This window comes from Cibotium barometz, chromosome 40, assembly GCF_041138505.1.
Source record: "Cibotium barometz isolate CiBa-2024 chromosome 40, ASM4113850v1, whole genome shotgun sequence".
NCBI lineage: Eukaryota > Viridiplantae > Streptophyta > Polypodiopsida > Cyatheales > Cibotiaceae > Cibotium > Cibotium barometz.
In genome coordinates, this window is record NC_141085.1 from 48028715 (window position 1) to 48605430 (window position 576716).

The 576716-nt window shown below is 40.7% G+C and overlaps 1 protein-coding gene and 2 pseudogenes across 1 annotated transcript; 1 reads left to right on the forward strand and 2 right to left on the reverse strand.

Annotated features, from left to right (window-relative positions):
* Positions 1-233701: 233701 nt before the first annotated feature.
* LOC147615586 (uncharacterized) lies at positions 233702-234907 on the reverse strand. Its single transcript, XM_086779698.1, has one exon. It carries the CDS (start codon positions 234859-234861, stop codon positions 233839-233841), a length of 1023 nt encoding a protein of 340 aa, XP_086635824.1. The 5' UTR covers positions 234862-234907; the 3' UTR covers positions 233702-233838.
* A 90029-nt stretch (positions 234908-324936) lies between these two features.
* Positions 324937-327674, reverse strand: LOC147615587 (phytosulfokine receptor 1 pseudogene; annotated as a pseudogene).
* An 82436-nt stretch (positions 327675-410110) lies between these two features.
* On the forward strand, positions 410111-411751 carry LOC147615588 (18S ribosomal RNA; annotated as a pseudogene).
* Positions 411752-576716: the final 164965 nt, after the last annotated feature.

Below are 576716 nucleotides of genomic sequence, written 5' to 3' on the forward strand. Positions count from 1 at the left end.
TATGAGCAATATTAAAAGTATGACATATGTAAGGAAGAGGAGTTCTTTAAAGGAGGTGCATATTTCACATAAGATGAAGAGTTGAAAATTTACAAGGTTTATTAGTAAAAAAATTATGAGCAATATTAAAAGTATGACATATGTAAGGAAGAGGAGTTCTTTAAAGGAGGTGCATATTTCACATAAGATGAAGAGTTGAAAATGTACAAGGTTTATTAGTAAAAAATTATGAGCAATATTAAAAGTATGACATATGTAAGGAAGAGGAGTTCTTTAAAGGAGGTGCATATTTCACATAAGATGAAGAGTTGAAAATGTACAAGGTTTATTAGTAAAAAATTATGAGCAATATTAAAAGTATGACATATGTAAGGAAGGGGAGTTCTTTAAAGGAGGTGCATATTTCACATAAGATGAAGAGTTGAAAATGTACAAGGTTTATTAGTAAAAAACTATGAGCAATATTAAAAATATGACATATGTAAGGAAGGGGAGTTCTTTAAAGGAGGTGCATATTTCACATGCTTGAATGAGTTTTAAACTCATAAAAATTGAGATATTTCATCTCTCCTCTCTCCTCATTCAAGTCTAGTTCCAAAAAGTTAGCTTAACTGACCTAAAAATGGTCAAATATTGACCAAACTGATTTAGAAAATTCTAGAATCAGTTTGTTTGGTTAGGAGCTCAATTTTTCCTATAAATAGAAGCCTCCCCCTTGTTGAAAAATATATAGTGTTTATGCATCGTTACTCTACTCCACCTAAGCCAAGAACTGTGAATTCATTTAATAATTCACTAGTTTTTGGAGCTTCCCTCTTTCTTCAATCTCCATTAGTGGCTCCATCAACATACTTAACCAATTGATTGGTTGGGGGCCTCTATCGTGAACAAAGAATCAAGCAATTTGTAAGGTAATTAGTGAATATTGATCTTTTCTATAATTTCTCAATGTTTCTCTCTTCTCAACCCCTCTCAAGCTTGAGAAGCTTAATTGGTATGATTTTTTTAAATGCTATTAAAGTTAATTGGTGAATAGTAGTGAAGAGTTACATAATTTAATAAATGCTATTGAAGTTAATTTTTATTTATGTTTAAATTCTAATGGTTTTTATGTATTTCTCTCTCTCACTCAAGAAATGGTCATACTCATGACCCATTCTCAATCCAAATGAAGCTTTTCATAAAGCTTTTCCTTAATCCAAGATTAAGCTATGCTTGAGGCCAAATTAATGGCTTTTTTCTATGCTTTTAGTTTATGCATATTGATGATCCAATCCATTATAGATTAATGATCCAATTAGAGATCATTTTAATTATTTCCTTAATGATAAGCTTTATCCCTTAGAAAAAATTGAGATTTATCAGTCATAGCAGCGGAGCTATGGCAAAATTTTTATAAAAATTATGCATAAAATAATTTCATTCAAAGCATAAAAAGAGGACTTCCTACCATATTCTAGGAATTATCATCCTAGATTAATTGAAAGAATTTCATTATAATCATGGAGAAATTGAAATTTAATATCATGCATAAAGGATAATTTTTTATATCAAAAGTGTTACTTTTATCATTTTTAATTTTCATGCATAGAAGTATGCATAAAGGAAAATTTTTATATCAAAAGTGTTACTTTTATCATTTTTAATTTTCATGCATAGAAGTATGCATAAAGGATAATTTTTTATATTAAAAGTGTTACTTTTATCATTTTTAATTTTCATGCATAGAAGTATGCATAAAGGAAATTTTTATATCAAAAGTGTTACTTTTATCATTTTTAATTTTCATGCATAGAAGTATGCATAAAAGATAATTTTTTTTAATATTAAAAGTGTTACTTTTATCATTCTTAATTTTCATGCATAGAAGTATGCATAAAGGATAAATTTTTATATCAAAAGTGTTACTTTTATCATTTTTAATTTTCATGCATAGAAGTATGCATAAAGGATAATTTTTTTATATCAAAAGTGTTACTTTTATCATATTGGATTTCATGCATAGAGGTATGCATAAAAGTCGAATATTTTCTTATAAAAGTGTTACTTTTAGCATAATTGAATTTCATGCATAGAGGTATGCATAAAAGATATGGGAAGTGATAAGATATGATAAGATGCATGTGGATGTGGATATGGATGTGTATGTATGAATGCGGATATGGGATGTGGATGTATAAATGAGGATGTGAAAAATGAGATAAGCATGTAGATGTGGATGCATGAATGTGGATGTATGGATGTGAATGAGGATATAGATGTGGATGTATGGATGTGAATATGCATGTAGATATGGATGTATATATGTGAATGGGAATGTGGATGTGGATGTATGTATGCATGTGGATGTGGATATGGATGTGTATGTATGAATGTGGATATGGGATGTGGATGTATAAATGAGGATGTGAAAATGGAGATAAGCATGTAGATGTGGATGCATGAATGTGGATGTATGGATGTGAATGAGGATATAGATGTGGATGTATGGATGTGAATATGCATGTAGATATGGATGTATATATGTGAATGGGAATGTGGATGTGGATGTATGTATGCATGTGGATGTGGATATGGATGTGTATGTATGAATGTGGATATGGGATGTGGATGTATAAATGAGGATGTGAAAATGGAGATAAGCATGTAGATGTGGATGTATGGATGTGAATGTGGATGTGGATGTGGATGTATGAATGTGGATGTATGGATGTGAATGAGGATGTAGATGTGGATGCATGGATGTAAATGTGGATGTGTATGTATGGATGTATGCATGTAGATGTGGATGCATGAATGTGGATGTATGGATGTGAATGAGGATATAGATGTGGATGTATCGATGAGAATGTGCATGTAGATATGGATGTATAGATGTGAATGGGAATGTGGATGTGGATGTATGTATGTATGTGGATGTGGATGTATGAATGAGGACGTGATAATGAATGTATGCATGTGGATGTGGATATAGATGTGTATGTATGAATGCAGATATGGATGTGGATATGGATGTGTATGTATGAATGTGAATATGGGATGTGGATGTATAAATGAGGATGGGAAAATGGAGATAAACATGTAGATGTGGATGTATGGATGTGAATGTGGATGTGGATGTGGATGTATGGATGTGGATATGGATGTGAATATATGATATGTGATGTGAAGGAATCTGAAGTGAAGAGATGGAAAATGATGTGATTGGATGAGTACACATATAAATGAAATGTGGAATAAGTAATGTGGATTGTATGAGGGATAATGTGGAAAAATGAGAGTTAATATAGAAATTGTATTTGTAAACTGTTTGTAAATGCTGTTTGTAAATGGCTGTTTTATGTCAAGAATGCTGGGAAAGCATTTTGACCGTCTTGTGATTAAGGTCGTGGAGACCTAACTGATAAAGTTGCAACTGCTGACGGAGAGTCAATGGAGGACGTCTCGCGTAGCAAGGTCGGCCGAGGTCTTGACCAGCCTCGGTTTGATTAAAATGGTGAGCTTCCGGTACGGTGGATGAGGGACCAAGGAAGCGGCCTATGAGTGAAGCGCTAGGTCACCTGCGAAGGATCCTAGAGGGTGCTGACCATACGGTGCTCGGGCTCTGGGTCGCCCAGGATACCCACGCGTGCGTCGAGGAAGATATTGGAACAAGGAGTAAGAGTTGTTTTCTGGAACCGGGCATGGATCTGGTTGACTGACCTTGCTGGTCCTCAACGGATGAGTCCATGGCTCTTTTATATGGATCTGTTGGTTGATCTTGCTGATCTTCAACGAGAGTCCATCTTGATAAGTGATTATATTGTTGAGTATTATGGGCTAGGAACTATTGAAATGGCCCCTGTGTGGACAGGTGGTGAGCGTTCTAGTTGCCAATGATGCCATAGATACTCTGATGAAGGAATGATGGGAAATTATGAATCAACTGGATAAATTGGGAGATTGTGATCAGTGGTACTATGGTTTCATTAAAGGATTGTTTTAAAGTTAGCTGATGCTAAGAAAAAGGCAATTTTCATATTGGGTGTGTAAGTGGTGTGGCTAGTTTTATGTTTGCATGAAACTCCGGCTAGGGGGCCTTGGAACTCTTTTCCTTGGTACCCGGGACAAAACCTAACCAAATTCCAAATTGGATCCCATCACTACAGTGGTTGGGCGGTTGGCTAACCCATGGGATCGGATGGGGTTAGGCTGGACTGATGGATCCGTAAATCGAGACTCAATTTCTGTTATTACGATAGATAAAGTAAATCCCGGATAGTAATTGTTCTATGGATAGGAATCAACGGCTGTGCCTCCTTGGTGGGGAAAAAAGCGTTGATCCCCATGATCCAAGTGCAAGTTTCTTCCTTGATCTGACCAAGTATCTTTATAGATGCAGTCGGATCTGTTTGATCAGTAAGGGTTTTGACATCGTTAGAGTAAAGAGTTATCCTGGTGGATTCGCCCATGCTTTTCGGATAAGGGAAGTTTTTTCGGGTTCGGTTTTTGAAAAATCGACGGATTAGTCTCTTGTCCGGATATCCGTGGACGAGGCCCCGAGTGTGGGTCCCTGCCCCGCGTATGAAGTGCTACTTCCGCTGCTAGTACCCCGAATCTGTTGCACGGTGGGAACAGGGATCTCACACTTTCAATCTAAAAACTCATGGGATCAATACTCTTGTTGCCATGAATTTATCAAAAAAAAATTGGCTTGATTTGAGTATGGGAAGGTCCATTTTCAATCCTCCCAAGTGAAAATTCCCATATTGTGTCCACTCTCCCCTTTTCAAGTCTAAAACCAATCCTAGTTAGGTTTGGAAATCTAGGCTTGGTAAACTTCACAGCTTAGGTTTCATTCCATGTGTGAGGCTTGGGTAGGCCCAAGCCTCACACATGCATGCCACTTTATGTCCACGTGAGCATCGTGAGGATCCACATAAGCAGCTTGCCACCTCAGCTTGCCACCTCCACCCTCCATGTCAACATGGTCAACCTAGTTGACTCCCCACCTCATCATCCTAGTCATCATTAATGCCACATCATCTTGCCACCTTTGCATGCCACCTCGCACATGGTGACATGGCATGCCACATCATGGAATTGCCACATCAACCATAATAGTGCCACATGTCAAGAGAATGCCACGTGTCATGCACGCTTGTGACACGTGGCATCTCCTTCCCACCTCCCCTCTTTTTTCAAAAACATATTTTTGGAAAAGTTAATTTAGTAATTTAGAGAAATAGAATATAGAAATTTAAATAATAAAATATATGTAACTTATTAAATAAAAGAATTTAAAAACACTAATTTAAAAGGATTATATTTTGGGATTAGATCAATAAAAATATTATTAAAGATCATATTATTAATTTTAGAAAAAATAAATTTTTTATTTTTATATTTCTTGAAAATTTTTTATGTAGAATAAACCTTTGAATAAAATATGAAAAAAAATACTTTATAAAAAAAAGCAGTTATATAATTATAAAATAAAAGATTTCTTTAAAGATATATTTATATATCTGGTAATGATAAATATTTAGACTTGTTAATAAATATTATAAATAATATTAATTTTTAAGTGGATAATAGTTTATCTTTGAATATCTTTATGTTTATCTTAGTTATCCAATCAATCTTAGATAGGAAATCCAGTGAGATTTGAAGTGGATAACCTATTTTTCCTATATAATCACACATCTCTAGTACTATCCCACACTTATCTGTAGTACTATCCCATCATTGAGCCCTTATAATATTTTCTCTCTTAGCTTCCTTGAGAATGGGTTCTCAAAGTCGTAGGAGTCGGAAACGTGATAGGACTAGACTCCCCCCCATCCACCAAGTTCAAGAGGAGGAGAGGAGAAGGGTAGCTCGTGAGAGAAAGAGAGAGTGGAGAGCACGTCAACGTGCAACACCTTCTGTTGGCGATGATCCAAGCCTTGCTCCTCCTCTTCCACTTCCTCTCCCTTCGCCCTCTTCCCCCCCACTACCCCTTAGTTTAGATAATCCACATGAACCCGCCCTTCTTGAGTCCTCTCTTCTACAAGAACCCACCCCCCTCCTTTGGGCGCCCTTCGTGTGGATAGGAAAGAACTATCAAAGTCAGGGGCACATCGTCGTGCCCATGCAATCTTCCAATCCTATTTCAAAGACCTCACGTCTTCATCACAGGCATGTGTGCTTGATGCTTTGATTGATCTGCCCAACATGGCCAACTGCAGGGCGCTTTCCGACATTGGAGGTCGAAGAGAGAGGAGAGCTGGCATGGCGGTGCTACAAAGTGTTCGTCATTCCTATATAGTTAACAAGAAGAGGAACTCTGCGGACGCTTTGGCTGCTCGACGGGCTATTGTGGCAGCCATAAGTAGCTCCCAAATGAAGGGTAAGGTTAGTGCCACATCTCGCATCCTTTCCATAGCACCACATGCACTTAGAGTTGGATCTATTAGGCGACAAAGTTTAGATGCCAATGAGGTTGGTGCTATGTGGGCGAGTAGTGGTCGTGTAGCTAGGCATGATCGCCTACTAGATGAAACCACTAGAACCTTGATAGAAAGTTTTTGGGAGGAGAATTGTCGTGTAGCTAGGCATGATCGCCTACTAGATGAAACCACTAGAACCTTGATAGAAAGTTTTTGGGAGGAGAATTGTCGTGCATCGCCAGTTTTCAAGAAAGCTTTGCGTAAGAGAGTGACAAGAGGAGTGTTCATTGAGCACGGTGCTTGCTTTCTTGAAATGTCCCAAACTGAGTTGTATTCTCAGTTTGTGGCTTCGTATCCAGAGCTTAAAATTGGGCAAAGGTCATTTGAGGGGTGTAAGCCTTGGTTTGTGAGGTACTCACGTCAGCGTGACACATGTTGTTGTCGCTACCATGTTGAGTTCAATCTTTTTTATGATGTGTTCCGTTCTCTTAGTGGGCATAGAGAGTTGCCTCGTAGTCCACGTGATTTCATCCACTCTCTTTTGTGTGCACGCACGGAGGATGCCCAGTTCCACAGGATGCCTTGTGTGGAGAGCAATTGCACATCATGTGGTTCACTTGCACATCTACAGATGGTAGATCTTGATGCAAGTGACCAAGAGATAGTGGCATGGCAACGTTATGAGTATGTGACACACCAGCTCCAGAGTGGTGGACAGTCCAGGAAGTTGCAGCTCGTGGACAAACATACACCACGTTGTCACTTCACAGCCACATTTAGGGAGCAGATCTACCCCTACATACGGCACAGTCATTGTGCCAAGTGGCAGGATCGTCAGTTCCGAGCATGCCTAGCAGAGTTTCCTATTGGTGTGGTCGTCTCTGTGATTGATTTTGCAGAGAGCTACACTTTCACACCTTTTCAGGAGATACAATCTGAGTATTACTTCTCAGAGCAGGTAATGGTTATATTTTGTAATATTTGTTTTATGTTTGAGCTTCATTACTTAATTGATTTTTTGTGTCCTAAACGTATGTATTGCTTCCCTCACCAGGTTGCTATTTTGGTGCACATTAGCTATCGACATGCAGAGGCTCATGTAGATGGGATAGCGAGTACCCCCGAGACCTGTGTCATTATTCGAGAGTATCATTTCTATATCAGTGATGATCGTTCACATGATGCACATTTTGTGCAACACTGTTTTCGTCTCCATGACAATTTTTTAGGAGATTGTGGGATCAGACATGTCCAGCGATGGGTTTGGTCGGATGGTTGTGGCGCACAGTTCAAGTCATCACGTCAATTCTATTGGCTCTACAGGTTGTACTTATGGCTTTCTTACATTTACAATTAAACTACATTCACTAGAACATCTTAAAGAAAACAATAACTAAGACTATCTTTTATGGATTTATAGGTGGCATGTGCAGTCTAGTATCCCAGTGATTTGGTCATTCTTTGAGACTGGTCACGGGAAGGGTGAGCATGATGGTGCAGGCGCGTGTGTGAAACGTGCCTTGAGGCGTCATCAGCTGCGACAGGATGCTCAGCGGTTCAGAGATGCGGGCCACGTAGACGAGTGGTGTTCCCAACATTTGTGTGGGAGTGCAGCATCATCGTACCCCAGACGTGATGCTCGGATTGTCAGGAGATTTTTTTGGCATGTGGATGGTGGCACGATTGACCGCAGAGCCTCCCATGATTGTGACACAGTACCTGGCACCTTGGGCTTACATTCCATCAAGAGCACGTGCATGGCGGCCCCCACGATTTACACACGACGGTTTGCATGCTTCTGTGGAGCATGTATGGATGGCGATTGGTCACATTGTGCCTCGAGAGGATGGGCAGATGCATGGATACAGACATTCCTCTCCCCCGAGCATCCTTCACATCCAGTGGTGTCTGATGAGCACACAGGTCCTGCGTTCATGGTCAGTTATGATGACCTGACAGATTTGCTACAGGCTCGGGGGGTTCACCTTTAAAAAATGTTGCATATCACGTGCGTTCAAGAGGTAATAAAAAACCCCCTCTACTTACATGTCACAGGCTAATAAAATGACCCCTCTTTCTTAAGAAACTTACAACTTTTTTTCAAAATTGGATAAAAAAGCCCCTCCTGTATATGTAAACCTGTAACTTTTTGGAATTTAAATACCCCTCTTAGATGAACTGACGTGCTACACTTACATACTTTTAGGTGAACCCCCCGGGGCTACAGGAGGGTGATGTATTTGCTGTTATTGCCAGTGAGGGAAATAGCGAGGGAGTAGACTACTATCTGATGAGTTGCACTAGGCCAAAGTGCATGCTTGACCAGGATACAGTGGATGATCATGGGTTTTCTTATGACGCCCATAGCATGATTGTGGCAGGCCGGTTCTACCAGCAGATTCGACTTCATCGGGGGAGTCTTGAGTTCCAGCAGTGGAAGTGGGAGTTAGAGGCATTTCAGTTCTCTCATCTAGTGGTTGGTACCAGGCTCACTCTTGTTCGAGTACAGAGCCGAAAACACAGTTCTCACCCTCGTTTTCGGCTTCGAGTGGATGACCATGAGAGCATTCTAGAGTAGTTGAGAGCTAGAGAGGGTGCTGCTGACTAGATCTCTATCTTGATAGTGACTAAACTCAGACTAGCTGGGTTAGCTCACTTACATTGTACTTAGCTTTTTGGGCAGTGACTAACCTCAGACTAGCTAGGGTAGCTCATTTTCATTCTGATGTACTTATTTGATGTTTATATCATTATGAGTTTTCTCATTATTGAGTATCATTACATTTTAGTTGATGCTCTTGATTTTATTATATTTTTTAACACTTTGGCTATCATATTGTTTGTTGAAAATCTCCATGCCATCGTACCCAAACATGCTCGGATGGGGACCAAACTTTGCAAGCATGTGGGGGTGGGTCCCCCCCACATGCTTGCAAAGTTTGGTCCCCATCGGAGCATGTTTGGATTGGCAATTGGCGCCCAGTGCGGGTTTTTCAAGTCTCTTGGTGCTTAAGAGGCCATGGAAAATCCGGGCCTTCCCCATACCATCGTACCCAAACATGCTCCGATGGGGACCAAACTTTGCAAGCATGTGGGGGTGGGTCCCTCCCACATGCTTGCAAAGTTTGGTCCCCATCGGAGCATGTTTGGATTGGCAATTGGCGCCCAGTGCGGGTTTTTCAAGTCTCTTGGTGCTTAAGAGGCCATGGAAAATCCGGGCCTTCCCCATACCATCGTACCCAAACATGCTCCGATGGGGACCAAACTTTGCAAGCATGTGGGGGTGGGTCCCCCCCACATGCTTGCAAAGTTTGGTCCCCATCGGAGCATGTTTGGATTGGCAATTGGCGCCCAGTGCGGGTTTTTCAAGTCTCTTGGTGCTTAAGAGGCCATGGAAAATCCGGGCCTTCCCCATACCATCGTACCCATACATGCTCCGATGGGGACCAAACTTTGCAAGCATGTGGGGGTGGGTCCCCCCCACATGCTTGCAAAGTTTGGTCACAATCAGAGCATGTTTGGATTGGCAATTGGCGCCCAGTGCGGGTTTTTCAAGTCTCTTGGTGCTTAAGAGGCCATGGAAAATCCGGGCCTTCCCCATACCATCGTACCCAAACATGCTCCGATGGGGACCAAACTTTGCAAGCATGTGGGGGTGGGTCCCCCCCACATGCTTGCATAGTTTGGTCCCCATCGGAGCATGTTTGGATTGGCAATTAGCGCCCAGTGCGGGTTTTTCAAGTCTCTTGGTGCTTAAGGGGCCATGGAAAATCCGGGCCTTCCCCATACCATCGTACCCAAACGTGCTCCGATGGGGACCAAACTTTGCAAGCATGTGGGGGGGTGGGTCCCCCCCACATGCTTGCAAAGTTTGGTCCCCATCGGAGCACGTTTGGGTACGATGGTATGGGGAAGGCCCGGGACCCCCCCCACATGCTTGCAAAGTTTGGTCCCCATCGGAGCATGTTTGGGTACGATGGTATGGGGAAGGCCCGGATATTCCATGGCCTCTTAAGCACCAAGAGACTTGAAAAACCCGCACTGGGCGCCAATTGCCAATCCAAACATGCTCTGATTGTGACCAAACTTTGCAAGCATGTGGGGGGGGGCCACCCCCACATGCTTGCAAAGTTTGGTCCCCATTAGAGCATGTTTGGGTACGATGGTATGGGGAAGGCCCGGATTTTCCATGGCCTCTTAAGCACCAAGAGACTTGAAAAACCCGCACTGGGCGCCAATTGCCAATCCAAACATGCTCCGATGGGGACCAAACTATGCAAGCATGTGGGGGGGACCCACCCCCACATGCTTGCAAAGTTTGGTCCCCATCGGAGCATGTTTGGGTACGATGGTATGGGGAAGGCCCGGATTTTCCATGGCCTCTTAAGCACCAAGAGACTTGAAAAACCCGCACTGGGCGCCAATTGCCAATCCAAACATGCTCCGATGGGGAACAAACTTTGCAAGCATGTGGGGGGGGCCCACCCTTACATGCTTGCAAAGTTTGGTCCCCATCGGAGCATGTTTGGGTACGATGGTATGGGGAAGGCCCGGATTTTCCATGGTCTCTTAAGCACCAAGAGACTTGAAAAACCCGCACTGGGCGCCAATTGCCAATCCAAACATGCTCTGATTGTGACCAAACTTTGCAAGCATGTGGGGGGGGGCCCACCCCCACATGCTTGCAAAGTTTGGTCCCCATCGGTTTGGGTACGATGGTATGGGGAAGGCCCGGATTTTCCATGGCCTCTTAAGCACCAAGAGACTTGAAAAACCCGCACTGGGTGCCAATTGCCAATCCAAACATGCTCCGATGGGGACCAAACTTTGTAAGCATGTGGGGGGGGCCCACCCCCACATGCTTGCAAAGTTTGGTCCCCATCGGAGCATGTTTGGGTACGATGGTATGGGGAAGGCCCGGATTTTGCATGGCCTCTTAAGCACCAAGAGACTTGAAAAACCCGCACTGGGCGCCAATTGCCAATCCAAACATGCTCCGATGGGGACCAAACTTTGCAAGCATGTGGGGGGGACCCACCCTCACATGCTTGCAAAGTTTGGTCCCTATCCGAGCATGTTTGGGTACGATGGTATGGGGAAGGCCCGGATATTCCATGGCCTCTTAAGCACCAAGAGACTTGAAAAACCCGCACTGGGCGCCAATTGCCAATCCAAACATGCTCTGATTGTGACCAAACTTTGCAAGCATGTGGGGGGGGGCCACCCCCACATGCTTGCAAAGTTTGGTCCCCATTAGAGCATGTTTGGGTACGATGGTATGGGGAAGGCCCGGATTTTGCATGGCCTCTTAAGCACCAAGAGACTTGAAAAACCCGCACTGGGCGCCAATTGCCAATCCAAACATGCTCCGATGGGGACCAAACTATGCAAGCATGTGGGGGGGACCCACCCCCACATTCTTGCAAAGTTTGGTCCCCATCGGAGCATGTTTGGGTACGATGGTATGGGGAAGGCCCGGATTTTCCATGGCCTCTTAAGCACCAAGAGACTTGAAAAACCCGCACTGGGCGCCAATTGCCAATCCAAACATGCTCCGATGGGGAACAAACTTTGCAAGCATGTGGGGGGGGCCCACCCTTACATGCTTGCAAAGTTTGGTCCCCATCGGAGCATGTTTGGGTACGATGGTATGGGGAAGGCCCGGATTTTCCATGGTCTCTTAAGCACCAAGAGACTTGAAAAACCCGCACTGGGCGCCAATTGCCAATCCAAACATGCTCTGATTGTGACCAAACTTTGCAAGCATGTGGGGGGGGGGCCCACCCCCACATGCTTGCAAAGTTTGGTCCCCATCGGTTTGGGTACGATGGTATGGGGAAGGCCCGGATTTTCCATGGCCTCTTAAGCACCAAGAGACTTGAAAAACCCGCACTGGGTGCCAATTGCCAATCCAAACATGCTCCGATGGGGACCAAACTTTGTAAGCATGTGGGGGGGGCCCACCCCCACATGCTTGCAAAGTTTGGTCCCCATCGGAGCATGTTTGGGTACGATGGTATGGGGAAGGCCCGGATTTTGCATGGCCTCTTAAGCACCAAGAGACTTGAAAAACCCGCACTGGGCGCCAATTGCCAATCCAAACATGCTCTGATGGGGACCAAACTTTGCAAGCATGTGGGGGGGACCCACCCTCACATGCTTGCAAAGTTTGGTCCCTATCCGAGCATGTTTGGGTACGATGGTATGGGGAAGGCCCGGATTTTCCATGGCCTCTTAAGCACCAAGAGACTTGAAAAACCCGCACTGGGCGCCAATTGCCAATCCAAACATGCTCTGATTGTGACCAAACTTTGCAAGCATGTGGGGGGGACCCACCCCCACATGCTTGCAAAGTTTGGTCCCCATCGGAGCATGTTTGGGTACGATGGTATGGGGAAGGCCCGGATTTTCCATGGCCTCTTAAGCACCAAGAGACTTGAAAAACCCGCACTGGGCGCCAATTGCCAATCCAAACATGCTCTGATTGTGACCAAACTTTGCAAGCATGTGGGGGGGCCCACCCCCACATGCTTGCAAAGTTTGGTCCCCATCGGAGCATGTTTGGGTACGATGGCATGGAGATTTTCAACAAACAATATGATAGCCAAAGTGTTAAGAAATATAATAAAATCAAGAACATCAACTAAAATGTAATGATACTCAATAATGAGAAAACTCATAATGATATAAACATCAAATAAGTACATCAGAATGAAAATGAGCTACCCCAGCTAGCCTGAGGTTAGTCACTGTCCAAAAATCTAAGTACAATGTAAGTGAGCTAACCCAGCTAGTCTGAGTTTAGTCACTATCAACAGCAACCCAATCAAAATCGTCATCTCTAACTGCCGGTCGACGTGCGCGTCGAGGCTGCTGTGCACGTCGAGGAGGCTGTGCCTCCTGCGGGGGTCGTCGAATGTCTGCGGGGAGGTCTGCCTCAAAGGAAGGATCGTGAGCTGGTGCCGGTATACTCGGGAGCTCACGAGTCCCAAAAGCTGCTATGGCCCTCTCTCTCTCTCTACGTCGTGCTAATGCAAGACGCCTCTGTCTGTAAACCCAAAATCTATAATCTGCAATGGTGCGTGTCTGCCACTCTGCTCGTGTAAGCTCCTCTGCTCTGTAAGGACACGCTGCTCATGAGAAGCAGCACTGCTGCCAGCACCATCACCTGCTGTGCCACTAGGGTCAGCACCACCCACGCGCTCAAATGCTGTCACCTGGCTCTCATGTAGGACTCTCTGGTAAGCGTCGAACTCATGTGAGCTCCACTCTATCTCAGGAGGCACCTCAGGCTCCTGGGCTCTATCGTCGAAGGCGTCGAGTCCCAAGTCCATAGCTGATGTAAAGTCGACAGGCCTACCAGTCCTGGCATCTACTCGTACAAGGCCTGGGTGAAGATCATCGATGCCCAATACCCTGTACGTCGCTAAGTCGACGCGTGCACGGCAGGATGGGCATGCTGAGAACCGGACGAGCTCCTGGGTGATGCAAGACAAGTGGAAAATATGTCCACATCCTAGGGCATATCCTCCTGTACTATCAATGTCCTCGATACATAAACAGCAGCACACATCATGTAGGAAGGGAGGTGCATCCTGAGGGAGAGGTCGTCGAAAAACCTCTGTTTGACAGGCCGTGGATATAACGGTAGGTAAGGCACTGTCACGTCCGATGATCTACGATACTCTCGAACATGCAGCATCAGCTGCTCTGCCCTGTGTTGGGCAATCTGCTCCATAATCTGAAGGTAGCATCCAATGCATGCCGGCAACTTCCTACGCATACTGATAGCTTCCTATGTATGTCAGTAGCAACCTACACATGTCGGTAGTATAACCAATGCATGCTAGTAGCTTTCTATGCATGCCAATAGTTTCCAACACATGCTGGTAGCTTCCAAAGCATGCTGGTAACATTCTATGAAAGCCAGTAGCAACCTATGGAAGCCGGTAGCAACCAATGCATGTTGGTAGATTCTTATGGAGGCTGGTAGCTTCCTACGCATGCTTGTAGCAACCTATGGAAGCTGATAGCAGACCAATGCATTACCGATAGCTTCCTATTCATGCCAGTAGCTTCCTACGCATGCTGGTAGCAACGTATGAAAGCCAGTAGCAACCTATGCATACCGGTAGTAACCTATGGAAGCCAATAGCAACCAATGCATGCTGGTAGCTTCCAACGCATGCCGGTAGCTTCCAATGCATGGAAGACGGTAGCAAGAAATGCATGTTGGCAGCTTCCTATACATGCCGGTAGATTCCTACACATGCCGGTAGCTTCCTATGCATGCCGGTAGCTTCCTATGCATGTCGGTAGATTCCTACACATGCCGGTAGCAACCAATGCATGCCGGTAGCTTCCAAAGCATGCCAGTAGCTTCCTACACATGCTGGTAGCTCTATGGAAGCCGGTAGCAATCGATGCATGGTGGTAGCAACCTATGGAATCCGATAGCAACCAATGCATGCCAGTAGCTTCCTACGCATGCCGGTATCTTCCTATACATGTCGGTAGTAACCTATGTATGCCGGTAGCAACCTATGGAAGCTGGTAGCAACCTATGGATGCCGGTAGCAACCTATGTATGCCAGTAGCAACCTATGGAAGCGAGTAGCAACCAATGCATGCAGATAGCAACCTATGCATGCCGGTAGCAACCAATGCATGCTTGTAGCAAACAACGCATGCTAGTAGCAAACAACGCATGCTAGTAGCTTTTTATGCATGCTGGTAGCTTCCTATACATAAGAGTTTTAAGTATTTATGTTTTTTCTTGGATAGATGGCAAATAACTTGAGGCGTGATATTACACATGAAGGAGGAGTCGATATCCCAACAATATTTGTAAGTATATATTAGCCTCAAATTGTATCTTATCTTTTAATTAAATAAGGTTATCTTAAATAAAAACTTTCTAAAATGTTCATTTGTTTGTATGCTTATAGATTGAGGCAGTGGACCGCCCCCCTACGCAAGATGAACATGATTTTGCATTATAATGGGGTTCACAAGCTCTATTTTTGATAGGGTGCAAGATGAAGGATACATTGTTATTATTGGAGGAGATGCTTGGTAAGCATGGCAAGTAAGTACATTCCTAAACCCCAAACCTCTTGGTTTTTGCCAAAACTGATTCTCACTTGTGTTAGTTTTATTGTGTTTTAAGATCATTTTGTGTTAGTTTTAACTAGAAATGGTGGTGAAAATGTCCAATGCCGGTAGCAATGGAACTGTGAGAAGCGAAGAGGTTGGAACTACAAGAAACAATACCAATCGCACAAGGTGGTTGCAAGATGAGGTTATCTAGTTTCATGTAGTGGGCGCCCTTGGCTTTAGCTGGAAAACCAGCATTTTTTCAAGAAGAATAGCCAATCTCTCCTAGTTAGCCAAGGAGTTTCACTTCAAGGTCTTCTAATGAAACATCATATGCAAAATTGGGCACCTAAAACTATAATATAATTGCAAATCCCCTTTTCTTTGGGAACCAAGTTTGTATATAGGCCCTGTCGTAGGTTTAGACAGGTACAGTGAATGTGAGTAAATTGCCTATAACTTTTACATTATTACTCATATGATATTCCCACTTTGCATATCACAAATACAAATAACATAGAGCTTAACTTGATTTATCGAGTAATTTTTGATGTGTTCTACTATTTTCTATATTATTTAAAAGGTATTAGAATTATTAAAAAACATACTATTTTATCCTCCCACCACATCTACCATTTAAAATGCTCAAATTGTATGGATCTAGTGATAATTAGATTGGAAAAATTAGTATAATGTGGGTATAAGGTAAAATTACAAATCTAACGGTTGGATTTTTGTAGATTTACTTTGGAAAATTTGTTATGACTGGTAGAGGCCCATTAAATCAATTGTAATTTAATTCTAGAAAATTAAATATTGAATCTTTCAATCTAAAAACTCTAGGGATCAATACTCTTGTTGCCATGAATTTATTTAAAAAAATGGCTTAATTTGAGTATGGAAAGGTCCATTTTCAATTCTCCTAAGTGAAAATTCCCATATTGTGTCCACTTTCCCCTTTTCAAGTCTAAAACCAATCCTAGTTAGGTTTGGAAATCTAGGCTTGGTAAACTTCAAAGCTTAGGTTTCATTCCATGTGTGAGGCTTGGGTAGGCACAAATCTTACATATGCATGCCACTTTTTGTCCACATGAGCTTTGAGAGAATCCACATAAGCAGCTTGCCACCTCCACCCTCCATGTCAACACCTCCATGTCAACATGGTCAACCTAGTTGACTCCCCACCTCATCATCCTAGTCATCATTAATGCCACATCTTCTTGCCACCTCGCACTTGCCACCTCGCACTTGGTGACATGGCATGCCACATCATGGAATTGCCATATCAACCATAATAGTGCCACATGTCAAGAGAATGCCACGTGTCATGCACGCATGTGACACGTGGCACCTTCTTCCCACCTCCCCTTTTTTTCAAAAACATATTTTTGAAAAAGTTAATTTAGTAATTTAGAGAAATAGAATATAGAATTTTAAATAATAAAATATATATAACTTATTAAATAAAAGAATTTAAAATCACTAATTTTAAAGGATTATATTTTGGGATTAGATCAATAATATTATTATTAAAGTTCATATTATTTAATTTAAAAAAATAAAATTTTTAATTTAATATTTCTTAAAATTTTTTTATGTAGAATAAACCTTTGAATAAAATTTGAAAAAAATACTTTATTAAAAACCTTTGAATAAAATTTGAAAAAAATACTTTATTAAAAACCTTTGAATAAAATTTTTTATGTAGAATAAACCTTTGAATAAAATTTAAAAAAAAATACTTTATTAAAAAAAGCACTTATATAATTATAAAATAAAAGATAAATTTAAATATATATTTATATATCTAGTAATGATAAATATTTAGACTTGTTAATAAATATTATTAATAATATTGATTTTTAAGTGGATAATAGTTTATATTTAATTATCTTTATGTTTATCTTAATTATCCAATCAATCTTAGATAGGAAATCCAATGAGATTTGAAGTGGATAACCTATTTTTCCTATATAATCACACATCTCTAGTACTATCCCACACTTATCTCTAGTACTATCCCATCATTGAGCCTTTATAATATTTTCTCTCTTAGCTTCCTTGAGAATGGGTTCTCAAAGTCGTAGGAGTCGGAAACATGATAGGACTAGACTTCCCCCCGTCCACCAAGTTCAAGAGGAGGAGAGGAGAAGGGTAGCTCGTGAGAGAAAGAGAGAGTGGAGAGCACGTCAACGAGCAACACCTCCTCTTCCCCCCCACAACTACCCCTTAGTTTAGATAATCCACATGAACGCGCCCTTCCTGAGTCCCCTTCTCTTCTACAAGAACCCACCCCCCTCCTTTGGGCGCCCTTCGTGTGGATAGGAAAGAACTATCAAAGTCACGTCATGCCCATGCAATCTTCCATTCCTATTTCAAAGACCTCACGCCTTCATCACAGGCCTGTGTGCTTGATGCTTTGATTAATCTGCCCATCATGGCCAACTGCAGGGGCGCTTTCCGACATTGGAGGTTGAAGAGAGAGGAGAGCTGGCATGGCGGTGCTACAAAGTGTTCGTCATTCCTATACAGTTAACAAGAAGAGAAACTCTGCGAACGCTTTGGCTGCTCGACGGGCTATTGTGGCAGCCATAAGTAGCTCCCAAATGAAGGGTAAGGTTAGTGCCACATCTCATATCCTTTCCATAGCACCACATGCACTTAGAGTTGGGTCTATTAGACGACAAAGTTTAGATGCCAATGAGGTTGGTGCTTTGTGGGCGAGTAGTGGTCGTGTAGCTAGGCATGATCGCCTACTAGATGAAACCACTAGAACCTTGATAGAAAGTCTTTGGGAGGAGAATTGTCGTGCCTCGCCAGTTTTCAAGAAAGCTTTGCGTAAGAGAGTGACAAGAGGAGTGTTCATTGAGCACGGTGCTTGCTTTCTTGAAATGACCCAAACTGAGTTGTATTCTCAGTTTGTGGCTTTGTATCCAGAGCTTAAAAATTGGGCAAAGGTCATTTGAGGGTGTAAGCCTTGGTTTCTGAGGTACTCACGTCAGCGTGACACATGTTATTATCGCTACCATGTTGAGTTTAAACTTTTTTATGATGTGTTCCGTTCTCTTAGTGGGCATAGAGAGTTGCCTCGTAGTCCTCGTGATTTCATCCACTCTCTTTTGTGTGCACGCACGGAGGATGCCCAAATCCATAGGATGCCTTGTGTGGAGAGCAATTGCACATCGTGTGATTCACTTGCACATCTACAGATGATGCAAGTGACCAAGAGATAGTGGCATGGCAACGTTATGAGTATGTGACACACCAGCTCTAGAGTGGTGACAGTCCAGGAAGTTGCAGCTCGTGGACAAACATACACCACGTTGTCACTTCACAGCCACATTCAGGGAGCAGATCTACCCCTATATACGGCACAGTCATTGTGCCAAAGTGGCAGGATCGTCAGTTCCGAGCATGCCTGGCAGAGTTTCCTATTGGTGTGGTCATCTCTGTGATTGATTTTGCAGAGAACTACACCTTCACACCTTTTTTAGGAGATACAATCTGAGTATAACTTCTCAGAGCAGGTAATGGTTATATTTCATAATATTTGTTTTGTGTTTGAACTACATTACTTATTTGAATTTTTGTGTCCTAAACGTCTATATTTCTTAACTCACCAGGTTGGTATTATGGTCCACATTAGCTCTTTACATGCAGAGGCTCATGTAGATGGGATAGAGAGTACCCCCGAGACCCGTGTCATTATTTGAGAGTATCGTTCACATGATGCACATTTTGTGCAACACTGTTTTCGTCTCCATGACGATTTTTTAGGAGATTGTAGGATCATACGTGGCCAGCGATGGGTTTGGTCGGATGGTTGTGGTGCACAGTTCAAGTCATCATCATCACAACAATTCTATTGGCTCTACAGGTAGTACTTATGGTTCTCTTACATTTGCAAAATTAAACTAAATTCAATAGAACATCTTAAAGAAAACAATAACTAAGACTATCTTTTATGGATTTATAGGTGGCATGTGCAGTCTAGTATCCCAGTGATTTGGTCATTCTTTGAGACTGATCACGGGAAGGGAGAGCATGATGGTGCGGGCACATGTGTGAAACGTGCCCTGAGGTGTCATCAGCTGCGACAAGATGCTCAGCGGTTCAGAGATGCAGGCCACGTAGTCGAGTGGTGCTCCCAACATTTGTGTGGGAGTGCAGCATCATCGTATCCCAAACGTGATGCTCAGATTGTCACAGGAGATTTTTTTGGCATGTGGATGGTGGCATGATTGACCGTAGAGCCTCCCATGATTGTGACACAGTACCTGGCACCTTGGGCTTACATTCCATCAGGAGCATGTGCATGGCGGCCCCCGCGATTTACATACGACGGTTTGCATGCTTCTGTGGAGCATGTATGGATGGCGATTGGTCACATTGTGCCTCGAGAGGATGGGCAGATGCATGGATACAGACATTCCTCTCCCCCGAGTATCCTTCACATCCCAGTGTTGTCTGATGAGCACACAGCTCCTGCGTTCATGGTCAGTTATGATGGCCTAACAGAGGGTGATGTATTTGCTGTTATTGCCAGTGAGGGAAATAGCGAGGGAGTAGACTACTATCTGATGAGTTGCACTAGGCCAAAGTGCATCCTTGACTAGGATACAGTGGATAATCATGGGTTTTCTTATGACGCCCATAGCATGATTGTGGCAGGCCGGTTCTACCAGCAGATTTGACTTCATCGGGGGAGTCTTGAGTTCCAGCAGTGGAAGTGGGAGCTAGAGGCATTTCAGTTCTCTCATTTAGTGGTTGCTACCAGGCTCACTCTTGATCGAGTAGTACAGAATCGAAAACACAGTTCTCACCCTCATTTTCGGCTTTGAGTGGATGACCATGAGAGCATTCTAGAGCAGTTGAGAGCTAGAGAGGGTGCTGCTGACTAGATCTCTATCTTGATAGTGACTAAACTGGGTTAGCTCGCTTACATTGTACTTAGATTTTTTGGGAGTGACTAATCTCAGAATAGCTGGGTTAGCTCGCTTACATTGTACTTAGATTTTTTGGGAGTGACTAATCTCAGAATAGCTGGGGTGGCTCATTTTCAAAATACCTTGATCTTTTGAGTTAGTGGCTAAACCCAGAGTGGCTGTGTTAGCTCACATTCTGATGTACTTAGTTAATGTTTATATCATTATGAGTTTTCTCATTATTGAGGATCATTGCATTTTAGTTTGTTCATGGTTTTCTGATTTTTCTACACTTTGGCTATCATATCGTTTGTTGTTGAAAATCACCATCACCATGTCCCCCCCCACACACATGCTTGCAAAGTTTGGTTCCCATCGGAGCATGTTTGGGTACGATGGTATGGGGAAGGCCCGAATTTTCCATGGCCTCTTAAGCACCAAGAGACTTGAAAAATCCACACTGGGCGCTAATTACCAATCCAAACATGCCCCGATTATGACCAAACTTTGCATGCATGTGGGGATGGGTCCCCCCCATATGCTTGCAAAGTTTGGTCCCCATCGGGACATGTTTGGGTATGATGGTACGGGGAAGGCCCGGATTTTCCATGGCGTCTTAAGCACCAAGAGACTTGAAGAATCCGCACTGGGTGCTAATTACCAATCCAAACATGCTCTGATTGTGACCAAACTTTGCAAGCATGTGGGGGTGGGTCCCCCTCACACGCTTGCAAAGTTTGGTCCCCATTAGAGCATGTTTGGGTACGATGGTATGGGGAAGGCCCGGATTTTCCATGGCCTCTTAAGCACTAAGAGACTTGAAAAATCCGCATTGGGCGCTAATTACCAATCCAAACATGCTTAGATTGTGACCAAACTTTGCAAGCATGTGGGGGTGGCTCCCCCCCACATGCTTGCAAAGTTTGGTCCCCATCGGAGTATGTTTAGGTATGATGGTATGGGGAAGGCCCGGATTTTCCATGGCCTCTTAAGCACCAAGAGATTTGAAAAATCCGCACTGGGCGCTAATTACCAATCCAAACATGCTCAGATTGTGACCAAACTTTGCAAGCATGTGGGGGTGGGTCCTTGACACATGCTTGGTTTGCAAAGTTTGGTCCCCATCTCGGCGCATGTTTGGGTACGATGGTATGGGGAAGGGCCAGATTTTCCATGGCCTGTTAAGCACCAAGAGACTTGAAAAATCCACACTAGGCGCTTATCACCAATCCAAACATGCTCCAATTGTGACCAAACTTTGCAAGCATGTGGGAGTGGGTCCCTCCCACATGCTTGCAAAGTTTGGTCCCCATCGGGGCACGTTTGGGTACGATGGTATGGGGAAGGCCCGGATTTTCCATGGCCTCTTAAGCACCAAGAGACTTGAAAAATCCGCACTAAATGCTAATTACCAATCCAAACATGTTCGGATTGTGACCAAACTTTGCAAGCATGTGGGGGTGGGTCCCCCCCACATGCTTACAAAGTTTGGTCCCCATCCGGGCATGTTTGGGTACGACCGTATGGGGAAGGTCCGGATTTTCCATGGCCTCTTTAGCACCAAGAGACTTGAAAAATCTGCATTGGGCACAATCCAAACATGCTCTGATTGTGACCAAACTTTGCAAGCATGTGGGGGGTGGGTCCCCCCCACATGCTTGCAAAGTTTGGTCCCAATCGAAGCATGTTTGGGTACGATGGTATGGGTAAGGCCCGGATTTTCCATGGCCTCTTAAGCACCAAGAGACTTGAAAAATCTGCACTGGGTGCTTATTACCAATCCAAACATGCTCGGATTATGACCAAACTTTGCAAGCACGTGGGGGTGGGTCTCCCCCACATGCTTGCAAAGTTTGGTCCCCATCGGAGCATGTCCATGGCCTTAGCACTAAGAGACTTGAAAAATCCGCACTGTGTGCTAATTACCAATCCAAACATAGTATGATTGTGACCAAACTTTGCAAGCATGTGGGGGTGGGTCCATATGCAAGCCCATCGGAGCATATTTGGGTACGATGATATGGGGAAGGCCTGGATTTTCCATGGCCTCTTAAGCACCAAGAGACTTGAAAAATCCGCACTGGGCACTTGCATGCATGTGGGGGTGGAGTCTCCCCACATGCTTGTAAAGTTTGGTTCCCATCGATGGCATGGAGATTTTCAACAAACACTATGATAGCCAAAGTGTTAAAAAATTTAATAAAATCAAGAACATCAACTAAAATGTAATGATACTCAATAATGAAAAAACTCATAATGATATAAACATCAAATAAGTACATCAGAATGAAAATGAGCTACCCAACTAGTCTGAGGTTAGTCACTACCCATAAATCTAAGTACAATAATGTAAGTGAGCTAACCCAGCTAGTCTGAGTTTAGTCACTATTAATGGCAACTCAATCAAAATCGTCATCTCTAACCGGTCGACGTGCGCGTCAAGGCTGCTGTGCACGTCGAGGAGGTTGTGCCGACTGCGGGGGTTGTCGAATGTCTGCGGGGAGGTCTGCCTCAAAGGCACGATCGTGAGCTAGTGCCGATGTACTCGGGAGCTCACGAGTCCCAAAAGCTGCTATAGTCCTCTCTCTCTCTCTCTCTCTACGTCGTGCTAATGCAAGACATCTGTCTATAAACCCAAAATCTATAATCTGCAATGGTACGTGTCTGCCACTCTGCTCGTGTAAGCTCCTCTGCTATAAGGACACGCTGCTCATCATGAGAAGCAGCGCTGCTGCTAGCACCATCACCCGAGGTGCCACTAGGACCAGTACCACCCACACGCTCATATGCTGTGATATGGCTCTCCTGTAGGACTCTCTGGTATGCATCAAACTCATGTGAGCTCCACTCAATCTCTGGAGGCACCTTAGGCTCCTGATCTCTATCATCGAAGGTGTCGAGTCCAAGTCAATAGAGCTGACGTAAAATCAATAGGCCTGCCAGTCAGCATCTACTTGAACAACGCCTGGGTGAAGATCATCAATGCCCAAAACTCTGTATGTCGCTAGGTCAACGCGTGCACAGCAAGAGGGACATGCTGAGAACCGTACTAGCTCCTAGGTGATGCAAGACAAATGGAAAAAATGTCCACATCCTAGGGCATATCCACCAGTAGTGTCAATGTCCTCAATACATAAAGCGCAGCACGCATCACGTAGGAAGGGTGGTGCATCCTGAGGGAGAGGTCGTAGAAAAACCTCTGTAAATAACAGGCCGTGGATATAAAGGTAGGTAAGGCACTGTCACGTCCGAGGATCTGCAAAACTCTCGAACATGTAGTATCAACTGCTCTGCCCTATGCTGGGCAATCTGCTCCATAATCTGGTGATGCTATGCCTCAGCTCTAGAGCTCTCTACCTCGGTCCGAGCCTACGCAAAAAAGTAAAGCATAAAAATAATTGATTAGTCTCTCTCATTAGATATTACTTAAAGAAATTTATAACTTAGGACCTTAATTATAACTCTTTTATGTGCAAGAGAAACCTACCTGCTGGATGTCGGACTCTCTCAGATGCTGTGCCTCTGGAGTAGCTGCCTCTGCCATTGTAATGCAGCTCTAAGGCGGTCAATCTCCGCTCTCGCCTCTACCAACTCCTGAGTGAGTCTCTCAGTGGTAGGTGTGGGACCCTACGTGACACAATCAACCATGCTGCTCATGTAAAAATATAGAAAAGTACATATAAACATGTAAATAAATGACTAAAAAAACTTATGAAGTAATAAATATGTAAATACCTCGACATCTGTTGTCAGTATCGATCGTGAGAACAGGCTAGCCTCGGCCAGCACCACCACCCGGCCGCGATGGCTAGTGTAATCCACCTCCTCCCCTAAGACAAACTCCGCATATAATTGCTTTGCGAAGTATATGGGAATCTGGCAGTTGTTCGGCATCCTCCCATATGCGGCAACATATCGACTATAGATATGCGCCGCCATACGAGGATGCGAACACCGCGAAACAGTAAGGGGCTTGCCCGCCCCAGGCCTCATCCCATGACTATCGAGGAAAAGATCTAAGTAGGCTCCATCCCTAATCGGACCAAGATCACAGACTTGACGATATGTCAGGCCATGTGACACTAGAGCAGTGCGATGGTGGGCTATCCACTCATCTACATAAACAATATCGTGAAGGCTACGAAGGGACGAAAGCATCACCTCCAAGTCTGCCACCATGATATGTAATGTAGACGGTGTGTCTCTACCACTCCTACGGATAGCCGCTAACTCCCAGTCTATCTCTGCGAAGATGAGGTCCACAATAGACGAGCGGCCCTCCTCGTGGCCCTGCTCGTGTGACTCCATGCTAAAACCTAAGCCTAACACAAAGCTCCAATGTGAAGGGTCTAATGCTTAGTGTTGATAGTAGCCGTTTTTTCGACTATCCACATTGCCACACGGAGCTACCTCGGCCAAGGAAAATCACATAAACTCTTTGTCATAAATACCTTTTCACTGTAAATAGGCATGTGTGCGTTAGGGACTTTACCCATATCTTCTATATATTTTTTATATTATTTAAAAAAAGTTTTTGCTAGCTACTCATAAAAAATAAATAAAATTATTATGGCCCATTTTGTATAAATATTTCATTTCATATAAGGGCTTAAATATGGGGGTCTCTATTTTCTCAAATATGTAAATACTTCATTAGGTGTGTGTATTACAAAACCTAAGTATATTTTATTTATTATTATTATTATTTTTTCTTCATAATACTTTTGGACCATCATTGTACATATGCTTCAACGTCACCATGCATAAGTAAATCCTATGCCCTCACATTTCTACCCACACCCTGTAGAAAGCCTACTACCCAAATCACTTTTTCCCTTAGACTATTTCATCTTTTATTCTCTCATCTACCCTAAAATAATGAGGGTCTCCCTCCCTTTTGACTTCCATAGTTTAGTATTTTTGTATATATTTTTTACTATTTTATATATTTTTATTAAATACTTTTTCATATATAAATTATTTTTGTATATTTTTATTCATAATTAGATCTGTTTGTTTTTTTTATTTTCCTATCATAATAACCATATTGTCATGATATGTTGACTAGTTAAAGTACTAGCTTGATTTTTTTCTTATTATATCTTTATAAAATGGAAAAAATCTCCTCCATGCAAGTGTCCACATATACTTGAGTCTCTAAGGTCAGGGTATGATGTATTGGGGGGCTCACTCTTGGAGCTATCAAGAAATTCCACCAATGGGGACCCACACAAAGATTTTGAAAATTCAAAAAATACATGATTCTGCTGAATTTTTTGCGCCTGCCTCCACTCCGAATTTGGGCTGGTCATTAAAAGACAAAAGTTTTCTCGGGAGCTCAGAAATATTCTCAACTTTTTTGAGAATTTTTGGAGATAATGGCGGTGAGATATGATTTTTTTATTGGACCCTAGTCTGCCCACTTTTTGGCAAGGTACACCTAGTCTCTTCTCACCTCCCTTACACATTCATCACCTACACACTTACTCATTCCTTTCTCACTCCATCAAACCTATGAACTTCATGTCCTCTCTCACCCTCTCCAGCTTTTCCCTCTCCTTCCATCTCCATTTGCTCTCATATCTACTCTACACCCATACCTCATCTCCATTTCTCTCCCTACTACTCCCATATTACTAAATTATTTTCCCAATCTCAAAAAATACATAAAAGTTCAGCATGAATGTATCATATTAACCTCTGCAAATATGGGGTTCCCATCTACAAAAACCCCCATGTTCTTCACCTCAATCAACTTTTGTGGCGAGAAGGAGACCGGCGGTTAACTTAAAGATCTACACATGGGTGAATCCAAGCTTCTTCGAGCTTTCAACCACACAAAGGATCTTTCCAAATCTTTACTCCTCTCACTCAATCTCTCAGCCCTTCTCACCCATTTGTACATTGTACTACTAACCTTTTATAGTGATTACTAACTACTAATAACCACTAACATATGTAAATAAGCACCCACTCTACTACTTTTTGAGTAGGCATTACTATAAGTTGTTTGGTCAACCTCTACATCACACTCTCCTCTCATCTTCAATAATTCTCTCACCTTGAGCCCACATCCATGTGACTCAAGGGATAAGAAGAGGCCCACTCTCATTCCAAAATAAAAATCCATAATCTATGATTTCTCATAATAAAATTGGTTAGGCTTAATCCTAATTGGGGCTTCTCAAACCTATAAATAGAGCCCCTCCATTCCTTGTGAGAAAAAGGGGATTACGCACATTGTACACCACTCCCAACTCTAGTGTGTAAGGAGATAGTGAATTTGTGAGCTCTGTCTATACATCAATACCTTTGATTGCATAGAGAAGCTTGAAGCTAGTTATGTCATTGTGAGGACTTGAGTGATGCCATACTCCCTATCATAATTGTATCTTGCCTTTGTTGCATAAATAAGATTAGTAGTTTGGGTGCAATTATGTACAAAATCTTGGACTCCTACATCTCCAAAGTTGATTTAGCAAAGCGGTCCGATGTTTGATTTAAGGTAAATTCGCTCCTTGTATTTTGTGGTGTGATTTTATGCTTGGCGGCTTGAGGGCCTATTTTTGATTTGTTGCCTTTCAATCCATGGTAAGAGGGTTGTATGGTGAGAGGGCTCCCTTAACCTTAAGACCATGTGTATACCGACAACAAAATCAAGCTTATATTGTCTCTCTAAGTTCTTCTCCAAGTTTGGTGTGTATCTATTTGTGTTATGCTAGTCTCCTCCACACACAATACCATATGTTATAAGTGTTTGTTGAGGGTGTGTGTGAGAGGGCTCCCTTAACCTTAAGACCATGTGTATACCGACAACAAAATCAAGCTTATATTGTCTCTCTAAGTTCTTCTCCAAGTTTGGTGTGTATCTATTTGTGTTATGCTAGTCTCCTCCACACACAATACCATATGTTATAAGTGTTTGTTGAGGGTGTGTGTGCCTTTTTAGCTTGTATTAATTGGCTACAAGGAAAGATCTTTGGTGTCCTAGTTCACACACATAACTAGGTGGTGTCCCTTTCTTGTTGAGTGTGTCGTTTTGGGGTTCTTATGTTTGTGTTACGTTGTGTCCCAAGCCCATTGAGCAACACGGGAGCCTTGATGGCCGCTCTTCTTGTTGCTTGCCCCGGACTGCCTCAATTTTGGTGCCCCCTCTGAGGACGAGCAGTTTTTGAATGGGTATTTAATGTACATCAATCTCTTTAACACAAATTTCCTTGTGTGCTTGTTGGGTATCATATTTTAAGAAGGAAAGTTGGTACTTTTGTGTGATCTTTCATGAATAATCCACCTCCTCCTAATCCTCTTGGGATTCAATTCAACCAGTTTCATTGGGTGTGCTCCATTAGAGTGAATGTTTGCATTGATAGAAAAATTTTCTACCAACAACCCATGGTTCTTCTTTTTGGTCCAGAAAGACTAAGAGAGATTTTAGCATCACCTAATCTTGTCATACTTCCCATTGTAGATTACACCATTTCCTTTGATGTGCATATTTTCATCTTGTTTTAGCTTAGTTTTATGAATCAAGAAGACTTATACCATAGGCCAATCTCTTATGCTAGGCAAGAAATACACATAGTTGTTTGGTAGTAAGTTGCAATTTCAGCGTGTCATTCGTTGTATGTTTGGACCTAGAGAAGTAGCAGCCATTAATGCCTCAGTTAATCCATTTATTTTGCCTTTGATTCGTTTTATGACATAAGCTTTGACGTCTACATTTTCATTCTACTTTGAAAAAAAAAAGAAATAAAAAAAAGAGTGAGAGAGAAAGAGAGTGAAGGAAGACCTTTGTGCAATCATATTTGTGCTTCTTCTTCTTAAGCATGGATACCACTAGGCAAATGAGTTGCTACCCCTTATTCTTTGGAGAGCCCGGTGAGGATGCCGAGTTGTTCTTATCAAACTTTAGAATGGCACTCCACATAAAGAGGGTGGTAGGAGACCAAGAATGCTTAGACATGTTTGAGTTGGTCCTACGAAGAGATGCTTCCACTTGGTTTCAATCTCTACCTGCACCTGCACAAGTAGATTACAAGGGGTCATACAACTTTTTAGAGACAATTACTTCACTCATTTGGACACACAAAAGCTATGGCAAGAAATAGTTGCTCATAAGCAAAAGGATCTAGAGGACTACTTGAGTTATAAGCAAGAATTCTTACATCTTTGGACTCTTTGGTTGCGTAGTCTTCCTAACCCTGGAGATGGTGCAGAATTCTTGAAGAAGGAGAGATTTATTGCAGGGATGTACCCATCACTAAAATTGCAAGTAGAGTCAGGAGATCCCACAACATTTGATGTTGCTGAGGCTAGGGCTACCAAGAAACTCCGAAAGATGAGGTGTATGCTAGCAGGGGGGGCTTTATCTTTGATGATTCAAAGCCTAGGGAAGAGGTATAGTCTTGCACTCATAGAGAATTACCTGAGGTCACAGTCGAGGTGATAGAAAGCCTAGGGAAAAGGTATAGTCTTGCACTCATAGAGAATTACCTGAGGTCACAGTCGAGGTGATAGAAAAGTTAAATGAGTCTTTAAATAACTTGTCTATCCACTTTGCACAAGCTATGGAACACAAGGGCCAAGCCAAAAGGGTTGAAGAATGAGAGCCACGACCTAGGTGACTCTTGCAATGTTGGAATTGCGAAGAGTTAGGGCATGGGATGTATAACTGTCCTTGGCCTCATGGGGAGCCAGGGAAGCCTAACATGAAATATCCAGTGATGAATGCAGGTGAAGGCACTAGTCAACAACAACCGATGATTTTGCAAAGGCCCAATGCAACAAGACCACCTCCACGAGGAGTGGAAGGAATGCTGCCCTTGCCGGACCCAAATGTACATGTGGTAGAGGCAACAAAGGCCAAGGAGGTAGACATTGAAGCAAATGGTGTCAAATGAAGGCGTGGAAAAGAGAAGGAAAAGGAGGATGTGGCATCACAAAGTGACCATGGACGAGGAAAGAAATTGAAGGAAAACAAGGAAGTCAAGAGGAGACGATCGTATAAACCTCCAAGATTTTCCCCTTGGACATGGCATGGCTCCATACAACCTTTTGGAAGACATGAGAGGTAAGAGTCCTGATATCTCGTGGCCTCAATTTCTAGCCTTATGTCCACAAGTTAGGAGAGAATTAACAAAGTCCGTGAGCACTAGGAGAAAAACAAAAGAGAATGTGCTTGTTGTAAAAATTTCACAAGCCGAGATGGATGAGGACATTACACCTATATTAGATTGCTACATCAAGGGAAGGCTAGTTAAAAGGGTCTAGTAGATGGGGGTGCACAAATTTGCATCATGACAGAGGACCTTATGCAAAGACTAGGCATGCATATTCATGAAACACCTATATTAGATTGCTACATCAAGGGAAGGCTAGTTAAAAGGGTCTAGTAGATGGGGGTGCACAAATTTGCATCATGAGACAGAGGACCTTATGCAAAGACTAGGCATGCATATTCATGAAACACCTGAAATTAAGGTGAAAATGGCAAACAATAGCAAAGCAAAGTGGCTTGGGATTTGTAAGAATGTTTCTGTGGAAGTTTTTGGCATTAAGAAGGTTGTTGATTTTTATGTTATGTCTACCAAGGGAAGTGGTTATCCATTTATCCTAGGTAGACCATGGCTAATGAGAATGTGAGCTTTGCAGGATTCGGAAGTTTTTGGCATTAAGAAGGTTGTTGATTTTTATGTTATGTCTACCAAGGGAAGTGGTCATCCATTTATCCTAGGTAGACCATGGCTAATGAGAATGTGAGCTTTGCAGGATTGGAAAAATGGAAAGTTAATTTGCAGGAATGAAAATCGTAAGAAGATTATCTTTGACATGAAGGCGCAACGATGAGAGGAGATAAATGAAGAATCTTCTCAAGGTGAAACAGAGGAGGATTGGACAGATGACACCTCAGAGGAAGAAAGCAGTAGTAACACTATGGAAGAGGAGTCTTCCATTGAAGTCATGGGGGTAAGATTCAGAGCAAAAGACAAAGAGACACCCTCTCAAGGTTTGGAGGAGGTAGGCTCTCAAGAAGACCAAATTGTGCATGATGAAGAAATGTTTGATGCTATGCTCTCAAAAAAGCTTACATCGGAGGAAGGAGAGAAGTTTAAATTTGTACTAAGGAAATTTCCCAGGTTTTTTGCTAAAGATTACACAGATGTGCGTGGCATAGAGGCCATTCAACACAAGATCGAGCTAAAGATAGAAGCCAAACCTAAGGCACAAAAGCAACGAAGACTAGGAGTCATCAAGGAGCAATCACTACTCAAAGAGGTGAGGAAGCTTCTAGCAGCGGGGTTTATATATCCTGTAGAAAATTTAGAGTGGGTCTCTCCCGTCGTGGTAACTCCCAAGAAGAACGGCAAATGGAGGGTGTGTGTGGACTATCGTCCACTAACGAGGCGACAAAAAGGGACCACTTTCCTCTCCCATTTCAAGATGTGATCCTCAATGAGGTAGCAGGTCATGAGAAGTATACGATATGTGATGGCTACTCGGGTTACTTTCAAATTAGGGAGGATCAATTGAAAACAACGTTCATCACTCCTTGGGGTTGTTATGCTTTTAGAGTCATGCCATTTGGTTTGACCAATGCTCCAGCAACATTTCAACATTTCATGAACATGGTGTTTCAAGCATTCTTTGGGAAATCCATTAGAGCGTTCATAGATGATTTTTGCATCTATAGCTCTAAGTCATTGCATGTGCAGAGGGTGGAAGAAGGCTTGAAGAAACTCTACGACATGGGGGGCCACCAACTCAATCCCGACAAATGTCATATTGGTGAGGATGAAGTAATCTTGCTTGGTCATAAGGTTTCTTCCAAAGGCATTGAGGTGGATCCTACAAAGGCAAAGGCTCTTATCGACCTACCATCTCCAAAGAGTCTCAAGGAGGCCATCTCATTCATTCAAAAGGTGAAGTACATGTCACGCTTCATTCACTTAGGCTCAGAGTTACTTCACCCCTTGCAAAAATTGACTCAACAAGTAGAGTTTGCATGGTCTAATGAGCTTGAGGAGTACTTTTGTAACATTAAAGTCATTTTATCAGAGCTACCAACACTCATGCCTCCTTGTTGGGAGTACACTTTCTTTGTTAGCTCTAGTGTTGGAAAGGAAACAGTGGGTGCAGTTTTGTTACAGCAAGATCCCCACAGTTTTGTTACATTGGGTGCAGTTTTGTTACAGCAAGATCCCCACAGTACTAGGATGTGGCCCATCTACTTTGTTAGTAGGGTCATGAATGTCTTGGAGAAAGGCTACACGGAAGCGAAACTCATGATGCTTACTCTCATCTTTGCGGCAGTGAGAAAATTTAGATCCTACTTGTCACCAAAACCTTTTGTAATTCTCACTCTACAGAAAATTTGTTTCCTTGGGTGTCTTCTCAAATGACTATCAGCGCTAGAATCACAAAGTGGGTTATCGAATTGCAATAATTCCAATACTCTTTCAAGGTAGAAGATAGTGTGCATGCACAATTGGCAGGGATTCTCACTTATAGAGTGCATGAAAAGGAGATTAAGGTGTCTAAAGTAAAGACCCTACCATTGCCACCACCCAAAACTATACCTAATGCATTCACCTTGTTCTTTGATGGAGCTTTTAGAAAAGCCACAGGTAAAGCAGGGGGAGGGCTGGTGCTGCTCAAACCAAATGGAGAGGTGGTTTATGAAGGAGAAGGTCAACTTGCCAAGTTCTACTAGCAACAATGAAGCAGAATACGACATACTACTTCATGGCTTGAAGATGTGCATCAATCAAGGGATACAACGTCTCCTGGTAAAAGGGGATGCACTTCTTATTGTAAGGCAAATTTTAGGCATTTGGGCATGCAAGAATGAAAGATTAAGGCAAAAGGTTCATGCTATCCATAGGTTGTTTAATCAATTTGAGGAGGTGCAATTGTATCATATTCCTAGGAAACAAAATGAGGATGCTGATCTACTTGCACAACAAGCTGTTGCATTTGTTAAGAAGGAAATGCAAGTAGTCTTGGATGCAGTGATGGCTATTAAGCAACCACGGTACCAAGGAATGGAGACACTGGCTCCCATAGTGAGCTACATCTTGGAAGGTGAATTCCCACAAGACTTCACAAGGGCACAAAAGAGGAGGCTCATGAAGAGGGCAAGTTCTTCCTTGTTCTTGCCCTCTACCAAAAAGGAAAAGATCAAGTGTGCAGAGAAGAGTACCAACAAATAAGGAGATTCCAGCCATTTTAGAAGGTTTGCATGAAGAAGCATGTGGTGGCCATTTTTCTCAAGAACTAACTGTGAAAAAGATTTTGCTTGCTGGGTATGTTTGGCCAAGCTTACATGTGGATGTCCAACATTGGTGTAGGAGCTGTCACATAACTGCCAAGTCAATGGTAATAAGAGGTTGCTACATGGTCCATGCCAATTAGTCATTGCAAGGGGTCCATTTGAAAAATGGAGCATTGATGCTATGGGTCCACTACCTAGAACTAAAAATGGAAAATTGTACATCTTAGTGTCCATAGACTACATGACTAGGTGGATGGATGCTCAAAGTGTGGCAAGGGTGAATGAAAAGATTGTAAGCAGATTTGTTTACACTCATATATGTTGCAGATTTGGCACACCCTTGGAGATTGTTTCTGACAATGGTCTAGGTTTTAGAAAAGGTTTGCTCTGGGAACACTCACGGGAACATGGATTATGGAAGGAGGTTGGAAGCAATTAATGCGAGAGAGCGGGATTGTAGCCATGGAAACATAAAGACGGACATAATTTTTCCATATTTTTGTGCCGAAGTGCAATGTAAATTGTTTTAGGCCAATGTGGGTTCTAAATCAGAGTTCTAAGTGTATTAAGCAAGGCTCACTTATGGGGTTGTCCGCCCATGTGTGAAAGAGGCCTAGGGTTAGGGCTTTTTGCATCTCTATAAAAGAGATGTTAGCTAAAGAAAGAGTACGTTTTTGGGCCATTCTCATAAGCTATTGAGTGAAGCTCTTGAGCTCTCAAGCTATGGCAACTCTCTAACTCTCTCTCTATTGTACTCCTAGTGAGCATCAAACTCCAATGAGTATAGCTCCACTTCAGTCTCTTAATTTGTTTTAGCATCATTGAAGTAGATCAATCTATGATTAGTTGAATGCTTCTTTCTTTCTCTTGTGTATGCATGCTTGTAGTGTGTGTGTGTGTAGTCTCCATTGATGCAAGCTCTTGCCCACTTCATTGGCAATGAGTTATTCATGGATAGACTCTCTCTATGAGCTTGTGGGTTTGTGAATGTTACATTCTATGCTTGATTAAGCTTGTGGGTCAGTAGATGCACGCTTATGGGTTTACTGGCATTAGGGAAAGCTAAGATTTAATCAATGTTTGAATGGGATTAAGAGATTGCCATGCATTGCTTGTTCTCTTGATTAGTGTAGTGGATTTAAGGGATTGAGAGATTGATTGAGGTGTTGAATGGTTGAATTGTCAAGTGGTGGTTCGTGTATGTGAGCTCTCCCTCAAGGAATAAGCCTTCATGCACTAATCGGGTCGAGTCCTCGGATTGACATTGTGTTTCTTAACACATTTGTTGATCGGTAGTACTCTATGAGCACTATATTGCACGGTAGAGAGAACCACTCTACAATGGCGCCGCTGTCGGGGAAAGAGTGCCTACATTAGTTGAGCACCATACACACACTACCACTCCTTGTTAAGCTCCAATCGGTTGCAAAACTGTTGGATAGGAGAGCAAGCTTTAGGACTAATTTTGGTAACTATTTAAGACTAATCTGTTGTTAAATTCTCTTTATTTGTCTTGTAATTTGAGTGCGATTGGCTAGCTATGCTTCTCCCTTGAGGTCAGGACAAGGATTCAACACACGGGAAGGATTGAAGGTAGGCACTAAACCTGCCAATTTCAATTTGTATGCGAAAGAGAGAGGCCTGTTTTTGCATTTTTGTCATTCTGTTTGAGGATAATTTTTGCTGTCTGAGGTTAATTTTTACAGTTTCAATTTTTTGCATGTTTGTTTTATTTTTTGTTCTTAGCTTAGTTTAGTTTTTTGCATCTTTAATTTTGTGCATTTTAGTTCTCTGTTAAACCTGCATTTTAGTTCTCTGTTAAACCTGCACCTATAGAGAAACTGAAATCTGTACACACACATGAAGACTGAACATTTCGAATTCGCTCTGCAGAGCTGCACATGCATTGAATTTGCTACAAATCTCACAACTACACACGCAAAAAAAGAAAAAAATAATAATAATAAAAGAAGGTGGCTGTGCATGAACAATGCACCGTGCGGAGAGACCCACACACCGCATCATAAAGACCGCCACCGCATCGGATAAGGGGGTGCAAAAAAAAAACATTTTCTGCCCGGCCGCAAAAAAAAAATCATTTTTTGCCGCAAAAAATTGGGAGGTTATCCAACTTTTCGAGAGGAGTTAGAAAACACCCATCCTCCTTGAAATTTCGGTCCCGGACCCAATTTCCCATAGTGAGTCAGTATGGAAAACTGGTAAATTTTAGGCGATTTTTGATCCTGAAAAATACGCTATTTTTTGGCCTAATGTGTTCGAGGGGGTTCAAAATGGTTTCTGGCAAAGTTTGAGCCAACTTGAAAATTTTTGGATTTTTTTGAAAAAAAAAAACCTTAAAATTTGACCTTATGCACTTGCAGTCGGGACGTCATATAGACACTGCCATAGGGTCTAGGGCACCTTCTAGAGTACCTACGCAAGAAAGTGGAACCCAATCGATAGGAAATTTGGCAGATATTGCTGAAACCTTTTTCGAATCCCAATCTGATACCCTTTCTAGGACAACTAGCTCATTGTCTATGGACAATCTAGGGCCGTCAAATAGTCATCCCTTAGCCCTAAATAGGACACCCACAAGATCTTTTAATCCATTTGAGGCCGACATCATGGGGTTACCACTCAATGTGAGACTTCAATATGTCTACATCTTTAGGGATCCACAACAGTGGTATCTCATTAAGATTGCAAACTTTTTCTCAGAACTTGATAGAGCACCTCTAGTCAATGACCAGGTTAACATGTACATGGGTGGAGATGGTGTTTGCTTACGAAGTCACCTATCATCCAGAGAATGTAGACAAATTAGGGGGGCTCTCTAAGAGTGAGTTCTTAGACTTATCAAAGCCTTCGAGAGCAAGGGAGTCTAGAGATGATTGGCTCATTGAGTCGGACATGCCTGGACCATCCAATGCCCAATCCTCAAAGCCATCCATAGATGATTTACTCTTTGTAGATCTAAATTTGGAAAGGGACAGGAAAGGCAAGAGCAAAATGGATCAGGAGGCTGAGAACCAATGGGAGTTTGTACGACAAATTCCAATGACAAAGGTCTTTCAGGATGACCCACTTCTCAAGAGGTCTATAAGGACTCTTTAGAAGGATATTATGCCACAACTAGATTGCCAGAGCTAGAGTCGAGAAGCTTGCAGGATACAAGAACCGAATCGTTGGCCAATGGATACCGAACCTTAGATTGGAAGGAGATTCGTGAGCTCACGTGGAGAGGACAACCATTATTCATGGAAGTGTTCTCAACTAATACAGCTAAACTAGGAGAGACAGCCTTTCTTGGAGAAACTGTTGCTCCTCCCCTCCTGCAAGAGTTCACTAGAGAGGGACCCTCGACATCAAAGTGGACCACTACAAGTAGCCCAACTATAGCACCAAGATATTATCCTACACCAAAACTGTGACCACAGATCACACCACAATAACGTTTCTCTCACTATGACAATCGTAGGGTAGGGGAGCCAACTCGGCCTCCCATAAATACACCTCCTAAAATGCGGGTAACAAGATCTTTGGAGGGGGTTGATGAGGCAGGTAATAGGGGACCCACACCAATTTGGGATGCATATGAACCACCTTACCAAAGAGAGGAACCACTGAGAGTGAGAGGCCATAGGCCCGATGATGAGTATTCAAGACGAGTAAGGCCATCAACTCTTCAGAAACTGGTAAAGAAGTACGAAGGGTCGGGGGATCCATATGACCATGTAGCAGCATTTAGGCAAGCAGTTCGAGCTGAGCAAGTGACTGACAAGCATACACAAATTGAAGGATTTGGGCTCACTCTTGAGGGAAAGGCCCTTGCTTGGTTTCAGGCACTAGAGGCTTTAGACAAATCTTCTTTACAAGTTTTGGAAGAGAGATTCATTGCTGCTTTTTCCTTGATGGGGATTCAGCATGACATAGTAGCAAACACCTACTCTTTCAAGCAAGGCGAGACTGAGAGTGTTAGGGTCTGTGTAAATAGGATGAAGCAGTACATTAATCGTTGCCCAGAAGATGAGAAGCCCACCCAAAGTTGATTAATTTCTCTCTTCTTAAAAGGACTCAAAAATTCAACACTGCACACACATCTCTATGCAAAGAAGCATTGTGCGCTTTTGCCGCACATGTCGTAGCTGGGGACTTGCCGAACACCGTATGCGAGCCACGAAGGGCTGCAAGCATACAACCAGAAAAGCAAGCTCAAACAGAATGCAAAGGTGTGTCACTCACCGCTCTAACCGCCATCGCCATGAAGGATTCCCGCGTCGCAACAGTGAAGGAGGAGCCGCTGTCGCCGCTCTACCGCCTCGCCTGCCGCCGTGCTGCTACACAGTGCTCGATCGCTCTCTCACTCACTCTCTCTCTCTCTCTCTCTCTCACACACACATGCAAGAGAAGGAAACCAAGGAGATAAGGCAAGATCACTCTTGTATTCAACACATGAGAATGAGAGTTTTAGGGTTACATTTGACTCTTATAGGTGACTTAGCCGTTCACACATGGGCGCATACATAGCTGGCCGATCCTAACCCTTATCCTACTGATATTCAAGGTGCGCCTCTCATCCATCGGCGATCACCCAATCCCTTTATCCTTTACCTATGGTGCTGGCAAGCCCGGCCCATGACTCAAAATACTAAAATGAATTACCAAGCTTAATAAATAAACAGATGACCACAATGTGTCTACTCTAAGAACAAGTTAATACCACGAGCCTAGGGACACAAGAAACATCAGAGTTATAGGAGCCTTTTGCCTCTCTTTTTTTTCTTTATGCACGTGACAATTTTTACACACAATGGCGACCTCCCTAAGGCAAAACTAACATCGATCCTGGTACCATGTTTAACACAAAGCATTATCCAGGAATCTATTAGTTCAACTTAGGCAAGGCTACCCCCTACCAACCAAGGCATCGGTCTGGAGTAGAATACTCCTCGCCTACCAAGTGTCAATAAGGCGATAGGCCAACATTAGAGCACATAATAGACTTGCATTGCCATTTATTGTAGGGTTTTTTTTATAAAAAAAAGTATTTTTTTGATCTTCGCTCCTGAACTATAATGTGTTCTTACATCCCAATGACCAAGGGGTAAAAGCTATGTCCTAGAGGTCAACACACACATGGCCAGGTGTCAAACATTAAGATGGTTTGACCCTAGACCTAAGACAATGGTATTCCAAGGTTAACGAAAGACTTCATGCATTCTCAAGAATATATCCCAATAATGTTAAGCTCATTAATGATTTACACTAGCACGTCAAGCAACTTCAAAAACTAAGTAGTATTTTGACAATTTCCATGTGGTCATGCATTATAGTTCATGCAATTAATCGAACAGTAAAAAATTAAAGAGAGTGGGCATGGAAGAATTACACCTGAAATTGGAGATCTCCTTGATTTGACGAGACAGCTTGCAATTTGATGTAGATATATTTTGATGAACGTTGCGGTAGTCTCAGGACTTGGAAGCAAACCCACCTCAAACTTTTTAACCTGTACAATCAACTAACAAGCACTATACCTCAAGAGGTACATCAGTGTGAAAAATTAAAGACGCGTTTAAGGACTCCAGACTAGAAACAACTTGAAAACACTAACCTACCTACCAGTCACCACACTACTACCGGTAAGAGGATGTTGTAGAGTCCTGGTGCTAGCCCTAAGGCTAAGCCTCTATCCGCATCATCCAAATAAACAAAGTCAGCCTCAGTAGTGCCATGAGTTTCATCCATTCATCGTCTCGTCAGATATATCGTTTTTCATTTTCCCATCCACACATAAACTCATCAAGAATGTAACCATGCGAGGATAGTCATCTTGTGGGAAAGGAAAGCATTGGACTATCAGGGATATGTCCTCTACGGGGAGTAGGGGTTTCATGGTCAATAGGTGAATTAGCCATTCTAATTCCTCAACATTTTCCTCTCTAGCTAGTACATCTGTATGATCCCATTCAGTTTCAATTACAGGATAGCACATGTGAAATATCTGAGAAAGGTACAGATGATACCTCTCACCAAAGGTGGATGAAGTGTGTGATGCTCTTGCATTTGCCATATCTGCAAACATAGATATAGCAGCAGTAGGTTTATGACAGGTCAATCTAGTTCCTGATTGTATATGGATATTTCTCCTCTTTTTGTGCTCTTGCTCTTTTTACTATTTTTTGTTTTTCTTTGCTTTTCTTTTCTATGTATGAAGCTATATATATACATCCCCTTGAATTTGGCAATTATATGGTCAGGAGAGAAGGTTAGGGAGGAAGCAATAGAATGTCGAGCTTGAGTACATGCTCCCCCTTTCCTTGGGTAGATCATATTTTCTGCAATGATGTTGCAGCCTCTTGGAACCAATTTGTCCAGATAGCTTTTTATGACCCTTGTGGCCGCATCCAGTTGTTGCAGAGATGGTAGTGTACGCTCCCATTGAAGAATGGAGGAAATGGTTTTCGACGATACTTTTACAAAGGGAGACATAGACTCATTGGTCTCTTGTTGGGTGTTGACAAGAGTAGGTGTAGAGCATGAAGAAACTTCTATTTCAACGTGTGCTTGGCATGAGGAGCTAGAAGCTTCATGTGGCTCCCCCCTTCCTGAGCTAGGTGGTATTGATCGATATCGCTTGGGAATCCAAACTAACTCTGGAAGAAGTGGTGCAGAGCACTCTGTTACCTTTCCCTTACCACGGTCTTGAATTGTCGTTGGGGTGGCAACATTTGGTTTGCAAGGTTTTACAATTGATGTAGAGGGATTCAGCTTATGTTTAGGGACCCAAATCTGGTCATTCCCCTCGTAGTACCCTTGGGCTACTAATAATTTTTTTGGGATCCATCGTGATGTTACATTGCCCTTTCTCGGGTGGGTAGCTGCTTTCCTTCTATGAGGCTTCTTGTCTGAACGAGATTGAGCGGGGGAAGTAGCTGTAACGAAGCTTTTGGGACCCATTTGTATATACTCTTTGGCATAGTAAGCAGAGCCTTATAGACCACACTGCCTGTTTCCACTCTTGGCGTTGAAGGGTTAGAGGGGTGGCAAACAACCCAAGATGGTTTTGCCACCATTGGACTTTGTGATTTTTCATTATCTAGCATTTGAGTTGATGACTTAGGTGCGGGATTTTGAGCGGTCAGACTGAGTGTTGGTTCTTGCGTTGTGACTCGTCTGGTTGCCCAATCGATATTGCACTTGGTGGCCAACATCCATTTGTTTACAGTCCCTTCCATGGTACCAGCACAGGCATAACCAAAAAGCTTTAAATTATGGTCCCCTTGTCATAGGCAACCGGAGTGTGCAGAATTCCTGAGACAGGGGTTTTCTTCTTGTTGATACCTTTAATTTGGATAGCACTCTTAGATAAAGGTGGTTTTCCAAGTTGACACCACACGCCATATGATAGCAAATTATGTTGAGCTCCTGTATCCAATAATGCATTATACAGCATCTCCCCATCGTAAGGACTCTATAACTCAATTGGGTATCTTAGAGGTGGGTCAGATTCCAATGAATCCTCCTCTGCCTCCTCGAAAAATACTTACGTAATTCCCCAGTTGGCTTCTTGTTGTCGCCTAGCACGCTGTTGATGTTCTTTAGCTTCAACTCTCGCTTGTATCTTCTTAAGCTCCGCTTGTTCTATAGCTACCTTCTTTTGATGGATTGCATGTAACTCCTCTTGGCTCAGGGGGTCATAGTATCTTTTGAATTTACTCCCATTAAGGAACCCAATGGTTTCAACTCCATCGAGAGTCTCCACTTTGATGGTACCTTGCGGGGTAATTTCACATACTCTATACGGGCCCTTACCAGCATATTTGAGCTTCTTCTTTTCGTTACGCACTCCATACATCAGGACTTTATCCCCAACCTTGATGTCCTTGTCCTTTAGGTGGTGATCAAATCATTTTTTCCTTCTATCCTTCTCCACAAGGGCATTGTACACAACTAATTGTCTTTCTTCGTTTAGTCGCTCAAGGATATACAGTCGCTCTACTAAGGGATTACCATCCCAACCCTTCTCCACAAGGGCATTGTACACAGCTAATTGTCTTTCTTCGTTTAGTCGCTCAAGGATATACAGTCGCTCTACTAAGGGATTACCATCCCAACCCTCTTGAGTAGCAACACGAAGACTAGGAATGACAAATTCCCACGGCATGACTGCTTCTTGGCCATATACCATTTTAAATGGTGTGCAATTAATAGCCACTTTGTACGCAGTACAATAGGCCCATAAAGCTGTCGTCGTAAGCTTTAGATCCCAATCCGTCCGATAAGCTTCAACTGTCTTTCTCAAAATAGAGATTAAAGTCTTGTTGGTACTGTTGAAAGAACGGTAGAGGAGGAGGAGACACACACACAGGAGCAAACCCTAATGTCTATTGCAAACCCTAACCATAGAGGGAAGCCATGTCCACTCTCACACAAAGCATAATGCACTAATCCATAATCCACACAACACACAATGAGTTGTGTCCACACTCTACTAACCCTAGCTAATGTCCACACACTATGACCAGCTGGACACGCGGTCATTTATGTCTCACACATGTTCCTACCTAATCTGCCAGCACATAGCATAGCTGGCTCACACTGACATATCGAGCTTGAATCTCAACAGCCCCTCTCAAGCTCATGATGTACTGCCGATGAAGATATAGATGAGCTTGGGATATCAAGACTCTCAACACTCCCCCTCAAGCTCATCCCATGTACTCCCAACAAAGTCCGGAAGTACTCAAACTTCTCCCTGCTAAGTGGCTTCGTGAAGATATCAGCCACCTGCTCATCAGTCTTCACATAGTGAAGATCAACTGTACCATCCAGCACCTTTTCTCTGACAAAGTGATAATGGACCTCTATGTGTTTGGTCCTCGCATGAAACACTGGATTCTTTGCCAGCTGTATACTGCTCATGTTGTCACAATGTATGACAACTTTCCCATCAAGAGGCTCACATAAATCTGCCAAGAGACTCTTTAACCAAACAGCCTCGCAAGTAGCAATGGCTGCACCCCTGTACTCAGCCTCTGTACTGGATAAAGCAACTGTAGGTTGCTTTTTGCTACTCCAACTCACCACAGCACTTCCAAGTGTAAAAGCATATCCACTAGTAGACCTCCTGTCATATGCGCTACCTGCCCAATCAGCATCTGTGTAGCCATGAATGTCCAAGCTTTTACCACTCTCATAAAATAGACCATAATGTGCTGTGGTCTTCACATATCTCATGATGCGTCTCACGGCATCCAAATGTGGTTTCCTGGGGCTCTGCATAAACTGACTGACTAGCCCCACTGCATAACTCAAATCTGGGCGTGTGATAGTCATGTATATGAGACTACCAACCATCTTCCTGTACATGGAAGGATCATCCAATTCCTCGCCATAATCAGCCCACAACTTCATATTTTGCTCCAACGGCGTACTCATAGGTTTACATCCTGTCATGCCATACTTTGCCAACATATCCAAGGCATATTGGCGCTGTACTAACCAAGTACCTGCATGATCTTTCACCACTTCAATGCCAAGGAAGTATCTCAACTCACCAAGATCTTTCATGTCAAATTTCCCACTTAAAGCTTGCTTGACATGCATCACATCTGCACCATGATCACCTGTGATAATCAAGTCATCCACATAGATGACTAGTAAAACAATCCCATGCTGTGTCTTCTTCACATACAGTGAAGAGTCTGCTATAGAAATCTGGAAACCAAGTGAGATAAGATATCTACTCATCTTATCACTCCAGGCACGTGGTGCTTGCTTTAGACCATACAATGCCTTTTTCAACCTGCATACGTGAGTAGGATATCTAGGGTGTACATACCCTTCTGGCTGTGCCATGTATACTTCCTCTTGTAGATCTCCATTCAGAAATGCATCCTTAACATCCATCTGATGCATTTCCCAGCCATTAGCTGCAGCCATAGCAATGACTGCTCTCACTGTGCCCATCTTAGCCACTGGGCTAAATGTCTCATCATAATCCAATCCATGGGTCTGTGCATATCCCTTTGCTACCAATCTTGCTTTATGTCTTTCAATAGAACCATCAGATTTGCACTTCACTTTGTAGACCCATTTACATCCAATAACATTCTTGTCCTTTGGTAGGGCAACCAAATCCCATGTATCATTATGGACCAATGCATCCATCTCTATGTCCATTGCTTTCTCCCATACATGCTCTCCAATAGCCTCTGTGTAGCATGTAGGTTCCACATGCTTTACCATAGATGTCATGTATGCATAGTGCATAGCAAAATCTCTATATGTCAATCTGTCAAAACAGGATATCTGACCCTCTGGGATCTCCGCAATGCATGCGGGTCACTCTGTACACCTGTGACTCTAGCATGTGGTGGCACATATCTGTCATGTCTAGCACCAGGTGTGCGTAAAACAGGTATGCCAAGCTCCTCATCCAAACTTTCAGAACTGGATGACTCATATCCTGTGATTCCAATCCCTTCGACTTTCTTCTTTCCTTTGTCCATAGCACTACTCCCAGTGCTCACGCTCTCATGCCTCAAACGTCCTGACCATGGACGTACACTGCTACTCTCAGCTTCTGCTGTGGCTGCTGGCCCAGACATAGTAGTAGAACTAGAACTTGCTTGTGATGGCAAGTTCACATGTACATCAGCCTCAAGTGACTCAATAACACCCTCATCTTTTTCTTTATACCAACTAGCAAGCTCATCAAACACCACATCACGTGAGATGACCACTTGTCTAGTTTGTGGATTATAACACTTGTAGGCCTTTCGATCCTGTGCATATCCAACAAATATACATTTCTCTGTCTTAGGATCCAACTTTCTTCTCCTTTCATCAGGCACATGCACATAAGCTATACATCCAAAAACTTTAAGATGTCCAATGTCTGGCCTGTAACCTGTGAGCCGCATCTCTGGTGTGCTTCCATGAATGGCTGCTGTAGGTGTTTTGTTCAATATATAAACTGCAGTAGCACATGCTTCTGCCCAATAGTAATCTGGCATGCTCTTTTTATTAAGCATTGCCCTTGCCACTTCACATATAACTCTATTCTTTCTCTCAGCCACACCATTCTGCTGAGGTGTATACCTGCATGTCAACTGTCTTCTTATTCCATGCTTCCTCAAGAAATGCTCAAAAGCTTTTGAGGTGTATTCACCACCTCCATCTGTCCTCAGACATTTAATCCAACAGCCATACTGCTTTTCTGCAAAAGCTTTGAAATCCATGAATTTTTCCAATACTTCACTCTTCTCCCTGAGAAAGTATATCCATGTCATCCTGCTAAAGTCATCAATGAATGTAACATAGTATAAGCTGCTTTTGATAGATGAGTTTTGTGCAGGACCCCATACATCACTGTGCACAATCTCAAGTGGCCTGTTACTCATATTTCCTTCTCTAGGAAACCTCAATCTTGCCTGCTTCCCAAACTGACAGGCTTCACAAACATGCATATGTCCATCATATTTGAACCTAGGCAATCCATTCACAATGCCTCTTGTTTGCATGTTCTTTAATCTCTGTATATTGACATGGCCAATCCTCTTGTGCCACATATCAATATCCTGTACCACATTCCTGCTCTTTGAGAACATGGCTGATTTTAGCTCAGGAATTCCAGCATCCAGCTTAAACAGTCTTCCTTCTTTCTTGCCTTTAGCAATCACTCTACATCCATGTTTGAAGTCTTCAACAAAGCATCCATGCTCGTTGAATCTAACCTGTAATCCCTGTTCCACCATTTGACCAACTGAGGCCAAGCTTTTAGTGATTGAAGGCACATACAGCACATCTGACATAGACTTTGTCTGACCATTATGCATGACCAGTGGTACACTTCCAACATGTGTAATGACATGCTGGGTATCATCACCTGTTTCCACATAGCCTTTGACATCCATTGGCTTCATGTGCTCAAACCATTCACCATGGCATGTCATATGATTTGATGCTCCTGAGTCCATATACCATGTATCATCATTCTCAGCATTTGTTGTCATAGAACCCACAACATGCTTCATGGCAAACAAATGATTTGCAGCTCCATCATTGCTACTTGATGCATAGTTGCCACCATGTTGTGCATAGTTTCCACCATAATGACCACCACGCTGTGCTCTTCCCCCTCTCAAATCATTCTGTTTGCGAAAGCAATCTCTCGCCATATGACCGTATTTGCCACAATAATGGCATTCCACATCTTGCATAGAATTTTGTTGGCCTTGCCAACGTCCTCGACCACGGGGGGTACCTCTACCTCGCTGAGGTGCATAACCACGACCACCTCGAGCACCATAAGAAGGCTGAAAATTCTGTTGTGGAGGTCTATCCTGCCATCCACGACCATTACCACCATGTCCACATGATGCAAATCTCCCCCTGCCTCTATAACCTCTCTGCGAGTAAAATGCCTGATTTCTGCCATCATCATGGCTAGTAGATGCATCTTGAAATGAATCATTGAGCTTGATTTCCTCAACCAACAAGAGGGAAACCAACTCATCGAAGTCAGGTAGACCTGTACTCCTCACTGAGATAGATGTATCAAAGGATTTGTATTCCTTGCCAAGACCACGCAAGGTAATATCCACCAAATCATCATCAGGCATGGGGGCATTTATTGTGGCCAATGCATCTGCAAACGTCTTGATTTCTTGCACATAATCATGTATGCTCCTTTTATTCCTTTTCACATTGTGTATCTGCTGTCGCAATTGAGACTTGCGAGCACTCGTATCTGTATCAAACATTTTGACCAAAGTATCCCATGCATCTTTGGGATTCTCAGCATCCTGTATGTGTATGAGCATAGCATCAGATATACATATAGACAAATAATGCAGCACTTTGAATGCTCTCTCTGACCACCACTGCTTATGAGCAATAAGCTGCTGCTGTGTAGGTTGCCGAGGTAGCTCAGGCTCTGGCTCAGCACCTGTAATGAGATTCGAGAATCCTTTCCCTTTCAAGAAACTCTTTATCCTGTACTTCCATGCCTGGAAGTTCTTCCTATCCAGCTTCTCACCAACAATCTGAATTGGATTGTCCGACATGTTCGCTCAATGCATACACCTTCCGCACACTTCAAATCTGTAAGTGAGCCTTCCTCAGCTCAACCACACTCCAATGAATGTTGCAGATACTCCAAGATAGCCAACAAACTCCAAATTTGATGTAGAAAATCAACCTGTAAATCATCTGAGATGAATTGACTCACGCAGTGCGGAGTACCCTGTATTGACACGCCTTCCAAGGCTCCAAATCGCAATGTAATGGTGCAATCAAGTATAGGCAACTTGCATTGACACCTAATGAACCTCAATGTTGAGTATCAACTCCATCTGACATGTGTAATTATCAATTTTTGAAAACCCCTTTTTCTGTTTTTGAAAAAAACCAGAAAAACCAGAAAAACCAGTAATGATTTGGCTCTAATTCCTTCAATATTTCACCAAATTGAGCAACCAGGCATTCATTGGCTTAGCAATAGTGTCCATCAACTCCATGTAAGAGGAATTTGTCCAATTGTAAAACACCAAAGATTAATTGCTCGATTAAAATGCTCTGTTTCTCTGCAACCAGTGGACAGCCTGTTTTAATCAGCTCATTCCCAGCTCAATTAAGCATCATTGGCCAAACAAATCACATAGCCCTCTTCTCCAAGATGTAAAGCATCTAATTTCTAAGAGAATTGTGGAAGATATCAAGCACCAAGTGAGAATTTGATCTCCTCGTGGTGAAAAAACCAGAATTCTGCACTGTTTCCCCTGTATGGGCTGCGCCGCCTGCTGTAGAGGTGTTTGGGAGTGATTGAAGTGATAATTGAAGTTGTATTTGGGTGCCCAACACACTTGGGTATGTGTGCAACCCACCAATGCTTTGATTTTCACCAAAAATAGGCTCCAAATGCATCAATTTTGGGCTTCCTCTTCTCTGTTTTGTGAGAGCTCAAAAAACCAGTAATTTCTCTCAATTAAATGCATGTAAATTGCTCCAAAAATCACAGTAGGGCTTGCATAAGAGTTGCCAATACGTCTCTCATTGTCAGATACATGTTTGCTTTGCCAGAATCACACATATTTCCACCATACATCAATGTTGTCAAGCTTTAATGGAAAGCTTCAAAAACCAGAATTTTGCTTTGCTTTGATTTGCTCTAAAATGCTTTGCTTTTGCCTGTTTCACCTGCAATCCGCTCAAGGATGTTTAGAAGACCTTACCCGGTAGGCCAAGCTTTCAGATCTGATAGTATTTGGTGTGCTCCAAGCTTCACAGCTCCAATGGCAGCTTCACAGCTTCTTTTCACAGCTTCTTCTTCCCTCTTCACTCACTCACTCATAAACCCTAATAAACAGCACAAGGCTCTGATACCATGTTGAAAGAATGGTAGAGGAGGAGGAGACACACACAACACAGGAGCAAACCCTAATGTCTATTGCAAACCCTAACCATAGAGGGAAGCCATGTCCACTCTCACACAAAGCATAATGCACTAATCCATAATCCACACAACACACAATCAGTTGTGTCCACACTCTACTAACCCTAGCTAATGTCCACACACTATGACCAGCTGGACACGCGGTCATTTATGTCTCACACATGTTCCTACCTAATCTGCCAGCACATAGCATAGCTGGCTCACACTGACATATCGAGCTTGAATCTCAACAGGTACTCTCGGCTTGGCCATTCGCTTCTTGCGGATAGTAAGGAGTAGATTTATGATGGGATATCATGAAATTTGCTGTGAGCTCCTTAATCACGTCATTTATAAAATGCTTACCATTGTCGCTCACAAGTTCAAAAGGACAACCGAAGCATGTGATTATATTTTCAAAGAGGAACTTGGCTGTTGTCCTCGCATTTGCCTTACGTGTCGCTTTCGCTTCAGCCCATTTGGTCATATAGTCAATGGCCACAATAATATAGCGAGATTATGTGTTGCAGGCCGCTGGGCTAATTGGACCTACAAAGTCTAAACCCCACTTTTCAAATGGTTGGTTTACTTTGATCGGATGTAGGGGCATCTGATCTTTCCGCTCGGGTTTCTTGTATCATTGGCATTCATCTCGCAACCCTTCACAAAGAGTGATGTATCTTGGAACATAGTGGGCCACCAATACCCTGATTCTAAGATCTTTCACGCAGTTAAGTCTCCTGAGAAGTGACCACCAGCTATGCCTATATGTGCCTCCTGCAAAATGTATAGATACTCATCTTCTCGGGCACAACGCCTAAGAACGTCATCCTTTTCTCTTTTATAAAGAGTCCCGGCTATCAGGCAATAGGATTCGCATTCTTTGATCAGCTTTCGAGCTAGATCTTTACAAAGCTCCTTGGAGCCATTAACCAAAAAGTTAACAATCTTCTCACTCCATTCAGGCATTGTCTCCACCATGAACAGGGAAGTGTTAGGTAAGTCATCATCAACTCCCGTAGGAGCTTCACCATTAGGTATGCGAGACAAATGATCAGCCATAACATGTTTTTTGCCAAGTCTCACAACAACAATGAAATCAAACTCAAGAATAATTAATAGCCATCGTGTGATTCTTCCTGTGGAGCATGGTTTGTTTACCAGATACAACAATGCTTGATGATCCACATAGAAAACAAACTTAGTGGCAAGAAGGTAATCACAAAATTTCCTTACTGCATATATCATTGCCAACCCTTCTCGCTCCGTAGTGGTGTAGTTCATCTCTGCATCATTCAACTGGCTCTGGCAAAGCTAATGGGGTAGTCTAGTTTGTGTTCTCCAGGTTGAGTTAACACACACCCAATAGCAAAATTTGATGCATCAATATACACATGGAAGATTAAATCCCAGTTAGGCATTCTCATTATTCTATTCTTCGCCAAGGCCTTCTTTAATAGCTCATAGGCATGGTCACATTCTTCGGTCCAAATAAACTCGATGAGAAGCTTATACAATGGTCGAGCTATCTCGGCGAAGAATAGAATAAACCTTCGATAATAACCAACATGGCCCATAAAGCATTGGACTCCCTTATAGTTGGTTGGTGGGGGCAATTCCAGAATGACCTTGATTTTACTCTCTCCCATTTTTGGACACTATATGCCCTAGAATGACTCCATGTTTAACCCAAAATTAGCATTTGAAAGGGTTCAATGAGATGCGATATAAACTACACCTTTCAAATATTTTTTTTAAACACATCAAAATGCTCATCCCAAGAGGAATGAACACAAAGATCATCTAAGACGGTTTCACAAAAGTCCCTTAGATATTCCTTAAAGGCTATGTTTATCAATCGTTCGAATGTTGCAGGTGCATTGGTCAAGCCAAAGGCCATGACACGAAAGGCAAACACTCCAAACTCCGTGATAAATGCTGTTTTAGCTTGGTCCTCGACTGCAATTGTGATCTGATTGTAACCCGAGTACCCATCTAAAAAGCTATATGCCTCCTTGCCTGCCACTCTTTCAAGCACATGTTCAGAATATGGCAAGGGGTAATGATCCCTTCTAGTGGCTGCATTAACCTTTTTGAGATCAACGCACACTCTGAGTTTCCCATTCTTTTTTGGTACGATGACTATCAAAGAAACCCATTCTGAGTGCTCAATAGGGTATATGAATCCACATTTTACAAGCTTTTCAATTTCCTCTTGTACAATCTTTGCGTACTTAGGATTCATTGGGTAGGGACGTTGCTGGACTGGTTTAGCAGTGCTAATCATTGGAATCGTGTGTTGCACCACCGAGGGTGGAACACCCTTCATATCATGATATGTCCAAGCAAATATGTCTTTGAATTCCTTAAGAAGCTTCTTGAGTGTAGCTTCCTCTGTCTGGGTGAGGTCTTGAGCAATAAAAACTAGTTTAGACTCCTCACCTGGATCTGCTAAGTCTATCTCCTTAACTACCCGCCGCCGCAGGGCCATCGTAGACACCGCTACTCCCATTGGTAAGCATTCATTGGGCTTTTATGTAGACCACTTTACGTTCCCCTGTGGTAAACGATTTGAAATGCTCGGGTGTGGGGTGTAAGTCTACTGGTTCTTGTTGTGCCATGTTTTTTTCTTTTAATTCCGCCTCCTTTTGTTGCTGAGCTAACTCTTGGTTTTGTCGCCTTCTCACAGTACGACTTAGTTTCGGTTTCTCTTCGATTTCTAATTGGGCGACGTCATGAGGTTGTGGAATACACCACATGACACTTTGGAGGTATTGTCCCCAATTATTTGCTAACTTCTGATGAGCGTCAATGGCTCCTACATAACTAAGCCATTCTGGAGTGGATCTCTCTTTGTTTATTGCAGTTCTTACATTAGCTCGATAGCGTTGGCGCTTATGTCTCATTTTCTTCTTACCAAGTTTTTGATTTTTGTTTCTATCAGATTCAGACTCACTTGGTCGATCTTCACTTGTGTCCCCCTCACTTTCGGATGAACTGCAGGAGGTCACCGTCCTAGGCCTTGAGCACCTTGCTTCCACACTTGGGTGAATATTTGATTCATCCCCCCCATCAGGAATCAAGGGTTAGTGTCTTCTTGAGATTCAGATGACTCAGAGTTGCATTGCTCAGGGTTAGTGTCTTCTTGAGATTCAGATGACTCAGAGTTGCATTGGTCAGAGTCCTCGCTACTGTCAATGTCAAGGGAGTTTGCCACTTTCTCGCCCATCAGGAATCAAGTGCATAACACCTATCATGTTTATTGGCACTAACGGTGGCATATCTTGCCCCTCATGTGTTACCCAACTTGTGCCTCTATTTTCCCATGTGTCTATGGTTGCCGCTAGGTGTACCCAATCTACGTTATTCAACTCAGTCATACTCGGTGTAGGACATCCATATAAGGAGAATCTTTCCCATCATCAGTCTCTTTTTTGCATGTATAGCAATACCTTAATGGGGCGGAGTGAACAGTGGTATCCGATCGATTATCGATGATAACCTTGCTCCCTAAATGATGCACACGACCATTCTCAAGATCAACTCAAATGACAGAGTCCTGGAATTGTAGGTAGACATGGTTTTTCGACTAGTCATGTACCATTTGTGCTTCCCTCTCATGAAAGGACATCCTAAGATCATTTGATATGACATAGGATGCTTGGAGAAATCCATTACAATGAAGGTATGTTTTACCTTGTATCCCAGAACCTTGATCTTAAGGTCCCTTAACATTCCAATATTTTAAGCAATAGTTCCATTTACCATCTTAACCACTATGTTTGTGACTTCAAGGTGAGGTCTCCCCATAGATTCCCAACACTTTTTAGTCACAATGCTCACTCCAGCACTACCATCAAGGATTCCCTTTAGATTTAATCCCTTGGTAGTAATGAGAGGGTTGCATTAGATTCGTCCCCTTCAAAGTACTGTCCCAACTTGTTAACAGGTATTTCCACGACCAAGTTTTCATCTAGGTTGGGTTGTAGATCCCAATGTTCCTTCTCATCTTGAAGCGTGTTGGGTCTATCCATATTTGCAAATTGTGGTAGCCCCGCCTTTAGTTCTCCATTGAGAAATGCCCGAAGAGCTAAGAATAGCTTAGGATCTCCATATAATTTGGATATGATCGTGGTTCTAATCTCAGAGGACATGAAATCCATTAGCTTGGACACATTCAACGGTACTTTTCGAGATATCGCCCCTTGACTAGGGACTGGTGAAGATGGAATTACTTCCTCTTCGATGGGGTCAGGCATTCCTTCACTAAACATTCTTTCCAGAGCAAGAAGGGTGTCTGTCCACTTCCTGATGTCCTATCCTCACTTTCTTCCCGAATGATACTAGGTATAGCTAACGGTTTATGGCTCCTGTGAGGCTGAACTTGTGTAGGAAACACTGTGTCTAGAATTTTGATTGTTCTAGGGTCTGCTGGCTCCAATTCTCTTTGTGTTTCTTCCACCAAACCCCTTAAGTGTTGCACTTGTTCAATCTCCTCAACTGGGTTTGGGTAAGTTCCAATCTTTTTTGTGAGTGTCTTTGGCCCACATGGCTTGTCTTGGGGAGTCTCAGTCAGTTTGGGTGGTCGAGAGGAAATTAACTGACTTGGTTGTGGGGCCGAGGAAGTTTCCTTCTGTTTCCCCTTATTTATGTATTCGCTTGATTCTCCTTCATTGAGCTCCCGAGTGGGTTCCTCCCTTAAGGTAGTGTCTTTGGTCCCCATGGTTTCTATTGAATCAGAATCATCTTCACGATCATTCATATACATAGGGTCGTCTCTTGTTCCTATGTTCGTCTTTGAACTATGCTTGGAGCTTGTGGCATTAAGGGATCTCTTCCATCGCGTTTTCTTTTTCTTTGCTCGAGCAATTGATAAGGTTTTGCCCTCTTGTGGCAAGAGCAGCCGCTTGATATACAGGCTTGACTTGCCCGAAATGATCCTCCGTGTAGTACTAGGGAATCATTTCAAACGTATCAATCCCATATGGAGCAGTGGGGTCTATCTCGTCTTCATAATCCCCACACGCACTATGTGACTCACAACCCATCTGGTTTATAGGGGTAATCCTTGGATGCAGAGGTTGTGGTCCTAGCACTGGCGGTGGTAACAGCACAAACTGGACTACATTCGGGCTCCTTGGAATTATGTGATGTGACGGTTGCTCAACAAGTGGTGCAAGCATGCCGCGGGTACTTGAGGTGTGTTTGACCAGGCTAGGGGTGCCTGATTTGCTAACATACGCTTAAATACTAGGCAATCCTTAGATTGATGGCCATACTTACTACATGCATTGCAATTCCCATTGAATTTGACTCTGAATGTGGGACATTAACCTGTGCTATGTGGTCCTAAGCAAACCGAACACCATTGTTGCTCTCTCCTTGGGTACATATGGCTATTCTGAGGAGCTCGATTACCCCTAAAGTATTCTTGGAGAGCCTTAGCAAGGTCGATCACAGACATTTCAGATATCTTGGGCTCCTTGGCAATAGGTTTCACCGTCATTGGCTCGTGCCCAGATACTTGTGAACTAACGGATTTTGTCTCCGAAGACACCTTTTTACCTGTAAAATCATCAAGTTGTCTTCTAACTGGATTGCATTGGTAGTGACTGCTTCCCACATTGTAAGACCTCTAATGACTAGGCCATTGTATATGTCCTCGTGGTGCAACCCTCGGATGAATCTATCAAGCAGTTGGTTGTTATTGAAGCACTCATCGGGAGTGCAGTAAGAATTTAGATGCTTCAATCGACTAATAAAGTCTCTCACTGACTCCCCTTCCTCGCGTTCAGCTTTTTGGAGTTGAGATGCTACTCCCCAAAGCACACCCTCACGTATGTATTCCTTCAAGAACATGTTGAGATATTCAAGCTCGATGTTAGTGTGAGCCAGCTATGCTATGTGCTGGCAGATTAGGTAGGAACATGTGTGAGACATAAATGACCGCGTGTCCAGCTGGTCATAGTGTGTGGACATTAGCTAGGGTTAGTTTAGTGTGGACACAACTCATTTGTGTGTTGTGTGGATTATGGATTAGTGCATTATGCTTTGTGTGAGAGTGGACATGGCTTCCCTCTATGGTTAGGGTTTGCAATATACATTAGGGTTTGCTCCTGTGTGTGTGTCTCCTCCTCCTCTACCGTTCTTTCAACATGGTATCAGAGCCTTGTGCTGTTTATTAGGGTTTATGAGTGAGTGAGTGAAGAGGGAGAAGAAGAAGCTGTGAAAAGAAGCTGTGAAGCTGCCATTGGAGCTGTGAAGCTTGGAGCACACCAAATACTATCAGATCTGAAAGCTTGGCCTACCGGGTAAGGTCTTCTAAACATCCTTGAGCGGATTGCAGGTGAAACAGGCAAAAGCAAAGCATTTTAGAGCAAATCAAAGCAAAGCAAAATTCTGGTTTTTGAAGCTTTCCATTAAAGCTTGAGAAACATTGATGTATGGTGGAAATATGTGTGATTCTGGCAAAGCAAACATGTATCTGACAATGAGGGATGTATTGGCAACTTCTATGCAAGCCCTACTGTGATTATGGAGCAATTTACATGCATTTAATTGAGTGGAAAACTCTGGTTTTTGAGCTCTCACAAAACAGTGAAAAAGAAGCTCAAATTTGAAGCATTTGGAGTGAGGTTTTTGCAAAAATCCAACCATTGGTGGGTTGCACATATACCCAAGTGTGTTGGGCACTCAATTAGCTCATCATTGGACATTATAAACACTCCCAAAGACCCTGAATGCAGGCGGCGCAGCCCATACAGACAAAACAGGACAATTTTCTGGTTTTTTCACCACGAGGAGATCAAATTCTCACTAGTTGCTTGATATCTTCCACAATCTTCTTAGCAATTGGATGCTTTACATCTTGGAGAAGAGGGCTATGTGATTTGTTTGACAAATGATGCTTAATTGAGCTGGGAATGAGCTGATTAAAACAGGCTGTCCACTGGTTGTAGAGAAACAGAGCATTTTAATCGAGCAATTAATCTTTGGTGTTTTACAATTGGACAAATTCCTCTTACATGGAGTTGAAGGACACTATTGCTAAGCCAATGAATGCCTGGTTGCTCAATTTGGTGGAATATTGAAGGAATTAGAGCCAAATCATTACTGGTTTTTCTGGTTTTTCTGGTTTTTTTCAAAAACAGAGAAAGGGGTTTTCAAAAATTGATGATTACACATGTCAGATGGAGTTGATACTCAACATTGAGGTTCATTAGGTGTCAATGCAAGTTGCCTAGACTTGATTGCACCATTACATTGCGATTTGGAGCCTTGGAAGGCGTGTCAGTTGAGGGTATTCCGCACTGCGTGAGGCAGTTCATCTCAGATGATTACAGGTTGATTTTCTACATCAAATTTGGAGTTTGTTGGCTATCTTGGAGTATCTGGAACATTAATTGGAGTGTGGTTGAGCTGAGGAAGGCTCACTTACAGATTTGAAGTGTACGGAAGGTGTATGCATTGAGCGAACATGTCTGACAATCCAGTTCAGATTGTTGGTGAGAAGCTGGATAGGAAGAACTTCCAGGCATGGAAGTACAGGATAAAGAGTTTCTTGAAAGGGAAAGGATTTTGGAATCTCATTACAGGTGCTGAGCCAGAGCCTGAGCTACCTCGGCAACCTACACAGCAGCAGCTTATTGCTCATAAGCAGTGGTCAGAGAGAGCATTCAAAGTGCTGCATTATTTGTCTATATGTATATCTGATGCTATGCTCATACACATTCAGGATGCTGAGAATCCCAAAGATGCATGGGATACTTTGGTCAAAATGTTTGATACAGATACGAGTGCTCGCAAGTCTCAATTGCGACAGCAGATACACAATGTGAAAAGGAATAAAAGGAGCATACATGATTATGTGCAAGAAATCAAGAAGTTTGCAGATGCATTGGCCACAATAAATGCCCCCATGCCTGATGATGATTTGGTGGATATTACCTTGCGTGGTCTTGGCAAGGAATACAAATCCTTTGATACATCTATCTCAGTGAGGAGTACAGGTCTACCCGACTTCGATGAGTTGGTTTCCCTCTTGTTGGTTGAGGAAATCAAGCTCAGTGATTCATTTCTGGATGCATCTACTAGCCATGATGATGGCAGAAATCAGGCATTTTACTCGCAGAGAGGTTTTAGAGGCAGGGGGAGATTTGCATCACGTGGACGTGGTGGTAATGGTCGTGGATGGCAGGATAGACCTCCACAACAGAATTTTCAGCCTTCTTATGGTGCTCGAGGTGGTCGTGGTTATGCACCTCAGCGAGGCAGAGGTACCCCCCGTGGTCGAGGACGTTGGCAAGGCCAACAAAATTCTATGCAAGATGTGGAATGCCATTATTGTGGCAAATATGGTCATATGGCGAGAGATTGCTTTCGCAAACAGAATGATTTGAGAGGGGGAAGAGCACAGCGTGGTGGTCATTATGGTGGAAACTATGCACAACATGGTGGCAACTATGCATCAAGTAGCAATGATGGAGCTGCAAATCATTTGTTTGCCATGAAGCATGTTGTGGGTTCTATGACAACAAATGCTCAGAATGATGATACATGGTATATGGACTCAGGAGCATCAAATCATATGACATGCCATGGTGAATGGTTTGAGCACATGAAGCCAATGGATGTCAAAGGTTATGTGGAAACAGGTGATGATACCCAGCATGTCATTACACATGTTGGAAGTGTACCATTGTTCATGCATAATGGTCAGACAAAGTCTATGTCAGATGTGCTGTATGTGCCTTCAATCACTAAAAGCTTGGCCTCAGTTGGTCAAATGGTGGAACAGGGATTACAGGTTAGATTCAACGAGCATGGATGCTTTGTTGAAGACTTTAAACATGGATTAGAGTGATTGCTAAAGGCAAGAAAGAAGGAAGACTGTTTAAGCTGGATGCTGGAATTCCTGAGCTAAAATCAGCCATGTTCTCAAAGAGCAGGAATGTGGTACAGGATATTGATATGTGGCACAAGAGGATTGGCCATGTAAATATACAGAGATTAAAGAACATGCAAACAAGAGGCATTGTGAATGGATTGCCTAGGTTCAAATATGATGGCCATATGCATGTTTGTGAAGCCTGTCAGTTTGGGAAGCAGGCAAGATTGAGATTTCCTAGAGAAGGAAATATGAGTAACAGGCCACTTGAGATTATACACAGTGATGTATGGGGTCCTGCACAAAACCCATCGATCAAAGGGAGCTTATACTATGTTACATTCATTGATGACTTTAGCAGGATGACATGGATATATTTTCTCAGGGAGAAGAGTGAAGTATTGGAAAAATTCATGGATTTCAAAGCTTTTGCAGAAAAGCAGTATGGCTGTTGGATCAAATGTCTAAGGACAGATGGAGGTGGTGAATACACCTCAAAGGCTTTTGAGCATTTTCTGAGGAAGCATGGTATAAGAAGACAGTTGACATGCAGGTATACACCTCAGCAAAATGGTGTGGCTGAGAGAAAGAACAGAGTTATATGTGAAGTGGCAAGGGCAATGCTTAATGAAAAGAGCATGCCAGATTATTATTGGGCAGAAGCTTGTGCTACTGCAGTATACATATTGAACAAAACACCTACAGCAGCCATTCATGGAAGCACGCCTGAGATGCGGCTCACAGGTTACAGGCCAGATATTGGACATTTGAAAGTTTTTGGATGTGTAGCATATGTTCATGTGCCTGATGAAAGAAGAAGGAAGTTGGATCCTAAAGCTGAGAAATGTGTATTTGTGGGATATGCACAGGATCGAAAGGCCTACAAGTGTTATAATCCACAAACTAGACAAGTGGTCATCTCACGTGATGTGGTGTTTGATGAGCTTGCTAGTTGGTATAAGGCAAAAGATGAGGGTGTTATTGAGACACTTGAGGCTGATGTACATGTGAACTTGCCATCACAAGCAAGTTCAAGTTCTACTACTATGTCTGGGCCAGCAGCAGAAGCTGAGAGTAGCAGTGTTCGTCCATGGTCAGGACGTCTGAGGCATGAGAGTGTAAGCACTGGGAGTAGTGCTTTGGACAAAGGCAAAAAGAAAGTTGAAGGGATTGGAATCACAGGATATGAGTCATCCAGTTCTGAAAGTTTGGATGAGGAGCTTGGCATACCTGTTTTACGCACACCTGGTGCGAGGCAGGACAGATATGTGCCACCACATGCTAGAGTCACAGGTGTACAGAGTGACCCGCATGCATTGCGGAGATCCCAGAGGGTCAGATATCCTATTGACAGGTTGACATACAGAGATTTTGCTATGCACTATGCATACATGACATCTATGGTAAAGCATGTGGAACCTACATGCTACACAGAGGCTATTGGAGAGCATGTATGGGAGAAAGCAATGGACATAGAGATGGACGCATTAGTCCATAATGATACATGGGATTTGGTTGCCCTACCAAAGGACAAGAATGTTATTGGATGTAAATGGGTCTACAAAGTGAAGTGCAAATCTGATGGTTCTATTGAAAGACATAAGGCAAGATTGGTAGCAAAGGGATATGCACAGACTCATGGATTGGATTATGATGAGACGTTTAGCCCAGTGGCTAAGATGGGCACAGTGAGAGCAGTCATTGCTATGGCTGCAGCTAATGGCTGGGAAATGCATCAGATGGATGTAAAGAATGCATTTCTTAATGGAGATCTACAAGAGGAAGTATACATGGCACAGCCCCCAAGCTCATCTACATCTTCATCGGCAGTACATCATGAGCTTGAGAGGGGCTGTTGAGATATTCAAGCTCGATGTTAGTGTGAGCCAGCTATGCTATGTGCTGGCAGATTAGATAGGAACATGTGTGAGACATAAATGACCGCGTGTCCAGCTGGTCATAGTGTGTGGACATTAGCTAGGGTTAGTTTAGTGTGGACACAACTCATTTGTGTGTTGTGTGGATTATGGATTAGTGCATTATGCTTTGTGTGAGAGTGGACATGGCTTCCCTCTATGGTTAGGGTTTGCAATATACATTAGGGTTTGCTCCTGTGTGTGTGTCTCCTCCTCCTCTACCGTTCTTTCAACAGAACAATCTCTTGAGAGTGGGGTAGTGAGTACGCTCTTCAACCCTTAAGGTTCGATACCAATCTCTGGCTTTTTCACTCAAGGTTAAGCCTAAGGCTTTACACTTATGTAGCTCGTTGTGCTCTTCCAAGGAATTACACACGTGTTCAAAAACTTCAATGTGCTTCCTGACATCTTCATTACTATTGAAGTTTTGAGTGAGCTTGGCCACTTGTACAGCCTTGCTTCTAGGTTCTCTCAGGCATGCCCCGCATGTTTTCCGCAATAGATCGTCCGATCGTCTGAGCAAACGCTGCGAGATCACCCAGGTGAGAAGGCATAGCTGGTGGAGGCACTTGATAGCCTGGTTGATAGGAGTTGGCGTTGGTCTTGGTATGTAGGCAGCTGACGTAGGATATGATATGTGACTAGGCCTAGCCCCTCTTGGGTAAGGGTTGTGATAAGGCGGTCATGGAGCATACGCCATTGGCATACTAAGAGGCGTAGGAGCTACATGAGCATGAGTAGCAATAGGTACATAAGGCCAATAGGCACTGGCACGCACTGTTGTAGGTACTATTCCACTAGGTAGTGGCGTCGTACTAACTACAGTGGCGGTATAACAGGTGCACTTTCCGCTATGCTCATCATTGGGGTAGGCATTGTGGATTCCCTAATGGAAAGTTTGAGCCAAGGTTGGAAAGCTAAAGTTATTGCTCGTGGGCTCAACCTGCATTGGAACTCCAGGCAAAACAACATACGAAGGGTCTATGGGACTCACCGAGGGAGTCTCCAATTGTGATAGGGTTGGTTGTTTGGCCTTGCCTGTATCCAAAAACCTCATAGGGCCAGTGGAAACTAGGTTCACTCCCCTATTTTTCCTCTCAATTTGGATAATTCTATGAATAACCTCACATATCATTTGTTGTTGCTCCTCTAGATTAGTGGCGCTAGATATAGATCGTATGACTTCTAACCAACCTACATGGTATGTGTAACCCGTGTATAGGTCAATTAGAGTCTCTATGTGTAGATCATATTCCCAATTTTCATTGAGAAATATCCCATCCAGACTTGGTGTGCCAAACGGTTCTCTTGAAGTGGACGCAATGTCACTTCTTATGGATTGACTTCTAAGGACCTGTCCTTTAGGAAGTGCGTCGGAAGGTGGTAGCTCAATAGGGCCTTCATTAAACGAAGTTGGTAGAATATCCACATGGACACTCTTTGGGAGGGTAGGGTCTACATGAGATGTGAATGGCGAATCCACTACCCCTCCTTCTTCATTTACTTCGCTTGTTGCATGCTCAGAGCGTGTACCTCTACTAAAGGTCTCTATGACGACTAAACATGCTAGATCTGGGTTGTGGGGCCCAAACTGGCATGTTTTGGCTTGTCTCCTCAGGGTTCTTGGTAAGGTGCCCTTCCATGGCTTTTGAATCAGAAGAGAGTCACTATTCACTATTCGTGGATCTTGGGTTGCACTTCCTTGGGTTCTAGCGAAAGGCCAAGATGCTAACATGGAGGGATGGTGTGAGCCTGTGTAAACTAAAACACTTTCTAGTGGCTCAGACTCTAGCACCCGACAGAGCGTAGATGCATGTGACGTGGGTACCCTACGTGCGTTGGTAAGTACCAATAAAGCCCACACAAGTGGTTTCTTGGGTATTTCGCAACCCATTTTTACTTGTTTTTAGATTGTTTTTAACCCGTTTTTGACCCCCTTACTTACAGTTGAACTTGGACTAGGGCGTGTGATAGCTCAAAATATTTGCTTGTGGAGGAAAGGGTGAAGGCTTTATCCCACATGCTCACTTCACTCCTTGGAGAGTGGGCTACATATAGGGCTCAACTCCCCATAAACTCTCACTCCTTGGGGAGTGGGCTACATATAGGGCTCAACTCCCCATAAGCTCTCACTCCTTGGGGAGTGGGCTACATATAGGGCTCAACTCCCCAAAAGCTCTCACTTGAAAGAAAGCTATGGAGGCTCACTCTCCTATATATATATCTCAAAAGACCGAGACTGAGGCTGGGGTCTCAATTGGGGGTTTTTCTTTTCAAAATATTTTTCTCCAAATAAAAAATCTTTCCTCTCCACACGTTTGTTTTTTTTTAAAGATTTATTTGTTTATATTTTTTCAAGATTTTTTTTCCTTTTTTTTCGTTTGGGGGTAAGTTTTCGACTTTGCCTTCGACTTTGCCGCCCGCAGTGCAGTTCGCACACAGCGCAGGCGGAGTTCAGAAATCCCCTCGCCAAACAGCGCAGAAAACCAGAAAACCAGAGCGCGGTACAAGACGATAACCAGGGAAACCAGAATTGCAGAAACAAATTACAGAACCCGGAAAACATCAACAACACACACACACACAGTCGCCTTTCCTACAGTGTAAATTTCACTTCACGCAATAGATCGAATTGCAAACTGGAGCTTGGTGCAGGGCATTTCCCCGACAGCGGCGCCAAAAATGTGCATTTTTGCCGCACAGGTCGTAGCTGGGGACTTGCCGAACACCGTATGCGAGCCACGAAGGGCTGCAAGCATACAACCAGAAAAGCAAGCTCAAACAGAATGCAAAGGTGTCACTCACCGCTCTAACCGCCGCCGCTGTGAAGGATTCCCGCGTCGCAGCAGTGAAGGAGGAGCCGTCGTCGCCACTCTACCACCTCGCCCGCCGCTGTGCCGCTACATAGTGCTCGATCTCTCTCTCACTCACTCTCTCTCTCTCTCTCTCTCTCTCTCTCTCACGTAGGAGAAGGAAACCAAGGAGATAAGGCAAGAGCACTCTTGTATTCAACACATGAGAATGAGAGTTCTAGGTTTACATTTGACTCTTATAGGTGACTTAGCCGTTCACACATGGGCGCCCATACATAGCCGGACGATCCTAACCCTTATTCTGCTGATATTCAAGGTGTGCCTCTCATCGGCGATCACCCAATCCCTTTATCCTTTACCTATGGTGGTGCCAACAAGCCCGACCCATGACTCAAAATACTAAAATGAATTACATGACGTAAAACATAGTATGTCTCAATGTCCATCACATAGGGTAACAAGTATACAAATTTCAATGAGTGTTTCCATGATGCTATGGATTTCACAGATAACTTCAAGTTCCAAGATGGTATTGGCCCTGAGGTGCAACCTAGAGATCAGTGAGGTGATGACCAAAGTTCAAGGTCTAGCGCACTAGTAAATCCATACCAGATAGCTAACGTAGTACTAAGGAGATTGGGACAAACCTATCCCCCACCCATGCAGCCACAACAACAGCAGCAGCGAATAAGGAGTGGACTACCTATGGGTCCTCATCTTTATGGAGCATGTGGCGGTAAACATAAAACCAAAGAATGTAGTACCTTTTCTCCTCTAGTCACAAACCAACCCATAAAGAAGTGGTGCTAAGCCTGTGCCTGGAATTATACCCACACCACACAGGAATGTACTCGCATTGCAAGAATGAGACAGGAGCGTGAGAAGCAAAGGGATGCAGTGGCTCCACAAATGCATCAACAGTATACTAATTTTGAACGTAAGCCACCGATGGCACAAGAGCAAGCATGACCTATACTTGGAGCTCAACCTCCTTCTCCTCGGACTGCTCTTGTGAGGTTTGTTGACTATGACAATTCAAATATGTGTAGAGACTTGGTAAACCCAGGCTATGTGGAGGAGGAATATACATCATATTCATCCAAGGAAAATCTCTTTGAAAGTCCCGCATATCCAAGCCAAGCACTGGAGGCCAGGGGAACAAAATTCTTTGATGTTGCTAGGCGGCTACCAACCTAGGACTCCAGGCCCCTCAGGTCAATGGTAACAGCAAAGGAAAGTAGAAGCCAAACTAGTGGGTCCCTGTTATGAGTGCAGAGAAGCCCATTGGGCTCGTGACTGTCCACATCGCCAAAGGCAAGCAGCTCGATCCAATACAATAGTACCACAGTTTCCACCAATTGAAAGATATTGTCTAGGGTGTTGTGTAGAACACTTTTCAAAGGATTGCTGAAACCACATGAGGAAGGCACCTCTCAACCAAAGGTCTCACTCAACTTTGTAGAGGCAGTTCCATCGCCACCTTCATCAGAGAATGAGGATGTCGTGCCACTTAGAGTCATGACTAGATCACAGACACGAAATGCTGAAATGCAAACTGATGAGACACCTCGAACTAGGGATGCAAAGGAAAATCTAGTGGACAAGACCCTACATTCCAATACAAAAAAGACCACTAGGAGGAAAAAGAACCACAACAAGCAAACTAAGAGTGCATCCACTAGTTCTCAAGAAGTCTCTAAACAAAACATGAAGGATCAAGCTTTTACATCCCAAGAAGTGCATGAGGAGCATCAACCTCAACCTGGGCCTAATGCTAAACAAGATGAGGCTAGTACAACCGAGGATAGTTCTGGGGGTTCTGTTTTTGTGGATAAGGTGAACGAGACTCTAGATGCCATCCTTGATGCTCATAGAAGTCGCATTGCAGCTTTATCTGAGCTACCCAAGAAGCTTCAAGAATACCCAAACCCTCGTGAGGAGAAGATCAATCTGGCCCCCATTGGTGGAATTTCTTGATAGCTCCAAGAGTGAGCCCCCCAATACATCATACCCTAACCTTAGAGACTCAAGTGTATGTGGACACTTGCATGGAGGAGATTTTTTGCATTTTATAAAGATATAATAAAAAAAACAAGCTAGTACTTTAACTAGTCAACATATCATAACAATATGGTTATTATGATAGAAAAATAAAAAAACAAAGAGATCTAATTGTGAATAAAAATATATAAAAATAATTAATATATGAAAAAGTATTTAATGAAAATATATAAAATAGTAAAAAATATATACAAAAATACTAAACTATGGAAGTCAAAAGGGAGGGAGACCCTCATTATTTTAGGGTAGATGAGAGAATAAAAGATGAAATAGTCTAAGGGAAAAAGTAATTTGGGTAGTAGGCTTTCTACAGGGTGTGGGTAGAAATGTGAGGGCATAGGATTTACTTATGCATGGTGAAGTTGAAGCATATATACAATGATGGTCCAAATGTATTATGAAGAAAATAATAATAATAATAATAATAAATAAAATATACTTAGGTTTTGTAATACACACACCTAATGAAGTATTTACATATTTGAGAAAATAGAGACTCCCATATTTAGGCCCTTATATGAAATGAAATATTTACACAAAATGGGCCGTAATAATTTTATTTATTTTTTATGATAGCTAGCAAAAACTTTTTTTTTAAATAATTTAAAAAATATATAAAAGATATGGGTAAAGTCCCTAACGTACACACACCTATTTACAGTGAAAAGGTATTTATGACAAAGAGTTTATGTGATTTTCCTTGGCCGAGGTAGCTCCCTGTGGTGGCAATGTGGATAGTCAAAAAAACGGCTATCAGCACTAAGCATTAGCCCCTTCACGTTGGACCTTTGTGTTAGGCTTAGGTTTTAGCATGGAGTCACATGAGCAGGGCCATGAGGGGGCCGCTCGTCTATTGTGGAACTCATCGCAGAGATAGACCGCAAGTTAGCGGCTATCCGTAGGAGTGCTAGAGACACACCGTCTAGATTACATATCGTGGCAGACTTGGAGGTGATGCTTTCGTCCCTTCGTAGCCTTTACGATATTGTTTATGTAGATGAGTGGATAGCCCACCATCGGACTGCTCCTGTGTCACATGGCCTGACATATCATCAAGTCTGTGATCTTGGTCTGATTAGGGATGGAGCCTACTTAGATCTTTTCCTCGATAGTCGTGGGATGAGGCCTGGGGCGGGCAAGCCCCTTACTATTTGGTGGTGTTCGCATCCTCGTATGGCGGCCGCATATTTATAGTCGATATGTTGTCGCATATGGCAGGATGCCGAATAACTGCCAGATTTCCATATACTTTGCAAAGCAATTATATGCAGAGTTTGTCTTAGGGGAGGAGGTGGATTACACTAGCCCATCGGCCGGGTGGTGGTGCTGGCCGAGGCCCTCTCCAGGACCAGGGTAGGCGGCCTCCACCAGCCCTTCGTGTAGCTCCTACAGATCCTTCATTTGTGCCTATGTCGACAAGAGAGGCTCTTGGCACCCAGGTTGATATCGACATACGGAGTACCATGGAGAGCATCGAGCACATGGTGCACCTGTTCTCACGATTGATACTGATGAGGAGCGACAGATGTCGAGGTATTTACATATTTATTACTTCATAAGTTTTTTTAGTCATTTATTTACATGTTTATATGTACTTTTCTATATTTTTACATAAGCGGCATGGTTGATTGTGTCACGTAGGGTCCCACACCTACCATTGAGAGACTCACTCAGGAGTTGGTAGAGGCGAGAGTGGAGATTGACTGCCTTAGAGTTGCATTACAGACGGCATAGGCAGCTACTCCAAAGGCACAGCATCTGAGAGAGTTCGACATCCAGCAGAGGTAGGTTTCTCTTGCACATAAAAGAGTTATAATTAAGGTCCTAAGTTATAAATTTCTTTAAGTAATACCTAATGAGAGAGACTAATCAATTATTTTTATGCTTTACTTTTTTGCGTAGGCTCGGACCAAGGTAGAGAGCTCTAGAGCTGATTCACAGCATCACCAAATTATGGAGCGGATTGCCCAGCATAGGGCAGAGCAGTTGATACTGCATGTTCGAGAGTTTTGCAGATCCTCAGACGTGACAGTGCCTTACCTACCTTTATAACCATGGCCTGTTATTACAGAGGTTTTTCTACGACCTCTCCCTTAGGATGCACCACCCTTCCTACGTGATGCGTGTTGCACTTTATGTATCGAGGACATTAACACTACTGGTGGATATGCCCTGGAATGTGGACATTTTTTCCATTTGTCTTGCATCACCCAGGAGCTAGTACGGTTCTAAGCATGTTCCTCTTGATGTGCACCCGTTGACCTAGCGACATACAGATTTTTGGGCATTGATGATCTTCACCCAGACCTTGTTCGAGTAGATGCTAGGATTGACAGGCCTATTGATTTTACGTCAGCTACTATTGACTTGGACTCGACGCCTTCGATGATAGAGATCAAGAGCCTGAGGTGCCTCCAGAGATTTAGTGGAGCTCACATGAGTTTGATGCATACCAGAGAGAGTCCTACATGAGAGCCAAATCATAGCATATGAGCGTGTGGGTGGTGCTGGTCCTCGGGTGATGGTGCTAGCAGCAGTGCTGCTTCTCATGAGCAGCGTGTCCTTACAACAGAGGAGCTTACATGAGCATACACGAGCATAGTGGCAGACACGTACCATTACAGATTATAGATTTTGGGTTTATAGACAGAGATGTCTTGCATTAGCATGACGTAGAGAGAGAGAGAGAGAGAGAGAGAGAGGGCTATAGCAGCTTTTGGGACTCGTGAGCTCCCGAGTACACCGGCACTAGCTCACGATCTTGCCTTAGAGGCAGACCTCCCCGCAGACATTCGACGACTCCCGCAGCTGGAACAACCTCCTCGACGTGCACAGCAGCCTCGACGTGCACATCGACCGGCAGTTAGAGATGACGATTTTGATTGGGTTACCGTTGATAGTGACTAAACTCAGACTAGCTGGGTCAGCTCACTTACATTATTGTACTTAGATTTATGGGCAGTGACTAACCTCAGACTAGTTGGGTAGCTCATTTTCATTCTGATGTAATTATTTGATGTTTATATCATTATGAGTTTTTTCATTATTGAGTATCATTACATTTTAGTTGATGTTCTTGATTTTATTACATTTTTTAACACTTTGTAGATGATTTTATTACATTACGTTGGGTAGCTCATTTTTCATCCTTACAACAGAGGAGCTTACATGAGCATACACGAGCATAGTGGCAGACACGTACCATTACAGATTATAGATTTTGGGTTTATAGACAGAGACGTCTTGCATTAGCATGACGTAGAGAGAGAGAGAGAGAGGGCTATAGCAGCTTTTGGGACTCGTGAGCTCCCGAGTACACCGGCACGTACCCGCGATGAGCTGTTGAAAATCTCCATGCCATCGTACCCAAACATGCCCCGATGGGAACCAAACTTTGCAAGCATGTGGGGGGACTCCACCCCCACATGCATGCAAGTGCCTAGTGCGGATGTTTCAAGTCTCTTGGTGCTTAAGAGGCCATGGAAAATCCGGGCCTTCTCCATACCATCGTACCCAAACATGCTCCGATGGGAACCAAACTTTGCAAGCATGTGGGGGGGACCCACCCCCACATGCTTGCAAAGTTTGGTCACAATCGGAGTATGTTTGGATTGGTAATTAGTACCTAGTGCAGATTTTTCAAGTCTCTTGGTGCTTAAGAGGCCATGGAAAATCCATGCCTTCCCCATACCATTGTACCCAAACATGCTTCGATGGGGACCAAGCTTTACAAGCATGTGGGGGGGACCCACCTCCACATGCTTGCAAAGTTTGGTCACAATCCGAGCATGTTTGGATTGGTAATAAGTGCCCAGTGCGGATTTTTCAAGTCTCTTGGTGCTTAAGAGGCCATGGAAAATCCGGGCCTTACCCATACCATCGTACCCAAACATGCTCCGATTGGGACCACACTTTGTAAGCATGTGGGGGGGACCCACCCCACATGCTTGCAAAGTTTGGTCACAATTCGAGCATGTTTGGATTGGTAATTAGCGTCCAATGCGGATTTTTCAAGTCTCTTGGTGCTTAAGAGGCCATGGAAAGTCCGGGCCTTCCCCATACCATCATACCCAAACATGCCCCGATGGGCACTTTGCAAGCATGTGGGGGGGACCCACCCCCACATGCTTGCAAAGTTTGATCACAATCCGAGTATGTTTGGATTGGTAATTAGCACCCAGTGCGGATTTTTCAAGTCTCTTGGTGCTTAAGAGGCCATGGAAAATCCGGGCCTTCCCCATACCATCATACCCAAACATGTCCCAATGGGGACCAAACTTTGCAAGCATGTGGGAGGGACCCACCCCCACATTCTTGCAAAGTTTGGTCACAATCGGAGCATGTTTGGATCGGTAATAAGCGCCCACTGCAGATTTTTCAAGTCTCTTGGTACTTAAGAGGCCATGGAAAATCCAGGCCTTCCCCATACCATCGTACCCAAACATGCACCGATGGGGACCAAACTTTACAAACCAAGCATGTGGGGAGGACCCACTCCCACATGCTTGCAAAGTTCGGTCACAATCCGAGCGTGTTTGGATTGGTAATTAGCGCCCAGTGCGGATTTTTCAAGTCTCTTGGTGCTTAAGAGGCCATGGAAAATCCGGGCCTTCTCCATACCATCATATCTAAACATGCTCTGATGGGGACCAAACTTTGCAAGCATAAGGGGGGGAGCCACCCCCACATGCTTGCAAAGTTTGATCACAATCGAAGCATGTTTGGATTGGTAATTAGCACCCAGTGTGGATTTTTCAAGTCTCTTGGTGCTTAAGAGGCCATGGAAAATCCGGGCCTTCCCCATACCATCATACCCATACATGCTCTGATGGGGACCAAACCTTGCAAGCATGTGGGGGGGGACCCACCCCCCACATGCTTGCAAAGTTTGGTCCCCATCGGAGCCCAGTGCGGATTTTTCAAGTCTCTTGGTGCTTAGGACGCCATGGAAAATCCGGGCCTTCCCCATACCATCGTACCCAAACATGCCCCGATGGGGACCAAACTTTGCAAACATGTGGGGGGGACCCACCCCCACATGCTTGCAAAGTGTGGTCACAATCGGGACATGTTTGGATTGGTAATTAGCGCCCAGTGCGGATTTTTCAAGTCTCTTGGTGCTTAAGAGGCCATGGAAAATCCGGGCCTTCCCCATACCATCGTACCCAAACATGCTCCGATGGAGACCAAACTTTGCAAGCATGTGGGGGAGACATGGTGATGGTGATTCTCAACAAACGATATGATAGCCAAAGTGTAAAAAAATCAGAAAACCATGAACATCAACTAAAATGCAATGATCCTCAATAATGAGAAAACTTATAATGATATAAACATCAACTAAGTACATTAGAATGTGAGCTAACATAGCCACTCTGGGTTTAGCCACACTAACTCAAAAGATCAAGGTATTTTGAAAATGAGCTACCCCAGCTATTTTGAGATTAGTCACTCCCAAAAAATCTAAGTACAATGTAAGCGAGCTAATCCAGCTAGTCTGAGTTTAGTCACTATCAAGATAGAGATCTAGTCAGCAGCACCCTCTCTAGCTCTCAACTACTCTAGAATGCTCTCATGGCCATCCACTCAAAGCCAAAAATGAGGGTGAGAACTATGTTTTCGGCTCTGTACTCGATCAAGAGTGAGCCTGGTAGCAACCACTAGATGAGAGAACTGAAATGCCTCTAACTCCCACTTCCACTGCTAGAACTCAAGACCGATGAAGTCGAATCTGCTGGTAGAACCGGCCTGCCACAATCATGCTATGGGCGTCATAAGAAAACCCATGATCATCCACTGTATCCTGGTCAAGGATGCACTTTGGCCTAGTGCAACTCATCAGATAGTAGTCTACTCCCTCACTATTTCCCTCACTGGCAATAATAGCAAATACATCACCCTCTTGTAGCAAATATGTCAGGTCATCATAACTGACCATGAACGCAGGACCTGTGTGCTCATCAGACAACACTGGATGTGAAGGATACTCGGGGGAGAGGAATGTATGTATCCATGCATCTGCCCATCCTCTCGAGGCACAATGTGACCAATCGCCATCCATACATGCTCCACAGAAGCATGCAAACCGTCATGTGTAAATCGCGGGGGCCGCCATGCACGTGCTCCTGATGGAATGTAAGCCCAAGGTGCCAGGTACTGTGTCACAATCATGGGAGGCTCTACGGTCAATTATGCCACCATCCACATGGCAAAAAAATCTCCTGTGACAATCCGAGCATCACGTTTGGGATACGATGATGCTGCACTCCCACACAAATGTTGGGAGCACCACTCGACTACGTGGCCCGCATCTCTGAACCGCTAAGCATCTTGTCGCAGCTGATGATGCCTTAGGGCACGTTTCACACACGTGCCCGCACCATCATGCTCTCCCTTCCCGTGACCAGTCTCAAAGAATGACCAAATCACTGGGATACTAATCACTAGGATACTAGACTACACATGCCACCTATAAATCCATAAATGATAGTCTTAGTTATTGTTTTCTTTAAGATGTTCTAGTGAATTTAGTTTAATTGCAAATGTAAGAGAACCATAAGTACTACGTGTAGAGCCAATAGAATTGTCGTGATGATGACTTGAACTGTGTGCCACAACCATCCGACCAAACCCATCGCTGGCCACGTATGATCCCACAATCTCCTAAAAAATTGTCATGGAGACAAAAATAGTGTTGCACAAAATGTGCATCATGTGAACGATCATCACTGATATAGAAATGATACTCTCGAATAATGACACGGGTCTTGGGGGTACTCGCTATCCCATCCCATCTACATGAGCCTTTGCATGTAAATAGCTAATGTGGACCATAATAACAACCTAGTGAGGTAAGCAATACAGACGTTTAGGACACAAAAAATCAAATAAGTAATGTAGCTCAATCACAAAACAAATATTATGAAATATAACCATTACCTGCTCTGAGAAGTTATACTCAGATTGTATCTCCTAAAAAAGGTGTGAAGGTGTAGTTCTCTACAAAATCAATCACAGAGATGACCACACCAATAGAAAACTCTGCCAGGCATGCTCGGAACTGACGATCCTGCCACTTGGCACAAAGACTATGCCGTATATAGGGGTAGATCTACTCCCTGAATGTGGCTGTGAAGTGACAACGTGGTGTATGTTTGTCCACGAGCTGCAACTTCCTGGACTGCCCACCACCACTCTGGAGCTGGTGTGTCACATACTCATAACATTGCCATGCCACTATCTCTTGGTCACTTGCATCAAGATCTACCATTTGTAGATGTGCAAGTGAATCACATGGTGTATGTTTGTCCACGAGCTGCAACTTCCTGGACTGCCCACCACCACTCTGGAGCTGGTGTGTCACATACTCATAACATTGCCATGCCACTATCTCTTGGTCACTTGCATCAAGATCTACCATTTGTAGATGTGCAATTGCTCTCCACACAAGGCATCCTATGCATCTGGGCATCCTCCGTGCGTGCACACAAAAGAGAGTGGATGAAATCACGAGGACTACGAGGCAACTCTCTATGCCCACGAAGAGAACGGAACACATCATAAAAAAGTGTGAACTCAACATGGTAGCGACAACAACATTTTTCACGCTGACGTGAGTACCTCACAAACCAAGGCTTACACCCCTTAAATGACCTTTGCCCAATTTTTAAGCTCTGGATACGAAGCCACAAACTGAGAATATGTAAGATCCCTGTTCCCACCGAGCAATGGATTCTGGGTACTGGCAGCGGAAGTAGCACTTCTTGCGCGGGACAGGGGTCCCACATTCGGGGCCTCGCCCATGGATATCCGGACAAGAGACTAATCCGTCGGTTGTTCCAAAACCGAACCCGGAAAAACTTCCTTTACCCGGAAAGCACGGGCGATTCCACCAGGATAACTTTTTACTCTAACGTAGGCAAGACCATTACTGATCAAGCTGATCCGATTGCATCTATAAAGATACTCGGTTAGATCAATGAAGAAACTTGCACTTGGATCATTGGGATCAACGCTTTTTTCCCCATTCAAGAGGCATAGCCGTTGATTCCTATCCATAGAACAATTTCTATCCGGGATTTACTTTATCTATCGTAATAACATAAATTTAGTCTCGATTTACGGATCCATCAGTCCAGCCTAAATCCCATGGGCCAACCACTGTAGTCATGGGATCCAATTAGGAATTTGGTTAGGTTTTGTCCCGAGTTCCAGGGAAAAGATTTCCAAGGCCCCCTAGTCGGAAGTTCATGCAAACATAAAACTAGTCACACCACTTACACACCTAATATGAAATTGCCTTTTTCTCAACATCAGCTAACTTTAAAACAATCTTTTAATGAAACCATAGTATCACTGATCACAATCTTCCAATTTATCCGATTGATTCAATTTCCCATCATTCCTTCATCGGAGTATCTATGGCATCATTGGCAACTAGAACGCTCACCACCTGTCCACTCAGGGGCCTTTTCAATAGTTCCTAGCCCATAATACTCGACAATATAATCACTTATCAAGATGGACTCTTGTTGAAGATCAGCAAGATCAACCAGCAGATCCATATAAAAGAGCCATGGACTCATCCGTTGAGGACCAGCAAGGTCAGTCAACCAGATCCATGCCCGATTTCAGAAAACAACTCTTACTCCTTGTTTCAATATCTTCCTCGACGCACGCGTGGGTATCATGGGCGACCCAGAGCCCGAGCACCGTATGGTCAGCACCCTCTAGGATCCTTCGCAGGTGACCCAGCGCTTCACTCATAGGTCGCTTCCTTGGCCCCTCATCCACCGTACCGGAAGCTCACCATTTTAATCGAACCGAGGCTGGTCAAGACCTCGGCCGACCTTGCTTCGCGAGACGTCATCCATTGACTCTCCGTCAGGAGTTGCAACTTTATCAGTTAGGTCACCATGACCTTAATCCATAAGACAGTCAAAATGCTTCCCTAGCATTCTTGACATAAAACAGTCATTTACAAACAGTCACAAAATACAGTTTCTATATCGAACTCCGTCTTTCCACATTATCCCTCCTCAATCCACATCACTTATTCCACATTTCCTTCATATGTACTCATTCTCATCCATTCATTCATATCAATGACACATTATTTCCTATACACATTCACCTTCATTATTCTTCATACACATCTATGCATACATCCATTTTCACATCCTTACTCATACATCCACATCCACATACATACATCCATACATACACATCCACATGCATACATCCACATCTACATGCATACATCCATATATACACATCCATATATATACATCCACATCCTCATTTGTACATCTACATCTACATGCACATTCATGCATCTTCAGCCATACATCCACATTTACATGCACATTCACATCCATACTCTACATACATACATCTATTTTTTTGCTTCCCATTCATATAGCCCCATACACATTCACATCCATACTCTACATACATACATCTATTTTTTTGCTTCCCATTCATATAGCCCCATACACCTTCACATCTATTCTTTTACATCACATCCATTCTCGCTTTATGACAACCTATATACATCTTATCTCATCACATACACTTCTTATCTCATCCCATACACATCTTATCACATCTTAACTCATCTTATCACATCCTAACTCATCTCATATACATCTTATCTCATCTTATCACATCTCATACACCTCTTATCACATCTCATACACTTCTTATCACATCTTAACTCATCTTATCACATCTCATACAACTCTTATCACATCTCATACACCTCTTATCACATCTTAACTCATCCTATCACATCCTAACTTATCTCATATGCATCTTATCTCATCTTATCACATCTCATACACCTCTAATCACATCTCATACACTTCTTATCACATCCTAACTTATCTCATATGCATCTTATCACATCTCATACACCTCTAATCACATCTCATACACTTCTTATCACATCCTAACTCATCTTATCACATCCTAACTTATCTCATATGCATCTTATCTCATCTTATCACATCTCATACACCTCTTATCACATCTCATACACTTCTTATCACATCCTAACTCCTCTTATCACATCCTAACTTATCCTTTATGCATACCTCTTTCAATTGTGATAAAAGTAACACTTTTACAATAAAATAATTATTTTTTTGTAATATTTTTACAATAAAATAATAATATATTTATTTTTTTCATTTCTATGCACGAAATTCAATATGATGAAAATAACATTTTTATAATAAAATAATAATTTTTTTTCTTTACAGTTTTATAATAAAATAATAAAATATTCATCTTTTATGCATACCTCTATGCATGAATTTCAATTATGCTAAAAGTAACACTTTTATAATAAAATATTAATGTTTTATGCATACCTCTATGCATGAAATTCAATTGTGATAAAAGTAATACTTTTATAATAAAATATTCATCTTTTATGCATACCTCTATGCATAAAATTCAATTATGCTAAAAGTAACACTTTTGATATAAATTTTATCCATTATGCATACTTCTATGCATGAAAATAAAAATGATAAAAGTAACACTTTTGATATAAAAATTTATCCATTATGCATACTTCTATACATGAAAATAAAAATGATAAAAGTAACACTTTTGATATAAAAATTTATCCATTATGCATACTTCTATGCATAAAATAAAAATGATAAAAGTAATACTTTTGATATAAAAATTTATCTTTTATGCATAATATAAAAATTCAATTTTTTCATAATTACAATGAAATTCTTTCTATTAATTTAGGATGATAATTCTTAGAATATGGTAGGAAGTCCTCTTTTCATGCTTTGAATGAAATTATTTTATGTGTAAATTTTTTTAAAATTTTGCCATAGCTCCGCTACTATGATTGATAAATCTCAATTATTTTAAAAGATAAGGCTTATCTTTAAGGGAATGATTAGAATGATCCCTAATTGGATCATTAACTCTTAATGGATTGAATCAAAAATAATCATGGAATACATAAACTAAAAGCATAGATTAAAAAAACTATTAATTTATTCTTAAGCATAGATTAATCTTGGATTAAGAAAAAGCTTTATGAAAAGCTTCATTTGGATTGAGATGGGTCATGAGTATGACCATTCCTTAAGTGAGAGAGAGAAATTACATAAAACCCATTAGAATTAAACATAAATAAAAATTTATGTAATTCTTTACTATCATTAATCAATTAACTTCAATAGCATTAATCAAATTATTAACTTTAATAGCATTCAAAAACCATACCAATTAAGCTTCTCAAGCTTGAGAGGGGTTGAGAAGTGAGAAACATTGAGAAATTATAGAAAAGATCAAATTTCACCATATTACCTTACAAATTGCTTGATTCTTTGTTCACAGTAGAGGCCCCCAACCAATCAATTGGTTTAGTATGTTGATGGAGCCACCAATGGGGATTGAAGAAAGAGAGAAGTGTCAAAAACTAGTGAATTATTAAAGAATTCACAGCTCTTGGCTTAGGTGGAGTAGAGTAACAATGCATAAGACACTATATATTTTCAACAAGGGGAGGCTTCTATTTATAGGAAAAATTGAGCTCCTAACCAAACAAACTGATTCTAGAATTTTCCAAGTCAGTTTGGTCACTTTTTGACCATTTTTAGGTCAGTTAAGCTAACTTTTTAGAACTAGACTTGAATGAGGAGAGAGGAGAGATGAAATATCTCAATTTTTATGAGTTTAAAACTCATTCAAGCATGTGAAATATGCACCTCCTTTAAATAACTCCCCTTCCTTACATATGTGTCAAAATGAAATCATTATACCCAAAATATCTCATATTTTTAATATTGCTCATAGTTTTTTACTAATAAACCTTGTACATTTTCAACTCTTCATCTTGTGTGAGCATTTACTCATTTTTGGATACCCAAAATATCTCATATTTTTAATATTGCTCATAGTTTTTTACTAATAAACCTTGTACATTTTCAACTCTTCATCTTATGTGAAATTTGCACCTCCTTTAAAGAACTCCCCTTCCTGACATATGTGTCAAAATGGAATCATTATACCCAAAATATCTCATTTTTGGATACCCAAAATATCTCATATTTTTAATATTGCCCATAGTTTTTTACTAATAAACCTTGTACATTTTCAACTCTTCATCTTATGTGAGCATTTACTCATTTTTGGGTATCTTCTTTTACAAATTGGATTTATCTTCTCCCTACACAAGGATTGATGCTATTGGCCCATAGGAACCTTAATTGGACCATAATCCAAAAGTTTCTGAAAATCTACACCCTTAGGCTAAGGTCCTTTATACGCCAATTTTCCAAAGTAAATCTACAAAAATCCAACCGTTAGATTTATAATTTTACCTTATACCCACATTATACTAATCTTTCCCAATCTAATCATCACTAGATCTATACAATTTAAGCATTTTAAATGGTAGATGTGATGGGAGGATAAAATAGTATGTTTTTTAACAATTCTAATACCTTTTAAATAATATAGAAAATAGTAGAATACATCAAAAATTACTCGATAAATCAAGTTAAGCTCTATGTTTTTTGTATTTGTGATATGAAAAGTGGGAACATCATATGAGTAATAATGTAAAAGTTATAGGCAATTTACTCACATTCACTGTACCTGTCTAAACCTACGAGACAGGGCTTATATACAAACTTGGTTCCCAAAGAAAAGGGAATTTGCAATTATTGGATATTCGATTAGATTATAGTTTTAGGTGCCCAATTTTGCATATGATGTTTCATTAGAAGACCTTAAAGTGAAACTCCTTGTCTAACTAGGAGAGATTGGCTATTCTTCTTGAAAAAATGCCGGTTTTCTAGCTAAAGCCAAGGGCGCCCACTACATGAAACTAGATAACCTCATCTTGCAACCACCCTGTGCGGTTGGTATTGTTTCTTGTAGTTCCAACCTCTTCGCTTCTCACATTTCCATTGCTACCGGCATTGGACATTTTCACCACCATTTCTAGTTAAAACTAACACAAAATGATCTTAAAACACAATAAAACTAACACAAGTGAGAATCAGTTTTGGCAAAAACAAAGAGGTTTGGGGTTTAGGAATGTACTTACTTGCCATGCTTACCAAGCATCTCCTCCAGTAATAACAATGTATCCTTCATCTTGCACCCTATCAAATAGAGCTTGCAAACCCCATTATAATGCAAAATCATATTCATCTTGCATAGGGGGCGGTCCACTGCTTCAATCTATAGGCATACAAACAAATGAACATTTTAGAAAGTTTTTATTTAAGATAACCTTATTTAATTAAAAGATAAGATACAATTTGAGGCTAATATATACTTACAAATATTGTTGGGATATCGACTCCTCCTTCATATGTAATATCATGCCTCAAGTTATTTGCCATCTATCCAAGAAAAAACATAAATACTTAAAACTCTTCTGTATAGGAAGCTACCGGCATGCATAAGAAGCTACTAGCATGCGTTGTTTGCTACAAGCATGCGTTGGTTGCTACCAGCATGCATAGGTTGCTATCTGCATGCATTGGTTGCTACTCGCTTCCATAGATTGCTACCGGCATACATAGGTTGCTACCGGCATCCATAGGTTGCTACCAGCTTCCATAGGTTGCTACCGGCATACATAGGTTACTACCGACATGTATAGGAAGATACCGGCATGCGTAGGAAGCTACCGGATTCCATAGGTTGCTACCACCATGCATCGGTTGCTACTGGCTTCCGTAGATTGCTACTAGCATGCGTTAGAAGCTATTGGCCTGCTTTGGAAGCTACCGGCATGCATTGGTTGCTACCGGCATGTGTAGGAATCTACCGACATGCATAGGAATCTACCGACATGCATAGGAAGCTACTGACATGCATAGGAAGCTACCGGCATGCGTAGGAAGCTACCGGCATGTGTAGGAAGCTACTGGCATGCTTTGGAAGCTGGGTGGTTGCAAGATGAGGGTACTCACTTTCGTTCACTCTCTCTAAAATTGGGACATCCATGCATCTCGGGCGGAGTGCCTCGATCGTGATAGTGCCGTAAATTAAAACACGACACGTGCCTCCCAAGCCTAAATCGACATATCTCGATCGAGATGCCAACTAATGCCACGCTAGCAGGTCCGGTTTCCAGGCGTCATCCATGTCACCATTACATGTCACCGCCACCACATTATCTCGATCGAGATATCTATGCCACTCGGATCCACATCAGGGCCACGCTGTATCCCCCTAGGCATATTTGACTATCGTCCACGTATCTCGAACGAGAAATTAACATCAAATCGCGACCATTCATTGTTCGAGGTAATGGGATATAATCTCCACCGTCCCCGTATCTCGATCGAGATACTAAGATCAAATCTCCACCGTCCAAATAGCTCGTTCGAGATACAGAGATACAATCTCCACCGTCCAAATATCTCGTTCGAGATACGTACATGCAATATCCACCGTCCAAATATCTCGTTCGAGATACATTAACGCAATCTCTACCATCCATTCAGGTATGTTGGAAGATGCGATCTCAACCGTTTAAATATCTCGATCGAGGTATGTTGAAATTTGAGCATAATGATGGGCTATGGTGGATCAAACACTAGAATCAACATCATTAACAAAGTGATTAGCAAGTGATTAAGATGTAATTAGTGAATAATTAGTAAATAGATTAATATAGGCATGGATACTCAAAAACCAGCAAATTCTCATTAGGGCTATGCCTCAATTTATAGAGTTTACATCAAGCATCTAATCCCATTGATTTCTCCATGATTCACTCCCAGAATATCTCCACCTTTTGCCTGATTCTCTCCACCTCTTCTCTTTTCCCTGAATATCTCCCAGAATATCTCCACACTCCTAAATTTCCTCATGCTACCCATTATTCTCTCCCAGAATATCTCCACACTCCTAAATTCCCTCATGCTACCCATTATTCTCTCCCAGTAGATTCTTCTCACCTTTTCACAGGTTCTTTCACAATTACATCTCTTCTTTTACAGCCTCTATCCAAGAGCTTGTTCCCACACACACCCTATTCACTTGTATATTTCAACACCTCCCCTCAAGTGAATAATCCTAGCACACCTAGACCCTATACCAAGTTTGCCTCCCCTTACTTGTTGACAGTCCGCGACCACTGTCTACTCCTCCCCTCAAGTTATCTCAGCACACCTGGACCCTGTATCAAGTTTCTTTCTTACTTGACAGTCCGCGACCAGTGCCTCAAGTCCCTAAACTCCATAGTCCTTGACACTCTCTCTCTCTATGTGTCCAAGGCTACTATAAGTGCCCGCGACCTTGACTAAAGTGCTCACACATTCATCTACCACGTGGCCTACATCATCGGTGGCTCAGAGGTGGTTTTACTTTATTGGGGCAGGTTACATTGGGTTGTGGGGTCTCTCTCTCTTTCTCTCTCAGAGATTTTCACATGGCTCCTCACTCTTTGGAGCCTCACATCTTCTCTTGTCTTCAGTCTTCTTCTCGTGGGGCAGCATCTCTCCATGCGTCCGTCTCTTCTTCCAGTCTTCTCGGGGTAGCTTCTCTTCTTGTGGCAGCTTCTCTTCTCATGTCCATGTCTTCCTTCAGCTTTTCTTCTCAGTGTGGATCCTCTTCTTGGAAAGAGATATTCTTCTTCTTTCATGGCTGGGGCCATGAGCTCGTCCGTCAGGTCATTTTGCTCCATGTGAGCAACATGTTTCAATGTTTTGCTGACAATTACTTTGGGCTTTTTATGTTTATCTTGTATCATTGTGCAATGCAAACCCAAATTTATGCGAGAGATCTTACCTCTTGCCTTAATCTGGACAAGGGCAGTGTCTGTTCCCATTTTTACACTGATGCAATGTGCCCAATACATAATGCGTATAGCATTCATTCTCATGCACATTCTAAATGCAACTCTGGCTGTGAATAATCTTGAATTTGAGTGAGATTTACAGACATTAACCAAGGGTTAAATGCAAAATGATGATTTTCACAATTTTATCAGCACAATTTTACCACTTAATCAAGGGTAACCAATTTGTACGGGATGGTTGGAGTATCAAACCAACTCCGATTTGCAATCTGAAGTTATAGGGATCTGTATCAAATACCTAATGGTTAATTTGAACCCTCAATTGTACCAAAGTACAGTGATTAGCATTGATTAATCACTGATTAGCAAATTAATGCTCTGGTTTGTGTGCAGAAAACAGAGTATGCGGGGAGCCCAGATCTGGTGCCTTCCACTTCAAATGAGCTCAAATGCTTTCAAAGGCATCAATAGCAATGAGTCTAGTAGAGGATTAAGCCAAGCAACACAAGATTTGACCAAATATTGAAAGCTTAATCTCTGTTTTACCAAAGTCACCTGCAGATTTGATGAAGAGCTTGGATCTCAATGTAGACTTGATGAAACTCAATTCTGTCTTCACCAGCTTGTAGAGCATTCTTGATTACCCCTTGGGCTAAGAGGAATTAGAGACCTTTGATCTGTGGAAGTAGAAATCACCAAATCATCTCAGAAAAACGTAGCTTTTTAATCAGCGAAAATCGGGAGCTTCCGTGGTGGGTGGTTTGCGCTTCTGATTCGATGGGCTGGAGCTCCTATGGGTTAGCTAGCTTGTGTTAGAAGCTTATGCCCCAATTCTTTGTGTGCAAGGTGCTAGAGATCCTCCACTGGCTGGGGGTGAAGGGGAGAAGTGAAAACTCACTAAAAAATTGATTTTTTGCTAATATCTACTAATCCTAATTAATTCACTAATGGGCTCATAAATCTGGTTGATTCTAGGCATGGCTCTGATACCATGTTGAAATTTGAGCATAATGATGGGCTATGGTGGATCAAACACTAGAATCAACATCATTAACAAAGTGATTAGTAAATGATTAAGACATAATTAGTAAATAATTAGCAAATAGATTAATGTAGGCATGGATACTCAAAAACCAGTAAATTCTCATTAGGGCTATGCCTCAATTTATAGAGTTTACATCAAGCATCTAATCCCATTGATTTCTCCATGATTCACTCCCAGAATATCTCCACCTTTTGCCTGATTCTCTCCACCTCTTCTCTTTTCCCTGAATATCTCCCAGAATATCTCCACACTCCTAAATTCCCTCATGCTACCCATTATTCTCTCCCAGTAGATTCTTCTCACCTTTTCACAGGTTCTTTCACAATTACATCTCTTCTTTTACAGCCTCTATCCAAGAGCTTGTTCCCACACACACCCTATTCACTTGTATATTTCAACAAGGTATATAATGAATCTTTACCGTCGACATACCTTGGTCGTGGTAATGACTTTAAATTGTAGCCGTCCATGTACCTCGAACGAGATAGTAAGTGTGTATCTTGGCCGTATGTTGCACTAACCCTAATATCCCAGGGCGTTAATCTTGCAAACCCTAAATTGCATGATGCTACCGAACCTCGATCGAGGTTATAAAACCGAAAAACTTTTTTTTTGCCTCATTGTCACAAGTCGTTTTCACTCTCCTTGCTCTCTTGATTTGGATTAGCATTAGTGAGCCCATTAGCATTGTTTTATAGCTTCATTAGTGCTACTTAGCACTAAGCATTAGACCCTTCACATTAGACCCTTCACATTGGACCCTTCACATTAGACCCTTCACATTAGACCCTTCACATTAGACCTTTGTGTTTGGCTTAGGTTTTAGCATGGAGGGCCACGAGGAGGGCCGCTCATCTATTGCGGACCTCATCGTGGAGATAGACCGCGAATTAGCGGCTATCGGTAGGAGTGCTAGTAGAGACACACCGTCTACATTACATATCGTGGGGCAGACTTGGAGGCGATGCTTTCGTCCCTTCGTAGCCTTCACGATATTATTTATGTAGATGAGTGGATAGCCCACCATCGCACTGCTCCTGTGTCACATGGCCTGACATATCGTCAAGTCTGTGATCTTGCTCCGATTAGGGATGGAGCCTACCTAGATCTTTTCCTCGATAGTCGTGGGATGAGGCCTGGGGCGGGCAAGCCCCTTACTATTTCACGGTGCTCGCATCCTTGTATGGCGGCACATATCTATAGTCGATATGTTGCCGCATATGGGAGGATGCCGAACAACCGCCAGATTCCCATATACTTCGCAAAGCAATTATATGTGGAGTTTGTCTTAGGGGAGGAGGTGGATTACACCAGCCCCACCATCGGTCGGGTGGTGGTGCTGGCCGAGGCCATCTCTAGAGCTCTCCCCCACATGCTTGCAAAGTTTGGTCCCCATCGGAGCATGGAGATTTTCAACAAACAATATGATAGCCAAAGTGTTAAAAAATATAATAAAATCAAGAACATCAACTAAAATCTAATGATACTCAATAATGAGAAAACTCATAATGATATAAACATCAAATAAGTTCATCAGAATGAAAAAGAGCTACCCCAGCTAGTCTGAGGTTAGTCACTGCCCAAAAATCTAAGTACAATGTAAGTGAGCTAACCCAGCTAGTCTGAGTCTAGTCACTATCGAGATAGAGATCTAGTCAGCAGCACCCTCTCTAGCTCTCAACTGCTCTAGAATTCTCTCATGGTCATCCACTCGAAGCCGAAAACGAGGGTGAGAACTATGTTTTCGGCTTTGTACTCGAACAAGAGCGAGCCTGGTAGCAACCACTAGATGAGAGAACTGAAATGCCTCTAACTCCCACTTCCACTGCTGGAACTCAAGACTCCGATGAAGTCGAATCTGCTGGTAAAACCGGCCTGCCACAATCATGCTATGGGCGTCATAAGAAAACCCATGATCATCCACTGTATCCTGGTCAAGGATGCACTTTGGCCTAGTGCAACTCATCAGATAGTAGTCTTCTCCCTCGCTATTTCCCTCACTGGCAATAACAGCAAATACATCACCCTCCTGTAGCAAATCTGTCAGGTCATCATAACTGACCATGAATGTAGGACCTGTGTGCTCATCAGACGATGTGAAGGATGCTTGGGGGAGAGGAATGTCTGTATCCATGCATCTACCCATCCTCTCGAGGCACAATGTGACCAATCCCCATCCATACATGCTCCACAGAAGCATGCAAACCGTCGTGTGTAAATCGTGGGGGCCGCCATGCACGTGCTCTTGATGGAATGTAAGCCCAAGGTGCCAGGTACTGTGTCACAATCATGGGAGGCTCTACGGGTCAATCATGCCACCATCCACATGCCAAAAAAATCTCCTGACAATCCGAGCATCACATTTGGGGTACGATGATGCTGCACTCCCACACAAATGTTGGGAGCACCACTCGACTACGTGGCCCACATCTCTGAACTGCTGAGCATCTTGCCGCAGCAGCTGATGACGCCTCAAGGCATGTTTCACACACGTGCCCGCACCATCATGCTCTCCCTTCCCGCCGTGACCAGTCTCAAAGACTACACATGCCACCTATAAATCCATAAAAGATAATCTTAGTTATTGTTTTCTTTAAGATGTTCTAGTGAATTTAGTTTAATTGTAAATGTAAGAAAACCATAAGTACTACCTGTAGAGCCCCCAATAGAATTATCGTGATGACTTGAACTGTGTGCCACAACCATCCGACCAAACCCATCACACTGGACATGTCTGATCCCACAATCTCCTAAAAAATCGTCATGGAGACGAAAACAGTGTTGCACAAAATGTGCATCATGTGAACGATCATCACTGATATAGAAATGATACTCTCGAATAATGATACGGGTCTCGAGGGTACTCACTATCCCATTTACATAAGCCTCTGCATGTCGATAGCTAATGTGGATCATAATAGCAACTTGGTGAGGTAAGCAATACATACGTTTAGGACACAAAAAATCAAATAAGTAATGTAGCTCAAACATAAAACAAATATTACAAAATATAACCATTACCTGCTCTGAGAAGTAATACTCAGATTGTATCTCCTAAAAAGATGTGAAAGTGTAGTTCTCTGCAAAATCAATCACAGAGACGACCACACCAATAGGAAACTCTGCTAGGCATGCTCGGAACTGACGATCCTGCCACTTGGCACAATGATTGTGCCGTATGTAGGGGTAGATCTGCTCCCTAAATGTGGCTATGAAGTGACAACGTGGTGTATGTTTATCCACGAGCTGCAACTTCCTGGACTGTCCACCACTCTGGAGCTGGTGTGTCACATACTCATAACGTTGCCATGCCACTATCTCTTGGTCACTTGCATCAAGATCTACCATCTGTAGATGTGCAAAGTGAACCACATGATGTGCAATTGCTCTCCACACAAGGCATCCTATGGAACTGGGCATCCTCCGTGCATGCACACAAAAGAGAGTGGATGAAATCACATGGACTACGAGGCAACTCTCTATGCCCACTAAGAGAACGGAACACATCATAAAAAAGTTTGAACTCAACATGGTAGCGACAACAACATGTGTCATGCTAACGTGAGTACCTCACAAACCAAGGCTTACACCCCTCAAATGACCTTTGCCCAATTTTAAGCTCTGGTGGATACGAAGCCACAAACTCAGAATACAACTCAGTTTGGGTCATTTCAAGAAAGCAAGCACCGTGCTTAATGAACACTCCTCTTGTCACTCTCTTACGCAAAGCTTTCTTGAAAACTGGCGAGGCACGATAATTCTCCTCCCAAAAACTTTCTATCAAGGTTCTAGTGGTTTCATCTAGTAGGCGATCATGCCTAGCTACACGACCACTACTCGCCCACAAAGCACCAACCTCATTGGCATCTAAACTTTCTATCAAGGTTCTAGTGGTTTCATCTAGTAGGCGATCATGCCTAGCTACACGACCACTACTCGCCCACAAAGCACCAACCTCATTGGCATCTAAACTTTGTCGCCTAATAGACCCAACTCTAAGTGCGTGTGGTGCTATGGAAAGGATGCAAGATGTGGCACTAACCTTACCCTTCATTTGGGAGCTACTTATGGCTACCACAATAGCCCGTCGAGCAGTCAAAGCGTCCGCAGAGTTCCTCTTCTTGTGTTAACTATATAGGAATGACGAACACTTTGTAGCACCGCCATGCCAGCTCTCCTCTCTCTTCGACCTCCAATGTCGAAAAGTGCCCTGCAGTTGGCCATGTTGGGCAGATCAATCAAAGCATCAAGCACACATGCATGTGATGAAGGCGTGAGGTCTTTGAAATAGGAATGGAAGATTGCATGGGCACGACGATGTGCCCCTGACTTTGATAGTTCTTTCCTATCCACACGAAGGGCGCCAAAGGAGGGGGGGTGGGTTCTTGTAGAAGAGAGGACTCAAGAAGGGCGGGTTCATGTGGATTATCTAAACTAAGGGGTAGTGGGGGGGAAGACGGCGAAGGGAGAGGAAGTGAAAGAGGAGGAGCAAGGCTTGGATCATCGCCAGACGGAAGGTGTTGCTCGTTGACGTGCTCTCCACTCTCTCTTTCTCTCACGAGCTACCCTTCTCCTCTCCTCCTCTTGAACTTGGTGGATGGGGGGGAGTCTAGTCCTATCACGTTTCTGACTCCTATGAGACTTTGAGAACCCATTCTCAAGGAAGCTAAGAGAGAAAATATTATAAAGGCTCAATGATGGATAGTACTAGAGATAAGTGTGGGATAGTACTAGAGATGTGTGATTATATAGGAAAAATAAGTTATCCACTTCAAATCTCATTGGATTTCCTATCTAAGATTGATTGGATAACTAAGATAAACATAAAGATAATTAAAGATAAACTATTATCCACTTAAAAATTAATATTATTTATAATATTTATTAACAAGTCTAAATATTTATCATTACTAGATATATAAATATATCTTTAAAGATATCTTTTATTTTATAATTATATAACTGCTTTTTTTAATAAAGTATTTTTTTTAAATTTTATTCAAAGGTTTATTCTACATAAAAAAATTTCAAGAAATATTAAATAAAAAAAGTTATTTTTTTTAAATTAATAATATGATCTTTAATAATATTATTATTGATCTAGTCCCAAAATATAATCCTTTAAAATTAGTGATTTTAAATTCTTTTATTTAATAAGTTACATATATTTTATTATTTAAATTTCTATATTCTATTTCTCTAAATTACTAAATTAACTTTTTCAAAAATATGTTTTTGAAAAAAGAGGGGAGATGGGAAGGAGATGCCATGTGTCACAAGCGTGCATGACACGTGGCATTCTCTTAACATGTGGCACTATTATGGTTGATGTGGCAATTCCATGATGTGGCATGCCATGTCACCAAGTGCGAGGTGGCATGCAAAGGTGGCAAGATGATGTGGCATTAATGATGACTAGGATGATGAGGTGGGGAGTCAACTAGGTTGACCATGTTAACATGGAGGGTGGAGGTGGCAAGCTGCTTATGTGGATCCTCTCGATGCCCATGTGGACATAAAGTGGAAGATTTGTGCCTACCCAAGCCTCACACATGGAATGAAACCTAAGTTGTGAAGTTTACCAAGCCTAGATTTCCAAACCTAACTAGGATTGGTTTTAGACTTGAAAAGGGGAGAGTGGACACAATATGGGAATTTTCACTTGGGAGGATTGAAAATGGACCTTCCCATACTTAAATCAAGCCAAATTTTTTTAAATAAATTCATGGCAACAAGAGTATTGATCCCTTGAGTTTTTAGATTGAAAGATTCAATATTTAATTTTCTAGAATTAAATTACTATTGATTTAATGGGCCTCTAACAGTCATAATAAATTTTCCAAAGTAAATCTACAAAAATCCAACCGTTAGATTTGTAATTTTACCTTATACCCACATTATACTAATCTTTCCCAATCTAATCATCACTAGATCCATACAATTTGAGCATTTTAAATGGTAGATGTGGTGGGAGGATAAAATAGTATGTTTTTTAACAATTCTAATACATTTTAAATAATATAGAAAATAGTAAAACACATCAAAAATTACTCGATAAATCAAGTTAAGCTCTATGTTATTTGTATTTGTGATATGCAAAGTGGAACCATCATATGAGTAATAATGTAAAAGTTATAGGCAATTTACTCATATTCACTATACTTGTCAAAACCTAGGACAGGGCCTGTATACAAACTTGGTTCCCAAAGAAAAGGGGATTTGCAGTTATTGGATATTCGATCAGATTATAGTTTTAGGTGCCCAACTTTGCATTTGATGTTTCATTAGAAGATCTTGAAGTGAAACTCCTTGGCTAACTATGAGAGATTGGCTATTCTTCTTGAAAAAATGTCTGTTTTCTAGCTAAAGCCAAGGGCGCCCACTACATGAAACTAGATAACCTCATCTTGCAACCACCCAGCTACCGGCATGCATTGGTTGAAAGTAGCTTATTGCCCAGGGGTGTGAGTTTGAACGCTATTGTACAAAACACATGCAAGGTGTCTGCCTCAATGGCATAATTTCAATACCGACATGTGTAGGAATCTACCGACATGCATAGGAAGCTACCGACATGCATAGGAATCTACCGGCATGTATAGGAAGCTGCCAGCATGCATTTCTTGCTACCGTCTTCCATGCATTGGAAGCTACCTGCATGCGTTTGGAAGCTACCGGCATGCATTGGTTGCTATTGGCTTCCATAGGTTACTACCGGTATGCATAGGTTGCTACTGGCTTTCATACGTTGCTACCGGCATGCGTAGGAAGCTACTGGCATGAATAGGAAGATATCGGCAATGCATTGGTCTGCTATCAGCTTCCATAGGTTGCTACAAGCATGCGTAGGAAGCTACCAGCCTGCATAGGAATCTACCAACATGCATTGGTTGCTACCGGCTTCCATAGGTTGCTACCGGCTTTCATAGAATGTTACCAGCATGCTTTGCAAGCTACCAGCATGCGTTGGAAACTATCGGCATGCATAGGAAGCTACTAGCATGCATTGGTTGTACTACCGACATGCGTAGGTTGCTACCAACATGCATAGGAAGCTATCAGTATGCGTAGGAAGCTGTCAGCATGCATTGGATGCTACTAGCATGCATTGGTTGCTACCGGCATGCATAGGTAGGTACCGGCATGCATAGGAAGGTACCAGCATGCATAGGTAGCTACCAACATACATAGAGCATGTAGTATGGGAAAATAAACAAACCCTAATCTTAAAACCCTATAACATGTAAAAGCATAAGAGAAGAAATATACAAGAAAGAGAGCTCTTACCTTGTGAGGCTTGTATGTGTTGAAAATCTACAAAATCAAACCAAAATAAGGAAAAAATGTATTAATAACAAACCCTAATCTTAAAATCCCTAAAACTTACAAACCCTAGTCTTAAAAGCCCTAAAACTTATAAACCCTATAAACTTTTAAAAGCATGAAAGAAGAAACATATACGAAAGAGATCTCTTGGTGAGGCTTGTATGTGTTGAAAACCTACAAAATTAAACCAAGTCAAGAAAAAAAGTATTAGAAAAAATCAATATTTCTTACCATATGAAGCTTTAATAGAGAGCTCTTAATTAGGGAAAAAGAAGAAGAGAAAAAGAAGAAAAGAAAAACTTAAAAGAGAGAAAGACAAAGGAAATACTCAAAAGATAGCTTTCATGGAAATCTTGTTTGCATAGGAGATAAATGAAAACAATATGCATACCTTGAGCTTGAGGAGGATACGATAGGAGAGCTAGAAGTGATAGGCAAGGCAAAAACCTATTAAAAAAAACTCAGAGTACAAGTTTATTGTATTCAAAAGATAAAACTATGCGGCAACAAAAGAAGCGACAGAAAAAGTGGGATGTTTTTACAGTAAAACAAAGTTTTTTCGCTACTACAGATGCTGTTGAGCAACGCTTTTTCATTGCTAGGCAGCAAAAAAGAGCTGCTGGGAAGTGATATTCAAGCGCTACTTAGCAGCGAGAAAAGCACTACGGAGCAGTAATAGGTCACTGGTGAGCATCTTGAAAACCCCCAATATTTTTCTTCCAAAAACGTTGCTATGCTCCAAATGTGTTATAGTGCATGACAATCACTAGGCCAGATTTGAACTATACAGTTGGATTGCAGATTCAGTTTATCTAGGTTCCTTAGAAGCCACATTTAGACGGTGTGAGGTGCACATTGCGCTATGTGAAGTCTATAGTAGACTATGGTCTCTTTCATGAGGCTAGTACAGAGTTGTAGGTGTTTGGATACACTGATACAGATTGGGCTGGTAATATCGTAGATAGGAGATCTACCAGTGGATTTATGTTCTCGTTTAGAAGTGGTGCTGTAACATGGAGCAGCAAGATGCAGCCAATAGTTGCCTTGTTGAGTACAGAAGCAAAGTTAGGCATGCTCCAATGAAAGCATGTGAGGTACCTTGGTTACACAAGCTACTTGGTGATTTGGGGCTAAGAAGAAGTTAACAGATAGGTTATCATCTATTGTGACAACCTTAGCAGCTGGCGAGGAACCCGATTTTTCATACGTGGACTAAACACATAGAGGTCCACATTGATCTCATGTATGTTAGCATAGAGGAGTAGGTGGCTAACATTTCCATGAAAGCCCTGGGAGAGCAGAGAAGCTTTGCAAATTTCAAACTATGGAGTCCTGGAGATGGAGTTGAGCTTGAGGGGGAGTGTTGAGATGTCAAGATCCACACGAGCTGACACTTATGATATGCCTCGGTGACCGTTTTTGCCACTTACATCACTGGCGTGTTTGGTAAGAAGCTGACATGATAGATCTTCATCAATGATTCTACAGCTAGACTGCACCAGCTACTAGTCCACCATTGCCTTATGGCATACTTATCTTGCCAGCTCACTCACTTAGCGTGTTCACATTATGGACCTCATATACATAGTACTTATGTTGTATTTCCCTTATCTTTTTAGTAGAACTTTTTTGTTGTGAAGAAGAAGAAAAACAATTAACAGCCTCTCATCTTGTGTGTTCTCTTCTAGGATTTTTTTGAGTGCGTGTTTGCTTGCAAGAGCTAATCTCTCTTCCTCCGTACATATTTTCACTAGGGAGCACTTCAATGCTATGGTCAATTTCTCTCGATGGTGGAACACCATATGGGAAATCTTTAGGAAAAGCATCCCTAAACTCTTGCAAATAAAAAACATAAAGTAGATTTTATTGACTTGGTTTTTGGCTTAGATTGTTGTTTTTGTTCACAAGATGACAAGACACTGTTTAAGAAATAGGGGTCTCGTCCAAGGCTAATTAAGTTTTCTCTAGTTTCAACAAAGAAAACATTAACTTTATTTCTTATTTCATCTACAAAAATAACATTATTCAAACTTATTTCATATACCTCGGTGATATAGTCGGCATCAAAGGCACTTCACAACTCTAGGGAAGATATAAGGAGTGAAGCTCGAATCTCTTGCTCACCCTATAACCTCACAACTCTAGTACTCTCATGCATAAACTCCAGGCTATTATTGTGGTAACTATGAATCAGGGTAGGGCCACTCCCTGCCTATATATATAGATCTGCTCTAGCTAAGTGCATGATGTAGAAATCCAATCTAGCCTCAAGGTACGCACAAAACCACCGTGTCCCAAACAATTTTGTGATGAACATTCACCAATAAAAAGTGTACTTATGATGATTTCTTTTGGTTTCACATAAACGCGACTTCTTAACTAATGCATAGTTAAGAAAGTTATGTGTGGCCCCATTGTGATGGTGACTCTACGGCCACCTATCCTACCATATAGATGGACCAAATCATGTGGTTCCATCGATGGCTGCCACATGGCTTGTCTAATGCAAGAAGCATGGCTTGTCTAATGCAGGAAGCATGGGTATTATCTGTATAATAGATAGTTACCTCTCGGAACTCTGTAGAACTTAGTGGCAACTTTTGGATTGTATGCATCTTTTGAGAGGGTTTCCCCTCCTTCTTGGCGTCCATGGAACTCCCAGTACCCAGTTTAGGACGTGCTGCTTTGCTATGTCCTACCTCAAAGCAGTGAAAGCATAAATTTTATTTTCTTATACTGCTCTTTTTTAAGGGTTCTCACTTGGTTTTTCTCTTTTAGTTAACATGGTTTCTTCAACCAGTGTCCACCCTCCCTTTTATGCTCACCATAGCCCCCTTTCCCCCTATCACCCTGAAAGAACTTTATTTTAAAGCTCGAACCACCCCTTTCCTTTCCTTCTTTACTAAGACCTGATTAAGAATGACACAAAACATCATTGTGAATCTGTGCGTATTTAATTGCCTCATTGAGATCTTTGGGTTCCTTGCGCTCCATCATAAATCTGTGCGTATTTAATAGCCCCATTGAGATCTTTTGGCTCCTTGAGCTCCACAAAAGCCTCATAGTTCAGGTGTAATCTGTGCATATTTAATAGCCCCATTGAGATCTTTTGGCTCCTTGAGCTCCACAAAAGCCTCATAGTTCAGGTGTAATCTGTGCGTATTTAATAGCCCCATTGAGATCTTTTGGCTCCTTGAGCTCCACAAAAGCCTCATAGTTCAGGTGTAATCTCCTCGTGAACTCATGCAAAGTCTAGAATTCATCGATCTCTTTTAATTTAAGCACAATAGTTGGAGATGTACTGGGTGAGAGAAATGCTATGCATCGAGCATTTATCCCACTCACTCCAGTATCTTTGTAACTCATTCATGGATGGAAAATACTTTCAAAAAAATGTTTTGAAATCCACCCAGGTGTGTGAGGATGTCTGGCTTGTCCGGCCAAACTCATCCACCATTTGTATGCTTCTCCTATCATCAATGACAGGAGATTGGCCTCTACGGGCCTTATATCCCCAGGTGTCTGCCTAAGTTTATGAATATCCAACCATTTTTATACAAAGATATTCACCAAATCCTTGTTGCGCTCTTTCTCCTCTCTCCCAAAGTCTCTCCTAAAGCTCGACAGCTTGAGATCCTTGAGAAAATTAACAGCCGCCGTTACTTGGCAGGCTACCTGCGCTAGCCTCTACATCCCTTGGAGAAGGGAATCTCACCCTCCTCTACGCTAGTCATTGTGTAATTGCACTCCGTGATGGAGTGGTCGAAATAGCTTGTAAACGCCAGTGGATGCTCCTCAACATAGTCAAAACTCAGGTAGGTCTCTTTTAAGTTCTTTAGTTTTAGAAAACAGCTGTGAGATGGACTCTCTCAAGATATCTATATCATACTCATATCGGTCCATGGTATGAGTGTGGAGGAGAGCATCGTCTCCATACTACTCCTCGTCCAGGAGGCCATGCTCCAAGTGGTCATAAGTGCAGCCTGTGAAAGGTTGGAAATAGAGGATACCACACGAGAAAAACCTCTAAACCCCGTGTGGGTGGACTACCCCCACTTCTTATATATATATATATATATATATATATATATAATGCTTTTTATAAATACATAGAAAATAATATTCAATAAAAATAAATAAATAAAAAGATGTAGGGTAAAACTGGAACTAGCTACCAAAATATCCTCGAGTTGTGCCGAGGTGGAGTGCGTTGCGGAAAACAAATCCGACGATGAAGTCTGGCAACAGAGGGAGATATTCCACTGCTGCGCCGACCCCACTTTTGCTTGTGCTGCAACCACCAGTGACTGTAGTTTTCTATTTTGACCTCATGGTGGATGGTTCTGCCACAGCCACGACTCTACGGGTTGAGAGAGAGAGAGAGAGAGAGAGAGAGAGAGAGAGAGTTTGAGAGAGCTTTCCTCTCCATGCATCGGCGGCTTCTGGTTGCCTTTTCTTGATCACGTGCACTGTGAACTTGTTATGTGTGACCCGTGCGCTATTGCCCGAAAAATGTTGGCGGGCCTGCTGCGCTCGGCCTATTGTGTGACATTTGGCACCGTTTGTTGTTGCCCACTGTTGTAACAGTGTTGTTGCGTGCTGTCGGTGCTATGCGAATGGCTGTTTGCGGAGAGAGGGAAAGAGTGTTTACGAATGGCAAACAGTGCTGCCATCTGTTGCCAGTTGTGTTGCTGGCGGCTTTGTTATGGTGCTTGGGCACATGGCACTTGATCCCTGCGCTCACGCATCTCCTTCTTTTTACACTTGGGTGCGGGCCGAACTGGAGAAGTCGTGGTTGCTCTGCTCTCCGCGCAACCAAAACCTCGTCATTGACAAGTCCTCTTGAAAATAATCATAAATCATCAACGAAGGATAACACCGATGATTAATTTTAAGTGTGGCAGGCACTAGAGATGCTGAGAAGCAAAAACCCAAACTGATCGGAATCCGGACAGTGGATTCAAAATTTGGACGTCGGGCGAAATTTGCCGACGACGGATTCTACATGGTTTGGAATCCACCAATTCGAAATCTGACGGCGGAATTCGAGCGGTTCAGAATTCGGCAGCAGTTCAAAATCCGAAAGTGGAATACGGATGTTTCGAATCCAGATGTTTTGAATTCCGACAGTTCGGAATCCAACGACGGAATTCGACGGTGGAATCCAAATGTTCAGAACCCATTAAACCCATCCAGGAAGGAGTATATCTCATGCTCGACTACCGCATCCAACAAAGAATCTATGAATGGTAATGAGAAGGGATCTAGTATGGTGGAAGTATTCAACTTAAGGTAGTTGATGCAAACCTTCAACTTTCCACTCTGCTTCATGATGAGAGCATGATGATGACTGTTGGTGAAAACCATTCTACCCTGTCCCACTAGATAGATGAACCCTTCTCTTAGCATTTTATCAATCTCCTCCTTCACTTGTTTGGCATGGTTGGGATTCATTCTATATATGCTCTACCGAATAGGAGTTGCATCTTGTTTTAAGTTATTCTTGTGTTGTTAGAAGCTAGGATCAATCCCCTTCATGTGTTAATAGTTCCAGGCAAACACATCTTTGTAGGATTTCAGCAGTTCCAAGAGGCTTCCTCTGAATTCTTGATTCAGGTTTGCATTGACTCTGACTGTTTTGGGCTCTTGGTCATCCCAGGTTCACTTCTTCAAGCTCATCCTCCTGGAATCCAATGTTTCACTTCCTGAGTTGGGCTTTCTCCTCTGCTTGGGAGCCATCATGGCCTTTTCTTGCTCGGCCTACAATGCTACCACACTGTCCTGAGAATCCTCCTCCTCCTTTTGCACTTTCTTCCTTTAATAGCACTTCAGGGTGAGCCACCATGACTTGTAGGTCGCATCTCTATACAAACATTTCTATATCCACCTCAAATAGTAACAGCATATCTGGATTTTATTTTATGATCTACTCTTCTTCTTCATCTTCTACCCCTTCCAAGTAGTTTAGGCCCTTTGCATACATTAGTCGGCAGGCTAGATTTAGCTTATCTTTTCCTATGACGAAGATGTAGACCTTCTTTTTCTATGACGAAGATGTAGACCTTCTTTTTCTCACTCTGGATTGTGATCTTGTCTGTATCACAGTTGTGCTTTCTCCTTCCACTTATGAGCCACGGTCTTCCCAAAAGCATGGGATATGCACCCGTAATCTTAGTCATTTTGAGGAGTATGAACACGGCACTTCTATTTGTTCTCCTCTAATTATTCCAACCAGTCGGACTCTTCTTTGGTTAGCCATGTTGGTTGCATGTCCATGATACCTAGCTTTCTGGTTGGGTTATCTGATATTATGTTCACTCCTGATCCTCTATCTAGATTCCAGAATGACCCTCGACACTGTCTAACCTATGATCTTAATGGTCACTTCTAGAATAGATGTGTCACAGTCTTGGACTATTTCCACATTTGTACATTCTGCTGATGTTAGAATTTTTCGGTTCTTGCAGAGGCATCTTTGCCAACTTCACATTAGGCAGCACAATGACCTGAAGCAACTTTTGCCTATAACTAGGAACTAGGTTTAACATTTGGTCCAGTGTGATGTTCACTTCCATCTTACTGATATCCTCCCCCATAGGGCGTATTCCTTCACGAAAATGCTTCTTTTCTCCTTGTTAGTGGGCCTACCTTAGCCTCTATACATTCTTTCTTCTTCCTCTTTCACCTCCTTTTCCTTTCCTTGACTTTCCCTTGTCAGTTTTCCTTTATGGATTTCCTTCCATTTCCTTTCTTGCAACACTTCTGTTTCTCTAGGTGTAATTGGTTCCAGATGGCACTTTAGTATCCTTTCTTTGGTTGTTCTACCACTGCACACTAGCTTCTTTCCTATTGCACTCTCTTCCCTTTTCTTTACCAGGTTTGTCATGTCTAGATTCTCCTTAGAATGCTCTCCTAGGAGCAGGCTTTCCTACAGTCACAATGATTCCTATGAGTAATTGACCTTTGCTTTGCATGGTCGAGGACCCACAATTTCCTCAAAATGTTTTCCTAGGAGCGAGCTTTCCTGCATTCACAATGATTCCTACGAGTAATTTACCTTTTCTTTATGTGGCCGACGACCCACAATTTCCTCCTACGTAGAATAGACACAAGAAACTTTAGATAAAAGATATGATTTTTGTAGAGGAGTGTACTTACAAATTCTATCTTTCCATGCATCCTTCCTGGTTTGACCCCCAATTTCCTCAAAATGTTTTCCTAGGAGCGAGCTTTCCTGCATTCACAATGATTCCTACGAGTAATTTACCTTTTCTTTATGTGGCCGACGACCCACAATTTCCTCCTACATAGAATAGACACAAGAAACTTTACATAAAAGATATGATTTTTGTAGAGGAGTGTACTTACAAATCTATCTTTCCATGCATCCTTCCTGGTTTCACCCCCAATGTCATAGTCCCTAGGTTAGAGTTGCACTTGATACACTTTGGCCTACTAGGAAAACATGATCATAGCACTCACTACTAGGAAAACATGATCATAGCACTCACTAGGAAAACATGATCATAGCACTCACTACTTGGAACACATTAAACCACTCCCTTTCATGTACCCCCATGGAGGGCCACAATTTTTGGCATTTGGTGCCCTTGCATTCTTGCGAATGATGTGAAACCTCTTGGCTGTTGAGAAATCTTATGAAAATGGCTTTGGAACCAATCATGTGAGAAATGGTGGTTCTCTAGATTAGGGAATTACTCATGTAGTGTGGTAGATGTACTTGACGTCCCTCTTCCTCTAGTCATTAAAAGTCGATGAAGTAGTTTTTGTATGCACTATTATATAATTGCTGCAACTAGGTATCCACAAGGGTATACTTTGCATCCATTTGGCCCCTTATGTACTGTGAGAAACGGTGGTAAAAGTCATCCTCATTGGCCTTGACATTGGATTCTAGCTCATGAGCATGGCCAAACATGGGAGGCAACAGCCACCACCACCACGAGACCCGCCACCACTATGTTGATGGTGTCTAGAGCCTATGGTCCTACCACTATGTCGATGGCATGGAGTGGAGTTATACGCATGACATTCCTATGAGACAGTGTGTGTGTGTGTGTGTGTGTGTGTGTGTGTGATAAGGAGATTGAAAATTACTTGGAGGATTAGGGATGACGACTACAGAGTGTGCGCTATTGTTTGTGGCATCGTGGGTGTGGAACACTCTTGCACAAACTGTGGTGGTGAGGAATAGTAAGACCTAGGTGGGGTGTAAATACCCAAATGGGTGATCTTCTCAAGATTTTACCTTGTGGAAATGATTTATGAGAGGTGAGCCATCCCCTCCTATATGTGATACAATCGTAGCACTGCAAGGTCTACCATAATAGGGATTCATAAAGAGGAGGCCTGTTGGGGATCCTACAACATGGAAAACTAAAAAATGCAAGACAAATAGTAAATTATAAATGTGTAAGAGAGGAGCTTTAAGTACTATAAAGAAGCCCATATAGGTATTTAGGGTTGGGGTGCCATCACCACTAGATCCAGAGATGACTCTAGAATCTCGTTTCCATATGGAGGTGGGGGGCAACAAACTATCCATTTCTCTCCAAGATTGTTGTGACATCTATAGGACTATATGTGAGTGTGAGGGGGAGCGTATATGAGCATGTGCCATGTGGCCTTGACTCTTGTCTTGAGCATGTTAAAGAATGTAAATAGGAGATACATTAGTGGTGGAAGCATACCTTTTTGTAAGTGCCTGCAACAATAAGGAAGGGAAGCTCACAATGGATGTGTAAATAGGAGATAGGGTAGTGGTGGAAGCCTATCTTTTTGGAGTGCCCACACGGGAAGGGAAGCCCCTAATGGATGTGCCAAAGATTATCTAATAATGCTTGCTACACAAAAAAAAAGACAAGGCAACAAAAAAAACTTAATCATCCACACCCCACATCATGCATTAAAGCCTTATGATAATTAAAAAGCAAAAATAGAAACAAAAATGGTAAGAAGGGGCATATATTGTTAATGTGGGTTTTGTTGAGATATTCAAGCTCGATGTCAGTGTGAGCCAGCTATGCTATGTGCTGGCAGATTAGGTAGGAACATGTGTGAGACATAAATGACCGCGTGTCCAGCTGGTCATAGTGTGTGGACATTAGCTAGGGTTAGTAGAGTGTGGACACAACTCATTGTGTGTTGTGTGGATTATGGATTAGTGCATTATGCTTTGTGTGAGAGTGGACATGGCTTCCCTCTATGGTTAGGGTTTGCAATAGACATTAGGGTTTGCTCCTGTGTGTGTGTCTCCTCCTCCTCTACCGTTCTTTCAACATGGTATCAGAGCCTTGTGCTGTTTATTAGGGTTTATGAGTGAGTGAGTGAAGAGGGAAGAAGAAGCTGTGAAGCTGCCATTGGTGCTGTGAAGCTTGGAGCACACCAAATATTATCAGATCTGAAAGCTTGGCCTACCGGGTAAGTTCTTCTAAACATCCTTGAGCGGATTGCAGGTGAAACAGGAAAAAGCAAAGCATTTTAGAGCAAATCAAAGCAAGGCAAAATTCTGGTTTTTGAAGCTTTCCATTAAAGCTTGACAACATTGATGTATGGTGGAAATATGTATGATTCTGGCAAAGCAAACATGTATTTGACAAAGAGGGATGTATTGGCAACCCATGTGCAAGCCTTGAACAAAATTTGGAGCAATTTACATGCATTTAATTGAGAGAAATTACTGGTTTTTTGAGCTCTCACAAAACAGAGAGAAGAAAGTCCAAAATTGATGCATTTGGAGCCTATTTTTGGTGAAAATCAAAGCATTGGTGGGTTGCACACATACCCAAGTGTGTTGGGCACCCAAATATAACTTCATTTGTCACTCCAATCACTCCCAAACACCTCTACAGCAGGCGGCGCAGCCCATACAAAGGAAACAGGGCAGAATTCTGGTTTTTTCACCACGAGGAGGTCGATTACTCACTTGTTGCTTGATATCTTCCAGAAATCTCTTAGCAATTGGATGCTTTACATCTTGAAGAAGAGAGCTATGTGATTTGTTTGGCCAATGATGCTTAATTGAGCTGGGAATGAGCTGATTAAAACAGGCTGTCTACTGGTTGCAGAGAAACAGAGCATTTTAATCGAGCAATTAATCTTTGGTGTTTTACAATTGGACAAATTCCTCTTACATGGAGTTGAAGGACACTATTTCTAAGCCAATGAATGCCTGGTTGCTCAATTTGGTGAAATATTGAAGGAATTAGAGCCAAATCATTACTGTTTTTTTTGGTTTTTCTGGTTTTTTCAAAAACAAAAAAAGGGGTTTTCAAAAATTGATGATTACACATGTCAGATGGAGTTGATACTCAACATTGAGGTTCATTAGGTGTCAATGCAAGTTGCCTAGACTTGATTGCACCATTACATTGCGATTTGGAGCCTTGGAAGGTGTGTCAATACAGGGTATTCCGCACTGCGTGAGTCAGTTCATCTCAGATGATTACAGGTTGATTTTCTACATCAAATTTGGAGTTTGTTGGCTATCTTGGAGTATCTGGAACATTAATTGGAGTGTGGTTGAGCTGAGGAAGGCTCACTTACAGATTTGAAGTGTGCGGAAGGTGTATGCATTGAGCGAACATGTCTGACAATCCAGTTCAGATTGTTGGTGAGAAGCTGGATAGGAAGAACTTCCAGGCATGGAAGTACAGGATAAAGAGTTTCTTGAAAGGAAAAGGATTTTGGAATCTCATTACAGGTGCTGAGCCTGAGCCTGAGCTACCTCGGCAACCTACACAGCAGCAGCTTATTGCTCATAAGCAGTGGTCAGAGAGAGCATTCAAAGTGCTGCATTATTTGTCTATATGTATATCTGATGCTATGCTCATACACATTCAGGATGCTGAGAATCCCAAAGATGCATGGGATACTTTGGTCAAGATGTTTGATACAGATACGAGTGCTCGCCGCAAGTCTCAATTGCGACAGCAGATACACAATGTGAAAAGGAATAAAAGGAGTATACATGATTATGTGCAAGAAATCAAGAAGTTTGCAGATGCATTGGCCACAATAAATGCCCCCATGCCTGATGATGATTTGGTGGATATTACTTTGCGTGGTCTTGGCAAGGAATACAAATCCTTTGATACATCTATCTCAGTGAGGAGTACAGGTCTACCCGACTTCGATGAGTTGGTTTCCCTCTTGTTGGTTGAGGAAATCAAACTCAATGATTCATTTCAGGATGCATCTACTAGCCATGATGATGGCAAAAATCAGGCATTTTACTCGCAGAGAGGTTTTAGAGGCAGGGGGAGATTTGCATCACGTGGACGTGGTGGTAATGGTCGTGGATGGCAGGATAGACCTCCACAACAGAATTTTCAGCCTTCTTATGGTGCTCGAGGTGGTCGTGGTTATGCACCTCAGCGAGGCAGAGGTACCCCCCGTGGTAGAGGACGTTGGCAAGGCCAACAAAATTCTATGCAAGATGTGGAATGCCATTATTGTGGCAAATACGGTCATATGGCGAGAGATTGCTTTCGCAAACAGAATGATTTGAGAGGGGGAAGAGCACAGCGTGGTGGTCATTATGGTGGAAACTATGCACAACATGGTGGCAACTATGCATCAAGTAGCAATGATGGAGCTGCAAATCATTTGTTTGCCATGAAGCATGTTGTGGGTTCTATGACAACAAATGCTGAGAATGATGATACATGGTATATGGACTCAGGAGCATCAAATCATATGACATGCCATGGTGAATGGTTTGAGCACATGAAGCCAATGGATGTCAAAGGTTATGTGGAAACAGGTGATGATACCCAGCATGTCATTACACATGTTGGAAGTGTACCATTGGTCATGCATAATGGTCAGACAAAGTCTATGTCAGATGTGCTGTATGTGCCTTCAATCACTAAAAGCTTGGCCTCAGTTGGTCAAATGGTGGAACAGGGATTACAGGTTAGATTCAACGAGCATGGATGCTTTGTTGAAGACTTTAAACATGGATGTAGAGTGATTGCTAAAGGCAAGAAAGAAGGAAGACTGTTTAAGCTGGATGCTGGAATTCCTGAGCTAAAATCAGCCATGTTCTCAAAGAGCAGGAATGTGGTACAGGATATTGATATGTGGCACAAGAGGATTGGCCATGTAAATATACAGAGATTAAAGAACATGCAAACAAGAGGCATTGTCAATGGTTTGCCTAGGTTCAAATATGATGGACATATGCATGTTTGTGAAGCCTGTCAGTTTGGGAAGCAGGCAAGATTGAGGTTTCCTAGAGAAGGAAATATGAGTAACAGGCCACTTGAGATCGTGCACAGTGATGTATGGGGTCCTGCACAAAACCCGTCTATCAAAGGCAGCTTATACTATGTTACATTCATTGATGACTTTAGCAGGATGACATGGATATACTTTCTCAGGGAGAAGAGTGAAGTATTGGAAAAATTCATGGATTTCAAAGCTTTTGCAGAAAAGCAGTATGGCTGTTGGATTAAATGTCTGAGGACAGATGGAGGTGGTGAATACACCTCAAAAGCTTTTGAGCACTTCTTGAGGAAGCATGGAATAAGGAGACAATTGACTTGCAGGTATACATCTCAGCAAAATGGTGTGGCTGAGAGAAAGAATAGAGTTATATGTGAAGTGGCAAGGGCAATGCTTAATGAAAAGAGCATGCCAGATTATAATTGGGCAGAAGCTTGTGCTACTGCAGTATACATATTGAACAAAACACCTACAGCAGCCATTCATGGAAGCACGCCAGAGATGCGGCTCACAGGTTACAGGCCAGACATTGGGCATCTTAAAGTTTTTGGATGTATAGCTTATGTTCATGTGCCTGATGAAAGGAGAAGGAAGTTGGATCCTAAGGCAGAGAAATGTATATTTGTTGGATATGCACAGGATCGAAAGGCCTACAAGTGTTATAATCCACAAACTAGACAAGTGGTCATCTCACGTGATGTGGTGTTTGATGAGCTTGCTAGTTGGTATAAGGCAAAAGATGAGGGTGTTATTGAGACACTTGAGGCTGATGTACATGTGAACTTGCCATCACAAGCAAGTTCAAGTTCTACTACTATGTCTGGGCCAGCAGAGCAGCACAGCAGAAGCTGAGAGTAGCAGTGTTCGTCCATGGTCAGGACGTTTGAGGCATGAGAGTGTAAGCACTGGGAGTAGTGCTATGGACAAAGGAAAGAAGAAAGTCGAAGGGATTGGAATCACAGGATATGAGTCATCCAGTTCTGAAAGTTTGGATGAGGAGCTTGGCATACCTGTTTTACGCACACCTGGTGCTAGACAGGACAGATATGTGCCACCACATGCTAGAGTCACAGGTGTACAGAGTGACCCGCATGCATTGTGGAGATCCCAAAGGGTCAGATATCCTGTTGACAGGTTGACATACAGAGATTTTGCTATGCACTATGCATACATGACATCTATGGTAAAGCATGTGGAACCTACATGCTACACAGAGGCTATTGGAGAGCATGTATGGGAGAAAGCAATGGACATAGAGATGGATGCATTGGTCCATAATGATACATGGGATTTGGTTACCCTACCAAAGGACAAGAATGTTATTGGATGTAAATGGGTCTACAAAGTGAAGTGCAAATCTGATGGTTCTATTGAAAGACATAAGGCAAGATTGGTAGCAAAGGGATATGCACAGACTCATGGATTGGATTATGATGAGACGTTTAGCCCAGTGGCTAAGATGGGCACAGTGAGAGCAGTCATTGCTATGGCTGCAGCTAATGGCTGGGAAATGCATCAGATGGATGTAAAGAATGCATTTCTTAATGGAGATCTACAAGAGGAAGTATACATGGCACAGCCAGAAGGGTATGTACACCCTAGATATCCCACTCACGTATGCAGGTTGAAAAAGGCATTATATGGTCTAAAGCAAGCACCACGTGCCTGGAGTGATAAGATGAGTAGATATCTTATCTCACTTGGTTTCTAGATTTCTACAGCAGATTCTTCACTGTATGTGAAGAAGACACAGCATGGGATTGTTTTACTAGTCATCTATGTGGATGACTTGATTATTACAGGTGATTATGGTGCAGATGTGATGCATGTCAAGCAAGCTTTAAGTGGGAAATTTGACATGAAAGATCTTGGTGAGTTGAGATACTTCCTTGGCATTGAAGTGGTGAAAGATCATGCAGGTACTTGGTTAGTACAGCGCCAATATGCCTTGGATATGTTGGCAAAGTATGGCATGACAGGGTGTAAACCTATGAGTACACCATTGGAGCAAAATATGAAGTTGAGGGCTGATTATGGCGAGGAATTGGATGATCCTTCCATGTACAGGAAGATGGTTGGTAGTCTCATATACATGACTATCACACGCCCAGATTTGAGTTATGCAGTGGGGCTAGTCAGTCAGTTTATGCAGAGCCCCAGGAAGCCACATTTGGATGCAGTGAGACGCATCATGAGATATGTGAAGACCACAGCACATTATGGTCTATTTTATGAGAGTGGTAAAAGCTTGGACATTCATGGCTACACAGATGCTGATTGGGCAGGTAGCGCATATGACAGGAGGTCTACTAGTGGATATGCTTTTACACTTGGAAGTGCTGTGGTGAGTTGGAGTAGCAAAAAGCAACCTACAGTTGCTTTATCCAGTACAGAGGCTAAGTACAGAGGTGCAGCCATTGCTACTTGTGAGGCTATATGGTTAAAGAGTCTCTTGGCAGATTTATGTGAGCCTCTTCATGGGAAAGTTGTCATACATTGTGACAACATGAGCATTTGGCAAAGAATCCAGTGTTTCATGCGAGGACCAAACACATAGAGGTCCATTATCACTTTGTCAGAGAAAAGGTGCTGGATGGTACAGTTGATCTTCACTATGTGAAGACTGATGAGCAGGTGGCTGATATCTTCACGAAGCCACTTAGCAGGGAGAAGTTTGAGTACTTCCGGACTATGTTGGGAGTACATGCGATGAGCTTGAGGGGGAGTGTTGAGAGTCTTGATATCCCAAGCTCATCTGCATCTTCATCGGCAGTACATCATGAGCTTGAGAGGGGCTGTTGAGATATTCAAGCTCGATGTCAGTGTGAGCCAGCTATGCTATGTGCTGGCAGATTAGGAAGGAACATGTGTGAGACATAAATGACCGCGTGTCCAGCTGGTCATAGTGTGTGGACATTAGCTAGGGTTAGTAGAGTGTGGACACAACTCATTGTGTGTTGTGTGGATTATGGATTAGTGCATTATGCTTTGTGTGAGAGTGGACATGGCTTCCCTCTATGGTTAGGGTTTGCAATAGACATTAGGGTTTGCTCCTGTGTGTGTGTCTCCTCCTCCTCTACCGTTCTTTCAATACGTTTTTCATCAAAAAGTCTGGTATTGGAAACCTAAACTATCAATATTTAACCTATATCAACATAGTAAAGTATAAATACAATGTTATTGGCACTGACTAGAGACACAATTACAAGACATGACCTTAAGCATGCAAGTAAGGCTATGGAGATCAGGCCTATTTGTATTGCTATTGATACATTTTCATCATTAGGGTGTGTGGTCTCCATCAAGAAGGGTATGTGGGTCTCCATTAAGAATGGGGTGTGTGTAGATGTGTGTATGTGTAGGTGTGTGCATGTGTGAATGTGTGTAGATGTGTGTAGGTGTGTGTATGTCTATGTGAAGTAGAGAAGGAGAGAGAGAGAGGGAGAGTGGAATGTGTTCATCTCCAACATTTATCCCATTTATTACACCATTCATGCAACATATGGTATGGATATGTGTTGGTATTAGTGGTGGTAGATGCCATAATTCATGGATCATTTCCTCGGTAATGAGGACCTACTTAGTTGACCCATTAGTCTTGGTGACTGTGCCCCTCTTGGTGGTTCTATCATATGTCTTTAGGAACTCCGCACATAATGTTGTGTTGATGGTGCGGGGAAGGATCTCTGCCATATTCGTATTGGGTTTATGAACAGGTTTCCCAGTCGTAATAGCACTAGGTACTTTGTAAATAACGAGCTTGAATATGCCTCCATCATTTGTACCTAACAAAAGTGCAAGAAAAAGAATTTTCAAAAAAGACAGACCTCATCAAAAATTATTTGGCATTCAATTTACACATGTCAACAATTGATTCTTGATTGATTTGTAATTATAGCACTTGAAACTTTTATCCCTTTTTAACAGATGAGACACTAGCAGTTTTGTTTTTCCCTCGAATTTGGGGCGTTCTTTTTGTTTTTAAGTGTGTGAAGCTCCCAAAAAAACAAATAAGGTTCCAACGATGAAGCTTAATAAATTAATAAAGCATCAAATTCAAGGCTAAGTATAGGATGAATGGATCAAAATGATGATTTAATTGTAAGCATCTCTTGCAGACAGCATGTGAGATACACCAAGACCCTCCAAAGCCCAAACTTCCATCTCACATAAGATGAAGAGTTGACCAAGTACTGGGTTTATTAGTAAAAAATTAAGGTTTATTAGTAAAAATTTCAAAATTTGACACCTTAGTAAGGAGGGAAAGGGCTCATGAAGGAGGTGCCTTTTTTCATCATTACCTTGCATTTTTAATTCAAAAAATTTGAGGAGGACCGTCCACTCTATCATCAGCCGAGGAAATAGTCCACACCATGAGCCCAACCCACCAATCAGATTTCCTCTCCAAGAGGAGGAGTTTTCAGAGGATGACGACTCTCACACATCACAACAACCTAATGCTGCACCACAAGGAAAGCCACTTCCAAGAGGAGGAGTTTTCGGAGGATGATGACTCTCACACATCACAACAACCTAATGCTGCACCACAAGGAAAGCCACTTCCAAAGTGGCTTTCCTTGTGATGTAGAAGAGAAGCCTTGATGAAGACTCTCAACATCACAACAGCCTACTATCGCACCACAAGGAAAGCCACTTCCATCACAATAGCTGGCTGCTACACCACAAGGAAACCCAATTCCAAAGTGGGCACACCTACTCTTTGATGAACGTAATCCAGTACCTGAGAAGCTAGAATCTTCAACAGATGGACCATGTAGATTAAGGAGAATAGAGGAGCATATGATCTCATTGTCCATATGTCCTTGATGGCTGAGATAATGGGAACAATGAAGGATCTCATTGTCCATATGTCCTTGATGGCTGAGATAATGGGAACAATGAAGGATCTAGCCACCTTGGAGGAATCCTTTAGCAAATCCATAGTGGAAAGCCACTATGTAGTTTGCGTATGACAGCGTCATAATAAAGAACATTACATTGGGCACAAATTCTCATGTTTTCACATCAACATCACGTAGACAAAGATGAGCCTTTATTGCTCAAGATTTGTGAGACCATAATTGAACTACAATGACTCCTGTATCCTCCTTTGATCAGAAGGGTAAGAGAGAGAGAACATGAAGAGCAAGAGAGGTGCAAGAGATAACATGGACAAGAGATAGAGAACATGAAGAGAGAGAGGATGCTATCTCCCTTATAACATCATAGGAACAATCCAAAGACAACGAGATTGATGAAGGAAGAGTGAAAATGAGTTGGAAAGGAAAGACAATGATAGACTACTAATGAAATAGAGGAGGGGAGAGGGTTTAGGTTGACAGAGACAATGAGGGGGGAAGGAGGAGAGCAAGGAAAGGAAAGACAGTGATAGACTACTAATGAAATAGAGGAGGGGAGAGGGTTAAGGTTGACAGAGACAAGGAGGGAGGAAGGGGGAGAGAGGTAGACAAGAGACAAGCGAGAGAGAAAGAGATGGCAAGGGAGAGACAGAGAAAAGAGAGAGGTAAGGGAGAGTGAGACAAAAGAGAAGAGATACAAGCGAGAGAGAGAGAGAGAGAGAGAGAGAGAGGGAGAGAGAGAGAGGGAGGGAGAGGGAGAGGGAGAGGGAGAGGGAGAGGGAGAGGGAGAGAGGGGGGAGATTGAGACAAGGGGGGGCGAGAGAGAGAGAGAGAGAGAGAGAGAGAGAGAGAGAGAGAGATAACGTAGAGTGAGATATGAGAGAAGACAGACAAGGGAGAGAGAGCGAGAGAGCGAGAGAGAGAGAGAGAGAGAGAGAGAGAGAGAGAGAGAGATGGTAGAAGAGAGAGAAGAGAGACAAAAATATGAAGATTGTTAAAATGAGTGATGCTAGAGTGCCAAGTCACCTAGGCAAGTTATCCCACATGAGGTATCATAGCTTTGTTGTACTTTCCTCATATAAAAGGAGGACATTTGAAGCATTGGAATACAAGCACAACAACTCAAGTCTTTTTATGAGTACAAGTTTCCATCTTGTAACCTAACTGAACTTGAGTCTAAACTTAATTAGCACACACTCATCACCATGAGTATTGTTCATTTTTATCTACGTTAGATTAGTGTTGTCATTAGTGTAGGATTAGATCAGGATTAGGATCTAATTAGATAGTTGATTGTCATTAGGGAGCTTGATCCATGAATTTCATCATGGTATCAGAGCCTAGGTCTAGCTCTCCATTAGCTTAGTTTTAGCCTTCTCAGCTTGATTTCAATCTTAATAACCCTAATTATTCTCATTAAGCTACTAATCCATATCTTATCTCTTCTTCACTATTTGTGGCCAAGATTTGAGATGATCATTCTACTCACTTAAGGCATCATTGGGAGAGATATTTTAGGCATATGTTGGCCTCATATTGCTCTCCAATCTCACCATTGCAATTAGGCGAAGAAGCACGCTGTTTTGCTACCTGCAAATCGTGCGAATAAGCGCGTTGACTGGTCTTTTGAAGCATTCATACCATGTACGTCGAATTAGGCCAAGCTCTTTTTGCTACCTGTGAATAAGCGCGTTGACTGGTCTTTTTGAAGCATTCATACCATGTACGTTGAATTAGGCCAAGCCCTTTTAGGCATGTGTTCTACTTACCTAAAGGCCTCGAGAGCTCAAATCTTGGCTAAAGGCTTAGTCTATGCACCGGGAGCATCTATTTCAGCAGGAGACAAAAATAGGCAAAAATCAACCTTTTTGGGCATCTTTGAGCTAAGTTTTTTACATGAGCCTTTGACCCTCATCAAGGGCAAGAAGTTCATCAAGAAAGCCACATCAAAATGCTTTCTCAATTTTGCCCTCCAAAGTCTGTTGTTGTTAATCACTATGATTAGCACTTAATCACTGGTATTAGCAAGCAATTAGAAAAATTAAGCTGAATCAAAATCAGAATTGGAAAATTAGAGCACTATTCCACAGAGTGGGAAACATCCTCTTGCATCAAATTTCATTGCATCCTCTTGCATTACTCAATTGAAGAGAATTTGTTTCATTATTATCCTTAAACTGGGACTAGACACTGGCCGTGAATCATTATCACGTGCAAAGACCTTCACACTACAAATTATCACGTGCAAAGACCTTCACACTACAAATTTGTATGATAGTAGAGACACTGCTAAACAAAGCAACATAAAAGCTTGTTTTTAGTAAGACCTTCTCAGTATATGGAGCGTGTTGAAGTTGTTTCAAGATTTAATGGTTATGGTTTTTCTACATGGCAAAGCAAGACCATGTACTTGCTTATGCATAAGGGGCTTTGGCACCTTATTGAGGATGAAGAAGTTGAGGTTGAGCCACTTCCGAACAACAAAGCATTGGGCCTCATTGAGATGATGTGATTAGTCACATTGCTAGCATGAAGGATGCCAAGTTGGCATGGCAGGAACTTAACAAGATTTTCGGCACCGACTCAAAGAGCTCAAAGATCAACCTTCTCATGGAGTTTTACAAGCTTGACAAGAAGGAGACCGAAACCATGGCACAACACATCAGTAAATTCAAAGGTATCAAACAACAACTTAGTGCATTAAAGAAAGTCATTGAGAAAGATGAATCTATTGCTGTATTGCTAAAAAGTGTTGACAAAGAACCTTCTGAATCAATTGTTGCTACACTTAAAAATGTGCCCAACACTAAACTTCCGGACGTAGAATCGTCTCTACTTGAACAAGAATCCAAATTCAAAGATAAAGAATCATTCAAATCACATTGAAGTGAGCAAGCACTCTATACAAAGGGTGGGATATTCCAAAGGAAAAATCAATCAACATCTCAACTCTCAAGATGCTATCACTCTGGAAAACTTGGTCATACTACCAAGAATGAATATGACAGCAATAAAGATAAACCAAAGCTTGTTTGTGACTATTGTGGAAAAATTGGTCACCCACAAGAAGATTGCTATCAAAAAAAAGAAGCAGGCAAAGTACATCGAGGCCAAAGCTATCCCAGCTTGAAGATGTGCTTTTCTAGAAAAAGAACCATTGTAATTTTCACCCCTCTTGTCTCTACAAAAAGTGTGATGTAATCAGCCTCTAAGGCCATATAATACACTCAAGTTGAAATTCATAGCCAAAGTAGCTATAATACCAAAGTAGCCTAGCACAAGGGGAGAGAGAGGAAGAGTGAAAGCCTAAAAATTATACCCAATCTAGCATCAAGTGGGGGGTGTTGAAATGAGTGATGCTAGAGTGCCAAGTCACCTAGCCAAGTTATCCCACATGAGCTATCATAGCTTTGTTGTACTTTCCTCATATAAAAGGAGGACATTTGAAGCATTGGAATACAAGCATAACACCTCAAGTCTTTTTATGAGTACAAGTTTCCATCTTATAACCTAACTGAACTTGAGTCTAAACTTAATTAGCACACACTCATCACCATGAGTATTGTTTATTTTTATCCACCTTAGATTAGTGTTATCATTAGTGTAAGATTAGATCAGGATTAATATCTAATTAGATAGTTGATTGTCATTAGGGAGCCTAATCCATGAATTTCATCAAAGATGGTAGTAGAGAGAGATGAGGGTGGGAAAGAGATGGTACGAGAGAGAGAGAGAGAGAGAGAGAGATAGAGATGGGAGAGAGAAGAGAGGTATGGTTGGAGAGAGATAAATGAGGGAGAGATGTGAGATGGTTGGAGAGGGAGAGGAGAGGGAGAGGAGAGGGAGAAAACTGAGTGTGCTAAAAGACAGAGAGAGAAGAGAGAGGAAAAGAGATGGTCACCTTACATCTCCCTCTCCTAGCATTTGCTAGATCATGAAAGTAGCCTTTTCAGATTCTTCTTGTATGAGCAACACCCACAATGCCATTTGGTCAAAGGGGAAGGCACCTTACATCTCCCTCTCCTAGCATTTGCTCTCCTCTTTCTTCATTGTAGTGTACTTCATATAATGCTATTTGGTCAAAGGGGAGTCATTACCGCATTGACTCAAGGAGAAATACCCAAGATTGTGGGGTCATGGGGGGGACTTTCGTGGATGATGAGCATTGTTGTGGTGTTATCACATACATCCTTAAATTTGGATTCCGAACCTTTGAATTCTTTGCTTTTGATGTCAAGTAGTTCTCACAGAGCCCATAGGTAGAGTTCCTAATGCAATATTAAGGATACATCCAAGTGGGCTTAAGCAAATAGACTCTACGAGGCTTTGGTGATCCAATAACAACACTCTAGTCTTGCCCATGCATTGTGAAACAGGTAAACTTCTAAACATATGTATATGTGAGTTTCAATATAATATAATTTAACTTCATTCGCTTGGGCCTTAAGAAAAGTCTTTTGATCTTGGAAGGTTGTGTTCCAAATCAATGAACTGAGATGGTGGTATGTAGTGCAAGCTACTTCCCGTGTGAAAAGGCCATTTTCCAAGATCTTGACGTAGAAGTTATGGAGGAGGTGGAGGCAGTGGGGGCGGATGCACATGATGGAGTTAATGCAAATGAGGTGGTGGCCATGGAGGATACAAATGAGGGCAATAATGCAAATGAGGAGGAAAACCATGAGGAGGAGGATCTTGACATCCATGATGATCATGGTGATGGTTCACATAATCGAAATTCAACCTTCTTTTTGATCTTCGTTCCATGGGTCTGTCTTGAGGGGGACGAAGAGACTTGTCAAGACCTAGTAGAGGATAGGATTAGCATTAGGGGAAGCTTGAGGTCTATAGGGGCCCTTTAAGATGCCATGTGATTAAAAGGTTATTAAGGAAAAGGGCCAATCATGTGATGCCATGTATACAAAAATGTTGGGTGATTAAAGGTGGTCAAAAGATTCTCTAGAAGATGCCTTTTTGTACTTTTCATTCTCAAAAAGTGGGGGGAAAGTTTTTGAAATTTCGGACATCCATAACTTCTACATATGAGCTCAAAATTTGTCGGAGATTAGAGATCCAGAATCTACTCGCTGAGCTCTTTCCATAGATATGTCACATGATATGGTTTTGCCCACTCAATTTTAAATTCAATTTTGGCGGGAAACTTTGAAATTCAAACTTCTAGCCATTTGAAGAATAAGAAGGTATCTAAAGTCAATGAAACTTAACATTTTAACAAAAAGTCATTAAAATCATAATATGGCAGCTTAAAGGGCCCCTATAGACCTCAACCTTTCCCTAATGGCGTGTAATCGTTTATAAATTAGGTGTCTTTGTGAGAGAAATGTGATATTTTGCTCTTTCCCATCTACTACACATGACAAATTCAATGACCCATCATAATTTAGATATTGTCAAGTACTATTATCCATAGTAAGTCCGAGGCTGATTCTAGCGCACGATCCCAAGTGTAGCATGGCCACATGTGTGATCACACACACGGCCCCAGTGGTTGTGTGTCATCGTGCATCTGGCCGTGTGTTTGGCCGCGTGTGTGGCTGTGGATCTGGCCGCGTGTGTGGCTATGCAACATATTCTTCTCTGCCACATCAATGCTCGTGCTATCTCTGTAATGTGCCTATTTTTTCGCTCAGCAACCCCATTTTGCGCAGAGTGTATCTACATGTAAATTGTCTCTGAATGCCATTCTTTCACAAGAACTCAAAGAACTCATTGGAGAAGTATTCTCCCCCTCCATCTAACCTTAGGCACTTCACATGCCTTCTTGTCTATTTTTCAACCACCATAACTCTGAAATTTTAAAAATGAGTGAGCTTTTAACTCTTCTCCTTCATGAATTCCACCCACACTTTCCTCGTGTGGTCATCAATGAATGTTACGTAGTACCTTCATCCACCAATAAACATAGTCTTTTCTGCAGGACCCAATACATCTGAATGCACAACATCTAGTACATTCCTGCTCACATTTCTGTCATGTGGAAATACATGTTTTGTTTGCTTTCCAAGTTGACATGCTTCACAAACTTTATGCATACCTTTAACTTTAAACTTAGGCAGCACTGTCACAATTTTTTTAGTCTGCATAGACTTCATTCTTTGCACATTTACATGCCCAATTCTCTTATGCTAAATGTCTATATATTGGCAATCAATCCAAAACTATTTACAAACATTGCAGCACTCACTTCAGGCATATTTACATTCAATGTAAACATTCTGCCCACTCTGTTTCCTTTTGCAACCAACCTGCATTTATGTTTAAAATCTTCTACATAGCAGCCACATCATGGTTGAACTAGACCTGCAGACCCTGCTCAATCATCTGGCCAATAAAAACCAAATTCTTTGGAATACTCGAAACATGAAGTACATCTGCAAGGTACTTCACCTTACCATCTTACATAGACAATGGGACATCTCCAACATGGGCAATCAGATGAGCAGTGTCATCCTATTTTGATAAAACCTGGTCAAGACAGGTCATTTTCTTGAACCACTCACCATGACTTATGTGGTTCGAAGCACCTGAATTAACATACCATACATCATCTGTACATGCTGCTACATCATTTCCAGACATAGAATTAACCACATATTGCATAACAAACAATCTCTCATTATCTCTGCTAGAGGATGCATAGTTGTTTCACTACACTTTTTCATTTCGCATGTCACTCTGTTTCTTAGAGAAATCTACCTACTGATTTCAATCTTATAACCCTAATTATTCTCATTAAGCTACTAATCCATATTTTATCTCTTCTTCACTATTTGTGGCCAAGATTTGAGATGATCATTCTACTCACTTAAGGCATCATTGGGAGAGATATTTTAGGCATATGTTGGCCTCATATTGCTCTCCAATCTCACCATTGCAATTAGGCGAAGAAGCACACTGTTTTGCTACCTGCAAATCGTGCGAATAAGCGCGTTGATGACTGGTCTTTTGAAGCATTCATACCATGTACGTCGAATTAGGCCAAGCCCTATTAGCCATGTGTTCTACTTACCTAAAGGCCTAGAGAGCTCAAATCTTGTGGCTAAAGGCTTAGTCTATGCTCCGGAGCATCTATTTTAGCAGGTGACAAAAATAGGCAAAAATCAACCTTTTTGGGCATCTTTGAGCTGAGTTTTCACACTGTTCCACATCTGTCCATATTACTTAATCCATATCCAATTCATATGTATTCCTATTCTCATCCAATCACATTATTTTTCATCTCATCACATCTTTCCTTATTTGTCCTCATCACATCTCATCCACTCGCATCTACCCATATTCACATCCCATCACACCTCATTCATTTACATCACATATCATTCATTCACATTTATCTCAATTTACATCACATCTCATCACATTCATTTCACATCTCATCACATTCATCACATCTCATCACATTCATTTCATTCACGACATGAAAATGTGCTTGGCCATGAAATAGCAGGTTTAGATCTCCCGCCGTGAAATAGCAGACTACTGTTATTTCATGACTTGAGATCTATTGGTGGTGTGGGTAGTAGTTATTGTGATTTTTAAGTAGTCGAGAATAGGTTAGAAAATCGAGTGCAGGACATTATAGGATGCAAAAGCGGAGAAACGATCAAACAAAAAGGAAGAGATTCAATGGCAAAGCATGAAGAGAATCGATAAACATTTAGCAGGCTTGCAAGCATGATTGATGAATCTTTAACATGTGAGAAACATAATGAGAATCAATTTTCAAAATTGGGATATTTTTGGATAAATAAATTCTTCAAATATCAAAAAAATATTTTCATGAAACAAAATATCAGATTTGGTGATGCCATGTGTATGCATGCTAGTGTTTTTGATATTGGTGTTTGATTGCCTCACCTAACATGTTGACTTGTTGATTATAGGTGATGAGTACGAGGATGCCGAATGAGGGCATATACTTGTGCGAGGGTCACGGAATGAGGTGTCGCCACACAGGCATGAGTGTGCAAGGCTCACCGACGAATGAGGTGTCACATGGGTTTTGTCAGTGCAATACATATAAGTCAATATTAGATAAAATAGGAAAAATCCATCAAAATGGGAATGTATTTAAGAAATTTGTTTTGGCCATAACTTGAACATGCAAACTCCAAATTTGTCGGACAAAGTAGATCTAGATTCTACTTTTCAAGCTCTTTCCAATGATATGTCACATGAATATGTTTTGACAAACTTTTGGATGAGTTAACCATACCCCCACTTTTTTCATGGGAATGGGATTTTTCCCACTTTATCTAATATTGACTTATATGTCTTTCGCCAGAATCACACGTATTTCCACCATACATCAATGTTCCCAAGCTTTAATGGAAAGCTTCAAAAACCAGAATTTTTCTTTGCTTTGATTTGCTTTGTTTTGCTTTGTTTTTGCCTGTATCATCTGCAATCCGCTCAAGGATGTTTAGAAGACCTTACCCGGTAGGCCAAGCTCTCAGATCTGATAGTATTTGGTGTGCTCCAAGCTTCACAGCTCCAATGGCAAGCTTCACAGCTTCTTCTCCCTCTTTACTCACTCACTCATAAACCCTAATTACCCTCTTCATCTTGGTGGCCAAACTTTCTCTTGTGGGCTTCACTTCTCTCTAAAGAATGAAGCCAAAAACCAAGGGTAAGCCTAAATCAATGGTGTTTTTCTATCTTTTTCAATGGTAATCTTCTTCCCAACCTCTCTAATGCTTGGGAAGCATTTTAATCAATGTTGTTTTTCCTAAAACCAAGCTTCTAGTGATTCATATTGTTTAAATGGATTAATGCTAATATTTTATGCTTAAATATAATGTTTTTGATTAGTAAATCTCTCTTTTAGAAAGATTAAGCCTTTGACCCTCATCATCAAGAGCAAGAAGTTCATCGAGAAAGCCCCATCAAAACGCTTTCTCAATTTTGCCCTCCAAAGTCTGTTGTTGTTAATTACTATGATTAGCACTCGTATTAGCAAAGCAATTAGAAAAATTAAGCTGAATCAAAATCAGAATTGGAAAATTAGAGTACTATTCCACAGAGTGGGAAACATCCTCTTGCATCAAATTTCACTGCATCCTCTTGCATTACTCATCAAAGAGAATTTGTTTCATTATCCTTGTACTGGGACTAGACACTGGCCGTGAATCATTATCATATGCAAAGACCTTCACACTACAAATTTGTATGATATTAGACACTACTAACAAAGCAACACTTCTCAGTATGGAGCGTGTTGAAGTTGTTTCAAGATTTAATGGTTATGGTTTTTTTACATGGCAAAGCAAGACCATGTACTTGCTTATGCATAAGGGGATTTGGCACCTTATTGAGGATGAAGAAGTTGAGGTTGAGCCACTTCAAGACAACAAAGCATTGGGCCTCATTGCTCAAAATCTTGATGATGATGTGATTAGTCACATTGCTAGCATGAAGGATGCCAAGTTGGCATGGCAGGAACTCAACAAGATTTTTGGAAATGACTCAAAGAGCTCAAAGATCAACCTTCTCATGGAGTTTTACAAGCACGACAAGAAGGAGACCGAAACCATGGCACAACACATCAGTAAATTCAAAGGTATCAAACAACAACTTAGTGCATTAAAGAAAGTCATTGAGGAAGATGAATCTACTGCTGTATTGCTAAAAAGTGTGACAAAGAACCTTATGAATCAATTGTTGCTACACTTAAAAATGTGCCCAACACTAAATTTCCAGACGTAGAATCGTCTCTACTTGAACAAGAATCCAAATTCAAAGATAAAGAATCATTCAAATCACATTCAAGTGAGCAAGCACTCTATACAAAGGGTGGGAATTCCAAAGGAAAAATCAATCAACATCTCAACTTCCAAGATGCTATCACTCTGGAAAACTTGGTCATACTACCAAGAATGAATATGACAGCAATAAAGATAAACCAAAGCTTGTTTGTGACTATTGTGGAAAAATTGGTCACCTAGAAGAAGATTGCTATCAAAAAAAGAAGCAGGCAAAGTACATCGAGGCCAAAGCTATCCCAGCTTGAAGATGTGCTTTTCTAGAAAAAGAACCATTGTAATTTTCACCCCTCTTGTCTCTACAAAAAGTGTGATGTAATCAGCCTCTAAGGCCATATAATACACTCAAGTTGAAATTCATAGCCAAAGTAGCTATAATACCAAAGTAGCCTAGCACAAGGGGAGAGAGAGGAAGAGTGAAAGCCTAAAAATTATACCCAATCTAGCATCAAGTGGGGGGTGTTGAAATGAGTGATGCTAGAGTGCCAAGTCACCTAGCCAAGTTATCCCACATGAGCTATCATAGCTTTGTCGTACTTTCCTCATATAAAAGGAGGACATTTGAAGCATTGGAATACAAGCATAACATCTCAAGTCTTTTTATGAGTACAAGTTTCCATCTTATAACCTAACTGAACTTGAGTCTAAACTTAATTAGCACACACTCATCACCATGAGTATTGTTTATTTTTATCCACCTTAGATTAGTGTTATCATTAGTGTAGGATTAGATCAAGATTAGGATCTAATTAGATAGTTGACTGTCATTATGGAGCTTAATCCATGAATTTCATCAAAGATGGTAGTAGAGAGAGATGAGGGTGGGAAAGAGATGGTACGAGAGAGATGGAGAGAGAGAGAGAGAGAGAGAGAGAGAGAGAGAGAGAGAGGTATGGTTGGAGAGAGATAAATGAGGGAGAGATGTGAGATGGTTGGAGAGGGAGAGGAGAGGGAGAGAACAAAGTGTGCTAGAAGACAGAGAGAGAGAGAGAGAGATGGGAGAGAGAAGAGAGGTATGGTTGGAGAGAGATAAATGAGGGAGAGATGTGAGATGGTTGGAGAGGGAGAGAACAAAGTGTGCTAGAAGATAGAGAGAGAAGAGAGAGGAAAAGAGATGGTCACCTTACATCTCCCTCTCCTAGCATTTGCTAGATCATGAAAGTAGCCTTTTCAGATTCTTCTTGTATGAGCAACACCCACAATGCCATTTGGTCAAAGGGGAAGGCACCTTACATCTCCCTCTCCTAGCATTTGCTCTCCTATTTTTTTATTGTAGTGTACTTCATATAATGCTATTTGGTCAAAGGGGAGTCATTACTGCATTGACTCAAGGAGAAATACCCAAGATTGTGGGGTCATGGGGGGGACTTTCGTTGGATGATGAGCATTGTTGTGGTGTTATCACATACATCCTTATATTTGGATTCCGAACTTTTGAGTTCTTTGCTTTTGATGTCAAGTAGTTCTCACAGAGCCCATAGGTAGAGTTCCTAATGAAATAATAAGGAAACATCCAAGTGAGCTTAAGCAAATAGACTCTACGAGGCTTTGGTGATCCAATAACAACACTCTAGTCTCGCCCATGCATTGTGAAACAGGTAAACTTCTAAACATATGTATATGTGAGTTTCAATATAATATAATTTAACTTCATTTGCTTGGGCCTTAAGAAAAGTCTTTAGATCTTGGAAGGTTGTGTTCCAAATCAATGAACTGAGATGGTGGTATGTAGTGCAAGTTACTTCCTATGTGAAAAGGCCATTTTCCAAGATCTCGACATCGAATTTATGGAGGAGGTGGAGGCAGTGGTGGATGCACATGATGGAGCTAATGCAAATGAGGTGGTGGCCATGGAGGATACAAATGAGGGCAATAATGCAAATGAGGAGGAAGACCACGAGGAGGAGGATCTTGACATCGATGATGATCATGGTGATGGTTCACATAATCGATTCAAGCTTCTTAATGATCTTCGTTCAATGGGTCTGTCTTGAGGGGGATGAAGAGACTTGTCAAGACCTAGTAGAGGATAGGATTAGCGTGTAGTCGTTTATAAATTAGGTGTCTTTATGAGAGAAATGTGATATTTTGCTCTTTCCCATCTACTACACATGACAAATCCAATGACCCATCATAATTTAGATATTGTCAAGTACTATTATCCATAGGAAGTCGGTAGCGCACGATCCCAAGTTCAGCATGGCCACATGTGTGATCACACACATGGCCCCAGCGGTTGTGTATCATCGTGTATCTAGCCATGTGTTTGGCCGCGTGTGTGGCTGTGCATCTGGGCGCGTATGTGTGGCTGTGCATCTGGGCGCGTATGTGTGGCTGTGCATCTGGGCGCGTATGTGTGGCCTGCCTCATTCTCTTATAGCGTGCGCCATGGAGTGTTAAAAGACTTTGAGAAAGAATCAATGGTCCTTTTTTTATTCGCCTTTCAAAAGTTTTGGCTTGAACTTGGCCAAGATCTCCAGCTTGGATAAGATCAATAATAGAGTCACTGCATGAAGTAACCCACTAAGTGCTTGATCTCATTTTGACATACGGTGCCCCCCCAAACCCTAACCCACTAAGTGACTACTTTTAAAGATGGTCATACGAATGTTTTGATGAAAATGACCATCAACAATCCCGATTGGAGATAATGAGTGGCATAGTTGAATGGTGAGAGAGAAGAGAGGAGGAAAAGAATGAGGTGGTCTACATTGCTTTTTCTTTTTGCGACATTTGTAGTGTGTGTGTGTGTGTGTTTTTCCTTGGTTATGGGGGTTGGTGATGTGTGGTGGTGGCATGCATTCTAGTACAATTGTATTGCATGGCTTTTTAAAAAAGCATGTGGCCTCTTCAGGGTCGTATCAACTTGGTAAACATGGCTACATCTCAGTTGAACTTCATGTTATTTGGGGGGTTATGCTTTGGATACATTGTCCACCACCAATGCTCAAGATGCAGCTTACAATGGAGATGTCTCCTTTCTATTAGCACCGTCAAATAATTCTCCGCCCTTTACAAATTCCAGTCCTTGTATAGTGGGTTTTGGTTTCGCCAATGACAGGGAAAAGATCTTGGTCATCATCACGGCGCGTTTAAAGTGCAAACCTCTAAAGTCTGCACGGCCATAGCCACTACTGACAACTAAGCTACTTACGCAGTAGCCATTACACACCCACCTTTATAAGAAAAGAAAAAAAAGAGAAAAAGAAAAAAAACTCAAACTCTTGCAAGAAGAAACTCTGTGACTTCTGTTGACAATTAATGCAGACTTTATTTTAAATGAACATGATTATATTTTTCTTTTTCTTTTTTTTTTAAAGGTTAAAACAGCTGAATATATTAAAAAAAGGAAAGGTTACAAGTTCCCATGAGGAAGGTCCATGGGTAGACGCCTCGGACTGTTAGACCTTGCAGGTGAAGGGAAGAACTTCATAACTACTTGCATCTGGAAACAGAGCTGAGCCAGTAAAACAAAACTTGCACCAGAGTTTGATGAACCGGTAAAAGAAGCTCGACAATATGAACATCCTGAAAAACTGAGATAGACTGGCTTTTATTCACTAAGGGGGGCTGATACAACTTTCTGAACAGCAGACTGAGCCCTGGAGGGAATAAGACACTCCTCATAAACTTTTCGACGCCTAGATGTAGTAGTCGGAATGTTGCAGCCTTCTTTGGCATTCGTGAGCCAGCCCTTTTGAAGCATGCTTTCCTTTCTTTTGCAATGCGCGAAAACGTGAAATTGTCTCCATTTCCTCCATGGTAGGTCCTGCCACCACAACGATCAACCTCCATAGGAGACCCTCTAGGTTGCAGCTACTGTACAAGCTTGAGAGTGCTGTCAAGAAAAAGAAAAAAGTGTTGATTAGTCTTAGTAGCGAAAAGAGCTTCATTACGTTGGTTCCAAACATGCCATAAGAGAAGAAATCTGACGGAATGCCAAGTAAAGGGGTCAAGAGTGTGACATTCTCCGAGGAGGACTTCTTTCCAACTGAGAGGGGTGTTCCTGATTTGCCTAAAAGCTTTGTTAAGAACACTTAAGAATTGACTCGTGTCGGAGCAGGAAAAGAACAGATGGGGGACAGTTTCCAACTTGGTTTTGCAGCGGGGACAGAGACCATTTCCATGTCCAATTTTCATAGCCTTGTCGAGGGTCCAGGTCGCTTTATGAATGACCAGCCAGGCCAAGAGGGCATGTTTCCTTTCTTGAGCGAAGGCCCAAATAAGCTTGAAGCGGAAGGCCCATTGATGCTTATTCCAACCCAATGACCATCTATTGTTAAGTTTGAGAACAAGTTTGCCTGAATGAAAACCATTAGGCAACTTGCCGAGGTTTCTGGACCACCCCCACAAGATGGCTTTAGAAAAGTTTTTGCAGTCACAAATAGGCGGGGGAATGAAAACACTCAGAGAATTACACCTCTGCATGACAAGCTCAATGCCACCCCCGGGGCAGGCTGAATTTGTTATTGATTTGATCCCTGGTTAACATTCCGGAAGAATCACATAAGTCGCCCCACACCTTAATCCCAGCTTTGAAACAAGAAAGGCTGATCTGGACCAGATCATCGGAGATCGGAGCTACAAGATGGCCAAACCAAACCGAGTCAGCAGCATAGGCATACCTCCCTCTCTTAGAGTAAGTTTGGAAACAAAAGATTTTTTTATATTTCATCCAAGACTCCCACATCCTGCAGCAGCAGAGTTTGTTACCTATTGGGGAGAGATCGGCCTTCGAAAACAGAACTTCATTAATCGAGAACCCCTTCCATGATCTCTTGCCTTTGAGCCAAATTTTTCCAACATCTCTTTTGATCAAGTCAGCCCACACATCATTGGAAAATATGGCCCTATGCACCCACTTAGCCGCGAGCTTTTCAGCCACCAGCAACCCAATATCAATGATGCCAAGACCCCCTTGCTCTTTATAAGCAACAAAACTTGAAAGCAACTTTGCTGATCCTCCTCCTGTCAAGGGAACCTCCCCACAGATAATTAGCCAAGATGGAGTTTAGGGATTGAAGTTGGGTCTCTGACGGCTTCCAGCAGGCCAGGAAGTAGACGACGGAGGGGATGATAAAGTGATTGAGGACAAAGGCTCTGGAGGCAACCCTGTGTTAATGTGGCTCCATTTCTTGACCTGCAGCTTAAGTTTATTGAGCACATAGTCCCACCTTTGTTTAGCCGAGATGTTAAAGGCCATCGGGATACCAAGCAGTCTGAACACGACACCCTCGGGGATAATCTTACAGCCAGCGGCAAGAATCGAAGGAGGGGGCCCTCCTTCTAACACTCTGAAGCTGGTCTTGGAGTGGTTTATTTGGGAACCACTGGCCAGGCAAAAGGTTTCAAGGCAGGACATGAAGTGGGTAGCCGTCTGCACTTCATTCCGAAGCAGCACATTAGTGTCATCAGCAAAAAGTTGAAGGCATAGAGAGTTAGACCTGTTGGGAATCTCGATACCCTTAATGTTGTTGCTGGCTATTTCCTTGTTAACCAACCAACCAAGAGCATCAGCAACAATGGCAAAAAGAAGGGGGGAGAGGGGACAGCCTTGCCTAATAGATTTCCTAAGAGGAAAGGCATCAGTGAGAGACCCATTGACAGCAACCTTGGAAGACGCATTACCAAGCAAAGTTTGGACATACTTAATGAACTTCCTGTTGAGGCCAATATCCTGAAGGGATTGGAAAAGGAAAGACCAATCAATTCTATCATAGGCTTTATCAAAATCTATTTTGAGGAAGATGTAATTCTGTCCAGAGTTTTCCGCATGCTCCATGCCCTCCCAAAGGCTAATAATAGCATCACGAATATATCTACCCCTGATGAAACCCTTTTGTTCTTTGAGGATCCATTCGTCCATATAGGGGTTGATTCTACTAGTGAGAATATGAGCATAGACTTTGTAGAGGGAGGTGAGACATGTTATGGGTCTCCAGTTTCCAAGATCTTCTTTCTCATCTTTTTTGTGGATCAGTTTGATGATCCCCATATTGGTCCTTTCAGCCAGACCACCTTTCTTCATGGCTTCCCTCCAGATGTTTAGGATGTGAGGGGTCAGCTCATCTTTAAAAGCAAGAAAGAATTCATTAGGAATCCCATCTTCCCCCGGAGATTTCCTCTTTTTGAGATGAGAGATAGCCTCCTTGACCTCCTTCTCAGAGAACGGAGCGTCAAGCTTAAGAGCTAAAGCTGGGTTGACGACCTTTTTCCTAATGAGAGCAATCTTGGCTCTAGCAGCAGTAACTTCTTGAGAGGGAGGCTGAGCTGTGGAGAACAAGTTAGAAAAGTGCTCCTTGATGACCTGCAAGTTTTCGACATCATCTGCGGAAGAACCATTGGGCTTCTTGACCATAGGAATAAGATCCCTAACTTTTTTCCTTTTGAGGAGGGCAAACATCTTAGGGTGAGGTGTGTCTATTTTCCCAGCCCACACCTCTTTGTACCACAATCTAGTGGCCTTAGCTGCCAACAACTCCTCTAGTCTGAGTTGATTCTTAAGATCGATCGTGGATTGATCTAAAACCCCTTTATTAGAAAGATATAAGTCCTGGATCTGTTTCCTGATCTGGACTCTCCGATTCAACCGAATCGAATGAGCTTTACGCTTATGATCCTTGCAAATAGAATGAACCTTACTGACGAGACATTCCCATCCCTTGGAGGGGGAGGAGAAAAGACTGAAGGCCTCAGTTAATGGAGCCTTTAATCATTTGCTGGATACACGAAAGACGAAAGAGAGAAGGGTCCAGGTGAGGCCACCCCGCCCTCCCTTTGGCCTGGCCAATAGACAGCTTGCAAATTAGAGGGAGGTGATCAGAGATGGTCAGGGAGGAATCCGTCGTGCAGTTGATCTTTAAGCACATATCAGACAGGCTACCAGAGGCATACAGTCTGTCCAATCTCGCAGCTCTGTGGTGGAAGGAACCTTTTTGATTGTTAGACCAGGAGAAACCAGTTTTAGTAGAAAGGTCCGAAAGATCTTTATCAACTTTGAGTAACTCCCATTGAACCTTTTCCTGCCCATTAATGGTTCTACCCAGAAACCTATTTCTGTCTCCCTGGGATTCAAACTTTTCCTTCTTTTGCAAAACGAAACCTCAAAAGATACATGTCTCTCGCATGAACGACACGTAAGAGCCGTTGGCCCAGGTGTCGTTCATGCCCTCTGAGCTGCTCTGCATGCTCCAGCTCCAGTCGAGGTTTTCCATCAGGTTCTGTCTGCTACGCTCTTCCTTTTCTGTACCCGCTCCCCCCGAGAGGGGGGAACTCTGCACTAAGATGTCGCTTCAAGATGTTGTTCGAGCCGGTGCTGCTTCGTCCTCTAAGTCATTACACGAAGGTGCTAGCCCCTCGTCGCTTGTCCTCCATCAGGCGCCTGTGAAGCTCCTCGGTGGCTCGCTCTCCGTGAGCAGAGCATCTGCTCCGCCTCTCCATCAGTTACACGGTGTGGAAGGCCGTCTTGATTCTGAAGGTGCTGCTGAGCCTCATCAGGCTGTCGCCTCTCAGGGGCATCGTGGCCCTGCTGCTGTCAACGGCCATCTCGGTGGCTCACTCTCCGTGAACAGAGCATCTGCTCCGCCTCTCCATCAGTTACACGGTGTGGGAGGCCGTCTTGGTTCTGAAGGTTCTGTTGACCCTCATCATGCTGTCGCCTCTCAGGGGCATCGTGGCCCTGTTGTCAACGGCCAGCCTGCATCCTTTGCTGACGCTGTCCGACTCCCTGCAGAGCAGCCACACGGTCGATCTCAGGTCTTGGTCAGGCTTCGACTCCCCACAGGTTTGATCGTCTGATTAATTTGTCGCAGAACCCGACATTTGAAGAAAAAATTGGTGAGTTTGATGTTGATTCAGATGGCGCTGTAATTTGTGATAATGATGAGTTAGAAGCATGGCAGGACCATCTGTCTTCCCATGCTTTGATTGGTCTTTGTCATGGGGCCAGACCCCCTGTAGACACTTTGAAATTCTGGATTAAATCAAATTGGGAACAGAAAGGAATTAAGGTAGCTTCTGTGCAGCATCTTCCTAACTCGTATTATATGTTCATCTTTGAGGATATTTTAAGTGCGTCTTCTGTTATAAACAGCGGGCAGTGGATTATAAGAAACACGCCCCTTTCGTTCTTCCGATGGTATGACTCCTTTGATCCCAAAGGCCCCAAACCCACCAAAATCCCCATTTGGGTTGAATTGACTGATATGCCCACTAAGTTTTCCATATGGGCTAAGAGGATTGGGGGTGCGGTAGGGAAAGTGCTAGGTCAAAAACCGTTTCAAGTTGTCAATCCCCAATGGGTGCATCAAATTCTTATTGAAGTAGATACCGCCAAGCCCCTTAAGGAGAAAGTCCCCTTGAAAAATAGTGAGGGCCAGATAATTTATGAGCAAACCTTGACCTATAAGAACCTCCCGTACGCTTGTTTCAACTGCAATAAGCAAGGTCATTTGATTAGGGAATGCCCTGAGCTCCAGCAGAAGCAGCCAGCCGTTAGTGACAAAAACCAGGCCAAAGACGAGGCCTTTGTTCTGCCCCAGAAAAAACATGTTTCCAAGGCTAAAAACAACAAAGCTAATTGGCACATCCCAGCTAACAGATATGCCCCCCTCCTAGTAGAGGTTCAAGATGGTCTTAGCATTCAGTTTCAGGCCAAAGAGGCCCCGATTTCAGCCCCTATAGGTGCTGAAAGACCACCCCTCCCCGGGAAGGGCCCCTAACAAGGACCGAGTGATTTTCAGCCAAGATCTTGATTCCCCGATGGAATCAGACGAGGATTTCATTGATAAAACCCAACGTATTGATGAAGCTTTCAAAGCTCAACTTGATGAAGAAGATGCTTCTATGATGAAGAGGATGTCCCTCTCACCTATGAAACATCACGAGGAGAGTGACTTCTCTCCCCTTCTCTTGGGTTCAAAAATGAAGAGGAAAAAGGATAAAAGTCAAGAAGCCCTCAGAACCTCCGTGTCCGCGGCGGGTAAACCTTCCAAAACCATTAAAAAATGATGTCTAGTCAATTGCTATCCTTCAACTGTAAAGGGCTTACCAACCCGGAAAGGGCTGTAGCCATCAATATTTGGTTAAAGGACTTAGCCTTTGATTTCGACCTTCTTTGTCTTCAAGAGCTTAAAATAGGGGGTCCTCAGCTGCATATGAACGTTCAAAGAATCTCCAACAATGCTCGGTGGTTTTTTACCAACCATCACTCTGGGAGAGGTGGGGCAGCTATAGGCATTCACACGAAGTAGGAACATACTATTTTAGATGCTTGGTCTGATGTCAATCACTGTTGGACCGCGGTAAGACTGGCAATCCTTTCAACTGCACTCTTGTTTCCGTTTATGCCCCGTGCTTGGCTAACTTAAGGGCGTTAACCTGGCAGTCTATCATTGAGATTGAGGGTCCCATGCTTCTTGTTGATGATTATATTTTTCAACAACGGGATCTCGATGGGGCCTCTCCCTTGACGACGAGAGGCCGGTGGTGGCCAGCAGGCGATGGCGACGTCCAAAATAATCCACAGTTATGGAAGGATTAAGGCAGGCGTCAAGGAACGCCTTTTGAATGCGCGCGCGCTTAGTCGCCAACAAAAGTAATCAAGTACACAGTCATGAGAAAATAATCTGAGGAGGAGGAAGATCTTGCAGGTTGGATCCCACGACGTCCAATAGTGCTGAGCGGGGACCCCCAGCTGGACACAACTTACGCGTCGATATTCTTGCGATCAGCGGCAGCAGCTATAAAATGCAGGTGGTGCGCAAGAAGGAGTGCATCATCTCAGCTATCATCAATATATCATTCACATGGCCAGAAAGCAAGCGTTGCTTCTGCTCCTCATGGTGGGGACGTCCCTACTTCTGAGTGAGGCCGCCCGGGAGGAGCCCGTAGACAAGCCAGACGAGACGGGAGCTGGCTACTACGCTGGTGGTGGTGGTGGCCACAGTAAGTCGGGATCCGAAGGGGGAGGATACGACCATGGCGGAGGGTACGGGGGTGGCGGCGCTGGCCAGGGTGGCAGTGGCTATGGCAGTGGTGGAGGCGGCTACGGCTCTGGCGGTAGTGGCTACGGCCAGGGTGGCAGCGGCTATGGCAGTGGTGGAGGCGGCTACGGCTCTGGCGGTAGTGGCTACGGCCAGGGTGGCTCCGGCTACGGTGGTGGTGACAAGGGAGGCGGCTACGGCAGCGGCGGTAGTGGCTATGGCCAGGGTGGCTCTGGATACGGTGGTGGCGACAAGGGAGGCGGCTACGGCGGGGGCGGCTCTGGCTACGGCGGGGGCGGCTCTGGATACGGTGGTGGCGGAAACGGAGGCGGCCACGGCAACGGTGGCAGTGGCTACGGCACTGGGGGCAGTGGCTACGGTGGGGGCGGTTCCGGCTATGGGGGTGGCGATAAGGGAGGCGGCTACGGCGACGGGGGCAGTGGCTACGGCGGGGGCGGATCCGGCTACGGGGGTGGCGATAAGGGAGGCGGCTACGGCGGGGGCGGCTCCGGCTACGGAGGTGGCGACAAGGGAGGCGGCTACGGCGACAGCGATGGTAATGGTAATGGCGGATCCGGCTATGGTGGTGGCGACCAGGGAGGCGGCTACAACAACGGAGGTCATGGCTACGGTGGTGGCAGCGATAAAGGAGGTGGCTACGGTAGTGGCGGCAAGGGATACGGTGGCTACGGGCACGGAGGTGGTGGGGGTTGGAAAGGAGCTGCCTCTGAAACGGAAGTCGGCCATTGAAGCAAGGTAACGCCGAGGCCCTACGTACGGTGCAAGTACTACGATGCAATGCATATACGTCCCAGCTCAGCTCTTTATGAAATAAGAATTTGTCATCGTTTTCAAGCTGCCTACGTTATTAACATGCTCATATAAAAAGCGTTGTTATTACGTTCTATTAACACCATAGATAAAAGTAGACTACTACGCTCATTAGTTTGAGTCTCACTGCTCAAAAAAAAAAAAAGAGAGGTAGTTTTTGTTTTTTTTCCAACCCAAAGGCAAAGTTTACCCTTGAACTTAAAAATCAGTAGAAATCATACAAATATCGAGATTTATGAATAAATTCGTCGTGATTTTTGAGTTTTAGTCGAAAAAATTACACTGCAAATTGGGTTATGTGAGCACTGGTTTGAGTCTAAGCAACACTAGGTAAACTAAATTCTAATATTTTAAGGAAATCAATAATAGGAAGAGAGAGATAGAAAGAGAAAAATAATAATTTCATGGCTTTCAAAATGAGAGAAAATACAATCTACTTGTCCATGTTAAGAATGTGTCATTATTAATGTTAATGCCACTTTTTGAAATATTGTTACTTTTGCGCTATTATGTCCAAGTCCCAGGGGGGTTCGAAATTATGTAACTTTTGTGTTGAAATACATATAACATTAGCAATGGAGAGGTAATTTCAAAATCCTTTATTGTATGTTTTAAAAGGTTGGTACCCTTCTTGTAGATGTGATGCCGATAAAAAGTATTGTATGTTTCAAAAGATCGGTACCCTTCTTGTAGATGTGATGCTAATAAAAAGTATCTCTTATGAATTTTTCTTTATGGGTTTCAAACCCCTTATATGAATGGACAATTTTTTGAGACCAAGAATTAAAAATAGTCCTATTGCTAAAACCTTGTGCTATTCTACCATTTTTTTAAATTCGAGATCTATGCATTGTTTACATTTTTCTAAAGATGAACCCTTGGAGATCTATGCGTTGTTTACATTTTGTGAACATTTCTTTATAGCGGTAGCTGTCGCAATTATAACACATGAACCGGCTCAAGATAAAGAGCACTCTATGTAATCAGAATTGTCATCATTTTGCAAGCTTCCATTTGGCTGGTCATACTTTCGCACGTGTTTTCGCATATAAAAGGTGGTTACATTACTAACATGAGACGAAAGTAATGGCATTAAACTTCAATGTTCTTTCATCCCTAGAAATAAATGAACCTAAAGTAGGTGGTGAGGTTGAGGCCCCAAGTGGGAATAGTAGCTAGGCTACCGAGTTTGAGCCAAGTGGGCTGCTCCATGACCTTTGGGATCCTTGTTTGCGATGACGATGATCTTATGTATGGTGCGTGAATTTGTGCTTGACCTTGCTTTCCGACTGTATCGTGTTGTTGTGGATCATGTGGCCATCGACCTCCCAAAGCAGCTCCGCGCGCCAAGTGGGGAGAAGTTGATGGTAATGGCATACCCCAAGAGCTTGGTTGGAAGAAGGCAGGAAAACAATTGGCAAGATTTTGGCTAGCTACAGAGGAAACAGTGGGAAATGAGAGGGGCCCTTTGCTTTTATAGTATTTTACTTAGGAACGTGCATACGCAGTGGGTACACACATTCGCACGCCAATCTCAAGAACGTGCATATGCAAAATGACATACATATGTTTGGAGCTCCATACATACATGCTGAGGTGTGAAGATGCGTGCCAGATGGAAACGTACATGTGCCAGATGGAAACGTACATGTGCAGATGGAAACGTGCATGTATAGATGGAAATATACGTGTGCAGATGTGAACATGCATGTATAGATGGAAATACACGTGTGCAGATGTGAACATGCATGCATGCGCATCTTGTACCTTTTTTGTTGTGGTTGTATTCTAATCACTGGCTCGGTGATGGGATGTAGCATGGGCCAAGTTTTCACCCACCATGGTCCCCCATCCTGAGATAAAGGAGATGGCTATGGTAGCGGAGGTTGGAAAGGAGTTGCCTCTGAAACGAAGTCCATGGAAGTCAGCCATTGAAGCAAGATAACGCCCCTGTGTATGGTAGAGTTAGGCATGTTGCATGGACAGTGCAAGTGCTATGATGCAATGCATATATAAGAGATCTTTATGGAATAAGAGTTTGTCATCGTTTTCAAGCTTCCATTGTTTGCGCCTATGTTATTAACACGCTCATATAAAAAGTGTTGTTACGTTATTAACACGAGATAAAAGTAGACTTAAAGTACTGGCACTCACTTAAATGCTCTTTCATGTAGTAGTTTGAGTCAGTGCTCCAAAAAAAAAAGTTTTTTTTTCCAACCTTAAAATTAAAGGCAATGTTTAGGCTTAAACTTTAAAAACATTAGAAATCATACAAATATAGTAAAATGTATAAATTTCGTCCCTTAAAAGTCTAATTGGGATTTCTAAATTTTAGCCGAAAAATTTATACTACAAACTAGGTTATGTGAGCACTGGTTTGAGTCTACGCAACCCTAACTAAAGTAAGTTCTAATATTTTAGGAAAATTGATATATATATATATATATATATAAATGAATGGACAATTTTTTGAGACCAAGAATTAAAAATAGTCCTATTGTTAAAACCTTGTGCTATTCTACCATTTTTTAAAATTCGAGATCTATGCGCTGTTTACATTTTTCTAAAGATGAACCCTTGGAGATCTATGCGTTGTTTACATTTTGTGAACATTTCTTTATAGTGGTAGCTGTTGCAATTATAACACATGAACCAGCTCAAGATAAAGAGCACTCTATGTAATCAAAATTGTCATCATTTTGCAAGCTTCCATTTGGCTGGTCATACTTTCGCACGTGTTTTCGCATATAAAAGGTGGTTACATTACTAACATGAGATAAAAGTAATGGCATTAAACTTCAATGCTCTTTCATCCCTAGAAATAAATGAACCTAAAGTAGGTGGTGAGGTTGAGGCCCCAAGTGGGAATAGTAGCTAGGCTACCGAGTCCGCCGAGCCAAGTGGGCTGCTCCATGACCTCTGGGATCCTTGTTTGCGACGACGACGATCTTATGTATGGTACGTGAATTTGTGCTCGACCTTCCTTTTCGACTGGATCGTGTTGTTGTGGATCATGTGGCCATCGACCTCCCAAAGCAGCTCCGCGCGCCAAGTAGGGAGAAGTTGATGGTAATGGCATACCCCAAGAGCTTGGTTGGAAGAAGGCATGAAAACAATTGGCAAGATTTTGGCTAGCTACAGAGGAGTGGGAAATGAGAGGTGACCAATTCCAGTTCCTAAATACAAAGAATTGACTACCGTTGAACTAAACTAGTTTTCATTTGACCGAACTCACCAAGAATCTAGTTAGACAATCAGTCAAATGATAGGTAGATTACCCTGATGAGAGATCAAGGATCCTCATTATTATGAAACTGGGAATTATGGAAAAAGGGGTTTTATGAAACCAATCTCAAACTGGGAATTTTACTTGCATTAGAACAGCTGTTTTTTATTTAAAGGATTGTTTTACGCCAGAATGTTGGAGGAAGCATTTGGCATGTGTTTTACTAACAGGAGGTTCGTTGTGTAATAGCTGGCAGGGAGTCGTCGAGGGGAGTCGTCGCTCACGACAAAGCCTGCCGAGGTCTTGACCAGCCTCGGTACGGTTAAGGTGGTGTGCTTTCGGTACGATGGGCGAGGACCGACGAAGCGGTCCCTAAGTGAAGTGCTAGGACCCCTAAGGAGGATCTTAGAGGGTTTTGACCAGGTGATGCATGGGCTCGTGGTTGTTATGCGTGCATCGAGGAAGATTCGGATGGACTAAAGGGAAAGATTTTTGTGAATCAAATTTTGATACTGGATCTCATTGGTTGGCCCAGCTGGTCTTTGAAGATGGAGAGTCCATAGGACACATTTTGTAATACAATGGACTCGGAACTTTGGAGGATGATGATCAGTAATATTATGATTTTCATTGAAGGATTGTTTTAAAGCCAGCCGAATCTGTTATAAATGGCAGTTTCATATTGGGTGTGTACATGGTATGCCTACCTTAATTTTTGCATGAATCGCTGGCGGCTAGGGGGCCTGGGAACTCTTTTCCTCGGTACCCAGGCAAAACATAACCAAATCTTTAAAAAGGAATCCCACCAATACAATGATTGGGTGGTTGGCTAATCCATGGGCCAGTTGTAGGATTCCCTGCGAAACAACTAAGATGCGATTAGTTATGTTAGTTAGATTAAGTCCTGAGAAGACCTTGTTCTGTGGGAACGGATCAACGATGGCTGTGCCTTGTTAAAGAAGGAAAAAAGCGATGATTCTATGGACCAAGTGCAAGTCTCTTCTTCATGTGACTTCAAGTTCGGTTAGATCAGTTTAAAATAGTGATGACTTTGACTCGTTAGGATAATTTTCCCGTTAGAAGATTTTCCCCATGGTGGAATCGCTCGTGCCTTCCACGCGAGGGCAGTTTTTTCCGGCTTGGTTTCGGAGGAATTGCCGGGCTAGTCTCTCGTCCGGACATCCGCAGGTGAGGCCCCGAGTGTGGATCCCTGCCCTACGTTGTCATGCCATGGCACGTCTATGGTGTGAAACCATGCATGTGAGGCCATTAAATGCAAATCCAGATGCATGGGATTAAGTGCCACATTGTACATGATGTATATATGCCTTTACGCGTAACAGGGCTTTTTTTTTGTTCATGCCTGTGTACATATGGGATGCGTGATTTGCGAATAAACTTTGCCCTGAATGCCTTGGCAAATGTACAAAGTGGGTGGTTTTATGGTTTTTTTTTACGAGCTAATGGTGATGCCAGCACGTGAAAGTGTTACGGGAACTCCGAATGTGATGATGGTTGGTCAGTTTGAGCGGATTCTGGATGCAGAGATGGCACTCCATTTCTAGCATGAATGTGGAGATGGTTGCCAAATGCATGGCACCGACTGTGATGGTCTTGTTTGGTAAGTAATGATGTAGCTGACGAAGGCAGTGGGCAGCTCTTGTACTGGAAGCGTGGGTGCCGTTTGTCCAGGAAAAATACAAGGAAGAGGAGGAGCCATTGTATTGTGTGGCCATCATTTTGGAGCTTTAAAAAATAAAAATAAAAATATATGATACAAGTGGCCAATAATATTGGAGCTACGTGGAGGCCTTATACGCTACCAGCTCAACTTCTAGAAGGTGGTGGAGCAAACGCAAAGGAGAGAGAGCGAAAGAAGTGACCGCCTCTCTGAAAAAGGGTGCCTGGCGCGGGTAAGCGAAGAGAGCTGGCTGGAGCAGGTCTCTGGGGGGGGACTGAAAAAAAAAAGAGGTGGCCGCCTAGAGAACAAGGCCCGGTTCTCCAGATAAGAGAAGGGTGGAAGCAGGTTTCCGCCAACGACGCGAGGAGGCCTGGCGGATGTTGTTGCTACAGAGAAACGCTACAGAGGCTGGCGAGCAGTAGCTGGAGAGCTGCTAGAAATCGTGAAGAGACAGTGTGAAGAGAGCGCAGCCGTCGCCGCAGCCAAGGTGCTTTTGTTTTTTGTGTGGCTAGGCGCAGCTATATACCGCCTAGTGAGTAAAGGAAGCAGAGGCTGGCGTAGAGGCATAGCAGCCGGGCGGTTATTGTTGGTGGCAGCTAGAGACAGCGTGGAACAATCGGCTTTGGGTGAAGTTGTCGCCTCATGTATCAAGGGCTGGCGGGTGAAAGTGGCCAGGCGTGAAGAGAGCTGGCCGTCGTGTGTACAAGGAAGAGAAGGCTGGTGCAGAGCAGTAGTAGCTGAAGGCACTGGGAGCCGCCTGTGCGAGTGTGGAGTCGGGGTGTAGATGAGTGAGGGAGATCGCTTGCAGAAAAGAGGCTCATGAGTCTGCAGAGGCGAGAGAGAGTGAAGCCCCGGGTTCTGCAGACAGGCAAAGAAGTAAAGAAGTGTTGCCGCCTTGTATATAAAGAGGGCTGGCGGGTGCTTGTGCAGAGACAGACGGGAGGAGAGGGGGTTGCCGGTGATAGCGACCAAAAGGAGTTGTTTTTTTTTGCTTGTGTATGGTTGGCCATGAGTCTTGGATGTATATGCCATGAGTTGATTTTCTAGAGTGCAAAAACCTATGAGATGTTTTTCTGGGGTTTGATGTTTTGAGTTTTATGATAGCTTCTGCTGGTGGTGCCCCTTGAAGAGATATATATTCTGTTTCCTTTCTAGGATTTGAAACGACTCTCACAGCTAGAAGTCTCGCACTTGCCCAGCAATACCGCCCACGTCACGACAGCATTGGTGAACCCGACGTGAAAGTGCTGGGGTGAGAGTTAGTGGGGTGAAATACACAGTGCAAGCTATGGCTGAGAATCCTGAGGGACAAGGGATTCATTTTGACCCTGGGGTTATGCAAATGTTTCAGATGTTTACTATGTATATGCAACAGCAGCAAGCGGCTGAGAGGGGGCAAATTTCCATGACTAAAGCATTGCAGTCAATCGTGAAAAAGGTGGATCAATTTGATGGTAAAGACATCACAAAGTACCTGCGCAATTACACAAAGGAAATGGAGCTAAACAGGGTGACTGAGGAGGATATGGTTTGAAGCTTTGAGCTGGTATGTGTTCCCAAAATAAGAAAGCGCATAAGAGGATTACAGGTAGCACATGGTGGCAGAAATTGGGAGGAGTTCAATCTTGCTTTGAAAGGATGATTATTTCATGGAGGATTTCGAGCGGGTGACCAAGCGAACTTTCTTGGAGTGGGTTACAAAACCCAAAATTGGAATTTCTACCACAGAGTTGCTAAGAGAGTTTGAGAAGCGCTATGCCCAGCTGTCAAGGATAGAGCGCACAACCTTAGACAGGGAAAAAACAAAGCTCTTCTTACAAGCAGCTGGGAAAGATCTCCAAGAAAAACTAGAAATTCTCCTTGAGGATAAGGATACGGAGCAGGGGTTAAAGAATGATTGGAATGATGTCGAGGATGCAGTCACCATGCTAGCAAAGCGACAACGAAGGAGGGATAAAATGGTGATGAGCTTGGCAACTCCTATAACTGTTACCCCTGAGAATCTACCAAAACCTGCTGCTGCAATCTCAAAGGTAGAAGGGCCGATGGATGAGCTTATTAAGGGCATACGAGACCTAAAGTTGAAGATGTCCAAGATTGAGGAAAAAGGGCTACCATTAGGGCAGGCTTCTATGCAAAAACCTCAAAGCAAGGAAGGGTTTACATTCAGATGTATATGGTGTGATGACCCAGAACATGCGAAAAAAGACTGTGCCAGCTATAAGGAAGCCCTCAGAAACCAACTTGTATTTTTCAAAGATGGAAAAATCCACCTTACAGAGACTGGTCTTCCGTTAAACACAAACTTTGAAAAAGGAGGGATGAAAAAACTGGTTGAAGATATGGGTGCCAGCCATGCCATCTTTATGGTTGAGGCAGCAACCTATGGGTTAAAGGCCAGTCAATCAAAGCAGGAATCTGAGAAGTATGAAGACTATGAGAATGAAGATTTTTGGCCATCAACAATGGAGCTAATTGCGTCAAAGAAGGTGTCTAAGCAGGCTTTGCATGAGGCAGGAGACTGTATACGTCTTGAGAGTGGCTGGGAAGAACCTGTGGATTCTCTATCTGTTCATGCCTATATTGCAAAATGCCAGAATAATGAGGCACAGGTTGAGGAAAAGCGTAAGAGGGAAAATGAGGAAGGAGGGCCATCAAAAAGGGTCACCCGTGGTAGTGGAAAGAAGGACCCTGGGCCATCACATGTGCCTCCGTCGTAAAACCAGCCTCCACAGGAAGTATCAATGGAAGAAGCGCCAGCAAAGATGAAGCATGAGAAGGAGAAGGGTAAAGGGAAAAGTCCGCTCTACAAGCTCCAATCCGATATTGAAGCCGCAACGGACCTAGAAGAGAGGATTCTAAATAGTAGGGTGGAATTTACACTAGTAGGGGAAGTCGCAACGGCGGACCTAGAAGAGAGGATTCTAAATAGTAGGGTGGAATTTACACTAGGGTGGAATTTACACTTGGGGATTGCAAAGAAAGAATTCCATGATGAGATAATTGATATTATACGAAGGAAAAGGCAGTCCATAATTGAATCTATTCCATCACAGGGGGAGATAAGCGCTTTCAAGACTCATGGAGTACAGGTACAACAAAAGGAAGAGAGAGAGAATGTGGTGGAATGTACAAGTGTGCTTTGTGGATGAGGGTGATGAAAAAGAAGTTCTTGCAAAAAGTCATTACTCCAGGAACCATTGGGCAAGGGCCACCACAAAAACCCTTGTCAAGATAGGAGACTTGGAAGAGCCGTATGTCGCTCTAATTGACCATGGGTCTGAAATAAATCTTATGGCTAAAAACCTCTACAACAAATGTAAGTGGCCAATGGATGTAGATCACGGGTGGATGATTAAGGCGGCTAATAACTCATCTGGAGAGCTCTATGCAACCTGTCCAAATGTAAGGGTAACTATAGGGGATGTGAAAGATGACCAGAACTTCTTCGTCCACAGGAGATGTCATCGTATCCCCTTATCCTTGGGCAACCCTATATTACAGCTGTGAAGATGGAGACAAAAGTCTTGGATGATGGCTCGGCGTATGCAAGAATAAGGAGCAAAGATGGCAAGAAAGCTGTTGAGTTCTTTGACAGTTAGCATCAACCATGAAAGGAACCGCGAGTCTCTTCGAGAACAGTCACTCCCAAAGATAAACACAGAATTCATGAACTACAGGGAGATGAGGGATTTTGGCCAGGTGCCATTGTAAAGCGGGATTGCAATGGTACAAGGGGCAATGAGTTCTCGCAGGACTCAATCAATGTAAATAACTTTTCAGCAAACTTTCAGAGATTCTCTAGCTATGGGTCAATAGTCTTTGTAAAAAGCAAGGATTTGAAGCGCGGTATACGTCGATATGTACAAAATGTACAAAAAAGTCTTGAGCAGTGTGGTCTTTTGGAGAAAAATGAGTTTATTTCAGGTGTGCTTGACGAGGTGTCATTTGTGGATACTATGGGTGAGCTTTTTGCCATGGAAAGCGCATGCTTATAGGGTGGGAATGAGATGGTAAAAGTGTCATCTATGGGGATGTATGATATAATCCGAGAATTTGACGGAATGGAATGTAAAAACATGTATTGTGAGATGGATGCTCATGTTGATACAAAGTATAAAACGGTTGCAAAGAAGGTGAAACCAGTTGCCTTGCCCCTGCCATCAGAAAGCAAGGAGAAGATAGATGAAGCCTCTATGCAACCGAATCTCAAAGATCCGAAGAAAATTGGGCATAAGTTTACACAGGAAACCCTAAAAGAGCTGAAGATCGGTGACAAGGATTACCTGTTACCAGTTGAAAAGGAATGCTTTGAGGAGATGCTTGTAAAACATGGGAAGGCCTTTGCTTTTCAGCCGCATGAGATAGGCTATGTTGATCCAAGCGTAATAGCACCAATGGTGATCTTCACTGTTCCACATGTGCCCTGGAACCTGCACGGCCGATTCCAGTACCAAAAGCTCTCTTGCCAAAGCTAATGGAATTACTAAAAGAAAAGATCAGGATGGGAATTTTGGAGCCATCATGCGCTCCATACTCCAACAGATGGTTTACCATGCCAAAGAAAAATGGAGCATTGCGGTTCACTCAAGACATGCAACCTGTAAACAAGGTCACAATCAGGAATGTGGGAGCAGGTCCGATTGTGGACGAGTTTGCATAAGCATTTGCAGGGAAAGCTATATACTTTATGGGTGATCTGTATTCGGGATATGATCAGTTCCAACCGGATATACAAAGCAGGGACATGACCACAATGAAAACTCCTTTGGGGTTTGGTAAGGATGTGCACCTTACCACAGGGAGCCACCAACTCAGTGGCGCATATGATGAATGGAATGAATAAAGTCTTACAAGACTTCATACCACAAATAACTATGCCTTTTCTGGATGATGTGCCCATAAAAGGCTGTGATGAAAAAGATAAAGATGGGGATTTGGATTCGAAAGGGTGCCGCAAGTTTGTGGCAAATCATATAAAAGATTGTGATAAAATTCTATCCAGGCTTGAAGAGGTGAATCTTACTTTGTCTGGATTGAAATCAGTGTTTGGGGTTGGTGAAGTACTAATCGTGGGGCATCTTTGTAGTACTAATGGGTGCAGACCTTGTCCAGCCAAGATAGATGCGATACAAAGAATGAAAGAGATATGCATTAATGTTTCACAGGTGAGGAGATTTCTTAGTGCATGTGTCTTTTATGTTATATGGATCCCACATTATGCACATGTAGCAGATCCTCTCTACCAACTTTTGAGGAAAAATCAGAGATTTTTATGGAGTGCTGCACATATTAAAGCTATGCGGAAGCTGAAATGTCTGCTCCAATCATCACCTACTCTAAGGAAGGTAGATTATGAGTGTGGCAGGCCTGTGATTGTAACAGTTGATACTAGTCCTATTGGGATAGGATGGGTAGTAGGGCAAGATGATGAGGATGATCACACATATGTAATCAGGTTTGGAACAAAGGTACTGAGCATTCGCCAGCGAAATTATCCGCAGATCAAGAGGGAGTTATTGGGAGTATTCACTACTCTAAAATGTGAAAAAGAATATCTTATTGGAGCATCTGTGCTTGTGGAAACTGACTGCTTGCCACTCCTTGGGATGATTGCAAGCTGCACCACTCCAGATATCGCTATGCTCAAGTGGATTGCCTATATCAAGTCACTAAATCTTGAGTTTAAGCATATTGCAGGGAAGGACAACCCAGCAGATATGCTATCAAGAGCCAGGTATAAAGATGAAGAAGGGATGATTAGTGACATTGATGATGTAGGCACAAAGTTCTATACTACTACACATGCAAAAGGGGACCATGCTTGCTTATCAAATGCACTTGAGTCTTTTACTGAGGAAATGTATGGAGATTGGTTGCTTATTGGCCAATACTTGAGTACCTTGACAAGGCAGGAAAATTGGTCTGACTTAGAATTCAAGAGGATCCGCAGAAAGGCATATGGGTATTTTCTAAAGAATGGGTATTTTCTAAAGAATGGGTACCTGTGGAAGCATCCTAGGTAGAGGAATGCTATGCCACAGAGAGTTATATGTGATAAAGAGACTCAAGGGAAGCTCATGAAAGAATTCCATGAGAGTCTCTGGGCTGGACATCGAAGTGTGTGGGCCACCTTTACCAAAATAAAGGAAAGATATTGGTGGAAAGGAATGTACAAGGATGTAATGTGAAAACATGCGTGGTATGTCAACCAAATGTACTCGAATGTGCGACATCGTGATGGCCTGCAACCAACCTACCCACCTGCCATGCACTACAAATGGGTAGTGGATCTAGTTACAATGCCCTTGGGAATCTGGCAGATGCGGTACGTAGTACTTGCAAGAGAAGACCTGACAAATCAGGTGGAAGGGCGTGCTCGTAGAACAAAGAGCATGGAAACAGTATGCAAATTTCTCTTGGAAGATGTGATTTGCCAGTATGGTTGTGTTGGGAAAATAACAGCTGACATGCTGAAGAAGCAAGGGAATTCTTTTCTAGAATTGGCATCCAATTGGCCCTAACATGTGCTTACAACCCTGAGGTCAATGGTAAAATCGAGCGAGGACATCCTCCAATCATTAAAGCTTTGGCTAAGGCATGCAGAGGAAGAATGTGGGAGTGGCCAAGGCTGGTACCATATGCTTTATGGGCTGACCGTACAACTCATAGCTCAGTGATGACAGGATACATGCCTGCAAAATTAATGTATGGTCAGAAGCCGGTAATGCCAGTTGAAGAAGTCGTCCCAACTTGGAATGTACTACCCTGGGTGGAAGAATTGAACAGGGAAGACCTCCTTGCATTGCAAATGAGGCAGTTGAAGAGAAGGCCTGAAGATTTAGAGCTTGCTAAAGCTCATTTGAAAGATGCAAGGTTGAAAAATAAAGAAAGATTTGATAGAAGACACAGACTCCGGCCAAAACCCATTGAAGAAGGTGATTGGGTCCTAATGTATGATAGTAGTCTTGACAACCAGTTCACTGTGCAAAGGAAGTTTGCAAAAAGATGGTTTGTTCCTTACATTGTCAAGCATGTGCATGGAAATGCCACGTATACCCTGTGTGAGCTTGATGGAACAAAGATAAAGAATCTTGTAGCAGGCAAAAGGATCAAGATGTTTAAAAGAAGGAGACTCAAGACAGTGATCCTTTTGATTCGCATGGAAATGCCACGTATACCCTATGTGAGCTTGATGGAACAGAGATAAAGAATCTTGTAGCAGGCAAAAGGATCAAGATGTTTAAAAGAAGGCATGACAATGATCCTTTTGATTTGCAGGAGACTCAAGATGAGAGGCTTGTTGATAGTGATAGCATGGATATGGTTGAAGAGGAAGAGGATGATCTTCCTGGTAATGTAGAAGATGAAGACAACATCCAGATATATGTGGATCTTAATGATGACTTGGCACATACCGGAGGATGTGAAGGTTTCGAAGGGGTGGATGTCGTGCCATGGCACGTCTATGGTGTGAAACCATGCATGTGAGGCCATTAAATGCAAATCCAGATGCATGGGATTAAGTGCCACAGTGTACATGATGTATATATGCCTTTACGCATAACAGGGCTTTTTTTTGTTCATGCTTGTGTACATATGGGATGCGTGATTTGCGAATAAACTTTGCCCTGAAAATGTACAAAGTGGGTGGTTTTATGGTTTTTTTTTTACGAGCTGATGGTGATGTCTGCACGTGAAAGTGTTACGGGAACTCCGAATGTGATGATGGTTGGTCAGTCTGAGTGGATTCTGGATGCAAAGATGGCACTCCATTTCTAGCATGAATGTGGAGATGGTTGCCAAATGCATGGCACCGACTGTGATGGTCTTGTTTGGTAAGTAATGATGTAGCTGACGAAGGCAGTGGGCAGCTCTTGTACTGGAAGCATGGGCGCCGTTTGTCCAGGAAAAATACAAGGAAGAGGAGGAGCCATTGTATTGTGTGGCCATCATTTTGGAGCTTTAAAAAATAAAAATAAAAATATATGATACAAGTGGCCAATAATATTGGAGCTACGTGGAGGCCTTATACGCTACCAGCTCAACTTCTAGAAGGTGGTGGAGCAAACGCAAAGGAGAGAGAGCGAAAGAAGTGAACGCCTCTCTGAAAAAGGGCGCCTGGCTGGTAAGCGAAGAGAGCTGGCTGGAGCAGGTCTCTGGGGGGGACTGAAAAAAAAAGAGCTGGCCGCCTAGAGAACAAGGCCCGGTTCTGCAGCAGATAAGAGAAGGGTGGAAGCACGTTTCCGCCAACGACGTGAGGAGGCCTGGCGGATGTTGTTGCTGTAGTGAAATGCTGCAGAGGCTAGCGAGCAGTATAGCTGGAGAGCTGCTGGAAATCATGAAGAGACAATGTGAAGGGCGCGCAGCCGCAGCCAAGGTGCTTTTGTTTTTTGTGTGGCTAGGCGCAGCTATATACCGCATGGCGACTCGAGTAAAGGAAGCAAAGGCTGGCGTAGAGGCACAGCCGGGCGGGTATTGTTGGCAGGCAAAGACAGCGTGGAACAGTCGGCTTTGGGTGAAGTTGCCGCCTCATGTATCAAGGGCTGGCGGGTGAAAGTGGCCACAGGCGTGAAGAGAGCGGCCGCCGTGTGTACAAGGAAGAGAAGGCTGGCGCCGCGCAGAGCAGCAGTAGCTGAAGGCACTGGGAGCTGCCTGTGCGAGTGTGGAGTCGGGGTGTAGATGAACGAGGGAGATTGCTTTGCAGAAAAGAGGCTCGTGAGTCTGCAGAGGCGAGAGAGAGTGAAGCCCCGGGTTTTGCAGACAGGCAAAGAAGTAAAGAAGTGTTGCCGCCTTGTATATAAAGAGGGCTGGCGAGCGCTTGTGCAGAGACAGACGGGAGGAGAGGGGGTTGCCAGTGATAGCGACCAAAAGGAGTTGTTTTTTTTTGCTTGTGTATGGTTGGCCATGAGTCTTGGATGTATATGCCATGAGTTGATTTTCTGGAGTGCAAAAACCTATGAGATGTTTTTTTGGGGTTTGATGTTTTGAGTTTTATGACAACTTCTGCTGGTGGTGCCCCTTGAAGAGATATATATTCTGTTTCCTTGCTGGGATTTGAAACGACTCTCACAGCCAAAAGTCTCGCACTTGCCCAGCAATACCACCCACGTCACGACAATGTGTGGGAGGCCGACACTGCTTCTGCAGCCCCCGGAGGACGATCTCACATATTGCCGGGAGCTAGGAACTATTGAAAAGGCCTCTAAGTGAATAGGTGGGGAGCGTTTTGGTTGCCAATGATGCCATAGGTATACCGATGAAGGAACGATTGGAAATTAGAATTCAACCAGATATTTTGGAGGATTATGATCAGTGATACTATGGTTTCATTAAAAGATTGTTTTAAAGACAACTGAATCTGTGTAACATGCAATTTCATACTGGGTGTGTAAGTGGTGTGACTATCTTAAAGTTTGCTTGAAGCGCCGGCTAGTAGGGGGCCTGGGAACTCTTTTCCCTAGTACGCGGGGCAAAACATAACCAAATTCCTAAATGGATCCTATCACTACTACAGTGGTTGGGTGATTGGCTAACCCATGGGATTGGATGGGGTTAGGCTGGAGTGACGAATCCCTATATTGAGACTCAATTCTGCTAAGTTACGATAGTTGAAGTAAATCTCGGATAACCCTTGTTCTATGGAAAAGAATCAATGGCTGTGCCTCTTGATGAGAAAAAAAGCATTGGACTCTAGTCTTTTCCTTGATCTAACCATGAGACGGTTCAGTCGAATCAGTTTGGTTAGTGATGACCTTGACTAGGTTAGAATAAAATTATCCGAGAGGAATCGCCTATGTCTGCTGGGCGAGGGAAGTTTTTTCGGGTTCGGTTTTGGAAGGATATCCGTGGGCGAGGCCCCGAGTGAGAGGCTCTACCTTGCGCAAGAAGTGCTACTTCCGCTACTAGCACCCCCGGAATTCGTTGCACGGAGGGGGCATGGATCTTTCAATTGTAGTGAAGAAAGCCTTTCATAGGGACCTCACGCAATCCAAAAGGGTCAAGGAAGATGAAATGATAGAGATGAGTCTAGGAACAGATACTGACTTGAAGATGGTCAAAGTGAGTGCCAAGGTGGACGCTTCATTTCAGGAAGAAGTTTGAGTGTTGCTTTCACATCCTTCAAGGATGTTTTTGCATGGAGCTACACCAAAATGAAAGGGATTTACCCTCGATTCCACCAACATCGGATCAACCTAAGGGAAGATGCAGTCCCTATCTGGCAATAGAGGTACCAGATGAATCCCAACTATGCCAAAAGGGTCAAGGAGGAACTACATAAATTGTTGCACGTCAGATTCATATATATATGATTGATTGGGCGACATGGTTGTCCCCCATCATGATTGTTCCCCAAGAAATATCAAAAGTTGAGGGTTTATGTGGATTACAGAAAGCTAAATGCCACTACAATCTAAGATCCATTCCCTTTTTCATTCCACATATTCTCTGCGTTGTAGCTGGCCATGAAATGTACTCCTTCTTGGATGGATTCACTAGCTACAACCAAGTCTAAATGGCAGCAAAAGATTGAGAGATGATGGCATTTATCATTGAATGGGGAGCCTTTACATCCAATGTCATGACCTTTGGACTCAAGAATGCTCTTGCCACATTCCAGCAGATGGTTCATGAGATTATTGCCGAATTGTTGACCATCTTCATGTGAGTGTTCATTGATGATTTCAATGTCTTTGGTAAATTATCTGAACATTTGACACACTTAATGTAAGATTCCTCCCTCCAGCTTTTGAGGTGTAAAGGTGTAAGAACCTCCCTTTCTGTTCTTGTAATTATTCCCCTCTCTGAAATAACAAAAATATCTTGTTTTACCCTATTTTGGCCTAGAGAGAAAAAATGTCTAGAGAGAGGTAATCCAAAATTGAAATATCTGGATATAAAAATCCTCCTAGTGTCTGAAATGGTTTCCCCTGAAACAGAAGTTCAAAATAAATTCTCCAAAGTGCATTAGGAATCAATTAAAAATGATTTAAAAGACCTTAGCCTAAGGGTCAAGATTTTTTGAAAACTTTGGATTATGGGTCTAGTCAAGGTTCCTATGGGCCAATAAGATTTATCCAAGTGTTGGGATAAGATAAATCCAATGAATAGAAGGAATACCCAAAAATGAGTAAATGCTCACATAAGATGAAGAGTTGACTAAGTACAAGGTTTATTAGTTAAAAATTATGAGATATTACTAAAAAAATGAGATATTTTAGAGGAATGATGAATTTTTGACACCTTGGTAAGGAAGGGGAGACCTTTAATGTAGGTGCCTATTTCACACATGTGGATGAGTTTTTAATTCAAAAATATTAAGATATTTTTATCTCTTCTCTCTCTTGAATCAAACTAGATCAAAATGGGAGCTAAACTGGTCCAAATCTTATCTAAACTGAACCTGGAAAATTCTAGAAGTTAGTTGGACTCAGTTTGTGGCCTCCCTCACCTATAAATAGACCCTCATTTTTTTGTATTCTCATCTTTGAGCTAGACCATGCCAGTATTATATTAAAATAAATATATTTTCTATTATCCCTTAAGAATCCTCTACTTTTGGAGAGATTGGAGCTTCTCTCTCTCTTCAAAAATCCTTGGAGATTTCCTCTCAACACGGTAAACCAATTGATTGGTTGGGAGCTTCCTTCTAAGATAAAGAAGCAAGAAAAATCAAGAGGTAACATGTAATTTCATGGTTTTCTGTAATATTCTAATTGATTTCACTTCTCAACCCCTCTCAAGTTTGAGAAATTTCAAATGAATTGTTTTTCAATGCAAATTAAGCTCTCTATATAAGAATTCTAATGATTAATCACAGAAAGTTAGTTTTTATGCTTAATCAGGATGCTTTTTATGTATATCTTTCTCTCCCCAAAAGAATAGTCATTCCTATGACTAAATCTTATTCAAATGGATTCTTCTCATTGATAAATTCTCAATTCAAAAATCAAACTCTATGCTAGTTAAGCTAGAGGTTATGAAAATGGCTTTTTATGCTTTTATGCTAATAAAATTATAGTAAACTTATAATTTAATTCCATAAATTGGATTTAGGTCTATCATAATTGAATTATAAAGTCTCATTCTTTAGGTCCAAGAGAGTCGAGAGTCGAGAGTCGAGAGGAGCTAGCATGTCTTCAATAAGTTTTATCTTTTATTCAAAAAGAGCATCGTTTGTGTATTCTAAAAGTATTATTTTCATTCTAGGCATAGAAAAATGCATAGTAGAAATATTTTTATTATAAAAGTATTATTTCCATTAAAATTAAATTCTATGCATAGAAAGATGCATACTGATTAATTTTTTTATTATAAAAGAGTGATTTTCATTAGATTTAAATTCTATGCATATAAAGATGCATATTGGTTTTTTTTAAATTATAAAAGAGTGATTTTCATTAGATTTAAATTCTATGCAAAGAAAGATGCATATTGGTTATTTTTTTATTATAAAAGAGTGATTTTCATTAGATTTAAATTCTATGCATAGAAAGATGTACATTGATTTTTTTTAATTGTAAAAGAGTGATTTTCATTAGATTTAAATTCTATGCATTGAAAGATGCATATTGATTATTCTTGTATTATAAAAGAGTGATTTTCATTAGATTTAAATTCTATGCATAGAAAGATGCATATTGATTTTTTTTAATTATAAAAGAGTGATTTTCATTAGATTTAAATTCTATGCATAGAAAGATGTATTGATTATTATTTTTATTATAAAAATGATTTTTATTAGATTTAAGTTCTATGCATAGAAAGATGTATATTGATTATTTTTTTATTATAAAAGAGTGATTTTCATTAGATTTAAATTCTATGCATAGAAAGATGCATATTGATTATTTTTTAATTATAAAAGAGTGATTTTCATTAGATAGAAAGATGCATATTGATTATTTTTTATTATTATAAAAGAGTGATTTTCATTAGATTTAAATTCTATGCATAGAAAGATGCATATTGATTTTTTTTTATATAAAAGAGTGATTTTCATTAGATTTAAATTCTATATATAGAAAGATGTATATTGGATAATTTTTTTATTATAAAAGTGTTACTTTCATCAATATTGATTTTTATGCATAAATAGATGCATAAAAGCATTTTCTTATTATAAAAGTGTTACTTTCACCAATATTGATTTTTATGCATAAATAGATGTATAAAAGAATATTTTTTTATTATTATAAAAGTGTTACTTTCACCAATATTGATTTTTATGCATAAAATGATGCATAAAAGAATTTTTATTATAAAAGTGTTACTTTCATCAATATTGATTTTAATGCATAAAAGAAATTTTTTTATTATAAAAGTGTCAAATATTGATTTTTATGCATAAAAGAAATTTTGTTATTGCAAAAGTTTTGCTTTCACCAATGATGATTTTTATGCATAAAATGATGCATAAAAGAATTTTTTTATTATAAAAGTGTTACTTTCATCAAAATTGATTTTTTTAATACATAAAAGAATTTTTCTTTTATATAAAAGTGTTATTTCCATAGAAGTTGGATTTTATGCGCATAAATAGATACATACAGATTTTTTATATCAAAATAAGAGTTCTCTTTAATCCTATGTTTAAATCCCATGAATATTGGAAAATAATGAATAAGTAAATACTCAGTGAAGGAAAATTATACCGTTTCATATTCTCTAGGATGGTAATGAGAAAATTCAAAAAAACTATCGAAAGTCAGAAATTTAGATAAATGATTAGTTTATTTCTCATAGGAATACGTGTTTAGTTTTGAATTCAGTTAAGAAAAATACTCAATGAATGAAATTCAGTAAAGTAGTAATTGAAATATTACCCTTCAAGAAAGATAGTTCATCGAGAACCTCTCCAGACTCGAACCCTGAATCAGACTATGACCACGACTTAATCTCCTTCGTCAGTTTCAAGAACAGACGAGGAGACTAGTTCAGGAAAATTCAATCAAATCACTCACCGAATCTGAAACTAAGTTGAGACCTTTGAATTTGATGTGAGGATCAAGAATTCAAAATTTGAGGAATTCTGCTTAGGAATCCAGACCTGTGATCTAGAAGTCTAGGAATACGGAATTAAGATATACTCATTGTATTCAAAAGAAAATCAAAACTGAAAACTTGCATAGAAACCCTGTTTTCTTAAAGGACTGTCTTACGCCAGAATGCTGGAGGGAGCATTTGGTATATGTGTTTTCTAAGGAAAGTTCGGTTGTTGCAAACAACTGGCGGGGAGTGTTCAAAGGATGGCTCACGCAAAAAAAACCTGCCCAGGCCTTGATCAGCCTGGGTGGTGTAAAATGGTGTGCTTCCAGTACGATGGGCGAGAGCCGACAAAGCGGTCTCCCTGAGTGAAGTGCTAGGACACCTAAGGAGGTACCTAGAGGGTTCTGAGCAGGCCATGCATGGGCTCGCGGTGCTGAGGACACCCATGCATATGTCGTGGAAGATATATATATGTATGATGACAAGAAAATTATTGTAATCTGTTTACTGGATCTCGTTGCTAACCTCCTGGTCTCAACGGAGAGTCCAGAGTGATACTGTTTTGTGAGAAACAAGGATTGAATGGAAATTTTGAGTTATGATATTTAACACCATATTAGATAATTTGGGAAAAATCCCATTCCCATTTGAAAAATGGGAGCATGGTGAACTTGTCCAAAAGTTTGTCAAAACCCCCTCATGTGACATATCATCGGCGGAAAGATCTTGAAGAGTAGAATCTAAATCTATGATCTCCGACAAATTTGGAGTTAATATGTTTAAGATATATCCAAAACTATATGGACTAATTGATTCCCAAAATGTGAGATTTTTCCCAAATTACCTAATATTGACATATTTGTAACGAATAATTGTTTGTCAATGGATTGTTTTAAAAATTAAAGTTTAAAGAGGAGTGTGTGCGTATCTGTATTCTAAAGAAAACGTTAAGAAAGACATTCAATTATGGGTGGGTGAGTACTTGTCTGGTTCTACCAATTCAAGTGATTGGGCGGTGGCTAACCCATGGGCCGGATGGGGTTAGGATGGAACCAGTAGAGTTTAAATAGTAAAATTGATCAATAGGAATACGCTTAGAACTCGAATAGTTAAATAATAACTTGAAGACTTCTCAACAGATCAACGGCTATGCCTAATTCAATTAGGAAAAAGGCGTTGATTCCTTCAAGTTAAGTCTGTAATAGTTTCCCTTCTATTTGGTTCATTCAGATGAAGGTTAGTTCAGTATCTTGACCTCGTTAGAAAAATTCATTAAGAAATTCAAAATGGTGGAATCATCCCCGCCGTTTTTCGGGCATGGGAAATTTTCCCGGTTTTGGTTTTTGGAATAACCACCAGCTTAGTCTCGTGCCCGGACATTCGAGGGCAAGGCCCCGAGTGGGAAACCCTGCCCGCGCAAAAGGGAGCTGCTTCCGCTCTGCCATCACAATCGGGAATCCGCCGGTGCACGGAGGGGGTAGTGGGATCTCACAGTTGGTATGAGAGCGCTATTGTAAATTTACGTAACAGCATTAGAAATTGCTTAAAATTTTAAAGTAAATCTGGGAAATAATGTTTTCGCTTGTTAAATTTATGTTGAAACAACTTCAAAAATTAAAAACTCATAAATTGAATTGCAAATTTATAGATGGATACCTCGAATCTATCTGGCATTCCTAAACTCTCCCAGAGTCAGGATATGGAGGGCCACGAGGAGAAAGATTGCCCTAAAAGTAATGCAAAATTAATAGGGGACAAAAGGAAGCAAATTGTAGATAAGGGTCCAAGTACTTCAGCAAATTTAGTGGAAGTAGTCCCTATAGTAGGTGCTAGGAAAGAATCGGCAGACAGAAAATCTAGAAAGGTGACATTTTCTCATAATCATCCAATGGTGGGAGTTGTCACTAGATCCCAGGGGAAAGTGCAAAGGACTGCGGAAAGCTTGCCGAAATCAACCCAATTAGAAGGAGAAAAGGCCCTCACTTCCAACTTGGTGTAACACCTTTCCCTGATAGATTAAAAGTACCACGTGCTAAGAAGGTCGAGATAGGTGCTAAAGTTGATCCAAAACCTCAATTTGATTTATGGGATTTATTGGAACGGTGTGAGGTGTCTATTAGTCTACCTACATTAGCGGAGATCTCTCCAATATGTCGAAAGCAGATGTATCAACGACTTGCATGTCGACGTTCGCGGGTGAGAAAAGAAGTGACCCCTAAAGAACCTTTGGAAACAGGAGTGCAAGCAATTGATATGTTTATGGATTCTGAGGTTCCGACTATTACGGTAGAAATTGGACATCATCAGGTCATGGGGGTACAGCTAGATGGAGGAGCTACGGTGAATCTCATGACTGAACACACGATGGAAGAGTTGGGCCTAAAGGGTTTAGAGCCCACAAATATCATGTTGCGAGTAGCAGATCAACGTCGAGTGAAACTATTAGGTCTGCTTCAAGGAGTAAAGACTATAATAGCTAGATTGGAGTTTTGCGTTACCTATCTAGTAGTGCGACCGCATTCCTATGGTGCAGCATTTCCAATCTTGGTAGGACGACCTTGGTTAGTACAAGCTCAATGTGTTCCAAATTGGCATAAAGGGATAATAACCATAGGTCCACGCACGGATAGAGTTCAATTGAGGGTTGTGTCTAAAGAATTCTTGAGGGAGTTCACTAAACCACCTTCTACAACCGAAGAACGGGATATGGAAGTGATACATCTGTTGGTGAGGAAGTAGTCCAAGAACGCTTTGCATTAAATAAAGATAAGTATACTCGTTTTCTTCAAAATGGGTATCAAATGCAAATGGTTGATACGGATGAGCCTATAATGCAAAAGAGAGAGTGCTCTTTGCTTTGGATGCCGGTATGGGAGAATATCGAGTGCATTTTTCTTCGGAGAATGACTCTGACAATGACATTACCGATTGGTTGTCATCACTAGAGGAGTGTGTAGTGGATTGCTTTTGCATGGATACAATCAAGCAGAGGAGAGCAGACGATGGGGATAAAGCAAGGCACCAAGAGCTATATGCCCTTATTGAGAAATTGCAAGAGCAGTTAGAGCTAGAACGAGTTTTTTCTAGTGAGTCGATGGACGCATTATTAAAGAAGGTGAAGCTGCTAGAGGAAGATAAGGGACAAGCTCAAATAAAAATTAGACATTTGCAAGATTTGACCTTGCAACTTGAAGAGTGCCGTCATGAAGAAGAAACTTCTTGGGAAGCCTTACTTCGAGAAAAAGATCGTGAGATTGGTCGTTGTCGACAAGAACTCAAATATAATGCGAGGTATACTCGAAAGTTGCTCAGAGAATGTGAGAGATATAAGCAAAAAGATAACAAGAGCGAGGATGGCTCGTCGTTGCAAAAGATGAGTAGAAGGAAAAATAAGTCATTTTCCAGAGAGTTCTTGAAAGCACAATACAATGAAACAATAGGAGGTGATGGAGGAGAGTTCAATGATTGGACTGATTTCAAGATGATTGAGGTAGTGAGGGATGCTTTTATGGTCCAAATTGAGGAGCCTATCAATGTGATGAAGAGGAAATAGACCCTTTAATGGTGATACCTTATACCTATGAAAGTCTTGTAAGTGCTCATTCTTTGCACGAAGAGGAGGAGGAGTGTAACACCAAGCAAAAGTTTCTAGAAAATGTTTGTTTCAAAGTGAGAGACCATCCACCTATACAAGCTAGATCTCATCGACGATCAGCCTCCTTTGTTTCTGATGCATTAGAAATTACTCAGCACTGGGAAGTTGAAGAGGGAAAATGCTTTACATTGGGGAGTCAATTGCAAGAACGAACCTTAACTAGATTGAGAGAGCTTCTACAAACATACAAACATGTCTTTGCTTGGTCCTATAAAGACTGACAAGGAGTGAAGCCTGAGATATGCCAGCATTACATTGATTTAGAGCCAAACGCTAGGCCGGTATGCCAACGTCAAAGGAGCACAAACCCTGTCTATGTAGAGCTTGTGAAAGCAGAAATAACAAAGCTGTTAGATGCGGGCTTCATTTATCCTGTGGCATACAGTGAGTGGGTTTCCCCAATTGTAATTGTTCCAAAGAAAAATCGTAAGATTAGAATTTGTGTGGATTATCGAAAGCTAAATGATAAGACTAAGAAGGATCACTTTCCATTTCCTTTCACTGATCAAGTTCTAGACCAAGTAGCAAGGCATAAATTGTATTCCTTCTTAGATGGTTTTAGCGGTTATAATCAAATACAAATCCACCCAAATGATCAACCAAAAACCACTTTTACAACAGAATGGGGAACTTATGCTTATCGAGTGATGCCATTTGGATTATGTAATGCTCCATCTACTTTCCAACGGGTGATGATGGCTTCATTTCAAGAGTTTTTACAAAAGTGGATGGAAATCTTTTTGGACGATTTTTCAGTTCAAGGGGATGAGGAGGATATGCCTGAGAAGTTGGTTGTCTTTGATCGTTGTCAGCAAACCGGTATTTCCTTGAATCCGGAGAAATGTGTTTTTGGCATTAAGAAAGGAATAGGTCACGTGATTTCATCTGAGGGCATTACTGTGGATGATAGTAAAATCAATAAGATACGTGATCTACCTGCTCCTACAACCATGAAGCAATTACGAGGGTTTTTGGGACATGCTAATTATTATCGCCGATTCATATTGAATTTTGCTTTGGTGGTAAACCCTTTAACTACTCTTCTTCGGAAGGATGTAACCTTTGAATGGTCACAAGATTGTCAGGAGGCTTTTGATACGAGATCAAAGATCGATTGATAAAAGCACCAATTTTGATACCCCCAGATTGGTCTAAACCTTTTCATATTCATGCAAACGCTTCACACACAACTGTAGGAGCAGTTCTTTGTCAAGCAGACGATAAGAAGGTAGACCATCCGCCGATTTATTATGCGAGTCGCAATTTGACAGAGACAGAGAGAAATTACACTACAACGGAGAAGGAATGTTTATCCATGGTATTTGCCGTGAATAAATATCGACATTATTTATTGGGCAAGTTTTTTACAATTTATGTGGATCATCAAGCACTAAGATACCTTTTGAACAAGACAGATCTTGCGGGGCGAGTAATTCGATGGATGTTACTTTTTCAAGAGTTTGTTTTTGAGGTGGTTACTCGTCCTGGAAAATCTCATGTATTGGCGGATCATCTTTCTCGGCTTTTGACTGAGGATATTGACGAGGGAGTGGATGATGAATTGCCTGATGCGGCATTATTTTTGACCGATTGTACACTTCCTTGGTTTGCGGATATTGCAAATTTCTTGAGCACTGCTCATTATCCAGGAGGCGCTAGCAAGTATGAAAAAAAGAAAATTTTATTGCAATCTCGCCACTACACCCTCTTTGGTGGTTATTTGTATCGTTATTTTCCTAGGGAGGGGGTGTATCATCGTTGTGTGCGAGAGAATGAGATACCTTCTATCTTACGTGCACTTCATGATGAGCCATGTGGAGGTCATTTTGCAGGGGAATTAACCGCTCGCAAAGTATTGCTAGCAGGGTATTGGTGGCCAACTGTTTATAAAGACTCTTTTGAGCATTGTAAATGTTGTGATAAGTGTCAACGGGTTGGTCGACCCACACCACAATTTACGGCCCCTTTAAATCCAATCTTGGCTTTAAAACCTTTTGAGAAATGGGGAATTGATTTTGTGGGTCCGATTGATCCACCCACTCGTTATCGATCCAATCGATTGTGTGCACGGATTATGTGACCAAGTGGGTTGAAGCTAAACCTTTGAAAACGGATAGAGCATTGGATGTCGCCAAATTTTTATATGAAAATATCATTACTCGTTTTGGTTGTCCATTGGAGTTGGTGAGTGATCGTGGTTCTCATTTTTTAAATGAGACCATTACGGAATTAACGGAACTTTACAAAATCAAGCATCGGAAATCCACTCCGTATTATCCTCGAGCTAATGGTCAAGTGGAGGTGACCAATCGAATACTGGGAACGATTTTAACCAAGACAGTATCAAAAAATCGACGTGATTGGGATGAGCGATTGTTTGAGGCTTTGTGGGCATACCGTACCACATTTAAGGTTACGACTCAAAATACACCTTTCACTCTAGTGTATGGTACAGAAGCAATTTTCCCAATAGAGAAGGAAATACCCACATTACGTGTTGCCTTGGAATCTCGACTAGGTGAGAAGGAATCTTTAGAGGCTCGATTACTGGCCTTGGTGAGGTTGGATGAGATACGTTTAAAGGCTCTGCAAAATGTTGAGGCGATGCAACATAGACGAAAGGCTTGGCATGATCATCACATAAGATGAGGGAGTTTCAAAAGAATGATCAGGTTTTAGTCTATGACAATCGATATTATAAGTTTCCTGGCAAATTACAAATGAGGTGGTTAGGCCCTTTCAAGGTGTTAGAGGCCTTTAATAATGGTTCTTTGATTGTCCAAGACCCTGATGCTGTAATAGCTCCTTTTCGTTGTTAGGTATTTTTTTGGTAATATTTTCTTGGCATATGTACACACCCATGCACGGCATTTACAAATATTTGTGTGCATTATTCTTGTGTTTGTGTTTCAGGAGGAGGAAGAGAAAGAAAGAAGAAGAAGAACAGAGTTCAGGAGAATAGTGAGTAGAGAGAGAGAAGAAAGAAAGAAAGAGTTTTGAAGTGTGAAAGAGAGAGAGTGAAGAGTGGAGTGAAGTGAAGATTAGCCAAATGTTGAATGCAGTGATGCTGTTGCAGATTGACTGAAACGTGGAAGTGTTTGAAATATTGGTTCTTTTTCATTAAATTCTTGGAAACAATTTACACAAAACCATTTTGACATTAAATTTCTTTATTCAGTTTAGAATGGTGAAGTTGTGTCTTGATGATCTGCTGGGTCATAGTAGTTTGTTCTTTTCCATTTGTGTGTCTGTGTGGGTGTGTGTAAATGAAACATTGTAAATTATTTCATACAAAAAGATGTCTTTTCGGTGTGTGTTTCTAGGATTTAGGCTGTGTGTGGTTGTTATTTAGGACGCATTCACGTTTTAGTGGATATTTAGTGCGTTGGACTAGAGAGTAGGAAGGCCAGTCACCTGCACAGATCCCAACGTGGTCCCTTCAAGGGTGAAGGAGGGAAGTAGTTAGGTGAATTAGTGGAAAAGTTGATTGAGGCAATGGAGGAATACTTTGATGTAACTGACTACAATGAGAGAAGCAAGATGGCTCTCGCCAGGTTAAAGATTGTGGAAACGGCCAGGGTCGCTTTGGAGGAATCACTACGAGACTAACCGCCATCTCAACCAAAATACCCAGACCTAGACCGATCTTAAAGCTTACCTCAGAAAGAGGTTTTGTCCTTTGGGATTCCTTGAAACTAAAATGAATGAGTTCTTGGAACTAAAGCAGGATAGCCAGACAATTAAAGAGTACCATCAAGCTTTTGCCCTTCTCCTCAAATATTCCCCGCCGCAATTGGATGAAGAGTAGCTGATGGCCAAATTCATTCGAGGAATGAACGAGCCATTGGACACCTTAGTAAAGAATGCCAAACCTGTCTCAATGGCCGAAGCAGTAAGAATGGCAAAATACTTTGCCAAAGCCTTTGTTGTTAAGGTTTTGCCAAAGCCTGCACCCTCTAACTTTAAAAGATTCCAAACCCCAGGAAGTACTTCAAACTTTCCTCCCCCAAAGAGGCAGCAAGGCCCAATTCAGAATAAGGATACTAGGAGATTTAGAAGTGAAGGAAGACCCTTCCCACAGAACACTTTCTCAGGAGCCCCACCTCTTTCAAGAATTCAGAGGGATGAGCTCAGAAGTGAGAACCGGTGTTTTGGATGCCAGGGTTTTGGTCACCAGCTGAAAGACTGCCCGACTCCTGCCATGTCAAGGGGACAGGGAAGTCAAGGACTGAGAGTGCAGAGACCAGCCCCTTCTTATCAGTCAAATCAAGGCCCATCTCGTCAAAATCAGGGCAATCCCAGGAGGACTCCATCTCAGCCTTTGTCCAGAGTAGCCTCAGAACGCCTTCCCAGAACTGCGGCAACCAAAGAGAAAGACTTCCACCTCAGACTGCAGTAGCCAGAGCAGTCACAATAGCAGAAGTAGTGGAGAAGAAAGAGGACAGATTTATGTAGCAATTGAAAACCAAGGGCCAAATTGCCAATTCTCCATCATCCATACTCCAGCTGAGAATCAAGGTAAGCCTTTTAAGCTTTTGACTAATTCAGGCAGTACTCATTCTTTCATTTTCCCTGGATGCTTACGTAAGCTAGTCTTAGATCAGAAATCAGGGAAACCTATGCAAGTTGAATTGGTCAGTGTGGTGGGAAGATTCTTTTCACTCACCTTGAGACACATCATATTCAGTTCAATCTAGATGGGAATTTAACTGACTGTCAGTTCAGAGTTATACCTTTGGGAGTTTTCAACGAGATCCTTGGAATGGATTGGCTCCATAAAAATCAAGCTGACATTCACTGTCATAATGGAACCATTTCCTTCCATGACCTTCATGGAAATAAAGTTCAAGGAACTGGAATTTCAGGATCCCCAAGTTTGCAATTAGTAAAGGCTTCTAAGTTACTAAAAGGACTTAGAAAGAAGCAGCTCATTTATGTTGTCAAAATGAATCCAGTAGAGACACAAAGTTAAAAGCTAAAGAATCTGAATGGCTAAATGAATATGATGATTTATTCCCAGTAGAATTATCAGAGATGCCTCCAATTTGGGAAGTAGATCATGTGATAGAATTGACCTCGGGAGTAGCCCTGCGCACATACAAAATGCCAGTTCTTGAAGCCATCAAACTCAAGGAACAGCTTAGATAGCTATTAAAGCAAGGATTTATAAGACCCAGTGTTTTACCTTGGGGTGCGCCAGTTCTCTTTCAGAAACAGAAAGACGAAACGCTAAGACTCTGTGTGGACTACAGAGGTCTCAATGAGCGAGACAGTTAAGAATAAGTATCCTATCCCCAAAATTGATGAGCTTCTAGACAAGCTAAGTGGAACCGAGATCTTCATTGAGATAGATCTCAAATCAGGGTATTATCAGATCAGGATTAATGAGCAAGATATCCCAAAGAGAGCCATCAATAATCAGTATGGGCATTATGAATTCACTATCATGCCGTTTGGATTAACAAATTTCCCAGCTACATTCAATTGCTTAATGCAGGACATTCTCAGAGAATACTTGGATGATTTTGTTCTTTTTTTCTTTGATGATATTTTGATTTACTCAAAGAATGCAACTGACCATGCAACTCATGTCAGAAAAGTTCTTGAGATTCTAAGGAAGCACCAACTCTTTGCAAAAAAGAGCAAATGCACTTTCTCTGTTGACCATGTTGAATACTTGGGCTTTATGGTATCCAAAGATGGCATTTCTCTAGATTCCGCTAAAGTCCAAGCAGTCATAGATTGGCCTGAACCAAAGATAGTGAAAGAAGTCAGAGGATTCATGGGATTAACTTGTTGGTATAGAATTTTTATACCAAAGTATTCTCTCATAGCTTCCCCCTGACTAATCTTCTCAAGAAGAATATCTGTTTCAATGTTCTGCCAGGTGCCAGAGTGCTTTTGATAAGCTGAAGACCACCTTGGTAACCAATCCTATTCTAAAGTTGCCAGATTTCTCTCTACCCTTTGAGGTAGTAACTGATGCTAGTGGTTTTACCATGGGAGGTGCACTCATGCAAGAAGGTCATGTAGTGCCCTATGAATCCTAAAAACTCAGAACGCATGAGAGGAATTATGCTGTCCATGACACCTGGAACTACTTTCAGTAGTATATGCCCTAAAGTTGTGGAGACATTACCTTACTAGGTCAAAGATTCACTTTGATGACAGATCATCAGAGCTTAAAGTGGATCTTCACTCAGAAGGATCTTAACATGCGCCAAAGAAGGTGGATGCAGACCCTGCAGGAATTTGATTTTAAAATCAAGTACCACCCACGCAAAGAAAATGTGGTAGCAAATGCCCTCAGTAGAAAAGCCTCCTTGCTTGCAATTAATGTAGTGTCAAATCCTTTGATTATTGAAACAAGTGAGAAGATCATGTAGGATAGATTATTTGGCCCTATTGCTACCCTACTTATGCAGGAAAGCAAAACTCCACAGGAGTTAAACCGAGTTCAGGGGTACAGCTTGGATGATGGAATTATGTGTTATAATCGCAGAATATACATTCCCAATGATGAGGGAACTAAGGTCAAATTCTCAATGAAGCCCATGACAACCTTATTGTAGGACATCCAGGTTTTATCAAAACCTGCATGTTTGTGAAGAAAAGCTTCTTTTGGCCTGGTCTAAAAAAGGATGTGCTTAATCATGTACGTCAATGCCTGACCTATCAGAAAGTCAAGGCCGAGAGAGTAAAAATACCTAGGAAGTTACATTCCCCAGATGAAGTGGGAATGCATCAGTATGGATTTTATTATTGGATTACCCTCAATGCAACCAGGTTACAACTCCATCTTCGTGGTAGTTGATAGACTAACCAAAGTTGCCCATCTGATTCCAGTAAAAGAAACCTACACTGCAGTGGATGTAGCCAGAGTGTTCCTCAAGGAAATCTTCAAATTGCATGGCCTACCCAGAAGAATAGTAAGTGATCGAGATCCCAAATTCACATCAAGATTCTGGACCAGTTCTGCATTTTTTGAAGCAGTAGGAACTTTCTTGGATCTCAGCACAACTTACCACCCCATGAACCAAGTAATCAAAGATATACTTCGGTCATGCTGTGGCAGGGAACCCAAGAAGTGGCTATGCTATCTGCACCTAGTTGAGTTCGCCTATAATGCTTCTTATCATAGAAGTATTGGGATGAGCCCTTTCAAAGCTTTGTATGGACAAGATTTCTTAACTCTATTAACTTGGTCTGACCCATTGATTAGGGTTGAGATGTCCAGACAAATGCTTGATGACATGGAGCAACAGATGCAGTCAATTCGCAAAGATATAAAAGCTGCCCAGGAGGATAGACAGAAGCAGTATGCAGATAAAAAGAGGATAGATAGAAAATTCGAAGAAGCAGATATGATCTTCATTCGAGTATGCCCCAAAAGAAGTTCTCTATCTCTTGGGAAGTACAAGAAGTTATCCCCCAGATATTGTGGACCATATCTGATTACAAAGAAAGTAGGTGACTTAGCCTACAAGCTTCTTCTGTCTTCTCATCTGAAAGTACTGCATAATGTATTTCATGTAGGTGACTTAGCCTACAAGCTTCTTCTGTCTTCTCATCTCAAAGTACTGCATAATGTATTTCATGTCAACCTTCGTAAAAAGTATAGACCAAGCCCAAATCATGTGCTTGATGATGATGAAATCTTAACTTCTTCAATCCAAGGGCAGATGGAACTCCAACCTGAAGAAATCCTTGATGTTCGAGAAAAGGTTCTTAAGAACAGAATTGTGAGAGAATTATTGGTCAAATAGAAGTTCTATCCTTTTGAAGATGCCACGTGGGAGAAAGAAGACGAATTGCCATGAGATTACCTCCAATTTGTGAGATGAGGACATCTCACATTTTTTTAAGTTGGAGAGAATGTAAGATTCCTCCCCAGAGCCTCTCAAGATGTCAAGTATCTTCCCCTGTAATCAAATCCCTCTTCAGATATATAAAAGATCTTGTTTCTACCTATTTTGGCTTCGAGAGAGAAAATGTTTTAGAGAGAGGTTATTCAGATTTTAGATATTTTTGGATGGAAAAATATATCTTCTTATTAAAAGAAATTCCCCAAAAACAAAAGTTCAAAAATATTTTCAGAAGGTGCATTAGAAATCAATTATAATATGTTCAAAAGGCCTTATCCTAGGGGTCCAGATTTTTTAAAAATTTTAAATTAAGGTTTTGAGGGGCCAATGAGATTCATCCAAATGTGTGGAGGAGATAAATAGAAGAAATAAAGAAAATCCTCCCAAAAATGAGTAAATACTCACATAAGATGAAGAGTGGACTAAGGACCAAAGGAAATACTAAAAAAATGAAATTTTGACACCTCAGAGTGGGGATTCTCCCTTATGAAGGAGGTGCTTATTTCACATGCATGGTGGAGTTTTAAATTCCCAAAAACTGAGATATTTCATCTCTCCTCTCTCCTAATTCAAGTCTAGTTCCAAAAAGTAAGCTAAACTGACCTAAAAATGGTCAAAATTTGACGAAACTGATCTGGAAAATTCTAGAATCAGTTTGCTTGGTTAGAAGCTCACTTTTTCCTATAAATAGAAGCCTCCCCCTTTGTTGAAGCTTAATAGTGTTTTATGCACTGTTACTCTACTCCTCCCAGAGCTAAAAATTGTGAATTTATTAATAATTCATTAGTTTTTGACCATTCCCTCTTCTAAAGAATTGGTGGCCACTCTTGTTGCAAACAAGAGTAGATCCCTGAAACCATCAAGCCAAAGGAAAGCTCTCGAAAATTCATGTAAGTTAGAAATCCTACTTTTTCTTTATTCTTTTGATGGTTTTCTAATTTTTGTTATCTTTAAAATGATAAATTAATTCCATGCCTTGTTGGAAAGGCTTTCCCCCTCTCTTCATTCTTAAATTCAGCATTTCTTTATCCTAGTTAAGTAATCAAATTATTAGAATTAAACTTTTCATATTGTTTCTCTTTTAAAAGTGGAATCTGATTAGTTTAGAATGCTTTAAACCATTTGGGGATAATTTTTAAGTAATTTAAGGTTAGAAAAAATTAAAAAATGGTCAGCCGTACCAAAGATACATATTGGTTATTTATCTTATTATAAAAGAGTGATTTTCATTAGGTTTAAATTCTATGCATAGAAAGATGCATATTGATTATTTTTTTATTATAAAAGAGTGATTTTCATTAGATCTGAATTCTATGCATAGAAAGATGCATATTGATTATTTTTCTTATTATAAAAGAGTGATTTTCATTAGATTTAAATTCTATGCATAGAAAGATGCATATTGATTATTTTTTTATTATAAAAGAGTGATTTTCATTAGATTTAAATTCTATGCATAGAAAGATGCATATTGATATTTTTTATTATTATAAAAGAGTGATTTTCATTAGATTTAAATTCTATGCATAGAAAGATGCATATTGATTATTTTTATTATTATAAAAGAGTGATTTTCATTAGATTTAAATTCTATGCATAGAAAGATGCATATTGATTATTATTTTTATTATAAAAGAGTGATTTTCATTAGATTTAAATTCTTTACATAGAAAGATGTATATTGGATAATGTTTTTTATTATAAAAGTGTTACTTTCATCAATATTTATTTTTATGCATAAATAGATAGAAAAGAATTTTTTTAATTATAAAAGTGTTACTTTCACTAATATTGATTTTTATGCATAAATAGATGCATAAAAGAATTTTTTTTATTATTATAAAAATGTTACTTTTACCAATATTGATCTTTATGCATAAAATGATGCATAAAAAAATTTTTATTATTATAAAAGTGTTACTTTTATCAATATTAATTTTTATGCATAAAAGAAAATTTTTTATTATAAAAGTGTTACTTTCATCAATATTGATGTTTATGTATAAAATGATGCATAAAAGAATTTTTTTTAATTGCACTAAATTGGTATTTACCCAAAAATAGATGTTTATCTGAAGGGAATCCTTGTTATCCGAATGAATTTGGTTAGACTATGAGAGGGACGGACAGTAAACCTACTTGTCCATCTCTCGATCTGAATCAAGCAAAAACTTCGTCCGATTCTAGTTCCTAAATACAAAGAACAGACCACTGAACTAGTTTTCCTTTGACCGAAATCACCAAGAATCTAGTTGGACAATCAGTCAAGTGATGGGTAGATTACCCTGATGAGAGATCAAGGATCCTCATTATGAAATTGGGTACTTTTGTTGGAGCATTTAAGAGACAGGCCACAATAAATGCTAACATTCCTTAAATCATGTCAAGGGTACTTTTCAGTCTCGTTATTTTAGTGTTATTTGAACTTTTGAAACGTCTATTGTACAAATATTCCCACCAAACACGTCCATTTTTCCTCTCATCATCATTTGAGTGCTCTCTTTCTCTCTCTCTCTCTCTCTCTCTCTCTCTCTCTCTCTCTCTCTCTCTCTCTCTCTCTCTCTTCTCTTCTGTTCTATTCTTTTCTATTATACCTTTGCATAGTGGATTATACTCTAATGTCTATTGCTAACTCTTTACTCAATGTAAGAGAACATAGATATTTGCTATTAACATAGATCAGGTCTACTCATCTTGGAGAAGTATTCATCACCGAGCATTGTTGGACAAAGATGAGGCAAACATACTATGACTAGAGGAAAGAAAACACATTGATTTGTGGGTGGATGGAACTAATGAGTCCGTATTTAGCTCGGTATCAAAATTGGTATTATAATTGGTAATAGCTCCAGTTCACAAAGTTGGTATTTAGCTCGGTATCAGAGTCGATAATAACAGCCTTGGTATAAAAGTCGATATTAGCGTTGGTTTATAGTCGATATAACAGTCGATATTCAAGTTAGTAAAAAATTCATAAATTCAGTTTGAATACAGACTTGAATATCAACACTATTACCAACTCTGTTACCGATGGTACTATCAACCCTATTACTGATAGTACTACCGACCTATTATACCGACTGTACATTATTAATGTGAGGTGGGAATATTATCCAAGGTCCTTGGTGGGGGTATGCTAGCCCGCACCAAGGAATCTTTATGGGGATGAGGTGCAATGGATTGGCATAGCACGGACCGATGTTAGGCACACGTAGAAGCACTCATGCATCGACGACGAGTAGGCACATTAGGCCTCCCACGTTGCGAGTGAGGTTCCGTGATGTCGAGTACCTCCAAGGGATGCCCTCCTTGCCTTGATGGTGAGATTGTCGGAAGTTGAAACACGATGGACCGGCGAGCATCCGCCATTTCCACCGTTTCGGTCCCATTCCCACGTTCTGGCAATCTCACTGTCAAGGTGGGGAGGGCATCCCCTAGAGGCACTCGGCATCACGGAACCTCACTTGCAATGTGGGAGGCCTAGCGTGCTTCTACATGTGTCTAACATGGGTCCATGCTACACCACTGCATTGCACCTCATCCCCATAAACATGCATATTCCTTGGTGCAGGATAGCATACCCCCAAGGCACCAAGGGCCTTGGATAGTATTCCCACCTCACAATTGAGGTTAATACCGACTCCGCCACTATGAGTCCTAAAAATTGCTAAGTGTGATATCCTCGGTGTTATAGTCAGTATCTGGCCAATATGTTGTAGTGCTAGACCATGTTAAAAGATTTTATTAGGTACGATATAAAAGACACACATTAATTTTCATTATACATGTGATGCACAATTAAGATAATATTAGATAATTTGGAAAAAATCTCACTTTGGGAAATAACTTTTCAATATAATATTGGCCATACCTTGACCATATTAACTCCAAATTTATCAAAGATTATATATTTAGATTCTACCCTTAAATATCTTTCCAATGATATGTCATGTGAAGGTTTTAACAAAATCTTGGATAGGTTCACCCATGATCCCATTTTTCAAATGGGAATGGGATTGCTCCCAAATTATCGAATATGGTGTTAATTGATGAGTATACCTGTGAGTGTCGAGGTTTCTACAATAATAGAGGAACTTGCACTTTGATGTTGCAACATGCTTGGAACACTGAGGAATATTATACTTATCATACCACGAGACACTCCTACAAAGCATACATTTTGTAAGTACATTCACTGCACATATACATTACATTGTCATTACTATTTAGTCAAATTATACCTAGCAATTTTTTTTGGATTGATTTCAAAACACCTTAGACTAGGTAAGATGGATTATTATGCCAAAATGGTGCATTTGGCACTTCACCTCTAGCCAAGCTTATCTGCAGCATAACCAAATTATGAACATTAGTAGTTTAATAAAAGGTAAGATGGATTGGTTTCAAAACACCTTAGACTAGGTAAGATGGATTATTATGCCAAAATGGTGCATTTGGCACTTCACCTCTAGCCAAGCTTATCTTCTGCAGCATAACCAAATTATGAACATTAGTAGTTTAACTATTTATTAATAAAAGTAATCAATTACAATTAAAAGAGTGGTCTGCCTGTGTTGTAGCATGATCCGCTTTGTTAATTTTTAGGGTTGTCTCGATGGGGGGCCAAATGTCATCCTTGAAATCGCAAATCAACATACTCTGATGCAATGTCAACATTGTTATCATCTTCTTTCCCTCCTGCATTGCTTCTGTTGAAGTTACAAATACGAGAAGATAAAAAGTAGTGAGTGATCTTTCTAGATTGTTTTACACCTGAATGCAGTATGACTTGGTTTTTTAGGACCCCACCATTTCCTCAAATAGGTTCCCAAAATATAATCTTTTGAGGTCACCGACATCTTCCTTATCTGGAAATTGTATTTGGTACTTATCTGTAATTTCTGTAAGGATTGCCACACCTTGTGCTTCAATCTCATGCCATATCACTTCTCATCTTAGCTAATCTCTAAATATACTTGCATTTTACATCACCATTGAAATTGTTATTAATACAAGGTATAGTGCTTTGTATATATCAAGAAAATAGGGAAAGTAATAATTACTTACTCTTTGGGATTTACAAGTCCTTAAGCTTTCAAAAATCTCTATCAATCAAAATATCTAAAATCATAGCTTTTTGGTCATTTGGCAATGTGCTTAGATGCCAAGCTATATAACCTATCCTCCATAAAAAAATTTGGTCTGTCAGATGTCCCAATTTACTTGCACTAGTTAGACAACAACACACAACGCTAAAATCAAACCACAAAATTAAGAAACATTTACGTTGTTACACCTATCAAAATGACTAAGAGAGAAGTAGATAGGTTTTTTTACTCAAAGAAACTATCTCCTTATGCAGGGTTTGGAATTATGACACCATCTAATAGCATGCCTCCCCTTTATCTCATCTTTATAAAAAGAAGTTCTCCATTTGTCTCCAAACTTCTTTGTAGTCAAGGAATCTACAAGGGGTAAATCTCTCCTAGTGCAAGCAAGGTACTGATCCTATATTTCATAGGTTTAAACTTCATTAGTATGAGAATATATAGATACTAATCTTATATTATAAATGTTAAAATTATTTATTCCTCTACAAAGCCATATAAAGAACATACTTGGAATACTATTTGGGATAGCTCTGAAAGTTCACAATTTTACCAAGATGGGCGATCCTTCCTTTTTTGCATCACGGTATGATTCTCCATCGATGCCTTGTTCATTGCTCTTATATATTGCTTCATAATTGTTTCTTTATTTGATAATATGAGTGTCCTAATGAATCACATTTTGTCCATAGGAGACGATGAAACATAGCCCACTTCATTTAGCCTATGATAAACAAAATATAAATTATGGCAAATGAAAAGCATACCCCACTTGGACCATACTAAGTCAAAGAGATTTAAAATAAATGTTCTCGTAGTGTAGATGTTACCTTACATATTTAAGCATGCTATGATGGTGAGGAGATCTCCCTCCACTATCCTCATTAAATTTAATTAGGATAGCGTCAACACATGAATGTCTTGATACAGTCCCCCACACATAAAACATCTTTTAGATAAGAATGTCCACTATGTGTCTTTGATCACATCCTCGAAATCCTCATTTTTTGTTCTCCATGTCATCCCATCTACTAACAACATGCTGAGGATTATGGGATGAGAAGATGAAGAAAATGAACCAGCACCTATCAGTAACATAGCCATTTGTGTAGAATTCTTTTGCAAGCTTCTTCTACATAAATTACACTCTTTTTATGGAGGAGTTAAGTTTGCACAAGGGAATAGGTGGCAAAGGAGTGAATTTGTTTACCTACAATGTACATACAAAGTTTGTGCTTTCTACTTAAAATAAGACCTTTTGCAAGATTAACTGTAAAGTGGATAACACTTACCTTTACTCTATTTAGACTGTCTTGTAGAAGTTCAAGCCAAAGATGAGTTTCATGTGCAACCATAAAGTGGTCTTCATTCTCTCCTTTTTTTTAATACCCTCTTTCACATCTTCTACTTTCTTTGTTTCTTTCATGGATTTTAATGCACCTCAGTCGAATATCTTAGTGGCAAGCTTACATCCCCGCCATCTCTCTAGTATCAACATACAATCAGTCAAGATTCTACTAATTTGAGGAGATCATATGTGATCGATTCCTACGAAAAGAAATTGGACAAGGCAAAGTGGTGGGCATAGGGGGGAGGAGCACTATAGAACATCTGCAGGTTTTTAGCTTACTACAATCTCATTTGGGTTGTCGTGGTTCTATTGGGGGGATTTGTGTTGTTCTACCTGGGCTCTACAGATTTGTGCATTATGACCATCTTGTTGTTGCTGCTATAGAAGTTAGGCATCTAGCTTCTATAATCTTCTTCAGTAGTAGGCTTGCAAGGAAAGCCCTATTTTTTTAACTCACTAGCACCACTTACACACTGTTTATTTCTAGTATAGGCACAAAACCTTCGCCTTTAATTTCCATTGTTTCTATGCAGCTATGGTATCTCCATCGGCATTAGCACCTTCAACAATCTCTCCAACCCTAGAGGGAGGTAACACATACGTAGTGCTACCACCAAATCAAATTTGGTGATTTTTATTACATGAACCACACCAAATCAAATTTGGTGATTTTTATTACATCAACCACACCGGGAACAACAAATCGTTTACTTAGTCTTTTTGAAGAAATTATGTTAATTTTCGTGACAAGTATGGTGATGTTTCTTGGCTTGGAGCTCTTATTCTCATTGAGGGTAATAACTTTATCTAAAATCCCCCATCAATTTGCATTTCTATCGGGTCATTTGGGATTAATCAGCTTAATTTCAAACTCTATTTATAGCCAATTTCTTTCCTTCTTTAATCCTATCTACTTTTATTTTCTTAATCATGGCACCAACAATTATTACCTCATCGTCTAAGTTCCCAAATAAGTTTAATGGACAAGGATTTCATACTTGGAAAATTAAAGTAAAAGGGAACTTAATGAGAAAAAAGGCTATGGGGTCTTGTGAAACCATTGAGTGAGGAAGAGGGGGTTGCAAATAGAATCAAAAGCCTTATGACATAATTAGTGTATATTAAATCACCTATTCTAGAGGAAGATGCCATAGCAATCTTACTCAAAAGCATGCCTCCCAGTTTTGCTCAAAAGCTTATGTTGTGTCCTCCTCTAACAAGAAGAAATGTGCTCATTGTGGAAAACCATCCATGCTTCATCCAAAGACTTCTTCATTAACAATCCATGCTCTCATTAAGGGAAAACCAACCACCCATCTAGCAGGTGATACCTCAAGGAAAAGAAACATAAGAAAAAGAATAAGGCTCACATTGTTGAGGCAGAGGAGAACCACTTTGTGGCAACAAGTGGAATTGAAGGCTTTAATGATTATATGCATTTTAACTCTTTTGTACACTCTTTTTTGGGATTTTAAGACTTTGTTTTTATCCATTCCCTTGATTATTGTAAGAGAAGAGTACACACACCCTATTGTTATGAAAAGGGGGGGGATCTGTCTCATTGTTTCAAGGAGGATAGTTGTAGGCTATGTCCATGTATTGTCTTTTTAAGTTTGGCTTAAGGGGGGTTTGTTCACCCAACAATAAGCCCAACTTGTAGTCCCTAGCCTTTCTAATTATCTTGCATAGGATATCTTTTAGCCTAAGATCAAAGATGTAATCTAACACCAAATGCCATAAGTAGTGATGTCATCCTAGCAATGTATCCAGTCATATTAAGTGTACCTCTCATGGCTATATAAGCACTATGTACAAGATCATTTGACACAATGTAATCATATCCTTTTTGTTATGAGTATCTCACTTGTATTTCCCTCTTAAATTCTAACAAAACGTGCATTTTCTTTCCTTTGCAAATAGCTTTTTTTCCCTAAGGAAATCGAACACCAAGCATAAATGTTGCAGGTGTGATTTCCTTGACTTATTGCAAACAAGCATGTCGTCTAGAAAAAGAACTATGAATTTTCCTAGATATGAACTTAACACACCATCCATAAGCATCATAAAAGTTTCTGGTGCATTTGTCAAGCCAAATAGCATCACTAAGAACTCATAATGTCCAAAACAAGTCCTAAACACGGTCTTAGGAACAACATGTTCCCTTATTTTTACATGTTAATACTCCGATCTAAGATAAATCTTAGAAAAATACCGTGTACCATGAAGTTGGTCAAGGAACTCATCAATGCGTGGCATGGGGTACTTGTTCTTAATCGTAATATGATTAAGAGTGCAATATTCTATGCACATCCACATAGAGTAATCTTTCTTTTTAAACAAAAGAATGGGAAATGCTCAATGTGAAGAGCTCGGAACACCATCATGGGGAATATGGGAATTTCCCATAAGTTTGGGACATGTGGTCAAATCTTTAGATTAATCATAACTTGAACACCGTTACTCCAAATTGAGCGCTCTATAGCTCACTAGATTCCATTTTCCAAGCGCTTTCCAATAATAGGTCACATGATATGGTTTTGAAAAACTTATAGGCATGTTATCCAGGTCCCACCTTTTTAGTATTCAAAAAATGGGAGTTGGAAAATTCCCAAACTCACGAATATAGTGTTTCGGTCTAATAAACCCTTTCTTCATATACTCGGCTAACTATCATTCCACCTCTTGTACCTCGGATTGGCTGACCTTGTAAATACGCTTTCTTATTATGGGTTTTGACCCAGGTATTGAGATGTCAATCTCAACACGAGCTGACACTTATGATATAATTGGGTGACTGTTTCCACTACTTACATCACTGGCGTGTTTGGTAGGATGCTGACATGATAGATCTTTGCCAGTGATTCTATAGCTAGACTACACTAGCTCTACGAGTCCACCATTGAGTTATGGCATACAAGTATCTTGTCAACTCACTCACTTAGTGTATTCACATTATGGACCATATGTACATGGTCTTATGTTATATTTTCCTTATCTTTTTAGCAGAACCTTTTTGTTGTGAAGAAGAAGAAGAACAGTTTTCAGACTCTCATCTTGTGTGTTCTCTTCTAGGGTTTGTGTGAGTATGTGTGTGCTTGCAAGAGCTCAAGATCTCTTCCTCCCTATATCTTTTCATGGTATTATAGCTTGGTTCATGCTAAGAAGCTGAGAGAAAAGCAAGAGTAGCACATGAAGCGGTACGAGAGTAAAAGCTTCACCTACTCTTTCTCCTTTTTGTGTTCGCTACTACACCCTTGTTTGTCGGGAGCTCTTCACGAGGCACCGACAAACGAACTCCGATTCAAAAGCTAACTTTCTGGGAGCAGAGTTGTAGGGTACCTATGTCATCCTTTGGACATAATTTTTGTGGCTGAAATGTGTTTCGGGTGCATCTGGACCTCCGGTTTTCAGTTCACTGTCATTTACGGGACTGCAGGCAAATTTCGATCTCTGGAGAATTTTATTTTTGGAACTGCAGGAAGGTAAATTAGTCTTATAGTAGGTGCTATTGGGTGTATGTATGCAAATTGAGGTCACTGGTTATGACAGTTTGGGTGTAATACAGTACTACTGCAAATAATACTATAGTTTATGCAGGTCAAACAAGAGTGCTATTTTTTGGGATTTTGTGTTATAGACAAGATGTCGAATGATGGACCAGTTTGTTGTAGAGGCACTTGACAAGAACAAATTCCATGCTTGGAGGTTTAGATTGACAAATTTTTTGATGGGAAAAGGCTATTGGGAAAAGGTGAACATGAGGAGGCACTAGGAGTACTGGAGATTAATCCAACTGCTACAAATATAAAAGAATACAAGGATTGTAATCAAGGAGCAAGGAAAGTTATGTATTGGATTTCTATTAGTATCAAGGACACCATGATTGGGCATTATATACAGGATGCCAAGTCACCCAAGGAGTCATGGGACACCTTGGTGAAGTTGGATGAAACTAACACCAAGGCACGAAACATTCAGTTGAAGAATGAGCTTCCTACTGTGGAGAAGAAAAACATATCTATGAATGATTATGCCTTTAAGATCAAGGGAATTGTGGAATCCCTTGAATGTATTGGTGTTTTTGTTGATGATGATGATAAGGTGGAAGTATGTCTATGTAATCTCGGGCCAAAATACAAGGCATTCAAAATGTCTATTTAGAATCCAAAGAACATTCCTAACTTTACAGATTTGGTATCGATGTTGATCATTGAAGAAAAGAGCTTGGGTGAAGCCCAGTCTTCATAAAACAAAGGCAGTTTAGAGCAACAGGCCTTCTACACAAGTGCAAGTAGAGGACGAGGTAAAGGTCGAGGTTGTGGGCAAGCTAGTGGAGCTGAATAGGTAATCAAAATTATGGTCAACAACAACATTAGTCCAATGAATCATAACAATAACACAAAAGTGGAAGAGGCCAGTTTAGAGACAGGGGAAGTAAAAGAGGTGGTAGAAATTGGCAAAGGTAACAAAATGATACACGAGGCTATTTTTACTGTGGCAAACAAGGATTTAATATTCACGTGATCACAAGATTTTTTGTGATAATAACACATGTGAACAAGTTATTCACATGTTCTCATGTTACCGTTCACAAAATAACAGGTCACTTGCCATTTGGGAACCCCTTAAAAGCTTTGCTACACATGGGAATAAGCTATTCACATGTTCTCATGTTATCATCTTCACATAATAGCAGGTCAATGGCCACCTAAGATGATTTTTTATGCCCGACAAAGATAATTTTTTTAGGCCCTTGTGAAAGCTTTGTGAATATAACATGTGATCACAAGATTTTTTGTGTTATTAACATATGTCATTAACATGTTCACATGTTCTCGTTTATGTCAATGAAATCCCTGGTGGCAAATCTGGGCATGTGCGGGCAAATTGCTATAAGAAGAAAAATGACATGAGAAGTGGAAAAGTGCAACAAAGTAATTATGTTCCCTCTAGCAAGTAAAAAGTTAGATCGTGCGCAGCGTAACTACTCGGCTTACGAGCGAGAGTTACTAGCAATAGTTCATGCACTGAAAAAGTGGATACACTATTTATATGGTGCTACTTTTGAGGTCCGGATGGACCATGAAAGTCTAAAATAGCTTTCAAGTCAAAATGAACTGAAGGGTAGAAAAGCTCGGTGGGCGGAGATTCTACAGGAGTTTGACCTTCAGATACGTTACCAAAAAGGTAAGTATAACGTGGTGGCAGATGCACTTAGTCGCATGCCATAGATTAATGAACCTTTCTTGTTTATCTGCATCATAGGCAGCCCATCATCTTCAACTTCACCCCGTGAGACAACCCATCAACTCAAATTTTTCTCAAACACAGAAACTAGCCATTACATTATCTCTCTGCAGTACAAGGATTCTGAGAAAGCCCATCATCTTCAGTCTGTTAGAAAGAGAACTCACTTCTCTAGTCTGGTTTTTTCTCGGCCGCCGCAGAAGGAGCCCATCATCTTCTATGTCTTGCTTCTTCGCTACAAAGAAAGTCCACCAAAGCTCAAATGGGGTTGTGCCCATAGATGTTTTATAGGCTGTTCTATATGCCCAAAGAACTGAGTGCAACTTGTGCTCCCAATCAGTCCTATGTTCCTCACCAATCTTTGTGAGTGCTGTGCAAAGAATCTTGTTAGTACTCTCAGCTTGACCATTGGTCTGGGGATGATAGGGTGCATAACACTTGTGAATTACCATAAATTCTTGAAGTAAAAACTCTATGACCTCATTCACAAAGTGCACACCTTGATCACTAACGATTTCAATAGGTAAGCCATAGCATGTATACACGTACTCATATAAGAACTGTTGAAAGAACGGTAGAGGGGGAGGAGACACACACACAGGAGCAAACCCTAATGTATATTGCAAACCCTAACCATAGAGGGAAGCCATGTCCACTCTCACACAAAGCATAATGCACTAATCCATAATCCACACAACACACAATGAGTTGTGTCCACACTCTACTAACCCTAGCTAATGTCCACACACTATGACCAGCTGGACACACGGTCATTTATGTCTCACACATGTTCCTACCTAATCTGCCAGCACATAGCATAGCTGGCTCACACTGACATCGAGCTTGAATCTCAACAGTCCCTCTCAAGCTCATGATGTACTGCTTTGATGAAGATGTAGATGAGCTTGGGAAATGAGTTGTGTCCACACTCTACTAACCCTAGCTAATGTCCACACACTATGACCAGCTGGACACACGGTCATTTATGTCTCACACATGTTCCTACCTAATCTGCCAGCACATAGCATAGCTGGCTCACACTGACATCGAGCTTGAATCTCAACAGTCCCTCTCAAGCTCATGATGTACTGCTTTGATGAAGATGTAGATGAGCTTGGGATATCAAGACTCTCAACACTCCCCCTCAAGCTCATCCCATGTACTCCCAACATAGTCCGGAAGTACTCAAACTTCTCCCTGCTAAGTGGCATCGTAAAGATGTCTGCCTCCCAACTCAATTAAGCATCATTGACAAAAAAAATTACATAACCCTCTTCTCCAAAGTGTAAAGCATCCAATTGCTAAAGAAATTGTAGAAGATATCAAGTACCCAATGAGAAATCGATCTCCTCGTAGGCAAAATGATCAAAAACTGCTCTGTTTTCACTGTTTGAGCTGCGCCGCCTGCATTTGAGGCCTTTGGGAGTGTTTAAGGTATTAATTGAAGATGGGTTTGAGTCCCCAACACACCTAGGCATATGTGTAATCCATCAATGGTTGGATTTTAGCAAAAAACTCACTCCAAATGCATCAATTTTGGGCTTCCTTCTCTCTGTTTTGGGAGAGCTCAAAAACCAGAGATTTTCACGCATCCAAATGCTTCTAAAATGCTCCAAAATCACAATAGGGCTTGCATAGGAGTTGCCATTACATCCCTCATTGTCAGATACATGTTTGCTTTGCCAGATTTACATGTATTTCCACCATACATCAATGTTCCCAAGCTTTAATGGAAAGCTTCCAAAAAATAGAATTTTTCTTTGCTTTGATTTTCTTTGATTTGCTTTGTTTTTGCCTGTATCACCTGCAATCCGCTCAAGGATGTTTGGAAGACCTTACCCGGTAGGCCAAGCTCTCAGATCTGATAGTATTTGGTGTGCTCCAAGCTTCACAGCTCCAATGGCAAGCTTCACAGCTTCTCTTCACAGCTTCTTCTCCCTCTTCACTCACTCACTCATAAACCCTAATAAACGGCACAAGGCTCTGATACCATGTTGAAAGAACGGTAAAGGGAGAGGAGACACACACACAGGAGCAAACGCTAATGTATATTGCAAACCCTAACCATAGAGGGAAGCCATGTCCACTCTCACACAAAGCATAATGTACTAATCCATAATCCACACAACACACAATTGGACACACGGTCATTTATGTCTCACACATGTTCTTACCTAATCTGCCAGAACATAGCATAGCTGGCTCACACTGACATCGAGCTTGAATCTCAACAAGAACTTGGCTGTGGTTCTGGCATCATTTTTGACTATAGCCTTTGCTTCTACCCATTTGGTCAAATAGTCAGTTGTGCGACTATAATATATTCGACATGCGTGTGTGACGAGCTGGAGGTTTAATGGGACCGACAAAATCAATACCCCATTTGGCAAACGCACGTGTGCTTAACATAGGCCGCAATGGCATATTGTCCTTTGTGATGGGAGGTTTGGTCCTTTGACAATCGTCACAACGTTTTACATATTCTTTGGCATCCATTTGTAGGGTTGGCCACCAAATCCTAGACCACCTAATCAACTTAGCTGTGGTATTGCCCGAAAAGTGTCCACCCCCAACACCTGCATGTGCATGAGTCAAGATTTTCAAGTAGTCAGCTTCACATACACACATGCGCAAGTTGCCATCCTTTCCCCTCTTGTAGAGTTGGCCCTCTATCAGCATATAGTTGGCCGCTTCAACTTCAATAGCATGCTTTTGATATTTAGGAATTGTTCGATCAGTATGACCATGCTGAAGATAGTCCACAATATACTTGCTCCAACTTGGTGTAGTTGAAATTTGGAATAATGTGACATTATGAATTGGTTGTTGAATTTGACATGAAGCACAGTTACGAACAAATTTTTTAGCATCCGCATGCATGGTAGGCCACCATTGCCCATCCTGAGTTATACGTCACACACAAGTAGCTGATACCAATACCCTCATGTGCCCATTCCAAGATCTCCTCATATTGGTCAGGGTTAGGTATAAGCCACAACACTCCATCATTACCCTGACGATATAATCTCCCTGAGATTAACTTGAATGGTTGCCATAGGTCCACATTAGGACCCGCTAGTTGTATCTATCCACTTGTCAAAATTTCTAAGATGGGTTCAGACCATTTAGGAGCTGTCTCTACAAGGAAAAGTGTTGAATCTAACATATCATCATCCACACCCACAGGAGCTTCTCCAGAGGTGATTCAAGACAAATGATCTGCCCTAAGATGAGTTGTTCCTTTTCGGATTGCCACTTCAAAATCAAACTCAAGAAGGATGACAAACCACCTCCTCACAATCCTTCCAGTTGCACAAGGCTTATTCACCAAATATAGCAGTGCTTGATGGTCCACAAAAAATATAAATTTGTTTGCCAAAAGGTAATGGTGGCGAAACTTTTTCACTGCATATATCATGGACAAACCTTCTCTTTCTCTTGTGGTATAATTCTTCTCAGCATTGTTCAACTGTCGACTAGCATATGAGATTGGGAAATCCTTATTATGTTCTCCCGATTGAGCCAAAATACATCCAATTTTGCAAAGTTTGAAGAAGCATCAATATGGACATGAAAGATTTGGTTCCAATGTGGTGCCCGTAAGATGGGTGCAGACACTAATGCTTGCTTCAACTTTTCAAAGGATTCTCGTCAGTCCAATTAAACTTTACAAGAAGAGCATATAATTGTCTGGCTAGGACAGCGTACATGTAGATGAATCGACGATTATAGCCACAATGTCCCATGAATATTTGTACCCCTTTAGGGTTGATAGAATGAGGTAATGAAACAATGACATCAATTTTATCCATATCTATTGAGATCCCATTGCAAGAAACAATATGGCCCAAAATTTTCCCTTGTCCATGAATTTGCACTTGTCAGGATTCAAGCATATACGATAAACTTAACACTTTTGAAACACAAGTCTGAGGTGTTCTATATGATCATCATGCTCTTGTGAGTGAACACATAAATCATCCATACGAATCTCAAGAAATAGCCTAAGGTACCTCTTGAATACATGACTCATTAACTGCTGAGAGGTGCATTTGTTAGACCAAATGGCATAACATGATAGGCAAAGATGCCATCTTCAGTAGCAAAGGCTGTCTTGTGTTGATTCTTCGAATCAATTGACACTTGATTGTAACCGGAGAATCCATCTAAGAAACTATATGCCTTTTTCCCAGTAACTCGTTCCAAAACATGATCCGCGATTGGAAGTGGGTAATGATCACATACTGTAGCTGCATTTACCTTCTTGAGGTTTACACATACTCGAAGTTTTCCATTTTTCCTGGGCACCACTACAATAGGGGAGACCCATCAGTGTGTTCAATCTCATAGGATAAATTTTTCCTCTAAGAGCTTGTCTATTTCTTCTTTTATCTTTCGTGCACAATTATCATTGTAAGTATAAGGACATTGCTTGGAAGGCTTTGCATCCTCTCGCAATGGAATTGTATGCTGACATATGCTTGGATCAACTCCTTTGAGGTCTTTATAACTCCAAGCAAAAACATCGCGATACTCCTTTATTGTTTGAATTAATAACTTCTCCTCATCTAAGGACAAGTCTGTGGTAATCCACACATAGCGAGGTTCTTTTCCTGGCTCAGAGAGCGATATCAATTTTTTTTGCATCTTTTGGACCATCATATGAAACCCCTGGCATGCTTGGCTTTTGTCGCATGGGCTGTTGAAGAACAATCTTCCGATCTTGAAGAGTGTACTGTGTGAAGTTGGGGGGAACATTGAGACCTTGTTCTTGTCCACTTGAGTCATCACTAATTGAAGACCATGCGGTTTTGAGCTCTCTTTTGCAATCTTGCATCAGAGTTTTTCGTTCAACCTTTATCTTTGCACTTCCAACACTCTCTTTTGAATCTGTTTGAGATTTGAGTTTTTGTTTTGGTCTCTTTATTTTTTTATGATTTTTGCTAACAGTTTTTAGCTTTTCTCTTGGTTGGAATCCATCTAGTCGTTTTACTTGGTCTTTGATACTATCTTGTGCTTAGACATAGTATAGATATCCATTCTTTCCTGAGAAGTGAGGTGGTGGTCGAGAGTGTTCATTCTTAAACTCCTCATCTTCGTTTTGTGTTCTCTCACATCGTTCCCTCTCATCTTGTTTACGGATTCTCTTATGGCTCTTATAGCATTTACTTCGAGGGATCTCTACTTGAACCTCCCTTCCTCTCAAGACTAGGCATGCCTTTCCTAACTCTTCCTCGGGGATTATCACATCATCATCAAAATCAGAGTCCCATCCATCTTCCTTATCAGCATCATTAGCAAATTCGAGTGTTAAATCCTCCATTGAGACTTCCTCTACATGCAGTGCTATTGTGGATGCATCATCTGATACACTTCGATTACCCTTAAGTCTCTCAGTTTTGAAATCCTTACATGAGGCTCCACACATCCACAGATCTTCTCGCCCATCTTACAATGTAACTCTTGAGCCCTCAGATGAAGTAGAATCAAACTCATCTATTGGAGACCTTGTTACATCACGATATGAGTGATTCTTTAGGTTGACCTTGTGATGACAGAATCATGTCAGAGGTACAAATAATTGTATCCCCAATCTTGAATCATTTGAAATTGTCGCATGAATGGTCTACCCAATATCACTTCATAGTTTGGATGCTTTCCAAAATCCACTACTGCAAATGTGTGCTCATATTCAATCCCACATGTGGTGACCAATATATTCTCTAACGGCCCAATGGGATGTTCTAAGCTTCCATCTACTAGCTGCTGCAAGCACATCCTGGTACTCCTAATAGCTGGTTTGCCCCACTTTTCCCAAATGGACCTTGTCACAATGCCCACTCCTGCACCACTATCAAGTATTGCAGTTGAAGCTACTTTTCGCACTTCTAATGGGAGGGTAGCATTTCCCTGATTGTCCTCACAAAATTTTCCTACTTTGTTGATAGGAACTAGCATAACATGCTTTGTCTCAGGGTGCATAGTACATTGATGGTGGTGACCCTTTTGTAGCAATACCTGCTCTGACAAACATGTCGCAATATCATTCCACAACTCTGGTCGAAGCTTTATCAAATCAAGCAAAGGTAAGGTACAAGCCACTGGTGCTGACAAAATAGCTTGCACGATACCCATATCCATCTCCTTTGTCAACCTTCTATACATGGAGGGTATCCTCAAGGTTTGAGAATAGTTCTCATATTCTCCCACATAAGATGGTAAGGTTTTCATTGTATGCTTACTTCTAGGAGAAACAATTGTTTGAACTTCCTCCGGGATGCATGGGCGTCTAAAGTTGTTTTCTGTGCCCCTCATAAAATCCACTTCAGAGAATGTCGGTGAAATAATAGAGGACATATTCTCATTAACTTTCTCATGAACTACTGCCCACATCTCATTTGCCATGTCCTCGTTAGCATCAATAACTTCATCATTACATGGGAAGACAAGACTAGGTGGTGGCAGAATGCCTTCTTTCAATGGGGTGTAAATTGGTGCAGACTTCTCGTATGAGCTTGTGGGATCAGCTCACTTTTCATTTCCCAACTTTATGACACTTCTGGTATGGTTTCTAATGTTGGCTTAAGAGAGGTTGGGCCCCAAGGTGGAGGTGGGCCCTCTAGTATTGATTGAGCTGCCCTAATGAGTTGCTGATGTACAGCTCACACAAAGATTTTGAAAATTTAGAAAATACATGATTCTGCTGAATTTTTTGTGCCTGCCTCCACTCCGAATTTGGACTGGTCACTCATCAAAAGACAAAAGTTAGCTTGGGAGCTCAGAAATACGCTCAACTTTTTTGAGAGTTTTTGGAGATAATGGCGGTGAGATATGAATTTTTTATTGGCAAGGTACACCTAGTTTCTTCTCACCTCCCTTACACATTCATTACCTACACACTTACTCATTCCTTTCTCACTCCATCAAACCTACAAACTTCATGTCCTCTCTCACCCTCTCCACCTTTGCCCTCTCCTTCCATCTCCATTTGCTCTCATATCTACTCTACACCCATACCTCATCTCCATTTCTCTCCCTACTACTCCCATATTACTAAATTATTTTTCCAATCTCAAAAAATACGTAAAAATTCAGCATGAATGTATCATATTAACCTCTGCAAATATGGGATTTCCATCTACAAAAACCCCCATGTTCTTCATCTCAATCAACTTTTGTGGCGTCGAATACAAGAAGGAGATCGGCGGTTAACTTAAAGATCTACACATGGGTGAATCCAAGCTTCTTTGAGCTTTCAACCACACAAAGGATCTTTCCAAATCTTTACTCCTCTCACTCAACCTCTCAGCCCTTATCACCCATTTGTACATTGTACTACTAACCTTTTATAGTGATACTACTAACCACTAACATATGTAAATAAGCACCCACTCTACTACTTGTTGAGTAGGCATTACTAAAAGTTATTTGCTCAAACCTCTACATCACACTCTCCTCTCATCTTCAATAATTCTCTCACCTTGAGCCCACATCCATGTGACTCAAGGGATAAGAAGAGGCCCACTCTCATTCCAAAATAAAAAATCCATAATCTATGATTTCTCATAATAAAATTGGTTAGGCTTAATCCTAATTAAGGCTTCTCAAACCTATAAATAGAGCCCCTCCATTCCTTGTGAGAAAAAGGGGATTACACACATTGTACACCACTTCCAACTCTAGAGTGTAAGGAGATATTGAATTTGTGAGCTCTCTCTATACATCAATACCTTTGATTGCATAGAGAAGCTTGAAGCTAGTTATGTCATTGTGAGGGCTTGAGTGATGCCATACTCCCTATCATAATTGTATCTTGCCTTTGTTGCATAAATAAGATTAGTAGTTTGGGTGTAATTGTGTACAAAATCTTGGACTCCTACATCTCCAAAGTTGATTTAGCAAAGCGGTCCAATGTTTGATTTAAGGTAAATTCGCTCTTTGTATTTTGTGGTGTGATTTTATGCTTGGCAACTTGAGGGCCTATTTTCGATTTGTTGCCTTTCAATCCATGGTAAAAGGGTTGTATGGTGAGAGGGCTTCCGTAACCTTAAGACCATGTGTATACGGACAACAAAATCAAGCTTATATTGTCTCTCTAAGTTCTTCTCTAAGTTTGGTGTATATCTATTTGTGTTATGCTAGTCTCCTCCACACACAATACCATATGTTATGAGTGTTTGTTGAGGGTGTGTGTGTCTTTTTAGCTTGTATTGATTGGCTACAAGGAAAGATCTTTGGTGTCCTAGTTCACACACATAACTAGGTGGTGCCCCTTTCTTGTTGGGTTCTTATGTTTGTGTTGCGTTGTGCCCCAAGCCCATTGAAAAACATGGGAGCCTTGAGGAGTGCTTAGAGGCCGCTCTTCTCGTTGCCTGCCTCGGACTGCCTCAATTTTGGTGCCCCCACTGAGGACGAGCAGTTTTTGAATGGGTATTTAAGGTACATCGATCTCTTTAACACAAATTTCCTTGTGTGCTTGTTGGGTATCATATTTTAAGAAGGAAAGTTGGTACTTTTGTGTGATCTTTCATGAATAATCCACCTCCTCCTAATCCTCTTGGGATTCAATTCAACCAGTTTCATTGGGTGCGCTCCATTAGAGTGAATGTTTGCATTGATAGAAAAATTTTCTACCAACGCATGGTTCTTCTTTTTGGTCCAGAAAGACTAAGAGAGATTTTAGCATCACCTAATCCTGTCGTACTTCCCATTGTAGATTACACCATTTCCTTTGATGTGCATATTTTCATCTTGTTTTAGCTTAGTTTTATGAATTAAGAAGACTTTTACCGTAGGCCAATCTCTTATGCTAGGTAAGAAATACACATAGTTGTTGGTAGTAAGTTGTAATCTCAGCGTGTCATTTGTCGTATGTTTGGACCTAGGCAAGTAGCAGTCATTAATGCCTCAGTTAATCCATTTATTTTACCTTTGATTCGTTATGACATAAGCTTTGACGTCTACATTTTCATTCTACTTTGAAAAAAAAAAGAAATTAAAAAAAAGAGAGAGAGAGAAAGAGAGTGAAGGAAGACCTTTGTGCAATTATATTTGTGCTTCTTCTTCTTAAGCATGGATACCACTAGGCAAATGAGTGGCTACCCCTTATTCTTTGGAGAGCCCGGTGAGGATTCTGAGTTGTTCTTATCAAACTTTAGAATGGCACTCCACATAAAGAGAGTGGTAGGAGACCAAGCATGCTTAGACATGTTTGTGTTGGTCCTACGAAGAGATGCTTCCACTTGGTTTCAATCTCTACCTCCACCTGCACGAGTAGATTACAAGGGGGTCATACAACTTTTTAGAGACAATTACTTCACTCCTTTGAACACACAAAAGCTATGGCAAGAAATAGTTGCTCATAAGCAAAAGGATCTAGAGGACTACTTGAGTTATAAGCAAGAATTCTTACGTCTTTGGACTCTTTGGTTGCGTAGTCTTCCTAACCCTGGAGATGGTGCAGAATTCTTGAAGGAGAGATTTATTGCAGGGATGTACCCATCACTAAAATTGCAAGTAGAGTCAGGAGAGCCCACAACATTTGATGTTGCTGAGGCTAGGGCTACCAAGAAACTCTGAAGGATGAGGTGTATGCTAGGGGGGGCTTTATCTTTGATGATTCAAAGCCTAGGGAAGAGGTATAGTCTTGCATTCATAGAGAATTACCTGAGGTCACAGTCGAGGTGATAGAAAAGTTAAATGAGTCTTTAAATAACTTGTCTATCCACTTTGCAGAAGCTGTGGAACAGAAGGGCCAAGCCAAAAGGTTGAAGAACGAGAGCCACGACCTAGGCGACTCTTGCAATGTTGGAATTGCGGAGAGTTAGGGCATGGGATGTATAATTATCCTTGGCCTCATGGGGAGCCAAGGAAGCCTAACATGAATTATCCAGTGATGAATGCAGGTGAAGGCACTAGTCAACAACAACTGATGATTTTGCAGAGGCCCAATGCAACAAGACCACCTCCACGAGGAGTGGAAGGAATGCCGCCCTTGCCGGACCCAAATGTACATGTGGTAGAGGTAACAAAGGCTAAGGAGGTAGACATTGAAGCAAATGGTGTCAAACAAAGGCGTGGAAAAGAGAAGGAAAAGGAGGGTGTGGCATCACAAAGTGACCATGGACGAGGAAAGAAAGTGAAAGAAAACAAGGAAGTCAAGAGGAGACGACATCGTATAAACCTCCAAGATTTTCCCCTTGGACATGGCATGGCTCCATACAACCTTTTGGAAGACATGAGAGGTAAGGGTCCTGATATCTCGTAGCCTCAATTTCTAGCCTTATGTCCACAAGTTAGGAGAGAATTAACAAAGTCCGTGAGCACTAGGAGAAAAATAAAAGAGAATGTGCCTGTTGTAAAAATTTCACAAGCCGAGATGGATGAGGACATTACACCTATATTATATTGCTACATCAAGGGAAGGATAGTTAAGAAGGGTATAGTAGATGGGGGTGCACAAATTTGCATCATGACAGAGGACCTTATGCAAAGACTAGGCATGCATATTCATGAAATTAAGGTGAAAATGGCAAACAATAGCAAAGCAAAGTGTCTTGGGATTTGTAAGAATGTTTCTGTGGAAGTTTTTGGCATTAAGAAGGTTGTTGATTTTTATGTTATGTCTACCAAGGGAAGTGGTTATCCATTTATCCTAGGTAGACCATGGCTAATGAGAATGTGAGCTTTGCAGGATTGGGAAAATGGAAAGTTAATTTGCAGGAATGAAAATCGTAAGAAGATTGTCTTTGACATGAAAGAGCAACGACGAGAGGAGATAAATGAAGAACCTTGTCAAGGTGAAACAGAGGAGGATTGGACCGATGACACCTCAGAGGAAGAAGCAGTAGTAGCACTATGGAAGAGGAGTCTTTCATTGAAGTCATGGGGGTAAGATTCAGAGCAAAAGACAAAGAGATACCCTGTCAACAAGGTTTGGAGGAGGTAGGCTCTCAAGAAGACCAAATTGTGCATGATGAAGAAATGTTTGATGCTATGCTCTCAAAAAAGCTTACATCGTCGGAGGAAGGAGAGAAGTTTAAATGTGTACTAAGGAAATTTCCTAGGTTTTTTGCTAAAGATTACACAGATGTGCATGGCGTAGAGGCCATTTAACACAAGATCGAGCTAAAGATAAAAGCCAAACCTAAGGCAAAAAAGCTACGAAGACTAGGAGTCATCAAGAAGCTACGAAGACTAGGAGTCATCAAGAAGCTACTAAGACTAGGAGTCATCAAGAAGCAATCACTACTCAAAGATCGAGCTAAAGATAGAAGCCAAACCTAAGGCACAAAAGCTACGAAGACTAGGAGTCATCAAGAAGTAATCACTACTCAAAGAGGTGAGGAAGCTTCTAGCAGCGGGGTTCATATATCCTGTAAAACATTCAGAGTGGGTCTCTCCCATCGTGGTCACTCCCAAGAAGAACGGCAAATGGAGGGTGTGTGTGGACTATCGTCCACTCAACGAGGTGAAAAAAAGGGACCACTTTCCTCTCCCATTTCAAGATGAGATCCTAAATGAGGCGACAAAAAGGGACCTCCCATTTCAAGATGAGATCCTAAATGAGGTAGCAGGTCATGAGAAGTATACAATATGTGATGGCTACTCGGGTTACTTTCAAATTGGGATTGCATTGGAGGATCAATTGAAAACAACGTTCATCACTCCTTGGGGTTGTTATGCTTTTAGAGTCATGCCATTTGGTTTGACCAATGCTCCAGCGACATTTCAACGTTTCATGAACATGGTGTTTCAAGCATTCTTTGGGAAATCCATTAGAGTGTTCATAGATGATTTTTGCATCTATAGCTCTAAGTCATTGCATGTGCAGAGGGTGGAAGAAGGCTTGAAGACGACATGGGGGGGCCAACTCAATCTCGACAAATGTCATATTGGTGAGGATGAAGTAATCTTGCTTGGTCATAAGGTTTCTTCCAAAGGCATTGAGGTGGATCCTATAAAGGCAAAGGCAAAGGCTCTTATCGACCTACCATCTCCAAAGAGTCTCAAGGAGGCCATCTCATTCATTCAAAAGGTGAAGTACATGTCACGCTTCATTCACTTAGCCTCAAAGAGTTACTTCACCCCTTGCAAAAATTGACTCAACAAGTAGAGTTTGCATGGTCTAATTAGCTTGAGGAGTACTTTTGTAACATTAAAGTCATTTTATCAGAGCTACTAACACTCATGCCTCCTTGTTGGAAGTACACTTTCTTTGTTAGCTCTAGTGTTGGAAAGGAAACAGTGGGTGCAGTTTTGTTACAGCAAGATCCCCACAGTACTAGGATGCGGCCCATCTACTTTGTTAGTAGGGTCATGAATGTCTTGGAGAAAGGCTACACGGAAGCGAAACTCATGATGCTTGCTCTCATCTTTGCGACGGTGAGAAAATTTAGATCCTACTTGTTACCAAAACCTTTTGTAATTCTCATTGCAGAAAATTTGTTTCCTTGGGTGTCTTCTCAAATGACTATTAGTGCTAGAATCACAAAGTGGGTTATGGAATTGCAAGAATTCCAATACTCTTTCAAGGTAGAAGATAGTGTGCGTGCACAATTGGCAGGGATTCTCACTTATAGAGTGCATGAAAAGGAGATTAAGGTGCCTGAAGTAAAGACCCTACCATTGCCACCACCCAAAACTATACCTAATGCATTCACCTTGTTCTTTGATGGAGCTTTTAGAAAAGCCACAGGTAAAGCAAGGGGAGGGCTGGTGCTGCTCAAACCAAATGGAGAGGTGGTTATGAAGGAGAAGGTCAACTTGCCAAGTTCTACTAGCAACAATGAAGCAGAGTACGACATACTACTTCATGGCTTGAAGATGTGCATCAATCAAGGGATACAACGTCTCCTGGTAAAAGGGGATGCACTTCTTATTGTAAGGCAAATTTTAGGCATTTGGGCATGCAAGAATGAAAGATTAAGGCAAAAGGTTCATGCTATCCGTAGGTTGTTTAATCAATTTGAGGAGGTGCAATTGTATCATATTCCTAGGAAACAAAATGAGGATGCTGATCTACTTGCACAACAAGCTGTTGCATGTGTTAAGAAGGAAATGCAAGTAGTCTTGGATGCAGCGGCGGCTATTAAGCAACCACGGTACCAAGGAATGGAGACACTGGCTCCCATAGTGAGCTACATCTTGGAAGGTGAGTTCCCACAAGACTTCACAAGGGCACAAAAGAGGAGGCTCATGAAGAGGGCAAGTTCTTCCTTGTTCTTAGAAGGTGCCCTCTACCAAAAAGGAACAGATCAAGTGTGCAAGGCACAGCCATCCATAGAACACTTACTATGGGATTTAGTGACAGAAATTGAGTTTCGATTTATGGATCCATCAGTCCCCATCCTCGATCCCATGGGTCCAACCACTGTAGTGATGGGATCCAATTTGGAATTTGGTTAGGTTTTGTTCCGGGTACCAAGGAAAAGAGTTCCAAGGCCCCCTAGCTAGAAGTTCATGCAAACATAAAACTAGCCACACCACTTACACACAATATGAAATTGCCTTTTTCTTAGCATCAGCTAACTTTAAAACAATCGATTAATGAAACCATAGTACCACTGATCACAATCGTCCACTCAGGGGCCTTTTCAATAGTTCCTAGCCTATAATACTCGGCAATGTAATCACTTATAAAAATCAAGATGGACTCTCATTGAAGATCAGCAAGATCAACCAACAGATCCATAAAAAAAGCCATGGACTCATCCATTGAAGACCAGCAAGGTCAATCAACCAGATCCATGCCCGGTTTCAGAAAACAACTCTTACTCCTTGTTTCGATATCTTCCTCGATGCACATGTGGGTATCCTGGGCGACCCAGAGCCCGAGCATCGTATGGTCAGCACCCTCTAGGCAGGTGACCTAGCGCTTCACTCATAGGCCGCTTCCTTGGTCCCTCATCCACCGTACCGGAAGCTCACCATTTTAATCGAACCGAGGCTGGTCAAGACCTCGGCCGACCTTGCTATGCGAGACGTCCTCCATTGACTTTCCGTTCAGCAGTTGCAACTTTAACAGTTAGGTCTTCATGACCTTAATCCACAAGACGATCAAAATGCTTCCCCAGCATTCTTGACATAAAACAGCCATTTACAAACAGTCACAAAATACAGTTTCTAAATCGAACTCTCGTCTTTCCACATTATCCCTCCTTAATCCACAAGACGGTCAAAATGCTTCCCCAGCGTTCTTGACATAAAACAGTCATTTACAAACAGTCACAAAATACAGTTTCTAAATCGAACTCTCGTCTTTCCACATTATCCCTCCTTAGTCCACATTACTTATTCCACATTCCATTCAATGTGTACTCATTCTCATCCATGTCCTCATATCGACGACACATTAATTCACATACACATTCACATTCACATCCATACATCCACATCTACATGCATACGTCCATTTTCACATCTTCATTTATACATCCACATCCCATATCCACATTCATACATACACATCCATACATCCACATCCACATCCACATTCACATTCATACATCCACATCCATATTCCCATTCACATCTATACATACATCCACATCTACATCCACATACATATATACATACATACATCCATACATCCACATTCGTATCTACATCCATACATCCACATCCACATCCACATTCACATCCATATATCCACATCTACATGCATACATCCATTATCACGTCCTCATTCATATATCCACATCCACATATATATATACATCCACATCCACATTCCCATTCACATCTATACATTCACATCTACATCCACATACATACATACATCCACATCCGCATTCCCATTCCCATCTATACATCCACACACATACATACATCCACATCTACATCCACATTCACATCTACGCATATACATCTTCATACATACATCCATTTTCACATTCATACATCCACACTCCCACCACCTCCACATTCACACATCCACATACATACATCCATTTTCACATTCCCATTCATATATCCCCATATGCCTTCACATCTAATCTTTTACATCACATCCATTCTTACCCTATCACGACCCATATACATCTTATCCTATCACATACACTTCTTACCTCATCTCATACACATCTTATCACATCTTAATTCATTTTATCACCTGCTAACTTATTTCATAAGCATCTTAACACCTCTTATCACATCTTATACACCTCTTATCACATCCTATCACATCTCATATCTATTTATAGAATACAAGAGAATTCTTATATTTGATATAAGATTTCTTTACACATTTATTTATGCATAAATTCCATTTAAGGAGATTAATACTTTCGAAGTAAAATCAATCTTTTATGCATCTTCCTATGCATAAATTTATTTTAAATGAAAATGACACTTTTGAATCAATCTTTTATGCATCTTCCTATGCATAAATTCAATTTGGTAGGAATGACACTTTTTGAATAAAAGAATTTCTCTTATGCATCTAAATTATGCATAAAATCCATTTATGATGAAAATCACACTTTTTAGTATAAAAAGAATATCTTTTATGCATACTTCTATGCATGAAATCCAAATATGATAAAACTAACACTTTTATAATAAAATAATCAACTCTTATGCATACTTCTATGCATGAAATTCAATTGTGATAAAAGTAACACTTTTATAATAAAATAATCAACTTTTATGCATATCTCTATGCATGAAATCCAAATATGATAAAAGTAATACTTTTATAATAAAATAATCAACTCTTATGCATACTTCTATGCATGAAATTCAATTGTGATAAAAGTAACACTTTTATAATAAAATAATCAACTTTTATGCATACCTCTATGCATGAAATCCAAATATGATAAAAGTAACACTTTTATAATAAAATAATCAACTCTTATTCTATGCATGAAATTCAATTGTGATAAAAGTAACACTTTTATAATAAAATAATTAACTTTTATGCATACCTCTATGAAATCCAAATATGATAAAAGTAACACTTTTATAATAAAATAATCATCTTTTATGCATACCTCTATGCATGAAATTCAAATATGATAAAAGTAACACTTTTATAATAAAATAATCATCTTTTATGCATACCTCTATGCATGAAATTCAAATATGATAAAAGTAACACTTTTACATTAAAATAATAATCTTTTATGCATACCTCTATGCATGAAATCTAATTATGATAATATAAAAATCAATTTCTCTAGGATTACAATGAATATCTTTCAATTAATCTAGGATGATAATTCCTAGAATATGGTAGGAAGTCCTCTTTTCATGCTTTGAATGAAATTATTTTATGCGTAATTTTTATAAAATTTTTGCCATAGCTCCGTTGCTATGACTGATAAATCTCAATTTTTCCAAAGGATAAAGCTTATCATTAAGGAAATAATTAGAAAGATCCCTAATTGGATCAATAATCCATAATGGATTGAATCATCAATATTCATGAAATACATAAACTAAAAGCATAGAAAAAAAACCATTAATTTGGCCTCAAGTATAGATTAATCTTGGATTAAGGAAAAGTTTTATGAAAAGCTTCATTTGGATTGAGAATGGGTCATGAGTATGACCATTTCCTGAGTGAGAGAGAGAAATTACATAAAAACCATTTGAATTAAGCATAAATGGAAATTTATGTAATTCTTAAATCATTAATCAATTAACTTCAATAGCATTCATCAAATTATGTAACTCTTCACTACCATTCATCAATTAACTTCAATAGCATTCAAAGACCATTCCAATTAAGCTAGGAGAGGGAAGCTCTAACCAAAGCTAACTGAATTCTAGAATTTTCCAAATTCAGTTTGGTTGAATTTGTGGACTAGATTTGGACCTAGTTTGGTTCCTTTTTGATTCGGTTTGGTGATTTGGTTTGGTTCAAGAGAGAGGAGAGATAAAAATATCACATTATTTTTTAGTTTAAAACTCATTCAAGCATGTGAAATATGCACCTCCTTTAATGGACTCCCCTTCCTTACATATGTGTCAAAATGGAATCATTATACCCAAAATATCTCATATTTTTAATATTGCTCATAGTTTTTTACTAATAAACCTTGTACATTTTCAACTCTTCATCTTGTGTGAGCATTTACTCATTTTTGGATACCCAAAATATCTCATATTTTTAATATTGCTCATAGTTTTTTACTAATAAACCTTGTACATTTTCAACTCTTCATCTTGTGTGAGCATTTACTCATTTTTTGATAACCAAAATATCTCATATTTTTAATATTGCTCATAGTTTTTTACTAATAAACCTTGTATATTTTCAACTCTTCATCTTGTGTGAGCATTTACTCATTTTTGGATACCCAAAATATCTCATATTTTTGATATTGCGCTCATAGTTTCTTACTAATAAACCTTGTACATAGTCAATTCTTCATCTTATGTGAGCATTTACTCATTTTTGGGTATCTTCTTTTACAAATTGGATTTATCTCCTCCCTACACATGGATTGATGCTATTGGCCCATAGGAACCTTAATTGGACCATAATTCAAAAATTTCTGAAAATCTAGACCCTTAGGCTAAGGTCCTTTATACCCATATCCAATAAATTCCAATTGCACATTGGAAAGTTCTTTTTGAATTTCTGTTTCAGGGGAATTCATTTTAATAATATGAGAAATTTTTCTATCTAGAAATATTCAAAATCTGAATATTCTCTCTCTAAAATATTTTCTCTCTCTATGTCAAAATAGGCAGAGACAAGATCTTTTATATTTCTGAAGAGGGGATTGATTACAAGAGAAGATGCTGGACATCTTGAGAGACTGGGGAGGAATCTTACAGTTTCTACTACGCCCGAGGACGTATACGATTTAGGAAGGGGGAATGTTCCATGGGAAGACGGATTATGGAAGGAGGCTGGAAGCAATTAATGCGAGAGAGCGGGATTGTAGCCATGGGAACATAAAGACGCATATAATTTTTTCATATTTTTGTGCCGAAGTGCAATGTAAATCGTTTTAGGCCAATGTGGGTTATAAATGAGAGTTCTAAGTGTATTAAGCAAGGCTCACTTATGGGGTTGTCTGTCCATGTGTGAAAGAGGCCTAGGGTTAGGGTTAGTGGCATCTCTATAAAAGAGATGTTAGCTAAAGAAAGAGTACGTTTTTGGGCCATTCTCATAAGCTATTGAGTGAAGCTCTTGAGCTCTCAAGCTATGGCAACTCTCTAACTCTCTCTCTATTGTACTCTAATGAGCATCAAGCTCCAATGAGTATAGCTCCACTTCTTTCTCTTAATCTATTTTAGCATCATTGAAGTAGATTAATCTATGATTAGTTGAATGCTTCTTTCTTTCTCTTGTGTATGCATCCTTGTAGTGTGTGTGTGTGTAGTCTCCATTGATGCAAGCTCTTGCCCACTTCATTGGCAATGAGTTATTCATGGATAGACTCTTATGAGCTTGTGGGTTTGTGAATGTTACATTCTATGCTTGCTTAAGCTTATGGGTTAGTAGATGCACGCTTATGGGAATCAATGTTTGAATGAGATTAAGAGATTGCCATGCATTGCTTGTTCTCTTGATTAGTGTAGTGGATTTAAGGGATTGAGAGATTGATTGAGGTGTTGAATGGTTGAATCGTCAAGTGGTGGTTCGTATATGTGAGCTCTCCCTCAAGGGATAAGCCTTCATACACTAATCGAGTCGAGTCCTCGGATTGACATTGTGTTTCTTAATACATTTGTTGATCGGTAGTACTCTATGAGCACTATATTGCACGGTAGAGAGAACTGCTTTACACACTCACCGAAGTTTGTCAAGAGCTTCATACCAACAATCACTACAAGGGATCGGGCTCATACCCGTGCTCCTAGCCGCTAAAAATGACGTTGCGCTTAGACGCGCTGATACGAGGGTGTATACACACGTTTTGTCAGTTTAGCTGCGCTTATACACGTGCATTTCAGAGTATTTCACATAGTATCCATGTATATACACGTGACTTTTGCAGAGTTGACACATTTATACATGCGCACAGAGAGCAAAAAAAGAAAATCCAGAGAGTGCTATTTGGACGTGAATCCTGAGAGTGCTATTTGGACGTGAATGCTATTCCAGCATTCCAGCACCCAATAGCACTCTGGATTTTTTTTGGATGCATTGCACCATCCACGAGGAAGATTTAAGACAGGAACGACATGAATGCATACATTGTCAAGACACGATTCAAGACAGACATGAATGTGATACTATCAATTCATGATTCAATATTACTATCAAAATTTTATGTGTACACATATATACAAGGGAGTCCATATGTCGAAGTAGCCCATGGCTTCAGTTACAAAAATATATATACAACCACATCCTCAATATGGAATGTGATACTATAAGTCTGAGTACTACTCAGATCCAGATGATGACTCACTGCTCCCTCCATGATCAGATGAGCTCACATCGGTCGGAATGTCCGATGAGTAGTTCTCACGTCTAGCAGGAGCAGTGGCAGCAGGTGGATCATCAGTGGTGGCAGGATCATCAGCAGCACAGCAGGTGCAGCAGCAGCTTGTGCCTGTTCAAGTAATATATAGTATATAAGTATATATATATGTAATTCAATAAACCAAAATCATTCGTTTAGAGTTTTCAAGTACCTGTCGACCGTATGGTCTCATGGCCATCTCAAACTGCGCGTCCGTAATATGTCCCTCAGCTCTGAAGAGGGCCGACGTGTCACGTCTGCTATGCCGACGAGCATACCCAGTATCATGGGCTGTGGGCTTCCTCCCCATAACCCGTCGTAATCAACACAATTTGTCCCTCGGCTCTGAAGAGGGCCCACGTGTCACGTCTGCTATGCCGGCGAGCATACCCAGTATCATGGGCTGTGGGCTTCCTCCCCATAACCCGTCGTAATCAACACAATTTGTAAGATTAGAGCAATCATAGAATCAATTAATTAAGTAAATAATCAAATAAAGTGGCAAGATACTTACGAACTCTGCCTCCCATGACTCGATTCCGCCAGATCCGAAATGCGAAGATCCAATGGTCTCCATCTGGATCCGTCGTGCCTCCACATGCTGCCTGCTCTTCACGCCACCCTCTGCTCATTTCTTTGCCTCCTTTCACTCGCGTTTGTGCGCAGTGGTGGCAGGTTTCTCGGGCAGGATAGCCACCCGTAGCTACATTTAGCCCATCATCGTACGCGAGTTTTTTAAGGTGAGATCTTTTATTACTTAAGATCTCCCTTATTCGCGTCCTTCCCCATATATCCAAGAATGTCGCATGTGGGGAATTGGGGTACCGACTATGTACAACATCTATCACCTCCCCAACTAATCGGCTATTTTGATCTTTAAATCTAATAAAACAATTTCTATACAAGTTTGAAACTACCCCACGCATGTACTCCATTACCTCTTTCCCCCTCGCATCCATCACTACCCCGCCCCTATCCGTCACATCATAGCAGATCACTCCCTCCACCTCTCTCACCTCCTCCTCATCCTCACTATCTCCTCTAACTCTTCTCCCTCTATCTCCTCTCTCACCGCATGCCCTGCTACCTCCCCCACCAAAGCACCCACCGTATCCTCCACTCCCACTCTTCATACTATGGTGTTTGCTCTCCTCGTACTGTGGGTGGAGTCAAGACTGGGGGATTGTCTACGTGACTGTGGCTGTGAGGGAGTACGTGATGGTGGCTGTGAGCCCTGACATGACGGTGCCTGGGAGGGTGTGCGTGAGTGTGTCTGGGGACGGGGTATGTATCCTCAGTGGGCATGGAAGAGGAGAAGCTGCATGTCGTCTCGTCAGACTCGCAAGCATAGACGACAGTGGAGTGACATGGATACTCGGGGGCGGGGTACAGATACCAGGCAGTCCAGGAGGGGGATGGGCATACCTATACTCTATAAGCTCAACTGGATTAGGATGGCACCCAAAATGATTTAGCATCTCCATCATCCAAGTGCCATACACAAATGGATCGGATAAAGAACCTGGATCCATGAAGAATCTATAAAAATAAAAGTATATACATGATTGCATCAAAGCACAAATGCAAGCTAGTATATATGATTTTGTGAAGGCAAGCCATGTGTAGATGGGATCATCTCTCTGAAGAACTTGAATCGCAAGCATGGGTGAAACACAATCGCGTGTATACACCTGTCTAAAAACGCATGTATATACGCGTGAACGTCTGTGCAAACAGGATACATGCAGACATACACGCGTTTCTACATGCAGCCTGCGTAAATAAAATTTTGAAAGCGACCGGCCAAGGATAAATCGTCCTTATAAAAAAAGCCCACCACTGTCACAATCATTCACAAAAGTACTACCAGAGAAGGATGGAGACAATCGCATAAAGAAAAGAGACAATAGCATAAACAAATGGAAGGAAAGAGACAGGACAAATGACAAACTAACTCACCTCTGAAAAATTGAGTCTTCTTTTTGGCTGGTTTCCTTCACTCGTGTCTACTCCTTGTCTGCTCCTTGCACTTAGGTTTAGTGCTCTGTTGGAAGAGGTGGCGACAAAGGAAAGGAAATCTTAGTTTGAAAATGTTTATTTGGAGAAGGCGGCGGGTTATTTTAGGTATAGACAAGTCGTCGCATGTAACAGCACGTGTATTTTTGCGTGTATAATAAAGCAATCGCGTTTATACACGCGAATTTAAGGACGTAGCCACGTATATACACGTGAATTTAAGGACGTAGCCACCTATATACATGTGGTTTTAAGGACGTAGCCACCTATATACATGTGATTTTAAGGATGTAGCCGCGTATATACACGTAATTTTAAGGATGTAGCCGCATATATACACGCGATTTTAAGGATGTAGCCGCGTTTATACACGCGATTTTAAGGATGTAGATGCACTGATACACGTAATTTTAAGGATATAGACGCGCTGTTACACGTGATTTATAGAAATTTTTATACTTTCATTGAAAACTGATTATGATTTTGTGTTTGCTCTTTTGTACATAGGATGTCATCAACCTCCTCAAGCAATTCTGGTGAGGATGAGACAATGCGTCATCGTAATCACGATGTGTGGTTGGGACAAAGGATCAAGTGTATGTATAATCGATGTTAAGGATGCATTGTACGAGCGCATTGAATTACCTTGAATCACATCTCCATGTATGGAGAATGGAATCAAATAGGTCATTAGGAAGTGAATGGGGTCTTCTTGGGCCCTTTAATTTGTCCAAGCCTAATCAAGGTGATTAAGGAATAGCCAAATGGGGGGTTGCCATGTGGACTGAAATGGGGGGTTTTTAAGAGAGGTGTAAGAGTGGTCAAAGGGTGCACTTTTTCCCCCAAAAAGGGGGGGCAATTTTACAATTTTCGGACCTCCATAACTTCTACATACAAGCTCCGATTTGAGCGGAGATTATTTTCCCCCCAAAATTCAAATTCGAATAAAGTAGCCGTTTTGAAGCTTCTAATTAGAAAACGTTTCTTCTTAAGAGAAAAGGTTTGACTCCCTTAAACTACCAAATAAAAGGGCCCAAGAAGCCTTCCATTGACGTCCTAATGTTAGAGGTGAGTAGATGTAAATTGATAGTATTCAAATGACTCATGGTATCCAAATTAAATTAATGGAGTTGTAATATATATACTCTAATTGAAGCAAGATGTAGTACCACACCCTAACACGGTGCCCTATGCACGGCGAGAACACGCAAAGCATCGACGAGATGATGCTAGAGATGAGTGGGAAAGGGATGACAATAGCCCTGCACCCCACGGAGTTGTGGAAGAGGAAGTGTTTGATGATATGGTGTGGTATCTTTTTAGGGATGATCCCAAAGGTATGGACGATGATGATATGAAACAAGAGCATCTTTACAAGGCTTCATCTCACAACACCGGTTTTTGAAGGGTGCACATTCTCTATTTTACGTGCTTCACTTGAACTACTCAATACACAAACAGTTTATGGATGGAGCAATGCAAGTCTTGACGCATTATTGAAGTAAGCATTCTAACTTGCAAATTTGAATTAGTGGTTTAGGGTTTAGGGTTTAGGACTAATTGATGATATTGGATGTAGGCTATTATCAGACTGATCATCAAAAGACAAAAGTTAGTCGGGAGCTCAGGAATATTCTCAACTTTTTTGAGAATTTTTGGAGCTAATGGCGGTGAGATATGAATTTTTTATTGCACCCTAGTTTGCCCAAGGTAGTCTCTTCTCACCTCCCTTACACATTCATCACCTACACACTTACTCATTCCTTTCTCACTCCATCAAACCTCCAAACTTCATGTCCTCTCTCACCCTCTCCACCTTTGCCCTCTCCTTCCATCTCCATTTGCTCTCATACCATATGTTATGAGTGTTTGTTGAGGGTGTGTGTGCCTTTTTAGCTTGTATTGATTAGCTACAAGGAAAGATCTTTGGTGTCCTAGTTCACACACATAGGTGCCCCTTTCTTGTTGAGTGTGTGGTTTTGGGGTTCTTATGTTTGTATTGCGTTGTGCCCCAAGCCCATTGAGCAACACGGGAGCCTTGTGAGGAGTGCTTAGAGGCCGCTCTTCTTGTTGCCCGCCTCGAACTGCCTCAGTGCTAAGCAGCACTAATGAAGCTATAAAACAATGCTAATCCAAATCAAGAGAGTAAGGAGAGTGAAAATGACTTCTGACAATGAGGCAAAAATTTTTTTTTACCGGTTTTATAACCTCGATTGAGGTTTGGTAGCATTATGCAATTTAGGGTTTGCAAGATGTACGCTCTAGATTTTAGGGTTAGTGAAACATACAGCCAAGATACACACTTAATTTTAGGGTTGGTGAAGGATCGACGGGGCTGAGATTTGATATTAGTATCTCATTCGAGGTACATGCACAGCTTTGATTTTAAGTCATTACCATGACCAAGGTATGTCAACGGTTGAGATTCATTATATACCTCGATCGAGATATTTAAACGGTTGAGATCGCATCTTCCAACGTGCCTAAATGGACGGTGGAGATTGCATCTCTGTAACTCGAATGAGATATTTGGACGGTGGAGATTATATCTCTGTATCTCGAACGAGCTATTTTGACGGTGGAGATTTGATCTCAATATCTCGTTCGAGATACGTGGACGGTGGAGATTGTAACCCTTTACCTCGAACAATGAATGGTCGAGATTTGATTTTGATATCTCATTCGAGATACGTGGACGGTGGAGATGGGCTAGTCAAATATGCCTAGGGGGATATAGCGTGGCCCTGATGTGGATCCAAGTGGCATAGATATCTCGATCGAGATAATGTGGTGGCGGTGACATGTAATGGTGACATGGATGATGACTGGAAACCCGGACCTACTAGCATGGCTTTAGTTGGTATCTCGATCAAGATATGTCAATTTAGGCTTGGAAGGCACGTGTCGTGTTTTAATTCACGGCAATATCACGATCGAGGTACTCCGCCTGAGATGCATGGATGTCCCAATTTTAGAGAGAGTGAACAAAAGTGAGTATCCTCATCTTGCAACCTCCCCACAGCATGAGATCTAGATAGCCCCTAGCTCTATAGGTTTTCATTATGCTTTATCTTGTATATGATTTTTTTGGAAACATACACTTATGTAATTCTGCTAAGTATTGTAATTGAACTTTGACATTCCTAAAACCATGGTTTGCAAATGTCTTTTCTTTTTGGTATTTGTCAAGCTTTACATTACACTTGTCGATGTGATGATGTGAAGTTATGTTAGTTTTATTGTGTCTACATTAGAAACAAAAGAGCTGGGGTAGACTAGGGAGTCTTGTGTAGACTCCCCAGTCTTCCCCAGCTTTTTTTTAATGCAGTACTTTCGCTGCTTAATAGCAAAACTAGAAGTGCTATTTCACTATACTAAGCAGTGAACCCATTGCGCAGTAAAAATAGCATCATGTTTAGTAGCAAAATAGTCTCGACATCTCCGCACCCTTCTAGTTATAAAAGCGCTACTATTTTTGCTGCTAAATTATCATTCTGTTGTAGTGATGTAAATCAAGCTACCCACTATCTTCATATACATAGTGGGATTCTGCAAAATCTCACACCCACAACTTGCCACATAGAAATTGGTTTATAACCAGCCATACCATATTTGGACAACATGTCCAATGCATAATGCCTCTATGATAGCCATATGCCTTTGATCATCCTCCTAATAACCTCAATGGCAAAACAAGGAGGTATCTCAGCTCACCCAAATCCTTCTTGTTAAATTTTTGCTTGAGGAGATATTTTACACTCTTAACCTCCTCTCTACTATCACCCCCAACAATCAAGTCATCCACATAGATTGTGGATGACTACAAGGCCCTTATTACTATTCTTCACATAGAGTGAATGATCAGCATGTACCACATGAAAGCCAATGGTGATAAGATATTATGCTATCTTATCATGCCATGCTCTCGGTGCTTGTTTCAAGCCATATAAAGCTTTACGTAACTTGCATACAAAAATCAAAGTGACCTTCATCTTCATAACCTGGTGGCTGATCTATATACACTTCTTGAAAATCACTATGCAACAATGCATTATTAACATCCATTTGCTATATAACCACCCTTTTGATGCAGCCACTGCAATAACAGATCTCATAGTTGTCATCTGGCAATGGGGTTAAACGTCTCCTCATAATCAATGCCATACGTTTGAGCATAACCTTTGGCTACCAATCTTTCTTTATACTTGCTAATACTTCCATTTGAGTTTTGCTTTATTTTGTACACCCACTTGCATCCAATAGCCTTCTTGTTCTCAAGCAATGGCACCAAGTCCCAAGTCTCATTTGCATCCAATGCAGCCATTTCTTCATCCACGGATTTCTACCAATCTGAATTCCCCAACAACTTTTTCAAAACATGTGGGTTCAACATCTTACACAACTTTAGCCATATATGCATAATGATGAGCGACATAACCATCATATCTCAACCTATATCAAAATAGGTTTTTTGAATCTCCTTAACCTGTGTTGTCCATGATCACTGCAACTTCTCTTACCTTTCTTACACCAAGTGTTCTAATAGCTGGAATCATAAGCTCATTATCAAGGTTCTTCTCTCTGAGCCATCTCCATCAACATAAGAATGCCCTACAAAAATGTTGGGCATACCAAGAGGCTCACCAACCTTCTCTTTGCCTTTCCATGATGTATCAACTACATTTTCAGGACTGGTATTTTGACACAGTCTGCCACTCCATGGTCTATAAACATACCCAGCACGAGAGGACTCTCCAGGTCCACTCAATGACTATGATTGCTGACTTGCATTCTGTGCAATCACATTTCTAGTTACATCGACCCCAACGACATCTTTTTCAACGGCATACCAGCTACTCATTTCATCAAACACAACATTTCTTCTTACTCTCAACTCATATGTAGTAGGGTTGTAACATCTATATCCCTTTTTCTCAAGGGAATATCTAATAAACACATATTTTTTTACCTTTGGATATACCTTCGTACACAATTGATATGGAACATGCACATAGGCAATACATCCAAAAACTTTCAAGTGAGACAAATCAGGTTTCTTGCCACACTCAATTTCTCCTGTTGCATTACATCATGTATGGTTGCAGTAGGGGTCATGTTCATGATATAAACTAGTGTGGAAATAGCTTCAGCCCAAATAGCTATGCGGCATATTCTTCTATGTCACATCAATGTTCGTGCTACTCATGTTCATGATATAAACTAGTGTGGAAATAGCTTCAGTCCAAATAGCTATGCGGCATATTCTTCTATGTCACATCAATGTTCGTGCTACTCTGCAATGTGCCTATTTTTTGCTCAGTACTTCCATTTTTTTTGCAGTGTAAAGCTGTCTCTGAATACCATTTTTCTGTAAGAAATAAGAGAACTCATTCGAGAAGTACTCTCCCCCTTCATCTGACCTTAGGCACTTCACATGCTCTCCTGTCTGCCATCACTTTTGAAATTCTGAAAATGAGTGAAAACTTCATTCTTGTCCTTCATGAAATACACCCACACTTTCCTTGTGTGTTCATTAATGAATGTTACATAATACCTACAGCCACCCTCATAGACGTAGTTTTTGTGCAGGATCCCATACATCTGAATGCACCACATCTATTACACTCCTACCCACATTTCTATCATGTGGAAATGCATGCTTTGACTACTCCCAAATTGACACGCTTCACATACTTTCTGCATACCATCAACTTTAAACTTAGGCAGCCCTATCACAATTTCTTTAGTCTACATAGACTTCATTATTTTCACATGCCCAGTTCTTCTATGCCGAATTTCTCTATCTGTAACAACTCCTTGACCTTGTGCAAACATTTCAACTTTCACTTCTTGCATATTTGCATCTAGTGTAAACATTCTACCCACTCTATTGCCTTTTGCAGCCAACTAGCACTTATCTTTAAAGTCTTCAACATAACAATCATCAGGGTTAAAGCGCACCTGCAAACCTTGCTCAATCATCTAGCCAACAAAAACAAGATTCTTTATAATATTTGAAACATGAAGAACATCTACAAGATACTTCACCTTACCATTTTACATGGACAATAGCACATTTCCAACATGGGCAATTGGATGAGTAGTATCATCCCCTGTTTTTAAAAAAATCTAGCATCATTTTCTAACATAGCATTAAGCACATGTCGCATAACAAACAACCTTTCATTGTCTCCTCATTACTTTCGGCTAGAGGGAACATAATTACTTTGTTGCACTTTTCCACTTCTCATGTCATTTTTCTTCTTATAGCAATTTGCCTGCACATGCCCAGATTTGCCACATTAAAAATAGCCTCGTGTATCATTTTGTTGCCTTTGCCAATTTCTACTACCTCTTTTACTCCCCTTGTCTCTAAAGTGGCCTCTTCCACTTTTATGTTATTTTTATGATTCATTGGACTGTTGTTGCTGTTGACCATAATTTTGATTACCTATTCAACCCCACTAGCTTGCCCACAGCCTCAACCTTTACCTCGTCCTCTACCTGCACTTGTGTAGAAGGCCTGTTGCTCTGAACTGCCTTTGTTTTATGAAGACTAGTCTTCACCCAAGCTCTTTTCTTCAATGATCAACATTGACACCAAATCTGTAAAGTTAGGAATGTTCTCCGGATTCTAAATAGACATTTTGAATGCCTTGTATTTTGGCCCGAGATTACATAGACATACTTCCACCTTATCATCATCATCAACAGAAACACCAATACATTACCTATTCAACCCCATTAGCTTGCCCACAGCCTCGACCTTTACCTTGTCCTCTACCTACACTTGTGTAGAAGGCCTGTTGCTCTGAACTGCCTTTGTTTTATGAAGACTGGTCTTTACCCAAGCTCTTTTCTTCAATGATCAACATTGACACCAAATCTGTAAAGTTAGGAATGTTCTCCGGATTCTAAATAGACATTTTGAATGCCTTGTATTTTGGCCCGAGATTACATAGACATACTTCCACCTTATCATCATCATCAACAGAAACACCAATACATTAAAGGGATTCCACAATTCCCTTGATCTTAAAGGAATAATCATTCATAGATATGTTTTTCTTCTCCACAGTAGGAAGCTCATTCTTCAACTGAATGTTTCGTGCCTTAGTGTTAGTTTCATCCAACTTCACCAAGGTGTCCTATGACTCCTTGGGTGACTTGGTATCCTGTATATAATGCCCAATCATGGTATCCTTTATACTAATAGAAATCCAATACATAACTTTTCTTGCTCCTTGATTACAATCCTTGTATTCTTTTACATTTGTAGCAGTTGGATTAATCTCCAGTACTAGTGCCTCCTCATGTTTGCCTCAATGTAATCCCAATAGCCTTTTCCCATCAGAAAATTTGTCAATCTAAACCTCCAAGCATGGAATTTGTTCTTGTCAAGTGCCTCTACAACAAACTGGTTAATTCCATCATTCGACATCTTGTCTAACAAACACCATATTGGGGAATATGGGAATTTCCCACAAGTTTGGGACACGTGGTCAAAAGTTTGGATTAACCATAACTTGAACACCACTAATCCAAAATGAGCGCTTTATAGCTCTTTAGATTCCATTTTTCAAGCGCTTTCCAACAATAGGTCATATGATAGGGTTTGGAGAAACTTACAAACATGTTATCCATGTCCCCTTTTTTAAGTATTCAAAAATGGGAATTGGGAAATTCCCAAATTCACTAATATGGTGTTAACACAAAATCCCCAAAAATAGCACTCTTGTTTGACCTGCATAAACTATAGTATTATTTGCAGTAGTACTGTATTACACCCAAACTGTCATAACCAGTGACCTCAATTTACATACATACACCCAATAGCACCTACTATAAGACCAATTTACCTTCCTGCAGTTCCAAAAATAAAATTCTCCAGAGATCGAAATTTGCCTGTAGTCCCGTAAATGACAGTGAACTGAAAACCGGAGGTCCAGATGCACCCGAAACACATTTCAGCCACAAAAATTATGTCCAAAGGACGACATAGGTACCCTACGACTCTGCTCCCACAATGTTAGCTCTTGAATCGGAGTTCGTTTGTCGGTGCCTCGTGAAGAGCTCCCGACAAACAAGGGTGTAGTAGCGAACACAAAGGAGAAAGAGTAGGTGAAGCTTTTACTCTCGTACCGCTTCATGTGCTACTCTTGCTTTTCTCTCAGCTTCTTAGCATGAACCAAGCTATAATACCATGAAAAGATATACGAAGGAAGAGATCTTGAGCTCTTGCAAGCACACACACACTCACACAAACCCTAGAAGAGAACACACAAGATGAGAGTCTGAAAACTGTTCTTCTTCTTCTTCACAACAAAAAGGTTCTACTAAAAAGATAAGGAAAATATAACATAAGACCATGTACATACGGTCCATAATGTGAACAAACTAAGTGAGTGAGTTGACAAGATACTTGTATGCCATAACTCAATGGTGGACTCGTAGAGCTAGTGAAGTCTAGCTATAGAATCACTGGCAAAGATCTATCATGTCAGCATCCTACCAAACACGCTAGTGATGTAAGTAGTGGAAATAGTCACCCAGTTATATCATAAGTGTCAGCTCGTGTTGAGATTGACATCTCAACACCTGGGTCAAAACCCATAATAAGAAAGCGTACTTACAAGGTCAGCCAATCCGAGGTACAAGAGGTGGAATGATAGTTAGCCGAGTATATGAAGAAAGGGTTTATTAGACCGAGCTCTTCACATTGGGCATTGCCCATTCTTTTGTTTAAAAAGAAAGATTACTCTATGCGGATGTGCATAGAATATTGCGCTCTTAATCATATTACGATTAAGAACAAGTACCCCATGCCACGCATTGATGAGTTCCTTGACCAACTTCATGGTACGCGGTATTTTTCTAAGATTTATCTTAGATCGGAGTATCAACATGTAAAAATAACGGAACATGTTGTTCCTAAGACCATGTTTAGGACTTGTTTTGGACATTATGAGTTCTTAGTCATGCTATTTGGCTTGACAAATGCGCCAGCAACTTTAAGTTTGGCTTAAGGGGGGTTTGTTCGTAACAATAAGCCCAACTTGTAGTCCCTAGCCATTCTAATTATCTTGCATAGGATATCTTTTAGCCTAATATCAAAGATGTAATCTAACACCAAATGCCATAAGTAGTGATGTCATCCTAGCAATGTATCCAATCATATTAAGTGTACCTCTCATGGCTATATAAGCACTATGTACAAGATCATTTGACAATGTAATCATATCCTTTTTGTTATGAGTATCTCACTTGTATTTCCCTCTTAAATTCTAACAAAACATGCATTTTCTTTCCTTTGCAAATAGCTTTTTTTCCCTAAGCAAATCGAACACCAAGCATAAATGTTGCAAGTGTGATTTCCTTGACTTATTGCAAACAAGCATGTCGTCTAGGAAAAGAACTATGAATTTTTCTAGATATGAACTTGCCAAAAAGTGGCTCTCCTCTGCCTCAACAATGTGAGCCTTATTCTTTTTCTTATGTTTCTTTTCCTTGAGGTATCACCTGCTAGATGGGTGGTTGGTTTTCCCTTAATGAGAGCATGGATTGTCAATGAAGAAGTCTTTGGATGAAGCATGGATGGTTTTCCACAATGAGCACATTTCTTCTTGTTAGAGGAGGACACAACATAAGCGTCTTCTAGGATGTGTGAAGCCTTCTTCTCTTCTTCCTGCAAAGAGTTAATAATACTTTCTAAAGACGGGATGGGCTCCTTCTCCTTTAGAATGGTCATAATTTGAGCAAAACTAGGAGGCATGCTTTTGAGTAAGATTGCTATGGCATCTTCCTCTGGAATAGGTGATTTAATATACACTAATTATGTCATAAGGCTTTTGATTCTATTTACAACACTAGATATGCCCTCATTAGCTTCCATACTTAACCCATAGAGTTGCATTTTGAGGCTAATTTTGGAATATTTGGCCTTGGCTCCAAATATCCTCTCTAGGGTTTCCTAAGCTTTGGCAACCGTATTGACTCTTCATCTATGTAGTGTATGAAATTATCTTCAAGTGATTTGATGATGACTCCCAAGGCTTGTTTATCTTTGGCTTGTAATGCAGTTATGGTAGCTCTAGTAGCAACCCCGTCTTCCTCACTCAATGGTTTCACAAGACCCCATAGGCTTTTTCTCATTAAGTTCCCTTTTACTTTAATTTTCCAAGTATGAAATCCTTGTCCATTAAACTTATTTGGGAACTTAGAAGATGAGGTAATAATTGTTGGTGCCATGATTAAGAAAATAAAAGTAGATAGGATTAAAGAAGGAAAGAAATTGGCTATAAATAGAGCTTGAAATTAAGCTAATTAATCCCAAATGAGCTAATAGAAATGCAAATTGATGGGGGATTTCAGATAAAGTTATTACCCTCAATGAGAATAAGAGCTCCAAGCCAAGAAACATCACCATACTTGTCATGAAAATTAACATAATTTCTTCAAAAAGACTAAGTGAACGATTTGTTGTTCCCGGTGTGGTTGATGTAATAAAAATCACCAAATTTGATTTGGTGTGGTTGATGTAATAAAAATCACCAAATTTGATTTGGTGGTAGCACTACGTATGTATTACCTCCCTCTAAGGTTGGAGAGATTGTTGAAGTTGCTAATGCCGATGGAGATACCACAGCTGCATAGAAACAATGGAAATTAAAGGCGAAGGTTTTGTGCCTATACTAGAAACAGACGGTGTGTAAGTGGTGCTAGTGAGTTAAAAAAATAGGGCTTTCCTTGCAAGCCTACTACTGAAGAAGATTATAGAAGCTAGACACCCAACTTCTATAGAAGCAACAACAAGATGGTCACAATGCACAAATCTGTAGAGCCCAGGTAGAACAACACAAATCCCCCCAATAGAACCACGACAACCCAAATAAGATTGTAGTAAGCCAAAAACCTGCAGATGTTCTATAGTGCTCCTTCCCCCTATGCCCACCACTTTCCCTTGTCCAATTTCTTTTCGTAGGAATCGATCACATATGATCTCCTCAAATTACTAGAATCTTGACTAATTGTATGTTGATACTAGAGAGATGTGGGGATGTAAGCTTGCCACTAAGACATTCGACTGAGGTGCATTAAAATCCATGAAAGAAACAAAGAAAGTAGAAGATGTGAAAGAGGGTATTAAAAAAGAAGGAGAGAATGAAGACCACTTTATGGTTGCACATGCAACTCATCTTTGGCTTGAACTTCTACAAGACAGTCTAAATAGAGTAAAGGTAAGTGTTATCCACTTTACAGCAGTTAATCTTGCAAAAGGTCTTATTCTAAGTAGAAAGCACAAACTTTGTATGTACATTGTAGGTAAAAAGATTCACTCCTTTGCCACCTATTCCCTTGTGCAAACTTAACTCCTCCATAAAAAGAGTGTAATTTAGGTAGAAGAAGCTTGCAAGGGAATTCTACACAAATGGCTATGTTACTGATAGGTGCTGGTTCATTTTCTCCATCTTCTCATCCCATAATCCTCAGCATGTTTTTAGTAGATGGGATGACATATGGAGAACAAAAAATGAGGATTTCGAGGATGTGATCAAAGACACATAGTGGACATTCTTATCTAAGAAGATGTTTTATGTGTGGGAGACGAAATCATTGCGGTGTGCATAGATGGAGGAGATAAGAAAATGTGAGTCATCTTAACATGCTAACTCTTTGAATGTGGTGTTAAGTTTTTTAAAATATCAATAGACTAATTTAGTTCACAATGTAGCATTCAAGAGAATGTTGTATCAAGACATCCATGTGTTGATGCTATCCTAATTAAATTTAATGAGGATAGTGGAGGGAGATCTCCTCACCATCATAGTATGCTTAAATATGTAAGGTAACATCTACACTACGAGAACATTTATTTTAAATCTCTTTGACTTAGTATGGTCCAAGTGGGGTATGCTTTTCATTTGCCATAACTTATATTGTGTTTAACATAGGCTAAATGAAGTGGGCTATGTTTCATCATCTCCTGTGGACAAAATGTGATTCATTAGGACACTCATATTATCAAATAAAGAAACAATTATGAAGCAATATATAAGAGCAATGAACAAGGCATAGATGGAGAATCATACCGTGATGCAAAAAAGGAAGGATCGCCCATCTTGGTAAAATTGTGAACTTTCAGAGCTATCCCAAACAGTATTCCAAGTATGTTCTTTATATGGCTTTGTAGAGGAATAAATAATTTTAACATTTATAATATAAGATTAGTATGTATATATTCTCATCCTAATGAAGTTTAAACCTGTGAAATATAGGATGAGTACCTTGCTTGCACTAGGAGAGATTAACCCCCTTGTAGATTCCTTGACTACAAAGAAGTTTGGAGACAAATGGAGAACTTCTTTTTATAAAGATGAGATAAAGGGGAGGCATGCTATTAGATGGTGTCATAATTCCAAACCTTGCATAAGGAGATAGTTTCTTTGAGTAAAAAAACCTATCTACTTCCCTCTTAGTCATTTTGATAGGTAACAACGTAAATGTTTCTTAATTTTGTGGTTTGATTTTAGCGTTGTGTGTTGTTATCTAACTAGTGCAAGTAAATTGGGACATCTGATAGACCAAATTTTTTTATGGAGGATAGGTTATATAGCTTGGCATCTAAGCACATTGCCAAATGACCAAAAAGTTATGATTTTAGATATTTTGATTGATGGAGATTTTCGAAGGCTTAAGGAATCCCAAAGAGTAAGTAATTATTACTTTTCCTATTTTCTTGATATATACAAAGCACTATATCTTGTATTAATAACAATTTCAATGGTGATGTAAAATGCAAGTTTATTTAGAGATTGGCTAAGATGAGAAGTGATATGGCATGAGATTGAAGCCCAAGGTGTGGCAATCCTTATAGAAATTATAGATAAGTACCAAATACAATTTTCAGATACATTTAAGGAAGATGTCGGTGATCTCAAAAGATTATATTTTGGGAACCTATTTGAGGAAATGGTGGGGTCCTAAAAAACCAAGTCATACTGCATTTAGGTGTAAAACAATCTAGAAAGACCACTCACTACTTTTTATCTTCTCGTATTTGTAACTTCAATGGAAGCAATGCAGGAGGGAAAGAAGATGATAACGATGTTGACATTGCATCAGAGTATGTTGATTTGCGATTTCAAGGATGACATTTGGCCCATCGAGACAACCCTAAAAATTAACAAAGCGGATCATGCTACAACACAGGCAAACCACTCTTTTAATTGTAATTGATTACTTTTATTAATAAATAGTTAAGCTACTAATGCTCATAATTTGGTTATGCTACAGATAAGCGTGGCTAGAGGTGAAGTGCCAAATGCACCATTTTGGCATAATAATCCATCTTACCTAGCCTAAGGTGTTTTGAAACCAATCCAAAAAAAATTGCTAGGTATAATTTGACTAAATAGTAAATGACAATGTAATGTATATGTGCAATGAATGTACTCACAAAATGTATGCTTTGTAGGAGTGTCTCGTGGTATGATAAGTATAATATTCCTCGGTGTTCCAAGCATGTTGCAACATCAAAGTGCAAGTTCCTCTATTATTGTAGAAACCTCAACACTCACAGGTATACTAATCAATTAACACCATATTCGATAATTTGGGAGCAATCCCATTCCAATTTGAAAAATGGGATCATGGGTGAACCTATCCAAGATTTTGTTAAAACCTTCATATGACATATCATTGGAAAGATATTTAAGGGTAGAATCTAAATATATAATCTTTGATAAATTTGGAGTTAATATGGTCAAGGTATGGCCAATATTATATTGAAAAGTTATTTCCCAAAGTGAGATTTTTTCCAAATTATCTAATATTATCTTAATTGTGCATCACATGTATAATGAAAATTAATGTGTGTCTTTTATATCGTACCTAATAAAATCTTTTTAACATGGTCTAGCACTACAACATATTGGCCAGATACTGACTATAACACCAAGGATATCACACTTAGCAATTTTTAGGACTCATAGTGGCGGAGTCGGTATTCACCTCAGGCAGTTGTGAGGTCGTGGGAATACTATCCAAGGCCCTTGGTGCCTTGGGGTGTATGCTATCCTGCACCAAGGAATACGCATGTTTATGGGGATGAGGTGCAATGGAGTGGTGTGGCATGGACCCATGTTAGACACATGTAGAAGCACTCACGCACTGGGTAGGCACGCTAGGCCTCCCACATTGCAAGTGAGGTTCTGTGATGCCGAGTGTCTCTAGGGGATGCCCTCCCCGCCTTGATAGTGAGATTGCCAGAACGTGGGAATGGGACCAAAACGGTGGAAATGGCAGATGCTCGTTGGTCCATCGTTTTGGTCCTGTTTCCACTTCCGACTTTCCACTTCCGACAATCTCACCATCAAGGCGGGGAGGGCATCCCTTGGAGGTACTCGACATCACGGAACCTCACTCACAACGTGGGAGGCCTAATGTGCCTACTCGATGCATGAGTGCTTCTACGTGTGCCTAACATGGGTCCGTGCTATGCCACTCCATTGCACCTCATCCCCATAAAGATTCCTTGGCGCAGGCTAGCATACCCCCAAGGCACCAAGGACCTTGGATAATATTAACACCTCACATTGATAATGTACAGTCGGTATAATAGGTCGGTAGTACTGTCAGTAATAGGGTTGATAGTACCATCGGTAAATAGAGTTGGTAATAGTTGTAAGGCCCCCGTGACCAATAGGGCGGGGGAATCCTTTTGATAGGCAGTCAAGTCTCATGTTATTTTCCGATTTGACGACACCTCGATCTCGTAGAAATACGAGGTTACGAGCAAACGGACGGACCTAACTCTATCTCGCAAGGGAAGCGTAGTCATCCTAAAGGAAATTATAATCCCCAGCACGAAATGTGCGTGGAGATGGAACAAGACCCACACTTGGTTCAAGGAAGCCAATGCCTTTTTCCCCCGTATTTCAAGAGGCACGGCCGCTGGCTCGGTCCCCTAAAACAAGTCTTGTTTGTGACTCTACTATTCCCTAAGTATCGTAAGTTACGACTAGTAGAAAGCTACCCGACTGATCGGGTCCACCCATCCTTAGAATGGTACCGTCAGGGCATCCATTCTCCCACTTTCCACGCACTCACCCGTTCAATTATTTTCTAATTACGTCCTACCACACTGTGAAACACTTAAAAACAAATTCCTTTGTTAATTAATTACACTTGATTCCTTAAAGAAAATCTTTCTTAGCACAACATTGAAATCAACGAACATACTTACAGTGAAAAATATTTACAAAGACCCTGAAACCGGGCCGATATCCCAATCCAAACTTCATGTCCAAACCATAACCATAACCACAATCCAATCACAGTCACAACCACAACCACAACCACATCGATGATCTAGAATTCGATCTTCCAGCCTCAACCAGCTGGGTAAACCTCACGGACCGTCTCCCCTCGTCGTCAGCCAGCCGACGAGGGCCAAGCCGTCCTGTCACCCCCTCAGGTACTGACGCTTGTACCAAACCCTCTCGCTCTTCGGAGGGGACGTCTCCTCATGAGGTGGGGGTTAAGTCACCGCACTAGCCTGGACCCACAGAACTAGGCAGCATGTATACATCACCCTGGTGTTGAAAACCAATTCCCAGTGGCATAGGAGGGGATTGCCCTGGGCCGACTCCCGGCCTCGCTATATCCTCCGCCCGTCTACACAGACAAGCACGGAGTTAGCTAAGGGGGGGAGAAGCTGTACCTACATGTTAGCAATAAACCAGCAGTATATCCAATAAAAAAAAGACATAGCCTTTATTCAATGAATTCACACATTAACAAAAACCATCGTTTTGGAAAGACAATGATTCAAAAGCAAGATTATTTTCCTATAACTTTACTTAAGAGTAACCATAAGGTACTTTAGGCCATCTATAGTAGGGGTTTAACCTTGGTTTCTTTCCTATTATTTCGAATCTTTGCATTAAGCTTCATAAGAGAGAATTTTTACTTAAACTTGTTAAATGACCAACCTGGTTATCGTTTTCATGCCTATTCACTTCAAGAGGGGCGAAGTCGATTGCAGGGACGCGATTTGCTTCATTCCCTCCTTGGGCAGCGCGTGGTTCTTCAATTCGACGGCGTTTCGGTGCCATAGGAGCACTAGAGTTTTAAGAGGATAGAGAGAAAACGAGGTGAATATAAGAGGTTGGGAGCGTGGAGAGAAAAGAGAGAATTCTACTGGTTCAAACGGATTCGAAAACGGAGTCCGTTTGGGGTAGGAAAAGCTTGTTGGGCTTATGGGCAGGAACGACCTCTTAGCCTAAGTTTAAGTCGCCGCATATGGGGGGGGAAATTGAGAGGGTGTCCTTAACTGGGAGAGCTCTTGAGAAGAGTGTACGTCTAGGGAGGCCTAGGGAAGAGTAAGGCAAGGGTTGAAGGAGAGGCACACTTTAAGTCTATTCACACGGGGGGGGAGAAGAGTGTAGGACATGTCCTAGAGCTTGAGAGAGGGCTTGCGCGTAGGGGCTTGCTGGGGGCTTGTCTGGAGAAGGGGGCTGGGAGGGTCCTTTTGGAGGATGGACGTCCGGATGCGGGAAGGTGACACCTGGGTGGTGTAGGTGTCCGGGAGAGGGTGTGGGCGTGAGACACCTGGGGGTGGAGGTGTCTCGAGGAGAGAGAAAGTGTGACACATGGGGGTGGAGGTGTCCCCAAGAGAGAGAGAGCGCGACACCTGTGGATAGAGGGTTCTGGGAGGAGGGGGTACGTGTAGGGGTGTGCTGGAGGGTGCGTCTAGGTCGTGTACACGCTTGGGTGTCCCGGGCGGATTGTCGGTTTTTTTCACGGGCGGCGCCCGTGGTGGGGCCCACGCCGGCCGCCCGCCGTCGTCCGGGGGGGTCAAAAATATTTTTTTGACGGAAATGTCCGGCCTTGCCCCGTGACCATGGGGGCGTATTCCGTTCGTTGATTAGACGCCTAGATAGTTACTATTTTTGGTCAGAAGTTCGCAGATTAAAGGCTTAAAAGCTTAATTAAACTCATTCCGAGTGCCCATTTTTAGTTCAGAAAAAACTATTTTAAGCGTAAAATTACGCGTAGATTTCAAATTTGGATTCAAAATTACAAATTTCTAAGTAAAAATGGCTCATTTTCCAAAAATAGAAGTTTTTTGATCGTAAAAATGACAAACTAAGTTATATTTTTCAACTCTGAAGCAAGTACATTGTTATTTACAATGGGTATGTTGCATCCTTCCCTACTAAAAGAACTCGAGATGTCCTCATCTCGGCACGAACTCTGGGTAATTCTTTTGGAGGGTTGACTCTTCCTCCCAAGTGGCATCCTCCTCAGGGTAATCTTTCCATTCCACTAAATGTTCCCTAAGGATTCTATTGCGAAGCACTCTTTCTCTAGAGTCGATGATTCTATTAGGTCTCATTTCAAGGACTCCCTGAGTTGGCATTACAATTTGTTCATCATCAAGAACATGATCAGGATGAGGCACATATGGCTTTAGTAAGCTTACATGGAATACATCATGGATCTTGAGGTGGGTTGGGAGGCGAAGTTTGTAGGCATGTTTTCCCAAACATTTGATGACATAAGGCCCACAATACCTTGGACTCAGTTTCCTAAATTTTCCAAGAGATAAAGAACTTCTCTTTGGCCGCACTCGAAGAAAAACTTTGTCTCCTTGCTGAAAAATTCTGTCAGATCTTTTGGTATCAGCATAATGCTTTTGTCGATCCTGGGCGGCTTTAATATCCTTACGAATAGCTTTGGTTTGTTCTTCCATTTCTTCAAGCATTATCCTGGAGGCTTCAACCTTTAGTGTGGGGTCAGAGAAATTTAAGGGAGATAAACACTCCTGACCATAAAGAGCTTTGAATGGTGACATCCCTATGCTTTGGTGATAGGATGTATTGTAAGAGAATTCCACTAGAGGGAGATACTGAATCCACTTCTTTGGTTCACGCCCACAATAGGCTCTCAGGATGTCTTCTATAATCTGATTAACTCTCTCAGTTTGACCATCTGTTTCTGGGTGGTAAGCTGTACTGAAACAAAGTTGTGTTCCAATAGCCTGGAATAATGATGTCCAGAACTTTGAAGTGAAGTCAGAGTCCCGGTCACTGACTATTCTTTTTGGCAATCCATGAAGCCTAAAGATTTCCTTGATGAAAAGGCGGGCAATATCAGAAGATTTAAATGTCTTCTTTACTGGGATAATATGGGTGACTTTGGTAAGCATATCCACAACTACTAAAATAGAATCATACCCTCCTTGTGTTGTGGGAAGACTTGTGACAAAATCCATACTGATACATTCCCACTTCATCTGAGGAATGTCCAGAGGTTGGAGTTTCCTGGGCATTTTGATTCTTTCAGCTTTAATCCTTTGACATGAAAGGCATTGCCTGATGTATTGAAGGATATCTCTCTTCATTCCAGGCCAAAAATAACTTCTCCTTAAGGCATTCAAGGTTTTTGCATAACCTGGGTGTCCTGCTACGGGGCTATCATGAGCTTCATACAAGATCATCTTCTTCAGTGCAAGATCTTTGGGAATACATAACCTATGCATGAAGTAGAGGCATTCATCATCGAGGGTGTATCCCTTGATCAATATATTTTCCTTTTCTGTGGGTGCCTCCTTGTGAACCAGGCTTACTAGCTTTTGGTAATCAGGGTCATGAAGTGAAACCTGCTTTACCTTCTCTAGGATGGGGTTATTTGGCATAGAGATTGCACTTAGGAAGGATTTGCGACTGAGGGCATCTGCTACAACATTATCCTTTCCAGGACGAAATTTGATATCAAAATCAAACTCTTACAGAATCTCAATCCACCTTCTTTGCCTCATGTTGAGATTGGGCTGCTTTAAACTCTGGTGGTCAGTTTACAAGCAGAAACTTACGGCCTAGGAGATAGTGTCTCCATAACTTGAAACAATGAACAACTGCAAGGAGTTCCAAATCATGGGTGGCATAATTGACTTCATAGGATTTAATCTTACGAGAAGTGTAAGCCACAGGCCTTCCTTCTTGAATTAAGACACCACCAAGTGCAAGGCCACTAGCATCAGTGACAACCTCAAACTCTTTGGTGAAGTCAGGGAGCTTCAGAACTGGTGCTGAGGTGAGGATAGCCTTAAGTTGGCTAAAACTGATTTGGTGGATTGGTAACCATACTATCTTACATTCCTTCTTGAGGAGATCAGTTAAGGGTGCGGCTATCTTGGCATAATCCTTGATGAAGATCCTATACCATCCTGTGATGCCTAGAAACCCACGGATTTCTTTGACTGTCCTAGGGGGTGGCCATTCCAATATATCCTTGACTTTGGCAGGGTCTACTGAGATGCCCCTTGAGGAGACAATGAACCCTAGATATTCAATTTGGGAAGTGAAGAAGGTACATTTGCTTTTCTTGGCATAGAGCTTATGTTCGCGCAGTATTTGCAATACTTTGCGTACATGCTCCTCATGTTCCTCTTTTGACTGAGAATAGACCAAGATGTCATCGAAGAAGACAAGGACAAATTCATCCAAGTAGGGTCGGAAGATATCCTGCATCAGGCGGTTGAAGGTGGCGGGAGCATTGGTTAATCCGAATGGCATGACTATAAATTCATAGTGGCCATAGCGGGTATTGAAAGCGGTTTTTGAGATATCTGATTCCTTGATCCTAATTTGATAGTAGCCAGACCTTAAATCCATCTTGGAGAAAACTTTGGATCCATAAAGTCTGTCAAGAAGTTCGTCGATGCGAGGAATGGGGTATTTGTTTTTGACAGTGACCTTGTTTAGGCCTCGGTAGTCAATACAAAGCCGAAGCGAGCCATCCTTCTTTCTCTGGAAAAGAACAGGCGCTCCCCATGGGGAATTACTAGGGCGAATGAATCCTTGCTTAATGAGCTGCCTAAGTTGTTCCTTGAGCTCTATGGCTTCGGGAAGAGACATTTTGTAAGGTCTCCTTGAAACTGATTCAGCACCAGGGATTAGCTCAATCCCATGATCTACTTCTCGAGATGGGGGTAGTTTTGTAAGTTCCTCTGGAAAGATATCTGAAAACTCCTGGAGCCAAGAGGGTTCTAAATCTGGGTTGCTTTCTTCTACCTTGTTGAGTTTGACAAGGAAGATCTGTTGGCCCTTGCGCACTCCCTTAAGAAGACGATTAGCTTTGACCAAATGAAATTTGGGTTTACCTGTTTTTCCCTGGGCTGATACTACCTGTCCTTGGTGACTATTCTTAAAGGTGATGCTTCCTTCAGCACAGTGAATGTCAGCATTGTTTACAATTAACCAATCCATACCAAGGATTCCATCATAAATCCCTAATGGTAAGCTTCTAAAATACCCATGGGTTGATTCACCATCCAATTCAAATTCAAGATATCCCACACAATGTCGGGATACTTCTTCTTTTCCACTAGCTAACTCAACAATCATTGCTTGGGCTGGTTTTTGATCTAACTGTAACTTACGCAAGCATTTTGGAGAAAGAAATGAATGCGTACTACCACAATCAACCAAAAGCTGGAAAGATCTACCTTGATAAGTAGCCGGAGCTTAGATAACAGAAAACTGCTGATTAGGTCCTTGATGTTCTATAGCTGCATGAATGGTGGCTTGCTCTTCTTCTTCCATCTCTAAAGTCGGTTCACCAATCATAGAGCAGACACAGGCAGTCACTCCACGACCTCTACCACGTCCACCACCACCTCGTCTAGCTTGGCGGTTATTAGGAATCCCACGACCTTGAACTACCCGGCCGCCTTGTGGAGCAGCAGTGACACTAGGATTGAGAGAGGGTCTTGCAAGTTTGGGGCATTCATTCCGGAAGTGGCCAACTTCATTGCAATAAAAGCACCTTTGGTCCCCATAGGATTCTGAAGTGGAATTAGCATAACTGCGGGGGACAAAATTATTGGGGTACTGTTCAATAGTATTGTGGCGAAAATTCGATTGGTAATTCCTCTGAAGGCGCCCCCTTGGGTTAGACTCAGGATAGACTCTCTTCTTTGCTTGACCACTCTTTACTTCTTTAGCCAGAGGTTTGGCTCGGGTAAGAGCATCTTGCAAGGTAGTTGGCCTCATTGCTTCAAGGCGAGAATCCAAAGGTTCATTCAGCCCTTGGCAAAATCGGGCCACTTGTTGAGTGATCGTTGTTGAGTGATCGACATAGGTGGAGCATATTTGCCAAGTGTGACAAATTTTGAGTAGTATTCCTCCAAGGTTAAGCTAAGATGCTTGAGGCTGAAGAACTCGTTCATCTTAATAGATTCATGAGATGGGGGAAGATAACGGCCCTTCACAGCTTGCTTAATGTCACTCCAGGTTTGGGTATCTTCAGTGACGCCCTTATCTCGGCACCATTGCTTCCACCAAAGTTTGGTGTCCCCAGTAAGACGGAATCTGGCAAGCATGGATTGATTCCCAATTCCTGTACCAGCAGCAGCCGAAAAGTAATCGTCCATGGCTTCTATCCAAACTTCTGCATCCCTTTCAATCTTTGAACCTGCCCCATTAAATGAGAGAGGTTGCATTTGTTTGAGGAGAAGCTTCTTCTCCTGTGTATCTGTATATAATGCATTGGGAGCAAGAAGTTGACGATCCTGGTTATCAATAAGAAGCTAAATTTAGAATCATGTCACTTAGGCGGTTTAATACACATAAGACAATGAGTGTGAAAATCAAAACCTTTTATTCCAAGCTTTAATATTTACAAGTAAACCAAGCCATTTACAAGTAAACCAAGCCATTTACAAGGATTTGACTAAATCCAATCTTATTTATTTACATGGTAGTCCTCTAAGGAACCTAATAAAGATCTGTGGTGGTAGCATTGAAAAAGTAGGGGGGTTCTCCCATGGTTTCAAGAACTCGATAAATCTCTGGTAGGGGAGGTAAACCTCGTCTAGAAAGACGGGTAACGGCTACTCTATCAGGGGATACAACTTGAGTCACCTTATCATAAACCCAACGATTCTGCAGCATGCGATTCCCATTGATAGTGACATAGGTGTTACAAGGAGTGCCAATAAACCAGAACAGGCAAACCATTTGCAACATCTCGGCATATCGGATCCGCCTCAAGTCGTTGGTGAGATTGCCGACCTGCTCAGCTCGAATGATGAAATAGGTAGATCGCGACGATGCCAATACTCGGTTCTATTCCATCCCCTTTCGATGCGAGTGTAAAGAGGAAGGGTTAGCTTGTCTACAATGTGCATCATAGTGTCACGGAACTCGAATTCGGAAGAGCGACAAGCAGTCATGAACATGCATTGGAATACCAAGAAGCGAGAATAGGGATCCATCTCGTCCTCCTGCATCCAGCCGTAACTAGATTAGTTTAATAAGAATTCCTAGAGCAACAAGAGAATACAATATAAAATCTCCCAAGTCTAAACCTGCTCTGATACCACGTGTAAGGCCCCCGTGACCAATAGGGCGGGGGAATCCTTTTGATAGGCAGTCAAGTCTCATGTTATTTTCCGATTGACGACACCTCGATCTCGTAGAAATACGAGGTTACGAGCAAACGGACGGACCTAACTCTATCTCGCAAGGGAAGCGTAGTCATCCTAAAGGAAATTCTAATCCCCAGCACGAAATGTGCGTGGAGATGGAACAAGACCCACACTTGGTTCAAGGAAGCCAATGCCTTTTTCCCTCGTATTTCAAGAGGCACGGCCGCTGGCTCGGTCCCCTAAAACAAGTCTTGTTCGTGACTCTACTATTCCCTAAGTATCGTAAGTTACGACTAGTAGAAAGTTACCAGTTCAGATTGTTGGTGAAAAGCTGGATAGGAAGAACTTCCAAGCATGGAAGTACAGGATAAAGAGTTTCTTGAAAGGGAAAGGATTTTGGAATCTCATTACAGGTGCTGAGCCTGAGCCTGAGCTACCTCGACAACCTACACAGCAGCAGCAGCTTATTGTTCATAAGCAATGGTCAGAGAGAGCATTCAAAGTGTCGCATTATTTGTCTATATGTATTTTTGATGCTATGCTCATACACATTCAGGATGCTGAGAATCCCAAAGATGCATGGGATACTTTGGTGAAGATGTTTGATACAGATACGAGTGCTCGCAAGTCTCAATTGCGACAGCAGATACATAATGTGAAAAGTGTTGAGATATTCAAGCTCGATGTCAGTATGAGCTAGCTATGCTATGTGCTGGCAGATTAGGTAGGAACATGTGTGAGACATAAATGACCGCGTGTCCAGCTGGTCATAGTGTGTGGACATTAGCTAGGGTTAGTAGAGTGTGGACACAACTCATTGTGTGTTGTGTGGATTATGGATTAGTGCATTATGCTTTGTGTGAGAGTGGACATGGCTTCCCTCTATGGTTAGGGTTTGCAATAGACATTAGGGTTTGCTCTCGTGTGTGTGTCTCCTCCTCCTCTACCGTTCTTTCAACATGGTATCAGAACCTTGTGCTGTTTATTAGGGTTTATGAGTGAGTGAGTGAAGAGGGAGAAGAAGAAGCTGTGAAAAGAAGCTGTGAAGCTGCCATTGGAGCTGTGAAGCTTGGAGCACACCAAATACTATCAGATCTGAGAGCTTGGCCTACCGGGTAAGGTCTTCTAAACATCCTTGAGCGGATTGCAGGTGAAACAGGCAAAGGCAAAGCAAAATAGAGCAAATCAAAGCAAAGAAAAATTCTGGTTTTTGAAGCTTTCCATTAAAGCTTGGGAACATTGATGTATGGTGGAAATATATGTAAATCTGGCAAAGCAAACATGTATCTGACAATGAGAGATGTATTGGCAACTTCTATGCAAGCCCTACTGTGATTTTGGAGCAATTTACATGCATTTAATTGAGTGGAAAACTCTGGTTTTTGACCTCTCACAAAACAGTGAAAAAGAAGCCAAAAATTGATCAATTTGGAGCATGTATTTGACAAAAATCCAAGCATTGATGGGTTACACACATGCCTAGGTGTGTTGGGCACCTATAGGCATCTTCAATTAGCATCAAAAACTCTTCTAAACCCCTCTACAGCAGGCGGCGCAGCCCATACAGACAAAACAGAGCATTTTTCTGGTTTTTTCACCACGAGGAGGTCGATTATCACTCGGTTGCTTGATATCTTCCACAACTCTCTTAGAAATTGGATGCTTTACATCTTGGAGAAGAGGGCTATGTGATTTGTTTGGTCAATGATGCTTAATTGAGCTGGGAATGAGCTGATTAAAACAGGCTGTCCACTGGTTTGCAGAGAAACAGAGCATTTTAATCGAGCAATTAATCTTTGGTGTTTTACAATTGGACAAATTCCTCTTACATGGAGTTGATGGACACTATTGCTAAGCCAATGAATGCCTGGTTGCTCAATTTGGTGGAATATTGAAGAAATTAGAGCCAAATCTTTACTGGTTTTTCTGGTTTTTCCAAAAACAGAAAAAGGGGTTTTCAAAAATCGATATGTACACATGTCAGATGGTGTTGATACTCAACATTGAGGTTCATTAGGTGTCAATGCAAGTTGCCCATACTTGATTGCACCATTACATTGTGATTTGGAGCCTTGGAAGGCGTGTAAATTCAGGGTATTCCGCACTGCGTGAGTCAGTTCATCTCAGATGATTACAGGTTGATTTTCTACATCAAATTTGGAGTTTGTTGGCTATCTTGGAGTATCTGCAACATTCATTGGAGTGTGGTTGAGCTGAGGAAGGCTCACTTACAGATTTGAAGTGTGCGGAAGGTGTATGCATTGAGCGAACATGTCTGACAATCCAGTTCAGATTGTTGGTGAAAAGCTGGATAGGAAGAACTTCCAGGCATGGAAGTACAGGATAAAGAGTTTCTTGAAAGGGAAAAGATTCTGGAATCTCATTACAGGTGCTGAGCCAGAGCCTGAGCTACCTCGGCAACCTACACAGCAGCAGCTTATTGCTCATAAGCAATGGTCAGAGAGAGCATTCAAAGTGCTGCATTATTTGTCTATATGTATATCTGATGCTATGCTCATACACATTCAGGATGCTGAGAATCCCAAAGATGCATGGGATACTTTGGTCAAAATGTTTGATACAGATACGAGTGCTCGCAAGTCTCAATTGCGACAGCAGATACACAATGTGAAAAGAAATAAAAGGAGCATACATGACTATGTGCAAGAAATCAAGAAGTTTGCAGATGCATTGGCCACAATAAATGCCCCCATGACTGATGATGATTTGGTGGATATTACCTTGCGTGGTCTTGGCAAGGAATACAAATCCTTTGATACATCTATCTCAGTGAGGAGTACAGGTCTACCCGACTTCGATGAGTTGGTTTCTCTCTTGTTGGTTGAGGAAATCAAGCTCAATGATTCATTTCAGGATGCATCTACTAGCCATGATGATGGCAGAAATCTGGCATTTTACTCGCAGAGAGGTTTTAGAGGCAGGGGGAGATTTGCATCACGTGGACGTGGTGGTAATGGTCGTGGATGGCAGGATAGACCTCCACAACAGAATTTTCAGCCTTCTTATGGTGCTCGAGGTGGTCGTGGTTATGCACCTCAGCGAGGCAGAGGTACCCCCCGTGGTCGAGGACGTTGGCAAGGCCAAGAAAATTCTATGCAAGATGTGGAATGCCATTATTGTGGCAAATATGGTCATATGGCGAGAGATTGCTTTCGCAAACAGAATTATTTGAGAGGGGGAAGAGCACAGCGTGGTGGTCATTATGGTGGGAACTATGCACAACATGGTGGCAACTATGCATCAAGTAGCAATGATGGAACTGCAAATCATTTGTTTGCCATGAAGCATGTTGTGGGTTCTATGACAACAAATGCTGAGAATGATGATACATGGTATATGGATTCAGGAGCATCAAATCATATGACATGTCATGGTGAATGGTTTGAGCACATGAAGCCAATGGACAAAGGATATGTGGAAACAGGTGATGATACCCAGCATGTCATTACACATGTTGGAAGTGTACCATTGGTCATGCATAATGGTCAGACAAAGTCTATGTCAGATGTGTTGTATGTGCCTTCGATCACAAAGAGTTTGGCCTCAATTGGTCAAATGGTTGAACAGGGATTACAGGTTAGATTCAATGAGCATGGATGCTTTGTTGAAGATTTCAAACATGGATGTAGAGTGATTGCTAAAGGCAAGAAAGAAGGAAGACTGTTTAAGCTGGATGCTGGAATTCCTGAGCTAAAATCAGCTATGTTCTCAAAGAGCAAAAATGTGGTACACGATATTGATATGTGGCACAAAAGGATTGGCCATGTCAATATACAGAGATTAAAGAACATGCAAACAAGAGGCATTGTGAATGGATTGCGTAGGTTCAAATATGATGGACATATGCATGTTTGTGAAGCCTGTCAGTTTGGGAAGCAGGCAAGGTTGAGATTTCCTAGAGAAGGAAATATGAGTAACAGGCCACTTGAGATCGTGCACAGTGATGTATGGGGTCTTGCACAAAACCCATCTATCAAAGGCAGTTTATACTATGTTACATTCATTGATGACTTTAGCAGGATGACATGGATATACTTTCTCAAAGAGAAGAGTGAAGTGTTGGAAAAATTCATGGATTTCAAAGTTTTTGCAGAAAAGCAGTATGGCTGTAGGATTAAATGTTTGAGGACAGATGAAGGTGGTGAATACACCTCAAAAGCTTTTGAGCATTTCTTGAGGAAGCATGGAATAAGAAGACAGTTGACATGCAAGTATACACCTCAGCAGAATGGTGTGGCTGAGAGAAAGAATAGAGTTATATGTGAAGTGGCAAGGGCAATGCTTAATGAAAAGAGCATGCCAGATTACTATTGGGCAGAAGCATGTGCTACTGCAGTATACATATTGAACAAAACACCTACAGCAGCCATTCATGGAAGCACGCCAGAGATGCGGCTCACAGGTTACAGGGACATCTTAAAGTTTTTGGATGTATAGCTTATGTTCATGTGCCTGATGAAAGGAGAAGAAAGTTGGATCCTAAGGCAGAGAAATGTATATTTGTTGGATATGCAAAGGATCGAAAGGCCTACAAGTGTTATAATCCACAAACTAGACAAGTGGTCATCTCACGTGATGTGGTGTTTGATGAGCTTGCTAGTTGGTATAAAGCAAAAGATGAGGGTGTTATTGAGTCACTTGAGGCTGATGTACATGAGAACTTGCCACCACAAGCAAGTTCTAGTTCTACTACTATGTCTGGGCCAGCAGCAGCAGAAGCTGAGAGTAGCAGTGTACGTCCATGGTCAGGACGTTTGAGGCATGAGAGCGTGAGCACTGGGAGTAGTGCTATGGACAAAGAAAAGAAGAAAGTCGAAGGAATTGGAATCACAGGATATGAGTCATCTAGTTCTGAGAGTTTGGATGAGGAGCTTGGCATACCTGTTTTACACACACCTGGTGCGAGGCAGGACAGATATGTGCCACCACATGCTAGAGTTACAGGTGTACAGAGTGACCCGCAGGCATTGCGGAGATCCCAGAGAGTCAGATATCCTGTTGACAGATTGACATATAGAGATTTTGCTATGCACTATGCATACATGACATCTATGGTAAAGCATGTGGAACCTACATGCTACACAGAGGCTATTGGAGAGCATGTATGGGAGAAAGCAATGGACATAGAGATGGATGCATTGGTCCATAATGATACATGGGATTTGGTTGCCCTACCAAAGGACAAGAATGTTATTGGATGTAAATGGGTCTACAAAGTGAAGTGCAAATCTGATGGTTCTATTGAAAGACATAAAGCAAGATTGGTAGCAAAGGGATATGCACAGACCCATGGATTGGATTATGATGAGACGTTTAGCCCAGTGGCTAAGATGGGCACAGTGAGAGGAGCAGTCATTGCTATGGCTGCAGCTAATGGCTGGGAAATGCATCAGATGGATGTAAGAATGCATTTCTAAATGGAGATATACAAGAGGAAGTCTACATGGCACAGCCAGAAGGGTATGTACACCCTAGATATCCCACTCACGTATGCAGGTTGAAAAAGGCATTGTATGGTCTAAAGCAAGCACCACGTGCTTGGAGTGATAAGATGAGCAGATATCTTATCTCACTTGGTTTTCAGATTTCTACAGTAGATTCTTCACTCTATGTGAAGAAGACACAGCATGGGATTGTTTTACTAGTAATATATGTGGATGACTTGATTATCACAGGTGATCATGGTGCAGATGTGATGCATGTCAAGAAAGCTTTGAGTGGGCAATTTGACATGAAAGATCTTGGTGAGTTGAGATACTTCCTTGGCATTGAAGTGGTGAAAGATCATGCAGGTACTTGGTTAGTACAGCGCCAATATGCATTGGATATGTTGGCAAAGTATGGCATGACAGGGTGTAAACCTATGAGTACACCATTGGAGCAAAATGTGAAGTTGCGGGCTGATTATGGCGAGGAATTGGATGATCCTTCCATGTACAGGAAGATGGTTGGTAGTCTCATATACATGACTATCACACGCCCAGATTTGAGTTATGCAGTTGGGCTAGTGAGTCAGTTTATGCAGAGCCCCCGGAAACCACATTTGGATGCAGTGAGACGCATCATGAGATATGTGAAGACCACAGCACATTATGGTCTATTTTATGAGAGTGGTAAAAGCTTGGACATTCATGGCTACACAGATGCTGATTGGGCAGGTAGCGCATATGACAGGAGGTCTACTAGTGGATATGCTTTTACACTTGGAAGTGCTGTGGTGAGTTGGAGTAGCAAAAATCAACCTACAGTTGCTTTGACCAGTACAGAGGCTGAGTACAGAGGAGCAGCCATTGCTACTTGCGAGGCTGTTTGGTTAAAGAGTCTCTTGGCAGATTTATGTGAGCCTATTAGTGGCAAAGTTGTCATTCATTGTGACAACATGAGCAGTATACAGCTGGCAAAGAATCCAGTATTTCATGCGAGGACCAAACACATAGAGGTCCATTATCACTTTGTCAGAGAAAAGGTGCTGGATGGTACAATTGATCTTCACTATGTGAAGACTGATGAGCAGGTGGCTGATATCTTCACGAAGCCACTTAGAAGGGAGAAGTTTGAGTACTTTCGGACTATGTTGGGAGTACATGGGATGAGCTTGAGGGGGAGTGTTGAGAGTCTTGATATCCCAAGCTCATCTACATCTTCATCGGCAGTACATCATGAGCTTGAGAGGGGCTGTTGAGATATTCAAGCTCGATGTCAGTATGAGCCAGCTATGCTATGTGCTGGCAAATTAGGTAGGAACATGTGTGAGACATAAATGACCGCGTGTCCAGCTGGTCATAGTGTGTGGACATTAGCTAGGGTTAGTAGAGTGTGGACACAACTCATTGTGTGTTGTGTGGATTATGGATTAGTGCATTATGCTTTGTGTGAGAGTGGACATGGCTTCCCTCTATGGTTAGGGTTTGCAATAGACATTAGGGTTTGCTCCCGTGTGTGTGTCTCCTCCTCCTCTACCGTTCTTTCAACAAAAAGGAATAAAAGGAGCATACATGATTATGTGCAAGAAATCAAGAAGTTCGCAGATGCATTGGCCACAATAAATGCCCCCATGCCTGATGATGATTTGGTGGATATTACCTTGCGTGGTCTTGGCAAGGAATACAAATCATTTGATACATCTATCTCAGTGAGGAGTACAGGTTTACCCGACTTCAATGAGTTGGTTTCCCTCTTGCTGGTTGAGGAAATCAAGCTCAGTGATTCATTTTTGGATGCATCTACTAGCCATGATGATGGCAGAAATCAAGCTTTCTACTCGCACAGAGAGGTTTTAGAGGTAGGGGGAGGTTCGCATCACGTGGACGTGGTGGTAATGGTCATGGATGGCAGGACAGGCCTCCACAACAGAATTTTCAGCCTTCATATGGTGCTCGAGGTGGTCGTGGATATGCACCTCAGCGAGGCAGAGGTACCCCCCGTGGTCGAGGACGTTGGCAAGGCCAACAAAATTCTATGCAAGATGTGGAATGCCATTATTGTGGCAAATATGGTCATATGGCGAGAGATTGTTTCCGCAAACAGAATGATTTGAGAGGAGGAAGAGCACAACGTGGTGGTCATTATGGTGGAAACTATGCACAACATGGTGGTAACTATGCATCAAGTAGCAATGATGGAACTGCAAATCATTTGTTTTCCATGAAGCATGTTGTGGGTACGACAAATGCTGAGAATGATGACACATGGTATATGGACTCAGGAGCATTAAACCATATGACATGTCATGGTGAATGGTTTGAGCATATGAAGCCTATGGATGTAAAAGGCTATGTGGAAACAGGTGATGATACCCAGCATGTCATTACACATGTTGGAAGTGGACCATTGGTCATGCACAATGGTCAGACAAAGTCTATGTGAGATGTGCTGTATGTGCCTTCGATCACTAAAAGCTTGGCCTCAGTTGGTCAAATGGTGGAACAGGGATTACAGGTTTGTTTCAACGAGCATGGATGCTTCGTTGAAGATTTCAAACATGGATGTAGAGTGATTGCTAAAGGCAAGAAAGAAGGAAGATTGTTTAAGCTGGATGCTGGAATTCCTGAGCTAAAATCAGCCATGTTCTCAAAGAGCAGGAATGTGGTACAGGACATTGATATGTGGCACAAGAGGATTGGCCATGTCAATATACAGAGATTAAAGAACATGCAAACAAGAGGCATTGTCAATGGATTGCCTAGGTTCAAATATGATGGACATATGCATGTTTGTGAAGCCTGTCAGTTTGGGAAGCAGTCAAGGTTGAGGTTTCCTAGAGAAGGAAATATGAGTAACAGGCCACTTGAGATAGTACACAGTGATGTATGGGGTCCTGCACAAAACCCATCTATCAAAGGTAGTTTATACTATGTTACATTCATAGACGATTTTAGCAGGATGACATGGATATACTTTCTCAAAGAGAAGAGTGAAGTGTTGGAAAAGTTCATGGATTTCAAAGTTTTTGTAGAAAAGCAATATGGCTGTTGGATTAAATGTCTGAGGATAGATGGAGGTGGTGAATACACCTCAAAAGCTTTTGAGCATTTCTTGAGGAAGCATGGAATAAGAAGATAGTTGACTTGCAGGTATACACCTCAGCAGAATGGTGTGGCTGAGAGAAAGAATAGAGTCATATGTGAAGTGGCAAGGGCGATGCTCAATGAAAAGAGCATGCCAGATTACTATTGGGCAGAAGCATGTGCTACTGCAGTGTATATATTGAACAAAACACCTACAGCAGCCATTCATGGAAGCACGCCAGAGATGCGGCTCACAGGTTACAGGCCAGACATTGGACATCTTAAAGTTTTTGGATGCATAGCTTATGTACATGTGCGTGATGAAAGAAGAAGGAAGTTGGATCCTAAAGCAGAGAAATGTATATTTGTTGGATATGCACAGGATCGAAAGGCATACAAATGTTATAATCCACAAACTAGACAAGTGGTCATCTCACGTGATGTGGTGTTTGATGAGCTTGCTAGTTGGTACAAAGCAAAAGATGAGGGAGTCATTGAGTCACTTGAGGCTGATGTGCCTGTGAACTTGCCACAAGCAAGTTCTAGTTCTACTACTATGTCTGGGCCAGCAGCAAAAGCTGAGAGTAGCAGTGTACGTCCATGGTCATCAGGACGTTTGAGGCATGAGAGTGTGAGCACTGGGAGTAGTGCTATGGATAAAGGTAAAAAGAAAGTCGAAGGAATTGGAATCACAGGTTATGAGTCATCTAGTTCTGAGAGTTTGGATGAGGAGCTTGGCATACCTGTTTTACGCACGCCTGTTGCTAGACAGGATAGATATGTGCCACCACATGCTAGAGTTACAGGTGTTCAGAGTGACCCGCATGCATTGCGGAGATCCCAGAGAGTCAGATATCCTGTTGACAGATTGACATATAGAGATTTTGCTATGCACTATGCATATATGACATCTATGGTGAAGCATGTGGAACCTACATGCTATACAGAGGCTATTGCAGAGCATGTATGGGAAAAAGCAATGGATGTTGAGATGGGCGCATTGGTCCATAATGATACATGGGACTTGGTTGCATTACCAAAGGACAAGAATGTTATTGGATGTAAATGGGTTTACAAAGTGAAGTGCAAATCTGATGGTTCTATTGAGAGACATAAAGCAAGATTGGTAGTAAAGGGTTATGCACAGACCCAAGGATTGGATTATGATGAGACGTTTAGTCCAGTGGCTAAGATGGGCACAGTGAGAGCAGTCATTGCTATGGCTGCAGCAGCTAATGGCTGGGAAATGCATCAGATGGATGTCAAGAATGCATTTCTGAATGGAGATCTACAAGAGGAAGTGTACATGGCATAGCCAGAAGGGTATGTACACCCTAGATATCCCACTCAGGTATGCAGGTTGAAAAAGGCATTGTATGGTCTGAAGCAAGCACCTCGTGCTTGGAGTGATAAGATGAGCAGATATCTTATCTCACTTGGTTTTTGTTGAGATTCAAGCTCGATGTCGATGTCAGTGTGAGCCAGCTATGCTATGTGCTGGCAGATTAGGTAGGAACATGTGTGAGACATAAATGACCGCGTGTCCAGCTGGTCATAATGTGTGGACATTAGCTAGGGTTAGTAGAGTGTGGACACAACTCATTGTGTGTTGTGTGGATTATGGATTAGTGCATTATGCTTCGTGTGAGAGTGGACATGGCTTCCCTCTATGGTTAGGGTTTGCAATATACATTAGGGTTTGCTCCTGTGTGTGTGTCTCCTCCCCCTCTATCGTTCTTTCAACATGGTATCAGAGCCTTGTGCTGTTTATTAGGGTTTATGAGTGAGTGAGTGAAGAGGGAGAAGAAGCTGTGAAAAGAAGATGTGAAGCTGTCCATTGGAGCTGTGAAGCTTATTTGGAGCACACCAAATACTATCAGATCTGAAAGCTTGGCCTATCGGGTAAGGTCCTCTAAACATCCTTGAGCGGATTGCAGGTGATACAGGCAAAAGCAAAGCAAAATAGAGCAAATCAAAGCAAAGAAAAATTCTGGTTTTTGAAGCTTTCCATTAAAGCTTGGCAACATTGATGTATGGTGGAAATACATGTAAATCTGGCAAAGCAAACATGTATCTGACAATGAGAGATGTAATGGAAACTCTTATGCAAGCCCTATTGTGATTTTGGAGCATTTTGGAAGCATTTGAATTTGTGAAAATTCTGGTTTTTTGAGCTCTTACAAAACAGAGAAGAGGAAGCCCAAAATTGATGCATTTGGAGTGAGATTTTGGCAAAAATTGAACCATTGGTGGATCACACACATGCCTAGGTGTCTTGGGGACTTAAAACCATCTTCAATTAGCATCACAAAGCCTCCCAAATCCCCTAATTGCAGGCGGCGCAGCTCACAGAGTGAAAACAGGGCAGTTTTCTGGTTTTTTGCCTACGAGGAGATTGATTTCTCACTTGGTGCTTGATATATTCCACAAATTCCTTAGCAATTGGATGCTTTACATCTTGTGGAGAAGAGGGCTATGTGATTTGTTTGGTCAATGATGCTTAATTGAGCTGGGAATGAGCTGATTAAAACAGGCTGTCCACTGGTTGCAGAGAAACAAAGCATTTTAATCGAGCAATTAATCTTTGGTGTTTTACAATTGGACAAATTCCTCTTACATGGACTTGATGGACACTATTGCTAAGCCAATGAATGCCTGGTTGCCCAATTTGGTGAAATATTGAAGAAATTAGAGCAAATTTTCTACTGGTTTTTTTGGTTTTTCTGGTTTTTCCAAAAACAGAAAAAGGGATTTTCAAAAATTGATAATTACACGTGTCAGATGGAGTTGATACTAAACATTAAGGTTCATTAGGTGTCAATACAAGTTGCCCATACTTGATTGCACCATTACATTGCGATTTGGAGCCTTGGAAGGTGTGTCAATTCAGGGTATCCCGCACTGAGTGAGTCAATTCATCTTAGATGATTTTTACAGGTTGATTTTCTACATCAAATTTGGAGTTTGTTGGCTATCTCAGAGTATCTGGAACATTCATTGGAGTGTGGTTGAGCTGAGGAAGGCTCATTTACAGATTTGAAGTGTGCGGAAGGTGTACGCATTGAGCAACATGTCGGACAATCCAGTTCAGATTGTTGGTGAAAAGCTGGATAGGAAGAACTTCCAGGCATGGAAGTACAGGATAAAGAGTTTCTTGAAAGGAAAAGGATTTTGGAATCTCATTATAGGTGCTGAGCCTGAGCCTGAGCCTGAGCTACCTCGGCAACCTACACAGCAGCAGCTTATTGCTCATAAGCAATGGTCAGAGAGAGCATTCAAAGTGCTGCATTATTTGTCTATATGCATTTCTGCTCATACACATTCAGGATGCTACCTTGGCAACCTACACAGCAGTAGCTTATTGCTCATAAGCAATGGTTAGGGAGAGTATTCAAAGTGCTGCATTATTTGTCTATATGCATTTCTGATGCTATGCTCATACACATTCAGGATGCTAAGATTCCCAAAGATGCATGGGATACTTTGGTCAAGATGTTTGATACAGATACGAGTGCTTGCGAATCTCAATTGCGACAGCAGATACACAATGTGAAAAGGAATAAAAGGAGCATACATGATTATGTGCAAGAAATCAAGAAGTTTGCAGATGCATTGGCCACAATAAATGCCCCCATGCCTAATGATGATTTGGTGGATATTACCTTGCGTGGTCTTGGCAGGAATACAAATCTTTTGATACATCTATCTCAGTGAGGAGTACAGGTCTACCCGACTTCGATGAGTTGGTTTCCCTCTTGTTGGTTGAGGAAATCAATCTCAGTGAGGAGTACAGGTCTACCCGACTTCGATGAGTTGGTTTCCCTCTTGTTGGTTGAGGAAATCAAGCTCAGTGATTCATTTTTGGATGTATCTACTAGCCATGATGATGGCAGAAATCAGGCTTTCTACTCGCAGAGAGGCTTTAGAGGCAGGGGGAGATTTGCATCACGTGGACGTGGTGGTAATGGTCGTGGATGGCAGGATAGACCTCCACAACAGAATTTTCAGCCTTCATATGGTGCTCGAGGTGGACGTGGATATGCACCTCAGCGAGGCAGAGGTACCCCCCTGGAAGAGGACGTTGGCAAGGCCAACAAAATTCTATGCAAGATGTTGAATGCCATTATTGTGGCAAATATGGTCATATGGCGAGAGATTGCTTTCGCAAACAGAATGATTTGAGAGGGGGAAGAGCACAATGTGGTGGTCATTATGGTGGAAACTATGCACAACATGGTGGTAACTATGCATCAAGTAGCAATGATGGAACTGCAAATCATTTGTTTGCCATGAAGCATGTTGTGGGTTCTATGACAACAAATGCTGAGAATGATGATACATGGTATATGGACTCAGGAGCATCAAACCATATGACGTGTCATGGAGAATGGTTTGAGCACATGAAGCCTATGGATGTAAAAGGCTATGTGGAAACAGGTGATGATACCCAGCATGTCATTACACATGTTGGAAGTGTACCATTGGTCATGCATAATGGTCAGACAAACTCTATGTCAGATGTGCTGTATGTGCCTTTGATCACTAAAAGCTTGGCCTCAGTTGGTCAAATGGTGGAACAGGGATTACAGGTTCGCTTCAATGAGCATGGATGCTTCGTTGAAGATTTCAAACATGGATGTAGAGTGATTGCTAAAGGCAAGAAAGAAGGAAGATTGTTTAAGCTGGATGCTGGAATTCCTGAGCTAAAATCAGCCATGTTCTCAAAGAGCAGAAATGTGGTACAGGACATTGATATGTGGCATAAGAGGATTGGACATGTCAATATATATAGAGATTAAAGAACATGCAAACAAGAGGCATTGTCAATGGATTGCCTAGGTTCAAATATGATGGACATATGCATGTTTGTAAAGCCTGTCTCAGTTTGGGAAGCAGGCAAGGTTGAGATTTCCTAGAGAAGGAAATATGAGTAACAGGCCACTTGAGATCGTGCACAGTGATGTATGGGGTCCTGCACAAAACCCATCTATCAAAGGCAGTTTATACTATGTTACATTCATTGATGACTTTAGCAGGATGACATGGATATACTTTCTGAAAGAGAAGAGTGAAGTGTTGGAAAAATTCATTGATTTCAAAGCTTTTGCAGAAAAGCAGTATGGCTATTGGATTAAATGTCTGAGGACAGATGGAGGTGGTGAATACACCTCAAAGGCCTTTGAGCATTTCTTGAGGAAGCATGGAATAAGGAGACAGCTGACTTGCAGGTATACACCTCAGCAGAATGGTGTAGCTGAGAGAAAGAATAGAGTCATATGTGAAGTGGCAAGGGCAATGCTTAATGAAAAGAGCATGCCAGATTACTATTGGGCAGAAGCATGTGCTACTGCAGTTTATATATTGAACAAAACACCTACAGCAGCCATTCATGGAAGCACACCAGAGATGCGGCTCACAGGTTACAGGCCAGACATTGGACATCTTAAAGTTTTTGGATGCATAGCTTATGTGCATGTGCCTGATGAAAGAAGAAGGAAGTTGGATCCTGAAGCAAAGAAATGTGTATTTGTTGGATATGCACAGGATCGAAAGGCCTACAAGTGTTATAATCCACAAACTAGACAAGTGGTCATCTCACGTGATGTGGTGTTTGATGAGCTTGCTAGTTGGTATAAAGCAAAAGATGAGGGTGTTATTGAGTCACTTGAGGCTGATGTACATGTGAACTTGCCATCACAAGCAAGTTCTAGTTCTACTACTATGTCTGGGCCAGCAAACAGAAGCTGAGAGTAGCAGTGTATGTCCATGGTCAGGACGTTTGAGGCATGAGAGTGTAAGCACTGGGAGTAGTGCTATGGATAAAGGCAAAAAGAAAGTTGAAGGAATTGGAATCACAGGATATGAGTCATCTAGTTCTGAGAGTTTGGATGAGGAGCTTGGCATACCTGTTTTACGCACACCTGGTGCTAGACAGGACAGATATGTGCCACCACATGCTAGAGTTACAGGTGTACAGAGTGACCCGCAGGCATTGCGGAGATCCCAGAGGGTCAGATATCCTGTTGTCAGATTGACATATAGAGATTTTGCTATGCACTATGCATACATGACATCTATGGTGAAGCATGTGGAACCTACATGCTATACAGAGGCTATTGGAGAGCATGTATGGGAAAAAGCAATGGATGTGGAGATGGACGCATTGGTCCATAATGATACATGGGATTTGGTTGCACTACCAAAGGACAAGAATGTTATTGGATGTAAATGGGTTTACAAAGTGAAGTGCAAATCTGATGGTTCTATTGAAAGACATAAGGCAAGATTTGTAGCAAAGGGTTATGCACAGACCCAAGGATTGGATTATGATGAGACGTTTAGTCCAGTGGCTAAGATGGGCACAGTGAGGAGATTAGGTAGGAACATGTGTGAGACATAAATGACCGCGTGTCCAGGCTGGTCATAGTGTGTGGACATTAGCTAGGGTTAGTAGAGTGTGTACACAACTCATTGTGTGTTGTGTGGATTATAGATTAGTGCATTATGCTTTGTGTGAGAGTGGACATGGCTTCCCTCTATGGTTAGGGTTTGCAATATACATTAGGGTTTGCTCCTGTGTGTGTGTCTCCTCTCCCTCTACCGTTCTTTCAACAGGTTTTTGCCGCGTGAGCCATCCTTTGAACACTCTCCGCCAGCTGTTTGCAACCGAACTTTCCTTAGAAAACACATATACCAAATGCTCCCTCCAGCATTCTGGCGTAAGACAGTCCTTTAAGAAAACATGGTTTCTATGCAAGCTTTCAGTTTTGATTTTCTTTTGAATACAATGAGTATATCTTAATTCCGTATCCCAAGACTTCTAGATCACAGGTCTAGATTCCCAAGCAGAATTCCTCGAATTTTGAATTCTTGATCCTCACATCAAATTCAAAGATCTCAACTTAGTTTCAGATTCGGTGGGTGATTTGATTGAATTTTCCTGAACTAGTCTACTCCTCTTTTCTTGAAACTGACAAAGGAGATTAAGTCGTGGTCATAGTCTGATTCAGGGTTCGAGTCTGGAGAGATTCTCGATGAACTATCTTTCTCGAAGGGTAATATTTCAATTACTACTTTACTGAATTTCATTCATTGAGTATTTTGCTTAACTGAATTCAAAACTAAACACGTATTCCTATGAGAAATACATTAATCATTTATCTAAATTTTCGACTTCGATAGTTTTTCTCATTACCATCCTAGAGAATATGAAACGGTATAATTTTCCTTCACTGAGTATTTACTTATTCATTATTTTCCAATATTCAAGGGATTAAACATAGGATTAAAGAGAACTCTTATTTTGATATCAAAAAACTGTATGTATCTATTTATGCGCATAAAATCCCACTTCTATGAAAATAACACTTTTATATAAAAGAAAATTTCTTTTATGCATTAAAAAAATCAATTTTGATGAAAGTAACACTTTTATAATAAAAAAAATCTTTTATGCATCATTTTATGCATAAAAATCAATATTGGTGAAAGCAACACTTTTGCAATAACAAAATTTCTTTTATGCATAAAAATCAATATTTGATGAAAGTAACACTTTTATAATTAAAAAAATTCTTTTATGCATTAAAATCAATATTGATGAAAGTAACACTTTTATAATAAAAAATTCTTTTATGCATCATTTTATGCATAAAAATTAATATTGGTGAAAGTAACACTTTTATAATAATAAAAAAATATTCTTTTATGTATCTATTTATGCATAAAAAACAATATTGGTGAAAGTAACACTTTTATAATAAAAAATACTTTTATGCATCTATTTATGCATAAAAATCAATATTGATGAAAGTAATACTTTTATAATAAAAAAAATATCTAATATACATCTTTCTATGTATAGAATTTAAATCTAATGAAAATCACTCTTTTATAATAATAAAAATAATCAATATGCATCTTTCTATGCATAGAATTTAAATCTAATGAAAATCACTCTTTTATATTAATAAAAAATAATCAATATGCATCTTTCTATCTAATGAAAATCACTCTTTTATAATTAAAAAAATAATCAATATGCATCTTTCTATGCATAGAATTTAAATCTAATGAAAATCACTCTTTTATAATAAAAAAATAATCAATATACATCTTTCTATGCATAGAACTTAAATCTAATAAAAATCACTCTTTTATAATAAAAATAATAATCAATACATCTTTCTATGCATAGAATTTAAATCTAATGAAAATCACTCTTTTATTATTAAAAAAAATCAATATGCATCTTTCTATGCATAGAATTTAAATCTAATGAAAATCACTCTTTTATAATAAAAGAATAATCAATATGCATCTTTCTATGCATAGAATGTAAATCTAATGAAAATCACTCTTTTACAATTTAAAAAATAATCAACGTGCATCTTTCTATGCTCTTTTATAATAAAAAAATAACCAATATGCATCTTTCTATGCATAAATCTAATGAAAATCACTCTTTTATAATAAAAAAATAACCAATATGCATCTTTATATGCATAGAATTTAAATCTAATGAAAATCACTCTTTTATAATAAAAAAATTAATCAATATACATCTTTCTATGCATAGAATTTAATTTTAATGGAAATAATACTTTTATAATAAAAATATTTCTACTATGCATTTTTCTATGCCTAGAATTAAAATAACACTTTTAGAACACACAAACGATGGGGATTACTCTTTTTGAATAGTAAAAGATAAAACTTATTGAAGACATGCTAGCTCCTCTCGACTCTCGACTCTCTTGGACCTAAAGAATAAGACTTTATAATTCAATTATGATAGAATAACTATCATTGGACCTAAATCCAATTTATGAAATTAAATTATAAGTTTACTATAATTTTATTAGCATAAAAGCATAAAAAGCCATTTTCATAACCTCTAGCTTAACTAGCATAGAGTTTTATTTTTGAATTGAGAATTTATCAATGAGAAGAATCCATTTGAATAAGAATTAGTCATAGGAATGACTATTCTTTTGGGGGGAGAGAGAGATATACATAAAAAGCATCCTAATTAAGCATAAAAACTAACTTTCTGTGATTAATCATTAGAATTCTTATAGAGAGCTTAATTTGCATTGAAAAACAATTCATTTGAAATTTCTCAAGCTTGAGAGGGGTTGAGAAGTGAAATCAAATAGAATATTACAGAAAACCATGAAATTACATGTTACCTCTTGATTTTTCTTGCTTCTTTATCTTAGAAGGAAGTCCCCAACCAATCAATTGGTTTAGCATTTTGAGAGGAAATCTCCAAGGATTGTTGAAGAGAGAGAGAAGCTCCAATCTCTCCAAAAGTAGAGGATTTTTAAGGGATAATAAAAAATATATTTCTTTTAATGTAATACTGGCATGGTCTAGCTCAAAGATGAGAATACAAAAGAATGAGGGTCTTTTTATAGGTGAGGGAGGCCAACTAACTTCTAGAATTTTCCAGGTTCAGTTTAGATAAGATTTAGACCAGTTTAGCTCCCATTTTAATCTAGTTTGATTCAAGAGAGAGAAGAGAAAAAAATATCTTAATATTTTTGAATTAAAAACTCATCCACATGTGTGAAATAGGCACCTACATTAAAGGTCTCCCCTTCCTTACCAAGGTGTCAAAAATTCATCATTCCTCCAAAATATCTAATTTTTTTAGTAATATCTCATAATTTTTAACTAATAAACCTTGTACTTAGTCAACTCTTCATCTTATGTGAGCATTTACTCATTTTTGGGTATTTCCTTTTATTCATTGGATTTATCTCATCCCAACACTTGGATAAATCTTATTGGCCCATAGGAACCTTAACTAGACCCATAATCCAAAGTTTTTAAAAAATCTCGACCCTTAGGCTAAGGTCTTTTAAATCATTTTTCATTGATTGCTAATGCACTTTGGAGAATTTATTTTGAACTTCTGTTTCAGGGGAAACCATTTCAGACACTAGGAGGATTTTTATATCCAGATATTTCAATTTTGGATTACCTCTCTCTAGACATTTTTTCTCTTGAGGCCAAAATAGGGTAAAACAAAATCTTTCTGTTATTTCAGAGAGGGGAATAATTATAAGAACAGAAAGGGAGATTCTTACACCTTTACACCTCAAAAGCTGGAGGGAGGAATCTTACATTAGGTGTGTCAGATGATTTACCAAAGACATTGAAATCATCAATGAACACTCACATGAAGATGGTCAACAATTCGGCAATAATCTCATGAACCATCTGCTGGAATGTGGCAAGAGCATTCTTGAGTCCAAAGGTCATGAAATTGGATGTAAAGGCTCCCCATTCAATGATAAATGCCATCGTCTCTCGATCTTTTGCTGCCATTTAGACTTGGTTGTAGCCACCAAATCTATCCAAGAAGGAGTACATTTCATGGCCAGCTACAGCGCAGAGAATATGTGGAATGAAAAAGGGAAGGGATCTTAGATTGTAGTGGCATTCAGCTTCCTGTAATCCACATAGACCCTCAACTTTTGATATTTCTTGGAAACAATCATGATGGGGGACAACCATGTCGCCCAATCAATCATATATATATGAATCTGACGTGCAACAATTTATGTAGTTCCTCCTTGACCCTTTTGGCATAGTTGGGATTCATTCGGTACCTCTATTGCCAGATAGGGACTGCATCTTCCCTTAGGTTGATCCGATGTTGGTGGAATCGAGGGTAAATCCCTTTTATTTCGGTGTAGCTCCATGCAAAAACATCCTTGAAGGACATGAGAGCAACACTCAACCTTCTTCCCGGAATGAAGCATCCACCTTGGCACTCACTTTGACCATCTTCAAGTCAGTATCTGTTCCTAGACTCATATCTATCATTTTATCTTCCTTGACCCTTTTGGATTGCGTGAGGTCCCTATGAAAGGCTTTCTTCACTACAATTGAAAGATCCATGCCCTCTCCGTGCAACGAATTCCGGGGGTGCTAGTAGCAGAAGTAGCACTTCTTGCGCAAGGTAGAGCCTCTCACTCGGGGCCTCGCCCACGGATTTCCGGACAATAGACTAATCCCTTATTAGTTCTTCCAAAACCGAACCTGAAAAAACTTCCCTCGCCCAGCAGACATAGGCGATTCCTCTCCGATAATTTTATTCTAACCTCTTCAAGGTCATCACTAACCAAACTGATTCGACTAAACCCGTAAGTCTCATGGTTAGATCAAGGAAAAGACTTGCACTTGGATCATAGAGTCCAATGCTTTTTTCTCATCAAGAGGCAGAGCCATTGATTCTTTTCCATAGAACAAGGGTTATCCGAGATTTACTTCAACTATCGTAACTTAACAGAATTGAGTCTCAACATAGGGATTCCTCAGTCCAGCCTAACCCCATCGAGTCCCATGGGTTAGCCAACCACCCAACCACTGTAGTAGTGATAAGATCCATTTAGGAATTTGGTTATGTTTTGCCCCGGGTACCAGGGAAAAGAGTTCCCAGGCCCCCTAGCCGGCGCTTCAAGCAAACTTCAAGATAGTCACACCACTTACACACCCAGTATGAAATTGCCTGTTACATAGATTCAGTTGTCTTTAAAACAATCTTTTAATGAAACCATAGTATCACTGATCATAATCCTCCAAAATATTTGGTTGAATTCTAATTTCCAATCGTTCCTTCATTAGTGTACCTATGGCATCATTGGCAACTAGAACGCTCCCCACCTATTCACTCAGGGACCTTTTCAATAGTTTCTAGCTCCCGGCAATATGTGAGATCCTCCTCCGAGGGCTCCGACGGTGGAAGCAGCATCAGCCTCCCACACGTAGGGCAGGGATCCACACTCGGGGCCTCGCCTGTGGATGTCCGGACGAGAGACTAGCCCGGCAATTCCTCCGAAACCAAGCCCGAAAAAACTCCCCTCGCGTGGAAGGCACGAGCGATTCCGCCATGGGGAAAATCTTCTAACGGGGAAATTATCCTAACGAGTCAAAGTCATCACTATTTTAAACTGATCTAACCGAACCTGAAGTCACATGGTCAGATCAAGAAGAGACTTGCACTTGGTCCATAGAATCACCGCTTTTTTCCTTCTTTAACAAGGCACAACCGCCCATTGATCCGTTCCCACAGAACAAGGTCTTCTCAGGACTTAATCTAACTAACGTAACTAATCGCATCTTAGTTGTTTCATAGGGAATCCTACAAGTGGCCCATGGATTAGCGAACCACCCGATCATTGTATTGGTGGGATTCCTTTATAAAGATTTGGTTATGTTTTGCTTGGGTACCGAGGAAAAGAGTTCCCAGACCCCCTAGCCGGCGATTCATGCAAAAATTAAGGTAGGCATACCACGTACACACCCAATATGAAACTGCCATTTATAACATATTCGGTTGGCTTTAAAACAATCCTTCAATGAAAATCATAATATTACTGATCATCATCCTCCAAAGTTCTGAGTCCATTGTATTACAAAATGTGTCCTATGGACTCTCCGTCTTCGAAGACCAACTAGGCCAATCAACGAGATCTAGTATCAAAATTTGATTCACAAAAATCTTTCCTTTTAGTCCATCCGAATCTTCCTCGATGCACGCATAACAACCGCGAGCCCATGCATCACTTGGTCAGAACCCTCCAGGATCCTCCTTAGGTGTCCTAGCACTTCACTTAGGAACCGCTTCGTCGGTCCTCGCCCATCGTACCGAAAGCACACCACTTCAACCGTACCGAGGCTGGTCAAGACCTCGGCAGGCTTTGTCGCGAGCGACGACTCCCTGCCAGCTATTGCACAACGAACCTCCTCTTAGTAAAACACATGCCAAATGCTTCCTCCAACATTCTGGCGTAAAACAGTCCTTTAAATAAAAAACAGATATTCTAATGCAAGTAAAATTCCCAGTTTGAGATTGGTTTCATAAAACCCCTTTTTCCATAATTCCCAGTTTCATAATGAGGATCCTTGATCTCTCATCGGGGTAATCTACCCATCATTTGACTGATTGTCTAACTAGATTCTTGGTGAGTTCGGTCAAATGAAAACTAGTTTAGTTCAACGGTAGTCAATTCTTTGTTAGGAACTGGAATTGGTCACCTCTCATTTCCCACTCCTCTGCAGCAGCTAGCCAAAATCTTGCCAATTATTTTCATGCCTTCTTCCAACCAAGCTCTTGGGGTATGCCATTACCATCGACTTCTCCCCACTTGGCGGTGCGGAGCTGCTTTGGAAGGTCAATGGCCACATGATCCACAACAACACGATCCAGTCGAAAAGGAAGGTCGAGCAAAAATTCACGTACCATACATAAGATCATCGTCGTCGCAAACAAGGATCCTAGAGGTCATGGAGCAGCCCACTTGGCTCGGACTCGGTAGCCTAGCTACTATTCCCACTTGGGGCCTCAACCTCACCACCTACTTTAGGTTCATTTATTTCTAGGGATGAAAGAGCATTGAAGTTTAATGCCATTACTTTTATCTCATGTTTGTAATGTAACCATGCGAAAACACGTGCGAAAGTATGACTAGCCAAATGGAAGCTTGCAAAATGATGACAATTCTGATTACATAGAGTGCTCTTTATCTTGAGCTGGTTCATGTGTTATAATTGCGACAGCTACCGCTATAAAGAAATGTTCACAAAATGTAAACAACGCATAGATCTCCAAGGGTTCATCTTTAGAAAAATGTAAACAATGCATAGATCTCGAATTTAAAAAAATGGTAGAATAGCACAAGGTTTTAGCAATAGGACTATTTTTAATTCTTGGTCTCAAAAAAATTGTCCATTCATATAAGGGGTTTGAAACCCATAAAGAAAAATTCATAAGAGATACTTTTTATTAGCATCACATCTACAAGAAGGGTACCGATCTTTTGAAACATACAATACTTTTTATCGGCATCACATCTACAAGAAGGGTACCAACCTTTTAAAACATACAACAAAGGATTTTGAAAATACCTCTCCATTGCTAATGTTATATGTATTTCGACACAAAAGTTACATAATTTCGAACCCCCCCTGGGACTTGGACATAATAGTGCAAAAGTAACAATATTTCAAAAAGTGGCATTAACATTAATAATGACACATTCTTAACATGGACAAGTAGATTGTATTTTCTCTCATTTTGAAAGCCATGAAATTATTATTTTTCTCTTTCTCTCTCTCTCTTCCTATTATTGATTTCCTTAAAATATTAGAATTTAGTTTAGCTAGTGTTGCTTAGACTCAAACCAGTGCTCACATAACCCAATTTGCAGTGTAATTTTTTCGACTAAAACTCAAAAATCACGACGAATTTATTCATAAATCTCGATATTTGTATGATTTCTACTGATTTTTAAGTTCAAGGGTAAACTTTGCCTTTGGGTTGGAAAAAAAACAAAAACTACCTCTTTTTTTTTTTTGAGCAGTGAGACTCAAACTAATGAGCGTAGTAGTCTACTTTTATCTATGGTGTTAATAGAACGTAATGACAACACTTTTTATATGAGCATGTTAATAACGTAGGCAGCTTGAAAACGATGACAAATTCTTATTTCATAAAGAGCTCTCGATCTTGAGCTGGGACGTATATGCATTGCATCGTAGTACTTGCGCAGAGTAAGGCAAGCAAGCCTAACTCTACGTAGGGCCTCGGCGTTACCTTGCTTCAATGGCCGACTTCCGTTTCAGAGGCAGCTCCTTTCCAACCCCCACCACCTCCGTGCCCGTAGCCACCGTATCCCTTGCCGCCACTACCGTAGCCACCTCCTTTATCGCTGCCACCACCGTAGCCATGACCTCCGTTGTTGTAGCCGCCTCCCTGGTCGCCACCACCATAGCCGGATCCGCCATTACCATTACCATCGCTGTCGCCGTAGCCGCCTCCCTTGTCGCCACCTCCGTAGCCGGAGCCGCCCCCGCCGTAGCCGCCTCCCTTATCGCCACCCCCGTAGCCGGATCCGCCCCCGCCGTAGCCACTGCCCCCGTCGCCGTAGCCGCCTCCCTTATCGCCACCCCCATAGCCGGAACCGCCCCCACCGTAGCCACTGCCCCCAGTGCCGTAGCCACTGCCGCCGTTGCCGTGGCCGCCTCCGTTTCCGCCACCACCATATCCAGAGCCGCCCCCGCCGTAGCCAGAGCCGCCCCCGCCGTAGCCGCCTCCCTTGTCGCCACCACCGTATCCAGAGCCACCCTGGCCATAGCCACTACCGCCGCTGCCGTAGCCGCCTCCCTTGTCACCACCACCGTAGCCGGAGCCACCCTGGCCATAGCCACTACCGGAGCCACCCTGGCCATAGCCACTACCGCCGCTGCCGTAGCCGCCTCCCTTGTCACCACCACCGTAGCCGGAGCCACCCTGGCCGTAGCCACTACCGCCAGAGCCGTAGCCGCCTCCACCACTGCCATAGCCGCTGCCACCCTGGCCGTAGCCACTACCGCCAGAGCCGTAGCCGCCTCCACCACTGCCATAGCCACTGCCACCCTGGCCAGCGCCGCCACCCCCGTACCCTCCGCCATGGTCGTATCCTCCCCCTTCGGATCCCGACTTGCTGTGGCCACCACCACCACCAGCGTAGTAGCCAGCTCCCGTCTCGTCTGGCTTGTCTACGGGCTCCTCCCGGGCGGCCTCACTCAGAAGTAGGGACGTCCCCACCATGAGGAGCAGAAGCAACGCTTGCTTTCTGGCCATGTGAATGATATATTGATGATAGCTGAGATGATGCACTCCTTCTTGCGCACCACCTGCATTTTATAGCTGCTGCCGCTGATCGCAAGAATATCGACGCGTAAGTTGTGTCCAGCTGGGGGTCCCCGCTCAGCACTATTGGACGTCGTGGGATCCAACCTGCAAGATCTTCCTCCTCCTCAGATTATTTTCTCATGACTGTGTACTTGATTACTTTTGTTGGCGACTAAGCGCGCGCGCATTCAAAAGGCGTTCCTTGACGCCTGCCTTAATCCTTCCCTAACTGTGGATTATTTTGGACGTCGCCATCGCCTGCTGGCCACCACCGGCCTCTCGTCGTCAAGGGAGAGGCCCCATCGAGATCCCGTTGTTGAAAAATATAATCATGTTCATTTAAAATAAAGTCTGCATTAATTGTCAACGGAAGTCACAGAGTTTCTTCTTGCAAGAGTTTGAGTTTTTTTTTCTTTTTCTCTTTTTTTCCTTTTCTTATAAAGGTGGGTGTGTAATGGCTACAGCGTAAGTAGCTTAGTTGTCAGTAGTGGCTATGGCCGTGCAGACTTTAGAGGTTTGCACTTTAAACGCGCCGTGATGATGACCAAGATCTTTTCCCTGTCATTGGCGAAACCAAAACCCACTATACAAGGACCGGAATTTGTGAAGGGCGGAGAATTATTTGACGGTGCTAATAGAAAGGAGACATCTCCATTGTAAGCGGCATCATGATGAGCATTGGTGGTGTTTGGACAATGTATCCAAAGCATAACCCCCCAAATAACATGAAGCTCAACTGAGATGTAGCCATGTTTACCAAGTTGATACGACCCTGAAGAGGCCACATGCTTTTTTAAAAAGCCATGCAATACAATTGTACTAGAATGCATGCCACCACCACACATCACCAACCCCCATAACCAAGGAAAAACACACACACACACACACTACAAATGTCGCAAAAAGAAAAAGCAATGTAGACCACCTCATTCTTTTCCTCCTCTCTTCTCTCTCACCATTCAACTATGCCACTCATTATCTCCAATCGGGATTGTTGATGGTCATTTTCATCAAAACATTCGTATGACCATCTTTAAAAGTAGTCACTTAGTGGGTTTGGGTTTGGGGGGGCACCGTATATGTCAAAATGAGATCAAGCACTTAGTGGGTTACTTCATGCAGTGACTCTATTATTGATCTTATCCAAGCTGGAGGAGATCTTGGCCAAGTTCAAGCCAAAACTTTTGAAAGGCGAATAAAAAAAGGACCATTGATTCTTTCTCAAAGTCTTTGAACACTCCATGGCGCACGCTATAAGAGAATGAGGCAGGCCACACATACGCGCCCAGATGCACAGCCACACACGCGGCCAAACACATGGCCAGATACATGATGACACACAACCGCTGGGGCCATGTGTGTGATCACACATGTGGCCATGCTGCACTTGGGATCGTGCGCTAGAATCAGCCTCCGACTTACTATGGATAATAGTACTTATTGCCACAACAATGTGAGCAGGTATGCATTTTTTTACTAATGTGTTTCATGTACATATATATCTAAGCTCGCGTACCCCTTGACTTTTAATTTGATATGCTAATTAATTACTGTAGTATGTCTATTTGAGTAGGTTATCTATCTACCAATGGTGCATGACATTAAATGGTGGTACGTCATCCCTATTGCACCACGTTCCAAAGTGATGTATAATACATTCACTGATATGGAGCATATGGAGGATGTAACAAGCCGCAATGAAGATGATGTCGAACATGCCAATGAAGATGTTGTGATCGATGATCAAGAAATAAGAGATGATCATGATAATGAGGATGAGCGTGCCATTTCTCATGATCATGAGAATGACCCTACCATTGAGGATGATGGTGATGTTGATGAGGATGATCAGGACATCGATACCATTATCAATGGAGTACAGAATATCGATAGTGGAATAAATTTAATCATAGCCTTACAAATTGATCAAATGGATATTGATGTTGATCGTTTGGCAAGGATGGATCTTATTGAAGATGAGATCAAACCCTAACCAATCCGTCACTGTATCGTTCTAAATTGATGACATTTCTATTGTATGTGTTGTCTTTTAATTATCATCTCATGATTTATTTTTGAATATATTTCATTGTTGTAAATGCATGTAGTTGGATTGTGTAATGATATATACTATAATGTACTATGAGATGGTTTAAAGAAAATAGTTTTTAATTTTGTAAAGGAATTCAGTTTTTCTTTACCAAGCGTGTATTGATGCGTGTATGGCAACGTGTATTGATGCGTGTATTATTGCGTGTATATAAACGCGCTTATACACGCGCTGATAAATGCCAATATACACGCGAATGTAAATGCCAAAATACACGCGCCCGATTCTATTCAAATACATGCGCGACCATACACGCGTTCGTAATTTATCGCGTGTATGAAACACGTGTATGGCAGCATTGTCTTGTAGTGTGTCCTCCTCTTTATCTTTGACCTGCAATGTAGGCATAGAGTTCTAGGGCCTCTCTGGATTCTTCATCAGAGATTTCTTGTTAGTACGCCACATGGATTGTGTTAAACAAGTGCTTCAATGAAGAGATGAAAATAGGCATTTTCAATGGCATGCTAGCCAGGGTGTGCATCCACACTCGAGCACCCAACATATGATGCATGTGGAGGAGTGGTATGGGCATAGATCTAGAGGGAGAAACAGCTCGATGAAGTCCCCCTTGTCCACGAAATTGGAGAGAAGTTAAGGATGCGGCATCAAGATTGTAGGTTGATATGAAGAGAGAGGTGAAAGATCGTGGAGGGCCAATGAGGGAGATGAAGTTTTGGAAGAAGAGCATGACAAGGCTGATGTGGGAGGCATAAGGGACCTTGGAGAGGATGGTGGTGAAAGTGGTGGTGGTGGTCTCCTCATCGAGGAAGATGTTATGCTAGAGGAGGTTGAGTTAAAGGGTGTGGTGTTGAAGCTCAAGGAGGCCTGATCGGGATGGGGAGGGATGGTGAGATTTGGGATGTCAGTGGCTGCATCTAATCAAATAGTCTGCCTTTCTCTTGGTGGACACGGTGATCTTCTAAAGTAGGGTCCAAAAATCAGCTTGGATAAAACTTTCTCTAACTGAACAATGGTACCGTCCTTGGCATTGAGGGCTCTTCAGAAGTCTTTGCAGTGCCCAGACATTTGGTTGTGGACTTCATCCATGAGTTGTTAAGAGCTAGTAGGCTATGGTTTCACCTCTATTAAGAGAAATAGTGGCGTGATGTTATCCCACCATGGAATCTCTATACATGTGGCTGATTAAGAGGAATTTTTCAACAATAAAACTTTACGTGTTATTGTGTTTACGTTGGGCACAAATTCGCACGTTTTCATGTCAATGTCACGTAGACGGAGACGAACCTTTACTACTCAAGATTTGTGTGACCATCCTTGAATGACAATGACTCCCTTATTCTCATTGGTACACTGTATCAATTGACAGCCATGATAGGTAAGGCTAAGCAATATGGCTTCTTATTGGACACCATGTTGAATGTGCAGTGTATAAAGAAGATTGAAAAAGAATTTGGACAAGATGTAACACTAACCATAGAGGGTGATTTTATGATTCTCATAAAAGGTTGCCACTGACTAAATCACATTTAGAACAATAAGATGGCCAAAATAGAAAAGAAAACAAAATAACTGACAATATAAAATCGTAACAAAATAATCTAAATAGCACAGAAATAACTTCATTAAACTCAACTATTATCTTCTATTTCACACATGACTAAATCACATTTAGAATAACAAGATTAACATTAATAGAAAAGAAAACATAATAACTCAGACAAAATTAAACCATAACAAAACAACATAACTGATAACAGTAATGATCATACCTCCATTGCTCTCTTGTTCTTGATTCTTTTGTCGAACAGAAATAGCCACAAAATATCCTTCGCCACCAAATGGGGACATAACATATTATTGAACATAACATAACATATAGACTTCAGTATATCCTAAAACTAAATCATAACTATTAATCAACAATTATATTTCACACACTTATTTTACTCAAAAAATCACTAATAAACAATCTAAAGAACACAGAAATAGCATCCTTAAACTCAACTATTATCTGCTATTTTACACATGACTAAATCACATTTCAAACAATAAGATGGTCAAAATAGAAAAGAAAACAAAATAACTCACACAATATTAAATCATAACAAAACAATCCAAATAGCACATAAATAACATCATTAAACTCAACTATTATCTTCTATTTCACACATGACTAAATTACATTTAGAATAACAAGATTAATATTAATAGAAAAGAAAACATAATAACTCGGACAAAATTAAACCATAACAAAACAACATAACAGATAACACTAATGATCATACGTCCATTGCCCTCTTGTTATTGATTCTTTTGTAGAAATTGATGAACAGAAAGATGATTGAAGGAGAAGATGAATATGTGGTTCCAACTAAATGGCACCTAATAATTAACCTACCCTTCAATTTCTTCACTACAAAAGAGAAGAAATCCCATGATTGAGCATATCTAAACTCATTAATGTGGTTTAGGGAGGGAAAGAAAGCTCTTGAGCATAGCTACTAAAGAAAACAAACACAGATTTGAATTTTCTCTGTACAAAGGAGAGAAAGTGAAAAATCAAAGCAAACTAAAATCGCCCTAAACTAAAACCCTACTTTTCTTATTCTAAAAAATTTTGAGTAGTCTCATAATGAAGAAAATATTCATAAACCCCTATATACTTAATGAAAAATGACAAAAATTAACAATCACACTCTTAGAGCATAGAGATAGGCGTGGGTAAAAAGAATCTGATATCTACATCAAGTTATTCCGTTTTTTAACTTTTTCCATTTTGAAATACATAAATGCAATCTATTTGGAAGGAATTAGAAGCTGAAAAGTCAAGTAGGCATTTAATAGTGTCACATCTTAGATGCTTCACGTTTTTAGATCAAGTAGAATATTATTATTTCAAATTTGAGAATTTTGAGGACAGGTGGTCATAACTTTAGAGATGGGACAATACTACAATAAAATAATAGGTCAATCTCTTTTAAAAACAATATAAAGAGATCTCCTCGATTCGACAACAGCTATTATTATAGCATTATTTTAGAATCTTTTTCTAGAGAGAGAAAGAGAAGTGAGAGAAACCCCTTAAGGGGCAAAATGGAGAGTCCATATTTCTCCTAATGTTAAGTTTTATGAAAACGTTGATGTTTTACATCTAGTTGTTGATGCAAAACATCAACTTTTCCACAAAACTTGTGGGAAGTTGATGTCTTGCATAATGTTGATACAAAACATCAAGTATTGTAAAAAAGTCAATCTTTTGCATAGAAAGTTGATGTTTTACATCAACTTGATGCAAAATATCAATTTTTTATCAAAGTTGATGTTTTATATCAAGTTGATAAAAAACATCAACTCTTAGCTGAGAAATTCTTACTCACTATTAAGTTGGCCACAAATGTTGTAGCTGAAACATCCTTACCATGTGTAGTAACTAGTAGGATTTGAACCTAAGTCCCTGCGTGATATTTTACAAGAAAGTATTTTGGAAAGTATAAACTTTTATTTTTTAAAGAGCGAGCTTTTTCATGCTTTCTAAACTCATTTAATAACTAAAATTACCATTTAACCCCTTTTTGTCACATCAAGGAAACATCTTCTTTAAAACTGAGTGTGTGATTATTTTCCAAAATTACATAACATTTAAATAGCTTATTTATGATATTTTAAATTCATATGTACATAACGAACTCTTTTTAAAAAAGTATATATTATCAATTAAAAAATTATGATACTCAAGAGCTTCAAAATGGATTTGAATACTACTCTCATCAAGATTCAAAATAGGGTTTTATAATTAAGATAATTACTATATTAAGATAACGCTTTCGTAATATAATCATATAAAAACTTTTTTTTTAGTTGCACTCTATAGAGTCTAAGCTTCAAGTTACACATAGAAGAAAAAACAAATGTGGATAGTGAAGAGGATGCCTCATCTACCTTCTTAATCAAGGAAAGGCACATCAACTAGTGATGGTGTAGCAATGATTACGAGGAACCGTATTTTTATAAAATAGCTTCTTTTTACAATTGTATCATTTTTTAAATGGATTGAAGATGAAAATAATAAACATTTTCTATATTTTGGCATGTTTTTTGAAAACTTATTAGTAGCTTTTCAATTATAATCTCAAAAACTAAGAAAAATGAAGCCTTTTTTTGTAAGAAATGTGTAAAGTGCCCAAAATATTATCATTTTTTGGTAGTACATTGTATGCATACATAGACCACTTTTTAAAAAGAGGTAAAAAACTGAACTTTTTTGAAGGAATCTTTGAAAGATGCCAAATGTTTCTCGTTTTCAAGAAATATTACCTAATTTTTTCTCACAATAGTGTTATCCTTGTATAACCCATTTTGATGCCATCCTAGATCTGTAATATTCTTAATGTTTGACCTTACTTACTCACCACTCCCTCAGGAAGAGATTGAGATGTTTGTGGCTTATCTTTTCCTCTCTTTTAGATTTTCTTTTTTACTTCTTGAAGATTCTGGTTCCCCTCATCAACTAGACTCTCTAACTCCTATGCCTCGGCATATTTTATTTCCTTTCTTATCGCCATTGTCTTAGGTAGTGTTGGTGGTGTCCTCCTCTTTATCTTTGACCTCCAATGTAGGCATAGAGTTCTAGGGCCTCTCTAGATTCTTCATCACAGATGTCTTGTTAGAACGCCACATGGATTGTGTTAAACAAGTGCTTCAATAAAGTCTAAATGAAAATAGGCATTTTCAATGGCATGCTAGCCAGGGTGTGCATCCACACTCGAGCACCCAACATATGATGCATGTGGAGGAGTGGTATGGGCAAAAATCTAGAGGGAGAAACAGCTCGATGAAGTCCCCCTTGTCCACGAAATTGGAGAGAAGTTAAGGATGCGGCATCAACATTGTAGGTTGATATGAAGAGAGAGGTGAAAGATGGTGGAGGGTCAATGAGGGAGATGAAGTTTTGGAAGAAGAGCATGACAAGGGTGATGTCGGAGGCATAAGGAACCTTGGAGAGGATGTTATGCTAGAGGAGGTTGAGTTGGAGGGTGCGGTGTTCAAGCTCAAGGAGGCCCGATGGGGTTGGGGAGGGATGGCGAGATTTGGGATGTCAGTGGATGCATCTCTCAAATAGTTTGCCTTTCTCTTGGTGGCCACGGTGATCTTCTCAAGTTAGGGTCCAAAAATCAGCTTGGATAAAACTAACTGAACATTGGTGCCGACCTTGGCTTTGAGGGCGAAGTCTTTACAGTGCTCAGACATTTGGTTGTGGACTTCATCCCACGAGTTGTTAGGAGCTAGTAGGCTATGGTTTCACCTCTTTGAAGGGAAATAGTGGCGTAATGTTATCCCACCATGGAATCTCTATACATGTGGCTAATTAAGAGGATTTTTTCAACAATAAAACTTTACGTGTTACTGTGTTTACGTTGGGCACAAATTCTCACGTTTTCACGTCAATGTCACATAGACGGAGACGAACCTTTATTACTCAACATTTGTGAGACCATCCTTGAATGACAATGACTCCCTTATTGTCATTGGTACACTGTATCAACAATTGAGAGCCATGATAGGTAAGGCTAAGCAATATGGCTTCTTATTGGACACCATGTTGAATGTGTAGTGTATATAAAAAAAGTGGAAAAGAATTTGGACAAGATGTGAGTAACACTAACCATAGAGGGTGATTTTATGATTCTCATAAAAGGTTGCTATTGACTAAATCACATTTAGAACAATAAGATGGTCAAAATAGAAAAGAAAACAAATTAACTCTGACAATATTAAATCGTAACAAAAAAATCCAAATAGCACAGAAATAACATCGATAAACTCAACTATTATCTTCTATTTCACACATGACTAAATCACATTTAGAATAACAAGATTAACATTAATAGAAAAGAAAACATAATAACTCAGACAAAATTAAACCATAACAAAACAACATAACAGATAACAGTAATGATCATACCTCCATTGCTCTCTTGTTCTTGATTCTTTTGCAGAGATTGACGAACAGAAATAGCCACAAAATATCCTTCGCCACCAAATGGGGACATAACATATTATTGAACATAACATAACATATAGACTTCAGTATATCCTAAAACTAAATCATAACTATTAAATCAACAATTATATTTCACACACTTATTTTACTCCAAAAATCACTAATAAACAATCTAAATAACACAGAAATAGCATCCTTAAACTCAACTATTATCTGCTATTTTACACATGACTAAATCACATTTCGAACAATAAGATGGTCAAAATAGAAAAGAAAACAAAATAACTCACACAATATTAAATCATAACAAAACAATCCGAATAGCACATAAATAACATCATTAAACTCAACTATTATCTTCTATTTCACACATGACTAAATTACATTTACAATAACAAGATTAATATTAATAGAAAAGAAAACATAGTAACTCGGACAAAATTAAACCATAACAAAACAACGTAACAGATAACAGTAATGATCATACATCCATTGCTCTCTTGTTCTTGATTCTTTTGTAGAAATTGAAGAGAAAGATGATTGAAGGAGAAGATGAATATGTGGTTCCAAATGGCACCTAATAATCAACCTACCCTTAAATTTCTCTGCTATCTACAGAAGAGAAGAAATCCCATGATTGAGCATATCTAAACTCATTAATGTGGTTTAGGGAGGGAAAGAAGGCTCTTGAGCATAGCTACTAAAGAAAACAAACACAGATTTGAATTTTCTCTGTACAAAGGAGGGAAAGTGAAAAATCAAAGCAAACTAAAATCGCCCTAAACTAAAACCCTACTTTTCTTATTCTAAAAAATCTAGAGGTCTCTAAATGAAGAAAATATTCATAAACCCCTATATACTTAATGAAAAATGACAAAAATTAATAGTCACACTCTTAGAGCATAGAGATAGGCGTGGGTAAAAAGAAATTCAAAAATTTGATATCTACATCAAGTTATTCCATTTTTTAACTTTTTCCATTTTGAAATACGTAAATGCAATCTATTTGGAAGCAATTAGAAGCTGAAAAGTCAAGTGGGCATTTAATAGTGTCAGATCTTAGATGCTTCACGTTTTTAGATCAAGTAGAATATTATTATTTCAAATTTGAGAATTTTGAGGACAGGTGGTTAGAACTTTGGAGATAGAACAGTACTACAATAAAATAATAGGTCAATCTCTTTTAAAAACTATATAAAGAGATCTCCTTGATTCGACAAGAGCTAATATTATAACATTATTTTAGAATCTTTTTCTAGAGAGAGAGAAGTGAGAGAAACCCCTTAAGGGGCAAAATAGAGAGTCCATATTTCTCCTAATGTCAAGTTTTATGAAAATATTGATGTTTTACATCTAGTTGATGCAAAACATCAACTTTTCCACAAAACTTGTGGGAAGTTGATGTCTTGCATAACGTTGATACAAAACATCAAGTATTATAAAAAAGTCGATCTTTTGTATAGAAAGCTTTGATGTTTTACAGCAACTTGATGCAAAATATCAAATTTTTATAAAAGTTGATGTTTTGTATCAAGTTGATAAAAAACATCAACTCTTAGCTGAGAAATTCTTACTCAGTATTAAGTTGGCCACAAATGTTGTACCTAAAACATCCTTACCATGTGTAGTAACCAGTAGGATTAGAACCTAAGTCCTTGCGTGATATTTTACAAAAAAGTATTTTAGAAAGTATAAACTTTTGTTTCTTAAAGAGCGAGCTTTTTCATGCTTTCTAAACTCATTTAATAACTAAAATTACCATTTAACCCCTTTTTGTCACATCAAGGAAACATCTTCTTTAAAATTGTGTGTGTAATTATTTTCCAAAATTACATAACATTTAAATAGCTTATTCATGATATTTTAAATTCATATGTACATAATGAACTCTTTTTAAAAAAGTATATATTATCAATTAAGAAATTGTGATACTCAAGAGCTTCAAAATGGATTTGAATACTACTCTCATCAGAGCCGAAATAGAGTTTTATAATTAAGATAATAATAGTATTAAGATAACGCTTTTGTAATATAATCATATAAATAGTGTTTTATAGTTGCACTCTGTAGAGTCTAAGCCAAGTGTACACATAGAACACAAAAAAAATGTGGATAGTGAAGAGGATGCCTTGTCTACCTTCTCAAGCAAAGGCACATCAACTACTAGTGATGGTGTAGCAATGATTATGAGGAACCGTATATTTAGAAAATAGCTTCTTTTTACAGTTATATCATTTTTTAAATGGATTGAAGATGAAAATAATAAACATTTTCTCTATTTTGGCGTGTTTTTTGATAACTTATTGGTAGCTTTTCCATTATAATCTCAAAAAGTAAGGAAAATCAAGCCTTTTTGTTTCATGTCAATTTTTGTAAGAAATGTGTAAAGTGCCCAAAATATTATCATTTTTCAATAGTACATTGTATGTATACGTAGATCACTTTTTAAAAAGAGGTAAAAAACAGAACTTTTTTGAAGGAATCTTTGAAAGATGCCAAATGTTTCTCGTTTTCAAGAAATATTACCTAATTTTTTCTCACAACATTGTTATCCTTGTATAACCCATCTTGATGCCATTCTAGATCTGCAATATCTTTAATGTTTGACCTTACCTACCCACCACTCCCTCAGGAAGAGATTCAGATGTTTGTGGCTAATCTCTTCCTCTCTTTTAGATTTTCTTTTTTACTTCTTGAAGATTCTGGTTCCCCTCATCAACTAGACTCTCTAACTCCTATGCCTCCGCATATTTTATTTCCTTTCTTATCGGCATTGTCTTGGGCAGTGTTGGTGGTGTCCTCCTCTTTATCTTTGACCTCCAATGTAGGCATAGAGTTCTAGGGTCTCTCTAGATTCTTCATCAGAGATGTCTTGTTAGTAGGCCACATGGATTGTGTTAAACAAGTGCTTCAATGAAGAGATGAAAATAGGCATTTTCAATGGCATGCTAGCCAGGGTGTGCATCCACACTCGAGCACCCAACATATGATGCATGTGGAGGACTAGTATGGGCATAGATCTGGAGGGAGAAACAACTCGATGAGTCCCCCTTGTCCACGAAATTGGAGAGAAGTTAAGGATGCGGCATCAAGATTGTAGGTTGATATGAAGAGAGAGGTGAAAGATGGTGGAGGGCCAATGAGGGAGATAAGGTTTTGAAAGAAGAGCATGACAAGGGTGATGTGGGAGGCATAAGGGATCTTTTAGTGGATGGTGGAGAAAGTGGTGGTGGTGGTCTCCTCATCGAGGAAGATGTTATGCTAGACGAGGTTGAGTTGGAGGGTGCGGTGTTCAAGCTCAAGGAGGCCTGATGGGGTTGGGGAGGGATGGCAAGATTTGGGATGTCAGTGGATGCATCTCTCAAATAGTTTGCCTTTCTCTTGGTGGCCACGGTGATCTTCTCAAGTTAGGGTCCAAAAATCAGCTTGGATAAAACTTTCTCTAACTGAACATTGGTGCCGACCTTGGCTTTGAGGGCTCTTTAGAAGTCTTTGCAGTGCTCATCAGACATTTGGTTGTGGACTTCATCCCACGAGTTGTTAGGAGCTAGTAGGCTATGGTTTCACCTCTTTGAAGGGAAATAGTGGCGTAATGTTATCCCACCATGGAATCTCTATACATGTGGCTAATTAAGAGGAATTTTTCAACAATAAAACTTTATGTGTTACTGTGTTTATGTTGGGCACAAATTCTCACGTTTTCACGTCAATGTCACATAGACGGAGACGAACCTTTATTACTCAACATTTGTGAGACCATCCTTGAATGACAATGACTCCCTTATTGTCATTGGTACACTGTATCAACAATTGACAGCCATGATAGGTAAGGCTAAGCAATATGGCTTCTTATTGGACACCATGTTGAATGTGTAGTGTATATAAAAAAAAGTGGAAAAGAATTTGGACAAGATGTGAGTAACACTAACCATAGAGGGTGATTTTATGATTCTCATAAAAGGTTGCCATTGACTAAATCACATTTAGAACAATAAGATAGTCAAAAAAGAAAAAAAAGCAAAATAACTCTAACAATATAAGATTGTAACAAAATAATCCAAATAGCACAGAAATAACATCATTAAACTCAACTATTATCTTCTATTTCACACATGACTAAATCACATTTAGAATAACAAGATTAACATTAAAAGAAAATGAAGAGATTGACGAACCAAAATAGCCACAAAATATCCTTCGCCACCAAATGGAGACATAACATATTATTGAACATAACATAATATATAGACTTCAGTATATCCTAAAACTAAATCATAACTATTAATCAACAATTATATTTCACACACTTATTTTACTCCAAAAATCACTAATAAACAATCTAAATAACACAGAAATAGCATCCTTAAACTTAACTATTATCTGCTATTTTACACATGACTAAATGACATTTCGAACAATAAGATGGTCAAAATAGAAAAGAAAACAAAATAACTCACACAATATTAAATCATAACAAAACAATCCAAATAGCACATAAAGAACATCATTAAACTCAACTATTATCTTCTATCTCACACACTCCTCACACATGACTAAATTACATTTAAAATAACAAGATTAATATTAATAGAAAAGAAAACATAATAACTCGGATAAAATTAAACCATAACAAATCAACGTAATAGATAACACTAATGATCATATGTCCATTGCTGTCTTGTTCTTGATTGTTTTGTGTAGAAATTGATGACGAGAAAGATGATTGAAGGAGAAGATGAATATGTGGTTCCAACTAAATGGCACCTAATAATCAACCTACCCTTAAATTTCTCTGCCTACAGAAGAGAAGAAATCCCATGATTGAGCATATCTAAACTCATTAATGTGGTTTAGGAAGGGAAAGAAAGCTCTTGAGCATAGCTACTAAAGAAAACAAACACATATTTGAATTTTCTCTGTACAAAGGAGGGAAAGTGAAAAATCAAAGCGAACTAAAATCGCCCTAAACTAAAACCCTACTTTTCTTATTCTAAAAAATCTAGAGGTCTCTAAACAGTCACACTCTTAGAGCATAGAGATAGGCGTAGGTAAAAAGAAATTCAAAAATCTGATATCTACATCAAGTTATTCCGTTTTTTAACTTTTCCCATTTTGAAGGAACCACCTACATTTCCCATTTTGAAGGAACCACCTACATTGCAGCTAGGAAGCCTTCTTCGAAGAGGTCTTTGCTACCGGATGTATCATCATCGTCATTGTCTTGGGCAGTGTTGGTGGTGTCCTCCTCTTTATCTTTGACCTCCAATGCAGGCATAGAGTTCTAGAGCCTCTCTGGATTCTTCATCAGAGATGTCTTGTCAGTACGCCACACGGATTGTGTTAAACAAGTGCTTCAATGAAGAGATGAAAATAGGCATTTTCAATGGCATGCTAGCGAGGGTGTGCATCCACACTCGAGCACCCAACATATGATGCATGTGGAGGAGGGGTATGGGCATAGATTTGGAGGGAGAAACAACTCGATGAAGTCCCCCTTGTCCACGAAATTGGAGAGAAGTTAAGGATGCGACATCAAGATTATAGGTTGATATGAAGAGGGAGGTGAAAGATGGTGGAGGGCCAATGACGGAGATGAAGTTTTGGAAGAAGAGCATGACAAGGGTGATGTGGGAGGCATAAGGGACCTTGGAGAGGATGGTGGAGAAAGTGGTGGTGGTGGTGGGGATCTCCTCGTCGAGGAAGATGTTATGCTAGAGGAGGTTGAGTTGGAGGGTGCGGTGTTGAAGCTCAAGGAGGCCGGATGGGGTTGGGGAGGGATGGCGAGATTTGGGATGTCAGTGGCTGCATCTTATCAAATAGTCTACCTTTCTCTTGGTGGCCACGGTGATCTTCTCAATTTAGGGTCCAAAAATCAACTTGGACAAAAGTTTCTTTAACTGAACAATGGTGCCATCCTTGGCATTGAGGACTCTTCAGAAGTCTTTGCAGTGCTCAAACATTTGGTTGTGGACTTCATCCCCACGGCTTGTTGGGAGCTGGTAGGCTATGGTTTCACCTCTTTTTGAAGGGAAATAGTGGCATGGGTGAGCTTCTCTTGGGTTTTAGCTCTTGCAGCTTGGGCCCCTTCGACCTTCATGTGCAATACCTAGGTGGCCGATTCTGGAATCAGCTTCGAGGGCTTTGACCTATAATTGGTGGTTGAGGGCAATGAGAGTAGCCTTCTGGGTCTCTAGCTAAGCGATGTTTGCATGAGCCAGGATGACTGTTAGGCTACATTTTTTCGTTCCTTCTGCCTAGCCATGTGTCACGGAGTCCGTAGTGACTGCATGAGGGCTCGACTGGGCTCTGAGTACGCATGCAAGAGAGCAGGCAACAAGTGAGTCCGGGGTTCCGGGGTGAGGAGATGTTTGGGTCGGAGCACCATGGGTGTCCGAGCTAGTGTGGGCAGCCAAGCCACTATGTATAGCGTGGCAGAATCGGGGACTCCTCATTGTACTCTATAATAAGGACATGAACTAGAGCCATGCCTTTTTCCTCTCCATGTATCTCTGTGTAGTATGACATCATGTGTAGTATGACATCAACATTGGTATCAAAGCGTAGGTGTTATCCTCACCCCGTGAATGGTGGCGGTGGATGGCCGGGCCCACGAAGGTTTTTTGAACCATAGAATTGGATTTTTTGAATCATCACTCTATGTTCTCCTCTCCACGGCGATTGTGGGTGGAGGAGAAGAAAGCAGCCACCCATGACCATGGAAGCTTGAATCAATATCCCTCTCTCTTTGTTTTGGAACTCGAGTGCAGCATCGCAGGTGAAACAAGAGCTCTCTATCTCTCTCTCTCATCGTCTCCTACCAGGCAACAAGGGGAAGAGGTAAGCGCAGGTCATAGTAGCAGCGAGGCCCACACAGCCCGCACGTGCCACACAGGCGCAGCCCACCCATACACTTCATTGCGGGGAGAGGAGAGCAACCACGACTTCTTCAATTTGAACAGCACCCAAGCGTGAAAAGAATGAGGGCGGGGATCAAGCGCCATGTGCCCAAGAACCATAACAGAGCCGCCCCACATGGCCAAGGAAACGACAATAGTGAGAAACAGCCCGAGTAAGAGCAACGCAGCTGGTCCCACAAACAGGAAACAGCCACGCTATGCACCAGATGGCAGCAGCGTCTGTAGCGTGAGGAGAGTAAACACTCTTTCCCTCTCTCCGCAAACAGCCGTCTTGCATAGCACGCAACCGCACTGTTACAACAGCGGGCAACAACAAACGGTGACAAACGTCACACAGTAGGCCCAGCGCTGCAACACACATAGGCCCGCCAACGTTCGCTGGCAGTAGCGCACTGCTCACACACAGCAAGTTCACAGTGCACGCGATCAAGAAAAGGCGACTACCAGCCACCAGCGTGTGGAGAGGAAAGCTCTCTCGAACTCTCTCTCTCTCTCTCTCAACCCCCAGAGTCGTGGCTGGCACAACCGCCCACCATGAGGTGAAAACAGAAAACCACACTCACTGTTGGTTGCAGCACAAGCAAAAGTGGGGGTGGGTGTAAGAGTAGAATCTCTCCACCTATTCAGTAAACGCAGCATCGTGTTGTCATCAGATTATCAGACTTCATCGCCGGATTCATTGCCGCAGCAGCGCACGCCACCTTGGGGGATATTTTGGGTAGCTAGTTCCAATTTTACCTTGCATCTTTTTATTTATTTATTTTCATTGAATATTATTTTCCATATATTTAAACAAAGCATTATATATATATAAAAGGAGAAAAAGTCCAAAATGTTTAGTGGGGTAGTCCACCAAGGGGGTTTAGAAGTTTTTCTCATATGCTATCCTCCGTTTTCGACCTTTCACAGGTTGAGCTTTATGACCACTTGGACGAGGAGGAGTATGGAGACGATGCTCATACCATGGGGCGAGATGAGTATGATATAGATATCTTGAGAGAGTCCATCTCACAACTGTCTGCTAGAACCAAAGAACTTGAAAGAGGCCTATCTGAGTTTTAACTATGTTGAGGAGAATACGAGCGTTTAGACACTATCGTAGCCACTCTACCAGGGAGTACAGTGACCAACCCAGAGGAGGGTGACATTCCCTTCTCTAAGGGACGTAAGGCCCAGCGAAACAAGGCAGGGCACAGCGCCTACAAGCAATCCATTAGTGGCTGCTAATCTTCTCAAGGATCTCAAGCCACCGAGCTTTGGGAGAGAGGAGAAAGAGAGAAATAAGGATTTGATGAATATCTTTGTACAAAAATGGTCAAATATCCATAACTTTATGCAGACACCTGAGGATATAAGGCCCGTAGAGGCTAGTCTATCTCGTTGTGACATGCAAAGCATATAAATTTGGTGGATAAATTTGGTCGACAGTGCCAAACGTCCTCGAACCTGGGTGGATTTCAGAACATCGTTTTGAAAGGAGTTTCTACACGTGAATGAGTTACAAAGATGCTGGCATGAGTGGGATAAATGCTCGATGTGTGACATTTCTCTCACCTAGTACATCTCCAACTGTTCTACTTAAATTAAAAGGGATCGATGAAATCCAGACTTTGTGTTGGTTCACGAAGAGATTACACCCGAACTATAAGGCTTTTGTAGAGCCCAAGGAACCAAAAGATGTTAATGAAGAAATCAAATATGCACAGATTTACAATGATGTTTTGTGTCATTCTAAATTGGGTCTTAGTAAAGTAGGAGAGGAAAGGGGTGGTTTGAGCTTTAAAAGAAAGTTCTTTCAAGGGTGATAGGGGGAAAGGGGGCTCTAGTGAGCATAGAAGGGAGGGTGGACGCTAGTCAAAAAAACCACCATTATGAATTTTTTGGACCCAAAGAGGGCCTCTTGGATTAACTTTTGATTATTAGGAATGGACCAATAGTATAGGAAGAGGGCTGGGTGCACATTTTTTACTTCTTTGACCCTAGGGGGCCTAGGCTTTGGTTTGCTAATGGGGCCTAATTACTACTCTTGTCCCCCTACCTCCTGGGCCCAAACTTCGATGTCCCCCACCTAGAATCGCGCAGATTAAAAACCCTAAAATTGAAAATTAAATTTTTTTTCCCAAAAGTGTGTTTTCCCTCTCAAACTTCTCCCCAACATACTCTAGGTTTGGAAAGCTCATTTTGAATCTCTTTCTTCCTCTTCTAAGCTCTCCATTGCGCTGCAGAAGCTCCATACCTCTCAAGCTCTCCCTCCTTCTCAAGCTCCCTCTCCTTCTTTCTTCCTTTTCTAAGCTCTCCATTGCTGCAGAAACTCCATCCCTCTCAAGCTCTCCCTCCTTCTCAAGCTCCCTCCCTCTCGATGTCCCTCGCTCTCTCTCTCTCTCTCTCTCTCTCTCTCTCTCTCTCTCTCTCTCAAGCTCCCTCCCTGTCCATTGCTGCAGAAACTCTATCCCTCTTTAGTCTACTCTAGGTTCATGAAGCCTATTCTCAAACTCTAACCCTCTTTTAAGCTTTCCATTGCTGCACTAAAAACCCTGAACTTTCTCTCCTCTCCACTCCTCTGTTGTAAAACAAGCTTTTCTTTTCCCTTCTTCTCTTTTCTTACCCCACCATGGCCTCTTCCAGTAATGTGAGAAGACCTAGGGAGAAGGTGGAAGAGCTTGTGCTGCATAACACAAGAGATGAGAATGGAATTTGGGCTCCAACAAGATTCAGGGTTGGGGCTTGGGTCTACATGCAGCCAAGCTCTAAGGGACCACATCGAGTATATCAACTAGGGAATATGCTACATCATTGGAAGGGGCAGCTACAAGGCTTCAAGCATACTAAGAAGGATGGATTGGTTGCCTTAGTGCAACATGTGTATACCCTTGGGAGACCTGTACATTCAAGGCCAATGACCAAGGTTTCCTTCAAATTGTCAGTGTAATATAAACACAGCTTTAACAACATAATAATATTGGATTTTTTGTTTCAAATTTTCTAATGATTCTCCATTCTCTTATGTCTCTATCTGCAAATATTTTCCCCTCTAATTATGTTGAGGAATAACCACTCCAAAACCTCACTGGAGTTTTCTATGCTATGCATGCATCCATTGGAGAGGCAATCTTTGTATCTCAAAGCCCAAGTGATCTTGTACAGAACAATATCTTTTTCTTTTCTCTCATATTTTGTAGATAAAAAACTAGGTTTATTTCGCAAGCTAGAAGAGATCCCCAACCCCCTTCTTAACAATCCCGAATGTCCCAAACTTGATGCTTGGACCATCTTATGCTTAAAGTTTAAGATGGTAAGTGATATCAAGACATCACTCAAGTTTTCAAAGGCATCTAGTTCGGTAGGGTTAAATTGGTTTTGTCCTTTACATGTTTTTGTGCACATGTTCAATTCCATGCCAATGCACCAAACAAAAACAATGTATATTTGTAAGGAGGTACGGTCGGACCTCATTCAATGATTACTAGGAGAGGGTTGGGAGGTTAATGTGAGAGGTCACATCAAGGTGATGTATACAAGTACAATGTAGTAAATTCTATAGTGTCTTTCAGGTTCTTGAAGGCATGCTCTATTTTGTACATGTGTCTGCACTACCAAAGATGGATGCAAAAGCACAGGACATGGATCCCACTTCAAGCCTCAGAAGAAGAAATTGTGCCTATTGAGGAAGCTGTGATGATGCAAAATGGATGGATTGAGCAAGTGGAAGCAAGCAAGCATTGGATCCTAGTAGACCTACATCAACACTTTAGCATCATGGGCTTTGACAAGTGGAAGAGTCAAGTTTCAAGTTGATGAGAAGAAAGGTATATCTGATTCCACTACATGTCTAGAATTAACGCTTACACTTTCTGGTTATTGTGCCACTTTTATATTTTTATAGATTGGGAAGCATAAGGAGAGGACAACACTCAGAATCATGGTGAATGGGGGACCTTGAATTTTCAGCAAGCAAGGTGCATAGCCCTACCAACACATAGTAGGCATGTGGAAGAGCTTGAAGATGAACTGGGTATATGGGAAAATAGCCTCTCTTCTGATGCATGTGAGGGGCAAGAGTTTTAGGATTGAGGTGAAGGCATTGACGAACTTTGAAGTCAACAAGGAGATGGAGATCAACATGAAGTAAATGTCACAAGAGAGGAAAAAAATGAAGACATTATAACAATTTTAGATTAGATGGCATGCTTGTAATTTTGTAGCAGGCTCTTTTTTAACCAATCTTTATTTAATTGAAATCTTAATATTTTTGCAAACCATGATTTTTTTGTCTAGCAATCTAGTGTAAAAAGGCCAAACTTTAAATTTTAACTATAAATAGCCAAAGGTGCCTTCTTTCTCATTTTCACGCGATAGAAACCAAGCACGAGCTCACACTATCTCTTTGCATTCACATGGCTACCCACTTTGACAACTTCTGTGAGTTTCTATCCACCACCCTGTGGGCAAGTAAGATCGAGCTCTTTATAATGTTTGCTCATGAAGTCAACTTTGAAAAGTTGCTTGCCCTTGCATCCCAACGTTATGAGATGCAGATTGCATACATGGAGCAATACTTGGCTCCCCACTCCATCTCCTTTCCCCATTGCCCCAATGATTGATGGGTGCCTGCTGAACTGCTAGTACATTCAACAATATGCCTGCCCCTACATCCACCAGTGCCTTGAATGCTTCATTGACATCTGCATCCCCACAGGAGCTTACTATACCTTCAATAAGTAGGAGGTGAAGAGGTTGGGGAAGGGCAATTTAGGAACTAGGTTCCTCTCGTGGCTCGCCACTTTTGCATTCCTCATCAGTCGATGAAGATTCAGATGAGGAGGTAGAGATGCCTACATTGCAGTTGGCAGGGTATTTGAGGGATGACAAGGAAGTGAAGGCACTAGGTACGAGTGCTGGTGTGGAAGATTAGCTTGCATGAAACTACTTTCCAGAGGGTGCACAATCTACAGCTGAACAGTCCACTATAGTAGAAGATGCGAGGCCATCTTCCCAACACGAGGAGATCAAGGTGCTACCAGAGCTTGAGATCAATCTCTTGTGCACCATTGTGGTGGAAGGTGAAGAATACCTATTTCTTCATGACCTTGAAAAGGCAGTTGGCTTGAGAATGGATGAAGGCTTGGGCATTATATGCACGCGATGTGAGGTGGACCTTGATACGTCCAACCTTGATCCTCACCTAGATAGTGTTATATTACCCCTTGGAAAATCTATCGCAAAGACAGTTGCTTTGGTCAAGGAAACTGTGGTTGAGACCACGGAGCAAGCCCTAGTTCCAGAGGAGGAATTCACAACCTTACAAGACAAGCTAGAGGCTCAAAAGGATACCCTTGCTGCTGGAGTGATGGAGGAGACCAAAGCACCTAAAAAGGATGAGGCTAAGTCCTCGATTGACCTCTCCGCCCCCACCAGCACTTTGGCAAAAGAAGACATTAAGCTAGAGGTAATAATAGACCTTTTACAACTTAGAAACATTTGTATTTATGTATAGGAAAGTATTTTAATTTTTCCTTTGATTGCAGAGGGTGGTTGAAATTAACGCATTTGCTGGGAGAGGCGGCAACAGAGACCAGGCCAAGGTCCATGGACATGATGCTGCATTGGCATACTATCTTGGTCGGCTTCGTGTGGATGGCATCACCATTATCCATAGAGACTACACCCCTCAATCTACCTTCACTCTCTTCTTTTTGAAAGCCCTCTCTAAGGTGCTCTGTGTAGCCTCTATGGCACAGAGCACCAAATGTATAGTTTTGATTAAAAAATCCCTTGCCTTCGATGTTTTTGGCTCTGGATTCAGGGGTAAGTTTCTTGCTCGTATAGGTATAGCCAAAAGCATAGGCATGAAGAAATAGCCCAATCACTCCATGAGCACACTCTGCCCAATAACAAGAGAAGGAAGCTCAATATTGTAAGAAAGCTTTTGTAAAGATAATGTATCACTTCTTATTATGAATACAATACAATTTTTGCAAACTTATTTTCATCAAGTATATCTTTGTTTTTTCTAGTTTATACCATCAATTTTTTGTAAATGCATCAAAAATGATCCTGGGAGCCTGGGGGAGCAGTGTCAGAACAATGTAAATTTTGAGCTTGCACCGCTACTGTAGAGCCCAAATTTGCACTGTTTTAGCACTTTCCCAACCCTTCACAAGAGCAATTCTAATACATTGGATGACAAATAATGTATTTTTACACATGATTAAAGGTGTTTTTATCTTGTAAATTACTGTTTTTCATAATCAATGTACTCAACTTCATTTATAAATGCATCAAAAATAATCCTGAGTGGCTAGGAAAGCAATGCCAAAACAATGTGAATTTCGAGCCTACAACACCACTGCAGAGCCTGAATTCGCACTGTTCTAGCATAGCTTCCCTAGTCCTCCAAGAGAAATTCTGATGCATTGGATGACAAATAGTGTATTTTTACACATGATTAAAGGTGTTTTTATCTTGTAAACTACTATTTCTCACAATTAGTGTACTAAACTTCATTATGCATCAGAAATAATCCTAAGTGACTAGGGGAGAAGTGCCAAAACAGTGCAAATTTTCAGCCTGCACCGCTGCTGCTGCAGAGCCTAAATTTGCACTGTTCTGGCATAGCTTCCCCAGTCCTCTAGGAGCAATTCTGATGCATTGGATGACAAACAATGTATTTTTCCACATGATTAAAGGTGTTTTTATTTTCTAAACAACTGTTTCTCACAATTAGTGTAGTCAACTTCATTTTAAATGCATGAGAAATGATCCTGAGTGGCTAGGGGAGAATTGCCAGAACACTGCAAACACCATGTTGGGGAATATGGGAATTTCTTACAAGTTTGGGACACGTGGTCAAAAGTTTGGATTAACCATAACTTGAACACCACTAATCCAAAATGAGCGCTTTATAGCTCTTTAGATTCCATTTTTCAAGTGCTTTCCAACGATAGGTCATATGATAGGGTTTTGAGAAACTTACAAACATGTTATCCATGTCCCCCTTTTTTAAGTATTCAAAAATGGGAATTGGGAAATTCCCAAATTCACTAATATGGTGTTTGCAAATTTTTAGCCTACATTGTAGATACCAAATTTGCACTGTTCTGGCACAACTTCCTCAGTCCTCCAGGAGCATTTCTGATGCCTTGGGTGACAAACTGGCACATGATAGACACTCCATGTTAAACAAACATGATAGACACTCCATGATAGACACTCCATGTTAGACACTCCATGTTAAACAAACATAATGACACTAAGACATTGTAAGAGAAACTTAAAATTTTAATTATTAGAAGGTTACAAATGAAAGCCAGATAGGCTTGTTACAAAGGGGGATTTGAAACAAAAGAGTTGCTTCAAAAAGAAGGTTAACATCTAAGATCTCCAGATCATGTCTCGCTTGCCTCGAAGCCGAGCTAGTTGCATGTCCTTAGCAAAAATGGTAAGGAGATTGTTTTCAAAAAGCCCAACAAGGTAAGCCTCGGACGGAGTTTTCAAAAAACCCAACAAGGTAAGCCTCGGACGCTTCTTGCAATGCTTCAAGGGCAATCCCCTGCATACGGAACTCTGTTCATTGCAGAATCTCCTTCACTATATGCGAGCATGCAAAAGGGGCTCTTCTTATCAGCAACTCAGTGTTCCTCTGATAAAACTTGATTTCTTATAGAGCCCTATGCCCTTGGGGAATCCTTCTCCTTGGAGCTCTCTGTGTTGTTGGTGTGTTAGTGAGGTTGGGACTGTTGAGATTCAAGCTCGATGTCATCTTGTGCCAGTTGCATTATGTGCTAGCATATTAGGTAGCAGCATGTGTGAGACATAAATGAACGCATCCAGAGCTGGTCATAGTGTGTGGACATTAGCTAGGGTTAGCTGAGTGTGGACACAACACATAGTGTGTGTTGTGTATTATGGATTATGGCTTTATGCATTGTGTGAGAAGGGAGATGGCTTCCCTCTATGGTTAGGGTTTGTAATATACATTAGGGTTTGCTCGTGTGTGTGTGTCTCCTCTCCCTCTACCTGTTTTTCATCATGGTATCAGAGCCTAGTTCTCTCTATTAGGGTTTATGAGTGAGTAAGAGAAGAGGGAGAAGAAGCTGTGAAGCTTGCCATTGATGCTGTGAAGCTTGGAGCACACCGATTTCTATCAGATCTAAGAGCTTGGCCTACCGGGTAAGGTCTACTAAACACCCTTGAGCGGATTGCAGGTGATTCAAGCACAAACAAGACAAATCAGGGTTGCCCAAAGCAAAAGAAAATTTTGGTTTTTGCAAGCTCTCCATTGAAGCTTGAGTGTGGTGAATGTATGAGGCAAATAGATGCAATATGGCAAAGAAACATGTATCTGGCGCAAATGGGAATGTATTGGCAACTCATGTGCAAGTACTACAATGAATTTGGAGCAAATATGATGCATTTGAGTGATTAAAAAATTACTATTTTTGAAGCTCTCACAAAACAGAGAAAAAGAGTCACTTGGTGGATGAAATTAGAGCTAGTTTTTGGCAAAAATCAGACAATTGATGGGTTGTGCACATGCCTTGGAGTGTTAGGCAACTACAGGCAACTACACATGCTATCAATTGACACTACAATCAACCCAAAATCCCTCAGGAGAGCAGGCTGCACAGCTTGATATGCAAAAACAGAGTACTTTTTCACCTATTTGCTAAGTGGAGGCCACAAATCAAGTGTTGTGTTTGATAAATTCCAAAATTGACTTAGAAATTGTGTGGTACATACACTTGAGAAGGAAACTACTTGGTTGGCTGAAGAAATTATGCATTATGGAGCTGGAAATGAGCTGATTAAACAGGCTATCTATTGTGATTAGTGAAACAGAGTGTGATTAATCGACTAATTACTCTCTCATCTTAAACAATTGGCCTAATTCCTTTTACATGGAGTTAGTGGACATCATTGCTAAGCTAATGAATTCTTGGTCTCTCAATTTGGACAAGCATTGAAGAAATTAGAGCCATTTTACTATTGGTTTTTTTGGTTTTTCTCAAAACAGAGAAGGGGGTTTGACAAAATTGGTATGTACACATCTTGGTTGGTGCTAATATGCAACATTGAGCTTGTTTAGGTGTCAATGCAAGTTATCCACACTTGATTGAACCACTACATTGTAATTTGAAGCCTTGGAAAGCGTGCCAAAACAGGGTACCTTGGACTGCGTATGCCAGTTCATTTTGGATGTAATCAGTTTGATTTTCTATATCAAAAGTGAAGTTTGTTGACTACTTTGGGGTATCTAGAACACTCATTAGAGTGTGGTTGAGCTGAGGAAGGCTCATTTATAGATTTGGACGTGTGCGGAAGGTGCATTTGCATTGAGCAAATATGTCTGACAATCCACTACAAATTGTGGGTGAAAAGTTGGACAGAAAGAACTTCCTGGCATGGAAGTACAGGATCAAAAGCTTTCTAAAGGGAAAAGGTTTTTGGAATCTTATTACATGTGCAGAGCCAGAGCCGGAACTACCCCGACAACCTACATAGCAGCAGGTTATAGCTCATAAGCAATGGTCAAAAAGAGCATACAAAGTTTTGCATTATTTGTCTATATGTATTTTGGATGCTATACTCATACATATACATGATGCTGAGAATCCCAAGGATGCATGGGATACATTGGTAAAGCTGTTTGATACAGACACTAGTGCTCGCAAGTCTCAGTTGCGAGACGACAACAGATTCATAATGTGAAACGAAAAGGAAGGAGCATCCATGATTATGTACAAGAGATAAAGAAGTATGCAGATGCATTGGCAATAATCAATGCTCCCATGCCTGATGATGATTTGGTAGACATTACCTTGCGTGGTCTTGGCAACAAGGAGTATAAGTCTTTTCATACATCCATCTCGATTCAGAGTACATGTTTACCAGATTTTGATGAGTTGATTTCACTCTTGCTTGTTGAGGAAATCAAACTCAATGACTCCTTTTATGATGCATCTACTAGCCATGATGATAATGGCAGAAATCAGGCTTTCTATTCACAAAGAGGATTTAGAGGCAGAGGGAGATTTGCATCACGTGCTCTGATTTTATATTCACGTGATCACAAAATTTTTTTTGTTAATAACATGTGTGAACATGTTATTAACATGTTCACATGTTAACATGTTCTCAAAAAAGCCGGTGGCAAAAGCGACCTGGTAACCGGGAAAAATCCCGCCGGGCTTTTGCTATACCCGGCGGGCCCGCCGAGCCGGCGGGTCCCTGCGGGGTCGTCATATAGCCCGGCGGGGTACAATTTTCTATATATATGGGCTCGGGGGGCCCTTTGGGATTTCATTGCTGACATCATACACAGGTAATGAAAACTTGTGTGTGTGTGTATGTGGGTGTGTTCGTGCGGGCAGCCGCCCACTATCGCAATGCGCGGCAGGATGTGGGTGGTCCGCCACACGAGGGATGTGTGTGTGTGGGTGAGTTCGTGCGGGCAGCCGCCCATTGTCGCAATGCGCGGCAGGATTTGGGTGGCCCGCCACACGACTGGTGTGTGTGTAAGGCCATTCTTCAGAATGGTGCTTACCCTGGGGCACTTAGTCGGTAACGCGGCTAGTCTGTGTCCTATGGTAAGTATGACACGCCGTAGCGGTACTAGTCGGTAACGCGGCAAGCATAGTATCGTTATGGGGATGTCACCTTCCCTTTCCCTTCCCTTTGTCAAATGCGGACATATGGTCGGTAACGCGGCCAGTGTATGTACGTATCCTATTGGTATTCCCATAGAATCGGGTGGCATTTTGTCGTTAACACGGCAAGTTGGTGTCGTCCGCTAGTGCATAAAATGTTTTTTGCGTATTGCGACATTTGATCATTAACGCGGTCGAAAAAGTGTCGTAAATTTGCTTGCGTATTTCGGCATATGATCGTTAACGCGGTCGAATAAATGTCGTAAATTTGTTTGATTTGACTTGTATTGTTTTTATTGTGTTTGATCCATGCGATACTTGGTTGCTAACGCGGCATTAGTATTTCATGGATCAAAGTTTACATCATATTGTCTAAACGTTTTATTTTATAATATCGTGATTCGTAACTCGAAAAATATGAATCTCTCTCTTCTTACCCCCCTCTCTCTCTCATGATACACTTCACAACTCTTTCTCTATCTCTCTCATGATTCACTTCACAACACGATAGATGTGTAGATAATGATTTTTTTTATTTCTCTTAAAATATACATAATTCTTAATAAATTTTTTTTCTCCCTCTATTTACTTAAAAATTAAAACAATACATTATTTTTCTCTTTAGGAACTCACAAAAACATTAAAAATATCATTTAATGTTTCTTCGACTCTCTATCTGTCTCACAACTCTCTCTTCCTCTCCTCTCTCTCTCTCTCTCATGATACACTTCACAATTCTCTCTCTCTCTCTCGCAATGATACACTTCACAACTCTTTCTCTCTCTCTCTCTCATGATACACTTCACATCTCTCTCTATCACGATAGGTATGTAGATGAGGAGTGCTTTAGGATTACAAAACATTATTTTTCTCTCTTTAGGAACTCACAAAACTATAAAAAATGTCATTTAATTTTTCCTCTCTCTATCTGTCACACCTCTCTCTCTTCCTCCCCCTCTCTCTCTCTCTCTCATTCGATAATGTATACACTTCGTAAGTAATAATGCGCTTGTTGCGGTTGTCTCACGTTCGATAATGTATTGCATGATGTTGAGTTCAGTAATGTTGTTTGATATATTCTGTTTTTGTTTGATCATTGATAAGTAATGATACACTTATTGCTGTTTTCTCACGTTTGATGATGTATTGGATGATGTTGAGTTCATTAAAATTATTTGATATTCCGTTTTTGTATGAACATTGACGATATTGATATACTTGTTGCTGTTCTCTCACGTTTGCTTGATGTTTATTTCAGTAATGTTTGATATTCTATTTTTTTGTGTTTAGTGATATTTGCTAGATTTACGAAGACGATCAACATGCTTTCTCTCGAAGAGCGCAAAATTGTTCTGCGAGCAATTCGCGTTGAAGCGGTCATCACAGTATCACAATGTACTGATGATGTCGTCAAAAAGATCAATGAGTCTGAGATACTCATGCGAGATCTCATAGACCAAATATGGAAAAATGCACAGCGTCGGCTTCGAAGCGGAGGCAACGCTGAGCTGCTAGATAGACAGAAGATAGCAGATTTCAACCATCAGCACATAACACGAACCATTTTGGGGAGCATGCGTGTAGCATGCAGTGATCTTAGAGATGCTGCCCCGCCTGAAGCCAATATGCAACGTCTACAGTTATGGGACGTTGTATGGAGCGAGCAAAGAGCCAAGAGCAAGCACATGAAGGCGTTGGATGCAGAGTCCCTCCCCAAAAGAGTGCGCATTGCCCAGGACGTCGCTGCAACGTCCAGTCAGGCAGATGCAAGTGGTACAGGTGTCATTAATCGTACCATCTACAATTCTATGTGCACACATCTTATTGGCATCCTGCACGAAGCTCTTCACGAAGGACGAACAATAGGCTCCGGTGTGTTTGGAACAGTAAAAGAGTATGCAATTAAAGGTATATCATTTTTACTAGAGCACATCACTTTTTGCGGAAAGCACTACAAAGGAGAAGGCAGCGCGAAGTTCGAGAGCTTCCAGGCAGAGCAGGGTATGCAAGTGCTACATCCATCAATTGTCCGATGCATTGCCTTTACAAAAGAGGCTCCTTGGATCACAATTTTCCCGTACTATAATGGCGGCGCTCTTGGTGATACTCTTCTGAAGGTTCCCTTCAGATTCAGTGAGTTCACCAGAGCAATTTTTCGTTTGGATCGAGGATGGAGACAACCCCCGCCTGATAATATCCCTTTAAGTCATCTAGAACTTTCAAAAATAAAAGAGGTAGTAATAAACATGCCACATATTATGCATGCCCTAGTGGAAGGTCTAGCGGCAGCACATATGGTAGGTATTGTACATACCGACCTACATCCTTTCAATGTAGTGTTGGATTATACAAAAGAGCTAAAGCCACGCATAGGGGGTTACTGCTGAGAGCGCCCAAAAAATGGGTGTCTCTCAATTTTGTTTTTGAAGCAGACAAGAACCCCGAGAAGGTGGCACAGGCAGTCTCCTACGCAGACAGAGAGCGAAATAAACGGCCGTGGATAGTCCCAGAGCTTTATGATCCATTTTTGGCAGATGCATACACTCCTGCATCTGATGTTTTTGCCTTGGGATATTTATTACAAACTTTATATGACTTTTGGCAGAAAGTGCAAGAGTTGTGGATGGATAATAGTTCCCATGACAAAGTTACCATGGATACTATTATTCATAGAGTCAAAAATTGGATGTTTCTGCCTAATCGCGATGAGCGAAAATCAATTTTGCAAGTAGTTGAATTTTTTAGATCACTAAATACTGACCCTACGAGGGCACAACGTCCTCTTGTAGAGCTATCGGTGGCATTCACCCCAACTTTGTAATGATACAGTATCAAGAGATTAAGTTTCAGGAATGGCATTTTGTTTCTCTCTTCAAAATTTGATGTGTCCAATGTTTCAAAATTTTGTTTCTCTCTTCATTGAGTCTTTGCAACATCTCTCTCCTCTTGTGGTGTTTAAGTTTATGTTTTCTCTTCAAAATTTGATGTGCGAGCATTGTTTGAAGTGTTTTTGGAGTCAAGTGGATATTTCTCATCGAGTCTTTGCAATACATATCTCCTCTCGTGGTGTTTGACTTCAAGATTTTGAGAGTAATGATCAATTTATCTTACGTTGATCTTTACAGTTCATTAAAATCCTAAAGTCATTTACGTTCATGTAGATATGGAGCAGGCACAAGCGAACGAGCATCATGAGTTAGCCAAGAAGGCATACGAGCGAATGAAGGCCCTTGCACATGGCCTGACAACCCGCGAAGCTACAAGAACAGCATGCAGGTTATCGAAATGGACAAATCCAACTTATGCCCAATGGAAAGACATAAACAAACGCGTAACCACAGAGATGATAAAGGAAATATGGCCATGTCCAGATGATAAAGGAAATATGGCCATGTCCAGATGGCGAGATTAAGAAGGGAAGATGGAAGATTTCTTGTTGCACTCACAATGATATTAAAACTAATGCCGAGCGCATTTTCTTGGAGGTGTACGGTCGTCCTCTCCATAACGCCGACGCTCCACTCTATTTTGCTAAAATGCTATATGCTCACTTTATCCTAGAAACTCCAGTGGACTTCGCCTCCAGAGAGGCCACTGTCAACACACACGACATACGTGAAGAGACAGTGACATTCACAACAGAAGAACTTGCTCTCATGGTGGAGGGCGCTGGACTGGAGTTAAACCAGGTCAAAGAAAGCTTAGGGGCACAGCTAGCAGAGAAGGAGAAAGAAGCTGACCGATTAACTCAAGCGTCAACTCCTCCCCCGGCCAATAGAGGGATTCAAGAGCAGCTAACAAAGATCAGCCAAGATGTGCAGAGCATCTCCTAACGTATTGCTCCTGTGCGCCAAGGAAACCACATCTCTCATTTTTTGATACATCCTGATCTTGTGGGAGTTTCTGCTGAGGCTACAAGTTCCTCCACCCCCCAATGTCCTGTATGTTACAAAGTATTCGATGGGTGGAGCGGCCAGTATATACTACCATGTGGACACTATTACCACTTAATATGTTTAGTGAGACAAATGCAAAATACTTCCACATGTGCATTGTGCAATGTCCCAATAAATCAAGGTATTTATACAGTGTTCGGCATGGCTAGTGAATATAAACCACCAGGACCTTTAGATGCAACTCCTAGTGCAATTCGCAATTTATTTCAAGATGAGAGCTAAGAAAAACAAATTCTACTTTTGTATTGATAATTTCTCCAAATATGATCATTTGTACAAGTACTTTTTATTAAATTAATGAAGTGACTTCTTCCTCTATGTCAGTATCTTGCTCCAAAATTCTTTCACCGTTTACTCTCTCGTCTGCTAAATTAAGCTCATCTAAGTCAATGTCTAAATTGTCTTCTATCTCAAGGGTGGTGCACAACGTACGTCCAACATCAAAGTTCTCGTCTACTACATCTTCACAATTGTACATCCATCTGGGCATATCTTCTTCATACTCTTCGCTTTCGATGTCTCGCAAGATCTTTTCATTGCAGTACATGTAAACAAGTTTATCTGCTCGATCTGCAAGAAGTCGATTGCGAATAGTACTATGAATATATTTATACATGCTCCAGTTTCTTTCTGAGCTTGAGTTTGAAGAACCTTCATCGCAAGGTTGCGCAATAAAGCATAATGCTCACCACCATTCATCATCCACCACTTCCATGCAGGTTGCTCTTTAGCCATTTGTTGAACAAGGGAGTTGGAAAATAAACCCTCTTTCAACCGAAATGAGGTCATCTCTTTTATGCACTGTACACGATCATCATCATTATTATAGAAAGTGTTTACCACTTTATAAAAATCTTGCACCACCTCAACATTGGACATCAAATCCATATTCCAATATTCAGGATCTAACATGTAAGCAGCACTGTGCAGTGGTGAATGCGCTCCAATCCATCTAGCATGAAAGTACTTCAACAGAACTTTTCTTTGTCTACTGGAGAATGGTACACGCCATTGCTTTTCCACCACTGAATGCTCTAATTTCTCAGGACACTCCAAACTCCGCTGGACAGTCCACCATTGCATCCATGCTTTTCCGAGATTAGGCGCTCTTTGATCAAGACTTCGTACAGCATACATAACAGGCATCATTACATGGTATGCATCCATCACACTGTTCCACCAACTTCTTCTCGTAAGTGCTCCCTTCAAGACTTTGATTTTCTCTTTCACTTTTTCAAGTTGAGTGTTCTCCCAGTCATGAAATGCCATGCATGTAAATGTTTCACAAACTGCATCTTTATTTCTAAGAAGAGACTGAAAAGTGTAAAAGTGAGTGCAAAACCTAGTCTCCGCTGGAAGCTTTAACATAACTGACATGCGAGGTCGAAACATATCTAAAACTCTCTGTCTCTTAAGCATGAATTTCACAAGCTGGCAAGCAGTGTCAACGATTGAGGCAAACCATTTGGTATCATCAGATTTATACCAATCTTTTAATACAAGATTCAAACTATGAGTATTACAGCCTACCGGAAAAATATCTGGATATTGTCGCTGTAGGATTCTGGATGCATTTTTACAATTTTTTGCATTGTCCATGACGACTTGGACTACATTTTTGGCACCCACTTCCTCTATCATCACAGAGCTAATGACTTGAGCAATGTAAGCCCCAGTTTTGATTGAACCAGCTGAATCCACAGCACGGATGAAAGTCTCACCTCTAGGTGAAATAACCATTACATTAATTAATGGTTTTCTTTGCACATTAGACCATCCATCACTTACTATACTACATCCAGAAAGCTCTATATTGCTAAGAATTATTCTTTGTACACGTTCTTTTACCTACGCATAACATTTCTCTAATAGATCATTTCGCATAGCATGGTACGTAGGCGATGAAAACCCTGGTCCAAACTCACCAATTTTCTTCCATGCTCTCTTCCAATGCTCACTGTCCACCATCATCATAGCACTCCCAGAAAAGTAAATCGCTTCAGCAAGGATGAGTTGTGCATCATCGAGTCGACCTTGACGTAGGCTTTCTTGCAATGAAGTTTGACGCATGGGTATATTTCCTACGTCAAAGTTTCGCTTGTTGCAAGAAGATGCACTGGGTAGATTACTTTCTGGTTGCACATTGCCGTTCGGGGTACAAGTAGGCGATGTAGCGGGAATTTGATGATTAGAACAACAGTGTTCTTGCTGCCTTGATACATTAATGGTAGGAGTGTCATGTTTTCTTGAATCTTTCTTTTGAATTTCTTCTCTTATGCGTTTGGCCACTATAGGTGCAGAGGGGTGGGTACATGACTTTTTCTTCGGTCCGCCTAAAAAGTGTTCTCTTAGTCGAGGCGCCCCACCTGATTTTACTGCATGGCATAGCTTAAACTCCCAATCTATGAATCGATCACCAACGTTAATTGCATATTGCCACTCTATCCCAGGTGCCTTTTTTTTCTGCTATTTGAATTTTATTGGAGGTATCACTGGATCCAACATTGTCCTCCATCTCAACAAATAACCTATTCAACCAAGCGTATAACAATGAATACACAAATGAAAAAACAACAAATCACTCACGTATGACAAAACATACATCTGCAGACAAAGTACTTCGAAACTATCTTGACAAATACAAAAGATCATCACATAACATAAAACTACTTCAAACTATCTTGCAAGGTCTTACTACAAAACTACTTCGAGACTATCATGCACATTGCACCCCCAATGAAGGATGCCTTTTGTACCCAATTAAGTGTAAGATTCCTCCCCAACCTTCGAGGTATATAGGAGTAAGAATCTCCCTTTTGATCTTATAATTATTCCCTCTCTAAAATAAAAGAAAGATTCTATTAAAAAAAAAAGAAAAAAAAAGATCCTTTTCCTAGAATACTTCTCAGGAGTCCTACATATTTTAAGGATTCAGAACAATGAGTTCAGAAGTGAAAATCGGTGTTTTGGATACCACGGTTTTGGTTTTCATTCGAGTATGGCCCAAAAAGAAGTTCTTTATCTCTTGGGGAGTATAAGAAGTTATCCCCCAGATATTGTGAACCTTATCTAAATTCGATAAAAGTAGGTGACTTAGCCTACAAGCTTCTTTTATCTCCTCATCTCAAAGTTCTTAATGCCTTCTATAGAAAAATGTGCCAAACCCAAATCATGGAAAGACGGTAAAACTTCAGTGGCAAGTTACTGTTGGCTTCTAGGTTACGCTAGCTCTTTCCTTTATATAAGTCGTAACTTTTACTTGTCGCTCACAGTAATCTTACTTCCATCGATCTCCCTTCTTCTTAATCTCCTTCATGGCTTGGCAACAGGAATTAGTTTTATCCATGATGATTTCTCACCTTCAAGACGCAAGCGAGTCTGTGAAGAAAGATTTTATAGAACAGTATGAGCGCTCACTTTTCCCTCACTTGGGAACTTCTGTAGCTCAGACCAAATGGCGGACCTATCAAAACATAACTAGGGTAACACCCTTGGGTTAGCAGCACTTTCGTAACAATGTCCGCTTAGCCATGGTTATTGAAGCTTTGGGTTTGGGTCCCCGATACTACTGCGTCATGAGATCAAGACATCTTGGGTTTTCTGAGCGGGTCTTCTTACTGGCGTGTTTTCTTCCTCATGAGAAGATATGCCTTTACCCCGTTTTTGGCTTACCTCTCAGAGGTCCTTTTATTAGATCACCTCATACAACTGAGATAGGTGCGGCAATAACCAGCAAAATCATTCCCATAGATGAGTTACCCTATACTTGCGCAGCTTGTGAGTGCTGCTTTTGTGATCATATGATGGACGGGCTTATGGAAGTGTAAAGAGTTCTTCTATCCTTACTGTATAAGTTCCGAGAATGAATAAAGTTTAAATCTTATTCTTATTTTGAATCTTTCTCTCTTTAAGACTTTTCTTGGTGGTTAACCTTGATTAAAATTTATCTCTAAGTCTCATATTCGTGCATCTTGCGAAATTATCCCAGTTTGCGAGATGAGGACATCTCGCATTTTTTAAGTGGGGTAGAATGTAAGATTCCTCCCCCAACCCCCTTTTGATGTCTAGTATCTTCCCCTGTAATCAATCCCTCTTTAGAAATATAAAGACCTTGTTTCTAACTGTTTTAACCTAGAGAGAGAAAATATTCTAGAGAGAGAATATTCAGATTATGAATATTTTTAGATAGAAAAATAACTCATCTTATCAAAATAAGTTTCCCTGAAATAAAAATTCAAAAAGAACTTTCCAATGTGCAATTGGAATTAATTGGAACTGGGTATAAAGGACCTTAGCCTAAGGGTCTAGATTTTCAGAAATTTTTGGATTATGGTCCAATTAAGGTTCCTATGGGCCAATAGCATCAATCCATGTGTAGGGAGGAGATAAATCCAATTTGTAAAAGAAGATACCCAAAAATGAGTAAATGCTCACATAAGATGAAGAGTTGAAAATGTACAAGGTTTATTAGTAAAAAACTATGAGCAATATTAAAAATATGAGATATTTTGGGTATCCAAAAATGAGTAAATGCTCACATAAGATGAAGAGTTGAAAATGTACAAGGTTTATTAGTAAAAAACTATGAGCAATATTAAAATGATTCCATTATGACACATATGTACGGAAGGGGAGTTCTTTAAAGGAGGTGCATATTTCACATAAGATGAAGAGTTGAAAATGTACAAGGTTTATTAGTAAAAAACTATGAGCAATATTAAAATGATTCCATTATGACACATATGTAAGGAAGGGGAGTTCTTTAAAGGAGGTGCATATTTCACATAAGATGAAGAGTTGAAAATGTACAAGGTTTATTAGTAAAAAACTATGAGCAATATTAAAATGATTCCATTATGACACATATGTAAGGAAGGGGAGTTCTTTAAAGGAGGTGCATATTTTACATGCTTGAATGAGTTTTAAACTCATAAAAATTGAGATATTTCATCTCTCCTCTCTCCTCATTCAAGTCTAGTTCCAAAAAGTTAGCTTAACTGACCTAAAAATGGTCAAATATTGACCAAACTGATTTAGAAAATTCTAGAATCAGTTTGTTTGGTTAGGAGCTCAATTTTTCCTATAAATAGAAGCCTCCCCCTTGTTGATAAAACGATAGTGTTTATGCATCGTTACTCTACTCCACCTAAGCCAAGAACTGTGAATTCATTTAATAATTCACTAGTTTTTGGAGCTTCCCTCTTTCTTCAATCCCCATTAGTGGCTCCATCAACATACTTAACCAATTGATTGGTTGGGGGCCTCTACCATGAACAAAGAATCAAGCAATTTGTAAGGTAATTAGTGAATATTGATCTTTTCTATAATTTCTCAATGTTTCTCTCTTCTCAACCCCTCTCAAGCTTGAGAAGCTTAATTGGTATGGTTTTTTAAATGTTATTGAAGTTAATTGGTGAATAGTAGTGAAGAGTTACATAATTTAATAAATGCTATTGAAGTTAATTTTCATTTATGTTTAACTTCTAATGGTTTTTATGTAATTTCTCATCTCTCACTCAAGAAATGGTCATACTCATGACCCATTCTCAATCCAAATCAAGCTTTTCATAAAGCTTTTCCTTAACCCAAGATTAAGCTATGCTTGAGGCCTAATTAATGGCTTTTTTATACGCTTTTAGTTTATGTATATTAATGATTCAATCCATTATGGATTAATGATCCAATTAGAGATCATTTTAATTATTTCCTTAATGATAAGCTTTATCCCTTAGAAAAATTGAGATTTATCAGTCATAGCAGCGGAGCTATGGCAAAATTTTTATAATTATGCATAAAATAATTTCATTCAAAGCATAAAAAGAGGACTTCCTACCATATTCTAGGAATTATCATCCTAGATTAATTGAAAGATATTCATTGTAATCCTAGAGAAATTGATTTTTATATTATGCATAATTGTTTCATGCATAGAGGTATGCATAAGAGATGAATATTTTATTATAAAAGTGTTACTTTTAGCATAATTGAATTTCATGCATAGAGGTATGCATAAGAGATGAATATTTTATTATAAAAGTGTTACTTTTAGCATAATTGAATTTCTTGCATAGAGGTATGCATAAAAGATGATTATTATATTGTAAAAATGTTACTTTTATCATAATTGGATTTCATGCATAGAGTTATGCATAAAAGATATTTTTATACTAAAAGTGTGGTTTTTATCATAAATAGATTTTATGCATATATTAGATGCATAAGAGAAATTCTTTTATTCTAAAAGTGTAATTCCTACCAAATTGAATTTATGCATAGGAAGATGCATAAAAGATTGATTCAAAAGTCTCATTCTCAACTAAATTGAATTTATGCATAGGAAGATGCATAAAAGATTGATTCAAAAGTGTTATTCTCAACTAAATTGAATTCATGCATAGGAAGATGCATAAAGATTGAATTTTAATTCAAAAGTGTCATTTTCATTTAAAATGAATTTATGCATAGAAGATGCATAAAAGATTGATTTTTACTTCGAAAGTATTAATCTCCTTAAATAGAAGTTATGCATAAATAAATGTGTAAAGAAATCTTATATCAAATATAAGAATTCTCTTGTATTCTATAAATAGATATGAGATGTGATAGGATGTGATAAGAAGTGTATAAGATGTGATAAGAGGTGATAAGATGCTTATGAAATAAGTTAGGAGGTGATAAGATGAATTAAGATGTGTATGAGATGAGGTAAGAAGTGTATGTGATAGGATAAGATGTATATATGGGTTGTGATAAGGCGAGAATGGATGTGATGTAAAAGATTCGATGTGAAGGCATATGGGGTTATATGAATGGGAATGTGGAAATGTATGTATGTATGTGGATGTAGATGTGGATGTATAGATGTGAAGGGAAAATTGGATGTGGATGTATGTGAATGTGGATCTAGATGTGGACGTATAGATGTGAATGTGGAATGTGGATGTGGATGTATGTATGTATGTGGATGTAGATGTAGGTGTATAGATGTGAATGGAAATGTGGATGTGGATGTATGTGTAATGTGGATGTAGATATAGATGTGGAATGTGAATGTGGATGTATGTATGTATGTGGATGTATAGATGTGAATGGGAATGTGGACGCGGATGTATGTGTGTGGATGTGGATGTATGAATGAGGACGTGATAATGGATGTATGCATGTGGATGTGGATATGAATGTGTATGTATGAATGTGGATATGGGATGTGGATGTATAAATGAGGATGTGAAAATGGAGATAAGCATGTAGATGTGGATGTATGGATGTGAATGTGGATGTGGATGTGGATGTATGGATGTAAATGTGGATGCGAATGAGGATGTGGATATGGATGCATGGATGCGAATGAGGATGTGGATATGGATGCATGGATGTAAATGTGGATGTGTATGTATGGATGTATGCATGTAGATGTGGATACATGAATGTGGGTGTATGGATGTGAATGAGGATATAGATGTGGATGTATGGATGTGAATGTGCATGTAGATGTGGATGTATAGATGTGAATGGGAATGTGGATGTGGATGTATGTATGTATGTGGATGTGGATGTATGAATGACGACGTGATAATGGATGTATGCATGAGGATGTGGATATGGATGTGTATGTATGAATGTGGATATGGGATGTGGATGTATAAATGAGGATGTGAAAATGGAGATAAGCATGTAGATGTGGATGTATGGATGTGAATGTGGATGTGGTTGTGAATGTATGGATATGGATATGGATGTGAATGTATGGATATGGATATGGATGTGAATATATGATATGTGATGTGAAGGAATCTGAAGTGAAGAGATGGAAAATGAGGTGATTAGATGAGTACACATATAAATGGAATGTGGAATACGTAATGTGGATTAATGAGGGATAATGTGGAAAAATGAGAGTTAATATAGAAACTGTATTTGTAAACTGTTTATAAATGCTGTTTGTAAATGGCTGTTTTATGTCAAGAATGCTGGGGAAGCATTTTGACCGTCTTGTGATTAAGGTCGTGGAGACCTAACTGATAAAGTTGCAACTGCTGTGACGGAGAGTCAATGGAGGACGTCTCGCGTAGCAAAGTCGGCCGAGGTCTTGACCAGCCTCGGTTCGATTAAAATGGTGAGCCTTCGGTACGGTGGATGAGGGACCAAGGAAGCGGCCTATGAGTGAAGCGCTAGGTCACGTGCAAAGGATCCTAGAGGGTGCTGACCATACGGTGCTCAGGCTCTGGGTCGCCTAGGATACCCACGCGTGCATCGAGGAAGATATTGGAACAAGGAGTAAGAGTTGTTTTGTGAAACCGGGCATGGATCTGGTTGATTGACCTTGCTGGTCTTCAATGGATGAGTCCATGGCTCTTTATATGGATCTGTTGGTTGATCTTGCCGATCTTCAACGAGAGTCCATCTTGATTTTTATAAGTGATTATATTGCCAAGTATTATGGGCTAGGAACTATTGAAAAGGCCCCTGTGTGGACAGGTGGTGAGCGTTCTAGTTGCCAATGATGCCATAGATACTCTGATGAAGGAATGATTGGAAATTATGAATCAACCGGATAAATTGGAAGATTATGATCAGTGGTACTATGGTTTCATTAAAGGATTGTTTTAAAGTTAGCTGATGCTAAGAAAAAGGCAAATTTCATATTGGGTGTGTAAGTGGTGTGGCTAGTTTTATGTTTGCATGAACTTCCGGCTAGGGGGCCTTAGAACTCTTTTCCTTGGTACCCGAGACAAAACCTAAGCAAATTCCAAATTGGATCCCATCACTACAGTGGTTGGGCGGTTGGCTAACCCATGGGATCGGATGGGGTTAGGCTGGACTGATGGATCCGTAAATCGAGATTTAATTTCTATTATTACGATAGATGAAGTAGATCCCGGATAGAAATTGTTCTATGGATAGGAATCAACGGCTGTGCCTCTTGATGGGGAAAAAAGCGTTGATCCCAATGATCCAAGTGCAAGTTTCTTCCTTGAATTGACCAAGTACCGTTAAAGGTGCAGTCAGATTAGTTGATCCGTAATGATCTTGACTACGTTAGAGTAAAGAGTTATCCTGGTGGAATCGCCCATACTTTCCGGGTAAAGGAAGTTTTTTCGATTTCGGTTTCAGTTTTGGACAAACCGACGGATTAGTCTCTTGTCCGGATATCCGTGGGCGAGGCCTCGAGTGTGAGACCCCTACCCGCGCATGATGTGTTACTTCCGCTGCCAGTATCCTGAATCTTGTCGCATGGTGGGGACAGGGACTTCACAGTTGGTATCAGAGCATTTGGTTAATAAAGATCAACTGAGAAGACAAATATGTCAAAAATTTATCAAGAAACACAAAAAGGTTGTAATTGTGTGATATAAGTCATACAATTTGATATTCAAACTAAAATTCGTAATTTGGTAATTGGGTCTTCAAATGGAAGTACCACAATTATATAGAATCCCTGACTTGCTTGAGGCCTAGACATGATGGTATTTACCTTATAATTCCAAGGGCCATGACTACCCGTATATACCGAGAGTATACTGCAGCTCTTTACTGACAGTATATACGAGTAAATCTAAGACTTGAAATTATAAGCGTTAATGCTATCCAGAGGATGATTTCGAATGTGGTTGATATGATTTTTAATTCTGTTTGACAATTGATGAATTGATTTGGATTCTGATTGAAAAATGATGATCCTTGAAATTTGGTTGAAATGTAATAAGCTGAGCGAAACCTCAATGAGGATGAATGGGACGAGTCCCTATGATGATATTCATAACTGGAATGATAATAATGATTTCAGCAAATCACTATGAGATTAGTGGATTGTGCTGTCAGATTGCTACTATTAATACTTGACCGTTAGATCAAGTTAAGGGATGACAAATTGAGAACTTACTTGACTAAAATTCCCGTGGAGGAATGTTCAGAAGGAAATTTTTCTGTCTAATGGACCATTATCATGTTAAAGATATGAATGATATGATCTGAATGAATTGTTGATGAGTTCTAAGGAATATTTATCCCAGTATTCTGTTGGGTTGACCAGAATATAAGGAACCCCAGAATAAAATTAAGAAAAAGAGTTATCCTCTACCTTGCGAGATGAGGACATCTCGCACTTTTTAAGTGGGGTAGAATGTAAGATTCCTCCCCAACCTTCGAGGTATATAGGAGTAAGAATCTCCCTTTTGATCTTATATTTATTCCCTCTCTAAAATAAAAGAAAGATTCTGTAAAAAAAAAAGAAAAAAAAAGATCCTTTTCTTAGAATACTTCTCAGGAGTCCTACCTGTTTTAAGGATTCAGAACAATGAGTTCAGAAGTGAAAATCGGTGTTTTGGATACCACGGTTTTGGTTTTCATTCGAGTACGGCCCAAAAAGAAGTTCTTTATCTCTTGGGGAGTATAAGAAGTTATCCCCCAGATATTGTGAACCTTATCTAAATTCGATAAAAGTAGGTGACTTAGCCTACAAGCTTCTTTTATCTCCTCATCTCAAAGTTCTTAATGCCTTCTATAGAAAAATGTGCCAAACCCAAATCATGGAAAGACGGTAAAACTTCAGTGGCAAGTTACTGTTGGCTTCTAGGTTACGCTAGCTCTTTCCTTTATATAAGTCGTAACTTTTACTTGTCGCTCACAGTAATCTTACTTCCATCGATCTCCCTTCTTCTTAATCTCCTTCATAGCTTGGCAACAGGAATTAGTTTTATCCATGATGATTTCTCACCTTCAAGATGCAAGCCAGTCTGTGAAGAAAGATTTTATAGAACAGTATGAGCGCTCACTTTTCCCTCACTTGGGAACTTTTGTAGCTCAGACCAAATGGCGGACCTATCAAAACATAACTAGGGTAACACCCTGGGGTCAGCAGCACTTTCGTAACAATGTCCGCTTGGCCATGGTTATTGAAGCTTTGGGTTTGGGTCCCCGATACTACTGCGTCATGAGATCAAGACATCTTGGGTTTTCTGAGCGGGTCTTCTTACTGGCATGTTTTCTTCCTCATGAGAAGATATGCCTTTACCCCGTTTTTGGCTTACCTCTCAAAGGTCCTTTTGTTAGATCACCTCATACAACTGAGATAGGTGCGGCAATAACCAGCAGAATCATTCCCATAGATGAGTTACCCTATACTTGCACAGCTTGTGAGTGCTGCTTTTGTGATCATATGATGGACGGGCTTATGGAAGTGTAAAGAGTTCTTCTATCCTTATTGTATAAGTTCCGAGAATGAATAAAGTTTAAATCTTATTCTTATTTTGAATCTTGCTCTCTTTAAGACTTTTCTTGGTGGTTAACCTTGATTAAAATTTTTCTCTAAGTCTCATATTCGTGCATCTTGCGAAATTATCCCAGTTTGCGAGATGAGGACATCTCGCATTTTTTAAGTGGGGTAGAATGTAAGATTCCTGCCCCAACCCCCTTTTGATGTCTAGTATCTTCCCCTGTAATCAATCCCTCTTCACAAATATAAAGACCTTGTTTCTAACTGTTTTAACCTAGAGAGAGAAAATATTCTAGAGAGAGAATATTCAAATTATGAATATTTTTGGATAGAAAAATAACTCATCTTATTAAAATAAGTTTCCCTGAAACAAAAATTCAAAAAGAACTTTCCAATGTGCAATTGGAATTAATTGGAACTGGGTATAAAGGACCTTAGCCTAAGGGTCTAGATTTTCAGAAATTTTTGGATTATGGTCCAATTAAGGTTCCTATGGGCCAATAGCATCAATCCATGTGTAGGGAGGAGATAAATCCAATTTGTAAAAGAAGATACCCAAAAATGAGTAAATGCTCACATAAGATGAAGAGTTGAAAATGTACAAGGTTTATTAGTAAAAAACTGTGAGCAATATTAAAAATATGAGATATTTTGGGTATCCAAAAATGAGTAAATGCTCACATAAGATGAAGAGTTGAAAATGTACAAGGTTTATTAGTAAAAAACTATGAGCAATATTAAAATGATTCCATTATGACACATATGTACGGAAGGGGAGTTCTTTAAAGGAGGTGCATATTTCACATAAGATGAAGAGTTGAAAATGTACAAGGTTTATTAGTAAAAAACTATGAGCAATATTAAAATGATTCCATTATGACACATATGTAAGGAAGGGGAGTTCTTTAAAGGAGGTGCATATTTCACATAAGATGAAGAGTTGAAAATGTACAAGGTTTATTAGTAAAAAACTATGAGCAATATTAAAATGATTCCATTATGACACATATGTAAGGAAGGGGAGTTCTTTAAAGGAGGTGCATATTTCACATGCTTGAATGAGTTTTAAACTCATAAAAATTGAGATATTTCATCTCTCCTCTCTCCTCATTCAAGTCTAGTTCCAAAAATTGAGATATTTCATCTCTCCTCTCTCCTCATTCAAGTCTAGTTCCAAAAAGTTAGCTTAACTGACCTAAAAATGGTCAAATATTGACCAAACTGATTTAGAAAATTCTAGAATCAGTTTGTTTGGTTAGGAGCTCAATTTTTCCTATAAATAGAAGCCTCCCCCTTGTTGATAAAACGATAGTGTTTATGAATCGTTACTCTACTCCACCTAAGCCAAGAACTGTGAATTCATTTAATGATTCACTAGTTTTTGGAGCTTCCCTCTTTCTTCAATCCCCATTAGTGGCTCCATCAACATACTTAACCAATTGATTGGTTGGGGGCCTCTACCGTGAACAAAGAATCAAGCAATTTGTAAGGTAATTAGTGAATATTGATCTTTTCTATAATTTCTCAATGTTTCTCTCTTCTCAACCCCTCTCAAGCTTGAGAAGCTTAATTGGTATGGTTTTTTAAATGTTATTGAAGTTAATTGGTGAATAGTAGTGAAGAGTTACATAATTTAATAAATGCTATTGAAGTTAATTTTCATTTATGTTTAAATTCTAATGGTTTTTATGTAATTTCTCATCTCTCACTCAAGAAATGGTCATACTCATGACCCATTCTCAATCCAAATCAAGCTTTTCATAAAGCTTTTCCTTAACCCAAGATTAAGCTATGCTTGAGGCCTAATTAATGGCTTTTTTATACGTTTTTAGTTTATGTATATTAATGATTCAATCCATTATGGATTAATGATCCAATTAGAGATCATTTTAATTATTTCCTTAATGATAAGCTTTATCCCTTAGAAAAATTGAGATTTATCAGTCATAGCAGCGGAGCTATGGCAAAATTTTTATAAAAATTATGCATAAAATAATTTCATTCAAAGCATAAAAAGAGGACTTCCTACCATATTCTAGGAATTATCATCCTAGATTAATTGAAAGATATTCATTGTAATCCTAGAGAAATTGATTTTTATATTATGCATAATTGTTTCATGCATAGAGGTGTGGCTAGTTTTATGTTTGCATGAACTTCCGGCTAGGGGGCCTTAGAACTCTTTTCCTTGGTACCCGAGACAAAACCTAACCAAATTCCAAATTGGATCCCATCACTACAGTGGTTGGGCGGTTGGCTAACCCATGGGATCGGATGGGGTTAGGCTGGACTGATGGATCCGTAAATCGAGATTTAATTTCTATTATTACGATAGATGAAGTAGATCCCGGATAGAAATTGTTCTATGGATAGGAATCAACGGCTGTGCCTCTTGATGGGGAAAAAAGCGTTGATCCCAATGATCCAAGTGCAAGTTTCTTCCTTGAATTAACCAAGTACCGTTAAAGGTGCAGTCAGATTAGTTGATCCGTAATGATCTTGACTACGTTAGAGTAAAGAGTTATCCTAGTGGAATCGCCCATACTTTCCGGGTAAAGGAAGTTTTTTCGGTTTCGGTTTTGGACAAACCAACGGATTAGTCTCTTGTCCGGATATCCGTGGGCGAGGCCTCGACGAGTGTGAGACCCCTACCCGCGCATGATGTGTTACTTCCGCTGCCAGTATCCTGAATCCGTTGCTCGGTGGGAACAGGGATCTCACATTAAGGATACTTTATACAATCAAAGATGTATGCTTGCCCAATACTCTAGTATAGGACAATAGACCTTCTCTAACATTCACAAAAAAAATCAAAGATCTATGCTTGCCCAATACTCTAGTATAGGACAATAGACCCTTGTCTACTCTAAACTATATCAAGTATCAAGAACCAATACAAGCCCCTAAGCAGGACTCTTGGCTCCATCAAACCATTCATAAAGCAGAATGAGGTAGATTACGTACGTGGCTCAAATGCAAAGCTGAATGACTCCAAATTTGTCCCTAAATCTCCGCAAGTATTAGCTACGAACCACACCCTGCCCCCAGTTCAAAGAACTAAGGACGAGTGGCCCAATAGCCTTAGGAGTGCCTACAAGGAAAGACGACAGCCCCTAAAATAAGGACGTTCTTCCCAAGAGGACACTTCTAGCAACTCGAGAGCTCTACAAGTACTTTGAGAAGAGATATCACGCCCCCAAAACAAGGACTATCTTCCCAAAAGTTGTACGATGGGTGTTGGGCAGTGTTTATATACAGAATAATATCCCGCCGGTGTTCCTTGTTTTTCCTGGCGGGCCCGCCGGGAAAATTCTGTATCCCGACGGGCCTGCCGGGAAAGATAGAAGCCCGGAGGTGTTACTGGACTAGTGGGTTCCGGCAGGTCATTTCTCAGGTCATGTGAATATACAATGTGATCACAAGTTTTAATATGTTAACACTAGGTTTTGTTAACGTGATCACGAAATTGTGAAGACGTTAATGAAATCCCTGATCACGTGGCTCTGGTAATGGTCGTGGATGGCAGGACAGGTCACCACAATAGAAGTTTCAGCCTACATATGGTGCAAGAGGTGGTCGTGGATATACACCGCAGAGAGGCAGAGGTAATCCTCATGGTAGAGGACGTTGGCAAGGCCAACAAACATCTATGCAAAATGTGGAATGCCATTATTGTGGGAAATTTGGTCATATGGCATGTAATTGTTTCCGCAAACAAAATGATTTGAGAGGGGGTAGAGCACAACATGGTGGACATTATGCACAACATGGTGGAAATTATGCATCAAGCAGTAATGATGGTAGCGCAAATCACTTGTTTGCCATGAAACATGTTGAGGGATCTATGATGACAAATGCTGAAAGTGATGACACTTGGTATATAGACTCTGGAGCATCAAACCATATGACTTGTCATGGTGAATGGTTTGAGCATATGAAGCCTATGGATGTGAAAGGCTATGTGGAAACAGGAGATGATACCCAACATGCCATTACACATGTTGGAAGTGTACCATTGGTTATGCACAATGGTGAAATAAAATCTATGGAGGCAGATGTCTTGTATGTGCCTTCTATTACAAAAAGTTTGGCCTCAGTTGTGGTCAAATGGTGGAACAGGGTTTACAGGTTCGTTTCCAAACGAGCATGGTTGCTTTGTTGAGGATTTCAAAAATGGATGTAGAGTCATTGCCAAAGGCAAGAAAGAAGGCAGGTTATTTAAGCTGGATGCTGGGATTCCTGAGTTGAAATCAGCCATGTTCTCTAAAAGCCAAAATGTGGTACATGACATTGACATGTGGCATAAGAGGATTGGACATGTGAATATACAAAGGTTAAAGAACATGCAGGCAAGAGGCATTGTTATAGTGGGCTGCCTAGATTCAAGTATGATGGGAATATGCATGTTTTTGATGCCTGTCAGTTTGGAAAGCAGGCGAGGTTGCCGTTTCCTAGAGAAGGCAACATGAGTAGCAGGCCACTTGAGATAATTCATAGCGATGTATGGGGTCCTGCACAAAACCCATCCATTAAAGGCAGCTTATGTTATGTGACATTCATTGATGATTTCAATAGAATGACTTGGATTTACTTTCTCAGAGAGAAAAGTGAAGTGTTGGGAAAGTTTATGGACTTCAAAGCTTTTGCAGAGAAGCAATATGGCTCTTGGATAAAATGTTTGAGGACAGATGGAGGTGGTGAATATACCTCACATGCTTTTGAGCATTTCTTGAGAAAGCATGGCAAAAGAAGGCAGTTAACTTGCAGGTATATACCTCAGCAAAATGGTGTTGCTCAGAGGAATAATAGAGTCATTTGTGAAGTGGCCAGGGCGATGCTTAATGAAAAGAGTATGCCAGACTAGGCAGAAGCATGTGCCACCGCAATGTATATATTTAATAAGACACCCACAGCAGCCATACATGGAAGTACGCCAGAGATGCGGCTTATAGGTTCTAGGCCAGACATTGGACACCTCACAGTATTTGGTTGCATAGCTTATGTACATGTGCCTAACGAGAGAAGGAGGAAGTTTGATCCTAAGGTAGAGAAGTGTGTGTTTGTTGGATATGCACAGGATCGTGCAAGGCATATAAATGTTACAATCCACAAACTAGGCAAGTGGTTATCTCACGAGATGTGGTGTTTGATGAACTTGCTAGTTGGTGCAAAAGCAAAGGATGAGGGTGTCATTGATTCTCTTGATGCTGATGTGCATGTGAACTTGCCATGTGAACTTGCCACAAGCAAGTTCTATCTCTATGTCTGGGCCAGCAGAGTCTGAGAGTAGCACTATACGTCCATGAATGGTCAGGACGCTTAAGACATGAGAGTGTGAGCACTGGGAGTAGTGATGTGGATAAAGGGAAAAAGAAAGTTGAAGGAATTGGAATTACAGGTTATGAGTCGTCAAGTTCAGAGTGTTTGGATGAGGAACTTGGAATACCAGTTTTACGCACACCTGGTGCAAGGCAGGATAGATATGTGCCTCCACATGCTAGAGTACAAGTGTTGAGAGTGATCTGCATGCATTGCGGAGATCCCAAAGGGTCAGGTATCCTGTTGACAGGCTAACATATCATGATTTTGCTATGCATTACGCATATATAACCTCTTTGGTGAAACATGTGGAACCTACATGCTATACAGAAGCTATTGGAAAGCATGTATGGGAGAAGGCAATGGATGTTGAGATGGACGGTTTGGTTCATAATTAAACATGGGATTTGGTTGCATTACAACAAGACAAAAATGTCATTGGTTACAAATGGGTTTACAAAGTGAAATGCAAGTCAGATGGTTCCATTGAACGCCATAAAGCAAGATTGGTAGCTAAGGGTTATGCACAAACCCAAGGCTTGAACTATGATGAAACATTTAGTCCAGTTGCAAAGATGGGAACAGTGAGAGCAGTCATTGCTATGGCTGTAGCAAATGGTTGGGAAATGCATTAAATGGATGTGAAAAATGCATTTCTAAATGGTAATCTACAAGAAGAAGTTTATATGGATTAGCCAGAAGGATATATACACCCAAGATATCCCACTCATGTATGCAGATTAAAGAAAGCATTATATGGTTTGAAGCAAGCACCTTGTGCTAGGAGTGATAAGATGAGCCGATATCTTGTCTCCCTTGATTTCAGGTTTCTACAACAGATTCTTCACTCTATGTGAAGAAAACAGATCATGGGATTGTCTTACTTGTCATCTATGTGGATGACTTGATTCTCACAAGGGATCATGCTACAGATGTTATGCATGTCAAGAAGGAATGAGTGGGTAGTTAGACATGAAAGACTTGGGTGAATTGAGATATTTTCTTGGAATTGAAGTGATCAAAGACCATGCAGGTACATGGTTAGTGCAATGCCAATATGCATTGGATATGTTGGCAAAATATGGAATGACAGGGTGTAAGCCAATGAGTACACCTTTGGAGCAGAATGTGAAGGTGCGGGCTGATTTTGGTGAAGAGTTGGATGATCCATCTATGTGTATAGAAAGATGGTTGGAAGCCTTATTTACATGACTATCATACGCCCAGATCTGAGTTATGCTGTGGGGCTAGTAAGCCAATTTATGCAGAGCCCTAGAAAACCTCATTTGAATGCAGTGAGACGCATTATGCGATATGTAAAGACCACTACACATTATGGTCTTCTTTATGAGCATGGTAAAGGCTTGGATATACATGGCTACACAGATGCAGATTGGGCAGGTAGTTCGTATGATAGGAGGTCTACTAGTGGTTATGCCTTTACACTTGGAAGTGCCATGGTGAGTTGGAGTAGCAAGAAGCAACCTACTGTTGCTTTATCTAGTACTACAGAAGCTGAATATAGGGGTGCAGCCATTGCTACATGTGAAGGAGTATGGTTAAAGAATCTCTTGGCTGATTCGGGTGAGCCTATTGATGGCAAGGTTGTCATTCATTGTGACAACATGAGCAGCATACAGTTGGCCAAGAATCTAGTTTTTCATGCGCGGACCAAAACATAGAGGTCCACTATCATTTTGTCAAAGAGAAAGTACTGGATGGTACAGTGGATCTGCAGTATGTAAAGACTGAAGAGCAGGTGGCTGACATCTTTACAAAGCCACTTAGCAGGGAGAAGTTTGAGTACTTCCGTACTATGTTGAGAGTACGTGGGATGAGCTTGAGGGGGAGTGTTGAGAGCTTTGATAGCCCAAGCTCATCTACATCTTCATCTATGGCAGTACATCATGAGCTTGATAGGGGATGTTGAGATTCAAGCTCGATGTCATCTTGTGCCAGTTGCATTATGTGCTGGCATGTTAGGTAGCAGCATGTGTGAGACATAAATGACCGCGTCTAGCTGGTCTTAGGGTGTGGACATTAGCTAGGGTTAGCTGAGTGTGGACACAACACACAACACATAGTGTGTGTTGTGTATTATGGATTATGGCTTTATGCATTGTGTGAGAAGGGAGATGGCTTCCCTCTATGGTTAGGGTTTGCAATATACAGTAGGGCTTGCTCCTATGCGTGTGTCTCCTCTCCCTCTACCTGTTTTCCATCAGGGACTTCCTTGGCTTGAAGAGCTTGACCTTTCTACGCTTGTGCGCACTTATTACAGGAACCTCTTCTTGGTCTCTCTCATAGTCAGAATCCTCCTCCTCCTGCTATTGTGGTACCTGCGTATCAAGTTCCTCCCGCATAGGTAGGAGACCTTGTCCTGGTAGTAGGGTCTTGCCACCTGTGGTGCTGCGTAATGTAGGAATGTTTTCACCAACCCAGTCAAACTACTCAGCATCGGCCTCTCTGTCTTGATCTCTGGGGTGGCTGATTGTGGGATCCTCTTCACGCGCTTGCTCCCACTAGAAGGGCATGCATGTGTGTGCATTGGTGTTGCTGTGGGAGGAGGGTTGGACTCTGGTGATCCCATTGGGCATGTCCTAGAATCCAAGGAGTCACTCTCTTCCGTGGTGTCACCAGTATGTGGTCGTTGGGTGCCTTGCACTGTGTTTTTGTTGAAAGAACGGTAGAGGAGGAGGAGACACACACACAGGAGCAAACCCTAATGTCTATTGCAAACCCTAACCATAGAGAGAAGCCATGTCCACTCTCACACAAAGCATAATGCACTAATCCATAATCCACACAACACACAATGAGTTGTGTCCACACTCTACTAATCCTAGCTAATGTCCACACACTATGACCAGCTGGACACGCGGTCATTTATGTCTCACACATGTTCCTACCTAATCTGCCACAGCACATAGCATAGCTGGCTCACACTGACATCGAGCTTGAACAGCCCCTCTCAAGCTCATGATGTACTGCCGATGAAGATGTAGATGAGCTTGGGATATCAAGACTCTCAACACTCCCCCTCAAGCTCATCCCATGTACTCCCAACATAGTCCGGAAGTACTCAAACTTCTCCCTGCTAAGTGGCTTCGTGAAGATATCAGCCACCTGCTCATCAGTCTTCACATAGTGAAGATCAACTGTACCATCCAGCACCTTTTCTCTGACAAAGTGATAATGGACCTCTATGTGTTTGGTCCTCGCATGAAACACTGGATTCTTTGCCAGCTGTATACTGCTCATGTTGTCACAATGAATGACAACTTTGCCACCAATAGGCTCACATAAATCTGCCAAGAGACTCTTTAACCAAACAGCCTCACAAGTAGCAATGGCTGCACCCCTGTACTCAGCCTCTGTACTGGATAAAGCAACTGTAGGTTGCTTTTTGCTACTCCAACTCACCACAGCACTTCCAAGTGTAAAAGCATATCCACTAGTAGACCTCCTGTCATATGCGCTACCTGCCCAATCAGCATCTGTGTAGCCATGATGAATGTCCAAGCTTTTACCACTCTCATAAAATAGACCATAATGTGTTGTGGTCTTCACATATCTCATGATGCGTCTCACTGCATCCAAATGTGGTTTCCTGGGGCTCTGCATAAACTGACTGACTAGCCCCACTGCATAACTCAAATCTGGGCGTGTGATAGTCATGTATATGAGACTACCAACCATCTTCCTGTACATGGAAGGATCATCCAATTCCTCGCCATAATCAGCCTGCAACTTCACATTTTGCTCCAATGGTGTACTCATAGGTTTACACCCTGTCATGCCATACTTTGCCAACATATCCAATGCATATTGGCGCTGTACTAACCAAGTACCTGCATGATCTTTCACCACTTCAATGCCAAGGAAGTATCTCAACTCACCAAGATCTTTCATGTCAAATTTTCCACTTAAAGCTTTCTTGACATGGATCACATCTGCACCATGATCACCTGTAATAATCAAGTCATCCACATAGATGACTAGTAAAACAATCCCATGCTGTGTCTTCTTCACATACAGTGAAGAATCTGCTGTAGAAATCTGAAAACCAAGTGAGATAAGATATTTGCTCATCTTATCACTCCAGGCACATGGTGCTTGCTTTAGACCATACAATGCCTTTTTCAACCTGCATACGTGAGTGGGATATCTAGGGTGTACATACCCTTCTGGCTGTGCCATGTATACTTCCTCTTGTAGATCTCCATTCAGAAATGCATTCTTGACATCCATCTGATGCATTTCCCAGCCATTAGCTGCAGCCATAGCAATGACTACTCTCACTATGCCCATCTTAGCCACTGGGCTAAACGTCTCATCATAATCCAATCCATGGGTCTGTGCATAACCCTTTGCTACCAATCTTGCTTTATGTATTTCAATAGAACCATCAGTTTGTAAACCCATTTACATCCAATAACATTCTTGTCCTTTGGTAGGGCAACCAAATCCCATGTATCATTATGGACCAATGCATCCATCTCTATGTCCATTGCTTTCTCCCATACATGCTCTCCAATAGCCTCTGTGTAGCATGTAGGTTCCACATGCTTTACCATAGATATCATGTATGCATAGTGCATAGCAAAATCTCTATATATCAATCTGTCAACAGGATATCTGACTCTCTGGGATCTCTGCAATGCCTGTGGGTCACTCTGAACACCTGTAACTCTAGCATGTGGTGGCACATATCTATCCTGTCTAGCACCAGCGTAAAACAGGTATGCCAAGCTCCTCATCCAAACTTTCAGAACTGGATGACTCATATCCTGTGATTCCAATTCCTTCGACTTTCCTCTTTCCTTTGTCCATAGCACTACTCCCAGTGCTCACACTCTCATGTCTCAAACGTCCTGACCATGGACGTACACTGCTACTCTCAGCTTCTGCTGCTGGCCCAGACATAGTAGTAGAACTAGAACTTGCTTGTGGTGGCAAGTTCTCATGTACATCAGCCTCAAGTGACTCAATAACACCCTCATCTTTTGCTTTATACCAACTAGCAAGCTCATCAAACACCACATCACGTGAGATGACCACTTGTCTAGTTTGTGGATTATAACACTTGTAGGCCTTTCGATCCTGTGCATATCCAACAAATATACATTTCTCTGCCTTAGGATCCAACTTCCTTCTTCTTTCATCAGGCACATGCACATAAGCTACGCATCCAAAAACTTTGAGATGTCCAATGTTTGGCCTGTAACCTGTGAGCCGCATCTCTGGCGTGCTTCCATGAATGGCTGCTGTAGGTGTTTTGTTCAATATGTATACTGCAGTAGCACATGCTTCTGCCCAATAGTAATCTGGCATGCTCTTTTCATTAAGCATTGCCCTTGCCACTTCACATATAACTCTATTCTTTCTCTCAGCCACACCATTCTGCTGAGGTGTATACCTGCATGTCAACTATCTTCTTATTCCATGCTTCCTCAAGAAATGCTCAAAAGCTTTTGAGGTGTATTCACCACCTCCATCTATCCTCAAACATTTAATCCAATAGCCATACTGCTTTTCTGCAAAAGCTTTGAAATCCATGAATTTTTCCAACACTTCACTCTTCTCTTTGAGAAAGTATATCCATGTCATCCTGCTAAAGTCATCAATGAATGTAACATAGTATAAACTGCCTTTGATGGATGGGTTTTGTGCAGGACCCCATACATCACTGTGCACGATCTCAAGTGGCCTGTTACTCATATTTCCTTCTCTAGGAAATCTCAACCTTGCCTGCTTCCCAAACTGACAGGCTTCACAAACATGCATATGTCCATCATATTTGAACCTAGGCAAACCATTGACAATGCCTCTTGTTTGCATGTTCTTTAATCTCTGTATATTGACATGGCCAATCCTCTTGTGCCACATATCAATATCCTGTACCACATTCCTGCTCTTTGAGAACATGGCTGATTTTAGCTCAGGAATTCCAGCATCCAGCTTAAACAGTCTTCCTTCTTTCTTGCCTTTAGCAATCACTCTACATCCATGTTTGAAGTCTTCAACAAAGCATCCATGCTCGTTGAATCTAACCTGTAATAACTGTTCCACCATTTGACCAACTGAGGCCAAGCTTTTAGTGATTGAAGGCACATACAGCACATCTGACATAGACTTTGTCTGACCATTATGCATGACCAATGGTACACTTCCAACATGTGTAATGACATGCTGGGTATCATCACCTGTTTCCACATAGCCTTTGACATCCATTGGCTTCATGTGCTCAAACCATTCACCATGGCATGTCATATGATTTGATGCTCCTGAGTCCATATACCATGTATCATCATTCTCAGCATTTGTTGTCATAGAACCCACAACATGCTTCATGGCAAACAAATGATTTGCAGTTCCATCATTGCTACTTGATGCATAGTTGCCACCATTTTGTGCATAGTTCCCACCATAATGACCACCACGCTGTGCTCTTCCCCCTCTCAAATCATTCTGTTTGCGAAAGCAATCTCTCGCCATATGACCATATTTGCCACAATAATGGCATTCCACATCCTGCATAGAATTTTGTTGGCCTTGCCAACATCCTCGACCACGGGGGGTACCTCTGCCTCGCTGAGGTGCATAACCATGACCACCTCGAGCACCATAAGAAGGCTGAAAATTCTGTTGTGGAGGTCTATCCTGCCATCCACGACCATTACCACCACGTCCATGCGATGCAAATCTCCCCCTGCCTCTAAAACCTCTCTGCGAGTAAAATGCCTGATTTTTGCCATCATCATGGCTAGTAGATGCATCCTGAAATGAATCATTGAGCTTGATTTCCTCAACCAACAAGAGGGAAACCAACTCATCGAAGTCGGGTAGACCTGTACTCCTCACTCATCGAAGTCGGGTAGACCTGTACTCCTCACTGAGATAGATGTATCAAAGGATTTGTATTCCTTGCCAAGACCACGCAAGGTAATATCCACCAAATCATCATCAGGCATGGGGGCATTTATTGTGGCCAATACATCTGCAAACTTCTTGATTTCTTGCACATAATCATGTATGCTCCTTTTATTCCTTTTCACATTGTGTATCTGCTGTCGCAATTGAGACTTGCGAGCACTCGTATCTGTGTCAAACATTTTGACCAAAGTATCCCATGCATCTTTGGGATTCTCAGCATCCTGAATGTGTATGAGCATAGCATCAGATATACATATAGACAAATAATGCAGCACTTTGAATGCTCTCTCAGACCACTACTTATGAGCAATAAGCTGCTGCTGTGTAGGTTGCCGAGGTAGCTCAGGCTCTGGCTCAGCACCTGTAATGAGATTCCAAAATCCTTTTCCTTTCAAGAAACTCTTTATCCTGTACTTCCATGCCTGGAAGTTCTTCCTATCCAGCTTTTCACCAACAATCTGAACTGGATTGTCCGACATGTTGCTCAATGCATACACCTTTCGCACACTTCAAATCTGTAAATGAGTCTTCCTTAGCTCAACCACACTCCAATGAATGTTTCAGATACTCCAAGGTAGCCAACAAACTCCAAATTTGATATATAAAATCAACCTGTAATCATCCAAGATAAACTGACTCACTCAGCGCGGAGTACCCTGTATTTACACGCCTTCCAAGGCTCCAAATCGCAATGTAATGGTGCAATCAAGTCTAGGCAACTTGCATTGACACCTAATGAACCTCAATGTTGAGTATCAACTCCATCTGACATGTGTAATTATCAATTTTTGAAAACCCCTTTTTCTGTTTTTGGAAAAACCAGAAAAACCAGTAGAAAATTTGCTCTAATTTCTTCAATATTTCACCAAATTGAGCAACCAGGCATTCATTGGCTTAGCAATAGTGTCCATCAACTCCATGTAAGAGGAATTTGTCCAATTGTAAAACACCAAAGATTAATTGCTCGATTAAAATGCTCTGTTTCTCTGCAACCAGTGGACAGCCTGTTTTAATCAGCTCATTCCCAGCTCAATTAAGCATCATTGACCAAAAAAATCACATAGCCCTCTTCTCCAAGATGTAAAGCATCCAATTGCTAAGAGAGTTGTGGAAGATATCAAGCAATCGAGTGATAATCGACCTCCTCATGTGGTGAAAAAACCAGAAAAATGCTCTGTTTTGTCTGTATGGGCTGCGCCGCCTGCTGTAGAGGGGTTTAGAAGAGTTTTTGATGCTAATTGAAGATGCCTATAGGTGCCCAACACACCTAGGCATGTGTGTAACCCATCAATGCTTGGATTTTTGTCAAATACATGCTCCAAATTGATCAATTTTTGGCTTCTTTTTCACTGTTTTGTGAGAGGTCAAAAACCAGAGTTTTCCACTCAATTAAATGCATGTAAATTGCTCCAAAATCACAGTAGGGCTTGCATAGAAGTTGCCAATACATCTCTCATTGTCAGATACATGTTTGCTTTGCCAGATTTACATATATTTCCACCATACATCAATGTTCCCAAGCTTTAATGGAAAGCTTCAAAAACCAGAATTTTTCTTTGCTTTGATTTGCTCTATTTTGCTTTGCCTTTGCCTGTTTCACCTGCAATCCGCTCAAGGATGTTTAGAAGACCTTACCCGGTAGGCCAAGCTCTCAGATCTGATAGTATTTGGTGTGCTCCAAGCTTCACAGCTCCAATGGCAGCTTCACAGCTTCTTTTCACAGCTTCTTCTTCTCCCTCTTCACTCACTCACTCATAAACCCTAATAAACAGCACAAGGCTCTGATACCATGTTGAAAGAACGGTAGAGGAGGAGGAGACACACACACAGGAGCAAACCCTAATGTCTATTGCAAACCCTAACCATAGAGAGAAGCCATGTCCACTCTCACACAAAGCATAATGCACTAATCCATAATCCACACAACACACAATGAGTTGTGTCCACACTCTACTAACCCTAGCTAATGTCCACACACTATGACCAGCTGGACACGCGGTCATTTATGTCTCACACATGTTCCTACCTAATCTGCCACCAGCACATAGCATAGCTGGCTCACACTGACATCGAGCTTGAATCTCAACAGTTTTGTGAAGGCATGGTAACACGTGCAGTGTTCTTCGTGCGTGCCATATCCATGTACGACTATGCCTATTGTACTAACGTGGTGATGTGCTGGTGTCCTTACGTGGGTGCCTATGTAGATCTTGAGCTCAAGCTCTCTAAAAGAGTGAAATGAAAATGAAGTGAGAGAAGGAACTATTAATAGTTTTTTTAAAGGGCAATAAAAAAACCTAACTAAACTTATTTTCTTAACCTTATTACATCTAGATTTGTGCTGGTGCATCCACAACCCAACGCCTCCCTTGTCTCCTCATTTAGAGGAGAGTGAGGATGAGGAGGAGGTGAGAGAGGTGGAGGGAGTGATCTGCTATGATGTGATGGATAGGGGCGGGGTAGTGATGGATGCGAGGGGGAAATAGGTAATGGAGTACATGCGTGGGGTAGTTTCAAACTTGTACAGAAATCGTTTTATTAGATTTAAAGATCAAAATAGCCGATTAGTTGGGGAGGTGATAGATGTTGTACATAGTCGGTACCCCGATCCCCCACATGCGACATTCTTGGATGTATGGGAAAGGACGCGAATAAGGGAGATCTTAAGTAATACAAGATCTCACCTTAAGAAACTCGCGTATGATGATGGGCTAAATGTAGCTGCAGGTGGCTATCCTGCGGAGAAACCTGCCCACCACTGCGCACAAACGCGAGTGGAAGGAGGCAAAGAAATGAGCAAAGGGTGGCGTGAAGAGCAGGCAGCATGTGGAGGCACGACGGATCTAGATGGAGACCATTGGATCTTCGCATTTCGGATCTGGCGACGTCGAGTCATGGGAGGCAGAGTTCGTATCTTGCCACTTTATTTGATTGTTTACTTAATTCATTGATTCTATGATTGTTTTAATCTTACAAATTGTGTTGATTATGATACAGCGAGACGGGTTATGGTGGGGAGGAAGCCCACAGCCCACGATACTGGGTGGTATGCTCGCTGGCATAGCAGACGTGACACGTGTGCCCTCTTTAGAGCCGAGGGATGTATTACCTACGGACGCGCAGTTTGAGATGGCCATGAGACCATACGGTTGACAGGTACTTGAAAACTCTAAACGAATGATTTTGGTTTATTGAATTACATATATATATACTTATATACTATATATTACTTGAACATGCATAAGCTGCTTCTGCTGCACCTACTGATGATCCTGCCACTGATGATCCACCCGCCTCCACTACTCCTGCTGGACGTGAGCACTACTCATCGGGGACATGTATATCGATGTGAGTTCATCTGATCATGGAGGGAGCAGTGGATCATCATCTGGGTCTGAGTAGTACTTAGACTTATAGTATCACATTCCATATTGAGGATGTGGTTGTATATATATTTTTGTAACTGAAGCCATGGGCTACTTCGACATATGGACTCCCTTGTATATATGTGTACACATAAAATTTTGATAGTAATATTGAATCGTGAATTGATAGTATTGCATTCATGTCTGTCTTGAATCGTGTATTGATAATGTATGCATTCATGTTGTTCTTGAATGTTGTAATGACAATGCACTAAATCTTCCTCGTGGATAGTGCAATGTACCCAAAAAAAATCCAAAGAGTGCTATTGGGTGCTGGAATGCTGGAACAGCATTCAGGTACCAAATAGCACTCTCTGGATTTTTTTTTGCTCTCTGTTCACGTGTATAGACACGTCAACTCTGTAAAAGTCGCGTGTATATACGTGGATACTCTATGAAATGCACGTGTATAGACACGTCAACTCTGTAAAAGTCGCATGTATATACGTGGATACTCTGTGAAATGCACGTGTATAAGCGCAGCTAAACTGACAAAATGCGTGTTTACACCCTCGTATCAGCGCGTCTGACTGCTTCTATACACGCCCTTTTACACGCATGTCTCTAGCCGCGATGATACACGCGCTGATACATGGGCCCGTTACTTTTTTTCCACAAGTCATTTTCCGTGGCTAGGAGCGCGAGTATGGGCCCGATCCCTTGTAGTGTGTGGACTAGCAAAATGCTTGAAGGTGATGAAAATCAACACGTAATAGCACCAAAAACTTCTTACGCTATTAGTATTTGTTTTACGTGTATATTTTTGATTAAACATATTACATTGCTTGCAGGTTTTTGTATATGATGATGATTTCTTGAAGAGAGCAGCAGGCTCAAGATCATCTAGTGCTAGCAGTTCGAAATCAACAGGTCATCAAAAGGATGCTGGTCTCGCTAAATATATAAGACATTTGAATTACCAAAAAGTGTGTATATTTTATGACACTTGCTTATAATTGATAATAAGTTGACTTGAATCATGATGCTTACAATTTTGATGCATAGATCATTATATTTCATAAAGAATTCTCAAAAGAGAATGCAAAATTTCATTTATTCGCATTGAAAGTACTCTCCAGGTTTTGTGGTGAATATGATGTGCCATTGAATGCGGAGAAAGTGGTGCTGGTTTGGAGAAACAGTTTGCTTTGCGGGTGTTTAGTCAAGGGCATGGGTGTTAAGCGGCGCTAAGATGCCCCTACTACCTATCATACATAGCCCAGGCTCTTGCGGGGCAGGAATAAATGAACCAGCCTCATTGCCTCCTTGTGGCAAAAGATATCTAATGAGGATAAGAAAGAGCCGGTGTGTTCCTCTAGAACTGTTGGCTCCAGTGGTGCAACTGCCAACAAGAATAGATCTCCCAGTAGATGACATTTAAGAAGAAGACAAAGGAGAAGGAAGACCATCAAAGAAGATAAATCCCACCTCCTCTCATCAAGCCCACTTCCTCCCACGCAGATCAAATGTAAATTATGGTGTATGATTATACAATATATGCTCCAATCATAAACAGAACAAAACCAGATGTATGTATAAATTAGACTCGAAGTATTGAGATTCTTTTAAGTCGTCTTCTTCTTCTTTGTGCGTCATTTCTACTACTGTTATTGACTACTTGAGTGTCTCCATGTGTCGATGTATTAATTGGAATCCCCAATTTAGGATTAATTTTCTCATTTTTAAAGCAAGTGTTCTTTGCATTTTTTAACAATGTCGAGTTGAAAAGGGAATTAGTAAGGACATTTTTTTTAACAAACCCCCATGCACGCAAAAATCTTTTTGGCAGATGGATCATTAAAGCTTCTATACATAACTACCTCAAATCATCAAAATCTTCATTCTAACAAGGTTTACGTGTCAGAAGTCATCTCCTGTCTAGTTTTATACACCAGGGCCTTTGTTGTGGGTGTGCCCGCCCTTATGAGGTGTTTTCCCATTTTTCCCCACTCTCCGCATTTTTCCCCTATTTTTTCCCATTTTTCTGAGGCTTGGGAGGGCTGCCAGGGGGTGCCAAGAGCAGTACAGTGCTGGCCGACTGGATGTTTATCAGTCGTGGGCACTCTTGCTGCTGGCCGACTAGTTTTGACCAGGTTTTGGCACCAGATAGCTGGCCGACTGCATTTATGCAGTCGTGGACCTTTTTTTATCAGTCGTGGACTTCTCTTATGCTGGCCGACTGCCCTCTAGGGGAGTATATATATGTCCTCAGCCCCCATGCCTTATTTGTATCATATCTCGGGATCTTCTTGTGTATATAGAGCAGAGTTACACGCCTACATCTGTCTCTCTCTTGTGCTGTTTTTCTGCCTGCGTTTTTTGCTCTTGTGTTCCCAGATTTGGTCATCATCTCTGCTGCATATTCTAACATGGTATCAGAGCCCTAGGCTCTAGGAGATCTTGGGCGTTTTTCTGAGCAAGAGGGGGAGCAACAGGTTGCTGATCGATGGACTGTTTCTGGACTGTTCGGGAAGAGGGGAAGCAAGAGGAAGGCGGGCTGATTTGCTGGACAGCCACTTGCAGGTATCAGTTCTTCTTTGTTCCCACCGACCCACCCTTTTCAGAGTACATCCCCGCTATGGCAGATCTGTTTGAGATGGCCGAGAGACATGTGAAGATCCCGACACTCCCCACGTTCCCGGTGGACCGTCAGTTGGACGGGAGCAACTACGGCATATGGAAGGTGATGATGGAATCCGTTCTGGAGTCCTACGATCTCGCCGATTTCGTCGTTGTTGGTATTCCACGGCCGGAAGTAGAGGAAGGGGAGTTACCGTCAACCCGAAAGGACCGGGAGGCCCAGACGCAGATGTGGGATCGCGTCAACGCCAGGGTCCGTTCGTTTATTTTCCTCAACTACACACCACAGGTAATCAATCATGTAAAGCACATGACGCTGGCCAGAGGTATATGGCAGCATTTGGCTTCTCTGTACAACAGGGTATCACCCATGAAGAGGATTTCCTTAGAAGTACAGATGCGAGTTATGAGCCCTGCAAAGTCATCGACGATGCGGGAGCATATTAACAAGCTGCAGGCTCTTCAGCAGGAAGTTCTCCAGGCTGGGAAGGAGATATCGTCAGAGGACATGGCCATAACGTTGCTGTCACATTTGCCCTCTTCGTACTCAGCATTCTACTCGTCGTTGATTACCAGTGTGGCAGGCTCAGCACCATCACGTGGGAGGAGCTTGTGCCCATGGTCCTGGACCAGGAGGAACGATTCACGAACCCTCCTCAGGGTGGAGGTTCGGAGGCCTTAACTGGCCAACGGTCAAAAGGCCATAACTCGGGCAAGGGGAAGGCTTCATCGGAGAAGTCTTCTGAGAAGATGTCCGACGCTGACCGCGAGAAGCTGAAGGCAGAGAGGACCTGTAATGATTGTGGCGAGAAAGGCCACTACTGGAGGCAGTGTCCCAAGCGGAAGACCGAGAAGGGTGAAGACTCCTCAGCAATCATGAAGACTCCGGCTTTTGTGCACCTGGAGGTGATGGACACAGATGTTTCATTTTCTTCAGGCAGGGAGGAGATTGGAGGACTCTCCGCAACGGATACTCGGGAGTGGATTCTCGATAGTGGTGCTTCCAGGCACATGACTCCTTCCCGTTCCGGTTTACAGGATCTCTGCAGGTGTTCTGGTCAGATTCTTACTGGGGATACGTCCACTATCCCAGTTCACAGTGAGGGCAGGATGGAGATAGTTCCCGATGGCAGAGGGGGGAAGCATTCCTCCCAGGTGTTGTATGTTCCGGCACTTGGTTTTCATCTGTTGTCAGTGCATCAGGTTTGCAAGACTGGCGTACGGGTGGAGTTTGATGAGCATTTTGTTGCTCTCCGGGACAAAGCAACAGGCCAAGTGGTTTGGGAAGGTGGAGTGGAGAATGGAGTCTACAGGCTTTCAGCACTCTCTCTCCCAGGTCCTCAAGATTGTGATGAGTGGCAGTGTGGTAATAGCTACTCAGGTGTGGATACGCTGCAGGTGCGGGCTTTCCGAGACCAGATGGTGGATAGCTTACCAGTAGATGGCAGAGCAGTTGGCAGGAACTTTCCAGTACTGAGGTTGGTAGTTCTTGTGTTCGTGAGTCACTTATGCTCTGATGTCTCGTCGTGTTCGGGACATAGAACTTCCAGTAGTTGAGGATGTTCTTTCCACGGGGACCTTTCGGAAAGCCAGGCAGGTGACAGGTGCTTACTTGCAGAAGGAGGTGGTTTCTCCAGGCTTTGTGGTTCTGGATTCAGAGGGGGTGGTTGACAGGTTTCATCAGGTTTCCAGGACTTGCTTGTGCACCGTAACAGGTGTTGATCCTTGTGAGCAGTGTGATGTCTCTGTGACTCAGAAGCTGTATGGTTCATTGATCTGGTTGATGGACACCAGATTGGATGGGAGCTTCCTGATGAGACAGTTGATGGACACCAGATTGGACGGGAGCTTCCTGATGAGACAGTTGAGCTCTTGGTTGATGTCTCTGTGACTCAGAAGCTGTATGGTTCATTGATCTGGTTGATGGACACCAGATTGGACGGGAGCTTCCTGATGAGACAGTTGAGCTCTTGGTTTGCAGATGTCTCTTTGTGAGGCAGGATTGCGTTTCCTGTGGTTTCTGCGACATGCGAAGGATCATGGACTCTTGTACACAGGAGGGGGATTGTTGGATGGAGTCCGACTCCGCGGTTGGAGTGACTCAGTTTGGGGAGGAGATCCGGACACGAGGGGATCTACTTCAGGCCCAGGAACAATTTTACAGAGCAGCAGGAGGAGGTTACATTGCAGGTTTGGGCTTCCATTGGAGGAACCCATGGTCATCCAGAGGCACTTTGTTCGTGAACAGATCGTTGGCTAATGACATCTTGCTGGAGTTCTGTTTGACGGAGGACAGTACGGTGGACCTCTTCACGAAGTCGCTCTCAGGATTTGCTCAGGCGGCACCCCAGGTCCCAGTGGTTGGTTACACAGCCAGGAGCTGAGAGGGGGTGTTAGAAGTCATCTCCTGTCTAGTTTTATACACCAGGGCCTTTGTTGTGAGTGTGCCCGCCCTTATGAGGTGTTTTCCCATTTTTCCCCACTCTCCGCATTTTTCCCCTATTTTTTCCCATTTTTCTGAGGCTTGGGAGGGCTGCCAGAGGGTGCCAAGAGCAGTACAGTGCTGGCCGACTGGATGTTTATCAGTCGTGGGCACTCTTGCTCTGCTGGCCGACTAGTTTTGACCAGGTTTTGGCACCAGATAGCTGGCCGACTGCATTTATGCAGTCGTGGACCTTTTTTTATCAGTCGTGGGCTTCTCTTATGCTGGCCGACTGCCCTCTAGGGGAGTATATATAGGTCCTCAGCCCCCATGCCTTATTTGTATCATATCTCGGGATCTTCTTGTGTATATAGAGCAGAGTTACACGCCTACATCTGTCTCTCTCTTGTGCTGTTTTTTTGCCTGCGTTTTTTGCTCTTGTGTTCCCAGATTTGGTCATCATCTCTGCTGCATATTCTGACATTACGTGCATCGAATTAAATATTCATGAGAATTGAATCATCGAAGCTACATGATACATAGTCTCCGAGCACTAAATTTCATGAGCACAAATAGAAACATGTCAAGTATGCACACAATTGGATGGTATATTGTTTTACACAACTTTGTATCTAACAAGTATGCAAAAAATTGAATGGCATACTATTGTACATAGCTTCATGTACCTCAGGGGAAAGGACAAATAGGTTTTTGTTAACTAGGTGTTGGTCCATTGGAAATTTGATTGCTCATACAAGATGCATCGCTATCAAGGCCTCCGACTTGTAATCCCACAAGTCATAGGTTTTCTCATCTTTAGGTGCATAGAAGAACCCTTTCATAGTAAAACAACCCATGCAATGGCATTCCCCCATCCGTCCTTTGTAGGTCTCTTTTTTCCCTATCAATGGTGTTAGTTGTTTATAGCTGTCATTCCATAATCGATATCATATTGGTTTAGGAGCAGTGTGATACTGGTGAAAAGCCTTAGGAATGCTTGTTTTTGCTATAGCCTAAGTGTATATAGGTTGTTTTCGATCGAGTATCTTACTAGTTTAACACCAATCTCTTACTGGTTTTCTTGGTTTTGTTTATTGCCGCCCCAAGTTTTGAACCATGCCCTACCTTGTGAGGGAGGATTGTTTCTTTTTATTTGCTAGATTTTCCAGTACTTAACTTCCCCAAGTAGTTCAAGATCTATAGGTGACTGACTGGAAATTTGACAATCAGACATAATACACATAGACACATGATAAAAGAAGGAAACATGCACATACAAGGATGATAGAATCATATAAGAGTAGAGAATTTGGCATTTGTTTGTATACCAGTTGGAAACATCTAATATAATATCTGAATCTATACTATACTGAATGAATTTACAATATATAAAAGCACACCAAATCAGCATAGGTGTTGGAAGCACGGGTTGTTGCTGTTACTTGAGATTGATTGAGAAGGTGTGCCAGATGCTTAACATAAGATTTTTTGCCAATGCGCTTGCGACATACATCCGACTTTTACATGTGACCTGGCCGTTCACACATGGGCGCCCACACATGGCCGGCCGATCCTAACCCTTATCCTGATGAAATTCGAGGTGCGCCTCTCATTGGCGGATCACCCAATCCCCTTACCCTTTACATGTGGTGCCGACAAGCCCGGCCCATGACTCGGAATACGTAAAATAATTATATGACGTAAAAAGTACTACGTCTCAATGTCCGCCATAGGTTAACATTTACAGTCTCAATTTCAGGCGTATAGGCATAAGTTAATATGAATAATTTCATTTATTTTTGCTTGTACTATTATTTCTCAATGTTCTTTGTATGTCATAAGTTAATATGAATAATTATATATGATGGCTTTTTGTCAACAATATCATTGTAAACATGTATGTCTCCAAGACAAAGTACAATTGAGAGGTCAAGTGCATAAGTGACCACAAACATCACCATCAATAATACACATCATGTGTCCCCTCTCAAATGCAAAAGCCATAGAGATAATTCTACTAACAAACAACTGCTATAAAGCATAATCAGCTGAGGATAGATCAACACCAGGATCAATGTCAGTCATAGCACCAAGTGATAATCCTGATTCAGAGTACGGATTAGCTCTAGGATCAATGTCACGCATAGTAGCATCATGCGATTCTGCATATCAAATGAACCAACAACTAACAATCCTACATGTGACAAGTATTCTCCTCTTTAATTGGTCCACAATGTCAGGAGCTTAATGTCAGGAGCTTGTGTGGGAGCTGCATAGGTGGTAACTCTTGAACCATAAACTGACGTTGTACCCGCATAAGAGAAGTGAAGTTAGGGTGACTAAGACAAGTGACACATAACCAAGTCAACAATCTGTACGTCGAAAGCTAACGTCAAGTCAATAGATCAATAAGTCAAAAGCTGATGTGGCATCAATAGATCCAAAGCTGACGTGGAGTCAACAGATCTGATGTTGACGTGGAGTCAGCAGTTTCAGAGGTCGAAAGATAATACAGCTAATGGATGAAATGTGAATAAGCTGATGAATGAACATTGAATCGGGGCTGAGTGAACCAGCTATGGAAGCTAAAAGTCAAATGGTGATGAATCGACTAACTAAATCTATTGACAAAAGCTGAGAGTCAAATGTCAAATGCCGAAGTCCAAACACTAAAAGCAGAGTGCCGAAGTAGAAAGGCACTACTGATGGGTCAACCCGACCAAGAGCTGAATGCTAATAACTGAAAGTTAACTGCTCTGCTGATGATCAAAAGCGACAATCAAATGCTAATAACTGAAAGTTAACTACTGCTGATGATTGAAAGCGACAATCAAATGCTAAATGTTTATGAGTGAAAGCTAAATGTTGAACGCCAAGCGCAGAAAACTCATTTGCTAGGCTATTAACGCAGAGGCCACAATCACATGCTGAATGCTAATTGACTGAAAGCTAAATGTAGAAACCACGCGCTGAAAGCTGACTGCAAAAAGCCTAGCCCCGGCAGACGTTGAAAGCAAAAAGTCGAGCGCCGACGAATGCTGAAGGCTAAGCCGAGGACTAAAAGCAAAAGGCCTAAAGCCGAATGGATAAATGGCTACTGAAGCCGAATGGTTAAATGTGGAAGCCAGATAGCTGAACGCTGAATGTCGTAAGCCAAGTACCGAATGCTCAAAGATCAAAGATGAAGCCGAAATACCTGAATAGCTAAATACTAAAGTCGAATGCTTTAATGAGGAATGCGAAATCAAAATGGTTGAATGAGGAAAGCCAAACGCTAAACGACTGACTAGGCAAAGCCGATTGATACAACTAATGGACAATAAAGTACGATGCCAAAAGTTGAATGCCAAAGGTTCAATTACTAATAGGGCAAAACTGACAAAAACAGCTAAATGGCTGATCAATCATCGAGTACAATTGAAGCTGAAGTTGAATGTTAAATGTTCAAGTGCTGAGACTGAGAAAATCCAAGGACTAATCTGATGACCAAGAGAAGTTGACGGATGTAACTTAATGTCTAACCAAATAAAATCGATGGACACAAAAGTCCAATGCCGAAATGAGTGCTGAATGGTTGACCAAGAAAAATCGACTGACTTAGAAGTCTAATGCCGAAAGTTGAATGCTAGTATTCAGATAGGCAGCAACAACAGCAGAAACAACAAAACTCAACGGATACCAAAATACTCTAAAAGCTTGAGTGAAGTGTAGTGCTAGTGTGTGGAGTTGTCTTGAATGTATGACAACATAACGAAAAGATAACCAATGTACAGAGTAGGCAAAAACCCTACATATGTATAAAGTGAAGTGCAGGAGCTTACCCAGGCTTGTGATGACTTTGAAGATGAATGGATGTACGACGACATAGATGTAAAACACCAGCAATGTACACTAAGCTTCACCACTTTAGAGACTAATGGTGAGGAGCTAATGGCTCTGCAGCCAAGCTTTGAAACCAACTCTAAAAAGCCAACAAGTGGCCATGCCAATGAGGAGAGCATCAAGGCCAATGGCAAGAAGTCAAGGTCGAGAGGAGGCACGAATCTTAATGGCAAGTACTGATAGTCAAATGCATGTAAGTTCCAAAACCAAGACACTGAAATTGTGGCCGTAATCCTGAGCTCGGACATCAATGTTGGATGAGGGAGACGATGCTCTGCACACTCACACACACATGGACACACAGTGACACATAAGCTCAGAGAGCAATAGAGACGAAAACCACTACAAGGGATCGGGCTCATACCCATGCTCCTAGCCGCTAAAAATGACTTGTGAAAAAAAGTAGCAGGCACGTGTATCAGCACGTGTATCATCGTGGCCACAGACATGCGTGTATCATCGTGGCCACAGACATGCGTGTAAAAGCGCGTGTATATCACCTCTCAGACGCGCTTATACACGGGTGTGTAGCCGCGTTTTTTTCACAGACGCGTTGATACATGCGGCTATACACGCTTTTATTTAATTTAGACGTGCTTATACACGGGTGTATAGCCGCATTCTGTTCAGTTCAGATGTCTCAGACGCGTTGATACCTGCGTCTATACACGCAGTTCAGATGTCTCAGACGCGTTGATACCTGCGTCTATACACGCGTTTCTTTAATTTAGATGCGCTTATACACGCGTAATTGTCAGTTTTGATGCATTAATACACGCGTATTTTACAGAGTATCCACGTAGATACACGCGAGTTTTAGCAGTTCTGACGCGTTTATACACGCGAACAGAGAGCAAATAAAAAATCCAGAGAGTGCTATTTGGTGCCTGAATACTGTTCCAGCATTCTAGCACCCAATAGCACTCTGGATTTTTTTTTTTGTGCATTAGACCATCCCATTAGACCATCCACGAAGAACATATGCACGAGGGAGATTAAGACAAGAACGACATGAATGCATACATTGTCAATACACGATTCAAGACAGACATGAATGTAATACTATCGATCAATCAATTCAATATTACTATCAAAATTTCATACATGTATACAAGGGAGTCCATATCTCGAAGTAGTCCATGGCTTCAGTTTACAAAAAAATATATACAATCACATCCTCAATATGGAATGTGATACTATAAGTCTGAGAACTACTCAGACCCAGATGATGACTCGGTGCTCCCTCCATGCTCAGATGAGCTCACATTGATCGGAATGTCCGATGAGTAGTGCTCACGTCCACCCTCTGCAGTGGCGGCCGGTGGATCATCAGCAGCTTGTGCCTGTTCAAGTAATATATAGTATATAAGTATATATATATGTAATTCAATAAACCAAAATCATTCGTTTAGAATTTTCAAGTACCTGTCGACCGTATGGTCTCATGGCCATCTCAAACTGCGCGTCCGTAATACATCTCGTGTCACGTCTGCTATGCCGGCGAGCATACGCAGTATCGTGGGTTGTGGGCTTCCTCCCCGTAACCCATCGCTGTATCATAATCAACACAATTTGTAAGATTAAAACAATCATAGAATCAATGAATTAAGTAAACAATCAAATAAAGTGGCAAGATACTTACGAACTCTGCCTCCCATGACTCGACGCCGCCAGATCCGAAATGCGAAGATCCAATGGTCTCCATCTGGATCCGTCATGCCTCCACATGCTACCTGCTCTTCACGCCACCCTCTGCTCGTTTCTTTACCTCCTTCCACTCGCGTTTGTGCGCAGTGGTGGGTGGCAGGTTTCTCGGCAGGATAGCCACCCGCCGCCGCAGCTACATTTAGCTAGTCATCGTACGCGAGTTTTTTAAGGTGAGATCTTTTATTACTTAAGATCTTCCTTATTCACGTCCTTCCCCATACATCCGAGAATGTAGCATGTGGGGGATTGGGGTACCGACTATGTACAGCCTCTATCACCTCCCCAACTAATCGGCTATTTTGATCTTTAAATTTAATAAAACAATTTCTATATGAGTTTGATACTACCCCACGCATGTACTCCATTACCTCCCTCCCCCTCGCATCCATCACTATCTCGCCCCTATCCGTCACATCATAGCAGACCACTCTCTCCATCTCTCTCATCTCCTCCTCTTCCGAACTGTCTCCTCTAACTCTTCTCCCTCTATCTCCTCTCTCACCACGTGCCCTACTACCTCCCCCACCTCCCCCACCTCCCCCACCAAAGCACCCGCCCGCATCCTCCACTCCCACTCTTCCTACTGCTGCAGGTGGAGTCACGACTGGGGGATTGTCTACGTGACGGTGGCTGTGAGCCCTGATGTGACGGTGGCTCTGAGGGAGCACGTGATGGTGGCTGTGAGGGTGTACGTGAGTGTGTCTGGGACGAGGTATGTCTCCTCGGTGGACGTGGAAGAGGAGAAGCTACATGCCGTCTCGTCGGACTCGGAGGAATAGACGGCACTAGAGTGCCCTGGATACTCGCGGTAGGGGTATAGACACCAGGCAGGGAAGGAGGGGGATGGGCACACATATACTCTGTAAGCTCAACCGGACCAGGATGGCACCCAAAATGATTCAGCATCTCCATCAGCCAATTGCTGTACGCAAATGGATCGGATGAAGAACCTGGAATATCCATAAAGAACCTGCAAAACAAACATCTTCATGTACATCATGGGCTGTCTCTTGACTCACACAAATATCATCATTCAAGTCAGTTGTGTTGCCTGCAAATCATGAATTCTGAAACGCAGTCTCGTGTATACACCCGTGCAGAAACGCGTGTATACACCCGTTCACAAAACGCATGTATACACCCGTCCAGAAACGCGTGTATATCCGCATGAACAGACTCTGCAGAGACAGATTACACGCGCTTTTACACGCGACCTGCGAAAAAAAAATTTCAAAAGGACCGACCCCCGACAAAGACAAAGTGTCCTTATAAAAGGACCATTGTCGCCCCTGTCAGAATCATTCACCCAATCGTGTGCACAGAAGCAAAACGACGGAGACAAACCCAAAAAGCAAAGAGCAAATAGCATAAACAAATCTGAGGAAAGAGACAAGGCACAGGACAAACTGACTCACCTCTGAAAAAGTGAGTCTTCTCTGCTCCTTCTCTGCTCCCTCCTTCTCCCGTGTGTGCTCCTTTCTCTGCTCCCTCCTTGCTGTTGGAAGAGGCGAAAACAGGCAAAAACGAAAGCAGTGCTGATATGTTAGTTCAAAATCTATATTTGGGGAAGGCGGGCTATTTTTAGTTTAAACATACCGTCACATTTATAAACGCGTGTATATTCGCGTGTATGATATTTTAGCTGCGTTTATACACGCGTTTTGCAGAAATTACCCGTGTTAATACACGCGATTTTTAGGAAGTAGCTGCGTTAATACACGCAATTTTTAGGAAATAGCCGCGTCAATACACACGATTTTTATACTTTCATTAAAAACATATTATGATTTTGTGTTTTCTGGTTTGTACACAGGATGTCATCAATCTCTTCAAGCAGTTCTGGGAAAGATGAGACAATGCGTCATCGTAATCGCGATATGTGGTTGGGACAATGGATCAAATGTATGTGTAATCAATGTCAAGGATGCATTGTACGAGCACGTCGAATTACCTTGAATCACATCTCCATGTATGGAGAATGGAATCAAACAGGTTTAGAGGTGAGTAGATATAAATTGATGGTATTCAAATGACTCATGGTATCCAAAGTGAATCCATTTGGTTTCAAAAGCACCGCATACAGCGTGTGGCCAGTTGTGTTGGTGAATTACAACCTTGCACCATCAATGGCGATCAAGAAGGGACATCTTATGTTATCCCTTCTAATTCCAGGGAAACGTAAAGTCAAGCATATGGATGTTTATCTTGAACCATTGATTGATGAGTTGGAGAAACTATGGAGAGGTGTTGCGGTGGTGGACATTAGTAGGCCTCCCTCCTCTCGACACTTCGACTTAAAAGCAGTGTTGATGTGGACAATGCATGACTTTCCAGGATACAGCGATTATTCTGGTAAGAATTCTAATTACCTCCCTACTCTATTACTATTGGCTATATATATTAATTAGACGGTTTGACTTTATTATTCTAACTTTTATTTATATTTTAACAGGTTTGAAAACATCGGGTAAACATGCATGTCCTATTTGTGGCCCTTCGTTAGTACATGAGTATGCTGACGGTTTGTGTAAGACTATATTCGATAATCATCATCGATTTCTCCCCTCAGATCAGGTGGACAGCTCTTTGCCACGACTATGGAGCAATGAAGAGGACTTGAGGATGACCTCTATTGTGCCTCAAGGAAAAGGGCAGAGTAAAGTAATTGGCAGAACATTGATTGATGATCTCAATTTAACTTGTATCCTTAATAGTGATGTGATGAGCAGATGGGTTACAAGATATGAGGATGCAAAGACAAAAAGGCAAGCAGAAAGAGCTCTCTTTTGGAGGCAACATGGCTCTCGGAAGGCGTACCCTAAGCATCTAGCAACACTTCCGAATGATATCCATGTTGATTGGTTGCATGAGGAAATGGAGAGAGCAGAGAGCGACAAGGGACTGCATATCACGGCTCTCGGAAGGCGTACCCTAAGCATCTAGCAACACTTCCGAATGATATCCATGTTGATTGGTTGCATGAGGAAATGGAGAGAGCAGAGAGCGATGAGGGACTGCATATCACGGCGGAAGAATGGGAGTATGCACGAGGATGCATGTCAAAGGTACATAGAACTAATGTTTTGCATTAGTTGTAAGTGATTTGCTTTTAATATTTATTCACATTGCTTACACAAATATTGCTTCTATTTTGGTCCAGTGCACTATGTTCAATGCTATATGGTGTGAAGGCAAGCATTTTCGAACACAAAGAATTGACGAAAAGAGAAATACACAAGATTGCGGTGTCATTAGTAGCTTTGAGGGAGCTAATGGAAAAATGGATGATTATTGTGGCATAATCCAAGACATATTTAGGCTTGACTTTCGTCGCTTCTTTGTGTATGTTTTGGATGTCAAATGGCAAATGAACGTGGTGGAAAAAGGGCCTGATGCAACGATAAAACGCCATGCAAGTGGATATGTAACTATTGACTCTACAAAGTTCTAGCAAACAAAGAAAGATAGGCTCGTATTGCCACAACAATGTGAGCAGGTATGCATTTTTTTACTAATGTGTTTCATGTACATATATATCTAAGCTCGCGTACCCCTTGACTTTTGATATGCTAATTAATTACTGTACTATGTGTATTTGAGTAGGTTATCTATCTACCAATGGTGCATGACATCAAATGGTGGTACGTCATCCCTATTGCACCACGTTCCAAAGTGATGTATAATACATTCACTGATATGGAGCATATGGAGGATGTAACAAGCCGCAATGAAGATGATGTCGAACATGCCATTGAAGATGTTGTGATCGATGATCAAGAAATAAGAGATGATCATGATAATGAGGATAAGCATGCCATTTCTCATGATCATGAGAATGACCCTACCATTGAGGATGATGGTGATGTTGATGAGGATGATCAGGACATCGATACCATTATCAATGGAGTACAGAATATCGATAGTGGAATAAATTTTATCGTAGCCTTACAAATTGATCAAATGGATATTGATGTTGATCGTTTGGCAAGGATGGATCTTATTGAAGATGAGATCGAACCCTAACCAATCCGTCACTGTATGTTCTAAATTGATGACATTTCTATCATCTCATATGCATGATTTATTTTTTAATATATTTCATTGTTGTAAATGCATGTAGTGGGATTGTGTAATGATGTATACTGTAATGTACTATGAGATGGTTTAAAGAAAATAATTTTTAATTTTGTAAAGGAATTCAGTTTTTCTCTGCCATGCGTGTATTAATCCGTGTATAGTGGCGTGTATTAATCCGTGTATAATAGCGTGTATTAATCCGTGAATATTACCGTGTATATATGTGTGTATTACTGCGTGTATACAAACGTGTTTATACATGCGTTTATACATGCGTGTATTACTACGTGTACATAGCTTCATGTACCTCAGGGGAAAGGACAAATAGGTTTTTGTTAACTAGGTGTTGGTCCATTGGAAATTTGATTGCTCATACAAGATGCGTCGCTATCAAGGCCTCCGACTTGTAATCCCACAAGTCATAGGTTTTCTCATCTTTAGGTGCATAGAAGAACCCTTTCATAGTAAAACAACCCGTGCAATGGCATTCCCCCATCCGTCCTTTGTAGGTCTCTTTTTTCCCTATCAATGGTGTTAGTTGTTTATAGCTGTCATTCCATAATCGATATCATATTGGTTTAGGAGCAGTGTGATACTGGTGAAAAGCCTTAGGAATGCTTGTTTTTGCTATAGCCTAAGTGTATACAGGTTGTTTTCGATCGAGTATCTTACTAGTTTAACACCAATCTCTTACTGGTTTTCTTGGTTTTGTTTATTGCCGCCCCAAGTTTAAAATCATTTTGAACCATGCCCTACCTTGTGAGGGAGGATTGTTTCTTTTTATTTGCTAGATTTTCCAGTACTTAACTTCCCCAAGTAGTTCAAGATCTATAGGTTGACTGACTGGAAATTTGACAATCAGACATAATACACATAGACACATGATAAAAGAAGGAAACATGCACATACAAGGATGATAGAATCATATAAGAGTAGAGAATTTGGCATTTGTTTGTATACCAGTTGGAAACATCTAATATAATATCTGAATCTATACTATACTGAATGAATTTACAATATATAAAAGCACACCAAATCAGCATAGGTGTTGGAAGCACGGGTTGTTGCTGTTACTTGAGATTGATTGAGAAGGTGTGCCAGATGCTTAACATAAGATTTTTTGCCAATGCGCTTGCGACGTACATCCGACTTTTACATGTGACCTGGCCGTTCACACATGGGCGCCCACACATGGCCGGCCGATCCTAACCCTTATCCTGATGAAATTCGAGGTGCGCCTCTCATCGGCGGATCACCCAATCCCCTTACCCTTTACATGTGGTGCCGACAAGCCCGGCCCATGACTCGGAATACGTAAAATAATTATATGACGTAAAAAGTACTACGTCTCAATGTCCGCCATAGGTTAACATTTACAGTCTCAATTTCAGGCGTATAGGCATAAGTTAATATGAATAATTTCATTTATTTTTGCTTGTACTATTATTTCTCAATGTTCTTTGTATGTCATAAGTTAATATGAATAATTATATACGATGGCTTTTTGTCAACAATATCATTGTAAACATGTATGTCTCCAAGACAAAGTACAATTGAGAGGTCAAGTGCATAAGTGACCACAAAGATCACCATCAATAATACACATCATGTGTCCCCTCTCAAATGCAAAAGCCATAGAGATAATTCTACTAACAAACAACTGCTATAAAGCATAATCAGCTGAGGATAAATCAACACCAGGATCAATGTCAGTCATAGCACCAAGTGATAATCCTGATTTAGAGTACGGATTAGCTCTAGGATCAATGTCAGGCATAGTAGCATCATGCGATTCTGCATAGCAAATGAACCAACAACTAACAATCCTACATGTGACAAGTATTCTCCTCTTTAATTGGTCCACAATGTCAGGAGCTTAATGTCAGGAGCTTGTGTGGGAGCTGCATAGGTGGTAACTCTTGAACCATAAACTGACGTTGTACCCGCATAAGAGAAGTGAAGTTAGGGTGACTAAGACAAGTGACACATAACCAAGTCAGCAATCTGTACGTCGAAAGCTAACATCAAGTCAATAGATCAATAAGTCAAAAGCTGATGTGGCATCAATAGATCCAAAGCTGACGTGGAGTCAACATATCTGATGTTGACGTGGAGTCAGCAGTTTCGAAGGTCGAAAGATAATACAGCTAATGGATGAAATGTGAATAAGCTGATGAATGAACGTTGAATCGGGGCTGAGTGAACCAGCTAATGGAAGCTAAAAGTCAAATGGTGATGAATCGACTAACTAAATCTATTGACAAAAGCTGAGAGTCAAATGTCGAATGCCGAAGTCCAAACACTAAAAGCAGAGTGCCGAAGTAGAAAGGCACTACTAATGGGTAAACCCGACCAAGAGCTGAATGCTAATAACTGAAAGTTAACTTCTCTGCTGATGATCAAAAGCAACAATCAAATGCTAAATAACTGAAAGTTAACTGCTCTACTGATGATCAAATGCTAATAACTGAAAGTTAACTACTGCTGATGATTGAAAGCGACAATCAAATGCTAAATGTTTATGAGTGAAAGCTAAATGTTGAACGCCAAGCGCTAAATGTTGAACGCCAAGCGCTGAAAACTCATTTGCTAGGCTATTGACGCAAAGGCCACAATCACATGCTGAATGCTAATTGACTGGAAGCTAAATGTAGAAGCCACGTGCTGAAAGCTGACTGCAAAAAGCCTAGCCGGGTCTAACCAAATAAAATCGATGGACACAAAAGTCCAATGCCGAAATGAGTGCCGAATGGTTGACCAAGAAAAATCGACTGACTTAGAAGTCTAATGCCGAAAGTTGAATGCTAGTATTCAGATAGGCAGCAACAACAGCAAAAACAACAAAACTCAACGGATACCAAAATACTCTAAAAGCTTGACTGAAGGGTAGTGCTAGTGTGTGGAGTTGTCTTGAATGTATGACAACATAACGAAAAGATAACCAATGTACAGAGTAGGCAAAAACCCTACATATGTATAAAGTGAAGTGCAGGAGCTTACCCAGGCTTGTGATGACTTTGAAGATGAATGGATGTACGACGACATAGATGTAAAACACCAGCAATGTACACTAAGCTTCACCACTTTAGAGACTAATGGTGAGGAGCTAATGGCTCTGCAGCCAAGCTTTGAAACCAACTCTAAAAAGCCAACAAGTGGCCATGCCAATGAGGAGAGCATCAAGGCCAATGGCAAGAAGTCAAGGTCGAGAGGAGGCACGAATCTTAATGGCAAGTACTGATAGTCAAATGCGTGTAAGTTCCAAAACCAAGACACTGAAATTGCGGCCGTAATCCTTAGCTCGGATATCAATGTTGGATGAGGGAGAAGATGCTCTGCACACTCATACACACATGGACACACAGTGACACATAAGCTCAGAGAGCAATAGAGACGAAAACCACTACAAGGGATCGGGCTCATACCCGCGCTCCTAGCCGCTAAAAATGACTTGTGAAAAAAAGTAGCGGGCCCGTGTATCATCGCGGCCACAGACATGCGTGTAAAAGCGCGTGTATAGCACCTCTCAGACGCGCTTATACACGGGTGTGTAGCCGCGTTTTTCTCACAGACGCGTTGATACATGCGGCTATATACGCTTTTTTTTAATTTAGACGCGCTTATACACGGGTGTATAGCCACGTTCTGTTCAGTTCAGATGTCTCAGACGCGTTGATACCTGCGTCTATACACGCTATCAAAATTTCATACATGTATACAAGGGAGTCCATATCTCGAAGTAGCCCATGGCTTCAGTTTACAAAAAAATATATACAATCACATCCTCAATATGGAATGTGATACTATAAGTCTGAGTACTACTCAGACCCAGATGATGACTCGGTGCTCCCTCCATGCTCAGATGAGCTCACATCAGTCGGAATGTCCGATGAGTAGTGCTCACGTCCACCCTCTGCAGTGGCGGCCGGTGGATCATCAGCAGCTTGTGCCTGTTCAAGTAATATATAGTATATAAGTATATATATGTGTAATTCAATAAACCAAAATCATTCGTTTAGAATTTTCAAGTACCTGTCGACCGTATGGTCTCATGGCCATCTCAAACTGCGCGTCCGTAATACGTCCCTCGGCTCTGAAGATGGCCCACGTGTCACGTCTGCTATGTCGGCGAGCAGTATCGTGGGTTGTGGGCTTCCTCCCCGTAACCCGTCTCGCTGTATCATAATCAACACAATTTGTAAGATTAAAACAATCATAGAATCAATGAATTAAGTAAACAATCAAATAAAGTGGCAAGATACTTATGAACTCTGCCTCCCATGACTCGACGCCGCCAGATCCGAAATGCGAAGATCCAATGGTCTCCATCTGGATCCGTCGTGCCTCCACATGCTGCCTGCTCTTCACGCCACCCTCTGCTCGTTTCTTTGCCTCCTTCCACTCGCGTTTGTGCGCAGTGGGCAGGTTTCTCGGCAGGATAGCCACCTGCAGCTACATTTAGCCGGTCATCGTACGCGAGTTTTTTAAGGTGAGATCTTTTATTACTTAAGATCTCCCTTATTCGCGTCCTTCCCCATACATCCGAGAATGTAGCATGTGGGGGATTGGGGTACCGACTATGTACAGCCTCTATCACCTCCCCAACTAATCGGCTATTTTGATCTTTAAAGTTAATAAAACAATTTCTATATGAGTGTGATACTACCCCACGCATGTACTCCATTACCTCCCTCCCCCTCGCATCCATCACTATCCCGCCCCTATCCGTCACATCATAGCAGACCACTCTCTCCATCTCTCTCATCTCCTCCTCTTCCGAACTGTCTCCTCTAACTCTTCTCCCTCTATCTCCTCTCTCACCGCGTGCCCTACTACCTCCCCCACCTCCCCCACCTCCCCCACCAAAGCACCCGCCGCATCCTCCACTCCCACTCTTCCTACTGCTGCGGGTGGAGTCACGACTGGGGGATTGTCTACGTGACGGTGGCTGTGAGCCCTGACGTGACGGTGGCTCTGAGGGAGCACGTGATGGTGGCTGTGAGGGTGTACGTGAGTGTGTCTGGGACGAGGTATGTCTCCTCGGTGGACGTGGAAGAGGAGAAGCTGCATGCCGTCTCGTCGGACTCAGAGGAATAGACGGCACTGGAGTGCCCTGGATACTCGCGGTAGGGGTATAGACACCAGGCAGGGAAGGAGGGGGATGGGCACACATATACTCTGTAAGCTCAACCGGACCAGGATAGCGCCCAAAATGATTCAGCATCTCCATCAGCCAATTGTTGTACGCAAATGGATCGGATGAAGAACCTGGAATATCCATAAAGAACCTACAACAAACATCTTCATGTACATCATGGGCTGTCTCTTGACTCACACAAATATCATCATTCATCAAGTCAGTTGTGTTGCCTGCAAATCATGAATTTTGAAACGCAGTCTCGTGTATACACTCGTGCAGAAACGCGTGTATACACCCGTCACAAAATGCGTGTATACACCCGTCCAGAAATGCGTGTATATCCGCGTGAACAAACTCTGCAGACAGATTACACGCGTTTCTACACGCGACCTGCGAAAAAAAAATTTCAAAAGGATCGACCCCCGACAAAGACAAAGTGTCCTTATAAAAGGACCATTGTCGCCCCTATCAGAATCATTCAACCAATCGTGTGCACAGAAGCAAAAGGACGGAGACAAACCCAAAAAGCAAAGAGCAAATAGCATAAACAAATCTGAGGAAAGAGACAAGGCACAGGACAAACTGACTCACCTCTGAAAAAGTGAGTCTTCTCTGCTCCTTCTCTGCTCCCTCCTCCTCCCGTGTGTGCTCCTTTCTCTGCTCCCTCCTTGCTGTTGGAAGAGGCGAAAACAGGCGAAAACGAAAGCAGTGTTGATATGTTAGTTCAAAATCTATATTTGGGGAAGGCGGGCTATTTTTAGTTTAAACATACCGTCGCGTTTATAAACGCGTGTATATTCGCGTGTATGATATTTTAGCTGCGTTTATACACGCGTTTTGTAGAAATTACCCGCGTTAATACACGCGATTTTTAGGAAGTAGCCGCGTTAATACACGCAATTTTTAGGAAATAGCCGTGTCAATACACGCGATTTTTATACTTTCATTAAAAACATATTATGATTTTGTGTTTTCTGGTTTGTACACAGGATGTCATCAACCTCTTCAAGCAGTTCTGGGGAAGATGAGACAATGCGTCATCGTAATCGCGATGTGTGGTTGGGACAACGGATCAAATGTATGTGTAATCGATGTCAAGGATGCATTGTACGAGCACGTCGAATTACCTTGAATCACATCTCCATGTATGGAGAATGGAATCAAACAGGTTTAGAGGTGAGTAGATGTAAATTGATGGTATTCAAATGAGTCATGGTATCCAAAGTGAATCCATTTGGTTTCAAAGGCACCGCATACAGCGTGTGGCCAGTTGTGTTGGTGAATTACAACCTTCCACCATCAATGGCGATCAAGAAGGGACATCTTATGTTATCCCTTCTAATTCCAGGGAAACATAAAGTCAAGCATATGGATGTTTATCTTGAACCATTGATTGATGAGTTGGAGAAACTATGGAGAGGTGTTGCGGTGGTGGACATTAGTAGGCCTCCCTCCTCTCGACACTTCGACTTAAAAGCAGTGTTGATGTGGACAATGCATGACTTTCCAGGATACAGCAATTGTTCTGGTAAGAATTCTAATTACCTCCCTACTCTATTACTATTGGCTATATATATTAATTAGACGGTTTGACTTTATTATTCTAACTTTTATTTATAGTTTAACAGGTTTGAAAACATCGGGTAAACATGCATGTCCTGTTTGTGGCCCTTCGTTAGTACATGAGTATGCTGACGGTTTGTGTAAGACTATATTCGATAATCATCATCGATTTCTCCCCTCAGATCAGGTGGACAGCTCTTTGCCACGACTATGGAGCAATGAAGAGGACTTGAGGATGACCTCTATTGTGCCTCAAGGAAAAGGACAGAGTAAAGTAATTGACAGAACATTGATTGATGATCTCAATTTCACTTGTATCCTTAATAGTGATGTGATGAGCAGATGGGTTACAAGATATGAGGATGCAAAGACAAAAAGGCAAGCAGAAAGAGCTCTCTTTCGGAGGCAACATGGCTCTCGGAAGGCGTACCCTAAGCATCTAGCAACACTTTCGAATGATATCCATGTTGATTGGTTGCATGAGGAAATGGAGAGAGCAAAGAGCGACGAGGGGCTGCATATCACGGCGGAAGAATGGGAGTATGCACGAGGATGCATGTCAAAGGTACATAGAACTAATGTTTTGCATTAGTTGTAAGTGATTTGCTTTTAATATTTATTCACATTGCTTACACAAATATTGCTTCTATTTTGGTCCAGTGCACTATGTTCAATGCTATATGGTGTGAAGGCAAGCATTTTCGAACACAAAGAATTGATGAAAAGAGAAATACACAAGATTGCGGTGTCATTAGTAGCTTTGAGGGAGCTAATGGAAAAATGGATGATTATTGTGGCATAATCCAAGACATATTTAGGCTTGACTTTCGTCGCTTCTTTGTGTATGTTTTGGATGTCAAATGGCAAATGAATGTGGTGGAAAAAGGGCCTGATGCAACGATAAAACGCCATGCAAGTGGATATGTAACTATTGACTCTACAAAGTTCTGGCAAACAAAGAAAGATAGGCTCGTATTGCCATAACAATGTGAGCAAGTATGCATTTTTTTACTAATGTGTTTCATGTACATATATATCTAAGCTCGCGTACCCCTTGACTTTTGATATGCTAATTAATTACTGTACTATGTGTATTTGAGTAGGTTATCTATCTACCAATGGTGCATGACATCAAATGGTGGTACGTCATCCCTATTGCACCACGTTCCAAAGTGATGTATAATACATTCACTGATATGGAGCATATGGAGGATGTAACAAGCCGCAATGAAGATGATGTCGAACATGCCATTGAAGATGTTGTGATCGATGATCAAGAAATAAGAGATGATCATGATAATGAGGATGAGCATGCCATTTCTCATGATCATGAGAATGACCCTACCATTGAGGATGATGGTGATGTTGATGAGGATGATCAGGACATCGATACCATTATCAATGGAGTACAGAATATCGATAGTGGAATAAATTTTATCGTAGCCTTACAAATTGATCAAATGGATATTGATGTTGATCGTTTGGCAAATGGATATTGATGTTGATCGTTTGGCAAGGATGGATCTTATTGAAGATGAGATCGAACCCTAACCAATCCGTCACTGTACGTTCTAAATTGATGACATTTCTATCATCTCATATGCATGATTTATTTTTTAATATATTTCATTGTTGTAAATGCATGTAGTGGGATTGTGTAATGATGTATACTGTAATGTACTATGAGATGTAATGATGTATACTGTAATGTACTATGAGATGGTTTAAAGAAAATAGTTTTTAATTTTGTAAAGGAATTCAGTTTTTCTCTGCCATGCGTGTATTAATCCGTGTATAGTGGCATGTATTAATCCGTGTATAATAGCGTGTATTAATTCGTGAATATTACCGTGTATAGATGCGTGTATTACTGCGTGTATATAAACGCGTTTATACACGCGTTGATAAATGCAAACATATACGCGAACTTAAATGCTAAAATACACGCGTCCGATTCTATTCAAATACAGGCGCGACCATACACGCGTTCATAATTTATCGCGTGTATGAAACGCGTGTATGGCAGCATTGTCTTGTAGTGAACAATGATGATAAATGAGTGAAATAAAAGAGTACTAATAGAAGCCCAAGCCCTAGGGTAGAAAGTGCTCGTGTGTGTAGAGTTGTTTTCACACCAAGGACTTCCAGGCTAACAGTATCAACAATTTCTATAAAAATACTCAACACACACAACAATGTGGTTCATTATGTCACAAATGGATGGTGAAGGCATGATTGTATATGGAGGAGACAATGGTCCAAATTTGGCGGACTAGTTAACTATGGAAATGTTGATATAACTAACCTAGTAGAAAGGTTATGATAACTATATCAAATACACTCTCTTGGATGCACGTATTAATAGGTCTATAGTAGATCTACTACAAGCACTTATTAGGGATTCCAAAACCAGCACTCACATGGGTGGAACCTTGCTTTAAGCTCTTCAAGAAATAAATAAGTAACTTATGCATACCTTATATCTCCTCTTGTTATGTTCTCAATTCTCATTTTTTCTTTGGCACAGCCAATTCCAAACGCTTCAATATCCAAGGATCATCAAAGAGACACAATTACAAATTGCATGAGAGGGAGAAAATTTTACAACAATATCAAAGTGATCCATCATGTCTTGTGATTATGAATGAGATGACATTGTTCTATAGGATCCGAAGTAGCAGTAATCCAAGCCAGTGGTACCATGTGAGCATGCAATCACACTATTGTGACTGCTTGGATTAGAGTAGTGAGTGCAAGCACCTCTATGGCATACGCTTACCCATCACTTTCCACACATGCAAGCCATTCTCCCGATCATTGACAATGCACATGCTTTGGCCTCAAGTGTGTTAAATGAGAAAGCATATTGAAGTTTTCTTGATGTAGCGGGAGATCCTTGAAACAAGCACAACTAGCAAGAATATTCGACATCATATACAAGAATTCAGAAGCATTCTTTGTAGGATCAAAGATGACTTAGGAAACGAAGATACCAATGCAAAGGAGAGTATACTTCAGCAATTAAAGATATGTAAAGACCACCTTATGAATGTACAGGCTGCTACTGCAAGGAAGACTGACATGCCAACATGTAGTAGTGTTCGCCAAATTCAATTACATGTGACACAAACCCAACTCGGTACGTAACAAAGCATCTCTTTTAACAACATAATATGTGTCCTTCCAACCAAACAAGATTGCTTCTGTAAGTGACGTATTGAGGCGACAGCGTCAATGTAATAGGCATCGTGTTCGGTTTGAAAAGAGACCACGCATATAGTGCCTACATTGTTGCACAAAAACCTTGATGGTAGACCCACAAGTTACCATTACATGCTACACTTTCCATGCATTGTTGCCTTTAACCATGAGGCATGTGAGTTGACACCACTCTCATCAATAAAGAGGTCCAAATTTTTGGCATGGACTATATCTTATGTTGTAAAATCACCTCTTGCCAGTATCCTAGCTCTATTGATGATGGACGATCTTTTTCTTTGACACTTCCAAATGGACAAGAGAGGAAAAATATTTTTTCTTCTCAAGTGAGGATTTTACTTATGTATGTAAGCAATACTTCATCTCTTATTAACTCCTAATCCAACTACATGCAAATTTTGTCATTTCCATCAATGTTCGAATATCCATATTTCTAAATGTCGAGGTCATCATATAAGTCTTGATATTTTGAAGTTTTGCATCTTATGTGATCAAGTTACATAAGTATTGTAATATGTATATGTTCACGTGAGCTACTTTATGTTACAATCCATTCCCAAGCTCGGACTATGAAAGTAAACTCGGACTGTAAACTTGGACTATGAAAGTGAACTCGAACTATACAAGTAATCGAGATTTACTTTCACGGTCCAAATTTACTATAAAAATAACCAACAATGGGAATGGTATAGTCTTGTGTGAAAGTAAACTTGGATGGTAACTGAGATTACTTTCACGGTCCAAATTTACTATCTATTAACCAACGATGGGAATGGTATAGTCTTGAGTGAAAGTAAACTCGGACCATCCGAGTTTACTTTCATAGTCCAAGTTTACTATGAGGTTTACCGACCATAGGAATGGTATAGTCTCTTGTGAAAGTAAACTCGAGCCATCCGAATTTACTTTTGCAAGCCTAGTTTACTTTGCACAGTAGAGAACTTGGGTTTTGAGGGAGATAGATAAAGCATTAACATAAAGTAGTAGTACTCATTGATGTATTTCATTTATAATTCATGTATGCATCCCTTGGGCTTGGGTGGTTGAGTTTATGCCTGATTTATGCATATTTATGCATAACAATTATCTAGAGAGATCTTAGGATTTTAACAGTGGTATCAGAATAATCTCTATTTAATTGTTGTTGATTTTTTTAGTAAATTTTAATATTTACTAATAAAATATTATTTTGTTGATTTGTGTTGATGAATTGCACGTGGATCATCGATATGGTGATTGGAACACGTGTTACTGCAATTCAATGGAGGACGAATCGACGTTGCGGGGGAATTCCGTGAGTTAATGCTATTTTTTCCTATTTTTTATGGTTAAAATCAAGCATTAATGGAATTTTTTACGAAAATAACATAAAGTTTATGGTGGATATTTTTGATAGAATGGATTCCCTGAATTTCTAGAATTTTTAGAAATGTTTAATTAAAATTTTAATCAAAGATTATATAGTTAATCCTTGATTAACAGAGGGGAGGAGAAAGAGATTGGAAGGAAGAAGAGGGAGAGGAAAGAGGGGAGAAGAAGGAGAGGAGGGAGTTTTCACTCCCTCCCTCTCTCAGTTCTTCTATGCGCAGGCGGCGGGAGGGGGGGCTACGCAGCCGGGCGAAAAAAATTTCCCCCCCGTTAGAAAAAATCAAAACCATGCAAAAAGCTTAATTAAGCTTTTTTATTTTTCTTATTATTTTTTTAAAAAAATAAGTTTTTTATATTTTTAAAAAAAGCTTTTTGATAATATTTCAGAAAAAAACTTGAAAAAAGCCTGAAAAATATGGGATTTGAAGAAAAAAATCTCTGAAAATTTTTTGAAAATTTCTTCTTGAAATTTTTTGGCTTTTTATCTTCCAGAAAACCTTTGGCTTTCCGTTTTCTCGAAACCTTTTGGCTTTCCGAATTCCAGAAAAACTTTTGACCTTCCGTATTCCGGAAACCTTTGACCTTTCACATTCCGATTTTTTTTTGTCTTTTCATTTTCAACAAAACTTTTGGCTTTCCGTATTCCGAGAAAACCGTTGGAATTCTGAAATTTTTTGACCGTTCGTATTCTAAATGCACGGGGTAATTTAAAATTTTCAAAAAATTCCTGAAATTAGACAAAGGTTATTTTAAATTTCGGAAAAATGTGGGGTTGGTGTTTGGCATGTGGTGTGTCCATTCGAGCGTCCATGGCCATTCAAATTCCTTTAAAAATATATTTTTTGACCCAAAAAATTAGAAAAATCCATTAAAATTATAAATTTTCATTGGATTTGAGAATTGGGCGGAATTGGAAATTTCGTAAACCATGGGATTCTCATGAAAAATTAAGAATATTATGAAATTATTTTTAAAAATCCTAAAAAATGGTATTTTTTAAAATATCAATGGTATTTTAGCAAATTAAATTGCTAAAAATTTTCTGGAAAAATATAGGTTTGGAATGCCATAAGATAGGTTTGGTGGAATTCAAAAGTATTATATTTTGAGGCCCTAGAAAATTAGGAAAAATTAGGAAAAATTCATGATAAATTCTTTTTCTTGAGAATTTAATATTTTCCAAGGTTATTTAATATTGAAGTACGTTTTCTCATGCTGACATTAGATAGATGCGGGTTATTCGCATATTAATACAATTATATCTCGTATTAATGGATATTTATGTTTGGATTAATTCTAAACGATGTATTCATGATTTTTTACCATTGTTTAGCCTTTCTTTTTGGACATGTTCCTTAATTTCTTTTGATGGCTATAATTTGCATTCAAAGTGTGTTTCACCTTTGACACTTTTCCATGATAATTTATTTTGCACTTATTTAAGTGTGGTTTGTGCTTAATTTCTTAAGCCTAAGACAAATTCTATCATGGGTTAGTTGATCTGTTTATTTTGGTGGATTTTTATTAGATGTTTTCCAAGTTTTATATGGACTCATCAAGTTCTGCCTCGATCACTTCTGTCTAGGAATTGAGTGCTACACACGTGTTTCACTTTCTTACTTTGGAGTTTTGCTTGAACGACACAATGTTCATATACTCCGGATTGATGAGTTGGCCACCAATTTTAATGCTTCTTTTGGCATGATTAATGTCCATTAGATGGTATGCATTGATTTTTATGATCAACTATGGTCTTTATGGATTCGAGGAGCTTCTATGCTTTTATCCATGGTTTTATAAAAAGGATTCGAGGAGCTTCTATGCTTTTATCCATGGTTTTATAAAAAGGATCTTTTGATCTTTTGAATAATTACATGTGCTTTTTGAAGGTAGCATTTGCCTTCGTTTTTTGCACGTAATTTTGGAATATATTTTTTGTACTCTTGTTCATATTCCAACTCGGATACCTAGTTGCTTATATATCTAGGTGAGTTATTTTTCTACCCTAACTTTATTGTGTTTTGGGTAGTTATCATTAGAAAGGCGCCAATAATTCAATTTTTTTTCTAATGATGTACTCAAAAGGAGTTATTCCTTGATGTAGTCTCAAGTATATAGAGACAGGTTTAGTATGTGAAAGTCTAGATAAGGCCATCTTATTCCTTTTATACAGGATTTTATTCATATTTCCTAGACGGCATGCTAGGGAGTTTCAAATTGTTAAGGTATGTATGGGTGGTATCATGGTGGTATGGGACGCTAGTGATCCCTCACATATATTATCTTATGGGATAATTTGGGCTCAAGATTGTTGCTTTGCTTACATCACTTAGCATGTTGACCTCAACATTCAAAGACAATCTTATTTTCTAAATTCACTAGAAGTTATAGTGTGGGCATTCTCTAGATAAACATCTTTTATCTATAGCCTACATGTTCGGATGAGGGTAATCTCATCGGCATTTTCACTTGTTGAAATCTCTTTCTTTAGAGTTCAAACAAGTTTATCTTCTTGTGTTCGGATAAGAAAATTTGGATTCTTCCTTTGTTGTTGGCATTTCTTTCTCTAGTTCTGTACTTTAGGTGATTTATATAGTCAACCTGATTGTTAAGGGATGGACATATGTGACTCATCGAGACGCTAATGACTCTCTATGTTGATATGGGTAACTCAAGACGTCAATTATTCCATGCCTATAACAATTTAAATTTACGGCTATTATTTTTTTAGTTCGTGCATACTTATGTATGGGTATCAACCTAGGGCACCTATTGATATCGGTCTTAAGGACATCGAGCTTGATGCATCTAGGGATTTCTTGCATGATATGTAGGAAATACTACTGACCGAAGCTCGGGATTCTATCAGGAGTGCTCATGATAGGGCACGATTTTATGCTGATAGGGGACGCTCATCTCGGTCTTTTAAACCAGGAGCGTTGGTTTATTTTAATGTTCCTAAAGATTTTTAGACTTTCTCAATGGGAAAATGCTCAAATTTATCTCCTAGATATTGTGGTCCATTTTCGAGTTATACATCGGATTGGCACGGTTGCGTTTGAACTTAAAACTACCTCCACATGTTAGAGTTCATCCAATCTTTCATATCAATAGGTTGAAAGGGAAACTGGGAGGTGAGGATAACACAGTTACTCCTCAAGAACTCGTTGAAGTCAAAAATTTATCCTATCTTCCACATGAACCTGATAAGGTTCTTGAATTCAGGGAAAGGAAACTTTGTAGTTGACTAATCCCTGAGGATGAATTAGGTGGAAAGATAGGGAAATTGAGGATTCGACTTGGGGGTCAGTTGAGATTGTTCAGCGTAGTTCTCCTTCTTTTCATTGCAAGAGTGCAATGTTTTGAGAGAGGGGAAGTATGTTATATGTACATTATGTGTACCATGTTATATACACATTATGTGTGCATATACTAGGAGGCTAACCCACATTAGGCTTGTGAGCATGGGAGCATGGGAACAAGCTCTAGTGGAGCATGGGTTAGGACTAACCTTAAGGGTTAAGGTTAGGGTCAGGCATCCAAGGGTCACACATGGGAAATGGAAAGTCAAGAGTCACTTGAGGGCCCTCCTATATAATAGGTTTAATGGGGCACACTCAAGGGAGCTTGGGGGCTTAGGGGCTTGGAGGCTTATGCTATGGTCTCTTGTGTAGAGGTCCATATCTACTCATCTACCATTTCACACTATAGCTACATGCTATTGGATTGGAGTTATACCTCTTGATGGTATGGGACATCAAGGTAGAGGTATGATGTCATTTCATTTATAATTCATGTGTGCATCCCTTGGGCTTGGGGGTGGTTGGGTGGTTGAGTTTATGCCTAATTTATGCATGTTTATGCATAACAATTATCTAGAGAGATCTTAGGGTTTTAACAGTATGTATGTACATGTACGTATGAGTACGTGTACGTGAAATCCATTGAAACCATACATGCCACAATTGGAAGATATGTGTAAGTGTGTGTGCGCCTATGAATGCATGTGTGCATGTCACATCACATGTAAATATGTGTCTGTGTATGCGCACGCACCCATAATATCCATAGATACTAGTCACACTCATACATATATGTATACATTGTCCTCAACTTGCCAAACTAATATATAAAAACATCGTGATTGCCATATATATCCATATAGAAGCTTCTAGCAATATAAACCCATAAAATGATGAGTATCTTAACACACATGAACACAACCTCAAAACAATCATCAGACAATAGAATTCTCTCTCCTTGGTAGCCTATATCGCGCACCTTCATCTGGCAAAATGTATGCCATAAAAAATATTAGCATTGAAAATATAACCCTCGTAGAAAAAAGTTGGATAAAGATAAAAGCTTACAAAACTCATTTAGTGGATCAATATTTAAGGCGAACGGCGTTTGAACAGGCTTGTAAACAGCAAATCGAAATATTCTGTATTGTCCGGTGCCTATGTACCGAAAATTTAACTTATCAGGCTTTTCATAATCCACAGACATTACACCTACATGAAGCTGATCTGCAACCTTCTACAATCGTAGATTGTAAATTCCTAGGAGCCCAAAGCTCTCGTCCTGTAAACTGTCTCGACCATACAAACCCAACAATAATCTTGGTTCTAAAAAGTGAAGATATTCCCTATTGCAAATAAATGTTTCAATAAAAATATAAATTAATCAAACAAAACACAAAAGCTACATAAAAAGAAAGTTTATATATATACCATAAAACACCAGTGCTCTCTAACAGTTTAATAATTAGAGAAGCTGTTGCTTGGCCTTCTCAAAATGGAGGATCTACAATCCATGAATATCAAATAAATCTTGAAAAACAATAATACCTGAATTATAGCAAACGTCTAAAACATTTATCTTCAATTTCTTGTCCATCACCATAAACGAACGAAAATAATCTCCTTGCCACATCCAATATGTCCCTAATATCAAATATAACACACACTCTCTCTCTATATATATACATATATATACATACACACACACACACAATATTTCTACTTCTATCACCTTTGAGTTAAATTGCTTACATATAAATCTGGTACCATTACAAAATAAAAAAATGCACTCTCTCTCTCTCTCTCTCTCTCTCTCTCTCTCTCTCACGCACACATACAAATACACACATACACACTTTTTCTTAAACCCTGAAACAACACACATACACACATACACTATTTCTTAAACCCTGAAACAACACACACATACATACATATACTATTCACTAACTTTTAAAATTAATAAAACTATTCAAAATATACACTCTCTATTTCTCTCTCTCTCTCTCTCTCTCTCTCTCTCTCTCTCCCTCTCACACACACACAAACTATGTCAAAAAAACCCACACACACGCATAAAATACACACACAATCTCTCCCTCTCTCTCTCTCTCTCTCACACACACACACTATTTCAAAAACCCTCAAACACACACACTCTATTCACTACCTTTAAAAATTAATAAAACTTTCAAAGGGCACACACACACACACACACACACATAATTTCAAAAACACACACATACACCCATAAAAAACACACACTCTCTCTCTCTCTCTCTCTCTCTCTCTCTCTCTCTCTCACACACACACACACACACATACACACAATTTTAAAAATCCTCAAACACACACACACACACACACTCTATTCACTAACTTTTAAAATTAATAAAACTTTCAAAAATCCTCAAACTATTCACAAATCTAAATCGTTCATCATAAAACTTTTAAAAACACTTTCAACATATTAAAAAACACACACTCACCTACAAAATACACTCTCTCTCTTTCTCTCTCTCTCTCACTCTCACGCTCACACACACACTCTCTCTCTCTCTCTCTGACACACTCTCTCACGCTCACACACACACTCTCTCTCTCTCTCACACACATTATTCATAAACTTTTATAATTAATAAAACTTTCAAAATACATACTCTCGCTCTATCTCTCTCTCTCTCACACACACAAACACACACTTTTTCAAAAACCCACACACACACCCATAAAATACACACACACTCTCTCTCTTTCTCTCTCGTTCTCTCTCTCTCTCTCTCTCTCTCTCTCTCTCTCACACACACACACACACTCACTCACTCACTTTCAAAAACCCTCAAACAACACACACATACTATTCACTATCTTTTTAAATCAATAAAACTTTCATTCATGAAATGAACACATATACTATTCACTAACCCGTAAAGGAGGGGAGGGAGGTGATGCGGCTGCATGATGCAGGGAGGGGAGCCAGGCGGCGCAGACCAACACGGCTGCATGTAAGGAGGGGAGGCCAAACCACCAAGCTTACCGCCAACGCGGCTGCATGCAAGGACACCATGGAACCCGTCGAGGAGGGGAGGGAAGTGACGCGGCTGCATGCAAGGAGGGGAGCGAGCGCAGACCAACGCGAAGGAGGGGAGGCCAAACAGCCAAGCTCTCGGCCAACACTGCCGCATGCAGACCAACACAGGACAAACAACCAATCTCTCTCTCTCTCTCTCTCTCTCACACACACACACACAGAGAAACACGGGCTGGTTGCATGCAACCAATCTCTCTCTCTCTCTCTCTCTCTCTCTCTCTCTCACACACACACACACACACACACACACCCCCACACACACACGACGCAAGGTTCTAGAACACCATCGAAGAAAGAGTTGGGCGCAAGGAATGCGGGCTTACCGTGGTGGACGACACCGAGGAGGGGAGGTGCGCTACAGTAGACCAAGGAGGGGAGGCGCGCTACCGCAGACCGAGGAGGGCAGGGGAGGAACACCTGCATCACAACCAACAAGAATAGTAGGTGAGAGAGAGAAAATGAGGTGAGAGAGAGAGAGAGAGAGAGAGAGAGAGAGAGAGAGAGAGAATGAGAGAGGAGAGAGAGGCATGGCTCACCAGCCGCACACAGCAAAGAACGCTCGCACACTCGCACAGAAACTCTCTCACATAGATTTTTGAAACTCTCCCCCCGCCACATTGAAGGTATGGCGGCTGCATGCACTGCCCACCATGCAACCTGTGGGTCAGAGAGGTGGAGGGGCGGAGTCTGGACCTGCATGTTTGAAGGAGGAGGTGGCCCTGCAACGTGCGCGAGTGACAGAGACGTCGTGGACCTACAACCTGCAGAGGAGGCGGCTGCATGAAAGAAGGCGGCACACCCCCCAAAGAGTTTGCCACGTGGAGGGGGTGCACAAGCCCAGTTAAGAATAGATAGAAGATATGTTAAAAGTGTATAAATTGTTTACATTTTACCATTAAACTTTCTGCAAACCCCAAATTGAATGTGACACGAGACGTAGCATCAGAACAAAACGTACTACAATTACTTCAGCCGCTGATATGTAAAGAGAGGGGAAGAGAAAGGGAGACTGTGATCTGAAGAGAGAGAGAGAGAGAGAGGTTGCGCTTCAACTGATCCGAAAAGAAAGAGATAGGTTTCACATTGATTTCGATTTTTTTGAAGTGTTCAATAAATTTTTTACTGATATCACCGCCCATGCGTGGAACCAGCAAAGTGGATATCATGATAGTGGATCCTAGCATCACAATGTAGTGCTGAAACCCTAACAATATTGCCTTAGCTGCAACAAAAACACCAAAAAGAACAAACAAAACATTTATATCATATACGACATAAACTGCGAATGTTGTGGGAGTCGTGCAGAAGGATTTAAAAAATCTTAAATGATAAACGAAATGCCCTCGGCCTACTAGCGGCGCACCAAGCACTGGCAGGCAGCCGATTGCCGGCTTTTAGTTTCCGTTGATTTGTTGCCGGTTTTTAATTCCTGACAGGGCGGGGGCGGATTGGACGGCCCAGATTGCCGCTGCTGCGCCGTTTTTCAACCCACTCTCACGACGTGACATTTTTCACGGCCTGGGCAGCGACCAAGCCTGGACAGGTTTTTTTAACACTGACTCTGCGCATGCAAGCACACATGCCAGCGAGTGGTTGCCTTGTTTCTGGCCTGCCTTTAGGAGTTTTCAGAAGGCACACTTTTGGTCAATCTAACCTTTTCTATATCAATGATCAGCTGCTGTTGCTAATCGAACATGTTATAGTCATCATGTTCCTTGCTGGATGATATTTTCCTTGAGTCCTCAGTTGTGCTAATGTATAGGATAGAGTAACCGACCAATTACCCTGAAGGTCCTCGAATGTACTCGAATCCTCTCTTCTCCTCTTTTTAAAGGTACAGAAACTTAAAAAAGAATGAATTAGCTAAGGAAATGTACAACTTCCACACAGAATGCAAAGGTGGTTTTTTCCTTCTTCTTCTTCTTCCTTACAATAAGAAAGGATCATGATGTTTGGTCTACTCCAATCTCAGCCAGTCTCATGAAGACAAGTTCCATTGTCGGGCGTCCTGCAGGGTTCTCTCTCACACACTCACAAGCAATAGTGAAGTAAGCTGCAACTTGCTCATATGGGGGAGGTGCTTGCTCCTTCAAAACAGGGTCAAGAAGCTGCAATTCATGGCCTTCTTCATTCAATTGGCGAGCCCATTTGACCAAAGTCCTCAAATTCCTCTCTTTCACACTCAGATTGGGTCTCCTCCCTGTGGCAAGCTCAAGCAAGACCATGCCAAAACTATATACATCGGCCTGCCTAGTTGCACTTAGTGTAGTAGAGTATTCAGGTGCCATATAGCCCAGTGTCCCAGCAGCTTCAGTGCTCACATGAGAAACCAAAGGATCCATGTTCCTTGCCAGGCCAAAATCAGCTATATGAGCCTCAAACCCTCTCCCCAATAATATATTGCTTGATTTGACATCTCTATGTATTACATGCGGATTGCATTCATGATGTAAATAAGCCAACCCACTAGCTGCCCCTTGTGCTATCCTTAGCCTTAGGTTCCAATTCAACATTTTGGGACCTTCTTTCTTCTCATGTAGCCATGTATCTAAACTCCCATTTTCAATAAATTCATACACAAGCACTCTGTCATCCCCCACCGTGCAATAGGCCAAAAGCTCTACCAAATTGGGGTGCTTTATCTTGCCTAATGTCTCCATTTCTGCCTCAAATTCTCTCTTCCCTTGCATCCCATCGGTGGAGAGCTTCTTCACTGCCACAGCTCTGCCATCAGGCAAAGTGGCATGGAACACAAGCCCAAACCCACCATCTCCAATTACCCTGCCTTTATCAAAATCATCTGTGGCCCTAACAAGGATCTGCATACTAATGCATTGTATGTTTGGATCAAACATCCTGCTGCTGTGACATTTCCTCAAGCTGGATAGTTTTTCTGCATGTGCTGCATGCCCATGGAGCCTCCGGTGGCGCCACACCCCAAACTTCAGACGGCATAAAACCAGAATGCCCAATATAAGCATAGCAACACCAAAAACCCCCACTCCAGTGAGAATTCTCTTTCTGGAACCTTGCCCTTCTCGTAGAAACCGACGAAACAAGGCACCTTCCTGCATGTCCTTAGATGGTACATCACGATGTAATACATAAAGGGATGTGGAAACCAGCCCTGCAAGATAATTGGAAGTCAAATTCACGTAGTGCAGGCCTGTATTGGTGCTTGCAAGCAAGCATTGAGTGTATCCCTTCATCATATGGCTTTTGAGGTCAGGAAATCTCTGCTTGAAACTATTGTCTAGGACCCATCTTCATATCCAGCTCTCTGATGAAATATTAAGGCTTCCTCCAAGGCAATAGTTGAATGAAGCTCCATGATGGGTTATGCCTTTAACCTGTTTCTGGAGAGATCAAGAATCTGACGATGCCTTAATCCTCCAATCTCAGCTGGGATGAACCCATTTGGAAGCTGATGACAACGATCGTGCTGCTGGTAATGATGTAGAAATCCTTATTCTTCTTGCGAACATAAAAGTGACAGGCAAGGTTGCCCAAATACCAGTCAGGGATTCTTCTTAGGCATGTAAAAAATTGACTGTTATCCGTGTACAGTCATACAGACCCTTGACTCATCCAAGTGCTTCGCTTCTGATACATGCATTCACTATTGTTACAACCTTGGTTAATCCGGAAAATTAAGCACAACGGGAAGTGCAATCCTGACCTAATGAGAGTCCAGTCACAAAGGAGCAGAAAACCATGGATCTGCATCCCCAAAAAAAACTACCTTCGCCACTGGCATCAAAAGGGTACATAATCCCATCATGGGCATTGGGCACCCAAAAGCAAATGCAAATTTCTCAAGAGCTCAATTTCTGATGCTCAGAATACAATTCATGGGCACCCAAAAGCAGGTGCTAAGAGCTCGTTCGGAGCAGCACCCAAGAGCAGGTGCAGGTTTTTTTGGCTTGCGAATGGGCACCCAATAATAACAGGTCCAATTCCTGACTTAGTAATGAGCTGACTTCAGTCGTCGACAGTAGAAAAAGATGAGTGATAGTTATCCATCCGCAGTGACTCTTTCACATGATTTCCCATTTCCCATTTATCCCGCGGCCCGCCTTCTACTTTTTGACGGGCCCGCTTTTATTTCAGAAAAAATAAAATAAAATCAGTGACTGCATTTTTTAGCATTTTGGCCGTAAAATACTTGTAAAATTTTGAAATGCCCGTCAAAAATTACATTAAAAATACAAAAAAAACTTACTATATTTTACCAAACCCGTCAATTTCGAAGGGCTCAAAAGTCAAGCCTACATGGCACTCATGAGACCTCGCCTAAGCCTAGCCTGGGGGGCGAGTGTGGGCTCGGGGAAAGATAACCTTGCAAGTCTGCACGAAAAGTCCCTTCTTGTATATTTTCCACAAACATTGTCCTAGACTTTGTTTTCAAGGTTAAATTTTCGTTGTTGAAGCATCTTTAATTTCTTACTAGTTTTGTACCCACGTTGCTGCAGCACTACCCCTATCCATGCACAATCTGCCCTACCCTTACACTTCTGCCATGTGGCTAGAGAGAGGAGATCCACGTGTTATAGCTCTTGAAATAGCATGAGTCATAGTGTAGAGATTTGGGGGCCGCCAAGAGGAAATTTAAAGTTGGATTGAGACGACACATTAGAGCCAAAGTAAATATGTTCAATCCTCATTCTTTGAGCTCTACTATTTCCTTGGCTCTTAACTTTAAATAGAAAAATGGTGTTCCAAAGGAAGCTAGGGTTACTCAAGAGCTTCGTCCATCTAAATTTCAAAAGTATGTTCCTACTTCTAAATCTTTTGACAGGTTTCAAGGTTCGAACTACAACTTCTAAATCTTTTGACAGGTTTCAAGGTTCGAACTACAACTTCTAAATCTTTTGACAAGTTTCGAGGTTCAAACCACAACTTCAATCGATTCAACAATAGGAAGAGCAATGATTCAAAAGCTAAATTTGAAGAGAATACTTCCAAGGTAAGCCTTGAGCAAATGCTTTTCCAACATCTCTCTCATCATGACCCTTGTACATACAATTTGGGTATCGTGCATGAAGGGTTAAGTATTGGAAAGGGGTTTGCAAAGGGGTAGGCTAGAGGGTTCACAATAGGGAGAGGAGGGTGTAGTATGGGTTTTTTGCATGTGAGGCTAAGAGGGCAACAAGCCTCTGTGTTAGAATCGTCTGATCTATTTTCCACACAAAGGCTTTCCACGAAGAGGAGACAAAGGGAAGGTGCGCATGGGGTTTAGCACATAGGTGAGGGGACGGATGAAGATGAAGATGAAGATGAAGATGAAGAGTGCAATGCTTTCTTACCTGTTTTAAGGTAGTGCCCCTAGAGTATTATTAAATTAATACTCTAAGGTCGTGCCCTTTGTGTATTAATAATAAATTAATACACAAATTCAATTGGAGTGAATAAGAAAAATTCAATTGGAGTGAATAAATTAATACACAAATTCAATTGGAGTGAATAAGAAAAATTATGAAAGGGTTTCCCTATTTATGTGCAACTCGGCTTACTTTAAACCTGGCTTTTGCAATTTGATTGCCCTTCTCTCTCTCTTGTCCTTTCATTTTACCCCCTTAAAAAAAAGGTTTATTTGTGTTTTTTCATTTAAAACAAAACAAAAAACTATTCCATACTCTCTCTCTATATGTCTCTCTCTTTAAATATATATATGCTAATATATACACATACCAACCGTTGTACATGCTCTCTCTCTCTCTCTCTCTCTCTCTCTCTCTCTCTCTCTCTCTTCGCATTTAAAACAAAAAAAAATATTTTTTTCAACTAATTCTTCTTCTTCTTCTTCTTCTTCTCTCTCTCTCTCTCTTCACATTTAAAACAAAAAAATATATTTTTTTCAACTAATTCTTCTTCTTCTTCTTCTTCTTCTTCTTCTCTCTCTCTCTCTCTCTCTCTCTCTCTCTCTCTCTCTCTATATATATATATATATATATACTAAATTTGCACACACACACACCAACCATTGTATAGACTCTCTCTCTCTCTCTCTCTCTCTCTCTCTCTCTCTCTCTCTCTCTCTCTTGTTCTTTTTTATTTTCCCATTTATAATAAATGAATAAACTAATTCTACATCTCTCGCTCTTTTTTTTCATTTAAAACAAAGCAAAAAAACATTTCATTTAAACTAATTCTTCTTCTTCTTCTTCTTCTTCTTCTTCTTCTCTCTCTCTCTCTCTCTCTCTCTCTCTCTCTCTCTCTCTCTCTCTCTCTCTCTTAAAAAGGCTCATTCTTTTCTTCTCATTTAAAGCAACACAAAAAACATTTTTGTTTAACTCACTTTACTTGTGTGTGTGTGTGTGTGTGTGTGTGTAGATTTCTAGGTGCATGGTTCTCTATAGGTTTTGGGCATGCACGGTTGCTGGGTAGTTGGGAAGTCGCCACATGGTAGCTCTCTTTCTCTCTCTTGCTCTCTCTACCCACCCCCACATCATAGCTCTCACCACCATTTTATACATGCCTCTCCCACTACTTCTTTCATCCACATGTGGCAATCTACTGCCAAGCCACCTTGTAGCTCCATATCGATAACTATTTTTATGATGACATATGCCGAGCAACACGCTCTCGTCTTAAGCATAAGGTATGAATTGAGCAAACCATGGAGCACCATGCATAATGGATTTCTCAACACCTAACCCAATGCCAAAAATGGGAGTTCTACGCTTAGAAAGAGGATGCATTAAATGGACTCTTCTTAAGGCCAAACTATAAAGAGTCTTGGAGGAAACTCTAAGAGCATTGCCCCCCCCCCCCCCCATTCAGCTTCCCAGACACATGGCACTCGTAAGCACTCTCCCTCTATCACATCCCCCATCAACCACCTCTACCCCCACCACCAAATCCCCACTCTACCACCTCCACCTTCTTCCCAACGGGCATGGCCCTCATCCATTAGGGGAATTTTGGGCTCATTTTTAGGGGAATTTTGGGCTCATTTTTGGGCCCTCTAAGGAATGCCACATCATAAAAAATGGGGCCATGGTAATTTTTTTGTAAATCAACTCCAATTTTTTCAGAGGTTGCATATATAGAATCTACTCTTCAAGATATTTCCATTGATATATAACATGATGGGGTTTGGACTTGACCCATGGAAGATGTACAAAAAGTATGTTCAAAAGTGATGATGTTGACCGTTACGGTAGCCTTTAATCTTGATTTTGAGGAAAATGGTATATCTTGAGCTTAGCAACTCCAAATATTTCGGAGTTTGAAATTATAAGATCTACTTTTCATGATCTTTCTAATGATATGTCATATGATGGGGTTTTAACATAAGGTAAAATATGTTCACTTCAACCTCGATTTTCAAGGTAAAGATGGCAAAAAATCCCTTAGAGGGCCCAAAAATGAGCCCAAATTTCTCCTAATGTTCACCCTCTGTGCCATCATCAAGGAGGGTAGGTAATGGTTTTCAATACCTCCCACCCCTTCACATCCAGATTGAGCTTCACATATAGAGGGGATGTGTCAATTATGCCACATAGGGGTTGAGATAGAGGAGCATTACATATGTTGTTTCCTAGTATGATATGAGATCTCCAGGAGGTTTTATTGTCCTTTCCATGAGGGATTTGCCCCAGTTTCTAGGATTATTGACTTCTCGAACCAACGCTTAGGTCTCTTCCCTAGCTCCATAGGACCATTTTCTTGAGAGAGCTTTAGCCGAGCCACCTCCCTCGCGAGATGACAAGTAACCGTCTCACCAGCTACCTAAGAGGAGGAGGAAACCCATACAATGGATCTTGTGGAGCCATCTCGATAGGAAGACCGCCTCTCCCAAGAGTAGTTACCTCGAACCGGGGCCTTCACATTCTAGCAAGAGGAGTTATCCGATTGACTTTGAATTCCACTAGCATGTCCCCGATGCCCCAATCCCTCGAACGCCTAATCATGAACCCCTCATGTTAGAAATCTTTCCAACCATTAGGAAAAATGATTAATCTTCCAAAGACAATTCAGCTTAAACATAAATGTGCAACAAATTAAAATGTGAAGCATAGCTTAGGATAAACAAATTGCATGGAAGAGTAAACATCACCATCGACACAAATTGGGTTAAATCTCCCCCCTCATATGTGTAGCTCCTTTCATAATTGTAGGTTAGAGGGCTACAAACGTTGAAGACCTAAGCTACAAGCGATCAAACAGATCCATGGTTGTGTAGAGAGAGAACATCAAATAGTAGAGAGAGTAGATTTTCACGATACAATGATTTTATTGATGTTATGAAAGCTCCACCAAGTACATGCTTTTATAGGCAAGTAGCCTTATCTTTTGACTCAATCAAACCAACTAGGTGACTGACATTGCATGGCCATTGACATCATTGCTTACATCACACACACATAATATCTTATCCACATAAGGGTGGGTTCACACACATAAGCAAACTTACACATACTAGTGCACTCATAAGGAGTGTTCACATGTAGTTACGCACTTTGGCTACATGTTTCCCCTTTGGATTTGGAACCCATACAATTATAAATGATGGGAGAACATATGTTGTCTTAAAAAACCCCCTTACAATAGATGTTCAAATGCCTAGAGAATGATACAATGCTAGATACACAGATGTTCTAAACAATGATACATATCTAGATACGTCAAAGACATAGTACCCATAGTATTGATATAAATCCTAGTTGAAGGTTTCCTTTTTAATGTTAGGCCAAGAGGTCCTTGGTAGCAAGAGTAGCCTAAAAACCATGATGGTTGTGGGTTGGGCGCTGTACATAGCTTTCCAAGTAGATGTGTTCGATGAAGTCCATTTTGATGATGGTCGAAGAAAACCATCTAGAAAACCCATGTGTACTGGCCTTTGGGTGGTGCTAAAGTGTAGGTCCACAGTCATATACAAAAGATTGTGTATATCCATGTGAATTGGTGCTTGAATATAACACCAAAGGAATAAAGTAACCTTTGATTTTTGACTTTAGGATTTTGAAATCGTAATCATGAAGTGTAACCTTTTATTTGGTAGAGAGAGGCTGACCAAACGTTGGCAGCATCAACAATTGATCTTTAGGATTTTGGAATCATAATCATGAAGAGTAACCTTTTATTTTGTAAAGAGAGGCTGACCAAACGTTGGCAGCAGCAACAATTGATGACGACAGCGATGGGGGCTGAGAGGGTTTGTTAGGAGGTAGGGTCTCAACCTCAACCCTATCTCGGTTGATTGGCCAAGCACTAACGATGGCAGACGATGTCTTGGGGATGATGGCTCAACCTTGAACATTGGATGCACTAATGGTTGGTCTCCTTTAGGGCTGTGGTGTCACCGGGAGGTAGTAGTGTTGGACATGTATGTACTCTCAGGCTTAAGGCGGGGCACAAGGGATGCAATGACCAAGGAGGAGCAAGTTTGCACGGCAGTAAGCAGACACGTGCAAGAGGATGTTGAAGAGTGCTTGGCGGGCTGTAAACTTGTAAGGCTCACGAGAAGGTCCAAGGCGGAGAGACCAAGAGAAACAGGGAAGGGCCAAAATGGTACAACAATTAGCTCATGGAGCTATAAGCGGGGCAGGTCAATAGCGGGGGCGGAGAAGAAGAGGAGTTGTTCGCTGTGGAAAGATTGCCAAAGCTCAGCCATGAAGGGTCATCACAAAGCTCTGATACCAATTGTAAGGTAGAGGGCTACAAAGGTTGAAGACCTAAGCTACAAGGGATCAAACACATCCATGGTTCTGTAGAGAGAGAATATCAAATAGTAGAAAGAGAGTAGATTTGAATGATACAATGATTGGATTGATGTAGAGAGAGAATATCAAATAGTAGAAAGAGAGTAGATTTGAATGATACAATGATTGGATTGATGTTATGATAGCTCCACCAATTACATGCTTTTATAGGCAAGTAGCCTTATCTTTTGACTTAATCAAACCAACTCTAAAACCATTGGTACCTCCAAAGGAGGGCGGCAATAAGGCAAGGGCTACCTTGAGAAGTCATAGGCCCACCAAGATAATAACTCCTTATCCCACTTATCATGAATCATCAAAGAGGTCCAAATTCGGGTTAAGCATGAGGAGCTAATGCTAAATGAGACATTCACATGTAAAGAGAGTGTTTGAATAAGAGTTTGAAGATAAGAGAATGGCAATGACACAAAATGCTCAATTGAGGAGGCTTCATTTATTTATTTGAAAGGGAGAGGAGGCTCCTTTTATAGCTGGAGAATCACCCTCTCTTCCATTGTTACAAATTACAACATAAAAATCTTCAACCCTTCAGTGACATAAGGGTAGATGTCACCATCAATTGTCCTCTTAGGCTAAGTCTTCTATTGATTATTAAATTGAAGACTTTTTTACTTTGAAAGTGTGATGAGATAATAACCAAGTCTAAGTGGCATGTAGGTGGAGATCCCACTTACACATGGCGGAATTCTCCTCTTCCATGTAGGTATTCTAGAAGAATCTTTCCCAATTATGCACCTACACACACTCCTCCACATGCCTTCCACACTCCCCAACTTGTAGCCTTATGGTGAATACTATATTAATAATACAATAAAAATCCATGTGAGCATGAAGGCCCACTTTTATTTTCCACATCACTAGCCTATCTACCATACCAAAGTATACTTGTGGCATTTACAATGTGTGCACCCTAAATCAAGTAAAACCATTATATTTGAAGATAGAATGTTGTTATCAGTGTAGCCGCCAAGCCGCCGCATCACCACGTTGTTATTCCATTGTGGGCGCCACAATCTTCTTGGATAAGCTTCCACCTTATTACCATTGAGAAACCATCAAAATATATACAAAATTGAAAATGAAAGATATCAATTTTTCATGTCACATATTTTTCCCCCTAGCAGATCCTCCATGTTTATCTTGGGGGTCTGCTGGCCATGGTACTCGAGGGTAAAATATCTTTAGCCGATACTCATTGGCACGTCCGGGAACCTCCTAGGGCCACTTGCGTCCTCTAGAAGATAGGTGTTATTTTTGAACTTTTGCTTTATCCTGAAGGGGCCTTCCCAGCGTCGAAGAAGCTTCTTATCTAGCCGTTTCTCCACACGGCCATCATAAGCTTCCTTGCTTGAGTTCTGGCTTCTTCTTCTTCTTCTTCTTCTTCTTTGTGAGAGTGTCATGCCTTACCTTGCGCCGTTGTTGTGCAGCCTCCAAATTTTGAAGTGCCTGAAGTCGCCTTTCATCCAAGGTCTCCAGTTGTACTAGGCGTTGGGCATGTGCTTCTTCTTCATTATTCAAACGTGTAAAAGATGTGCGAAGGCTTGTGATTTCCAATTCTATTGGCAAAATAGCCTCCATTCCATAAGCTAACTGAAAAGGTGTGAAACCAAGAGAGAGTTTGTGAGTTGTCCTATAGGCCCACAGGACCTCTGGCAACAAATGCACATCCCACTTTCTCTTCATAGTATCCACAAGCTTAGACAAAGATCCACAAAGCAGTCCATTAGTTTTTCTACTAAACCATTACATTAAACCATTACATTGGGGATAATAGGGAGTTGACATAGCATGCTTTATTTTTAATTTCTGCACCAAAGCTTCAATCAAGTCATTCCTGCTGAAAGACCTCCCCCCATCCGTAAGGATTTCTAATGGGCACCCAAATCAGGCACATATGTATTCCCTGAGAAAGGATGCCACAGCCACTGCTTTATTATTGACCATGGCCTTTGCTTCTGCCCACCTTGTTGCATAATGTGTGGCCACCAATATGTAATACTTTCCATGTGAGGAACGAGGAAGTGGGCCCACAAAATCTAATCCCCACCTTTCAAATGGACCATATGCTGGGATAGGGTTTAAGGGTCCGGGAACCAATTGCTTATGCCCATATGCTTGGCATACTTCACAGCTCCTGCACCACTCATAGACATCCTTGCTGAGTTGAGGCCAATAATATCCTGTGTTAAGGATCCTCTGAGTTGTGCTGGATGAGGCAAAGTGACCTGAACATTCATGACATAATTCCATAATCCTTTTAGATTCTTCCAGGCTCACTACCCTCCTAAGAATCTTATCCTTACCTTGATTGTAAAGAACATCCCCTAGAATTGTGTAAGGATGAGCTTTCCTTGTAAGCCTTTGCTTCTGTTGAGGATTCAATCCAAGAGGGAAGTATCCTGTATCTAAATAGTGTTGAATATCTTGGAGCTCATGCCAACCTGTATCCATTAATGCAAGAATAGCTACTTTGAAAGAAGCCAAAGTTTTAGTAGCAATTCATCAGCCTTTTGATTATCCTTCCTGTTAACATGCATAAATTTACAAAACTCAAAAGCTTCTTTTAACTCCATTGCCCTTTTATACAATTCTTGGAGATTAGGACTCCTGTATTCTCCTTTCATTTGTCGGATGACCAATTGCGAATCTCCTTTAACCTCTACCTCTTTAATTCCATCTTTTATGCAATCTTCTAATCCCCAAATTAATGCATTGTACTCAGCCACATTATTTGATATAGCCTTTGGAAATTTCCTACCCTTGGCCCATACCTCTTTTCCTTCTGGATCAAATAAAACTATCCCCCGTCCCACATTGCTTGGAAAGGCTAAAGGCTCCATCAAAATGCATAGTGAAAGCAGTTGGTGGTGTCTCCAAATCTTCATATACTTCTTCCTTTGTTCCTGTTCCTTCTTCCTCTTCCTTCCTTGTCAAAAAATCTGCAAGAGAGGTCCTAGTGGTGTTTTCTGTAATAAAAGTGAAAGAGAATTCTTGAAGCTCACAAATCCACTTTGCAAACTTCCCTCCTGCAGGATTGGGTTTGCGGACCAAGAATTGTAAAGAAGGTTGAGATGTGAGGAAGACAAAAGGGCAAGGTAATAAGTATGACTGAACTTCTTTACTGCAAAAACAAGAGACAAACCACCTTTCTCCATTTCACCATACCTCTCCTCGTCATCAGTGAGTTGTCGGCTTGCATAATACACTGGTTGCATACGCCCTTGCTCTCCCTTTTGCAAGAGTATAGCACCCACTGAATGTGATGAGACACTTGGGTTCACATAAAAATCCTCCCCCCACCTAGGAGGCTGCACAATTGGACTTTGACTCATGCATTCCTTGAGCAAACAAAAAGATTGAATTTGATCCGGCCCCCATTGGAAAGAAACGTTCTTCTTTGTTAGCAGATTTATATGATACATCTTCTCAGTAGAGAACATGTCAACAAAGAGTTGGTAATACTTTGTTTTACCCAAAATCCTCCTTACCTCCCTTACATTATTGGTAGGTGGTGGGAGGGCCACAATTTCCTGTACCTTCTCAGGATCCATCTCTATGCCTTCTTCTGAGATAACATGTCCCAAGAGAACAACCTTCCTTCGTGCTAAGCGGCATTTTCCAGAATTAAGACACCCTTTTGCATCATCAATACTTTGCAAGGCCAACCTCAACTTTTCCAAGTGATCCATGTGGCTTGAATAAATGCAAAAATCATCCAAAAAGACCCTTATAAACTTTCCCAAGTAAGGTGTAAATACCTAATTCATGAAGCGTTGAAAAGTTGCTGGTGCATTGGTCAAGCCAAATGGCATCACCCTCTAGGCATACACTCCCCAAGGGGTGATAAATGAGGTTTTCCTTTGATCTTCTTCACAAATTCGGATTTGAAAGTATCCAGAGTATCCACATCACACATTGAATACAACTCATGACCTGCAACTTGATCCAAAATCTCGTCCTGAAAGGGTAGAGGATAATAATATCTCTTTGTGCATGCATTCAGAGGGCAAAAGTCCACACACACACACACGCCATTTTTTACCCTTTTTAGGAGTGTCTACAATTGGGGAAATCCACTCTGAATTCTCTACTAGAAAAATAAATCCAGCTTCAAGTAAATTAGTTACCTCATTCTTAAGCACCTCCACTTACACTACTCATTCTTAAGCACCTCCGCTTACACTACTCCCAAACGTCTTAGCCACTACCACTGGCTTACTTTGGGGCTTGAGATCAATCTTGTGCTCTACTAGGGTAACTTGGCGTACTTGTACCTGAGATGTTGAGGCTATCTCTACTCCTCCTGGTGGGGTCGGCACACTCAAAGAAGATTGGAATGTGGACTCAATATGAAGAGTGGCCTCCTTCTTCAAAGCAATACAAAGAGCCTCTTTAAAATTAGTGGGATCTTTGCTAAGAACGTTTCCATGCAAGCGGGGATCCAAAGACATGATAAACTTGCTCATATTAAGGTGCTCCATTGTTCATCTTAAGGTGCTCCATTGCTAAAGAACTCTTTGAATATCCCAGAGAAGGTGAAAAAGAAGAAGCAACAACATGTAAAGCAGCTTGTTTCTAAAGAACTCTTTGAATATCCCAGAGAAGGTGAAAAAGAAGAAGCAACAACATGTAAAGCAGCTTGTTGATATTTGATGAACAAGGCTTCATACCTCACTGAAAAGGTAGAAACTGACTCTCCTTCGTTTTGGAAAATCTGATCCAATTGCAATAGCAAAGCATTTGGTGACTCCACTATCCCAAATCTCTCCTTCATTGCTTTGGTCAACCTTTCCCAATCATTCTTTGACTCCTCTGGCAAAGCCTCATGCCAAGCTAAGGCCACACCCTCCAAGAAATCTAGAAGTATTTCTGCCCTCTCCTTTATAGACCAACCTGTCAAGCGGCATGCTCAGTTAAACTCTCAGAGATAACTCCTCGGGTCTTCTCTTTCCGATCCTTGGAACACCAGAATGTTGAACATCATGCACCAAAAGATGAGTAGCAACAACAAGGAAAATTTACTTATTTCAAAATAACTTTTCTTTAATCATGCGGGACCTTGAGATTAAAATAGAATAATTCTAAGTAAAACCTGCCCGTCCTCATCGCCACCAAAAGATGTGACACAAAGTTGGGGTTTTGACTTCCGCCCTTCTTTGAATCAAAACACACTTGTATGAAACCTCACAGCCTCCTCACCTCTCTTTCTCTCCCTAGGTTAAGATAAAGATAAACACATCAAAGGTGAGAGCATAATTCATGGAAGGAAAGATGAAAGGCTCAGGAGAAGCAAGAATTTCTGCCAGTCTTGTAGCTCCAAACAAGAGGGCAATTCTTTGTTTGGAAGAAAATCTTCCGACTCGGGATTATGTGAACGGAAACATACGGGGAATGTTGGTAAGGTTCATCCGTTCGAATTGGGCGATTTGGACGGAATATCTTAAAGTAAAAGAATATAGCAATCACTTACAAGAGGATAAGATACATGGGATTTACTTTTTGATAAGAGATTAAGAGGAATTAATCATTATTAAGAAGAAATAATGGCCAAAAGTCTATAAAAATAGAGATACACAGAGGATTAGAATTTTAAATCCATATAGATAGTACAAAAGAGGATTACATAAGTACGTAGAGCTTAAAGAGAGCTTCGCACCTATATAAAAACTTTTGAAAACGGGCAACCGAGTGAAACGTTATGAGCATTTTTCTACAAGACTCCAAAATTCGCCTAAAAGTTAGAAACTTTGGGAGAAATTCTAATCATCAATGAAGTAAAGGATTAAGAAATTAGTTACATGAGTGGAAAGAGCATATAAAGTGCTTCCTAGCCATATGATCAATTTTAGAAACCAATACCCAAGTGATGAGTAATTACCAGTTGAAACTTGGATATTAGACCACAAAAATTGCACTTCCCTCTCTTTGCACGAAACCTCAATTTTCACATAGCCTCTTGCCTTTCATCTCCTTCATGATTCAAGCTAGAGGGTAAGGGTTAACATTGCTCAGTGAACAATCGTAAAGATTTACCTATGGTCCCCAAAGTCTTTCCACATGCTCATTACCGTGCTATGCTAAGACCATTGGTATCTCCAAAGGAGGGCGACAATAAGGCAAGGGCTACCTTGAGAAGACACAGGCCCACCAAGATAATAACTCCTTATCCCACTTATCAATGAATCATCAAAGAGGTCCAAAATTGGGTTAAGCATGAGGAGCTAATGCTAAATGAGACATTCACATGTAAAGAGAGTGTTTGAATAAGGGTTTGAAGATAAGAGAATGGCAATGACACAAAATGCTCAATTGAGAAGGCTTCATTTATTTATTTGAAAGGGAGAGGAGGGCTCCTTTTATAGGTGGAGAATCACCCTCTCTTCCATTGTTACAAATTACAACATAAAAATCTTCAACCCTTTACTGACATAAGGGTAGATGTCACCATCAATTGTCCTCTTAGGCTAAGTCTTCTCTATTGATTATTAAATTGAAGACTTTTTGACTTTGAAAGTGTGATGAGATAATAGCCAAGTCTAAGTGGCATGTAGGTGGAGTTCCACACATGGCGGAATTCTCCTCTTCCATGTAGGCATTCTAGAAGAATCTTTCACAATTATGCACCTAAGCACACTCCTCCACATGCCTTCCACTTTCCCCAACTTGTAGCCTTATGGTGAATACTATATTAATAATACAATAAAAATCCATGTGAGCATGAAGGCCCACTTTTATTTTCCACATCACTAGTCTATCTACCATACCAAAATATTTATCAAGCATACTTGTGGCATTTACAATGTGTGCACCCTAAATCAAGTAAAACCATTATATTTGAAGATAAAATGCTGTTATCAGGGTAGCTACCAAGCCACCGCATCACCATGCCATTATTCAATTGTGGGTGCCGCAATCTTCTTGGACAAGCTTTCACCTTATTAGCATTGAAAAAATATGTACCAATTTTTCATGTCACAATACTAATAATTTAACATGACATAATGGCTTCTCAGAGGCATCCCCAATTAGCCATAAAGGGCATGTGCTAACATCCCTCTTGCTCGAGTCGGCATTGTCCTCAGTTACATGTTTTCTTATATGAGTGAATAATGTCGGGACAAGGGAGGTAAAACTGCTCTAAAATCCATCTAGCCTATTCTCGTGGGGATAGTTTTTAAAAGTAAAAAAGTATCTAATGTATGTGTTTCTATTGGATTTAGTGGCGTGTTCATGATCAATAATTTTGTTTGTCTCTAAGTGTTCTTCATTATCCAAGACTTTTCATAAATAGGATGAGTAGGTATGGGTCCCCTAAATGGCCTTAACAAGACTTTTCATAAATAGGATGAGTAGGTATGGGTCCCCTAAATGGCCTTAACAAACTAATATGAAAAGAATTGTGAATTCTCCAATGGGAAGCTAGTCCTAGTCTCTATAGGTGAAGTTATTAATTTTATCTAACACCCAAAAAGGACCTTAGAATCTAGGTGCCAATTTGACAACAAGAGTCTTCTCTACACTTTTGAGTCTTCTCTTTTTTCGATCAAGAGAACATAATCTCAAGTTTCAAAGGTCATTGGCTCTCTCTTTTTGTTTGTCTGCATGATATATTTTTCTTGAGATTTTTTGATAGCTTTCTTGACTTGATCATGAATATTCTTAAAGTCCTTTATTCTTTTATGAATATATCAATGTAGAATCAATAGTATTCTTAAAGTCTTTTATGAATACATCAATGTAGATTCAATAGTATTTGAAAGATGAGTCATAGATGTAAGGTCTTACCATATGCTATCTCAAATGGTGCCTTTTTGGTAGCTAAATGAGTGGTATTGTTGTAGGTAAATTAAAGAATATGTAAATATTTATCCCAATATCTAGGTTGTGATAAAACATAAGTTCTAAGAAGATCTAAGATTTTTCTATTGGTCACTTTGTTTTGGCCATAAGATTTAGGGTGAAAAGCAATACATAAATCTATTTTATACCCAAATATTTAAACAATGTTGTCTAAAAATCACTAGAACGTTTAGAATGAATATGTGAAACAATGACTCTTGGGAAACCATGATGAATAAATATTTTCTTTAAAAATAAATGTGCAGCTTGATTAGCAATGAAGGTCTTGTTACATGTAATGAAATGTGCGTGTTTACTAAATCTATTAATAATGGTTCCCGTCTAGCTTATTGTGTTGAGGTAGTAATGCCTATGAAATACCTAGTTCCGAGCTTAAGGATTGCATTGCAAGAACGTTTGATGGAGAATGCATTAGCTGAAAGGCTAATCGATTTAGAGAAGCTTGATGAGACTAGATTAATTGCATCGCACGGACTCATGGTAGAAAAACAACGAAGAAAATATTGGTTCGACAAAAACTTAAAACAAAAAGAACTGGAAACAGTGGACTTTGTCCTCATGTATGGTGTAGGAAGCACCACGAAAAAGAAACTCAAGTACAGAGGCCTAGAACCCTTCTGAGTGTCTAAGATCACACCTCACGGGTCGATTAGAATTAAGATAATTGAGGGTGTATAAATGGAGGGTTACATCAATGGGAGCAAACTCAAAAAATATTTTGGACCACTTACCCAAGAGATTCTCTTGTAAGAACATCTCTTAAAACAACAAAAGCAGCTCACAAAGGAAAAAATCCAGCAAGCTAGCCTTCATAAGTAAGTTGGCGGTACTCCAGACAAATCAACACTCCACAAGGCATTCGTCCAGCAATGGGTCCGAAAGGATTTGCTAATGGCACAAGGTTACTACCAAGGCAATATGACAGTATAAGTGCCCAGACCCCACCTAGTGGCCACCATTGCAAACACCTCCGAATACAAAGGAAATGGTAGTAAAGGCATGCGAAACCAACTCCCAACTAAAACCAATGATCAAAGTGCACAACCACTGGTGTGGAGGAAGAAGCCAACCTAACACAATGGGTTAAATATAGCCAAAACAATACCAGTAACCACTTCGATCAAGGAGCTGGACAAGGACCTTGGTGAAGGGAGAAAAAGAAGGTCCCATAAATGGACACTTACACAAGCCCCAATCCACAGGACTTAGTAGAAAAACTGTTCAGTTGGGTGGAGGGAAGAATCAAACACTCCCACTCCCACATGCAGTTAAAACACTAGCAACAACACCTACCCAGAAGTGTCAAAGTGCCACCTTGGTTCCCATGGCAATAAGAAGATGAAGGTATCCATTAGTCACAAAATGGATATAAGGTAAAACTGGGTATCATTCACTCTTTTATATGCATATTTGAATGTCTGAGCATGAAGAAAAATAGAAGGTATCAATCTTGCACACACATGATCCAAAAACGTTCAGACCGTGAACTGGTACAAAAAGGTTCATGACGTGAACCGATCTTAAAAGGTTTATGCTGTGAACTAATCCAAAACAGTTCACGCTGTGAACTGGTGCAAAACAGTTCACACCGTGAACTGGTCCAAATGGACTAGTCCAAAGTACTTCTTCATGCCGTGAAATGGTTACTTTTTCCAAACCAATCATAGGATGACACACGGAATTCTTCATTAAGGCAGCTGCCCAGTCCAACGACTACGCCATAAATTCAAAATTATTTCCTTTTTTATCATTTTGCAATCGTCTTCCATCGTGTGCTTAAACACAATCGCACTTTCTTGCATCACATCCCTCCTCGCTTCTTCAAATTCAAATTGACAATTACATATTGAGGTGGGAGCTTGGGCCCTTCTTTGTTTTTGCTTTTCTTTTCATCTTTTCAAACTTTTATCGTAATCAATTAAACGTCTCGATTAAACAAAATCCTTGCATGTCGAATAAACGTCATGCATTTTATTATTGTTCCTTGCTCTGTGATGATCGACCATCCTTCCACTAAACTCCACTAGGTGGTCTCATCCAATCATGGGTTAATCAAATCTACAAGAAAAACAAAACATAAATACTTCACAGGGCCAAACCTGTAATTTTACGGAAATGGTAAAAACCTGCAGTCTCATGGAAATGGTCGAAAACCTGCGCTCTCACGGATTTCCATCTCACGTAAATCCATCTCACGGATTTCCGTCTCAAGGAAATCCATCTCATGAAAATAACTCTCGGATTTCTATCTCGAGAAAATCCATCCCATGGATTTCCATGTCACGGAAATCCATCTCACGAAAATAACTCACAGATTTCCGTCTCACGGAAATCCATCTCACAGATTTCCTTCTCATGAAAATCTGTCTCACGCAACTAACTCTCACAAAACTAAACCTCACAGATTTCCTTCTCACAGAAATCCATCTCACAGATTTTCTTCTCATGGAAATTAACTCTCAAACACGGCTTGCACTTTCACATTACATAATTTGACCTTTTCAATATCGCAACTAATATACCTCGTTTATTGCTCACACCCTGACAGGCTATGTGACAGCCATTTTGGATTACTAGAGACTGGCATAGTTATAGTGCCAACTCATTTAGTCGGGTTCACATTATGGACCGATCCTTGTATGTAGTAGTAGTTGAGTACTAACCCATATAGTGTGTACTTTCATCTTTATGTTATGTTACTAGAGACTGGCATAGTTATAGTGCCAACTCATTTAGTCGGGTTCACATTATGGACCAATCCTTGTATGTTGTAGTAGTTGAGTACTAACCCATATAGTGTGTACTCTCATCTTTATGTTATGTTACTTGAGTAGAGAAGAAGAAGACAGAAGAAAATTCAGCTATTCATCGCTCTCGCGTGTCTTGCTCTCTCTTGTGTGTGTGTGTGTGTTTGCTTGCTAGGGTTTGAATCTCTCCCTCTCCCCCACATTCTCTTTATGGTATCAGAGCCTGGTTCGTGTGAGAGCTAAGGAGGCAAGTAAGAGGCAAGAACAAGCAAGGAAGGAAGCGGTACTACATGGGTAATAGCACCATCATCTCTTTCCCCTTCTTGGTGTAGGTACAACACCCCCTCAGTAGCTCTGGGAGCTACACATCTCCGATTGAGGAGATGTCTTCACGGGAGCGGAGCTATAGGGCAGGTATATTATCCTACTCGATAGCATTTCTTCAGCCACATTCGCATTTCGGGCGCGTTTTACGAGTCCTGTTTCATCAATACAGGGTATTTTTGGTAATTTTCTGAAAGTTCTGGTAGAGAACTGTTTCTACTCGAAATCTGGTTATTGCAGTGCAGTAGTGCATTTTGGAAGTGCAGACAGGGTTTGCACATGTATTGTTGATATTGGTTGTATGTACATGTATTCTCGTCATATTTGGTGACGAGAGTACATGTGCAAACAGGGTTTGCACATGTATTGTTGATACTGGTTGTATGTACATGTACTCTCGTCACATTTGGTGACACACAGGCTGTGCTGAAGTACCGATGCTGCAACAGCTACAAGAGATACTGTTGTATTATAGGTTGCATCAGAAGTTGTTTGTTTGCAAGTTATTTGATTTGCTACTGTAGGAAAACATGTCTAATGGAATTAATTAGATTGTTAGTGAGAAGTTGGATAAGAATAACTTTCCATGCCTGGAAGTTCAGAATGACTAGTTTCCTAATGGGTAAATGATTTTGGGATTATGTAGAAGGAGACAATGAGGAGCCTCCAGAGTTATCTGAGGAGAATGCCACTCCTACAGATATAAAGGCATTCAAGGATTGGAATCAGGGTGCAAGAAAAGTCATGTACTTGTTTTCAATTAGTGTCACAGACACTATGAATAGGACACATACAGGATTCAAACACTCCAGTAATTGCATGGCAGAATTTGGTTTAGATGTTCCAGACTAACACAAAGGTAAGGAAGTTGCAGTTAAAGCAAGAGTTGCATACTGTGGAAAAGAAAAGCATGTCCATCAATGAATATACCTTAAAGATCAAGGGCATTGTTGAATCCCTTGGGTCTTTCAATGTATCAATGGAGGATGATGATTTGGTGAGTGTCTGTCTGAATGGGGTTGGCAAAGAGTATTAGCCATTCAAGACCTCCATTGTAGTTAGAGAGAATATTCTCAACTTTCGGGACTTGATATCTATGCTGATCGTAGAAGAAAAGACTTTAGGTGAGGATTCTTTTTTTCAAAGCAAGAACATATCGGAACATGCCTTCTACTCTATTTTAGGTAGAGGCAGAGGCAGAGGCCGTGGTCGATGCCAAGGTGGTGGCCGACAAGGAAATCAGAATTCTAGACAACAACAGTCCAATGATTCACAGCAGCAATCATACACAGGTGGAAGAGGCCATTCTAGAGGCAAGGACAGCCAAAGAGGCTGAGGTAGTTGGCAAAGAAATCAAAATGCAAATAGCATAGAGTGCTATTACTATGGGATATTAAAAGTGGGAAGTTGCAGAGCAAGGCAACTATGCACCAGCAAACATGGAGGTGATGACAGAAGTGAGCAGTTGTTTGTGATGTAGCACATGCATAGTTCTATAACAGGGGATGTGTTAGGATCTCAAGATATATGGTATGTGGATTCTAGTGCCTCTAACCACATGACTAATCATGCTGAGTGATTTAGAAATATGCAAAAAATGAAAAAATCGAGTTATGTAGAAACAGGTGTGATGATACTACGCATCCCATTGCGCATGTTGGTAAAGTGTCATTGTCTATGCAGAATGGCAAAATGAATTACTTGGTTGATGTACTTCATGTTTTGAATATTACAAAGAACCTAGTTTCTATTGGATAGATGATTGAGCAGGGTCTGCAACACAAGTGAGGTTTAATCCTCAAGGATGTTTTGTGGAAGACTTCAAAAATAAGTGTCGCTTGGTTGCAAAGGGTAACAGAAATGGCAAGATGTTTACTTTGGATGTGAACATGCCTGAGATAAACATGTTAGTGCATGGAACAGGTGTCATTGCAGATATTGACATATGGCACAAGCACGACTGAAGTCGATGCAGGCCCAAAATATTGTTGCAAGTTTGCTAAAGTTTAAGGTATGTGAAGCATGCCAACTTGGTAAGCAGGCTAAACATGCTTTCCCACATGAAAAGCATGTCAGTGCAAGGCCATTGGATGTCATACATTCACATGTATGGGGAGGACTGACCAAGACTGCAACAATTGTAGGTTACAGGTACTATGTTACATTCATTGTTGATGACCACACTAGGAAAGTGTGGGTTTATTTCATGAAGGAGAAAAGTGAGGTGATTGCTCACTTTTAGAGATTTAAAGCCTTGGTCGAGAAGGAAAAAGGCAAGCAAATAAAATGCCTTAGATCAGATGGTGGGGGAGAATATTTCTCCAATAAGTTCAGCAATTTCCTGAGAAAGCAGGGAATCAAGAGGCAATTTACGTGCAGATACACTCCACAACAAAATGGTGTTCCAGTAAGGAAAAACAAGCACATTGCAGAAGTGGCACGTGCCTTGATGGGATTGAAAAGAATATGCCATATTACTTTTGGGCAGAAGTAGTAGCAACTATTGTGTACATTTTGAACATGACACCCAATGTAGTTGTTCATGGTATGACTCCTGAACAGACGTTTACAGGCGTAAGACCGGATGTGTCTCACTTGAAAGTGTTTAGGTGTATTGCATATGTACATGTTCCTGATGAAGTGAGAACAAAGCTGGATCCAAAGGAAGAGAAATGCATCTTCATTGGTTATGCTATGGAGCAAAAAGGTCATAGATGCTATAACCTTACCACTCATGAGATGCGAGTAAGCAGAGATGTTGTCTTTAATGAGATGAGTAGCTGGTATGTACCAGTAGTGAAGGCAACGGAAGATGCAGATGTAAGCAGTGCTGATGTTGCACCACATGTAGAGTAGCAATCTCACAGGTGCTGAGTGGACCTGGGGAGTCCTCGAGTAGTGGATCCAATGTTAGCCCATGGTCAGACAGGTTGAGGAATGATGCAAGTACACATGTATCACAGAAAGGGAAAGAAAAGGTAGATCAACCTTTTGTGGCCTGATTTGTCATAGGTCACTCATATGTGGATGGTGACTCTAGTGGCTCTGAGCAAAGCCTTGATGAGAAGCTTGGCATTCCGTCTGTGGTTACTCCTGGTGTAAGGAGAACCAAGGCTGTTTTGAGGACACCTAGCAGTGATCCAGGTGTACACAGGTCTACAAGGGTTAGATCCTTGTTGACAAGTTGAGATATGATGGATATACATGCCATCATTATGCTTACATGATGCAAATGCAACATGGGAGTTAGTGCCTTTGCCTAAGGAAAAGAAGGCAATTGGATGTAAGTGGGTGTATAAAGTCAAGCACAATGCTAATAGTTCAGTGAGCAGGTACAAGGCAAGATTGGTTGCCAAGGGCTACGCGCAGTCTTATGGCATAGACTATGAGGAGACATTCAACCTAGTTGCAAGAATGGCAACCGTGAGAGCTGTCATTGCTATGGATGTGCGAAGGGTTGGTCTTTACATCAAATGGATGTAAAGAAAGCTTTCTTGCATGGGGATTTGCAAGAAGAAGTGTACATGATGTAGCCAGCAGGTTATGAGAGTGATGCACATCAAGATTTTGTGTGCAGGTTACGCAGAGCCTTGCACGGCTTGAAGTAGGCACCCAAAGCATGGTCAAACAAGATCGGGGAGTATCTTGTTACCATTGGATTTTAGATATCCAATGTAGATTTTTCACTATATGTGAAAAATACAAATAGAGGGATCATGCTATTAGTCATCTATGTGGATGACTTGATTATCACTAGTGATAGTGATGCGCAGACATACATGATGTCAGGATGATTTGAAGCAAAAGTTTGAGATGAAGGATTTGGGTGAGCTGCGGTATTTCTTGAGCATAGAGGTGGTGAGATCACCTAATGGAATTTTTCTATTGCAGAGGTAGTATGGCTTAGACATGTTGTCCAAGTATGGTATGGCAGGCTATAAGCCTATTTCAGTGCCATTGGAGTAGAACACAAAGCTTTTTGCAGATACAGGTGAGCTTTTGGGGAGGACCCCACTACATATACAAGCGCATAGTGGGTAGTTTGATCTACATGACCATTACAAGGCCAGACTTAAGCTATGATGTTGGACTTGTGAGTTAGTTTATGCAGGCCCCTGGGAAATCACACTTAGATGCAGCTAGACGGATCCTCAGGTACATAAAGTCTATAGTTGATTATGGACTTTTCTATGAGGCTACTACATAGATACAGTTGCATGGGTACACATATGCTGATTTCGCTAGTAGTATTGTAGACAAGAGATCTACCAGTGGTTTTATGTTCTCATTTGGGAGTGCTACTATGAATTGGAGCAGTAAGAAGCAGCCAACACTTGCCTTGTCGAGTACAGAGGCACAGTACATGGGTGCTCCTATGGCAGCTTGTGAGGTAGCTTAGTTTCAAAAGCTACTTGGTGACATGGAAGAGCCCATGGATAGGGCAGTTGTCATATATTGTGACAACATGAGCAGCATACACTTGGCCAGTAACCTAGTATATCATGCTAGAACGAAGCACGTTGAGGTGCATTATCACTTTGTGAGGGAGAAGGTAGCAGGAGATGTAGATTTGGTATATGTTAGCACAGAGAATCAGGTGACATCTTCACGAAGGCATTGGGCACAGAGAAGCTCCATAGGTTCAGGAGCTTACTTGGAGTGCAGTGTGTGGAGTTGAGCTCGAGGGGGAGTGTTGAGGTATCGAGCTTAACTAGTGCTACGGTAGACATTGATGACCCACATGGTACTATCTACTATTGTCTAAACTCTCTCTTTATCTCTCTCTCTCTCTCTCTCTCTCTATATATATATATATATATATATATATATATATATATATATATAGATCCACACTCGAGCTATCACATAGGTGCAAGTACACTCTATTGTTGGCTATGCTCTCAATTTCTCTCTCCACATCTCCACTCGATAGCAAGTTTCTACCTCATCTCCCTCCCTCTCTCACATGTTGATTTTGTATATCATTTTTCCACATAAGAAGATAATACTGGTCTTGATTTCACTTATAATCAAATTCTTTTTTTTTTTGCAGAATGTGTTCCTCCAATTCAATCACAATGGAGTATGAAGACATTAGTAATCATTGAGCCCCACAATGTGATAATGGAGTTGAGCTAGGTGAAGAGGAATCCTACTCCATACAACCATCAGCTTGTTTTATAAAGAAATTGCGACGCTTGGCTTTGTTAATGGTGTAACATTTCAACAAAGAGACAAGTGACCTTGACTTGAGTATGAAGGCTAACATTTTGGCTAGTATGTTGCAACATCCAGAAATTAGAGGGGTTGTTGGATGTAATTGAACTCCCAAATTATGTTGTATCAACGCTAATTAGGGAGAACTTGAAGAGGTCTTTGGCTTATGTAAAAGGAGCACACAATGCTAATAAGTTGATAGCAAAGAGATCTACATTATGCATGATTGCCAATAGCAGTAACACATTACCAAATCAGTGACAACAAAGTTGCAAAAGCTCTTTGTATTCATCCAAGGAATTATAAGAAACATTGTGTCAACAAAAAGGATGTAAAATTCAAATGGGCTATTGGTGGTTGGAGGTCTAGGAATAGTGGCTTGAGTCTTGAGGTTATCTAGTGTGCTGTAGATTTTTGGATAAATAATACAAGGGTGTCTCCATCAAAGAAAGACATTTGTAGAAAGAGGATTGGTTAGAGCAATATGAAGAATTTCCTACCCATTTAATGGTCACAAAGGTACATCCTACCCATTTCTTGGAGTAATAGTACTATAAAGTAATAAATATAACTAATATAGAAACTTGACCTCTTGTGGCTTCACATGTAGCACTTCTATAGACTATATATTAATTAGTAACATTTAAGTACTCAATAGTCTCATCCATTAAGTACTATTTACTTTTAAATATCAATAAATAGTGCCATTTAATACTAAATAGTAACATCATGTTCTAAATTGTACCATCCACTAAACACTTTTATATATAAAGTAGTTCCATCCAATACTAAATAGTACCATCTAGCACTAAATAGTACCTTTTAGTAGTAGTTAAATAGTAATAAATAGTTTCATCAATACTAAATAATTGTAATTACACTACAACTTATCTTGTTAAAAGGTTCTTCACATGCCATTTAGTACTAAAGCTTGTTATCCCATTAGGTACAATCAAGTACTAAGTAGTACTAATAGAGTCATTCATGTTAATTAGTAATATCTTGTACTGAATAGAACCATATACTAAACACTTTTATTTATAGTGTAGTACTATCTAGTACTATAGTACTAAGTAGTACTAATAGAGTCATTCATGTTAATTAGCATTATCCTATACTAAATAGAACTATATGCTAAACACTTTTATCTAGTGTAGTACTATCTAGTACTATAGTACTTAATCTTGTCTTGTTACATAGTACTAAATAGTGCTACATTATACTATGTAACTAGTACTAAATAGTACTCCATAGTACTGGATAGTATTGATGTTTTGAGATAGTAGTACATAATACTATTGTGTTCTGAATTGCATTATAGTAATCTGGATAGTATAGATAGTACTAATAGCACTGAAAGTACTAATAGAACTCACAGTACTATTAGTACTAATATTATCTCATAGTACTGTTAGTTTTAATAGTGCTATTAGTACTAATATTAGTACTAATATTATCTCATAGTAGTATTAATACTACTATTAGTGCTATTAGCACTAATAGTAGTATTAGTACTAAATAGTGAAATTACAATATAGATAGCATTGAGAGTACTAATATTATCTCATAGTACTTTTAGTTTTAATAGTGCTATTAGTACTAAATAGTGAAATTACAATATAGATCGCACTAATAGCATTGAGAGTACTAATAGTCTTAATAGTACTAACAATACGATTAGAACTATTAGTAATATTAGTACTAAATAGTGCAATTACAATACAAATAGTATTACATTATTCTATGTAACTAGTACAAATAGTGTTACATAGTACTCGACAGTATTGATGCTTTGAGATAGTAGTACATAATACTATAGTAATGTGGATTGTATAGATAGTACTAATAGCTCTGAGAGTACTAATAGTACTAATACTTCTCATAATAGTACTAATACTTCTCATAATATTATTAGTACTAGTAGTACTCATAGTGCTATTAGTCCTAATGGTAATATTAGTTCTAAATAGTGCAATTATAGTACAAATAGCATTGAGAGTACTCACAGTACTATTAGTACTAATTGTACTTATAGTGCTATTAGTAGTGAATAGTGCAATTACAAGTTAGCAAGTTAATATAGCACTATAAGTACTAAAGAGTTTAGTTGAAGTAGAATGCACAAGTTAAGATCTTTCACAACCATGGAATTCTTCAAAGTAACATAAATATTTGTATATCACCCCTTATTCTTGGCTAACTCTATAGGCTGAATTCTATGCAAATTTCAAAGAACAACATCCCATGGTAGTTATGTGCTTCCGTGCATTTCAATATCTCAAGCCCCACTTCATGAGAAAATTAAAGGAAAGGAATACTTGTTGCTATGTGTACCATGCTCGAATGGATTTGTTTTGTCTAGCTGTGAACTCCATGAGACTATCCCTACTTGGAGATGTATGTGATTGTGTTTGTATAGTGTGCAAACTTGATGGGCAAGAAAAGTGTGTTGTCTACACTAGCATATACACATATGTAAAATAGATCTTTGGACTTCAATAGTGTGTCCAAAGCTAACCAATACTGAATGGCATAACCTAGATTGCTTGTTGCTGGGAAAATGTTCTCAATGTCCAAGGTCATTTTTCTATCTAAGGTAATTGAATGATGCAAATTGTGCATCAATCAAGTGGTAGTCATATGAGTATGTCAGTGAGGAAACCAAAAGGGGTGTCATAAAGAAGAGGATAAAACTCTTATACAAGGAGACAACTCCATCTGTCATCATTCCACAATTCTTAGAGCACCTTAAGACTTTTATAGCCCACAATTTTCACACTGAGTCTGGCAGCACTCTCAATTCAAAGAGTGCATCAATAACTTTCCTAATGATGTGGTGGTATCAGTTGTCTACATTTTACCAACCTCATCATTGACAAATGATTCTCTATAGTTTTCTATCCTCATCATTGATGATGGTTCTCTACAGTTTTCATTTGATCTAGGTCATCATGGAGTCATTATCTTGGAGTTTTCATGGCTCGGATTTTCCTTTGATCCATGTAGTTGCATAGTTGGCCTCATCTTCAATGGTATTTTACCATCCCTTTTCTTCTCAAAGTTCATGCACCCTTGTCTTGATCCACATTTTGGGACTTTGGTCTTCTATTTGGCCCTAGGATCGATACTTAGTTTGCATGGATTATATTTTCCTTTGTTTTAGGTGGTTACAGTACTTCACCATCCTTTCCATGTGATCCTGGAGGAGCTTATGCAACCTTGTCTTCATCCACATTTTGGCACTTTGGTCTTTCTTGTGGCCTTGGCATCGATACCTGGTTGTGGGTCAATTTTTTATATGTTGTTTGTGTAGGACCACCCTTTGATTTTGAGGACATAATCAATGTGGGGCGTTTGTAATGTAGTGATTTTAGGTGTAAATGCACATGGGGGGTTGGGCCTAGGCACATGGGCCTTAGGGTCATTCATACATGGGGCACATGGCCCTTGGGACTATAAAAGGCACACGTCATGTGTATTTGGTACCTTATCACCTCATTACCTTTTGACATATTATACATTGTAACCTTTCTTGGAGCTTATGACCCAAGATTTCATGGTTGATTCATGGTAGACTTTCCATGTTTAGGTGTTAATACCAATGAGATGAGTGGGACATATGTGTACTCCATGCTAATTAGTGCAGTTTCCTCATCCATCACTATATCCCTTTCTTGCACAAATCAAATGTGATAGACATAATTAGTTTTCATGTCCACAATGGATGATTTCAAAGATAAATCAATTATTAAATATCTTATGACATATAAATCAAATTGTAAATACCTAATGATATATGGTCAAATCACAAGGAACTAATATGTATTTATCACCTGAACAATCCAAATATAAAATAGAAAAAAATTACGTATGCCAATTGTTGTAACGTAACAAACTTATATCACATGATTGGGTCATTTTGGACATAACAAAGTTGTATCAAGTGTAATTCATATTGCATAATTATGTAATTAAGCATCAAAAGTTGAATCATACTCAATGCCTTAAAAATGTAATATGACGAGATACTGTCATCTACTCCAAATGCAACAAATTGGCCTACCCATTCAAAATAAAGGTGCAAAACAAAATTGTAAACAATAATAATCCACACACTAGCATTATCACTAGATTGTGGTTGGGTGGAAAGATTTGGATCATCTAACTTGGGAGTTTCATTTATCTAGAAGAGAGAGAGAGAGATTTGGTGATTCATGCTTTTGAGCAAATTCAAAGGGGGTGGTGTTCTACTACTGTGGATGAGACCTGCTTGATCAAGGATTGGACTTGAATAAATGGTGTCAAGCTAGTAAATGGCAAAACCAAGGATCTCTACTCTTTGATGAGAAGAGGTGAAGGCAATGTTGAATACTACAATAAGATTTGGAGAGTAAGTTAGAGTTCTGATACTTGGAAGAAGAGATGGAAGCAAATGTGGGAGAGTCAGATCCTAAGGAGGCTTTGGGTTTTTTTGTGGAGGATAGGCATGTGGGCCCTTCATATTGGCTCTAAATTACTTCAAAAAAATATCTCTAGTGGATGTTGTCCTAGGTGTAGATCTGTAGTTGAGGATAGGCATGTGGGCCCTTCATATTGGCTCTAAATTACTTCAAAAAAATATCTCTAGTGGATGTTGTCCTAGGTGTAGATCTGTAGTTGAGGACGGTAAGCATGCCTTTTGGGAATGCCCAGCTATCAGAGCTGACTGGGTTAGGATTGCCAAATTGGTTGACCAATGTTTGGGAGAGTAGGCCTATTGGAGGGACTGGATTCTTGGCAAATGGTCTGATGAAAATACAAGGCTACTATTTTACATAATCAGTGCATGTTTGTGGGAAATTTGGAGCACTAGGAATGCTAGCTATTTTTTTCCAGAAGGTCTCCTTTGTTGGTATTGATGCAACATATGTTATGCATAGATGTGAGTATATGTGTTGGTCTATCTGTAATTTAAATAGGTTGAAAGGAGATGGATTGGATCTGCTCCTATTGAATTTGCAAAGGACCATTACTTAATGTATGGCTTACTTTGGGTGGGACCTCAAGCATGCTAGGGGGGCTCCTAAACCTTGGCTTATCTTTTGCAGGAGAGACTGTGTGTAGGCTGGAGATGCAGACTGCCTAGGTTTGGGCCCAGGACCAAAAGATGGTACCTTAAGGAAAAACAAATTAATCACACCTTTTTTGCATTCATTAAGAACCCGGTGGGAACAAGACCCATAGTAAAAATTTGGCTAAAGAAAGGAGGTAGTTTGGAAAAGCAAACCCCAATGGGTTGTACCACATAAGCAATGATGGAGGCTTGCATCATGTTGGGCTATCAGATTTCTTGGGAACAGTCTAGCTTTTTGTTAGAGGAAGAAAGATGGTCTTTGCTTTATAAACTCCTTAATGAAGTCAAGAGAGAAAATTAGTGGTATGTAGTGAGGAGGGTTCTGATGTTCTTGCCTTAAAAGTGTATTGGAGCACTTATATATAAATATACACTATTGATCCCCCCAAGAAAAGAGAACTATCATCCATCTCTCTTATATATACTAATAGTTCATGTACTTATGTGAAAACCTACTTGGCCGTGTTCATTAGTTTCTTGTATACTAATTGCTCATGCACTTATGTGAAAACCTACTTGGTCGTTTCATGTATACACCCATGTATACACATTACCATGTTTCCCCATGTATACACACTACTAAGTTTGCTTGGCTCAACCCATGAACTTGACCTTCCTTTAGCAACTTACCTCACGCTATCAAGTTTTGATGTGCATCCTCACATCGCCATGCATATTGTTGTCCTTTAGACCACATGATGTCTTTAAGAACTTTGCTTCATTTCTTTTCGTTGAGCCACTACTCTTTGCCTAAAGCATTAATCTATTTATTGATCCAACTCGATCTCCTTATTACCAATTTGATAGTCAACCTATTAGGAAGCTTGCCCTTTTGATGGGTTATTTAGGACCTTAAGTGGATCCTTGGCTATGTCCATTAGTTTATGTATACATCCATGCATGCACACTTCCACTAATCTAAAACATTAATCTATTGACCTTGATCCAATTCGATCCTTACCAATTCAATAGTCAACTAATTAATTCGGGACTACGATTCCTCTTACAACTTATTAGCTTTTATTATAAAACATTCACGACCTTCTCCATGTATTTCCAAGCTATAAGCATCTCGTTCTCGTCTTGTTTGCGGAACTTGTGGCCATGACTCTTCATTTGACATGGAAACTTCCATGTGTTAGGAATGAGGAACACCCCATTACCTAGTGCATGGAATTCGATTAATTACTATATATTCACTACTATTTTGAAAAAAAAACATAACTACTATTTAGTTTCCTCTATCAAGGATTTACTTTCATAGATATTTTTTTAAAATCATGAATAAAATTCCTATGGAAAAAAATTCCTACAGGTCTCTCTGACTGGTATGCACTAGTCAGGTGGCTTGTAGTAGCTGTGCCTCCATCATAGGTCAAATCTTGCAAGTTTTGGGAGCCATTTGAAAATTAAAACTGGAATTAAGGAAAAGTAGGGTGGATTTAGGGCTCTTAAAGGTGATGGGCTTTGGAACATGACCTCCCCGACCATCCGTGATGAAAACGATATGTACTTTGAAAGGCACCAACGACTCTACATGGTGGGCGAGTAAGTGCAGTGCCTCGTTGAAGGTGCAAGGGGGTTGGAAGTCATGCATGTTGTTGCACTTGTGAGCGAGTCACACTTGTCCACCACGGTGGCCTTGACGCTCTTGTTTGTGGACATAGAAGTTGCGGATCTTGTGGTTACAACGGTCGTTCCGAACAACGCACCACCACGCGCTCCGAGGCATCATGAAAGCAACCGCGTCGTAGGCTAATGCACCACCACTATTGCTAAATTTATCGACGGTTAAGGTTGGTGGTGTCGTAGTCCTGGTTGCAAGAGTGGCCGGTGCCTTGCAAGAAAGACTTGGCCTTGCAAGCTCCGAAGAAACGATGCGAACTGTTGATGGGATTCCTCTTATTATTTTGACTGCTACCGTCATCATCTCCTTCGTCGTCAGCTTCGAGACGTCGCCCACCAGAAGGAAGGAGAACAACAAACTTGAAACGTCACGCGAAAGCCTTAGTCAAGCTGATTTAATAGTCTCAAATAAGGGCACACAATGAGTGAAGAAAGAAATTCCATTAATTAGTTGATGGGTTTTTTTAAACCTTTGTCAAGAAACTGCTTTTTTACTCATATTCCCCTCAAGTGATTTTGAGGACCGCACCCCTGCGGTGGGTGCTTGCTTTTCCATGCTACTGAACCCTGCACTTCCAAAGCTCTTCTTCTCTCTTTTGTAGGTGCCCTTTTAAAGAAGAAGAAGAAGAAGAATGACCGGAGACGATCCAAACGCCCTCTCTCCAGGCTTCTGTTAGCCAGGTACGTTGTCGATCTCTGCATACAAGGAAGCTTGCAGAGGCCCTGATATTTTTTGACTGTTTTTGGTCCCTTATTTGCGTAGATGTAAAGATGTGCCAATGATTTTCTCTTGGGCCTTTTTTTTGTTTTGTTTTTGAGGGTTTCTGTGCGAGTTGGGGCGGGGCGGGGCAGGGCAGGGCAGGGCAGGGTGTGGTGTTTGCGTTTGTGAATTTTTCGAAGCCTCAATTTAAGACAGATCCCCATGTCTACCATCACGTGCAGCATGTCTTTGCTTGTGTTTGCAGGCCCAAGGCTCAATAGACGTGCCTTTGATGTAACATTTGCTACACACAGTCCCTCAAACTGTAAGAGAGGCTAGTTCAGCAGGGGGATCTTGATCGCCCTTGCACATCATGGGAAGTGATGATGATGGTGGGCGGAAATCGAAGTCCAACAGCACATGTGAATGGACCCCTGATGCGGTTTTCTGCCTGCTAGACAAATATGGGGAAAAGTATGTACTTGGGAGAGGGCTGCTTAGGAACACAGATTGGGAAGCGGTGGTCCAGAGTGTGAACTTCCTATGCGAGGTGCAGAGGCACCCAAAAACAGTGAAGCAATGCAGGGATAAGATTGATAGTTTGAAGAAGAGGTACAGAACAGAGAAAATGAGGCTCGTGGGTGCTGGGGCTATGTCGAGCACATGGCCTTTCTTTAAAAAACTGGATGAAATCATCACATCCGTACGAAAAACAGTCAGAACAGCCCCCAAGCAAGCCAAATCGTTAACCCTTCTGATGTCGGGCGCAATGTTTCTCTAGCTGTCAATGAGGAGGAACACCAAATCAGCTCTTCTGAGAAGGGTGAAGAGTCCCCTTCCGCAAGAGATTCTTCTGGCAGTGAAAGTGAACGAGGGGGTTCTTCTCAAAGAAAAGAAAAAACAGCACTAGAAAATTCCGACCACAAGTCGCTGGATGATGACGATTCAGATATGCCTAGCCACAGTCAGAAAGGAAGACGGGATCCTGTTTATGGCAGTTGTCAGAAAAAACTGGAGCAATTGTCTGAGACAATCCTTAAAGTGCTTGCAAAGAAGATAAGGCAAGTAAGTCTCCATCCTGTGCAGGCTTTGGCTGATGCAATAGTAGGATTTTCTGATGTTTATGCCAGGATCGAGCTTGCAAAGATGGAAATCTATACAGACATGCAACTTGAAATAGCCAAACTTCAAAGTAAGGCAGGGAAAAGCAGAAAGAGAAAAACAGTGCCTTCTAGCTTTTCTGATTGAAAAGCAGAAAGAGAAAAACTGTGCCTTGTAGCTTTTCTGATTTGGAGATGAGATGAGTTGGTTTCCTTCCATTAGATTACATGATGCTAGGTTGTGGCATGTATCTTGTAAAGATTGTACTGCGGTATTACTGAGGGTACTCTTGTGTTGAGCTCATACATGTGTTGTCCAGAATATAATGATATATGTTGTGTGTTGCAATTTAATGCTATGCGATGAGGATCACACAGTACTGCGGTATTACTGAGGGTACTCTTGTGTTGAGCTCATACATGTGTTGTCCAGAATATAATGATATATGTTGTGTGTTGCAATTTAATGCTATGCGATGAGGATCACACAGCTAACATGTTCATGCATTGGTACTAGGAGTAGGCTCTCCTGATGCCTATCCAGAAGCTTTCGGATACAACTCTAGCCCTTATGGCATCAAGAGAACCTTCTGCTATCTAAGAATGATGGCTCCGGCTCTTGGTGCCTCAGTTATCAGTGAGGTCAGTCAGCATTTGTTGGCGGTGTAAACTATGGGACTTGTTCACCCACCAACACTTGGCACGTGTTATAAGGAGTAATTTCATGGGATCTCTAAAACCGCTAGGAGAATCCATTAATAATAGAAAACATGGAAACTAAATTCCATGAATTACTCCTCAAATGTCATGCCCCATGGATATTGCACCAGCAATCGAACCTTTCCTTCGGCTCTTGAAGACTTCAATAAATTTTTTTTGAAACTATTGCAAATTTGGAATCAGTCAACTCCGGTCCCATCCTCCCTTGCTTGGGTCAATTGGTGCATCGATGCCACGTACAAATTATATCTTTGTTCTTGTATCATATTTGGGCTAATATTCTCCTTTGCGTGTAATTGGGGTGTGTCCGAGATTGATCTTGTCTTTTGCCACCTCTTATCACCTTGGCCCTTGGAAATTTAATGTGCCCTATACATGCTTGACACATCATCTTGGTAGCAAAATCACGAGGCTTTGAATACTTCAGAGCAATGGCATCATCATCATAAATTTGTTATTTAGGCTCCTTGGTTCTTCTCGTGCTAGTAGTGGGCTAGGCCCATTTGTATGGAGGCCTTTCATTGGGAGCAGCACCCTATCAACTCCCTTTTGTGTCCTTTTTTGCCAACTTGGTTGTAGGTGAGTGGAACTAGTGGTGTCGCCCTTCACATGGACTTTTGTCCCCTCACCTGCTAGTCAGGACAATACTCTACTTCCCCGGATGGATCTGAAACTAGTTGTTTGGGTTTTCACGAGCGAAGTTTATGCTAGGTGTGACTTTGTTCTACTTAGTTCTTGAGGCTAGTGTTGCCATTTTTTCTTGCTGCTTCATGAATTCCCTCATTTCCTTCCGATTGTATGGAGGGCTAGCTGACTGTGCATGGCATGATCCACCAGATCCCTTAGATATTGGCATGCTTTTTGAAATCTCAAAGGCTTCCAAGGTTTTATAGAGATCGGACTTTATCTTGTGCTAGAGCTTTTCTAGCATTTTTGCTATGTTTTGGGAATTCTAGGAGCATGGCATGTTTGGCTTTCAAGTCCTCCATGTGCTTGTCTACCATTTTCTCTTTGTGCATCGTCATTAGATCTACCTTGGAGGAGGTGAGGGTTGCATTAAGCTCATCCAAAGAATCCTGTTCTTTGGCTCCTTTCCAGGTTCTCCTAGGCGTTTAGTGCTTGCTTGCTTCTTAAGGGATTTTGTTGTATGTCCTACTTTTGTTGATCTCAGCCAGCCAACGGATGTTGATTGGTCTCATTGATAAGTGATGCGAGCCGTGTGGTCTTGGATTATAACAACCTTTTACAACGGGTAGTACTCGGATAAGTGGGGATAAAAGAGGCAAAACAAGGGGGGGTTTTGGTGGGGTTGCTTGAGTTCAAGAGAGGGTACTATGTTGAGCAAAAGCATGCTCCATTTCTAAGGAAATAAATCTTGTAAAGATTGTATTGCATTATTATTGAGGAGATTGATGTTTCTCTTGTAAAGATTGTATTGCATTATTACTGAGGAGATTCATGCTACTCTTGTGTTGAGCTACATATGTGTGTTGTCCAGAGAAAAATGATATATGTTGTGTGTGTTGCACTTTAATGATGTGAGGAACATGTAGCTAAGTTGTTCATGTGTTCCTACTAACAATAGCAACGGCTCTTCTGATGTAGATCTAGAAGCTTTTCAGATAGTACTCTAGCTCTTCTGTATTAAAATCCAGAATGTCTCCATTGTGAATGCAAACAAGTGTTAGGCATGTTTTGCTCACTTATGGCATTGGATATCTACTATTTTAGGGATGCCCAAGAAGCCATTGTGTCATGCTAACCTATTGGTATCTTGAGTGATTTCAACAATAAAATACTAATGTGTTAGTGTAAACTAGTGTTTATTTATGGTTGCAGGTGATATTTTTGTGTTGATATTATACTAGTGTATTTTGGTGTTGTGTTTGTGCCTTATCGCCTACAAACATGATTTGACTGTCATTGTATATTTGGTGATATGTGCGAGGATATTGACTTAGGTGTCGCACATGTGCGGGGGTTATCAATTGAGGTGATGCGTGGTGCAAGGGTCACCGATCAACTCAAGCAAGAGGGCTAATTGATTGGTATCGTGAGTGATTTCACCAATAAAATACTAACGAGTTAGTGTTATTGACATACGCGTAGTGGGGCCAAACTTGTATTTATGTATTGCGGGTGACATTTTTTGTGTTGATACTATGCTAGTGTATTGTGTTTGTGCCTTATGGCCAACTAATATGATTTGATTGTTATTTTATATTTAGGTAATACATGCGAGGATAGTGACTTAGGTATGAGTGGTGGTGCGAGGGTCACCGATCGACGTGTCGCACCATATGAGGGCTACTAATTAAGGTGTCGTAGGGGTTTTGTTGGATATAATAGTATGAGTATTTTTCACACTTGGACATTATTATCTTTTGGGGATGGTCTTGTGCCACGTTTGTACATATTACACATTGGTGCAAACTCGGGTGCTTTGTTATTTTTACCATGTAAAAGCTCAATTTTGTACATGGCACTATTATTAGCTCCAAAGGTGAACATTAAAATACTTATGCGCAAAGGAAGCTATATGCATGAGGGGGAAAATTTGACCCAATTGGTGTCGATGGTGATGTTTATCTTTCTTGCTATTTGTTTATGCTATGCTTGTCTTGTTAATTTGTGTAAAGTCTAAGCTTTTGTTCATTTTATATACATGGGCAATGTGATTTATTCTCCAAGTTATACAAGGGATCCTAACAAAACCAAAACCACTGAAGTGTTGAGTCTTAACCGGACTCAGTGAGACGTACAAATGCAAATTAGACTATACAAATACATAAATATTTGGGACAAACCTTACCTCCCCATAATCATCAAATTTGAGGAGAACAACTTGCCTCTTCTCACTCACATAATGTTAATGCCTATATCGATATTTTTAGCACCTCCCCCTTTGGGGATGCATTCCTCAACTCCGCTAACTCTAGGACCCTATGTCTTAAACACAACTTGGTCAAGACAATGTAATAGGCTCCATCAAAGCCCTTGCTATATTGGATATATTCTAACCTCTTGTAGTGGATTGAGGTAATGTTACATCTTGGAATAGGTGTTCCCTCTCTTCTTGTTGGAGAGATACACTTTTTGTCTTTCCAATTACAAGGTTTGCATCATGTTCTTAAGCTTTTCTTTTTTAGTGATGTATTAGTAGACGAGCAAAATTTTCATAATAATTGCATTTCTTGTTGCCCCTTTAGTTGTTGAATCTTTATCAAATTCGCTTGCTTTGTTGTTGATGAAGACATCTACCACTTAAATCTTATATATATATTTTTTTTGTTAAGGTGTTATTAATCCCTCCTAAAGAAAAGAGAGAGGAATGTCTATCAAGTTTGTTAGAAGGGTGCCAAATTCTTTTGGCCTTCTTTTCAATAAGACAATAATAACATCATCATGCTCTACTAGAGTGATCAAATGCATACAAGGTGTTGTTTGAGATATTTTTTAATTTTCCTATGTGCTTAATATATGAAACTTCAAAGTTCATTTCAAACCCAAAAACTTATATTTAAAGTCTTATCTTTGAATTTTTAGCTTTTTCCCCTAGCATTGTTTCAGGTGTTAACTTGTGAGAATTCTGTGCAATCACTGAGAGGCCTTAGCTTTTATGCTTTTTTGAGAACCGTTGTGTAGCTCATTTAGAAATGTGAATGAAGCACAAGTGTGTATAAAACCTCCTTCCAAGATTCTCAGCCCTTTGAGTCTAAAAATAAAAAAAAGCCTTTAGGGTTTGTGAGAAGGGAATCAAAGCTACTGTACTGATGAATGTCTCTATAGGGCAGTGAGATCCATGGAGAATAGGTGAGTGAGATCCATGGAGAACAGGTGGGAAGCACGACTGTACTGAGATGAATGTCTCTAGTGAGATCCATGGAGAATAGGTGAGCAGCATGACTGCCAAGATTTTTTTGCAAGGAGACTATGCCAATTGAGGTGATTTTATGTTACAAACGGACTGCACACTGTGAGGCTTCTCTATACAGGAGTGTTGGGGTTTGTCAATGGAGATTCAGCTGGCTGAGAGTTGTGGATTCTCTTGCTGCTTGAAGCTCTTATTATTGCCAGAGAGATATATTGAGAGCTACAACTACTAGTTACTTTAAATGAAGTATCCATTGTTGCAGAGCTACTATTCTTTTTTTTCTTTTTTCTTTTTTTGTAGCCGAAGCTGGGAACTCTTGTTGATGCTGAGAAGAACCCACCAAAGGTCAGAGGCGAATTCATTCAAAGGCTAACAAAAGTAGAGGTTTGCAGATCTTGTCCACCTTGATGTTTCCCTTGAGTTCTATTGAGCCTATGCTGCCTTGTAAGAAAGAGTCTGCCAGCTTATGATATTGAGGCCACCTGATTCATGTTGCTGCAAATGGCAGCAAATGACAACAAAGAAGTAATGTTGCTTGCTATAGCCACACAAATGACATAGACTCCATTGTACAACTTTGGCTTGACACTTCCTTTCCCACACATAGGGATGAGTGTTTTTCTGCATTGGTGCACAAAAGAATAGTAATGGATACAATATAAGAGCGACATTTTGGAAAATGCTGAGGAAAGAAGTGCTCACTCTATAGCCATAGCTATTATCATCATATGAACCTACTTAGAGACTTGGCGGTGAAATCTCTCTCTCTCTCTCTCTCTCTCTCTTTTCTCTATCACCCAAGTGTGGTAGATTGGTTAGCTCATGGAATTGTTATTCAATACATCTAGTATTTGAATCTCACTCTTGTCGTATAGATCATCCTTGGTTTCTTGGGATTATTCCTATGACGTTAAAAAAATCTTCTCTCTCTCTCTCTCTCTCTCTCTCTCTCTCTCTTTGTGCATCACTCTCCGTATTTTTGGAAAGAGTCACATCTTTGTCTAACTAAATCCTAATCAATTCAGCTCAACACACACATACATAAGTCCCTAGCCTAAGCTCCAATACGATAACATTTTTTTGAACAAAGCTAATTAGCAAAATTATAATGATAATGTGAAAAAATAATTGGACTAAGGGTTAGTTATGAAAACTCAAAGCATCAAGATAATTGCATATCTAATCTCTCCTACACACATGTGGGCCCACATATGTCATTCGAGGTCAATGATCATTCATTGTACAAATGCATCTCCTTGAGATCTACACACTCTCCACGTGTCTAGTACACTCCTTGTGACAACCGTGTGGCTATTACATCATTGCTTACATCAATGCCATTCCATGGAATGGTATGATACTAGGCTATGCTCAAATTGGGCAAGCTAAGGAGTCTTAAAGGAAAATGACATTATTTTTACAAATCTCATGTGTGCAAGGCCTAATAGAAGAGGCATTGTGTTTATTGTGCATAATGTATGAGGAATGTAAGCTCACACCAAATACCGACGTTTATCAAAAGTGATGTCCATTTTAACTAGATGTGTAAAGTGGATAATTTTGCTTGTAGAGTGCATGGTGATATTGGGCAAGAAGATGTGCGAGACTGATTCCTTGGGATATAAGGTAGGGAGTATTATATTTAACTCCAAGCCAAGGATTATTTTATAAAATTCAAGGTGTGGAAACCTAATCTTCTCATCATCAACTTTTTTCTTCCTTTTAGCTGACAAGTTTTCTTTAAATAACTCAATATTAGAGGAGGTTACCAAGGGCTTTATAATTTATGCCATTCAGAGACACGACAAGAGCTCTGTAATAGTTTCTTATTTTGGAGGTAGCTACATATTAAAGCATGTTTCCTCAATTGAAAAATAATTAGAATATTTTGTAGTTCTCAATACTATGATATTTTTGTAGATGGCCAGGGAAATTGATGAGTTTAGTGGAAGAAAAGGTGCCTCTAGAGATTCATTTGCCAAAGATAGCCTCCTTGGTGCACTACATAGGCATTTTGCCTCCCTTGGTCATCATTCACATTCATGCAAATATGTCACCAACAAGTGGTATAGAGGAACTTGTGAAGTGCAAGGCACTGTCATGTGTACATGTTCGCAATGAAACCAATCACTAGGAATGTGGATAAAGTCATCCTTATGTGCAAAAAAAGACTATAATCTTGTTTTTTAGGTAACTCTACACAAGGAAACGTTTTTTTGGTTTTTCCTTTTTGTAAAAACTGCAATGGGGCTACCCAAAGATTATAACTTAGTGAAGGTTCCAAACCTAGTCTCCTAGGTGAAAAGAATTTATTATCTATAATTAAATATCTTGGAGCAAAGGCAATAAGCCGAAGACATTTGTATCTATCCCTTTTTGTTAATGCAATGATTTTTAACTTTCTTAGATTGTGCACTTTTTAATTAGGTTAATTGATTTCAAGTACTTGTGAATATTTTTGGAAAATTGGGAAGATTAAGTAAAGTATGATTGCGTTTTCATTGTATACGTTGTAATTTAATATGTGTGTTTCACGTAGAGTGTTTCATGTAGAGTTCTCTATAAAGGTCATTCTTAAGCTTGTTGGGTCCAAAAAAATGAAACAGAGCAACTCCCCTCCCCTTTTCGTGGGTGTTACAACATAACTATGAGCATTTTCATAGCTGCCGAAATGCTCTTGGTCGCATCGTACAAGAGAGAGGGAGATGCGGGATCTGGTTATTGTTGTTGTTGATTTTTTGGACCCAAAAAAAAGCACAAGGATGGCCTCTATTGACCTTATATAAAGATCATCATGCCTATCCTATGTACACACATCTAGAAGTCCTTAAAATGGGGGTTCCCAACTATGGCATGACCATGAGCGTTTTGTTAATTTAGCAAGGATAATAATGGCCTCTACATAACTTATATAAAACTCATTATCCATTTCCTATGTACACACATCTAGAAGTCCTTAAAATGGGGGTTCCCAACTATGGCATGACCATGAGCGTTTTGTTAATTTAGCAAGGATAATAATGGCCTCTACATAACTTATATAAAACTCATTATCCATTTCCTATGTACACATGCCTGAAATTCATAAAAATAGGAGTCCCCCACTTCGACCCAAATAGAAGCATTTTGGTAGGTGTTGAAATGCTCCTCCTTGTTATGTCATATAGGGGACCCCTTTTTTTATGATTTTTAGGCATGTGTGCGTAGAATGGGCATAATGAGCTTTATATAAGGTATATAAAATCCATTCTTATGCTTATGGGTGCTTTAAAATCCATTCTTATGCTTATGGGTGCTTTAAAATCCATTCTTATGCTTATGGGTGCTTTATATAAGGTATATAAAATCCATTCTTATGCTTATGGGTGCTTTGAATACATTTTTTAAGAATGTGGAAAGGCTCGGACTTAGATGGGAGGCTCAAGTCATAGAGATCAAATGGGGAGGTGGTGTCCTCCAGCTTGGAGGTTCGCTCTTGTACCCCTTCCCCCCTCCTACAAGTACCTGCATTGCAGGTGAAGTTTAGAGTATGATTACTCTTGAGTTTGGACATAGTGGTGACACATGGAGGATAGGATCCGTTCCCACCTGGCGCACCATCCTAGGACGACAAACTGTGACTACTTCCCGTCGAAACCTACGCCCAAGACTCTTTGAGTGGAGGACACTTTTGATAGCTCCACCTCCAAGATATGGAGATTGATATGGGCATTTCCTCATGGAACATTTAGGGTTTGGGGGAGCCTTAGTATTTTAGAAGCACAGCATCCTTAGAGGACCCATTGATATCTTTTCCTCAAGGAGCACCATCTTTGCGAGTGGCATACCCATTTGCTGCGGGGAAGATTTTACCAGGCAGCAGGAGTCACACTTTTTGCTCTCCCTCTTTTGGCCCCTCCAGGATGTAGGGGGGAGTTTGTAGTATTGCAAGGAGTGTGTGGGCTTAACATTTATGCTCCAAATGTTGCTATAGGCATAGCCAGCTTCTGGAGTACAGTTCGTTGTTCCCCCCCTCATGCCGACTTTTGGTGCATGGGTGGGGACTTTAACATGATAGAGTTAGCATAGGATAGACTTGGAGAAGGTATGGCTACAATGCGTGCCTGGCTCTTCATCACAGTACTCTGCTTTGGGAAGAGTTGATGATGGTCCTTAGGGGGGGACAGGACTCTTTGCACTTGCCATAGTTTGGACGTAGCCTCGAGAGTCTGTGCTTCTTGCAGTTTGATAGGAGGAGCGTTGGACCCAATCTTCCTTGATAGATTCTATGTGGATGACTGGGCTTGCAGTCAACGGGGCATGATTGGTGTCTTGGCAGGCACAACCTTCTCCGATCATGCTTTGGTTTTTTAATCCTTGGAGGACCCTTGGAGGTACTTCAACATTAGGATTCTAGACAACCTCATACAAGACTTTGAGATTTGCAACAATAGGTGTTAACCCATTCCTAGGGTTAACAAGAGCTACTACCATTATCTTACATCATCAAGGAGTCAAGATAGATACACCAAAAGGTCATACATTCAAGATATGAAGCAATGGTGTCCAAAGCTACGACTTGGACGGGCGCCTGTAATGGTGTGACGGAATACTTATGGTGATTCCCGCTTCAAAAGCGTGTGTTAGCAAGTTAGGATGAAGTCCCAAGTGATGTAATTCATGGATATATTTTGAGAGTAGTCATTGTAATAGCATTAGGCCTCTTATGAGCCTAAAGTGCCCGGTCGGCCACAGTTTAAGTGAGTGTGAACACTTATGGCCATGTGTACAAGTGAATATCTCTTATAATATAAAGATACTCTCCCATTATACAATTGAGTCTTGCTCTTGCTAATCCTCTTGCTAATCTCTCTCTCTAATGCATGCTAGTGAGTGTGTGTGAGTGATGTGGGGTGAGAGGAGGGACGAGTATACGTAGTGCAACACGGTGGTGTGACAATGCTCATAGGAGGTGTGGTGGAATTGCTTCTCAAGGAGTTGTAGAGCTTGGAGACCTTAAGGGTTACGAGCTCGGCCATTGGAAAGATCTTCACTCTCACGACAGTTGCGGTTCACCAGGTAATCTCTTGTTGGATGTGTTTTAAGGGGGATTAGGGTGAGCCCTATTTGGAGGCTCATATCTTCTAAATCATGAATTCGATGAAGGTGCGGGCGCTCGTAATGGTGTGACGGAATACTTATGGTGATTTCCACTCCAAGAGCGTGTGTTAACAAGCTAGGATGAAGTCCCAAATGATGTACTTCATGGATATATTATGAGAGTAGTCATTGTAATAGCATTAGGCCACTTATGAGCCTAAAGTGCCTAGCCGGCCACAGTTTAAGTGAGTGTGAACACTTATGGCCATGTATATAAGTGAATATCTTTCATTGTAATAGCATTAGGCCACTTATGAGCCTAAAGTGCCTAGCCGGCCACAGTTTAAGTGAGTGTGAACACTTATGGCCATGTATATAAGTGAATATCTTTCATAATACAAGGATACTCTCCCATTGTGCAATTGAGTCTTGCTCTTTTTTTTTCTAATCCTCTTACTAATCTCTCTCTCTAATGCATGCTAGTGAGTGTGTGTGAGTGATGTGAGGTGAGAGGAGGGAGGAGTACACGTAGTGCAATGCGGCGGTGTGAACGCTCGTGGGAGGTGCGGTGGAATTGCTTCTCAAGGAGTTGTAGAGTTTGGAGACCTCAAAGGGTAACGAGCTCGGCCATTGGAACGATCCTCAATGATAGTTGTAGGTAATCTCTTGTTGGATGTGCTTCATGGGGGGTTAGGGTGAGCCCTGTTTGGAGGATCATATCTCCTAAACCATGAATCTGATGAAGACACTCTAGCACTCATCAAAAAGCCGACATTGAGCTCTTCGAAATTGGTCTTGACCATCCAAGGTCAAAATCGATCGTTTTGGCCTCCGACCACTAGCCTCAAAATTCGATCCAAAAATCGAGGCAAAAAACGGTCCTTAAAGCACTAAAAATTGCCCAAAACAGTGTAAAAACGACTGCAAACCATATTCGGGCTACTTTTTGAGGTTCAAAATGACAAAATCATGAATGACTCAAAGAGACAAACTTGTAGTGCTCCAAAAATACTACATCTCTTTTATACATAGTTTTTCTAAATTCCTTTTGGAAAACCTTCAAAATCGGGCTGCAAAATAGGAAAAAAAAATTCTCGATTTGTTTTTCCCATATTTATATAGTAATGGAAAATAGGCTTTGAGATCTCCTCTTCCATCTAGGATGATATTAGCATGCACTTTTTCTTGAAAAATATCCCTAAGAGGTCCATGTGCGTGTAGCGCCTAAGCTAACTAGGGCAAATAGACACTTATTTGACCCAACAAAGAGTACGCCAGGCCTCCTGAGAGGCTGTAAAACGCGCTATGAAAAAATCTAAAGAGCAAAAAAAAATGTGTGCTTGCTCATTAAGAAGCAATTAACATCGTTAGATATGGCAATGATAGCGGGACTACGTAGGCCGACACTCTCGCTGAACCCAATGGTTGACATCTTCGAGCCATTGAGATCCATGCCGCAAATGCATCTCCCAATACCATTCACCATGCCAAAAACAAGAGTGACATCAGGTTTTACACCCCCTGTCACTTCAATCCCACCGGGCTTTGGTCTTTTACCTAACATTTCAACAAATCCGATAGATACCAACCCTTTCCAACCCCTGGTGGATGCCCAAACCTTGGACATATTGACTAGTCTAGGAAGTGGGGTTGCCCAAGGACTAAGTGAGTCCCTACCCCCACAAGAGCACTCACATATGGCCTTAGTGACTCATACAAAAATACGATCACATAGATTTCCAAAATTATGGGCAAATATGATGGAACGACTGATCCTGTTCAATTCATACAAATGTTTGAACAATGATGTGCGAGACCTTTGAAATCCCAAAACTGCCCCACCAAGGTACATGTGTATGCTTAGTGTGGAAAAGGCTAGTTGATGGTTCATCACATTGATGCCGACGATCAAGACCAACTTCAAAACCTTGAAAACAACCTTTATCCACAACTTTTCAAGACAAGGTGATGGGTGGAGTGTAGCGAAAGAACTCTATTCAATTGAGCGTAAACCAAACGAAACCATTAGAGACTTTATCCTTCGAATAAAACTCTTGGACTTACGATGTGAGTCATGGGAAAATTTAAACGATTCTCAATTGAAGAGATGTTTCATGATGGGCTTAAAGAAAAATAGCTTACACAACTTGATCATTGTATCGAATCCAAAAACATTTGATCAATGTGCAATACGTTTAGATGACAACATGATGGAATATGATCATGCTACGAGATGTTCCTCATCTAAACCAAGTGAAGCAATGGAAAAAGAAAGATTGATCTCGAAATTGTTATTCCTTGAATTCTATGCAACCTTACTTAAAAGCTTACAACCTACATCTCGAAATTGTTATTCCTTGAATTCTATGCAACCTTACTTAAAAGCTTACAACCTACATCTTTAAGAGAGGATGCGATCCTTCAAAACAAACCATCCTTAATGCCTCTCCAAGTCATGAGTGAAATGCCTTGTCTTTAGTGTAATAACTACGACCATCTAAATCCCCATTGTGCGTACAAGGTACCTGTTTTTCTATATTGCATATATTGCAAAACATTTGGTCATGACACTACCCAATGTCTCAATTCATCAATAAATAACTCAAAGCCTCCATCTCCCATGCACCAAGAAGAAACAGTCCAAAGGGTAGAAACTTCTCAGGAAGCAGTTAAGCAAACACTTCAGTGTTTCTATTGTTGTGGACCTCACAAAGTGGCAGACTACACAGTTTGGAGTACTTCCATGCCTATAGTCACACTGACACTTTGCAACCCATGTGTGAACGATGTGGCATTGATCACATGTTCCAAGATTGCCCAAGACGAGTTGCTTCACTGCAACCTATCTCATAAAATACAACTCTTAACATCCTAAGTGTACAAAATGGGCAATTGTCCACTGTACCCTTGAATGTGCTTACATGCTTATAAGCCAAGGCACGAGAAATCGTAAAAAGGAATGCAAAAGATAATACTTTGAAATGGGTAAAAAGCAAAATCTTCTAAACCCAAGAAGGAAAAGGGGTAACAAACTATCACAACCAAAGCTGAAATAAAGGACAGGGAAAAAGAGCCTGTGGAGAACATAACCCCAAAAGAGACAAAAGCTACACATGATGAAGAAGCATCAACCTCAAAGGCTACCACACAAACCACAACACCCGAATGTGTGACACAGAAGACAAAAGCCCAAAAGAAAGTTCGTTCTCGTCACATGGGCAAACATAATGAAAACCTGACAATCCAAAGAAAGTCAGAAGATGAAACAAGTTCTAGTACGTCACTAAGTGAGGAGGATGAAACAAGTTCTAATTTGTCACTAAATGCACTTAATAGACCAATCAAGAAACTAGAACCCACCCAACCACTCCAAATTGAAAATCATGATCATATGACATACGTAGAACATAAAAAGCAAGCTCAGGAGAGCATGCTTAACATTGTTGAATGCTATACAGGATCATCGGTTGTGATTGAACCTCATAAGGCCAATCCAAAAAAAGCAACCAAAATACAAGAACCTAAGAAGTATCGCATTTCCTTTTAAGATAACGACGTGCTCTCTATCGAAGAGTCATTAGAGGCAGATTGCACAAATTATGTGGTTGGAAAAGCACGTGAGGAATTCGATGAATCCCTTACGAAATTAAAGCAGTATCTCAAAACCTCATTTGGAGGAATGCTTTTCTCTCATGGTGAAGCCAGCATAGCATCGACACTTGCACCTTTAGCGGCTAAACATGAGTTATTTAAAGACATCAAGAGCTACATAGAATGGCACTGTATGGATTCGCAAGTTTCCAAACAGACCTTAGAATTGTCAGAGAACCGAGTGTACCATTGTACACATTGAGTACTATTGAAAAAGCTGAGAGCCAAAAAGAGGATGAGAGTGAATGGGAATATGAATTTGAAACGGGATTTGAAGCTAAAACACAAATTGAAACATCCATGGTTCCTCTTGAAGATTCTATCTCATGATATGGTTAGATTTTCCTACAAGCAATGATGTTAAATGCAAATGCGCATTGATTAGCCCCCTTGAGCTAGTCATAACATATTGACAATAGACACTTGGGTGTCATTAATTTAGATTCCATGTTACCACATATCCCCTTGAGTATGATGTCATCCTTTGGTGGAGCTTGGATATGTGACTCATTGTATTCACTTGATGAATCCATGCAAACAGTCACCTTGAACACTCTTACAGGCATTATGCAATTGTTCTTACGGGAGGAAGAGACCTTGGAGGAGCTAGAACTTCCAACCTATCTTACGGAGAATATCCCAAGAATTATGTGGTTGGATTGTAATTTTCCAATAAAATCACCACAATTCAAGCACAACTTTATCCAACACGAGAGAAGAATCTCATGACCCTCGAGTTATAGGATTTCCTAGGTCAACCAACACTCGGCTTATCCCTGAAAGAATTCCATTTACACAAGAATTAAACATGCCATGTCTGGGGTACTTTGAACATACAATGTATATTGAAACTGACCCCCTTACTTGTAAGTTTTTTGTGGTTGAGTATGTGTTGGAAGAAGATTTGATCTTGGGGAATAAATGGACTATTGCTACCAAAGCACCATTGTGCTTTGCTAGTTATAGGGTCATCATGATGGTCAATGACACAGAGAATACGATACTTCCAGGAAGAGGATCCAACCCTAATGGATTTCTATGATGTTGAACGCAAAAAGTTACAAGCCTCTTCTACAGAAGTCCCTCTACCCCCCACAATGACCTACCATCTGCCTCAACGACCGACTCTGATAAAGCTTCTACTCCTTCAACTCTATCCTCACCAATGAAGCTCAATGCCAAAACCTCGCAGTCATCAGCTATTCCTGAAAAAAGGTCCCCATGCATAACCATCTATCTCTAACAAGGAACTCAAAGGAAAAGCCCTAGAGACAACACCTCTTTATCAACAAACCTTACCAAAGAAGATGGCAATATGCTCAAAAGCCTCATCAACAACAACACCCACATAACCTCAGCGTAAACCAATGTGACAGAGGGTCCCAAACCTTCCACTTCAATTAAAAAGAAAAATCCACCAAGACAACCAAAATCTAGGTATCTTAATAGTATCAAAATGTGGGTGGAGAAGTAGTGACTTGTAGCCCAAGGCTACTATGAAGGCACTAATCCGATTTGGGTGCCTCGATCATCAAAGCCTCTTCCTTAACGTAGCACTCAGAGGCCAGGGAAAAATAAAAGTATCCACAACACCATCCACAAAGGCCTATGCGGGTTCCTCAACAACGAACTCCAACATCTCAACAAGTGTGGGTACCCAAAGATTACTGCAAGCACAAGGGTACTACACCAAGGAAATACCAAAGCTTGGATTCCCAAGCGCATCAAAAAGTCCTCTAAGCCTGTTCAAAGAAACAAACCTCAGCACCAAAAAGGCATCAGCCACCACCAATTTATAATGTTCATCAAAGATGGGTGCCTGTGCACATGCTTCCAACAACAAGGATACTATGAATCATGGTAATCCCATCATATGGTTGCCAAGATTGAAAGCAACACCAAGCAAGTCACTCAAGCACTCTCGTGTATTTAGCACCTACACAAGATCTTGTGTGTTCAAGCAACTCCAATGGTAACCGACCAACAATCTTACATACCGCCTCGATAACATTTGAGCCAAAAATTCAAGAATCAATTCCCACGTGTGCAATGGAGACTTATGAGCGCATCAACAACAAACTCACAATGCTCTTTTCACCCCTCTGGATGTGAAGCGTAAGTGCAAAAGCTACGTGGTAGACATAAGAACCTATTCTCTCAAAAAAGAGAGTAGCCAAATAAGAACCTGTTGCTCGCAAGGTGGTAACCAAAAAGAAAACACAAACACAAGGGAGTCACACATATGGCCTACCTAAAAGTGATAGAATATCACAAACAACTCCCAAGGATCTTAAATAGCCATTCCATTTTTGTTAAGCTTATAGCTTACTATTATTTTGGCTAAGTTAATGTAGTAGATGCTCCATGAGTCCATATCCATACTCATGCATTGGAGGACATTTATAGGAAGGGACTCATAGTGATCTCATGGTAAGAATGTTTGCAGAGGCAGATCAAGAACTATCAAACCATTCACTCCCTAGGATTGAGTATGAGACAAATACGTGGAAGGAGACTTAACTTACTAGAGAACCCAGGGATATAGGTAGTCTCTCAGCATTATTATCCACAATAGTCAAAATGCTGCTTGGACCATTACTATGCAACACGCCGGCATTGTGGGCAGATGCCAAGGATTGGGTAGAAGGAAGAATGAACCCAATGATCACTACCTCTGAGAAAAACCTAGTACCTGAGGAAAGGGAAGCACTCAAATTCATCCAAATACATGTCAACCAATTGGGAATGTATTATGAGGGAGATGACATGAATGCCACAATTCTAATCCACCATAACGGGTACCAAGCACTTGCTATCCTCGATGGAGGTGTGGGTGTGTTAATCCCATTTTGGATTAACAAACATGCTCCTCCAATTGAGGACATTAATAAGTGTTATGAAACGGCACTATAAAAGTTGTACATTATGAGATATTGGCCACCCAAGGCCTAGTTAAGTAAGTTTTGGGCGCTCAAGTGTGAATAAGGGCCAAATGTATATAAGGCATTTTCTCATAATAATGAAAAGGCACAATCCCCTTTTATGCTATAGAGAGCTCTTCTTTGTGTCTTGAGAGAGATTGAGAGAGAGAGAGAGCCTTCTAGCATTGTGCCTCTTCTATGCTTGTATGATTCATGCTTGTGTGGGAGAGTAAGAGAGAGAGATTGAGAGAGAGAGAGCCTTCTAGCATTGTGCCTCTTCTATGCTTGTATGATTCATGCTTGTGTGGGAGAGTAAGAGAGAGTGATTGCCTTATGCGACGGTGCGAGCGACTCTATGGTGACAGCATAGAGGTGGAGCTTGGAGGTTTGGAGCTTAACAAGTGAGCTTATAGGCCTCAAGAGACTCAAGTTCAAAGCATTGGTAAGTGCTCTACGATAGTTGTGATCTATTTCTTATCCTTTAGGTGAATGCATTGAGTTCCCTCTTGGAGGTGTGGTAGCCCATAACATTTTTGGCGCCGCTGCCAGGGAAACACCTTTGTTTCTTCCTTCCTCTTGGAGTTTCAACTCCCATTGCATAAGATTCATGATTTCCTTTGCATTGTAGTAGTGCATTGTGTAGAAAATGAATAGATAAGATTTGTGTGAAAGTAAGAAATCATGTGAAACTGGTTGTGATTGTTGTGTATGTGTGGTGGAGTGGTCTTAAAATAGAGCTTCATTGGTTTTTCTAGTTAATTTTGATATTTTCATCATCATTGGAAGCATCAACGTGAATGAGCAGGTTGGTGTTCTATTTTCTTGTTTTCCAAAAATTAACAAAAATTTTAAAAAATAAGGAGCCATTGACTGTGCCTTGAACTTGTATTCCACTCCTTAGATGTGGCACAATCATTTTGGGAATCGTTGGACCCAAAATCATAATAGTCGACGACACGGGAAGTTTCCACGTGGTGAAACTATAGAAAAACGTTCACGCCGTGAACCATTTTCTACTTCTTCACGCCACAAACCACTCCTCCTGACATCAGTGCCGCACAATTAACCACGCTGTAAATCACGGGATTGCTTTGCCAAAAATAGGTAACCTTATCCTGACACCTTTGACGCCACGAGGTAGTATGACAAGATTAAGAATCATGAAAGTTCAAAAATCCATTCACGCCGTGAACTTTTTCAAAACTCTTCATGACGTGAAGCAATTTTTCACAACATGAGCCATTTAGAAAACCTTCACGGCGTGAACCCTTTTTTTGTTCACGACGTGAACTTTTTCCTGAAAACTGGCAGTTTAGTCCAATCCTATGCACAGTCAGGCTAAGGCTACGAAGGTTGGTAAAGGAGGGACGCCTACAACAATCGGTAAAGGAGGGACGCCTACAACAAGGATGAGGGGTTCTTACCCTAAGAGCAAATTTTTTTGAAAAGTGTAGAAAAACGTTCATGACGTGAACTGTTTTCTGACACTTCATGCCGTGAACTATTTTGTACAATCTCACGGCCTCAGAAAGAGATTGACAGAATTTGATCAAAACTAAATTGGGTCATCAAAGTATCTTATCAAATCATACATACATGCACTTAAGATCTGGAAAGCTCATTGGAGACGATCTTACACCTGACAATAGTGCATCAAATTACCCAGGATCTTCCTATCAAAAACGTGTGGGTTCAGGTCACTCAGTAAGCACTCACCTGAGTGTCTTAAGAAACCTGATCGCCGTTGAAACTAGTAAGAATCCATGGAAGAAGGGCTAAGATACTTTGGGTTTGGGCAAGAGGAGAAACCACCCTCCCCAACTAGGTCCAGTGGTACCATTGATATCGGCCGGGGATTTTTTGGTCTCCAAACCAATCATGATGAAGAGGTGCAATCTGTGGGGCATGGGTCCATCAACCAGCACTGGACTTGGTCCAAGACAAGAAGTGCCCATCCAAACGCCAAATTCAAGGCTATCAAACACCGACACCCCCCCGAATGAGACATGGAAATTGCGGCCAGGACATGGAAAGTGCGGCTAGGATGGGTCAAGTATTTTTTCCCACCGCAGAGGAAGTAGAGTTAGATCTCAGAAGGGGTTAAGTGGAATGAAAGCTACGAGAGTTGAGCTTAAGGAAACAAGAGTTCAATCCTCGAAGGGCGAGGTCTGAGCTGGGAAGAAGTGAGGGAGAATTAGAATCCATAAATGGAGCCCGGAGCTGACGAAGGGTCAAGAGTGGCGAGCGAAGTGGAGGACCATCTGTACACCAAAAAAGATATTGAGCAGATGATCAATCATCCTACGTTCCTACAAGACATGGAACTTTTAATTCTGCAAAGGCATACAGAGGCAACTAATGATGAGTCACTCCAAGGTACAGTGGCAGGACCATCCCATGGACCAGAGATACCTAGAAGAGCCAATATAGGAAGAGAACGAGGTCTAGGAAGGGGGGGAACAATTCCTCAAAGACCAAGGATGGATCCAACCATTGACCTCAATGCAGCCACAAGGACATATCTACTAAATATGGCGGCAAAAATGGGTCGAGGAATGGTCAGAGAACTAGGCACTGCTATAGAATCCTGACCCTCCCAGATGAACCACATTTCATTTTCAAACTCATCTGAAAATTCTCTGGGGATGGATATCCTATCTAACATGTAGAGATTTTTGAATCCACATGTGAAACCTGGCAGGCCTGTCACAGTGATGTGACAATGATTCATACTTTCTCACTATCCCTGGAAGGGAAAGCGCATCAATATACCTCCAACCACTTCTGTAAGTAGTCTTTGAAGGCTATGACATCAACGTTAAAATGTTGACGGGGCATTGGTGAGACCGAAGGGCATAACCTTGTATGCAAATGTTCCCCACATTGTATTGAAAGCTGTCTTATGCTAGTCCTCTGATGCTATGGACACCTGATTATAGCCAGAGAATTCATCCAAAAAGCTCTAAGATTTCACCAGCCACTCTCACCAAAACATGTTCCGTGTAGAATAGTGGATAATAATATTTCCTAGTAGCTGCGTTGACCTTTTTAAGATCAAAACATACCCTAAGTTTTCTATTCTTTTTTGGCACTATTACGATTGCTGACAATCCGTATGTTCTATATCATAGATGAAATCCGGAGCAATGAGCTTGTCTATTTCCTCCTTTCCAATTTCTGCATACTTAGGATTCATCTGGTATGGTTTTTGCCTGGTTGGCCTTGACCCTTCCATGATGGGAGCAATGAGCTTGTCTATTTCCTCCTTTCCAATTTCTGCATACTTAGGATTCATCTGGTATGGTTTTTGCCTGGTTGGCCTTGACCCTTCCATGATGGGAATCATATGCTGCACTACCTCAGGTGGTACCCCCTTCATCTCCTTGTAATTCCAGGTGAAACAGTACTTAAATTCCTTAAAACGAGGGCAACAAGCTCATCTTCTTCAGTCAAAGTCAAGTCCTTAGCAATGTATACGGGTTCGGCTTCCTCCCCTAGTCTCGCAATATCAACTTCCTGAACTTCTGCTAGGTCATCGTATGATGTGGACAGCCCATCCTCCTTAACTCTTGTTGCCGTCAATTGGACCACTTTACGCTCATCAACAGTATAGGTTTTGAAGTGGTCAGGTACTGAGAGCAAGTTTGGTTTGTCCTCATTTTCACTTTTTGTTTTAGTCATGATCTTTCTAGCTGCCTCATGTTCCGCCTTCTGCCAAGGCTTTACTGCGCTTTCGACACCCAGCTTTTGTAAGCTTAGGTGTTTCTAGCTCTTGAAGGGTGACTCTCTCCTTGTGTCTTCCTTCTAGTGATATCGTACTCAACTCCTCACCCCAATCCATAGAAAACTCATCGTGTACCTTAGTGGCCTCAAGGTATCTCAGCCACTGGGCATCCGTGGGTTTCTTTGTGTAATAGGGCATTTTGTCGGTAATATATCGTTTCTGTTTTTGCCACCTTCTGAGGCGTTGAGTGTTGGTACAGCCTTGTGTTATGCTCCCTTCTATACTAGAGGTCTCCTCTTTTGATGCTTCATCAATGGTCTGCCAATTAACCATACAGACAGAGGTCATGGGGATAGTTCCAGATTCCACATACTGCGTCCCCCTCTGGGTTGCATCACATCTATGTTAGCTAACACATACATCTAGTTTTCATTGAAGTTCGGAGGTGGAAGTGATGCATACATTTTCACTTCCTCTTCTTCCTTGGAATTTCCCACCGAACCGAATCATTAATTGCCCTTCCATGGGATGTGATCGAATCATTACCGAACAATTGCCCTTCCATGGGATGTGCTTTCTATATGTTCTCATATCTATCTTTAAAACTTTTTAATCCCTACGCACATACACATGATCTAATGCCCAATCATGCACCAATGTGGATTCCCTCATCAAGGGTCTCCCCAATATTATGTCATATGAGTCTAGTTGGTGTAGGAAGTCTATGACCACAAATGTATGATGGTAGCGAATTATAGAGTTTGAGTTTCACATTCTCCAGAAGTCCAATGGGCCTTGAAGATGTTCCGTCAGCCATTTTAACGATTAGATCTGCCTTTTTTAGATCGGATTTTTTCAGTTCTCCTAGCAACGTTTTGTGATGATGCTAACCCCCACCCCACCATCCAGGATAGCCAATGCTGCCTACTAGTACCCTGATGATCTGTGTACACACTCCCGATGGGCAGACCATCTGATTTGCTTAAGGAAAGTGTTCGAGCGATGTTGATTATATCGTATATCCCTGAATCCTTTAAAGTGTCAGTTTTGGGTCAAACATGGTGTGATATTGGGACACATTGTCTCAAAGAACGGTATATCCAACGGATGATAGCAAGGTCAAGTTGATATTGGAGCTGCCATCGCCTACTAATTACAAAGGTATGCAAAGATTTATGGGCCATGTGGGGTATTACCGCCGTTTCATAATTTTCTATGCTGAAATCATTAGGCCATTGTACAAGCTACTCATTGTCTTTGAACTGAGGAATGCTAGGAAGCGCATGATCGATTGAAGCAGGCATTGGCTAGTGGACCAATTCTACGACCCCCCAATTGGGATCTCATATTTCATGTGCATATTGATGCATCAAACTTTGCTATTGGATGCGTACTAGCCCAACCTGGTGAGTTCAAATTGGACTATCTAGTCTGCCTCGCTAGTCATCAGTTAAATGATGCAGAGGTGAACTAGACCACCACAGAGAGAGAAGGATTGGCCATGGTTTACATCATCAAGAAGTATCAACATTATAAATTGGCCAAAAAATTCATATTCTTCGTGGACCATCAAGCCTTATTATACCTAGTGAATAAGCCTTACACCATGGGAAGAATCACACGATGGTTGCTATTATTGTAGGAATTTGACTTTACAGTCATGGTAAGAAAAGGAACACAGCATGTGTTAGCAATCATATGTCAAGAATTCCAAATGGGGAACTAGCAACTGGTGTTGAAGATGATCTCCCTGATGCTTGTTTGTTCAAATTGGACATGGTACCCGAATGGAGTGAGAAAATATTGGATTATCTAGCTCATGGTTTTTTACAAAAAATACCTTTGAACAAAGATAAAATGTGGCGGCTTATCAATCTTGCTGCACCTTATTAACTTATTGCGGGAGAACTATATAAGCTAGGAAAAGATAATGTGCTAAGAAGATGTGTGAAAGAAGATGAGTTCATCTCGCAAGCAGGATTATGGTAGCTTATGTTATTCGAAGATGCCATAGAATTTGTCAAAAGGTGCGAGGGATGTCAGCATTTTGCTATCCCACAATAAAAGGACAAGATGTCGCTGACCCCTATTATTGTAAGACAACCCTTCGAAAAATGGGGAGTAGATTTTTTTGGACCTATTAGTCTAGCGGCACATCCATCTCACAAGCCCGATATGTGATCATGGTGGCCACGGACTATTTCACAAAATGGTAGAGCCTCGAAGCGAGATGACGCACGAATAACATCAAAATTCCTATATGAGCAAATTATCTCCAGGTTCAGCTGCCCATTAGAATTAGTTAGTGATTGCAGCTCACATTATATTAATGAGGTGACTGATCATTTACTTGTGGGATTCTTAGTGGTCTAGTGAAAATCATCACCTTATTATCCATAGGCTAATGGTCAAGCAGAGAGTATAAATAAAATTTTGTGTACTATCTTGACAAAAACCTTGGAAGCAAGTCGAACCGATTGAGAGTATAAGCTGATAGCATCCCTATAGGCGAACTTCATATAAGGTAGCGACGGGATACACTCCCTTCCGTCTAGCTTATGGTGTTGAGGCAGTAATGCCTATGGAATACCTAGTTACGAGCTTAAGGATTGTAGCGCAAGAACGTTTGACGGAGAGTGCATTAGTAGCTGAAAGGCTAATTGACTTAGAGAAGCTTGATGAGATCAGGCTAATAGCATTGCATGAACTCATGGTCAAGAAACTACGTAGGAAGAATTGGTTTGACAAAAATTTGAAACAAAAAGAACTGGAAATGGGGGACCTTGTCCTCATGTATGGTGTAGGAAGCACCAAGAAAAAGAAACTCAAATACAAAGGCCTAGGACCATTCCGAGTGTTTGAGATCACACCTTATGGTAGACGATTTACAACATACAGATGGAGGGTTACGTCAATGGAAGCAAACTCAAAAAATATTTTGGACCACTAACCCAAGAGATGCTCTTGCAAGAACATCTCTTAAAACAACAAAAACAGCTCACAAAGGAAAAACTCCAGTAAGCTCAAGAGAAGAGGCTAAGGCAAGGGAGGCCAAAGCTAAAACATTACTCAAGAAGAGACTGTTACATGTCAACATGGCTTCCTTGACTCTCTTGGACAAAGAGGAACTGAACATTGAGCCAGCATGACTCAAGGTGGGACTTACTATAGCTAAAGGCCATGCAACGAGCATTGCACTAATAGATACGGGATCAAGTCATAACTTGATCTTGTATGAAACCTGGGTAGCATTAGATAAACCATGCCTTGAACCCTCTGATGCGTAAGTACACAGTGTGCAGTTGATAACTACAAGAGCTGAGGGATTTTTAAGTGTTAACATTTCCATCAGAAATAATTCCTTGGTTGGGAAGGTGTTTGTCATGCCTATAGGTTCCACAAGAGGAAATGATTCTAGGATGAGCCCGGATCTGCGCGTCAGCAAATGCAATATGCAATGGGAAAAGAGGACATCGTTGTTGAATGAGATCAACAAGGTCATGTCCATACCCTAGAGCCTGACAAACAGAGGGAAATAGTGATTGACAAAAAAACGACACCAAATACAGTAACATCAATTCATAAAACAGAACAAGCATTAGTCCCACAAAATTTACACAAACAATACCCAAAGTCTCAGGGTACACAAAAGTGGGGGTACCCAAAGTTCAACTCAAAAACCAACCCCACAAGAATGAGAAGATGAATAATATGGGGACAACAAGAAAAATCCAAAAAGAAATCAAAAGTTAGACCTGGCTTACACAAACAGATTGTTAGGACTCCAAGCATAACAATAGCCCACAAGGTTTCCATAAGCGGGTCTGAAAAGACTTACTGCTGCGAGCATAAGGATACTACCAAGGCAATACAACAATATGGGTACCCAAACCCCACTCAGTGGTTGGCCACCACCACAAGAAGTTCTGGTAACAAAGGAAAGAGTAGTAAAAGCATACAGCATCAACTCCCAACCCATGCGAGAACCTCGCCAACCTTGGTGTGGAGGAAAAAGACAACTCAACAAAATGGGCTGGGAATTGCAAAAGCAATGACAGTAGCTGCTTCGATCACAGAACTGAACAGGGAACCTAAAGATAGAAACAAAGAAGTTTAGCAAAGGGACACGGATAAAAGCCCTCAACCACAGGACCCAGTAACAACATTGTTCAGTTGGGTGGAAGGAAGAATTAAAAACTCCCACATAGAACTAAAACAACTGCATCAACAAATACCCAGAAGTGCCAAGGTGACCTTGGTTTTTGTGGAAATAAAAAATGAAGGTATCTAATTGCTGCACAATGGGCACAAGGTAAGCAGGGTATCATTCACTCATTATGTGCATGTTTGAATGCTTGAGCATGAAGAAAAAAATAGAAGGTATCAATCTTGCGCATTCATAATCCAAAAATGTTCATGTCATGAGCCAACCCAAAAGAGTTCATGCTGTGAACTGGTTCACAAAGGTTCACGCCGTGAAACGGTCATTTCTCATCATGGGCCAATCGAAAGATGCCACGTGGTTTTCTTCATTAAGGTAGCCGCCCTATCCGACGGCTGCATTATAAAATCAAATTTCTTTCCTTTCTTGTCATTTTACATCGTGTGACCATTGCTTCTCACTTGCGCTCCTGCTTTTGATCATTATGCATCGTCTATTCCCAGATTTTCATGCTATAATCGACTGTCATCTATTGAGGTGGGAGCTTGGTCCATTCCCTTTTTGTACACCCGAATCATAGTTATTCTAAAAATATCTTTACGGTATCATCATGCATGAACCACAGTCTTTAATAACGGGATAAAAATGGAAAACCAATACAATAACAGAAATCTGCACCTTCACTAAGGTTTCACGGACTACCACAACTGTAGTTTCATGGAACCTCAATTTCGCGAAATTGTAGTTTCATGGAATCTCAGTTTCAAGAAACTGTAGTTTCACAAAACCGTACTTCACGGAACCTCACAGGTTCACGAAACCTCACTTCACGAAACCTCAACAGTTCACAAAACCTCACGTCACATAACTGTAATTTCACGAAACCTCACGGAACCTCACAGGTTCACGAAACCCACTTCACGTAACTGTCATTTCACGAAACCTCACCGGTTCACAAAACCTCACTTCATGAAACTGTAACTTCATGAAACCTCACGGAACCTCACTTCATGAAACTGTAACTTCATGAAACCTCACGGAACCTCATAGGTTCATGAAACCCACTTCACGTAACTGTAACTTCACGTAATTGTAACTTCACGGAACCTAACTTCATGAAACCTCACTTCACGGAACCTTATAGGTTCATGAAACCCACTTCACGTAACTGTAACTTCACGGAACCTAACTTCACAAAACCTCACAGCTTCACGGAACCTCACCGGTTCACAAAACCTCACTTCACGTAACTGTAATTTCACAGAACCTCACCAGTTCACAAAACTTCACGGAACCTCACCACTTCACGGAACCTCACCACTTCACGAAACCCACTTCACCTAATTGTAACTTCAGAAAACCTAACTTCACAAAACCTCACAGTTTCACGGAACCCACTTCACGTAAATGTAACTTCACAGAACCTAACTTCAGCAAGTCAGAAAAAAGAAACCAATGTGGGTCCCTAAGCTAAATTTTTTGGGCCCATATGCCCAAGCCTTCCATGGGGCCATCATCGACAACAGCAGCAAGGAAGCCCTTCGATCCTATGGAAAGGTTGCACCACATTACCACAGCCCCCAGAGTGCCTCCAAGTTCTGGAAGAGGTAGAAGTAAAGACGAAGTTGGAAAAGGTAGGCTTGGGAAGAATGGCGCAAATACTCCCAACAAGAAGCATCGTCTCACGAAGCTCTGTGCCGAATATATAAAGACCTATGATAAAGGCACCAAACGGGGCACTATCTCATGAATGCTGACAACACTATAAAGCAGCTCTCCTGATCAGGAAGAGCTCATATGTGATGCTCTGCACAGCAGCTCACCCGTCGAAGCAGTCAAAGTCTACACCCACGCATTCGACAAAATGCCTCTGGACGCAATGCTAAAAAAGAGTTCTTACAACTCCAATGGGGCCGAGCATGAGAATATCCATGATGAGGATACAAAAAAAGCCTACAAGGCCATGTCATTAATGATGCAGGTCAAGCAGGTGGATAGATACAACAGGGTGCCTTTGAACAGAATCGCTAAGGTACATGAAGAGAAGGAGGAATAGGCCTACTATATTCATAGAGAGATGGAGAACTATTTGAAGGCATGCCAGTCCAATATTTATAACTTGTACCTGCTCATCAAGTTCTTAATCATGTGGCAAAAAGGCCTCTCCCAGATCCTGAACCAGCGGAGCACCTACAACTGGCACTACTGCCAGAGCAACCAACTCTGATAGCTAAAGACATGCAAGAGGGGAAAACTATCTTAATGGAGACCCATGCAATAATGAAGGAGATAAAGAAAGGGAGAAAGAAGAAGACAGAGAAGAAAATGAGGGGGATCATCCCAGATATAGCTGCTAAATCACAAAGATTAGAGACGGAGGTGGCACAAGAAACGAGAACATACCAAGAAGCATTGCAAGAAACCACAATCAGCCAAGCCTCACAAGAGCCCATGCAGCAAGTTACTCCCCTGATGACAAGCCTGGCTCAGTTGATATTCATGGACCTATCCCCACTTGATTCATCTCTGGTAGACACACCAAAACAGAGATAGTGCCTGAACAAGCAGCATCAGTACTGGTACAGGCTGAGGAAACACAAGGCATTGAGGTGGCAACGGCTCAAGTACATGAACCAGTAGCCCACAATGATGAAAGAAAAAGACCAAGAAGTGAAGAGCCATGAAGACCAAGAAAAAGAAGGCGGTTGGAAGATGAGGAAAGAATACTCCAGTTGGCCTCCCTACAAAAAGTCGACTATCAACAATTCATGCAAGAAACAATGGAAGGTTTGGATGATGAGCTGTTGAACCAACCATAGGCTGTGGACTCGAAGAAGGCGCAAGCACAAGTGCACTATGGAAGCAGGAGCAAAAGGTTTGGCGTTGCCACCTTCTAACAACACACATGCTCCATGATCGTAACGCTGCCCTTTGGAAGCAAGTTAACGACTCAAACCCACAAGTGCAAACCTTAAAGGACCACTTGGCAGCAGTTGAAGCCACACATAACGATGTCATAAACAAAAATCTTGAAGGCCATGGAGGAGCAAGAGAACATATATAAAGCACTAGAAAGCAATAATATGGTCCTCAGCCAAAGAAGGAGGTCCTCAGCCAAAGAACAAGCTAAAGAGCAACTTGAAAAGGAGGTCACCCACACCAATGAGCTCACAACACTTCATGCCCACCAAGTACAAGAGCTCCAGCACAATTTCAGGGCCAAAAAAGAGGAGCTGCAAATGACAGATCCAACAGCTATCCTCCAGTTTGAAAGCAGAGGAGGACAAGGCAACTCACTTATAGCAAGAGAGAGAACAATCGAACAAGGCCCATGCAGAAAAAATAGAAACACTTAATGACACTATAAGTGCAAGTCAAGTCGAGATCCAAAGGAAAGAATTGGCCTACCACAAGCAACAATGGCACAACTTACACAGCAACTACAGGACAGTCAGAGGCTGTGGCTACCGAAAGGCTCCAGCCTCCAACGAAGCACCGAAGCTCAAGAAAGAGAAGCAACAGCCAGGCGTGCCCAAGAGGACGCAACACGGAGATTCGAGGAGTTGGATGCTGCAAAGGATGTTTTGGGAAATTGTAATATCAAACCACCTCCTCAGCAATGACTCTCGCTTTACAAGAGTTATAACATTGGTTGGCGATCCAAGACAGAAGCCAGCGGCCAGAGCCTACATATGACCTTTGACTACTCCTTGAGCGTGCCTCGGAGTTGGGTCAGTTGTTGCCAGTAACTCCTCGGGCCCCTCCTCAAACTCTCACTTTGTTTTTGTCTACACTAACCCTCTCTTTACTTCAATACGATATAAATCTATCTAAAGACATAGGCTTAGGTGAACTAACCCTAATTAAGAAGAATACTAAACGAGATGTTGACCCTACAATAATAATGGAAATTTTGCGGGGGGACATAGTCTTAAGTAATCCATAAGACATCTTCTTTTACTCATTACATCCTATTGTGTTAAACCTTCGTAGTTGGTGTTGGGTACTCCAAAATTTTAAAATTTTGGATAACAGTGTCGAAAAAAAAAAATTAGACCTCTTTGTCCTAGATGACATTCCCGAGACACCGGCCAACTATGAGGTAGTAGCACATAGCTATCAGTGGATTATAAGTCATGGGTGGCTTGAAGTATATAATACTCTTCACCAACATCTTAACTTATGTGAGTCTACTTTGTATCATCCTTTTGGAATTCTAAAGCTATACTTTAATATCTACAAACACTTAGAAGCCATGTTAACAAATGTACAATACAATTTTGATGCTACCCACATTGATATCTTGTTATAAATCCCGAGGAAATCCTTGACTTACAAGAATTTATAAAATCTCACAAGCCTAGCCACCCACCCCCTAGCACAGGTTAGGGTCAAGAAGAATTCTCATCCTCTTCTTCAAAGTCCACTTACCCTGTCTATTATAATGTCACTAGTAAGCTACTTAACCCCAATCCTAATACACCACCTACTAACACATCTCAAGCTGACTGCATATTCTATATCTTCATTCCTCAACAGATAGATTTTCCCACTAACCCTGTCTATTATAATGTCACTAGTAAGCTACTTAACCCCAATCCTAACTTAACCCCAATCCTAATACACCACCTACTAACACATCTCAAGCCGACTGCATATTCTATATCTTCATTCCTCAACAGATAGATTTTCCCACTAACCCTCTCACCCCCGAAGGAGATATTGGCACCTCACCCGTCTCCCCAACGGCACCCTCAAGAGGTACACTATCCTATTCTCCCTCTATTCTCCCCAGGATAATATTGAAGCCTCACACTGACGACCCAATTTTGGAATCATTGTCTGGTGCAGAGTACAAGGGCTTCATTCGCGCTGGCAATCATCTCTTAAAGCGAAAGTTGATGTTTAAGGTTCTCATGGAAGTCACTCCATTTGAGCCAACTCGACGGATTATGCTAGAAGCCTACTTTGAGGTCATACCAACAAAGCACCACAATGTGCCATACCCTCTACGAGCACCTCGCCCTGATTTAGAAGAATTACTTCCCTTGGCTGTTGGAGAGGGCACATTATGGGAAAATGTGGCAAAACACACAAAGTTGGCCAATCCCCAATTAGCTGACCTATTGGAAATCAGAATTATCACCTTCATGAGTGCTCGTGCACACAAGAGGTGGCTATGCCACCATTGTCATAGATGAGGGGCAACCCAAATTAAAGGATTTTGAAATACAACCAGTTTGGCCAAAAGAGTACTTAACAATTCCAGAGTACAACTAGGTCTATATGTGCGCCCCACCAACACAACGGGTTGACCCATTATACATGCCAATAAAGAGAAGATGGATGCCCCTGGATTTTCAGGAAGCCAAAACTTAAGGCCCATGTCTGCTATACAACTTTCTGATCTTCATGCCAGTGACATTTCTAGACATACGGGAGAAAAGGAAACAAATTCTTACAAGGATACAAGCATGGCGAAGAATTTCGGACCCAGCAATCGTGGCAAGCATTAGATTTTTGAAATTGCTGGTGGTCCTGATTGATCAATCTAAGGAGCCTATGATGGCTATGAAGGTGAGAAACTGAAGTTCAACATGAATCAAGGGCCATCTGACAGGGACATGATGCTCTACTACCATCGTCTAAGATGTCTTTCGGGTTACATGCATGTCACGTTTGAAGACATGGTGGACACAAGAATTTGGTGCTCCCACTTAGCGTTCACACGCCCACTCAGAAAGCTTCAATCACGAAGAAATTTCTACCGAGTTCGGTGATCTCGTAAAACAGGTTCTGAGGACAAAACCTATATTAGGAAGGGGGGATGTTAATCCCATTTTGGATTAACAAACATGCTCCTCCAACTGAGGACATTAATAACTGTCATGAAATGGCACTATAAAGTTGTACATTCCAAGATATTGGCCACCCAAGGCCTAGTTAAGTAAGTTTTGGGTGCCCTAGTGTGAATAAGGGCCGAATGTATTTAAGGCATTTTCTCATAATGAAAAGACACAATCCCCTTTTGTGCTATAGAGAGATTGAGAGAGAGAGAGAGAGAGAGCATTCTAGCATTGTGCCTCTTCTATGCTTGTATGATTCATGCTTGTGTGGGAGAGTGAGAGAGAGTGATTGCCTTATACGACGGTGCGAGCGACTCTACGGTGACAGTGTGGAGGTGGAGCTTAAAGGTTTGGAGCTTAACAAGTGAGCTTGGAGGCATCAAGGGACTCAAGTTTGAAGCATTGGTAAGTGCCCTACGACAGTTGTGATCTATTGCACATCCTTTCGGTGAATGCATTAAGTTCCCTCTTAGAGGTATGGTAGCCCCATAATAGGGTGTGAGCATTATCATCACCAAGAAATGTTGGGAAAATTGGGAAAAACCGGAGTTAGAAAGAGTAGACCTAATCATTAAGATGGCAGATGGAACATCCTCAGGGCCAATTTGGGGTTATTGAAAAATGTTAAGCTTAAGGTCTTTTTGTTCCACTACCATCATGCATTTATTATAATGGACTTTTTGTGCACGATTGGGCATTACATGAAGTATATATATACAAAAGGATTTGCAAATTCTTTAGATTGATCTTCATACATGGAAGGCACACCCAGGAAGGCACACCCAATGGAAGAGAAATTGTTTGGAGATGATTCAGTCACAACAATAGAATGAACCACATCCTTACAAGTCTCTCACAACTAGTTAAAGAACACTCACGTGAAGAGGAAGAGAATGAGATGTACGTGTCACTTCCACCTCTGGACTTTAGTGAAAACTAGATGCATGTACGTTGAAAGATTTTAGTGGTAGAGTTCACGTTGATTCTCTATAGCTCCTCTATCACGTTAACATCAAATAAAACACCAGCAAACACTCACCCTAGATACAATCTGAAACAACCACCCACCATGTAGCATCAAGCGTCTTCTCAACTTGTCATAGAACAAAGTACAACATGGTATTATCTCAATCTCTTGGCGCGCAGGCATAAATTCAATGGGATTATCTCTATAACTCATACAATTCATACTCATCATCAACTATGATTATACAAGGCTTATGGCAAGAAAATTCATCATCACATATATCATAATCAAAGCTTCATCATCATGCCAGATCTTCACACAACACCTTCATGCATATACTATACATCTTCACAAGATTGTAGGATAATGCAATGCACACTCATCAAGGGACAATATTGTTCATACTTGCACAAAGGAAAATAGAAACAAGAGATATATGTCTTCAATACATGCTGGCTACCCATCATAGCTCTTTAGTCAGCATACTACCTTTTACTCTCATGAGAACAACATCACATTTTATACCGGCCAGCCCTCCTTCTTCCAAGGCTCCTCTCAGAAAGAGGAAGAGGTATCTCTCTTGGCCAAAAGCCAAACCATCACGATCATCAAGGATAAGTCATCAATTCAATTGAGGCAAGAACATGGCCTCAAACTAGACACACTAGCAGCATGCTCACACTGTCAACAAAGCTGTAACGCCTTCAACTCCAGCAACAACAATCATCAAGGAGTTTTCCTCCTCCACAAACTTCAAGATCTTCAAAACCTCAATAATCGAGCACGACAGCATCATGTGTGACTTTGGGTAGCTTGGCATCACCATTCTCTCTCTCTCTCTCTCTCTCTCTCTCTCTCTCTCTCTCTCTCACAAGGAATGGATTGCCCAAAAGCACAACACCCCTCCCAGTTGTTGCAGGCAACTCCTCGGCTTCCAACCTCTCCATGCAACTTCTATTCCTAGCTTCAGTCAAAAGCATGCCACTTGTCAGTCCTTCCCTCATGATTAAGTGCTTCCCGTGCATTTTCTATACTTAACTTCTATGTAGTAGAAGTTACTGCACGACTCTGGCGGCGGCCGCCACTTTGCCCATAAAGCTTTGGCTAGTGCTTAAACCTTAGCAACATTAAATCAAATTTGAATGGCCTTAGCCCCCGTTCCCACCTTATACAAAGGTCTCCCATGAGCTTTGTTGCTAGTATTTTCCTAGCTATGTTGGTATCATCAAGACCAAAAAGACTCAAGACTCACTCTCCTCCTACATGTCGTGAGCAAACATATGAATCCAAAGCACATCAAAGTTGACAAGTCCAATGAAACATGCCAAGCTAATGTCCAAGGCTCAAAACTGGGTTTCCAAAAAACTCCCAATAACTTGTTTCCCCCCCAGAGGAATAAAGTATGTTAAATCAGGAACCATTCCCAATATCTCAATGCACATGGTGAATGTGCAACTCATGGAAGAGGAAATAGAGGATAAAGCCTCAAGTGTAGAAGTACTTGGGCTCTGCAAGGTCACAAGAGCACTAAACGCCTTAGGAAGTGGTGGAAAAAAAAGAGGTATATCGCTCAACGCAATGCCCTATTGTGAAGTAAACCCACGGATGCCCAGTGGGGCTAAGATATCTCGAGGTCACTAAGGTGCATGGTGAGTTCTCTAAGAACTAGGGTGAGGAGTTGAGTAAGATCACCTTGAAAGGGAAACGAGAAGAGAAATCTACTCTTCACAAGCCTCATCCACCTAAACTTACCAAGGCCAGAAGAAGGAAACAAAATAAGACTCTGGCTGAAGTCGAGCGCGAGAGGCAAATAAGGCAATGGCTCAGAAAGGGGATGATGATGATGATGTGCTAGTGCCAGACCATTTCAAAACATACACCACAGATGAATAGAAGGTAGTCCAATTGATGGCCAAAAGAGTGAAGGAGAATGACCATTCCATGTCTTACGATGGACCAGCAGAAGTTAAAGAGGTTGACATTGCAGAGCTAGGGGATGATCCCAAACCTATCTACATTACTAATGACTTGACTGTTGCTAAAGAAAAGGAGCTCATTGATCTCTTGAAATATTTCAAAGATTATTTTGCTTGGAAGTATATTAAAATGAAGGGTGTACTACCCGAGGTGGTTCAACACACTATTTTGATCATGGAGGGATCGAGACCATCCAAGCAAAAACCTTACCAGATGAATCCTAAATATGCAGCTATTATAAAGGAGGAAATTGATAAACTCATACCTGCGGATTTCATCTATGATATTGAGCACACAGATTGGCTATCACCAATTGTGATCGTGCCAAAAATAATGGAAAGCTAAGAGTGTGTATTGCTCTCAAAAAGGTTAATGTAGCTACCAGGAAAGACTACTACCCATTACCATATATGGAGCATGTATTATTAACGGGTAGCAGGTGAAGAAGCCTACAACTTCTTAGATGGTTTTTCAGGATACACTTAAGTGTCCACTGCACCAGAGGACCAACACAAGAAGACGACATTTAACAGAATGTGGGGGACCTATGCTTATAAGGTTATGCCTTTTTTGGCCTCACTAATGCCCCTACAACTTTCCAACAATTGATGTGCACGGCCTTCAAGGACTACTTTGCAAAAGTGGCTTGAGGTATTCATTGACGATCTTTGTGTACACTCACAATCAGGGATTTTATATTCACGTGATCACAAAATTTTTTTTGTTAATAACATGTGTGAACATGTTATTAACATGTTCACAAAAAAGCCGGTGGCAAGCGACCTGGTAATTAACCGGGAAAAATCCCGCCGGGCTTTTACTCTTCCCCGGCGGGCCCGCCGGGCTTTTGCATACCCCGGCGGGGCCCGGAGGGGTCGTCACATATCCCGGCGGGGTACATTTTTCTATATATATGGGCCCGGGGGGCCCTTTGGGATTTCATTGCTGACAGCATACACAGGTAATAAAAACTTGTGTGTGTGTGTGTGTGTGTGTGTATGTGGGTGTGTTCGTGCGGGCAGCCGCCCACTGTCGCAATGCGCGGCAGGATGTGGGTGGTCCGCCACACGAGGGATGTGTGTGTGAGTGAGTTCGTGCGGGCAGCCGCCCATTGTCGCAATGCGCGACAGGATTTGGGTGGCCCGCCACACGACTGGTGTGTGTGTGTAAGGCCATTCTTCGGAATGGTGCTTACCCTGGGGCACTTAGTCGGTAACGCGGCTAGTCTGTGTCCTATGGTAAGTATGGCATGCCGTAGCGGTACTAGTCGGTAACGCGGCAAGCATAGTATCGTTATGGCGATGTCACCTTCCCTTCCCTTCCCTTTGTCAAATGCAGACATATGGTCGGTAACGCGGCCAGTGTATGTTCGTATCTTATTGAAATTCCCATAGAATCGGGCGGCATTTTGTCGTTAACACGGCAAGTTGGTGTCGTCCGCTAGTGCATAAAATGTTTTTTGCATATTGCGGCATTTGATCGTTAACGCGGTCGAAAAAGTGTCGTAAATTTGCTTGCGTATTTCGGCATATGATCGTTAACGCGGTCGAATAAATGTCGTAAATTTGTTTGATTTGACTTGTATTGTTTTTATTGTGTTTGATCCATGCGATACTTGGTTGCTAACGCGGCATTAGTATTTGAAGGATCAAAGTTTAATCATATTGTCTAAGTGTTTTATTTTATAATATCGTGATTCGTAACTCGAAAAATATGAATCTCTCTCTTCTTACCCCCCTCTCTCTCTCATGATACACTTCACAACTCTTTCTCTATCTCTCTCATGATTCACTTCACAACACGATAGATGTGTAGATAATGATTTTTTTTATTTTTCTTAAAATACACATAATTTTTAATAATTTCTTTTTTCTCCCTCTATTTACTTCACAATTCTCTCTCTCTCCTTTTCTCGCAATGATACACTTCACAACTCTTTCTCTCTCTCTCTCTCATGATACACTTCACATCTCTCTCTATCACGATAGGTATGTAGATGAGGAGTGCTTTAGGATTACAAAACATTATTTTTCTCTCTTTAGGAACTCACAAAACTATAAAAAATGTCATTTAATTTTTCCTCTCTCTATCTGTCACACCTCTCTCTTCCTTCCCCTCTCTCTCTCTCTCTCTCATTCGATAATGTATACACTTCGTAAGTAATAATGCGCTTGTTGCGGTTGTCTCACGTTCGATAATGTATTGCATGATGTTGAGTTCAGTAATATTGTTTGATATATTTTGTTTTTGATTGATCATTGAAGGATCAAAGTTTAATCATATTGTCTAAACGTTTTATTTTATAATATCGTGATTCGTAACTCGAAAAATATGAATCTCTCTCTTCTTACCCCCCTCTCTCTCTCATGATACACTTCACAACTCTTTTTCTATCTCTCTCATGATTCACTTCACAACACGATAGATGTGTAGATAATGATTTTTTTTTATTTTTCTTAAAATACACATAATTTTTAATAATTTCTTTTTTCTCCCTCTATTTACTTTACAATTCTCTCTCTCTCCTTCTCTCGCAATGATACACTTCACAACTCTTTCTCTCTCTCTCTCTCATGATACACTTCACATCTCTCTCTATCACGATAGGTATGTAGATGAGGAGTGCTTTAGGATTACAAAACATTATTTTTCTCTCTTTAGGAACTCACAAAACTATAAAAAATGTCATTTAATTTTTCCTCTCTCTATCTGTCACACCTCTCTCTTCCGTCCCCTCTCTCTCTCTCTCTCATTCGATAATGTATACACTTCGTAAGTAATAATGCGCTTGTTGCGGTTGTCTCACGTTCGATAATGTATTGCATGATGTTGAGTTCAGTAATATTGTTTGATATATTTTGTTTTTGATTGATCATTGATAAGTAATGATACACTTATTGCTGTTTTCTCACGTTTGATGATGTATTGGATGATGTTGAGTTCATTAAAATTATTTGATATTCCGTTTTTGTATGAACATTGACGATATTGATATACTTGTTGCTGTTCTCTCACGTTTGCTTGATGTTTATTTCAGTAATGTTTGATATTCTGTTTTTTTGTGTTTAGTGACATTTGCTAGATTTACGAAGACGATCAACATGCTTTCTCCCGAAGAGCGCAAAATTGTTCTGCGAGCAATTCGCGTTGAAGCGGTCATCACGGTATCACAATGTACTGATGATGTCGTCAAAAAGATCAACGAGTCTGAGATACTCATGCGAGATCTCATAGACCAAATATGGGAAAATGCACAGCGTCGGCTTCGAAGCGGAGGCAACGCTGAGCTGCTAGATAGACAGAAGATAGCAGATTTCAACCATCAGCACATAACACGAACCATTTTGGGGAGCATGCGAGTAGCGTGCAGTGATCTTAGAGATGCTGCCCCGCCTGAAGCCAACATGCAACGTCTACAGTTATGGGACGTTGTATGGAGCGAGCAAAGGGCCAAGAGCAAGCGCATGAAGGCGTTGGATGCAGAGTCCCTCCCCAAAAGAGTGCGAATTGCCCAGGACGTTGCTGCAACGTCCAGTCAGGCAGATGCAAGTGGTACAGGTGTCATTAATCGTACCATCTACAATTCTATGTGCACACATCTTATTGGCATCCCGCACGAAGCTCTTCACGAAGGACGAACAATTGGCTCCGGTGTGTTTGGAATAGTAAAAGAGTATGCAATTAAAGGTATATCATTTTTACCGGAGCACATCACTTTTTGCGGAAAGTACTACAAAGGAGAAGGCAGCGCGAAGTTCGAGAGCTTCCAAGTAGAGCAGGGTATGCAAGTGCTACATCCATCGATTGTCCGATGCATTGCCTTTACAAAAGAGGCTCCTTGGATCACAATTTTCCCGTACTATAATGGCGGCGCTCTTGGTGATACTCTTCTGAAGGTTCCCTTCAGATTCAGTGAGTTCACCAGAGCCATTTTTCGTTTGGATCGAGGATGGAGACAACCCCCGCCTGATAATATCCCTTTAGGTCATCTAGAACTTTCAAAAATAAAAGAGGTAGTAATAAATATGCCACATATTATGCATGCCCTGGTGGAAGGTGTAGCGGCAGCACATATGGCAGGTATTGTACATACCGACCTACATCCTTTTAATGTAGTGTTGGATTATACAAAAGAGCTAAAGCCACGCATAGGTATTATCGATTGGGGGTTGCTGCTGAGAGCGCCCAAAAAACGGGTGTCTCTCAATTTTGTTTTTGAAGCAGACAAGAACCCGGAGAAGGTGGCACAGGCAGTCTCCTACGCAGACAGAGAGCGAAATAAACGGCCGTGGATAGCCCCAGAGCTTTATGATCCATTTTTGGCAGATGCATACACTCCTGCATCTGACGTTTTTGCCTTGGGATATTTATTACAAACTTTATATGACTTCTGGAAGAAAGTGCAAGAGTTGTGGATGGATAATAGTTCCCATGACAAAGTTACCATGGATACTATTAGTCATAGAGTCAAAAATTGGATGTTCCTGCCTAATCGCGATGAGCGAAAATCAATTTTGCAAGTAGTTGAATTTTTTAGATCACTAAATACTGACCCTACGAGGGCACAACGTCCTCTTGTAGAGCTATCGGTGGCATTCACCCCAACTTTGTAATAATACAGTACCAAGGGATTAAGTTTCAGGAATGGCTTTTTGTTTCTCTCTTCAAAATCTGATGTGTCCAATGTTTCAAAATTTTGTTTCTCTCTTCATTGAGTCTTTGCAACATCTCTCTCTTCCTGTGGTGTTTAAGTTTATGTTTCCTCTTCAAAATTCGATGTTTATGCATTGTTTGAAGTGTTTTTGGAGTCAAGTGGATACACTTCATCGAGTCTTTCCAATACATATCTCCTCTCGTGGTGTTTGACTTTAAGATTTTGAGAGTAATGGTCAATTTATCTTACGTTGATCTTTACAATTCATTAAAATCCTAAAGTCATTTACGTTCATGCAGATATGGAGCAGGCGCAAGCGAACGAGCATCAGGAGTTAGCCAAGAAGGCTTACGAGCGAATGAAGGCCCTATCACATGGCCTGACAGCCCGCGAAGCGACACGAACAGCATGCAGGTTATCGAAATGGACAAATCCAACTTATGCCCAGTGGAAAGACATAAACAAACGCGTAACTACAGAGATGATAAAGGAAATATGGCCATGTCCAGATGGCGAAATTAAGAAGGGAAGATGGAAGATTTCTCGGTGCACCCACAACGATATCAAAACTAATGCCGAGCGCATTTTCTTGGAGGTGTACGGACGTCCTCTCCATAACGCCGACGCTCCACTGTATTTTGCTAAAATGTTATATGCTCAATTTATCTTACAAACTCCAGTGGACTTCGCCTCCAGAGAGGCCACTGTCAACACCCACGACATTCGTGAAGAGACAGTGACATTTACACGAGAAGAACTTGCACTCATGGTGGAGGGCGCTGGACTGGAGTTAAACCAGGTTAAAGAAAGCTTAGGGGCCCAGTTAGCAGAGAAGGAGAAAGAAGCTGACCGATTAACTCAAGCGTCAACTCCTCCCCCGGCCAATAGAGGGATTCAAGAGCAGCTAACAAAGATCAGCCAAGATGTACAGAGCATCTCTTCACGTATTGCTCCTGTGCGCCAAGGAAACCACATCTCTCATTTTTTGATACATCCTGATCTTGTGGGAGTTTCTGCTGAGGCTACAAGTTCCTCCACCCCCCAATGTCCTGTATGTTACAAAGTATTCGATGGGTGGAGCGGCCAGTATATACTACCATGTGGACATTACTACCACTTAATATGTTTAGTGAGACAAATGCAAAATACTTCTACATGTGCATTGTGCAGTGTCCCAATAAATCAAGGTATTTATACAGTGTTCGGCATGGCTAGCGAATATAAACCACCAGGACCTTTAGATGCAACTCCGAGTGCAATTCGTAATTTATTTCAAGATGAGAGTTAAGAAAAACAAATCCTACTTTTGTATTGATAATTTCTTCAAATATGATCATTTGTACAAGTACTTTTTATTAAATTAATGAAGTGACTTCTTCCTCTATGTCAATATCTTGCTCCAAAATTCTTTCACCGTTTACTCTCTCGTCTGCTAAATTAAGCTCATCTAAGTCAATGTCTAAATTGTCTTCTATCTCAAGGGTGGTGCACAACGTACGTCCAACATCAAAGTTCTCGTCTACTACATCATCACAATTGTACATCCATCTGGGCATATCTTCTTCATACTCTTCGCTTTCAATGTCTCGCAAGATCTTTTCATTGCAGTACATGTAAACAAGTTTATCTGCTTGATCTGCAAGAAGTCGATTGCGAATAGTACTATGAATATATTTATACATGCTCCAGTTCCTTTCTGAGCCTGAGTTTGAAGAGCACTGACTTAGAACCTTCATCGCAAGGTTGCGCAATAAAGCATAATGCTCACCACCATTCATCATCCACCACTTCCATGCAGGTTGCTCTTTAGCCATTTGTTGAACAAGGGAGTTGGAAAATAAACCTTCTTTCAACCGAAATGAGGTCATCTCCTTTATGCACTGTACACGATCATCATCATTATTATAGAAAGTGTTTACCACTTTATAAAAATCTTGCACCACCTCAACGTTGGACATCAAATCCATATTCCAATATTCAGGATCTAACATGTAAGCAGCACTGTGCAGTGGGCGAGTGCGCTCCAATCCATCTAGCATGTAAGTACTTCAACAGAACTTTTCTTTGTCTACTGGAGAATGGTACACGCCATTGCTTTTCCACCACTGAATGCTCTAATTTCTCAGGACACTCCAAACTCCGCTGGACAGTCCACCATTGCATCCATGCTTTTTCGAGATTAGGCGCTCTTTGATCAAGACTTCGTACAGCATACATAACAAGCATCATTACATGGTATGCATCCATCACACTGTTCCACCAACTTCTCCTCGTAAGCGCTCCCTTCAAGACTTTGATTTTCTCTTTCACTTTTTCAAGTTGAGTGTTCTCCCAGTCATGAAATGCCATGCATGTAAATGTTTCACAAACTGCATCTTTATTTCTAAGAAGAGACTCAAAAGTGTAAAAGTGAGTGCAAAACCTAGTCTCCGCTGGAAGCTTTAACATAACTGACATGCGAGGTCGAAACATATCTAAAACTCTCTGTCTCTTGAGCATGAATTTCACAAGCTGGCGACGAGCAGTGTCGACGATCGAGGCAAACCATTTGGTATCATCAGATTTATACCAATCTTTTAATACAAGATTCAAACTATGAGTATTACATCCTACCGGAAAAATATGTGGATATTGTCGCTGTAGGATTCTGGATGCATTTTTACAATTTTTTGCATTGTCCATGACGACTTGGACTACATTCTTGGCACCCACTTCCTCTATCATCACAGAGCTAATGACTTGAGCAATGTAAGCCCCAGTTTTGATTGAACCAGCTGAATCCACGGCACGGATGAAAGTCTCACCTCTAGGTGAAATAACCATTACATTAATTAATGGTTTTCTTTGCACATTAGACCATCCATCACTTACTATACTACATCCAGAAAGCTCTATATTGCTAAGAATTATTCTTTGTACACGTTCTTTTACTGACGCATAACATTTCTCTAATAGATCATTTCGCATAGCATGGTACGTAGGCGGTGAAAATCCTGGTCCAAACTCACCAATTTTCTTCCATGCTCTCTTCCAATGGTCACTGTCCACCATCATCATAGCACTCCCAGAAAAGTAAATCGCTTCAGCGAGGACGAGTTGTGCATCATCGAGTCGACCTTGACGTAGGATTTCTTGCAATGAAGTTTGACGCATGGGTACATTTCCTACGTCAAAGTTTCGCTTGCAAGAAGATGCACTGGGTAGATTACTTTCTGGTTGCACATTGCCGTTCGGGGTACAAGTAGGCGATGTAGCGGGAGTTTGATGATTAGAAGAACAGTGTTCTTGCTGCCTTGATACATTAACGGTAGGAGTGTCATGTTTTCTTAAATCTTTCTTTTGAATTTCTTCTCTTATGCGTTTGGCCACTATAGGTGCAGAGGGGTGGGTACATGACTTTTTCTTCGGTCCGCCTAAAAAGTGTTCTCTTAGTCGAGGAGCCCCACCTGATTTTACTGCATGGCATAGCTTGCACTCCCAATCTATGAATCGATCACCAACGTTAATTGCATATTGCCACTCTATCCCAGGTGCCTTTTTTTTCCTGCTATTTGAAATTTGGACTCTATTGGAGGTACCACTGGATCCAACATTGTCCTCCATCTCAACAGATAACCTATTCAACCAAGCGTATAACAATGAATACACAAATGAAAAAACAACAAGTCACTCACGTATAACAAAACATACATTAGCAAACAAATTACTTCGAAACTATCTTGACAAATACAAAAGATCATCACATAACACAAAACTCGTAAAACTATCGCTACAGAAGCACATTTGAGTCATTAAGTTCTTCTCTAAATAAAGTGTTTAGATTATCCCATACCTCTTGAGAAGTTTTGTTGAGATCCACATGATGAAAGTAGTTGTTCTTGACAGAGAGACCCATGATGGCAAGAGCTAAATCATTTTTGTCGCACCAAGCTATGAAAATAGGTAATGTATCCGTCCCTTCTAGTTTGGGTTCGGTGACTTTGACCAATCTCTAGACATTGTCTTGCATAAAAACAAGGCAAATATTGGTTTGCCAAGTTGTAAAATTGGTGCTGATGAACTTCTTGATGGATGTAAGCATCCAGGCGAGTTGAGGTTGATCCATTGAGATGAAGTTGAGATGGCACTCTAGAAGCTTGGAGTAGCAAATGTACTTTAGGCTTTCACAAAAGGTAAATTTAGGTTTAAAAAATGATGCAAAAGCAATCCCCAATGTGATGTTATGCTCAAATGCCTAATTGTGCAAGAAAAATATGAAATTGGGAAAACCTCCAAATTTAGAAATTAGGGTTTTTGTGAAATCAAGGTTTCAGAGCAGCAAGTCAAAGTGTGACACAAGGCACTTTTGTTCATTCCCTATATAGTGAACTTTACCATATATGGGAAATTTTGAGAGATTTCCTAGTTATGTTGATGGAAATTTCCTATATATATCTAGACAATCGTATTCCCCATTTACTCAATCCTCTATATGTAGGAAATATGGGCTTATATCTAGGTAATTCAATTTCATATATAGGAAATATGGACTAGTATCTAGGTAATTAAATTTCCTATATAGAGAGTATGAGCCAATATCTAGGTAATTCAATTTCATATATAGGAAATATGGACTAGTATCTAGGTAATTAAATTTCCTATGTAGAGACTATGAGCCAATATCTAGATAATTCAATTTACTATGTACACAATATGGCCAATATCTAGGTAATTCAATTTCCTATATAGAGAATGAATAAGAAATATAGGCTATTATCTAGATAATACAATTTCCTAGAGAATGAATTGCATATGTGGAGAATTGAACCACAAATGAGTAAATGGTTATTTAAAAAATTAGTTATTTTTAAAAATTGGTTACTTTAAAACTTTTATACTTAATTATTCAAAAATCAATATTATTACAAATTGAAATACTTAAATTCTTCTTCTTCTTCTTCTTCTTCTCTCTCTCTCTCTCTCTCTCACCTTTCTTTCACCCAATGTGTGGTAGATTGGTTAGCTCATATATGGAGTTGTTATTCAACACGTCTTGTGTTCAAATCTCACTCCCGTCGGATAGATCATATTTCGTCTCTTGGGATTGTTCCTACGATGTTAAAAGAGCGTCTTCTTCTTCTTCTTATTCTTCTCTCTCTCTCTCTCTCTCTCTCTCTCTCTCTCTCACACACACACACACACACACGCACACACACACACACACACACACACACACACACAAAAACTCAATGTAACATACGTTAAAATGTAGGTATGTCCTCTCATCTTATATCAAAAAGTAAGAGAATTATTTTACCAATACTAGCATGCCCATATTCAAGCTAAACGACCACCTATCTTAAAAACTAAGGTTTTCTCTCTCCTCATCATCAAATAGACAGATATTCTCTCTCTCTCTCTCTCTCCTTCTCATACGTAATCCAAAACCTTAGATCATTATCTCTCTCTAATGTGTCGCAGCAGTAATTAATGATTATAGTAAGGTTTTACACCTTAGCGAAAATGTCTCCCTCTCTCCCCCTCTCTTAGTGTGTTCATATCCATCTCTTTTTCTCACTTTGTGTCAAACGTCTCTTTGAATGTAAATTGAAATTAAAAAAACATATACAATAGCCTTTATCTCTCTTTCACTAGGTCATTGCCCGACAAGAAAATACTACACACAATGTATTTAAAGCCTCTCTCCGAACTCTCCAAAATATGAAAACCTCTAGAGCTCCGAACCTCCAGCCTTCCACACGTCAAGATTTCATCTCTAAGGATCTCTAAGGTTACCTCTCACCACTTCAAATTGATTCATCGAAAAATAAATTGGGAAACCATACTAATCTAGTTGCACTAAGTTAAAATATATACAAATAGGACAAAAGAATTGTATTGATATTGCGAAACAATGGGAAAGAACATTTTGCATGGGAATGGTGAGAAAGAGTGAGTGTTTTGTTAGAAGCTACGTACATAGCTTTCAAAGTGTAGCTATAGAACCTCTTAAGATCTCATAATACCATATCCATGAGTTCATGATCTTTCTTAAGATCTCATAATTTATGTAAGATCTCATATAATTTCATAAAATCTTGTTAGAGATCTAATGAGATCATAAGATCCATAAGACTTCCTCTATGAGCCCATAGGATCACATAAGGGTTGAGAAGGGCTCATCAAACTTAGCCTGGTCCTACTGTTTATAATATTTTAAGATGATCAAAGCTAAGTTCCCTAGGAATGTACCCAGACAACAAATTTTCTCCTAGTCTTAGGTATACTAGTTGTGAGAGAAACATTAAGAGAGTGATGCTAGTGTCCCACTCATTAGATTGCTACTTTGTGGAGATACAATGTTTCTTGTGTCATCTAAACCAATCACCAACCCAATCTCAAAACTAGGAATCTTTGGCACTAACATAGGAGATGCCAAGATAGGAGAGCAAGAGATAGACACTAGCGCTACACTAGCGTAGCTATAGCCATGATAAATTAATCCGCCAAAACCAGTGCAGCTATAGCTCTAATAGTGATATTTTTTTGCCCCCAATTGTCAATGACTCCGTGTCACTTAGATGAGAATAAGTTTTTAGCATTCAAAAAAACGTTATTATGCTACCCAAGTCAAACCTTACAAAAACACATATGCAAGTGACAAGTTAAAGAAGCAAGGAACTTGCTAGGAAATAGAATTATATTTAAAGACTTGAGTCTTAAAGTAAAGATATCATGCCATGAGTGCTTGGCCCATAAATAATTATAATAGTTCAAAATAAAAGTGGACACAATAGTTGCTTTATGCTCATAAGAGAAGTAAAAGTGGACACAAGAGTTGCTTTATGCTCATAAGAGTTCTTTAAACTTAATATACATTTGCCATTGTGCTTCTAACACCATATTAGTGAATTTGGGAATTTCCCAATTCCCATTTTTGAATACTTAAAAAAGGGGACATGGATAACATCTTTGTAAGTTTCTCAAAACCCTATCATATGACCTATCGTTGGAAAGCGCTTGAAAAATGGAATCTAAAGAGCTATAAAGTGCTCATTTTGGATTAGTGGTGTTCAAGTTATGGTTAATCCAAACTTTTGACCACGTGTCCCAAACTTGTAGGAAATTCCCATATTCCCCAATATGGTGTTTTCTTCCTTTCCATATAAAGGCGGTAGTCATAAACATGATTTTTCTTGCATGACTAGGAATCATTTGAGAAGTAAAAGTGAACAAAAGAGTTACTTTATGCTCATAAGAGTTCTTTGAACTTAATATACATTTGCCACTATGCTTCTCCCTTTCCATGTTGAGGTGGTAATCTTTACCATGATTTTGCTTGCATGTATACAATTTAGATTAATGTGATCACCTTATAATGTCTAAGCTTGGATTTTATGACCACATAGTGTATGGTAGAAGCTCTTAAGATCTCATAAGACCATATATGAGGTCATGAAATTTCCTAGATCAATGTGATCATCCTTTAATGTGTAGATTAGCTTTTATGACCACATAGTGTATGGTAGAAGCTCTCAAGATCTCATAAGACCATACACGAGCTTATAATATTTCTTAAGATCTCATAATTAATGTAAGATCTCATAATTTATGTAAGAGCTCATATAATTCATGTAAGAGCTAATATAATTTCAAAAAATCTTGTTAGAGATTGAATGAGATCATAAGGACCCATAAGACTTCTTACGAGCACATAAGATCACATAAGGGTTGAGAAGAGCTCAGAGAACTTATCTTGGTCCTTTCACTTATAGAATCTTGAGATGATAAAAGCTAAGGTCACTAGAAATGACTAGGTTTCTTCTTTAATATCTTGCTATCATAGTCTTTCACGATTTCTAATCTATTGGAAACACTCCATTGTTTTTTCTAAAAGCTTTGTTCTTATGATTCCTTGGGATCTCCCTTATCTGATTTAAATCAAGACTTAGGACAGGGTTGCCAAAGAAGGATAGAACTTGTGAATATTTCTCTATGGCTTTGGCACTTTCTAGTGGTCTAGCTAAGGGTTTGATTCACTACATGTTTTATATCCATTCATGCTCTCCTTGTTTCAGCAACATGAGCCCTCATGTGCTTTCAGGTTGTCATCTCAGAGAGGGTGATCACAACAATGGCATCTAAAACAGGCTCGTCTCATTTTGGGTACCTCCATTTCTTGGGCTTCCCATGCTAAGGCGATATTATCACACAAAGCACGATTTTCATACCGATCATGGGCTTAGCTTTGAAGGGGCCAACCTGAGGCAATTGATGGATGCAAACATACTAGTCAAATCCTCACCTCTATTCAAAAATGGTGACCTTGCATTATAAGGTGTACCACCGAGAGCCCATCAATCATGAGCTTTTGATTGCCTTCGCTCGTGGTTTTGTTTATGAGCATAGCACAACAGCCCCCTTTACTACTGTTGACATAGGAAAGTATAGGGTTGCATGGGCTGAGTTTGCAGAGTCTGTTGATGCAAATGTTAAATAGACTCCACATGAATGAAATATCACCAAGTGTTTTGATGGCCATGGTCACAAGTTGAATTTGTCGTTTGATTTGAGTGGTTCAAACAATCAACATATTCATATTCTAGAATTCTAATCATATCAATGTAAGATTATCTATCAAGCTCATGATTTAAGGCCTAAGATGATTAATATTAAGATATTGTATGATCATACCTAAAACATTACCTCTTTTGATCTAATATTTAGGGATTGGAAGATTTCACATAAGACTAGTTATATAAAGAGCTCTTATGAGCTATCATGCTTTATAGCTTTTAAAAAGATCAATAGTATGCTCCAATATAATCTATCTTGTGAGCTATATGAATTATATAATATGAGCTATATTTAAATTTTAGTATCTTTAATTACAACACTTTTTACTCCTTTATTATGTAATATAAGCTATATTACAACACTTTTTACTCCTTTATTTTGTTTTACACCTCCACTAACGTATATGGTGGTGTATCAATATCACTCTTAGCATAGGCTAGAGGTAAGGCCATCATCGATCTTCCATATAAACAACACACAACCAAAAAAGGACCCTTTCAAACCAAAGAACCAAAAAAAAACCCTAGCCGGTCGTCTTCTTCGACGACTCCCGCCTCCTCTGGCCATGGCCGTCCCCTGCTCAGCCTTGCGACCGGCGTGTGAAGCCTGTTGCCGTTGGAGCTCGATGGCGGAGGTCCAACGTTGCTTGCTGCTGCTGCCGGATCAAATTCACGGCAATTCCCAGCTTCGATCCGTTGGCAAACCGGTCGTGAAGCCTAGGTATTCTTTTTGATGTTGTTTTTATGGTTTGGGTGTTGGTGCTTTTATGGTCTTCTGTTGCGTATGAATCAGAGGGTAAGAGGGAATTGTGAGGACGAGGGAGTATGCTGAATTCTGGATATGCAAGAACTAGGGTCATGGATTTTGTGTTGAGACCCATGTGTAGACATCTCTCTTGCTTGAGAAGCCCATGGCTTATGTGTATGTTTGCTTCTCCTGCACAAGACCATATGTACCCTATGTAGGACTGTAAGCATGCAGCCTACAGTCACATAGAATAGGCATGTGTGTGGAGGATCAGGTAGGTGCACAAGAGAGCCACGGAAACCTACATAGGAGGTGGCAGTTTAGCTTTAGTCGGCAGAGAGAGGGAGAAGATGGTGTGCTATTTTTTCTTCAAACCTGTGTTTTTTATTCATTGTTCAATCAGCTGATCGTTTTTTAAAACAAAAAAGCACATGGCCTGAATAACGTGCTGTTTTTGACCAAAAAGGCTGGGGAGGCCATTTAAAAAAAAGCATATCAGTAGAAGTTTTTTTTTTTCTAATGAAACTCAAAAGTAAGAAAGCTTTAGAAACAAAAAAAAACAAAAGCATACTCAGCCTACATATAAAGAGCAAGTTTATTCTTCTCTCCATCATCATGCATAGCAAGCGTTAGCAACCTGCAATTCTCCATAGTTTTTGGGAGATTTGGACACTTTTACTTGACTAGGACAGCATACTACCTTCTTTTTTGTGCAATTACAGATGCTCTATGCTTTGTTGATGATGTGTTAGATCATGAGGATGACCACCTTGTGGAAGAGGGCCATGCACCGGAAAGGGGAGATGACTTTGAACAGGAGGCCAACACATATCTTGACCGCCAGTTAACCAATATTTGGGCACAAATCCTGGCTGTGAGGGAGATGCTCTCTCTCCTACGCAGAAGGCGGTTGTTGGTACTACTTCAACATCAGTGTCAACACAGTGTCCTCTTTCACCCCGGATGTCTTTGGGGGGGGAGAAGAAGAAGGAGCGGACTCAGGAGGTTGTTGACTCCTTGCTGAATCGATGTAATGTTCACTTTGAGTTTCATCCTTTTCCAGATGCCCGGAAGATCCAGATGGTTTGGTTCGAGGTCTCTTTAAGGAGAAGGCTTTGACTTGGTGGCGGAAGTTGCAAAACAAACGTAGTACTTGGGAAGATTTTGAGAGACAGTTTAAGAAGAGTTCCTTCAGGCGGAGGATGAATTTGATGTAGTGGCCAAGTTTGGTAGATAGAGTTTATGCAAGATTTTGACAAGGAAATTGGATGGGGTTGCTAGGATTGGGTGGGTGAATCTTTCGCCCAGTTTTAGTGTTGACTCGGATGATTCCCTGAGAGGGCTATGCCAGGTTGATGGCATTTCATTTGGTATGGTAGTAGGTCTAGGCCGGAGGCTCCATTGATTTAGACCAAGACTCAGGGATCATTCCACCTACTAGAGTGGGAGGTAGTCAGTACCACATTCAGAACCATTTGTTGTTCCGGGATGGTATAGTCTATGCACTGGGGATTGTGCTGGGATTAGGAGAGGAATACATTATGATTGTTGCAATGCTCCTACAATAGGTCATCCGGAGATTTGACAGACTTGTGTTTTTTTGATCATCCTCAATCTGATGGGCAGACAGGAGGTTTGGAGGTTATGCTTTGTGCACACGGCTCCAGGTAACCGTTTATAGGGAGAGGTACATCACTTTGGTCTCATAGGCCCATTGGGTCTTTAGTAGACGCTTGATATATCTTCCTTCCTTTCTCTCTCTTTTACACACACACACACACACACACATTCACAAGATTTTGTATTGCATAAGTCCCACTAGACTATATTTTGGTCGTTTAAACTCCCACCATAGTCTGTGCGTGTGTGTGCATGCATTTATGCCTCGTATCAATCATATTTTTGTAAAGTGTAAAGCTTACGACTAGTAGAACCTTACATGAAATTTTAGCAATACTTGTACATGTGCAATTAAATTGAAACTATAAAGCCGAAGTATTTTATATGTTTTTCTGTACTCTAGGAGGAACTATATGCACAATGTGCTATATTCAATGAAAGAATCAGTCAGAAGCATTTTGTGGAGATAAGGCGCACAAAGGGAATGAATAAAGACGTAGTGGTGAAATTCTGGACAAAGTTCTGGTGGTGGCTGAAAACTGCAATAGAAGGATGGAGGATAGTTCTGCAGAAAGGAAAGCTTAAAAGGAAGCTGCTGCTATTACCCAAACAGATGTGGAATGAAGAGAGGAAAACCAGAGCATTATGCTAGAGAAACTAGCATTATTAGCTTGGACCCAGGTGCATGCTGTCCAACAGGAGCAGACCAAGCAAGAGTTGTTGAACATGCAATAACTCAAAAGATGGTGGGTTTTAACAATGCTGTTCTATTGGAAAACAGTAGCCCATAAATACATTCAAGAAAAAGGAAAGCTGTATCAAAACAGACGCTTGATATATGAAAAGGAAGATGAAGATATCCTCCAAAATAAAGGAACAGTTGCACACAGGTCAGTTCAAACTTGTCGCCATTCTTGAAAGTCTTTGGCTAGTGTCATCATCGCAAAAAGAGTAGCATCATGGGGGATCTTGTATGCCTACATTTTGGGCTTGAATTTACACTTAACTCGCTTTTTGGGTTGTTTGCAGAATGAAGCAAGAAATTCAGATTTGAGGCAAAGGAGTAGACATGTAAATCAAGGCCAGGTTAAGAAGAGGACATGATGTCTCTCTGTGGCATTCAATCCTGATACCTTAATTCTTTTCGATATCTCTGTAGCATTTAGTCCATTGTTTTGGACATATCATGTATGTATTTATAAATTGCTTGCTTAGTATGCACAAATGTATGAATTAATTGCTTCCTTAGTATGCATGCATATGTGTGAGTGGGTGGGTGGGTATTTCTACATGCATATGTGGTAGGTAGATATTTATGTGTGTATATATGCATGTTTTTCATGGGCAGCATGCACAGGTGGGTACCTTGGAGTGCAGCATGAGCAAGGCTTGTGGGCATAATAGAGGGGTTGTCTCAACAAGAAAAGATGGGTTTGCTTAGGAAGGAAGAGTGCTGCAGTCAAATAGCTTTAGTAGGAGCAGCCTCTTCACAAACCTCAATGCAGCAGATAGGAGCCATTCTATAAAAACAAGGCCCAAGTACTCTTTCTATGGCCGCCTCCAAGCCCATAATGGGCCTGCGCTTGTGTGCACAATAGCAGCAGCTCTTTGACTATGCTTTAGTGGCTCTATGGGCCTAGCCACAAGGACTGGCTGGGGTTGGCTTAGCTGCCTTGGCTAGGCCCACCTAGTTCTCCCTCTCTATTTCCTCTTTATGGGTACCATGGCTGTCCCTTTGTTGCACACATAGACCGCCATCACTCGATCGTTCTCTATTGAGATAAAAAGCCTATGGGTACCTTATCTCACGAATATAATATTGATAAAAGCACAATTTGTGCATGTGGTAGCCATCAATGTGAGCACATAGAAAACCATGCCTACCTGATGGAATATGTGAAGAGCCAAGATCAAGAGGGTGGAAATGATGGCATCTTGACTGATGTGTGTCGAACTATTAGTGTAACTAGGCAAAGGTTGAGAGAAAACTATCTTGCATAGACGAGAATACCCAAACAAGTAGCTACACAGTTGGAGATATGCTACTCTATTCTTAGCATATGGAGACAATGTATTCACTATATAATTTCTTGGGTACAAAGAAGGATATCTAGGAAAAGTGCAAACTAGGGAAAATAGAACACTTTCCTAGATAGACTAACTAGGGAACGTAACGCATAGATTTTCCTACATAGGATTTTTTCCCTATGTAGGCAAATTTTCCTTTCTCTGTATAGGGAAATTTTCTTACATAGGAAAATATCTCTATGTAGGAAAATTTTCCTATATAGAGAAATCTATGCACTATATTTCCTAGTTAACCTATCTAGTAAAGTGTTTCATTTTCTCTAGTTTGCACTTTTCCTAGATATGTTCATTTATATCTAGGGAATTATATGGTGAAGCCTTTTTTTTTCCTATATAGGGAATGAACAAAAGTGCCTTGTGCATGAGTGCAGGTGAGCGTGAAGCGGAGGTTGCACAATGCTACAGGTCGTTGGCAAGGGCGAGTGTGCGCAAGTGGTCACGTAGCTAGCAAATTGTGCACGAGCCGCTTGTGAACAGTGGACACGAGGAAGAGCAAGTTGACGAGAGGTTGGGCAGAAGAAGCAACTCGGACAAGAGGTACTGCAACAGGAGCAGCCGAGTTGAACTTCATACGATGGAACAAGAGTAGTTAAGTACAATCTGCAACGATAGGTGCATCTCGATGACATGCAGAGAGCACGCAGGTAGGTGCAGCTCGATGACGGCCGACATATAGCATGCAGGCAGCTCAGAGCTTCGCACACAAGCTTTCACTATAGTTCCAGTGATAGGGCGCAATGAACAGGTGGCTAAGACCTTCGACGGGGACAGAGGGGCTCCGTTACTACCAGCGGAGCTCTTTGTCCCCCTGGGAGCTCCGTTGACAAAGCTCCATCACCCCTGCCGTAGGGCAGTCTAGGGGGAGAAGAGCTCCGTCAAGGACGTTGGAATTTGACATATGGCAATCACGTGTGACAATGGTGGACTAGAGCAAAAAGAGAATACCAAGAGTTGCATATGTTGCGCTCTGATACCACTCCACTGTTGGATTAGAAAGGCAGTCACTATGGTGGCTGCTGGAGTAGAATGAGAGCCAAGGTGGTTGACCAATGAGTTGCATGCCATGTCATGAGCTTTGGAATCTTCTTGCATCTAAACATGTGTTGGATGATGCGAGGAATGATCAGAAAGTGTCTTCACACCTTTCTTGTAAATCATACTAATCCTTTCCTCACCCTTTTGTTGGTTTTGTAGGTCTTCTAATCTTCTCTTTCAATATCACCAAAAAGAGGTAAGTGCTTTCTTGTCTTTCCTATCTTTTTATCCTCTCTTTCCTCAATTTTAATCTACTAAAAGGAGGGGTTTTGTTTTATAGGTGCTCTATGAATAGAGCTCTAACCATAGAGCTTAATCTATGCATTAAGCTCTATTCATCGAGCTTAATGCATAGATTAAGCTCTATGCATGCATTCATAATGCATAGAGATCTATGCATATACTAAGCTCTATGCATGTCATGTGCATCGCCTCGGTGCCGGCGATGCTTCTGCCTTATCAACTTTCAATGGTAGGATAGAGGCCTACCATTGAGGCCTACCATGGTAGGATAGAGGCCTACCATGGTGGTGTGACGGGTGACGGAGAATTAGGGTTCGATTCCGGAGAGGGAGACTGAGAAACGGCTACCACATCCAAGGAAGGCAACAGGCGCGCAAATTACCCAATCCTGACACACGGGGAGGTAGCGACAATAAATAACAATACTAGGCTTTTGTAATTCCAGGTCCAATAGCATATATTTAAGTTGTTTTACAGTTAAAAAGCTCATAGTTGGATCTCGAGGTGGGGGGAATGGTCCGTCTCTTTTGGTGTGCATTAGTCGCTCCGCCCTTTCTGACGAGGACGCGCTCCTGGCCTTAACTGGCTGGGATGCGGATTCGGCAATGTTACTTTGAAAAACTTAGAGTGCTCAAAGCAAGCCTATGCTCTGAATACATTAGTATGGAATAACACGATATGAAAAACTTAGAGTGCTCAAAGCAAGCCTATGCTCTAAATACATTAGCATGGAATAACACGATATGACTCTGGTCCTATTTTGTTGGTCTTCGGGACCAGAGTAATCATTAATAGGGACAATTGGGGGCATTCGTATTTCATTATCACATGTGAAATTCTTGGATTTATGAAATACAAATTACTGTGAAAGCATTTGCCAAGGATTTTTTCATTAATCAAGAATGAAAGTTGGGGGCTCGAAGACGATTTGATACTGTTCTAGTCTCAACCATAAACGATGCCGATTTCGGATGTTACTTCGATGACTCCGCCACCAACACCTTATGAGAAATCAAAGTTTTTGGGTTCGAGGGAGAGTATGGTCGCAAGGCTGAAACTTAAAGGAATTGACGAAAGGGCACCGCTAGGAGTGGAGCCTGCGGCTTAATTTGACTCAACACGGGGAAACTTACTAGGTCCAAACATAGTAAGGATTGACAAATTGAGAGCTCTTTCTTGATTCTATGGGTGGTGGTGCATGGCTGTTTTAGTTGGTGGAGTGATTTGTCTCGTTAATTCCGTTAACAAACGAGACCTCAGCCTACTAACTAGTTACACGAAGGATCCTCTTCATGGCCAACTTCTTAGAGGGACTATGGCCTTCTAGGCCATGGAAGTTTGAGGCAATAACAGGTCTATGATGCCCTTAGATGTTCTCGGCCGCACGCACTGATGAATTCAACGAGTTTACCACACCTGGGCCGATAGGCCCGAGTAATCTTTTGAAATTTCATCTCGTGATGGGGATAGATCATTGTAATTATTCATCTTCAATGAGGAATTACTAGTAAGCGCGAGTCATCAGCTCACGCTGACTATGTCCCTGCCCTTTGTACACACCGCCCGTCGCTCCTACCGATTAAATGGTCTGGTGAAGTTTTCGGATCGTGACGACGTTGGCAGTTCACTGCCAGTGACGTGAGAAGTTCATTAAACCTTATCATTTAGAAGAAGGAGAAGTCGTAACAAGGTTTTCGTAGGTGAACCTGTAGAAGGATCATTGACGCACATCCGACGAACACCGTGAATTGTGGGCGTACTGTGAGGGGCCACGCCCGGAGGCACGGTCGCCGCGCCTCACCCACATGCCTGAGCTGGTGGGAGACAGTGGGTGAGGTGCCGGGCCGAGGCGCCCGTCAGCCGCGTGGTGGGGTGCGGGGAGAGGGACGCGGGACACCTCCCCCCCACCTCTGCTACGAGGGCGTCCCCCCTCCGTCTTGTGCCTCTAGGCATGGGGCTGCTCGATAACCCCCCCCTTTGGGGTGGGGTGCATGAGGCACACTTAGAACAACCGACGCCGGACTAAGATGCCTCCCTCTGGGAGGATCGAAATACGTAGCAAACGACTCTCAAACAACGGATATATTGGCTCTTTCAACGATGAAGAACGCAACGAAATACGATACGTAGTGTGAATTGTAAAATTCCACGAATCATCGAGTCTTTGAATGCATCGGGGGTGAAACACCCTAGACCTATTCTCAAACTTTAAATAGGTAAGTGGTTGGGTTGCTCTGTTGAACCTCGATGCAGAATGGGAGCTCCAAGTGGGCCATTTTTGGTAAGCAGAACTGGCGATGCGGGATGAACCAAAAGCTGGGTTACGGTGTCAAACTGCGCGCTAACCTAGATCCCACAAAGGGTGTTGATTGATTAAGACAGTAGGACGGTGGTCATGGAAGTCGAAATCCGCTAAGGAGTGTGTAAAAACTCACCTATCGAATCAACTAGCCCTGAAAATGGATAGCGTTGAAGTGTGTGACCTATACCCGACCATTGGGGCAAGTGCGAGGCCCCGATGAGTAGGAGGGCGTGGGGGTCGTGGCTACGCAGCTTCAGGCACGAGTCCTAGTGAAATCGAGTCCTAGTGAAATGGCCCCCACCAGTGTAGATCTTGGTGGTAGTAGCAAATATTCAAATGAGAACTTTGGAGACCGAAGTGAAGAAAGGTTCCATGTGAACATCAATTGGTAGTGGATCCTAAGAGATGGGGCAGTCCTGTGTCAAGGCGCAATGCGCGCCGTGCATCGAAAGGGAATCAGGTTAATATTCCCGAACCGGGACGTTGCGGTGGATGACAACGTGACCGAATCCAGAGATGCCGGTGGGGGCCCTGGGAAGAGTTCTCTTTTCTTTTTTAATAGCCCGCCCACCCTGAAATCGGATCACCCGGATAGATAGGGTCAAGCGGCTGGTAAAGCACCGCATGTCTCGCGATGTCCGGATGGCCCATGAAAATCTAGAGGAGGTAATGTCGATCACGCTCGGTCGTACTCATAAGCGTATCAGATCTCCAAGGTGAACAGCCTCTGGTCAATAGAACAATGTAGGTAAGGGAAGTCCGAAAATGGATCCGTAACTTGGGGAAAAGGATTGGCTCTGAGGGATGGGTCTAGAGATATGCATTCTAACACCGGAGGGTCCGCCTGAGCTATAAAGATGAGGCAGAACCATATATTATTGATGAAGCAGAAGTTATGGTTCCAGAACAGATCATTCTGCACCATTTCAAGCATGGCTCCGGCCGAAGACAAAGACAGTTTCTCACGAAGTTTCAGGACCGAGGGACCCATGAAGTGGTATGGCTTGACAAAGAGTTTTTTGAAGACTATCCGGCGTTATTAAACGGATTATTTGGAGGCTATGCAGCTTCCATCAAGTTAAGAAGAAGGGGATGTCACGTGCATCCTGCACTTGGATGCCATGTTGATATATATCTGTACAGAGGGTACAAGACTTGCGATGGTAAACTGGTCCCATGTGAGCCCCGAGTCAACCAGGGATTGTTATGCATTGGCTGTTTCTAGTATGTGCGATGAAAGTGAGCCTGTTTCATTTGATGAGGCACAAAGTTCAGAAAATTGGATGGCTGCTATGCAAGCAGAATACGATGCTATTATGAAGAATGGTACATGGTCTTTATGTGACTTGCCCCCTGGCAAGAAGGCCATTGGCACTAAGTGGGTATACAAATTGAAGCGTAAGCCTGATGGCACAGTGGATCGCCATAAGGCTAGGCTTGTTGCAAAAGGTTATGCTCAAGAGAAGGGCATTGATTTTGATGAGACTTTTGCTCCCACATGTCGTATGACCACTGTTCGTAGCATCTGTGCATTAGCAGCTCATAATGGTTGGAATGTACATCAGCTGGACATAAAGACTGCGTTCTTAAATGGAGATTTGCATGAGGAGGTGTATGTATCGCAGCCTCGTGGTTTTGTTCAAAGAGGGCAGGAAAACAAAGTGTGCAGGTTAAAAAAGGCTTTATATGGTTTAAAACAAGCTCCACGAGCTTGGTATGAAAAAATACATGCATATTTGACTGCACATGGGTTTCAGAATAGTCCAACAGAAAGCACTTTGTATGTTAAACGTGTGGATGGTGTACATCTAATCATTGCTCTCTATGTCGATGACATGCTGCTCACAGGACCAAATGAGAGTCATATTGCTGATTTTAAGGCTGATTTGAATGCCTCTTTTGAGATGTCAGATTTGGGGCATTTGCATCATTATTTGGGGATACAATTTAAGCAGTGTGATGGAGGTATTGCTTTGTGTCAGACAAAGTATATTGAAACATTGCTGCGGAGATTTGGCCTTGAAGACTGCAAGCCTATTGCTACTCCAATGGAGACAGGTTTGAAGTTGAGTCTTCATGATGCTGGAGATCACTTTGATGTCACACTCTATCAGACAGCTGTTGGTTGCCTCATTTATGTATGCATTACGAGGCCAGACATTCAGTTTGCAGTCTCACAGGTGAGCAGATTTATGCATAGCCCAGGCATTAAGCATTGGCAGGCAGTGAAGCGTATCTTTCGCTATTTGAGTGGTACTCGGCATCTTGGGTTGTTTTATCCCAAGGGGGGATCATTGCCGCCAGATTTACATGTTTTTTCAGATTCTGACTGGGCTGGTTGTTATGACACACGCGTGTCCACGAGTGGTTTTTGCTTCATGCTTGGAAGCTCATGCATATCATGGTTGAGCAAGAAGCAGCCTACTGTGGCCACTTCTAGTTGTGAAGCTGAGTACAGGGCAGCTTTCACAGCTACGGTTGAGTGTGTGTGGCTCAGACGCCTTATGGCTGATTTGGGTGTTGGGCAGCCATCTGCCACCACCATCTTCACTGACAGTCAGAGCGCATTGGCAGTTGCGCGGAACCCAGTGTTCCATGCTCGTACGAAGCACATTGAGGTGCACTACCATTATGTCAGGGAGAGACTCTCTACAGGAGAGATCAGTTTGGCTTATGTGCCAACACAGGATAACCTTGCAGACCTTTTCACAAAGGCTCTGCCTCGTGAGAAGTTCGAAGCTTTTCGCAAAGCTTTGGGCTTACTCCCTTTTGTGGATTCGTCCACATAGCTAGACACTTCCCTATACATGAGTGCTAGCTCTTGTTCACCGCATCACTCCAGGGGAGATTTGTTACCATATTATAGTAGTGATGTGTGTGAACACACTTAGGACCGCCGGGGCACTTTTTCCCTCACTAGGAGGTTTTTTCCCCCGTGCATTGTATATACGCCCATTATCTTCTAGGGCTTGTTATCTCTCATTTTTGGCACTCATAATACACTACTGTGTTGTGCTCAAGCTTCCTCATCTTCTTGAAGTTGTGTGTGCATTCCTGCAACCCTAATTCCAACAGGGCAGAGTTATCTCAACCAACAAAGGTTAAGTTTTTTGTATTTTCTTTTCAGATTTACATCATTCTAATAAAGCAAATACACCATTGGTGGTGGGGGCCCTATAGAGGGTATTTGGGACCCAATAGTGTGTCCTCTCCTCTCCCCCCCTCTCTCTCTCTATTTTTTGCACATCTTCATTTAGTTTTGTGCATTAATTCCGTTGCGAAAAGTGCGTTGATTTCTGAGATTTGAAGTTACCGATCTCCCCCAAAGCTTCCGCATGTTACAGTGGTATCATAGTCTATTTCAAGTGTAAAGATTCTGCAGTGTCCTGTCTTTGAGGAATTGCTCCCCCCTACCTAGACCTCGTCCTCTTCCTATGTTGGGTCTTCTAGGCATCTTCGGTCTATGGGATGGTCTTGGAATGGCTCATTATTATCCGCCTCTGTATGCCTTTGTAGAATTAAGAGTTCCATGTCGTCGTGTAAGGACGTAGGATGATTGATCATCTGCTCGATGTCCTTTTTGGTGTACATACGGTCTCCCACTTTGCTTGCCGCTCTTGGTAGGTTATCCTCTTCTTCTAGGGTTACAAACCCTTCCTCCACTCTGGGCTCTTTATTAATGGGTTCTAAGTTTGGAATTTCTCCCTTGCTTCTTCCCATGACTATTTTCGGCTCTTTACCCCGTGTGATTGGAGTAAGTTTACACTTCCCATCTCCTTTTGTTCGGCTCTCACCCTTCCAGTATTTCCTTAGGCCCAACTCTTGTAGCTGCCATTCCACCTCGGTCCTTTTCAGATCTAGCTTTACTTCCTCTAAGGTTGGGAAGAATACTTGACCAGTGTCTTGGCAGCACTTTCCATGTCTCTTCTCATTCGGGAGGTGCCAGTGTTTGAGAGCCTCGAATTTGATGTTTGGATAGGCACTTCGTGCCAGCTGTGATTGCACTTCTTTGTCTCATTATTACTGGTTTCGAGACCAAAAAATCCCCGAGCTATATCAATGATACTGCTGGATCTGGTTGGGGAGGGTGGTTTTTCCTCTTCCCCAAACCCAGAGTATCGCAACCCTTCTTCCACAGATTCTTCACTACTAGTTCAACGGTTGTCAGATTCCTTAAGACACTCAATTGAGTGCTTATTGAGTGGCATGAACCCACACTCTTTTGGTAGGAAGATACTGGGGTGATTTGATGCACTATCTTCAGGAGTGAGGTCGTCTCCGATGATGAGCTTTCTAGACCTCAAATGCATGTATATATGATTTGATAAGCTATTTTGCTGCCCCAATTAAATTTTAGTTAGATTTTGTCGACTTGTTTCTGAGGCCGTGAGATTGCAAAGAACAGTTCTCGGTGTGAAGTGTCCGAAAACGGTTCACGTCATGAACGATTTTCTACACTTTCACGTGTTTAAAATGTTTGCTTTTGGACTTAGAATTCCATGTTACTTTGTTATGATTTTAAATGTTCTCAAGACTTCCTTAACCTTAATATGACTATACCAAGTTCGTGAGTTTGATTTGATTATGCCGTGAAATTGTGGAAAAAGTTCACGCCATGAAGAGATAAGGTTTCATGTCGTGACAAGCAATTGGTTCATGTCGTGAATTAAAAATGATTCATGCCGTGAAGGGTTCTAAAATGATTCACGTCATGAAATGAAAATGTTTCACACTGTGAAGGGTTCTAAAATGATTCACGTCGTGAAATAAAAATGTTTCACGTCGTGAACGATTTTCTGTACACACGATTCTTAATTTTGTCAGACCTCGTGGTGTCAGAGGTGTCAGGATAAGGCTACCTATTTTTGCAAGGTAATCCTATGAATTGCGGTATTAATCATGGCATTGATGTCGGGAGCGGTTCACGACGTGAAGTTGCAGAAAACGGTTCACGTTGTGAACGATTTTCCTGCAGTTTCACGTGGAAACTTCCCATGTCGACTAATGTGATTTTGGGTGCAAAATACTTATCCAACTGTTTCCAAAATGATTGTGCCACGCCTAAGGAGTGTAATACAATTTCAAGGCATAGTCAATGGCTCTTTATTTTTTTAATTTTTATGAATTTTTAAAAAGAGAAAAAAATAGAACACCAACCTGCTCGTTCATGTTAATGATTCCAGTGATGTAAACATCAAAATTAACTAGAAAAAATAGTGAAGCTCTCTTCCAAGACCACTCCACCACACAAATACACAACAAACACAACCAATTTCTCACGATTTTTCACTTTCACATAAATCTTATCCATTTATTTCCTACATAATGCACTACTAGAATGTAAAGGCAATCATGAATCTTATGCAATGGGAGCTGAAACCCCAAGAGGAAGAAAGAAACAAAGGTGTTTCCCTGGCATAATGCACTACTAGAATGTAAAGGCAATCATGAATCTTATGCAATGGGAGCTGAAACCCCAAGAGGAAGAAAGAAACAAAGGTGTTTCCCTGGCAGTGGCGCCAAAAATGTTATGGGCTACCACACCTCCAAGAGGGAACTCAATGCCTTCACCTAAAGGAAGAGCAATTGAACACAACTGTCGTTTAGGAAACTTACCGATGCTTCTAACTTGAGTCCCTTGAGGCCTCCAAGCTCACTTGTTAAGCTCCAAACCTCCAAGCTCCACCTCCACGGTGTCACTGTAGAGTCACTCGCACCATCGCATAAGGCAATCACTCTCTCACTCTCCGACACAAGCATGCAACATAAAAGCATAGAAGAGGCACAAGTGCTAGAATGCTCTCTCTCAATCTCTCTCAAAGACACAAAGAAGAGCTCTCAATAGCACAAAGAAGAGCTCTCAATAGCACAAAGGGGGATTGTATTTATTCATTATGAGAAAATGCCTTATCATTAGGACCTCAGTGGAAGGCTTCTTCGGCCCTTTTATTTGGCAGTTTAAGGAGTCAAACCTTTTCTCTTAAGAATAAACATTTTCTAATTAGAAGCTTCAAAACGACTACTTTATTCGAATTTGAATTTTGGAGGAAAAATGGAATTTAAAATCTAGCGGACAAAACCATATCATGTAACATATCTATGGAAAGCTCTTGATGCGTAGATCACGGATCTATAATCTCCGCTCAAATCGGAGCTTGTATGTAGAAGTTATGGAGGTCCGAAAATTGTAAAATTGCCTCCCCCCTTTTTGGGAGAAAAAGTGCACCCTTTGACCACTCTTACACCTCTCTTACAAACCCAACATTTCAGTCCACATGGCAACCCCCCATTTGGCTATTCCTTAATCACCCGGCTTGGGTAAATTAAAGGGCCCAAGAAGACCCCATTCACTTCCTAATGATACGTTTGGCCCTTATTCATACTTGGCCCTTATTCATACTTGGCCCAAAACTTACTTAACTAAGACCTTGGGTGGCCAATATCTCATAATGTACAACTTTTATAGTGCCATTATATGATACTTATTAATGTCCTCAATTGGAGGAGCATACTTGTTAATCCAAAATGGGATTAACAATGTGACACATCACTATGCTTATATGGCAAAAGTTGTGTAGGTTTTTGTAGAACCCACATGTTTTCATGAGGCTATTGAAAATGTGTGTTGGGAGAAAGCTATGAATGAGGAGATGTATGGAAATGAGACTTGGGATTTGGTGCCATTGCCTGAAGGCAAGAAATCTATTGGCTATAAGTGGGTGTATAAGGTGAACATAATAGTGATGGTAGCATAAGCAAGTACAAGGCTAGATTGGTAGCCAAAGAATATGCGCAGACACATGGGATTGATTATGAGGAGACATTTTTCCCAGTTGCAAAGATGGCAACTGTGAGAGTTGTGATTGTGGTGGCTGCAGCGTGGATGCAGCTAAAGGCTAAATACGTTCTTGCATGGTGACTTGCAAGAAGAGGTGTATATGGATCAGCCACCAGGTTTTCAAGATACAGGTCACCCAAAGTATGTATGTAAACTTCATAAGGCTTTGTATGGGCTGAAGCAAGCTCCACGAGCATGGTATGACAACAAGATTACTGAGTATCTTGTCACTATTGGTTTTCATATGGCAGATGTAGATCACTCTTTGTATGTGCACAAGGGTTATAATGGTATTGTGATCATCACCATATATGTAGATGATCTTATTGTTGGGGTGACAACTTGGATGAGATTGAGCATGTGAAAAGTCTTCTCAAAAAGAAGTTTGAGATGAAGGATTTGGGAGATCTACGCTACTTTTTGGAAATTGAGGTCATTTGCACACCTGAAGATATTTGGCTATCACAGAGATATTTGGCTATCACAGAGATAGTATGTATTGGACATGTTGTCCAAGTATAGGATGGCTGATTGTAAGCCAATCTCGGTGCCATTAGATCAAAATGGCAAACTTAGTGCGGATACAAGTTATGTGTTGGAGGATCCCACTATGTACAGGAAGATTGTGGGGATTTTGATCTATGTCACGATCAGCAAGCCAGATTTGAGTTACATTGTTGGCTTAGAGAGCCAGTTTATGCAGGTTTCGCGTAAACCCGTAAACCACATCTTGATAGTGTGCATCGCACACTTCGGTATTTGAGGACCACTGTTGATTATGCATTGTTTTATGCAGCAGGTGTACCTGCACTTTAGCCAATCTGTCTTTTACTGACTCTAAAATCTCCTAGTAAGACTCCGTCACTCTGTTTGCTTCAAGTTACTAAAAACGAGGTCCTGGTCAACAATGATTAGAAAGGTCTTCCAAATGCTGCCTCATATGGAGTCCTGTCCCTCGGCGATCACATTGGCCCTGCAAGGAATAAGCATAACAAATTTGCTAAATTTATCAACAATAGATAAGCATTGCATATTATGCTTACTCGGACTAGGAGGCAAATTCGTGACAAAGTCCATTGAAATATCTTGGAAAGGACCCTCAAGAATTGGCAAGGGCTGTAATAACCCTATCTTCTTTCCATGAGGAGCTTTCACCTTTTGACAAATATCACAGCGTTGTACATATGTAAACACATCTCGCCTCATCTTTGGCCAATAATATTGCCGTTCCAATTTCTCTAGAGTCGAATTCATGCCCCTATGACTGCCAGTAATGGCATCATGGGCATCCTGGAGAAGAGCTGCCCTGATGAACGACTTCATGACACACAGTCGACCTTTGTAGAAAAGCTAACCATCGCGTATCAGAAAGTGGCATGGTCCTGTGGCATCCAATGCTTGTTCCCACTGTGTACCAAATTTCTCGAAATCCACGTACGTGTGCTTCATGTCATCTCGTCCTGTTCCAACAAGATCGAGTCTCTAGTGGTCTGAATCGAAGTCACTTGTCCCTTCCTGCTCAAAGCATCGGCCCATTGGATTGGCCTTTCCTAGAAGGTACTCAATCATACCACCGAATTGCTAGAATATCTGGCTCCAACGGTGTTGTCGGTCACTCCACTGTGCACTTGGCATTCTCTGAATCCAGCGTAATGCCTGATGGTCAGTGCGAACCTCAAAGTCACGACAGCCATACAAAAAATGTTTCCAATGTTTCAAGGCTTGTATAACTGCTAGGAGTTCACGATCATAGACTAAGTAATTTTTCTCCTACGGGTAGTAACTTATGAGACATGTAAGCTACTGGATGACCATTTTGTTGTAACACACCGCCAATTGCAATATTACTCGCATCGGTGATCACCTGAAATGGCTCGTCCCACAAGGCAAGTACTAAACAAGGCGCTTCTGATAAAGCCGGCTTGAGGTTCTTGAATGCCTCCAACGCTCATGGAGTCATTCTAATCCGTTGCCTTCTTGTCTTCGCTCCCTTTAGCAGATCGGTGAGATTTGCCGAGAGGTCAGAAAACTTGTTTATGTGGGTGGAGTATGCCAGGCATTACCCATAAAGGATTTGATGTCATATGCTGTCTAAGGTATTTCCCAATTGATAATCTCGACTACTTTAGCTCAATCAAGTCAAATGCCTTCGGCACTAATTATGTATCCCAAGTAATGCACCTGGAACAGATAAAATTCAGACTTCCTTTCATTGACGTAGAGCTCGTTGCTTTCCAATAACTTAAGGACTTTCTCCACATCAATGTCATGCTGCTTAGGCTGAAAATACCAGTATGTTGTCCAGAAATATGAACACACACTTTCCAATCAAATCCCAGAAAACATGCATCATCATGCGGTTAAATGTAGCTAGGGCGTTCGTAAAGCCAAATGGCATGACCACAAATTCATAGTGGGCCCGTTCCGTTACGGAAGGCTATCTTGGGGATGTCCCCCTCCACAATCCTCACTTGGTGGTACCCACTCTTTAAATCAAGTTTCAAGAACACCTTTGCTCCATTCAGCCTCTCGAGAATATAATCTATTCGAGGCATCGGGAATCTACTCTTGATATTCAGCTTATTGAGTGCATGATAATCGACACACAATCGAGAAGACCCATCTTTCTTCTTGACAAATAAGATCGGTGCTGTAAATGGCGACACGTTGGGACAGATGAAGCTAGATTGCAACAATTCTTGGAGTTGGCAGTCCAACTCCGATTCCATTGCCTTGGAAAGGTGATACGAAAACTTGCTTGGGGGTTCCGAGAGCCTGGGGGAGGAGGTCAATCTTGTGGTCCGGACGGGGGGAGCTAGGGAGGGAGACTGTCCCGAAGAAAAATCTTCTAGAACTTTTCATGGAGAGCCAAGTACTTCTCGGAAGCACTAGCCACCGTCTGGGCTGTGTGGATGTATATCAACACACAATGTGCGCCTTTCCTGACTGCTCGCTTAGCCTCCTACAAGTGGCTTATGAGCAAAAAGTTTGAAATTCCTAGTTCACACTTAATGGTCACTGGGGCGTTTGACACATTCCGATTGATCTGGAACGTGTGCTTGTCCCACTTGACATCAGGAAGGAACTTGTGAAACCACTGAATGCCCAAAATTATGTCTGCTCCTACAAGAGGGGCAACCATAAAATCACGCACAAATTCTTTGCCCTTAATAACTAATTTAGCACCTAGAGCTTCATACTTGACACTCATTGTCATGCCTGTGCTGCTAAAACCCTCAACCTGTTTGTCCACCAAAGTCAGGACGAAACAAGCATGCCTAGCAGCCCCTGTTCCGTGACCACATCCTTCATGTTGCCGTTGTCAAACAAGATAACAACTCTCTAGCCACCTATGTAGCCAAAGGACTTGAGCAATTCATTGCGCTCATACTCTTGGTCATGGGTGTCCTTCTACTTATCTCTTCGAGCTCCCGGCTAATAATTGCTCCAACTGAAGCACCGAGATTTGAAGAACTAGGGACAGCCCACTGGGGTCTGTGTGGGAGATGAGCTCACCAAAACAGAAGCTGTGGAGGCAGCGGCACGGCAGGCTTTGGAGTCTTTTTAGGACACTCCCGACAAGTATGTCCTCTTGTATGACAAAAGAAACATCTACCCTCCTTCTTGTACTGAGAAAGCCCCTTACAGCACTCAACTTGCACCCTGTCTTGCCTGCCTCCGCATTGCCTGCCTCCGCTTTCTGGTCTGGAGTAAGCTTAGATGCATTGTTCGAGTTCTTGGAGCCAGAGGCTCCCATGCTCTGTCCTGGGGAAGACCCCGTCTGGTTTTGGCCTTTTCCCCGAGGCGGTAGCCTTGGGAGTAGCCGACTGGGAAGTCTTGGGGGCTTGCCACCATTATGCTTCATTTCTGCACTCTGCATAAGCGAGAGTGCGTCTTCAAAGGTGGCTGGCCTAAACATACGCACCTTCCACTGGATTTGCATGTCAAGGTCATACAAAAACTTTCCTTTCTTGTCCAAATCAGTAAACCTAATTGCAAACATAAAGTCAAAATTCTATTGGCAAACTGAAGGACTGGTTGCGTGTTCTGTTGCGCTCCCCAAAACTCGTCTTCAAGTCGCTCAAGGTAGTGGGGTGGTACAAGGTCGTGGACAAACTCCTCCCACACATAAGCTGGCACACCTAATCTGGTGTGGGCATGAGCCCACTGAGTCCACCAAGGAATGGCCTGACCTTCCAACAAGTACCAACTAGCTAAGATCACTCTGGTAGTATACGAGCATGGAACACTGGGTTCCGCGCAACTGCCGATGCGCTCTGACTGTCAGTGAAGATGGTGGTGGCAGATGGCTGCCCAACACCCAAATCAGCCATAAGGCGTCTGAGCCACACACACTCAACCGTAGCTGTGAAAGCTGCCCTGTACTCAGCTTCACAACTAGAAGTGGCCACAGTAGGCTGCTTCTTGCTCAACCATGATATGCATGAGCTTCCAAGCATGAAGCAAAAACCACTCGTGGACACGCGTGTGTCATAACAACCAGCCCAGTCAGAATCTGAAAAAACATGTAAATCTGGCGGCAATGATCCCCCCTTGGGATAAAACAACCCAAGATGCCGAGTACCACTCAAATAGCGAAAGATACGCTTCACTGCCTGCCAATGCTTAATGCCTGGGCTATGCATAAATCTGCTCACCTGTGAGACTGCAAACTGAATGTCTGGCCTCGTAATGCATACATAAATGAGGCAACCAACAGCTGTCTGATAGAGTGTGACATCAAAGTGATCTCCAGCATCATGAAGACTCAACTTCAAACCTGTCTCCATTGGAGTAGCAATAGGCTTGCAGTCTTCAAGGCCAAATCTCCGCAGCAATGTTTCAATATACTTTGTCTGACACAAAGCAATACCTCCATCACACTGCTTAAATTGTATCCCCAAATAATGATGCAAATGCCCCAAATCTGACATCTCAAAAGAGGCATTCAAATCAGCCTTAAAATCAGCAATATGACTCTCATTTGGTCCTGTGAGCAGCATGTCATCGACATAGAGAGCAATGATTAGATGTACACCATCCACACGTTTAACATACAAAGTGCTTTCTGTTGGACTATTCTGAAACCCATGTGCAGTCAAATATGCATGTATTTTTTCATACCAAGCTCGTGGAGCTTGTTTTAAACCATATAAAGCCTTTTTTAACCTGCACACTTTGTTTTCCTGCCCTCTTTGAACAAAACCACGAGGCTGCGATACATACACCTCCTCATGCAAATCTCCATTTAAGAACGCAGTCTTTATATCCAGCTGATGTACATTCCAACCATTATGAGCTGCTAATGCACAGATGCTACGAACAGTGGTCATACGACATGTGGGAGCAAAAGTCTCATCAAAATCAATGCCCTTCTCTTGAGCATAACCTTTTGCAACAAGCCTAGCCTTATGGCGATCCACTGTGCCATCAGGCTTACGCTTCAATTTGTATACCCACTTAGTGCCAATGGCCTTCTTGCCAGGGGGCAAGTCACATAAAGACCATGTACCATTCTTCATAATAGCATCGTATTCTGCTTGCATAGCAGCCATCCAATTTTCTGAACTTTGTGCCTCATCAAATGAAACAGGCTCACTTTCATCGCACATACTAGAAACAGCCAATGCATAACAATCTGACGCATAAGAGGCACCATGAGAGCCAGAACGAGTGCGACTAGACAAAGGGGCATCCAACTTGCTGTCACGCAAAGTCTGCACCAGCCATCTAGGCATGTTCCTAGAGCCCTCAATCTCTTGTCTCTCATCCTCAAGTGCATCATGCACATCTGCATCAGATATAGGCTGATCTGTGCCATCATTTAAAACCTGCATAGGCTGAAAAACTGCCTCATGAGGTATTGCACTTGACTGTGCACCACTGAAAAGAGGCAACAATGTATCATAGACATCACGTGAGCTGATATCTGTCTCCTTAGTACATGAAACCAAGGGCTGAACTGCATCTTCCACAAATACAACATCACGGCTAACCAAAATGCGCTTTGTCTGTGGATGATACAAACGATAGCCTTTGCTCTCAGCACTATATCCAACAAAAATACATTTGACAGCTTTGTCATCCAATTTTCTGCGATGTTGCACAGGCACTAATGCATATGCCAGGCAACCAAAAACACGTAAATGGCCAACAGATGGCTTGCGGCTATGCCAAGCCTCATATGGAGTGACAACCTGTAATGCTTTGGTGGGACACCTGTTTAGTACATAAGTGGCACACATGACAGCCTCAAGCCAAAAACCATGTGGTAGACTTTGACTCTTAACCATACATCTTGCCATTTCCATGAGAGACCTGTTTTTTCTCTCAGCCACACCATTTTGCTGTGGTGTATACGGCACTGTACATTGGTGTTTTATCCCACGCTCAGCCAGAAATGTATTAAATTCTGAAGACATATACTCCCCCCCTCGATCTGAACGGAGGGTGCCCATCTTACTTTCTGACACATTTTCAGCCATAACCAAAAACTGTTTGAAGCACAAAAACACTTCGGACTTTGCCTTCAAAGGATATACCCATGCATGCCTGGTAAAATCATCAATGAAAGTCACGAAGTAAAGGTAGTTTCCAAATGATGGAGTTTGCATGGGACCACAAACATCACTGTGAACAAGCTGCAATCTGCGTTCAGCTCTCACTGATCCATCTTTGGGAAAGGAAGCACGCTGCATTTTACCCAATATGCAGCCCTCACAAACATGCTTGACAGGTGCCTCAAGCTTAGGCAAAGAAGACACCATTTCAGATTTCTGCAGGCGCAGCAAACTTGCAAAATTCAGATGACCAAAACGTGCATGCCACAGTTTTGCATTTGAAATAGCCTGCGTATCCATAATAGCACATGCTGAATCCTCTACACATTTGCCATCCATATTGAGCTTATACAGCCCTCGACATAGTGAACCAGATGCTACAATGATGTCACCACAAGAGAGATCATGAACAGTACATCTGTCATCCACAAATTTTACAACCAAACCTGTTTTGGCAAATGCGGAGACTGACAGCAGATTCTTTTTGATCCCTGGCACATACAATGCATCAAAAAGTGTAAAGGTGTTGCAATTTGCAACATTCAGCACAATCTGTCCAACTCCTTTAACGGGATAAGAGGAGTTATTGGCACAAGTGACAGTATTCCCTGTGGGAGCAGACTCAAGGAAAGTGAATAAACTGCGCTGCGAGGTGATATGCTTAGTGGCACCACTGTCAAAGTACCATACATCTGAATCTACTGCAGACATACATGTGTCATGCAAAGATGGGTCATAACTGCACTGCGCATTGAATGCCCATTCTGTATCGTGCACAACATTAGCAGATTCATTGTTAGAAGGAGAGGCATCTGCAACAGCCATACCAGCCTCTTTCTTCTTAGCCTCTTTCGCAGCCAGCTTAGGACAAGCTTTGATGACATGATCATTTCCCTTACAGTACTTGCAAAATGTCTTCTGTTTGTCACCCTTCTTCTCATCTTTATCTTCCTTCTTTGGTTGCGCAGCATTTGCAGATTTCTGCTTACTAGAAGAAAAGCCAGCTTTACCTTTCCCGCTTCTCTGACTAGCAACGAAAGCTTGATCTGCGACACGCATAATATTCCTGTTTTGCCTTGACTGGTCTTCTTGCAGCAAAACAGAAACTAACTCCTCAAATGATAAGGCATTGGGATTGCCTTTCATCATCAAGCGAAGAGTGGAAGCAAAACCCTGATAAGAATCTGGTAGACCATTCAAAACAGTCTGCACAAGTGAACTGTCTGACAGGATTTCATCTGCAGAAATGAGCTGCTCTTTGAAATCCTTGATCTTTGTCAAAAAGCTATCCATAGAATCACCTTCGTTCATATGCTCACTCTCCAACTGTTTTCGGAGGTAAGCAACACGAGCCTCATTTCTTGCCTGATACAATGTGGCAAGTACATCCCAAGCATCCTTAGAAGTCCTGCAGGAGCGAATATGTGGGATAATGGTACGTTTGACAGACAGTGCAATCAAGGCATGAGCCTGCGCATCTCTACCATCCCAACGAATCTGCTCTGCTGAAAGTGGTGGTTCTCGAACAGCTGCTACAGCACTTGTGCCTGCACCATCATCAACAGTACCTGTTTCTGATGTGTTTGCAGCATTCCCAGCCACAATAGGACGTGCATCAATACCCTGCACAATGTTCCATAACCCCTTTGCTACCAATACATGTCGCATCATATATGCCCACAATGGATAGTTGGTGCCATCCAACTTATCCTCAGCAGCCAACATGCGGAATACATCATTGTTGTCAGCCATGGCCAATGACTGTACTACTAGATGTAAATGCTGTCTGTAAGAGGTAAACCTGTATAAAATTGACCTGTGCTATGTAGCACAGCCCAAAACAGACGAATGGGCACCTGTCCTGCAGATTTTAATCTTGACAGAAAATCTGCACAGTAGGACGATTTTGCCTGCGCAGTACTTGGAATGCAAAAACGGAGGGCGAAATGACTTCAGATCAAAATTCTGAAACGACCAAGCCCTACGGGCTGTCCCACGGCATATACTAACCTGCAGATGCTCGTGAAACCTCGTCGCAATCGGAGGAGATGAAGCGGCAGGTGCCGGTGATGCTGCCCGGGAGGAGGAAGCCTGCTCTGATACCAATTGTTGGAATTAGGGTTGCAGGAATGCACACACAACTTCAAGAAGATGAGGAAGCTTGAGCACAACACAGTAGTGTATTATGAGTGCCAAAAATGAGAGATAACAAGCCCTAGAAGATAATGGGCGTATATACAATGCACGGGGGAAAAAACCTCCTAGTGAGGGAAAAAGTGCCCCGGCGGTCCTAAGTGTGTTCACACACATCACTACTATAATATGGTAACATGCCCTTGACTTGCAGTCCTTCATCCCTTTGCGTTAGCAAGCCCTTGGCTGTCCTGGGGCCTTTTGGTTGCTTGAGCACTTGGTGAATTATGCGATAACTCAATGGGATTGTGGGCTCACTATTTATACTACTCCATAAACAGCATTAATCCAGGCGGCCAACATATTTTCTGCCCACAACTGTAAAATCAGCATTAAATGCTAAACAAATCACATAAAATCTATGCATCATTTTCCTTGATGGCTGGACACTAGGCGCTTGAAAACAAAGGGGCTGGGCACTGTTTTGCAAGAAGTTTGGGGACTGGGCAGCATGTATGAGGAGTTGCCCCATACTTGCCCTGCATATAAAGGCTGCATATCCTGTAGGCTATCCTACAACCCCTCCATGGCTAGTGGGTTCAGCCAGGGCCTTCCTGGCCCTCATGGGGGTGGTTTCACACTATCCCCATGTCCACACAAAGACTTGGGATAGCCTTATGGGCTGGCCCCTTTTCCTAAAAGCAAACCCTAACTACCTACACAATGATCTGGCATCCAGTACCATACAAGATACATAGAATCATTGTCATCATTCCAGAGGGAGACTCACAGCGTGGACTGGCACTGTTTTATGTGTAGGAGAATGCACACTTGACCTCGGACGACTGGGATGGATCCCTGGCTGACTCGACCCGGACTAGGCTTACATGGGACCAGTTTACCATCCCAGGTCCTGCACCTTCTTTACAGATATGTTGACGTGGCATCCAAGTGGTTTATACTTATACATGCATGGCTTAATCTTTGAGACCAGCATATGACTACTGGCAGGATCAACCAAGTAGCTATCCTCGACGTGGCATCCAAGTGGTTTATACTTATACATGCATGGCTTAATCTTTGAGACCAGCATATGACTACTGGCAGGATCAACCAAGTAGCTATCCTCGGTCACACTAGCGGCCCGGGGGTTGCGTGTTCTGACTCCACTCTCTGGGCACACGACTACGGGGCAGAGAATCTCCGGTGGGGCTCCCGGACCAGAAACGAACGAAGGGGGCAAGGGGATGACTCGCGGATGTAGAACGGTCGAGCACCGGTTGGGGGCCATTATGCGGCACCGCGTGCCTGCTGTCGCCTCGAAGGGGTAGCTAGGCATGCGCCATCGTACAGAGTCCCATTTAAACCCGCTGACACTCGGCTGAACAGCACGTTGCAAGCTGCCGCATGGAAGCATGCCGTAGACATGGATATCTTGGGCCGAAAAATGGAGGGGGGAGGGTCGAGGTCCGGGGGGCATGAAAGGCCGGCTCCATCCCGCTGACACGACTCCGCCTCCCACCACGAACGGGCCGGTGGGACCGCGACGCTTCTGGCGCCATCCTCATCATTTTGCATGCAACATCCCGGGGTCAGACTGGGGTGAGGCACAGAGGCTGCTGCAAACGCGGCTCCCCCGTCTCGCGCCAAGCAGTCTGCCGCCCCGTCGAGGGCCACGTGCTGCACCGTCGAGGAGGACAAAGCCCGATGGGTCGGCCGTACCAGTTCCGGCTAGGCACATGGGTTTGAGACCCTCCGTATCGATACAAGGCACACATGAGCTCGCGGCGGTGCGAAGGCCCGCCGACTTCCTTGATTGCGTCGATGCTCGAGCGGGAGCTCACTAGCCGGCGGGGCGCCGGGGCTCGCTATACGACTCGCCGTCTCTCATCGCCTACTAGGCTCCGCGGCCACCCCGAGCGCACCGAGTCCCATGAGACCCAAAAACGGCCCGAAATCAGCTAAGCCCCTCGACGGGGGGTAGCCATGGCACTCACTGGAGGGGGGGATTGCATCCCAACGTCACAAGAGGGGTGCGGGGCCATTCGCCTAGCCTCACCCTTCCCTCGCTCCGCGGTCCGCCGCCCCGTTCCCGTCTCAACCGAGCACCACTACCCTTATAGCTGCGCACAGTTCGGTGCGGGTTGGCAAACCGCCTGAGCACTCGGCAGCCTTGGATAGAAATCCCGAGACCGTGGGGTTCGGGTGCGGTGAGCCGGCGGCGGGTGGGGGCACCCCTGGTGGGGGGTTGGAGGGTGAGTTGGGAGGTGGCCGGGGAGGGGACATGGGTAATCTTCCACCATGGTTAGCAATAAAGAAAGGTCATTTGTTGCTCTCATTAATAGTTCCAGGAAAGTATAAGGTGAAGAACATGGATGTATATTTGGCACTACTTATTGATGAGTTACGCACCTTGTGGAACGGAATATCCAACTCATCACCCGGATCATCCATACATACTCCGTCCACAGTTGGGTTTGTAAGAGAGGTGTAAGAGTGGTCAAAGGGTGCACTTTTTCCCCCAAAAAGAGGGGGAGGCAATTTTACAATTTTCGGACCTCCATAACTTCTACATACAAGCTCCGATTTGAGCGGAGATTATAGATCCGTGATCTACGCATCAAGAGCTTTCCATAGATATGTTACATGATATGGTTTTGTCCGCTAGATTTTAAATTCCATTTTTCCCCCAAAATTCAAATTCGAATACAGTAGCCGTTTTGAAGCTTCTAATTAGAAAACGTTTCTTCTTAAGAGAAAAGGTTTGACTCCTTAAACTGCCAAATAAAAGGGCCCAAGAAGCCTTCCATTGAGGTCCTACATATGGCCTACTTGCTTCGCCATAAGAATGTCCCGGTGGCCCCCTTTCTCGACTATGATCTCTCATCCCAGTGTTAGCTTTCAAATTAAGTTTCTTGAAGGCAGGTGATATGTGTATCTAGGAGTAGAGACATTGTACAATGTGTCACCCGGTTAGCAGTCGTCCTAGTTACCGTAGGCCTCACACTTTCTGGAGGTGCATACACTCCTGGATAGAAAATAGGATTTCCCCCATCATCTTTTATTTTGATCTTAACCAAATCATCCTTACCATAAACATGTAGTGCTTGTTCGGGGGATATACATTTCCATGCACACACATAGTTTTGTAAATAATTCCAGCAGGGTTTGCATACAATATGACATACTCATTGTCTGTATAGACCCTTTTTACAGGCATATGATACAACGCAGTCTCAATAGGAACAGACGATGCAGAGCTTACCTCGGCTTCCTTTGGTTTTCCTTTGTCCATTCTCATGTCAGGGCCCATCAAAGGTGGTGCGGATGGTGCAAAGATTACGCTTGGGCTAGTCCTTTCCCCGCTCCAACTTGTCCCTCCGTGTATAGGTTTCGTATGAGCTCTGCCTCCAGGGGGTGGGTGTATTACACCTGCAGATTCCATGCACTCAAACGTCGGTGAGAGTACGTATCTTATCCCGATGAGACTCATGTATTGGTCACCTTGAAAGTTGACCCACACTCCTGTCTCAACGGGGGACGGTATGTCCTCTATTTTTACAGCCATTTGGTTCATAGGATCACTATATAGCTTTGCCCCGACCATATTCTCTCGGACGTACACAAGCTTAGTGTCAAATTTAAGGGGCTTGGGACTGGATGTTCGCTTTTTGGGGTCTATGAAGTCGTCCATGGGATTGGAAGTTTCACTGCCGCTTGCGGATGGTGTACCACTAGACTCTGAAGATAAATCTTCCTTTATAGTACCAAGTGGCCTTTGAGTTTGGGTACCACTCCCTTGGGTGCGAGATGGTACTGTTGCCTGACGCTATAGTCCTACCAGACCTAAGATGCATATGGTGCGTCTGCGTGCAAGGATGGGATGCAAATCTCACTTTCTTCCTTTGCTTTAATTCTGATTATGAATTCCTTTTTAAACATTTTGTTCCAAGGCAAAAGGTTTCAGTGGTTGCAATAGTTTGGTTTGATCGATTTTAAGGTATTTTTAGGCAGTAACTGTACAGTTTTGCCAAGTACCAAGCTCCAAGCAATGTTCAGACCTGCAAGTCTTGGTGTCTCAGGGCACCCAAGGTGAGCATCAGGGTGATTAAGTGGTCTGTCATAGCTATGTCAGGTCTCTGGTTACTCCATCGACACATCACTCCATCGACAGCCTGATTGAGTTGAGATTTGGTGTGTGTACAGAGTAAGCAATGCCCAGCACAGCTATGATGTCTGTTTTGACAAAAGGTGAACTATCTGCTCTAATTTCCACTCCATCAACAGTGATGTCCAGGTGCTCCTGGCTGCATAAAGCTGACCCCCAGAGGTTGGGCTTGCACCCTAGCTGACTCTAGAAGTAATTTAGGTCAGTTTGCCCTGATTTTCCCTCTGTCGATGGAGTATCCAGAGAGCAGAAGTTAGCCTTTAGGCCCTAATCTAACCAGTATAATGCTTAGCAAAATGTAACAAATGTATAAACCTGCTCTTCACTCCCCAACCTGCAGCTGCACACCCAAAAAACATACACTTCAAGCTCAAAAACCTACCTTATCCTATTTCTAATGCTAGTAAAACAGAAGAAAGTGCTGCTAATCATTTAATGCCTATTCTACTCTTGGGCTATTCTAAGCTACACTCACTAACAAGATGAAAATAAGATTAATTTCCCTAAACCTTAAGCTAATCTAGTCTAGGAATGCGTGGGAGACACTCAACCGCTAAAGGGGTTTGAGAGTCTTAGAGAACATAAGGTTAGGATTAGTGCTAAGAACTCACTAATGCTTATTAACTTAAGCTCAATCAATTCATACATGTGCTAATTGAACTCCTTGCAAGCATTCCATCCTTTGTTGTCACTCCAAGCATGCATACAAATCACTCCAATCCCCTAATGAAAATAACAAGAGCTTCCAAATCAGCCCACACAATGATTAACTAAGCAAACATGCATCTACTTCATTAATTAACTAAGCACAAGAGCACTAAAACAAAGGCTTAAATCACTTAAACAAATCTTAATACTCATGCACACAATTATTGAATCAAAGCAATGAGAGAAGCCATAGCATACTCCATTCATCAAGGGAAAGATTGCAAGAGTATTGAGCTTCAAGCAAGAATGCTTGAAGCTTGCAAGGCTTAGAGTAGAGAGTGCTTTAGAGAGCTAGAGAGCTAGAGAGCTCAATAGCAAGAGCTCCTTCAATAGAATGACCAAAATCCCTTATCCCTTGGGAATGCTCACTTTTATAGCTAGGGTTTTAATTCCTAGGCTATTCACAATAGGGCAGACATTTCTGAGAAATAAGATGAATATGCTGAAATATAGGAGCAGTTTAGTACAAATTAGAACTCTACTAAGCCCAGCTTCCAGCTAAAATACTATAATACAATGCACTTTGGCGGGTTTTTACAATAGGGTTAAAGTTGGGACAAAAATTGGTTGCCCGCTTCCCACTTCTGCTGCTAGCACTCCTCTTGCTATGGCTTCTCTCCCTCTTCAGACACACCTACACCTGTTCCTGTTACCTGCTTTTCCTGCTTCTTGTTTCTCCCAAAACAATATATATATATATATATATATCTTTCTCTCTTCTAGACCCTGCTTCGTAAACTTTTTTGCAAATATTTTGCTGAGATTTTTGTAAGTAGAAACATGGTGGAACTTGCATACACTTTAGAAAAGGCCTTGCCCTTTCATTCAAGCGACCATATATTTTGTTGAATACCAAGTCACTTGAATGACAGACCAAGACCAATTTATAGTGTATGTAAGGTCTACCATATTTCTGCTAACAAAATGTAACAAAAATAGTTGAGAGAGGGTGTCGTTGAGGTAGAGGGTAGGGAGTGTAAGGGTCTCGTAAGGGTGTGAGTTGAGGGAGAGGGTGGGCTTAAAAGTCCAATTCTGTGCTTGAGGAAGAGTTGAGAGAGTGTAAGAGTGTGGGTACGGGAGAGGGTGAGGCTTAAGAGTGCTAGGGTGTAGTTGATAGAGAGGGCCCGTAAGGGGTGTGGGAGAGGGATAGGGTGAGGCTTAAGAGTGGAAGGTTGTGGTTGAGGGAGAGTGTAAGGAGTGTAAGAGTGTGGGTGAGGGAGCAAGAGAGGACTAAGAGGGAAAGGGTGTGGTTGACAGAGAGGGTGCAAGGGTGTGTGTGAGGGAGAGGGTGAGGCTTAAGAGTGTAATGGTGTGGCTGAGGGAGAAGGTGAGGCTTAACAGTGCAAGATGTGGGTGAGGGAGAGGGTGGGGAGTGTGGGTGTGCCAAGAAAACAAGGCAAGGAGGTGGTTTAAAAGGGTTGCTGCCATACATGAAATAGTTTTTAACACATTCTTCTTGAATAATAGTAAACTTCAACAACCACAAACTTAACCAAATTAGGATAATCAAAAGTAGCAACAAAGAAGATCTATATTTTACTTGAAGTGAAAGGTGGATAGTTTCAAGGGATATACAGTAAATTGCATTCACATGGGTTGCAATTCTCTAGCAGGAGGAGGTTAATAAGTTTAGACTCTGAAGGACATGTAGGATCAATGAAGAAGACCCTACTTGCCTTTCTTCTATTGTCTTCTTTAATTGATGTTTCTTTAGCAAGTCTTCTCCTCCCTATAATCCTACCAACATGGAGGTGGGATCCAAGGTCTTTTGGGAGGAGCTCTTGAGATCTCAAGCACTGAACAAAATATTCCACATTGTTTTATATGCTCGCACAATGCATGTGTAGTTGCTTGTATGCTCGCCACATAGCTTTGGTTCCCACATATATATCTGGGACTACGTTGCCTGCTCTTGTGAATTTCCCTATCAAACACCTACCACATTCCATATAGTTTCCTTCAGAACACATTCTCTATGCAACATTCTATGTTTCAAAAATTATACATTCATATGCCACATTACCTCACAAATGTGCCCTGTCATTCTGTAGGCCCACAAATCGGTTTTTTGTCACATCCAAGTGTGAGGTGCCCACCATGTCTCTTGTATGTGGGCAACGTCCACGTGCCCTTGGAGGGAAGTTAAAGACCGTAATTTGCAACACATCAATCTAAACTACATACAAACAACATGCAAAAAGTTAATTGTACGATGTCAAAAATAAATGTAGAGGCACTATAAAAGAATCATTATTTTCTGTATGCATTCTCTATGCAACATTCTATGTTTCAAAAATTATACATTCATATGCCACATTACCTCACAAATGTGCCCTGTCATTCTGTAGGCCCACAAATCAGTTTTTTGTCACATCCAAGTGTGAGGTGCCCACCATGTCTCTTGTATGTGGGCAACGTCCACGTGCCCTTGGAGGGAAGTTAAAGACCGTAATTTGCAACACATCAATCTAAACTACATACAAACAACATGCAAAAAGTTAATTGTACGATGTCAAAAATAAATGTAGAGGCACTATAAAAGAATCATTATTTTTCGACGCTTAGTTTCCACACCTGGTCACGCACAAGATAATTTGAAATGTCGGAGCGCGCAAGATTTGGAAAGATTTTAAATTTGAATGAAAAGTAGCGACCGTCAAAATCAGTGTCGAAAAATCCGTCCAAATTTACGTCGAAAAGAGCGTGGGAATTTTATTTTTTCGACTCTTATTTCCATGCTATTTCCCACGCTTATTTCGATGCTTTTTTCCACTCTTATTTTGATGCATTTTTCCACGCTTATTTTGATGCATTTTTCCACGCTTATTTCGACGCATATATCGACGGCTAAGGTTTTTACAGTGAAACAAAACCTCTCTTTTTTTTTACATTTTTTTCGTACGGCTTGCTTCCTCACCAGGTATGCCTCCTTTTCCCTCACTCCCATCTCGTCTTGGTTACATGTACATGTGATGTAAAATATTTGTATATGTAATTATGAGTAATTTTCTTGTTTTTTTGCTTTCTCATTTGTTTTGCCGTTTCTTTCTCTCTCCCAAGCTCTTCTCCACCTCCTTCTTTGCCCTCCCTCCCCTCCCCTCCCCTCTTGGTTGTTAAATTGGTGTGTGTGTGTTGAAGGATAAACCTCCTTGTGTATCCATTCTATTCACACTTTTACTAAATTGGTGTGTGTGTGTTGAAGGATAAACCTCCTTGTGTATCCATTCTATTCACACTTTTAGGGTTTTGTATTACTAATTCTTTTCTCAACTTTTTGATTTGTTTTGTAGGTCTTCTAATCCTCTCTTTCAACTTCACCAAAAGAGATAATTTTTTTTCTCTCTTTTCTATTTTGTATGTATGCATTAGGTTCTTAGGGCTTTTGTATGTATGCATTACTAATCCTTTTCTCACCCTTTTGTTAGTTTTGTAGGTCTTCTAATCTTCTCTTTCAACATCACCAAAAAGAGGTAAGTGCCTTCCTCTCTTTCCTATCTTTTTATCCTCTTTCCTCTAGTTTTATCTACCAAAAAGAGGGGTTTTGTTTTGTAGGTCCTCTATGCATAGAGCTTAATGCACATGTATAGAGCTTAATCTATGCATTAAGCTCTATTCATATAGCTTAATGCATAGATTAAGCTCTATCTATGCATGCATTAAGCTCTATGCATAGAGCTTAATCTTTACATGCATTAAGCTCTATGCAGAGAGCTCTATGCATGCATTAAGCTCTATGCATGCATGCTTAATGCATAGTGCCGGGGTACGGTTTAGTTTAGGATAGTTTGGCTTGCATAGTGCTTTATGCATAAGCCTCATGCATAATGCTTTATGCATAAGCCTCATGCATAATGCTTTATGCATATTAAGCTTTATGTACAAGGCCTCATGCATAGATTTATGCTTAAAGCTTTATGCATAAGGCCTCATGCATGCTTTATGCATAAGCTTTAGCATAGCTTGCATAGCGGCATAGTTTCCATAAGGCTTGCATAAGCTTTTGTATGTATGCATTACTAATCCTTTCCTCACCTTTTTGTTGGTTTTGTAGGTCCTCTAATCCTCTCTTTCAACATCACGAAAAGAGGTAAGTGCTTTTCTATCTTTCCTCTATTATTATTGCACCCTTGGGTGTTGGGGATTTGTTTTGTAGATTTACGCATAAGCATTATGCATAATGCTCATTCATGCTTTATGCATAAGCCTCATGCATAGCTTTATGCATAAGATCTCATGCATGCTTTATGCATAAGGCCTCATGCTTAAGGCCTTATGCATAGTGCTTTATGCATAAGCCTCATGCATATGCTTTATGCATAAGGCCTCATGCATAAATGAATGAATGTTGAGGGATAATTCATGTGTATGCTCTTATTAAAGTGTCCATGTGGTCTTTGGTATGTGTGTGTAGAAACATATCTCGTACTCTAGATGAGACACCGGCTTACTCTCCATCCTTCTCTCCATATGCCATGTCGCCTGAGCAGTTTATGGGTTTTTTAGCACAAGCCACGCCCGAGCAAAGAGTGATGGCACAACAATATTTTGGGAGAATGGCGGGCACTTCGGTGTCGCACCATCGGGCACCACCACTGCTAACCCTAGTTCACTTGTAGAGAAACCCCACAAAGAGCCGCTAGAACCCCTCCCTCAGGTCGCTCGTCCACTCGCAGAGCACAACAACGCTCGAGTAGTGGAGGTGGAGGCGGTTGTTGTCCAAGTGGGGGCACGGATGGGTCTACGCCCCCACATGAGCGTCCTTCCCCATCTAGCACCAGAAGCCCTCCACGCTTGCGATCATCGTCGCGACGTTTCGACACACAGCCCACACCCATCGATGGAGAAAAATTTTACACAATTGTCAATGGCAATGTGGTTTTGGATAATCTCGGGCAAGAGATGAAGAGCCGCATCCGCGAGCTTTGCCACATTGTCTTTGCAAATGACTTTATGACTTTATGGCCAAAGTTGGATAAAGACAAGAAAGATGGAGTCATAAATCAAATCAAGGATGAGTACAAGCCGGCCGGTGGTAGTGATGTCGTCCCCATACGGTGGATAAAGAACCACATGGTGGATGTCATGAAACATTGACGGGGAGATGTGACTAGGAGAGTGAAGGCAGGGGGTGAGAAGCCTTGGTACATGAGCACTGAGGATTGGAATGAGGAGAGGCAAAAGCATGCTCGAAATCCCCATACAAGCAATAAGAGGATGTGGCCAAAGCCCGAATGGAGAGCGTAGGAAGCTCTCACCTTGGAAGCGGCGGTTGGGACGCATTCCATGTCTACTTTGTAAGTATCAACATTTATCTTGTATGTTTCATTTGATGTTATGTCTACTTTGTAAGTATCAACGTTTATCTTATTGTTTTGGTACTTTTAGAATCAAGTGGTTGGTCGGCCGGCAACGGGAGAAGACGAGGACATTGCTCGCCGCCATAACACATAATTTCTTTTGGAGAAGCTTGAGTGAGAAGGCGCCAACCTCAATTGGGGGCACATATATAGATATGTTAAGTGCGGCAAGCCTTAACCTTATGATTTGTATACTTGCTTTGCCTTGTCATGTTAGATTGTTGTTTTGGTATACCAAAAAAAGCATCTTGTATCATTTTTGCAGGGACCAATGCTTGATCTTGAGTGAGGGATCCGCATAGAGTGGCCTTGCCCATGTCTTTCTCCTTGTACATACACATTTTGGTCAACTCACATCTTTGTTTGAGCTTGTATAGATTTTATGCAAATTTTGGCTTATCTCGTCAGAGCTTGATATGTAAATTTCACATCTTGCAATATAATTTGGCCATTGTTTGCACTTGTGTAAATTGTGTACCTACTTTGTAATAATGTCGAGAACGTTATGGCACTCTCTCTAACTTTTTCAACAAATTTGCTTCGTTCTTCACACATCAGAGTAGTACAGTTACCTTTGGTATTCTATAAATTTGGCATAATGGTGCATCCAATTACAATACTGCAGTTGGATGCACCATTATGCCAAAAAAATTTAATACCTGCACGCGTCGAAATAGCAGTCAGAATAAGCGTGGAAATAGCAGTCGAAATGACCGTCGAAATAGCAGTCGAAATAGGAGTCGAAATGTTGGTTGAAATAATCGTCGAAAAATGCGTGATAAAATTACTTTTTTTGACTCTTGTTTCGACGCTTATTTTGGCGTGTATTTCGATGTTTATATTTCGGCGCTTTTTTCGACGGGTATTTCGACGTTTAGGGGATTTTAAGCTTGGTTCTAAAGCATCAAAAAAAGCGTGGATAATGGCCCCGCTTCTCTTGTATTGAGGGTTTACAGTTTAGCATTAATGTTAGTTACAAGCTTTGGATTAGAATCATCCTTAAATTGCCAATACTTGCCATAAATTTGAAGGTAGAACACAGGCTTCAAAAATAGGTCAACCGTATTGCATAGAGTGGTCACCATTGGAAGATCCTTACCTCGCTGAGCGATCACAAATGTGCCCCTTGGTAGCAAAATCTCTTCCACTACCTGTATAGTTGCCTCTACATGGTCATTAGAAATCTCAATCCAAGGAGGTATGAGTAGGCTATTGTGGGATAATGTAATGCCTATTTGGAAAGTTGGCCCATACTACCTAGGTACCTCCTAATGCTGTGGGTGCATCCACATCACCTAGCCAGTTTAGTTCTCCAAAAAATTACCTCATCCATTAAAGATTTGCATACAAATCCATATTTATTTATTATTCATTTATAATCAAGGTGGTGTTAGTAGCCTAGAAAAAAAAAGTTTAATTTCTTACCTATGTTGTAACTCAACATTATACGATTTATCACATAACTCATTTGCGTTGCTCATTATTGGCAAGTGCATTCGTAGAAAATTGCCATATGTGTCTTGTTAACCACATTTCCGCTCAACCAGCAAACTGAGCATGAAAAGCTACTACGCAGTGACAAATTAATCGATAACAAAATCAACGTCATCTCATCAAGCATGTCACAATAGGAGCCAGCTACCCGCTAGATGAAGTTTTCACTATTTTTTAGAACTTACAAATTTCTACTTTTTTCCCGCGAGTGAGCCCTTGCTTGTAAATAATTATTCATAAATAAAGCCAACACTGCCAATTGTATTTTGGGCGTGTTCACATCATTCCAAGGCCAATATAGTGAGCTATGAAGTGCCGAAAAGTGCCCTGGTCGTCCTCCATAGTATGGGCGCTTGGGCCAACTTCCAAGTCCACTATAAAGCCAAATAAAAACTTTGTAAAGGCATAATCTTGAGTTTAAGGCAAAAAACGAGTTTGAGCTTTCTAGAGGAGAGTACACTACCCTATGTTGTTGTTTAGGGGGGACTCTTACTCATTGTGTCAAGGAGGTTTGTTAGACTTGATTCATGTTTTGTAAGAAGTTGGTCTTAAGGGGGGATTGTTGGATAAATGTAATCCCAACTCCTTAGTCCAAATTAATATGTGGTGGATAGGCTAGTGGTCAGTGTTGGTGTGTAAAGCCTACAAATGGTTGGTGCATGTTGTTCATGCAACTCATGCAACTAAAAATAGGGTAGAGGAGTCTCTAAATAAGGTACAAGTTGTGATCAAGTGCTTATGTAAGTTTGGTTCATGTCTAATCACAATTAGTGTCTTCTTGTGTTAATCTCATATCAATTTTCTGCATATACCAATTTTTGTCCCTCATATTCATGATGTCTTGTACAATCTTTGATCCACCTTGAGTATGTTTTTGATCAATCTTCATAGCTTAGTTATCATATCCAACAACCAGGGTTAAACCGAACACCTGCAAACCCTGCTCAATCATTTGGCCAACAAAAACCAGATTCTTTGTAATAATCGAAATATGAAGTACATCTGCAAGGTACTTCACCTTACCATCCTGCATAGACAATGGCACATCTCCAACATGGGCAATTGGATGAGCAATGTCATCCCCTCTTTCAACAAAACCTGGTCTTTTAAGACTCTTCATTTCCTTGAACCACTCACCATGACTTGTCATGTGGTTCGAAGCACCTGAATCAACATACCATACATCATCTTTACATGCTGTACATCATTTCCAGACAGCATTAACCACATGTTGCATAACAAACAACCTCTCATTATCCTCATTATTTTTGTTAAAGGATGCATAGTTGTTTTGCTGCACTTTTCCATTTCGCATGATGTCACTCTGCTTCTTATAGCAATCTGCCTACACATGTCCATGCTTACCATAATAAAAACATCGTCGTGTATCATTATGCTGCCTTTGCCAACTACCACGACCTCTTTGACTCCCCCTACCTCTAAACTGGCCTCTTCCACCTGTGTGTTGTTGTGAATCCTCTGGGACTATTTGCTGCTGACCATAATTCTGATTACCTGTTCGGCCACCACCTTGGCCATGTCCACAACCTCTACCTCATCCTCTACCTGCACTTGTGTAGAAGGCCTACTACTCTAAACTGTTTTTGTTTTGTGAATATTGTTGATCTTCACCTAAGTTCTTCTCTTCAATGATCAGCATTGACACCAAATCTGTGAAGTTGGGAATGTTCTCTCAAGTCTGAATAGACATCTTGAACACCTTATATTATGGCCCAAGACCATGTAGACACACTTCCACCTTATCATCATCATCAACAAAAACACCAATTAATGCAAGGGATTCCATAATTCCCTTGATATTCAAGGCATAATCATTCATAAACATATTCTTCTTCTCCATGGTAAGAACCTCATTCTTCAAATGAATCTTTCGTGCCTTGGTGTTAGTTTCATACTTCACCAAGGTGTCCCATGCCTCCTTAGGTGACTTGGCATCCTGTATATGCCCAATCATGGTGTCATGTATACTAATAGAAAGCCAATACATGACTTTTCTTGCTCCTTGATTCCAATCTTTGAACTCTTTTACATCTGCAGCAGTTGGATTAATCTCTGGTATCTCCGATGCCTCCTCGTGTTCATCTTCAATGCAATCCCAGTATCCTTTTTCCATCAGGAAATTTGTCAACCTAAACCTCCAAGCATGAAAGTTGTTCTTGTCAAGCTTCTTTGCAACAATCTAGTTTATTCCATCATTCAATATCTTTTCTGCAACACAAATTTACCAAAAACAGTACTGTTATTTGACCTGCACAAATTATTGTATTCTCTACAGCGGTACTATACTGTACCCAAATTGTCACAATTAGTGACCTCAATTTGCATACATACACCCAATTGTAACTTTGAGACCTCTTTGCAGTACGCATGGTGTCTACACAACCAATCGTGCTTCGTGCAGTTCCAAAAACAGAGTTCTGCAGAGAATCAAAACTTACCTCGCAGTGCCTGTGAACGCCTGCGAACTAAAAAACAGAGGTCCAGATGTGCCCGAAACTCTTTTTCCACCCAAAATATTTTGTCCAACAGATGCTATAGTTGCTCTTTAGCTCTACTCTTGTGAAAAAAGCTCCTCAATTGGAGTTCGTTTGCCAGTGCCTCCAGAAGAGCTCCCGACAAAGGTGTAGTAGCCAACACAAAGGGAAAAGAGTAGATGAAGCTCTTACCCTCGTACTACTTCATGTGCTTCTCTTGCTTTTCGCTCAGTCCTTAGCATGAACCAAGCTTGGATACCATGAAAAGATGTAGGAGAGAAGAGAGCTTGAGCTCTTGCAAGCACACACACACACTCACACAAACCCTATAAGAGAACACACAAGGTGAGAGGCTAAAAATTCTTCTCCTTCTTTACACAACAAAAGAGATCTACAAAGAAGATAAAGTGACTAACACACATAATAGAGTATATACAAGCGGTCCATAAGAGGAGTGGGTAGATGTGGACTTGTCTCGGTGTAGTCTAGCTGTAGAATCTCTGGCGAAGATATGTTGGTGCCAACTACCAAATCCGCCAGTGATGTAAATGTCGAATGGTCATGCAGGCACCTCGTGCGTGTCAGCTCATGTTGAGCTTGACATCTCAACATTCTTGACCAAGAGTACGGGTGATGCAAAAGGTGATTGGCTAGGAGTAACCCATCCCATATCCATAAGCTCTTGCACTTGCTTTGCCACTTCATCCTTCTCCACTTTTGACAATCTATGAGGTGGCTTGTTAATGGGTTTGGTATGCAGTTGAAGCTCTATTCCATGATCCACCTCCCTTTTTGGTGGCAACAAGCACTGTGGCATTTGAAACACGTCCTCATACTCCTTCAACAATTCCTTCATACCTTTATGCATAACTTCACCCTTTTGTTCATTTCCTTCCTCTTGCAAATCTATAAAACATATATGCATCCCATCTTCTTTATCTCCCTCTTGAGTTATGTGGCATTGATACTAGGCACATGAGTTCCGGTCAATGTAACCCCATGGTTTCTATGCATAAAACTCATATACTTTGTAAATTCATGTGAAACAACCCAAGAGTTGCCAACTAATCGCATCCCAAAACAATGTTAATAGGACCCATATCCAATACAAGTAAATCAACCTTGCAAGTATAATCATTGGTGAGAATCAACCTCACATTCTTGTATACCATTGTGCAATCCATCTTTGCCCCATTAGCCACTTGAACCTCATGCCACAAAGATAAATCTACAGGCTGTAATTTGAGACTGCACATAGATTTGGTGTTGATAGCTATGTGTACTTCCACTATCAATCAAAACATGTGACACCCCTCCGTTAATGCATTCCTTCAACCTTAATGTATTAGCTCCTTTGCAACCAGCATAGGCATTATTTGATATATTTCATAGAGTAGCCTTATTTTCTTAAGTACACATGGGCATTGGTAACCCATCATCATAGTCAACATTTCCCTTCTTTAATCCACCCGGATCAAAGGAAAATTCACCATCTTTCTCTACATCCTCAACTTTGTTGGCATCTTCATAGTACTCATACTCATCCACATCCTCCTTAACATCCTCATGGCAAGGTTCGGTGAGAATCATGCCTAGGGCCATCTTCTTGGCCTTACAAACCTTCCAATGATCCTTGTTCCACTTGTCACCACATTTGCAGCATAAACCCTTTTCATAACGATCATTAATACGATCTTCTTTCAAAACCTTGCACTTGTTATATGCTTTCACATCAAATTTCTTCCCATCACCATGTGGAGGTTGAGGAAAAGTGTTACCAAATCTGAAATTTCATCTTCCACCTCTTCCATAGATGGTTGGAAATCTAGGAGGACCTGTGTGATGAGCAACTCCACTTGAAGATTTGCCCAAAGTTGAAGTGCCAATATCAACCCTAACTCTCGTGTGAAAAGCAACTCCACTTGAAGATTTGCCAAAAGTTGAAGTGCCAATATTAGCCCTAACTCCATGCCTTGATCCACTAGCATGTGTATATTTGCCTAATAGATCTTCGCAAGAAGCATGGCTTCCTTGATAGTGTCGGGCCTTTGAGCATCCACATCAACCTTGATGTTAATTTTCAACCCTTTGATAAACTTCCTCAATTTGTACTCCTCACTCAAACCTTCCATATGAAGTGAAAACTTCATAAACTTGTGCACATAGTCCTTGAGATTTCCCATTTGAGTGAGATCATCCCATTTCTCTATAATCCTTGATCTATTGAGGGCTGAAACAAAGGTTCTCCTCATTTCAGGCTTGAAATCATCCCAAGAAGTGATCAAATAACCATGAGCATTCAAGTGCCACCACCATGCATGGGCGTAACCTTCTAGATACAAAGTAGCAAAACAAAACCTTAGCCCTATCACTACGAGGACTAAGTTCAAAGTAAAGCTCCATCTTGTCAATCCATTCTTCAAATTCATCATTCGATGAACCCTCTCCTTTGAACTTAGTGAAAGTAATCTTATCTTTAACACCTTTGAACTCCTCATCATCATCTCTATGACGATCGCATGCTCTTGGGGATGAACAGCACCCATGTCATTGAATTGAGGTGGCCTAATGTGATGAGGTCCCAAACCATTAAAATGATGACTTTCCCCTGAATCATTGATGAAACGGCCACCCAATTCATTAGAATGACGATCTTGCAAACTTGGAGAAGCATTCCAATTTCCAAATGGAGGTGGTTCACCTAATGGAATACCTTTTCCTCTTTCCAAACTTCTCCCTTGCATTGGAGATAACCCATGCCCTGATGTACTTGCCATATTAGCATTCCCTTGATACATAGGCATATTTGGAGCATTATTTCCACTTGATTGCATAGGCATCCCATAACCACTTTGTTGCATCCCATAGCCACCTTCTTACATTGCCATATTAGCATTCCCTTGATACATAGGCATATTTGGAGCATTATTTCCACTTGATTGCATAGGCATCCCATAACCACTTTGTTGCATCCCATAGCCACCTTCTTACATTGGCATTCCAAATGTGCTTGTTCCACCTTGGTACATCTTAAGAGGCACGTGGCTCGATTCAAGTTGATGAGGACTAGCTTGAGGTAGTTGTGAAGCATTTGCATTCGAAGTGCCCATGGTAGATCCAAGAGGTTGGGGTCCCAATGCTCGAGATTCCACTGGCTCATTGAGAATTTCCTTTCCCTTGCCAAATTCTTAGCTTAAGCTAGTGAATCTTTCTTTCATCTGAAAAAATCCATCATGCAAGGTGTCACTAACCTTTCTAAAATTTTGATCCATGGCTTCAAATCTTTGATCCAAGCGATTAAATAATTTTTCCTCACTTACATCTTGAGATTTTTGACCAAGGCTCTCCATAAGCTTTATCATTTGGCTCATAGTGTTGTGTTGGTCAAGATACACTAGATTCTCCATGGACCCTGGAGGTAAGTTTGACCCTTGATGCAAGTCAACATTACCTTGCACATGCTCTTGAACATCTTGCCTTGCATCTTGTCTTGTTTCTAGAACACCAACCTCATTCTCAACTACTTCCTTGAAAGTAGCCTTGGCCTTTGACTTAGATGTCATTGAAAAATGACCAATTTCATGTTGGATATGTTCCCGAACTCCGATTTACCAGCTCTTTAGATCTATGGAGAGGCAATGATGTGTAGAACACTCATGTATGATCACTTTGACCACGGTCAATGTGTAAGTACTCTCTATTTTGACTTCTTTAAAAAGTCAACTGGTGAGTAGATCACCACTTTGACCAAGCAAACGGGGTCAAAATCTTGAAGCTTTTAGCTTGTTGGAATGAGGGAAGAGTATACTATATCCAGCTACGGTGCCAAAATAGGTTCAGTCTAAAAACCCTAATTTCTGTAGAAACGGGGTATCCAGTGGAAAAATGGATGTAGCGGATAGCTCCGGTGTCTAATTGGTAAAGTCTAATGCTAGATCTAGGAAGCTTAGGGTATGGGGAACCTAGCCCTATGCTCACTTTGCCAAAATGATGTGCTGTTTTTGACTGGGCAGCCTTCTTGTCCTCGTGCGATTAAACTTGCCAATTGGAGAAGTAAACGGGGCCCGAATCTAACACTTGAGGGCTCCAAACATAGCCCTTGGAGAGTAGAATGAGGCTATGCAAACATCTTGGAAGTAGCCCTAACCCCATCGGACGAATTAGAGTTTTGTTCCACATTAAAAAACTATCAAACTTCTCTCCAAATCAATCCTCACTTCCCTTTTGCATTGGCAATGTCTTAGACCTTATTTGAAGGCATGAATCTCATCAATTTGCAACTTGGCATCCACATGTAACCTCAAGTGCCTTCCATAAGTGTTTTGTAAAAATTTTGGCAGCACCTCCTTTGTTTTTGCCATCAAATCTCAATATCAAATCAAGTGTTTTGTAAAAATTTTGGCAGCACCTCCTTTGTTTTTGCCATCAAATCTCAATATCAAATCAAGCGAAGTCAATTGCAATATTGAATTCCATGCTTGCCAAATCCTTGCCCAATAAAATGCATCCACAATAGGCACTCAAAAGTCAATGAAGAGCGTTGAAGCTTGCCGATCTTCCGACCAAGCTCTTTCCACCCTCGTACCTAGGTCAAAACTAGGCACAAGTTGGGGCCATTTCTTCACCACCAATACCTAATCCTCCACCTTACTACTTTTCCAAGGCACTCAAGGCAAGGCAGATTCAAGAAATGCTCCCCTTGGCTTCTCCTCCCAAATGCCGAGGTATCCTCACACATCACTTTATTCCTAAGAATTAAGATGTGAGTACAAGTGTGTGTGAGTTGTGAAACATGAACTTGAAGGTATATGTGAATCCACTTACAATCAGAACTTATAGTTGCATGCCATGATCATCCAACATACGAAGCTAATGTCATAGAAGAGGTTATTTGGGAATCTAATTGAGCTTTTGAATGACTTCAATCCCCATGGCTTCATGTGGTGGAAACAAATCAATGCCATGGGGATTGAATGACTTCAATCCCCATGGCTTCATGTGGTGGAAACAAATCAATGCCAATTGCACAAAGAAACCCCAAAAGAGAAGGGTAATTTGACTTCAATGATCCATTTGTGGGTATATGCAATTCCCTTAATGAAATCAATGCATGACATGATCAATGAGGTCTATGGGCATGTGTCCATGTATGCATATTGAAGAGAAAACCCAAGCAAACCCTAATTCTAGGGCACTTTCTCTAAAACCTTGTTTCTCCAATAAACCCTAATCCCCGATTGATTTTGATGCAAAAGTGATATACAAGGATAGAGGACGGCTTGATGAAGACAATGAATGCCGTGGATCTCATGAAACACATGCAAAAACCCTAATTTTTTAAGAAATTTCAAAATTATAGAAAGATAAAATTGCTCATCAAATCCCTCACCAATGCACAAATTGATCACTCATGTGCATATAGCCAAGCATGATTAAGAGGATTATTGAGAAAATTTCTGAAAATTTTGGTAACAAACCCTAATTTCTTCATAAACTCTCTAGAATGAAAAAGAGGGGAAGAAATTGAACCATTGATGTGATAGAGACTTTGTTAAATGCTTAATCCCTCTTATGGCATGCTAATCTCCATGTAACTCTTAAGAAGCAAAAATACAACCCATTTTTATGCATAATGATCCAAGAAGCCTAGCTAATCACCAAGATTGAAGCCATTAGTGCTTACACCAATTAGGATTCATAACATTGGCTATACTCCCTGACTAAATCAGATGTTGAGGAGTGGAAAAGACCTACCAAAAGCCAGCAGCATGCACAATTCAAAGAGGGAAGAAAGTCATGAGAGATATGCCGTTTCATGGCATTGAGTCCTTAAAACCTAAGCCAAGAGCCTCTCCAACCTTAAAGAAGGCACAATGGTCCCAAGAAGCCGCGAGGGACAAGGCTCACAATCTCCATACTCGTACAGTAGATGGCGGCGGCCAGTTCACGCTTCATTTCATCTTCAAAATTTCATGAGAGAGGAAGGTGATCACTTGCTTGATGTTAACCCTAAGGATTGCCAAGACTTTTGATGGAATTTTGGTACTATGGCTATGGAGGATTGTATAGAGGAAAAGCTTATTGAAGAAAAAGTTTTGATTAACATCTCTAATCATGATTAGCAAATTTCTCCCAATTTTGGTTCCCCATTCAAATTTTGGAGCGGCCGCCTTTTGGTTCTCAACCAACCCCCATGACCCCAAAACCTTGGAAATTAGCTCAAGAGGGATCAATTTCACACCCAATCCAAATTGCCATTGCCCACTTCTTGATCAAGAAAACCAAGAAAGTCCAAAAAAATCAAGAAAGTTCAAGAAAACTAAGAAAATGCAGGAAATTAAGGAAATTTCAGAAAATCAAATCAAAGACATGGGATTAGAACATGAAGAGAAAGCAAAGGCTTGTGTAACTTGATTATCAAAAGGTATCAAAAGTATGGTGTATGAAACCTATATACATGACCCCCATTTCACACTATCATAATTGTTGTCCACATGCATGATCAATTGGCCTTGGGCCCATTATTCATATGAGACCATTCCACTTTGTTACAAGTTGTAAGTGCCATCTGTCAACTACCCTTTTTGGAAGGCGATAGGACTCCACAAAATTAGGAAGTGGATGATTCTCAAATGGGAAAAACACTCGACCAAATTCTTCTCAACCTCCCATCCTTTTATCCCTTGGAGACCTTCTAGTTGAATTTTGAATGTGGCTTAGATTCCCACATACATTTTTACTTATTTTCAGCCGTCCTCAATTGTCTTGGTTGTGGTGGTCACCACTCTCGATCTCGGATAGCCTCCCTCGAGTAACCCCGCACATAGGCGTAACTAGCAACCACAATCCTTGCACTATTCTTAGGCCTCTGACCTTGCATGCTAGCAAGTCATGCTCAGTCGTCTTGGTGTTGGGGTAAAGGCCAATGGCACACTTGTACCATGGTTATTCTTTATTTGTGGATACATAGAGAATAAGGGTGTGGTGACCATTGCACTAGTAGCACCCACGATATCCTGTGTCTCTCTTCTTTCTCTCACGGTTGCTCTCTCCATTGCATCCTCACTTCCATCAATTGGTATCAGAGCTTGGAATTGGGATTCAAGCAGCTGCCTTTCCAGATTTTGCTTATCGCTTCTACACGCGCACACATTTCAAAGTACGGATCACTTTTTGAGCTTGGCATCAAGAGATTCGGCATTCTAGGAGTGTTTCCAATAGGTGTCCTAGGGTTTTACCCCCCTTTTGGAGCCATTCGTGCAGTCAGAATTGCCATCTGAGCTATGGTTTAGGAGCTGTAATTTTTCAGCTCTCTTTGTGCTCCTTTCATACAGGTTATGTGTGAGCCACTGTGAGCGGCCAGTTGTATGGGCAAGTTTTGTTAGGGCTAGATTAAGCCCATGTAGAGAGTTTCAGAGCAGCTTAGCTCAAGAGTGGGGGAGGACCTGTATTATCTCTCCAAAAGCAAAAACGACCTATTGCAGGACTCTGTTTGTTGCTAGCATTGTCGAAGAGTGTGTCTTCATCGACATTTTTTATCAGGCTCCCTTGCACTGATGAATACAAGCATCGTCTCCTTAGCCATTCTTACCGCGTCATCATGGAGCTCGCCTCCCCTCTTGTCTAGTAAGCGGGTTGCATACAAGCATATTTTTTTTATTGTAGGTACCACAAACAGGAAACTACAGAAGTTGTGTGGTTGAATGCATATTACTGTGGTGTTTTAATGCTCGATTGGATGATGCTTGGATGCCTTGGTGGTTGGATGTTGGTCCCAACATATGTCGAGTTTTGGTATGGGTTGCACTTTCTGTATCTGCATAAAATACACTTATATTTAATCCCATGTTTCTCAATACTGGTTTTTGTAGGCTAGTATGTTGAAAATTCATTGTTGGGGGTTTCCAACTTTAAGGTTTCTTGTTGTCGTCAGGTTTTTTTCTTCAATAGAAGTTAAAATTCATTGTTTAAGGTTTCTTGTTTATGGTGGAGCTTTTTTTTCACATATTCTCCTCCCAAGACAAAATACGGGCAACCAAAAACATACTTCATCATCAAAGTAAACCCCAAGACCTTTAGAAGTAGCCTTAGAGATAGAAAATAAGTTGGTAGGCACATGCAAAACATCGTGTAAGCTAGCATCTCCAAAAGAAACATCACCAATACCAATCACAGGGAGAGTGAGAGAGTGATTGCCTTGTGTGATGGTGTGAGCGACTCTACAGTGATAGCGTGGCGGTGGAGCTTGGAGGATAGCAACCCAAAATATGTGAATGCATATTCGAACATCCCACAATGCCTCATGTCATTGTGTTGCTACATTTGCATGGTAGTGGACGACCAGACAATGCTTGAAACAGCTCCACTTTTGTCAAAGCCTACTGGTGCATAAACTCATGCACTGCCACATCAAGATTCAACACTTGCAAAAAAACATAATACATATGTTTACAAGGGAGGTACATCTCATGCTTCATTTCTCTCTTTTGGAAATCCGGACACGAGTAGCTTGGGTACTCAAACACATTCACTACATTATTCACTCTAGCCGCACGTGCACGCGACCCCTCTGTGCTCACATAAATCATGTGCAATTCATTACAGACGACAATTTCTTCTCAAACATTGCAATATGAAATCGAACAACTTTTCTTTAAATTCGCTTGGAATTCTCTTGTGCCATTGGACAACCTTACCATCTTCATACTTAGGTCTGCATGAGCTTGCAACTATTTGTGATAGGCTTGACCCTACTGTTGATGTTGGATTCTGTGGGATGGTGCCAAGCGTAAATGGACTAAACAAAATATGGAAAGTGTGGAATGGTATTAATCCCATTTTGGATTAACAAATATGCTCCTCCATTTGAGAACATTAATAAGTGTCATGCAAAGGCACTATAAAAGTTGTACATTATGAGATATTGGCCACCCAAGGCCTTAGTTGGTTAAACCTGTCAAATGCAAAGGTATGAAGCGTGATGATATGGATGCTGATGATTGGCAAGAAATGGATGAGCTTGCACACTCTACTATTATGCTTACACTCTCCAAGTCAGTGTATTTCAATGTCAAGGATACTGCAGGTGGTGCTTATGGTGTATGGCAAAAAGTATGTGATCTTTATGAGAAGCAAAGTGCTGTGTCTCAGGTGTATTGGCTGAAGAAGCTCATTGATCTTCGCATGGAAGAGGGGACATCTATGTTCAACCATTTGAATGAGTTTAACACTATTTTCAGCCAATTGTCTGCACAAAAGATTGCATTTTGATGATTTAGTGAAAGCAATGTTTCTGCTTGTCATTTTGCTTGAAAGTTGGAATACTTTCAAGACAACCATAAGCAATTCGGCACTTGCAGGTGGTATGACTTGTGCGGATGTAGAGAGCATCACGCTCACTGAGGAGGTCAATAGGAAGAATACGACTAGCACTAAAGGCTCTAGTGCACTCACTGTAAGAGGCAGATCTCAGTCAAGGGGGGCATCCCGTGAGAGGGAAATCTAGGAGCAAGTCTTACACAAAGAAAGATGTGGAATGCTATTATTGTGGCAAGAAGGGTCACATCAAAAAAGACTGCTTCAAATGGAAGAAGGAAAAGGGCAAAAGCAAATGCAATGATAAGAAGTATGATGGCAAGAAGGAAGAAAAGCCAAAGGCAAGAATAGAGGAGGTGAACACTATCCGCAGTGATAGTGATAGTGGAGATGTTTTATATGCCTCTATGTTTGATGATGGATTTCTTGTTACCCCACTGATGATGGTATGTCACAAGACTGGATCATTGACTCAGGTGCATCCTTTCATATTACTCCACACAGTAGGGAGTGGTTTGCTTCATATGATGCAGGTTGGAAAGGATGTGTGAAATTGGGTAATGACTATGCCTGTGACATTGTTGGAGTGGGAGATGTGCATTTATCCCTTGCAAATGGTTCTGCTCTTGTGCTCAAGAATGTACAGCATGTGCCAAATCTTAAGAAGAGATTGATCAGCACTAGACAGTTGGATGACTGTGGTTACCATGTGTTCTTTGGTAATCATTCATGGAAGATTAGCAAAGGGCCTCTTGTTGTTGCCAGAGGTTCCAAGTCTGGAACTTTGTATTCTTTGCATGTCTGGTGTAAAAGATCATGTGATAACCGTTGACTGAGAAGCCATCTATATCATTATGGCATTGCCGGCTCGGACACATGAGTATGACAAGAATGAAAATTCTTTCTGGTTTGCAGTATGTCCTGTCTTCAATTTTTCATATTTCACTATGTGTGAACATTGCATGTATGGCAAACAAACTCGGTCTTCACATAAGAAATCGTGTGGTAAGAGGAAAATTGAACCATTGGAGTTGGTTCATAGTGATGTATGTGGACCTATGCCTACAATGTCATTGGGTGGTGCATCATATTTTGTTACTTTTATTGATGATGCTACATGCAAAGTATGGGTTTATCCAATTCGGAAGAAGGATGATGCTTTTGATGATGCATTTCAAAAGTTCTTGGCGTATGCTGAAAATCAGTCCGGTAAGAAGCTTAAGTGCTTGCGTACTGATAATGGAGAAGAGTACACTTCTCATGCCTTTCAGAAGTTCTGTGAGATGCGTGGTATCAAGAGGGAGTTGACTACTCCTAATAATCCTTCTCAAAATGGTGTTGCTAAGAAGATGAATCGGACCATATAGGAAAGAAATCTTAGCATGCTTTCTAATTCCAGTCTTCCATGTGGCTTTTGGGCTGAGGCTATTAAGATGCACTGCTATTAAGATAGCAGTGCATCTTATTAAACAGATCACCTAGTAAGGCGTTGGGAAGGGAAGGTGCGTGAAGAGGCTTGGTCAGGCAAGCCATAAAGAAATGGGTGTACGCACCAAGTGATGGAAGCAAGGATGCAACGGAGAGAGAGAAAGAGAGAGACACATGATATCGTGGGTGCTACTGGTGTAATGGTCACCACACCCTTATTCTCTATGTATCCACAAATAAAGAATAACCATGGTACAAGTGCATTGGGTAGGCCATTGGACATTACCCCAACAACCTCCCACTTAAAGGCCAATGTGCCTTTAAGGGAGAACAATTAGCCATGTGGCTGAAAATGGACATCGTAATGTCATCTGATGCCCAACTGTCTGCAATGCGCAAACCGCTCGGAAGATAGACTCTTTGTGAGAAGATCTGCAGGGTTATCGTCTGTATGAATCTTGACAAGCCGGATACGCTTGTCCTCAAGCACTTCACTGATGAAGTGATACTTTACCTCAATATTCTTTGTCTTAGCATGAAAGATAGGATTCCGTGCCAACTGGATGGCACTCTGAATATCACTATGCAAAACTGGAACCTCTCTTGTAATGCCCAAATCTCCCACTACACGAGTAAGCCATATTGCTTCCTTGCATGCCTCAGTGGTGGCTGCAACATACTCTGCCTCTGTGGTGGTAGACAAAGGCGTACATGCCTGCAAACGAGAGATCCATGAAACTGCACCTCGAGTGCATGTGAAAAACATATCCTGCACAGCAGTAGACTTTTTATTATCGGGCTACACAACTTTTGCAAGGCAAAGAATCAAGTAAACCAAGGTTAAGCCTAAAACAATGGTGTTTCTCTCTCTTTTTGAATGGTAATCTTCTTCCCAACCTCCCTCATGCTTGTGAAGCATTTTATTTTGTGGTTTTTCTCTTAAAACAATGGTTTTCTTGATTTATGATGAATTAATGTTTATGTTTAAGCTTAGGTTTATGCATAAACTAATTCTTATGTTAAAAGTGTGATTTTAAACATTCTTAATTCATAGAAGCAGGGAAGTTATGGCAAAATTTTATCGGTAGAAAGTGAAGGTTTATGCATAAATAATTTTTATTCTAAAAGAGGAACTTTGAGTATTATCATTTCATAGAAAATGCAGGGAAACTATGGCATAATTTTTATCATTAGAAAATGAATTTTATGCATAATTCATTTTTATGCTAAAAGTGGAATTTTAAGCATTCTCATTTCATAGAAAATATGGAGAAGTTATGGAAAAATATTTATCATTAGGAAATGAAATTTATGCATACATGATTTTTATATTGAAAGTGGAATTTTGAGTATTATCATTTCATAGAAAATGCGGGGAAGCTATGGAAAAATTTATATCATTAGAGAATGAATTTATGCAAAAAAAAATTTTATGTTAAAAATAAATGAGGAATTTTCATGATATTTTATTTTGGAAAAATGGAGAAAAGAAGGTGAAAACATTCATAGGGGTGCATTGAGCAAACATAGATTAATTTTTAATCAGAAAGAGGAATCACGAACATAATTGACTTTTGGGAATACATTTACATTCTAAAAAAATAGAATCTGGGTACATTCTGAATGGAAAAAGGATTTCCTAGAAAAAGACCAGAAACACGCTTAATTGGATGAACGTGAATACTTGTGATTGACTGACTTATTCCTAGATTCCTTGCTAGGAAAGGAATCTGGAATACTTGAAAGGATCGAGGATCGAAAAGTGAACGGAAACTTAGATTTAATGGAATTGAGTTGTGAAAAAGTTACAATTAAGTGAGCCAAGTAATGGCCGAAACTTAGGAAGTTCTGTCAGTATACAAAGTCGAGTAATTATACTTTTAACATGGTTGATGTGGAACGAAGATTCTGATAACTAGATCAGGGAAAGTTGATAATCAAACCTGATTCGCTCAAAGCAAAAAAGAGACCATCTTGTTTTTAGAGATTGGATTGATGTGGAGATTGATGGGTTAATGTGGATTAAGGTGTGGAATGATGTGAAGTGATGTGGAGTGATGTGTGGAAGGATGTGGAATGTGGAAAATGATGTGGAGTGATGAGAAGTGATGTGTGAGATGTGTGGAATGATGTGGAGTGATGAGAAGTGATGTGTAGTTGATGTGGATTGATGTGTGGACTGATGAGGTTAATGTGATTGATGTGGATTGATGTGGGATGATGTGAATGAATGTGGGAATGATGTGAATGAATGTGGGAATGATGTGGGAAGATGTGAATGAATGTGGAAATGATGTGGGACGATGTGAATGGATGTGAATTGATGTGGGATGATGTGAATGAATGTGAAATGATGTGAATTGATGTGGGATGATGTGAATGAATGTGAAATGATGTGGGATGATGTGAATGAATGTGAATTGATGTGAAATGATGTGATGTGAATTGATATAGAAAAATGTGGGATAATGAGAAATGACAGGGAAAAATGTGGAATGATGAGAAATGATGTGGAATGATGAGGAATGATGAAAAAAGACGTGGAAGGACGTGGAATGATGAGAGAAGATGAAAATTTTGTTTGGAAATTATATTTGTATGTGAAACTTGTTTTTTTAAAGATAGAATGTTGGGGGAAGCATTTTGACTATCTTATGGAATGAAGTCGTGGGGACCTAAGTGGAAAATGTTACAACAGCTGACGGAGAGTCAAAGAAGGATGTCTTGCATGGCAAGATCGGTCGAGGTCTTGACCAATCTTGGTTCGGTTAAAATGGTGAGTTTCCGGTATGGTGGATGAGGGACCAAGGAAGCGGCCTATGAGTGAAGCGCTAGGTCACCTGCGAAGGAGCCTAGATGGTGCTGACCACACGGTGCTCGGGCTCTGGGTCACCCAAGATACCCACGCGTGCACCGAGGAAGAAAAATGAGTTGGAGTTGTTTTCTGAACACAGGCATGGATCTGGTTGACTGGTCTTGCTGGTCTTCAATGGATGAGTTCATGGCTCTTTTACATGAATATTGTTGGTTGATATAGTTGATCTTCAACGGAGAGTCCATATGGTTTTTATGTGATTATACTCCTAGGTACTATGGGCTATTAACTATTAAAAAGGCCCCTCTGATGAGTGAGCAGGTGGTGAGCGTTCTGGTTGCCAATGATGCCATAGGTATGTTGAAGAAATGAATAGAATATGGATTTTATGGAGAAACCTTGATTATATTCTTGGGTACTATGGGCTAGGAACTATTGAAAAGGCCCTTGATTGAGCAAGTGGTGAGCGTTCTAGTTGACGATGATGCCATAAGTACGCCGAAAGGAATGATTGTTGAGAAATTGGACTTGGAACTGGGATACTGAGGATTATGTTGGAAAGACTGTAGTTTTATTGCAATGCTATTTTTGAAATAGTCGAGTCTAAGAAAAGGCAATTTCATATTGGGTGCATAAGTGGTGTGTCTATTTAAATTTTGCATGAGTGCTGGCTAGGGGGCCTGGGAACTCTTTTCCCTGGTACTACTCGGGACAAAACATAACCAAATTTTTACAATAGATCCTATCAATACAATGGTTGGGCGTGGTTGGCTAACCCATGGGATTGGCTGGATTAATGGATTCCTATAATAAAATTAAATTTTGTTCAAGTTACGATAGTTGAAGTAAGACACAGGAGAATCCTTGTTCTATGGAAAAGAATCAATGGTTGTGCCTCTTTTGATGAGGAAAAAAGTGTTGGTCTACCAAGTGCAAGTTCCTCCTTTGATTCGGCCATGTGAACCGCGAGTTCAGTTAGAATACAAAGGATAGTTAAGGCTGTTGACTACCTTAGAAGATTTTTCCTGGAGGAATCATCTATGCTTTTTGGGCGAGGGAAGTTTTTTTCGGGTCCGGTTTTGGAAGAACCGAGGGATTAGTCGCTTGTCCGGAGACCTTCGTGTGGGTGAGGCCCCGAGTGGGAAGCTCTGCAAGGTTGCTACTTTCGCTGCCAGCGCTTCAGAGTTCGATGTGTGCAGAGAGGGCAAGGATCTCACAGCTTGTATCAAAGCAATTTGGTTAAAGTTGATAAACCAAGAAGCAAGAAACGTCAGAAATTTATGAATTACGAGTGAAAGACTGTAATTGAGTGTTGAAACTCGTACAAATTGATATCCAGAATGGGAATTCATAAATTGGGAATTGGGTTTTTAGATGGAAGTACCATGTTTGTGTGGAATCCCTGACTTGCTTGAGGCCTAGATATGATGACATTTGCCTTATAACACCAAGGGCAGTGACTACCCCATATATACCGTGGGTATACTGCAACTCTTTTACTAACAATATATACAAGTAAATCTAAGACCTTGAAGTTATGAGCAAAAATGCTATCCTGGATGATGATTTCGAATGCTGGTTGATATGATTTTAGAATTCTGGTTGAGAATTGATGAATTGATTTGGATTCTGATTGAAGAATGATGATTTTTGAATTCTAGTTGTTGAAAGTAGATGAGTTGAATAAGTCATGAGATGATGGTGAACGGAGAGAAATTCTAGTGATGATGTTAGTAACTTGGAAGACGATCAAGACTTTCAGCAAATCACTATGAGATTAGTGGATTGTGGTGACAGATTGACCCTTGGCCCAGTGGACCCGATTGTGGAATGACAAATTGTATAACTGAAATTTTCATGGGAAAATGTTCAAATATTAAATGGAAATTACCGGTCTGATGGACCATTATTGTGTTAAGGATAAGAATGAACTATTTTTTTTATAATGAGTTCTGTATGTTCTTCTTGTAGAAGGGATCTTTATATCCTAGGATTCTGAGAGGGTTGACCATACTTTAAGGAACCCCAGAATCAGTTGGATCTAAAGTTTAACTCCTTTCGGATTTGAATTATAAATAAAGTGATCTTTTCACCTGAGTGTCTTGGCTAAGTTGGAAAAAGGGACTTAACAAAGAATTTTCGTATTGATAGGATCATGGATCGAGGTCATCGTGGTAGAAATGTTAGCCCCCGACTTGATGAGAAAGAGCTCGACCCAGATATTCACAAAGCTCTTCATAGATCTCAGCTTGGACCTTTCAAAGGTGAAGGGGAGCACTTGGGAGAAACAGTAGAGAAGTGGATCGAAGCTATGGAGGAGTACTTCGATATCAATGGTTATAACAAAAAGAGTAAGGTGGCTCTTGCCAGGCTGAAGATCGTAGAAACAACCAGAGTAGCATGGAGGAACTACTATGAGACAAACCACTTGGATCGGAACACCCAAACGTGGGATGATCACAAAGCATACCTCAGAAAGAGATTCTGTCCTCTAGGCTTCTTGGAGACAAAGATGAACGAGTTCTTGGAGCTAACCCAGAGAAGCCAAACTATGGAGGAATATCATCAAGCATTTGCTCTCCTCCTCAAATACTCGCCACTGTTGGATGAAGAATAACTGATGGCTAGGTTCATTCGTGGAATGAACGAACCCTTGGATACCTTGGTGAAAAATGCTAAGCCAATTTCTATGCTAAAGCAGTGCGGATGGTGAAGGATTTTGCCAAGGCCTTTGTTGTCAAGTTTCCGCCAAATCCAACACCATCATCTTTCAAAAGATTCCTAATCCCAGAAAGTGACTCCCACCTTTCGCCTCCTAAGAGACAATAAAGTCCTAGTCAAAACCAGGATACGGGAAGTTACAGAATGGAAGGAACGCCTTTTCCTTGGAATACAATTCCCTGGAACTCAACTTTAGAAGTTCCACCCTTGAACAAAGAAATTAAATGCTTTAACTGCTAAGGATACGGTCATCATAGTATGGATTACCCAACTCCTTTTGGATCAAGGTTTTTAGGACAAGGAATTCAAGGACCAAGATTCTAGATTCTAGATTCCAGCTCCTTCCTTCCAGAGTAATCAAGGTTCTTCCTGTCAAAATGAGGAAAACCCAAGAGGTAGACCCCCTAACCAACTCTCAGCTTCGATGCAAAGTAATGCAAGACCTCAATCTCTCAGAATTGGAAAAGTCAAAGAGAGAGGTTCCCAAATCAGCCATCTACTTCCAAAGTAGTGACGTTGGAAGTAATAGAAGAAGAAAGAGATGAAAGAGATTATCCTCCAGCTGGTGCTGCGAGATGAGGACATCTCATGTTTTTTAAGTGGGGTAGGATGTAAGATTCCTCCCTCCAGATTTTGAGATGTAAAGGTGTAAGAACCTCCCCTTCAGTCTCTATAATCATCCCCTATTTCAGAATGCAAGAAAACATTATTTTCCTTTGTTTTTGGTCTAAAGAGAGAAAAGTATTCTAGAGAGAGGTAATACAATTTTGAGATATTTTTAAGAAAATATTCTAGAGAGAGATAATATAGTTTTGAGAAAATATTCTAGAGAGAGATAAAACAGTTTTGGATATAAAGTTATCCCTTTTATTTAAGATGAATTCCCCTGAAACAAAAGTTTAAAAAGAGTTTTCTAATGTGCATTAGAAATTAATTGCATTAGACACCTTAGCCTAGGGGTCCACATTTTCAAAAAATTTGAATTAAGGTCCAAAAAGTGTTCTGAAGGGCCAATAGGGTTAATCCAAGTGTTGGAATGAGAAAAATGCAAGAATAAAAGAAAATCCCCCCAAAAGGAGTAAATTCTCACAAAGATGAAGAGTTGACTAGTACAAGACTTAATAGTAAAAAAATGAGATTTTATTACTAAAAAAAAGAAATTTTGACACCTCACCAGGGTAAGTGGAGCTCATGAAGGAGGAGCCTAGAATCCTCATGATTACTCTAATTTTTTAATTTAAAAAAATAAGATTTTTCATGTATCCTCTTACCTCTTTCAAACTAGATCAGAAAAGTGGGCCTAACTTGTCCAAATTAGATCAAACTGAAGCTAGAAACCTCTAGATTCTAGTTAGACTTGGTTGGTGGCCTCCCTCACCTATAAATAGAACCCTATTCCTTTTTATTTTCATCTTAGAGTAAATATGATGCTGGGTCGCCCAAGATACCCACGTGGAGGAGGAAAAATGAGTTGGAGTTGTTTTCTAAACACGGGCATGGATCTGGTTAATTGGTCTTGCTGGTCTTCAATGGATGAGTTCATGGCTCTTTTACATGAATATTGTTGGTTGATCTAGATGATCTTCAAAAACGGAAAGTCTATATGGTTTTTATGTAAATATACTCCTAGGTTCTATGGGCTAGGAACTATTGAAAAGGCCCCTAAGTGAGTAGGTGGTGAGTGTTCTAGTTACCAATGACACCATAGATACACTGAGAGGAAGGAATGAATGGAATATGGATTTTATGGAAAAATCTTGATTATATTCCTGGGTACTATGGGCTAGGAACTATTAAGAAGGCCCCTGAGTGAGTAGGTGGTGAGCGTTCTGGTTAACCGACGATGCCATAGGTACGCCAAGGAAGGAATGATTGGAAATTGGACCTTGAACTGGAATACTGCGGATTATGTTGGAAAGACTAGTTTTATTGCAATGCTATTTTGGAAAGACTAGTTTTATTGCAATGCTATTTTGGAAATGGTTGAGTCTAAGAAAAGGCAATTTCATATCGGCCGGGTGCGTAAGTGGTGTGTCTATTTAAATTTTGCATGAGTGCCGGCTAGGGGTCCTGGGAACTCTTTTCCCTGGTACCTGGGACAAAACATAACCAAATTTTTATAATGGATCCTATCAATACAATGGTTGGGGGCAGTTGGCTAACCCATGGGATTAGATGGGGTTAGGCTAGATCGATGGATTCCTATAATAAAATTCAATTTTGTTCAAGTTACGATAGTTGAAGTAAGACATAATAGAATCCTTGTTCTATGGAAAAGAATCAACGGTTGTGCCTCTTTTGATAATGAAAAGAGTGTTGGTCTATATGAACCAAGTGCAAGTTCCTCCTTTGATTTGGCCATGTGAACCATGGGTTCGGTCGGAATACAAAGGATAGTTAAGGCTATTGGCTACATTAGAACATTTTTCCTAGAGGAATCGCCTATGCTTTTTGGGCGAGGGAAGTTTTTTTCGAGTGTTTTGGAAGAACCGAGGGATTAGTCTCTTGTCTAGACATTCGTTGGGCAAGGCCCCAAGTGGGAAGCTCTACCTTGCACACAAGGTTGCTACTTCCGCTATACCAGCACTCCAGAGTTTGATGCGTAGAGAGGGCAAGGATCTCACAAATTCGGCATTTCTTATAATTTTTAGACGCGCAAGGGTGAACTTGCTTCTTTCATTGTATCCATTAAAAGTTCAAAACTTTCAAATACTTATCATAGCACCACATAAGGCACTCAGGATTAATACATCTGAGATCTTCATTTTTTGAGAATTACACATCTGGTGCCTTGGGATTGACACATCCAAAGATTATCAGGATTAACATGTCTGAGATGATTAGTTTTCTAAAAATTACACATCTAGTTTCTTGGGATAACACATCTAAGAGCATGATCCTCTAGGAATTACACATCCAAAATTAGACCCATGTTTGTCTGAGATCTGCTCGAGTCTCAAAGACAAGCATGCTCGTCTTTGACCCCGGCTCAAAAAACAAAACAAATTTGTCTGAGATGGGTTCAAGATCTTGGATGATCGTCCTAGTGTAAAGCATACAATGGATGGCATTCACACGTTAACTATTCAAACCTTAATGGAGTTATAATTTTAATAATCTATAATATTCAAATTAATGAGATATATCTTGAAAATTTCTCTAAGCAAAGTTTTAGTCTATCCCTCTAGTCATTCAGTCTCTCACTAGTTTCCTAATTTGATCACCCTATGTTTTTTCTTAAAAGGTTTCCTCCCCAATCTTATTTCTCAAATTTATTGTACAAATATCTTGCGTGTGCACCCCCAAGATAGAAGAACAATTTTGTAGGATGATTGTCTCAACATGTGAGGATATTCAAACCATTTCTATGGCGAGTAGAGATGATTGATTCATCCTTATATAACAAACAATCAATTGTTTTAATCCCTTTATAGTGAACCTGGCTCTAATACTGGCTCTAATACGTGGCTCTAATACCTAGCTCTAATCACTTATTTTAATCCCTTTATAGTTAACCTGGCTCTAATACTAGCTTTAATACCAATTGTAAGGTTCCCCTCTTCCAAAATAGAGGAAACACTTAAGATAGTCTACTAAGTCTTAGCCTTGGAGAAAATTTCCTACTCGTCGACACCTTGACCATGTAAAGATTCAAGGATATGATTTATAGGTTAAGACCTAGTCCTATCCCTGCAGGGGGAGCGTGGTCTTCTAAAAGTCAAATTACCCATAGGATAATTGATCATAATTTGGGAAACCACTAATCTTGATTCCTAGTAGAGACAACACTTTTTTCCTCATCCATGCAAGGCACAGCCGCGCCACTGGCCTAGTCTTCTAGAATAGAGTTGCCCGAGAACCTATTTATTTAGCGTAGGGCTTTTCACTTAATTTGTTGGAAAGCTACCCGACTAATCGGGTCCACCCGCCGTCCCTGTAAGATGGTGCCTTTAGGGCATTCCATCCTCCCACTTTCCACCCTATTCATGGGTAAATTTGTTTTCTAATTAATCCTGCCCTATTCATGTGGGTAAATTTGTTTTCTAATTCATCCTACCACTCTGTTTTACATAAATAAACATGTTCCTTAGGCAGCATCAAGGCAGGGAGAACTTGTACATGTACCTTAATTTAACCAAGACAACAATCCATTTACTCAACTAAACCATAGGACTAGAATCCACGTTACCTTCTTAAGAAAACAACCCTTTCACATAGATTTTAGCATTTCAACTTGAGATTGCGATAAGACATTCTTTATTAAGGCATATGCTATTATTTAAAAGAATAAAAACTTTAACTAGTAAATCAATCAAGTAGATCACTATTAACAATTAATAGAGAAGCCGGGGCCATACCTCAAACCCTAAGAAGGATATATAATTGAAAAATAATATATATATATACCTTATAAAATTTATCGTTTATCGTTGTCTTTGCTCGTTAATAAGAGATTAAAAACTTGATATTTGAGAATAGAGAGTCTTCTAATACCTTCTCTTACGATTGAAATCATCCAATCATCCCCAAGATTTATCTCCTCTTCCTCGAACTCTGACTTTTCTCTCTTTCAAAGGTCTATGGCAAAGTAGCCTTCTCTTGCAGGGCTATGACATCCTATTCTTTCTTTAAAAGAAAAGCTATGGAGTAGTAGTCTCTTCCTCATAAAGGTCATAGCAAGCTAGCTTTATTTTTCAAGAGATTAGATAAGAATGAAGGGATATACACATCTCAAGGTCTAGAATCACCTTGTAGTTGCATTCTTATAGTTTCCCTGTGTAGAGACTTTGACAGAACGAACGAATTGTTTCAGCTATAACTCTCTGATAAAAACTCAGAATATGGTCATGTAACCACTCAAAAGAACCGAATGCATTTTTTCTACAAGAATGCACGGGTAGAATAGGTGAAAACGTCTATATATAGCCGCAAATGCACCATCTTTAGAAACACGCTGCTTTTTCACATTTTTAGTATGCATGGACTCTAGATATGTAAAAGTGCAAAATTATATTTTTGGAGATACTTATCTCTTAATAGAACTATTCTTGTCTCCTTATTTCTTTTAGGATTTTTGGAGCTAATATTTTTACTCTGTTACTTTCCTAATGTTTCTAGTCTTATTGTCTCACTCTTCTCTAAGTGCACTCTCTTTCCTTCTTGAAATCTATATTAAAAGAGACACATACATGACTTGGGAGAGGGACCTTACAAGTGACATGTCTCCTTGAGACATCTCTCGAGACTTACGAACTGATGGAAGTGTCTGTCTCGTGAACGAGGCTATTTTTATTTATAGTTAAGGGATCCCTCTTCTCTACAACACTCCACACGTGGGAATAATGTGGATCATCAATGCACTTCTCCTTAACTGATTCCAAAAAATCACTCTTAATTTGAGTAAAACTCAACTCGTTAACCATGGGCATGCAACTCAATGAATCGGCTACCACATTGTAATGTCCTTTTCTATATCTTAGTTGAAAGTCAAACACTTAGAGCAACCTTGCCCATCGATCTTTGCGTCCTTTTAACTCTTTTTGACTAGATAGCCATTTGATACTCTCATGATCAAAGACTATCTCAAATCTAGTACCATATAAATAATGCCTCCACTTCTTTAAGGCATGAATAATAACATATAACTCCCTTTCATAATAAGTGGAATAATTTTGTTGAGCTCTGTCCAACTTTTTACTTTTAAATGTAATAGGTTTCTCGCCTTGTAAGAGGACTGCTCTTACTGCATTGTTACTCACATTCGTCTCTACCACAAAGGGTTGATTCGGATCAACAACTTTGAGAATGAGAGTTATAGTTATAGCTACCTTAAGTTTTTCAAAACTTCTTTGCTGGAAATCCCCCCCAAGTAAAGGTCTTTCCCTTTCCTTCCGTCATGGGAATAGCTATCTTAGTATAATCCAGACAAACCAATAAAAATTTGTAATTCTTCTAGATTTGTGGGATGTGGCCATTTCAATATGGCTTCCACTTTTGTTGGATCCATACGAATGCCATCTTCCGAGATTATATGGCCTAAGCATTGAATTTATTTTACAAAGAATTCACATTTACTCTCTTTGGCATAAAGTGAATACTTCCTAAGTGACTCAAATACTTGCCGTAAGTGTTCGAGATGTTCTTTCTTTGTGCGACTCCACAATCAAAAAACGATGTGCATAAAGGCTCACAACTGCCATGATCAAAAGAACAGACACATTTCTATGGAAAGAAGACATAGGAGCCCTTCTACAATTGTTGCTCTCAAAGAAAAGAGCCTCTATTTATGGATAGCACCAAGCAAAGAAAGGTTGTTTTTGGTAGGGCATGTGAGGAAGGTAGGATGCATGGACACATGTCTTACACTACCAAAAAAAGAAAATATAATAGATTTGATACTAATTTTTTTAAATAAAAAATCTTATAAAATAAATACTTCACATTGAATATATTCACCTCTAAATAATTGAGGCAATCCGTATAACGTTGTGGGTGCATATTGGAGGGACTAAGCCGGTAAGAAATGAGCATATGCACCAATATGACCAAGCATGCTTGGCCAGCATCATGTGAGGTCTGAGGCCTACGTACAGTGTGAGGGTCATGGCTAGTAGCTAGGAATAAGGGAGGCTATCCGGATCAAGTGGGGTGACCACGAGCATGAAGAAATAATAATTCAAAATGCGAGTGCCATCTTCGAGATTTAAATAGAGGGTCTCCAAGGGATATAAGGATTTGAGAGTCTTCCACTTCCTAGTTTTGTGGAGTCCATAAAAGCATGGTTGTTGTGATAGTGGTATTGGAGCGATCATCTATATAAGATAAAGGAAGAGTGCCTACCCCTTCACGTGGAGAAAGGAGAGGGAGATTTTTTGAAAAGGAGAAAGGATAAGAGAAGACAAGTGTTTGGGGGTTTCTTTCCCACACGCCTAGATGCATTGGGACTAACAATTAGTTGTCACCATCAAACCATTTACTCATTGAATGAGTTTCTTATATATATATATATATATATATATATATATATATATATATATATTACATAATACATTAGAAAGCAAATTACCCACCCCTCCCCCCTCCTCCTCACACACACACACACATACATATCTTCTAATATTATATTATGTGCATGTGTAAGAGAGAGAATATACATACACACACATATATATTATGTAAGCATGTATATATAAATTATGTATGTATGTGTATCTATAGGTATGTAAGCATGTATATATAAATTATGTATGTATGTGTATCTATAGGTATGTAAGCATATATATATATTATGTATGTATGTGTATCTATAGGTATGTAAGCATGTATATATAAATAGATTTATATGTATATCAACGCACACACATGAATGTTCATGCACACACAAACACATACACACACAACACACAGAGACAAGCACATAATACACACATGCATACAAACACACATACACACACTCGCACGCATGGACACACGTGCATGCGTGCAAGTGTACCCACTCCTCCCCCCTCCTCCTCACACACACACACATACATATCTTCTAATATTATATTATGTGCATGTGTAAGAGAGAGAATATACATAAACACACACACATATATATATTATGTGCATGTGTAAGAGAGAGAATATACACATATACACACACGTATATATATGTATGTGTATCTATAGGTATGTAAGCATGTATATATAAATAGATTTATATGTATATGCACACACATGTATGTTCATGCACACACACACACAACACACAAACACAAGCACATGATACGTGCATACAAACACACATACACACACTCGCACGCATGGACACATGTGCAACACATAGAGTTATGCACACTTGCACACATACTCAAGCTTGCACATACACACGTGTATACATGCACACAAGCACATAAATACACTCACATACACAAGTACATGTGCACACACATGGACATGCACACACTCACACGCATATGCACCTGCACGTGCACACACATAGATGTACACACGAGTATATTCACATGCTCACACACACGTACATCCAGACACTCACTATAGATACACATAAATAAAAATATTCACACCATGTACACTCACTATAGATACACATAAATAAAAATATTCACACCATGTACACACACACAACAAAAACACACTAACGCATACACACAATCAAGACACTTGCATGACATATGCACGCGTGAAGAGATTACACAATCACACATACGCGTGTATGTGCACACACAATCACACAGATATGTATGTAAAAGAGAAGATAAAAGACATTGTATATAAGATACGCTTATTTAAGAGTGAACACACACCTCATCATGCATCCCCACGTATTAAAATTTAATCTTAATTAAAAATATATGTTTATATGTGTTTATTTATTTTATAATGCACATGTATATATAGGTATATGTCTCTAAATATAATAAAACATAATATTATAGATAATATATACTTACATGTGTGTGTGTGTGTGTGTGTGTGTGTGTGTGTGAGAGAGAGAGAGAGAGAGAGAGAGAGAGAGAGTGCACGTATGCATGAGAAAGAAGTGTGTTTGTGTGTGTGCATGAATGTATGTAAGAGAGAGAGAGAGAGAGAGAGAGAGAGAGAGAGAGAGAGAGATTACATGTAAGATGCATTTATTTGAGAGTGAGCACACCTCACCACTCATCCCTACCATTAAAATTTAATTCTAAAATTTAATTAATTAAAATTATATATATGTGTGTAAATCTATTTAAGCGTGTGTGTGTGTGTGTGTGTGTGTGTGTGTGTGTGTGAGAGAGAGAGAGAGAGAGAGAGAGAGAGAGAGAATTTCTATGTAGGAGATGCTTTGTGTGGGAGGAGAGAGTGTGCGTTTGCATTAATGTATGTGCGGTGTGTGTGTGTGTGTGTGTGTGTGTGTGTGAGAGAGAGAGAGAGAGAGAGAGAGAGAGAGAGAGGCAGAGAATTTTTACGTAGGAGATAGTTTGTGTGGGAGGAGAGAGTGTGCATTTGCATTAGTGTATATGCGGTGTGTACATGTGTGTGTGTGTGTGTGTGTGTGTGTGTGTGTGTGTGTGTGTGTGTGTGAGAGAGAGAGAGAGAGAGAGTATATGCATGCATGTACATACATTTCCATGTATGTGTAGAATGTGCTTGAGAGAGAGAGAGAGATGGGGCATACTTGGAGAGAGAGAAAAGAGAGAGAAAGAGAGAGAGAGATAGAGAATAAAAAGCAACTTTTAATAAAATATAAATAGAAATATACATTTAAATTAAATAGAAAACATATATTTATATGTGTGTGTTTTTATTTACATTTATACATACATACATATGTATGTATGTATGTATATGTATGTACATATGTGTGTGTGTGTGTGTGTGTGTGTGTGTATGATATATCTATCTATATATTTAAAAGTGACCACAACTTATCACCCATCTTCGCACATTAATATTTAATCAAAATTAATTAAATTATGTTGATGTTTGTATTTATATTTTAAATACATGTATATATGTATAAGTATATGTGTCTATATATAGGTATATGTATCTAAAACATAATATTGTATATACTATATATTTACATATGTGTATGTGTGCATGAGAGAGAGAGAGAGAGAGAGAGAGAGAGAGAGAGAGAGAGAGAGAGAGCTTCTATGTGTTGGAGAGTGTAAGAAGAGAGAGGGAGTGTGTGCATGGGTGTGTGTGTGTGTGTGTGTGTGTGAGAGAGAGAGAGAGAGAGAGAGAGAGAGGGTGTGTATATGTGTGTGCATGTGAGGGAGAGAGAGAGTTTCAACATTTGAGAGTGTGTGTACGTGACACAGAGAGGGAGAGGGTCATGTGCATGTGCATGTGTGTGTGTGTGTGTGTGTGTGAAAGAGAGAGAGAGAGAGAGAGAGAGAGAGAGAGAGAGATGGTTGGAGAGAGGGAATAGTTCTTTTCTGGAACCTTGGTCGGCCTCAACAATGCGTGGGTGCAATACTAGTGTATATTATTTATTGGCATCACCACAACTCACAGGCGATAGAGGTCACAACTGGCAGCCTGGGAGTGTACCCATGTCAAATATGTAATCGGCGGCCCATTGGGACATGCGTGAACCTACCTTTTGCAACTAGGTTTCCTTAGTTTGTGTCCATTGTATTTTGAGGCCTTATTTTTTTGCTTTCATTTTCCCTATGTTTATGGCCCTCTTCTACATTCTATACTTTGGTCTACATAAGGTTTTGACGAGCTTTCTTTTCCCGAGCCGTTGCCATCTTAACGGCTTCGAGTCCCCCCAATTAAAGCTCCTGAAGCAAGCTTCTAAGTGGCTTTTCAAACACACGTAAATGTGCACATTTTAAGCTTTTGACTAGGCTTTTTGGACTCACCTTGGTGTGATCATACTCTGCTAGGTATGTAATTTAAGAGCGAGTGAAGCTCTTCTCAACTTCTCGCATCATTGGAATCGCTCTCCTACACTGGCAGATACACAAAATTTCGACTTTATGCTGCATTAAAGATTGCCAAAAGATTGCCATCAGTATGCCCATGTGTATGCTGGGGATGTTTAGATGATGCATGGTATGTATGTGTATATGCTCAATTGGGTATTGGACATGCTCTGTAAATTTCAAAATTACTCCAAATTTTAAGAAATTTTATGCTAAGCCTCCCGAGTCCAAAGTATTCTTGTGCGACAATGACTCGTACAACTAGTGTCGTTGAGTAGTAAATCGGAGCAGTGCTTTAAAATCTGTGGTATTGTCGATGGGGATGATATCAAGTCATGTATAATCTGCTTGATGTAGCACATAGATGGTGGATGAATATCATATATATATATATATATGTATGTATATATATATATATGTATATATATATATATGACAAAGCTAAACTCTCCACTAGGGAAGAGTTTAAAGTTATCTTTAAAAACCACATTGTACCGCTTGATGAGCATAATCATGTGCTCAATGCTTGGCTTTTCTTAATGCAAAAGAATTTGTCTACTTAAGCTTCCTACTTGCTCATCAGACTTTTAATACACTGTGGAGATGGCTAATGGCAAAGGCATAGAGGTTTGGGACAAACAAGTGGTTGGTCTCAATCTACAAGTGCAACACTATTTTAATAAGTTAGATTTTGAGATCTTTAGACTACCACACCTTGATATCGTGCTAGGTGAACAGGGGCATGCAAGGAAGAAGCCAATTATTTACTTCAATACACATGTCTATTAGTTTGAGTATGAAGGGAAGCACTTACTCATAAGGGGTGAATGAGATCTTCTTGACAGGATGCAACAAAGTTGGTTAAGGATAGAATGCAAGTTTATTTACATTGCTTACTTAATTGGGAAGAAGTAGCACCCGAGGTGGATAATATAGCCATAGGGGAGCCCAATTTTGTTGCTCATGATTTAATTTGAGATGTTTTTAAATACGAAATATCTCATGGTTTACCTCCACGTAGAAATGTGGAACAAAAAATTGAATAGACTCCAAGAGAAAACGCTATGAATAGACCTCCCTATTTCATGTGTTTAAAGGAAGAAAACAAATTAAAGAAGATGATAGACAAGTATCTTCTTAGAATGGCCTCATACACTCTAGCTTCTCACCATTCGTCTCTCCAATCTTACTTGAAAGGAAGAAAGGTTGTACTTTTTGTCTATGTGTCGATTACAGAGCATTGAACAAGCCAATCTTACCCAATGACAAGAATCAACAATCTCTTAGGTGCCTTACATGGTGCCATTATATTTAATACAATAGATTCGAAAAGCGATTCCATTCAATAAAACATATACAAGATAACCTTAAAAAATGAATTTGGTCATTAAGTATTTAGTGATGCCATTTGGGCTAACCAATGATACTACTACTTTTATGGCACTCATGAATGATGTTTTTAGGCCATTCATGATTAGGTTTGCTGTGGATTTCAAAGATGACGTTTTGGTATATATACAGTAAATCTCTTTTGGAGCATGAATATCAACTTTGTATATTTTCTTAAGCTTTACAAGATAACTGTTTGTATGCTAATGTGCATAAAATAATATTGCCTTTGATTTATATAGATTTTTTAGGCCATTCATGATTAGGTTTGCTGTGGATTTCAAAGATGATGTTTTGGTATATATACAGTAAATCTCTTTTGGAGCATGAATATCACCTTTGTATATTTTCTTAAGCTTTACAAGATAACTGTTTGTATGCTAATGTGCATAAAATAATATTGTGTTTGATTTATATAGATTTTTTTATTCATATTGTTTCATTTGATAGAGTGATTATGGACCCTAAGAAAGTCGTCATAATTCTAGCATGGCCAGTGCCTTATGATCTCTTCTAGGAATTTTGGGTTTTAGTAGATGATTCATAGAAGATTACACCTCGCTTGCTATACCTAGGCTGACTTGTTGCTACTAGCGAACTCCTTATGAATGGATCGATATGCAATAAGACAGTTTTGATGAGTTGAAACAAGCTATTTTAATTGCTTCCATTCTCAAGATAGTTGATTCAAAGAAACCCTTTGATTTAGAGACTGATGTCAAACCAAAAGGAGTAATCAGATACTAGAAAACATGCTTAGGGCAAGGATTCTCTCCTTTTCAGATCAAAAATGGGCTTACACCAATATCTAGCTACTCTTGGCATCCCCATTAAATGCCCAGCTGTGGCTAAATTTTTGGAAAGAAATCAGTGATGATGAGCAGTGTATATAGGGTCAAACATTATGAAGATAAGAAGTGATCCTTTTGATCGTTTAAAGAGGGAGACGAGGTGTTTTTACTCGTCCCACATAAATCTACTTCCTTGAGAAGGAATTGGAAAGTGTCCAAAGCTCTTACCATGATATTGTGGACCCTATAAAATTTTTAAGAAAATTGGTGATGTTGTCTATAGATTGGACTTACCAAGCGGCTATTGTGTCCACCCAATTTTTCATGTTAGTTAATTATGTTAGTTAAGTAGGAGACCATACATATAGGAGCAGGAGACCGCAAACCATGGCCCTAACCATATATTAGACTCTCAGGAGAGAAAAGGCTTAGAAATTACATTCTCCAAGAGTATCTAGTGCATGATGTTGAAATGTGCAATGTAAAATGAATAGGTTATTTGGTTGAGTGTGTAAAAGCACCCTAGAGGTGCAAGATATTGTGGTAAGATAAGAATGCCACATGTATGGTGTGTGAGTGTTGACCAAAGAAGTGGAAAAGAGAGTGCCACATGGAGATGATGACATGTAAAGTGGGATAAGGCTGGAAAGCCTATATCATTGTATGGTTCACTTGAGATGGTGCAATAGAATTGAGTGTTGAGTGTGCAATCTCTCTCTCTCTCTCTCTCTCTTATGGAGTTCTTGGTGTGGTTTAATCCACCTTAATCCACCTTAATCATGTTGCTTAATCTATGTCTATCACCATGATCAATCCCATTTTAGGATTGTTTACATGGTATGAGAGCTTGGGTGAGCTCTTGGTCATGGGGTGAATATTTATGTATAGATTTCTTGGTTATGAGTTCTTTGATTAAGCATTATTTTCAGTTATTATGAAAAAAAAATTATGCACACTCATATTATCATTTGGATTTGCATTTGTGAGGATTTGAGAGAGATTTAGAAATGCCATTCTCAAGTTTGAGAGAAGATTTGCAACAAGGAGGTTACATAGAAGCTGCCCAAGAGAGTTGCAAATGGGAGTTTTGCAACATGGAAAGCCTACTCATCTCATCAAAGAAGCTGAAAATGAAGATTTCAGCAAGTATGAAGGCTATGGAGTCTTTGTTGTCAACAAGGAAGTTTCCAAGGAGATTTGTGGAGGTAATTTGTGAAGTTTTTGCCTCACTTCAGTTTTGGTTGAGCATGGATTTGCTCAAGTTGGAAGGGTTGCTATGTGATGGGATTTGTGAATCCCATGTCCCTTGCATATGGCAATGAGGACGAGCAGGTGCATGTTTGCTTGGTTGTGGCAAGCGAGCTTATGGGCTCATTTGGGAGTCCATGTCTGTGCATGAAGAGGAGGATGCACTTGTGTGTTGCTCATAGCAGATGGACTAGGAGTGGATGCATTTGAGCTTTCACATGTTTGGCACACCTTGTGGTCTCAATGAGAGACTAGATTAAAGCACCCTTAAGGAAGCATGCAGCAAGCAAAAGGCATGTGTAGTTTAGAGCTCCAAGCTACAGGTAAATCAACATCGTTTATAGAGAAGTTTTATAGAGAAGTTGTAGCAAAAGGAGACTACTGCTAAAGCAGAGTAAGGTCGCACAACCATGAAATGACATAAGTAACAACTGTGGCAGACTGAACTGCCACCACGACACAACGGATATGTGGCAGTTTGCAATAGAACCAACGAGCAGTAACAATAGCATATGTGTTAGGTTTGCCAACAACAGGAGCGCAAAAATGAGTAGCTATGGCGTGAGTAACAGCAGTAGCAGTAAGAAGAGAGATGGAAAAGCTTCTTCGAAAGGTGTCAACTGTCAACACTCATCGCCACCAACTACAGCTGACTTGGAAGGGCCCTCAGGTCGCCATGCGCTCTCGTCTTCTCACCCTCTATGCATAGATCCCATTTTTGTGGCATTTTCAAGGTCGGTCGGACTTGCCGTTGCGTTTTGCCATGGAAGCCAATGTAGGACTCATTGTTGTCTCTTACAAGCGAAATGAGCTCGTCTTCATCGTATACCTGAAGCTCATGCACTGAGGCCCTTGCAGCATTCCAACAGCCAAGTGTGCCAGATCTATGGACGATGTGAGAGAAACCACCTGCGGCGGTGAACTGTTTGTGGCTTGCTTGCCAACGACTGTGCATTCCCTGTTTGTAGGCCCTGCTACGAGTATGTGCGCAAGGATGGCAACCAGGCTTGCCCTCAGTGCAAGACAAGACAACAAATAATCATGGATATGGCAAGCTCGGAATGCAGTAGATGGTAGCATGACAATAACTATGACATACACACAGAAAGGGAGCTTAAGAGGAGCCTGACGGAGCAGAGCCGCCATCGCTAGCAGTGAAAGTGAAATGTTCATATGTTTTTAATTAAAAAAAATAAGGGATAAGATAAAAGATAAGGTTCAAACCTAAGGCTAAAAATTGCCCTTATTAAGCCCCCATTCACACACATGGGGCCTAGATGCACACAAAAGCAAAAATATAAGTCATGTACACAAAGGTTTAAATCGGCTTGAAGGACAATATCGGCTTTGGTGGCAAGAGCAGTGGATGTTGATCATTCTTTTTGAGACGGGTGTCCTGCCCTTGCATAGCGCATAAAAAGGTTTGTAAAATCATCTCACCCAGATTTATGAGGGCATCCGTGCCCGAGCTTGCGAACTCAAAACAAGATGTATATTCACCCATTGGTATGAGGGTTTCCCTACCTGAGCTCACCTAGAAGCTCGAAATGGTTATCGTGTGATGTGTGTATGAGCGATGCACGTGAAGGTGCATGCGCATGGGTTGGTTCCTACCCGAACTTCTATGTTCAAATCGAACTCAGTGGTTTCGCTCTGTGAGCGAGTCGGCTCAAAATGGACTTCGTGTCTAGATTTGCTAGGCACATACACACACACTTGTTGAGAACACTCCAATTTGCATTGAGGGGGAGTGTTGAGAATGTCAATGCCAAATTGATGGGGTGAGAAGTGAGTTGATCAAATTGATTGGAGAGATTTAATGCACACACCCAAGTTTACATTGAGGAGGGGTGTTGAAATGTGCAATGTAAAATGAATGGGGTATTTGGTTGAGTGTGTGAAAGCACCCTAGAGATGCAAGATATTGTGGTAAGATAAGAATGCCACATGTATGGTGTGTGAGTGTTGATGACCAAAGAAGTGGAAAAGGGAGTGCCACATGGATGATGACATGTAAAGAGGGATAAGGCTAGAAAGCCTATATCATTGTATGGATCACTTGAGATAGTGCAATAGAATTGAGTGTTGAGTGTGCAATCTCTGTCTCTCTCTCTCTCTTTTATGGAGTTCTTAGTGTGGTTTAATCCACCTTAATTATGTTGCTTAATCTATGTCTATCACCATGATCAATTCCATTTTAAGATTGTTTACACATGAAGGGCCTACCATTAATAAATGCTACATGGGGCCTAGCTAGTTCTTTACATGAGCATTTCCTAGATTTTATCATTGAGGAGACAATGATTCTTAGACAAAGAGGGAAGAGGAAAATACACTAAATTAAAAATTACACTAGCATATAATTACTCTAAAATGAAAATACAAAGGAATAGGGGTCTATTTATATGTGAGGGAGACCACCAACCAAGTCCAACTAGAATCTAGAGGTTTCCAGCTTCAGTTTGATCCAATTTGGACAAGTTTTGGACTAGTTAGGTCCACTTTTCTGATCTAGTTTGAAAGAGGTGAGAGGAGACATGAAAAATCTCATTTTTTTAATTAAAAAATTAGAGTAATCATGAGGATTCTAGGCGCCTCCTTCATGAGCTCCACTCACCCTCTTGAGGTGTCAAAATTCCATTTTTTTATTAATAAAATCCCATTTTTTTACTATTAAGTCCTGTACTAGTCAACTCTTCATCTTATGTGAGAATTTACTCCTTTTTGGAGGATTTTCTTTTATTCTTGCATTTTTCTCATTCCAACACTTGGATTAACCCTATTGGCCCTTTAGAACACTCTTTGGACCACCTTAATCCATAATTTTCTGAAAATGTGGACCCTTAGGCTAAGGTGTCTAATGAACATATTCAATTAATTTCTAATGCACATTAGAAAACTCTTTTTAAACTTCTGTTTTAGTGGAATTCATCTTAAATAAAAGGGATAACTTTATATCCAAAAATATCTCAAAACTGTATTATCTCTCTCTAGAATATTTTCTCTCTCTAAACCAAAAACAAAGAAAAACAATGTTTTCTTGCATTCTGAAATAGGAGATGATTACAGAGACTGAAGGGGAGGTTCTTACACCTTTACATCTCAAAAGCTGGAGGGAGAAATCTTATAGAATTAGTTGGAAGCTTTGTTGTCAATCTAACCACTCGAACCAGAATCAGTTATGGGACTCCCATGAAAGTTCACCTTCGTGAAAGGTTTTGTCCTCTAGGATTTCGAGAGGATAAAATGAATGAAATTTTGGATCTAAGCCAAGAAGGAAACACCCTGGAAGAATACCACCAAAATCTTGCTAAACTTCTCCGATTAGCTCCATAGATGGATGAGGTAACTCTTCATTTGTAAGCTTAATCTACCTTTGAATAACCTCATCAAGAATGCAAAATTATCCTCTATTTTAGAAGCCATTATTATAGCCAGAGACTATGATAAAGTTTTTTTATCTGGAAAGTGTCGAGAAGGACATGAGTCCTTCTTCGACACTTTCCATGAGAAGGAAAGTGTCGAGAAGGACATGAGTCCTTCTATGATAAAGTTTTTTTATATGGAAAGTGTCGAGAAGGACATGAGTCCTTCCAATGTTAATCAAGAAGAGGTCCCCTAATTTAAGAGGAACGTCAAGTCCACCCTTGGCTACAAGGAATCATGAGCTAGAGCAAAATTAGGTCAAGAAATAGGGATAGCATGGTTAAAGATAACCGAATTCAATAAGTATTTTCTATGCGTAAATAGAAGAGGATTGGTGCAAGATTCATGTGAAGTAATGTACATGATGAATAGAGGTATTCTAGAAGACGATACTAAGATTATGCAATTGCTATCATAGGCTAGATTGCGTAAAGGATTTATTCCCTTACATTTTTCCATGATAATTTATTAAGTACCATATTACATGGGGTATAGAATAAGGAATTCGTAAGGGATTATGATTTTTTTTTAGTTTCATATCATATGAGAGGTATATGGATGCATGAACTTAGGATAATAAGGCCAATTAACTTTAGAATAACAAAGACCTTTTGGGGGCACAACAAAACGAGCCAAACACATGAAATAATAGACTCTTTAGGAACAATGTTTAGATAAAAGAAGATTTCTACCTAGTGGGGATACCATTTTGGAAGAGATAGGAGGATTCACTTAGATACTACCCCAGCTCGCGAGATGAGAACATCTCGAATCTTTTAAGTGGGGGAGATTGTAAGGTCACTCTCCCAAGTCATATATGTGTCTCTTTTAATATAGATTTCAAGAAGAAAAGAGAGTGCACTTAGAGAAGAGTGAAACAATAAGGCTAGAAACATTAGGAAAGTAATAGAGTAAAAATATTAGAACCAAAAATCCTAAAAGAAATAAGAAGACAAGAATAGTTCTATTAAAGAGATAAGTATTTGCAAAAATAGAATTTCAAATTTAGGTGATAGGAGGTCATATTTAGAGTACTTTTACATATCTAGAGTCCATGCACACTAAAAATATGGAAAAGCAGCGCGTTGTCGTGCCATGGCATGTCTATGATGTGAAACCGTGCATGTGAGGCCATCAAATACACATCCAGATGCATGGGTTAAGTGCCATGACGAGTCATTATATGATGCCATGTACATATGTTCATATTGTAAATGAGGTTCAATAAGACGAGTTGAGGCTGAGCCAGATCTAGGAGTTTTTGTATATGAGTATGGAGGATGATGTTTTTGCTGTAACTCAGAGCTCATGGGCAAGTTAGAAGCATCCAGTTATATATGATGGCATGAGGGCATACCAATGCACAAAGGAATGCATTTATGAAGGCATGGAGAAATACTTGAATGAGCAATTGGGGATTCTATAAATCACATGGGCCGATATGATGATTTATAAACTATGAAGGTGTCAAGAGAAATGGAGATTTAATGAACATCACAGTGCCGAAGAGTTCATTGAATGTGGGGGAAATGTGGAGATAGAAAACTGCACTTGGACTTCATGGATCGTCATGTAGAGGTACATGTATCTTATGTATATCTAATGTGGAGATAGAAAACATGGGGCTTGTAAGCATGTCTTTATAGGTGTGAGAATGCTTTGGGAATCTTGTGTTTGTGCCAAAGCAGAGAATTCAAAGTATCATCGGCTAAAATGCCTTATGGGTGAATGTATGTCATGTGGGGGCCAGACAAGAAACTTCTTATATACCCTCTGGAAGCAACAAGAACACAAAGAGTAATCCATGTTGAAGTGTTTGAGGATATTGTTGTGACCATTAAAAAGAAGGGAACATCATACCTAAAAGACAAGAACAGTGTGGTGAAAGATGGGACTAGCGCTAAGGTTATGCCTTACAACCTTAATGCTAAGGTTAGAAACAAAGCACTAAGGCTAGCAGCATACGTGGCTAGCAGCATACGTGGAAGAGTGGGGGGGGATTTCCTCTTAATTAGAATATTCTGGATATTAAAGAAAAAGGCATGCGCAGTCTTTTTGGCGGGCAAGGGCCGACTATTATGCTGCAAAAGGCGAGCAACGCCGCATTCCTTGCGGGAATGAGAGGAGATAACCAGTGCGTGGGGAAAAAAGGAGGGGGGGTCTGCAGAAAATATAACCAAAAGGAGCGATGACCAATGCTCTTAAATTCATGATGGCGGCGACTGTACCTGAAGTCCTGGGTCTCAAATTGAAGAGGAAATGATGGGTAATAAGAGGATACAACTCTTAGAAAAAACTTCATGCTACGTGTAATACTGTCCACACGTCTACAGCGAGGTGGCGATTAAAGAAAAAGAAGCGAAAGCAGAAATTCGTTCTTTTCTTTAAAAAAAAGATAAGCGAGTTTTTTTTTAAAAGGGATTTCCCTTCAAAAAGCTTTGGAATAAAGTCTTGTATAGTTTTTTTTAAATACTTTGGAGAACTATAAAGCTTGGATTTCAAATACTATTTAACTGGGTTTTAGAGTGCAAGATAGGGAACTTTCAAAAATTACAGAATTATGTGGTACATATGCCATGCTATTTTGCTTGTGAGATGTTAGAATATTAAGGCAGGTTTTCAGGTGATAAACTGAGTGCATCTCGAAATAATAGTTTTGATGGCACTGGATTAAAAGGATGTAACTGGTCACATGTATATTGAAAAAAAATGGGAAGGCTTTGTTATGCCCACATGTGAATGGTTCAAAGGATTTCATGCAATTTTGTGCAATCATCGGGATGAATTCAAGGATGTATTGAGGTGAATCGACACATGTATTTGTCATTGGAAATAGTGATGTTCAATACTCCTTGGGAAATTTTGTGCGTGAGTCTCCTTGTTGGATTTGAGTCTCCTTGTTGGATTTGACATTCACTCTCACAGCTAGAAGTTTCGTACTTTCCTGGCTGTACCGCACACTTCACGACAGCTTTTTGGTGAACCCGACGTGAAACTGCTGGGGTGAGAGTGTGGTGAAATATACAGGGAAGCTATGGCTGAGAATTCTGAGGGTCAGGGGGTTCATTTTGACCCCGGAGTTATGCAGATGTTTCAAATGTTTACCATGTACATGCAACACAAGCTGCTGAGAGGGGACAAATTTCCACGACCAAGGCATTACAATCAATTGTGAAAAAGGTGGATCAATTTGATGGGAAGGACATTACAAAGTACCTGCGCAATTATATAAAGGAGATGGAGCTAAACGGGTGACTGAGGAGGATATGGTTCGAAGTTTCGAGCTGGTATGCGTTCCTGAAATAAGAGAGCGCATAAAAGGATTGCAGACAGCACATGGTGGCAGAAATTGGGAAGAGTTCAAACTTGCTTTAAAAGATGAATATTTCATGGAGGATTCTGAGCGAGTGACCAAACGAACTTTCTTGGAATGGGTCACAAAATCTAAAATGGGAATTTCTGCCACAGAATTGCTAAGAGAGTTTGAGAAGCGTTATGCCCAGTTGTCAAGGATAGAGCGTGCAACTTTGGACAGAGAAAAGACAGAGCTCTTCTTGCAAGCAGCCGGGAAAGATCTCCAGGAGAAATTGGAAATCCTCCTTGAGGATAAGGATATAGAGCAGGGATTAAAGAGTGATTGGAATGATGTTGAGGATGCAGTCACTATGTTAGCGGAGGAGGGATAAAATGGTGATGGGCTCTGCAACCCCCATAACTGCTGTCACCCCTGAGAATCTATCCAAACCAGCTGCTACAATTCCTAAGATAGATGGACCGATGGATGAGCTTATCAAGGGTATACGTGACTTAAAATTGAAGATGTCCAGGATTGAAGAAAAAGGTCTACCATTGGGGCAGGCTTCTATGCAAAGGCCTCAAAGCAAAGAAGGGTTTACATATAGATGCATATGGTGTGATGATCCAGAGCATGCAAAGAAGGATTGTACTAGCTATAAAGAAGCCCTTAAAAATCAACTTGTGTTTTTCAAAGATGGGAAAATCCATCTTACAGAGACTGGTCTTCCATTGAGTACAAACTTTGGGAGAGGAGGGATAAAAAAGCTGGTAGAGGATATGGCTGCTAGTCATGCCATTTCTATGGTTGAGGCAGCAACCTATGGATTAAAGGTTGGTCAATTAAAGCAGGGATTTGAGAATGATGAAGATTATGAGAATGAGGATTTTTGGCCATCAACAATGGAATTAATTGCATCAAAGAAAGTGTCAAAGCAAGCTTTGCATGAGGCAGGTGATTGTATACGTCTTGAGACTGGCTGGGAGGAGCCTGTGGATTCTTTATCCATTCATGCCTATATTGCCAAATGCCAAAATAATGAGGCACAGGTAGAGGAGAAGCGAAAAAGGGAAAATGAGGAAGGAGGGCCGTCAAAAAGAGTTACACGTGGAAGTGAAAAGAAGGATCCTGGGCCATCACATATGCCTCCACAGCATAGCAGACCTCCACATGATGTTTCAATGGAAGAAGTGCCAGCAAAAATGAAGGAGAAGGGTAAAGGGAAAAGTCCACTCTACAAGCTTCAATCTGATATTGAAGTTGCAACAGATCTCAAAAAGGTGCTTGAAGAGAGAATTCTAAACAGCAGGGTGGAATTCACACTAGGGGAAGTCTTGGGGATTGCAAAGAAAGAATTTCATGATGAGATAATTGATATTATACGAAGAAAAAGGCAGTCCATAATTGAATCTATTCCATCACAAGGGGAGGCAAGCACTTCCAAGGCTCATGGAGTACAGGTACAGAAAAAGGAAGAGAGAGAAAATGTGGTGGAATGTAATCACTCTGTTGATGGGGCACGACAAGTGCGCTTTGTGGAAGAGGATGATGAAAAAGAAGTCCTTACAAAGAGTCATTACTCCAGGAGCCATTGGGCAAGAGCAACCACCACTGAGACCCTTGTCAAGATAGGTGATTTGGAAGAGCCATATGTCGCTCTAATTGATCATGGGTCTGAAATAAATCTTATGGCTAAAAATCTCTATAACAAATGTAAGTGGCCAATGGATATGGATCATGGGTGGATGATTAAAGCAGCCAATAACTCATCTGGAGAGCTTATGCAGCATGTCCAAATGTAAGGGTAACTATAGGGGATGTGAAGGATGATCAGAATTTCTTTGTTCAGGAGATGTCATCGTATCCCCTTATCCTTGGGCAACCCTACATTACAGCTGTAAGGATGGAAACAAAGGTTTTGGATGATGGTTCAGCATATGCAAGAATAAGGAGTAAAGATGGTAAAAAAGCTGTTCAGTTTTTGACAGTTTGCATTAATCATGAAAGGAATCGTGAGTCTCTTTGGGCACAGTCACTCCCAAAAATAAACAGAGAGTTTATGAATTACAGGGAGATGAGGGATTTTGGCCAGGTGCCATTATAAAGCGGGATTCCAATGGTACAAGGGGAAATGAGTTCTCGTAGGACTCAATCAATGTAAATAGCTTTTCAGCAAATTTTCAGGGATTCTCTAGCTATGGGTCACTGGTTTTTGTAAAAAGCAAGGATTTGAAGCATGGTATGCAAAAACATATACAAAATGAACAAAAAAGTTTTGAGCAGTGTGGTCTTCTAGAGAAGAATGAGTTTATTTCAGGGGTGCTTGATGAGGTGTCATTTATAGATACTATGGATGTGCTTTTTGATATGGGAAGAGCATGCTTACAGGGTGGAAATGAAATGATAAAGGTGTCATCTGTGGAGATGTATGATATAATCCAGGAATTTGAGGGGGTGGAATGTAAAAACATGAATTGTGAGATGGATGCTCATGTTGATACAAAGTACAAAACGGTTGCAAAGAAGGTGAAACCAGTTGCCTTGCCCTTGCCACCAGGAAGCAAGGAGAAGATAGATGAAGCTTCAAAGCAGCCAAATCTTAGAGATCCGAAGAAAATTGGGCATAAATTTACTCAAGAAACTCTAAAAGAACTGAAGATTGGTGAGAAGGATTTTCTGTTGCCAGTGGAAAGGGAATGCTTTGAGGAGATGCTTGTAAAACATGGGAAAGCTTTTGCTTTTCAGCCGCATGAGATAGGCTGTGTTGATCCAAGTGTAACAGCACCAATGGTGATCTTTACTGTTCCACATGTGCCCTGGAACCTGCGGCGGCCAATTCCAGTTCCAAAGGCTCTCTTACCAAAGTTAATGGAATTACTAAAAGAAAAGATCAGGATGGGAATCTTGGAGCCTTCATGTGCCCCATATTCCAACAGATGGTTTACTGTACCAAAGAAAAATGGGACATTGCGCTTTATTCAAGACATGCAACCTGTAAACAAAGTCACAATCAGGAATGTGGGAGCAGGTCCAATTGTGGATGAGTTTGCAGAAGCATTTGCAGGGAAAGCTATATACTCTATGGGTGATCTGTATTCGGGATACGATCAGTTCCAGTTGGATATACAAAGCAGGGACTTGACCACAATGAGAACTCCTTTGGGATTAGTAAGAATGTGTACCTTACCACAGGGAGCCACCAACTCAGTGGCACATATGATGAATGGAATGAATAAAGTCTTACGAGACTTCATACCACAAAAAACTGTACCATTTTTGGATGATGTGCCAATAAAGGGCTGTGATGAGAAAGACAAAGATGAGGATTTGGATTCAAAAGGGTGCCGCAAGTTTGTGGCAAATCATATAAAGGATTGTGACATGATTCTATCCAGGCTTGAAGAAGTGAATCTTACTTTATCTGGGCTGAAATCAGTGTTTGGGGTTGGTGAAGTGCTAATAGTGGGACATCTTTGTAATACTAGTGGACGCCGTCCTTGTCCAGCCAAGATAGATGCAATTCAAAGAATGAAGGAAACATGCATTAATGTTACAGAGCTGAGGAGATTTCTTGGAGCATGTGTCTTTTATGTTATTTGGATCCCACATTATGCACATGTAGCAGATCCTCTTTATCAACTTTTGAGGAAAAATCAAAAATTTCTGTGGAGTGCAGTACATATTAAAGCTATGCGGAAGCTGAAATATTTGCTCCAATCATCACCCATTTTGAGAAAGGCAGATTATGAGTGTGGCAGGCCTGTGATTGTTACAGTTGATACTAGTCCTACTGGGATAGGATGGGCAGTAGGGCAAGATGATGAGGATGATCATAGGTATGTAATTAGATTTGGAGCAAAGGTATTAAGCTTTCGGCAAACGAAAGTATCCACAGATCAAGAGAGAATTATGGGGGATAGTCACTGCTCTAAAATGTGAAAAAGAATATCTTATTGGGGCATCTGTACTTGTGGAAACTGATTGCTTGCCACTTCTTGGGATGATAGCAAGTTGTACCACTCCAGATATTGCTATGCTTAGGTGGATTGCTTATATCAAGTCACTAAATCCTGAGTTTGAGCATATTGCGGGAAAAGATAATCCAGTTGCAGATATGCTATCAAGAGCCAGGTATGAAGATGAGAAAGAGATGATTAGTGACATTGATGATGTGGGTACAAAGTTCTATACTACGGCATATGCAAAAGGGGATCATATTTGCCTATCAAATGCACTTGAGTCTTTTATTGAGGAAATATATGAAGGAGATTGGTTGCTTATTGGTCAATATTTGAGTACTCTAACAAGGCAAGAAAATTGGTCTGACTCAGAATTTAAGAGGATCCGCAGAAAAGCATATGGTTACTTTCTAAAGGATGGGTATCTCTGGAAGCATCCTAAGCAGAGGAATGCTATGCCACAGAGAGTCATATGTGATAAAGAGACTCAAGGAAAGCTTGTGAAAGAATTCCATGAGAGTCTCTGGGCTGGACATAGAAGCGTATGGGCCACCTTTACCAAAATAAAGGAAAAATATTGGTGGAGAGGAATGTACAAGGATATTTCCCAATATGTGGAAACATGCATAATATGCCAAATGTACTCAAATGTGCGGCATCGTGATGGCTTGCAACCAACCTACCCACCTGCCATGCACTACAAATGGGTAGTGGATCTAGTTACAATGCCTTTGGGAATTTGGCAGATGCGGTATATAGCACTTGCAAGAGAAGATTTGACAAATCAGGTAGAAGGGCGTGCTCTTAGAACAAAGAGTACGGAAACAGTATGCAAATTTCTCTTGGAAGATGTGATCTGCCGATATGGTTGTGTTGGGAAAATAACAGCTGATAGGGGTGAGCTAGATGTTAAAGAAGCAAGGGAATTCTTCTCTAGAATTGGTATCAAACTGTCTCTAACATGTGCTTACAATCCTGAGGGCAATGGGAAAAGTGAGCGAGGACATCCTCCAATCGTTAAAGCTTTGGCTAAGGCATGCAGAGAAAGGATGAGAGAGTGGCCAAAGCTGCTACCATATGCCTTGTGGGCTGACCGTACAACTCATAGCTCAGTGACAGGATACATGCCTGCAGAATTAATGTATGGTCAGAAGCCAGTGATGCCAGTTGAAGAAGTAATTCTAACTTGGAATGTATTGCCCTGGGTGGAAGGATTGAGCAGAGATGACCTCCTTGCATTGCGAATAAGACAGTTGGAGAGGAGGCCTGAAGATGTAGAGCTTGCTAAAGCTCGCTTGAAAGATGCAAGGCTGAAAAATAAAGAAAGATTTGATAGTAGACACAGACTCCGGCCAAAACCTATTGAAGAAGGTGATTGGGTTCTAATGTATGATAGTAGCCTTGACAACCAATTCACTGTTCAAAGAAAATTTGCAAAAAGATGGTTTGGCCCTTACATTGTCAAGCATGTGCATGGAAATGCCACGTATACTCTGTGTGAGCTTGATGGAACAGAAGTAAAGAATCTTGTGGCTGGCAAAAGAATCAAGATATTTAAAAGAAGGCATGATGGTGATCCTTTTGATTCACAAGAGATTCAGGATGAGAAGCTTGACAGTGGTAGTATGGATATGATTGAAGAGGAAGAGGATAATCTTCCTGGAACTGCAGAAGATGAAGACGACATCCAGTTATATGTGGACCTTGATGATGATTTGGCACATACCAGAGGATGTGCAGGTTTAGAGGGGGTGGATGTCGTGCCATGGCACGTCTATGATGTGAAACCGTGCATGTGAGGCCATCAAATACACATCCAGATGCATGGGTTAAGTGCCATGACGAGTCATTATATGATGCCATGTACATATGTTCATATTGTAAATGAGGTTCAATAAGACGTGAGCCAAATCTAGGAGTTTTTGTATATGAGTATGGAGGATGATGTTTTTGCTGTAACTCAGAGCTCATGGGCAAGTTAGAAGCATCCAGTTATATATGATGGCATGAGGGCATACCAATGCACAAAGGAATGCATTTATGAAGGCATGGAGAAATACTTGAATGAGCAATTGGGGATTCTATAAATCACATGGGCCGATATGATGATTTATAAACTATGAAGGTGTCAAGAGAAATGGAGATTTAATGAACATCACAGTGCCGAAGAGTTCATTGAATGTGGGGGAAATGTGGAGATAGAAAACTGCACTTGGACTTCATGGATTGTCATGTAGAGGTACATGTATCTTATGTATATCTAATGTGGAGATAGAAAACATGGGGCTTGTAAGCATGTCTTCATAGGTGTGAGAATGCTTTGGGAATCTTGTGTTTGTGCCAAAGCAGAGAATTCAAAGTATCATCGGCTAAAATGCCTTATGGGTGAATGTATGTCATGTGGGGGCCAGACAAGAAACTTCTTATATACCCTCTGGAAGCAACAAGAACACAAAGAGTAATCCATGTTGAAGTGTTTGAGGATATTGTTGTGACCATTAAAAAGAAGGGAACATCATACCTAAAAGACAAGAACAGTGTGGTGAAAGATGGGACTAGCGCTAAGGTTATGCCTTACAACCTTAATGCTAAGGTTAGAAACAAAGCACTAAGGCTAGCAGCATACGTGGCTAGCAGCATACGTGGAAGAGTGGGGGGGGATTTCCTCTTAATTAGAATATTCTGGATATTAAAGAAAAAGGCATGCGCAGCCTTTTTGGCGGGCAAGGGCCGACTATTATGCTGCAAAAGGCGAGCAACGCCGCATTCCTTGCGGGAATGAGAGGAGATAACCAGTGCGTGGGGAAAAAAGGAGGGGGGGTCTGCAGAAAATATAACCAGAAGGAGCGATGACCAGTGCTCTTAAATTCATGATGGCGGCGAGACTGTACCTGAAGTCCTGGGTCTCAAATTGAAGAGGAAATGATGGGTAATAAGAGGATACAACTCTTAGAAAAAACTTCATGCTACGTGTAATACTGTCCACACGTCTACAGCGAGGTGGCGATTAAAGAAAAAGAAGCGAAAGCAGAAATTCGTTCTTTTCTTTAAAAAAAAGATAAGCGAGTTTTTTTTTAAAAGGGATTTCCCTTCAAAAAGCTTTGGAATAAAGTCTTGTATAGTTTTTTTTAAATACTTTGGAGAACTATAAAGCTTGGATTTCAAATACTATTTAACTGGGTTTTAGAGTGCAAGATAGGGAACTTTCAAAAATTACAGAATTATGTGGTACATATGCCATGCTATTTTGCTTGTGAGATGTTAGAATATTAAGGCAGGTTTTCAGGTGATAAAAGTGCATCTCGAAATAATAGTTTTGATGGCACTGGATTAAAAGGATGTAACTGGTCACATGTATATTGAAAAAAAATGGGAAGGCTTTGTTATGCCCACATGTGAATGGTTCAAAGGATTTCATGCAATTTTGTGCAATCATCGGGATGAATTCAAGGATGTATTGAGGTGAATCGACACATGTATTTGTCATTGGAAATAGTGATGTTCAATACTCCTTGGGAAATTTTGTGCGTGAGTCTCCTTGTTGGATTTGACATTCACTCTCACAGCTAGAAGTTTCGTACTTTCCTGGCTGTACCGCACACTTCACGACAGCGTTTCTAAAGATGGCACGTTTGTGACTATGTACAGACGTTTTTGCCTATTCTACCCGTGTTGTCTTGTGTAGAACAAATTCCTTCTGGTTCTTTTGAGTAGTTACATGACCATATTCTGAGTTTTTATGAGAGAGTTATAGTCGAAACAATTTGCTGGTTCTGTCAAAGTCTCTACACACAAAAATTGTAAGAATGCAACTAGTAGCCACAAGGCAATTCTAGACCTTGAGATGCATATATCGCTTCATTCTTATCTAATCTCTTGAAAAATAAAGCTAGCTTGTTGCTATGACCTTTATGAGGAAGAGGCTACTACTCCATATCTTTTCTTTTAAAGAAAGAATAGTATGCCTTAGCCTTGAGAGGCATATATCCCTTCATTCTTATCTAATCTCTTGAAAAATAAAGCTAGCTTGCTATGACCTTTATGAGGAAGAGGCTACTACTCCATAGCTTTTCTTTTAAAGAAAGAATAGTATGCCGTAGCCCTGCAAGAGAGGCTACTTTGCCATAGACCTTCGACCAGATGATTTTAATCATAAGAGAAGGTATTAGAAGACTCTCTATTCTCATATATCAAGTTCTGAATCTCTTATTAAACGAGCAAAGACAACGATAAACAATAAATTTCTATAAGGTGTGTATATATATATATATTGTTTTTCAATTGTATATCCATCTATCCATCTTAGGGGTTGAGGTATGGCCCCGGCCTCTCTATTAATTGTTAATAGTGATCTATTTGATTGATTTACTAGTTAAAGTTTTTATTCTTTTAAACAATAGCATATGCCTTAATAAAGAATGTCTTATCGCAATGTCAAGTTAAAATGCTAAAATCTTTGTGAAAGGGTTGTTTTCTTAAGAAAGTAACATGGATTCTAGTCCTATGGTTTAGTTGAGTAAATGGATTGTTATCTTGGTTAAATTAAGATACAGGTATAACTTCTCCCTGCCTTAACATTACCCCATTCTTGTGCTTGTGTAGCCAGACGATGAAGACGTAGTAAGGCCCAGAGATTGCCCATGGTATCCCTCATACCATTGGGAGAATGAGGTTCACCGATCGAGGTGAGTAATTGTGATGCTGCCTAGTTCTGAGGGCCCAGGCTAGTGCAGTGAATAAGCCCACCCTAGCACGTAGACATCCCTCTGAGGGGCGGGAGGATCGAACGATGGAGCTTGAGGGGGTGACAAGCCATCTTAATTCCTCGCCCCAGTGGGCTGACGATGAGGTGTATGGTCTCGTAGGGTTTTGCCCAACATGTAGAGGCTGGAGGCCGAATTCTAGATCATCGACAGTCTAAAGGAAAAGAATAAGAGCGCCAATTTGGCTTGTATGGAATTGATTCTTGTATAAACGTTTTATTTAAATCTTGTCTTTGGCAGTATTCTACTATGGAAAGAGGTTATTTTAACGAACCTTGTGGAAAAGGGCCTTAATTAAGAAACATGTTTATTTATGTCAAACAGAGTGGTAGGATTAATTAGAAAACAAATTGACGTGTGAGTAGGGTGGAAAGTGGGAGGATGGAATGCCCCAACGGCACCATCCTACGGACGGCTGGACCCAATTAGTCGGGCAGCTGTTCAACAGATTACGTGAAAGCCCTACGCTAGATCAATAGGTTCTCGGGCAACTCTATTCTAGAAGACTAGGCCAGCGATTATGCCTTGCATGGATGAAGAAAAAAACATTCTCTCTCTAGGAATAAAAATTAGTAGTTGCCCAAATTATGATCAATTACCCTATGGGTAATTTGAATTTTAGAAGACCACGCTCCCCTTGCGGGATAGGACTAGGTCTTATCTATAAATCGTATCCTTGAATCTTTACATGGTCAAGGTGTCAACGAGTAGGAAATTGTCAAGATCTTTGCCACACAAGAGAATCAAAGTACCACAAGTGCTCGCATAAATCAAGAATTAGTAATCAACTCTTCATACAAATAAAAGATTCAAACGTATTAAGCATGGATATGAAAATAAACGTGAGATAAAACCATAGACTTGAAAATAGAACTTAGACGACATCACCATCAACAAAGGGTTGGGGGTTAAATCTCCCCCTCATGCGTGCTGGCTCCTTCCACAACATGAGTATTTTAATCATGTATTACCAAAATAGCCCTTGAGCCAACGTGAAGCTTTTGCCAAAAATAGGGCTCTTTACTTTTTACAAAAATGACCAATCCTTCTAGAGGATGTTCACACACATCTAGTGTGTACCAAAAATAATAGTGAAGCTTTAGTTCACATGCAACACTCACGTGCACATTGGTATACATAAATATTCAAGTAAAAATAAATGGCACGCGGCTAATCAAAAATAATGAAGTATAACTCATAAATGTCGAGGCAATGTAAACGCCCATGCACATGACAAAACCTGCGCGACACCTCATTCGGACCCTCGCATGTGCAACACCTTGTTCAGTGACCCTTGCACACTCATGCATGTGCGACACCTCATTCGGTGACCCTCGCACAAGTACGACACCTCATTAGGTATCCTCGTACTCATCACCTATACTCAACAAGTCAACATGTTAGGTGAGGCAATCAAACACACCAATATCAACAACACTAGCATGCGTACACATGGCATCACCTAATCACAACATACATAGCATAGACCCACAAAGCATATGCCAATCGCATCTTACAATGTAGTATTTATTATGATATCACTCACGATACTAAATGCAAGCATGGCACAATGGTCAGATGGGCGTCCCCAATAGACCATAGAGGGCCAATAATGTAACATCCCTAGAGGGCCAACAATGTAGCATCCCTCTTGCTCGGGTTAGCAACTAACCTCAGTTGCATGTTTGATAAGAGTGGATTAAGTCGGGACATGTGCGGAAAAACCGCTCGGGCATCCAACGAGCATCTTCTCTCGGATGGTTCTTAAAGGTCAAAAGATATATGTTATAAACGTTGCCAATTCTTGTAGTAGTCTGCTCATGGTCAATAATTGCATCAAGTACTAACTCCTCTTCATTCATCAACTAGCTCTAGAGGTTCTTCATAAACATGATTAGGGATCGGTCCTTTAAAGGGTCTCAATAAACTAATATGAAAGGATTTATGAATCCTCCAATGGGACATAAGGTCTAGTCTATAAGCGAGGTCATTGATTTTGTCTACTATCTTGAAAGGACTGTAGAATCTAGGTGCTAGTTTGACAACAGGATTCTTTTCTACACTCTTAAGCCTCCTCTTTTCTACACTCTTAAGCCTCCTCTTTTCTATCCTCAAAAGTACATGGTCTCCTTCAAAAGTCATGGGTTTCCTTTTCTTATTAGCATGTTTTACATACTTTTCTTGAGCTTTCCTAATAGCCTCTTTAACTTGATCATGAATAGAGTTATAGTAACTGGTATATTCATCAGCAGCTCCTATAGTGTGAGAAAGACGAGTCATCGAAGTGGGAAGGGTCTTTCCATACACTATCTCAAACGGTGCCTTCTTAGTGGCAAAGTGAGGAGTGTTATTGTAGGCAAATTGGAGAATATATAAATATTTATCCCATTGCCTAGACTGCGATGAAACATAGCTTCTAAGAAGGTCTAGGATAGTACTATTGGTCACTTCAGTCTAGCCATTGGATTCAGGATGAAAAGTAGTAGAGAAATCTAATTTTGTGCCTAAATTATCAAACAATGTTCTCCAAAAATCGCTAGAAAATTTAGAATCTCTATCTGACACAATGACTTTAGGCAAACCATGGTGCACAAATATATGCTTTAAAAATAAATGAGCGGGATGAGCAGTTAGTTTCTTTTTACATGCAATGAAATGAGCCTGTTTGCTAAATCTATCACCTACTGTCCAAATCATGTCATTCTGATTTAGCAGTAAGTGGAAAACCAGTGATAAAATCCATTAAAATCTGCTCCCATTGCTCATTGGGATTTGGGAGTGGCATAAGTAATCCCTGAGTTTTCCTCTTATAGCTTTTAATCTTCTGGAAAGTAATGCATTCAGCCATAAACTTGGCTATATCTTTCTTCATAGATGGCCAATGAAAGTCTCGGGCAATGGTCTGTAAAGTAGAGGATACTCCTCTATGCCCTACATATGGGGGTTGGTGCAACTCCTCCATAACAGACTATCTAATAGGTCTCGTGATTCATAATCTCCTCTGAAAGAAGAGATACCCATCATGATAAGAGTAATCTGAGTGGGGAGTCCACCCATTATCTCTCATTTTGGTCCAAGTGTCTAAAAATTCTGGGTTTGGGTCTTGGTCAAAAGAGTCTTTCATACCATCAAAAGTCAAGCTATCTACAGTCGTGAATGCTTAATCTCTGTTTTACCAAAGTCACCTGTGCAGATTTGATGAAGAGCTTGGATCTCACTGTAGACTTGATGAAATTGAATTCTGTCTTCACCAGCTTGTAGAGCATGCTTGAAAACCCCTGGAGCTATAAGGAATCAGACCAATTGTAGCTGAGCAAGACAACATCTCCATTCTTCTCCAGAAAAATGGCGCTAGCAAATCAGAGAAAATCGACAGCTATACTCAGCGGTTAGGGTTTGCTCCTGTGTGTGTGTCTCCTCTCCCTCTACCTATTTTTCAACATGGTATCAGAGCCTTGTGCTGTTTATTAGAGTTTATGAGTGAGTGAGAGAAGAGGGAGAAGAAGTTGTGAAGAAAAGCTGTGAAGCTTGCCATTGATGCTGTGAAGCTTGGAGCACACCGATTACTATCAGATCTGAGAGCTTGGCCTACCGGGTAAGGTCTTCTAAACATCCTTGAGCGGATTGCAAGTGATTCAGACGGAAACAAAGCAAATTAGGGTTGCCCAAAGCAAAGAAAAGTTCTGGTTTTTGAAAGCTTTCCATTGAAGCTTGGAAGCGGTGATGTATGGTGGAAATAGATGCAAATCTGGCAAAGACACATGTATGTGACAAGCAAGAATGTATTGGCAACTCATGTACAAGCCCTACACTGATTTTGGAGCATTTTTGATGCATTTGAATGTGTGAAATTTACTGGTTTTTGAGCTCTCACAAAACAGAGAAAAGGAAGCCAAATTTTGATGCATTTGGAGCAAGTTTTTGGCAAAAATCAAAGCATTGATGGATTGCACACTTGCCTAGGTGTGTTGGGTACTCAATTACATCATCAATTATCAACATAAAACTCCCAAATCCCTCAGGAGTAGGCGGCGCAGGCTGGATAGCAGAAACAGAGCATTTTGTGATACTTTTACTGAGTGGAGGCCAAAATTCAACTTGGGTGCTTGACATATTCCAAAATTGACTTAGCAATTAGTTGCTACATACACTTGAGAAGGAGGCTACATGATTGGATTGAACAATTATCATCTATGGAGCTGGAAATGAGCTGATTAAACAGGCTGTCTACTAGTTGCAGAGAAACAGAGTGTGATTAATCTATCAATTACTCGCTGGTCTTAAACAATTGGTCTAATTCCTTTTACATGGAGTTAGTGGACATCATTGCTAAGCTAATGAATGCCTGGTTGCTCAATTTGGACAAAGATTGAAGAAATTAGAGAAAAATTACTACTGGTTTTTCTAGTTTTTTTGGTTTTTCTCAAAACAGAGAAGGGGGTTTGACAAAATTGATATGTACACATGTTGGTTGGTGTTGATACTCAACATTGAGGTTGTTTAGGTGTCAATGCAAGTTATACACACTTGATTGAACCACTACATTGCAATTCAGAGCCTTGGAAAGTGCATCAAAATACGGTATCTTGAACTGCGTGAGCCAGTTCATTTTGGATGCATACAGGTTGATTTTCTACATCAAAATTGAAGTTTGTTGACTACTTTGGAATATCTAGAACACTCATTGGAGTGTGGTGAGCTGAGGAAGGCTCGTTTACAGATTTGGACGTGTGCGGAAGGTGTATGCATTGAGCAAATATGTCAGATAATCTAGTACAAATTGTTGGTGAAAAGCTGGATATGAAGAACTTCCAGGCATGGAAGTACAGGATCAAAAGTTTTCTGAAGGGAAAAGGTTTTTGGAATCTCATTACAGGTGCTGAGCCAGAGCCGAAACTACCCCGACAGCAGGTTATAGCTCATAAGCAATGGTGAGAAAGAGAATTCAAAGTGTTGCATTATCTGTCTATATGTATTTCGGATGCTATGCTCATACACATACATGATGCTGAGAATCCCAAAGATGCATGGGATACATTGATGAAGTTGTTTGATACAGACACGAGTGCTCGCAAGTCTTAGTTACGACAACAGATACATAATGTGAAGCGGAATAGAAGGAGCATCCATGATTATGTGCAAGAAATAAAGAAGTATGCAGATGCATTGGCAACAATCAATGCCCCCATGCCTGCTGATGATGATTTGGTAGACATTACCTTGCGTGGTCTTGGCAAGGAATATAAATCTTTTGATACATCCATCTCGGTTCGGAGTACAGGTTTACCAGACTTTGATGAGTTGGTTTCACTCTTGCTTGTTGAGGAAATCAAACTCAGTGATTCCTTTTAGGATACATCTACTAGCCATGATGATAATGGCAGAAATCAGGCTTTCTATTCCCAAAGAGGATTTAGAGGCAGGGGGAGATTCGCATCACGTGGCCGTGGTAATGGTCGTGGATGGTAGGACAGGTCACCATAACAGAATTTTCAGCCTTCATATGGTGCTAGAGGTGGTTGTGGATATACACCTCAAAGAGGCAGAGGTAATCCTCGTGGTAGAGGACGTTGGCAAGGCCAACAAACATCTATGCAAGATATGGAATGCCATTACTGTGGGAAATTTGGTCATATGGCACGTGATTGTTTTCGCAAACAAAATGATTTGAGAGGGGATAGAGCACAATGTGGTGGACATTGTGGTGAAAATTATGCACAACATGGTGGAAATTATGCATCAAGCAGTAATGATGGCAGCGCAAATCACTTGTTTACCATGAAACATGTTGTGGGATCTATGATGACAAATGCTGAAAATGATGACACTTGGTATATGGACTCTGGAGCATCAAACCATATGACTTGTCATGGTGAATGGTTTGAGCATATGAAGCCTATGGATGTGAAAGCCTATGGATGTGAAAGGCTATGTGGAAATAGGAGATGATACTCAGCATGCCATTACACATGTTGGAAGTGTACCATTGGTTATGCACAATGGTCAAACAAAGTCTATGTCAGATGTATTGTATGTGCCTTCTATCACAAAAAGCTTGGCCTCAGTTGGTCAAATGGTGGAACAGGGATTAGAGGTTTGTTTCTAACGAGCATGGTTGCTTCGTTGAGGATTTCAAACATGGATGTAGAGTCATTGCTAAAGGCAAGAAAGAAGGCAGGTTGTTTAAGCTGGATGCTAGGATTCCTGAGTTAAAATCAGCCATGTTCTCTAAAAGTAGAAATGTGGTACACGACATTGATATGTGGCATAAGAGGATTGGACATGTCAATATACAAAGGTTAAAGAACATGGCGGCAAGAGGAATTGTTAGTGGGCTACCTAGATTCAAGTATGATGGGAATATGCATGTTTGTGAAGCCTGTCAGTTTGGAAACCAGGCGAGGTTGCCGTTCCCTAGAGAAGGCAACATGAGTAGCAAGCCACTTGAGATAGTACATAGCGATGTATGGGGTCCTGCACAAAACCCATCTATTAAAGGCAGTTTATATTATGTGACATTCATTGATGATTTCAGCAGAATGACATGGATATACTTTCTCAGAGAGAAAAGTGAAGTGTTGGAAAAGTTTATGGATTTCAAAGATTTTGCAGAAAAGCAATATGGTTCTTGGATAAAATCTTTGAGGACAGATAGAGGTGGTGAATACACCTCAAATGCTTTTGAGCATTTCTTGAGAAAGCATGGAATAAGAAGGAAATTGACTTTGCAGGTATACAATAGAGTCATTTGTGAAGTGGCCAAGGCGATGCTCAATGAAAAGAGCATGCCAGATTATTATTGGGCAGAAGCATGTGCTACTGCAGTGTATATACTGAATAAGACACCTACAGCAGCCATACATGGAAGTACCCCAGAGATGCGGCTTACAGGTTTTAGGCCAGACATTGGACACCTCAAAGTTTTTGGATGCATAGCTTATGTACATGTGCCTGACGAGAGAAGGAGGAAGTTGGATCCTAAGTCAGAAAAGTGTGTGTTTGTTGGATATGCATAGGATCATAAGGCATACAAATGTTACAATCCACAAACTAGACAAGTGGTTATCTCTCACGAGATGTGGTGTTTGATGAGCTTGCTAGTAGTTGGTACAAAGCAAAGGATGAGGGTGTCATTGAGTCACTTGAAGTTGATGTGCCTGTGAACTTGCCATAAGCAAGTTCTAGTTCTACTTCTATGTCTAGGCCAGCAGAGGCTGAGAGTAGTACTGTACGTCCATGGTCAGGACGCTTGAGGCATGACAGTGTGAGCACTGGGAGTAGTGCTGTGGATAAAGGAAAGAAGAAGGTTGAAGGAATTGGAATTACAGGTTATGAGTCATCAAGTTCAGAGAGTTTGGATGAGGAGCTTGGCATACCTGTTTTACGCACACTTGGTGCAAGGTAGGATAGATATATGCCACCACATGCTAGAGTGACAGGTGTTCAGAGTGATCCGCAGGCATTGCGGAGATCCCAAAGGGTCAGATATCCAGTTGACAGGTTGACATACCGTGATTTTGCTATGCATTATGCATATATGACGTCTTTGGTGAAGCATGTGGAACCTACATGCTATACAGAAGCTATTGGAAAGCATGTATGGGAGAAAGCAATGGATGTTGAGATGGACGCATTGGCTCATAATGATACATGGGATTTGGTTGCATTACCACAGGACAAAAATGTTATTGGTTGCAAATGGGTTTACAAAGTGAAGTGCAAGTCAGATGGTTCCATTGAGCGACATAAAGCAAGATAGGTAGCTAAGGGTTATGCACAAACCCAAGGCCTGGACTATGATGAAACATTTAGTCCAGTGGCAAAGATGGGAACAGTGAGAGCAGTCATTGCTATGGTTACAGTAAATGGTTGGGAAATGCATCAAATGGATGTCAAAAATGCATTTCTAAATGGTGATCTACAAGAGGAAGTGTATATGGCACAGCCAGAAGGGTATGTACACCCAAAGTGTCCCACTCATGTATGCAGATTGAAGAAGGCTTTATATGGGTTGAAGCAAGCACCTCGTGCTTGGAGTGATAAGATGAGCAGATATCTTATCTCACTTGGATTTCAGGTTTCTATAACAGATTCTTCACTCTATGTGAAGAAAACAGATCATGGGATTGTTTTACTTGTCATCTATGTGGATAACTTGATTATCACAGCAGGTGATCATGGTACAGATGTGATGCATGTCAAGAAAGCATTGAGTGGGCAGTTTGACATGAAAGACTTGGGTGAATTGAGATACTTTCTTGGAATTGAAGTGATCAAAGACCATGCAGGTACATGGTTAGTGCAACGCCAATATGCATTGGATATGTTGGCAAAATATGGAATGACGCAAAATGTGAAGTTGCGGGCTGATTTTGGTGAGGAGTTGGATGATCCATCTATGTACAGAAAGATGGTTGGTAGTCTCATTTACATGACTATCACATGCCCGAATTTGAGTTATGCTATGGGGCTAGTGAGCCAGTTTATGCAGAGCCCCAGAAAACCTCATTTGGATGCAGTGAGACGCATTATGCGATATGTAAAGACCACTGCACATTATGGTCTTCTATATGAGCATGGTAAAGGCTTGGATATACATGGCTACACATATGCTGATTGGGCAGGTAGCTCATATGACAGGAGGTCTACTAGCGGTTATGCCTTTACACTTGGAAGTGCCGTGGTGAGTTGGAGTAGCAAGAAGCAACCTACAGTTGCTTTATCTAGCTGAATACAGGGGTGCAGCCATTGCTACTTGTGAAGGAATATGGTTAAAGAGTCTCTTGGCAGATTTGGGTGAGTCTATTGATGGCAAAGTTGTCATTCATTGTGACAACATGAGCAGTATACAGTTGGCAAAGAATCCAGTGTTTCATGCGCAGACCAAACACATAGAGGTCCATTATCACTTTGTCAGAGAGAAAGTGCTAGATGGTATAGTGGATCTACAGTATGTGAAGACTGATGAGCAGGTGGCAGACATCTTTACAAAGCCACTTAGAAAGGAGAAGTTTGAGTACTTCCGTACTATGTTGGGAGTACATGGGATGAGCTTGAAGGGGAGTGTTGAGAGCCTTGATATCCCAAGCTCATCTACATCTTCATCTATGGCAGTACATCATGAGCTTGAGAGGGGGTGTTGAGATTCAAGCTCGATGTCAGTGTGAGCCAGCTATGCTATGTGCTGGCATGTTAGGTAGGAACATGTGTGAGACATAAATGACCGCGTCCAGCTGGTCATAGTGTGTGGACATTAGCTAGGGTTAGATGTGTGTGGACACAACTTATAGTGTGTTGTGTGTATTATGGATTATGGCTTTATGTATTGTGTGAGAAGGGAGATGGCTTCCCTCTATGGTTAGGGTTTGCAATATATATTAGGGTTTGCTCCCGTGTGTGTGTCTCCTCTCCCTCTACCTATTTTTCAACACATGGGATATTTTTATTTTAACGTAGTCAAGATCATCACTAACCAAACTAATCCAACCGAACCTGTAAGTCACATGGTCAGATCAAGGAAAAGACTTGCACTTGGATCATAGAGACCAATGCTTTTTTCCTCATCAAGAGGCACATTCGTTGATTCTTTTCCATAGAACAAGGACTACCAGAGATTTACCTCATCTATCGTACCATAACAAAATTGAGTCTCATTTTAGGAACCATCAATCCAAGCCTAACCCCATCCAGTCCCATGGATTAGCCAACCGCCCAACCACTGTAGTGATAGAATCCGTTTAGGAATTTGATTATGTTTTATCTCAGTTACCAGGGAAAAGAATTCCCAGGCCCCCTAGCCGGCACTTCATGCAAACTTCAAGATAGTCACACCACTTACACACCCAATATGAAATTGCCTGTTTCACAGATTCAGCTAGCTTTAAAACAATCTTTTAATGAAATCATAGTATCACTGATCATAATCCTCCAAAATATCCAGTTGATTTCTAGTTTCCGATCAGTCCTTCATCGATGTACCTATGGCATCATTGGCAACCAGAACGCTCACCACCTGTCCACTCATCAGGGGCCTTTTCAATAGTTCCTAGCTCAAAGTACCCGAAAATATATTCACTTATAAAAATCCAGATAGACTCTCTGTTGAAGATCAGCAAGATCAACCAACAGATCCATATAAAAGAGCCATGGACTCATCCGTTGAGGACCAGCAAGGTCAATCAACCAGATCCATGCCCGACTTTAGAAAACAACTCTTACTCCTTGTTCTAATATCTTCCTTGACACACGTGTGGGTATCTTCGGCGACATAGAGGCCCGAGCACCGTATGGTCAGTGATAAAAAACAGAAGCAGGAGACAGCACACACAAGGGAAGCAAACCCTAATCCATATCCATCAACCATAAAGAAGGAGAGAAGCCATAGTCAGCATATCTCTCACACACACAAAAGGGAACACAACATAGTGTTATGTCCACACTACAAAGTAAACCTAATGTAATGTCCACACCACACATGACCAGCTGGACGCGGTCATAAACACACCACACGATATCTATCTACCATACTGTCACTCTGTCAAGCACCCATGTGCTATCCTCCAGCTGTATACGAGCTTGACATTTCAACACTCCCCCTCAAGCTCGACATGTCCATCTCTAGGACTCCCAATCTAGTACGGAAATACTCGAACTTATCCTTACCAAGTGCTTTGGTAAAGATATCTGCAACCTGCTCATCTGTCTGCACATATGTCAAATCAACATGCCCATCTAGCACTTTCTCTCTGATGAAGTGATAGTGGACCTCAATATGTTTGGTCCTGGCATGATAAACTGGGTTGCTAGTAAGCTGAATACTACTCATGTTGTCACAATGAATGACAACTCTCATATCACTCTGTATCCTAACATCATCTAGCAACTTCTTCAACCACATAGCCTCACATGCAGCTATGGCTGCTCCACGATACTCTGCCTCTGTGGTAGATAAAGCAACTGTAGGTTGCTTTTTACTGCTCCAACTCACAGCTCCACTACCAAGGCTGAAAACATAGCCACTGGTAGATCTCCTGTCATATGCACTACCGGCCCAATCTGCATCTGTATATCCATAGACATGCATGTCTTTTCCTGCCTCATAGAAAAGACCATAATGCACGGTAGTTTTGACGTATCTCAGAATACGTCTCACAGCATCCAAGTGAGGTTTACGAGGACTCTGCATAAACTGACTCACCAAACCAACTGCATAACTGAGATCTGGCCTCGTAATGGTCATGTAGATAAGGCTACCAACCATTTGCCTGTACATGGTGATATCATCAAGCTCATCACCCAAATCAGCCCTAAGCTTCATGTTTTGCTCTAATGGTGTCAACATTGGTTTGCATGCTGTCATACCATACTTTGCCAGCATGTCAAGTGCATATTGCCTTTGCACCAACCATATACCCTTGCTTGTTCTAATCACCTCAATGCCAAGAAAGAACCTCAAATCACCAAGGTCTTTCATACCAAACTCTTTGCATAAAGAGGCCTTAACCTCATCAATGCCTTTCCCACAATCACCTGTGATAATCAGGTCATCAACATAAATGACTATCATCACGATACCATCATGTGTCTTCTTCACATAAAGTGAAGAGTCTGCATTTCCAACCACAAATCCAATACTGACAAGATATCTGCTGATCTTGTCACTCCAAGCACGAGGTGCTTGCTTCAAAAACCATAGAGTGCTTTCTTTAACCTGCAAACGAAAGTAGGATATTTTGGATGTACATATCCTTCTGGCTGTTCCATGTACACCTCTTCTTGTAGTTCACCATTCAAGAAAGCATTTTTTACATCCATTTGATGTAAAGCCCAACCTTTTTGTGCTGCTAATGCAATGATAGACCTCACTGTAGCCATCTTAGCCACTGGGCTGAAAGTTTCATCATAATCAAGACCATAAGTTTGTGCATATCCTTTAGCGACCAGCCTTGCCTTATGTCTCTCTAGGCTGCCATCTGACTTGCACTTTACCTTATACACCCATTTGCAACCAATTGCATTCTTTCCTTGAGGTAACTCAGCCAATTCCCATGTATCATTTTTGTCCAAAGCATCCATCTCTTCATCCATGGCTTTCTGCCATACATGCTCTCCAATGGCCTCTGTATAGCATGTAGGTTCCACATGCTTTACCATAGATGTCATGTATGCATAGTGCATAGCAAAATCTCTATATGTCAATCTTTCCACTGGATATCTGACTCTCTGGGATCTCCGCAATGCATGCGGGTCACTCTGTACACCTGTAACTCTAGCATGTGGTGGCACATATCTGTCCTGCCTAGCACCAGGTGTGCGTAAAACAGGTATCCCGAGCTCCTCATCCAAACTCTCTGAGCTAGAGGACTCATAGCCTGTGATTCCAATTCCTTCGACTTTCTTCTTGCCTTTATCCATAGCACTACTCCCAGTGCTCACACTCTCATGCCTCAACCGTCCTGACCATGGACGTACACTGCTACTACTCTCAGCTTCTGCGGCCCAGACATAGTAGTAGAACTAGAACTTGCTTGTGATGGCAAATTCACAGGTACATTAGCCTCAAGTGTGTCAATGACTCCCTCATCTCTTGCTTTGTACCAACTAGCAAGCTCATCAAACACCACATCTCGTGAGATGACTACTTGTCTAGTTTGAGGGTTATAACATTTGTAGGCCTTTCGATCCTGTGCATATCCAACAAATACACATTTCTCTGCCTTAGGATCCAACTTCCGTCTTCTTTCATCAGGCACATGGACATAAGCTACGCATCCAAAGACTTTGAGATGTCCAATGTCAGGCCTGTAACCTGTAAGCCGCATCTCTGGCGTGCTTCCATGAATGGCTGCTGTAGGTGTTTTGTTCACGATATACACTGCAGTAGCACATGCTTTTGCCCAATAGTAATCTGGCATGCTCTTTTCATTGAGCATTGCCCTTGCCACTTCACATATGACTCGATTCTTTCTCTCAGCCACACCATTCTGCTAAGGTGTATACCTGCATGTCAACTGTCTCCTTATCCCATGCTTCCGCAAGAAATGCTCAAAAGCTTTTGAGGTGTATTCACCACCTCCATTTGTTCTCAGACACTTAATCCAACATCCATATTGTTTTTCTACAAGAGCTTTGAAATCCATGAATTTTTCCAGCACTTCACTCTTCTCTCTCAAAAAATATATCCATGTCATCCTGCTGAAGTCATCTATAAATGTCACATAGTATAGACTTCCTTTAATAGATGGGTTTTGTGCTGGGCCCCATACATCACTGTGCACTATCTCAAGTGGTCTATTACTCATGTTTCCTTCTCTAGGAAACCTCAACCTTGCCTGCTTTCCAAACTGACAGGCTTCACAAACATGCATATGTCCATCATATTTGAATCGAGGCAATCCACTGACAATGCCTCGTGTTTGCATGTTCTTTAATCTCTGTATATTGACATGTCCAATCCTCTTGTGCCACATGTCAATGTCCTGCACAATCCCATTGCTCTTTGAAAACATGGCTGAGCTCAATTTTGGTATGCCTGCATCCAATTTGAACAACCTTCCTTCCTTCTTGCCCTTGGCAATCAATCTACAGCCATGCTTAAAATCTTCCACAAAACAGCCTTTCTCATTGAATCTGACTTGTAGTTCCTGCTCAACCATTTGGCCTACTAATGCCAAATTTCTTGTGATGGATTGTACATATAATACCTCTGACATATTCTTTACATTTCCATCATGCATCCTCATAGGCACACTACCAACATGTGTTATAAGATGCTGAGTATCATCTCCTGTGACCACATAACCATTTGTATCCAATGGTTGCATCTTCTCAAACCACTCACCATGACATGTCATGTGGTTTGAGGCACCTGAATCCATATACCATGACTCATCTCCTGCATTCTGAGAGTCCATTGTCCCCATAATGTGCTTCATTGCAAAAAGATGATTTGAACTCCCATCATTGTTACTGGTAGATGCATAATTTCCATGTTGTGGTCTTCCATTCCTCACATCATTGTCCCCATAATGTGCTTTATTGCAAAAAGATGATTTGAACTCCCATCATTGTTACTGGTAGATGCATAATTTCCATGTTGTGGTCTTCCATTCCTCACATCATTCTGCTTTTTGTAACAATCTTTTGCCATATGTCCAAGTTTGCCACAATAGTGACATTCAATCCCATTCAAATTTTGTTGAGGACCTTGCCATCGTCCTCTACCACGAGCACCTGTTCCAAATCTCCCCCTATGGGATTGAAATCCACGACCTCCACGTGATCCAAATGATGACTGTGAATTCTGAAAATTCTGATTTGATTGTGGTTGAGTAGACCTGTCATTCCAACCACGGCCTCCACGGCCTCGAGGGGTAAATCTCCCCTGCCTTGAAAGCCTCTAGATGAGTAAAAAGCCTGATTCCTTGGATGCTCATCATTGCTTGACGAGGATGCACCACCTGTAACACTCATACCACCAAGGCCAAGCTTCAATTCTTCCACAATGAGCAATGACACAAGCTCATTAAAGTCTGGCATTCCTCCCAACCGTACTGAGATGGAAGTGTCAAAAGATTTGTATTCTTTGCCTAAACCACGCAATGTGAGAGCAACCAAATCATCATCATCCATTGGGGCATGGATTGATGATGACAAGGAATCTGCATAACCCTTGATTTCCTGAACATACTCATGTATACTCCTATTCCTTCGTGTTACACTGTGAATCTGTTGCTTTAGTTGTATCTTCCTTGCACCAGTGTCTGTCTCATACATTCGGCACAATATACCCCATGCTTCTTTCGGTGTATCTGCATCTTGGATGTGAATAAGCAGGGCATCTGTTACACATATGGAAAAATAATGCAACACTTTCGAAGACCGCTCTACCCATTGCTTGTGAGCCAGTTAACTGAGCATTATTTGGTTGAGGAGGTAGGTATGGCTCCGGGTCTTCCTCCGAGACAAGACTCCATAAACCTTTGCCTTTCAAAAAACTCTTCATTCGAAACTTCCACACTTGAAAGTTAGTGCGATCAAGCTTCTCTCCAACAATCTGCATCGGACCATCTCCCATTGTTGCAAAAATATAGTAGATGTACCCCGTCGATCACAATGTATGAAGTACCTATAATGCTCCAAATCTCTCCAAATCACATCAAATGCTTGCAAATTATGTGCATTTACATCCCACAATGATTCATCAACAATGTACACTCGATCAAAGTTGAAAACACATGATACTCCTTCACAAAAAATTTTCTGGTTTTTTTCTCGCCAGAGAACCAGTCAAAGATCTTGCTCTAAATCCTTCAAATCTTGTCCAAATGCAATGATTCAACTTGCATTGGCTTCCCAACACATTGCTCCAACATATCCTAGAAGGGTTTGATCAAATTCTTCAAGGTGAATGAGAACCACCAATTTTTGTAGCTCCTAGTTTGCCTTTTTCTGCATCTGTCAGGTACCACCTCTCACTAAAAATGCTCTATCTCCTTCAAATCTCATCCAAATTCAAAACTTTTTGAATCAAAAGTTTAGAAACTCATAGGACTCTACTTGTATCAAAGGAATTAGGCCAATTTGATATAGACAAAGATTAATGCCTTGATTAAAACTGCTCTGTTTCTGGACAGACTTTCTGCAAACCTGCACACCTCTGATAAATCACTTCAATGAGCTCCAAATACATGAAATGAGCTGCAACCAAGCATCACAAGACCTTAGCAATGTCTTTGCTAAACTGCCCAAGCTTTGAATGGCATCAAATGGAGTAGTAATGAGTGAATTAGACCAAATACTATGCAACCTGTCCAAGAACCTGCATCATCATGCGCCGCCTGCTCCTGGAGCTCTAGGAGAGAGGGTTTTTCACAATTGACTTGATAGGTCTCTTAGCAATGACCTAATCTATCATGGGTATGAAGGGCTAGCTCTAATTTTGAGTAGAATTGCCACAATTGATCCTCCACGGGGCATATATTCTCTGGTTTGCAGGAGTCAAAAAAAAAACAGAATTTTTCTTTCACAAATCACCTGAAATACATCAATGTTTCATGCAATGGTTTGCTCCAGTGTTGCTAATACATGTGCCCTTTCACAATACATGAGAACCTCTGTGTTTCCTTTGTATTTGCCCCAATACTTTTGACAAAATACATTCCTTCACAAGCTTTCCATGAAAGCTTCAAAACCAGAAATTTTCTGCTTGCTTTATGCACTTCAATCTTCACTAAACTTGCTCTTTGGCACCTGCAATCCGTAGAGGGGGTCTTGCTACACTTACCAATGGTCCTTAGCTCTCAGATCTGATGCCGGTGTGTGCTCCACAGCTTCTCCTTTGCTCCAAGCTCCAATGGCTTCCTTCACAGCTTTTCCTTCTTCTTCCCTCTTCTCTCACTCACTCTCACAACTCATCTAATGAGCTCTTGGCTCTGATACCATGATAAAAAGAAGGAGGAGGAGACAGCACACACAAGGGAAGCAAACCCTAATCCATATCCATCAACCATAAAGAAGGAGAGAAGCCATAGTTAGCATATCTCTCACACACACAAAAGGGAACACAACATAGTGTTATGTCCACACTACAAAGTAAACCTAATGTAATGTCCACACCACACATGACCAGCTGGACGCGGTCATAAACACACCACACGATATCTATCTACCATACTGTCACTCTGTCAGCACCCATGTGCTATCCTCCAGCTGTATACGAGCTTGACATTTCAACAGTCAGCACCCTCTAGGATCCTTTACAGGTCACCTAGCGCTTCACTCATAGGCCGCTTCCTTGGTCCCTCATCCATCGTACCGGAAGCTCACCATTTAAATCGAACCAAGGCTAGTCAAGACCTTGGTCGACCGTGCTATGCGAGACTCTCGTCTTTCCACATTATTCAACATCAATCCACTTTACTTCATCCAAGTCAAATCATATGTATTCCCATCGTCCTTCATCCATTCTCATCCAATCACATCATTTTCCATCTCATCACATCTTTTCACTCGCATCTACTCATCACATCTTTCCACTCGCATCTACTCATCACATCTCATCCACTCGCATCTACCCATATCCACATCTCATCACATCACATTCATTCACATCACGTCTCATTCACATCTCATCACATCACATTCATTCACATCACGTCTCATTCACATCTCATCCATTAAAATCTACCTTGATCCACATCACATCACATCCATTTCACCTCACATCTCATTCATTCACATCTATCCTGATTATAATCCCATCACATCTCATCCATTCACATCACATCTCATTCATTCACATCTATCCCAATTCACATCACATCACATCCATTCACATTCATCACATTTATTGTATCCCCATTCCATCACATACATTCTATCCACCTTACATCACGTCCACATCTATCCACATCATATCTCATTCATTCCATCCACTTTACATCACATCCACATCATATCTCATTCATACACATCCCATCTCATTTATCCACATCCATCAACTCATTCACATGCACGACTATCCACATCCATCAACTCATTCACATGCACGACTATCCACATCTATCCATACATTCATATCTATCACTTCACATCCACATATATTCACTTCACATTCTTTCACATACACATCCACATCCATTTACTTCCCATCTCACCCTTTCACATATCCTCTCATCTCATTCTCATCTCATCATTCACATCCACATCCATTTACTTCACATCTCATCCACATTCATTTTCATCACAACACATCCTATCACATACCATTCACATCTTATCACATCCATTCACATCCCATTCACATCTTATCACATCCATTCACATCCCATTCACATCCTATCGCATCCCATTTACATCTATTCACATCCTATCACATCCCCTTTACATCTTATCACATCCATTCACATCCTATCGCATCCCATTTACATCCATTCATATCCTATCGCATCCCATTTACATCCATTCACATCCTATCGCATCCTCTTATTCCCATTTAGTAGCTTTTCCTACTTCGATACTTTTAATGGGACTTTTCTAAATTTCTGCCAATTGTTTGGCTTAGATAAAGGTTCTTTTTCTCGACGACTATTTTCATATTCTTTCTCAATTTCTCAAATGAATTATATTCAATATTCCTCTTTTGAATAAAAGAATTCATGGGATTTACAAAAATCAATTCTACCCATATTTTCACTTTTAATAAATATTTATAAATTGAATTATACTAAAAATTTCTCTTTTTTCCATTTAATTTCTTGGATCTCAAATATCATGAGAATTCCTCTTTTTACATTTAATTACTTGAATTCTAAATGTCGTGGGAATTCCTCTTTTATCATTAAATATATTTATCTAAAATTTCTCTTTTCCTTAATAAAAATATTCAATATTCCAAATATACCAAGAATTCCTCTTTTTCCATTTAAATGATTGAACTCCAAATATGATGGGAATTCCTCTTTCATCATTTAAATTTATACATGCATAAAATAACTTTAACTAAAATTTCTCTTAAAAATTAAATAAAAATATCCATTAATCCTACTATGACAAAAATTCCACTTTTTCCATTTAAATGATTGAATTCCAAATATGATGGGAACTCCTCTTTTATCATTTAAATTTATTCATGCATAAAATAATTTATCTAAAATTCTTCTTTAATTTTAAATAAAATATCCATTATTTTAATATTCCAAATTTTCTCTTTCTCCATTGGAATACATGGATCTCCATGTATTCCAATTCCTCTTTTATCATAAAAGTGAAATTACTAAAAATTTCTCTTTTTCTCTAATTAACTATTTATACATAAACATTAAAAATTATTTTTTCATGGATATGACGAGAATCATTCATTTAACATAGAATGACTAATTCTAGAATTACTAAAAATTTCTCTTTTTCTCTAATTAACTATTAATACATAAACATTAAAAATTATTTTTTCATGGATATGACGAGAATCATTCATTTAACATAGAATGACTAATTCTAGAATATGGTAGGAAGTCCTCTTTTCACATTATGCATAAAAATGATTTATGTGTTAATTTTCAAAAATTTTACCATAGCTCCGCTGCTCTGCTATTACTGATAATTTTCAATAATTTTGAAAAGCATAAGACTTAGTAATACACTTATGATAGATTAACTATCAATAGATCTAAATCCAATTTATGGATATAAATCATAATTTTATCATAATTTATGTAACATAAAAGCATTAAAAAGCCATTTCTTTAGCCTCTAGCTTGACTAGCATAGAGTTTGATTTTAGAATTGAGAATTGCTCCATGAGAAGCATCATTTGAATAGAGAATGGGTCATAGGAATGACCATTCTTTGGGGGAGAGAGAGAGATATACATTAAAAAAACATCTTAAATCAAGCATAAATGTAAACTTTATGTGATTAATCATTAAAATTCAATAGAGAGCTTCATTTACATTGAAAAACCATTCAATTGAATACTTCTCAAGCTTGAGAGGGGTTGAGAAGTGAAAAACATTTAGAAGATTAAGAAAAAAACCATAAAGTCACACCTTACCTCTTGTTTTGCTTAATTCTCTATTCTTAGGAGAGGCTCCCAACCAATCAATTGGTTAGTATGTTGAGAGGAAATATCCAAGGAAGGTTGAAGAGAGAGAGAACCTCCAATCTCTCCAAATTGTAGATGATTTTTAGGGGATAATAGAAAATATTCTTATTCTAATGTAATTTTGGCATGGTCTAGTTCATAGATTAGAAAACAAAAGAATTTCTATTTGTAGGTGAGGGAGGCCACTAATTGAGTCCCACTAAGTTCTAGAATTTTTCAGCTTCAGTTTGGCTGAATTTGGACAAGATTTGAACCAGTTTAGCTCCCTTTTTGATCTAGTTTGATCCAAGAGAGAGGAGAGAGGAGAGATAAAAATATCTTAATATTTTTGAATTTAAAACTCATTCACATGTGTGAAATAGGTGCCTCCTTGAAGTCTCCACCCTCCTTACTAAGGTGTCAAAATTGTATAATTACTCCAAAATATCTCATTTTTTTAATAATATCTCATAGTTTATAAATCTTGTACTCAGTCAACTCTTCATCTTATGTGGGCATTTACTTATTTTTGGGTATTTTCTTTTATTCATTGGATTTATCTCATCCCAACACTTGGATTAATCCTATTGGCCCATAGGAACCTTAATTAGACCATAATCCAAAAAATTTAGAAAATCTTGACCCTTAGGCTAAGGTCTTTTAAATCATTTTTAATTGATTCCTAATGCACCTTGGAAAATTTATTTTGATTTTCTATTTCAAGGAAACATATTTTTGATATTAGGAGAATTTGTTTATCCAAAAATATCTCAATATTGAATTACCACTCTCTAGAACTTTTTATCTCTCTAGGCAAAAACAAGGAAAAATAATATTTTCTTGTATTCAGAAATAGGGAATGATTACAGGGGATTGAAGTAAAGTCTTGTTCATTATTTAGGCTGAGGAATGTTACATCCTCTCCCACTTGAAAAACGCGAGATGTCCTCATCTCGCAGGTGGAGTATGATCTCTTTCATCTTCTTCTTCTTCTTCAATTGCTTCTAGCATTACTGCCTTTGGAAGTGGACAGCCAATTTGGGAACATCTCTCTTCGACTTTCCCTATCCTGAGACAGAGGTCTTGCATTACTTTGGATTGAAACTACGGGTTGGTTAGAGGGTCTACCTCTCGGATATCCCTGATTTTGGCGGAAAGGAACCTGATTACTCTGGAAGGATATCCCTGATTACTCTGGAAGGAAGGACTTAGAGTCTGGAATCTTGGTCCCTGATTTCCCCGCCCCGAAAACCTTGATCCAAAAGGAGTTTGGCAATCCATACTGCGATGTCCAAATCCTTAATAGGTATATCATTTCACTTCCTTGTTTAAGGGTGGAACTTCTGAAGTTGAATTCCAGGGGATTGAGTTCCGAGAAAGGGACCTTTCTTCCATTTTATAACTTTCCATATTCTGAGCTTGACCTTGTTGTCTCTTAGGCGGTGGAAGGTTGGAATTACCTTCTGGAGCTAGAAATCTTTTGAAAGATGATGGTGTTGGCTTCGGCGGGACCTTGACATCAAAGGCTTTGGCGAAATCCTCCACACTGCTTCGGCTATGGAAACTGGCTTGGCATTCTTCACTAGGATATTCAAAGGTTTGTTCGGTACCCGAATGAACTTGGCCATTAGCTGTTCTTCATCTAGCGGTGGTGAGTATTTGAGAAGGAGAGAGAACACTTGGTGATACACTTCAATAGTTCTGCTCCCTTGGGTTAACTCTAAGAACTCGTTCATCTAGCTGTTCTTCATCTAGCGGTGGTGAGTATTTGAGAAGGAGAGAGAACACTTGGTGATACACTTCAATAGTTCTGCTCCCTTGGGTTAACTCTAAGAACTCGTTCATCTTGGTTTCCAAAAAGTCGAGAGGACAGAATCTCTTCCTTAGGTAAATTTCGAGATCATTCCATGTCTGAGTGTTTCGATCTAGACGGTTTGTCTCGCAGTGGTTTCTCCATGCCACTCTGGCTATTTCTACTATCTTTAGCCTTGCAAGAGCCATTTTGCTCTTCTCATTGTACCCGGTGACATCGAAGTACTCTTCCATTGCTTCGATCCACTTCTCCACTACCTCACCCAAGTTTTCCCCTTCACCCTTGAAAAGTCCAGGCTGCGATCTATGAAGAGTTTTACAAACATCCAAGTTGAGCTCTCCCTCATCGAATTGGGGGTTATCATTCCTACCACGTCGACCTCGATCCATGACCCTATCAATACGAAAATTCTTGTTAAGTCCCTTTATTTATAAATGGGGTTCTTTAGATTGGTCAATCCCCTCATAATCTTGGGATAAAGATCCCTTCTAATAGAAGAACATACACACTCATTATTAGAGAATAATGCATTCAGAACATATCATTCATATCCTTAACACAATAATGATCCATCATATCGAAAATTCCATCTAAACATTCCTCCACGGGAATTTCAGTTATGCAGGTTTTCAATTTGTCATCCCTCCCTTAACTAGATCCACTGTGTCAAGGGTTAACAACAGCAATTTGTCAAGACAATCCACTAATCTCATAGTGATTTGCTGAAATCATAATCGTCATTCCAGTTACTAACATCCTCACTGGGACTTGTCCCATTCATCCTCATTGTGGCTTTGTTCAACTTATTGCCTTTCAACCAAAATTCATGAATCATCATTTTTCAATCAGAATCCAAATCAGAATCCAAATCAACTCATCAATTCTCAACCAAAATTTTAAAATCATATCAACCTTTCATTCGAATTCATATCAACCATCATCTGGATAGCATTTTTGCTTATGATTTCAAGGTCTTAGATTTACTAGTATATACTTCCAGAGTAAAAAGCTATAGTTATACCCTCGGTAAGGTAAAAAGCTACAGTTATACCCTCGGTAAGGTAAATACCATCATGTCTGGGCCTCAAGCAAGTTAGGGATTCCATACAATTGTGGTACTTCTATATGAAGACCCAATTACAAATTTATGAATCTACATTATGAATATCAATTTGTATGAATTTCATCACACAATTTCAATCTTTTACTCGTACTTCATAAATTTTTGACATTTATGGCTTCTTAGTTGTTTCACTTTAGCCAATTCGCTTTGATACCAGCTGAAAGATCCCTGCCCCCTCCGCGCAACGAATTTGGAGCAGGCGGAAGTAGCACTTCTTGCATAGACAGAGCCCCTCACTCGGGGCCCCGCCCAACCACAGATATCCGGACAAGAGACTAATCCCTCGGTTCTTCCAAAACCGAACCCGGAAAAACTTCCCTCACCCAAAAAGCACGAGCGATTCCTCCATGGGATATTTTTATTCTAACATAGTCAAGGTCATCTCACTAAAAAACCAAACTGATCCGATCAAACCCCTAAGTCACATGGTCAGATCAAGGAAAAGACTTGCACTTGGATCATAGAGACCAATGCTTTTTTCCTCATCAAGAGGCACAGTCGTTGATTCTTTTCCATAGAACAAGGAGTGTCCGAGATTTACTTCATCTATCGTACCATAACAGAATTGAGTCTCATTTTAGGGATCCATCAGTCCAAGCCTCAATCCCATGGGTTAGCCAACCACCCAACCACTGTAGTGATAGAATCCGTTTAGGAATTTGGTTATGTTTTGTCCCAGGTACCGGGGAAAAGAGTTCCCACGCCCCCTAGCCGGCGTTTCATGCAAACTTCAAGATAGTCACACCACTTACACACCCAATATGAAATTTCTTCTTTCATAGATTCAGCTAACTTTAAAACAATCTTTTAATGAAACCATAGTATCACTGATCATAATCCTCCAAAATATCCGGTTGATTTCTAGTTTCCGATCATAATTCTCCAAAATATCCGGTTGATTTCTAGTTTCCGATCATTCCTTCATCGGTGTACCTATGGCATCATTGGCAACCAGAGAACGCTCACCACCTGTCCATTCAGGGGCCTTTTAATAGTTCCTAGCTCATAGTACCGAGAAATATATTCACTTATAAAAATCTAGATGGACTCTCTGTTGAAGATCAGCAAGATCAACCAACATATCCATATAAAAGAGCCATGGACTTATCCGTTGAGGACCAGCAAGGTCAATCACACAGATGCATGCCCAAATTCAGAAAACAACTCTTACTCCTTGTTCCAATATCTTCCTCGACGCACGCGTGGATATCTTCGGCGACCCAGAGCCCGAGCACCATATGGCCAGCACCCTCTAGGATCCTTTTCGCAAGTCACCTAGCGCTTCACTCATAGGCCGCTTCCTTGGTCCCTCATCCACCGTACCGGAAGCTCACCATTTGAATCGAATCGAGGCTGGTCAAGACCTCGGTCGAGCATGCTACGCGAGACGTCCTCCGTTGACTCTCCGTAAGCTGTTGCAACTTTATTACTTAGGTCTCCACGACCTCATTCACAAGACAGTCAAAATGCTTCCCCAGCATTCTTGACATAAAACAGTCATTTAAAAACAGGTCATAAATACACTTTCTATAACGAATTCTCGTCTTTCCACATTGTTCCACATCAATCCACTTTACTTAATCCAAGTCTAATCATATGTATTCCCATCGTCCTTCATCCATTCTCATCCACTCACATCATTTTCCATCTCATCACATCTTTCATCCATTCTCATCCACTCACATCATTTTCCATCTCATCACATCTTTCCACATTTATACTCATCACATCTCATCCACTCGCATCATTTTCCATCTCATCCACACATCATTTTCTATCTCATCACATCTTTCCACATTTATACTCATCACATCTCATCCACTCGCATCTACCCATATCCACATCTCATCACATCACATTCACATCACATCACATTCATTCACATCTCATCACATTCATTCACATCTCATCCATTCATATCTACGCTGATCCACATCACATCACATCCATTTCACCTCACATCTCATTCATTCACATCTATCCTTATTCACATCCCATCACATCTCATCCATTCACATCACATCTCATTCATTCACATCTATCCCGAATTACATCACATTCATTGTATCCCCATTCCATCATATACATTCTATCCACCTTACATCACGTCCACATCTATCCACATCTATCCACATCATATCTCATTCATTTCATCCACATCCACATCATATCTCATTCATACACATCCCATCTCATTCATCCACATCCATCCAATCATATCTCATTCATACACATCCCATCTCATTCATCCACATCCATCCAATCATTCACATGCACGACTATCCACATCTATCCACCTTACATCACGTCCACATCTATCCACATCTATCCACATCATATCTCATTCATTTCATCCACATCCACATCATATCTCATTCATACACATCCCATCTCATTCATCCACATCCATCCAATCATATCTCATTCATACACATCCCATCTCATTCATCCACATCCATCCAATCATTCACATGCACGACTATCCACATCTATCCATACATTCACATCTATCACTTCACATCCACATATATTCACATCACATTCTTTCACATACACATCCACATATATTTACTTCTCATCTCACCCTTTTACGTATCCTCTCATCTCATTCTCATCACATTATTCACATCCACATGATCCATTTACTTCACATCTCATCCTCCACATTCATTTTCATCACACCACATCCTATCACATCCCATTCACATCTTATCACATCCATTCACATCCTATCGCATCCCATTTACATCTTATCACATCTATTCACATCCTATCACATCCCATTTACATCCATTCACATCCTATCGCATCCCATTTACATCTTATCACATCCATTCACATCCTATCGCATCCCATTTACATCTTATCACATCCATTCACATCCTATCGCATCCCATTCACATCTTATTCCCATTTAATAGCTTTTCCTACTCCGATACCGATAATGGGACTTTTTCTAAATTTTTGCCAATTGTTTGGCTTAGATAAAGGTTCTTTTTCTCGACAACTATTTCCATATTCTTTCTCAATTTCTCAAATGAATTATATTCAATATTCCTCTTATGAATAAAAGAATTCATGGGACTTACAAAAATCAATTCTACCCATATTTCCACTTTTGATAAATATTCATAAATTGAGTTATACTAAAAATTCCTCTTTTTCTCATTTACTTTATTGGATCTCAAATATCATGGAAATTTTTCTTTTTACATTTAATTGCTTGAATTCTAAATGTCATGGGAATTCCTCTTTTATCATCAAATAAATTTATCTAAAATTCTCCGGGTTAATGAGTGAGTGAGTGAGAAGAGGGAGAAGAAGCTGTGAAGCTTGCCATTGATGCTGTGAAGCTTGGAGCACACTGATTACTATCAGATCTGAGAGCTTGGCCTACCGGGTAAGGTATTCTAAACATCCTTGAGCGGATTGCACGTGATTCAGGCAAAAACAAAGCAAACTAGGGCAACTCAAAGCAAAGAGAAATTCTGGTTTTTGAAAGCTTTCCATTAAAGCTTGGAAGCACTGATGTATGGTGGAAATACATGTAAATCTAGCAAAAACACATGTATCTGACAAGGAGGAATGTATTGGCAACTCATATGCAAGCCCTACTGTGATTTTGGAGCAATTTGGAAGCATTTGAATGAGTGAAAAATTTTGGTTTTTGAGCTCTCACAAAACAAAGAAAAGCAACTCAAAATTTGATGCATTTGGAGCATGTTTTTGGTAAAAATCAAAGCATTGATTGGTCACACACTTGCCTAGGTGTGTTGGCTACTTGATTTCATCATCAATTAGTATTACAAACACTCCCAAAGCCCTCTACAGCAGGCGGCGCTGGTTGGACAACAGAAACAGAGCATATTTCAACTATTTTACTGAGTGGAGGATCAAATCCAACTCGGGTGCTTGCCATATTTCAAAATTGACTTAGCAATTGGATGCTACACACACTAGAGAAGAATGCTGCATGATTGGATTGAACAATTATGCCTAATTGAGATGGGAATGAGTTGATTAAAAAGCATGTCTACTGGTTGCACAGAAACAGAGTGATTTTAATCGAGCAATTAATCTTTGGTCTTAAAGTGATCTGCATGCATTGCGAAGATCCCAAAGGGTCAGATGTCCCGTTTTGACAGGTTGACATATCGAGATTTTGCTATGCACTATGCATATATGACATCTATGGTGAAGCATGTGGAACCTACATGCTATACAGAAGCTATTGGACAGCATGTATGGGAGAAAGCAATGGATGTTGAGATGGACGCATTGGTTCATAATGACACATGGGATTTAGTTGCACTACCACAAGACAAAAATGTTATTGGTTGTAAATGGGTTTACAAAGTGAAGTGCAAGTCTGATGGTTCCATTGAAAGACATAAAGCAAGATTGGTAGCTAAGGGTTATGCACAAACCCAAGGTTTGGACTATGATGAAACATTTAGTCCAATGGCAAAGATGGGAACAGCGAGAGCAGTCATTGCTATGGCTGTAGCTAATGGTTGGGAAATGCATCAAATGGATGTCAAAAATGCATTTCTAAATGGAGATCTACAAGAGGAAGTGTATATGGCACAGCCAGAAGGCTATGTACACCCAAGATATCCCACTCATGTATGCAGATTGAAAAAGGCATTATATGGTTTGAAGCAAGCACCTCGTGCTTGGAGTGATAAGATGAGCAGATATCTTATCTCACTTGGATTTCAAGTTTCTACAGCAGATTCTTCACTCTATGTGAAGAAGACAGATCATGGGATTGTTTTACTCGTCATCTATGTGGATGATTTGATTATCACAGGTGATCATGGTACAGATGTGATCTCTGATTTGATTATCACAGGTGATCATGGTACAGATGTGATCTCTGATTTTATATTCACGTGATCACAAAATTTTTTTTGTTAATAACATGTGTGAACATGTTATTAACATGTTCACATGTTAACATGTTCTCAAAAAAGCCGGTGGCAAGCGACCTGGTAACCGGGAAAAATCCCGCCGGGCTTTTGATATACCCGGCGGGCCCGCCGAGATAAATCAAAGCGCGGCGGGTCCCTGCGGGGTCGTCATATAGCCCGGCGGGGTACAATTTTCTATATATATGGGCCCGGGGGGCCCTTTGGGATTTCATTGCTAACAGCATACACAAGTAATGAAAACTTGTGTGTGTGTGTGTGTATGTGGGTGTGTTCGTGCGGGCAGCCGCCCACTGTCGCAATGCGCGGCAGGATGTGGGTGGTCCGCCACACGAGGGATGTGTGTGTGGGTGAGTTCGTGCGGGCAGCCGCCCATTGTCGCAATGTGCGGCAGGATTTGGGTGGCCCGCCACACGACTGGTGTGTGTGTAAGGCCATTCTTCGGAATGGTGCTTACCCTGGGGCACTTAGTCGGTAACGCGGCTAGTCTGTGTCCTATGGTAAGTATGACACGCCGTAGCGGTACTAGTCGGTAACGCGGCAAGCATAGTATCGTTATGGCGATGTCACCTTCCCTTCCCTTCCCTTTGTCAAATGCGGACATATGGTCGGTAGCGCGGCCAGTGTATGTTCGTATCCTATTGGTATTCCCATAGAATCGGGCGGCATTTTGTCGTTAACACGGCAAGTTGGTGTCGTCCGCTAGTGCATAAAATGTTTTTTGCATATTGCGGCATTTGATCGTTAACGCGGTCGAAAAAGTGTCGTAAATTTGCTTGCGTATTTCGGCATATGATCGTTAACGCGATCGAATAAATGTCGTAAATTTGTTTGATTTGACTTGTATTGTTTGATTTGACTTGTATTGTTTTTATTGTGTTTGATCCATGCGATACTTGGTTGCTAACGCGGCATTAGTATTTCATGGATCAAAGTTTACATCATATTGTCTAAACGTTTTATTTTATAATATCGTGATTCGTAACTCGAAAAATATGAATCTCTCTCTTCTTACCCCCCCTCTCTCTCTCATGATACACTTCACAACTCTTTCTCTATCTCTCTCACGATTCACTTCACAACACGATAGATGTGTAGATAATGATTTTTTTTATTTCTCTTAAAATTTACATAATTCTTAATAATTTCTTTTTTCTCCCTCTATTTACTTAAAAATTGGCACAATACATTATTTTTCTCTTTAGGAACTCACAAAAACATTAAAAATGTCATTTAATGTTTCTTCTCTCTATCTGTCACACAACTCTCTCTTCCTCTCCTCTCTCTCTCTCTCTCATGATACACTTCACAATTCTCTCTCTCTCTCTCTCGCAATGATACACTTCACAACTCTTTCTCTCTCTCTCTCATGATACACTTCACATCTCTCTCTATCATGGTAGGTATGTAGATGAGGAGTGCTTTAGGATTACAAAACATTATTTTTCTCTCTTTAGGAACTCACAAAACTATAAAAAATGTCATTTAATTTTTCCTCTCTCTATCTGTCACACCTCTCTCTCTTCCTCCCCCTCTCTCTCTCTCATTCGATAATGTATACACTTCGTAAGTAATAATGCGCTTGTTGCGGTTGTCTCACGTTCGATAATGTATTGCATGATGTTGAGTTCAGTAATGTTGTTTGATATATTCTGTTTTTGTTTGATCATTGATAAGTAATGATACACTTATTGCTGTTTTCTCACGTTTGATGATGTATTGGATGATGTTGAGTTCATTAAAATTATTTGATATTCCGTTTTTGTATGAACATTGACGATATTGATATACTTGTTGCTGTTTTGTCACGTCTGCTTGATGTTTATTTCAGTAATGTTTGATATTCTGTTTTTTTGTGTTTAGTGTTATTTACTAGATTTATGAAGACGATCAACATGCTTTCTCCCGAAGAGCGCAAAATTGTTCTGCGAGCAATTCGCATTGAAGCGGTCATCACAGTATCACAATGTACTGATGATGTCGTCAAAAAGATCAATGAGTCTGAGATACTCATGCGAGATCTCATAGACCAAATATGGGAAAATGCACAACGTCGGCTTCGAAGCGGAGGCAACGCTGAGCTGCTAGATAGACAGAAGATAGTAGATTTCAACCATCAGCACATAACACGAACCATTTTGGGGAGCATGCGTGTAGCATGCAGTGATCTTAGAGATGCTGCCCCGCCTGAAGCCAATATGCAACGTCTACAGTTATGGGACGTTGTATGGAGCGAGCAAAGAGCCAAGAGCAAGCGCATGAAGGCGTTGGATGCAGAGTCCCTCCCCAAAAGAGTGCGCATTGCCCAGGACGTCGCTGCAATGTCCAGTCAGGCAGATGTAAGTGGTACAGGTGTCATTAATCGTACCATCTACAATTCTATGTGCACACATCTTATTGGCATCCCACACGAAGCACTTCACGAAGGACGAACAATAGGCTCCGGCGTGTTTGGAACAGTAAAAGAGTATGCAATTAAAGGTATATCATTTTTACCGGAGCACATCACTTTTTGCGGAAAGCACTACAAAGGAGAAGGCAGCGCGAAGTTCGAGAGCTTCCAGGCAGAGCAGGGTATGCAAGTGCTACATCCATCGATTGTCCGATGCATTGCCTTTACAAAAGAGGCTCCTTGGATCACAATTTTCCCGTACTATAATGGCGGCGCTCTTGGTGATACTCTTCTGAAGGTTCCCTTCAGATTCAGTGAGTTCACCAGAGCCATTTTTCGTTTGGATCGAGGATGGAGACAACCCCCGCCTGATAATATCCCTTTAAGTCATCTAGAACTTTCAAAAATAAAAGAGGTAGTAATAAACATGCCACATATTATGCATGCCCTGGTGGAAGGTCTAGCGGCAGCACATATGGCAGGTATTGTACATACCGACCTACATCCTTTCAATGTAGTGTTGGATTATACAAAAGAGCTAAAGCCACGCATAGGTATTATCGATTGGGGGTTGCTGCTGAGAGCGCCCAAAAAACGGGTGTCTCTCAATTTTGTTTTTGAAGCAGACAAGAACCCCGAGAAGGTGGCACAGGCAGTCTCCCACGCAGACAGAGAGCGAAATAAACGGCCATGGATAGCCCCAGAGCTTTATGATCCATTTTTGGCAGATGCATACACTCCTGCATCCGATGTTTTTGCCTTGGGATATTTATTACAAACTTTATATGACTTTTGGCAGAAAGTGCAAGAGTTGTGGATGGATAATAGTTCCCATGACAAAGTTACCATGGAAACTATTATTCATAGAGTCAAAAATTGGATGTTTCTGCCTAATCGCGATGAGCGAAAATCAATTTTGCAAGTAGTTGAATTTTTTAGATCACTAAAGACTGACCCTACGAGGGCACAACGTCCTCTTGTAGAGCTATCGGTGGCATTCACCCCAACTTTGTAATGATACAGTATCAAGAGATTAAGTTTCAGGAATGGCATTTTGTTTCTCTCTTCAAAATTTGATGTGTCCAATGTTTCAAAATTTTGTTTCTCTCTTCATTGAGTCTTTGCAACATCTCTCTCCTCTCTTGTGGTGTTTAAGTTTATGTTTTCTCTTCAAAATTTGATGTGCGAGCATTGTTTGAAGTGTTTTTGGAGTCAAGTGGATATTTCTCATCGAGTCTTTGCAATACATATCTCCTCTCGTGGTGTTTGACTTCAAGATTTTGAGAGTAATGGTCAATTTATCTTACGTTGATCTTTACAGTTCATTAAAATCCTAAAGTCATTTACGTTCGTGCAGATATGGAGCAGGCGCAAGCGAACGAGCATCAGGAGTTAGCCAAGAAGGCATACGAGCGAATGAAGGCCCTTGCACATGGCCTGACAGCTCGCGAAGCTACAAGAACAGCATGCAGGTTATCGAAATGGACAAATCCAACTTATGCCCAATGGAAAGACATAGACAAACGCGTAACCACAGAGATGATAAAGGAAATATGGCCATGTCCAGATGGCGAGATTAAGAAGGGAAGATGGAAGATTTCTCGTTGCACTCACAATGATATCAAAACTAATGCCGAGCGCATTTTCTTGGAGGTGTACGGTCGTCCTCTCCATAACGCCGACACTCCACTCTATTTTGCTAAAATGCTATATGCTCACTTTATCCTAGAAACTCCAGTGGACTTCGCCTCCAGAGAGGCCACTGTCAACACCCATGACATACGTGAAGAGACAGTGACATTCACAAGAGAAGAACTTGCTCTCATGATGGAGGGCGCTGGACTGGAGTTAAACCAGGTCAAAGAAAGCTTAGGGGCACAGCTAGCAGAGAAGGAGAAAGAAGCTGACCGATTAACTCAAGCGTCAACTCCTCCCCCGGCCAATAGAGGGATTCAAGAGCAGCTAACAAAGATCAGCCAAGATGTGTAGAGCATCTCCTCACGTATTGCTCCTGTGCGCCAAGGAAACCACATCTCTCATTTTTTGATACATCCTGATCTTGTGGGAGTTTCTGCTGAGGCTACAAGTTCCTCCACCCCCCAATGTCCTGTATGTTACAAAGTATTCGATGGGTGGAGCGGCCAGTATATACTACCTGTGGATACTATTACCACTTAATATGTTTAGTGAGACAAATGCAAAATACTTCCACATGTGCATTGTGCAATGTCCCAATAAATCAAGGTATTTATACAGTGTTCGGCATGGCTAGCAAATATAAACCACCAGGACCTTTAGATGCAACTCCTAGTGCAATTCGCAATTTATTTCAAGATGAGAGCTAAGAAAAACAAATTCTACTTTTGTATTGATAATTTCTCCAAATATGATCATTTGTACAAGTACTTTTTATTAAATTAATGAAGTGACTTCTTCCTCTATGTCAGTATCTTGCTCCAAAATTCTTTCACCGTTTACTCTCTCATCTGCTAAATTAAGCTCATCTAAGTCAATGTCTAAATTGTCTTCTATCTCAAGGGTGGTGCACAACGTACGTCCAACATCAAAGTTCTCGTCTACTACATCTTCACAATTGTACATCCATCTGGGCATATCTTCTTCATACTCTTCGCTTTCGATGTCTTGCAAGATCTTTTCATTGCAGTACATGTAAACAAGTTTATCTGCTCGATCTGCAAGAAGTCGATTGCGAATAGTACTATGAATATATTTATACATGCTCCAGTTTCTTTCTGAGCCTGAGTTTGAAGAGCACTGACTTAGAACCTTCATCGCAAGGTTGCGCAATAAAGCATAATGCTCACCACCATTCATCATCCACCACTTCCATGCAGGTTGCTCTTTAGCCATTTGTTGAACAAGGGAGTTGGAAAATAAACCCTCTTTCAACCGAAATGAGGTCATCTCCTTTATGCACTGTACACGATCATCATCATTATTATAGAAAGTGTTTACCACTTTATAAAAATCTTGCACCACCTCAACGTTGGACATCAAATCCATATTCCAATATTCAGGATCTAACATGTAAGCAGCACTGTGCAGTGGTGAATGCACTCCAATCCATCTAGCATGAAAGTACTTCAACAGAACTTTTCTTTATCTACTGGAGAATGGTACACGCCATTGCTTTTCCACCACTGAATGCTCTAATTTCTCAGGACACTCCAAACTCCGCTAAACAGTCCACCATTGCATCCATGCTTTTCCGAGATTAGGCGCTCTTTGATCAAGACTTCGTACAGCATACATAACAGGCATCATTACATGGTATGCATCCATCACACTGTTCCACCAACTTCTTCTCGTAAGGGCTCCCTTCAAGACTTTGATTTTCTCTTTCACTTTTTCAAGTTGAGTGTTCTCCCAGTCATGAAATGCCATGCATGTAAATGTTTCACAAACTGCATCTTTATTTCTAAGAAGAGACTCAAAAGTGTAAAAGTGAGTGCAATAACTGACATGCGAGGTCGAAACATATCTAAAACTCTCTGTCTCTTGAGCATGAATTTCACAAGCTAGCGAGCAGTGTCGACGATTGAGGCAAACCATTTGGTATCATCAGATTTATACCAATCTTTTAATACAAGATTCAAACTATGAGTATTACAGCCTACCGGAAAAATATGTGGATATTGTCGCTGTAGGATTCTGGATGCATTTTTACAATTTTTTGCATTGTCCATGACGACTTGGACTACATTTTTGGCACCCACTTCCTCTATCACAGAGCTAATGACTTGAGCAATGTAAGCCCCAGTTTTGATTGAACCAGCTGAATCCACGGCACGGATGAAAGTCTCACCTCTAGGTGAAATAACCATTACATTAATTAATGGTTTTCTTTGCACATTAGACCATCCATCACTTACTATACTACATCCAGAAAGCTCTATATTGCTAAGAATTATTCTTTGTACACGTTCTTTTACATGCGCATAACATTTCTCTAATAGATCATTTCGCATAGCATGGTACATAGGCGGTGAAAACCCTGGTCCAAACTCACCAATTTTCTTCCATGCTCTCTTCCCCAATGCTCACTGTCCACCATCATCATAGCACTCCCAGAAAAGTAAATCGCTTCAGCAAGGACGAGTTGTGCATCATCGAGTCGACCTTGACGTAGGCTTTCTTGCAATGAAGTTTGACGCATGGGTATATTTCCTACGTCAAAGTTTCGCTTGCAAGAAGATGCACTGGGTAGATTACTTTCTGGTTGCACATTGCCGTTCGGGGTACAAGTAGGCGATGTAGCGGGAGTTTGAAGATTAGAACAACAGTGTTCTTGCTGCCTTGATACATTAACGGTAGGAGTGTCATGTTTTCTTGAATCTTTCTTTTGAATTTCTTCTCTTATGCGTTTGGCCACTATAGGTGCAAAGGGGTGGGTACATGACTTTTTCTTCGGTCCGCCTAAAAAGTGTTCTCTTAGCCCACCTGATTTTACTGCATGGCATAGCTTACACTCCCAATCTATGAATCGATCACCAACGTTAATTGCATATTGCCACTCTATCCCAGGTGCCTTTTTTTTTCTACTATTTGAAATTTGGACTCTATTGGAGGTATCACTAGATCCAACATTGTCCTCCATCTCAACAAATAACCTATTCAACCAAGCATATAACAATGAATACACAAATGAAAAAACAACAAATCACTCACGTATGACAAAACATACATCTGCAGACAAAGTACTTCAAAACTATCTTGACAAATACAAAAGATCATCACATAACATAAAACTACTTCAAACTATCTTGCAAGGTCTTACTACAAAACTACTTCGAGACTATCATGCACATTGCACCCCCAATGAAGGATGCCTTTTGTACCCAATTAAGGATACTTTATACAATCAAAGATCTATGCTTGCCCAATACTCTAGTATAGGACAATAGACCTTCTCTAACATTCACAAAAAAAATCAAAGATCTATGCTTGCCCAATACTCTAGTATAGGACAATAGACCCTTGTCTACTCTAAACTATATCAAGTATCAAGAACCAATACAAGCCCCTAAGCAGGACTCTTGGCTCCATCAAACCATTCATAAAGCAGAATGAGGTAGGTAGATTACGTACGTGGCTCAAATGCAAAGCTGAATATACTCCAAATTTGTCCCTAAATCTCCGCAAGTATTAGCTACGAACCACACCCTGCCCCCAGTTCAAAGAACTAAGGACGAGTGGCCCAATAGCCTTAGGAGTGCCTACAAGGAAAGACGACAGCCCCTAAAATAAGGACGTTCTGCCCAAGAGGACACTTCTAGCAACTCGAGAGCTCTACAAGTACTTTGACGAGAGATATCACGCCCCCAAAACAAGGACTATCTTCCCAAAAGTTGTACGATGGGTGTCGGGCAGTGTTTATATACAGAATAATACCCCGCCGGTGTTTCTTATTTTTCTCGGTGGGCCCGTCGGGCTTTTGTCTTTCCCGGCGGGCCCACCGGGAAAACTTGTATCTCGGCGGGCCCGCCGGGAAAGACAAAAGCCCGGAGGTGTTACTGGACTAGTGGGTTCCGGCAGGTCATTTCTCAGGTCATGTGAATATACAATGTGATCACAAGTTTTAATATGTTAACACTAGGTTTTGTTAACGTGATCACGAAATTGTGAAGACGTTAATGAAATCCCTGGATGTGATGCATGTCAAGAAAGCATTGAGTGGGCAATTTGACATGAAAGATCTTGGTGAGTTGAGATACTTTCTTGGAATTGAAATGATCCAAGACCATGCAGGTACATGGTTAGTACAGCGCCAATATGCATTGAATATGTTGGCAAAATATGGAATGACAGGGTGTAAGCCTATGAGTACACCTTTGGAGCAAAATGTGAAGTTGCGGGCTGATTTTGGTGAGTCTATGTATAGAAAGATGGTTGGTAGTCTCATTTACATGACTATCACACGCTCGGATTTGAGTTATGCTGTGGGGTTAGTAGGCCAGTTTATGCAGAGCCCCAGAAAACCTCATTTGGATGCAGTGAGACGCATTATGCGATATGTAAAGACCACTGCACATTATGGTCTACTTTATGAGAGTGGTAAAAGCTTGGATATACATGGCTACACAGATGCTGATTGGGCAGGTAGCTCATATGACAGGAGGTCTACTAGTGGTTATGCTTTTACACTTGGAAGTGCAGTGGTGAGTTGGAGTAGCAAAAAGCAACCTACAGTTGCTTTATCTAGTATAGAGGCTGAATACAGGGGTGTAGCCATTGCTACTTGTGAGGCAATATGGTTAAAGAGTCTCTTGGCAGATTTGGGTGAGCCTATTGATGGCAAAGTTGTCATTCATTGTGACATGAGTAGTATACAGTTGGCAAAGAATCCAGTATTTCATGTGCGGACCAAACACATAGAGGTCCATTATCACTTTGTCAGAGAGAAGGTGCTGGATGGTACAGTTGATCTACAGTATGTGAAGACTAATGAGCAGGTGGCAGACATCTTTACAAAGCCACTTAGCAGGGAGAAGTTTGAGTACTTCCGTACTATGTTGGGAGTACATGGGATGAGCTTGAGGGGGAGTGTTGAGAGCTTTGATATCCCAAGCTCATCTACATCTTCATCGGCAGTACATCATGAGCTTGAGAGGGGCTGTTGAGATTCAAGATGTCAGTGTGAGCCAGCTATGCTATGTGCTGGCATGCTAGGTAGGAACATGTGTGAGACATAAATGACCGCGTCCAGCTGGTCATAGTGTGTGGACATTAGCTAGGGTTAGATGTGTGTGGACACAACTCATAGTGTGTTGTGTGTATTATGGATTATGGCTTTATGCATTGTGTGAGAAGGGAGATGGCTTCCCTCTATGGTTAGGGTTTGCAATATACATTAGGGTTTGCTTCTGTGTGTGTGTCTCTTCCCCCTCTACTGTTCTTTCAATAGAAATCTCCGCCCCCCTCCTTACTAAGGTGTCAAAATTGTATGATTACTCCAAAATATCTTATTTTTTTAGTAATATCTCATAGTTTTTAACTAATAAATCTTGTACTCATTCAACTCTTCATCTTTTGTGGGCATTTACTCATTTTTGGGTATTTTCTTTTATTCATTGGATTCATCTCATCCCAACACTTGGATTAATCTTATTGGCCCATAGGAACTTTAATTGGACCATAATCCAAAAATTTCAGAAAATCTTGACCCTTAGGCTAAGGTCTTTTAAATCATTTTTAATTGATTCCTAATGCACCTTGGAAAATTTATTTTGATTTTCTGTTTCAAGAAAACATATTTTTAATATTAGGAAAAAAAATTTATCCAAAAATATCTCAATATTGAATTACCACTCTCTAGAATTTTTCACCTCTCTAGGCAAAAACAAGGAAAAATAATATTTTCTTGTATTTAGAAATAGGGAATGATTACAGGGGATTGAAGTAAAGGCTTATTCATTATTCAGGCTGAGGTGGAATCTTACACTCTTGCTCGGGTAGATAGTCGTCGTCCTCCTGCTCCCTCGATCATGTTGACACTAGCTTTCAGTGTATTCTTCTTCTTTTTCGGGCCCTCAAATGCCACATGGCCTTCCTTGTTGCATTTGAAACACCGGATTCGACGCTTGGGCTCCTCTTTGTTTGTCTTCGGAAGATTGTCGGTCTTCTTGTTTTTTGATTCGTTGCTTTCTTTGTTTTTGAACGGACCAAAGTTGCGGCGCCATCCATGAGTCCTGTCAAAAGGTTTAGATAAAGATACATGCTTTTGAGATTTAAAGGGTCGAGACTCTTTGGTAACGCGATTCTCCTTTGGAATATTATTCTTCTTCTCATAATTAATGGCTAAAGAGATTGTTGAACTAAGAGAATGCGGATGGAACATGTTCACTTTGACCCTAATGTGATGTTCACTTTGACCCTAATGTGATGTTCACTTTGACCCTAATGTGATGTTTCAGACCCGCTATAAACTTCCTCTACTGGTCCTTCTCATGCACTTTCTCAATGGCTTTAAGTTATAGGAGAACCTGCCAAAACTTGCCTACATACATTTGAATGCTTTCTTTCTCCAACTGACGCAAGTCATCCCACTGCTGTCTTCTCCTGGCCTTGTATTATGGTGGAAAAAAATTTCTTAATTGCCTTCAAGAATTCTTTCCAAGTATGATACTTATGATAGCATGTCTTGGTAGCATTCCACCACAACGCAACTCCTTCAATAAGATGATTAGCAGCACATTTGACTTTATCTTTTTCCGAGAAGTCTTCCTCGAAAAAGTAGTCATCTAACTGACTAAAAGCCAAGAGAGAACTAGCTTGGCGTACTTCTTCCCATCATAATTTTGGACGGAATCTTCTTTTCCTTTCTAGACTCCTTGGCTCTAAGGGTAGCTTCCACCGTTCGTCGGATCTCATCACCCGAATCAGACTCCGCCCCTCGACTCCTCTTTCTCAACTTCTTCTCCAACTTCTCCCTCTTTTCCCTCTCCTCTAAAATCTAAACTTGAAGAGCTAGCAACTGCACCTTCACAATTGGGGGTTGCGGATTCATTTTAACAGAAGTAATGAAGTCGAGAGATAGAGAGAGTGATTAATTAATGATAGAAATAATTCAGCAAAAGATGATAAATGATGATAATACTTATCCTTCAACCCGAAATTTACAAAGAGTCGAGTCGATTCGAGATTCAAGCACACCGAGATGATACTCGTATTCTCCCGGACAATACCATCGAGAGATATCGGAAACCACACACACTTTCTTGGCCGCTTGAAGCCTTTGATTTGTTCAAAATTGCAAAATGAATTTTCGGGAGGAGCTTTGACAGTTAAACATTTCCCCTCAAGCAGAGAGCCTTGGCAAGAAAATTTTAATTTCAACAAATCTTATATACTTAAGCCTTAAGCTTGATTAAGCTTTTTAGGCCCAATTCCCTCACATAAATCTGCACGATGCAGCGTGGGAGAGAAGGAGAGCAACCGGCCATCCATTATAGACATCTCTAATGCTCAGGCTCTTCAAAATCCGAGAAAAGGTGAGTGAGTTTTGCCTGATGCTGATCAGATCCGTCGGTCGAATTAGGGTGAGATGGCCTGCTTCAGAAAACCACTTTTCTTTACATAGGCGTGGTTTTTAGGCTTCCCGTGAGTGGTTTATGCATGTCATAATTGCCTTGCCAAACCATACAAGCTTTAATCCTTTGATTTTCTTCTTTCCACCTTATACAAAGCATTTGCCCTTCATGTAATACTTTTGCCCAATTTCTCTATCAAGTCTTGAGATTTATGCCTTCTCTTTGAGTGTGGTTGGCTCTGATACCACTATCAGGATCTTTGCCAACAAGAGAATCAAAGTACCACAAGTGCTCGCATAAATCAAGAATTAGTAATCAACTCCAAACGGTTTGTCTCACAGTGGTTTCTCCATGCCACTCTGGCTGTTTCTACTATCTTCAGCCTTGCAAGAGCCATTTTGTTCTTCTCATTGTACCCGGTGACATCGAAGTACTCTTCCATTGCTTCGATCCACTTCTCCACAGCCTCGCCCAAGTTTTCCCCTTCACCCTTGAAAGGTCGAGGCTGCGATCTATGAAGAGTTTTACGAACATCCAAGTTGAGCTCTTCCTCATCGAGTTAGGGGTTATTTCCTACAACGACAACCTCGATCCATGACCCTATCAATACGAAAATTCTTGTTAAGTTCCTTCATTTAAAATTCAAATCCGACTTTAGATCCAACTGATTATGGGGTTCTTTAGATTGGTCAATCCCCTCAGAATCCTGGGATAAAGATCCCTTCTAATAATAGAAGAACATACACACTAATTATTAGAGAATAATGCATTCAAAACATATCATTCATATCCTTTACACAATAATGGTCCATCAGACCAAAAATTCCATCTGAACATTCCTTCACGAGAATTTCAGTTACGCAGGTTTTCAATTTGTCATCCCTTAATTAGATCCACTGTGTCAAGGGTTAACAGCAGCAATCTATCAGCACAATCCACTAATGTCATAGTGATTTGCTGAAATCGTAATCGTCATTCCAATTACTAACATCCTCACTAGGACTTGTCCCATTCATCCTCATTGTGGCTTTGTTCAACTTATCACCTTTCAACCAAAATTCAGGAATCATCATTTTTCAATCAAAATCCTAATCAATCTTTCAATTCACAACCAGAATTTAAAAATCATATCAACCAACATTCAAATTCATCATTTGGATAGCATTTTTGCTTATAATTTCAAGGTCTTAGATTTACTCGTATATACTGCCAGAGTAAAGAGCTGTAGTTATACCCTCGGTAAGGTAAATACCATCATGTCTGGGCGTCAAGCAAGTCAGGATTCCATACAATTGCGGTACTTCCATATGAAGACCCAATTACAAATTTATGAATCTACATTTTGAATATCAATTTGTATGAATTTCATCACACAATTACAATCTTTTACTCGTACTTCATAAATTTTTGACATTTCTGGCTTCTCGGTTGTTCCACTTTAGCCAATTCGCTCTGATGCCAGCTGAAAGATCCCTGCCCCCTCCACGCAACGAATTCGGAGCAGGTGGAAGTAGCACTTCTTGCATAGACAGAGCCTCTCACTCGAGGCCTCGCCCACACGGATATCTGGACAAGAGACTAATCCCTCGGTTCTTCCAAAACCAAACCCGAAAAAACTTCCCTCGCCCAAAAAGCACGAGCGATTCCTCCATGGGATATTTTTATTCTAACATAGTCAAGGTCATTCACTAACCAAACTGATCCGATCGAACCCGTAAGTCACATAGTCAAGGTCATTCACTAACCAAACTGATCCGATCGAACCCGTAAGTCACATGGTCAGATCAAGGAAAAGACTTGCACTTGGATCATAGAGACCAATGCTTTTTCCTCATCAAGAGGCACAGCCGTTGATTCTTTACTCCATGGGATATTTTTATTCTAACATATTCAAGGTCATTCACTAACCAAACTGATCCGATCGAACTCGTAAGTCACATGGTCAGATCAAGGAAAAGACTTGCACTTGGATCATAGAGACCAATGCTTTTTCCTCATCAAGAGGCATAGCCGTTGATTCTTTTTCATAGAACGAGGACTGTCTGGGATTTACTTCATCTATCGTACCATAACAGAATTGAGTCTCATTTTAGGGATCCATCAGAATTGAGTCTCATTTTAGGGATCCATCAGTCCCATGGGTTAGCCAACCACCCAACCACTCTAGTGATAGAATCCGTTTAGGAATTTGGTTATGTTTTGTTCCAGGTACCAGGGAAAAGAGTTCCCAAGCACCCTAGCCGGTGTTTCATGCAAACTTCAAGATAGTCACACTACTTACACACCCAATATGAAATTTCTTGTTTCACAGATTCAGCTAACTTTAAAACAATCTTTTAATGAAATCAGATTCAGCTAACTTTAAAACAATCTTTTAATAAAATCATAGATTCATTGATCATGATCCTCCAAAATATCTGTTTGATTTCTAGTTTCCGATCATTCCTTCAATGGTGTACCTATGGCATCATTGGCAACAACCAGAACGCTCACCACCTGTCCACTTAGGGGCCTTTTCAATAGTTCCTAGCTCATAGTACTCGAAAATATATTCACTTATAAAAATCCAAATGGACTCTCCGTTTTGAAGATCAGTAAGATCAACCAACAGATCCATATGAAAGAGCCATGGACTCATCCGTTGGAGGACCAGTAAGGTCAATCAACTAGATCCATGCCCGAATTCGGAAAACAACTCTTACTCCTTGTTCCAATATCTTCCTCGACGCACGCGTGGGTATCTTCGGATACCCAGAGCCCGAGCACCGTATGGTCAGTACCCTCTAGGATCCTTCCATATGGTCAGCAACCTCTAGGATCCTTCGCAGGTCACCTAGCGCTTCACTCATAGGCCGCTTCCTTGGTCCCTCATCCACCGTACCAGAAGCTCACCATTTAAATCAATTGGTCAAGACCTCGATCGACCGTGCTACGCAACACGTCCTCCATTGACTCTCCATCAACTGTTGCAACTTTATCACTTAGGTCTCCATGACCTCATTCACAAGACGGTCAAAATGCTTCCCCAACATTCTTAACATAAAACGGTAATTTAAAAATAGATTATAATAAATACAGTTTCTATAACGAACTCTCATCTTTCCACATTATTTCACATCAATCCACTTTACTTAATCCAAGTCCAATCATATGTATTCCCATCTTCCTTCATCCATTCTCATCCAATCACATCATTTTCCATCTCATCACATCTTTGCACATTTATACTCATCACATCTCATCCACTCACATCTACCCATATCCACATCTCATCACATCACATTCATTCTTATCTCATCCATTCATATCTACCCCGATCCACATCGCATCACATCCATTTCACCTCACATCTCATTCATTCACATCTATCCTGATTCACATCCCATCACATCTCATCCATTCACATGACATTCCATTCATTCACATCATCTATCCCGATTCACATCACATCCATTCACATTCATTGTATCCCCATTCCATCACATACATTCTATCCACCTTACATCACGTCCACATCTATCCACATCATATCTCATTCATTCCATCCACTTTACATCACATCCACATCATATCTCATTCATACAAATCCCATCTCATTCATCCACATCCATTAAATCATTCACATGCACGACTATCCACATCTATCCATACATTCACATCTATCACTTCACATCCACATATATTCACATCACATTCTTTCACATACACATCCACATCCATTTACTTCCCATCTCACCCTTTCACATATCCTTTCATCTCATTCTCATCACATCATTCACATCCACATCCATTTACTTCACATCTCATCCACATTCATTTTCATCACCTATCACATCCCATTCACATCTTATCACATCCATTCACATCCTATCACATCCCATTTACATCTATTCACATCCTATCACATCCCATTTACATCTATTCACATCCTATCACATCCCATTTAGATCTTATCACATCTATTCACATCCTATTACATCCCATTTAGATCTTATCACATCCTATCACATCCCATTTACATCTTATCACATCCATTCACATCCTATCGCATCTCATTTACATCCATTCACATCCTATCGCATCTCATTTACATCCATTCCCATCCTATCACATCCCATTTACATCTTATCACATCCATTCACATCCTATCGCATCCCATTCACATCTTATTCCCATTTAGTAGCTTTTCCTACTTCGATACCGATAATGGGACTTTTTCTAAATTTTTGCCAATTGTTTGGCTTAGATAAAGGTTCTTTTTCTCGACGACTATTTCCATATTCTTTCTCAATTTCTCAAATGATTTATATTCAATATTCCTCTTTTAAATAAAAGAATTCATGGGATTTACAGAAATCAATTCTACCCATATTTTCACTTTTGATAAATATTCATAAATTGAATTATACTTAAAATTTCTCTTTTTCCCATTTGATTTCTTGGATGTCAAATATCATGGAAATTCCTATTTTTACATTTAATTGCTTGAATTCTAAATGTCATGGGAATTCCTCTTTTATCATCAAATAAATTTATCTAAAATTTCTCTTTTCTTTAATAAAAATATTTAATATTCCAAATATACCAAGAATTTCTCTTTTTCCATTTAAATGATTGAATTCCAAATATGATGGGAATTTCTCTTTGATCATTTAAATTTATACATGTATGAAATAATTTTAACTAAAATTTCTCTTAAAAATTAAATAAAAAATATCCATTAATCCTAATATGACAAGAATTCCACTTTTTCCATTTAAATGATTGAATTTTAAATAAGATGGAAATTCCTCTTTTATCATTTAAATTTATTCATGCATAAAATAATTTATCTATAATTCTTTTTTAATTTTTAAATAAAATATCTATTATTTTAATATTCTAAATTTTCTCTTTCGCCATTGGAATACATGGATCTCCATTATCATGGTAATTCCTCTTTTATCATAAAAATGAAATTACTAAAAATTTCTCTTTTTCTCTAATTAACTATTTGTACTGAAAAATTAAAAATAAGTTTTTCATGGATATGACGAGAATTATTCATTTAACATAGGATGACTAATTCTAGAATATGGTAGGAAGTCCTCTTTTCACATTATGCATAAAAATGATTTATGTGTTAATTTCTAAAACTTTTGCCATCGCTCTGCTGCTATTACTGATAATTTTTAATAATTTTGAAAAGCATAAGACTTAGTAATACACTTATGTTAGATTAACTATCAATAGATCTAAATCCAATTTATGGATCTAAATCATAATTTTATCATAACTTATGTAACATAAAAGCATTAAAAAGCCATTTCTTTAGCCTCTAGCTTGACTAGCATAGAGTTTGATTTTAGAATTGAGAATTGCTCCATGAGAAGCATCATTTGAATAGAGAATTGGTCATAGGAATGACCATTCTTTGGGGGAGAGAGAGAGATATACATAAAAAAACATCTTAAATTAAGCATAAATGTAAACTTTATGTGATTAATCATTAAAATTCATTAGAGAGCTTCATTTACATTGAAAAACCATTCAATTGAATACTTCTCAAGCTTGAGAGGGGTTGAGAAGTGAAAAACATTTAGAAGATTAAGAAAAAACCATAAAGTCACACCTTACCTCTTGTTTTGCTTGATTCTCTATTCTTAAGATTGGCCTTCAACCAATCAATTGGCTAGTATGTTGAGAGAAAATCTCCAAGGAAACTTGAAGAGAGAGAGAAACTCCAATCTCTCCAAATTATAGAGGATTTTTAAGGAAGAATAGAAAATATGCTTATTCTAATGTAATATTGTAAGTTCTAGAATTTTTCAGCTTCAGTTTGGCTGAATTTGGACAAGATTTGGACCAGTTTATCTCCTTTTTTGATCAAGTTTGATCCAGGAGAGAGGAGAGAGAGGAGAGATAAAAATATATCTTAATATTTTTAAATTTAAAACTCATTCACATGTGTGAAATAGGCGGATCAAGAATCAAAAGTATGCAGGTTGAAAAAGGCTTTGCAGGGTCTTAAGAAACTCCCAGAGCATGGTATGAAAAGATATATGCATACTTGATTGCACATGGTTTTTGCAACTGTTAACCCATTCCTGGGGTTAACAACAACTACCACCATTATCTTACATCAAGGAGTCAAGGTAGATACACCACAAAAGGTCATACATTCAAGCTATGAAGCAATGGTGTCCAAATCTAATGGTAACCAACCAAAAGCTGTACCTACCGCCTCGACAAGACTTGCGCCAAAAATTCTTAATTCAATTCCTAGGTCTGTAAAACAGAGACTTATGAGCGCATCAAAGACAAACTCACAATGCTACTTTCACCCCTCTAGATGTGAAGCATAAGTGCAGAAGCTACGTGGCAGACATAAGAACCTATTCTCTTAAAAAGGAGAGTAGCCACAAGAACTTGTTGCTCGTAAGGTGGTTTTAATAAAAAAAACACACACACACACACACACACAAACACAAACACAAACACAAGGGAGTCACACATATGGCCTACCTAAAAATGGTAGAATATCACAAACAACTCCCAACGATCTTCAATAGCAATTACATTTTTGTTAAGCTATAGCTTACTATTCTATTGGCTATGATAATGTAGCAGCTACTCGATGAGTACATTTTCATACTCATGCATTGGAGGACATTTGCACCAAAGTCTCACCATCGACAACTTTCTAGGTACATCTCTGGATGGGGGGACCATCACCTAGAACTTCCTTTCAAATTGCAAACCTCTCCAAACACAAGGCTTCACAACACTTGGATCTCTAATCCTTAGTAAAGATATCTATATTAGCCTCGCAAGTCAATGTAATTCTTTCATGCCTCACCAAAAAGTGGCTACATCAATAAACAACAGCTCCATAAGAGTCTATTTTTGACTCATTTAATGTACTTCATGTAGCTTTGCTTCATAGAGCACTTAAATATACATAAAAACAAAGACAGCACATGGAAAGAAGCATGCAGGAACAGGTCCTACTCAACAACATTTGATAAGAATCCTGTAACAAAAAGGGACTTCATCAAAGGCATATTTAAATAATGAATGTCACTTCAATGAATCAAATGAGGAACTGAGAAACACAATCTCGTTCTAATGATTATGTCTACGTTCCTGCGTAACATTGGACATGATTGCCAAAAACAAAGTAAGCCATAAAAAAACAATGCTCACAAATTCTTCCTTCTTTTCTTCCTTGTTATTAACATCTCTTATTAACATTGGACATGATTGCCAAAAACAAAGTAAGCCATAAAAAAACAATGCTCACAAAAATATAAAAAATGCAATCACTCGCAAAAAACCCCACCCCTCAGCCTGTTAGGAAATCCCAATAAACCACTAACCTTTTCATTTACTAACTAGTCCTTCTTATTCCTTCCAGAGGAACAAAGACTATTGAACGTCAATTAAAATCAAAGCCATCTACAAGTATAACAATTCTCCCCACATAAAGGTCTTCAACGTGATCACAAGGACACGATCGGCATCAGGAAGGGGGGAATGTTAACCTATTCCTAGGGTTAACAAGAGCTACTGCCATTATCTTCTATCAAGGAGTCAAGGTAGATACACCAAAAGGTCATACATCAAGGTAGATACACCAAAAGGTCATACATTCAAGCTATGAAGCAACGGTGTCCAAATCTACAACTTGGACGGGCGCCCGTAATGGTGTGACGAAGTATTTATGGCAATTCCTGCTTCAAGAACGCCTAGTAGTAAGTTAGGACAAAGCCCTAAGTGATGTACTTCATGGATATATTATGAGAGTAGTCATTGTTATAACATTAGGCCTCTTATGAACCTAAAGTGCCCGACCGGCCATAGTGTAAGTGAGTGTGAATACTTATGGCCATGTATATAAGTGAATATCTCTCATAATACAAAATACTCTCCCATTGTGCAATAGAGTCTTGCTCTTGCTAATCCTCTTGCTAAACTCTCTCTCTAATGCATGCTAGTGAGTGTGTGTGATGTGAGGTGAGGTGAGAGGAGGGACAAGTACACGTAGTGCAATGCAGCGGTGTGACAACGCTCGCGGCGGGAGATGTGGTGGAATTGCTTCTCAAGGAGTTATAGAGCTTGGAGATCTCAAGGGTTATGAGCTCGGCCATTGGAAAGATCCTCATGACAGTTGCGGTTCACCAAGTAATCTCTTGTTGGATGTGTTTCAAGGGGGGTTAGGGTGAGCCATAACAGCAGCAACCCAAATGACAACAGTAGCCTCTATATTAAGGGGATTGGAGATGTATGGTTGGTCATCACTCTCTACAGTGATGACATGTTGCTCTCACAAGCCTTGATGATGATCATATTTCAACTTTTATAGCTAATTTACAAATATCTTTTGTGATGTTAGATCTTGGATAGTTGCACTTTTATTTGGGCGTTGAATTTAGGTAGTGCAATGATGGCATTGCCATGCTGTAGACAAAGTACATAGGGGCATTGTTGAAGCAGTTTGGCTACACCTATGGAACCAGGTTTATGACTAAGTCTTGAAGATCTAGGTGCCCTTTTGATGCTGGCTTGTATTAGGAAGTTGTTGGATGCCTTATCTACTTGTGTAACACCAGACTTTTTAGTATGTGGTCTTTGTAGTGAGTTATGCATAGCCCATGCACTAAGAATTGACACGATATCAAATAGGTGTTCCTTTACTTAAAGGGCACTAAGCACTTTTGGTTGGTTTAGCCCAGGGGGGCACATCATAGCTGCATGCATTTACACATTCAGATTGAGCTGGATATTATGACACATGGGTGCATTCACACATTCAGACTGAGCTGGATATTATGACACATGGGTGTTGACGAGTAGCTTTAAGATACCAAGTGTTGGAAAGTGTCCGCTACATCATCCAACATGTTGAAGTTACCTCCAACACACCGATCAGCCTGCGATATTGCAGCTATCACCATGGTCCAAAAGTGAGCTTGACCTCCTACCGAGTTAGGGGCATATAGATTAAGGAAGCCCACTCGATCCTCCCAAATCTAAAGCATAATCCATTGAGCTCTACCTGGAACCACCACCACTCTATCCATACAATAGCTTAACACTAAGGCTCAACAATAGAAATACATACACCACCCTGAGCACCAGCTGTACCAAACGCTGCCGACTAGAAATTATCACTTCGACCTCCTAAAGTCCTGCCACATCTACGTGTCCACGACTCTCTAAGAGGTGGTGCTCCTACATCAGCAGAATATATATCTGTCCTTCAACAAGACAACATTGAAGCTTCTTCGGTAAGCACCCTCTGAATCTAATACACTGTGGTCCAGCCATCCCCTATATGTTCCATGAAATCATACGCATGAGGCTAATGGGAGTGGGTGGAGGTACCGTATGTTAGTAAGAAAAATAAAATTTACTCGACATTGATAGTTTGATTGATGGTATTATTTCATTATAGGAGCATGAGACCACAAACCATGGCCCTAACCATATATTAGACTCTAGGGAGAAAAGGCTTAGAAATCACATTCACCAAAAGTATTTAGTGCTACGTGAAGGGCCTACCATTAACAAATGCTACATGGGGGCTAGCTAGTTCTTTACATTAGCATTTCCTAGATTTTATCATCAAGGAAAATGATTGTTAGACAAATGGAGAGAATCACATACTCCATATACTATTTTAATCGCATAAGGTATTGCTACCAAGGCGAGAGAGTAAGCCGACAAGAAATGGGTGTATGCACTAAGACGACTGAGAATGACTCGCTAGCATGCAAGGTCAGAGGCCTAAGAATAGTGCAAGGATTGTGGTTGCTAGTTACACCTATGTGCGAGGTTACTCGAGGGAGGCTATCCAAGATCGAGAATGGTGACCACTGGGATAAAAGGATGGGAGGTTGAGAAGAATTTGGTTGAGTGTTTTTCCCATTTGAGAGTCGTTCACTTATTAGTTTTGTGGAGTTCTACCCCCTTCCAAAAAGGGTGGTTGACAAATGGAACTTACAAGTTCAATGTTATGATAAAAAAACAAACAAAGTTTTTTCAACTCCAAAAGAAAGCTCAAGAGGAAATTTCAAGATATGTTAAGAGATAGAAGAAGGCATTAAAGTCATCAAAATATAGATAGATGATATTTTTGAAAATGTCAAAGCATCTAAAGGACAAATCTAGCAAAAAAGCATTAGAGATTCAATCTTCACCTTTATAGATATAGTTAGTAGAGCCAGGCCCCATATTGCTTACTCCTCTAAAGTTTCAAACATATAAGAAAAACTTCATCAAGAAGATGAAGACTTGATGTTCGTCTTCTTGATGCTCATCAAGAAGATGAATATCAAGTCTTGAAAAAGTAACATAGGTTGTGACTTGTCATTTGCAAATTTTTTATCCATATAGTTCCTTACTTTTATATTTGCTCAAAGATTGTGTTACCATTGAGGTTCAATTATTAACCAAGCGTGCTAGTGATGAAGTTTTGTTGCATCTTCAATCCTGGCTCGATCCATGCTACAATTAAAGATATAATCTTATCTTGCCTTTTTTTTGGGATCATTAATTATATATATATATATATATATAAAACTTGGAAGATGTCCAAAAGTAATGAAGTACAGCAAAGTAGAACCTAAACTTCCCTATGGACCTCTACAAATCACTTTTGTCTTCATTTAGAATTCTACAAAGAAAATCCCATCTCTCCTCCTCCATCAAAAAGTAAGAATGCTCCCAAGATATCTGATAGCCCAACAAGATACAGGCCTCCATCATTGCTTCAGTAGTGCATCCTCTAGGAGATTGCTTTTCCAACATTCCCCCCTTCTTGGACCATATCTTTACAGTGGGTCTGGTTCCCACTAGGTTCTCTATAAAGGCAACAAAATTGTGATCAACCTGCTTTTCTTATGATACCACCTCTAAGTTCTCGGGCCGAATTTGGGGAGTCTCTTCTTCCCTTCCCAACACCTCACCTGCAGCATACAAATCAACATTAGGAGTTCACTCCTAGTATGATTAAAGCTTCACCAAATCTAGGGCAGGAGTCAGATGATGTTCCTCTATAGATTCAGTATACAGATTCAGTAACAGCACATCCAGCTCAGTACATCTCAGCTTATTCACATTGCAAACAAACCAGCACATGTACACACACTTATTCACATTGCAAACAAACCAGCACATGTACACACACTTATGCATCAAGTCCGACTCTTGCAAACTAGTACATGAGAAACTTCATAAAAACAATGGCATTCCTATTAGACCAGATTTCCCACAGAATACAAGCTCTGATGATGTTAAATAGCAACCAAACATGTTCATCACTAAGGGACCATTTACCCAAAATCCAGTCCCCCCATAATGTTTGAATGCCCAAGCTCTTCTCAATCCATTTAGACAACTTTGACCTTCATAAAAACAATGGCATTCCTGTTAGACCAGATTTCCCACAGAATACAAGCTCTGATGATGTTAAATAGCAACCAAGCATGTTCATCAAGGGACCATTTACCCAAAATCCAGTCCCCCCAGAATGTTTGAATGCCTAAGCTCTTCTCAATCCATTTAGACAACTTTGACTAGGTTCCTCTGATTGGCAGGGCAGTCCTAGCATGTTTACCATCTTCAACTGATGATCTGCACCACCTGGGGTAGATACCACTAGAGATACTTATCTTTTGAAGTTTAGAATGAATAGGCAATGCCCACTTACCAACCTTCCACATAAAGAACTGGAACTTCTTAGGAATCTGACTATCCCAAAGAAGTTTCCACCTCTTTTTCCAAGAGGAGGGGCTCCAATTGACTTTCCAAATTTTATTGCAATAATCCACATTAGCATCCCCCCTTCTCATCAGTGAGTATAGTTCTCTGGTTTTGCCATCCTTTAGCTTGATACCATTGAGCCAAGACCAATCTTTAATCCAGACTAAGTCATCATCAGTACCAGTAGAGCATAGCTCCATTTGAGTCAAATCAAGTACCTAAGGTACCGGGTCTCTCTCCCTACTAGATAAATGATATTCCCAAGTCATGTGGTCCACATCTTTCCACCCTACCACATCCCAGTCCCAATAGTCATCCAAGAACCTAAGGCCTTTGTTATTAAGCTTCTTAGCTGAGGATATGTCAAGTAAAGCCAAAGGGGGGTTAAATTTGTGTGTCCACCAAATACCCAAACTGAAGATAGAGTTGCCAGTCACTCTACAACCCCCATCCCAAGTAATGAGACCTAAGCAGTCTGTTCATATTTTGCGTAGCATTTTGCAAATTGCAGAACTGGTGACCTTAAGAGGGGCAAAGAAAAACAATTTATCCTTCCAACTTAAGTCCATCCATTTACCTTTAGCCAACATATGAGAGAGCTCAACCGATTCCCTCATCATTAGTGCCCAAGTAGTGTTCTGAGATAGACATTTAGGAAGCATCAAGGCAGTCCTTGCAATACAATGAGTAGGCATATGAATAATACCAATGCCTCCTTCTCCTCTTGGAACTGCCAGTTTGTCCCAGGCTACCCAAGCTGATACCTTTTTAATTCCATTGCCATTCCTCCATAAAAAATCTCTAACAGGTCTTATGATTTTTTTCCAATGACACTTGCCAAGATCCAACATTGGGCAAAGGAACATAATATAAGCACTCAGCACTGTATTGCGGATATCAACTCTACTGTGAAAAGGAACTCTGATACCCTTCCATTTCTTTAATTTTTCCAAGATTCTATTTATTGCCCAATCCATCAGCTGTTTATTAGTTAACCGCACTCCAAAGGGGATTCCTAGTAGCCTGACAATATGACCCTTTTGCACCACCACACAACCCCACCTTTGCATATCAAAATCATTATCCTCAGTCAAACTGATAATTCTAGATTTCTGAACGTTGCATTTAGAATCAGAAGTACTAGCAAAATCCTGCACTATATCTAAAGCCAGCCTAACATTATTGTTCTCAGCTCTTAGTAAAAGTAGGGAGTCATCAGAAAAACATTGAATAACTAGTTGATCACTATGCTTAAGCTTTAATCCAGTTATGTTCCCATCTTTGTAGGCCTTCTCTAAGGAGATCACTAGAGGATGAGAAGGAATAGCAAACAAAAGGGGGGTTAACGGACAGCCTTATCTCATTGATCTATTAATCTCAAACCCACCTACAACTCTTCCATTCAATAGCACATTAGAGTAATCACCCCAAGTAAGAGTGTAATTGCAAGTTGCTATTTTGGTCCCAAAGCCAAGCTTTTCCATTACTCTTGCCACAAAGGACCTATGAATCTTGTCATAGGCTTTCTCTAAATCCAGTTGGAGCATGATGCATTTTTGTTGGGCTTTGATAACCACATCTCTTCCCAACAATGTAGCAAAAATGTTATCATATATTGACCTACCCTTGATAAACCATGTTGCTTTTTGGACACCACATCTTGCAACACTGGGGTAATTCTAAGAGCAATCACTTTGGCCAAAATTTTGTAAATCACAGTTAGCAAGGTGATGGGCCTCTAATGACCAAATCTGTTACAAGATTGCTTTGGAATAAGTTTCACCGGCCCTTCTTTGAAGTCCTTATCCATATGCCCTGTATTGAAAGCTTTCCTACAAATTTCACCCATAAAATCCTACAAGGAAGGCCAAAAAGCTATAAAAAACTCTATGGAAATACCATCCCAGGATGGGCCTTTATCTCTCCCCAGCTTTAACAAGGCACACCAACATTCCTCCACATCTATATCCCTTTCTAGCCACCTTGCTTTGTTTGGATCCACGTTTTGGCTCAGTAGGCCGCCCAGCATCCTATCTTCAGCCCTGAAACCTCCTCAAGGAGCAATCTTCCTTCAGGCTAAGAGTAGATCCCATAAATTTAATCCATTTCTTAGCAAGGTATTCATATCATTTAAGGGAGTACCATCTTCATCCACAATGCTCCCCACAACCTCACAATCACTCTTCCCTTTTGGAAGTTTGAATAAACTTCTATCTGGTTTTCTTTTGTTATTAAAGAATTTCCATTTAGCCCATTTATCTTTCTCTCTGGCCCATTGATCTTCCTCCTCCTTAATGCTAGCTTGGCACTTGAAATACAAGGTAGTATCCTCAACATTCAGTCCTCTAGTTTGTCTCTTACCAAGGAGTTCCTTTAACAAAGCAACCCATTTCCTTCTTTCCCCTCTCCTTTTCTCAGCTCTCAATTTACCCAGAGGTCAAATAATCCCCTACATTTCATTGGAAAACTGCCTCCAAGCACCTTCAGCCCCCCTCTCTCCTTTTAAGTTTTCTAATTGCTTCTTCTGTATAATCCACAAAGAGAGGGTCCTTAAGAAGCAAGTTATTCACTCTCAGTTTCCTTGTGGGGTAGTGAGAGGGATCAATGTCAGCCCCATCATTTATGTTCCAACCCCACTTCAGAGGCAAGTGATTAGAGAGAGTATAACTACAATCAACAGAAACTCTCAGAGTGTGAGGCACCCCACGAAGCCTGATGACTAAAAAAACTTTGTCAATTATGGAGGAGAAGGATAGATACTGAAGGCTAAAATAGGTATAGCCCATATTGTCTCTCTAGTCCCTTAAATGCCAACTGTCCTTAAGACCCAACCCCCTTCTAAGCTCCTCCCATTTTCCTTTCTCCTTCCCTAAGAGGATAGTACTGCCACCACATCTATCCACAACCTTTTCCACCATGCTAAAATCACCTAGAACAATGCAAGGAACTTGAATATTTAGGTTGGCAGTCTAATTCCACATATTACTCCTAATTTGATGATTGTGAGCCCCATATATATTAATAATCCATATTCTTTCTCCGTTTACCAAAACCTCAACTACCAAAATCATGCCCTTAGGGTGCTTGGTTGGAAATGACACTAGGATTAAGATATCTCCTCACTAGGGTCATTACCCCATTGTAGCCCAAATTAACCCCTCCATAAGACATCGCCGATTTACTAAACCTATCTTTTCTAGGGATTTTCCCAAAAGATTATTCTCTTGGATAGCAAAAACCGAGAAGCCCCAAGATTTCACTAACCCCCAAAATGAGGCATTCTTCTTTTTATCTTTGATACCCTGAACATTCCACATATACCCAGTAAACTTTGAATAGTTCTTCATGAAAGGATAGTCTCCGAGACCATCTCAACCTCCTCCTCATTCCTTGTATTATTCTGTTCATTTTGGATTCCTTTCCAAGCTTTTCCTACCATGAAATCAAATCTTTCTTCAGAGACGAGGGGCGGCTATCATTATCATTGAGTGGACTAAACGGATTAGAGTAATAGACGGGACTCAGATTCCCAAGAGAGTCCGACCTTCTACCCTCTGACCCCTAGTTAGGTTGAGTTTTCCTAGCTTCTACCTTAGCCCACGCCTAACGCTGGACTTCCCTTTAAACTTAACCCATTCCCCTTCCAAGGTGCCTTTCTCGAGACTCATTCACCACTTCTTTTCCTTTCTCCTCGTTCTTCTAGCTTTCAACAAAGGTTTTAGCTTTATCCACTCCACTCAGATTATCCTCTTTTGTCAGGGTAATCTTTTGTAATATGGCCGAATCCTCCACACCTGAAGCATGCACCTGGGAATGCACTAAATTGAAGACCTAATTCCAAGGTACCCAATTAACCCAGATCCACATCTATTGACTTTGGGCTTTCAATGGAAGTATTCTAGGTGATACAAACATTGTTACCTTGCCTCCCCCCCATCTCATCATTAGGGACACACAACACTGGTCCAAGAGAGTGAGCAATATCCCGTCGATCGAGCAGGCCTAAGCCAGGGGGGAAGACCGAACACCTCACCCACACTGATGAACATGCACTTTGCATGCTCTTGTTAACATCAAAAGAAGGCGGGTTGAATGGAAAAACATGCACAAGACGTTGTCCAAAAAATAGAGGCCCTTTAGCAAACAGCTCAGAGACAACTTGACCCTTGATAAAGAGGACATTAAAGAAACCTTTTCCCAAATAGATGTTAAAAAGCATGGATCTAAGGAGGCCCAATGCAAGTGATCAAAGACACGATTAAGGAGAATAATAAGGTGATTAAAAAAGTAAACAAGATGTTAACAAAATGGTATGCTCACAAAATGTCACATAATCTCATTGCAATAATCAAGTTCCATACACCCATATTTATAGTGTTGGTAGGGACTCCAATCCATGCTTTTTGTGCACCCTAGTGCCAACCATGTGTTCATTAATGCTCACATTACATGTGCAACCTTGTGATTTCCATGTGTCACCTTTTGACCATTGACTTCACCTTTTACAAGTGACCATACAAATCAACCTTTGATATTAGACCCTTAGTCTATTCCTTTTTCTAATGTGCATGCTTCTTCTCTTGTTCATGTGACTCACTCCCTACCTCTTCCTTGTTCTCTTTGGCACCACATATCTCAACACCCCCCCTTGGTGCCAAATCTTTGGGCTACTCAAGGTGGTTGGATGTGAGGTTTACAAATTTCATTTCCCCCCCTTAATTGTAACTTGGCTGGGTGACTCTCAGAGGCTCTTGTTTAGCTTGGACACTCTCTAGCTCAGAGGTTACTTTGAAGTGGTTTGTTTTTCACTCCCCCTGGGTGCATCTTTGGCTACTCTCAGGTGGTCGAGTGTTACAACATTTTAAATGATTTTTGGTCTAGTCATTTGGTTACTGTTGATGATGATGCTTACTGTTCTGTGCTTCTTGGAGAGATGTTTCTTTTTGTTGACTGCAGGTTTGGAGATTTGCTTAAGCTACTTGTTGCCCCTCTCATGTACTGTAGTAGTGGCAGTGAGCCCTATTGGGACTATGGCAGGTTGGGATATGATCAACAAACCCTCACGTTCTCGCAAGCTAGTGATGCTACCTATCGCCAATTCTACTGTTGCTCACGAACGGTCAACCTTCTGCAGCCACCACAGAGTAGCTGTTGGCGGGGCCTAGACCCTAGCTCCAACTGCTCTAGCAGTTGCTCGAACTATAACGCTTGTAGGTACCTTCTTGGTGTTTACCTCATGATGGTGGCCCCCATTCTCTTTGCTATTGCAAAAAAAATTGACATGACTTGCCACCTCGCTACTTTGTGATTAGTCGACTTTCTTCTCAGATGGTGTGCCTCTTTGCTGTGATACTAAACATACTTTGGTGATGATGGAGAGCTTCACACACACAACATTTGTGTTGTGGAACATTAAGATTACTCAGAACTACAATACTAGCATCTACTTAATCACCAATTTGTCACTAATAAAAAAACCAATTACTTGCTAATGAGTTAGTCCAACGAGGCTCTGATACCATGTTAAAAAGCATGGATCTAAGGAGGCTCAAAGCAAGTGATCAAAGACATGATTAAGGAGAATAATAAGTTGATTAAAAAAGTAAACAAGATGTTAACAAAATGGTATGCTCAAATGTCACATAATCTCATTACAATAATCAAGTTCCATACACCCATATTTATAGTCTTGGGAAGGACTCCAATCCATGCTTTTTGTGCTCCCTAGTGCCAACTATGTGCTCATTAATGCTCACATTAGATGTGCAACCTTGTGCTTTCCATGTGTCACCTTTTGACCATTGACTTCACCTTTTGACCATTGACTTCACCTTTTACAAGTGACCATACAAATCAATCTTTGATATTAGACCCTTAGTCTATTCCTTTTTCTAATGTGCATGCTTCTTCTCTTGTTCATGTGACTCACTCCCTACCTCTTCCTTGTGCTCTTTGGCACCACATATCTCAACAATAGAAAACCTTAGATACTACGCTATAATGCAGAGAATACTCTCGTGAATCCATCTTCCTAGTTCCACCCTCGACGGAGGTTTACCCAGATAAAAAATGAAGACGCTGCACGTTGAGAACAGCGCGATCTGGCTTCTGACAAAATCTTGGTTGAGCTTCAAACATACGTTGGGTTTTGCATGCGAGCATAATCTCTTAGAGCGCTCCGCCTCCATTTCTTCTCTTCGACGCTTCATCACCTCCTCGGCCTCCGGTTCCTAGTCCCCCCCTCCATTCGATCCCTCTTCATCCCCCTAGCTGCACGAACTAGTTGGATTGGCCATCCCCTTGAGAACAGCTCGATTTGGCTTCTGACAAAATCTTGGTTGAGCTTCAAACATACTTTGGGTTTTGCATGCGAGCATAATCTCTTAGAGCGCTCCGCCTCCATTTCTTCTCTTCGACGCTTCGTCTCCTCCTCAGCCTTCGGTTCCTAGTCCCCCCCTCCATTCAATCCCTCTTCATCCCCCTGGCTGCACGAACTAGTTGGATTGGCCATGTAGGGCCCGAGTCGTCGACCACCCACCTGTCGACGTCGTACGGGTTGCATGCGCTTATGCGTGTGAGATAAAGACTCCACTAACCCACTCTTCCTAATCACTCACACGCTCGCTCCACCTCTCCTTCTTATCTTGGCTTTCTGTAGGTATCTTTGCTCAAATATTGTGTTACCATTTAGGTTCAATTCTTAGCGATGTAGCCCTGTTGCATCTTCAATTGTGGCTCGATCCGTGAGGGTGAGGGAATAGGGGAAGGGAAGGCTAGTAGAGCAGTTGGAGGTCAAGGCGCAGGCGGTGAAGGCGAGGGGGGGAGAGAGAGCGAAGGAGCAGGAGAGCCAGACACCTTATGTAATTTAAAAGGCCTTTTAAATTAAAATGCTAACCATGAGCCTGAAATAGACAAGGCTAACCACATACCGTGTATACGATGAACAGCGGTTCGGACAAGTATGAAACGAAGGGCGCGAGCCCTAGACTAGTATGAAACGAAGGGCGCGAGCCCTAGACTAGAGAAAGCTTCACGATGTCGAAGAAACCTGTAAATTTCAGCAGCAGGAAGGACGAACAGCACTGGGCACTGAGTGGAGAGTGGGCTAGATCTCTCTCTTCTCCCTTGATTAAGTGCTTCTGTATGGGCCTAGAAACCCCATTTCTGACCTTCAAAACACCACACACACACACACACACACACAAGAGCTCGAATCCTGTGAAGCCCGCTCTTGTCTTTGTAATGATGAATCGATTTTCAAGTACCATCAAAGTCTGAGATTCTTTCTCTTCTGAGAAGGAGAGAAGAGGTGTGGAAGATCGTATGTCTGAGCGAAGACTCGGTAATTTGTTTTTTCCCTTCATTTTTGAGGAGGGCTTCTTGTAGCAGCAGTCCTTGGTTGATGTATTCTCGGGAGATGATGAAGCCATAAAATAACCTTGGTCTGTGGTTCTGACTACTAACCCTGAGGACATTTCTTTTGGTTTACTGATCCCTTCGATTTCGGCTTTACATCTCAAACAATCCTGGAAGCTTGCCTTGGCTTAGCTTGTTTTACAGTAAAGAATTGTGCATGTAAGGATGCCCTAGGTTTAGTGGTACCCTTAGGCTTCAAGTCTTATGTGGTCTGTGGATCCCAGCTGGTTATGAGTACATGTATTGGTGCATATGTATGCTTTTGTTTGTAACCCTTGTGAGTTACTACAAAACATGGAAGGTTTCTATCTGTTTATATATGGACCAGTATGTAGAAGGGGATTGCAATGGAGGCACTTGAATGAGTTACAGGCTTGTTGGAAAGAATGGAAGGGATGAATGTATGCTGTGAAAATGGTGTTTGTATGCAGATCTCTGCCGTTGACGCGTGTTTGTCCTCCGTAACAATAGGTATAGTAATACTCCACCACATTTGTATAGTTCAATATGCCAGTTTTGACTGGTGCCTTTTTAGCATGTGACTCCAAAGATCCTTAAAATCCACTGCTCACAATTAGGAATGTGCAATAAGTTCCAGATACAAGCCCCATGAAATTTGATGCCCCCGTAATATGCAAGCCTCCATCATGGCCTCTATAGTACACCATTGCGGAGGCTGTTTTTTCTAAAATGTCCTCTTTCTTAGGCCATGTTTTGACTGTGGGCTTGGTTCCAATTGGATTCTTTATGAATGTATCGAAGGTGCGGTCAATTTGTTTGTCCTTGTGATATTACCCTCTGGTTTGAGGACCAAATTTAGGTAATTTGATTTTGCCTCCTTAAGTATCATGCACTTGCTAGAAGGAATTTGCAATGGAGGTAGTTGATGAAGTGACATGAATGTAGAAAGAACTTGCGATGGAGGAAGTTGATGACGTGACATGAATGTAGCCTTCTTGTAAGGATTGGAAGGATGGATTCCATGTTGTGAAAATGGTTTTGAAGATCTGTTATTTGCAACTATAATCCATTGTCACATGTTTGTTTGGATGGTTCCTTGGATTTATAACTATAGGGATGATAGCTATCCACATTTATGTAATGCAATTTGCCATTCTTGATTGGTGCCTATTTAGAACTTGCCTCCAAGGCTCTCTAAACACATCGCACAGTTGGGAACTTCCAATGGGCTTTTGAGTTCTAGATACTTGTATCCAAGAATGATATGTTACTTGTTACTTTCACATGTATCTAGTTAGAATATCGTGTATCAATCTAGTATATTTATAAACTCAGGTAAGGACATGCACATGCATGTCATTAAAATCCCTTGGATTTCTATCTATATATTTTGTGGTCCTACACAAGAATAATAGTTCTCAAAAAATTCTTGAATTTCTAAAAAGCTTCTAGAATAGTATAGGCTTTTATGAAGTCTTCAATTTGTCTCATTCTTGAAAAGAAGAATTCACCTCTTTCACTAATAAATGAATTTTTCTTCAAAAAAGATATATTTATCTAGCAAAAAGTAGTATTCATAAGATGTTTGGTTTCATAAAGACTATTTATAGATTACTCTACTCAAATGATATTATGTCTATCAACTCCCAACCTTCCCCCCTCCTCTCCCCTTCGCTGTGGTAACATGGAGAAGAAGAAGACCTTTCTCTATCTCATGCAAAAACGTTATGTGATGGAATCAAATGCGAGAGAACTAATTGATGAAAAAACATTACACAAATATAGCTTGCAAGGCTCATGCACAAACTTTCTTAGAAGGCTCTTATAATTGTGGTTTAGTGCTTCATGCAAGTGTGCATGCGCGTGCTCTTAGAATAGCCATGCAAGGTTGCCTTTATGTGTAAGGTGTAAGGCTAACAAGCCCCTAAAAGGAATAACATGCCAATGCTTGGTTCATGTATATTGTGTAGCTTCTCTTGGCTAGAGGTCATCAACTTGTCAAACAAGATTGCTTACACGCATTTAGCCTATGCTCACTAGTTTTGTAATTGGGAGTCTTAGCTCTTGGAATCCAAGACTAGTGTCTATCCCAACATACATATACACCATAATAAAAAATAATGCATGAAATCTGGGTGATCTTACCAATGTGCAAATCGATCGATAGTAAAAATAACACCATATATTGAACATTTTATTCATCTTGCATAGATTGAATAGAAGAGAAGGAAAAAGCCTTAACAAAAGTCTATAACTTTCTATATCTTGGTCTACTCTTGCATCATGCCAATTCTTGACAGAAGACAAATCATTTGAACATAAGTATATTAGAGGGATACAAGTGTCAAAGGAACTAATGTACGTACTAGTAAGATCTAATCACAAAGTACTTATTCATGGCTCCTATTTGGCATAATCAATAGTTTAGTGCATCAAAGTGCATAGCCTAGATATGAGAATATGATAAATTTATGGAGGAGGCTGATTATAATTTAGTTAGAGGGGATGCCAACACTGGTCTAGTAGCAGCATATGAAATTATTTACTCCATTAGGAAAAATTCAGGCTTCGAATGGGTCCTTTCAGGGCTTTCTCTCTCCTTTTGGAATCTTGAAAAAGTACAAAAATAATATTATTATATTGGGTTTCTCTCTCTTCTTTTCAAATCCAAATTTTCCTTTAATATTTTCTAAAGAGATTCAATGCGTATTTTATTCTAATGTTCTTAAATTCTATGTAACTTCAACCACTTTGTGAGTGAAAATTCATAAATGTGAAAAGCTAGTATTGAGGACATTTCTGACATACATAACTATGCAACTATATTTCTGACATAAGTACAACATGAAATTAGAAGATGTTGATTGGCAATAGGGGCATTTTTTAAAAGAACTTGAATATATCTTTGGAAGCAAACTTAGTATTATGAAAAGTTCTTTTTTTCAACGTAATTAAACACGCTTAAGTTTTATTCTAGTGCATTTTCATGAAGTTATGGTGGTTGTCATTGGGCAAGTTTTTTAATTCAATAGCCACTCTTCTCTATTTGAAATCTTCAACCTTCTCTCAAGGAAGTCTCTAAGCTTTCACATGAATCTACTCTTTCCTCACATACTATGCATGGACAACAATGAAGAGAGATTTGGCTTTCTGGTGCCTTCACAAGTGGAATTAAAAAGTCATATTTACCTTTATTAATTTTCTATACTTGATTATTTTGCTACCAAGAAGTGTTATTGTATCAAAGGGCATCAAAAGTGTCGCTACAGTTCTCAATGGAGGTATGGCATTTATTTTTATGTTATTTAAAATGCAAGTGTCTGAAATTAATGATAATGTTTTATTGCACGGTATATTTTTACAAAGGAGTTGGTTACAATTTCAATATTGTATTGTAGTCTGTAAAACATCAAAGATAATTTTAAGAAGCGATGTATACATGTGGACCTAGACGATGAGTATGCTCCTCTCTATAAGAGAACAGAGGCTTCTAAGGTTAACCCTCATGTAATGCAACAAGCCAGGGAAATAGGGAGAAAGCATGTTGATATATGGGTGGAAGGATCAATTTACCCACATGATCCCTTGATCCAACAACCACCTAAATTTTCAGGCCTAACTTCTTTGATCAAATATGTTTGTGTGAGGGCAATGCTGGCTTGCTTGGTTACACAACAAGGCTTGCTAGTTAGGTGCAAAGCATTTGGATATCGTCAAAGGATGCTAATGTTAAAGGAAGCTCAGATCCAGTAGTTAAATGCTTGACTGTCTAACAAGGAGAATGAATACAATGAGTTGGTAAAAGTTGTTCATGCTCGAACCATGAATTGGATTAAAAAGCAAAGGATCTAGAGGCTAAGAATAATAAATCAGAAGGAGTGTTAGAGAAGACAGTCAAACATGGGCCCACCTCTAAAAATTTAGATGTAGGTGAACGAGTAAGAGAACAAAGACCACTTACTGCATTGTCAAAAAATAGTGGAAACTACAAACGCCGTATACATGCTAAGACTGATAAGATGAAGAACCTTAAAAAAGACAGTGGAGCACTCTCAAAAGTCTTCTTAAGTAACATGGTTAAGTCTACACTGTCTCATTCAAAGTTTAGAACAATTAGTGATCTCGTATATGCAAGATTGTAATATGTGAAGAATGCATTTACTGCAACTGAAGCTCAAGATATTTGTGACAAAATTGGTTTAAGTAGAGAATCCTATGCAATGATCTACAGACAAATGGATGTTGGTTTTAAGTCCGTGCTCCAAAACAAAAGGATAATTCCGTTTGCCATGCCCTTATAGTGTCAGAAAAACAAGGCAACAATTGAATAACAATGTCCTTGAACTCATTGGTGAGTCGAAACACTTACATGTATTCAAGCATTGTGCTAAAGAAGTGACCTTCAATCTAAATCCGAACAATAATTTTGTCTTGGATGTGTGCAAATTGCAAGCTGCAATGGTGGAGTTCTATGATATGTTTATTCAAGAATGTGGTGGCACACTAAAATTTGTACTAAAACTTGGATGTGACCTTCGATCTAAATCCGAACAATAATTTTGTCTTGGATGTGTGCAAATTGCAAGCTGCAATGGTGGAGTTCTATGATATGTTTATTCAAGAATGTGGTGGCACACTAAAATTTTGTACTAAAACTTGATGAGAGTGAAATTGTAAAGAATCTAAAGATAGAAAGAGTAAGTTTGACATTGATGATAGGGCATTGGATCCTTCCATAAAGCCAAGTGATCCTCAGTACTTCAGTGTTCAATCTGAAAACGAAATCTAGTGGCTCGCAACATTTGAGGTTCCAAAAGAGGACCATGAGATCCTAAAGATGTTTTTCAATCTAACAGAGATTCCTAATGTGGTTCAACGTCAAAAAATAGGTGAAATTCTACATGTTGATGGTTTCAAAGAAGGCATCTTGCAGGTGTTCTAAAGACACTAAAGTGCATGTTTGGTGTCTCAAATGGTGCAAATGCAGAGTTCACTTGCTTGTATTGCATGTGTTCAAGGAAAAAGGGTAAGAATGGAAAAAAGTCATGGAATATGAATATTGGGAAGGATGGTGCACCGACTCGTGATCAATTTCATATGGGATAGAAGAACAATGGTTAGGGTGGATCCAAAGTGGGACCCTATACTTGACACTCCTTTAACACGAGTCCATCCTTGTACACTACATGCTATCTGTAGAATTGTCAAAAATTTAGTTTAGGAATATATATGTTTTGTATATAAGATGCAACCAACATCAGAGGCCCAAGCAGTGTGTAAGATAGTGGAGGAGGTTCTTTCATGCGTGGGTCTACACAAAGAGAAAGTGGAAATCAAGAAAGATAAGAAGAGGTCAGGTGCAAGTGTTTAATTGTTAAATGTAGTACAACGCGATATGGGAAATTCCGTGTGTTTGGAGTCCTCTTATCGTGTTGTAGTGAGTTAAAAAATTATCTTTAGTGGTTCTTTAAGCTTATTTTGCGTGTTGGAGGTCATTTGATTAATAATGTAGTACAATGCAATATGGGGTATTTAGTGTGTTTGAAGCCCTCTTATTGCGTTGTAGTGAGTTTTGTTCAAGAATTATCGTTAGTGGTCCTTTAAGCCTATTTTGAGTGTTGGAGCTCCGTTGATTATGAATGTAGTACAACGCGATATGGGGTATTCAGTGTGTTGGAAGTCCCCTTATCGCATTGTAGTGAGTTTTGTTCAAAATGTGTCCTTTGAGCTGATTTTATGTGTTGGAGTTTTCTTTAACACGAATTCAATACAACACAATATGGGGGGCCCAATGTGTTGGAACTCTTCCCATGGCGTTGTAGTGAATTTAATCTATATTTTTTTTTTGTTTTATGTTTGAGCCTTTTTGGCGTGTTGTAGTTTCTTCAATTGCAAATGTAGTACAACGCAATGTTTGGATTCGAGTATGTTCATTTTTTTGCATATCGCATTGTAGTGATATTTATCCTCCTTAGTCCTTAGTCATTTGAGCCATCCGTCTAAATCTTTTATAGATGGCATGGACAAAGAAGATAGCGAGGGCCTCCTCATCTAAGGATCCTAAAATAGGGCAGAAAGCTTAGAAAGATGGACCAGGGAAGAATATTTCCAGCCTTCACTCAATGAAGACTCGAAGGTACGACCAGCATAACTCCGTCTTATGTGAGCTGCAACAAAAGGTATAGAGGCACATGCAGTGCGCTATTTTGAAACTCCCATTCTAGCACCTTGTCAGATCTATTTGTTGTGAAAGGAACCTCTATGATGTGCGTTGACAGGCCTCGCTTGCATGACGCTGTCGATCGAGGATTGGCTCATTGAGCATTTCCAAGATAGCTATGTTCTAGCTGCCCATGCACACATAATAATAGTAATGTCAAAGGACATGTACTTGCTGACAAGACCCTAGAGCCAGTGAGCCTCACTGACACAAGGATGAAAGATATCCTGAAGAAACCTCCCCCACCCCAAGGCAAGGACGTCGTATTATCATTGAAGAGACTAAGGGAAATCATTCGTGTGACACATGGCACAACGTAAAAAAGGCTAATGACGACGAAGCTAGAAATAGGAAGGCTGATACTACGGAGAGAATTGAACAGGAAAGGAGAGAAGCCAAATTTAAAGAATTGCATAATTCTAATGTCTAGGCTTTGAGTTATTTTCTCCCCTCCGTTTTGTGAGGCACATGCAAACCTCTCACAAAAAGACTTGGAACTTCCTAGGGATCTGGCAGTCCCAGATCAAATTCTATCTCTTTTCCAGTTGGAGGAGCTCCACTTAACATTAAGGATTTTATTGCAATACAACACATTGGCATCCCCATTTCTTGTTAATGCATATATGTCCCTCGTTTTTCCATCCTTAAGTTTGACACCATTGAGCCAAGTCCAATCCTTGATCTAGACTAAGGTGTCAGTAGGCTGTGGAGCATAATTCCCTATGAAGCACCTCGAAGACCTAAAAAATCATCTCTTTCCCTCCTAAATAGCTGAAATTCCACAGATAACAGGCTCACATCTTTCCACCCTGCCAGATCCCTATCCCAGCAGTCAACCAGATACTTCCCTTTCGAGGTGAAAGAGATTGAGGTTTTATGCAGAATGCACAAGGAGGTCAATGACGTAGTTATGCAAGCTGTTTTAAGGTTTGTTATGTTCCATGCCCTAAACTTTAATTTAAAGTGTTACTCTTTCTCAAAGTAATACGATGTTAATTATTTGTGCAGTTTGGTTTTATCAAATCTACCACGAGAAGCTCAACGCAAGGTATATAATTTGGATTCTCTTATATCCTCACTTCTGGTTTCAGAGGATGTTTCTTATGTGGATATCTATCCATGGTTTAGGCATGTAGATTTGGACCATGCCCAAATCTTTGTAATGGCCTACCATGAAGCGTAAGTGTCATGTGACCTAAATTGTACTTTTGGTATTCTGACATAGATACTAGGTATAAGAGTTGCTGAGAGCTCCTTCTTCTCCACCCAGCCATAGCCAAAAAAGAACCTTCCAAGATTGGACCCCAAATCTTGTAATCACATATTGCTCTTCACATGTGCCCGGCCACTCTTGGGTCCGGACTTGATCTTTTTGGCTCCCCTAAATCCTGCTCGTGCCTTGCTTAGATGATCGAGCTCTCTAGGCTCCCAATAAATTCACTGTCATGACATTACTCCCTCCTTAAGAAGACTTTTCATCCTCAAAAATGAAATTTGAAAACCTCTTTCTGAGTGTGCTTACCTTTTACCAGCAGCCAGGTAGGACCTTCTTCTGGTCTATCCTTCCACTTAACTAAACATTTATGTCGTGTAGAGTGTTGAGTTCTTTTCTCTCAAAAATCTAAGACATTTTTTTGGTTCATGTGGTAAGGATGGGGGTTCAATAAGTTCTACTAAGATCTCTTGAGATTGATGAGATTATTGTCATTACCCAAGTTCTTTTTCAGTCTACTAACATGAAAAACTGATGAACTTTAGAGATTTCTGGTAAAGCTAACTTATAAGAAACACTACCTACTTTTTTAAGTATTGTAAATGGACCACAATACCTTGGAGATAGATTTGGACTTCTCCCTGTTTTCAAAGCTTCGGAGTATGCGAGAACCTTTAAAAACACTTTATCACCTTACGATCTTTGTCGGCGTAATGTTTAGCATGGTCCTATGCTCTCTTAAAATTGTCTTTTGTGATTTTTGTCATCTCTTGGAGATCTTGAAGAAAATCTTTAACCTTTTTGGATCTTTTCTTTCGACCACTAGAGCTCGGGGTTGAAAACCATACATCAACATAAATAGACTAAATCTCGTGGTTGAATGTTTGGCACTATTATAAACAAACTCAAATATGGGTAAATATTCTTTCCAATTGGTTTTCTTTTTACTTACATATGCTTGTAGCATGTCTTCCAAGACTTGGTTGACTCTTTTGGTTTGACCATCACTTTGAAGACATGCTTGTAGCATGTCTTCCAAGACTTGGTTGACTCTTTTGGTTTGACCATCACTTTGAGGATGATCATATGTACTCATACTTAGCATGGTGTCCAATCTCTTGAACACAACACACCAAAAATGACTATTAAACTTTGTATCTCTATCACTAACTATATCCGCCAGGTAAGCCATATAGCCGATAGATATTTTCAATGAATAGCCTTGCTAACTCAGGCGTAGTCATTGTCATTTTTCTCAGAATAAACCAACACATTTTAGTCAACCTATCTACAACTACCCAAACCGAATCATGGCCTCTGTTCGTTTAGGTAATCCAACTATAAAGTCCATTGATATACTCTCCCACTTGCCATTTAGGATCTCTAGTGAACTTAGTAAACCACCTACTTTTAGGCATTCTACTTTGTTGACTTGGCACTTTTGACAATTTAAGACATAATCTTGGATGTCCTTACTTAAGCCATACCAATTAAATTGTCTCTTAACTAGTGTGTATGTCTTCCGTATTCCAGGATGACCAGCACTCAAACTATCATGACATTCATATAAAATTTGGGGCCTAATGTCTGAGTCTCTGAAGGTATACATACTCCACCTTTGTAAAGTAGGTAACCCTTATTGATGGAAAAATTCTTCCAACGATTTCTTTCATCACACTCATAAGTGATGTAAGGTTCCCCCCTTCTAAAATAGGGGAAACACTTAAGATAGTCTACTAAGTCTTAGCTTGGAGAAAATTTATGTTACATTGTTGGCCCTCTAGGGATGTTACATTATTGGCCCTCTATGGTCTATTGGGGACGCTCATCCGACCATTGTGCCGCCATGCTTACAATTAGTATCGTGAGTGATATCATAATAAATGCTACATTGTAAGATGCGATTGGCATATTCTTTAGGTCCTTGCTATGTATGCTATGATTGGGTGATGCCATGTGTACGCATGCTAGTGTTGTTGATATTGGTGTTTGATTGCCTCACCTAACATGTTGACTTGTTGAGTATAGGTGATGGGGTACGAGGATGCCTAATGAGGTGTCGTACTTGTGCAAGGGTCACCGAATGAGGTGTCGCACCAGGCATGAGTGTTCAAGGGTTATCGAATGAGGTGTTGCACACGCGAGGGTCACCGAACGAGGTGTCGTACGGGTTTTGTCATGTGCATGGGAGTTTACATCGCCTCGACATTTATGAGTTATACTTCATTATTTTTGGTTGGCCCTGTGCAATTATTTGTACTCGAATATTTATGTACACCGATGTGCACGGGTGTATTGCATGTGAACTAGAGCTTCACTATTATTTTTGGTACACACTAGATGTGTGTGAACATCCTCTAGAAGGATTGGTCATTTTTGTAAACAGTAAAGAGCCCTATTTTTGGCTAAAACTTCACATTGGATCGAGGGCTATTTTGGTAATACATGATTAAAATACTCATCAGGGGGAGATTTAACCCAACCCTCTGTTGATGATGGTGATGTCGTCTAAGTTCTGTTTTCAAGTCTATGGTTTTATCTCATGTTTATTTTCATATCCATGCTTAATATGTTTGAATCTTTTATTTGTATGGAGTTGATTACTAATTCTTGATTTATGTGAGCACTTGTGGTACTTTGATTCTCTTGTGTTGTGTGGCAAAGATCCTAACAGTGGTATCAGAGCCAACCACACTCAAAGAGAAGGCAAAAATCTCAAGACTTGATGGAGAAATTGGGCAAAAGCATTACATGAAGAGCAAAGGCTTTGTATAAGGTGGAAAGAAGAAAATCAAAGGGTTAAAGCTTGTATGGTTTGGCAAGGAAATTATGACATGCATAAACCACTCACAGGAAGCCTAAAAACCACGCCTATGTAAAGAAAAGTGGTTTTCTGAAGTAGACCATCTCACCCTGATCCGCGACCGTACGGATCTGATCAGCATCAAGCAAAACTCAAGCACCTTTTCTCTGATTCTGAAGGGCCTGAGTATTAGAGATGTCTATAATGGATGGTCGGTTGCTCTCCTTCTCTCCCACGCTAGCTGCGTCGATTTACGTGAGGGAATTGGGTCTAAAAAGCTTAATCAAGCATATTTTAAGGCTTAAGTATATAAGATTTGTTGAAATTAAAATTTTCTTGCCAAGGCTCTCCGTAACGCCTTGAGGGGAAAATGTTTAATTGTCAAAGCTCCTATCAAAAATTCATTTTACAATTTTGAACAAATCAAAGGCTTCAACAAATTCTCCGCGGCTAAGAAAGTGTGTGTGGTTTCCGATATTTCTTGATGGTATTATCCGGGAGAATACGAGTATCATCTCGGTGTGCTTGAATCTCGAATTGACTCGACTCTTTGCAAATTTCGGGTTGAAGGATAAGTATTATCATCATTTATCATCTTTTGCTGAATTATTTCTATCATTAATTAATCACTCTCTCTATCTCTCCACTTCATTACTTCTGTTAAAATGAATCCGCAACCCCCAATTGTGGAGGTGCAGTTGCTAGCTCTTCAAGCTCAAATTTTAGAGGAGAGGGAAAAAAGGGAGAAGTTGGAGAGGAAGTTGAGAAAGAGGATTCTAGGGGGGCGGAGTCTGATTCGGGTGATGAGATCCGGCATACGATGGAAGCTACCCTTAGAGCCCAGGAGTCTAGAAAGGAAAAGAAGATTAGTCGAAAGGCCTTTTCCTTCCAAAATTATGACGGGAAGAAGGACGCCAAGCTAGTTCTCTCTTGGCTTAGTCAGTTAGATGACTACTTTTTTGAGGAAGACTTCTCTGAAAAAGATAAAGTCAAATGTGCTACTAATCATCTTATTGAAGGAGCTGTGTTGTGGTGGAATGCTACCAAGACATGCTATCATAAGCCTCGTACTTGGAAATAACTCTAGAAGCCAATTAAGAAATTTTTTTCCACCATAATACAAGGCTAGGAGAAGACAACAGTGGGATGGCTTGCGTCAGTTGGAGAAAGAAACCATTCAAATGTATGTAGGCAAGTTTTGGCAGGTTCTCCTATAACTTAAAGCCATTGAGAAAGTGCATGAGAAGGACCAGCACAGGAAGTTTATAACGAGTCTGAAACCTCACATTAGGGTCAAAGTGAACATGTTCCATCCGTATTCTCTCAGTTCAACAATCTCTTTAGCCATTAATTATGAGAAGAAGAATAATATTCCGAAGGAGAATCATGTTACCAAAGAGTCTCGTCCCTTTAATCTCAAAAGCATGTATCTTTATCTAAACCTTTTGACAGGACTCATGGATGGCGCTGCAACTTTGGTTGGTTCAAAAACAAAGAAAGCAACGAATTGAAAAACAAGAAGATCGACAATCTTCCGAAGACAAACAAAGAGGAGCCCAAGCGTCGAATCCGGTGTTTCAAATGCAACAAGGAAGGCCATGTGGCATTTGAGTACTTGTAGAAGAAGAAGAATACACCAAAAGCTAGTGTCAACATGATCGAGGAGGAGGACAACGACGACTATCTACCCGAGCAAGATTGTAAGATTCCTCCTCAGCAGCCTGAATAATGAATAAGCCTTTACTTCAATCCCTTGTAATCATTCCCTATTTCTAAATACAAGAAAATATTATTTTTCCTTGTTTTTACCTAGAGAGGTGAAAAATTCTAGAGAGTGGTAGTTCAATATTGAGATATTTTTGGATAAAAAAATTCTTCTAATATCAAAAATATGTTTTCCTGAAACAAAAAATCAAAATAAAATTTCCAAGGTGCATTAGGAATCAATTAAAAATGATTTAAAAGACCTTAGCCTAAGGGTCAAGATTTTCTAAAATTTTTGGATTATGGTCCAATTAAGGTTCCTATGGGCCAATAAGATTAATCCACGTGTTGGGATGAGATAAATCCAATGAATAAAATAAACTACCCAAAAATTAATAAATGCCCATGTAAGATGAAGAGTTGACTGAGATATTACTAAAAAAATGAGATATTTTGGAGTAATCATACAATTTTGACACCTTAGTAAGGAGGGGGGGAGACTTCAAGGATTGAACAAAACCGTGAGGTTGAGATACATCAACCTCCTCATGCAAATCTCCATTCAAGAAGGCAGTTTTGATATCCAACTGAAATACATTCTAACATGTATGTGTTGTTAATGCCATGATACTCCGCATGGTAGTCATACAACATGTGGGTGTAAAGGTTTTACCATAATCAATGCCTTTCTCTTGAGCATAACCCTTTGCAAACAAGCCTCGTTTTGTAGCACTCGATAATACCATCAGCTCTAAATTTGAGCTTGTAAATCTATTTTGTACCAATGGTCTTCTTACCATGAGACAAGTCTGTCGACTCCCAAGTATCACTTTTGAGTATCGAATCATACTCAAATTGCATAGCACACATCCAATTTTTAGATTCCTTTACTTCATCATAGGAGATAGGTTCCTCTTTATCATATAAATTGGCAATAAGATGCATGATGAGAACCTACACGTGTTTTACGAGGCAAAGGAGTGAACAATTTGTTGCCATGTAATGTTTACACCAGCCATTTTGGCATATGTTTTGACTGCTCAATTTCTCTTCTTTCCTCACATCAACTACATTATCCACATTTTCTTCATCACAATAGACTGATGTGTGGGTTGATTTTTGGCATTCTTTTGAGCACCCAAATGCTTTACATCAATTTGTCCTACATTAAACAATGGAAGAAGTGTGTCAAAAGGGCTTGTGAACATACATTCTATTGTTTTTACACAGAAGCAAGGGCTGAATTGCATCTTCCACAAAGACAACATCTCTACTCTCAAGAATCCACTTTGTAGTATGATGATAGAGATGATAACCTTCGCTCTTAGCACAATATCCCACAAAAATACATTTGACAACCTCGTCATCAAGCTTGTTGCGATGTTGCTTTGGCTCAAGTGCCTAAGCAAGGCAACCAAAAATGTGTTAATGAGTCATACAGGGCTTTCTACCATTCCAAGCTTAAAAAGGCAAATTTGACTACAATGTCTTTGTAGGAGACTTGTTCAAAACATATTTCACACACATGATTGCTTATAGCCAAAAACCATGAGGTAACTCCTAAATTTTACTATACAGCTTGCCATCTCCATAAGAGACCTATTTTTATGTTCAACTACATCATTTTATTGAGGTGCATAGTGCACTATACATTGGTTTTTTATCCCACGTTTGACCTGTATACATGAAACTCCTTAGATATATACTCCCCCCCTCAATTAGTCCCTCAATCAGTACGTAGGGTGCCAATCTTACATGCAAATACATTTTTTGTCATAGTAATAAAGTGCTTAAAGTGCATAAAAACTTTAGATTTCTTCTACAATCAATACATTGAATACACCTGAGAGTGTAATTGTTCCATCATTTATAATAATGAGAACAACTTTACTAACTCCTTTTACATGATATGAGGAGTTTGCTTTTGTGAGAGTGTTTCCCTCTTGAGAAAATTCAAGTGATGAGAACAAGCTGCGATGAGAAGTAATGTGCTTGCTAGCACTACTATTAAAATAGTAGATATGTACATATGTAACTGTGATGCAAACACCCTTATGCAAAAGGGTCAAAACTGCACTGCACAATGAAGGCCTAATCATCATGGGCATAATTTACAAATTTTCCTTTTTCTATACTAGATGTCGCATCAGAAAAATAATGTACCTAATTCTTTCTTTTTCTCCTTTTCCAACCTCTTTCTACACTCATTAATATAATGGCATGTTTCCTACAGTAGTTGCATTTGCCCTTTTTCTTCGACTTGTCATCATCTTTTTCTATAAGCATGTCAGGTGACTCTAATTTTGGCTTATAACCACCCTGAAAAGAGGATTTACCTTTTCCTTTATGAGACTGGCAGCATAAGCCTAATTGCCTATGCGCATAACAGATCTGTTTTACCTTAACTACTCTTCCTAGAAGAGCATAGACACCAACTCCTCAAACTTTAAGGCATTGGGATTGTCTTTCATCATGAGTCTGATGGTGGAAGCAAAACTCGAGTATGATTTTGGCAAAGCACTTAAGACAGTGGGCATGAATAAACTGTTAGGTATATAAGCTCATTAGCATTGGCCAACTGCTCCTTCAAATCTTTGATTTTGGCAAGGAAACTATCCATGGAGTCTCCTTCACTCATATGCTTCAACTCTAGTTACTTGCGTAAATAAGCAACTCATGCTTCATTACAAACTTGATACCACGATGCAAGCATCTTTACCAATCTTGCATGAATGGATGTTAAGAATTGTGCGCCTCTTGATTGACAAGGAAAGCAATTCATGTGCTTGCACATCTCTACCATCCCATTTTGGTTGTTCTGGTGTAGTAGGTATGTTATCACGTGGTAATAGACCTTGTGAAATTGAATTTGTGTCCTCAAAAGTACCTTTTGCACAACATCAGATAGTTTTTTAGAGGAATGAGGATGTTTCTCATTGCCCTTGACGACATTCCAAAGCCCCTAATAAGCAACAAGTACATGCCTCATCATATAGGACCAAAACGGGTAGTTGGTTCCATCGAGCTTGTCTCCTCAGCACGAACAACATGTGGGATACATCACAATCAGCCATTATTGCAAATACTCAAGCAACTAATCACAAAAAACTCGCAAGTGCTAAGTGGTCCTTAGAGCCAACCACAATGGCTACTCAAGCAACTAATCACAAAAAACTCGCAAGTGCTAAGTGGTCCTTAGAGCCAACCACAATGGCTACTTGTAATACCACTAGTAATGGATACTTTTTGCAAGGTGTATAAAAAATTACAGAGTAAAGAGTGCAGAGAATTACTCACATAAGATTTAGAATACAATGCCAATGAAGTGTAGCTCAAGAATGAGATTTGAAGTGGTGAGGAAGTGTTAATGTATGCACTCCCAAAAACTATAGATGCAAGTCAAAAACTTCCAAATTTAATGAAAACCAGTGCAAATATGGTCCCTAGAGATGACTGTGAAAGCAAAAAGCATGTGAATGGCCCCCAAAACGTGCCCAAAATGAAAATTTGACCCCAAAAGATCAATACAAAGTATCCCACAATTCCAAGTTTGCCTTCTTCTCCTAGAAGGGCTTCTTGATCCCAATCTAGAAGATAGGCGACTAGAGGTGGAGGGTAGGCAGGAGCACCAGGGGTGCGGAGAGTCTACTTTAATACCAAATGTGTGTTGTATAAAGTTGATAAGTATACCCCTAGGTGGGTGTATACTAGCACGGGGAAAAAACCTCCTAAAGAAGGTAAAAGTGCCCCAACTATTCATAAGTGTGTTCCTACATCACTACCAAATATGGCTACAGTGTGGGTCTACTCTAGACAACACTTGTTTCTGCACAAAATTCCTAGTTCAACCCTAACACAACGCGAGATGCACTTTTCATCATATTGTATTACCTTCATTTTAAAAAGAGATGCATTTTCTTTCTTTGTCAAACACTCGCTCATTTATGAGGTAGCCCATAAACCCAAGCAAACATTCAGTTCCACTATACTCCTCTACTTTGCTTTGGCACACAATTGCTCATGTATCACATGGTTAGTTGTAAGCAGGGTAAAAATTAGGCACAAATTTTAGCCCAATGGCAAATTTGAAGGGTGGAGTTTGCATGCACTGTGGATAAGTTTTTGGGTAAGTATTGATATTCTGTAAAACTCTATTTTTGGAATTGCAGGAAGGAAATTTGGTTGTGCAGCAGACACTGTGTGTAATGTATAGAAGCGTTACAGGTGTTACTCAGTGTATGTATGCACACAGTGACAATTTGGGTGCAATATAGTATCGCTATAGAGAATACAATAGTTTGTGCTGGTCAAATAAGAGTGCTATTTTTGGTGAGTTTATGTTGTAAATAAGATGTCAAATGATGGCATTAACCAGATTGTTATAGAGAAGCTTGACCAAAATAACTTCCATAAACACGAACAAGCGATAGAGGCTGCCCACAACAGATATGCGAATGAAATCAAATGGCAACAAGAATAATCTTCAAAGGGAGTAACTTCCTGGTGTTCCAAGGTAAAAAAGGGCTTTATGAATGGTTTGATGGAGCCAAGAGTCCTGCTAAGGGGCTTGTATTGGTTCTTGATACTTGATATAGTTTAGAGTAGACAAGGGTCTATTGTCCTATACTAGAGTATTGGGCAAGCATAGATCTTTGATTTTTTTTGTGAATGTTAGAGAAGGTCTATTGTCCTATACTAGAGTATTGGGCAAGCATAGATCTTTGATTGTATAAAGTATCCTTAATTGGGTACAAAAGGCATCCTTCATTGGGGGTGCAATGTGCATGATAGTCTCGAAGTAGTTTTGTAGTAAGACCTTGCAAGATAGTTTGAAGTAGTTTTGTAGTAAGACCTTGCAAGATAGTTTGAAGTAGTTTTATGTTATGTGATGATCTTTTGTATTTGTCAAGATAGTTTCGAAGTACTTTGTCTCTGCAGATGTATGTTTTGTCATACGTGAGTGATTTGTTGTTTTTTCATTTGTGTATTCATTGTTATATGCTTGGTTGAATAGGTTATTTGTTGAGATGGAGGACAATGTTGGATCCAGTGATACCTCCAATAGAGTCCAAATTTCAAATAGTAGAAAAAAAAAGGCACCTGGGATAGAGTGGCAATATGCAATTAACATTGGTGATCGATTCATAGATTGGGAGTGTAAGCTATGCCATGCAGTAAAATCAGGTGGGGCGCCTCGACTAAGAGAACACTTTTTAGACGGACCGAAGAAAAAGTCATGTACCCACCCCTCTGCACCTATAGTGGCCAAACGCATAAGAGAAGAAATTCAAAAGAAAGATTCAAGAAAACATGACACTCCTACCGTTAATGTATCAAGGCAGCAAGAACACTATTGTTCTAATCTTCAAACTCCCGCTACATCGCCTACTTGTACCCCGAACGGCAATGTGCAACCAGAAAGTAATCTACCTAGTGCATCTTCTTGCAAGCGAAACTTTGACGTAGGAAATATACCCATGCGTCAAACTTCATTGCAAGAAAGCCTACGTCAAGGTCGACTCGATGATGCACAACTCGTCCTTGCTGAAGCGATTTACTTTTCTGGGAGTGCTATGATGATGGTGGACAGTGAGCATTGGAAGAGAGCATGGAAGAAAATTGGTGAGCTTGGACCAGGGTTTTCACTGCCCACGTACCATGCTATGCGAAATGATCTATTAGAGAAATGTTATGCGCATGTAAAAGAACGTGTACAAAGAATAATTCTTAGCAATATAGAGCTTTCTGGATGTAGTATAGTAAGTGATGGATGGTCTAATGTGCAAAGAAAACCATTAATTAATGTAATGGTTATTTCACCTAGAGGTGAGACTTTCATCCGTGCGGTGGATTCACCTAGAGGTGAGACTTTCATCCGTGCCGTGGATTCAGCTGGTTCAATCAAAACTGGGGCTTACATTGCTCAAGTCATTAGCTCTGTGGATAGAGGAAGTGGGTGCCAAAAATGTAGTCCAAGTCATCATGGACAATGCAAAAAATTGTAAAAATGCATCCAGAATCCTACAGCGACAATATCCACATATTTTTCCGGTAGGCTGTAATACTCATAGTTTGAATCTTGTATTAAAAGATTGGTATAAACCTGATGATACCAAATGGTTTGCCTCAATCGTCGACACTGCTCGCCAGCTTGTGAAATTTATGCTCAAGAGACAGAGAGTTTTAGATATGTTTCGACCTCGCATGTCAGTTATGTTAAAGCTTCCAGCGGCGGAGACTAGGTTTTGCACTCACTTTTACACTTTTGAGTCTCTTCTTAGAAATAAAGATGCAGTTTGTGAAACATTTACATGCATGGCATTTCATGACTGGGAGAACACTCAACTTGAAAAAGTGAAAGAGAAAATCAAAGTCTTGAAGGGAGCCCTTACGAGAAGAAGTTGGTGGAACAGTGTGATGGATGCATACCATGTAATGATGTCTGTTATGTATGCTGTACAAAGTCTTGATCAAAGAGCGCCTAATCTCGGAAAAGCATGGATGCAATGGTGGACTGTCCAGCGGAGTTTGGAGTGTCCTGAGAAATTAGAGCATTCAGTGGTGGAAAAGCAATAGCGTGTACCATTCTCCAGTAGACAAAGAAAAGTTCTGTTGAAGTACTTTCATGCCAGATGGATTGGAGCGCATTCACCACTGCACAGTGCTGCTTACATGTTAGATCCTGAATATTGGAATATGGATTTGATGTCCAACATTGAGGTGGTGCAAGATTTTTATAAAGTGGTAAACACTTTCTATAATAATGATGATGATCGTGTACAGTGCATAAAGGAGATGACCTCATTTCGGTTGAAAGAGGGTTTATTTTCCAACTCCCTTGTTCAACAAATGGCTAAAGAGCAACCTGCATGGAAGTGGTGGATGATGAATGGTGGTGAGCATTATGCTTTATTGCGCAACCTTGCGATGAAGGTTCTAAGTCAGTGCTCTTCAAACTCAGGCTCAGAAAGAAACTGGAGCATGTATAAATATATTCATAGTACTATTCGCAATCGACTTCTTGCAGATCGAGCAGATAAACTTGTTTACATATACTGCAATGAAAAGATCTTGCGAGACATCGAAAGCGAAGAGTATGAAGAAGATATGCCCAGATGGATGTACAATTGTGAAGATGTAGTAGACGAGAACTTTGATGTTGGACGTACGTTGTGCACCACCCTTGAGATAGAAGACAATTTAGACATTGACTTAGATGAGCTTAATTTAGCAGACGAGAGAGTAAACGGTGAAAGAATTTTGGAGCAAGATACTGACATAGAGGAAGAAGTCACTTCATTAATTTAATAAAAAGTACTTGTACAAATGATCATATTTGGAGAAATTATCAATACAAAAGTAGAATTTGTTTTTCTTAGCTCTCATCTTGAAATAAATTGCGAATTGCACTAGGAGTTGCATCTAAAGGTCCTGGTGGTTTATATTCGCTAGCCATGCCGAACACTGTATAAATACCTTGATTTATTGGGACATTGCACAATGCACATGTGGAAGTATTTTGCATTTGTCTCACTAAACATATTAAGTGGTAATAGTGTCCACATGGTAGTATATACTGGCCGCTCCACCCATCGAATACTTTGTAACATACAGGACGTTGGGGGGTGGAGGAACTTGTAGCCTCAGCAGAAACTCCCACAAGATCAGGATGTATCAAAAAATGAGAGATGTGGTTTCCTTGGTGCACAGGAGCAATACGTGAGGAGATGCTCTGCACATCTTGGCTGATCTTTGTTAGCTGCTCTTGAATCCCTCTATTGGCCGGGGGAGGAGTTGACGCTTGAGTTAATCGGTCAGCTTCTTTCTCCTTCTCTGCTAGCTGTGCCCCTAAGCTTTCTTTGACCTGGTTTAACTCCAATCCAGCGCCCTCCACCATGAGAGCAAGTTCTTCTCTTGTGAATGTCACTGTCTCTTCACGTATGTCGTGGGTGTTGACAGTGGCCTCTCTGGAGGCGAAGTCCACTGGAGTTTCTAGGATAAAGTGAGCATATAGCATTTTAGCAAAATAGAGTGGAGCGTCGACGTTATGGAGAGGACGACCATACACCTCCAAGAAAATGCGCTCGGCATTAGTTTTGATATCATTGTGAGTGCAACGAGAAATCTTCCATCTTCCCTTCTTAATCTCGCCATCTGGACATGGCCATATTTCCTTTATCATCTCTGTGTGGTTACGCGTTTGTTTATGTCTTTCCATTGGGCATAAGTTGGATTTGTCCATTTCGATAACCTGCATGCTGTTCTTGTAGCTTCGCGGGCTGTCAGGCCATGTGCAAGGGCCTTCATCGCTCGTATGCCTTCTTGGCTAACTCCTGATGCTCGTTCGCTTGCGCCTGCTCCATATCTGCATGAACGTAAATGACTTTAGGATTTTAATGAACTGTAAAGATCAACGTAAGATAAATTGACCATTACTCTCAAAATCTTGAAGTCAAACACCACGAGAGGAGATATGTATTGCAAAGACTCGATGAGAAATATCCACTTGACTCCAAAAACACTTCAAACAATGCTCGCACATCAAATTTTGAAGAGAAAACATAAACTTAAACACCACAAGAGGAGAGAGATGTTGCAAAGACTCAATGAAGAGAGAAACAAAATTTTGAAACATTGGACACATCAAATTTTGAAGAGAGAAACAAAATGCCATTCCTGAAACTTAATCTCTTGATACTGTATCATTACAAAGTTGGGGTGAATGCCACCGATAGCTCTACAAGAGGACGTTGTGCCCTCGTAGGGTCAGTCTTTAGTGATCTAAAAAATTCAACTACTTGCAAAATTGATTTTCGCTCATCGCGATTAGGCAGAAACATCCAATTTTTGACTCTATGAATAATAGTTTCCATGGTAACTTTGTCATGGGAACTATTATCCATCCACAATTCTTGCACTTTCTGCCAAAAGTCATATAAAGTTTGTAATAAATATCCCAAGGCAAAAACATCGGATGCAGGAGTGTATGCATCTGCCAAAAATGGATCATAAAGCTCTAGGGCTATCCATGGCCGTTTATTTCGCTCTCTGTCTGCGTGGGAGACTGCCTGTGCCACCTTCTCGGGGTTCTTGTCTGCTTCAAAAACAAAATTGAGAGACACCCGTTTTTTGGGCGCTCTCAGCAGCAGCAACCCCCAATCGATAATACCTATGCGTGGCTTTAGCTCTTTTGTATAATCCAACACTACATTGAAAGGATGTAGGTCGGTATGTACAATACCTGCCATATGTGCTGCCGCTAGACCTTCCACCAGGGCATGCATAATATGTGGCATGTTTATTACTACCTCTTTTATTTTTGAAAGTTCTAGATGACTTAAAGGGATATTATCAGGCGGGGGTTGTCTCCATCCTCGATCCAAACGAAAAATGGCTCTGGTGAACTCACTGAATCTGAAGGGAACCTTCAGAGAAGGGAACCTTCAGAAGAGTATCACCAAGAGCGCCGCCATTATAGTACGGGAAAATTGTGATCCAAGGAGCCTCTTTTGTAAAGGCAATGCATCGGACAATCGATGGATGTAGCACTTGCATACCCTGCTCTGCCTGGAAGCTCTCGAACTTCGCGCTGCCTTCTCCTTTGTAGTGCTTTCCACAAAAAGTGATGTGCTCCGGTAAAAATGATATACCTTTAATTGCATACTCTTTTACTATTCCAAACACGCCGGAGCCTATTGTTCGTCCTTCGTGAAGTGCTTCGTGCGGGATGCCAATAAGATGTGTGCACATAGAATTGTAGATGGTACGATTAATGACACCTGTACCACTTGCATCTGCCTGACTGGACGTTGCAGCGACGTCCTGGGCAATGCGCACTCTTTTGGGGAGGGACTCTGCATCCAACGCCTTCATGCGCTTGCTCTTGGCTCTTTGCTCGCTCCATACAACGTCCCATAACTGTAGACGTTGCATATTGGCTTCAGGCGGGGCAGCATCTCCAAGATCACTGCATGCTACACACATGCTCCCCAAAATGGTTCGTGTTATGTGCTGATGGTTGAAATCTGCTATCTTATGTCTATCTAGCAGCTCAGCGTTGCCTCCGCTTCGAAGCCGACGTTGTGCATTTTCCCATATTTGGTCTATGAGATCTCGCATGAGTATCTCAGACTCATTGATCTTTTTGACGACATCATCATTACATTGTGATACTGTGATGACCGCTTCAACGCGAATTGCTCGCAGAACAATTTTGCGCTCTTCGGGAGAAAGCATGTTGATCGTCTTCGTAAATCTAGTAAATAACACTAAACACAAAAAAACAGAATATCAAACATTACTGAAATAAACATCAAGCAGACGTGAGAAAACAGCAACAAGTATATCAATATCGTCAATGTTCATACAAAAACGGAATATCAAATAATTTTAATGAACTCAACATCATCCAATACATCATCAAACGTGAGAAAACAGCAATAAGTGTATCATTACTTATCAATGATCAAACAAAAACAGAATATATCAAACAACATTACTGAACTCAACATCATGCAATACATTATCGAGCGTGAGACAACCGCAACAAGCGCATTATTACTTACGAAGTGTATACATTATCGAATGAGAGAGAGAGAGAGAGAGGGGGAGGAAGAGAGAGAGGTGTGACAGATAGAGAGAGGAAAAATTAAATGACATTTTTTATAGTTTTGTGAGTTCCTAAAGAGAGAAAAATAATGTTTTGTAATCCTAAAGCACTCCTCATCTACATACCTATCGTGATAGAGAGAGATGTGAAGTATATCATGAGAGAGAGAGAGAGAAAGAGTTGTGAAGTGTATCATTGCGAGAGAGAGAGAGAGAATTGTGAAGTGTATCATGAGAGAGAGAGAGAGAGAGGAGAGGAAGAGAGAGTTGTGACAGATAGAGAGAAGAAACATTAAATGACATTTTTAATGTTTTTGTGAGTTCCTAAAGAGAAAAATAATATATTGTGCCAATTTTTAAGTAAATAGAGGGAGAAAAATAATGTATTGTGCCAATTTTTAAGTAAATAGAGGGAGAAAAAAGAAATTATTAAGAATTATGTAAATTTTAAGAGAAATAAAAAAAATCATTATCTACACATCTATCGTGTTGTGAAGTGAATCATGAGAGAGATAGAGAAAGAGTTGTGAAGTGTATCATGAGAGAGAGAGAGGGGGGTAAGAAGAGAGAGATTCATATTTTTCGAGTTACGAATCACGATATTATAAAATAAAACGTTTAGACAATATGATGTAAACTTTGATCCATGAAATACTAATGCCGCGTTAGCAACCAAGTATCGCATGGATCAAACACAATAAAAACAATACAAGTCAAATCAAACAAATTTACGACATTTATTCGACCGCGTTAACGATCATATGCCGAAATACGCAAGCAAATTTACGACACTTTTTCGACCGCGTTAACGATCAAATGCCGCAATATGCAAAAAACATTTTATGCACTAGCGGACGACACCAACTTGCCGTGTTAACGACAAAATGCCGCCCGATTCTATGGGAATACCAATAGGATACGAACATACACTGGCCGCGCTACCGACCATATGTCTGCATTTGACAAAGGGAAGGGAAGGGAAGGTGATATCGCCATAACGATACTATGCTTGCCGCGTTACCGACTAGAAGAAGATGAAAGAGATCATACTCCACCTGCGAGATGAGGACATCTCGCGTTTTTCAAGTGGGAGAGGATGTAACATTCCTCAGCCTAAATAATGAACAAGACTTTACTTCAATCCCCTGTAATCATTCCCTATTTCTGAATACAAGAAAATATTGTTTTTCCTTGTTTTTGCCTAGAGAGATAAAAAGTTCTAGAGAGTGGTAATTCAATATTGAGATAAAAAGTTCTAGAGAGTGGTAATTCAATATTGAGATATTTTTGGATAAACAAATTCTCCTAATATCAAAAATATGTTTCCTTGAAATAGAAAATCAAAATAAATTTTCCAAGGTGCATTAGGAATCAATTAAAAATGATTTAAAAGACCTTAGCCTAAGGGTCAAGATTTTCTAAATTTTTTGGATTATGGTCTAATTAAGGTTCCTATGGGCCAATAGGATTAATCCAAGTGTTGGGATGAGATAAATCCAATGAATAAAAGAAAATACCCAAAAATAAGTAAATGCCCACATAAGATGAAGAGTTGACTGAGTACAAGATTTATAAACTATGAGATATTATTAAAAAAATGAGATATTTTGGAGTAATTATACAATTTTGACACCTTAGTAAGGAGGGTGGAGACTTCAAGGAGGCACCTATTTCACACATGTGAATGAGTTTTAAATTCAAAAATATTAAGATATTTTTATCTCTCCTCTCTCCTCTCTCTTGGATCAAACTAGATCAAAAAGGGAGCTAAACTGGTTCAAATCTTGTCCAAATTCAGCCAAACTGAAGCTAAAAAATTCTAGAACTTAGTGGGACTCAATTAGTGGCCTCCCTCACCTACAAATAGACCCTCATTCTTTTATTTTCTAATCTATGAACTAGACCATGCCAAAATTACATTAGAATAAGAATATTTTCTATCATCCCCTAAAAATCCTCTACAATTTGGAGAGATTGGAGGTTCTCTCTCTCTTCAACCTTCCTTGGATATTTCCTCTCAACATACTAACCAATTGATTGGTTGGGAGCCTCTCCTAAGAATAGAGAATTAAGCAAAACAAGAGGTAAGGTGTGATTTTATGGTTTTTTTCTTAATCTTCTAAATGTTTTTCACTTCTCAACCCCTCTCAAGCTTGAGAAGTATTCAATTGAATGGTTTTTCAATGTAAATGAAGCTCTCTAATGAATTTTAATGATTAATCACATAAAGTTTACATTTATGCTTGATTTAAGATGTTTTTTTAATGTATATCTCTCTCTCTCCCCCAAAGAATGGTCATTCCTATGACCCATTCTCTATTCAAATGATGCTTCTCATGGAGCAATTCTCAATTCTAAAATCAAACTCTATGCTAGTCAAGCTAGAGGCTAAAGAAATGGCTTTTTAATGCTTTTATGTTACATAAATTATGATAAAATTATGATTTATATCCATAAATTGGATTTAGATCTATTGATAGTTAATCTATCATAAGTGTATTACTAAGTCTTATGCTTTTCAAAATTATTGAAAATTATCAGTAATAGCAGCGGAGCTATGGTAAAATTTTTGAAAATTAACACATAAATCATTTTTATGCATAATGTGAAAAGAGGACTTCCTACCATATTCTAGAATTAGTCATTCTATATTAAATGAATGATTCTCGTCATATCCATGAAAAAATAATTTTTAATGTTTATGTATAAATAGTTAATTAGAGAAAAAGAGAAATTTTTAGTAATTTCACTTTTATGATAAAAGAGGAATTGGAATACATGGAGATCCATGTATACCAATGGAGAAAGAGAAAATTTGGAATATTAAAATAATGGATATTTTATTTAAAATTAAAGAAGAATTTTAGATAAATTATTTTATGCATGAATAAATTTAAATGATAAAAGAGGAGTTCCCATCATATTTGGAATTCAATCATTTAAATGGAAAAAGTGGAATTCTTGTCATAGTAGGATTAATGGATATTTTTATTTAATTTTTAAGAGAAATTTTAGTTAAAGTTATTTTATGCATGTATAAATTTAAATGATGAAAGAGGAATTCCCATCATATTTGGAGTTCAATCATTTAAATGGAAAAAGAGGAATTCTTGGTATATTTGGAATATTGAATATTTTTATTAAGGAAAAGAGAAATTTTAGATAAATATATTTAATGATAAAAGAGGAATTCCCACGACATTTAGAATTCAAGTAATTAAATGTAAAAAGAGGAATTCTCATGATATTTGAGATCCAAGAAATTAACATATTTATTAAAAGTGAAAATATGGGTAGAATTGATTTTTGTAAATCCCATGAATTCTTTTATTCAAAAGAGGAATATTGAATATAATTCATTTGAGAAATTGAGAAAGAATATGAAAATAGTTGTCGAGAAAAAGAACCTTTATCTAAGCCAAACAATTGGCAGAAATTTAGAAAAGTCCCATTAAAAGTATCGAAGTAGGAAAAGCTACTAAATGGGAATAAGAGGATGCGATAGGATGTGAATGGATGTAAATGGGATGCGATAGGATATGAATGGATGTAAATGGGATGCGATAGGATGTGAATGGATGTGATAAGATGTAAAGGGGATGTGATAGGATGTGAATAGATGTAAATGGGAGGCGATAGGATGTGAATGGGATGTGAATGGATGTGATAAGATGTGAATGGTATGTGATAGGATGTGTTGTGATGAAAATGAATGTGGATGAGATGTGAAGTAAATGGATGTGGATGTGAATGATGAGATGAGAGGATATGTGAAAGGGTGAGATGGGAAGTAAATGGATGTGGATGTGTATGTGAAAGAATGTGAAGTGAATATATGTGGATGTGAAGTGATAGATATGAATGTATGGATAGATGTGGATAGTCGTGCATGTGAATGAGTTGATGGATGTGGATAGTCGTGCATGTGAATGAGTTGATGGATGTGGATAAATGAGATGGGATGTGTATGAATGAGATATGATGTGGATGTGATGTAAAGTGGATGGAATGAATGAGATATGATGTGGATAGATGTGGACGTGATGTAAGGTGGATAGAATGTATGTGATGGAATGGGGATACAATAAATGTGATGAATGTGAATGGATGTGATGAATGTGAATGAATGTGAATGGATGTGATGTGATGTGAATTGGGATAGATGTGAATGAATGAGATGTGATGTGAATGGATGAGATGTGATGGGATTATAATCAAGATAGATGTGAATGAATGAGATGTGAGGTGAAATGGATGTGATGTGATGTGGATCGAGGTAGATTTTAATGGATGAGATGTGAATGAGACGTGATGTGAATGAATATGATGTGACGTGATGTGGATATGGGTAGATGCGAGTGGATGAGATGTGATGAGTAGATGCGAGTGGATGAGATGTGATGAGTAGATGCGAGTGGAAAGATGTGATGAAGTAGATGCGAGTGGAAAGATGTGATGAGATGGAAAATGATGTGATTGGATGAGAATGGATGAAGGACGATGGGAATACATATGATTTGACTTGGATGAAGTAAAGTGGATTGATGTGGAATAATGTGGAAAGACGAGAGTCTCGCATAGCACGGTCGACCGAGGTCTTGACTAGCCTTGGTTCGATTTAAATGGTGAGCTTCCGGTACGATGGATGAGGGACCAATGAAGCGGCCTATGAGTGAAGCGCTAGGTGACCTGTAAAGGATCCTAGAGGGTGCTGACTGTTGAAATGTCAAGCTCGTATACAGCTGGAGGATAGCACATGGGTGCTGACAGAGTGACAGTATGGTAGATAGATATCGTGTGGTGTGTTTATGACCGCGTCCAGCTGGTCATGTGTGGTGTGGACATTACATTAGGTTTACTTTGTAGTGTGGACATAACACTATGTTGTGTTCCCTTTTGTGTGTGTGAGAGATATGCTGACTATGGCTTCTCTCCTTCTTTATGGTTGATGGATATGGATTAGGGTTTGCTTCCCTTGTGTGTGCTGTCTCCTGCTTTTGTTTTTTATCATGGTATCAGAGCCAAGAGCTCATTAGCTGAGTTGTGAGAGTGAGTGAGAGAAGAGGGAAGAAGAAGGAAAAGCTGTGAAGGAAGCCATTGGAGCTTGGAGCAAAGGAGAAGCTGTGGAGCACACACCGGCATCAGATCTGAGAGCTAAGGACCATTGGTAAGTGTAGCAAGACCCCCTCTGCGGATTGCAGGTGCCAAAGAGCAAGTTCAGTGAAGATTGAAGTGCATAAAGCAAGCAGAAAATTTCTGGTTTTGAAGCTTTCATGGAAAGCTTGTGAAGGAATGTATTTTGTCAAAAGTATTGGGGCAAATACAAAGGAAACACAGAGGTTCTCATGTATTGTGAAAGGGCACATGTATTAGCAACACTGGAGCAAACCATTGCATGAAACATTGATGTATTTCAGGTGATTTGTGAAAGAAAAATTCTGTTTTTTTTTTACTCCTGCAAACTAGAGAATATATGCCCCGTGGAGGATCAATTGTGGCAATTCTACTCAAAATTAGAGCTAGCCCTTCATACCCATGATAGATTAGGTCATTGCTAAGAGACCTATCAAGTCAATTGTGAAAAACCCTCTCTCTTAGAGCTCCAGGAGCAGGCGGCGCATGATGATGCAGGTTCTTGGACAGGTTGCATAGTATTTGGTCTAATTCACTCATTACTACTCCATTTGATGCCATTCAAAGCTTGGGGAGTTTAGCAAAGACATTGCTAAGGTCTTGTGATGATTGTTTGCAGCTCATTTCATGTATTTGGAGCTCATTGAAGTGATTTATCAGAGGTGTGCAGGTTTGCAGAAAGTCTATCCAGAAACAGAGCAGTTTTAATCAAGGCATTAATCTTTGTCTATATCAAATTGGCCTAATTCCTTTGATACAAGTAGAGTCCTATGAGTTTCTAAACTTTTGATTCAAAAAGGTTTGAATTTGGATGAGATTTGAAGGAGATAGAGCATTTTTAGTGAGAGGTGGTACCTGACAGATGCAGAAAAAGGCAAACCAGGAGCTACAAAAATTGGTGGTTCTCATTCACCTTGAAGAATTTGATCAAACCCTTCTAGGATATGTTGGAGAAATTGTTGGGAAGCCAATGCAAGTTGAATCATTGCATTTGGACAAGATTTGAAGGATTTAGAGCAAGATCTTTGACTGGTTCTCTGGCGAGAAAAAAACCAGAAAATTTTTTGTGAAGGAGTATCATGTGTTTTCAACTTTGATCGAGTGTACATTGTTGATGAATCATTGTGGGATGTAAATGCACATAATTTGCAAGCATTTGATGTGATTTGGAGAGATTTGGAGCATTACAGGTACTTCATACATTATGATCGACGGGGTACATCTACTATATTTTTGCAACAATGGGAGATGGTCCGATACAGATTGTTGGAGAGAAGCTTGATCGCACTAACTTTCAAGTGTGGAAGTTTTGAATGAAGAGTTGTTTGAAAGGCAAAGGTTTATGGAGTCTTGTCTCGGAGGAAGACCCGGAGCCATACCTACCTCCTCAACCAAATAATGCTCAGTTACTGGCTCACAAGCAATGGGTAGAGCGGTCTTCGAAAGTGTTGCATTATTTTTCCATATGTGTAACAGATGCCCTGCTTATTCACATCCAAGATGCAGATACACCGAAAGAAGCATGGGGTATATTGTGCCGAATGTATGAGACAGACACTGGTGCAAGGAAGATACAACTAAAGCAACAGATTCACAGTGTAACACGAAGGAATAGGAGTATACATGAGTATGTTCAGGAAATCAAGGGTTATGCAGATTCCTTGTCATCAATCCATGCCCCAATGGATGATGATGATTTGGTTGCTCTCACATTGCGTGGTTTAGGCAAAGAATACAAATCTTTTGACACTTCCATCTCAGTACGGTTGGGAGGAATGCCAGACTTTAATGAGCTTGTGTCATTGCTCATTGTGGAAGAATTGAAGCTTGGCCTTGGTGGTATGAGTGTTACAGGTGGTGCATCCTCGTCAAGCAATGATGAGCATCCAAGGAATCAGGCTTTTTACTCATCTAGAGGCTTTTGAGGTAGGGGGAGATTTACCGAGGCCGTGGAGGCCGTGGTTGGAATGACAGGTCTACTCAACCACAATCAAATCAGAATTTTCAGAATTCACAGTCATCATTTGGATCACGTGGAGGTCGTGGATTTCAATCCCATAGGGGGAGATTTGGAACAGGTGCTCGTGGTAGAGGACGATGGAAAGGTCCTCAACAAAATTTGAATGGGATTGAATGTCACTATTGTGGCAAACTTGGACATATGGCAAAAGATTGTTACAAAAAGCAGAATGATGTGAGGAATGGAAGACCACAACATGGAAATTATGCATCTACCAGTAACAATGATGGGAGTTCAAATCATCTTTTTGCAATGAAGCACATTATGGGGACAATGATGTGAGGAATGAAAGACCACAACATGGAAACTATGCATCTACCAGTAACAATGATGGGAGTTCAAATCATCTTTTTGCAATGAAGCACATTATGGGGACAATGGACTCTCAGAATGCAGGAGATGAGTCCTGGTATATGGATTCAGGTGCCTCAAACCACATGACATGTCATGGTGAGTGGTTTGAGAAGATGCAACCATTGAATACAAATGGTTATGTGGTCACAGGAGATGATACTCAGCATCTTATAACACATGTTGGTAGTGTGCCTTTGAGGATGCATGATGGAAATGTAAAGAATATGTCAGAGGTATTATATGTACCATCCATCACAAGAAATTTGGCATCAGTAGGCCAAATGGTTGAGCAGGGACTACAAGTCAGATTCAATGAGAAAGGCTGTTTTGTGGAAGATTTTAAGCATGGCTGTAGATTGATTGCCAAGGGCAAGAAGGAAGGAAGGTTGTTCAAATTGGATGCAGGCATACCAAAATTGAGCTCAGCCATGTTTTCAAAGAGCAATGGGATTGTGTAGGACATTGACATGTGGCACAAGAGGATTGGACATGTCAATATACAGAGATTAAAGAACATGCAAACACGAGGCATTGTCAGTGGATTGCCTCGATTCAAATATGATGGACATATGCATGTTTGTGAAGCTTGTCAGTTTGGAAAGCAGGCAAGGTTGAGGTTTCCTAGAGAAGGAAACATGAGTAATAGACCACTTGAGATAGTGCACAGTGATGTATGGGGCCCAGCACAAAACCCATCTATTAAAGGAAGTCTATACTATGTGACATTTATAGATGACTTCAGCAGGATGACATGGATATATTTTTTGAGAGAGAAGAGTGAAGTGCTGGAAAAATTCATGGATTTCAAAGCTCTTGTAGAAAAACAATATGGCTGTTGGATTAAGTGTCTGAGAACAGATGGAGGTGGTGAATACACCTCAAAAGCTTTTGAGCATTTCTTGCGGAAGCATGGGATAAGGAGACAGTTGACATGCAGGTATACACCTCAGCAGAATGGTGTGGCTGAGAGAAAGAATCGAGTCATATGTGA

Excerpts from the sequence above, each read along its gene's own strand:
- LOC147615586 (XM_086779698.1), bottom strand. The coding sequence starts at position 234,861 with ATGGCCAGAAAGCAAGCGTTGCTTCTGCTCCTCATGGTGGGGACGTCC.